Raw genomic sequence first — 538,687 nt, 5'->3', positions numbered from 1 at the left:
AAATTGCATAGGTATGGCCTCTTCCATTAACAGCCTAGCATCTTCTAATGAACACCTGGATCCTACTATATCCACAACATTTAGAAAATGATTATTAAAAATATTTTCAACTTCTGACTTTTTGTTTGTAAAGTTTTCATTCAATTTGATGGTAATACTGTCTTCCTCTGCTCTTGGTTGGCCTGTTTCTCTTTTAATAATATTCCAAATTGTTTTAATTTTATTATCAGAGTTGCTGATTTCAGACATGATACACATACTCCTGGATTTTTTAATAACTTTTCTTAATATAACACAGTAGTTTTTATAATTTTTGATAGTTTCTGGGTCACTACTCTTTCTTGCTGTCAGATACATTTCCCTTTTCCGGTTACAAGATATTTTTATACCCTTAGTAATCCATGGTTTGTTACAAGGTTTCTTACGAGTATATTTAACTATTTTCTTGGGGAAGCAGTTTTCAAATGCATTTACAAAAATGTCATGAAATAAATTATATTTTAAATTGGCATCAGGTTCACGGTACACCTCATCCCAGTCTAACTGCTGTAGGCTTTCCCTGAAATTTGCAATTGTTAAATTGTTGACTGAACATACTACTTTGGAGGACTGTTTAGTATTGCTGAATGGAGCTATGTCATATATTGTAACTAGCTGTGCACCATGATCAGAAAGACCATTCTCAACAGGCTGAGCATTTATCTGGTTAAACTTATCTTGGTCTATAAAGAAGTTATCTATCAGTGAGCTGCTATCCTTTACCACCCGAGTAGGAAAATCAATAACGGGTGTCAAATTGAAAGAACCGAGTAATACTTCAAGGTCATTTTTCCTATTACCCTCTTTCAGAGAATCTACATTGAAGTCCCCACAAATAATAATTTGCTTCCCCCTGTCTGACAGATAGCACAACAAGGAGTCCAAATTTTTCAGAAATAGATGAAAATTTCCTGATGGGGACCTATATACAGTTACAATTATAAATGTGCCTTTATTTAATTTAAGCTCACAGGCACATGCTTCTATATGTTTCTCTACACAAAACTTTTTTGTTTCTATACTTTTTGCACAATGATAACTTTTGACATATATGGCAACTCCTCCTTTCTCCATATTTTCTCTCATTACATGTGCAGAGAGCTTATAACCACTTACATTTACCTTATCCATATCAGTAACAATGTGATGCTCAGACAGGCATAGTATATCTATTTCATTCTCAGCTTCTAAATCTTCCAAACAAACCAGAAGCTCATCTACTTTATTCTTTAAACTCCCAATATTTTGATGAAATATACTTACATTATTTTTAATTATACTTTTATGAGAACCTTTCCTTATTCTAACATTTGCAGTACTCTCCTGTCTGAGTTTCTCATTGTGCTTAGGCCTAGTTCCTATACCAGTGGTCACATGGTGTTCAGAGAGGCAGATTATGTCAATTGGATTGGGTGACTTTAGTTCATCAATGCAATTACCTAGGACTGAGATACAACTTGGTGGAGATAAAATTTCTGGTGATTGATGAAAATTTATAATTGATAGCTGTGATTGGTGATCCAATGTGCTAGAATTGTGCTGTTGAATTTCTTTCCTAAACTGAAGATTTGTTTCAATCCTGACCTCTCGTAGAACTTGACATCTTTCTGTCTTACCTATCCTAAAAAAGGTGCTGCTCCAACACCTGTAACCACTGGTATTTTACCATTCATGGCAGTGCCTCCCCCCCTTAAATTTCCTGCTATTACCCCAGCCAGTTTCCCCTTCCCTTTCCTGTTGAGATGTAGGCCGTGCCTGGTATAGTCCCACCTACTGAGATAATCAACAGGAACCACACCAATATGAGCCCCCGCACCCGACACAAGCAGCCGTTCCAACTCCAAATTAACTCTCCCAACAGAAGAGTTCAAATGAGGCCGGTCATGGCGTCTCAGGACAGATACAAATTCAACATTGGTGTGTCTCGATGCTGACACAATCTTTACCAGGTCACACTCTATACTGTACCCAGGATCTCTGTCGATGCTGTTCCCTGGCCCTCCCACAATAACCACGGTGTCTTCCCTGGTAAATCCTTTACAGAGTGAACCTAAATCCTCTGTCACCTGATCCAGACTAGCACTTGGTTTGAAAAAATTTGTGACCTGGTATTCTGGTCCTAATTCCTCCTGCAGAAGTTGGCCTACACCTCTGGCATGAGAACTGCCTAACAACAAAACTTTCTTCCTTTTCGATGACTTTCCTACATTCTTTTTCAATTTCCTATTGAAAGTTTGTTGTGTCCTGTCTACACCTACCTCTGCTTGAGGCTCATCAGTTTCTAACTGAAGCAACAGGTCAAACTTATTTTTGACATTCACCACAAAACTGTCAGACTTAGTTCTAGGCCGGTTCCTTCTGCTACCTGTTGCCACTTCCCACCTCTCTTTGCCCTTCTCCCTTCTTAACCTGTCCAGATCTTCCCTAGCCTGATCTAGCTCAGCCTGAAGGGCAGCAATTTTCCCCTCCTGTTCCACTATCTTCCTATCTCTGCTGCAAATCCTACATAACCACTGATGAGCCTGATCCACTTTCCCAACACCCACGCCACTGCAGTCCCCCCAGTGAAAAAAACTACTGCATCCATCACACCAAACCCCGGAACTAACAATTCTACGGCAAGTCAGGCACTTCTCACTCATGGCAAAAATAATACTTTAGCTAGAATAAATCAATTAAATTACCGAAAATCAAAAAAGACGTTACAAGAATTAAGCCTATTCACAAATGTATATAAGCAAGTTTCTGATTTAAAATTCCGCTGGTTTTCTGAGATCTGTATTAAAACAACGAAGGTATACGCTATTTATTATATATTTCACTCGATGGAATGAAAAAAGGGCAATTAAACGAGATACTTTAACTTTGATTCTCCAAAAACGTTACGAGAATAGGCCTATAAACAAATGTATATAGGCAAGTTTCTGATATAAAGTTACGCTGTTTTTCTGAAATCTGTATTAAAACAATGAAGTTATACGCTATTTACGGTAGTTTACTTATTTGTTACCGAGAAACTAGTTAAATTACCTTGAAACAAGAAACAAACACGTTTACAAAATTTAAGCCTAAGCACGACTTCGCGAAGTTACGATCTTTTCGTGTTTTCTGAAAAAATACGCAAATAAAAGTCAAACCTTTAACGGCAAGACTAAACGATACACTAATGCACGTATTTAATTTGTTGTCAGCGTTAAACTAAATTATATTCCTGTCTAAATCACTTAACTTTCTGGAAAGGGTTTTTGGCGTCACTTACTCGGCGGCCATCTTGGAAGCAGTTCAAGGTAGCCCGGTGTCTGAACAGTCACCGGGAGATATAGAGCGTTTGTGGGGGCTTGAACTATTTTATACCCTGTGCCGACTGTAGGAAAGAATCCGTAAATTGAATGAATCAATTTGTCGTTCAGGTATGAGTTTGTGGCAATATTACACTCAACGTGGATTGTACTCACTGGGAGTATATCCACAGAATGATCTGATGCGTAAAATTTAGTTCCGTCCTTCACCAAAACACGATCCTTCGCAAAACCTAGCAGTGGACCAATTGAATGTCTCTGTGTAAAGTCGATCGTAGCACTCTCTGTCCGTATTTCAGACTTAAGGGTATTAATGTTTGCCCGTAGTTCAATACTTTTTTCTGACTGTTTTGAGAGTTCGTTTAAATCATCAGTATCGTAGGCACCAGGTTGTATTTGTAGAATCTCCTTCCGGCCGTCAATTTCAAGATGTAGTCTATTGTTGCTCTGTGTAATATTTGGAATGCTGTTATACGTCTCTAGACCAATCAGTGCAATACTCCAGTCCCCTGCACTTAAATCAATCGGCGGAAAGTAATTTGCGCGTAATACTGATCCTCTCTCTTTTAAAGTCTTTGCTTTTCAACAGCTACATCGTCAAATATGAAGGCAGTGTTAGGCTGAAGGGTCTGTACGTTACACCGTCTACTCCATCTAATATTTTCTTCAGTAACTGGTAATTCGGCTGAAAGAGTGTTTTGGAGAAGACGAAAAGGTGCTCGAAGCGGACTCCGTCTATGTGCGTTAACAGAGCCATGAGGACATTTGTCTTACCACAGCTGGATGGACCTACAATTATAGCTCGTATGCTGTCGGGAAGGAGTGGTCCATTCTTTTTGGTCTTCTGGTCTTGGTCATCATCACAGGACCAGCCACCTACAACAAAGCGCTTGAGGCGAGGGTGTTTCACCCAGCCCGCCATGATACCTACTGTGGTAGGTCAAGGTGTGGAATACGCTTTTATATGATTAAAAATATGTGTTTGTGTGTAGTCACTATAGCGCAGTCACCTTACCAACTGAGCTACAGTGGCTACACAAAAGAATGAACTCGAGATGGTATATTTAAAGGGAAGGCATTCATATAGATTAACGTAGGTGACATTTTGTGTTGACAAATAAAAAACACGCAATGACAAATTTAATATTATAAAATAATATATTTATTTATTAAAATATTTACAAATATGATCAGCATGAGAAAAAATCAGTACATTCTTTTTTAAGCGGTGCAGTGGAAGTACAGTATTTGGAAAATAGCTGCTTCTTGTATGCTTGAAATTCAGCACGTATATCTCGTAATGTTATGGGTGAATTACAATAGTCCGGTATTCCATCAGTAAATTTGAGTTCGACATTTTCAACACTTATTCGAGAAATAGCACAAGACTGTGTTATACACATGCTAAAACAATGTTCTTTATCATCTATGTGAATGCTACATGTGTGAAGCCAGTTAATGTTGTCAGTGTACAGGCCCGCAACTCGTGGTCGTGCGGTAGCGTTCTCGCTTCCCACGCCCGGGTTCCCGGGTTCGATTCCCGGCGGGGTCAGGGATTTTCTCTGCCTCGCGATGGCTGGTTGTTGTGTGATGTCCTTAGGTTAGTGAGGTTTAAGTAGTTCTAAGTTCTAGGGGGCTGATGACCATGGATGTTAAGTCCCATAGTGCTCAGAGCCATTTGAACCATGTCAGTGTACACTGCCTGAACGTATGGGCACCATCTACGTAGTCTCTCTATCGTACTAGTTAGAGCCATGTCTAAATTGAACAAGTTATCAACAGTGGGGTGATGTATGAAAATACTATAACCATCAGCACTTTTAATTTTTAGTGTAGCATCATCATACATTGATAGAATACTCACAGTTAGACTGCCACAGTACATGTCCTGGTAGGAGTGGGATGGATAATATTCGGTAGTCATATGATTCTTGATTTGTGTTTTTAAACGACACAGTTCATCCCACTCGTAGTCAGAAAATTTCACTTTAATATTTTTTGGCACATTTTCCAGCACTAACACGGTTGAGAGGCTACCGTATTGTGAAACTTCAAGTCTTACATGGATACATTTTGAACCACTAACTGTTAACACATATTTTGAGGTGAATAGTAAAGGATGAGGTGAGGCGGTGGTCGGTATCTTCTCATCCACGACATCCACACCAGCGCTGTTTGCCTGCTGTTCTTGCACTGATGGTGGGATGTCCCTTGTGAGATTATGATCAGTGGACGGCGCGTATGAAGGAGCCCAGTACTATGAAGCCCCGTCAAGCGCAGCTTCTGGCACCGACATTAACACCTGGTTATCCTGCGCCAGCATGCTGAGAAGCAGAGCTACAGGATCCTGCGTGGACGAGTCCGAGGCCTTCACGTGCGTGGACCGGGACATGCTGGGACCTGCTGATGCTGGCGTCATGGGTGGAGCTGCTGGAGGACCAAGACGAATATCCATAAGAAATGATGTGATGTTGGTAGAGAAATAATAATAATAGCAATAATAAGAATAATAATAATTTGAGGACTTACTTTTCTGGTGCTGCTTGCTCCTCCTCCTATTCTGCTGTGGTGGTGACTGACACTTCATCTTGACCGACTGGAACAGAGATGGAGGAGCTGCTGAGTCCTCCTTATATAGAAGCCAATTACGTCATCATGATGCTGTGCTGCTGTTGGTTGAATAAGGTGAACACGTGACCTATCGAAGTGCACTCCAGCGGAGAACTCGTGAACTATATCAGTTCGTCACTCTGCTGGATCAGAGGCAGTCGTCTCTTGTGGGCTGGGATCTTATATGTGGGCTTTAGAAAAGGCAGACCAAACAGTAGCAGATGTTTCCATGAGATGGGTAATGCATTTTTAAAGGATTTCGTTGGAGGAAATTTATTTGGAGGACTGTGTTCTTCTTCATATGTTCCAGGATTAATGCACGTTTCCATTCAGCTTGTAGGAAGTTATGGGGGCAGTCCTCAGCTGTATGCTTGCAAACTACACTGCTGCTAAACTCATCACAGTCGAACACCGATAACTCATCGATTGAACACACTCTGCAGGATGGGATTCAATGGTATATACGTTGTATACAAGTATGCTTACGCCGAAGCGAATTGGCGTCAACTGAACGTCTCTTGCGTTTTGGAAGAGTGAATGTTTGATGGTAAATAAGCCTGCAGTTTGCGCATGCGCATGAGCATATGCTGATTACGGGATGCATCCTGGCTCCATCCCTCTGCATTGCCGAAATCTGCTGAACAGAATTCTTGTACTTATTGCTCCGACACTCTTCCATTATCATACGCTTCCACACCTCATGTAGTGAACTGTGGCTACAGTCCTCCCTCGAATGTCTACATGAAATGCAATTATTGAAGGCTGCTGTATCATCCACATCCATCTCTATGATCGAACACATGGCAACCAGAGCTAAGCAAAGACTGAATGTGCAGGAGAACGGTAATGGTAGTTCTGTGGAGGTAGCACAATTGGCTTTCTTCCCGCCAAAATCATATATCTTAAATGACGTCACGGTGGTGCTCTGGTGGCAAGGGCATGAAGTAACACAGTTGGATTGCGCACACACGTGCATGATATAAATAATAATAAATGATAATAAATGATAATGAATGTTAATAAATGATAATAATAATAAAGAAAAGTACGGTTTTTTGCGTGCATTATCCTGTTGGAATTCAAACTTCCCACCATTTTTTCTTCTGGACGCTTAGGTTAGTGGACATAGCACAGTTGGACTATTCTTCCGCCAAATTCCGCCATCTTGGATGACGTCATGCGATGTTGCCAAGTCTACATGCCGCCATCTTGGATAACGTCATCGCCGCCATCTTGAATAACTTTGGCAACAATGCAACGTACGCTGGCACACAGGTTGTCCCCCTTCTAGTGTAGACCAAAACATGGGCTATAAAAGGCATACATTAAGAGCTAAAACACTTGTTCATCTTCGCTACTGTGAAACACTTCTCTACTGAACAAATGCCCATAGCTCTTAAGGTATGCACTTTGGAGTCCATGCTTATTCGATATCTTTTTCTTGTTTTGGTCCATACTACCTCTTCCAAAAATATCGAAACTAAAAAGCTTGCAGCAAAAGAGCTATGTTTCAAATATCGAAGCTTCAAGTTCTCATAGTTCTTAAAGTATGCATTTTAGAGCGCATGACAATAAGACTTTTTTCTTGTTATGGCCCATACTAAAATTTTTGAAAGTTGCCTACCCTACATCTCTAGCAACAAAAGTACCAGTACATGTATTCAACCGTCAGAGGTATTGTCACACTATATGTCCGAGGCATAAGAATGAGTTTCGGTTGTAACTTTCGACCCGGTCGTTTCCGAACCAAATCAACTATCTGATATTGATAATTTACTCTTCTGCATCGCCCCTGAAAGTTTGTAACATGACGATGGAGTCACCCTGTAGAAAACATTAAATGTAAACAATATGCAGCTGTTTGAAAACGAAATTGTAATTTTTATGTGAGTAAAACTGGAAATAACAGAATGATCCAGTCATGAATTAATTTCACACATCGACGATCTTCTTTCACAATAAGAGATACGATCAGTTATGAGAAGTTTGATATATTTTGTAGGGGTGGTGTTCCACAGCTTCAGAGCATCTGAAAAGGGAGATATGACCACCTGGTAAGACTTAAACACCTCGTTTCGATAGCATTATCGTCATATGGTGAAACATAATTGAGTAATATTTGCTAACTACGGTGAGCTATTTTTATCATATGTATGAATCATAAACTTGCTCATCTTTAAAGAATCAAAATAAATTTTTATGTTGCAGTTTGCGGGTAGTGTACATACTGTTTGGTGTCGCACAACAAATTTAAAGGCTTATTCAATCTTATTATGTTGTACATTATTTATGGTGCCGTTCTTGATCTTCTTCGCAGTCCCCACTTATGTCTGCCTACGAAAATACCTGGCTGTGTACCGATAACTGATCCGTTATACGACAGAAACAAAACGCAGAGTTTGTATCCGATTGTGCATTCTTAAGAGTGCCGGGTTTTCGGGACTTCGAAAGGTCCTTTGATGAATAGGTCTTTGCTCACTTACACAGAAAACAGTTGAAAAATATCAAGGATGAAACAGAAATGTAGATGTAGAAAATTAATTACGTTTTCTTCATTAAATTTTGATTTTTTTTAGTCAAAGAGAATAACAAATGCGCCCTCGCGAGATAATTACTACAGTTTCAAAGAGCTTTGAAAATCCTCTTGCTGCAGTGACGGGGAAATAGAGCCACGTAATTAATTTCCACTGTTTACTCTCAGTGCCAAGTGGAAACCGAACCTAACAGCTGCCCTGAAAGAAGACACTGACACAACAAATGAACATACGCAAAATGTGCACCGTATGTCGGTGGTCTAAAACTCCTCGTGAATTACCTGCTATGCTTTATCAGTAAACAATATTTTCTCTTTGGTAAATACAATTCAGTTTCGTTAGTTTTGCTGTTGTGAAGTGTTTCACCATGTCCTCCGATTGTTTGAAATCATCGTGGGAAATCTTTCGAAACTAAGGAGGAGCCATAAAATGAAATATTCAAAGACAATATATAGTTTTTACAGATATTATCCAAACAGAAACAGGATTTACATCACATTTGCTGTAGCAATGATCATAATAAAATTCTAACAAGTCAAGCTCGAATTTAGATGTTTTTAATTGGACAGTTGCCCAGCAACAACATTTGATAGTAGAATATAGAGAATTTCCAAGGAGGAATAGTCATGTTCATCGATATGGAAAGAATGATCATTCGAAAAAAATGTCTGTTAAATGTGGGTTTTAAAGTGCACACGTTAAGAACTACGACACTCACCCCTTCGATAATGTGAAAAAAATATTTTCTCATAGCTCTTAAGATGCGCGTTAAGGAGACCATTTACTATACATTTTCCCCTCTAGCGATTAGCCATTCCTACTGGGACAGCCTGTATGGATAAACATCTGAATATCATAGCAAAAATTACAAAGGAGACCATACGCAATAAGTAATATGGATATCTCAGTGTGAAAGTAACGTATCTTCAGACTGAAAACAATTTCACTGTAGATCTGGAGTTGTCTATGTGAAAGTGGTAACTGACCATGAAACCCAGACAGATACCAAAAAAGTTACTTTTATGAAATGCTTGAATCACATTGGAATTTGCAAGAAAGAAACAAAATGGCTCTGGCACATCAACAAATAGCTGTAAAATCTTGCTGTATAAATACAAACACACAGAAGAATTTTATACGTCTTTGCAATTTTTCAAAGTGACCCATTACATATTACAAAAAATTATTTCTTCATTCTGGGTTCTGATTATGGCAATTTGCCTAAACGCGTAAATTACAATTAATATGAATGAATATACTGCAGTATAGCCAATTCTTCCTTTCTATAACTGCACTATAGTCGTTCTGGTCAATTAAGACATTATTTGTGACCGACTCCCAGTATGTGAGAAAAAGAAGAAGAGGGTGGAGAATAAAATGTATTTAACGTGATGTAAGGAATAATACAAACGTAATAGATTTTGTTTCAGTTTTCTAAATTTCAGATTTGAATACCTTACAATATGATCCAAGATTAATTAAAATGGAATCATTATACAGCCATATGAGCTCTCTAATCTCTTTGTAAGTAGGCTGTTTAGGTTCTTATGTTGGTAATGTCACCTAGTGCTCTGTATGAAAATCATTGGCTGCGCTGTTTGCAGTCTGTGGCTGGTTGGCATTGTTGGAATATTCGCCATTGTAGTGTTGGGCAGTTGGCTGTTTATAGCGCGTAGCGTTGCGCAGTATATATATATATATATATATATATATATATATATATATATATATATATATATATAATGACTTTTGAACACTATTAAGGTAAATACATTGTTTGTTCTCTATCAAAATCTCTCATTTGCTAACTATGCCTATCAGTAGTTAGTGCCTTCAGTAGTTAGAATCCTTTGTTTAGCTGGCAGTATTGGCACTCGCTGTATTGCAGTAGTTCGAGTAATGAAGATTTTTGTGAGGTAAGTGATTCATGCAAGGTATAGGTTATTGTTAGTCAGGGCCATTCTTTTGTAGGGATTATTGAAAGTCAGATTGCGTTGCGCTAAAAATATTGTGTGTCAGTTTAGTGTTGATCAGAATAAGTAAAGAGAGAAATTTCTGAGTACGTTCAGTTCTGCTCAGCTGTTTGAAAATCAAATAACGTAAGGGGTTTACCAGCACAGTAATTCATTAATTTTTCTAAGGGGACGTTTCATCGTATAATTATTATTATATGAAAGAAAACTTAATTAGTTTACACACCTTGATTAAATACCAGACTGCACATTATGTACTCCTATGGTGACGATATCTATCTAAAACTTTTTTTCTGTAGTTTAAAAGTGTGGGAAAATCGACATGATCTGCAAATTCTGATGGTAAAATACTCCTAGAATCTCTTTTACTATTAAGAAATATTAAAAAATAAATCATTGTCACAACTCTTTACACGGATGTACGAAGTCAGAGACCAGAACGATAGATGAAAATTTATCTTCCAGTGGTCAGATAACAGGACATGTCCGTGACTGGCAGTAAAAAACCGAAGTGATACCCTCATATATTTTTTACATATTGAGGTACATTACGCACAGTTCTCTAACGAAGATTTTTCCACTACCACAACGAGAAGAGTATCTTATTCATGAATAGTAAGTACTTTAACGACATTTTCATAAGATATGAAATCCATTGCTCTCATTTTAGTACAATCCATACTATTGTAAATCGGCACACCCCGGTATTGAAAAAAATGAAAACTGGTGTATAAATTACCATCAAAAAGTGTAAATTTCTTTTCCGCCGAATTAAGGATTTTAAATTAGTAAGATTTTACCTAATCGCAGTGTGCAACCTGGTTGCACTGCCACGTAAGATTGGTTGAAATGTTTCCTGATATAATTATTTCAAGGAAACAGCTACATCTTTGGACTGTATCTTGTAATGCATAATATGATGCACCACTAACGGCTGGAATTTAACGTTTTAATCGTAATACTCTGACATTCTAATGTCATCTGATGAAGATCTTGTGATTGAAACACCCTGCAACTATTTAAATACAGTAATATTTTGTACATTTCATTAAATTAACATTTTTCGGACAATACTTGAATATTTGCATTTTTTGTCTTATGGTTTGAAAATAATTCAACTGACGCGCTAATTTCACATTTGAGATTAGAAGAATGCTTAGAATATACGAGCCGCGTGGGGTATCCGCGTGGTCTAGGGCGCGTTGCCACGGTTCGCGCGCCTGCCCCCGTTGGAGGTTCGAGTCCTCCCTCGGGCATGGGTGTGTGTGTTGTCCATAGCGTAAGTCAGTTTCAGTTAGACGGAAACATTCTGGTATAGTGATCGCATTCAATATGTACCCAAGAAACCTTTCTGGCTTCATTTTTGACTGACGATTCGGTTAAGAAAAATGAAGTTTTGAAGTACAATGAAGTAACTCAATGTGATCTTCGATTACCTCTGTTTAGAATTTTCTAATATACGTATAATTTTAAGAGTACAAAGATACACAGTTTTTAAGTCAGAAAAGTTTTATTGTTTAAAAATTACTACAAAAGAGCAATATGCGACAGGTGCGTGGTAGACTACACCGATGCTGTACAATGGAAGAACACGTTTAAAAGATTTGCCTTTTTAATAAAAGTAGTAAATTATAACATGTAAAATATGCTATGCGAACTGGGGCTATTGTGTCAATGGCTTACAATGGAAGTTAGAGCATTAGAGTTACTAGGAGGTACCGTCGTTTTCTTGTAGGAGATGTTGGAGCAGCGTTTTATATTCATGTGTAAGCTAGTAAAATTGACACTATTCTCTCCGTGAAACTAACATCGAGAAAAAGTGGTATGGTCTTATTTTCCATACTGGCTCATTTTCGTATCCAGTGAGTAAATATTCATCCCCGTTGGTTTAAAGAGCATCAGAAACGAGATTTCAGCCAAAATGTACCGTTCTTTGATCCAAACTGCTTAAATTATCTCCTACGTGTGTTTGTACATCAACTGTTTGCGTACCCGCTCATTTAGTTTAGTATTCACATTTTAATGTTATTTCCTGACTTCTCAATTTCTCCACTGCACCTCTTTTATATTTATAAAAATTCTCATTTATTCTTAATATACTTGTTACCTAAATGTAACATGGAACTAACGTTTTGTTTACAATTTTAGTATCAGCACACGTATGAAATGCCTAAATTATTCTGTGAAACGCATGTAACTGCAATATTTAAATATTTAATGGCTGAAAACATGCAGTATTCGTAGATACGAGTGTATATATGTAAACTGATGGTCCTTTGTGCAATACTTTCGTCTCTGTGGTTTGAAACGGCATTTAGCCTAATAAGAATGAGCGTTTTTTCGGCGAGCATAAGAGGTAGCTACAAGAAAACGGACTATGTCACTATAGTGGCGGCACAAAATCAGGTTGGAGAGGTATGGGTAAGTCGTCCAAGCCCATTTTGAAGACATCACCTGGACACTTCCTTTCAGAGGATTAGAAAAGCCCCAGAAACAGCGAAAAACAGATGCCTGACAGAAATTTTAGCCTGGATCCCACCAAAGTGGAAGACCAGTATCTTAACCACTGCATTACTGTGCTTATGCCTCTCATTATCATTGAGATAAAGTATATGCACGTACACTCAAATACACAGTAACGAACAAACGCAATAGTGCCACGATTTACTGACATGTTTTTCTTCCATAAGAAACATTTGAAACTAAAAACCCATTAATTTTGTGTTACTCTTTGTACATATACCTATGATCCACTAAAAACGCTTTCCTTTTTAATAATATGTTTTTGCAAATAAAATGTGCCTCATTAAGCATGATCATTAGCAGGGCCCGGATTTTCATGCACTGTCAAATTATAAAACATACACAATGAGGCAGCAAAAGAATAAAAATATGCCTCATAAAAATTCAGTTCTTTATTTTTATTTTCTTGTAAACAGCACACAAAAGCCAATTCTTCCAATTTATCAGACAGAAGAGACACGTGAATACTCAAGAAAAAATTCGTATAGTTGAAAATCTCTTACATTTTCATTTACACAGCAATTTTGTTTCAACTTCAGTAGCTCAATATTAGGATTTGATACGGCTGGCACACTCTCTTGTCCATTGGTATCGTTGCAAAGATTTTTCAAACTGCTGAGTGTCAGAGATTCCAGTGGTTATCTGTGGCGTTCAACTTCATAGCTGCTGCCGCTAAAATGCACAAATTTTGATCTAATGTAACTCAGGTCTTGCTTCAAATTTGTTTTCTTTGATCTCAGTATTAAATGCAAGCTGCATTATTGGTTTCGAAAGTGTCTACGACATAAAACCGAAAAAGTATTAGGGGAAATAAGTTAAAACTTTTCAACGAGGAGAAGCAGACGTTTGATAATTTCAATTAATTTTCGTGAACCTCCAGTCTCTTAGCGACTTAACTATATGAAAATTATCATAGTAAAAGATGACAGCATTTATTCAGGTACACCATGGTGTTAAAATAAATTGTGAAGGCAATGCTAAATCTGGCAGTATATCTCTAAATCATAAATCTGGACATCGGGTCCAGAGAAGGGTTAAAACAACAGGACAGGCAATACGGACAACTGCTTCCAAGAATACCTTCGCTTGTATAAAAAGTCAGCATATGACTTGATTAGCTCTGTCATGAATAAGAAACTTTTGTATTTTGGCGTGTTTGAGGAGGATATGAGCAAATTCACATTGTCATGTTTTAGACTTACTGTTTCAGCTACATGATGTAACGCATGGGCTAACCACGTAACGCGCTTTAAGTTATTATATTTTAAGTACGTTTCCGGATTTCATCGTATGCAGCAAATCATCGCTTAGCAACAATAGGCCCTCTTTTATTTATATGCATTGGGATGAGGTATATTGAGTTCCACCGAAGTCTACCGAGACAACTTAGGGCGTTTAGGCTCACTGTGAAGTATACAGATTGTAATAAAATTCGTGAAATTACTCATTTTTGCACTTTTGGTATAATTCATATACAAAAAACATCAATAAAAGATGCTATCATGCAAGTTATTGCAGTATATGCACTGAAGTAAAAAATGATAATAGTATTATTGCAAATGTCAATAGATTCTGTCCGTAGTTGTGATTCATCAGCCGCAAAACATTTCAATAAATATAAAAAAATCAATCGTCAGCTGCACAGGAAAACATTTATTTGGTTCTATTTGCCAAATGGTTCAAATGGCTCTGAGCACTATGGGACTTAACTGCTGCGGTCATCGGTCCCCTAGAACTTAGAACTACTTAAACGTAACTAACCTAAGGACATCACACACAACCATGCCCGAGGCAGGATTCGAACCTGCGACCGTAGCGGTCGTGCGGTTCCAGACTGTAACGCCTAGAACCGCTCGGCCACTCTGGCCGGCCCGATTTGCCAGTTTCGATAGTTTAAAGCGTCATCTTCAGAAGTGAAATGGTAAGCCAACGTCAGAATAAGAATCAGACGGCAATCAAAGAGCACTACCGACAGATTCTTATTTTGACGTTGGCTTACGAATGATTTGAACCTATTTCACTTCTGAGGCTGATAGTTTAAACTGTCGCAACAGGTAAAATGAACAAAATAATTGACTCCTTCTGCATCTGATGAATGAGTTTTTGTATTTTTGTTGACAAATGTCTAAATTCATCCAGTTATGTCGATGAAATCTTGGAAATGTACGTTTACTCTCCAAATGGCCAAAATGTGCAAACATGCATCCGACACGCATATGCACGAAAATCCCGGCCCTAGGCATTAGGTCATACTTGCAAGTTTTCCTTCCAGCGTGACGTGAGGTGCAGTACAGCCGTAATACCCACGACAACAATGATGAGCCTGCACGCTGCTCACATATGCGCACCTGGGCTTCACACACACACACACACACGGCCGCGAGCATGCGACCGAGCGCCCCTAGCAGCCGAGACGGCGTGATGGATGTGCGCGGCCGCATAACGCAGTTCTCGAGCTTCTTGCCGCGCCGATGATTAATGATGATAGCGAGTCGCGGCTGCCAGATATTGGCCGGGCGCTGACAAATGCATTCCTAATGTCCCCCAATATGTCCATTACCGGCTGCAGTGCCTTCTGACGTGAAAAACCGAGGCCAACAACGGAGTAGCACTAACTGGTCCGGGACACGCACTAGGCGAGCTCTGAGAAGGAACCGAAGTACAGGCGGCTGTAGCTGGAAGATGGCGCGGGATCCATAACGGGGTCACACGATAGAGTGGCTGATCAAGTCGCCGACCCAACTAGCACGGTTTATTAAGGCTAGTAGACTACGCTTGTAGCTCCACGGCTTCTAGTCCATCCAACTTTGCGAGTGGCATTTCGATCTGCACGTCGTTCAGAAATTTGTTGTGAACTAAAGTAAGAAATACTGATAATGGGAATCAGCTGCTAAAAATAAAGCCAGTCTGTTTCAGCCGGCACGCTCCTTTCCGTGGAGTCTTCGTCAGAATATGTGTGCAAACAAAATATGAATAATATTTATAAGTGCGGCACAGTCAAAGTCAACGCGGTCTGTAAGTGTTTGTCACAGTAAAGGTCCGAAGGCCTAACGTGGTGTGCCATCAGTTAACTTTCACACAGCTGATTAGACGAGATAGGTAATGCATGCTTTCATTGCATATTCATAATGACAAAGACACCTGATGATCTGGCGTGAAACTGGCTGGTAGTGTTTATAAAGGATAATGAAAAAGAGTTTTAGCAGACGAGTTGGGTTTCTTTGCTAGGATTCCCCGCTTCACTGTAAGTTCCGTCTGTGTAGTGCCAGGTGTTAAAATTGGCAACCAATATGCAGATTTCTTTACGTCACCGTCTATCTTTCGTCTGCTTCTCATTCACGTCTCTTATTTCCAGATCTTTTTCTCTGTACATACCTTCTACATCCAGCGCCAAAACAGTCTATTTTATAAGTTCTAATCTCCTTCTACCCCTAAAATTCTCCCTCAGTGATTCTCAGCACACTTTCCACTGCTTCCTTTATTTCTTTTTTTTTTTTCTTTTTATTTCTTTCTCCATCTGCTCCTCGTAGTATCTACTCTTTTCATGCTGCACCTGACCACATTGTTTTAATGTCCTTCTGTGATATCACATTTTAAATGCTTCCCCCCTCTTTTATACTGTCGACTCTCTCAAAAAAAAAAAAAAAAAAAAAAAAAAAAAAAAAAAAAAAAAAGAACGTGTAGCATATTCAATTCTGATTCTATTTTCTCCACTCTATGATTATCAACTGATATTGAAAGACTAAAGGTCTCATTGCCATGTTGTAAGATAGACATGTCCACCCATATGCGAATTCGATTCTCTGGGGTGACATACAAAAAACTAGTCATCTCTTGTATGTTCATTACGGCTCAGGTGGACGAATCTCACAAGAACAGTGAGGTTATTCTCGGTGAAGATAGTGGCTGTCCACAGAGGAGACAGTCCTGGAAAAATCACAGTACTCAAAGAACAGAGAAGTCTACCCTGAAGATTTGCACTCACTCAGCTACATTCCCTCAGAAAGTAATGCAAAGAGAAGTGATGCCGTTAAGAGCTATAGAGCGAGAGCTACAGGTGAAAATTATTCTTGGTTCAAAGGTCACGAACTAAGAACAAATATTGAACAGGAACAACAGCGTCATTATAGACGATTATTTCTAAAGTTCAAACATCCTTAAAGAAAGCTAGGAGGTTTTCTCCTTTTTTATTATCCTACTTAGCCAATGAATGGACATCATTTTTTCCAATATGATAGACGTAGAGGAATTGTGGCCAAGTTTAAATTGACTGTAAGACGCACTCCAAAGGAGTATGTGAGGGAAAGCGTTGTTCATAGTGGGTAATGTAGCTAGGAACCCATGATGTTTTCTTGTCGGGCCTCCAGTCTAGCGACTGAATTTAGAATCAGACCAACTAATGTGCATCAGAGACCGCCATAAGCAGTTTTCACCAATTTTTACAGTTTTTGTTGTTGCTAGACCAGCGGGTATTTTTTTGCAACATTTGTAAATAGCTCGTGTCCTACACCTTAAAGTCCTGTAGAATATGTTAAATCTACGTGGAATACAGTTTTAATTATTTCGTTATGGAATTTTATGGCAATTAAAATTGTATATATTTTTAGACTTAGTTATATAATGCGTGAACGGCAAAGCCACACTTCGTCGGTCGTGCGCCATCTTGTGGCCCGAAACAGAGGAAGGTCTTTTACCATGGAACATGGGATATTTGCAAAGTAACTGAGTTTCGTAAATGTCTTCACTATATTACCTGTCTTGAGAATGGAAATTTGTGTTAGTTAGCAACAGCTTCAATTTCAAAACGTATCTAACTAATAAGTTTTTGATAGTTGTTCTAATTAATCTGACTTCACTTACTCGTTATTGATGTGTAGTAGAGTAGTAATGCAACAGATAGTCCACTAAATGCAGTACAGACAAGATTTTCTCGATCGCAATGCTTTTAAATTTCAATAGAATTTTTGTTCCTAAGTAAATGACCATGTTGTACTTTAGAACATATTTATACGTTTGGAAAACCCTTAATTTTGGGGAGTAACCCTTTTTAAATTCAGATAAATACTGGAGAAGACAAAAAGCGAATGCCATCCTTTAAAATTGGAATAAGAAAATACATTAACCTCTAGCTGACCAGGTCAAAAGTCTGGAAAGCGTCTCAAGCTACAAAGTTCTCCCTTACCAGTTAGTGAGTGAGTATAGGATGAACAAGCCCCACCATGATTTAATAACAAAATGCGGAAAATTCCGAGGAAATATAGTTATTCGTACACTCTCGGTTCAGAAAAGAGCGCAGAAATACCGCTAGGCAAAAGTTAGTGGCAGTTTGTGCTCATATAAAAAGAATTATACACGAGGTGTAGAACGTGATTTACGCCTCCTCGGTTGCGTGGTGGTTTAGCAAGAGGGATTAATTCACGGATAAATTATTCCACTTCACGGATAAATTATTCCAGCATTGTACACACATCGCTTTACGGCCGGCCGGTCATGGCCGAGCGGTTCTAGGCGCTACAGTCTGGAACCGCGCGACCGCTACGGTCGCAGGTTCGAATCCTGCCTCGGGCATGGATGTGTGTGATGTCCTTAGGTTAGTTAGGTTTAAGTAGTTCTAGGTTCTAGGGGACTGATGACCTCAGAAGTTAAGTCCCATAGTGCTCAGAGCCATTTGAACCATTTGCCACATCGCTTTACACCAAGAAAAATAACCACCCAAAAACTCAATTGTGCAACGTAATATCCAACCACCTGCTTGGGATGGTTTATCAGAGGTGCAGGACTTAGAACACAGATCTACCTTCTGATGCTGCATACTTTGAAGTCCAGCCGACAGCCTCGACTTGTTAACCTACCTGGTCATACGTATGATGCAGTTGTTCTTACTCTGCAATCTCGTATATGAACCTGATTCAACTTTACCTGAATACAGCAGTACTCTGGCAAGGTTCGGTACGTAACTGAACAAAGAACAAACCAATCTTATAAAATAAAATACGTTTTTCAGATCTTCTGTCCTGCCATATTAGCTGCTGGCAGATATCATTGCAGTCACTATACTTCCTCTGCCATGCGATACTTATACACGAACTTTCAGATTAATTTCGGATCTGCTGGCAATATGTCACAAGATTTTTGCAAGATACAAAAGACGCTAATCCCGTAGTGGTGACCAGACGGCCATCAGCGACAATATACCGTGACCCTGAGATAGTATACAACTAGTTCATCAGCACCGCCCACTCGACCACCTTACCGAAATCTGGTTTAGTGGTGACTATGACATGGCACAATCATGTGTCTAAGTTATAAGTACCGTCACCACAAAAAAAAAAAAAACACTTTAAAGTATCTGTTGAAAGCACTGCCTGCGCCGCTTTACGTGTTCGAAGTTAATATCAAACGAACAACTACAAAGAGTCCAATTTTAAACATTTTTATTGGCTGAGATCCAGCAACTGTACGTTATTTAATTACATGATGTGTATATAGCCACATCAGTTGCACATTTTTTTTTTTCTCAAGCCGACCATGGTTTCTACTGCACTAGGGCAATCTTCATCAGAATAAAAAATTACTTGGATTACATGTAACCCATGTCATTTCTTATTCTGATGAATGTTGCCCTAGTGCAGTCTAAACCATGGTCAATTTGACAAAAATTTTGTGCAACAGAAATTCCAATGTAACTAATGCGGACTTCCATCTGACATAGGTCCGGCTTCAGTCAAGTCCATATGCTTTCTCCTCTACACTCCTGCTAATAACATTTGGGCTCCTGTGCCATCAGACATGCCTTTTTAATGACAATTTTCCCATCTAAATTATAGCGCCCTACCTCAGTTTCTCAAGTGGAAACACTTCCAGAACACTCTCTGAAATAGTTCTCACTCCACTCTCATTCTTACAGAATGTGTTTTTCTGATGGAATATTTTTCTTTCATCTGTCATCCATTCCTGGTACCCGTCCATCTGCTTGTCGCCAAAGGCTTAGTTTTCGCTCGTAGTATTCTTCCGCTGGCTTCCCGAAAACTTTCCGTTACTGCGTTCTGTCGCTTCACCTCGCGACAATGGTTGCCTTCAGCTGCTGCGTGTCCACAAATTCCGTTTTCAGTATTTATTTAAAATTGAAATATCTCGTAATCCATAACTCTCATCACCGTGAGGTTTTCACCGAACACTTAAATAAGCGGCCACACTGATACATCTGTTCCAACGTCTTTCTCCTGTTACTCAAGTTTTGTGTTTACAGAACCAAGTGAATCGACAGTGAGCGAGGTCAGTGATTGAACCGATCACTGCCAAGTCTCAAGTGTACAACTTCCTTTCTCCACAGGAGAAATATGTTGCCAAGAATCCGAGAAAATTCTGGCCCTATGTAAAATCGCAAAGCAAATCGACTCTATTCAGTTACTCTTCGACCAGTCTGTGTGGCAACAGAAGACAGTAAAAAGAAAGATGAAATTTAAATTCTGCCTTTGTTAAATCATTCACGCTGGATGCTTGGGGCCTATTGCTTCACTGTTACACAAACTCGCCGGCCGGAGTGACCGTGCGGTTCTAAGCTCTACAGTCTGGAACCGGGTGGCCGCTACGGTCGCAGGTTCGAATCCTGCCTCGGGCATGGATGTGTGTGATGTCCTTAGGTTAGTTAGGTTTAATTAGTTCTAAGTTCTAGGCGACTGATGACCTCAGAAGTTAAGTCGCATAGAGCTCAGAGCCATTTGAACGATTTTTACACAAACTCCAACATGAACAACATAGAAATAGGCATCCCTGGCTTTGAGAAGCAACAGATAGCGTTGGAAGCAAATCAGTCGACAGAGCCGGATGAAGGCCCAGTTTGGTTTTACAAAGAGTACTCTTCAGTAATTTTCCCTCACGCATGTTACATTTTTCGCAAATTTCTCGCGCAGCGCAAGGTCTTGAGTAACTGGGGAAAAGTGATGGCGACTAGGAAAGGTAAGAAACGGACCCACAAAATTACAGGCCAATGTTGCTTTCCTGCTAAATTCGTCAGCATATTCCATGATTGAATGTACTAAATTTTGTTGGAAAGGAAAAGTTTCTTTCCACAGATCAGGTCCGATTTAGAAAGCATGACTCATGTGAAACTCAGCTTGTCCTTTTCTTCCACGATATCCTGCGGACCATGGATGAAGGGCAACAGGTGGATTTCATATTCAGAGGCTTCCAGAGAGCGTTTGACACTGTGCCCCTCTGAAAACTGTTAACGTTGGTACGAGCGAGTGGAATAGGTTCACAGATATGAGAGTGGCTGGAAGATTTTTTAAGTAATATAGATGGGTGCGTTGTTCTGAACGGCGAGTGGTCATCATAAAGGAAGATATTGTCAGGAATGCGTCAGGGAAATGCAATAGGAATGCTCGTGTTCTCTACATCCATAATTGTATAAAAGGTCAAACGGCTAGGGTCAGCAGTAGTGTGTGCCTGTTTGCTGGAGATGCTGAACTTTGCGGAAAAACGCCGCCATTGAGTGACTGTAGGGGGATACGAAATGACTTAGGCAGAATTTCTGTTTGATGTGTCCGCCTGCTTAGCTGGGTGGTAACGTGCTCGCCTCCCATGCACGCACATTTCCATTTTTTTTTTCTGTTTGATCTGATGTATTGCCGCTTGCTTTAAATGAAGAAAAAATGTAAGCTAGTGCAGACAAGTGTTAAAACAATCTTCCAAATTTCGAATACAATGTTAGTGGCGTCCTGCTTGATTCAGTCACATATATTAAATATCTACATGTAATGTAGCAAAGCCGTATGAAATGGAACAAGCACATCAGGTAGGTTGGAGGGGAGATGAATGATCGAATTGTTAGGAGAATTCTAAGAATGTGTAGGTCACCTACTAAGGAGACTGTGTGCTGAAAAGTCGTGGGATCCATTCTTGAGTACTGCTCGAGTGGTTAGGATCTCCGCCAGTTGGGATTAAGGAAAGACATGGAAGCAATTAAGAGGCGTACTTTCCTTACCAGTAGGTTCGATTGACGTACGAGTATTGCGAAAAGGCTCCATTATCTAAAATGGCAATCTTTGGAGGGAAGACAACGGACTTTTCGGGAAAATCTATTGAGAAAGTTTTGAGAACTGGTAATTGTGACTGATTGCAGAGCGATCCCACCGCCACTAACGTACATACGTATAAGAGAAATCACGGCTCGTACGTAGCCATAGTAGCCATATAGAGATAGTGGCTTTTCCCCTTACTCCATTTGTGAGTGGAACAGGAATAGGAAACATTTGCAATGGCACAAGGCACCCCATCATGCAACGTATGGAGGCTTGTGAAGTATGCATGTAGCTTTAGATGTTCATTACAGTGTGTTGCAAGATCTGCTAGCACGAGGAAAGTAAATATTGCTCTTAAGAAAGTAAAGAGTTCGGAAGAAACCCAGTAAATCAAATCATCAACTGATGTCACGAAGACCAGTCAGTTTACCCTTTTGTTTTTTAAAAGACATAATAGTCGCCGATTTATGCTGAGAGACACAATCTGAATACACTTGTGAGCCGAAACATTGTGACGCTGTCCAACGAGAGATGAATGCTGCCTGGTGGCAATGTGGACACTTTAGGCCGTAGTTAAGTTTACAAGGGAAGCAGAGAGCATTGGGGAATCATTCTACCCACGACAGGGACAGGAGATCGGAAAATTTACGAAACATAATCGACTTTCATCGTTATGACTTTGCGTGTTGGAACGAGCACCTCGGAAATTGCGAAATAGTCGGCTGTTCACTTACTACAGTTGTGAGAATCTGTGGAAAGTGGTTGAGGAATATGAAACCATAAGTAGAAAACACGGTGTTGGGGGTCCATGCATCATCTCGCTTGTGGGAGGATTACCGTCTGTGTAAAGCAGTATAGGCCGCGACATGTTTTGACAGCAATTACAGTGCTCTTGGAGCCACAAGTGTTCCGGAGCACACTGTTAAACGCACATTGCTGAATATGGGACTCCACGGTGGACAACCCCGACGTGTCCACTGATGACCCAACTATATCGTGAGTTACGGTTGCAGTGAGTACGGTATCCAACGATATTGAGCAGTGGATTAATCGAAACATATCGCCTGGTCGGATGAATCGCGTTTCTTTTTACATGAGGCCGATGATCTGGTCTCGAGATGCCGTCATCGAGACGGACGGTTGCTCGAAACACCGACCACTCCTCGCACGTAGGCCTTTTGGGACAGTATTATCCCGTTTCATTGGGCTTTCCGGGAGAACTTTGGTAGCAGTTGTAGATTACGTGAATATAACTGCACATCATCATCATCCTTTCACGCTTGATGTATTTCCCCATGGCTATGTCATTTTCCAGCGGGATGGTGTCATGATGTTTTGGCTCATGACTGTATCTCTCGAAAAGACTATGAAGTTCGTGTTCTTTCACTAGTTTACAAACGGCCCTTCTGTTGTGTACCAAGCAAGAGGTACACAAGAAATACCGTGAGAGGCCGCCGCACACACAGACACAATTCCTCCCCTGGAGTCTGATAGCCTCCAGATGGTGCTCACAAACACGGACCTCTTACGGCTTCCGCACTAGTTCCTTAGGAGCATAGTGTACTTCCGCCGATAGTGTGGACAGCCAATGGAGAACACAGTCAACTGCGGACTACTTCGCTTCTGCCTTGTACTGGCGATCATGGATATTCTTTGGCGACGTCCACCAAAACACAATGCACTGTGCACACTCACATTGTTCTACATCAGCAATCAGAGAGATAACTTCAGTGCCTGCAGCTAGCTCAGCACAGTACCCTGAAGACTAACTTCCGCCTAGAAGAACTAACAGAGTGTGTTCGAACATTACTATCAGTGATACTTAAAGTATCATAGACTGCAGAAACAGCAGATTTAGTTACATGTCATTGTATTAGTAGTAACTGAAGAAATACATCAGAGCCAAGATCGAATTTGAATATTTGTTTTGAACTGATGTCTTGTTTCAACATTAATTGGCTGTCATCTTCGGATTTGCAATATGACACAGACACACACTGCATTTGTAAACATACTTTCTCTGCTGTAGGAATGAAATACGTAAGTATCATATTTTATGTATTGTTAACATACTTTATCTTTTTCAAAACTGTGCCGTACGTTTTGACAGTGCCATATATTTTGACAATGTTAATTTGCTTTTATATCCTATAAATATGGCATGTACATTACAGAATAAAAAAATTAGCAGTATTACTTACAAGACGATACTACTGCTTTATGAAAGCTTGTATGCTAACAGCTATTACTACAGTATAATCTCTATAAAATGTCTGTAACTTCTTACTTCAGATTTGGCCTGTTTTAATTTCTGTACAAAATTCTTATACGCAAATTGTATAACTGTCTAATGTAAATGCAAACAGTAGCGTCTATTACCACGCTGCCACCTTGCGGACAAGAGGTAGCCTGCTCATCACAGTGCCTAATTCAGAACAGCTCTAGACGAGCAGGTGTGTGGACACATGTGATCGTAGAAAGTTACATGGCAACATGTTTATAAATAGTATTAATGACATACTGACTGGTTGTGATCTACGTGCTGGTAGACATTGGATTTCTAAAATATTCGAATTTTCAACATTGTCTAAATATATGGCATTATTTTGGAAAAGGCGAGGTATGTCACCTGTATATAAAATACAATGGTGAGCAGCCACAACAGCATGACCACCGAACTACTATCGATATAAACCCGTGCAGATGGTAGCAGCGTCAGCTGGTGAAGAATGACAGCTAGATTGACACATGCACCTTGTAGGTAGTATCAGTGAGCGTACTGTCCGTGTGTAGAAGGGGAAAGCCGGGCGACCCATCAGGGTTTCACAAAGGGCAGATTGTGATGGCCCGGAGGCTCGGCACGAGCATTTCGGAAACTGCATAACCTGTGGGGTATTCGAGTAGTGCAGTGGTGAGTGTCTTGAACACTTGAGAACACCAAAGTGAAACCACGTCCAAACGTCGTGGGTTTGGGCGGTCACCACTTATTACAGATACCGTACGTCGTAGACTGGGCAGACTGATAAAACAGGATACACGGCGAACTGTGGCGGAGTTAACATCAGAGTTTAATGCTGGCAGAGTGCAAGTGTATCAGTATACTCCTAACGACGGGCCTTCGCAGCCGACGACCCATGCACGTGTCAATGTTAACACCACGACATCGGAAACTACGACTGAAACGGGCATGTGACCATTGGCAGTGGACGTTGTCGCAGTGGCGCAGCGCTGCATAAACCGATGAATCCCGAAACCTTCTTCATCATGCCGATGAGAGAGCGTAAATCCGTCGTCTTCCAGGGGATCAGCTCCATGATGCTTATACAAGCTGGTGGTGGCTACATTATTTTCTGGGACACATTCTCGTGGGCAACCATGGGTCCAGTGGACACCATGACGGCCAAGAAGTATCGTACACTGGTTGAAGACTATTTACACCACTTCATAACAATCATGTTTCCCGACGGGAATGGCATTTTTCAGCAAGATAATGCTCCACGTCATAACGCCAGGAGAGTGATGAAGTGGTTTCAGGCACACAGTGCCGAGTTCTAATTAATGTGTTGCTCCCCAACTCGCCAGATCTGAACCCGATCGAACACATCTGGATGTGATTGAACGTGGAGTCAGAATTCATGGCCCCCTACCCAAAATTTAAGGGAATTAGGTGACCTGTTTGTGCAGATGTGGCGCCAGCTCCCTCCAGCGACCTACCAAGCCCTCGTTGCTTCCAAGCCACAACGCGTCGCCGCTGTTGTCCGTGCCAAAGGTAGACGTACCGGCTATTAGGTTGCTGGTCATAAGGTTCTGGCTGATCAGTTAATTATAATTATGTATCTCATCACAACTGGCATAGAAAATGTTTTTACTAATAAATTGTGCGTCTATGTCATATCGCAGATCCGAAAATGACAGCAAAACGCTGTTAAAATCGGTCATCTATTCGCAATAAATATTTAAATACGATCTTGGCTCTGAAGTATTTCTTCAAATATTACAATCTGGAGATCGTCCCCTTATCAGAATGTCTGTAATATGTAATCATTGTATTAGGTTTAGGATGTCAAGTGCCACGCCTCTAAGTGCAGCAAACTACCATTTTTAAGTACAATTTATTTTTGTGTAGCCACATGTTTGCTATACAATGCTCCCTGTCATAGAAAATGTTTAGCACGCTTAGAGTGCAACGACCACCGGTAAGGAACTGCACCTGGGAAACTTCTGCTGTAGCCGATTTCAGAGAAGCAGTCAGTTACTACAATCACAACACGTTTTCTCCCGTGCACCGTTCCCATTTGGAATAGGGAAAGGCGGGGAGGGGATATAGAGTACCGGAAGTCAGTACGAAGGCAAGAATATTTTTAAACAGATTAACATTGTCGACTGGAGGAGTTGTGTGCAGAGTTTATTTATTAGTTATGAGATCCAATATACTGCCAAAAGCAGTCCGATGATATAGCATCTGATACCAGTAGTGCAGTGTATAACAGGACATCTACGATTCGAGTGGTAGAGGGTAAAAGTCATTTTAAAAGCAGTCCGCTCTGAATGGTGTAAGTGTGTTCGTCTCTGCCTTTACTACAGATAGGACACAGACACCATAAGCGAAAGTGAATGTTGTGTACATAAACCACGAGTGTGACAATACTGCATAGAAACCAGTTATCACGAGATATTAAAGGAAAAATCGGCGCGTATAAGGAAATGGAACTCTTTAATCATCAGATCGCCAAGAAGTTGAACCGTTGAAGTACAGTGATTGATAATTTCGTTAGACTGGGCGCACGATGTGGACAGAACGAAAAATATGGGATGAGTAGAAAATTATTTGAGGCATCGAAATAGTTCGTTTTGCCTCAAGCAAGGGTCACGAGCCGTTATTCTTCTCAGATTGTTACTAATTTACAGTTGTCACTAACTGACAGACGTGTACGAAAACTTTTGTCAAATGACAAACATCTTGTATTCAAGAAATGGCTGCAGAAACCTGCCCTAACACCCATAAATAAGCAGGCTAGATTGGAGTTTGCTGAAAAGCATGTGTCATGGACTTCAAATGGTTCAAATGGCTCTAAGCACTATGGGACTTAACATCTGAGGTCATCAGTCCCCTTGACTTAGAACTACTTAAACCTAACTAACCTAAGGACATCACACACATCCATGCCCGAGGCAGGATTCGAACCTGCGACCGAAGCAGCAGCGCGGTTCCGAACTGAAGCGCCTAGAACCGCTCGGCCACATCGGCCGGCTGTCATGGACTTCAGAATGGCATAAAGTGGACGTCAGTGATAAGAAGTTTAATTTAGATGAGCCAGGTGCATTACAGTATCATTAGCGTCATCTGAAAATACAGCAGCAGGTAAGTATGAGCAGAAATTTTTGAGGTGGAAGTATTATGGTTTGGGCTTCTTTCTGCTCTGAAGGTAAATCACGCACTGCTGGGCTGACCACTAAATCAACTCTAACACGGATACTGAGATGCTAGAAAGAGAATTAATTAGACTGTGTCAAAACCTGGGGAACGAAAGTCTATTGCTTCCGCAAAATAATGCATCTGTGGATGTTTCTGTTTCAAGTAAAATGTGGTTTAAAGATAAAGATATCGATGTATTGCTCTGACCTGCAGTTAGCCCGGATATGAACCTCCGTGGAAAACCTTTGGGGTATATCTGAAAAGCGTGCTTACAGCCGAAATTAATTCTGAAGAGAATTTTTGAAGTAATTACGAAGAATGGACTAAGTACAAACTTGGGATAACGCAACAGGACAGTGAATGCCTTTATATCCATTTCCAAACAGGAAATGCCAACGCCTTATTTTGTTACTCGTGTTAGGAAAGAAACTATGTAATTTCGTCATGATTGTTTATGTCTTATATGTATCTCCTACTATCATAATAGATTCAGTGCAGTATGCCACAGATTGTACTATACTGAAGCGCCAAAAAAACTGGTGTAGGCATGCGTATTCAAAGACAGAGTTATGTAAACAGGCAGAATACGGTGCTGGGGTCGTCAACGCCTATATAAGACAAGTGTCTGGCGCAGTTGTTAGATCGGTTACTGCTGCTACAATGGTAGGTTATCAAGATTTAAGAGAGTCTGAACGTGCTGTTACAGTCAGCACATAGCGATGGGACACAGCATCTCCGAGGTAGCGATGGAGTGGGGATTTTCCCGTACGACCATTTCACGAGTGTACCGTGAATGTCAGAATCCAGTAAAACACCAAATGTCCGACACCGCTGCAGCAGGGAAAAGATCCTGTAAGGACAGGAGCAACGACGACTGAAGAGGATCGTTCAACGTGACAGAAGTGCAATCCTTCCGCAAATTGCTGCAGATTTCAAAAATGGATCAAATGGCTCTGAGCACTTTGGGACTTAACATCGGAGGTCATCAGTCCCCTAGCATTTACTTAAACCTAACTAACCTAAGGACATCACACACATCCATGCCCGAGGCAGGATTCGAACCTGCGACCGTAGCAGTCTCGCGGTTCCGGACTGAAGCGCCTTGAATCGCTCGGCCACAGCGGCCGGCTCTGCAGATTTCAATTCTCGGCCGTCAACAAGCGACAACGTGCGAACCATTCAACGAAACATCATATATATGGGCTTTCGGAGCCGAATGACCACTCGTGTACCCTGGATGACTGCACGATACAAAGTTTTACGCCTCACCAGAGCCCGTGAACACCTACATTGGACTGTTGATGACTGGAAACATGTTGCCTGGTTGGACTAGTCTCGTTTCAAATTGTATCGAGTAGATGAACGTGTACGGGTATGGAGACAACCTCCGAATCCATGGAAAATTTGAAAATTTATGGTAAGGACTACGGGACCAAACTGCTGAGGTCATCGGTCCCTAGGGTTACACACTACTCAACCTAATCTAAACCAACGTACGCTAAGGACAACACATAGATAGACACCCATGCCTGAGGGAGGACTGGACCCTCCGACGGGGGGAGGCACCTGAACCTTGACAAGGCGACCTACACCACGCGGCTACCACGCGCGGCGAATTTATGGACCCTGCAGTAGGGGACTGTTCAAGCTGGTGGAGGCATTGTAACGGTGTGGGGAGTGTGCAGTTAGAGTGATATGGGACTCCTGATACGTATAGATACGACTCAAACACGTGACACTGAAACGTCCCCTTAGAAAAATTTATGAATGACTGTGCTGATAAACCTCTTACATTATTTGATTTTCAAACAGCTGAGCAGAACTGAACGTACTCAGACATTTCGCTCTTTACCTATTCTGATCGGCCGGCCGGTGTGGCCGAGCGGTTCTAGGCGTTTCCGTCCGGAACCGCGCGACCGCTACGGTCGCAGATTCGAATCCTGCCTCGGGCATGGATATGTGTGATGTCCTTAGGTTAGTTAGGTTTAAGTAGTTCTAAGTTCTAGGGGACTGATGACCTCAGATGTTAAGTCCCATAGTGCTCAGAGCCATTTGAACCTATTCTGATCAACACTAAACTGACACACAATATTTTTAGCGCAACGCAGTCTGACTTTCAAAAATCCCTACAAAAGAATGGCCTTGACCAACAATAACCTATACCTTTCAGGAATCACTTACCTCACAAAAATCTTCGTTACTCGAACTACTGCAATACAGCGAGCGCTACTACTGCCAGCTAAATAAAAGATTCAAACCACTGAAGGTACTAACCACTGATAGGCATACTTAGCAAATCCCTACATCCACCGCTGCTGGCGGCTCACCTCCAACTGCGCAACGCTACACCTCGTTCACATCCAACTGCCCAACACTACAATGGTGAATATTCCAATAATGCCAACCAGCCACAGACTTCACACAGCAAAGTCAGAGATTTTCATATAGAGCTTTACGTGACGTTACCAACATTAAAACCTAAACAGCCTACTTACAACACGTACGTAAGCATCCTGTCTGATCACCTGCATCCATTCGTGTCCATTGTCCATACCGACGGGCTTGGGCAATTCCTGCAAGACAATGCGACACCCCACAAGTCTAGAATTGCTACAGAGTGGCTCCAGGAACACTCTGGCCACCGAACCCCACAGCCATTAACATAATTGAGGAATCTGGGATGCCTTGCAACGTGCTGTTCAGAAGAGATCTCCAACACCTCGTGGGCTTACGGACGTATGGACAGCCCTGCAGGATTCATGGTGTCAGTTCCCCCCAGCACTATTTCAGACATTAGTCGAGACCATGCTATGTCGTGTTGCGGCACTTCTGCGTACTCGCGGGGACCCTACACGATATTAGGCAGGTGTACCAGTTTCTTTGAACCTCCAGTGTATTACTTCCGTAGAAAGCCTTCCTTTGTACTGATTTCCACTAAGAACGCTTGTGGAGCGTGGATGCAGAGGAGAGGTGTGCGCTGCTCTGCTCTCGCCTCGTGGAGCGTGTCTGGTGAAGGTGGCGGCGCTGGTGAAGGGCGCCGACCGCGGGAGCACCTGCCGCGGACGAGCGGCTCTCGAGACAGGCGCGCGATTGTTCTTGCCAGACAGCCGGAGGGGGCGAGGCGCGCCGCCCTCACCCACAGGCCACACGCCGGCGACACGGCGACGGCACGGCCGCTCGGCGGGATTACCTCGTCTCATTTGCCGGCCTGCTGCGTCGTACGACAAAAGAGGCCGCAGATTAAGTGTCCGCTGCAATAGGCGGCCATCAGCGGAGCAAGGAAGCACCGTTCGCGATTTGCGGATACGGACTGTTAACTGGAGAGCGAACAGCGCTTGTACGGGTGAAGTGGTCTTCCCTGCAAGAACGTTACGCCTGCCGTACGGAAACGCCAAGAATCAATTTCACATTCAGCAGTGCGGCGTAGCGCGTGGAGATTTACATAGGCGCAGTTCATGTTCGTTTCTTTCGTTACTATCGATGATGTTTTTGTTTTTTTTTTTTTACGACTCTAAACCCAAAAGTGAGGTCTCTTATTTTCTGTAAGTACCCTACTGACCATTAAAATTGGTACACCAAGAAAAAATGCGGATGATAAACGGGTATTCATTGGACAGATATATTATACTAGAACTAACATTGCGCTTACATTTTCACGCAATTTGGGTTCATAGATCCTGAGAAATCAGTACCCAGAACAACCACCTCTCGCCGTAATAACGGCCTTGATACGCCTGGGTCTTGAGTCAAATAGAATTTGGATGGCGTGTACGGGTACAGCTGCCCATGCAGCTTCAACACGATACCACAATTCATCAAGAGTAGTGACTGGCGTATTGTGACGAGCTAGTTGCTCGGCCACCATTGACCAGACGTTTTCAGTTCGTGAGAGATCTGGAGAATCTGCTGGCCCGGGCTGCAGTCGAACATTTTCTGTATCCAGAAAGGCCCGTGCAGAACCTGCAACATGCGGTCGTGCTTTATCCTGCTGGAATGTAGGGATTCGCAAGGATCGAATGAAGGTTAGAGCTACGGGTCGTGACACGTCTGAGATGTAACGTCCGCAGTTCAAAGTGCCTTCAATGCAAAAAAGAGGTGACCGAGACGTGTAACCAATGGCACCCCATACCATCACGCCGGGCGATACGCCAGTATGGCGATGAAGAATACACGCTTCCAATGTGCGTTCACCGCGATGTCGCCAAACACGGATGCGACCATCATGATGCTGTAAACAGAACCTGGATTCATCCGATAACATGACGTTTTGCCATTCGTGCTCCCAGGTTCGTCGTTGTGTACACCTTCGCAGGCGCTCCTGTCTGTGATACAGCGTCAAGGGTAACCGCAGCCATGGTCTCCGAGCTGATAGTCCATGCCGTTGCAAACGTCGTGGAACTCTTTGTGCAGATGGTTGTTGTCTTGCAAACGTCCCCATCTGTTGACTCAGGGATCGAGACGTGGCTGCACGATCCGTTACAGCCATGCGCATAAGATGCCTGTCATCTCGACTGCTAGTGGTACGAGGCCGTTGGGATCCAGCACGGTGTTCCGTATTACCCTCCTGAACCCACCGATTCCATATTCTGCTAACAGTCATTGGATCTCGACCAACGCGAGCAGCGATGTCGCGATACGATAAGCCGTAAACGCGATAGGCTACAATCCGACCTTTATCAAAGTCGGAAACGTGATGGTACGCATTTCTCCTCCTTACACGAGGCATCACAACAACGTTTCACCAGTCAACGCCCGTCAACTGCTGTTTATGTATGAGAAATCGGTTGAAAACTTCCCTTGTGTCAGCACGTTGTAGGTGTCGCTACCGGCGCTAACCTTGTGTGAGTGCTCTGAAAAGCTAATCATTTGCATATCGCAGCATCTTCTTCCTGTCGGTTAAATTTCCCGTCTGTAGCACGTCATCTTCGTGGTGTAGCAATTTTAATTGCCAGTAGTGTACGTAGACCTGTTTATTTCTAAAATGGTTTACATCAGTTTACAGCTTGAACATTTAGTTGTTTTTCGGCATAACCACCATTTCTGTCGATGCATTTTTGTAGACGCTGTGGCTGTTTCTGTATGCCATGTCACACCAGCTCGCTGCCATGCTGTTCAGAATGTTATGAGCCTCTTCTTCCACCTCGTCGTCAGAGCTGAATCGCTTTCTGGCCAAACGTTCTTTTAACCTAGGGAACAGGTGATAGTCACTGGGCGCCAAGGCAGAACTATAGGGTGCGTGAGTGATTATATTCCACTGAAACTGTTGCAGGAGAGCAACGGTTTGCCGAGCGATGTGTGGGCGAGCTTTGTCATGGAGAATGTGTACGCCCTTGCTCAACATTCCTCTTCTCCGGTTTTGAATTGTCCCTTTGAGTTTTTTCAGAGTCTCACAGTACCTGTCAGCGTTAATTGTGGTCCCTGTGGGCATAAAGTCGACCAACAATATCCCTTTGGGATACCAAGAAACGGTTGTCATGACTTTACCGGCAGACTGTGTTTGTTTGAATTCCCGCGGCTTTTGAGAAGAATAATGCTGCAGTTGGCGTAGTTGTTGCTTCGTCTCAGGTGTAAAGTGGTATGCCCAGGTTTCGTCACCCGTGACAATTGAGTCCAGAAAGTTGTCCTGTTCGGCTGCAAGGCGGTGAAGAAATGCGCGGGAAGCATCAACTCGTTTCCGCATGTGGTCCTCAGTCAGTTCAAAGTTTCCGTTAAAATTCTGTGAGCGGTGCTCCGGGAAACCTCAGGAACCAACGGGCAGAGATCATCCAGGGTGACCCGCTGATCTTCACACATGCTTTGCTCAACCTTCAACACTATCTCCTCAGAAATTGACCGTCTCCCGCTCCTTTGTTCGTCGTGAATTTCGGTCCGACCAGCTGCAAACTCTCTAGACCACTTACGAACGGTTTTGACATCCATGCACAACTCACCACACACTTCTTTCAATTGGCGATGGATTTCAATCGGCGCAGTGCCCTATGCGTTCGAAAACAGAGTAACTGCGCGCAAATCGCGCTTGGCGGTAACATCCAACGGGAGCTTCGTTCTCAGCGGCTGCCAAGCCAAGACTGAGCGCCTCAGCGCCGCGTTCGCATGTTTACACACAGCGCGTGAAGCACTCTTCACAACAGTGTGACCAGCTGCCACACAAACAGAGACCTTACTTTTGGGATTACCCTCGTAATATCTGTACTAGCCAAGATCGCATAGACGAAATTTGAGAACTAGTTTCGACAGTTACTGGTCATCTTCAAATCTGAAACACGTTCATTCGAAACGTTACAAGACAGTAATTGCTTTCGACTTTTTCGGTATTTAGAAAAATAAAATTTAACAAAATCATTGAACAATACATACCACAGCATACACAGCAGTGTCTAAGTCCAGCGCACACTAGGTTAACGGTACTGTCAACAAAAACCGACGAAGTGACCTCCTGTCTTAATCATTACTCTCGTCTGTTCTGTTCAATAATTTTCTTAAAAAATTTTTGTATTGTAAGTACCCTTACCATCGAATGAAGTTCATGTCTTCTAGCCTTCCGTTTCAATGTCTATCAGATCTTAAGATGACCGGTAACGATGTAACTGTTCTATATGTGGTTTTGGCTAACAGAGATTTCCAAAAATCAATATTCATTCAAATAATAGATCGCGTCTCTACACTTGCATTAGTTACACTGACGAGGCGAAACATTATGACCGCCTCCTTAACAGAGTATAATCATTCCTCTGCAACGCAACACAGCAGTGGTATGGATTCGACCAGTTCTAAGTAGGTTTCCGGACGTACGTGCCAACAAATTTGTACATACAGGTCACGATAGTGCTGTAAATTACAGGGCGATAGTTTGTGAGTGGCGAGCTAGCGCCAGATAATCTTCCAGAAGTGTTCCATCAGGTTCAAATCAGGCGAATTTGGTGACAAATAGAACTGCGTGAGTTCACTTTGTGTGTGTGTGTGGTTTGAGGTTTTCGGGCGCTAAACAGCGTGGTCATCAGCGCCCAGAGTTCACTTTCATACTTCCTGAAATCAATGTAGCATGATTCGGGTCTTGTGACACGGACAATTACCCTGCTCGAAGATGTGATCACCGTCGCTGAATACAGCATGTGTAAAGCTAGTCCACAATTATCATGGTGTCTTCGATTACTTACGCAACCCTGCGCCAGTGGTGCAGTGTATGTGTTGACCAGCCTTCACCTGGATAACGGCGTATATGGTTACAACCATCGCAGTGACCTATCCGATCAGCCGACAGGTTTCCGTCGATACATGGACCAGTCTCGATAATCCCATGTCTACTGCAATCGTAGCTGACGGTGTCATTTAGCGAACACGAAGACATGTAGAAGCTCTCCGCTGTAAAGTCCCATGTTTAACAATACGTGGTGGACGGTGGTGTGCTTTGAAACGTGTCTTCGTCAGTAGTGTTCTCTGTCGCCAGATCTGTCACAGTTCTCCGGCTTTCCCGCTTTACAGAGCAGGCAAACCTCCGACCTCCCTCTTCTGTGATGAGCCAATCGTGTCCAACAACTTGACGGCTACTCGTAGCTTCAACGTTCTTCAAGCCCATTCCATACTTGCTAACGACAGTACCGCACGAAGAGCGGACCAGCTTCGCCGTTTCCGAGATGGTGCTGGTGATAAGTTGCTCTGGGACCAAACTGCTGAGGTCGTCGGTCCCTAAGCTTACACACTACTTAATCTAACTTAAACTTACGCTAAGGGCGACACACACAAACACCCATGACCGAGGAAGGACTCGAACCTCCGACGAGGGGAGCCGCCTGAACCGTGGCAAGGCGCCCAAGACCACGCGGTTACCCAGCGCGGCGTTTCCGAGATGTACCTGCCACAGCAATCTATATTTTTTAACAGTACCACTTATGTCTACGGGTTTCGCCATTTGCAGCCCGTAAGCTGACTAAAATGATTTCCCATTCGTCTCTAACCCACTTATATACTAAGTTTATCGCGTCATGTGCTTGCAGAGACACCAGACATCATTCAGTCTCTCAGTGTGCAGTGGTCGTCATATTTTGGCTCGTCGGTTGATAGTAGTTACTAATTTGCGTATTCCCTACAATGTGAAGCCATTTCATGTGAAATAGAGCCGTCGGGCATGTTTGCACACACTGTCGCTGCTGAATCAAAAATTCCTTGTAATTCTGTGAAACAATCTGTAGGTGTTTCTTGTGGGTATAGGGAGTGAGGACTACGCTGATGGCCTGACGGCTGCCCAGTTTGCTGACTGGCTATAGATGATGAGTGTTGATGGCTAAAAAACTGGCCCCACCGTGAACCAAGTAGGCTACTGATCTCGTTGTATCATAAGATCTTCGTCAGACACTGAAAGAAAAGGAATTAACGGAGACTTATAAAACCGTCTACTAAGATATACAGCTGAAATTAGAAGAGAAACAGTCACTACTGAAGCATTTCAAAGCCGTCCTTTTAAAGGGGCGTTAGGGTGCCTGTAGAATTACGTGGCTGGTAGATGTGCAATCGGCAGGGCACACATGGAGATAGTGGTAGTGATGGGGGCTATGGTCAGGTGCTGTACAGGAAATGCCGAATGCTGGAGAGGAAGTACCGTTCTGAACTGCCGCCTAAGCTCATATTTTTCTAAATGTTAAGTGGAGTCCCTCCAAGCCCACTCTTGCATGGTGTCCACTCAGAAAGGATCAGTCATCTCTGCTTTGATTAGCATCTAAAAAGAATTCCGCTGAAAATGCAACAAGAGCAGCAAATTATTTTCACCTGGCTTGTTAACCATTAATAATTTCTAGAGAAGCGTCTTGAGTGTCGAATTTTGAGTAACACTTACTCATTTCTCTTGTCACCATGTTAAAATTTGCTTCTTTTTCCAAAACACAGTAGAGTTTACACAGTGCCATCTCAGTGACACGTTGTGCAGACGCTATTCTGAGATAATTCTGAAACAGTGGTTTTTAAGTTTATTAAATAAGGAATTGAGGAAAAGTATCAATAGCCTATGAAAAAGCACAACCTTGGTACAAAAACAGACGTGTAATGTCTTCGCTTATATTGTTCCAAAACCCACAGCATTTCTCGATTCACCAGCCATCGATGGCCCTTCAAAATTACATTCTTTCATCGAAAAAGTCTGTAATAAATTGAATAACGCGCTAGATAATGAAGTTTAGCATAGTAACAATATGGCAAAATAGTCTCACTTCGATATCTCAAAACCGGTTATGAAATATGAAGGATGTTGTAAGTGTTTCACTGTGGCTTTATCGCTGGCGCGTGCGATCGTAAATGAGTGTGCTACATCAGATCAATTTTCTCGAGATTGGAGACAGATAGATACCTCCACTCAAGTCCAAAGACATACGTTAGCTACATTTAAGACACAACAACGTATTATGTAATATGCCCCAAACGCAAACTCATAGCGACCCTTATTTTACATTGCAAACTATTTTCAGTTTCACGCAGTGTTTTACTTACATGCAAATATCATAATAATCATGACCGTTAACGAAATGACAGTCACATCATCAAGAAGGTGACACATAAAGTTATAAGCAACGCAGTTCTTGTTTTTTCTTACCACATAGATCCTATAAAATCGTCTGAGAGAGATTGCAGGGCGTGCATCTCGATTCTGTCATCAGCGACCGGCTGAAAAGGGGCAAACATTTGTCGACCTCCCCTCCCGAACAAATGAATGAACTGGCCCAGCGCTTTGGACGAAAATTGGTCACTGAGCATTGGTCACCGCATCCTGCTCGGACTACATCAGTTCCGCTCGAAATCATTGTTGAATTACAGAGAGCTTCCTACAAGAATGCATATGTCACCCACGTGAAACAAAACACTACACACATAGACACACACAGCAGGCAGCGAAGGCCGAGCGGTTCTAGGCGCTTGAGTCCAGAACCGCGCGACTGCTACGGTCGCAGTTTCGAATCCTGCCTCGGGCATGGATGTGTGTGATGTCCTTAGGTTAGTTGGGTTTAAGTAGTTCTAAGTTCTAGGGAACTGATGACTGGGACTGTTAAGTCCCATAGTATGAGCGATGCCATTGCTCACCGATGTTGCCAGAAATAGAGAGCCGTAGCTGAACACAGCGGTGCTCAGAGCCATTTGAACCACACACACACACACACAACACACACACACACACACACACACACAGCCTGATTGTCAGGTGAACGCCAGAACTGGAAGTATCCACCTAGATATTGTTACTGGTAATGGAATATTCGTAGGTGATAAACTATTATTTGCACCATTCCCAGCAGCTGGTAAACGTGGTAGAAAATAAAGGTATGTCTATATTTATACACAAGAAAGTATTTGCCTTCATTTTGTTATACACGTACACATGCACTAGGCTTTCTTATTTTTGTCTGGACCGAATATTCCCGGAATCAACATGAAAACAGCTCCCATACAAGGGTTTCCTGGAATTTTCCATTAGCTCTAATTCAAACAGCGTAACTGCAAAGCCAATCCCAAATTTTCCAGGCTGTCCGAAAGAATAGATACATACCAGGCTCGACCTCTTACCGCAACCGGCAAAATGCCGCAAGTAATAAGGATAAGGGGCAAGGGGCACATCGTCAGTTGTGGACTCGGATCTGATGGGAGGCGTGCTAGGGCGGTCCTTCCATGCAGGTCTGATGACCACTGTGTGTGGTGGCGCAGTGGTCGGCTCGTCGGCCTAGTTAGCAAGTGACCTGGGTGCGACCCAGGGGCCCGCACAAATTTTCGACTTTTCCCCTTGGTATAACTCAGTCCCCACTGGGAACTAACGTCTTTAATTCCTTTGTGTACTGATTCATAATGGCTGCAGGATCAATATTGTGTCTGTTCGCTCGGACATGTCTGAAAAAACGGACAACACATATGATATCGTTCCTGATCGTTCTGTTATTCCTGTTAATGACTATTTTACCTCCCATTTTGCCAGTTTCGTCTTCATAAACCATTCCAATTCTGTACATTGTTGTTTATGATGTTTTGGTAACGGAATCTTGAAGTCGATTATTTCTCGGTGTTGCCGTGTCGTTTTACGTTGCGTGAAAATTGTCTATGTGAGCATTGTGATTTTGCATAGGTTCCTGTCCATTTCTGTAATCTTATTGCTGTGTACTTGTAAGGCGATAATTTTACATTACTGTTAAGGATTGATAAAATACCTCTACATATTGATCTGGTACCACTGACAGCCACTATGAGAACGAACTATGCTTGCCCTTCCAAATAGCTAGCTTTGTTCAAATACTATTCAAAATACCTTCTGTAGTTTCCTGTTTCAATCTTACAGGTCTACAGATTGAATTCATGTTCCCAATTTTTTCTGCTCTATTCCTTCTCCAGTAGTGCTACAGGTAGGTTCTTTCGAAATCTTCATAGTGCAGGTATATTTCTTTAGTGCTACTTCGTCGTGTATACACCCATACACGAATCTGCTCTTCTGCATCTCTGATCAACTTCATGCAAAACTCATTGAAATGATTGAATAAAAACCACAGAATATAATTTTCACTCTGCAGCGAAGTGTGCGCTGATATGAAACTTCCTGGCAGATTAAAACTGTGTGCCGGACTGAGACTCGAACTCGAGTCCTTTGCCTTTCGCGGGCAAGTGCTCTGCCATCTGAGCCACCCAAGCACGACTCACGGCGCCTCCTCACAGCTTTAATTCCGCCAGTACCTCGTCTCCTACCTTCCAAACTTCACAGAAGCTCTCACCGCCACATATACTGGAGATAATTTCTGTGGATTTGGGCGGGCGGCACTGTTGCAACACTTTGTAAACTGTTTTCATCTAATACAAACGTGTAAGTGGCACAGACCGGTAGACGTAGCTGAAGTCTAGGAAACGTCGTCGGATATGGTAAAAGGGGGATGGAATGGTCGATACGAAAACTGGGGTGGAAAAAGAGACCGGCGCAAAGACTTCGAATTGGAGTTCAGTGAGGCTCTGCAGGCAAGCATCGCAGAGTTTGAGTAGGGAGCTGACGTTTAGTGTCGTGGCTATATGCTGCACGTGTATTAGTCCCACCACACCACAGACCCGTGGGAGTGTAATGGAGTCATACTGTACATCCCTGAACTGACGAAAGAGCCCAATACCACAGCATACGTCGGGCTAGGAGAGTTGGGCTGGTATTATCTGAGCCACGTGTGGTAACGAGAGTCATGATAGAAGTTCACGTATTGCGTGCGTTGGACAATGTTGAGAACTCATAGCCAGTGATCTACAAAGCTTGCTTGATGGTCTGTTGTAAACTCCCAGCGCTAATAGCCGCTGAGTGACAGAGATCGGCTGTGAATTCAGTGTCAAGATACCGAAAGATGACGGCGACGTTAAGGTGGGCGACGCCTCTCTACAGTAGCAGCCCTTCACGAATGAGCGAGACCTCGGATTTGAATACGTTGAGTGAGCAGCCCAATGCTTCGCCGTAATTAGCCATCCATGTCAGGGCTCTTCGAACTGCATCCTTACTGCGCAGGTAAAGGACTAGGTCGTCTGCATAGGCCATGCAACAGAAACGGTGCCCGTGAAACGTCATACCTTTCAAACGCTGGTGCTGGAATAGTGAAAGCATGAGAAATCGTGGAAAGGAACCTGCCTTTTTCAGACAGATCGTGCTAGGACTAGAGCAGTGTGAAGCGACGGTTAATGATGCCATCGTGAAAATTCTTTCCAGGTGATGGCGCATGATCAAGGAGAAAAAAATGTTCAAAAGTGTGTGAAATCTTATGGGACTTAACTGCTAAGGTCATCAGTCCCTAAGCTTACACACTACTTAACCTAAATTATCCTAAGGACAAACACACACACCCATGCCCGAGGGAGGACTCTAACCTCCGCCGGGACCAGCCGCACAGTCCATGACTGCAGCGCCCAAGACCGTTCGGCTAATCCCGCGCGCCGATCAAGGAGATCTGTGCCTTCGTTCGCTGTACCTCTGCCATTCTGGCGAGAAATGCATCGTCACCCATGAAGAATTGAGTAACACAAGTGCGAAGTATTATTTCACATCGCTTTGACTTCCTGAGGGTAACTCATCGATGTTTTACGGAGAGTCGGTTTCGCACAGGGGAGCCATCAAGACAAGGTGGTGTCACAGGCGTCGTGATGATGCCAGTATTGCGCCCATGCTTCCTCGACCATATGGCGACGGCCTGGGGAGGTGAGCTGGGCGACATTTAATTTCCATATATCACGTCTATGCCACACACGCTTTCGGGCGAGAGAGACGTTGCAGATGTAGGCTTCATAGCCTAAAAAGGTCATGGGCCAGACATCTGCATGGCAGGTGCCACCAGCAAGGATCATGTCAGATAGATGCGATATATGCGGCTTGATAAGTGAGCGGTGTAAAATGTGTAACACAGTTAGGTACTACAGAGCTTCGTCCACGTGAAACTAGTCGCAGGCAATCGATGACCACGGAGAGAGCTGAAAAAGGTGAATGCCACAGGAGCTGGTCAGTGGCACCAAATCCTCTTGTGTGCATGAGAAGAGTGATGTGACCTCCTTGGCCAAGAATGTCTGTCGGTCTTGACGGCGGCTAGAGCCTGATGGTGTGTAGACATTAATAATATGCGCGCCAAACAGTGTGAGGGTCATACCCCATGCAAGGAGCGCATCACGTAGGACGATGGCATCGCCTCTACCAATGCTGGAGGCATGGGAAATATGGGCAGTGTACCCAGTGGGCATTCGGAAGTCAGCAACGAACACCTCCTCTGGAAGTTGAATATCAACATTCACAGAGTAGCGGGATCTCATAACATGGCCAGTTTGTGAGGGGCTCGGATGGTGCCAAGATTCATCGTGGTGACACGATATTGCTGTGTGTGGCCCCTTGCAGTCAATGCAGAATGCATGACGGAATCATCCGGGTCTGCTGCAGTGGCCATGATTACTGGTAGGACGCCGGCTAAGGCGCCTCCGAAGGGTGCTTCCTCAAGGACATATTGGTGGCCTCATCTGCTCCTTGTTCAACATCGTCAGCCTAGGACGCTGACATGGAAGACATGTGGCAGTCGAGTATCATCAGAGTGGGGGAAGTGGGTGCTGCGACATAAGCTGTGGGGGATTAATCGTCCTCATGTATTGGCAACAATGAGTATATTTTCTGGGTTGAGAGAGGATCCATCACAGGAGGGACGCTAGGAGTTGTTGCACCGTGTGACTGGACGCAATATGGAATGTCACCATCTGGTCGTCATCTCGCGAGGCCGTCGTCGGAGGGTCTTCACTGGGTTTCTTGCGCTTCCTGGGCGACCGCTGTTTCCTGATGTGTTGTTCCGAATCAGAATGTGGTACCCCACCATCTGATGCTGTGCCCATCTGAATAAAGGCAGAAGTTGGCACGACATTTAGTTCGACGACCACGGTTAGAACAAGGTCGTCCGTCACAGTCTTGAGATTGGATGGTCCCAGTGTGAGCACTGGAGATGACGGCATGCTGGTCTCGTCGGCGCGTTGTGATGCGGTGGGTGGCGTATCATGGAGTAGCGTGGAAGGGTTCTGTGCTACCGCCGCACACTTGACGGGTAGGGACGAGAGCGTCGATGCCAGGGTCACGTCACCCAGCTGTATCTGTATCAAACGTCAGCGTAAATATTCGGACCGGACAAATCCTTCCTGGCCATATCCTGTGCACGTTCGTGGCTGACCATGGTAAATGGTTCAAATGGCTCTGAGCACTATGGGACTTAACATCTGAGGTCATCAGTCCCCTAGAACTTAGAACTACTTAAACCTAACTAACCGAAGGACATCACACACACCCATGCCCGAGGCAGGATTCGAATCTGCGACCGTAGCGGTCGCGCGGTTCCAGACTGTAGCGCCTAGAACCGCTCGGCCACCCCGGTCGGCGCAATGACTACTTCTTGAGATACTTATAGCGGGAGCTCAAACACCCGCAAGGTCTGGAGACCGAATCCCTCATTGTCCATCGTCACGGCACCTACATGTGGATCAGAGTGTTCAAATTTCAGTCCTGTGGCATGTCGTAGGAGAACCCCTACGCATAGCGCCTCCGTCGACATCTTGTATACAACATTTCCTGTGACGGAGAAATGTAGTCCGATCACATCCAGGAGATTCAAACGTAATTCCTCTATTATGAACTATTCAATATCAAAGGCTCTTGGTCATGGATATTCGGCCTAAATAGTTACTTTTATCGTCACAGGGCGGTAAGTGTGCGCCCTGAGATACGGTATTAGTGGAGGCTATATACACAAAGACCGCGACGCGGAGTAAACAACTCAGAGAGGTGAGCGGTAGCCGCCACGCGGAACAGTTAAGCGCGCTACCACGGCTAAGAGCCGACTGACCAGGTGTGATCCCTCTACTGAACTCAAAAAGAAGAATATTTTGAAAATGTTCCCATTTCTCCACTTCGCACTGTATTTTCTAGTGTCCAATGCTGCACTCACATCTCCAAATGACGAAACGACAACATTTAAGCGCAGACGGCAACAAGGAACTACAAATAAAAATGACGACTGATAAATAAATATATAGCAAGCGGAATATCAACATGCACAACAAAACCCCTGCGGACATATTCAACAGTCTAACGTTTCTCGAAGGCGTTATTAACAATTTTTACTCAGGACCAATCCTGGATTTTTTCCCAATTAGAAAATATTTTATTCGTTATCTGCTCGAATTGTGTGTCCTTTTCTTTGACTTAAGTAGAAGATTGTTCTTATTAGTCGATAGCTGAAATTTTCCTGAGGTGCGCAAATGGCGTAATTTTCTTAAGCTGTTCGTTTTTTTTGGGAAAGTCCCAGTAAATTTTCCACTTTCACGACGAGCGAATCTCTTTTTTCGCACAGCTGTCTCAAGGAATAAACTTGCTCCGTAATTTCTGTTACTAATTTTTTGGATTACTTCCGCATCGAATCTTTTTTTTCTGATGTTTCTTTATGAAATTGAATAGCTCTATGCAAAGATTTAGTGAGTATTACTGATGCAGCCAACATCACATTAATGTCTTCAATTGGCAGCATTAAAATTTGAATTTCGTCACTGTCCTTTATTATCACAGAATGTAATTTTTATTTAACAAAAATAATTTCTTCACCAAATATCTCAAAATTGAAATATCTCGTTAATCAAGGCGAATGGTGCCCTTTGCAGTAGCTGACCCCGACACTAGCTGCTACCATTCGCCATAGCTGAAATGTTGTACGTCTCACATAAAAAATATACTGCACTGCTTACTGGATCTGACATTTTGAGAGAATATTATTCGTTCCCAAATTGATATAAAAGTAAGAACATTATTGCGCTTTTCATGTCCAGTTGTGATTCGGTTCTGATATTTGATATCCTTCCTTCCAACGGATTTAAGTTTGTTCTCTCGTAATTAATTTTTATTCATGAAATTTATGTGGAACTCGTGTATGAGTGCAGACATTCCGCCATTATAGTACATTTATTGTGTTTCCGGCAAAGAAGGCAGAAGAAGGGGATGTAACGAAGTGACTACTGTGACAGGAAAAAGAACCAATTATTTTCGGGTTATGGTTCTTGAAAGCAAAGTAGCTTAAAATTTTTCGTGTAATTGTGTAGCTGGTTCTGTTATTTGGTAATATTCTTGTTTTACATTTACATAATACTATCAAAGAACAAAACCATCTACATAACCATATATTCACTGATGATTGTTTTCAACTATATTTACTTGATAAAAAGATTACTTATTGATATATAGTGGAATTATGGGGAAAAAATTGAGAGGATTTCTGAACTGACTGAGACTGCGACAAAATAATAATTGATACTAATGCATGAGGCTCACACATGTTTTAAGGTTGCCTGAGAGTTCCTGGACAATTGATTTAACCATAGAATAGGAATATCTACGGTGTGAGCATTCCTATGTGAACTAAGACTTTTTGTCGCCAACGTAGAACAACAAGAAGTCTTGTGATTGTTATGCATCACAAGATTTGCCTGTGAGAGCCTGAAGTTCCCGCTCAAAAGTATCATATATTTCGTACACACATTTCATAGCCACCTTAATATGTGGAATGGACTTCAGGCACAACGTCTAAGAAGTAAAACATTTCGATTGTTTGCGACAAGTATCACAGCTCAGATGCCCGTATTTTTTGTTACAGGAACTGAAGGGATGGACACGATGGCTACTTTCAGATTTTGTATTACGTTTTACCATATTAGTGCCACTGTCTTTTATAAATTATAGTGCGGCGGTGGGAGTGCACCCGTGGTCTGGGGATAGCGTCTTTGATTAGTTATCAAAAGTTCCTCGCTACCGGGATCGAAAACCATTCTGCCAACGGCCTTGTCAAAGAGAGTGGCGGAGCGAACAGAGATTCAGGGCACTCTCTTATCCTTGGTGTGGGAAACTCCCCTTATAGGCGGAAGAATCAGCAATGATTAACGGAATGAGGATGCAGAAGGCAATGGAAACCACTGCAATACAGACAGGTAACATGTATCCACAGGACATGTGGCCTGTAATTGAAAAATTGATATGATGATCTCTCCATTGGTAAATGATTCAGGAGTCCCCCCTTCGGATCTCAGGGAGGGGACTGCCAAGGGGGAGGTGACCATGAGGAAAAGACCTAATAACCAACAGTATAACATTCTACGAGTCGCTACAAGTCGGGGCGTAGAAAGTCAGAAAGTTGAACGTGATAGGAAAGCTAGATAATCTTAAAAAGGAAACGGAAAGGCACAACCTAGATTTAGTAGGGTCAGCGAAGTGCAATGGAAAGAAGACAAGGATTTCTAGTCAGATGAATATAGAGTAATATCAAAAGCAGCAGAAAACTGTGTAACGGGAGTAGGTTTCGTTGTGAATAGGAAGGTAGGGTAGTGATAGATGGACTGTGGAAAAACCGGAACAGAAGAGAATCGAAGCATTTGAGATGTGGTGCTACAGATGAATGTTGGAAATTAGGTGGACTGATAAGGTAGGGAGTGAGGCGATTCTGTGCAGTATCTGTAAGGAAAGTAATATGTGGTAATCACTGACAATGTACTAGAGGGAGCTGTAGAGGGAAAAATTGCAAAGGAAGACAGAGGTTGAAATACATCTAGTAAACAATTGGTGACGTAGGTTGCAAGTGATGCTATGAGATGAAGAGGTTGGCACAGGAGTGGAATTCGTGGCGGGCTTCATCTAACCAGTCAGAAGACTGTGATGATACAAAAAAATTGCGGCGGTATTGAAAACGTCAAGTTGAAAGTGTCCCAAAAAACATCGACTTTGGAGTTATGACGTGCAGCAAATTCTTTCGTTATTACTTTATTAACGTTTCTGCATGTTAATCTTCCTCATCCTTAGGGACACTGAAATATTAGTCGCACTTAATCCTTCTCTACGTCTTACTTATCCCTACTGTGTAATCTAGAGGCAATGACTAAGGCTGTCACATATAAATTTTGTCTGCAAATAAAAATTGCTCCATATATGTATAAATTCAACAGATTGACTTGTAGCATACTCTCACAAGGCTTAATTTGTCAAGCACTTGTATAGTAAATTTATGTACAGTCACAAAAATTAGCCCTATAACTTTAAGCCTTCATTACACTGCGTCACGATGTTAATTAATATATAAAGTGCTACGTATTAGTATTGTAACTTTAATTAGACTTTCTTGGTAGTTATTATAGAAACAAATTGACCTCCTTTGTGAAATTTCGAATTGTTCCCTTAGTAGCATTTAGTAGCTACTAATATATAAAAGTATTATGTTTCATCACACAGAAACTTGCGAAAACCAAGTAGATGCGTGAAATATTAAATTTTTTCCTAAGGGGAAACTGTAGAGTACAGTATGAACCAGAATCCTGAGACTATTTCCGTTTGATATTCATCATAAGCGCAATACGCCACACTCAATCCATAGATCCATTGTCTGATAAAAATTATCTGGACACTTACTAGTGGACATTAATATTGTGTGTGTCCACCCTCTGCCTTTATATTGGCTTGGACTCTGCTGGGGATACTTTCAGTAAGGTGGCTCAGTGTCCATGGATGAATGACAGCTCAGTCTTCCCCATGAGCCGAAACCAGCGAAGGCAATGATGATGGACGATAAGATCTGGAGCGAAGTTGAAGTTATATCTCATCCCAAGGAATATCCATTGGGTTCAGACCAGACCAGTCCATTTCAAGAATTTTATTGCCCACAGACTATTCCTTCGCAGACGCTGCTTTACGACAGTGTGCATTCTCATGCCGATACAGTCATCTCCTCCGAACTGCTGCTCTGCTGTTTGCTGTTCTCATTGCTGTAAAATTACGTTCATAATCTTCCGCATGTATCGTTTCCTTAAGGGCGGGGAGGAAACAAAAACCTAACCAGAAAAACGATCCCATAGCGTAACACCACCTCCTCTGCACTTCACAGTTGAACCTAAACATGATGATGGTTGGCAACGTACTCCTGGTGTTAACCAAACCAACTCGGATTGCCACTGGGTACGCTATCATTCATCACCCCAAATCACTCGTTTCCAGTCATCCTCTGTCCAGTAGCATCGCTCTTTACACCAGCTCAATCTTCTCTTTTTAACATCAGTACGCACAGTCATTGTGCTAGGTAGACTTCTGGTGGCACTTTGTGACTCGCGAGGGAGTCCTTTTGCTGATTTCATGCGATTTTTTACAATCAGTTTCCGCAATGCTCGACTGTCTCTGTCGAGTCAGGGCATTAGTCCGCCCTGTCTTGGTGCAGCTGCCGGTCGTTGTGCCCGAGCGGTTCTAGGCGCTTCAGTCCGGAAACGCAGTGCTGCTACGGTCGCAGGTTCGAATCCTGCATTGGGCATGGATGTGTGTGATGTACTTAGGTTAGTTAGGTGTAAGTAGTTCTAAGCATAGGGGACTGATGACCTCAGATGTTAAGTCCCATAGTGCTCAGAGCCATTTGAACATTTTTTTTTTTTTTTGTTCCATTGCGTTTCCACTTCACGATCACATCACCAATAGTCGACTTGGACAGGTTTAGAAGGTTATATCACTGATGGAACTATTACTCAGGTGACAGCCAATGACTTGCCAACTTTCAAGTCACTGAGCCCTCCTGACCGACCCATTTTACCGTTACTGCTTCACTATGTTAACACTATACCCCCCAACTCCGTTTGTACTGGCGGGTCCGCTTCTCGTAACATCTAGTGGTCGGTTCCGTATTGCACAGTGGATACTTTTGATCTCTACTTCTCAATAAACTCCACGAATTTCCTTATAACTGCAACAAATGGCAACTGCTCAGCAAGGTTTGCAGACACTACCGTTTCACTTACCTCGTCCCTTCTTCCTTCGCTCATAGTCGTGATCTCGTGTAGCTGCAGAACACCTCCTAACAGATCAATTAAAATAATATGGACAGTCGTTTTGTTGATAGTCTGTTGATGGAAACTGTTAAGCTCCGCATTTGGAAGTCTAATTAAGGTTGATTAAATTTATTAATTGTATAATTGTAATCTGTAAATTAAACGCAAATATAGGGATTAAGTGTTCCTGCTGCAGGAATGTAAATATTGTCGATCACAATCGTTTTATTTTTACAAAATGTTCTGTTAGTTGACGATTTCTAGCTAATCGGAGTTACCCTTGACAAAATATAATTAAGAAACATTAAGTATCTTACCGTGGTCACTATTAAAACGTATACCTACATATTAATGAGAGTTTTACTTTTGTTTTTGCTGAGTTTTTAGTTGTCCTTCTGAGGCATATAAGGCCTCAGAAACCCAACAGTGATTTTTACAGTAGTTTTTCTTAAGACAACCTGTTTCGACAGGCTTTGCTGTCATCTTCAAGTCTTAAGAAATGTTTTTGTGGTCAAACATGTTCATTTTACAGTGGACCTCACTCCAAGTTGACAGCACATTAAAAATCAGCACATCATAAATGTTTTGTAATAACTAAAACATTTAAAAACATGTCCATCTGTGAGCGATACAGGGCCATTTTCACAATGGGCTCTATGTTTTTAAATATTTTCGTTATGACAAAATTCTTACAATGTGATTTTTATCTACATGACAACTTGGTTTAAAATGAACACGTTTCATAACAAAAAGATTTTTTAAAACCTGAATATGACAGAAAAGCCTGTCGAAACTTGTTGTTTTCACTAAAGAAATATTTATGTGATCTGGGCTGTTGAAGGTTTTTAGCTCCGAACGTGACTCTACGAGTTCTACTCCTCAAAACCATGTAACTTCTAGTCACAGAATCGAAATTTACCCCCGCTTGGGAGGATTGCTGTAAGTAGTGAAGGAGACTATATTATTGATGATTACAGTCTCTGTTATGTGTATCTGTGATGTTTATTAAACTTATGGTAAAACGCTATGAACTTATGCACCAAACCAATATTATCAGTCTACCAAATTTTCAGCCTTCTTCAATTTGTACCAAATCTCATACACTTAGATTCTTATCTTTTCCCACACTGCATGACTCACTACCACACAAAGATGTGCACCAAAGTTACATTCTCAGAAATTTCTCCTACATATTGACGCTAATGCTTGGAAAAAGTAGACATCTTTTGAACAGGTTTGCACTCTCTACCTGTACTAGTCTGCTTTTTATGCCTTTCTAGCTACGATCGTCATCTATCATTTTGCTTCCAAGGTATCAGAATTACTTCACTTTGTCCTCTTCGTGGTCCCCTGTTTGATGTTAAGATCATTGCTGATCTCGTTTCTGCCGCAGTTCTCTTTTTTGCGGATTGCATTTGACCCATAGTGTGTGCTCATTAAATTGATCATCCACCCCACGGATCCTGTAGTTATTCCGCACTTTTACTGAGAATAGCAGCAGTTTAATTTGTGCGAAGGTCCTTCTGCACCATATTTAGGTTTTACCTGTTAGGTTCTGATGTTCATTTCATGGTTTTGGACTTCGTGTAGAATGAGTAGAACATCATGTACGTATGAGTAAACTTTTCAAAGATTTTAGTCGCATCTGGGCACTGGAATGAATACATGGCAACAGGTGAAAATTTGTGCTCGACCGGGACTCAAACCACAACCTCCCGCAAAACGCGAGCGGTCTGCTTAACCGCCTCGGCCATCCGAGCACGCTTCCCATTCGACCAAAATTCCCAGCATACTGCACACTACTAGCACAGAGTGATCTATCCTCAGTCGCCGTTTCAGACCCCTGCAAGAGATCGGGCACGGAGTGCATCCGTATTGTAAGAATGGATCCTTGATCGAACAGGGTGATCCACTGATAGTGACCGGGCCAAATATCTCACGAAATAAGCATCAAACGAAAAAACTACAAGGAACGAAACTCGTCTAGCTGGAAAGCGGAAACCAGATGGCACTATGGTTGGACCGCTAGATGGCACTGCCATAGGTCAAACGGATATCAACTGCGTTTTTTTAAATAGCAACCCTCATTTTTTATTACATATTCGTGTTGTACGTAAAGAAATATGAATGTTTTAGTTGGACCACTTTTTTCGATTTGTGACAGATGGCGCTATAATGGTCACAAACGTGTAAGTATGTGGTACCACTTAACATTCCGCCAATGCGGACGGTATTTGCTTCGTGATACATTACCCGTGTTAAAATGGACCGTTTACCAAATATATGGAAAAGGTAGATATCGTGTTGATGTATGGCTATCGTGATCAAAATGCCCAACGGGCGTGTGCTATGTATGCTGCTCGGTATCCTGAACGACATCATCCAAATGTCCGGACCGTTCACCGGATAGTTACGTTATTTACGGAAACAGGGAGTGTTCAGCCACATGTGAAACGTCAACCACGACCTGCAACAAATGATGACGCCCAAGTAGGTGTTTTAGCTGCTGTCGCGGCTAATCTTCACATCAGTAGCAGACAAATTGCGCGAAAATCGGGAATATCAAAAACGTCGGTGTTGACAATGTTACATCAACATCGATTGCACCCGTACCATATTTCTATGCACCACGAATGCATATCGACGGCTTTGAACGTCGTGTACAGTTCTACCACTGGCCTCAAGAGAAATTACGGGACGATGACAGATTTTTTGCACGCGTTCTCTTTAGCGACGAAGCGTCATTCACCAACAGCGGTAAAGTAAACTGGCATAATATGCGCTATTGGGCAATGGAAAACCCACGATGGCTGCGACAAGTGGAACATCAGTGACCTTGGCGGGTTAATGTATGGTGCGGCATTATGGGAGGAAGGATTTTATCGATAGCAGTCTAAACGGTGCAGTGTATGCTGATTTCCTACCGATGTTACTACAAGATGTTTCACTACATGGCAGAATGGCGATGTACTTCCAACATGATGGATGTCCGGCACGTAGCTCGCGTGTGGTTGAAGCGGTATTGAATAGAATATTTCATGACTGGTGGATTGGTCGTCGAAGCACCATACCATGGCCCCCACGTTCACCGGACCTGACGTCCCCGGATTTCTTTCTGTGGGGAAAGTTGAAGGATATTTGCTATCGTTATCCATCGACAACATGCGTCAGCGCATTGTCAATGCATATGCAAACATTACGGAAGGCGAACTACTCGCTATTGAGAGGAATGTCGTTACACGTATTGCTAAATGCATTAAGGTTGTCGTACATCATTTTCAGCATTTACTGCATTAATGTGGTATTTACAGGTAATCACGCTGTAATAGCATGCGTTCTCAGAAATTATAAGTTCACAAAGATACATGTATCACATGGGAACAACCGAAATAAAATGTTCAAACGTACCAACGTTCTGTATTTTAATTTAAATTTCTAACAGCTTTATCCAAAATTTTTGAGAAAGTAATGTATTCAAGAGTAGCTTCACATATCTGTAAAAATGAAGTACTAACAAAATGTCAGTTTGGTTTGCAGAAAGGTTTTTCAACAGAAAATGCCATATATGGTTTCACCAGTCAAATTTTGAATGATCTGAATAACCGAACACCACCCATTGGGATTTTTTGTGATCTCTCAAAGGCTTTTGATTGTGTAAATCATGAAATTCTGCTAGACAAGCTCAAGTATTGTGGCATGAGTGGGACAGTGCACAAATGGTTTAATTCGTACCTAACTGGAAGAGTGCAGAAAGTTGAAATAAGTAGTTCTCGTAACATGCAAAGATCAGCACATTCCTCAAACTGGGGAACTATCAAGAATGGGGTTCCACAAGGGTCAGTCTTGGGTCCTTTGTTGTTCTTATTATATATTAATGACTTGCCATTCTATATTCATGAAGAGGCAAAGTTAGTTCTCTTTGCTGATGATACAAGTATAGTAATCACGCCTGACAAACAAGAATTAACTGATGAAATTGTCAATACTGTCTTTCAGAAAATTACTAAGTGGTTCCTTGTAAACGGACTCTCACTGAATTTTGATAAGACACAGTACATACAGTTCCGTACAGTGAATGGTATGACGCCATTAATAAATATAGACCTTAATCAGAAGCATATAGCTAAGGTAGAATATTCCAAATTTTTAGGTGTGTCCATTGATGAGAGATTAAATTGGAAGAAACACATTGATGATCTGCTGAAACGTTTGAGTTCAGCTACTTATGCAATAAGGGTCATTGCAAATTTTGGTGATAAACATCTTAGTAAATTAGCTTACTACGCCTATTTTCACTCATTGCTTTCATATGGCATCATGTTTTGGGGTAATTCATCACTGAGGAATAAAGTATTTATTGCACAAAAGCGTGTAATCAGAATAATAGCTGGAGTCCACCCAAGATCATCCTGCAGACATTTATTTAAGGATCTAGGGATATTCACAGTAGCTTCTCAGTATATATACTCTCTTATGAAATTTGTTATTAACAACCAAACCCAGTTCAAAAGTAATAGCAGTGTGCATAACTACAATACTAGGAGAAAGGATGATCTTCACTATTCAAGATTAAATCTAACTTTGGCACAGAAAGGGGTGAATAATACTGGCACTAAAGTCTTTGGTCACTTACCAAATAGTATCAAAAGTCTGACAGATAACCAACAAGTTTTTAAGAAGAAATTAAAAGAATTTCTGAATGACAGCTCCTTCTACTCCATAGAGGAATTTTTAGATATAAATTAAGAAAAAAAAGAAAAAATATTAAAAAAAGAAAAAAAAAGTTGTTATATTAACTTAAGTATGTTGTTAAATTAACCTAATTATGTCATGTATTGGAAAATTTGACTCGTTCCACATCATTACGAAATATCGTATTCATGATCCATGGAACTAGTATTAATCTAATCTAATCTAATCTAAACAAACCTACCTGTTACCAACTGTTCGTCTAAAGTTGTGAGCCATATGTTTGTGACTATTAGAGCGCCATCTATAACAAAGCGAAAGAAGTGGTCCAACTAAAACATTCATATTTATTTACATACTACACGAATATGTAATAAATAATGGGGGTTACTATTGACCTATAGCAGCGCCATCTAGTGGGCCAACCATAGCACTATATGGTTTCCCCCTTCAAACTAGACAAGTTTCGTTCTTTGTAGTTTTTTCATTTGACGCTTATTTCGTGAGATATTTGGCACAGTCACGATCAATGGACCACCCTATACGTGTGTGGTGTGTTTGTGCGTACGGTGCCTATTCTTTTGGACATGTCAGTAAGAACAGACACCACATATATGTATGATGATAACTTCTAACGATTGAAAATGTTGGTAATAGAAGTTGTCATTTCATCTGATGCTCATACCACACAATAAACTCCACATTTAGGTTGAAGGAAGCTATAAAGGCCCAGCACCCGTACATGTAAGATTTCTAATTTATCTTCATTTTCATCTGCACTTCTAGGATTAAGCACTTGCACCTTTTTGTATCCACTTATCACTGTCACCTCATTTAAGGACTTCCTACGTCCCTTCTTCCTCTTGGCTGACACAGCATGGCCGAACGTGCAGTTCTCTCTGCACTCATTATTTGTCGATGATGTTTCAAATGGTTCAAATGGCTCTGAGCACTACGGGACTTAACATCTGAGGTCATCAGTCCCCCAGAACTTAATACTACTTAAACCTAACTAACCTAAGGACATCACACACATCCATGCCCGAGGCAGGATTCGAACCTGCGACAGTAGCGATCACGCGGTTCCAGACTGAAGTGCCTAGAACCGCAAGGTCACGCCGGCCGGCGATGATGTTTCTATTATGTTTTATTTTGTTCAGTCCTTTTATTACTGTTATATTACTATTACAAATATGTAATTCATTTATAATATCTTGATTTCTTACGCGGTCTTCCCTGGAACATTGTTTGCTTTCCCAAGAAATCTTATTTCTCCTGCTTGTAGTTTGCTTATATCTCGTTTTTGGGGATCGATGGCTCACTTCCAGATTTAAATACAGGTGTTGCCGTTAGTTACAACCTTGTTTATTTTGGTATTTTTGTTTGCTTGTTCTTTTGTGTGGAGTCACTCTGGCTATCTATGGAAGGCGTACGATAATAAGCCAAAACATAAACTGTTGAAAAAATAAGAAATTTTTGTAGGTGACCGCCAACAATGAGTTACATAGGACCACTGTTAGAGCTGTTCGCGTTCATAGTACTCCGTTGTGAGTCCCGGTACTATACAGTGGTGCAAAATGTTATTATGATGAACCGGGCATGAGAGAATCGGACTGCAAAACGAGTCTCCACACTGGCGTCGTGGGCAGACACGAAATGTAGAATTTCACTGTGAAAAGTTGTAGTCATACTTCGTGGGTCACTGCCTGTTGTGCGTTATTTTGTTCCTTACTAGAGCGTTGGATGACAAAAGAACAAATTAAATAATACTCGTGATACTAAATACCACTCTTCCCTTATTAGAACCTTCGTTATCCAAGTCATTGACTTGACGAGGAGCAATAGCGGGACACTACGACTGCTTTTGCTACTAAGTTATTATAATTACCATTGCTACTACATACATCTCTGTCGTAGACACGTTTATAGTTTACCTGGACTGGACGAATAGAAAGAGTAATTACCGGCGCCTTCTGCTCGCTCGTTATTGCATTGGACACATGCTGGAACCAACACAACGCAATCTTCCCACGAGGTACCACGCAGCAGAGCAGCTACCGGGAAGTATACAACTGTTAAAGCTATTATCCAACCCTCATACATGTATATTTTGTAAATGTGGCCCTTTAGAAAGTGAAGAAATGTGTGCAGTTTATAGTTTAGAAAGGCAGAGACAATACTCACTTTTTCCTAAATCAAGTTCCCTTTTGTTTTAAATAGATAATATCACTAGCGCTCACAAGTATTTGAAGAACGTCACGGTATAACAGTCACGAGTTCCTGATGAAATTTCTTTATTGAAAATTTGTTTGGGTCCATGGACCAAAGGCAGGTTCATAAACCATTTACATCATAACAGGTGACTTAAAATCATTGGCGTCAAATATTAAAGTCCATGGTTTTTTTCCAAAACGGCTACCACTGTTAGAAACTGCTTTTCCACATAGAAGTCGCGGATTTTTCTTCTTATGACTCCATGTATAAATTCGTCCGATACAAACTTCTGTCGCCTGCCTGACCACCTTTTTGGTGATACAAGACATGAAGTTTCTCTACATTCTCTCGAAATTCGCTTCACTGTACTTCCACTGATACCGAGACATTCAGAAGTACTCCTTACTGCTCGCGCCCAGTTCTTTTTCGGCCTCAAAATCAGCACGCGCACTGATCACAGCAGACTTTTCATAACTCCATAAATGATGCATGGTTTCACACAAGTACAAGGCAACTAGCTATGTTACGAGCACTGTCTCCCACGACTACGCAACAACGAATCGAAGCACGATTGTTTACTGTCTGACGGGAAGCCGCGATGTAAACATTGCAACAATGAACGATTAAGTGGAAATACTACTCAAAGGTCCGGTAACGTAGCACACGCGAGTACGCTGCCCATAGAAACGGAGAAGCAAGTAAATCAGAGATGCGACAGTAACGCTTTGTGTATATTTACGTGCATAGGAACATAACTGCCGTGAACGGCAGCAACAGAGCTTGCGTTTACACTTTTCGTCTTGTTAATATGTATCACCTTTAGGCGAATTATAGCAATCTGCGCCTACCATTATTAGGACAAAAGGACTCATTGGAGAGCAACGACAATTTGTCTAGAACTTCATTATGATTGTATATTTAAATTATGCAAGGGAAATATTTCTCCTAACTGCGGTCTGACTTCTATGACTCCTCAAATTTGAAACTGGCCAAAAAATGATCGAGAAAAGCACACTCTCTCTTAAATATTACCGCGTATGGCATTTCAACTAAACCGTAACATTCATACAACAAACGAAAGTAGAAATTTACACAAATCCGGGAAGGTACAACACATCGGTGTTCGTCATACGATGTGACCAGAATATGAGCTAAGAATCAGGTGTCGGTTATTATGAAATGGATTTTTGCAGTTTCACCAGCTGACTGTAATATCAGTATTTCATTAGTGTCACAGAAAAACAATTTCCTGAAGTACCAGTAATGGTATTCCGAAGGTGTATGCTCAAAATTAAATTCGTGCCGTTGTTTTTTCTTACTTAAGTAGTAGAATGATTTTCTTTCTTTCCTCCAGGGTAACTTTCCTGCTAATTATATACCGCTTATTACAGTGACGAAGTTACAATTCTGTACATTTTCAAAATCACTGGAATTAAACCGTGATAGTAGGAACTATTTCTAAAAACGAAATGAACAGCGGTGTAAACCGGCATTAATAGTTACTCACAGCAAAATCAAAATTTTGTTTGTGTGTCGCTCCCGGCTGGCTGCAGTAAACAGCGTCAACAGCTGCTGCTCGTGTGTTTTGCCAGTTTGTTTACTGCTCTCTGAGTGTGTTTACAGGCGTCAGATTAAAGATTAAATTTTAGTATATATTTACACAGTAGTGAGCTACGGCCCAACATATTAATGGATTCACTGCTATATTTTGTGTAAAGGCCATGTCGTTTATCTTTCTTATTAATGTGTTCTGTAAATGAAATAATACTCATTTTTAGTGTAACACAAATTTTTTGGCTCCCTCACAGCATGAAGACTACGACTTTAAGTGGCGGCTACGTGACTTGTGGGGATGGTTAAAATAGCTTCGCATTATGTTTCAGCATCATATCCTATAAATGTAGGTGTCGGTGGAAGAAAATGCTAATCCAGAGAAGTGTATTCTGAGTCGTTGCTTGTTACGGTTTTGTTAAATTCATAGATTCGAACATAAATACAATACGTCGAAACAAATTATGTAGGAGAGAGCTGCATCTAGCGGTAAATGTGAAACTATTTGTCACGACTGTGGTTCATTCCAGAAGTCAACAGGTACTCTTAATAAATGGAGGTTTACCAGTTTCAGATGACTCACATACTTTTAAAGTAAAATGATTTCACCTTTATTAAACCATCATCACTAATTACGTTAAAGAATACTTTTTAATAGGTATTTTAACTGAGGGTGAGTTTAGTATCTGACATGTTTTTCTGTCACAACAAATGTACGCTTTTTTAGTTAATAGAAATCGCCTCGTTACATGGTGTACATCCCTGGATGATCTGCGCACACAAGAATCTATGTGTCTGTGCCTTCAGTTTAGGTGCAGCTTACCCTAGACTTGGGTGTGGTAGCATCAGTATGGTTTAGAGCTCGGTGTTTCTGTGGTGCTCTTGGGAAAAGGTGAACCAAGCCCAGGGCATGAGTGTTATGCACTGGTGGAGGCGAGTGCAGTGATGTCGCTGACGATGATAGTGAACTTTGCTACCACGATGGCTGACCTGAGGATGATGGTAGAGGAGGGTGCTACCAGGGGAACTTCACTTTTTTACTTTTTTGGTTCTTCAGCCTTCTGACTAGTTTAATGCATTCCACTTCAAATTCCTCTCCCGGGCCAACTTCTTCGTCTAGGAATACCACTTGCACACTACATCTTCGATTATTTCTTTGATGTGTTCCAGTTTCTGTCTTCCTCTACAGTTTTCACCCTTCACAGTTCGCTCTAGTTTCATGGACGTTGCTTCTTCAGGCCTTAACACAAGTCCTATCGTCCCGTTCCTTCTTCTTGTCAATGTGTTCCGCTTGTTCGTCTCCTCTCCGATTTTGCGTAGAACCTCTTTATTCCCTATCAATCTATTTAATTTTGAATATCCTTCTACAGCATCATATCTCAAGCGGTTCGATTCTTTTCTTTCCCAATGTTCCCACAATCCACGATTCACTGCCTTACTCCGCAGCGTTCCAAACTTATATTCTCAAAAATTTAACAGATTAAGGTCAATGTTGAATACAAGTAGACTTCTTTTGACCAGGAATGCCCTCTATGTGGGTGATAGTCTGCTTTTTATGTGCTTGGTTCGTACGTCATGCATTGTTTTACTTCCAAGGTAGCCTTTCAGTTCAGCTACCTAGTGGCCACAAATTTTGATGTTACTGTTATCGCCTAGTTCATTTCTTATAGTCCTCATTTCTTTCCTCTTTCTTCAGGGTGCCCTCGATCTATATTCCGTACTCACCAGGCTGTTCATTCCAGATCCTGTAATTCTCTTACACTTACAATGAGGATAGCAATGTCATCAGCGAATTTATACGCTGATATCCTTTCGAACGAATTTAATCCAATTCATGAAACTTTTTTATTTCCGTCATACCTTTTGTCAACGTAAATTGTAAATTGTACAGTGGGCGAGACCCCATACTATTCTTACACCCTTTTCGCTATGAGAACTTCGTTCTTGATCTTCCATTCTTCTTGTTTCCACTTGGTTTTTGTATGTGTTCTGTTTTGCCTGTGTTTCCCCATATCTTACGCCTATTTTACATTTTCAATTTCAAACGCCTTCCATCATTTTACGGTGTCTAATGCTTTTTCCAGATCGACAAAACCTATTAACGTTTTCTGATTTTTTCATAAGTCTTGCTTCCATTATCAAGTGCAATGTCAGAGCTGCATCTGGTATCGATATTTTGGGTAATCTAAAGGCGCTGCCTTCACTTTAAGTTTCCTTGGCACGCCGCAAGAGAGCGCCACTTCCGCATGTGCCACTTTTGAAGACGATGCGCAAGCACAATGCGTGAAAAAGGGGTACGGGCAGCCAGTGTGCCAACAACGAGGAACTCGTGAAGGTCGCCTGTGGCAGTGGTGCGTTGTGATTTGAAGAGGGCACAGTTTTTCCCATTTGAAGGTGGTTGTGTGGTGGTGGGTGGACACGTGTAAAGTCGTACCTTCTTTTGTGCCATCACCACTGACGTTGTGAAACATTTCAGTGTGGCGGGGTCAGTGTTTAATTCAAACTACAGGCTGACTATAGTTAGAGTGCATATACTCACAGAGGTCCAGTGTGGACTGTAATTATCGTATGACAGAGAAACTTGGTAGATATGCTAATGCGTTAATGTTGAATTGATTTATGATGGGAAAAAAATTCTGTCAGTTTTGGCAACCAGGTGCAAATCTGGCACTGAGAATGCAAGAAAGACGTACAGGAATGTTTGGATGTGTAATGGATTAGGAATGGGACGTTGCAGAAAAGTTCAAACAAGTGAGAGAGGTATAATCCTGATTTTATTGTTAACTACCACTTACACAATTTGTTCTGTATAAGTGCCAGAGATGTTGACAAGATGTTGTACAACGCCAGATTCTCACCTGGTGGCCGGAATTGGAACTTGTTTTTTCCATCGTAAATCGGTTCCACATTAACGGATTAGCTCATCTACCAAGTGTTTCTGCAATACGATAATTACAGTCCCCACTGGGCCTTCGTTGGTAGCTGCACTTCAGTTGTAACCACCCTGTTCTTCATCGAGGTATACCTGCTGTGAGGCAGTTATTACCATCCTATGAGGGACGTTAATGGTGGGCTTGTGCCTGCTGTACTGTCAAGTAACTAAGTTGCGCCATAGGAGAGTGAACTTACTAGTCACTGGGAGAGTTCAGCTGCCCCATCATTTGTGTATTCCTTTTACTCAAAATTCCAGTTGGAGTGCCAGCAGTAACTTGTGTATGTTTTGGGTTACTTAATTTCGTTTGTAAATATTACGCCTCCTGCACGGCATTCTGTCATAAACTGCTTTGTCTTTCACCGCCTGACTTGGCACTTGCTTAAATGTGTGCCGTCTGGTAACTGATTATTTATTTGCTAAATTCATTTATGTTACAAGTGATGGGAATGATACAAAACTAATTCCTTCTTTTGTATGATGCCTTTGCACTTTAAGATGCTGTTATATACGTTGTAACATTGTTTTTTTCTGTTTTAGAGCTGTAAAACGATTTTATTCTGCCTGTGTAAAACTAGTGGGATAAGCACTTACAACTTATGTCGAATGTAAATGTAAATACCAGGCAGAGTTTTTAGCACAAGGTCTTGGCGTTCTTCGTTGGCTTAAAATCTTGGTACTAATTCAATCTTAGTCATTGGAGGTTTTTTTGTACTAAGTTTAAATCTAATAAACAGTACAGTTCCTGTTATTATTGGTGCCTGTCAAATAAGTTTTAATATTACATTGTTCAATTTGGTCTTTGGGCTTTTTAAATTTTTTTGATTCTAAACTATTTTATTGTTGGTGCTTTTAAAATAAATGTTTGCTCTAACATTGTATACTTTGCTCTTTGGTGTTTTTAAAGGTTTTTGATGTTAAACTATCTTATTATTGGTGTTGTAATTATTTTATGATGTTAATACTCATTGGGACCCTATACTACTTATTCCTTTAAAGTTGAGCTTCTTTGGTGGAGCTTTAAAAAATATATGAGTTTAAGCTGTTTTGACTTTGGCGGCTTTATAATTCAGTAATTAAATGATTTTATCAAATGTGCTCAGTTTTGTGCTGCAATAAAATTGTAAACACGTTTGTGGTAAGTCTGGGCTCAGTTTGTTACCATTCCCTGACCCTGCTTCCTAACCTCATTACTGGTTGCTTCATCTTTCCCAAAGCCTAACTGATCATCATCTAACAGATCCTTAGCTTTCTTTTCCATTCTTATGTATATTGTTGTTGTCAGCAAGTTGGTTCAGTAAGTTGTTAAGCAGACTAAGCGATAGTCCTTGCAGTTAGTTACCGTGCCTGTTTTCGGGACTGCCTGGATGAATTTTTTCTGAAATTCTGACGGTATACCTCCAGTCCCATAGATTCTACACAGCAACATGAGTAGTCGTTTTGTTGTCATTTCCCCTACTCATTTAGAAATGCCGAAGAAGTGTTGTCCATCCCAACGGACTTATTTGATTGCTAGTGTTCCAAAGCTGTGTTAAAGACTGACTAATACTTGATCCCCTCTGTGTCCTAAACCATCTCCCACTCTTCTTCTATCTCATGATCAGACAAGCTCTCCCTCTTGTAGAAACATTCATGGTGCGCATTTCATCTTCGAAACTACAAGATGTAAAATATTTTGAAGTACTGACATGTCAACTTTTCAACATGTCGAAGAAAAGAGATATTGTAGGAAGAATATTGATATTTGCAACAATTAGATTTTTGATGTATAAAAACAGTGATACAATTCTGAGAAAATTTGTTGATACAGAATTAGATTAGCAAATTAATTATTAAATTTTTTGTATGACATTTCTGCCGTTATTGTTGACACACAAGTATGGTAAAAATTTTTGTCTCAAATAAAAAAGATTCTAACGCTTTCACTACGTTTATTAAAGAAAACTTATATAGCTGATTAACTGCACTAAACTGGTATAAATGAAAACAGAAATGAGGAAGTAAATCTAAATTAAAAATAGTTATTGAAAATTAGCAAAAATATTTTTCTTCAAATTACACATAATATGCTTGTTCAGTGTTGACTCTGAGAAGTATTACTGAGAAATTTTAATTTTTATTATGATAAAAGTTATCAATTTAAGGACAGACACACTATTAAAAATTCTATATGACAAAAATAACGTATCACTCAGTTTTAAAGATGAAGAAGATCATTTTTTGTTCCTCTTTTAAAAATGATGGTATCACCACATTTGTGTATATATCGTAATTTCTGTCCTGTTGGAGACAGAACTTGCTGAGGTAGGCTTTACGTAGGTGGAAGCAGACTGGATGGGTATCTCTAGAGAGAGCAGACTAATTTGAGGTTTGTGAAGAAAAAAAAACAGCCTGTTCAGTAGCTGCACGGGCAAAAGTCTGGATGGTTGACTAATCTAGCCTTGTAACATTCATTCAACACGGCATTGCCATAATGGAACTGTGAATGGCTGAATGCAATGGGGAAGCTACAGTACTCATATTTTAAAGAGGAAACTCAGCTACACTGTATAGCTGAATAATGACAGCATCCTCTTGTGTAAAAAGTTCCAAATGTAAAATAGCCCACCATTAGAATTTCCAGCTGGAGCTACTCAGAGGCTGTAATCATCAGTAGAAACAAAACACGTACAACAGATTGGAGCATGGAATGTTAGATCCCTTAACCAGATTGGTAGGTTACAGAATTTAAAAAGAGAGATAATGGGTTCAAAATAGATACATATAATGGACATTAGTGAAGTGTAGTAGCAGGAAAAAAAGGACGTCACGTCATGAGAGTGTACAGTTACCAACACCAAATGAAATACGGATAATGCAGGTGAATATCTAATATTGCTGTTGTGGTGTTGAGTCTGAAGACTGGTTTGGTGCAGCTCTCCACGCTATTCTACCCTGAGTAAATATCTTATCCTATATCCATTTGTACCTTCTAAGTGTATTCGTCCCTTGCCCTCCCTTTGCAATTTTTACTCACTGCACTTTTTTTATTTACCAAACCGAGGTTCCTTGATGCGTCAGGAAGTGTCCTAAGGACCGATCCCTTCTTTTAGTCAAGTTGAGGCACAATACGAGACTGGAATAGATGGGAGAATCGATAGAGGTACTCAAGGTACTCTCCGCCACACGCCGTCAGGTGGCTTGCGGAGTATGGATGTAGATGTAGATATAGTGATCTCCCATTTATCCTCAATCCTGTTCGCTATCTCGTCATTAGTTATGCAATCTACCCACCTCGCCTTCAGCATGCTTCAGCATCACCCCTATTGAAAAACTTCTATTCTCCTCTTGTCTGAATTGCTTATCATCCACGTTTCAATTACGTGCTAGGCAACACTCCAAACAAATATCTTCATAAAAGACTTCCTGCCACTTAAATTTATATTAAATTTTAACACATTCTTGTGATGTTTCGCATTATTTCACTCTGTGGGCGATCTACAGTGGTATAAAAATAGAAATAACAAACTTTAAAATGCCAAGATCGCTTTAGTAGAGAATTTATTCAGATTACCGGTCTTGTCAAAACAGACGTCAAGTAATAGCTTTTCCATCTGGCAATAATCAATTATTTTGTTGTTCATATAGCAAAACTCATCTACTACTTTTAGTGACTCATTTCCTAACTCCCTCAGCATCGCCTGATTTAATTGTAGTTCACTTTTGTTAATGTTCATCAATACCGCCGAAAGTTTTCTGTAAATTCTTCAATTCCGCAAATACAGGGTGGTGCATGAAATGTGTTACCATTTTGTTTTGAATATAAACTTTATTGTCAATACAATCTGAAGGGAACGTATACTACAATGAAGAGCCGTCCATGGAGATTTATTCTAACTCAGCACATGCTCAATATGTCCACCATTTCGTTTCCTAACTTCCTTCAAACGAACACTGAAGTTAGTGATTACCCTACGGCTCATGTCATCCGTAATTTCACTGCAAGCTTGAAGAATAAGTCTTTGAGCTCCATTAAATTCCACAGCTTCTTGCTACTGCCTTAGCCTTCAAGACGCAGTGGTTCATGCTAGATGGAGCAAGGCCATATACTGCAAACACTGTGTCGGACTTTTTACACGAGCATTTCGACAAGCGGATCATTTCACTCAGGTTTCCAGCTCGCATCAATGACGGACAAAATTGCCCCCCCCCCCTCCCCCCCCCAATAGTCCAGACCTTAATCCAGGTGATTTTTTTATTTGGGGGTACCTACAGGAAAAGATTTTCCCGAAACGTCCACCTGATTTAATGGAGCTCAGAAGACTTATTCTTCAAGCTTGCAGTGAAATTACGGAAGACATGGGCCGTAGGGTAATCACTAACTTCAGTGTTCGTTTGAAGGAAGTTAGGAAACGAAATGGTGGACATATTGAGTACGTGCTGAGTTAGAACAAATCTCCATGGACGGCTCTTCATTGAAGTATATGTTCCGTTCAAATTGTACTGAGAATAAAGACTATATTCAAAAACAAAATGGTAACACATTTCGTGCGCCACCCGGTAACTGAGGGCGTCGGGTGTAAGAGCTATTCTGAGATAAAGAGATTTCCACGGAATAGGAAATCATGGCGATCCAAATAAAATCAGTCAGGAAACTGATGACCCAAAAAAAGAGAACTATATAGACGAGCACAAGGTTGGTGGTGCTGCCGGGCGCTGTGTAGCGCGGGCTGGCCTAGCTAGCGCCTGTGCGCCGCCAGAGCAGGCTAGGGCAGCGGACAGGGTGGATGCAATATGGCGCATTCCGGCGCCGTCATCAGTCGCGGGCGCAGCCGGCAGTAATTAAAGCGCCGCAATATCTCCCGCCCGTCTGACGCTGCCCGCACCCCCCCCCCCCCCTTCACCTCCTTCCATAGCCCTTTACGACGGCCTGACGCCAGTCTCTGAGCCACGCGTCGGGGTTGTAGCGGCGTCAATGTGTCCGTTCCGTGCGCTCCCCGCGCTTTCGGCAGAGGCGCTAAGCGAGTTGCGATCTGTTACCTGCCCTCACTCACCGTTGATCAAATTGAGTGCTACGCAGTCCAGCTTCCGACGCACTACCTGACCTAATCTGTTTTGTGGTCGAATTAACGGATCAGGTGTCGACAGGTCCCACACAAATCTCCCCCCCCCCCTCTCACTCTCTCTCTCTGTGCGTGGTGTGTGTGTGTGTGTGTGTGTGTGTGTGTGTGTGTGTGTGTGTGTGTGTGTGTGTATGTTTGTCAGAGACAGATGGGGGGGGGGGGGGAGGGGGAGGAAGGAGAGAGAGAGAGAGAGAGAGAGAGAGAGAGAGAGAGAGAGAGAGTGGTCACTTTTTTGTTGTGATAGTAGCAATTTCATTGCTCCGCTGAAAACTTAACCTCACTTGTGACTGACAGCCATTATACCTGTCTCATATTAGTGTGACCTTTGAGTAGACTTGTTAGCTGCTTTAATGTAAACAGATATCGTTTTCTCCTACATCTTTGCACATCACATGCGCCAAAACTTTCATGGACCCCTAGTGGAGTAATGTTGCACCTGTGGCATTTTTGTCACGTCAAATAGCTGTTTCTTTTTATCTCCTCCACACATTCTAAATTTTTATAGACGTAGTATGCCGAGCCAATCCAGGAACGCCTCTGCCATCCATATCAGGGATCTTGACACGACTGCTATGTGGCAAAAGTTATCTTTGGACGCGGGGGAAATGGAACAATGTTGGCTAGTGTGGAGTTCCGCCACATTCTGCCTGTGGACGATGAAGACAACACATTGTCGGGTGGAGTATGTCGGGGAGTAGCCAGCCTATGTATGAAGTCACTTAGGTAGGACTGCTGGGCCATGTCAGCAGCGCCGAACCTCTGGCAACGGGTGCAGGCCATCTGCCTGACATATGCCAGCAAGACTCAAAGGCGCAGCAACGCCTCTGAAGATGTCCAGCGCAGTTCTGGACGAAATGTTAGGAAGAGAAGAGTTTCGTTTACCAGGACCTTATGCCCCGAAGGGTTTACCAGCAGCAAAGGAACTTTATGTCGTTGTAATTTTTATGCAGGCTGCAGCAGTAGTTTTACGCAGCTTACTCTGCTTCAGACCGATGATGACCTCCACAGAATAACTATTCGCTCAGAATAAACATCTTAAATGTGATAGATTGTATACGTGGAAGAGACCTGGACACGCCGAAAGGCTTAAGATAGATTAAGTAATGATAGGACAAGGATTTCGAAATTAGATTTTAAACTGCGAACCATTTCCAGAGGGAGACGTAGACGACCATAATTTATTGGTTACAAACTGTAGATTAAATCTGAAGAAACAGCTGAAAGTTAGGAGGTTAACGAGATGGGATTCGGATAAATCAAAAGTATCGCTGATGTGGAGAATTGGAGCAACAAGCAAACATTGTCTGAAACAGTTTAAAGGAATACAACAGAAGACAATTGGTTAGCTTTTAGAGATCAAAGACCTCGCAGCAAACATCAAATAGGCAACAACATGGCCTTGTAAATATTCTTGGATATCATCATAGATATACAATTTAATAGATGAAAGGATCAAATATAAAAAGTGAGCAAGTGAAGCAGCAAAAGGGTATACAGAAGTCTAAAAATGAGGTTGAGGAAGTGTAGAAATGGCAAAGCAGGAACTGCCATGCGAGAAATGCAAGGTTGTCGATGAGTGTATGACTGTTTTTTTTTTTTTACTTAATACAGAATTAAAGAACCGTTACCTGACATTTTAAAAGAGGCCGATTTTGTTTGTAGTATTTTTTGTAGTTTTTGTTTTGTTTTTATCTGCTATATTTGACATGGAATAAATACTTTTTATAACAAATAATTTGAGGTTGAAATATGAATAAAATTTTGTTGTTTAAAGAATAGTGTAATAAAATGATAAGAGGAATTTGTTATTGCCGTCACCATTGTGACTGGTGGTGAATATCTCTGAATGGTTTCTTCGAGCCAGTCACAACGAAATACACTGACAGAAAAAAATCGCAACACCAGGAAGGAGTTGTGCGACCTAAACGAAACTTGCCTTTTCTGGTTTCGGTTCCTGAGGAAGAATGGTTTGTTACTCTTCCGCAGACATTCAGACACCTCACTAAAAATGAAAAATGTCCTTGTCAGGGTTCAGCCCACCATAAAGGCGAGGCGTGGACACACTCCATATTAATGTCCACTAACAAGTACGCTACTACTTCTGAGAAGATAATGTGTATTCCGCATCAAGACACAAGCACGATTATTATCCCAGTATTGGTATATTTTCCATATTCGCATTTACACATTTTATTTATATGTTATCAACTGTGATGCATAAATATGTTTATGTAAGCGTCATAAAAATGTTATTTATTATTACATGTAAAAATATATAAGCGTTCACTGAGTTCCCTGTTTGATGGGTTCCCTGTTCTGATGTTAGTACAATTTCTCAATTTGTCGGACATCGAAGGACTGATGTACACATAAGTGCAGTCGAAAAATCGCATCACAGTAAACGTCCCATCCGATGCATATGAACCACCTCGAAAGCAGATTTCGGTCAGACGCCGTAAAAGCAATACAAACGTTATTCAGTTCTTTGTCCATAGATATTTCACAAATTACGAAACTAAAAGTATAGTAACAAGTGTCACTAAGTATTTCTTCTTCCCTGAATTGCAACAAGTGTTACAGAATCATCATCTGATTACAACTGACTTCTATCACTCTAACATCTTCCTCGACCATGAGGCCTACATCATCCTTCCTATCTTCGTTCGTTCAAGATAAGAAGGATCAGGAATGCTGGTGTTAAGAAGTTTCATGGTTTCAGCATCACTAAATATAAAAGTGTAATACACAAAAGTCCGCTCGCGGTAGCTGAGTGGTCAGCGCGAAAAGATGTCCATCCTAAGGGCCTGGGTTCGATTCCCGGCTGGGTCGGAAATTTTCTTCGCTCGGGGACTGGGCGTTGTGTTGTCCTAATCATCATCATTTCATTCCCATCGACGTGCAAGTCGCCGAACTGGCGTCAGATCGAAAGACTTGTATCTGGCGAACGGTCTACCCAACGGGAGGCCCTAGTCACACGACATTTACATTTTTTTAATACACAGAAAGTAAATTTGTGACCTCACTAATGTGAATGACACTCATTTGTATCATGAATGTAGCTCAAAGTGAGTGCTATTTATGTTAAAGTATAACAAACGCCAGCACTAGGCATAAAACTTAATGTTAAACACCTAAAATATTATGAAAGCAATCACACCATAATGTGATAGTGTAGGGTATTCCCGAGCCAGTGCCATCAAGATAAATGCATCGTTGTACTGCTGTGATGAAATTATAGGATAGTTATTGGATAGTTTAGTGTACACTAATTTTCAACATATATTTCAAAATTACTGAAAACCCATAGAAGTTACCTTCATTTCTCGGCTCTATACAGCCCACTGTTGAGAACCAGCAGAAATATGTGATGAGTAGAAGGCACATAGTGTAAAGTACGCTCTGTATTTACCCATAAGAAATTCACTTTATTCACTGTAGTGGGGAAAAATAAAAGGCGGATATAGCATACATGCTATTGGAGAACAGGGGAAGATACCAGGAAAACGCTGTATCTCATATTGCCCTCACTTTATGTCTCCTTTGCAGTGCATCACAAACCGCTTGGTCTTTGGCCATCCTTTCTGCCAAGAATATTCAAAATGGAACAAATTTTCAATATATGCACTTCATTGCAGTGAATCATGACTTTGTGGGCAACAGTACGGCGGACTGCACATCAGAAACATGCGAGAAGATACTCTGCGACGATTTCATATCGTTTGCAGGTCTTAGCAGCTTTACAATGACTTCTCAGCAGCATTTTGTTCATATTTGCTGTAAGCTTCTACTTGCATTTGTACGAGGGTATGATCTTACACTCTGCTTTGGAAATGAAAGTTTTCTTATTCCTCAGTCTTTCGTTTAACTCCGAGTTAAACTGCCAAAAAGGTTATAACAACAATTTCTTCGCAATCCATAGCAATACCATTAATTTCAGAAAAAAATTTAAATATATATATACATCAATTTTTTCAGATACAAGTCTTGACAACAAAATCTAAGAAGAAACGCATTCAGTGATATCGCACTGTAGATGACGACCACTATGAGTGTCTGATTTCTTTCATCCATTACAAAAGTACAAAATTTTTATTAGTCCAGTAAATACAGAAAGCAAAATATATAGAAATGTACATCACAGATACATCTAATTTTCTCACAAGTAACGCAATTTAAATCAAAAGAACATGTTCTTAGACACCTGAGGTACTCACGTTTACTTTCGGTTAAAATATAAATAGAAATAAAACCAATTTTAAAGATAAAACGGGTCAAACATAAAATGAAGTGCATGAGTTCAAAATACAACTTCATCTTCTGTACATAGACCTAAAATGAAAAACAGTTTACAATAAATGCGTTACTTTACACACACTCTTCAAAACAATCGTCAGGAAATATTATGCCTTAGCCAGTAAATTACTCATGTGTGAACAGAATATAATGTCACAGAATATCTGCATACACCATAGGGGAATAATTTCTCTTGTAAATAAACCAACACCTGAGCAATGAATAGAATAATAACGCTAATTTATCGAAAGAGAAGACATCCTCCTTGCCCTCCAAGCAAAGCTAATAAATTTCGCCAAATAATGCTCAATCACTCAGCTCAATATTCCTATACTTCCAAAAGATTTAGAACTGTTTTATTACGCTGGACGTCTTAAAAGTCAGACTTTCCTTTGTGCCACCTAAATATCTGAACCGACAGAGGTACAAACAGTACTTTGTTATGCCTACAGAGCAATATTTCACTTCCGTATTTTTCAGGAGATACGGTGGCCTTTAGTCGACTTCACAATATCATTTATTTGAATGACATCGTTTGAAAGAACTACCAGTTAATCAAATAATTTTGGAAAGTTAAAAATTGATTTGATTATTAAATTAAATTTTTTACCTCTAGCTGTTTTCTTTAATTTTTGAAATGAAGTGAAACATTCCTTACCACTGAGTTGATGCAGATAATCGTTCTTGTGAGGACATACTCTGGGTGTCCAAGCGGTATGACGGAAGATATATTTCACCAGCCAAAGCAGATTAAGCATTTCATTTTGTGCGTTATGCTTCGACGTGCTGGGCTTCCTCAGCCAACATCTGACAGTGATAAATGTTACATGTACATGCGGCAAATAGAAAATTCAAATTTATTTCTGATAATTCGTTTGTGCTGAAGTTTATTTTCGATGGGAAGTTATAATGAATTCAGGGGTAGCAGGATTTCATCATTACAGAAAATGTCGGCATCACAGGAGAAAATTCAGTCGTTCTCCCTGTTCCAATTGTTCGTAATTAATACCATCGCTGTATTAAACATAACAATAAACCGAAGGAGCATAGAGTGGGTATTACCGTGAAGTTACAATGAACTTAGCATTAAAATTAAATTCTTCATCAAATTAGTACAGAAAAGAAAATGCTTGCATTGTGGCGATAGTGTGGGAAAGACGTCCCATTGTTGATCACACAAACCGTTATGTGTAGAAATGAACAGTTGGGTCCGTTTTGACCTCTAGCTCATTTACAAATAAAAAATAGAGTTAGTTCACACATTTATCTATTAATTGAGAGAGCAATCCAAATAGATGTGTGGCTTTTGCTGGAAGATGGGCATAATCCTTGTTGTCTTTGATACTGAATATGTTGCTTAGACATAGCAAAATTACTAGAGATGGAAAGTGTAATAGAATGGGACTCAGTTTCACCCTTCCTGATTTAATGTGACTACGACTAAGACAGTGAAACCTTGTTGTACCTCACAGAAGCCTGTTTCTGACTACTATACGTCATCATGTTTCAAATATACAGATCTTACTTCAGAAGAGAAAGCTCTGCAGTGGCGATCTTCAGAGGAAATACAAATCGTGACACAGAAAAGACGAATTCGATATCTAGCCTAGTAACACATAGTTTCATTTTGACACTGAGGATCTGGGATGGGGGATGGGGAGGATTAGGTTACCATTGTGATTGTATACCTGGAATTCACTTGTAGTCCGAACCTGGCCAGCAAAACTACTTCTGGAATTCATAAATTTTCAGATTAAATCGTCTGAAATTTTAATTGTTGTCAGATAAAGGTCAGAGATAGGAGAGTCTCTTAAGATATTATAGTGGCAGTGATATTTGTTCCATGTAGTTCATCTACTAATCCAACCACCATACCTACCACGGTGGGGTTACAACCACACACTGTTTTGTCCTCAAGACTTCAGAGGAGACATCGCTGTCAATTGAATAACCACAGAGTATTCCTTTCGTTGATAATCGTGCATTGTAAGTTACACAACACTTCTTCTACAGTAATCCAGAGGATCTCCTTCGTCCTCCTTGTAAAAAAATTCTCATGTTTCATTAACTTCACTGTGTGAGCTCATAGGTGTACTAAAGTTGTACATATGAATAAAGAAGCAGATTCTAAAATATTTTCTTCCTTAAATTTCATGATTCTGTTTCCACGCTGTTAACTGAGATTTAGAAGCAAGTGTGTTACTAGAAGGATAAAATCAATCACTTTACTTGTGATTAAAACACGAATAAGCATCAAAGAGGATAGTTGTTCATAACTTTAAAAAAAAACGAATTAGCGAAGAAAATTTAGTAGTTTTGAAGAACGGAAACTTGGTATCCCACAAGTCTCCTCTATGTTGAAACCAACACATTAAGCAATAAGGACACCATCACACACCCACTTATACAGCGTTGTAAGGAGAAGGTGACAGTGGTGTTTATAACAGGCAGATGGCTCTAATTCTTGCAAAGGACCAGCGTGTAATTACGCAAAACCATCGTTTTCAGTGAATTTTAATGTTTATTTCGGTTGTATAAACCAAATTAAACATTGTGCCTATTTTAAAAGTAATAACTCTGAGGCACGCGAATATTTCATTTCTTAATATGTTTTTTAGTAGTACGGATATTGTAGCTTTTCAAACAGAGTTACAGTTTGGGTAATAACATCAGATAAATATCGGTTCCTGTCCATAACCTGTAAGCAATTTTCCAGTGTCGTAGTATTGTGAACAACGTTCAACACCTACAGACCGTCATATATCTCACTTCACATGATTTGTAACAGTAGTGTAGTGCTTCAGTGTCTGTTGTGAAATTGTCAGAACAGAGAAACATAGTACCGCTATCCCCAAAGTATTCTGACAGATGCAGCAAACTTGCTTTCCATAACAGTAAAAGTTATATGCAAAAAATTGCGGTCCTCTAGTTTATAACAAGATATCGATGAGAAATTGCTCTAAGAATTTTGCTTTCCTTCACTTACATACAAATGTACAACCCTGGTTTAGGGGTGCAGTCTTTCAATCAAAACATCCTAGGATCTGTGTTAGATTCAAACCATTTCTTAAATTTTAAACAAAGATCATCAGAAATGGAGAAATGGCAGCCGAAGACTTTCGGTGCAATTAGTTACCTTCATTCTGCCAACTACCTTTTAAAAGAGGGTGAAGGGGCGGATAGAGCTCCAGAGAACATTGTTGTCCTGGGGTTGGAAACTGTCCCTAAAGGCGGTGACTGAGCAATTTTCAAGGCATGAAAAGGCAGAAGGCAATAAAAAATCAGTGCATTAAAGAAACTTAATGCGCATCGAGAGGAAACGTGACCTGTAACTGAGAAAGTGTCATGGTGATCTCTCCACTGGCAAAAGAGTTCTGATTAAGCTTCTGTTCGGATCTCTTGGTGAGCATGGCGAAGGGGAAAGTGAGCATGGGAGAAAGGTTGAAAACGCACCGAAATGACTGATAAAGTTCCATGTATACACAACTCCAAGATGATGACCTTGTCATTGAAGTGGAAGTCGTGAAGGGCAGTATCAAACCAGCGGGAAGACTCATCATCCAAAACATTCCCAAAAAAATTAACATCTATACCTCTATGCCAAGAATGGATTAAGTTCCTATCACCAGTATTCACTGGAGACGAGACATGGCGTCATCACTTCGAACTCGAGTCAAAACGCCAAAGTTTCCAGTGGAAGCATGCAGGGTCATCGCCTTCCAAAATCATCCAAGGCCGTCCTCACAAGTGCGGTAAAGGTGATGTTCACCTTCTTCTTTGAATAAAAGGACCCCCTTATTATCAGATTCCTGCAGCATTAGACAACGGTGGTGAATGCATTTGACATTCACAAACCTTGTCTGCATTTCTCAAAGCGGTGAAATCGAAACGATCAGGGTAGCTCACTTTCGGAGTCTTTCCGCTCCATGAGAATGCAAGGCCCCGTACAGAAAACGCAGTCAAGGAGCTCTGGCAAGCATTCAAATACCAGACATCCAGATGCCCTTCATAAAGTCCAGATCTGTCTCCATGAGATTCTACCATTTTCGTTGGGGATAAAGAAAGCTCTGAGAGGCAAACCATTGACCTCAGACCAGGGGGTCAGGCAGCAGTTCAGGAATTTTTCACAACGGCGGCCCAGGAATTTTGCGAGACTGTCATTCACTGCCTCGTATTACAGTGAGAAAAGTGATTCAGTTGTGCTGGGCAATACATTCGAAATTAAGGTACATGTTTATGCTTACAGGCCTCCGGCTGGTTTTTTATTGCTCTCATAAAAGACAACAGATAATCTGATCAAACAAATCCTTATCAAATTGAGGGTTACATCCTTTTTCCGCCGAACCCTTTCGTTCTGTACCTTGTAGAGTTTTCCACCTTTCTTGCATAGAGCTAGTGCCAAGAGTAAACAATTAAATGTCCGCCGGGACGGGATCTGCAAGCCGACAGATCAACCTCTGCTCAATAATGAGACATCCTGCTAAGAAATCGATCGGTAGATGTTCCAGCTGACAAATATGAGGTAAATCTGTCGAGGCGGAATTGGCCTAAGTCATAGTAGTCTCACCACAGCTCCTACCTAACACTAATCTATGTCAAACTCTGAACAACGATGATTTTGAAATATACTCAGAATGAAATATCAGATGGGTATGTGGTGCTCTCATAAGGTAGGCTCGCTACAAGACAGTCGTTCGCCGATTCTCTGCCTGTCCACATCGACTAACAAATCCATCACATTTCACGTCATTCCTGACGAATGCCTTTAAAGCTTCGAGGACGTACAATATAGTGTCTATTGCTCCCTGACCTGTAGCAAGTGTTCCGTTGCCACCAATGTCACTGTCAGACAAGTCGCAATAAAATAAATTATAAGGGTGCCATTATTTTTAACACTCACTATTAGTTTACTGTACTCCTATGTGCTGTGCACTGGTTTTTAAAGTTTTGAACAACATCAAATGTTTCTAAAGATAGTATCCAGCATGAAAATCATTTGTACCATCACAATGTGCAGTCTGCAGAATTTTCTGATAGCAAATTGGTCCTTCTTTTAGTGGAATTTTGCTGCACTTTATTTCTACCGCCCTTAAATACACAAGGACGACATTGGACACAGACACAGGCAGTGGTGAAAAAGTTGCAGCGTGTCACAGCTTCTGAGGGCAACGCCAGCATCCGCCAAAGACTCCAGTGATGCTAGCACACAGCCAGCGGCCGAGACCCCACCAGAAGCACCACCAGCAACAGCAGCAGCTGGGGCAGCCGTCGGATTGGTGGCGGCTGCAGACCCGTGGCGCAGCTGCCGTGGTGCATGGCGGCTGGCGTCTCGCCTGTGGGCAGAACAGGCTCTTGTTTAAGCGTATTGCCCGTCATCCGTATACTGGAGGCACTCAGTCCACTAATCCTGAATCCACACATACACTGGGTGAAAAATAAAATGGAAGCACCCACTAGACGTGGTCAAATGTCAATGTAACTTCTTACGTGTACACACAGGCGGCGGATATGTAAATGGTTGCAGTTCTCTGTGGGTGATGTGGAGAATGGCCACCATATGCATTACTGTCTGTTCGTGCTTAATGTTCTACTAGTGCTGGTAGCGAACATAAGATGGTGTGAACAGCATAAAAGGCTGAATGAGTAACGTGAAAGACACGAAGGTGCCACTTGCTCGTGTGAAACAGTGTTTGGAAGAGAGGTCATTGTAGTTCTCGTTTTGGTCAGTTGCCTAATCCTGTAATATCCAGAATTGTGTGGCATTCGAATGTGACAGTGGTCCAATGTTGAACAACACGGGAACGCGAGAGCAGGCATTCTCGTCTTTAAGGTTCTGATCAGCCATGCCTGACCACCGTGAGGGAAGTTCGCTGTATTGGCACCTAACACGTCATGACTCCTTCGCATCTGCGCCTGCCACTGAGAACGGGTAATGGACTCACAACAACAGCCTGTGTCATCCCACACCATTGGTCGAACACTAGCAGCAGCTGGTCAAGGATATTACTGCCTCATGCGTAGGCTGCCGTTGGCGTGGTGCCATGACCTGGAAGTATGGGCTGCTGACAAATAAAGTCTCAATGTGTTCAATTATGAATCACAGTTCTGCAGTACCCTGGATGACCATCATCAGTAAGCGTAGAAGTGATTTCGGAGAGGTCCCATTCTTACAATATTTTGGAGAGGCATAGTGCTGACACTCCTTGCATCGTGGTAAAGGTAGCTATCAAGTATCACTTCAGGACATGGCTGATGGTAATTCAGGGAACTCTGAGTGCACAGCCATATGTCACGGGAATCCTGTGTCCTTATGTGTTACACCTCATGCAGTAGTATCATGGTGCAATTTTTTGACAAGACAATGCTCATCTCCATACGGCACATGTCACTGTGAATTGTTTGTTTTTACTGGCCGAAAGATCACCAGATCTGTCCCCAATAGATCATGCGTTGGAGCTTCTCGGACGTCAAATCCATCCCACTTCCAGTATCCAGAATATCAAGGGTCAGTGGGGGTCAGCTTGCTTCAGGAGAGCATACAACAGCTTTATGACTCCGTTTCCAATCGGATCAGTGCACGCATGCAGACCAAGGAGGGTACAACTTCTTTCTGAATTTGATTCTAGATTGTAATCGCTGAAATAACATCACATAGCCTCTCTGTCCATGAAGTTTCATTTCGTTTCTTTCACCCTTTCTGGATGCTTCACGTCTTTTTGACTGTCAGTATTGTGTCACTTTGGTTATTTAGGGTTCCCTGACTATCAGGTGTTCACCTGCGCACGTCAAGTGGAAAGTAGGAGACATGACTCCCCCCCCCCCCCCCCACCACCACCACCCCCTCCAACGCCTTCCCAAGGAAGTGATTAAATTCTTAATTAGGAATACTGACACACTCAAGCTATTCAACATAATCACAATCAATAAATCTAGGAATGAACTAAACAAGTTCAGAGTAGGTATTTAAGATAGAAAAAGAAACATATGAGAGATGGAGAGAGTGACAAGGAAAGTGTGTATGATAATGAGGTGTGCAAGGATGGCAGTATTGCCAACCATTAGGATATGGTAAGCTCATAAGTAGCAAAAAACACTGCACTGTCACTAAGTGTTATTTTCTGATGGTTAATAAGAGCATATGTAACTGTAATTTAAATTCATTTAAATAAATCAGCTATTAGTAACACTGTGGTATTGTCATTTACAAACTATGGTGATGAATCAATGCTTTTCCTAACTCGCTCAACAACTGAACACTAAATTATAAGTACAATCCTAGATGTATCAGATTGGATGTGCAGGTATAATATATGCAGGAAATGAACAAATGGCTGAAGTGTAGGCTATTCTCCCACTCAGCAAAGGCAAACTAGAAGGTGTGCCAAGGTACCAGCAAAATAAAGGTCAGCTAGAGAAATTTACATTTGTTCCTCACATTTATTTCTTTTGTTTTGATTCATTACTTACCTTCATCTTTAATTCTTTCTAAGTAATCATTTTTCTTTCTACATACACCTTTTATTCATATTGTATAAATTAGTATCTTGACATAGCATTTTTGGAGTTAAGGGAAAAAGTATATTATTAACAAGGAATTACCATAGTACTGAATGTATTGTGCAGTCTGCTTTAGACACATAGGAGGGCAAGTTTTGTGATTGTAATATATCATACACACAAATAAAATTGGACATATGTATGTGAGAATATTCCACAACTCCTTCTAAACCATTGGATCGATTTCCACGTAGTCTGTCACACATACTAGTTATTACCTGGGATGAAGTACTGAAAGCTTAGAACGACCTATCTCCCTTAGGTCTGGGTGTGTCTGTGTAAACGATTGGTAGCACCTGGTATGCAGGCTGTGTGCATGACAGGCATTTTGTGCAAGTAGTATCAGAATGTGTTCCAGGTGGTGTATGTGCAGATAGGAATGGCTGAGCAGTGAGAGGGTGAACAAATTCGCCTATTGCCCACGAGAATTTGAACACCCACCAGTAACAGTGTGCTGTGCTGCCGATCGTTGTGGCACACATTGGCGATTATTTCCCACAGTTCCTCTAGTGCCATCAAGTAGAATGGAAGAGCATATAAGCCGGTGTCATTGGCCATGTCTGTCATGAAGTCTACTTCCGCTTTTAATTTCTGAAGTGAGGGGTGATACCGTGTGTGTGTATTGGGTTGATTGGTTTGCTAGTCTCGTGAGTATATGAGTCAACCGGTGCGTTCAGGAGAGCGCTGAGTCAAGGTCAGCAGTACTGTATGTCTAGTGGCTCATTGGTGATTACGGACTACCGTGAGTCATACATGTCAAGTGAAGTCAGCCACCTTGTTTACAATCTGCCTCTACATTAGGAAAGGAGAAGCTGATCTGTATGCAGTGGTGGTCAATAATGTCTAAGTGAGATGTCTGCAGTGCTGTCATATCACTTCTTGGGAACTCGAATTTTGCTTGGTTGTGATATCTCTACAATTACATGAGATTGTTGTTGTGGATAAGTACTTTTTTTCGCAGAAGGAATAATTTTTTGTAATAATTTTGTTGTGCTACCAGTTTCAGTGCCTCACTGGCCATCTTCAGACTCCTCTATAACACGACAAAGTCGTTAGGCTTATGATAAAATACAATTGTTATGCAGCAGCAATTGTTATTATATAAAATAAATTTACAATATACACTACTGGCCATTAAAATTGCTACTCCACGAAGATGACATGCTACAGACGCGAAATTTAACCGACAGGAAGAAGACGCTGTGATATGCAAATGATTAGCTTGTCAAAGCATTCACACAAGGGTGGCGCCGGTGGCGACACCTACAACGTGCTGACATGAGGAAAGTTTCCAACCGATTTCTCATACACAAACAGCAGTTGACCGGCGATGCCTGGTGAAACGTTGTTGTGATGCCTAGTGTAAGGAGGAGAAATGCGTACCATCACGTTTTCGACTTTCATAAAGGTCGGATTGTAGCCTATCGCGATTGAAGTTTATCGTATCACGACATTGCTGCTCGCGTTGCTCGAGATCCAATGACTGTTTGCAGAATATGGAATCGGTGGGTTCAGGAGGGTAATACGGAACGCTGTGCTGGATCCCAACGGACTCGTATCACTAGCAGTCGAGATGACAGGCATCTTATGCGCATGGCTGTAACGGATCGTGCAGCCACGCCTCGATCCCTGAGTCAAGAGATGGGGAAGTTTGCAAGACAACAACCATCTGCACGAACAGTCCGACGACGTTTGCAGCAGCATGGACTATCAGCTCGGAGACCATGGCTGTGGTTACCCTTGACACTGCATCACAGGCAGGAGCGCCTGCGATGGTACACTCAACGACGAACCTGGGTGCAAGAATGGCAAAACGTCATTTTTTCGGATGAATCCAGGTTCTGTTTACAGCATCATAATGGTCGCATCCGTGTTTGGTGACATCGCGGTGAACGCACCTTGGAAGCGTGTATTCGTCATCGCCATACTGGTGTATCACCCGGCGTGATGGTATGGGGTGCCATTGGTTACACGTCTCGGTCACCTCTTGTTCGCATTGACGGTACTTTGAACATTGGACGTTACATTGCAGATGTGTTATGACCCGTGGCTCTACCCTTCATTCGATCCCTGCGAAACCATACATTCCAGCAGGATAATGGACGACCGCATGTTGCAGGTCCTGTACGTGCCTTTCTGGATACAGAAAATGTTCTACTGCTGCCCTGGCCAGCACATTCTCCAGATCTCTCACCAACTGAAAACGTCTGGTCAATGGTGGCCGAGCCAGTCACTACTCTTGATGGACTGTGGTATCGTGTTGAAGCTGTATGGGCAGCTGTACCTGTACACGCCATGTAACCTCTGTTTGACTCAATGACCAGGCGTATCAAGGACGTCATTACGGCCAGAGTTTGCTGTTCTGGGTACAGATTTCTCAGGATCTATGCACCCAAACTGCGTGAAAATGTAATCACATATCAGTTCTAGTATAATATATTTGTCCAACGAATACCCGTTCATCATCTGCATTTCTTCTTGGTGTAGCAATTTTAATGGCCAATAGTGTATATACACTCCTGGAAATTGAAATAAGAACACCGTGAATTCATTGTCCCAGGAAGGGGAAACTTTATTGACACATTCCTGGGGTCAGATACATCACATGATCACACTGACAGAACCACAGGCACATAGACACAGGCAACAGAGCATGCACAATGTCGGCACTAGTACAGTGTATATCCACCTTTCGCAGCAATGCAGGCTGCTATTCTCCCATGGAGACGATCGTAGAGATGCTGGATGTAGTCCTGTGGAACGGCTTGCCATGCCATTTCCACCTGGCGCCTCAGTCGGACCAGTGTTCGTGCTGGACGTGCAGACCGCGTGAGAGGACGCTTCATCCAGTCCCAAACATGCTCAATGGGGGACAGATCCGGAGATCTTGCTGGCCAGGGTAGTTAACTTACACCTTCTAGAGCACGTTGGGTGGCACGGGATACATGCGGACGTGCATTGTCCTGTTGGAACAGCAAGTTCCCTTGCCGGTCTAGGAATGGTAGAACAATGGGTTCGATGACGGTTTGGATGTACCGTGCACTATTCAGTGTCCCCTCGACGATCACCAGTGGTGTACGGCCAGTGTAGGAGATCGCTCCCCACACCATGATGCCGGGTGTTGGCCCTGTGTGCCTCGGTCGTATGCAGTCCTGATTGTGGCGCTCACCTGCACGGCGCCAAACACGCATACGACCATCATTGGCACCAAGGCAGAAGCGACTCTCAACGCTGAAGACGACACGTCTCCATTCGTCCCTCCATTCACGCCTGTCGCGACACCACTGGAGGCGGGCTGCACGATGTTGGGGCGTGAGCGGAAGACGGCCTAACGGTGTGCGGGACCGTAGCCCAGCTTCATGGAGACGGTTGCGAATGGTCCTCGCCGATACCCCAGGAGCAACAGTGTCCCTAATTTGCTGGGAAGTGGCGGTGCGGTCCCCTACGGCACTGTGTAGGATCCTACGGTCTTGGCGTGCATCCGTGCGTCGCTGCGGTGCGGTCCCAGGTCGACGGGCACGTGCACCTTCCGCCGACCACTGGCGACAACATCGATGTACTGTGGAGACCTCACGCCCCACGTGTTGAGCAATTCGGCGGTACGTCCACCCGGCCTCCCGCATGCCCACTATACGCCCTCGCTCAAAGTCCGTCAACTGCACATACGGTTCACGTCCACGCTGTCGCGGCATGCTACCAGTGTTAAAGACTGCGATGGAGCTCCGTATGCCACGGCAAACTGGCTGACACTGACGGCGGCGGTGCACAAATGCTGCGCAGCTAGCGCCATTCGACGGCCAACACCGCGGTTCCTGGTGTGTCCGCTGTGCCGTGCGTGTGATCATTGCTTGTACAGCCCTCTCGCAGTGTCCGGAGCAAGTATGGTGGGTCTGACACACCGGTGTCAATGTGTTCTTTTTTCCATTTCCAGGAGTTTAGGCACTAGCAGAAAGTATAAAAAGAGAGATGTACAGTACAAAGGCAGCAAAGTAAAATATATTTCATACAAACACACGTTGTGTAACACCGAAAATGCAGAAAAAGTACCTTTTGCACCATCTAAAAATTTTCGCCGTTTAATATTCGTTTATAACTTGTAATATACTGCTAATTCTGAATATGGAAACTTGGTTACGGAAACTATATTTAATACATAAAGGATGTAATACTGTATTTATTTGAGAATGTAAATATTGTAAATTGCTGAGTAATCGCCAAGGGGAGTTTGTTTAAATTTATCGATAGCAACGACAAAATGGCAACAGCTGTGCCGTTGTTTATATTTGTGTATGGAGTGTCTCTGTCACGCTGTGAGCGGAGATCAGATATAGCAATGTAAGTCTTTGAAACAGTGCGGAAGTGCTTGTTGGGCGCTGCAGCAGACCCCGTGTGCAGTTATGATCGCGCCAATGTAGGCGCACCTACTTCATTAACCAGCGAGTATTGAGAACACGATCGGGATGGACAGGAGGAGGAAGCTGCAGTTCTATTGCAAGTCTCATAATTATCCATGGCTCTGGAGACGATTCGTGGTTCTCAGCCAGCTGCAGTTCAGCATTGCCATCGACTACACTCTTCGTCGTCCGCACAGCTACAACATCGTAAGACTGTTAACTGACAGAGTACAATTAATATTGTACAGGCATTACCAAGTAGCATTTGTGCAACAAACTTTAATGTTAATATTGTACAGGCATTACCAAGTAGCATTTGTGCAACAAACTTTAATGACTAACTTTATCGAATAATAATTTGCAATAGTTACAGCTTGTAGGAACCTGTGTTGTCATTATCCTCAGTCATTATTATCAACCAGGGTCTCTTTCCTTTCCATGCAATCACCGAGTGTCACAAAAATATGAAAATTGATTAACTATTAAGCGTCAGACGATAGGAAAGAGGATAAAAATTTTCAAACTTTAGTATCAGACGTAGGTACTAGAGTGAAGAAACAGTTGACTATGTGTGATGAGAAAAAGAGGAAGTGGAAACGCCAGCAAAAATCACTTGTCAAAGCAACCAAACTAGAAAAGATAAGAGACGAAAACCAGCTCCATGTGTCATGTCACGCACATAATCCTGAAATACAAGGGAAGGAGGAGCGTTTCGATCACCTCAAAAAGCAGGGTGGATTGCACGCTACCGACTTCATTGCAAATTGCGAAATGGTACCGTCTGAATAGTGGACGGCTAAGGCAAGCATTAATGCTGTAATTGACGTGCTAGTGGGCGAGACCAAGCGATGGGGCTTGAACATCAGTGTTTCGAATGTTCAAGAATTTAAGAAACCGTTCTTGAAAGAATATTGATCAGAGCAGAATCAGAAGAGTGTATGGCGCGATTTCTTAATGTAAAAATCCTAAGACATAAATTCGCCTGGCACGACGAAACAATTTTGTGAAAACTGGATCCGCAAAGTTGAATATCTCCGTCATCGACAGACTGAATCGTAGATTGTCTGGGAGCTGTGGAAGAAGCTTCCAGATAATTCCAAGAGGTATGTAGGGAGTAGTTACAGAACAATTACTGCTTCTTAGAAATGGTGGAAGATGAAGATAAATGCCAGGATAAGCGCCAAAATTTTAAAAGCCATGGTAATAGTAGCCGGCCGGTGTAGCCGAGCGGTTCTAGGCGCTTCAGTCTGGAACCGCGCGATCACTACGGTCATAAGTTCGAATCCTGCCTCGGGCATGGACGTGTGTGCTGTCGTTAGGTTAGTTAGGTTTAAGTAGTTCTAACTTATAGGGGACTGATGGTCTCAGATGTTAAGTCCCACAGTGTTCAGAGCCATGGTCATAGTAACAAACGTATTAATAATAATAATGGCAATAGTGGTAACCACCACCATGGTAATAACAACTTACAGCACTATAACAATAACAGTCATAGTGGGAACAATAATAGTAGAAATGACAGAGGCCAGTATCAAGTGAATATGCTAAGCATTTCTCAGCAAAATGATAGCAGGCATGGGCGAAATCACCAATTTCAAGCCGGCTGGAGTGGCCGAGTGGTTCTAGGCGCTACAGTCTGGAACCGCGCGACCGCTACGGTCGCAGGTTCAAATCCTGCCTCGGGCATGGATGTATGTGATGTCCTTAGGTTAGTTAGGTATAAGTAGATCTGAGTTCTGGGGGACTGATGACCTGAGAAGTTAAGTCCCATAGTGCTCAGAGGCATTTTGAACCAATTGCAACAGACTGATGGGAACAGGCGTGTCGTACTTACTCGGGGAAACGATTAGCCGGGCCGATATTGGGCCCACCGGCCGTGGGAAGACCTTGGCGGCCCTGAAGAAAACCTAGGCAACGTCGTTATAACAGATCCGAATCGATAAATCGGCGATGGGAGAATGTGCAAGAAGACAGAGTGCGTATTGCGCCAGCGGTAACAAGAATTAAAGTTGAAACGCATTGACAAAGCGATCCCTGTCCGTAATAACAATGGAATTAGAGTACCAGTCATTAAGGAAGAGGCGGCCGCTGTTAAAGCAATATCGGTACCGCAGGCTCCAGTACAGTGTGATTCGCCAGCGGAATTAAAGAAGCCGATATCGGATAAAACTTCCGTTATCGCGCACGGCAACGCGGAACGAGAAGAGGTGTGACTAGAGCAGTTTCATCGGTTATACGACGAACTGAAGAATTACAGGGGATTGTATGGGAGGTATGCTAATGGAGAAAGCGGACAATATTTGAAGCTTCTCAACTCGCAGGAAATTAGCGTTTATTAAGGCATATACCAAAAGGGCAGGCTTGACAAAATGTTGTTGTAATTGAAGTAGCCAACCACAATGACGCCGGCACTAAAGAGAACCGAGGCGAAATTTTTGAAGAGGAACATGACGAGTTTGCCGATGATGACAGCGTACGACTAATTGAAAACCACGTAGATTGCGAAATCTACAAGGTTAAGTCTGACGTCGTACAGTTAGACGAGAGTGGTGTGGATTGCATGAGCTCGAGAGAAGGAATAGAAACAGAAACAGAGCATATTTCTCCGAGCAGTTTGGAATATGATAGCCATCTTTCCGAAGAAAAATTACTTTACTTGACAATTACCGGATTGTTGGTAAACCAGAGTTAGTTAAAACCCGTAATATCTGGAAATAAAGACGATTTGTTGAGCATCTTTATCAGTAAAATTAATGCTCAGCCCGCTTCAATAAAAGCGTAGTAAAGTTTTGGATATGTGTTTCCTGCAAGTCATCGACCAGCCTTAGTCCCATCCTTCCATTTATACAACATAGAGTTACAGATGTATTTTTACTGTCGCATGCAAACCGCCTGGTAGCTCAGTCGCTAATTCAGATGGCTCTGAGCACTATTGGACTTAACATCTGAGGCCATCAGTCCCCTAGACTTAGAACTACTTAAACCTAACTAACCTAAGGACATCACACACATCCATGCCCAGGCAGGATTCGAACCTGCGACCGTTGCAGCAGCGCGGTTCCGGACTGAAGCGCCTAGAACCGCTCGGCCACAGCGGCCTGCTAGTCGCTAATTGTATATGTTGGTTATCGTACAATTTCTGCCATTGACTGACGTCGTTGAATAACGGGGCATTGGCTTTAGAGCTTTATAATATTCCTCGGTAATCTTAAGCAGGACATGACAGAGGTACAGTCAAAAATTGGAAGAATAAATAGTTGTTTTGAGACGGTAGTAGAGAGTACCGAACTGAAGCTGGGGGGACGTCGTGCGTGGCGACGTCATAAATGAATTGGTTGTTTGAAAAAAAACGCAGTGAATGCAGTCACACCAGTGTCTACTAAACAGTTGTTTGGTCAAGTTTGCCTCCGTCTGTTGCGTGTGTGTGTGTGTGTGTGTGTGTGTGTGTGTGTGTGTGTGTGTGTGCGTGTGGTGGGTAAGGGAGGAGGCCGGATTGTGAAGGTTGCGTCCGAGGGACTTGAAGTTCCCTACTTGCTGTTTACATTTTTAGTTTTTAGTGTGTTCGCTAGATATTTTTCTAATTTCGTTTGTGATGAGAATTCTTAAGAAAGTGATTGCACACCTGTGGGTGGAAAACTTGTTGCTTGGCTGAAACTGCTTGATTTATTTCGTCTGTAGTCGAGATCATGCCAACCTGTGAAAGTTGGCTATTGCTCACGGCATATATTTGTTAGTGCAGTATATTTTCCGCGTTTAATTCTTATTGGATTATAAGGAGTAGGCGACTTAGCATAAACTGTTTGTCAGCGGTAGATAACGTTAGTACATTGACTACTGTCTTGTGTAAGGTGTCAGGCAAATCCAACACCTTCCATGAAAACCCTGACATGATAGCAAATCCGGCAGTATGTCACATAGCTCCGAATAAATCGTGACATTAAATTAACCAAAGTAATACGCTCAACGAGTGAGCAAATGGAATACCACACTCTAACACAAGAATGCCTAAATGCATGTCATACCTTCCCACCGTGAAACAGACGCAGTTCCGAGGGAAGAAACGAGAACAGAAGTGGAGAGCAGAGTCGTGTAGGCTAGGAGGCCCTACGATAAGGAACGGGCACCCATGTCGCCAGCCGACCGCCAGGACCACCCCCCAGTCCATGTTAAAAGATAGAGCCCTCCAGAAGAACAGTATGGATCTTACGATAACACTAAAAGGACCACACCAGCTGAAAGTTTTAGCGTGAGACTATACGCGTCTCTGTTACGTTGCAAACGTTAAAAACATTGCCCCACCACAAAAAGGATAACGTTCCTCATTGGATGGACAGAATTTTTGTAGGCGGAGCATAAGGTTAGCATTGAGACCCTGATTGGTCAGTTGAAAACACAGCCAGATACCTTTTTTTAAACCAACTTCGGTAAATTGTAGTAAGGAGAAGCGAGGAGAGAGTTGCTTCCGAGACGGTGATGTGTGTGGAGCTGCGCCGCCCGCCGCCCCCTGACACTGCCTAAACACCGACAAGGTAATGAACGCATGCAGTGCCGCCATAAGGCTTCACTCAGAACTGCAGAAGTCTCATCTGTTACATCCCCTTTTTACGTAATACTAGTGTCGATAGTCAATTAAACGTCGCGGCATTCACATTTGCTACTAGAAGTTAAAATCTGAAATGCGATGATTTTTCTGTTATATAATTATTAAGAAGCCACATCAGCCACTGTAATTTACGACAAGTTAAATAAGTAATTAAAGATAATTGAGGGTCACTGTAGACCATTTTGATAGTTTTCTCTTTTATGAAACTTAACTTAAATCTAGATTATAGATGTGATATGGCATAGGTCATACTTCGATCCATTGTAGAACTTGGAAACCCATTCAGGGAATATTCGTCAACATTTTTGTTGAAAGCAGTTGGTTTTTATCATCCTGTATTAAAATATTTCCTTTTATCAATAGTGCAATTTATAAACAATGTTTTGTGAGTAGAATAAATTTCCAGTGGTGAACTTAACTGCTTTTTCGACGTTATTTTACCAGCTAACTAAAAATAGGAAAGCCTTGAACCCCTTCCACTAAATTTAGTTAGTATTAAGATTCTTTTACAGGGAGTGCAGTGGAGCTGACGCTGAAATCATTGAGTATTTGATCATATCATTGCTAGTCTCACTGAACTCTTCTGAAGTCTAGATGTCATGTGTGGTCTGGCGTCTCCTTACCAGCAACAGGTCCAAGATTCAAACTAGTCAATTCCCTAAAAAACACGCTCAGAGCGTCGTTGCGCGAAAGTGGTAGGGAGACACGACTTAGAACAAACAGACACCACGCAGAATGTTAGAATTGTTCCAAATTAGCCGCCGGAGTGGCCGAGGGGTTCTAGGTGCTACAGTCTGGAACCGCGCGACCGCTAAAGTCATAGGTTCGAATCCTTCCTCGGGCATGGATGTGTCTGATGTCTTTAGGTTAGTTAAGTTTAAGTAGTTGTAAGTCTAGGGGACTGATGACCTCAGATGTTAAGTCCCATAGTGCTTAGAGCCATTTGAACCATTTTTTCCCTACAGGTAACTAAGATATATTTAGTATAGCGGGTAACGCTGCCTCAGAACTAACAGGCTACTATCCTATAACTTAAGTAAAACTTGGTATTAATGGCCACTTCCGTCCACTTGGCGATACTTAGCATTAAGGTAGGAATCATCTAATGCTTGCTATAGAATACGCGATGTGACAAAAAGGCATGTGACAGCTATATGCAGCGGTAGTATCGCGTACAGACGGTATAAAAGGGTAGGGCATTGGCGGAGCTGTCACGTACACTCAGACGATTCATGTGAATGCGTTTTTAACGTGATTTTGGCCGCACAGCGGGAATTAACAGATTTTTAACGCGGAACAGTAGTTAGAGCTTGACGAATGGGACATTCCATTTCGGAAATCGTTTATAAATTCCATAATCTGAAATCCACATGGTAACAGTGTACCGAGAATACCAAATTTCAGGCATTACGTCTCACAAAGGACAATGCAGTGCCCGAAGGCCTTCAACCAACGATCTAGAGCAGTGGCGTTGCGCAGAGTTGTCGGTGCTAACATACAAGCAATACTGCGTGTAGCAAACGCAGAAATGAACTTGGAACGTACGACGAACTTATCCGTTCGGAGAGTCCGGCGAAATGTAGTGTTAATGGGCTACGGCAGCAGATGGCCGACACTAGTGCCTTCGCCAACAGCACTACATCGCCTTCACCGCCTCTCCTCGGCTCGTGACCGTATCGGTTACACCCTAGAGGCCTAGACCACTGCAAATCCGTGGCCTAGTCAGATGAATCCTGATGTGTCGACAGAAGTGCCGACACAGTGTTATTTTGAGGGGGCCGATAGGCACGCTATCTAACGCAGACGGGCGTGAATTCTGGAACAGGATAACTATTGAATGGTAGCAAGAAAAGTACGTAGCTGCTTTATACTTAACTTTATTCTTTGATGAATACAGCGTTCTTCTTGAGACATTTATACGATAACTCTCAAACTAGGTAAGGCTAATGGCGCCTTGCTAGGTCGTAGCCATGGACTTAGCAGAAGGCTATTCTAACTGTCTCTCGGCAAATGAGAGGAAGGCTTCGTCCGTATTGCCGCTAGCAATGTCGTCCGTACAACTGGGGGCGAGTGCTCGTCCGTATCTCGAGACCAGCCTTGTGGTGGCGCTAGGTCTGCGATCACACAGTGGCGACACGCGGGTCCGACATGTACTAAATGGACCGCGGCCGATTTAAGCTACCACCTAGCAAGTGTGGTGTCTGGCGGTGACACCACAAATCCCTAATTCAGTTGCTAAGAACTGACAGTAGGGTTCGAGTTTGGTGCAGGCCCCATGAAGCCATGGGTCCAAGCTGTCACCAAGGCACTGTGCAAGCTAGTGCTGGCTACATGATGGTGTAGGCTATGTTTATATGGAATGGCCTGGGTCTTCTGATCCCTCTGAACCGATCACTGAAAGGGAATGGTTATGTTCGGTTACTTGGAGACCATTTGCAGCAGTTCACGGACTGTATGTTCCCAAACAACGATGGCATTTTTATGGATGGCAATGCGCCATGTTACCGGGCCACAGTTATTCACGACTGGTTTGAAGAACATTCTGTACAATGCGGGCTAATGGTTGGGCCACCCAGATCGCCCGACATGAATTCCATCAAACATTTTTGAGACATAATCGAGAGATGAGTCCGTGTACAAAATCCGGTATCGGCAACACTTCTACAATTATGGACGGCTACAGAGGCACAATGGCTCGATATTTCTGCAGCGGACTTCCAACAACTTTTTAAGTCCGTGCCACTGGAGTTACTGCATTACGCCGAGTAAAAGGAAAAAGGAAATATTTAAAGTCCTGTCGACATCGAAGTCATTAGAGTCGGAGCACAAGCTCGGATTGCGTCAAGGATGGGGAAAGAAATCGGTCGTGCCCTTTCAACGGAAACGTCATGCCATTTCCCTGCAGCTATTTAGAGAAATCACGGAAAACCTAAATCTGGACGGCCGGACACCAGATTGAGCCGTCGTCCTCCAGAATACGAGTCCAATGCGAAAACCACGGCGCCACCTTGCTCGGTCCGGGCGAAAAAAGGTCTGACACGATATTAGGAGGTATCCCATGCCTTGTCGGCTCAGTGTATGTTCAATGGCTTTATTAAAGATTTAAGGGGCTCCGGAACGCCCTATACTTGCAATGTTAAAATAACGCTTATAAATTACATCTTTCCTCACAAAGTATTTGAGGTAGGAAGTTGAACTTTTTACAGATTATTTATTGGAATATGGGCTACAACTTAACACAGGGATTTTACAAAATTTTAGTTCAGTTATTAAAGATGATTTTTTTTCAATTGTAATGAAAATTCACAACATTTTTTTGCAATTTTTTATTTATATATTCAAAAATATACAGTTTTTTGGAAAAAGGCTGTGTTAAATTATGCAGAAGGTACTGTGTAACATTTACTGAAAGTTTGAAACAAATATGTTTGGAAGATCCTTAGAAAACATGTAATTAGTATGAGAAAATAAAAGTTTTGGGAATCGAGCGACAAAGATTGGATTAACTTTTTAGTGCATTCCAGCTCCATAGGATGGATTATCTTCATCCTCTGCAAACTCCTCCTCCAGCTTCCTCTTGTTCCTCCTCCTGTTTACTCTTGCTTGTATTTCTAGACTCTTTACAGCCCTGTCTGCAGCCTGAAGGCGTTCCTTGTCTAAAGCAAGAATCGCTCGTTGTTGTGTTCGTAGATTTTGCTACCATTTTCGTCAGTTGCAGTTACTGCAACACTGTTCCAAAAGGTGGTCATGTATGAACACTTATCACATTTCAGTTGTATTTCACTAGCAAGTCCTACGTGCTTTATTATGGAGAGTTCCAGACCAACTTCACTACAATGAATACATCTTACACAGTTTGAAAAAATTCCTTTGAGAACCGACATACCAAATATTTCATTCACATCCGATTCGCCCATAAAACATTCATAGTTTTCACTCATTGAACCAAGCTTCTTCTGTGAAGTATTTTCTTTCCCACTTTGACTGCTATGGGCAGGTGTACTTGAGAGGTTAGGTTCACTCACTTGGTTATCGTCTTTATTGTTTACAGTAATAACACATACCTTTGGCTTTCCAACATTTCTCCTTTTCTTAAAAGCCTTCAGAGGATTTCTAATAACTTTACTTTTACTCATTATTATACTTCAACAAAACAGAGACTCAAGAAACAGAATTAATTACCAATATTTTCGAGATAACGACAGAGTAAATAAACATGAAACAATCGACAATCACACCAGCGATATATATTGAACCATCACAGGTTAGCCACAACACATACTTTATCTCACATCACTAAAATGTACCTGATGAACACGGACGTTAATAATAACACCATTTGACAGCAGTTTAACAGTGCCACAGTGGGTCACGCCCATGTAGAACACATTTCAAAAAAAATTTAAAAATAGTGTAGTCTTCGGAATTGAATAAATTATATATCTATTAAAAGGTAATAGTCTGCAGATTCAGAAAACGCAAAAAAGTAAAAATTGAACTTTTCATGATTTTGAGCCTTTCCGGAGCCCGTTAACTGAAATGCAGATAGTGAATTTATAGAACTGAAGACAATATTCATTGTTAAGATTCCACGCAGTGCTGCGCTACATAGAGCAATGCGATGTTACTTGTTACTGAGCAAGGAGATGAAGAGTCAGTGATTACTAGAGGCCAATTTCGTCAGTAATGCTGTTTGATGCTGGTGGCTCGTTGTTATCAGAAGTGGAAATATATTGAGAGGTAGAAGGAAACAGTTTAATGTCATGGATTACTATGCTTGTGGCACTGTGTTTGTGTTTGTGTTGTGTGTGTGCGCGTGTGTGTGTGTGTGTGTGTGTGTGTGTGTGTGTGTGTGTGTGTGTGTGTGTGTGTTTGTGTGTGAGAGAGAGAGAGAGAGAGAGAGAGAGAGAGAGAGAGAGAGAGAGAGAGAGAGAATACTTTCTGTGCCTATTTTGTCACGTAATTGCAACGCTGATAGTACTAATTATAAATCTTGGCCCACACCTTCGTAGGCCTTGCTTATGTTAAATGATTTCATTGAATTATTTCATTTCAAAAATACACACATGAAGGTACAAACTGTGCCTGAAATTTATGTTGCTGTAACATAATGATAGGTGTCCGGTTAGCTAACAGTCAGCATTCTGTAACAGGAAAAGTTTGTACAATGCCGCATTACAAGCTTTTTAAACTGCAATTAACATTGTGTTACGCCTTCCGAGCTGGCTCTACAGCATGTGGCTAACTGCCAGCAGGTTGCCTATCACATTCTGCTGCCAGAGCCAAAAAAGGTGCCGAGTTGTCATGAAGAAAGCCTGCACTCCGGCACTGAAGCGCGCATGGTCACAACACGCCAGGACCCGCCACCTGTTGCCTACGTCTCGTACAAGAGAGGAAGTGAAACCTTGTTCATAAAAAATCTGAGGCGAGCCAGTATAAATGCTGGCCACTTTCACCCAAGAGTATCTGTCGTCGACTGATGCCTACCGAGAAGTATTCCGCACCAGCCATCGACTACATGTGGGTCTCCCAGTCTCAACCACAATTACCTGCAGCCAGTCTATGCGCCGCACCTAGTCCTGATGCTGAACTGATGCCTTCCAGGTGGGACCCTACTGCAGGCTGATATCACCCTACTCCATGGTACGTTTCGGGGGTTTATGATCGGCAGTCCAACCTCAGGTAAACCCCGCACCTGACTTCCTGCTGAGCCACCACCTTTTTCGTGAATTTGAGTGTAGTAGTAGTAGTAAGAAACAGAAAAGTCCCTCCTCATAGGGAGGGTGTGTACTCGTCCCCCCCCCCCCACCACCACCACCACCAAAAGTAAGTTTTTTCTATTTTTTGCACAGAATGGTTCATTTTTGGAAGGGAGCTGTAAATATCAAAAACCCTAGTAAAGTTCTACTCAAGAAAGGTCTTGTGAATATTTTAACCCTCTCAATACCAAGGGGAGGTGGGGGGAGCGTATTTTATGCCTACCTTTTGAAAATATTGCGATCTTCTCACTTTTATATTTTAACATTTTGAAATTAATATTTCTGTTTTAAAGAATTCTTCTTCCAGACTGCATATATGTTTTAAATTTATCAGTTAATGTCATATTCAGTAATTCCATATTCATGGCCTTACTTGTACATCAGTGTCTCTTGAAAATGTGTAATGAGATTAAAAGTCAATGAACGAAATCAACATTTTTAAATTTTTTGTGGTGGACATGAAGTCAGTATTACACATTACTGAAAATGCGTTGGTATTGCTGAGAGTGTACTAAAAGGTATATTCAGGTTCTGGACCCAACTTGAACATCTGTACCTTTTTAAAGAGTATGTAGGTAATAAAACTCAACAATAATTAAATAATGTTGTGCTCTTTTAATTTTTTGGGTGGGCGTAAAGTACCCCTCTTCACAATTCGCTTTATGGAATATGCCTTGGTATTGCTAGGATTAAGTTACACGAACAGTTTTAGAGATGTAAGAATTGGAACAGGATTCTGTTAATGATGTAGGTGCCAACCTCTGCCGGGCTGAAAATCCCTACTAATTCGCCAGAACATGGCCCGAGAATTGCGTGGCGTCGTTAGACGCAATAAAACAATATTCAAAAAAATGTCATTTAATACTGAAGATATATGTCGTTGCTACTTCTTCTGCACTGACTGGCAGCTACATAATGCTGAGAAGAACCCTGTGATCCAATAGCGGACGCATGGCTGCTGGGAGCTCTGCATCAGCTTGGAGTGGTAGGCACACCTCACACGTAGCTCTGTTTTTGCAGATGGCGTGACAACAATGTGAGTGTTTTGATTCACACGCCATTTGCTGGTTCTCAATCCCTCCCAGACCATGCCCACATTGTCCCCTTAGGTGTACCGGTATGTCGGATGCCATGTGGTCGTGCTGAATTCTGAAACTGGCCCATCATTACAGTAATCCTTCAGAACCGTGTGGCACTGAAGCTAAGGGCAGCTTCCGCCCTGGACAAGAGTCATGTTGTCAGGGCTGGTGGCTATGCTGACATCAGTACTGGATGCTGGAGTCTATCAGCCGTGGCTTCGGGTCGCTGGACGTCGCAAAGGGCATCTAGAGCGAGATCAACATTAGGACAAACTCACCATAACCAGAGAATTGAGTGCGAATAACACGAACGCCATCGACCCTACTGTTGTGTACGCTGTTGAAGATGTAGTATTTATGTCGTCGAGGAGAGACTCTGCTCTAGACGCCATTGACAATGATAGAATTGATTCTGCACTTCCCGAGTTGTCAGCTGTCTTCGGTTCTGCTAGATCTGCTTAGCGGGTCTTTACTGCTTACTCAAACTAACTAGTGTCTCTTGTGTAACCAGCCTCTGTGGCCGAGCGGTTCTAGGCGCTTTAGTCCGGAACCGCGCTGCTGCTACAGTCGCAGGTTCGAATCCTGCCTCGGGCTTGGATGTGTGTGGTGTCCTTAGGTTAGTTAGGTTTAAGTAGTTCTAAGTCTAGGGGACTGACGACCTCAGATGTTAAGTCCCATAGTGCTCAGAGCCATTTGAACCATTTTTTTTTCTCTTGTGTAACGCTACAGGAGTAATATTGGCAGTTCTGTCTGCACTTTTCTAACCAATTTCCGCGGCGTTGTTTGCAGTCTCTCTTGAGAGTGGCGAGGTGGCGATTGTGCGTGACCCACTAATGGTACTGAAATGTTAATGCTTCCCAGCTGGCGACTGGCGGTTGGCGACATTTCCGCGCTGTTGATTATCGCCGACTGTTAGGATACCTCTTACTAATTCTGTCGCATAACATTCATAATTGTTACAGCTTTTACTGCTTAGTCAGTTACGTAAATGAGAAAATTAATTAAGTACATGCGAACATTTCCTATATTTTCAATCTGATGAAATTTCTTGTGAGTTCAACATTGCCCAGCAATGAAAACGGCAAGTTCTGCCTTCCATCCACTCACCGTTCCCCTACCACTGTCGCTAGCGTTTTTCCCTACACGTGTCCACACTAATCAACTTCATCTGGTGAACGCATTAAAGCTGAGCAGGAGACCTCAGTTAGCTGCGTTATGTAACTGTTTCTTCTTACTCTCATTTCGTTTCTGTGCACTGAGAGAAGAGTAATGCCAGACCCTATCATCTATTTTATTTGCAGTATATGTTTCGGAAGGAGTGACAACAAAAGCGACGAAGAGGCTGGAAACTTTGATACATGTGAACAAGGAACAGAAGGATCAGGCTCATACTCTTCTACAAAACGTATGTAAAAGTGTTGTTATTCTGAGACATTATCTTGTGACTGCTCTGACTCTGATACGGCCGGCCAAAAATTCGTCTCCTGTGCCAATCTTTTCACCTCGGAGTAGCACTTTCAACCTACATCCTCAATTATTTGCTGGATGCATTCCAATCTATGTTTTCCTCTACAGTTTTTACGCTCTGCAGGCCCCTCTAACCCATAGAAGTTATTTCTTGATGTTTCTACGAATGTCCTACCATACTGTCCGTTCTTGTAAGTGTTTTCATGTATTTCTTTACCGTATCTTTCCACCTAATTTTCTATGTTATCCTGTAGCACCCCATCTCACATGTTTCGATTCTCTTCTGTTCCAGGTTTCTTGAAGTCCATGTTTTACTACCATATAATGCTGTGCTCCAAACAAGCATTCTCAGAAATTTCTTCCTCAAATTAAGGTCCATGTATGATAGTAGTGGACTTCTCTTGGCGAGGAATGCCCTTTTTGCAAATTCTAGCCTGCTTTTGATATACTATAGTTCAATTCTTTTATCTTGGCGGCTCGCGCATGCCCGCCCAGACGCGGGAGATTGCTGCGTTGCCAGTTGCACACGACGCACGCGCCAAGAGAAGCAGCACCATAGTACAGTTCGCAAGCTTACGTTTTCATTTTCCTGCATGCTGAGGCAGTCCTTCCGACTATCATTTCTTTTCGATTTCTTCACGTTTTTCATACACCATTTTGCCATAGCATCCCTGCGCTTCCTATTTATTTCACTCCACAGCGACTTGCATTTCAGTATTCCTGAATTTCCCTGAACATTTTTTTACTTCCTTCTTTCCTCGATCGGTTGAAGTATTTTTTCTCTTATCCATGGTTTCTTTGCCGTTACCTTCTTTGTACCTACTGTTTTCTTTCCAACTTCTGTAATTGCCATTTTTAGAGATGTCCGTTCCTCTTCAACTGAACTGCCCACTGAACTACTCCTTATCGCAGTATCTATAGCCTTACAGAATTTCAAAAGTCTCTCTCCATTTGTTAGTACTTCCGGTCCCACTTCTTTGGTATTATTTCTTCCTGACTAATCTCAGTAACTTCAGCCTACTATTTATCATTATTAAGTTGTGATCTGAGTCTATATCTGCACCTGACTTCGCCTTACAGCCCAGCATCTAATTTCGGAATCTCTGTCTGACCATAATGTAATGTAACTGAAATTTTCCCTTATCTAACTGCCTTTTCGAAGTATACGTCCTTTCCCTGCGATTCTTGAACGGAGTATTCGCTATTACTAGCTGAAATGTATTGCAGAACTCAATTAGTCTCTCTCCTCTCTCATTCCTAGTACCAAGCCCATACTTTCCCGTAACCCCTTCTTCTAATCGTTCCGCTACAACCGCATTCCAATCTCCCATGACTATTATATTTTCACCTACCTTTACGTACTGAATTACCCGTTCAATATCATCATATACTTGCTCTATCCCTCCATCTTCAGTTCCAGCTTGCGACATAGCCATGTATACATGAACTATCGTTGTCGGTGTTGGTTTTCTGTCTATTCTGACGAGAACAACCCCATCATTAAACTGCTCACAGTAATTCACTCTCTGCCCTACCTTCCTGTTCGTCAAGAACCCTACTTCGTTATGCCATTTTCTGCTGCTGTTGATTTTACCCTATACTCATATGAGCAGAAGTCCTTGTCTTCCTTCCATTTCACTTCACTGACTCCCACTGTATCTAGATTGAGCCTTAGCGTTTCCCTTCTCAGACTTTCTAGCTTCCCTACCACGTTCAACCTTCTGACATTCCACGCCACGTTTCGTAGAATATGTTAAGTAACGTAATGTAAAGAAACTAGTTAACCAGAAAGCTGTACAAGTACGTATTGATAGAAATGTAAGATTTCCCTCGTCTTATCCATTCATTTTCATAAAATACTGTTTGTACGTGCTAAAAAAGTGACTTAAAGACTGAAAGAAAAAAAACTCTAAAAAGTCATGGACTTTTTCTAGTTCGTTCTTAAAATCTGATATGCCCATTGCTTGAGAAAACAGAGAAAATCGATGATTACTTCGGCAGAGAGGTTGCCGAATGCATTTCAGCCCTTTTTGGTAAAGGTAAGTCGCCGGATTTGCAACTGTTCGGGCAATGGCCTTGCCCCAGTGGATACACCGGTTCCCGTGAGATCACCGCAGTTAAGCGCTGTCGGGCGTGGTCGGCACTTGGATGGGTGACCATCCAGGCCGCCATGCGCTGTTGCCATTTTTCGGGGTGCACTCAGCCTCGTGATGCCAATTGAGGAGCTACTCGACCGAATAGTAGCGCCTCCGGTCAAGAATACCGTCATTACGACCGGGAGAGCGCTGTGCTGACCCCACGCCCCTCCTATCCGCATCCTCCTCTGAGGATGACACAGCGGTAGGATGGTTCCTATGGGCCACTTGTGTCCTGTAGACAGAGTGGTTTTTCAACTGTTCAACCAATTCAATCATCTTAATACTCTTCCACGAATATTCAATCAGCCAATTTCGTCTCCTGAGGCGACTGCAAAGCAGGAAAAAAAATCATTCCGATTATACACACAAAAAAGGTAAGAATCCTGGTGGTGACATCTTAAATGATATCAAATTTCAACGCTGTAATGTACCTGTGGGTCAGGCAAACAATGCTATCATATGCTCTCGTTTGCCTCCCATTATTGATGCAGCATGCCTCCACTCCTGTTGAGTATAACCACAAGTCCAGCTAGGCTAGGAACATCTTGGACCCCAGAAACTGGGGTTAAAGGAAATCAAACTCATCTCTCTCTCACAGATCACTGAAGCTAAGCCCTGTCGGCTTGGCTAACACTTGGATTGGTGACTGTCCAGTCTGCCGAGCGCTGTAGGCAAGCGGGGTGGACTCAGCCCTTGTGAGTCAAATTGAGGAGGCACTTGACTGAAGAATAACGGCTCCAAGCACGAAAACTGACAACAACAGGGAGAGCGGTGTGTTGACCATACGCCCCTCCATACCCACATCCATGGACGCCCGTAGGCTGAGGATGACACTGCGTCCGGTCAGTACCATTGGGCCTTCCGAGGTCGGTTCGGACGAAGATTTTTTTATGGGGAAGATAAAATGGTATTTTAGTTTTAAGTGTATGTTGTACATATGATGATTGTAAATGTATTATAAATACAGTAATTTTCGATTAATTCAAGAATGGTTCTTAATTCTCATGAGAAATAGTTTTGATCCCAATATAAACATCAAGGTTTATACTCAACAAAAAACTGTATATCAGAGCTGTTCTGAAACAATAAATGCCAGTTTTAAAAGGAATTTCAGTCTCTCTCTCGAGATGTTACTACTAACATCTACACTGTGACAAAAGTCTTGGGATACCTCCTAACATCGTGTTGGATCTCCTTTTGGACGGCGTAGTGCAGGAGCTCGACTTGTCATGGGCTCAACCAATCGTTGGAAGTCCCCTGCAGAAATATTGAGCCATACTGCCCCTACACAGACCGTAATTGTCAGAGCGTTCCTGAAGCAGGATATTGTGCAGGAACTTACCTCTCGACTATGTCCCAGAAATGTTAGATAGGATTCATGCCGGGAAATCTGGGTGACCAAATAATTTGCTCGCTCTGTCCAGAATGTTCTTCAAACCAATCGAGAACAACTGTGGTCCAATGACATGGCGCATTGTCACCCTTAAAAATTCCATCGTTGTTAGGGAACATAACGTCCGAGAATGGTTGCAATAATCTTCAAGTAACCGAACATCCAGAGGGCCCAGTCCATTACCTGTAGCCTAAACATAGCCCACACCATTATGGAGCCGCCACTAGCTTGCACAGTGCCTTATTGACAACTTGGGTCCATCGCTTCGTGGGGCCTGCGCCCGACTCGAACTCTGCCATCAGCTCTTAGCAACTGAAATGGTGTCTCATCTGACCAGGCCACTGTTTTCCAGTCCTCTATGGTCCAACCGATATGGTCACGAGCCCAGAACAGACGCAGCAGGTGATTTAGTGCTGTTAGCAAAGGCACTCGCTCGGTCGTCTGCTGCTATAGCCAATTAAAGCCAGATTTCGCCCCACTGTTCTAACGGAAACGTTCACCGTACGTCCTACATTGTTTTCTGCCGTTATTTCACTTTGTGTTGCTTATCTGTTAACACAGAGAACTCTAAGCAAATACTGCTGCTCTCAATCGTTAAGTGAAGGCCGTCGACCACTGCGTTGTCTGTGGTGAGAGGTAATGATTGAAATTTAGTATTGTCGGCAAACCTTTGACACTACGGATCTCAGAATATGGAATTACCTAATGATTTACGAAATGGAATGTTCAATGCGCGTAGCTCCAACCGCCGTTCCGCGTTCAAAGTCTTAATTCCCGTCATGCGGCCATAATCACGTCAGAAACCTTTTCTCTTAAATCACCTAAGTACGAATAACAGCTCCGCCAATGCACTGCCCTTTTATATCTTGTTTACGCGATACGACCGCCATCTACATGCCTGCGTATCGCTGTCCCATGACTTATATCACCTTAGTGTGTGTGTACTACATATAGATTTCTATATGTATAACAGGTAAATAGTTGAGGAGAAACAGAAGAAAGGGCAGGCCGAAGTGGACGAGCGGTTCTAGGCGCTACAGTCTGGAACCGCGCGACCGCTACGGTCGAAGGTACGAATCCTGCCTCGGGCATGGATGTGTGTGATGTCCTTAGGTTAGTTAGGTTTAAGTAGTTCTAAGTTCTAGGCGACTGATGACCTCAGAAGTTAAGTCCCATAGTGCTCAGAGCCACTTGAACCAAACAGAAGAAAGGTTTAAATGAATTAAAATCTAATTTGAAGACCATGCCAAACTCATGGGCTAACGGATTTTTAATCTTCCAGACAGACTGTCACCAACCGGTTACATTGCTCCAAACAGGCATATGACCTTCGAGGAGAATTTTAGTAGAAATATTTTTGACACAATAGATGTCTTCAAAAATGAGTAGTTTATCATAAACATTGTAAAAAATGGTTCAAATGGCTCTGAGCACTATGGGACTTAACAGCTATGGTCATCAGTCATCTAGAACTTAGAACTACTTAAACATAACTAACCTAAGGACATCACCAGTCATCACGAGGCAGAGAAAATGCCTGAGCCCGCCGGGAATCGAACCCGGGAACCCGGGCGCGGGAAGCGAGCATAAACACTGTAAAAAGGTAATAAAAATGAATTGAGGGGTTGGGGAGGAACTGAGTTTGAAAATTTTAGACGTCCTTAAATACTTTGTGGGACCACTAGCGTTCAAGGAATCGGCAGTTGAGCAATGAAGCACCTAGTTTCATAAGCGCAAAGTCGGTGGATGGAATCCCGTTGCTGGCAGTTTTTTTTATTGTCACGTAGGCTTCACAACACATTAAGATGACTGTGTATACTATGATTATTTAATGAACTATTATTGTTTTCATAATCTTTAGCCAGAGAAAATGTTTTTCCCTGAGGAGATTGGAAAATAAAAAAAAGGATGCACGAGATCTCCGAAATAAGTATATCTATTTTATTTATCTTACTGTATCTACATTTGAGACAAGTATAATATATAACCTATAGAGAACTGGACGAATCAGGATGATGCTGATCGTCTGACTGTAGATAGTAGATAGTGTCGGAAGTTCCATGCGGCTTTTCGCGGATGATGCTGTAGTATACAGAGAAGTTGCTGCATTAGAAAATTGTAGCGAAATACAGGAAGATCTGCAGCGGATAGGCACTTGGTGCAGGGAGTGGCAACTGACCCTTAACATAGACAAATGTAATGTATTGCGAATACATAGAAAGAAGGGTCCTTTATTGTATGATTATATGATAGCGGGACAAACACTGGTAGCAGTTACTTCTGTAAAATATCTGGGAGTGTGCGTACAGAACGATTTGAAGTGGAATGATCATATAAAATTAATTGTTGGTAAGGCGGGTACCAGGTTGAGATTCATTGGGAGAGTGCTTAGAAAATGTAGTCCATCAACAAAGGAGGTGGCTTACAAAACGCTCGTTCGACCTATACTTGAGTATTGCTCATCAGTGTGGGATCCGTACCAGGTCGGGTTGACGGAGGAGATAGAGAAGATCCAAAGAAGAGCGGCGCGTTTCGTCACCGGGTTATTTGGTAACCGTGATAGCGTTACGGAGATGTTTAATAAACTCAAGTGGCAGACTCTGCAAGAGAGGCGCTCTGCATCGCGGTGTAGCTTGCTCGCCAGGTTTCGAGAGGGTGCGTTTCCGGATGAGGTATCGAATATATTGCTTCCCCCTACTTATACCTCCCGAGTAGATCACGAATGTAAAATTAGAGAGATTAGAGCGCGCACGGAGGCTTTCAGACAGTCGTTCTTCCCGCGAACCATACGCGACTGGAACAGGAAAGGGAGGTAATGACAGTGGCACGTAAAGTGCCCTCCGCCACACACCGTTGGGTGGCTTGCGGAGTATCAATGTAGATGTAGATGTAGATGTAGAATCATGGAAAACAGTAATTTCAAAATGGTTCAAATGGCTCTGAGCACTATGGGACTTAACTTCTCAGGTCATCAGTCCCCTAGAACTTAGAACTACTTAAACCTAACTGACCTAAGGACATCACACACATCCACGCCCGAGGCAGGATTCGAACCTGCGACCGTAGCGGTCGCGCGGTTCCAGACGAAAACAATAATTATTGCCATATACAAGAGATGGAATGAACGCCGAAGTTTTCCATGTGGATTGTTTTTCCAATAAGACCATAGCAAAACAAACGGGATTTACATACATAATCGGTTCTCAGTAATCACAACATTTCGCGGTGTACCACAAATATCGAAGCATATCACCGAATACTGGTGCAGATAGCACACAAAAAATTTGTGTGCCTCCAGCAAGATACGATCCAGAGACCTCGCGCATATGAAACTAAGCGCTTCCCGCTCAGCTGCAGATTCCTTGAATGATAGCGATCCTACAAAGTATACAAGTACGTTTCAAGTTTTCAGACTCGATTTACTCGAAAACGGTTGAGAGATGTGCCATCTTTTTCAGATATGTTGAAGTCGTCGTTGTGTCTCATACTCCCTGCCTATACGAATCAAGTCGGTGAGGGCCAGTCCGTACGTGAGTGAAGCTGCTACGGCAGCCGTCACGTGCCGCCTTTTTCTGCTGTGGTCAGCTCACACCATTGGGACGTTGTCTACACTGACTGTATCAATTCTTCTAAATATACCTGTTATTGTTACCGTTGCCTTTTTGCTTCTGAGAGTGCCGAGGAACTGGTTCATAGCACCTGCTGTCCACTCAACAGTCCTGCAAGAACACTCACAAGGATCGATACCTCCACGAGGAATCTAACCATCATCCTAAGCAAAAAAGAGGTGTCATGAAAACCTTGATGGACAGAGCCAACAAAATCTGCGAGCCGGCTTACTTACAAGATGAACTAAATCACTTACTGTCAGCCTTCATAAAAAACGGATATACCAGTAAGGAAATTGATCGAGCCCTCCATCGAAGAAGAAAAGAAGCCAGAAGTCCGGAGGAACAACGGTCACCTACTGTAAAAGTTTTCCTATCGTTTATTAATAAAGTCACGGACCGTATCTGGAAAGTTCTGGCCAAGTATGGGATCGAAACAATCTTCAGGCCACCAAGAAAGTTAAGGAATATTTAAAAACTGCAAAAGACGCCCGACACCCCCTAGCAACACCTGGTATATACAAAATTCCGTGCAGTTGTGGTACAACGAAAAGAAGTGTAAACACCCGCTTAGCCGAACATAAAAGAAACTGTCGCTTAGGACACATCGAAAAATCGGCCGTAGCTGAGCATGTTTTTCGAGATGGGACCCTTGAAATTAAATTTAATGAGACCATCGTTTTAGCACGAACATCCCATTATCATGCGCGCAACTATAGAGAAGCAATAGAGATTCACAAACACCATAACAATTTTAATAGAAAAAAGGAAGGTTTAAAGTTAGACAAAATATGGATGTCGACGTTGCGCCAGCAGAGTAACAATCGATTACTCTTAATCGAGGATGATGACGCCTTCCAAAGATAGGGATACCGTTGGCATCACGTGGCGAATGGTGGTGCCCTCTATGCGCTCTGTAAATGCGAGAGTACCTGGAGCCTCAGTGGCAGTAGCCGGACGACCTCGGAAGATGTCTCCCTCAGATGGAGACGAAACGTTAGGTGGAAGTTTTATACATCGACCACGGCGTCTCAGCCCGGAAGTTTCAACTGAAGTCCTGCAAGGTAATCGCGATTCATTAGCGGATCATTAACGCTCAGACCAAACTGACACGTAACAACCGATTGGAATAGACATAAGATTTGGCAGTGTCAGTGAGTCAGTGACGCTAGCCGCCGTTTTGGACTAAAGAGAAACTATGGCGAGGCTAGCGGAAGCGTTGTGAGCGGCGCGACGTACCATCGAGTATGTGGACGCGGACGGTGGCGGCTGCGGTGTTGGAGGGGGCGCACGTGTAGCGGCCGGAGTCCGCCGCCGTGGCCCTCTGGATGAGCAGCCGGCTGGTGGTGAGCGCGCCCTTCTCCGTCACCAGGCTGATGCCGCCGCGCGGGGAGTCGAAGTTGATCGCCTGCACAGCGCGTTCACTCCGCCTTACTCTACTGGTGTACAAATGTTACACGTCAGGAAGAAAGAGTCACACTTCGAGCTTTAAATAAGAGCGTGCCAAGATTATGAAAACTGAGTCACATCAGAATTGTCCAACGACTGGCCAAGAGTCGGAAGGCACAAGATACTCAAAACACACCAGTGGGTTTTCGGAAGAATACCCTTCACACAATCCCGAAGATAGAAAGCGAATAAAAATGGGAGAGCTATTGCGCAATCAACACCACATGTAACTCGCCCGAGTTCTTGACCAGAATAATATACAAATCAATAAAAATAAATTTAAAGCTCTGTTAGATGATAAATTAGCTTACAGAACACTGGAGGAAGTTCTGATGTTGCACTTAATTATGGAAGCAAGATCTGAGACATCGTCATAGGATTTTTCGCTCAATAAAAAGTTTTCGACAGAGTAAAAGCGTGCAACTCTACTGAAATTCTCAAAACAGATACAAGAATTCGTGAAAGAAGTGTGATTTATAGTAACTGAGCCGTGCTGCGGTTCGCGTTGGTGCTGTTTGTAGGTTTCCCTCCTCTGTTAGAAGCCAGACCGTATCGCTTAGCTGACACGGTTGCGTTGTTTGTCTTCTTTTCGTGTTGACTGGCGCCACTTGGTTTCGCAAGCTTTGCGTCTCCTCCAGTGTCAGCAGCGGCGGTTATCGATGTGTAGTAACTGTAGCCCTATCTTTTGGGCGACGTCGTTGTTGTTCCATGTCGTGTCAGTGCGAGTTCGGTTGGGGACTCAGGAGCAGCCAGGTCCGTGCAGTACGTTAACACGCACGGACCGCGGGCGGTGCGCATGGACTGCCGGATCGAAGGCCTGTGGTCACGAGGATGCACGACCTCGCCGTAAACCGGATCCTGCAAGCTTTGAGTGCATTTGAATTCAAGTAGAGAAACCTCCACCATTGTGATATCTCGCGATTCTCCTGTGACTTTGGTTCGTGTTGCTCCCCGTAGTGTTACCGAGGCGAACAGCAGCCAGTGGGGTGCTTTGGGTCGCGCGGGGTAGCCGTACGGTCTGGGGGGCCATGTCACGGTCCGCGCGGCTCCCCCCGTCGGAGGTTCGAGTCCTCCCTCGGGCATGGCTGTGTGTTTTGTCCTTAGCGTACGTTACTTTAAGTTAGATTAAGTAGTGTGTAAGCTTAGGGACCGATGACCTCAGTAGTTTGGCCCCATAAAAAAAAGTGCTTGGGGGAGGCGCATCTGATTTGCTTTCCTCGACTTCTAATTACTATTTATTGCATTCAGTTTGTTATTATTTGTTAAGTTCAACCAGCAGTATTTTTCCTGCCTCGTGGCCGGTAAAGCCCTAGTTACCTGCCGTGCGGGTTAGTGTATGTAACGGCAGTGTACGTTTCCTCACCTTGCCGCTGCTGTCCGGTGAGGCGTGTAGTTTTGACAGCTTTCTTGATTGTAGGTTGGTTGGCGATTCTTCTACTCTGGTGGTAGTGATTCTTTTCTTGTTTCGGGCGCTCTAAGCACAGTATTCTGCGGGCGGAGTCCAGACCGCCGGTTCCGGCTTTGGCGTATTTTTACATATTTGCCTTTGGTTATCATTAGTCATTCGTTAGACTGCCACTAGTCCAAGTTACCATCTTGTGAAGTGAATGCAACTCTTGGCTGCCTATCTCATCGCTCACGAAAATGAATTTTTGCCGGAAATACTCAGAGGTTGATTCCTGGTACACAGTCTGTGATTGGCCCTTGTGTTGTATTATTTTATTTGCTGTATTTTTATATAATTGTCATTCTTGGCTTTACAGCAGGTTTAAATGGTTGTGCTACCAAGTTTACCATCATTTTGTCTCACCCGTTCGGTGATCAGTTGCCTGTCTTTTTAAATTAATCTCTGCGATTTCATTGCTGTTTTACAGCATGTTTGTTAAATTTTTTATAATTTCCGTTCTTGGCGTCACAGGCCGTCAGCCGTGACTGTGGTTACTTGCCTTAAAATTCTAATTAGGGTCATATTGGCTTGTTTGTAAATCGTTATTTGCTGTGTCTATATGTTATGCTCATTTGGTAAATTGTAACGCACTGAAAGCACTATTAATTACACAGTTGTTTATTCCTTCATTAATAACGTGTCATATATTGTTTTGTTGCTGAGTCTGGAAGTACCGTGTTAAAATAAATGTGTGTAATTGCAAAAGGGAACCAATAGTAACTGATTACGGCCCCGTCCACAATCGTAAGCAAATCCTGCCTTCCTTGACTACCAGGTTTCGGTAATATGCTTCCAGTCGTCTGAAAAAGTTCTTGACCAGTTTACTACAGATTCTAAAAGACATTGGAAAGCATATAGCCTAAATAACTTTTTAAAACAACATGTTTCTGTTAAAATCGACAGAAAGAAAACGTTTTGCAGTGACAATATGCTGTCTCGTTTTCTTTCCTGCAATCAGTTCTAACTAAATCCATTAGATAAATTGTTATTCAAGGTAAAGAGCTTCACAAATTGAACAGGTCAATAACGCGTTGGTCCACCCCTGACAGCCATACAAGCAGTTATGCGGCTTGGCGTTGACTGACAAGGTTGTTTAATGTCTAACTGAGCCATTTCTAAGCCAAATTCTGATCAATTAAAGCGTTAGAGCGTCAAAATCCCTAGTTGGTTGGAAGTTCTTGCCCATGATGCTCCAAACATTCTCAGTTGGGCCGAGATCCGGCAACCTTGCCGGCCAAGGTAGGGTTGGGAAGGCAGGAAGACAATTAGTAGAAACTCTCACCGTGTGTGTCTGAGCATTGTCTTGCTGAAATGTAAGCCCAGAATGCCTTGTCACCAATATCGTCGACGCACTGGTGTGCTCTAATGCCGCCGCGGATGACAACCAAAGGGGTCCTGCTACGGAAAGAAATGGCACTGTCCAGGCCACCTTCGCTGGTCATTTTGCCTCAATTCGATGCGGGACTCATCACCGAAGACAATTCCACTCCAATGAGAGTACACTCCGAAGATATGTCTGGAGACACCCCAGACAGAGGTGGGATATCAACCTGATTGTCGAACCCCATAAGGCCCGACAACCAAGTGATGGTCTGGGGCGCCATTTCTTTTCATAGTAGGGCCCCTTTGGTTGTAATCTGCCACACTCTTATTGAGGAACGCCGACGATATTCTTTCTACGCCCAGTTTTGCTGCCCTCAATGGCAAGCCATTCTGGTCTTACGTTTCAGCAAGATAATGCACGCATACGACGAGACCTTTTACGGCTTGTCTTCGTGCTTGGCAAACACTATGTTGGCCAGCAAGGTGCTAAGTTCGGTTGGTTGCTTGATTTAAAAGAGGGGGGAAGGGCCAAACTGCTAGGTCATCGGTCCCTCATCCCCATTAAAATAATTCCACAAGGGTGACAGTAAAATAATCATGACATACAAGACTCAGCTGGGAGAAAGGAGAAAACCACAAGATAGACAGAAGGGCAACAAACACTAAAATGGACAAGAAAACCACAGAGAGACGCAAGAGACATGTGGAAGAGATCAAAACAAGAGAGTATATTACCATGGCTGACTGACAATGAGAATAAAAAAGAAAAGCCAGCCACTGTGCAACGCATTGAAACCTTCACCCTAAAAGCACTAGGGTGGAGGACACAGAGGGACAAAGGACATGCGCTAAACTTAGATCAAATGATAAAATCCACCCTCACGAATAAAACGTACAACTAAAACTGCTGTTGAGGCATTGTCGCCCAACAACGAAGGTAGGGTGCTGAGAAAGTTAAAAGTCCACCACAGAGCTGCTAATAGTGCGCTGTCCAACAAGAGGTGGACGACCGTCGTTTGTCAGCCACAGCGACACCGAGGTGGGTCCTAGCGACAGAGGAGGTAACCATGCGTTGGACACGTATGGCCAATGTGGAGCTGGCCAAGGTCGACTGATTCCCTGCGAGAGAACCGCATGGAAGACTTACACACCTTTGTAGTCTCCTTAACGAGTTTGTTATGCGTACTGTTATGTCATTCCGTCTCCCAAAGCCGAAAACGCTTGTGGCGTAAGACAGAACGCAGGTCAGTTTCGGATATGCCCATCTCCAGAAGCGGTTTCCGCATAGCCCGTTTGGACAGCCTGTCAGCTAGTTCGTTGCCTGGGATTCCGACGTTTCCTTGGGTCCACACAAACACCACTGATGGACGCTGGCAAAGGATGGCGAGGGCAGCACTGGTCGATAGCTTGTAAGCTGCTTCCTTAAGCAGCCCACAGGAGAAATGACTCGCGTATGTGCTCAAGAGCACTAGATATGGCCGCCAGCTCTGCAGTGAGAACATTGCAGCCATCTGGCAAGGAGTGCTGTTCAATATGTCCTCCATGAACATACGTAAAGCCAATGTGACCATCAGCCATCGACAGTCGGTGTGTGGCCGAGCGGTTGAAGGCGCTACAGTCTGGAACCGCACGACCGCTACGGTCGCAGGTGCGAATCCTGCCTTGAGCATGGATGTGTGTGATGTCCCTAGGTTAGTTAGGTTTAAGTAGTTCTAAGTTCTAGGGGACTTATGACCACAGCAGTTGAGTCCCATAGTGCTCAGAGCCATTTGAACCATTTTTTTGACAGTCGGTGTAAACTACTTCATGGCCACGATACATGCCGAGAATCGAGAGGAAGTGATAGTGGAGAGCCGCAGGGTTAACGGAGTGCTTTAGGTCATGCGAAAGGTCCAGAAGAATCAGCTGCCTAGGTGTACACCAAGGAGGTGTACGTGAATGGACCTCGAGGAGAGATGGTAACGGGAGGGACTCCAGTTCAGACAGAAGGGACCGGACACGAACTGCAATCGTAAGCCCTGGCCTGGGCCGCAGATGCGGGAGATGAACCGCCATGGCTGGGAAAAGAAGACGGTAATTTCGATGCGCAGGAGAACTATGAATGTGTCCAATGTAACTGACGAGAAGTTGTGCACGCCTGACCTTCGATGGAGGGACTCCGGCTTCCACCAGGACATTGGTCACCGGACTTGTTCTAAAAGCTCCTGTCGCTAGGTGAACGCCACAGTGATGCATTGGTCAAGTAAACGCAACTCTGAGGGTGCCGTCGAAACGTAAACCAGATTCAGTAGTTAAGGCGATACTGAACAAGGGCTCTGTAGAGCTGCTGCAGCGTAGAGCGATCTGCACCCCAGTTGGTGTTGCTCAGGCAGCGGAGGGTATTGAGGTGCTGCCAGCACTTCCACTTAAGCTGACGAAGGTGAGGAAGCCAAGTCAATCGGGCGTCGAAAACTATTCCTAAGAATCGATATATCTCCACTACAATGAGTGGGACGTCATTATGGTAAAATTCTGGTTCTGGATGAACGGTGCGACGCCGAAAGAAATGCATGACACACGACTTCGCTTCTGAAAACTGGAAGCTGTGGGCTAGAGCCCATGATTGCGCCTTGTGAATGGCTCTACGTAGGCGCCGCTCAGTATCAACAGTACTGGAGGAGCAGTACGAAATGAAGAAGTCATCTGCGTACAGAGAATGTGAGAGCCATGGCCCTGCAGCTGCTGCTAGACTGTTAATAGCTACTAAAAATAGAGACACTCAATACAGAGCCCCGTGGAACGCCATTCTCCTGAATATGGGGGAACTATGGGAGGCACCGACATGGAGAGTGCGGAACGACAGGAAGTTTTGGATAAACATCGGGAGCGGATCGCAGAGAGCCCATTCATACAATGTCGCCAGGTCATGTCGTATGCTTTATGTAAGTCAAAAAAAGACGACAACCAGATGTTGGCACCTGAAAGAGGCTATTCGGATGGCAGACTCAAGGGACACCAGTGGTAGAGCGACCCTGGTGGAAGCCACCCTGACATGGAGCCACTAGGCCACACGACTCCAGGACCCAACCCAACCGCTGACACACCATACGTTCCAGCAGCTTACAGAGAAAGTTGGTGAGGTTTATGAGTCGGTAGTTATCCACATGAAGCGGGTTTTGACCAGGTTTGAGCACCAGGATTGTGGTGCTCTCCTGCCATTGCGATGTAAAGACGCCATCGCACCAGATCCGGTTGAAGACGACGAGGAATTTCGCTTGTAGTCAGACGAGAGATGTTTAATCATCTGACTGTGGATCCAGTCTAGCCCAGGAGCTGTGTCGGGGCAATGTGCAAGGGCGCTGAGGAGCTGTGTCGGGGCAATGTGCAAGCGCGCTGAGGAGCTCCCACTCTGTAAATGGGGCAGTATATGGTTCACTCCGGAGTGTAGTGAACTAGAGGGCTTTCCTTTCCATCCACTGTTTGAAGGTGCGTGCTCAGCAAAGTGCTCGGAAATTGCGTTTGCGTCGGTAGATAATACGCCATTGTCGTTAATGCCAGGGACACCTGTTGGGGTCTGGTACCCAAAAAGACGTCTGATCTTCGTCAGACTTGGGAAGGTGACGTTTGGCAAGCAATGGTCGACACGTTTCCGCCCTTAGATAAGCTGGCGAATGTGGGCACGGAGCCGTTTAAAGGCTACGAGGTGCTCCAGGGAAGGGTGCCGCTAATGCCGGTGTAGAGCTCGCCGAAACTCCTGAATTGCCTCAGAGACTTCCGGCGGTTACCAAGGGACTGTGTTTCGCTGGGGCACCCTAAAGAACGAGGGACCGCGTTTTCCGCCGCAGAAACGATCGTTGTAGTTACCTGATCAACCACCACATCGATGTTACCATGTGGGCGAGATTCAACGGTGACAGCAGAGGTGAAAGCGTCCTAGTCGGCCTTGTTGAAAGCCCATCTGGGCAGGCGTCCGTGGGCATGACGCCAGGGGAGTAACAGGAAAATGGGGAAGTGGTCACTACTACATAGGTCGCAATGTGCTCTCCAGTGGATAGATTGGAGAAGGCCAGGACTGCAAACCGAGAGATCAATGGTCAAATATGTGTCATGTGCCGCACTGAAATGTGTGGGGGCCACCTGTATTTAAGAGGCAGATGTCGAGTTGTGACAGTAAATTTTCGACCTCCCTGAAGTAGGTTGTGCAGGAGTAACAGGGAGGGAAGTGCCCCCCCCCCCCCCCCCAATCAAGAGAGCAGGTGGAGTCTGGCAGCTCTGAGAGCCAACTGTACGCGGCGGAACGGAAGATGGTAGAACCGTTGTCGTAGCGGCGGCGTAGATTGATGTCGTATGCACAGGATGTAGCCTCTCATATTTTCTATTAGCATCAGTGTTGGTCAGTCGGTCCAGGGTCTTGTATTCCATCATTTTTCTTTCTGTCTGGCGAGCAAGGCGAATGGTGCTCTCCAAAATTGGCACAGATGGGAGGCGGGGCACAGGTGACGCTGGAAGTACAGCAGGAAGACATAAGGCCAAACTTCCAGCACTTAAAGCACCGCATCGGGGAAGGGATATATGACCTTCTCGGGTAATGTGTCACCCTCGAAGACCAAGATGAAGGCACCGGTGGCAACTTGATTATCCCTCGGACCTCAGTGGACGCGCCAGACGAAATGGACACCTCGCCGATCTAAATTGGCGCGCAGTTCATCGTGAGACTTCAAAAGAAGGTCCCTGTGAAATATGATACCCTGGACCATATTTAATCTCTTATGTGGTGGGATGGAAACAGAAACGTCCCCGAGCTTGTCACAGGCGAGTAGGATGCTGTTTTGATCAAGACTGATCCTGACCACCTTTTGGACAAACCGTCCACATCCCCAAAAGTTTCCTCTAAATGCTCCACAAAAAAACTGAGGCTTCATTGACAAGAAAGTTTCCCCGTCGGGGTGAATAAGCTTCGCTGCCATACTTAGCCTGGCGTTCCTCCCATGGTGTGGCCAGGGAGAGGGGGGGGGGGGGATGGCGAACGATTTGGGATTGTATTTCTTACCATTGAAGTTAGACCTTGACCGCTTCGAGACTGCTGATGTTTGACCACCAGCAAGAGGTGATGTACTGCGCTTCATGGCGTGTCATCCACCCTGATGCCACCCACTCTGACCAGGGGCCCTCCCCACTGGCGCCCCCAGCCGCAGCAAAGGCCATCTGGCAGGCGCAAACGAGCTAAGAAGTCCATTATCGTCGACAGCGCAGAAAGTGATACTGCACAGAGGATGGAGGAAAACGCATCCAGGAGGGTGAACTCGCCCAACAGCTGGAGAATGAGCGGAAGCGCAGATGTATGTCGACGAAGGACGTGAAAGATCTCAGTGCATGATGGACACTTTTTTTTTTTTTGGTCATCAGTCTACTGACTGGTTTGATGCGGCCCGCCACGAATTCGTGTCCTGTGCTAACTTCTTCATCTCAGAGTAGCACTTGCAACCTACGTCCTCAATTATTTGCTTGACATATTCCAATCTCTGTCTTCCTCTACAGTTTTTGCCCTCTGCAGCTCCCTCTAGTACCATGGAAGTCATTCCCTCATGTCTTAGCAGATGACCTATCATCCTCTCCCTTCTCCTTAATCAGTGTTTTCCACATATTCCTTTCCTCTCCGATTCTGCGTAGAACCTCCTCATTCCTTACCTTATCAGTCCACCTAATTTTCAACATTCGTCTATAGCACCACATCTCAAATGCTTCGATTCTCTTCTGTTCCGGTTTTCCCACAGTCCATGTTTCACTACCATACAATGCTGTACTCCAGACGTACATCCTCAGAAATTCCTCGAGGCCGGTATTTGATATTAGTAGACTTCTCTTGGCCAGAAATGCCTTTTTTGCCATAGCGAGTCTGCTTTTGATGTCCTCCTTGCTCCGTCCGTCATTGGTTATTTTACTGCATAGGTAGCAGAATTCCGTAACTTCATTGACTTCGTGACCATCAATCCTGATGTTAAGTTTCTCGCTGTTGTCATTTCTACTACTTCTCATTACCTTCGTCTTTCTCCGATTTACATGGACACTATGTACCATGTAAGTGCCTTTCCCCAATTGGCTCGCTCTTCGGGAAAATTTTGAAAAATGGAGGTCAAATCCTACAGGGGACCATCGCGTAAAAGCCGAGACGTGTGACTCCTTTTGGTCGCCTCTTACGACAGGCAGGAACACCTCGGGTCTATTCTAACCCGCGGACCCGCAGGAGGGAGTGCTAAGTTACATTGACATCCTACTGTGTCTTCTGGGTACTTTTCTTGGCCAGAAGAGTGTATCTGATACATTAAGTACTCTACGTTCAGAAAGAAAACGCTGTGTGTTACATATAAAGACGAGTTATTGACGCTATATACGAGGACCAAGAGGGGACAGGAATAGAAGAGCAAGATTAAGAGCAAAAGTTTGGAATGACAGTTTTCTCTTCTACTGTTGTCCGTCTGTATTGAAGACGCGATGAAGGAAATGAAACGACGGTCCAGAAGTGCGACTTCTTCTATGCTGATATTGCTGTCCTCTGCGGAAGTGAAAAAGAAAAGCAGGACTTGTTCAGTGGAATGAGCAGTCTGTGGATCGCAGAATATGAGCTGAGAAAAAACAAATAAAGAAGAAAGTAGTCTGAAGCAGCAGAAATAAGCGACAAAATTGTTATAAAAAGATTAAAAGACTTAAAGAAGAAATTCGTCTTCCTTTCTATGTGTGATTGACGAATCAATAAGTATATTAGAAACCATTCGTTGGTAAAAGAAGCCGATTATTATCAAAAACATGTTAATTTGAGAAATAAAACCAGAAACTTAAGTCTGGATCATAGTATAGTATGGAATAGAAACAAGGTTTTTAAAGCCGGATGTTCGGAATGATGCTAAAAATTAGTTGAACTGATAACGTTAGGTATGAGGACGTACTTTGCAGATAGAATGACGGGACAGATGTTACGACATCAGAGAGTAACTTCCATGGTACTAGTGGGAACCGTAGAGGGCAAAGATTCTACGGAAAGCCAGAGTTTCGAAAAAATACATCAATAATTGACAAAACTGGCTTGTAGTGCTATTCGGAGTTGAATAGGTTTGCGCAGGAGAGGAAAATCGCTGTGGTCCACATCAAACCAGTCAGATGATTGATAACACGAGTCCACAAAATGTAATACCCTCTGCCTCACATTGATGGTGGTCTTCGGTGTAGTTTTCTTACTGAAATAAGTTACGGGAATGCAGCCGGCTGACCTCGTCGATAACCATTTTCAAGGCAAAACTGCAGCAAGTAAGCCCTGTGCAAGGGTATTTAAAACTTCAGTTTTCAGGGAGACACCTGAAAGATAATACTCATGCATACTGTAAACGTACCATCAACACAAACCAAAGATGACCGGAAGTCATCGATCGTACAATTAATAAAAAACCGCTGGGGTACCATAAACGCAGTCCCTCTGTTTCTTGACAAGGGAGAAAGCAGAATTCTAAACAGAATTTAAACAGAACCTACCATCTCTATTTCTAAGGTTACTAACTAATTTAATTTCAACAGCTTCCTTAATAGCACTGTCCCGATAGCTGGAACTGCATGCCAGAATCTCCGTGTTGTTATTTTCCAGAGGATGACAGCGGCTAAGCCAATGTTCTGCAATGGCGAATTCGCTCGGCTGTTGTAAGTGTATGTGCCGCTTGTACTACTCCTGATAGTCTGACAAACATATGACATGCGACGACTGCAAGGAATACGCCCCTTACGCAAACTAAGATGGTCCTTTACGAAACTAAAAGTAGCCTGATCTTAGGTGGTGGTAGAAAAACACAGTGCACATCGTATTTCCGCAAAATACCACCAATCCTGTTCCAAATTCTTCCAGCGTAAGGCAAAAGGGCCGTAGACTTTGGTGCCACCTCGATATTGTCATCGCTCACCTGGTGCACAGTTGGTCGATAACACAACGCACATCTGATCTGTTTTTCACTATAACCATTCTAAGGAAACGTGACTTCGAGATGGGCTAACTCACGTGAAAAACTCTCACGGTCCGAAATGACATGGGTCCTGTGGACCAAGGTATGAAGTATCCCTTCACGTTGAACCTGATGGTGACAGCAGTCAACCTGCAGATACAAGTCAGTTGGAATAGGCATCCTATAAACAACATGCCCCAACGCTCCATCCACCTTCCTCCAGACTAACACATCAAGGAAGGAAAGACAGCCATCCTCTTCCACTTCCATCGTGAACAGGAGGATTTAATTCAGATGATCCAAAAAGTCGTTCAAATTCTCAATGTTATGAGGTCAAATAACAAAAGTATCGTCTACATTACCGAAAAAACACTGGGGTTTCAAAGGCATCAGCTCCAAGGCACGTTCCTCGAAATTTTCCACAAACAAACTGCCAATAATAGGTGACAACGGGCTTCCCATCGCAACTCGACCTGTCTGCTTGTAGCACAGGACATAAAAAAAAGTAAGGGGAAGTCGACAATGTAGAAATAGTTTCGTTCATACAGCACCAAACCTAACCTCAATCAAGCGTAATGAATCAGAGGAACACGGCTATAGACAGAGACCACATCAAAGCTTACTACAGTACCAGAATCATTCAAACACATTCCCTCTAAGAGACGAAAAAAATCTGCCGAGTTCTTAATGAGGCGCTCACACCGATCTACTATGGGGCTCAACAGAACAACAAGGTGTTTTGCTGCACGATATGAGTTTTATTTAAATTCTGCATGGAATCCTGCTTTCTCCCATGTCCAAAAAAAGAAGGGCAGAGTATATGCTAGTTCACCCTCTAATTATTAATTTCACTACCGATAACTGCTGACGTCGGTCATCTTTGGTTTGTGATAACACTAATGTTCAGTGTGTGTGTGCGTGTGTGTGTGTGTTATCTTTCAGGAGATTCTCTGAAAACCGAGGTTTTAAATTTCCTGGCGCAGCGCTTACTTGCTGCAGTTTTGCCTAGAAAATAGCAGGATGTACTAAGGTTTAAATATCGGCGGTTGTCGCAAACGTCACGCTCCTGCATTCCCAAGTTATATGAACGTTGTACACACTGGGAGAAACTCAGGTCTCACATTGTTTTCTTAATGTATAATAACATCGCACGTGTGTCTGATACGGCTCCCATAGCCCCTCTCTCTCTCTCTCTCTCTCTCTCTCTCTCTCTCTCTCTCTCTCTCTTCAGTCATCAGTCTTCTGACTGTCCGCCCCCGGTAGCTGAGTGGTCAGGACGACAGACTGTCAATCCTACGGGCCCGGGTTCGATTCCCGGCTGGGTCGGAGATTTTCTCCACTCAGGGACTGGGTGTTGTGTTGTCCTAATCATCATCACTTCATCCCCATCGACGCGCAAGTCGCTGAAGTGGTAGCCGGCACGGTAGTTCAGCGTGTTCGGTCAGAGAGCCGGTTGGCCTCTGTAATAAAAAACTGAGTGGAAGGATCAACCACCGAACTTGAACAGGATGTCTTTCGACGTCCGCAACGACCAAACACAACGATCAATAACGAACAAAATGCAAAAAAAAAAAAAAAATAAAATAAAAAAAAAGTGGCATCAAATCGAAAAACTTGCACGAGGCGAGCGGTCTACCCGACGGGAGGCCCTCGTCACACGCCATTATTATTATTATAGTCTTCTGACTGGTTTGATGCGGCTCGCTAGGAATTCCCCTGTGCCAACCTCTTCTTCTTAGATTAGCTGTTGCAACCTACGTCCTCAATTATTTGCTGGACGTGTTCCAGTCTCTGTCTTCCTCCATAGTTTTTGCCCAGTTCCGTCAAGTGCCATCGAAGAGGCTCCGTAGCAGAGGAAAACAGTTCATGGAGAGGGGAGGGGTAGGGTGTACGCACCTGCGAGTCGCGGCTCCAGACGATGGCCAGCGGCGGCTCCGGCGCGTACAGCACGAGGCACGTGAGGTTGATGGTGCTGCCCTTGTCGATGTACAGGTCGGGGCCGCCCACCACCTCCGTCAGCGGCTCTGCACACGTCACACGGGCGCCACGTCAACTCCTGGTCTCTACACTGACTTATCACAGGTAATATCACATCCTTACTCACCAGGGATTTGGTTCTCACCTTCCTAGTAATTCAAAAGTGTGTTTTCAGGAATCACTTTTGAATAAAGCTTCTTAATTTTCATTCCCGAATATTAGTTTTTGGCACATAGTTATTTTATGTTCTAAATACGGGTGTAGTGGAAAGAAAAAACATGGCTCTTGTGTTGCCACAGATAATGCTCTTTGGATTTTGAAATTAAATTACTTTGTACCAAATTACAGGATTTATGTATACTACTATATGCAGACAAGTCATTTTCTAACTTTGTTACAAAAGATATCGAAAGGTTCTTGGGCGATTTACCTCATATTTTTACACGATACTCTAATAAACGTTCCCGACTGACATAAGCTAGATATTTTTAAATATACGGGGTATGTCAAAAGAATCATCCGATTTGGCACGTCTATATTTCTGAAACTAAGAAACATATACAATACATTTTGTTTTTTGATTAACGGGAAACTCAAAAAGGTCTTTTTTCATAAATTTCCATAGGTGTTCAACATGATCCCCTTCACATGCAAGGCTTATGTCAATGCAGTATTCAAATTATACGCACACTGCAGCCAACATGTCTTGAGTTACAGCTTTCACAGCTGTTGATATGCAATGTCTCAGTTCATTCATTGTTATTGGTAATGGAGGCACATAAACAGAGTCTTTTATAAACTCCCACAAAAAATAACCACATACAGTCATATCTGGTGACCCTGGACGCCAGTAATGTAAGGCTGAATCATTTGGTCCAGTGCGACCGATCCATCGTTCAGCAATCCTTTGATTTAAAATTTTCCGCACTTCCAGATGCCAGAGTGGCGGTGCTCCATCCTGTTGGTCAGCGAAGTCGTTCGAATCAGTCTCCAACTGTGCAAAAAGGAAGTTATGAAGATATCGAAATATGTGCTTCCTGTAACAGTGTTCTCGGCAAAGAAACATGGACCATACACCTTTCCCTGTGAAACTGCAAAAAACACATTTAATTTTGGAGAGTCCCTCTTATGTTGTACAACTTCATGCGGTTGTCCCGTACCCCATATTCTCACATTATGACGGTTCACCTTCCCATTTAAATGGACTGTTGCCTCGTCACTAAACACTAAGTGTGGAAGAAAACTGCCATCCTCCATCTTCCCAAGAACGAAATTACGGAACTCCACACGTAATTGTTTGTCACCTTCACAAAGAGCTTGCAGTAGCTGAACTTTGAATGGTTTCGTGTGTAAACGTCGACGCAACACACGCCAGACAGACATCGGGGGGCATGTTGAGCTGTCGAGCTGCATGGCGAACGGATTTCTGCGGACTTCTTGTGAAACTATGGTGGATACGTTCGACTCGGGGACAGCCCAGCGATTTGCCTTTACACAAACAACCTATTTCTCGGAATTGTTCATGCCATCATCTAATGCCCTGTGCTGTAGGAGGATCCACAACATAACTAGTACGAAAGTCTCGCTGAAGAGTTATTACTGACCCACACTGCGCAAAACGTAGAACACAAAGCACTTATTATTGTCCCGACACCATTTTTACTAGAACTGAGGTGGGTGCACACTGCTACTACCTAGCGGCAACCACGTAAAACTCGCGAGATTGCTCTTTCCTACAGTACGTTGTTCAAGCACATATCTTAAATAACGTAATAGTTATGATTTTTTGAAAATCGGATTATGCTTTTTGATACATCCTGTATATGTAGTGTATAAAGGAAAAAAGTTTGTTCGTTGGTTGATTTGAGGGAGGGGACCAAACAGCGAAGTCATGGGTCCCATCGGATGAGGGAACGATGGGGAAGGAAATCGGACGTGCCCTTTTGAAGGAACCATCCCAGCATTTGCCTGAAGCGATGTAGGGAAATCACGGAAAACCTAAAACAGAATGGCCGGACGCGGGTTGGAACCATCGTCCTCCCGAATGCGAGTTCAATGTGCTAAACAGATGAAAGTTGTTAGCAGAGGTACAGAAAAGTTCTTGACCAATTTACTTGCAATTTTCACACGATACTCAAAAATTCAGGTGGATTTTGGTTACATATCTTCTAATAAATACGGTAATAAACGTAACAACAACATATGAAGAGGAAACATTGGTATCTAAAATTGTTGTTGCCTAACACCTAGAAAACGTATTGACCTATTTACTTCAGATTTTTACACGCTACTCTTAGAAACATTCAGACGGACATGGCTGCATATTTTTTAAACAGCAATATACAGGTTTTCTGTGAAAACCGACTGCTAGAAAGAAAACGCTGTCCTGCAGAAATGTCGGGTTTCATATTCTTTCTTGTAGTCTGTTTTAACTATTCTTTATTCGTGAAGAACTGTGATAGCAGGGCATTGTAACTATTAAACAAACTGTTTCTCCCATATACAGTGGATTCTTTCTTCTCATATATAATTTAAGCAAAAATAGAGTATACAACTATAAGTTGTTTAGTTTTCTTCCTTGCAACAGGGTTTAACAGAAAACTGTTTATGACTTACAGGCATCTGATTAGAATACGATTATGGGATCTGAATAGTCCAAAACTTTGTAATTCAACCCGTTTGCAGATTAAAACTATGCGTTATACCCACAATTGAAACTAATATCCTCACTGAGCCAGTAGCAGGAGAGGTCTCTGATGCTCCCAATCAGCTAACCCATTTATTTTAAGCGACTTCAATTCCAAATCAATGATTCGTTGGCAATATTAGTAAACAAAGCTCAAGGTCTGAGAGAGGGGGGAAGAGCAGAGGAACTTGGGGGGAGTGGACACAAAGAGGGGGGAGGAGGAGATGGACAAAGAGGGGGAAAGGAGGAGACTGGCAAAGAGAGGGGAAAGGAGTAGATGGACGGAGAGAGAAGGAGACTTGCACGTATATAGAATTACCAAACATATTTAGCAATCGTTCGCTAGTCTGTATAAAACCATTTAAAAATGCTTACACACACTATCTGATGAAAAGTAACCAGATACTCCTATGAAGTTCAGAACTGACCACTAGGAGTGACGAGAAAGGGACCCAACAGTAGAGAAAGACGGGGAGTATTCAGTATTGTATTGCCAGTAGAGAAGCAGTAACAGCAGCAAAGGTTGGTCGGGACAGCTCAGTAGCCTCATATACACCTACATATACTTGATTACTCTGCTATTCACAATAAAGTACCTGGCAGAGGGTTCAATGAACCACCTCGAACGAGGACTAGTCATTGGAGGTCATCTTAGTAACAATCCATCAGTGACTTTTCAACCCTTCTACAGCTGCCCAACTTAAATGTTGGTGATGTGACTGCGGATTGTCAACGCGAAGTAATAACTGCAGCTAAACCCCAAGTCCAGGCAGACCTTATATACTGATGCGCATGGACCGTCGAGTGTTGGGAGGGTGGTGTGTAGAGAGTTAAAAAGAATGGATGACAGTGGTGGAGCAGCTACTAACGATCCAATGGTGAAGCACAGAGGAGATGGTGTTACGATATGAGGCTGTTCTTCGTGGTGGGGTTGTATTCCCTTTGTTGGACTTAAGGAAACGCTAAATGCAAAAGGATATGAGCACACTTTTCAGCATTGTGTACCGCGTACAGTAGAGGAAGAGTTAAAGGGACCATGATTGTATCGGCTCTGCCCATAGTCCCGATTTGAAACCAATGTGACACCTTTGGGATGTGTTACAATGCCGACTTTGCTCCTATTCCTAGTATCCACATCTCTACCTTCTCTGGCTTCGGCTCCTAAGGAGGAATCGACTGTCATCCCTCCACAGGCATTCAGACACATTAACGAATGTGTCTGCAGTAGAGTTCAAGCCGTGATAAATGCGAAGGGTGGACACATCTCATAGGGTAAGTGAAATATTTCAATTTTTTGGGCCCCAAAGGGGTAGTAAATATGTTACTACTCACGTTATATTGTAATGGTAAATATATCATGATTATAATTTTTGAATCAAATGTACATTGCTTCAAGATCTATTCTTCTTCACTGTAAATAGCAGCCCCGAAAACAAGTGTCGTGAAACCACACATTGTTCTTATCCCACCTGATCCACTCCTCTTTCTTCACAGATACAGGGTCGTAATATTTGATGTTGGAGAAACAACAAGGTACGTTTTCTTCCTCCGATTCAGCTTCGATTACGCGATAAGTCACACAAATCTGAAGGCTGTAAATTCAGCTAAATACTTAGGGATTACAATTACCAATAACCTAAATTGGAACGATCACACAGAAAATATTGTGGGTAGAGCAAACTAAAGAGTGCGATTCATTAGCAGAACACTTAGAAGGTGCAACAGGTTTACCAAAGAGACTGTTTACACCACGCTTGTCCGCCCTATTCTGGGTATTGCTGTGCGGTGTGGGATCCGCATCAGGTGGGACTGACGGATGACATCGAAAAAGTACAAAGAAGGGCTCACATAGAAAAATTTAAGTTCTCGTTTTTCCCGCGTCCCGTTCGAGAGTGTAACGGTAGAGAGACAGCTTGAAGGTCGTTCTTTGAACTCTCTGCCAGACACTTTATTGGGAATAGCAGAGTAATCACGTAGATGTAGATGTAGGTGATAATGAAGATGAATCCACTTCTGAATTTAAAGGATTCGCTTCAGCGCATTTCGGTAACCTTCGACCTTCCTTCTTTTGGAGTTTTCAAAATGCAATTTTCTCTTTCCCCTCATACGGTTGAGATGAACTGGTGAAGTCTGATGGCAAGTTGAATTTTTCTCTCTCCTCGCACGCCTGGTACCGGTGCTTTTCGTTGGGGTTGGCATAACGGAAGAATATGATGTTGCTGAGCTTTGATCTTCCAAATTTCTTGGAGGATCAGAAGTAGCTGCAGGGCCTGGGTTTGCTTCCTATTCTTGTTCTCATCACTCAGGAATGTGGACGAAGGAATGAATTTGTGTGCTTCTCTTTTGTTGGGATTGAAAGGGAAAATTCCCGTGCACTCAAATCCCTTGACAGCATTTCCTACGTTAGCTCCAAGTCTCCAGGCGATGCCGAAAATTTTACCAAAAACAGGGAGGGATTTTTGTATATAATTAGGCTGCATGAATACTTTAATAAAGAAGAAACAGTACAAGCTACAGGCCAATTCAGAAAGCCCCATAGTCCGATTCCCCAACTATGCAGTTACTCGAGTTTATAACAGATGTCGCTAGTTGTTCTGTTCACCAACGTGGTGGATCCTGTACAACTGGTAGCGGGAAGATTTATAATTAGCATTCATATGTTTCAACAATATATCTTGTTTTATGAGGGCGTGGTGGATTGTTATAATCGATACTGTCTTACTTCTTCCGTTTCATTCGGGATGATTGCTGCCTGCATTAAATATATTTGGAAAAAGCTTCTTGCCGCTTGTGCACGTCATGTCCAGCAACGTTACTAAACGTTGAGCTGCGCACATGGGCTGAGCAGTAGATAATTTCTTATTTCTAACCATATATCCACGTCATTTTCAGAAAGCCTCACCCTACTTTGTTGACATCCACAATATGTGTCTGGATACTTTTAATTAGATGGTGTAACTACTGATCACACATTTTAATTTTCATTAAACTGATAACGGCCGGCCGGTGTGGCGGTGCGGTTCTAGGCGCATCAGTTTGGAACCGCGTGACCGCTACGGTCGCAGGTTCGAATCCTGCCTCGGGCATGGATGTGTGTGATGTCCTTAGGTTGGTTAGGTTTAAGTAGTTCTAAGTTCTAGGGGACTGATGACCACAGAAGTTAAGTCTCACAGTGCTCAGAGCCATTTGAACCATTTTTGAACTTATAACGGAAGATTGTTATCCTGAACCATTTCTTACGGTAAGGAAATTCTGCTCTCTCTTCTTATACTATAAAATTATAATATACTTGGTATACTAGATAGTGATAGCCATAACAGTACAATCGGTATGTCCTGTACAACAGCCCTGCCCTGCTGCGTGCTCTCTTCCCAGAGAGCGGCGCCAGTTTCTGTTCAAGTGATCGTTCGTTCACAGATCATATTTCACCTACGTAGTGGACGTTTTGTCAGCGTACTACTGCTAGTAATTATTCGAGAACCAGTTTTCCGTCTTCGGTGGAAGGTCAGCCACATGTGTGACTCACAGTAGCTTCCAGAGTAGGACGTAGCTGGTAATATGGCATTTCTGCCCCCCCCCCCTCCCCCTCCCTCACACTGCGACCGACACCAAACCCGGTTCGTACTCGCTTGCTGAGCGAAATAGAGGAACAGCTTATGAATCATTAGCAACCAGGCAGAGCCGGTTACGAACATTTTTCCACAAGCGACGTATCATTTTAAGTTCCCTCCTCCTCTCCTCCGTCCCGTTAACATTAATTGTCATTCCTTGAGCTCTTCGTAAGACCTTAAAAATAATCTAAAATCTAATGAGCTTGGAAATTGATTTTTTCGCTAGAAATTATGATACACTCCATGAGCCAGAAGCGCCACGAGCGGTCGCTTGTATAGCTTCGGCCTTAAAGCGGCCCTGCAACCAGGACCAAACAGCCAGAGTCAAAGTGATAATATTCTTCTCGTGTGTGGAGCCGGATCATAACGTCATCTTGACACAAGATTTCAGCGGTCCAACTGGCCACCATCTTCACGTGACAGTGCTGCTACACGATCTCGCCGGAACTGACTTCTCAGCGCAAGCGGCGGCCCCTATATAGGCCGCAGAAGGCCCACAACGCGTGCGCGAGAAGGTGCCGTAACTGCCCTATAGCGTAAGTAAACATACCGCGCCGCCAGTGGTGGAAACAAGCAAAATCGAGATATCGCGACCAAAAATTAAAAATTATTCCGACCATCGAAACACAGACCGTTGTTTTTTGATGTCTGATAACACTGGGTTCCAAGTCTTACTTAAAAGGCAACCCTCGTCTCCATTAATAAGATTATCAGATAAACGAATTGTGGTGTCACCGCCAGACACCACACTTGCTAGGTCAGGGCCGGCCAAACGCTGCACAGTGTGCAGACGTGCGGAAGTGCTGCACATGTGCGCACGTGTGCGACAGCGAACAATAGCAACGTCAGTTATTAGACATGTGTCCTAAATGAACGGCGGCGGCTCCACTTCCTTGTTTATGTGGTACAAGCAAGAGCGCAACATATCCAGTCTCGTTTATCCCTGGTAACCGTAAACGTAACAGAGAAGTACTGAGAAATGGCAGGTACTGTGAAAAAGCAAAGGACGGGAGATCTGTGTTCTCAGTCGTTTGAAAATGACTGGGAACTGCAACTCTTTTTTGTAGCCGTTGGTGAAAACTCACAGTGTTTGCTGTGCCGCCGGATAATAGGCGGCCAGCGTAAGTTTTCAATTGAATGACATTACAAAACATATCACAAAGACGAGTGTAGTGTACTCAACAGTGAAGAACGGCAACCAAAATTACATGTCCTTAATAAAATGAATGAGACACATCAACTCGTGTATCATTTCTCATGACCAGTGATAAACATGTTTGGATTTATTCATTTCATAATTAAAAATTATTGTTTACTAACTGTGCATTATTGCCTCATTCTGCTCCATGTTACGTTATTATCAGGAAAGTTGGTCATTAAACCGATTGTTCCAATGTATACTTACATTTAGCCTTTTTTTTTTAATGTGTGAGGGGCTACGCTCAGCTGAAGTCGATAAAACATAACATTCATCTAATTGTCGGTTATTATGCAGATTTCAGACGGAACTGATTAAAGATATAGCAATAATGGTATTGAAATAACAGGTGATCATCGAGAGGTCTGCGGTTATCATTCTGTTCGGAGGTCAGTGAGACAGAAATTATGTGGGTGTAATTGAGGCCACCGAGAATCAGTTATAGGAAACCTTGCATTAGTTTAATGTTATTTGAAATCATGAATAAGGTTCGTTGGAAGTCGCTAAGTGCTCTCTTTCTTAAATACTAGATCAAAAGCATTACGCGTATTTACGTGCCGTCAGTCAAGCTGCCATAATAAAAACCCACGGTTTTTAACTGTATTACTTGTCTTACTGGGTTAAACTGTTAACATAAAAGTAGACGTCTCAATGAGAAGACTGTGACAGTATTTTAAATGTTTAATACGCTAAATACCTTCCCATGGTTGGCTTGCAAGCTGTGGAAAGAGTACTAGAATGCGCCGGTACAGAGTATCCCAGCAAGTGGATAAAGCGACATCTGTGCGTAGAAACATGCACTACATGAACGCTGACGGCTGCGGCGTGCACGCTGTGACCCGGAAGTTGCACATGTGCAGGAGCACCGCACGCGAGCAGAATTTCTGGCCGGCCTTGTGCTAGGTGGTAGCCTTTAAATCGGCTGCGGTCCGTTAGTATACGTCGGACCCGCGTGTCGCCACTATCAGTGATTGCAGACCGAGCGCCGCCACACAGCAGGCCTAGTCTAGAGAGACTCCCTAGCACTCGCCCCAGTTGTACAGCCGACTTTGCTAGCGATGGTTCACTGACTACATACGCTCTCATTTCCCGAGACGACAGTTTAGCATAACCTTCAGCTACGTCATTTGCTACGACCTAGCAAGGCGCCATATTCAGTTACTATGTATGAGAATGTATTCTGAACATATACTCTTGTGAGTCATGTACCGTCAAGAGCGATGTTCATCATTAAGGATTAAAGTTAAGTATCACACTAGCTACGTCCGCTTTCTAAATTCTAATTCCTTTTCATGTTCCAGACCTCACGTCGGTATAGTCCTTCCCTCCTCACGCCCGCCTGCGTGAGCTAAAACGCGTGCATTTCGGCCTCCTCTAGTAACACGGTGTTGGCTCTTCTGCCAACACAACACGAATCTCTATGGATTCTTTTAAAACACAGTCCCCTTAGCAATATGCAGGGGCAATCATTTGTGTCTCGTCATACAGCATTCTACGTCCCTCGGCGAGACAGTGCTCCGCCACTGCAGATTTCTCAGCCTGAAGCAACCGTGTGTGTCGCTTGTGCTCAACACATCGGTCCTGAATGGTCCGTATTGTCTGACCAATATAAGCCTTCCCACAGTGACAAGGTACCTTGTACACACCGGGCTTCCGGTCGAAAAGAATCAGTAAACAACAGTCCAATAGTTACCAAAGCAAGTCCAAGTGCAATAGCAGTGTCAACGTTTAATTGTAAATAGCACACTACGGGAGGCTTCGTATAATCAGACAGAGCCGGCCGGTGTGGCCGAGCAGTTCTAGGCGCTTCAGTCCGGAACCGCGCCGCTGCTGCGGTCGCAGGTTCGGATCCTGCCTCGGGCATGGATGTGTGTGATGTCCTTAGGTTAGTTACGTTTAAGTAGGTCAAACTCTAGGGGAGTGATGACCTCAGATGTTAAGTGGTATGGTGTTAGAGCCGTTTGAACCATAATCAGACAGACTGCATCTCATTTTAAAAATTATGTTTTCTTATTGCAATTTGTTTCATTCTGAAGCTGTTCGAGAACCGGCTAAAGGTAGAACCCACTCCTTTCCAGCCAAAAACAAGCCGAGGTCATTGGCGCACAGGGAAAGCTTAACGAGAAAGCACCCACCGCATCGCTGCTTTCATAAGATCTGAGGATAGTGTAAAGCCGTAGCAGGTTACACGTAGTAAACTAAAATGTGACCGAGACTACGAATTCTATGGCGTGTACAGGTACAACTGCCCATGCAACTTCAACACGATACCTCAGTTCATCACGATTAGTGACTGGCGTATTGTGGCGAGCCAGTTGCTCGGCCACCATTGACCAGACCTTTTCAATTGGTGAGAGATCTGGTGAGTGTGCTGGCCAGGGCAGCAGTCGAACATTTTCTGTATCCAGAAAGGTCCATACAGGACCTGCAACATGCGGTCGTGCATTATCCTGCTGAAATGTAGGGTTTCGCAGGGATCGAATGAAGGGTAGAGCCGCGGGTCGTAACACATCTGAAATGTAAAGTTCACTGTTCAAAGTGCCGTCAATGCGAACAAGAGGTGACCGAGACGTGTAACCAATGGCACCTCATACCATCACGCCGGGTGATACGCCAGCATGGCGATGACGAATACACGATTCCAATGTGCGTTCATCGCGATGTCGCCAAACACGGATGCGACCATCATGATGCTGTAAACAGAACCTGGATTCATCCGAAAAAATGACGTTTTGCCATTTGTTTCGTCGTTGAGTACACCACCACAGGCGCTCCTGTCTGTGATGCAGCGTCAAGGGTAATTGCAGCCATGGTCTCCAAGCTGATAGTCCATGCTGCTGCAAACGTCGTCGAAGTGTTTGTGCAGATGGTTGTTGTGTTGCAAACAACCCCATCTGTCGACTCAGGGATCGAGACGTGGCTCAATCATCCGTTACAGCCATGCGGATAAGATGCCTGTCATCTCGACTGCTAGTTACACGAAGCCGTTGGGATCCAGCACGGCGTTCCGTATAACCCTCCTGAACCCACCGATTCCATATTCTGCTAACAGTCATTGGATCTCGACCAACGCGAGCAGCAACGTCGCGATACGATAAACCGCAATCGCGGTAGGCTACAATCCGACCTTTATCAAAGTCGGAAACGTGATGGTACGCATTTCTCCTCCTTACACGAGGCATCACAACAACGTTTCACCAGGCAACGCCGGTCAACTGCTGTTTGTGTATGAGAAATCGGTTGGAAACTTTCCTCATGTCAGCACGATGTTGGTGTCGCCACCGGCGCCATCCTTGTGTGAATGCTCTGAAAACCTAATCGTTTGCATATTACAGCATCTTCTTCCTGTCGGTTAAATTTCGCGTCTGTAGGACGTCATATTCGTGGTGTAGCAATTGGCTGGTTCAAATGGCTCTGAGCACTATGAGACTTAACATCTATGGTCATCAGTCCCCTAGAACTTAGAACTACTTAAACCTAACTAACCTAAGGACATCACACAACACCCAGCCATCACGAGGCAGAGAAAATCCCTGACCCCGCCGGGAATCGAACCCGGGAACCCGGGCGTGGGAAGCGAGAACGCTACCGCACGACCACGAGATGCGGGCTGTAGCAATTGTAATGGCCAGTAGTGTACTTTCCTGTGGAGCGGATAGTGACTCAGGCTTACATAGCTCAGTTGGTAGACCACCTACCAGCAAAATGTAAAGATCCCAGGTTCGAGCCCAGGATGGACGAACAGTTTTAATCTGCGAAGGGCTTTCAAACCAGCTCTCTGTCTGCTGCAGAGTGACATTTCGTTCTGGCATTATTAATTAGTCTGATGTAAGAGTATAGTCTGCGCTTGATGTATGTGTGGTAAGATATGTGTGGAACTGAGAGGTGTGTTTGCCGGCCGGTGTGGCCGAGCGGTTCTAGGCGCTTCAGTCTGGAACCGCGCGGCCGCCACGGTCGCAGGTTCGAATCCTGCTTCGGGCATGGATGTGTGTGATGTCCTTAGTTTACTTAGGTTTCAGTAGTTCCATGTTCTAGGGGACTGATGACCTCAGATGTTAAGTCCCATAGTGCTCAGAGCCATTTGAACAATTTGAGAGGTGTGTGTATGTGTGTGTGTGTGAGAGAGAAAGAGAGAGAAAGAGAGAGATAGAGATAGAGAAAGAGAGAGAGAGAGAGATAGTACTTCTTCGGACGTCCGTGGTGTGTAGATGACTTACTCTGACAGCTTCGCAGATAATACACAGAAACTGCCATAGAAGTTCAGATGGGTTCGCAGCGTATCTCGCACGACTTTTTCGCTGTAAACTAGTAGAGGAAACATTTATGCACACGCTGATTAACGCCAGGTACAGGTATAAACATCTCCAAAACACTCGGAAACACGGATATCTGCAGTCTGAGCCGAGAGAAATTTTCTCCCTGTATGCTTGTGCACGTAGCAGTTTTACAAAATACAGTCCATTGCGTTAGAGTATGGTCCAGAATGATACCTTCAACACTGAACTATATTTCGTTCTTCCTGGTAGCAGATATGCTTCTCCGTGTTCGGTACTGGTTCCTGGTAGAGAAATTTATGTTGCGATAAATCCAGACCATGTAGCATCCAGTTGCTCAGAAATTAACTGCTCTACGCACCACTTTTCGTGTCTCCGTTGCACCGAAGATCGTGCTGCTACTTAAAAGGTACACTCCCGCACCTTCCAGGTCACCGGGCTAACAAGTACTTTGAAATTTTTTTCTCAGCTATTCCGTTCGTGTAACATCCATACGCTCCCACAAAGTTAAACATCAAAGAACATCAGTATATTCGCAAGAACAGGTGTATTGGTAAGACATGATTAACATATTCTCTGACAACAATAACTGAATAATCATCTGTGGGGTAGCATCCTTATTGGTTCTGATCTCGGAGAAGAACTGACTGGCAGCGAGCATCAGTGAGCATATATTACTTTTAACTGTAAAGTTTATTTTAGTCAATGATCACATAAATTGTTTTATGCATGCATGTCCAAACATTGCGTCGTAATTCTTAATAACACAGGCACTACTAATCCGTAGTCATTCGCCAATACCAGGCCCTCGACTCTCAATAAATACGCCCTTCCTGGACAGGAATACATGTAATGTACGAGTGCAGGTTGTTACACAAGGCAGACGACATACGGAAAGCTGGATATGCCCGCGATTCGTGGACGGATAGCGAAAGAGGATAGCCGACCGCTCGGATAAAACGAGTTCAGGTACCGATCCGGCATAAATTTTCACTTATGTCATTCAGGCATATAGCCAAAGATGGTTCGTATTCGCAACTGCGAATTCATTTCCTGCAATTTCCTGTCTTTCGTGAGTCCTCTACTTCAGTATTCTTACTAGTAGGATCCTCATTGAAATGTTCATCTTCAGCACGTATTGACGCAGTCATCGGCCGAGAAATACAGGGTGATTCAAAAAGAATACCACAACTTCAAAAATGTGTATTTAATGAAAGAAACATAATATAACCTTCTGTTATACATCATTACAAAGAGTATTTAAAAAGGTTTTTTTTTCACTCAAAAACAAGTTCAGAGATGTTCAATATGGCCCCCTCCAGACACACGAGCAATATCAACCCGATACTCCAACTCGTTCCACACTCTCTGTAGCGTATCAGGCGTAACAGTTTGGATAGCTACTGTTATTTCTCGTTTCAAATCATCAATGGTGGTTGGGAGAGGTGGCCGAAACACCATATCCTTAACATACCCCCATAAGAAAAAATCGCAGGGGGTAAGATCAGGGCTTCTTGGAGGCCAGTGATGAAGTGCTCTGTCACGGGCTGCCTGGCGGCCGATCCATCGCCTCGGGTAGTTGACGTTCAGGTAGTTACGGACAGATAAGTGCCAATGTGGTGGCGCTCCATCCTGCTGAAATATGAATTGTTGTGCTTCTTGTTCGAGCTGAGGGAACAGCCAATTCTCTAACATCTCCAGATTCTGTAGTCCAGTTACAGTAGCACCTTCGAAGAAAAAGGGACCAAAAACTTTATTAGCTGAAATGGCACAGAAAACGTTCACCTTAGGCGAGTCACGTTCATACTGAGTTGTTTCCCGCGGATTCTCAGTGCCCCATATACAGACATTGTGACGGTTGACTTTCCCGTTAGTGTGGAAAGTTGCTTCATCACTAAACACAATCTTTGAAACGAAAGATTCATGTTTCCATTTGAGCAAGGATAAAATCACAGAAATCGATTCTTTTAATCTTATCAGCTGCAGACAGTGATTGAACCAATTTCAGACGATAAGGTTTCATAACTAACCTTTTTCGTAGGACTCTCCATACAGTTGATTGTGGAATTTGCTGCTCTCTGCTAGCTCTGCGAGTAGATTTTCCTGGGCTGCGAACAAATGCTTGCTGGATGCGTGCTACATTTTCATCACTCGTTCTCGGCCGTCCAGAACTTTTCCCTTTGCACAAACACCCATTCTCTGTAAACTGTTTATACCAACGTTTAATACACCACCTATCAGGAGGTTTAACACCATACTTCGTTCGAAATGCACGCTGAACAACTGTCGTCGATTCACTTCTGCCGTACTCAATAACACAGAAAGCTTTCTGTTGAGCGGTCGCCATCTTAGCATCAACTGACGCTGACGCCTAGTCAACAGCGCCTCAAGCGAACAAATGTACAACCAAATGAAACTTTATAGCTCCCTTAATTCGCCGACAGATAGTGCTTAGCTCTGCCTTCTGTCGTTGCAGAGTTTTAAATTCCTAAAGTTGTGGTATTCTTTTTGAATCACCCTGTATAGAACGTAAACACCACTCATGATTAGGCCTTAGGCGTGTTCCAGCTGACCGACTGCTACCTGAAAGGCTGTACGAGGTGCGACCTATGATCGAGGAATATGTGCTGGGCATGTCTCCAATCCTTGCAGCCGTTATTGCCAGTAGATAAACCCCGGTGGCGCCGCAGTTTCTTTCCTGAAGCAGCCCTTCAATCAGCCTCAAGAAGCTAAGTGGATACCGTTCCTGACTTCTCTAATCAGAAATAAAGCTAAGAAGTTGCCGAGTATCGAAGCCGAGTCCTTCCGCAACAAAGGCAGCGACTCTAGCCATTCGGTAACGGAGGCGCTCTCCAAAAAACATTTATCGTTTTTTAAGGTTGAAAAAGAAAGAAACTATTTTTTTCTACTAATATTTATGAGCAGTGCGCGGCTCGTGTCTGTTCCGTTTATTGCTTGACGTCCTGTCTTTGCGGTACTGCCGTCCCGTTTCTTATTCGATTTACTGGCGTCACTAAGTTGCTGGCTTACCTGCCCATGAGTGGCAGCAGCAGCGCTTATCGGTAAGAGCACTGTCGTACTATCTTTGGAGCGACCGATAGTATTTCCGGGTTTGTGTGTCGGGAGTTCAGTCGGGATGGAGCTGCTGCTCTGAGGACCGGACAGCCATGACTCTCCCGACCATTGGCGACACACGTGACTTGGGTGGGGACGACCTTGGTTGGTAGTTCGGTCGGTCGTCTCATCGGAGGACATGTATTTGGTCGCCAACCGCTTCCGGGTTCTTCGTGTGTGTCGACTTGTGATTCGTCCTTGCTGTTCCACAGTCAGTGGTTTTAGTATTGTTCGAGTTGTTTGTGGCAGTGTTTTTGTGGAACCGTGTGTAGCTTGTGTGGTTTTGATTGAGCAGATATTTTAATGCCGTCTGCGTGCTGCAGGCAGTCATTCGGTTGGGACGAAGCAGTGAAGAAGTCTCCATGGCGTGAGGTCAGGCCGGGACCACTGGCGGCATGCACGCACTGTCGGATCGTGAGGCGCTAGCTGCGAGAACAACAACGTTCGTTGCTCACTGAACCTGGAGGCTGAAGTTGAGCGATCAGTTAACCTGTTAAGAAGCCTCGACTATTGTGACATCTCTTCGTCCATTTGCAGGTTGTTGCTCCCTGTGCCATTCGGGCTAGCAGCAACATATGATGTGTTGGAGTCGGTAAAATCTTGCAGCAATCTTCCTATATTGCGATTAATTATTAAATTCACTGTTACTTACCAGTGAAGTGCACCAGCGGTATTTTCTGCCCTGTAGCCGTTAATGCCCCAATAACCTGCCTTGGTTGTTAGCATACTTTTCCGGCAGTGTGCCTTTCCTCATCGTGTTGATGCTGTCGAGCACGGCGTGTAGTTCGACAGCGTTTTAAATTCTTTGATTTATCTTTGCTTAGAGTGGTTATTGTTCCCTTGGCTGTTTTTAAACGCCAATTTCTGAAGACGTAGTGCTATTCGTATCTTCGTCCTCAGCCGATATTTTCGATCGTTGTGCTGTTGGTCGGATTTTGGTTAAATTGTTGGTTCTTGGGCTGTCTCTAGTTTGGGTTGCCATCCGATTATTTAACTTCAACTCTTGGCTGCCTGTCTCACCTCACCTTATGTTTGAGCTACCTACTCAAGCCGACCAGTGGAACACTTCTGAGCACCACTTGTTGTGTTTTTTTTTTTTTTTTTTTTTTTTTTTTTTAGAATTTAGATTGTGATTTTCATTTTAGTTTGAAGTATTGTGTGAGGCCTTCAGCTGTGTATTAATTCAGTTCTTTTTAAATTTTACATAAAGGCCTTCAGCTGTGTTAAATTAAAATTTTGAAGATTGATTTTATTTTGCCACGCGGGATTAGCCGAGCGGTCTACGGCGCTGCAGTCATGGACTGTGCGGCTGATCCCGGTGGAGTTTCGAGCCCTCCCTCAGGCATGGGTGTGTGTGTTTGTTCTTAGGATAATTTAGGTTAAGTAGTGTGCAAGCGTAGGGTCTGATGACCATAGCAGTTAAGTCCAATAAGATTTCACACACATCGTCATTCTGATTTTATTTTAAGAAAGAAAAAATTTTTTTTAAAATTGGTTCTATTTGAAATTGTTTGTTAGTTTTTCGATGTGTTATGTGTGGCCTTCAGCCGAGGATTTACGTGAACCCCTTTTAATAAGGCCTTCAGCCTTGTGTATTCTTTAAAGGAATTTCTTTTTATCAGAAGGAATGGATTTATTTTAAATTGTTTGTCTGACATGTTGTTCAGGCCCTCAGGCATTGTTTCAAATTTGTTTGTGGCCTTCAGCCATGCAATAAGTTGATATATTTAATTAGCCTTTCGGCCATTGTTAAGTTTAAAAGGAATTTTTTGGTTGTAAAAGTTGTTTATTAATGTGTTTTCATTGTAGTTGTCCTTCAGACGTGTAGCGTAGGCCTTCAGCCACTAATTGTTTTCAACTGCATAATTTTTTCAAGGAAAAAAGTTTTTACTCTCTATTTTTAATTACTTTTGATTTCTAAGCCAGGCCTTCAGCCGTTCTTGTCTTTGGTGTGGTTTTGGGCCTTCAGTCCAGAAAGCATCTCAAGTTCTTTAACTAGGCCTTCAGTCGTATTGTCTAATTGTAGGCTTTTAAATCAATGTGTAACTGAGTGGTTCTTAGAAAAATAAAGTTGTGTGTTTGATTGCACAACTCACAGAAACTGTTTACGGCCCGCTCCACAACCATAACCTTATCCTGTGCGCTCTCTGAGTACCTACCAACCTGGTTTCAATTTGTTTATTTCGAACCGGTTTACAGCTTGTTGCGTCATAGTCACAAAACAGTTTACGAACGATACTCCATCTACCACTCGTTAGAGTAACGTGCCACGCTACCTAGTTGTGAGAAATTAGCGTGCACGCCAGGGGACGTCGTTGGAGATGAACTACCCCAGGTCCATCACGGAGTATTTCTCTGCAGAACACTCACCTCGGGAGCCGGCCGCGGTGGCCGAGCGGTTCTAGGCGCTTCAGTCCGGAACCGCGCGACTGCTATGGTTGCAGGTTCGAATCCTGCCTCGGGCATGGATGTGTGTGATGTCCTTAGGTTAGTTAAGTTTAAGTAGTTCTCAGTTCTAGGGGACTGATGACCTCAGATGTAAAGTCCCATAGTGCTCAGAGCCATTTGAACCATCTGAACTCACCTCGCGTCTTGTGAAGATGTCCCTCTCGCTGCAGTCGATACACGTAGTCGTGATTTCGTTTAGAAGTGGCTTTGTAACGGTGAAAATCGTAGGAAGTCCTTAAATACTTTTCGGTAAGAAGCGGTTAAGGACTATCCTACGATTCTCACCTCACGGCGCCATTTCTAAAGAGTAGCTGCCAACGCAGAGAGAACAAATCAGGCTCATCAGGAAAACCATCCACTACATGGGCACGTTCTAGCATCCCCAAGGTTGAGGTCCAGAAGAAATTTTCTCAGTACCACTTGAGTCTTTCAAACAACAGCAGGTACAACAAGTAAGCAGTTGTAGACCTTCGACTTGAGAGTAATTCTACCTGGCTTCTCTCTTCGGAAACCCTGCCACCTAGACATCAGCAGCACTGGATCGTGTGGAGGCCACTCAACCATCTTCGTTCTGGAGTTGGAAAATTCAGGAGTAACCTCTAGAAGTCTTACTTCCCTGTGCATACCACCAACTGTGACTGTGGAGAACCACAGACCACAGAACACCTACTGCCTATTGGGTTGTCAACCATGCCCTGCATCTTGCGCAGAAGAATCTAGAGGGAATATTAACCTGCTAGTTTACACACTGACACAAGGGAAGTAAAAGAGAGCAAAATCAAACATATTCCAGTAAACCTGCAAACCAACAGTTTGCGACATATTTGCACGGTCACGAACTACCACTGGCGTCTTTGTGAAATATTGTCCTAGTCAGTACAAAAGTATATACTTGCCTCCAACCGAGCTCTAATTCCACTTAGGACAAAATAAGATACTGAGGTCAATGGCAGCCCGTAATCGCACATTCGCAGATATCTTGCAAACTGGTCATTTGTGAATCGATTGTCGTATTTTTCACGCGTGTTAGTTTTCGCTGCTAATTATGATACACAATGTGTATACATTTTGCATTTGGTGTGCCTCTGGTCCCAATCTCTGTTTGTCTTGCTTGGACCATAAACCAGCCTTGTAACCAACACATCCGTAAAACCGTCAACGAAGTAACGGAAGTATGTGGACGTTCCATGGGCAATCCCACTGGCGAGAAGCTCGACGGAGAAGAACCCTCAAAGGCATTGTTGGTTTCCGCAAAGTGCTGGAACTCAGAAGTCATTCAACAGTAAATGTTTTTGCGAATGACTGTCTTAAAGTCCTGTGGTCTGAGGTAATTCGAGAAGAATAAATTCCTATTATGTATTCGGTTCCTGCAGTATACACGCTGAAGGCGCCAATTGTCCTAAGCGTATTCAAGCATCGTTTACTCCATTTGCCCTGTCAAACCTAGCGTTACCGCCTAAGTGCGTTATAACGAGGTGTGGAAAGCTGGCGGCTTTTATAATGAACATTTTCAAACCGTGAAATATATCACTGCTTCGTTCCCTAGAGCCTCTTCAGTTTTAGTACGACAGATAGGAAATGTTTTCACTGAGCCTGAGATCTAAAATGCTCTTGTGTACATCAATAGCAGCTTCGTCTTCCTTCTCAGCAACATTAAAGACTTGGAAACATTCGGATTGCCTTTGTAGAAACTGACAGGCTGAGTGACATTAGAGGTGATACTGGGCAGAGGGTAGTGAATGATTTTGACGCTGTTTAGGCAATAAATCCAGTTTGTTACTATCTTCAGTACCCTCACTGGGGGAGGACAAGACGCTCCAGAAAACATCTCTCCAGGGATATTTCTGAGCCGTGACGGTTTGCTCGCGCGCCAGCGTATTTGCAAGTATCTGGCCTTCGCTCTCCTATCTTTGCTTGTGGCGTGTACTGAGTCTTGGCTGCCTTATCTTTGCCGGAGGAGTTAACTGGAGGCTCTCGCCAAGGACGTGAACATTTGGCGTTAGACGTTACCCGAGGCCGGAGTGCGCTTGTAGTGGAGCGGGGACCGACCACGTGTATGGGGCAGCTTGGTGGAGAGCCTTTCCTGACTTGTTGCTGCCTTGGGTTCTGTGTTGCTAGTTCCGGCCACGGCTGTCTAGGGTCGTCCGCTGTCTTATTGCCGCCTGATGTACCCGTCGCAAGTCATATCTGATGTCTAGCCAAAGGTTAAGTGAGATTGTACTTAGGGCACGAGTGTGAAGGTGTTGTGGGCTGCTGCCTCACTTCTGGTAACTGTAAGCGCATGGGTGTTACCATGGAAGTAAAGGTGTGCCTATGAAGAGTTCATGGTGTTTAAGGCAGGTGTTAAATAATATAATGAACGAGCGTGCCTCTTCCAGCTCGTGGGAAATTGTTGTTTGATGTGATGCGTGATCAGCTGCAAGGCCGTAATCTGTTTATCAAATATACTGCATTCGATGGTTTCCTAGCCTTAGCGCAGTTAGTCCCCGTAAAGCTTATAATGAAATTTTCAGAATTGTACTCGTTACACTTTTCACTGAACAGTGGGGTATAAGAGTTCAAGTAATTTAATTGTGACAAAGAGTGGAGTGCCCGCTGGCCTTGCTAGCAATTGTAAGTTTTTTTAATATCTTAATAGCAGGCAATTGTCCTTAAGGTAATTCATAAATTTTGCGCTGGTGGTTGTACCTTGCGTGTGTAGTTGATTCGTAGTGGGTTAAAGGCAGTGTGCCATTTTATTAGTGAATAATGTAACCTGTTATTTACTATCTTTTGGTGGTTGTTTACATTGTCCCTGCGGACCTGTTCTGTGCTCTTGTTAAATGTTACAGCTGAATGGCTGGTGTTTTGGAGTAAGCGCTACCTTTTCACCTATGGGTACGGGGGCTGTGAAATACTGGGTAGCGGAGGGGACTCTGGGTCGAAGCTCGAGAAGTGGGTATTCTACGAACGGCCTCCTTCCGCCTTTCGCTTTGGCTTCTCCAAGTTAAGTTTTCGTTCTACCTTCCTCGCTAATTAATTCTGGCCCCACTTATATTAGCTTGAGTATTTATTATATTTATTAAACCTTGTCTCAAGAGCAACATGCAATTGTGAAAGGTTGTTGCTGTACTACTCTTAGTAACATCTCGCGCTGACTAACTGTGTTACTAGGCCATGGAGTCGAAGTTTCAAAATTGTTCAAATGGCTCTGAGCATTATGGGACTTAACTTCTGAGGTCATCAGTCTCCTAGAACTTAGAACTACTTAAACCTAACTAACCTAAGGACATCACACACATCCATGACCGAGGCAGAATTCGAACCTGCGACCGTAGCAGTCGCGCGGTTCTGGACTCAAGCGCCTAGAACCGCTCGGCCACCGCGGCAGGCAGCCGAAGTTTGAAACCTTAGTAAGCCTTAGTGATATAGATTGACTCTTGAGTGTGAAACGAGTGCCATTGTATTAACTTCATCCTGCTATTTATTGGGTGCATCTCTGGCAGGTTGTTGTTATTTACGTAAATGCTTCTGAGAACATCAGTTCTCAGTGTCCGAAGACTAGTCAGAAATATTGTGTGTCTTAATTTAAGCCGTCAGGAGCATAGTTGTCAGTGGTTTTAAAATTGTCTTACATATGAGACAGACATTGTTTCATAAAGACACATTGGTAGCAGATTCACTAAATTCTTGTGACTTACTATTCTTATTACCTAAAGTAATCAGGATTAAGATATTGTTGTTCTAAAGGAATTTGTTGACATGATTGTTAAATAAAATGAGTGATAACAAAAGGGATCCAGCCCTTCCTATTTTTTCCCTATTCCCTAGCAGAAAAACGCTTCAAATTCTTCTCTTAAGAGACCATCAGCGTCCTGCGATGGTCGGCAACATTCCATGACTGCAGTGAATTCAGAGAAGTACATGATGTAGTTCAAAAGTTCATTTCAATTGAAATTATCGTTCTACTTTAAATATTTAATAACGTATTTTCGTAATAATCTATATTTTCTTATATATTTTTTCTATTTTCATTACGTTAAAAATATGCATACCCTGCGTGTTAATATTACATAAAGATCCAGAAGCTGGCTATGTCGAAATAGTCTGGGTGTGTTGGTAATGTCTTTGTTTCTAAGGTTTGGTTTCGTACACACTAGTGTCTCTTGCGGACGCCCGTCAATTGCCTCATAACGCTGGCCTTGGGAGTTGTAAGTTTTTGCAGAGCACTTTGAGTTTCACGGGCGGTGTGTGGGCAAGCATTATCCTGTTGTAACAACACATGACCTTTCTGTTGCGAGAACGGCAAAGGAACGGGTCTAAAAACATCTTGCACATACCGAGCGCTGGTCAGCGCCCCCTCCAGAAACGCCAAAAGTGGACAAGAGTCGTAGCTTATTATACCTGAGCCGATAGTGCCTGGGACGGGACCAGTGTGTATTGGACGAACGATGCACTCTGCGAGACAGCGCCCACCAGGTCTATATCGTAAGTGCAAAGGACTATCACTTACATACAGGCAGAATCTGCTTCCATCGCTGAAGCCCAAGGCCACTTTGCAGGTGATCCTCTGACGGCACCAGTCGAGGCTGTGGCGTGAGTGGAAGAAGGGCTAGAAGTGTGCGTAACGGTAGTCTCATTGCTAATAACCGGTTCACAGCAGCTCAGGTCAACACGTCTGGGCCCACAAGCACTCTTATCTCTGCTGTGGCAGCTGTACGGCCTGCCACTGCTGCCCTTGCATTACGACGATGCTGGCGGGTGTGTGTCTTGTGTGGATGTCCAGAACCTCATTGACACGACTGAGGATGTTCGCGCGACCACCGATACCAGCATCGTTACACGACTGATGCTGCTCGTCCAAGTTCTGTGGCAGTTCTGCGAAAGGACCAGTCTGCCACAATCTGACCTCTTTCAAACCTGCTCATTTGGCTGTAGGAAGAGTGAGTGCATGTCCGTGGCACGGTTGCCTGCTTGCTTCACACGTTTGCGCCACACTGAGCCTTCGGGCGGTGAGCATTCCCTATTAAAGATGGCGCTCTGGTAGCTATGCCACTATGCTAGCTGTTGGCGGAAGACGCTGAAACCATGATCAGTGCATCTACTACCTCCAGGTAGCATTTGCTGTCGTCCGATCAAAATCATCGTCGTCTTTCCACGTGTCTAATTTTTTCGGATGGCTTATATGGAATGCTTGTCCTTTACTGCTTTACGTTTCTGTTTGATTTTATATAAATGAAGATTCGTCTAAAAATATCAAAATGTTCAAATGTCGACCCTTATTATACAAAAATTTTTTATGTTTAAAGAGAGCTTAACGAGTTTTAAAAAGCAATCAAAATCATCCAATGTTGTGGTACCGATAGTTTTGTTCCGATGTTATCGTGACTCCAGTACCATTTGAAGCATTTATACTGACTCAAGATTTTAAACATGGCTGCAGCAGCAACTGTTAAAATTCTTCACAATAAAGGATGGCAGCCAAAAACAGTTGCAGGATAGAATTTTTTATTATTTTTTTTATTAATAAAAAAAAATTCTATCCTGCAACTGTTTTTGGCTGCCATCCTTTATTGTGAAGAATTTATACTGACATAATCACATGGGACGTGGAAGAGTATGTAGTCTTTGGCACACAACATGACTGCTGGGTGGCTGTTGCAGAGACTAATTGCAAGTCGCACCTTGGGCATGTTATTGCTATCACATTGGAAATCATTTATTACTGTAGTTGCATTTTCGTCTGTAAATGTATATCAAGAGAGCATGCATATTTCACATCTCCCTCCAAACCAATGGGTCTAGTTCAAACAAACTTACACATACCGCTTATTTTCTGTAATGAATTACTTTAGGGGTAATAAGCACACTGCACTGGGGTGAGGAATGGGATGAAAATGTGGTGAATAGCAGATGGATGGAAAGAGGGGGGAGGAGATGGAAGAGAAGGCAGAGGATGAGATGGAAAGAGAGAGGGGAGGGAGGGAATGGATAGAGAGAGGGAGAAGACGAGCTTGACAGAGAGAGGGGGAGGAGAAGGATTACAGTGGGGAGTGGGAGCCATATTCAATATACCTAGAGGAGAAGCCACGGGTGAAAGACTAGTCATTTTAATAAACGGAATGGGGAACGTGCAGTAATAAAACATACTTAGATTACTATGCTCGTATTTATCAATTGTTATTTTCTTATTTGAAGTTCTAGTATTCGGTTGCAGATAGGCTATTCGATTCTATATGCCTGTATTTTTTAACATTGCTTAACTATTATAAAAGAGAGCGCAGGCAGCCCGAAACATTTGTATCGTGTGTTGAGCCAGTACTATTGGACAAATCACGTCAGAAAATTGTTTTGTTTCTTCATCAAAGATCATGCTGGCATGAATGATTATGCACATCCAGGAAGTCTCTATAACTGATAGATGTGTTGAACTGTGACTATTTAACCTTCGTGTGACATTTGTTTAAGTAAGGCTCAGAAGTCGGGTGTGAGAGTATTCCATGCTCTAATAAAAAAAAAAAATCAAAGGGATGACTATCGTTGCATGTTTGCTTAAACGTCATCAATTCTTTCATTTAGCTTTCCTAAACGATATTGTTAATCTTGCAGCAAGAAATTCATTTCTGAACACTAATGAAGGATATCGCCTCGAGCAGAGGGCAATACAAACATATCTTTTGCATCTGGTGTCATAAAAAGGCTGTTCTGTACTATTTCTAACAGAGGTGTCCATCGAAGCTGTCGTTTGTTGCCATCAACTGACACACCTTCCGGTCACGATGTAGTAAAAATAACCAGCAAGTCAGCACTACATGTTCCTGCTGTTTTAAAAAAAAGTGCTTGTTTGAGAATTCAACCCTCATACACTTAATGCTTTACTCTCGTGTTCTCAAAAATTTACCTCCTCCACTCTTCATTGAACAATTGTCAGTAAAACACTTCTAGACGAAAATGCAGTTCAAATCCGGCTTGATGTCAACTAGAACTGGTAGATTTCTATGGGTGTGAATTGGTAAACTAGTTGAACTAGTTCAGCATTTATCAATTTATCCATTTTTAGAGAGCTGTTGCTCATCTACAGTAGGTTCAATTATGAATGGCTACAGATCCACCTGAAATTAACCTCTATGCGAAAGCAAGGTCATATACACTATGTGATCAAAAGTATCCGGACACCCCCAAAAACTTACGTTTTTCATATTAGATGCATTGTGCCTCCAACTACTGCCATGCATTCCGCATCAGCGACCTCAGAAGTCATTAGATATCGTGACAGAGCGTAAACATTGGACGACTGAACAATGGAAAAATGTTGTGTGGAGTGACGATTCACGGTACACAATGTGGCGATCCGATGGCAGGTTGTGGGTATGGCGAATGCCCGATGAACGTCATCTACCAGCGTGTGTAGTGCCAACAGTAAAATTCCGAGGCTGTGGTGTTATGATGTGGTCGTGTTTTTCATGGAGGGGGTTTGCACCTCTTGTTGTTTTGCCTGGCACTACTACAGCACACGCCTAAATTAATGTTGTAAGCACCTTCTTGCTTCCCACTGTTGAAGAGTAATTCGGGGTTGGCGACTGCATCTTTCAACACCGGCCTGCGGCGAAGTGGTTACACGACAATAATATCCCTGACCTGCACAGAGTCTAGACCTGAATCCTATAGGACACATTTGCGATGTTTTGGAACATGGACTTTGTGCCAGGCCTCACCGACTGACATCGATACCTCTCCTCAGTGCACCACTCCGTAAAGAATGGGCTGCAATTCCCGAAGAAACCTTCCAGCACCTAATTGAACGTATGCCTGCGAGAGTGGAAGCTGTCATCAATCCTAAGGGTGGGCCAACACCATATTGAATTCCAGCACTGCCGATGGAGGGTGTCACGAACTTGTAAGTCATTTTCAGGCAGGTGTCCGTATACAGCAAGTGAAGCGGCCTTCCATTAAATATGCGAGAAAAGCCAGACTCTTTTAAATAATGTGAGAGAAATATTGTGGATGATTATTTTGCTTTTTATGCTTACTGTTGTGTTCATTAAAGTAATGGAAAAGAGCTATGAAAGTGTACACTGTACTAATACAAATGGATTACAACATACTACACTTTCCTTACGACGGAAGTCTACTTAAATAAAACATAAAGTTGGTCTCTGCGGCGGCCAGGTTTTGTGTCAGGGTGTGGGCGCACTCACCGACGACGCGCAGCTGGACGAGTCTGCCGACGGGCGGCGTGGTGCTGATCTGGCACTCGTAGACGCCCGAGTCGCGGCGCTGCGCGTAGCGGATGCGCAGCGTCCAGTCCTCGGTGTGCGGCGAGTGCAGCGCCTCGAAGCGCTGGTCGCTCGTGTAGGTGTACCGGCCCACCGTCAGCAGGTGGATGTCGCGGTGCCGCACCCACGACACCTGCCGACCAACACCGGCTCAGCCGTCAACGTCGAGAAACCACTGCTCTCCCCGGTGAGGGGACATACTATGATGAAAATAGTATTCGTAAGATTGGCTTTGCCACTTATTATTGTGTTTACGTCAAACTTGAACTGCATTCTTTAGTCAAAAGAACACAGGATTTTATGAGTAGAGAAAAAAATGACGAATAATCTATACAAATTATAAAAATGGATGTAGATATATTGTACGTACCCTACCTGTACGTTTAACATTTCCATTTAAGCCACGGCACCGATTCGAACCAAACTTGGCATGCATATCACTTACTGTCTGGAAAGAATCACTGGGGGGATGGGAACCACCCACCTATCAGAGCTCTTAGAGATTTACAACATACTTTGCACATAATTTCAAGCATTCACATAATTTTTTCTCGCTGATGAACCTCACAGTATGATGAATGAAAAACATTTTGTCGCTTATTAGGAAAACGCTACAGCTAATAAATGATGTGTAATCATTTTTAATTAGCTATTTAATCGAATTGAAGCACTTCAACCAATTTTTTGAGACGGGGTATGTTACTGGCGTTGCTCTGCAATCAAAAAATGAAGTGTTGATTGTTTATTGCACTAGCCTCAATTGTTGTTTTCCCGCGCAAACTGAAAAACACATCACTGAATGTGAGTGAATAATTTTTTGAAAGACAGCATGTTTACGCCAGTGACTTCAACTTTTTATTTCCACTATTGCAATTTCAGGTGCAGGTGTTTTCGCTTTAAGCCATGTCAACTTTATACACGCTGACACATGTATATGCTGTTGTCATTTGCTGTTATATACATTCGTAACTATAACAGCAAATGACAAAGACATACAAATGTGTCAGCGTCTACAAAGTTGACATGCTTTAAAGCCAAAACATCTGCACTTGATAATGGCCTAATGCCGAAATAGCAATAGTGGTCTCGTCAATAAGAAAAACTGGTGCATTTGAGGGACTGAGAATCGGCATTTCGTGATCTAGAAGTCTTTTCACCCTCAGCGGGTACCTGTGTGGTGTGCGATGTCCAGTCGCGGAATAGTCAGTGCGATACTCCTTGATGGCACTGTGTGTATCGAACAGTACGTGAAGGTCTTGGAAGATGATATCATCCCCATTATCCAAAGTCACGCTGATTTCAAGAAGATGTGGTTCACGAAAGAGGGAGCTCGACACCATCTAAGTAGGAGAGTGATGTCCTGGAGCAGCACTTTAGGGACCGCATTCTGGCTCTGGTTACCCAGAGGCCACTGGCATGGGCCTCGATTGGCTGCCATATTCTCCGGATCTGAACACATGGGACTCCTTTTTTTGGGGCTACATTAAAGACAAGGTGTACAGTTATAACCCCAGAACTATTGTTGAGTTGAAAATAGCCATTCAGTAGGTCACCAACATCATCGATATTCCGACACTTCAGCGGCTCATGCAGAATTCCGCTATTCGTCTGCGGCACATCATCGCCAGTGATTCCAGGTAGATGGAACAAGTCATAACCTCAATCCGAATGTCTGTAGTGACGTTTAGTTGTTGAATAAAGTGTGTGAACTCCGTAGTTTGTAACTAATTTACGTTTTTTATCTTTTCACCCTGTAAATCACCGTATTTTTTTGCCCCACTGACATAGAAGCCTCAATATTTTACAGCGCCAAGAGATCATAGGCTTTAGTATGTGACATATATGTCAACTTGATGCATCATCCCGTTCCTCAGAAAAAGTGTTTTTAGCATTCTCACAGACGGACAACAAAGTGATCTTATAAGGCTTCCGTTTTTGGCGATTGAAGTATGGAACCCTAAAAAGTGAATGAACAGACACGGGTAAGTTTCCAACTCCTTGCACGATATTTTGAACGCGACGAAGTTCGCTGCCCGCCGGGTCTGGCGACTGTTCACAGCAACCGAAGAAAGGCGATCGGCTCGAGGCAGAGCGGGAATGTTCTAGCTATGTCAGGACATGCAGACTTCAAAAAAAAAAAAAAAAAAAATGTGTGAAATCTTATGGGACTTAACTGCTAAGGTCATCAGTCCCTAAGCTTACACACTACTTAAACTAAATTATCCTAAGGACATGCACACACACACACACCCATGCCCGAGGTAGGACTCGAACCTCCGCCGGGACCAGCCGCACAGTTCATGAGTGCAGCGCCTTAGGCTGCTCGGCTAATCCCGCACGGCTCATGCAGATTTCTTTAGCCGTTTAATCACAATGTACGAGTGCTATCATTGTGACACCAACGTATAGAATAAAACAAGCAATGGAAGCAAGTGGAACCATCACCGCCCAAAAGGCGAAGACGCAAACGGTCATCGAGTAACTTGATGCTGAGTATTTTTTGGAACTGCCTTGCCATGGTGTTTACATATTATGCTCGTAAAGGGCAAACCGCACAGGAGGACACTGCGAACGTTTCCTGTTGAGGCTACGGGAGGCTGTGAAGACGAAGGTCTCCATGAGGCTGCTCATTCTGCACTGAGCACCTTCACGCGTATTCTCTTAATACTGCACTCAGTGCCGGCCGAGGTGGCCGAGCGGTTCTAGGCGCTACAGTCTGGAACCGCGTGACCGCTACGGTCGCAGGTACGAATCCTCCCTCGGGCATGGATGTGTGTGATGTCCTCAGGTTAGTTAGGTTTAAGTAGTTCTAAGTTCTAGTGGACTGATGCCCGCAGAAGTTGAGTCACATAGTGCTCACAGTCATTCTGAATTTTACTGCACTCAGTGATGTCTCCCTCCTCACTTGCATGCAAAATAGTGTAGCAGGCATTTTCAGAATGACGATGAGCTGATTTTTCAAGTGGGACGTGTGTTGATCAGCAGCCAGACAGCCTAGTATATCCAACGTTTCTGTCTCCTCATCCGTCATTGCAAGTTAATATGTACAGAAACTCTAAAACCATCATCAAGTTTCATGGTTACAGTTCGATTCTCGTGTTCATAAGCAAAAATTACAACTATCCCTCATGGATGTAGAGGGACGAAAGCATCATATAAAGATAGCAAACGCGCAAGATGTATATGGCGTTATTCCTACTTCCGTGACATAATAAAGATTAGAGAAGTGTACTGTGTGGACCTTCCCCATACACTATCTCAGCAACAATATCCAGACCCGTCTAGATGTCCCTCCTAAGAGTCTACATGCGCATTTTCTCTGACGTTTCTGCAGATACCTGAAATTTAGTTTATGCACTGTGTAGCTGGAGTCAGCCCAAACAATTACTGCTCGCCACGGCTTTCATGCGACGCTCCTTGTCGACAGAAAGTTCCCGTTTGTTTCCCATTACAAACAAAATTATTTTTAAGGTGAAATTTTACTTCCCCAATCGACAGTGCTCATTCAGATAAGTCTAGTCCGATAGTAAAACAGTAAAACACGAAGAATAACAAATACTCCAGCAGCAGCTAAGTAGCGCTGTATGCTTGTAAGGGGGACTCAGCATAGCCCAGGGCAGTGGGTGTCGTTGCTGGAGTACTGATTATTTTTCGAGTTTTACTGTCCCTGTTAATACATAACGATATTTTTTTTCCTTTATTGAATTTAGATTCCCTCCGAAGGGGGCGGGCTGACAGCAGTTTAGTACGCTGCTCTCCAGCCTACAGAATTTTTAAAACATAAGAAGAGAAGAAAACAATAAAATCAGGCGATAAAATGATTACTTAAATTGTAAAACTGCGGAAAATTTCGGAAAGTTAAAACATAAAACAAAGGGGTGGGTGATGCTAATAAAATACACAGAAAGCAGACAGGTAAAACAGTAGACAGGCGATTAAAAAACACGGCGACGGTCTGGTTTCTGTTCGCAAGAGATATAAAAAATCAGACCCAGCGACAGTATGATGTCCATTCGCAACACTTCGGAAAAGACGCACAGCACTTAACAATCACTGGAAACACTGCACTAAAAAGTCGGCACGAAGATGACGCCACAGCCAAGGGCAGATTGGGGGGGGGGGGGGGGGGAGTATAATGATAAAACAGATATTGCACTAGACTAATCTGGGACCGCTCTCTCGAATGGGCACACAAAATTCCGCTTTACAAAGCGTTCTGTTCTCAACGCGGAACAAACTGACGCTTTCCGCCGACACTGGGCATCGCATTACAGACTGATTAGCAGTATTTGCTTGGGATGATTCCAGCTACACGATGCAGAAACTAAACTGCAGATTTCTGCTGAAACATCAGAGAAAATGCGGCCGACACTCTGCATAATGTAGAAGTGACCACCAGATGTCAGGAAAACCGGACCCGCCAGTATGAAAGGAGACTGGGTTTATAGCGCTGCCAGCAGAGAATCAGACAGCAAATATGTCGGTCACGAGAACTCAGTGACTTCGAACGATAGTCGGTCACTTGATGTCACCTGAATAAAAAATCCATCAGGGACATTTCAACCATTCTAAAGCTACACTAGTCGACTGTTGGTATTGTGATTGTGAAGTGGAAAGGTGAAGGAACAAGCACAGCTAAATCAAAACCACAATAGATCTCATATATTGAGGGACAGCGAGCTTCGAGTGTTCCAGAACCTGGTTATAAAAAATTGCATGGAAACAGCAGAAGGACTCAGTCTTGAATTCCAAAGTGCTACCAGCGTTCCAGCTGGCACAAAGACTGTAGGTGGCGAGTAAAAGGAAAGAGGTACAATGGTCAAGCAGCTCCTCATAAGCTGTCCGTTACTGGATTCAGTGCAAGGCGACGCTAGAGATGGCGTTAAAAGCGAAGCCACTGGACAACTGGTGACTGGAGACGAGTTATGAATCGCGCTACACCTTGTGACAATCCGATGGAATGATCTGGGTTTGAGGAATGCGTGGAGAACGTTATGTGCCAACATGTATAGTGCTGAGAGTGAAGCACATAGGAAGTGGCGTTACGCTATGGGAGATGTTTTTCATTATTAGAAAGTGATCCCTTTATTGTGATTAAGAAGTTAAATGCGAAAATATATCAACATAGCAGCATTGTGTAGTACATAAAGCGGAGGAACAATTCGAAGTTGGTAATTCTATGAGGATAACAATGCACTCTGTCACAAAGCAGTATCCGTAAGGCATTTGTGGGCAATAACTTTCTTGGAAAGAATTGGCCTGGCCAGGGTACCGACATGAACACCACGCAACTTCTTTGATACGAGTCAGAATGTCGACTTAGCTACAGACCCCAGTGTCCAGCATCACTACCTTCTCTGCTTTCGGCTTTTGAGGAGACACAGACATTCAGACACCTCATAGAAACTGGCCCCAGCAAATTTGAAGCCGTCACAAATGCGAAGGGGGCATACCTTATATAAATGTCCACTAATCTACGCTCATGCTCATAAATTAAGGATAATTGCAGAATGTGGTGCCACACAACGCGGCACTACACAAAACTGGCGCTAATAGCATAGGCACATAGGGAACACACAGGACACAGATCTGTAAGTCGACGGTATTGGTGATAAGTTGAGAAAACCGTCCCGAAACACATGTGCTACAAAACGCCACTGCTTCCTACGCATGTACCCCGACATCAATATGGGATATGATCACCATGCACACGTACACAGGCCGCACAACGGGTTGGCATACTCTGGATCAGGTGGTCGAGCAGCTGCTGGGATATAGCCTCCCATTCTTGCACCACTGCCTGTCGGAGCTTCTGAAGTGTCCTAGGGGTTTGAAGACGTGCAGCGATACGTCGACCGAGAGCATCCCAGACGTTCGCGACGGGGTTTAGGTCTGGAGAACAGGCAGGCCACTCCATTCGCGTGATATCTTCTAATTCAAGGTACTCCTCGACGATGGCAGCTCGGTGGGGCCGTGCGTTATCATCCATCAGGAGGAAGGTAGGACCCGCTGCACCCCTGAAAAGGTGCAAAATGACGTCCCGATACACCTGACCTGTTACAGTTCCTCTGTCAAAGACATGCAGGGGTGTATGTGCACTAATCATAATCCCACCCCACACCATCAAACCACGAGCTCCATACAGGTCCCTTTCAAGGACATTAAGGGGTTAGTACCTGGTTCCTGGTTCGCGCCAGATGAAAACCCGGTGAGAATCGCTGTTTAGACTACACCTGGACTCGTCCGTGAACATTACCTGGGACCACTGTTCCAATGACCACGTACTGTGTTCTTGACACCAGGCTTTACAGGCTCTCCTGTGACCAGGGGTTAGTGGACTGCTCCTCGCCTCCGGGCGAATAAACCATGTCTGTTCAGTCGTCTGTAGACTGTGTGTCTGGAGATAGCTGTTCCAGTGGCTGCGGTAAGGTCCCAAACAAGGGTATCTGCAGCACTCCGTGGCCGTCTGCGGGCACTGGTGGTGAGATATCGGTCTTCTTGTGGTGTTGTACACTGTGGACGTCCCGTACTGTAGCGCCTGGACACGTCTCCTGTCTGCTCGAATCGTTGCCATAATCTTGAGATCACATTTTGTGGCACACTGAGGGCCCTCGCTACGACTTACAGTGCTTGACCAGCCTCCAGGCGCCCTAGAATTCTACCCCTCATAACGTTTTCAATATGTGTTCTTTGAGCCATTTTCAACACATAGTCACCATTAGCACGTCTGACAATGTCTGCACACTTACTCGCTGCACCGTACTCTGACATGCACCAACACACCTCTGCATATGTGTACTGCTGCCAGCGCCACACTGCGACGACCGCAGGTCAAATGCACCGCGTGGTCATACCCCGAGGTGATTTAAACCCGCAAACCGCTCACCAGTGCGTTGCTTTACCAAGTATCAGCATTATCAAATGGTTTAAATGGCTCTGAGCACTATGGGACTTAACTTCTGAGTTCATCAGACCCTTGAACGTAGAACTACTTAAACCTAACTAACCTAAGGACATCACACACATCCATGCCTGAGGCAGGATTCGAACCTGCGACAATAGCGGTCGCGCGGTTCCAGACTCAGCATTATCCATAATTCATGAGCATAAGTGTATGTTCGGATACTTCTGCTCAGATGTTTTATTTTCATGAATTTTCTCATTTGAAGAAGACAGAGGGAGCTCTCTGTTTTAGGCCTACTTGCTGAAAACTTTCAAAAGCTAAGGTTGCAGAAATATTTCTTTATTTAAAACAACCGGTTTCGACAACTTTGCTGTCATCTTCACATACTAAAAAATCTTTTTGTTATGAAACGTTCATTTTAAGTTGGATCTCAAGCCTAGTTGTCATGCAGATAAAAGACAGCACATTATAAAAGGTTTGTCATAACTTAAATATTTAAAAACGTGTTTTATGTTTTTAAATATTTTAGCCATGACAAACCTTTTATAACGTGCTGTTTTTTATCCAGATACTAACTTGGCGAGAGGTCCAACTTAAAACGAACACATTTCATAACAAAAAGATATTTCAAGGCCTGAAACTATCAGCAAGATCTGTAGAAACCGGTTGCTTTAAATAAATAAATATTGACATGTGGAATAATCGGGTCTACTGCCGGATGTTTGTGTCGCTCTGGCATAATATTTCGGCCACGTACATCGTTGCCTTCTTCAGGTGCTACCTGAGACTGCCGTATTGGAGGATCTTGTTCAGTATTTATGGCCAGAGGGCGCTGGGTGCTCTCTTTGCCGTCCGCGACCGCCAGGCGCTGCTTGTAAGGGCCTCAGAGAGCTGCCACAGATCGCGACCAAGTCGGGCGCGGACGTTCGAGGGAGCACTGGGGAAGAGACACCTTACAAGCAGCGCCAGGCGGGCGCGGACGGCAAAGAGAGCACCCAGCGCCAAGGGTGTACCCAGGATGTGAACTAGGAAAGGGGGGGGGGGGGGGGGGGGCAGGTCATACTAGTCTCAGGAAACAAGGACTCGAGACAACATACAGCACTTCTTATTAAATAAAACAGTAAACCAGTGAAAAACTGCTTTTGATAAACATTTTAAATACAAGAATGCACTTGTACAATCCGAGAAAAGATGCAGCATTTCTTATTAAATAAAACAGTAAACTAGTAAAAAACTGCGAATGTCTCTAGGGGGGCAGCTGCCCCCCCCCCCCCCCCCCCCCCCCCCGCCGCCTGCCCCTCGCTGGGTACGCCCATGCCCAGCGCCCTCTGGGCATAAATACTGGAGAAGATCCTCCAATACTGCAGTCTCAGGTAGCACCTGAAGAAGGCAACGAGTTACGTGGCTGAAATATTGTGCCAGAGCGACACGAACATCCGGCAGTAGACCCGACTATTCCACATGTCAATATCTCGCCGGGAAAGCCTGAAGAGTTACAAATAAATATTCATGCGATCTTGGCTTCTGAATGTTTTATTTACTTTTGGCGAGTCCAAACATACAAGGAGTCTCGCCGTCGAGTGCACTGTGCTGTCGCAAATCGCGAGACACCAGCGCCAGGTACACGTGAGGAGGAACTGGTACTCACGGTGCGGTTGCCGAGGTTCTTGACGCGGCAGTTGAGGTAGGCCGTCCTCCCCACGAGGCCGGTCAGGTTGTCGGGCACCGAGGAGTCGAAGTAGGGACCGCCGGCTCCGTCTGCCGCCACCTGCGTGCCGTCCTGCAGGAAGTCCGTCACGAAGCGGCTGCTGGAGGACCCGGGACCCGCGCCCCCTGCAACATGCGTGTCCAGCCGTTACAAGCCACAGCACGGCTACACAAACTCTGCAAACATTTTGCGTCAGGGGGCCTTAGCGAACAGCGACATTACCGTTTATTTGGAAAAACTGCGCTTCTCTACACATTACGAGACCACTCCAGAAGAAACGCACACTATATACATTTTTAAATCCATCTTTTGTTCTACGTCATTCAAGATCTCACGCCAGATGTGTTTTTATAATTTTTTTTTATACTTATGGTACGTGAAGTTCATAATTCAAATATCACCCTCCAAAGCTGTTCGATACAACTCTCAAAAATGCTCGAAAAAAAACAGGTTTCATGTTTCCCAAAAATTTTAATAGGCTAAAGCAGGGCCGGCCACGGCGTGCCAAACTTCACACGTGCAGCATCTCGGAAGAACCAAGAACAGCGCGATATTTCGTTTAGCATTGCTGTGCGGCATTTTTCGGTCGGCGAACTTTCTGTGTTCGACAGAATCGTGGTGTCAGTGTTGTTTACCCTTCGTTGTATTGTATTGTATCATATGTTAACCAGGGACCTAGAAACGACGGAGAGGCTCCATCCCCGCCGCAGCCGCAGTGGTCCACAACCCCACGACGACTACCGCAGTCCACTTCACCCCTCCGTCGCTCCACACCGAACCCAGGGTTATTGTGCGATTCGGCCCCTCATCGTCTCAAAGTAGCACTTGCAATATATGTCCTCAATTATTTTATGGATGTATTATAATCTCTGTTTACCTCTACAGTTTTTACCCTCTACAGCTCACTCCGGTAGTATGGAAGTTATTCCCTGATGTCTTAACTATCCCGTCCCTTCTTCTTGTTAGTATTTTACATACATTACTTTTCTCGATGATTTTCCGGAGAACTTCATCATTGAGAACCTCCCAATTACTTACCCTATCAGTCCACCAAATTTTCAGCATTCTTCGGTAGCGCCATAGTCCATGTTTCACTACCATACAATGCTGTGCTCCAATAGTACATTCTCAGGAATTTCTTCCTCAATGTAACCCTATGTTTGATACTAGTAGACCTCTCTTGTCCAAGAATCCGCTTTTTGCCAGTGCTAGTATGCTTTAGATTTCCTCCTTGCTCCGACCGTCGTCGGTTATTTTACTGCATACATAGCAGAATTCCTTAACTTCATTTACATCATGACCAATCAGTCCTGATGTTAAGTTTCTCGCTGACTCCATTTCTGCTACTTCTCATTACTATCGTCTTTCTTCGATTTACTCTCAATCCATATTCTGTATTCATTAGACTGTTCATTCCATTCAGCAGATCCTGTCCTTCTTCACTTCCACTGAGGAGAGCAATGTCATCAGCGTATCTCATTATTGCTGTCCTTCCGCCTAGAATTTTAATTCTACTCTTGTACCTTTCTTTTATTTCTATAACTGCTTTTTCGATGCATAGATTGAACAGTAGGGACGAAAGACTACATACCTGTCTTACACCCTTTTTAATCCCACTCTTATTATTCCTTCCTGGTTCTTGTACATATCGTATATTACCCGTCTTCCCTCACAGCTTACCCCCATTTTCTGAGAGTTTCGACCATCTTGCACCATTTTCCAGGTCGACAAATCCTATGAACGTGTCTTGATTTTTCTTTAGTCTCGCTCCGATTATAAACTGCAACGTCAGAATTGCCTCTCTGCTGCCTTTACCTTTCCTAAATCCAAACTATATCTAATACACCCTTAATTTTCTTTTCCAGTCTTATTCTGGTCAGCAGCTTAGATTCGTGAGCTGTCGGATTTTGCAGTCTCCGGAACTGTGTCGATGATATTTTTTCCAAAAGTCAGATTTTTTGCGCCAAATTTACACATTCAACATACCAACGTGAATAATCATTTTGTTGCCACTTCCCGCAATTTATCTTAGAAATTCTGATGTAATGTTATCTATCTCTTCTGCCTTATTTGATGTTAAGTCCTCCAAAGTTCTCTTGAACCGTGATTCTAATACTATAATACTATACTTCTAAATCGACCCCTGTTTCTTCTTCTATCACATCAGACAAATCTTTCCCCTCATAGAGGCCTTGAGCGTACTCTTTCCATTCCCGTTGCATCCTTAATGCTACCTTAATTTCAGGCTGTTTTGACTTTTCTATACGAGTGTGCTGAGTCAGTCTTTCCGACAATAATTGCATTTGTTTACATACATCCACTCTTTATGCCAATTAAGCTAAAATATAACATTGACATAATGTTATAAACAACACATGGTGCATCAGGTCGTTAATACATATCTCAACTGTGAACTATGAAGAAATGATGTATTATATTTACAACAATTATTCATTCACATTTGTAAAATATTAAGTACCAAAAGTTTCCCTACATATTAATATTTAACAACAAATTTACAGTTATAAAATAAAAAATAACCCACAGAAGATAGCACAAAAAATGCTGAAAAATACTGAAACAAAACAGAAAAAAAAGTCTTGCGTAAGGCGGAATTCCTCTTCCCATTTCGTAGCAAGCACGGACATAACAAGATGAACTGCAACATCACAAGATGATTATCCCTGAACATTTTTGTGTTTCCTTCTTTAATCGATCATCTGTAGTATTGCTTATTTTACCCATGGTTTCTTCGCTGTTACCTTATTTGTACCTATGTTTTTTTCTCCAATTTCTGTGATTGCCCTTTTTAGCGCCGTCCATTTTTCTTCAGCTGAACTACCTACTGAGCTATTCCATAACGCATTATCTTTATCTTCAAAGAACTTCAACCATATCTTCTCATTCCTTGCGCATTGATTCTTCCTGCCTAATCCCCTAAACTTCAACCTACTGTTCATCACTACTAAATTGTTATCTGTGTCTATATCTCCTTCTGGTACGACTTACACTGCAGTATCTGATTTCGAAATCTCTGCCTTTTCCAAGTGTACCTCTTCGTCCTATGATTTTTGAAAAGAGTATCCGTTATTAGTAACTGAAATTTATTGCAGAGGTCAATTAGTCTTTTTCTTATCTTTCATCCCTAGTACCAAGCCCATATTTTCCTGTAACCCTTTTTTCTACTCCTTCCTCTGAGAACCGTATTCCAATCCCTCGTGAGTATTAGATTTTCATCTCCCTTTACGAACTGAATTACGCGTTCAATATGCTTGCACACTTTCTCTATTCTTTCATCTGCAGCTTGCGACTTCGGCACCTATACCAGAACTATCGTTGTCAGTGTTGGTTTCCTGTCGATTCTGATGAGTACAGCCATGTCACCAATTGTATTGTATTGTATTGTGTGGAACTGGGGACCTAGAAACGACGGATAGGCTTCGTCCCAGCCGTAGCCCTCAGTAGTTTACAACCCCACAACAGGCTACAGAAGTCCACTCACCCCACCGCCGCCCCACACCGAACCCAGGGTTATTGAGGGTTCGGCTTCGGCCTCCAGTGGACACCCCCGCCCCCAGGGAACGTCTCACACCAGACGAGTGTAACCCCAACGTTTGAGTGGTAGAATAATTATGGTGTACGCGTATGTGGAGAAAGTGTTTGCGCAGCAATCGCCGACATAGTGTAACTGAGGCGGAATAGGAGGAACCAGTCCGCATTCGCCGATGCGGATGGAAAACCGCCTTAAAAACCATCCACAGGCTGGCCGGCACACCGGACCTCGACACTAACCCGCCGGACGGATTCGTGCCGGGGACAGGCACGCCTTCTCGCGCGGAAAGCAGTGCGATAGACCGCACGGCCGATCGGGCGGGCTCCCTGTCACCAAACTGCTCACAGTAAATCACTCGCTGCCCAACCTTCGTATTCATAACGAACCCAACTCCCGTTGTACTATTTTCTGGGAAATTGTTTTCGTCTGTCTGTATACTGGCTGTTTGCATAAGAAAAAGTTATACCATGTGCTCATAGCACCGAAAATAAATAATACTGAAAAGTTGGTTTGCGTTTTATCTATGTTGTTAAGAAATGTGAAACATAAAACGAAGTCGTGTGCATTGCGACTGCACTGCCATTCAAATTCGGGGCGTTCGCAGTTTCTGCCTCTTCCCCCTCCTCGCGCTCAGACAGCGTAGAGTGGCGGTGGGGGAAACGTGCTAGACAGGTTGAGAGCTGTGGCTTATAAGTGGAATTCCTGCCACCACTGCGCTAAAGGGAGGTCCCTTTTTCGACAAGCAGCATTGCACTGTGGTAGTGCGCTCGCCTACCACGTGTGGGTCTGAGTTTTATTCCCATCGGATGCAAAAGTTTAAAAAAAAGTGCATGTTCTACGAACATTTCCTTTACGCGTAAAATACATGAAGAGGTAAAAATTCGGTAGCATTCGAGACTGGTAATCGCTGAACCGAGTCTCGTTTCGGGCATTACTTTTTTCGTTCTGTTCGATTACCTATATTATGTAAATATAAAATTTGTCAAATATATACAGATTAATACATATCTAAATGCCATTTTTAATGAGAAATGCACGGGTTCATATTTAATTACTTATAGTACACAAACATCCAGTTTTCTTTTCAAATATACATTCTTAATTATCGATCTTTTATGGAAGACTCTTAATCCAGATTGTCTGAATTTTTAAGAAAAATTAAAAATTAAGTCTTTTGCATCTTTGTATATTTTGCGATTCAGGGAAATGTTTGTTGAACATGGACCATCGTTTAAAAATTATAATGTTGTTGGTATGGAACTCAGGCACTCCGTGTGCGCCCACTAAAAACAAAATCGGAACTGCGACTTTCCTTTAGCGTATTACTGTCGGAAGGCTTCTCGAGACTTTTTGAGTGTACCATCTAAAGGCTTTTGTGGGTTGATATTTGAGCTCTGAACTTAAGGTAACATAAATATAAAAACCATACAAAAACTCGATAGCCGTGTGGTTTCGTTGTTAGTTCTTCACGGTCATAGAAACATTCACCCCGATTGTATTCAAATTCAGCTCACCGTTTCCCGGAAGTCGCGCCGTTGTAGCACTCCGTGAAGTTGGCTGCTGCACTTCAACTTTGTCGAAACAACGTGCTGTTATAAACTTCCTAAGTTGTGAGAACGAGACAGTTACCAATATTTAAAAGAGACTGAAAAAGGCATTTTGGGATGACGCTACTGATTGCAGTGCAGTTAGTCATTTGCCAAGCAGATTATCTAGTGAAAGTAATCACGCCAATACTCGGAAAATCCTGCGCAGACTCCTGACAATGACATGAATGCTGCTGACAAGCGCGTAACAGAGAACGAACTGTCAAACAGTGTAGGGGTAGGAAAATCGAGTGAGTGGATGGTGCTGAATTAGCTGAGAGAAAGGTATGCACCACGAGGGATCCGAGAATGTTAACATATGACAAAGATTGGATGTACAGCTTTGTAACACTTACCCTACAGCCATGATTTGGCACCTTTTAATTACCCCCTAGTCGGTAAAGTGAAGGAATCCCTTGGCACAATGAGATTTGAAGACGATGACTGCTTTGTAAAGGCTGCTAAACAGTGACTCAAACGTGCTTATCCTGACTTCTACTACGCAGGTATATAGGCCATAAAAGGACTGGTCCAGTACAAGTCGAAACCTATCCTGAAATTTATGAACAAAACAAAAAGAAAAGTGATTCAGTTTTATCTCCAGTGTTAACACTTAGTGATATCGCAAAGCAATTGCCAATTATTGTGGATATTCGAGTAAATGGTAACTGTGAACAGCTGTGTCAGAGAAACTATCAACGGAAATTGAAATCTGCTTTACAAATTGCGATCCTGTTGTGCTGTGTTACCTGTTTACCGATGCGGCGACAGCAGAGGGTAAGTGCATGCCGTGTAGAGTGTGCGCTGTCTGCTACAGCTACGGTAAGGGAGAAAACTGCTCCTGACCCCTGGCAAGCAAAGAATTTGGCAACTTTCTGGATTCAAAAAAAATGCTTGTAGTGTGTCTTAGTAGCTAAAATTCTGACACAGTGCTTCTTTCTGTGTATTCTTCCTATACGAAAAATTTCATGGTAGGTTTCGACACTTCGTATTGGGCAATATCCTTGTTAGTTCCATAGTAGCTTAAGACAGCTGGAAGGGGCGAAAATTATGTGAAAAAATTACATTTTGCCTCTCAGTAATGTATCAATCTACCGTAAAAACTTCATACGTACGGTAAATAAACTGGATTTTCAACAAAAAGCATTGGGCGTTTCTTCTGGAGTGGCCTTTGTAGGTTCAGTAGGTTCCAATAATCTGGATATCTGGTTCTCAACTCAGATCGCGTCTCTTTATATATATATATATATATATATATATATATATATATATATATATATATATATATATATATATATATATATATGCAGGAACTGTACAGCATTCGATACTCCAGACGTAATGGTGGCAAAAATCGTTGACAATATTATTAAATTTAATTTTACTCAACTATCATTCACAGATTCTGGTGGGGTACTAGTTAACAAGTTAAGATTGATCTGTACGCTACTGTATTGTCTCTTTTCGTTTTGAATGTAAAATAACGCCAAAGAGAAAGGAGAACTGTTGCAGAAATTTCAATCAAAGATTTGCAAACATTCTGCGATGCTCAGACGAAGGTCTTAATGACGTAAATTACTGGTTGCGAAAAGACAAGAAGTCTGGCTATTACCGCCATTTGCGCGTCCGCGGACAAAGACGGTAGTGATGGTGGATTATATGATGTTGGCGCTCATTCTGAAGACATTACGACACACATAGAGGCCAAAACACAAAAACTTGTTTTAGTATCAGTCTTCAGGTTAGCTTTATGCAGCCAATCTTTTCATTTCAAAGCAGCAGTTGCAACCTATATCCTCAGTTCGGCAGAGAACCTCGTCATTCCTTACCTCATCAGTCACCTGATTATCACCATTCGTTTTTAGCACCACATCTCAAATGCTTTGATGCTCTTCTGTTCCGGTTTCCACACAGTTCACGTTTCACTGTCATACAATGCTGTGCTGCAAACGTAGATTCTCAGAAATTTCTTCTTTAAATTGAAACCTGTGTTTGACAGTAGTAGACTTCTCTCCTCCAGTAAGGCCATTTTTGCTTTTTATGGCCACCCTGCTCCATCCACCATGGGTTATTTTGCTGCCTAGGCATCAGACTTCCTTAATTTCGTCTACTTCGTGATCCCCAATTCTGGTACTAAGTTTCTCACTGTTCTCGTTTCTGCTACTTCTCATTACTTTCATCTTTCTCCGATTTTCTCTTAATCCCTATTCTGTACTCATTACACCGTTCATTCAGTTCAAAAAATTCTGTAATAAATTTTTACTTCCATAGAGGTTAGCAATGTCATCAGCGAATCTTACACTGACATCCTTTCACCTTGAATTTTAATGCCACTCTTGAACTTTTCTTTTTACTTCCTTCCTTGTTTCTTCGTTATACAGATTGAACAGCGGTGGCAAAAGACTACAGCCCTCTCTTACACCCATTTCAATCCGAGTACTTCGTTCTTGCTCTTCAATCATATTCTTCACTCTTGAATCTTGCATATACCGCATATTATCCATCTTTCCCTGTAGCGTACCCCTATTTTTCGCAGAATTTGGAACATCTTGCACCATTTTACATTGTCGAGCGCTTTTTCGAGGTCGACAGATCATATGAACGTGACTTAATTTTCCTTTAGCCTTGCTTCCATTATCAACCGCAACGTCAAAAATACCTTTCTTAAAGCCAGATTGATCGTCATCTACCAGATCTTCTATTTTCTTTTCCATTTTTATGTATATTATCCCTGTCAGCAAATTCGGTGCATGAGCTGTTAAACTGATTTTTCGATAATTATCGCACTTGTCGGCTCTTGCTGCCTTCGGAATACTGTGGATGACGTTTTTCCGAACGTGTGATGGTGTATCACCAGTCCCATACACTCTACACACCAATGTGAATATTCGTTTATTAACCCATGCCATTCAAATTTTGTCTGAATTCCCGGATTATCCGGATTTTCGATAATACGGATGACAGACCGTCCGTCGTAGTCGGGATGAACAAAGTATCACTGCACCTCAAAGTAAAATATAAACTAAAACTTCCTGGCAGATTAAATCTGTGTTCTGCACCAGAACTCTAACGCCGTTCCTAGAACGAGTCCTGGTCCTGCACGCAGTTTTAATCTGCCAAAAAGTTTCAAAACAGCCAACACTCCAAAGGAGAGAGAAACTTTATTCTTGAGATAATGCTAAAATTTTTCAGGGAAATTCAGCTTTTATGCAACGTGGTTACCTCGAAGTTAAATAGTCTACAAAATGACTTTAAATAATATTATTTACCTTATCTTTGTAGATGTAGAACCTGCAAGTGTGGTGGAAACATCGGGTGTTTGCTACCGATAATTTTATGATACCTTTCTAAGAACAATTTTATTCTTGCATTATTAGTTTTCCAACCACCACTGACGTGCCGTAAGGTGGTGAGTATTTGCAGGCTCTTTCTATTTTATACAATGTGCAGAAGTTGTTGGAATCATAACGCTGGTGAAATAGTTGGAATTTACATGGATTCCACCATTTTATGCAATTAAATAAAAGACTGATGTTTTATTTTGTTACTTACATGTCACTTTAAGTTGTAAGTATGGCACGTTAAAAGGTTGGCATAACTATACATCGTTGGACAACTTGAAACGTCCCCTTTGTAAAACAATTATACACGACTGTGCTTAAACTGACACACAATATTTTGTTAGCGCAACGCAATCTGACTTTCAATAATCCCTACAAAAGAATGGGCCCTGACTAACATTAAACTATACCTTTCACAAATCACTTACCTCACAAAAATCTTCGCTACTCAAGCTACTGCAATACAGCGAGCGCCACTACTGCCAGCTAAATAAAAGATTCAAACTACTGAAGGCACTAACTACTGATAGGGATAGTTAGCAAATGAAAGATATTAATAGAGAACAAACAATGTATTTACCTTGATATCATCATATATAAATATAGCAGTTCATGACAAATTTCAAAACTCCGCCATCTCTCTCCCCACATCCACCACTGCTGGCGGCTCACCTCCAACTGCGCAACGCTACGCGCTGTTCACATCCAGCTGCCGCTGCCCAACACTACAACGGCAGACAACAATGCAAACTAGCCACAGACTGCACACAGCACAGCCAGTGATTTTCAGAGCGCTACGTGGCGTTACCAATATAAGAACCTAAACAGCCTACTTACATAGCCCCCATGCTCCCCACAAAAAATTTTTCAAATTGGTTTGGGCAGTGGCCAATACATATTTGTTAAAATTTTTCATAATCGTAATTACAATAACAAAGAAATCAAATGCACACACTTATGGATACAATGTTGGTCAAAAGCTAAAATTTTCTCACAGTCCATAAAGATAGTCCTGATCATTCATAATAATAGTAATTACAGTTTTTTTTCACAAAGTCTCATTAGTAAAAGAAATTGCACACAGAAGTAGTGGATTTCCATGCAGTCTTGAAGAAGTAGTGTTCACAGTCCATAAAGATAGTCCCGATCATTCATCATAATAGTAATTACAGTTTTTTTTCACAAAGTCTCATTAGTAAAAGAAATTGCACACAGAAGTAGTGGATTTCCATGCAGTCTTGAAGAAGTAGTGTTGTCCTTCCAATGGAAAGACAGTGCTGACTCTTGACATACAGGCAGGAAATGGGCCACAACAGAGCAAACCCACAGCAGAGTCAGTCGAAGTTTTGAAGAATATTGGTAGGTAGGTCATCACAGAGCATACCCATTGTAGTCCTGGTAGAGATTACGATATTGGTGGGCCACCAGAGGTGCAGACCCACTGAATGGTATTGGTGAGTCATGAAAGGTGCAGACCCACTGCAGTCCTTGTAGAAATAATGGTACTGGTGGGCCATCAAAGATGCAGACCCACTGTAGTCCTTGTAGAGACGGCCAGCAGCCATCTGTTGTGACTGTGCAGGTGCACAATCACCATTGAAGAGTCTTGCGGATAATATAGCAAGTCCATAACCACCACTTGTGCACTCACAAAATTTTTTTTTGAAATGTCCTTAGAACCAGCAATGCTGTTATCCAGTCCCTTGCTAAATTATTAACACACGTGCAAACACTAACAGTCTCAACTTCTCACATACTGTGCATATATTATGGCCAACAGAAACGTGTGCAGTGAAATGATACTTAATTTGAAGAACTGGTAACAATTACAATTTGATAACATAAAAATACAATAACAAAGGTACAAAATACATCATTAAAGAACATAACAATACAGAGAACATTTGTAGTACAGGCTTTACAAAAGAATCGAAATAACATATACGTCAGTGTTCCAGGAATTATGACATGAGTACATACATAAAAGATCAGAATAACTTTCGAAACACCAACTTCACACATGAACATTAAGACAGAACAGAATAAATAATGTATAAACATCTTTACAAAGAAAATAACATAGTATTTGAAAAATTCTACAACATAGCTCTCATCAGCTAAACACATAAAGACAGGAAAAACACAAATACACAAGGGTACACAAACATATAGAGGAATAATACAAAAGGAAAGGACAGGGTTTGTTTTACTGCAGTATTTTGCAAACAAAACTTCCTTTACTTCTTGGAGATCTCCCTTTATTCATCATTATTCCCAAAAAGTCCTATCTATACCTGCTTTCTGTATTCTAACCATATTTCTTTCAAAATACTTATGGCTCATTGTACAATACTCATTTTGGCCCAAATCGTTTTCATATAACTTCTCAATGCATTCTTTCCCTATTCTCAATAGTTAGGTTCTTATATAGTCTACCCCCTCTTAAGCTAACTTAAATCTACTGAGCTCAGATGCTAAACTAAGGAACGAGGCAATGCAGCAGCACAAAACAATTAATACAAACAGCAATAAAAAAAATGGAAATTTGCAAAGCAAGCTACAGTAAATCTAAATTACCAAGCAATTCAACATTACAACTAATATGAGGCAATGCGCAGCAAACAAGAAAAATAAATCTGGCTTAGCAGAGTAACACAAATTGAAATTCAGTAGCACTATGCCTGGCAACCAACAACAGAAAATGAAATAACTTATACCTAAACATGACAAAGCTCAAGCAGAAAAAATAGTACACTAAAGACAACAATGCAGACAAGGGAAATGTATATTCACATCTTAATGTCTATGTAATTAAAGTGGTGCACCACAAATTATTCTACAAAAGAAATTACCAAGTACTTGAAAAGAAAATTATAGATGCAGTTACTGTTATTAGTCCCTTCTTATTGTTCTCTCCATTCCAAGAGCTCCTTTTTCGAAGAATGTGGATCAGAAAATAATTATTTAATAAATCTGTTGACAGAAAGTGTTCACATTAGCAGATGCATTTAAGTTTATTTTATAAAACCAATGCGGCAACACAGCTGGAAACCAGATATTATACAAAATGAGCAATCTCTTAACTACAAAGACAATAGATGTAAAATGTTTCTAATCATTTCATTAGGCATTTTAGTAAATATCATAAATTACGAGCTCCACAGTATGCTTTCAACAAGGAAATGTCAATAGCGAGGACAATGGCCTCCCCTTTCTTTTTTTCTACCTGTGCTTCTGATGAGGCACTCACTAATGACTTGTTCTCCCGGCATCTGACACAGCTGCGTGCCCACGACGCATTACATGCAGGTGGTCACTTAACTTTCTTACGGAAATATTTACGACAGCATTTTCCGCTACTGTGACAGTCTCATGTACAAAATTTCACAGGTCGAGAATTTGCGTTACAAATGTGTAGAAACAAAACCCTATAAATATAACAGTGTCCAAAAAATTTTCGCTGGCATTGTGATATATTCACGCATTTACACACATTTCATAATTCTTAAAGTACGAATCTTGGTTTCCAACAACCTTTTTCACAAACCAGAGTCCCTAAACACTACTCATTATTCCTTACCTCATTGGTCGACACTTCTTCAATAACAGCTACGTGGCTTAATCAAATGACTCATATAGCATCAGCCTATTAATCATAAACATACCTCAGCAGCATAATACACATCGTCGTTGTAATAATAACATCATAACACCTCAGTCAAATCTCAAAATCGTCGTAGCTTCCTCCAATAATTTCAAAACCTAAAAAGAATTCTCTACTCATTTAAATAGTGTCACCTACCTCAAACGTACTTTAAAAATCATGATCTCATACCAAATACATCATTCAAAGCTCTCATAGTATCACAATGGGTCCAAAAAAAGATGAACAGTTCACACAGTACAGACAAAATACAATTTCATAAGTGTGAAGTAATCCAACTCTGTAATTGCGTAAACATCTGTCACTGACGCAGTAAAAAGAATGTTTGTTTCTCTGTCAAATAATCAGATAGCTGTGTAATTCTGTGTTAGAGAAATATGGTACTGAAGTGTAAAGTTGTATAAGCAAATACCATATTAGCTAGGGCTCCTTGTGCTTGCCAAACACATGGTACACAAAGTAAGCGTGTACCCCCCTGAGGATTAATGTAATTATACCCTCAGGTGTTACAGATTACAGCAATGGAATGAAATGTATCACAGAAAACCTTTGTATCATTGTACACCAAATATCTTTAAATATAAATATTTTAGTACAAAATCAATCACTCAAATACGTGTCCTGTAGCGCTAAATGTGCGTCTTGTTGCAACATAATCTCTGTGGAAGTGTCGTAGTTATCGTCCTCCGAAAGCTAAGTTCTGCAGAAGTCAATGTACTTACCTCATGATAAACAAAAGTGAAATGCTTTGTGTATAGATATCGTAGTTATTACGCTTATTGTTATGATGAAGAAAGTACTGTGCTGTAACGTATTGTTGTGCTACGGAAAACCCTGTCTCATTGTAGCTATACTACAAAAGTTACTAGTAAAACCTGTTTTACTTTCCAGAAGAATTCAGAAAAACTGTGCGGATATAAAACAGATACACCGCAAAAGCAACATTGTAAATTGTCACTCATTAGTAGCGTCGTGATAAAACCGTGTAGTTGTCACATAAACTAACCACTGTGTCGTCTGGTATCTCACAGAAAGTACTTTAAACCCAGAATATATTTTCAAGTAAACCAAAATGTTGCATTAAAATCTCATTAGCAGTACCAGTATGTGTCCTAAGTATGTAAGCCTGATAGTCATTACGTAATCGTGCAACTAACAAGCAAGAATGTACAAATACAACACTGTGTCGTCTGTTCACTATAACAATGCATTCATAATTTCTGTTTAAAAATATTCCCTAGGTTCTAGACTGGATATTTAACTTCAAACATTGTTGCATGTTAACAGTTTCTTAAGTCTGAAAAAGCATACTAGAAATGTGAAGTGAAAAGTTTTATGGCAAAGACAAAGTTAAAAAGTAGATTATCTTTCAATAAACGGTTTTGCATGTGAAATGTGGTGTAAACCTTTACTCTTCCTAGTACCCAAAGTTTCAACTTCAACGCAATTATCATGCGGTATACGTCGTTAAACAATACTGGAATTTTTCTTAAGGTTAGCGTCTATGTCGTTTTTCTCTGAGCCAGCCAGCGCAAGCTGCTGCCTGCGGTGCGAGTCATTGTCTGTCCCTTTGTTGGCGCGCGTCGTTATTGGGATTAGGAGACCTAGCTTCTACAAATTCACCGTGACGAAAGGGCAGGGCCCTCTCGTCACGGCCCTGTTTAAATCCCGCCAGTTCTGATGCAGTTCAGGTCTGTCGTTACGATCACATCGTCTGTCGTCATGTCGGTAGTTCCTGTAGAGTCTTTCTTGTCGGTTAAGTGGTGGAGAATTTCTCCCTGAATCGTAACTGCGCGCTGGACCGTTGCGTCTGGAGGTATTCTGTCTCCATTGATAATAATCGTTTTTGTTCCCATATTGTCTGTTTCTATGGTAATCTCTGTCATATTCATTACTACGGAAATGCGATCTTTCTCTGTAACTAGTATTACTCTGCCAGTGGTTGTCATATGTGTGGTGTCTATTTTGGTCACGATATGTGTTGTGAGAATAGCCTTGTCATGTCCAGTTATTATTTCTTTCATTGCAGAATTGCGACGGATATGACCTGTAATTGTTGTGCTCCTGCGTTCCGCGATTGTCAGTGTCACTTTCCAGTTCTTGTAACAGACCCTGAAAAGCTTCAATGTCATCTTTGCAACGTCCTGCTAAAATAATATGTCGTAAATGTTCAGGTAATTTGATTAAGCAAATGCGGATGAGTTCTGAGGGGCTGTATGGGTTTGACAGGTACTGATTCTTGTGCAACATGTCTTCAAAATATTTCACAAGACTGGAGAATTCAGATTGTTCGAAATGTTTCATCATTATGATGCCATGTTTTACTCGGTCTTGTGTAGCTTGAGACCAATATGCTGAGAGGAAGGCATGGTAAAATTCTCCTTCACTGTGACAATCGTGAATGACCGATCGCATTCTTACAGCTGGTTCATTCTCTAAATAGCCACACATAAATTCTAACCTGTGCTCCAATGACCAGTTGGGAGGAAAACAATGAGAGAATTGATGGAGCCACGCTTGTGGATGAATGTCGTTGCCGGAATTCTTAAATGTTTTGAATTTACGTGTAGTAATGAACAGCTTATAGTCAAAATCATCATGTCGGCGAGTCTCATGTCGGTCATTGTTACGTCGTGTCGGCTGTTCAATCTCAAAATTCGGTGCACATTGCCAATTTCTTTCATAATTTCCGAAATGCGCTGTGTTATTATTTTGTGGCTGTTCCGTATTTCTATGTCCCTCTTCCCGTATTGGGGCGCGAGTGTCCTCTGAAATACGTAATTCTTGTACTACTTGTGCCAACTGATCTTGCACTTCCCGGATTTCTCTTTTGTACTGTGTATTGATTTGATTTTGATTTTGTTTGAATTTTCTAATTTCTACATACTCTTCAGTGTCAGTGAAGGCTACAGGTGTTGTGTCATTCAGATCATCATCTACCTTTGTAGATAAGTTAGTGAACTGATCTGAAAGTTCGGCTACTTTATGCGGTAGTGAAATTATTTTCTCTGTATGTTTTTCTGAACCAAGTTTCAGAGTATCTACCGTGTCCTTTAAGTTTTCCTGAGTTTTTGCAAGTTGCGTAACCGAATCGGTAGATGCAACTGAGTCAATTTTAGCTTGCAAGGTGTCGTGATTTTCATGAACAATGGTTTGCAGTTCTTTTATGGCTGCTTCGTGATTCTGTAATACATTTTCATGCCGCAAAAAAATGGGTTGAAAATGCTCACAAATTTGTGTTTTTATGACATTACAGACTTTTTGACATTTCGATTCAATGTTATGTAACTCACTAGTTAAATCTTCACGTGTTTGTTCAAGTGTGGTGTCTAACTTTTGAAGATTTTGTCCCATTGCGTCTAACTGTTGCTGTGATTGTCTCTGGTGTTGTTCCATTGTGTCTAACTTTTGAAGATTTTGTTCCACTGTGTCTAACTTTTGCTGTGTTTGTCTCTGATTTTGTTCCATTGTGTCTAACTTTTCAAGCTTTTGTCCCATTTGTTGCATTAATTGTAATAACAATGCACTGGTGTCTGAAACACGTTCCTCAGTGCTTTTCGGCAGTGAATTTGCACCGGCAACATTCACATTTTGACAAGCGGAAAATGTGTCTTGACTCATTTGAGAAAACGGTGAGGACGCAAAACCTGAATCTACAGTATTTGCAAAATTGTGTCCTGTCATTTCGGATTCCTGAGGCGAGCTGTTGCCGACCGATCGATCGATAATGCTTCCCTCTTCACTAATTGTTTCACTGTCCACGCCATTGTTTGCCGCCCGCTCCATTTCCCTATGCACAATTACCAAATTACTACTTTGAACATCAGTTAATTCATTACTCGGTGGCGCTAACACACTGCTTTCATTTTCACTGTCATTTCTCAGTTTACTTTGGAGCCTAGTATTACGTTTTTCACACGCCATTATTGTCACAGTATTTCACACGACAACACAGAAAAACACAATTTGAAGATCAAAAATAAGAGAACACATTAACATAGCACTGAAAATAATATCTAGTTAATTGCAGCTGCGAAATACTTGGTGCAAATCTACATGCATGCCACAACTGTTTTACTGTACAACAATGAAAGGCTGCAACTACAAAGGAGATTCTCTCTTCAATTACGCGCTAGCAATAAACAATAGCTACACTAATTACACAAACTACAAGAAAAAAATCAGAAGATTCCAGTGAGGTATCCTTGGCTAAGGGTCGACGTATGAAACGTCCCCTTTGTAAAACAATTATACACGACTGTGCTTAAACTGACACACAATATTTTGTTAGCGCAACGCAATCTGACTTTCAATAATCCCTACAAAAGAATGGGCCCTGACTAACATTAAACTATACCTTTCACAAATCACTTACCTCACAAAAATCTTCGCTACTCAAGCTACTGCAATACAGCGAGCGCCACTACTGCCAGCTAAATAAAAGATTCAAACTACTGAAGGCACTAACTACTGATAGGGATAGTTAGCAAATGAAAGATATTAATAGAGAACAAACAATGTATTTACCTTGATATCATCATATATAAATATAGCAGTTCATGACAAATTTCAAAACTCCGCCATCTCTCTCCCCACATCCACCACTGCTGGCGGCTCACCTCCAACTGCGCAACGCTACGCGCTGTTCACATCCAGCTGCCGCTGCCCAACACTACAATGGCAGACAACAATGCAAACTAGCCACAGACTGCACACAGCACAGCCAGTGATTTTCAGAGCGCTACGTGGCGTTACCAATATAAGAACCTAAACAGCCTACTTACAAACTAACTCCGACATTTCAGGGAATTTGATGTAACAAAGTGTCATATCGCTTACATTCGTTCTTAGGACTTACGTCGAACATATGTATGCAAGTTGTGATACGTAGTGCATAGAACTGCTGTGTTTTCCACGCTGGTATATGAACCATCGTTTGTCTCATTACAACTTCTTTCGGTCAAGAACACGCACAGTAACACTAATGGGATCCCTAAAACAATAAAAACGATTAAAGATGCAAAGCGGCAGATCTAGTGTGCTCCAAACAGGTTTCTGCCATCCACTAACAAGAATACTATAGGTTGTTACATAATCGCGAAAACGTTTTCGTGTAATGTCTTGATATTTGTAAATTTCTACGCAGGTCTGAAGATGGTCATTACGGACAGAAATTAGTAACCTGATGACTAATAAATGTTGTGATTCAAGCGTGGAATTATAATAAAGCAAGAACAATAATTTTAGTACACGATCATTTATTCGACGATTTCCACATTTATTCGAGTAAAAGCGCCACTAGCTTTTTGTTCAGAAATGGCCCCAGAAATTACTTAAGCAGCCTTGTCAACATCAACCCAATTCATGGTTAAAGACGAAGTAGCACTCCGTCTTCAGGCCACAAGCGGCCTATCGGGACCATCCGACCGCCACCGCCGTGTCATCCTCAGCTGAGGATGTGGATAGGAGGGGCATGTGGTCAGCACACCGTTCTCCCGGTCGTTATGACGGTTTTCTGTGACTGGAGCCGCTACTCTCCGGTCGAGTAGCTCCTCAATTGGAAGCTTGAGGCTGAGTGCACCCCAAAAACTGGCAACAGCGCATGGCCGCCCGGTAGGTCACCCATGCAAGTGCCGGGCACGCCCAACAGCGCTTAACTTCGGTGATCTGACGGGAACCGGTGTATCCACTGTTGCAAGGCCGTTGCCTAAAGACGAAGTACCGTATCCACAACTGTGGGTACGCCCCCGGTAGCTGAGTGGTCAGCGCGACAGACTGTCAATCCAAAGGGCCCGGGTTCGATTCCCGGCTGGGTCGGAGATTTTCTCCGCTCAGGGACTGGGTGTTGTGTTGTCCTACCCATCATCATTTCATCCCCATCGACGCGCAAGTCACCGAAGTGGCGTCAAATCGAAAGACTTGCACCAGGCGAACGGTCTACCCGACGGGAGGCCCTCGTCACACGACATTTCATTTCAACAACTGTGGAACGTCCGTAGTGAATCTTGATGCCTCTAGCCTTCCTCTGTATGATTTAAGAATTTTTTCGCTGTTTTTATAGAACAACATCGCAATTAACTGAATTACAACACTTTTCTAGTAGCGTGTAGCTCTAAGTTTCGTCGTGGTGATGTCGTTGATGCGTTGCGGAATGCATTCTCCAGGATATCGATAGTATTGGTATGCCAGCTTCACCCACTCCCCACCAGCTCTCGCCCACATGCCAGGGATATTGCGCTGCTGTAGCTGGTCATCAGCCATTTATTTATCACTAGATATCGTCCTCAATGTGCTCGACAGGACTGAGGTTACGTTACTTGTGGGATGTCAGGAGAGAAATAGATTTGACAGCAGTGTAGCATTCACAAGTATGACAATGTCCTTGAAGTGGTTGTCAAGCTCCAGAAATTGGCAGAGGTGTTTATCTTCAAATTATCCAAGATTAGATTTCCATATCATTCGCTGCTGGCTAACATTTCAGTGTTTTAGAGAGTGTTTCTGAAGCAGTACTATATTTTTAAGACTAGTATACACTACCAGATTAGATGCCTCTGGACACCCATTAATGGACCGTAAAGAGGTGAGTGTCTAACCCTCGCTTCTACGACGGCTCCAACTCTGAACACTTTCAATGCGGTGTCTGAAGGTCTGTGGATGAATGAAAGCCTATTTTTCCTCGTGAACCGGAACCAGAGAAGACAGTAATGTTCGACGCTGGGATCTAGACCGAAGACGACGTTATAATTCATCTCAAAGATACTCCATCTGGTTCAGGTCTGGACTCTGGGCAAGCCAGCCAATTTCAGGAATGTTATTGTCTACAACCCATTGCGTCACGGGATGCTCCTGAATGAGAGGTTGTATTGTCTTGCTGATACAGTCATCGTCTCCGGACTGTTTCTCAACTTTACACAGTACACTAGGCTGTAAAATGTGTTCATATACTTCCGCGTTTTGTGTTTTCAGAAGTCTAGTAAGCGAACAAGTCTAACTATGAAAAAAACCTCGTACCGCAACAATTCCACCGTACTTTACTGTTTGCACTAAACATAATGGAAGCCTACGTTCTTCAGGTATTCCCCAAATCCAAACCGTTCCATCAAATTCTCAAAAGGTACAGGGTGACACATGGGAGACGGACGGTTTTTAATGAAACAATACTCAGCCATCTTTAAAATTAATGCATGTTTATTTACACAAAATCAAAGCTCATTATTTGCCATTTTAGTTAACAAAGTTATTTGTGATAAATATTGTCATCAAGGTGATGTCCATCATTTCGAATGCAGGACTGAAGTCTCTTCTCAAAATCCTTCACCACACGGACTAAAATCTCTGCAGGGATGGCAGCAATTTCTTGAATGATTGCATTCTTCAACTCGTCCAAATTTCGTAGTTTGTGGTTATAGACACAGTTCGTAAGGTACCCCCACAGAAAAAAGTCACATACTGACAAGTCAGAAGACATGGGAGGCCAAGGAACATTACCAAAACGTGAGATAATCCGGCCAGGAAACATGCGTCTAAGAACTGTCATTGAAGTGTTTGCAGTGTGCAATGTTGCCCCATGCTGCTGGAACCAAACGCATTTTAAAGGGATTCGTCGTCTTCTTAGTTCTGGTTTCAAGAATGTTTCAAGCATACGAATGTAACAACCGAATTAACAGTAACTGTGGTCCCATTCTCTTCATAAAAATAAGGCCCAATAATGCCAACAGAGCCAAGAGCACGCCAGACTGTTACTTTTCCTGAGTATAGAGGACGCTGGTGGATAAGGTGTGGATGCCCTGGAGCCCAGTAACGTAGGTTTTGCTTATTCACGGTCCCGTTTAAATAAAAATGAGCTTCATCGCTCATCAATAAAATTTCATTTTCATTCGATCCCAAAATCACTTGCATTCTGTAAGCGAAGTCTTCTCGTACAGCAAAATCAGTTTCCTTAAGTTGCTGGAAAATGAGCATGTGGTGTGGATGGAATTTTAATTCTTTATGCAAAATTCGTCTAACCGATTCACGATTGATTCGTAACTCACTAGCATGACGTCTGGCTGACCGTCCTGGCCTTCTGACAGCCGTTTGCCTTATCCTTTCTACATTTTCTGGTGTCGTTACGCTGCATGTCGGACCGGGATGTTTCTTATCCAGTATGTTTCCAGTTGATCTGAAGTTTTCCACCCAACTGAGGATTGTGTTACGGCTCGGAACAGCTCAATGTCGACCGACATTAAACCGCGCACGAAAAAATCGCTGCATAGCAATAACAGATTCACCATTTTGCACGAAACTGTCATAGACAAACACTCGACGTTGCAAGTCCCACTGCTCCATAGTGACTGAGTAAATGAAATGGCGCCTTGTGTAGATCAGAACTATCCCCACCACGACCACCTCCCACCACCTCGCCCTGAGTACTACTAAGTTCAAGAACGTCCGTCTCCCGTGTGTCACCCTGTATAATGCGATTCATGACTCTAAATCACTATAGTCTCCAGTCAACGACCGTCCAGTGAAGTCTCTTTTAACACCGTCGTTTAGCACTGACTACAGTAGTGCGAGTCTCACGAGGTGCTGCTCGACCACTGCACGTAATCCTCTTCAGCTCCCTCACAGTCACTCAGGCAGACTGCCGGTAGCACTTTGCACCACGCGAGTGATTCCTTCCTGCGATTTCATGGGATTTTTTACAACCAGCCTCCGCAACTCGCGATGGTCCCTGTCCGTCAGTACATGAGATCTGCCGGTTATGGTTTACCTATGGATTTTCCCTCGCGTTTCCACTCCCCAACCACGGCATCAACAGTCGTCTACGCAGCTTTACAAGGGTTTTATGTCACTGATGGATTTTTTGCTGAGGCGAAATCGAAAAACTAGTCCAGATTCGCCGTGACTGACTTCTCCTGACTGCCTGACTCTGCTATTGGTACTGATTCTCTACTGACAGCACAATACCTTCGTTTTATGCTGGCGAGTCGCTTTCCCTGACATCTACTGGTGAATTTCGAATTATGTAGAAGTGTCTGGATGCTTTTGATGAGGTGGTGTACGGAGAATGACCCCCACCCCCCCCCCCCCATCCGTCCCCCACCCCTCCCTCAACAAAGACTTTCATTGCTGTAGTCAATTGCGTGACAGGAATAACGCCAGATATATATGGCGAGTACGGCTCTCGTGCCATCCAGTGGTCAGATCCGTATTACATAGGAGTGTCTGAACAGATTTGATTAGATAGTGTATGAACTGAAGCGTGCGGTTAATAGAGGTCACGTGCATGGCATTGACTTCTAAACTCTATTACAAGGAAGCGGTTGTGCGCAGCATGTTGCTCACTAATTGTTGTTGTTGTTCAGCTCCGAATTAGTGGGTGACTGGATCCAATGTGACGCACCTCTTGATAGTTATGAGACTAATCCTGCACAACATAGTTCGTGAACAAGGCTAGGCAACACTAAATTACCATTGGATACTTGCCACAACATTTGCGCTTTGCAGCCATAGTTTTCGATCTGTAGATGACTGTTCAGTACGCTGAAGCCAGAGAACTGAATAAAAATAATAGTACTTGATCCAGTGTTTGTCACAAAAAAATGACAGTGAAATACGTCCGCTACGAAAAACCTTGAGAAAGGTTTAAATAGTTCTAAGTTCTATGGGAATGATGACTTCAGACGCTGAGTCCCATAGTGCTCAGAGCCATTTGAACCATTTGATTTGAAAGAATGTCCTCTAACAAGAATAGATCTTAAAATCAGCGTCAGTTTCCTCAAGAAATTCATTCGTCGAAAAAATAACAGCCTGGAATATTTTAGTGTAGCGTAATGATACAACTGCGTGTGTTATATACAGTTATTATAGCCCAGCGATTATTGTTAAAACTAACTACACTGATGGGCAAAAACTCTCTGACCACTTGGAACGCAATACAGCTGGGATTCTGCATGGAATTCATTCGACAACTCCTTGATAGGTTTCCGGTGGTGTGTACCACCAAATGCTCACGCAAAGCCATGCAATTCAAGGAAATTATGGACCATTGGTTTGTGGGCTCGGAGCTGGCATCCGATACCGTCTCACAAGAGAACTCTCCAATCCGACATGTCGAAACCTGCCATTCAATTTGTCATACAGGAAGAAAACACCGAAAGAAACACAATGTCAAAATCTTAGCTGCTGACAAGCATTGTAAATATTTTTTTAATGTTGAATATTGCCAAAATCGTAGCTAACACGCCACAACGCGACAGTAATTTGTAAAAGGAATGTCAGATTCCTTTGATAGTTTCTCTGACACAGTTTTCACCGTTGTTCACAGTTGCTATTTGCAACTCATGCATAGAAATAATAATTTTCAGTTGCCATTTTGGTATGGATAAGTCTTAACAATGGTGATAAAACCTAATGATGGTAATTTTTTGTGTGTTTCCCTCGTGTATGCTTGCTGACAGCATCTGTATTTGTGCAGGTTCCAGAGTTTCACAGTAATGTGGAATACAATTAATGTTTTCAACCCTGCAAAGACAAAGTATGAAGAACATGGTATGCAATCGAAATCACCTCTTTCCCCTGAAGACATTTCTTTGACATTCATTCGAATGATGCTGACATTTCGTTAGAAGCTATAGAAGAAACGCGCAATAATTCTGACAGTTCCGCGAATTGTGGTTTGAACACTGATCCTTACGCTAAATAATACTCAGAACTATAATACAGTATGATCCCATCCAGAGAAAACATGTACAGTATTAGCTTTCAGTGACAGATGAAGACTGTAAATTTTTGGTTAAACGAAGGCCAGAGAAAATACTTAAAGTTAAGCAGTGCCCAAGCCCAGTTTCGTTTCATAAAATCTGAACGTCAGTTGCGTAAATGGAGGTAATATATACACACAGTACGAAATATGCGGCAAAATGAAACTCACAAAAGTGTGAAAATAAAACTATTCGAAAGATTTAGACTTGCTCTTGAGAGTCACTCCAGCATTACCGAGGCAGATCTACGAGGCTGGGTCCTCTGCACTGTGAGACGAACATTACTGATTTCCATGCTTCTTCAGCATGGTTAACAGGGTTAGGGAAATTACACAGAAAAGTAAGTCGCAAAACTACGAAGTTTACTTCAAGCAACAGCGTGTAGGTCATGTCATTAACAGGTAATACTCTAGAGAAATTTATAGATTATGTAAAGACAAAGCTTCTTGTTAAGCCTAAAATGCTGTGTACAGAACATCAGTTAGGTTTAATGCAAGAACTGTGTTCAAATTGCACTTTGTCATTGCGAGTGAACAAACATGAAGCACAAGTGAGCTTTATATGTATCTTCAGCAAGATAAACTAGGACCAAAAATTTTGAAAAGGACTGTTTAGTTGCAAAATTTTTGTAATCGGCGAAGCAAAATATGGAAAAAAGAGAGAATAATTTTCAACACCACGCCCAAAACTTTTTTTTACCATTTGCGGAAAATTCTTTATTGTTTTTGTTGGATTCTTGACCTAAACATATCGACACCTTGTCTTTAGAAGAACGACGAAAAGAATATAATTCGGATAGCATCCGGAGATAATATTGTGATTCAGCCTCTTGATAATAAAATTTTTCAACAGTGTAAAGAATTCTTGTCATATTTTTCCGTTTTCTGTCATCCCTTTGTTGCTTCGAAATTCATGGAGATATGTTCCGCTTTTTCAGCTACATGAAATGCAATTTGTTTTTTGCCACCCATGTTTCGTTTCTTTTATGAAGCATCTTCACTGGCCTGTAATACACATATAAAATAAGTGCATAATGTAGTACTTATAAATACGTTCCCATTTTACGTTTTCAAATATGTCTCTTGTTTTTCTTATTAGAAAGAAGTTTTGCAGGTAATTTTTCATGATGTTAAATTATCGTTTGGTATTACGATTTCCGATGTTGCTAGTTCATGTGTATGGTCGTGTATGTTGTGTGTATGTTTTGAGATAATTCATTTGTTTTGCGTGTGTTTTTGTGTGTCTGTGTGTTTGTTTGTGTTTGTATGTTTGTGTGTGTGTGTGTGTGTGTGTGTGTGTGTGTGTGTATTTGTGTGTGTTTCATTTCTTATGAAAGTGCTTTTTTACTTTTCTAAATGAGTAAATGTGTTATCCTTTCTGTCGGTGGATAGTGTTGTGTCTAGGTAGGGATGGAGAAGGGGGACGGGAGATTAATTAATTATTTATTCTAGTTGTGTTTTACATTTCTGTTTGGTGTTGTTTTAATGGCTAGCATGATCAGTGAGTTATTACTGATGTCGATTTGATCATTACTTACTTTCTTTTTCATTGTAAGATCTCTTTGTAGATGAAAGTTTTCCTGTATAGTCGACAGCTTTTTTGTTGTAATTGATCACTCTAATAATCTTCAAGTCTTTTCCATGTTGGATGTTTCATGTCCACGTTTTATAAGTTTTTCAGCCAGTGACTATGTTCATACTTCCAGCTTCTTGTACATTCTTTATAACTAGTTTCAAAATTCCTGCGAGTCATCCTCAGATGCACTGATTCACATTCTGAGCATTCTAACTGGTATATACATGTTCCTCGGTATTTACCTGGTTCGGCTATTCTTGTTTGTAGATGTGAGTGGAGTGTGTTTCTTGATCAAAATGTTCAAATGCGTGTGAATTCCTAAGGGACCAAACTTCCGAGGTCACCGGTCCCTAGACTTACGCACTACTTACACACTACTTAAACTAACTTATGCTAAGAACAACACACAAACCCATGCCCGAGGGAGGACTTGAGACAACGGCAGGAGGAGCCGCGCAATCCATGATGTGGCACCTCTAACCGCGTGGCTGTTCCTTCATCTGTAAGCAATGTGTAATCCTTGATTCTTTAGTAATCTATTCTGTGTGCTGATCTGTTTTTGTTAAAGTGTACCATTTATTTCTATTAGTCATGTCCAAAGTGTTACTGTTTTCTGTTTCTGTGTATACTGCAGTGTCTGTGGGGTTTTGTGGTATTTGTGTCATCTGTTTATTTTCATTTTTCTTTAGCTCTGTTTCTATATATTGATTGAGTCTTTGTACTGTGTGGGTGTCGTAATTATTGTTTGCGGCTACAAGTTCTGCTCTTTGTAATTCTGTTTATAGCTTTCTTAACTGAGTGAAATGCTATTTAATCTGTGTAACATGTGTTTAGAGTCACAACTTTTTTATTTTGTGGTTGGATGTAGCATGTACAACTATCTGTAGCTATTGAATTTCTGAAGATATCAGATGTATGCTTACTGCTGTCTCTTTTTACTGTTATATCCAAGAAATGTATTTGCTTATGTGTTTCTTTTTCCATGGTGAACTGAATATTTTTCTGTATACTACTCATGTCTGTATGCATTTTAACTTTTCAAATTGGAAGTAATTTTGGGATGTGTCTGCTTTAAGGATTTTTGTTATTTCATTAATATTGTCTGCAGGTAGTTTGTTCTATGTGAGTAAGTTTTCTTCAATTAGTTTTATTGTGTTTATGATGGGCATCGAGATGTACATGTTCTCTATGTCGAAAGAAATGAATAATGCTTTTTGCGGAAAGTACCAGTCCTTTACTTGTTTTATGAGTTCATTTATGTTTTTCACTCATCTGCAGTTCATCATTCCATATTGTTTCATTACGATTTTGCGCATGTGTTTTGCAACTTGGTACGATCGTGTATTCATGAAGATAATAACAGGCCCCACCAGAATAAAGGGTTTGCGGAGCTTTGGTTGGCTTCTGAATGTTGGTACTTCTTGTTTCTTCTTTGTGATCTGTTGTTTTTGTTTATCTCTGAGAATGTGTCTGATTTCTTTGAGATTTTTTTATGTTTGTCTGGAAACGTCCATTTGGATCACATTTCAGTTTTGTGATACTGTTAAAGGAGATGAAATCTCTACTTTTTCTATACATTGTTGTTTATTGACCAGTACTGTGTTGTTCCCCTTGTCAGCTGTTGTGACTGTGATGTTATTAAAGTGTAGTTTTTCTTATAATTTCTGTTTTCTGTTTGAAGTTTCCTGTTTGCTCTTTCTTTGACATGGTGCTAATGTTGTTTATTTCTTCCTTAACAAATTCTTGTGTCAACCCAATGTTTACAACGTTATTTTCTTGTTTCTCTTCCTGTGTCAGGATGCTTCCAGTTCCTAGAATCAGATTTTCTTTGTAGTGATTGTCTTTCTTTGCATTGATGCTGCGTTGAAGGCCTTTTTCTAATAGTTGTATTACTTTTTGTGTTAATTCTGTATCTGTAAGGTTTATTAGCTTTGGGTGGAATCCGTGCTGGTGAATCTCTAATACTTTGCTGTGTTTTCTTTCTGGTTGTTGTTGTTAGTGGGTGTGCTCGTTTTACGTTTGTTCTGTGTACACTGCAGTGTTCTTGCTGTGATTTGTTCAGTTTTCTGTATTGTATTATTGTCGCGCTGGGTTAAGAAACGCAGATAACCCGAGACGTGCACTGATCAGCCAGAACGTTATGACCGCTGACCTACTATCGATATAAAGCTGTCCAGACCATATCTGCGTCACCTAGCGAGGCATGACTGCTAGTCAGACACACCATGACGGACGGTGCATTTAGTATCAATGAGTGTGCTGTCCGTGTGTAGAATGAGGAATGCCCGCGCTCTGTTTGAGTTTGATCGAGGGCAGATTGTGATAGCCAGGGTGCACGGCACGAGCGTTTCGAAAACTGCATGACTTGTCGGATGTTCGATGCGTTCTGTGGTGTATCTTCAAAACGTGGTGAAACCACGTCCAGAAGTAGTGAGGTTGGGCAGTCACCCTCAATACAAATGTCGGACGTCGTGGGCTGGGCAGGATGGTAAAACAGGACAGGTGGTGAACTGTGGCGGAGCTAACATCGGGCTTTCATGCTGGACAGAGTAAAAATGTGTCAGAACACACCCATGCATGTGCCGATGTTAGCACCATGACATCGGCAACTACGACTAGAATGTGCACGTGAGCATCAGCACTGGACGTTGATGCAGTGTCACAGCGTTGCATGGTTGATCAAACCCGATACCTTCTTCCTCATGCCAATGGGAGGCAGCTTCTTGACCCCTGTAGTACAGGACGGAGACAAGATGGTGGCGACTCCATTATGCTCTGGAGAACATTGGCGTGGGCTTCCATGGGTCCAGTGGAGCTCGTGCCATGACGATCAATAAGTGTCGTACACCCCTTCATGACGATCACGTTTCCCGACGGAAGTGGCGTTTCTCAAAAAGATAATGCACCATATCACAAGAGCAGGGGTGTGATGAATTGGTTCGAGGAACACAGTGGCGACTTCCAATTGATGTGCTGGCTCCCCAACTCGCCAGTCTTGAACTCAGTGGAAGGCATCTGGGATGTGACTGAAAGTGGCGCTAGAGCTCATCGCACCTCTCCACAGAATTTACGGAAATTGGGTGACGTGTGTGCAGATGTGTACCAACTCCCCCACCGACCTACCAACGCCTTATTGCTTCTATGTCACGACACGCCGCTGCTGTTATTCGCGCCAAAGTTTGACATGCCGGCTGGGTAGGTGGTCACAAGGTTCACATAACATTTTATTAAGCATGACTTTATTGGTATGAAGTGGCTTGATTTCGCTTTTTAATCATGTCTTTCCTGCAAATGATTTTGTTCTTGGTGCTACCAAAGAGTTGTTTCTGACCTTTCATTAACATAACGTGGAGTTACATTACTTATTTTACAAGTTAGATGATCTTGTGGAGTCTGAGTTGGATATTCTTGAAACTGTTATACAGCTTGATGTAAAATGCCTGACATGGCTGTATTGTAGTCATTTTTTTCCATTTTCTGCCGTTCCTTAGTTGCTTTCTTCAAATTCCTGGAGGTATAGTCTGTCTTCGCAACTAAATAAAGGCAGTTTGTTTTGTGCCATGCGTGTTTCACCTCTTTTATTTTTGAAGTATCTTTAATGGCAAAGAATATATGTTTTTTATATATAATAAATGCATTATGTATCAATTATAAATATGTTCCTAAGTTACGTTTTCTCATGTCTTTCTCTTGTTGTTCAGAGTAGAAACAGGTTTATAGCTCAAGTTTCTTGAGGTTAAATTATCGTTTGGTTTTGCTTACCATTTCCAATGTTACTCTCGCAAGGAATCACACATTAACACATAACAAAACACATGCAGAAACACACACAACAAATGATAATCACACACAACACAAACAAAAGACTGAAGATAAACACACAGTGACAGTCTGCAACACTACACACTGTAAATACACACATGTTGGTCACACAATAAGAAGTGCAAGTGAAGTGTTAATAAATGTGGGTGAAGAAACGGCGGTAATTGGCGAGCTGGAATTTGGGGACCAAATGAACACATCTCCAGGACCACACACATGGATTAGCAACACTGGAGTAGTGACCACTGGCTAGTAGACCCCGTATGGCTTTGCAAAATACTCATTTAACTGCACCGCATATTTATGCAGGGTGATTCAAAAGTAACTATACAGTATGTGATTGTAATATATCCACCGAAATTAGCATAAATGTTAAGTAAAGTTCTGTCTGAAATTGCTTTACTTCAGAGCTATGCAGAAGAGTAGGAGTCACAAGTGCAAGAAGAAATTAATTCTCAGTAAGCAGCAACATGAAGGAACCCGACATTCAAAACAACTACGTTCTGTAGATTTACCCCAAACCTGTTCAAAGTGATGTCCCTTTAGACGAAGACAACGACGCACTCGACGTCTTACTACTCTTGGAATGTTGCAGGCTCCTTTCATCTCATTCATCGCAGTTGTACAGCCGTTTTCAGTCCGCCGCTGTAGTTGTGCTACATCCTTAATGGAAACGCCTTACATGAACTCCTCGCGATGGCTACGAAAGGTAGAACTCCACGAGTTTAAGATCCGGAGATCTGTCCAGCCAAGCAACCAGGCTTGCATGACCTGTCGACTTATCAGAGTAAGCAACATTGAGATACTCTGAAATGTGCAGGGGCAGCGTCATGAATCAACCGTAAGTTGAAACTTCCTGGCAGATTAAAACTGTGTGCCGGACCGAGACTCGAACTCGGGACCTTTGCCTTTCGCGGGCAAGTGCTCTACCGACTGAGCTACCCAAGCACGACCCACGCCCCGTCCTCACAGCTTTACCTCCTCCAGTACCTCGTCTCCTACCTACCGGTAGAGCACTTGCCCGCGAAAGACAAAGGTCCCGAGTTCGAGTCTCGGTCCGACACACAGTTTTAATCTGCCAGGAAGTTTCATATCAGAGCACACTCCGCTGCAGAGTGAAAATCTCATTCTGGTAACCGCAAGTTGGTTCGTTTAGTGAGTGGGCCATCATGAAACAGACCACTCAATTGATATTCCAAAAGCTCTTGATGCAATCTGCAGTTAGGCGCTGTGGAATAACATGCGGTCGGAGTAATTGATTGTCCACTATATCACACTGACTGTTCACTGCAAAATTAAGTTGAGATCGTCGTACAGTAGATTCTCATTCGCACACACGTGCACTTTATGAGCGTTCTATACCTGCTCGGGTGAAGAGGCTCTCATCCATAAACAGTAGCCGATGACCAAACAGTGGAGCAGGCGCATGGCCACTAATAGAAATTATGACATCTAGGGCGGTCTACAGGTGTCAGCTCCTGTATGTTCAGCAGGTGAAATGGGTGCAATAGACTGCGGAACCCCTACCGTGGCGCTTATACTACTGATACGTATGGTCCGCTAATGTTTCACTCGTGGGCTAGGGGTAGCGTTTATGATTAGTAATCAAAACGCACTCAGCCCCAGGTTTATATAATGCCATTGCATAAATTTTGATTAATAATAAGCATTGGCGGCCGAAGGCTTCCGGCATAATAAATCACCCTTATTCTGCCAACGGCCTTGTCAAACAGGGCAGAGCAGTGGACAAAGCTTCAGGGCACACTTTTGTCCTTGGGGTAGGAAACTGCCCTAAAGGCGGAAGAATCAGCAACGATCAGCAGCATGAGGATCCAGAAGGCAATGAAAACCACTGCATTAAGGACACATAAAGTGTGTCCACAGGACATGTGGTCTGAAATTGAGAAATTGTCGTGATGATGTATCCATTGCCAAAAGATTCCGGAATAGTCACGCATTCGTATCTCCAGGAGTGGACTGCCAAGAGGGAGCTGACCACCCGAAAAAGATCGAATAACCAACGAAAGGATAACGTTCTACGAGTCGGGGCATGGAATGTCAGCAGCTTGAACGAGGTAGGGAAGCTAGAAAATCTGAAAACGAAAATTCAGAGGCTCAATCTGAATATAGTGGGAGTCAGTGAAATGATGTGAAAAAAAAGAAGAGAATTTCTGGTCAGATGACAGCAGGGTATTTTCAACAGCGGCAGAAAATGATATAACGGGAGTAGAATTCATTATGAATAGGAAGGTAGGGCAAAGAGTGTGTTACTGTGAACAGTTCAGTGACAGGCCTGTTCTTATCAGAATCAACAGCAAACCGTCACCGACAACGTTTGTTCAGGCGTACATGCCGACGTCGCAAGCTGAAGATGAACAGATAGAGGAATTATATGAGGACGATGAAGTGGTAACACAGTACGTAAATGGAGACGAAAATTTATTGGCCATGGGGGACTAGAATTCAGTACAGGGGAAGGAGTAAAAGAAATGGTTACAGGAGAAAATCGGCTTGGTACCAGGACTGAGAGAGGAGAAAGACTGAGTTCTGTAATAAATTTCAGCTAGTAATAGCGGATACTCTCTTCAAGAATGACAAGAGGAGGAGGTATACTTGGGAAAGACCGCGTGATGCAGAAGATTTCAGTTAGATTACAGTATGGTCAGACGGAGACTCCGAAATCATATACTGGCTTGTGAGACGTACCCAGGATCAGATATAGACTCAGATCACGATGTAGTAATAATGAAGAATAAGCTGAAATTTAAGAGATTAGTCAGGAAGAATCTATACGCAAAGAAGTGGGACATAGATGTACTAAAGAATGACGAGATACGCTTGAAGTTCTCTAAGGATATAGATACAGGAATAAAGAATAGTCCAGTAGGCAGTAGAGTCGAAGAGGAATGGACATATCTAGGAAAGGAAAACTTAGGTACAAAGAAGGTAACTGGGAAGGAACACTTCAGTTGATAGATGAAAGAAGGGAGTAGAAAAATGTTCAGGGATATCCACGACTGCAACAATACAAGTCACTAAGGAAATGCAGGCAAGCTAAGACGAAATGACAGCATGAAAAATGTGAAGAAATCACAAAATAAATGATTGCCGGAAGGTTCAAATTGTTCAAAAGGCTCTAAGCACTATGGGACTTAACATCTGAGGTCATCAGTCCCCTTAGACTACGTAAACCTAACTAACCTATTTACATCATACACATCCATGCCAGAGACAGGATTCGAACCTGCAACCGTAGCAGCAGCGCGGTTCCGGACTGAAGCGCCTAGTACCGCTCGGTCACAGCGGCCGGCTTGTCGGAAGGACTGACTCAGCATATAGGAAAGTCAAAACAACCTTCGTGAAATTAAAAGCAATGGAGGTAACGTTAAGAGTACAATAGAAATTCCACTGTTAAACGCAGCAGATAAAGCGTGTACATGGAAAAAGTACATCGAAGGCCTCTATGAGGGGGAAGATTTGTCTGATGTGATAGAAGAAGCAGGAGTCGATTTAGAAGAAATGGGAGATCAAGTATTATAATCAGATTTCCGAAGAGCTTTGTAGGACTTAAGATCAAATAAGATAGAAGGAAAAGGCAATATTACCTCAGAATTTCTAAAATCATTGGGGGGGGGGGGGGGAGTGGCAACAAAACGACTATTCACGTTGTTGTTTAGAATGTACGAGTCTGATTTTCGGGAAAATGTCATCCACACAATTCCGAAGACTGCTACAGCTGTCAAGTGCGAGAATTATCGCAGAATCAGTTTAACGGCTCACGCATCGAAGTTCCTGACAAGAATAATATATAGAAGAATGGAAAAAAGGCGGAGGCATTATGTGACGACCAGGTAAAGGCACAAGAAAGGCAATTCTGACGTTGCGGTTGATAATGGAAGCTAGACTAAAGAAAAATCAAGACTCGTTCATATGATATATCGACCTGGAAAAAGCGCTCGACAACGTAAAATGGTGCAAGATCTCCGAAATTCTGAGGAAAATAGGGATAAGCTATAGGGAGATACCGGTAATATACAATATGTACAAGGGCCAAGAAGAGAATAATATGACTGGACGACCAAGAACGAAATTCTCGGATTAAAAAGGATGGAAGACAGGGATGTTGTTTTTCGTCCCTACTGTTCAACCTATACATCGAAGAAGCGATGATGGAAATAAAAAAGGTCCAGGAGTGGAATTAAAATTCAAAATGAAAGAATATTAATGATACGATTCGCTGACGACATTGCTATCCTGAGTGAAAGCGAATAAGAATTACGTGATTCTGGAATGAACAGTCTAATGAGTGGAGAATATGGATTGAGAATAAATCGAAGAAAGACGAAAGTAATGAGAAGTGGCAGAAATGAGAAGTGCGAGGAACTTAACATCAGGATTGACGGTCATGAAGTAGATGAAGTTAAGGAATTCTGCACCCTACGCAGCAGAATAACCAATGGTGGACAGAGCAAGGAGGACATCAAAAGCAGACCTGTACTGGCTAAAAGGGCATTCGTGGCCAAGAGAAATCTGCTAGTATCAAACGTAGACCTCAGTTTGAGAAACAAATTTCTGAGCCGGCCGTTGTGGCCGTGCGGTTCTGGGCGCTTCAGTCTGGAACCGCGTGACCGCTACGGTTGCAGGTTCGAATCCTGCTTCGGGCGTGGATGTGTGTGATGTCATTAGGTTAGTTAGGTTTAAGTAGTTCTAAGTTCTAGGGGACTGATGACCACAGATGTTAAGTCCCATAGTGCTCAGAGCCATTTGAACCATTTGAACAAATTTCTGAGAATATACATTTGGAGCACAGTATTGTGTGGTAGTGATACATAGACTGTGGGAAAACCGTATCAGAAGAGAATCGAAGCATTTGAGGTGTGGTGCTCATAAGGTAAGGAATGAGGAGGTTCTGCACAGAATCTGAGAGAATAGGAATATGTGGAAAACACTGATATGCAGAAGGGAGAGGAAGATAGGTCATCTGTTGAGACATGAGGGAATGACTTCCATGCTACTAGAGGGAACTATAGAGGGCAAAAGCTGTAGAGGAAGACTGAGATTGGAAGAGATGCAGCAAATAGTTGAGGCGGTAGGTTGCAAGTGGTACTCTGAGAAGAAGAGGTTGGCACAGGAGAGGATTTCGTGGCAAGCGGCATCTAACCAGTCAAAAGACTGATGAGTCAAAAAAAGTCCTATGGTCGGATTTTCATCTATCATTTCCAGAACGTCCTCAACACCCACGTCACCTGACCGTGACGCACCATGAATTCCATATTCCGTTAAACGCCTGTTCCCAGCTGTGAAAGTCTGATAGCTTAGTACTCCTCTGTTTGCAAACATTTTCATATACCGTCGTCTTGCTGTTCGCGCGCTGCCTTCTGCTGTGCCCTAAAGGAGACGCATATTCGCGTGTTCACCACCTGATTACGCCATACTGTAGACAGCGACTGCAGTCTGTGAAGTGCCAAAGAATGAATTTACATAGTACGTCTGGTGGTGCTACACTACAGTAAAGGCAAAGAGTCAAGTAAACAAAGGCATTTCGCGCCAGAATCAGCGAAGCAGTGTACAGGGTTGTACAAAGCAACATCAGTCGATGTGCAGGTACAAGCCAAACGCCTGCACTGACCCATGATGTAATGCCTACCACAAATGACATTGTGCATCATTATTCGGAAGAAAACAGTTCCAGACAAAACCCTATTTAACATTTGATTCTTATTTTGGTGCATTCATTACATCCATGAATTGTGCAAGGTTACTTTTGAATCACCCTGTACATAAATTATATAAACATTAAAAAGTTAATAGAAGATAAATTAGACCAATGGGGTGCAGGTTCTGTTAACGACAAAAATACCACTAAGTTTCGTCTGGCTAATGAGATACTCCGCGGTATTCCAAAAAACTGAGTGAGCCAGTAGATTACGCACAAACTTCAAAATAGACTGGTACATTCTGAAAATTCTTTTATTTGTCGTCATTGTCGTTACTGTTATTTGACTACATCATTAACTAGCAATTTACTTTCTCAGTGCATTCTTTTGCCGGCCGGAGTGGCCGACCGGTTCTGGGCGCAACAGTCTAGAACCGTGCGACCGCTACGGTCGCAGGGTCGAATCCTGCCTCGGGCATGGATGTGTGTGATGTCCTTAGGTTAGTTAGGTTTAAGTAGTTCTAAGTTCTAGGGGACTGATGACCACAGCAGTTGAGTCCCATAGTACACAGAGCCATTTTTTTGCATTCTATTGTTTAATTGTTGTACTTAGTACAGTGCCTATTCCATCAATCTTATGAATTGCCTTGTCATGGATCCATCATCTCAGAGTAGCAGATGAAACTGTCGTTCTTAATTGTTTGCTGGATGTATTCCAGTCTCTGCCTTCTCCTACAGGTTTCACCCTCTACTGTTCCCTCTAGTACTATGAAGGTTATTCCTTGATGCATTATCACATGTCCATCATCCTGTCCCTCCTTCTTATCAGTATTTTCCATACGTTCCTTTCTTCGATAATTCTGTGGAGAACCACCTCATTCCATGTCTTATCAGGCCAGCTAATTTCCAACATTCTTCTGTAGCACCACATTTCAGATACCTCGATTCTATTCTATTCCACTTTTCTCACAGTCCATGATTCACTACCATCCAATGCTGTGTTCAAAAAGTTCATTCTCAGAAATTTCTTGCTGATTTCAAGGTGTATGTTTGATACTAATAGACTTCTGTTGGTCAGGAATGCCCATTTTGCCTGTGATATTTTCTCTTTTATGTCTACCTTGCTTCGTCCGACATGGGTAATTTTGTTTACAAGCTATAATGTGTCCTTAACTACTTCTATTTCGTGTTCACGAATTTTTATGTAAGTTCCTCGTTATTATCATTTGTGCTACTTCTCGTTACTTCTGTCTTTTTCAGGTTTAATCTCAGTCTATATCCTGTTCACACTAGATTGTTCGTTCCATTCAATATATCCTCTAATTCATTTTCACTTTCAGTGAGGAAGCTATGTCGCCAGAGAATACCACTAATATCCTTTCACTCTGAATTTTATTCCCACTCTTGAATCTTTGTTTTTGTCGTCATTAAAAAGTAATATATTATCCCGTCAGACCATAAAGTTTCGAGACTGGATAAATAAAAAACGTAGAAAATATAAGATGGAGGTTCTAATACTTCGGACGCTCTTCACAGTCCCCCCTCCCTTGAGTACGACTAACAGAACGTCCATGAAACTACGTCAAACTGTCAGAAAACTCTTTCTTCGGGACTTTTTCAACACACGAATCGCATTGGTTTGAATATCGATTATGTCGTCAAAATGTTAGCTCTTCACGCGCATATCGACTCTTCGTCGTTTTGTGGCAGATTCGTACTGGTAATCCAAGTTTCGTCACCCATGATGATTTTTTTCTAGAAAGAACTCTCAGAGTTTTGCATCATTTCACTGAATTCGCGGCAATCGTTTACGTTTCGCTCTTTATTTTCGGGAGTTAAGATGCGCGGGCAAGCGTTGTACACATTTTTCTCTCCCTGAAAATATTTTGGAGAATGTCTTGAACACTTGATTCGTATCTCTCAAATATTTGCAGCTAGTATGTCCGCCCATAACAATCTTCAGGTTCTAATCACTAGAGTATCCCAGAAAGAAACCGCAACTGACCGCACACCGAGACTTCAAACGCATTAATTTATCCGAACTTGCAACAGAGAGGCAAGAAATATTCTGATGGACGTCTGCTATTCGGTTCTCGGACCTAAACGAAAAGTTTCATGGATTCACCAACAAATTTACTCGATTCTATGACAAATATGCTTCCCTAAAGACCGGAAAAGTAAGAAGAAAACCTGCACTTTGGCTATCGGAAGAACTACGGGGGCTGTTCTGGAAGTAGGGAACGTTTCCATCTGACGCCGCAAGGCGCGCGCCAATCACGCATATTTTGGTACGTGCGTGCTCGGCAGCTCAGTCGGCATCCAACGATGACAGCGGGAACGTCTCTGCGCGTCTGGTTTTTTCGATATTCGAATTTGAAATGTGCGCTGCAATCGAAAATCCCGCCAGTTGTGAGGTGCGGTCTGTGATACGGTTTTTGTTGGCAAAAATCCTAAAACCTATAGAAACTTATCGTGAAATGTGCGAAGTGTATGGAAACAACGTAATGAGTGAATGTTCCGTCCGGAAATGGTGCATTCGGTTTAAAAATGGCTGAACCAACGTTCATGATGAAGAGAAGAGTGGACGCCCGAGCATTGTGACTGACGATCTTGTCGCTGAAGTTGATGAAACGATTAGAGAAAACCGTCCCTTTCGCTTTCGTTTCCAGAAATTTCACGGGCTTTGTTGTTTGAAATTGTCACTCAAAAGCTTTGATGACGACGCGGAACTCCAGGCAGGCATGATTCACTGGCTGAAGTCCCAGGCGGCAGAATTTTACCACGAAGGTCTTTCAAAGCTTGTCCACAGCTATAAGTGCCTCAATGTGTTTGGTGACTATGTGGAAAAGTAGTGTGTCAGTCGCTCTTTCAGTGGTATAAAATAAAATGTATTTCTATTACTTAGTTTTTTTAATGCCAAAACGTTCCCTACTTTCTGAACAGCCCTCGTAAAACAGCTCATGAATCTCTGAGATGCTTCACATCGGACATTCAAACTAAGCCCCACATCTGAAAATCATATTGCTTACAAGCAAAAGTTCAACGGAGAAATGCAAAACTCAGGCGTGCCCATACATTAACCGACAACAGACATAGACTAGTTGTCCTATGGAAGAGCCTGCGTGGTCTTGGTATAGACAAAGTAAAAGCTGCAGGTGACCCCATTTTCCCAGCCGAAGAACTGAATCCGTACTTCACATGACCTGCAACTCCAGGTTTCAGTATTAGATCCTACGTACTCTTTTCATTGTGCGTAAATGATGTGTCATCAGTTTCGTCCTACTTCAGATACCACACTTATGCTGATGACCTCCAGTAAGTGCGAATCACATAAACTTAAAGGCAGCTATCGATAATCCCAGTATTGACCAGTGTGCAATATAAGTGTTGCATCTCAACCCATCCAGAACCTAGGCGGCACTGGTTGGCCATTCTAGGTTCATTAGCCCGAAATGGGACAAATCTCAACTTCTCTCCTTCAGCAAATGTCTAGGAGTAATAACAGATGAAAATCTAAGTATGACTGGGCAGGTAACAGCGACAGGCAAGAATGCAGCAGCATCTCTACACACCCTACAAAAATATTAAAAGCTCTTCCCTCTTGACCTGAAAAAGAAACTTGCACAGACATTTACACTTACAGGCATTGATTACAGCAACTTTATCCTGCAAGGCCTTTCTCAGGAAAGACCACAGCGCCTCGAACTGGTTATGAATGCCTGGGTTCGTTACATCCGTGACGTTCAACTCCTTGGTCATATTTCACCATCAGATGCACAGCTATCGTGGTGGTTGCATGCAGGCAGGTACAGAGATTTCTGTATTCTTTACTATCCATGCCGTCTACTGTCTTATCAATAAACACTGTCCCTCACTTCTCTCCTATACCTTAACGCCCTTGTCTGAACAACGTGACAGAAACGCCCGTTCCCATCAGAGCAAAATCCTTTCTCCTATTCCACCGTTTACTCTCTTAATAGACCCCTCAGTAGCAGGAACCTGAGCCTGGAATAACCTTCCGCATTGTATTACAGAACTGAATAATTCTCCAGCTTCAGAAGATAGTTAATGACTATCAAATAACACTGTTCTCACTCGTTACCTTTGGACATCCTTCTTTACAACTAGACAGTCCTCATTTTCAAGTATTCTTAGCTGATGCACTCTCCTCAAATTTCTTTTCGCCAGAACTCGCTATATCTGAAAACTTTTATTTTGTACACCTATAATTCTTTTTATATCTGCCACTACCATTATTAATATTATCACGGTTAGCGCAGCAGCTGTCAGTATTAACTTTGATAGCTCACAGTTAGTATTATTTTCTCACACTGAAATTTCAGACATTCAAACTATTTTAATACTATTTTGATATTAAAATTGTTATTTCTTAGGTTCAAAATGGTTCAAATGGCTCTGAGCACTATGGGACTTAACAGCTGTGGTCATCAGTCCCCTAGAACTTAGAACTACTTAAACCTAACTAACCTAAGGACATCACACACATCCATGCCCGAGGCAGGATTCGAACCTGCGACCGTAGCAGTCGCACGGTTCCGGACTGCGCGCCTAGAACCGCGAGACCACCGCGGCCGGCTATTCCTTAGGTAAATAAGTTATGATGTAAAAAAGTTACTGTGTTCCAGAAACCCTCATCCGATGTAAGTGAGGGTCCGATAAGCATAATCAAATGGTTCAAATGGCTCTGAGCACTATGGGACTTAACATCTTAGGTCATCAGTCCCCTAGAACTTAGAACTACTTAAACCTAACCAACCTAAGGACATCACACACATCCATGCCCGAGGCAGGATTCGAACCTACGACCGTAGCAGTCCTGCGGTTCCGGACTGAAGCGCCTAGAACCGCACGGCCACCGTTGCCGGCTGAGCATAATTAGGTCAGGTTAAATAAAAAAATTAAATATAAGACGTTGCTTCAATGTGATTTGTATCCTAACAGCGTTGACGCACTATAGCCGCACGTACACTACTTAACACTGCCTGCACACAACTGATTAATCGAATACACTTCTGTTGTTTACAACTGTTATTGAAGCTTCCACAGTAGTTACGCTCCAGGAAAAAAATCATTCTCGGAACTTTTTAGACGGACGGTTTTGTTAAGTACTGATTATTGATTATGTGTAACTCAGTTATCTTCAATCAAATGAGGTACACTACCACCAAGATACGAAAAGCTGGGATACGAAGTGGAAGCAAAGAACCACCAAAGTACAAAACACTGCACCACATACAGCGCTCACCTCGTAAATTGTTTCGTTTGCCTTATGCGTCCACAACAACAAATAAGTAAATGGCTTCTGGATAGTAACATTCTGCTGTACTACACATAAAAATCCTACGTGTAATGATAACACCGTCCCTATTGAGGCTTGATAGTCTTTTATCAGCTATACGTACAATATTTGACGACACGACTCTCGGAAAGCGTGTGTGGCCGAATGACGTACACGGATGGCCTCACGCTGTTAGACAGTTCGTAATTGCCGCAGTTCTTTCCATGCTCGTTTTGCATTAATGCTAGGTTTTTCCATGGAGCTATAATTCAGTGCACCAATGCATTATGCACATGCAAAACCAAGTAATCTACATCTCATTTCATGAATGCTGCAATGGCACAAAGGAGGAAACTGCAAAAAATCCCAACACATGGTGCTCTGCAAGGGGGTTACGAAAATGTAATAAATATGGAAACTTTAGTGGCGACATTTGCATAGTACAACTGAATAATAATGACATAATAAATATCAAACTTTACACCATACTAATCTTTAGCACATTTCTCAGCCATAAATTCTTCAATTTCACTATGAATTCAATTGAAATATAAGTTCACTGTTTTGAAATTTACAGTCACTGACGTAATGGATGATGCTGTGACAGCATAAGAAAATAGTCATAGTCTCTCTCTCTCTCTCTCTCTCTCTCACATCTCACACACACACACACACACACACACACACACACACACACACACACACACACACACACACACACACACATGAGAACTCTAAGGCCACACTTCGTTTCACTTGTCATTAGACATATTTGATAACGGAAAGTGGGAAAAATTTTTGAGATACTGAATAAAGTAGGAACAGACCGCAGAGACCGACAACGGGCTTGGAATCTTTACAAAATGAGGCGGTTATTACTATTGGGCGTTTAGCACGAGAAGAACAGATTCTGAAAGGAATATGGTTATAAGCTACCCGCACTCTTCGGAATATTAATAATGTAAAGACCTGTGCTACCTAGTATTTTACAGGAAAAACATCTATTCCGAAGAATAATGCTAACCGAAAGAGTGCAAGAAGACTAAAATTCTTCGCTGTCACACTGACTTATCATGCATGACAACAGTCGGGAAGAAATTTCTTAAGCAATTAAATACTACACTTTAGATAGCTCTACACTTTTAAATATGTAATTGACATTATACGAGATATCGTTGTGGAATAATAAATTATAATCGTAGCTTAAAAATGATCTAAAATTAATAATTGTTAGTTACTGAAGTGAATCTGAAATTATGTACAAAATCGCAAGATTGCACAAGCTCTAGCTTTAACTGAACAGCCACGAATGATAAAATTATTTTAAGTTAATTAATATTGCATTGTAAGCCTTAGTAATTAATCAAACTTAATGATTATCTATTAGCAACGCATGACATGACGTGTATTGAGGAACGTCACTCGTTGGAATGCTACCCGCCGTCAGGTTTTGTGAAGCAAATACCGACGACCAATCTCTGTTTGTTTCTTCAAGAAAGTGCTTAATGACATCATTATTTAACAGCTAACACATCTGCAAAGTCAGTTTATGAAAGTCAAACAAACAACAAAATTGTAAAAATCACTTTTGTCAAAATTGAATATTGACATTAATTTACCGGCAAATTAAAGTTATTTATATTTTGCACAGTTTTACTTAGTTAGTAAAAGATTACAGTATGAGTACTACAATGCACAATGAGTTTTAGTTAATTATTACTGACTTAATTCAAATTAACAGACAAAAGCAGTAATATTTCTCTCAGTTGAAATGGCATTATCTTCTTCAGTTATGATTCACTCGGAAATAATGGTGAAAGGATAAGAACGAAATGATGGTTAGTGGAATAGGATAACCATGAATGACAGTTCAACATAACACAATAACTTCAAAATACGACGCTGCAAGTAGTAAACGTAACCAATAAACTAAAGGCCTTTGTCTTACTGTGGTGCGACGTAATACATTATGCAGCAGTAATTAATGGCAGCAGGCTCTTCTTCAATAACAAGCAACTTTTAATAACATTGTCCACACAGTACTCTTCTTCGAGTTCTATAATTACCAATAATTCTCTCGCATGCTTTATACTGCTACAGATATGTACTAACTCATTCATGTACTCACCGTTTCGACAATACAACCTCCATAACGTCCTTTAGCGTCGCCACAATGCGTCCATACTTCACTACCTCTCTCTCTCTCTCTCTCTCTCTCTCTCCTATCACAAAGTTTTACAATATCATTATCCAGTGGTTCTTCATAAAAACATTACCGTTTTGTAAGTTACATACATTAACAAAAGAAGTAAAGCACATACGTGGCGTAAGATGAAAATTACAGAGTTAATTAATTCGTAATTATGTTGTATTCTCATACGGCCAAGATTACACATATAGAGGATGCATTTTAAGGAGCTAGAGAAATACTTGAAGTAATAATACATGGCAAAAGAACAGGTACGCTAATATACAGATATTCTGACATATAATGATGGCATAGATATTTTAACTGAAACCACGTTAGACAGGGTGGGTGAAGTCACTGAAAAAGAAATATAACATGAAAGTAAACGAATATAAATCAAAAATGACATTTGAGACAGAGGAGGGAAAGCGACACCCCTAGTGTATGTGCCAAGTTTCTGCAAAAAATTGATTCATTGTATTATTTAGAAAAGATCACTAGAAATAAAAGAAACAAGTAGGAAGAACGATTTCCAAGCAAAACTGGGCTTCAGAAAAAGTAAAAGGATATTGACCTAAAAAAGTTCCACTCTAAAAACTGGGACTAGATTTTTGAAAGCATATATTCTGAGTGTGACACGGCATAGCTGTGAGGTCTGGACTCGAAACTAAGAAGTGGAAAAGACGGAATTCTCTTAAGACATACTTTTACAGGCGCAGCATGGAAATGAAAATATTGTTTTTATTGAGGTCGAACAAGCCTAGGTGAAACCAAGTTAATTGTTTGACTTTTTAACTGGTCACCAGATTCCCCCGTGACATTTCTACATCATTCCAAGAAAGTATACTGTTAGTAGCACGTAAATAGCCCGATCATACAATACTAGGTCGAAGCGACTTAAATCTAATATAGATTGCCACCTCCATGGATTCATTGAGGGTACAGACAGACATTCTTGCGAAGTGATTCTGAACACTTTTCCCAAAACTGTTTTGGTCAGATAGTTCGACAGCGCACACGTAATTGATATATCTTTGACCTCGTAGCTACAAACAGGCCGGACTTATCAACGGCGTCAGTTAGAGGCAGGTATTAGTGATCATGCTCCATATCCGCATCTAGCCACGCCTATGTCTGAGGACGACACGGCGGCCGGACGGTGCTGTTGGACCTACATGGCCTGTTCGGGAGGAGTTTATTTTTTTTATTAGTGATCGTGATGTAGTAATAGCGACGGTTGTTGTTGTTGTTGTTGTGGTCTTCAGTCCTGAGACTGGTTTGATGCAGCTCTCCATTAAAGCTGCATGTCCTCGGGAAAAATTACGGCTGTAGCTTCCCCTTGCTTTCAGCCGTTCGCAGTACCAGCACAGCAAGGCCGTTTTGGTTAATGTTACAAGGCCAGATCAGTCAATCATCCAGACTGTTGCCCCTGCAACTACTGAAAAGGCTGCTGCCCCTCTTCAGGAACCACACGTTTGTCTGGCCTCTCAACAGATACCCCTCCGTTGTGGTTGCACCTACGGTACGGCCATCTGTATCGCTGAGGCACGCAAGCCTCCCCACCAACGGCAAGGTCCTTGGTTCATGGGGGGAGGTAATAGCGACTATGTTTATCAAAGTTAATAATTCAGTCGAGAAGGCTAGGTGACTGTTTTTGCTGGAAAGAACAGATCAGAAGTTCTTAGCATCCCACTTAGACAATGACCTGACATCTAAAGCTCCAGAACGATGGACATAATTTAAACGGACTGTAACTGGTGCTCTGGACAAGTATGTGCCTAGTTAGTGGATTAAGGACGGAAAATACCCACGGTGGCGTAACAACGAAATAAGAAAATACTGACGAAGGCTGTTGCACTCTCGGTTCAAAAGAGAACGCGGAAATGGCGACAGCCTAAGATTAGCAGAGACACTGTGAAAAGAGCGTGCATACAACTACCACCGTCATACCTTAGCAGAAGAACTGGCCGAGAACCCGAGAAAGTTCTGGTTCTATGTAAAAACGCTAAGCGGGTCTAGGGCTTCCATCTTGTCACTCGTTGAGCAGAGCAGTGTGGGAGTTGAACATAGCAAAACGAAAGAAGAAGTTTCAAATTTTGCGTTTAAGAAATCGTTCACGCTGGAGAATCGTACAAACATACCGTCGTTTGACCATCGCACACAGTCTTGTATGGACGACCTAGCAATAAGCATCCCTGGGTTAAAGAAACAAAGGAAAGAGTTGAAAACAAATAAACCGCCAGGTCCAGATGGAATTACAATTTGGTTTCTATAAAGGGCAGTGGCCTTTTACTTAGCTTGCATTTACCTTAATCTCTCGCCCAGCACAAAGTCCCAAGCGACTGGAAGGAAGCGCAGGTGACTTCTATATGAAGGGCTTATTTCAATAGTGGTACAAGTCCATTTTTGTTCATTTTGAGATAGAGAGTCCTAAAATGAGCGCTGAAAAATCTGCAGTTGAGATACCAGAAATATTCAGGCATATGGCTTCTTTCTAGAGATGAACCTTTCTTTCTGTTTGTTTGGATCATTAATTTCAGAAGCTTTATAGGCAGAAAAGTGGAGGTAATAGACTTCTATCACTATTGAAATAAGCCCTTCATATATAAGAAAGATAAAAGCGGACCCGGAACGGACTCGCAAAATTACAGACCAATATACTTAGAACCGATTTGCCGTATAATTCTTGAATATATTCTGAGTTCGAATATAATAGATTTCTTAGAGACCGAAAAGCTTACGTCCACGAATCAGCACGGTTTTAGAAAGTATCGCTCGTGCGAAATTCAGCTTTCCCTTTTCTCGCATGTATGCAGCGACCTATGAATGAAAGGCAACAGGCAGATTCCATATTTCTTGGTTCCTGAAAACCATTTGACACGGTGCCCCACTTCACACTGTTAACGAAGATACGAGCATACAGAATAGGTTCTCAAATATGTGAATGGATTGAAGATTTCTTAAGTATTACGGTATATTAATAATTTTTTTTACACATACACAAACGCACACACAAATGCATACACGAACAGACCACAGATACTTCAATAGTTACACTCATAAGTTTGGCAATAACATTCGATCTTCGGCAAAAACATTTGACAGTCAGCAACAGAAACCAAAACATTGCTTTAAAACAAGCGTTCAGTGCATAGTGTTGTGGAATGGGGAAAAAAACCGCAAATTGGTGTTCATAAGAAGAACAACACCAAAAATGCAACAGGAGCGTAATATGTAGGAAATTGTCCACGCAACCTGTAAGTACAGTTCAAAACATTACTACTTAATAGGAAATACCAACCACCAGAACTGTTTATAACCTATAGGCACAATGACAAAAATGTAAAAAAAAATAGCTAACATATGTACATATTACAGGCCACTGATGATGCCTCGCAGAAACTAAAAGCGAAACGCGTATGGCACTAAAATTGTGTTTTATTCAGTTGCTGTCAGACGGTCCATAAGTAAAAATTATTAATATACCGTAATATTACACGCAACTGAGGAAGACAGGACTACAAAAGTTGAAGATTTCTTAAGTAATAGAACCCAGTATGATGTCCTTGTTCATGAGAGACAAGGGTATACTCAGGCATGTCCTAGGAAAGTGTGATAGGACCTCTATTATTTTCTTTATACGTAAATGATCTGGCGGACAGCTTGGACAGAGTTCTGCTGTTGTATGCTGATGCTGCTGTGGTGTTCGGGAAGGTGTCGAAGCTGAGTGACTGTAGGAGGATACAAACTGAGTTAAACAAAATTCGTAGTTCGTGTGATGAAGGGCAGCTAGCTCTAAATGTAGAAAAATGTAAATCAGTACGGATGAATAGGAAAAACAACCTATAATGTTTAGATAGAGCATTACTAGTATCCTGCTTGATACACTCACGTCGTTTAAGTATCTGGGCGAACCGTTGCAACGCGATGTGAAATAGAAGGAGCTTGGAAGGAGTGCGATAGGGAAGGCGAATCGTTAACTTCGGCTTATTGGCAGAACATTGGTGAAGTCTGGTTCATTTGTAAGGGAGATCGCATATAGGACGCTAGTACGACGGCTGTTCAATAAAGAATGGTCATAATTTTTTTATGGTCATAATTTCTCGCGCTAAAATTTAATATTATGGTATCTGTTAGCTTAATGTGCAACAAACATGCCTTGGTAGTTTCACTGTTGGGACTCTTGGTTCCCGCCTGTAAGACGCAGGCAAGGTCAGACATGTTCAGTATCGCCCACGCTGCAATTGAGGTAACACGCGAGAAATAATATGCGGCTTTTAAATTCTGCTTTCGTCTCAACAAATCTTCAGCTGAGGCCTATACAATGTTACAGGAGGCCTATAGAGTGTCTGTTGTTCCCCACAGCACAGCTCGAAGGTGGTTTAAAATGTTTAAAGAGGGTAGACAATCAATTTCAAAGGAAGGTGGACCCGGTGCTCCAGTTATTGCTCTTACGTAAGAAAACATCGACACTGCTGCTATCATTGTGAGACAGGATCGACGCACTACCTTAAGATCACTTTCTGAAATAATGAACACTTCATTGGGTGCCATCCACACGTTGGTGACAGAAAAATTACACATGATACGTGTTTGCGAGCGATGGGTTCCAAGACTGTTGATTCCCGAACAAAAGGACATTCAAGTGCAAGTCTGCATGCAGATAAAATTGATGTAGAGGAAGATCCGGAATTTCTTTCAAATGTAATCACCGCTGATGAAACTTGGCTACATCATTTTGATCCTGAGAGCAAACAGCAAAGCTGAGTGTGGAAATCTCCTCGATCACCAACCTACCAAAAAACAAAAGTGGTTGCTTCTGCTGGGTAAGTGATGGTCATCTCATTCTTTGATATTCATTGAATGGTTTATCAGCATGTTGTACCTGCACACACATCAGTAACTGGACATTACTACAGGAATGACCTGAAAACATTGCAAGTCCATATCAGGCGCAAGAGATTACATTTTCGTAAAGCAGGCTGGATGCTGTACCACGATAATGTGCGGCCGCCTCTTGCCAATGTTGTTGCTGAATATCTTGCAAAAATCAACGTGAACGGTATCCCTCACCATCCCTATAGTCCGGATTTAGTCCCACGTGACTTTTTTCTAATCCCTAACATGAAGAAACGCCTTCGTGGGAGGCATTATCAATCATCAGAAGTGGTAGTGAAAGCTGCGGAGGTGATTTTGAAGGACCTCTCAAAAAATGGTTTCCAGCATGTGTTTGAAGACTGGCAGAAACACTGGGACAAGTGCATCGCATTCATGGGAAGCTACTTTGAGAAGGACCATCAAAATTACGAGGATGAGTAAAGGTATGTTTCAAAAAAAATTATGATCATTCTTTATTGAACAACCCCCGTACAACCTATTCTTGAGTATTCATCGATTGTTTGGTATCGGTACCAGGTCACGTTAAAGGACGATACTGAATGAATTCAGAGCCGAACTGCCAGATTTGTTAGCGATAGGTCTGAACAACTCTAAAGAGAATCCCTAGACAGAAGAGGACGTTCTTTTCGAGGAACACAATTGAGAAAATTTACGAATGGCATTTGAAGCTAACTGCGGAACTATTCTACTTCAGCCAACATACATTTCAAGTAAGGGTCACGCAGATGTGATACTAGAAGTTAGGACTCATACGGAGAGACATAGACAAACGTTTTTCCCTCGCTTCGTTTGCGACTGGAACGGGAAGGGAAACAACTAGTGGTGGTATAGGGTACCTACCGCCACGCGCCGCACGGTGGCTTGCGGAGTATGTATGTGGATGTAGATGTAGACGTAGAACTATAAACTTCTTCCAGTGTGGTCACAAACAATGAAACTACTTCACCCGGGAACTGAAGAACTCTGCGCACACAAAAATTTCTCATTACTTTCCCTCTAAAATGTTTTAACTGTGGGAGATGACGAATGGTCATCAATACCCTGAACACATGATTGGTAAATTTTGAAATGGATGCCAAAGTCTACCTTGTTGATCGGAAATTAGTCTTTACATTACAATAATTCACGGAAGGTTAAATGTGCTCGAAGCAGCTTGCATTAGCTTTACAATTAGCGCTCGCAGCCAATAAGAATTCTTCCCGTATTGCCTTATTCCAAATGCATAGTCACACCATGAACGCGTATCAGAAAATCACCCAGCAACTACTATGATCGCCATCGGGACTGCTCACACTCGGACCACTCCAATAGCCTCACCCTCGCAACAGAACGGCAGTGACATCATTTGCTCCCAACACATTCTTATTGTTGCCAATTTGTAAGTTTTTAAACTCAACTGTTTGCGATAGCTTCGCAAGCACACTTTGAGTTAAAAGCGTCATGTTCAAAGGCTTTGTTTTATGGACTTCCTTTTCACGGCTCTTAAATAGCATACATATCGCAGAATGTTGACTGTGTGATAAGAGAGGTGCTTATAAACTAAAAATAGTAAGACTTTTTTGCCGCACCCTGTATTCATACATGTTTCTGTAACAGCGGAGAATAAGAGGGTTATGGAGCCATTCCTAGGTTTTGGGCTCCTGTGGGCTTATATATACACACCAGTGCAGTTAGCACCGGTCCATTCGCAAACATTGTGAACTTTTAACGCTTATTGTACATTTGACACCCCCTTTCGGGAGAGCTTGATTAATTATTCCAGTACGAGAGATATACATTTCAATAAACATACCCATCTGTTTTATTATTTCTCAACTGCACAACAACTGTGCGCTGGGCTTATCAGAAATTAATAACCTCCAACAAACAAACGCGCGTGTACTGGATTTTCATAAATGTACTGCGTTAGCGGTCGTCATCCTTTACGATCTGTCGATAAATTCGGCGTCGGACACCTTCCCAAATGAAAACGAGACCGCTTTGTATCACTGCTATTATACGTATGTTCGCCGATTGCAATAAACTCCGCAGAAATTTTCGCCTAAAATCGAATAAAGTGTTTTACTTGACAGAGTAAATTTTTGAGTTCACTTGTGCTACAGGGAGACAGAACACGCGTGTTGCTCGCAAATGTCGCGTGACACAGCGACCTCAGTACGAATGCTGAAGACGCGAGAAAGTTCATTTTCGGTCCTGATGAGCAAATCGCATGCTGGGAGCGCGCTACTTTCCTCTTGAAGCGCACAATCTACACCGGGAATTACTGTCAACCACAGCCGTGGCGACACACGCTGCGTGCATATTTCTTTTGTTTCTGGAAATGTTTCTCGTGAGTTGGTGCCTTTGGTTTATACATTACGAGAAACATGAGTGCTATTAAACTCTTAACAAGCGGGCTAGGAGTGTGAATAGTTGCGACACAGAGAATCGTATATTATCCACACTCATTTTTATCGCCATAAGTCCTCTTGTATTATTCCTACCCTTTATAGCTTAATTACGATCCAATCCGTGATCACTTCCTACTGACGTGCACAGTAATCTTAACAGCTCTCCAGCAACAAACACAGCAAAGAACGTAATATACCCTAATTAATTTGAATGATTATTTCAATTAGGCTGTGTCGCCTAAATCCAAAGAAAATGTACTTACAACACTAATTTGTTATGTTAACTGATTCTTCCGTCGATGTTTAGCTATTTGTGTGTAAGTCAAAAACCGTTGAATTTAATACATTAGCACAAACATAGAAATTTTTGTATGTTTCTTTTATTAACATCAATTTGTTGTTATCTAAGCAATATGAGAACTGGATCGTTAAATTTACAGACGTTATATAGAGCTGGAGTCCTTTGAAGCCTTATTGAAACAGTGAAACTATACCAGGTGGAGGGATCAGTTGGACTGGACATGGTACCTCCCAGAAACAGCAGTGTGCCATGTACTACAGCGGCCATATCACTGAACACATATTTGATGTTGGATTAGTAGTCAACTAACGCACTGAACAACTAGATAGGATTTAAAGCAGTAAGCCCAAGGGGAAATTATTTAACAACAGTCTCTTAAATGCAAATGTCCCTACTGATGAGAAGACAGCAGAAGACAAGCAGATCTTCTATGAGGAACTGGAACAGGCTTATTGACAGTGTCCAAAAATGATATACAAATGGTGATAGGAGATATGAACGTCAAGGTAGGGCAGGAGCGGGTATTTTTCCCTACCGTCGGTAAAGACAGCCTCCATAAGGAGAGTAATAACAATGGACTCCGCCTGATAATTTTGCAGCATTACTTAACATGACAGTTTTAGCTCGTGGTTCCAGCATAAGAATGTACAGAAAATGACCTGGGTGTCACTAGACAACAATACTAGGAACCAGATTGATCATCTATTAATAGATATCAGGCATAGCTCCGACGTACTAGATTGCCGTAATTTCAGAGGTGCTGTAGGTAATCATCCTTATAGCACAAATTACACTGAGAATTTCAAATGCACATAAAGTTAAAGGAGAAAAACTAAATAAGTATGATACCTCAGAACTTAAACACCCAAGGAAGGCCGAACGCCTAACTATTAATTAGGAAAATCGATTGACAGAAACCCTGCAGAACTACTAGTATACTCATAACGTAAATGAGCACTGGAATAACATTAGAAATGAAATACAAGTTCCTGCAGAGGAACTAATTGGTATGAAGCAACAGACCAAAAGGAATGAATGGGTTGACAAGGTTGTGAGGAGGCAACAAGAACAATAAATGAAGCAAATAAAAAGATGCAGGCCGGAAGAACAAGAATGCTTGTGGATGACTATATAGAAAAAACACGTGCAGAAAAGTGGATTATGAAAGCAAAGGAGAGATTTTTCGAAAGACATTTGCAGCACATTGAATCACGCTAATGAAAGCAGGATATTCTACGCAAAGGTCAATAACCTTAGAAAGGAATCTCAACAAGAAACAACACAATGCAGAGAGAAAAATGGTGAACTAATGCTATCACACGAAGGAGTGTTCCACCGTTGGGCAGAGTACTTTAAGGAATTATTATACACAGAGAATGTTCAAGCATGAGAACTAACTGAAAACCAACAGGTAGAAGAAAAGCAAAATCGGATACCCTCGATGCAGATTCAGCAAGCAATAAAGAAACTATCCAACAATAAGTCACCTGGCAATGACAACCTTCCAGCTGAGCTTATTAAGTATGGTGGAGAACATCTGGTTAGAGCATGCACGCCCTGATCTCAGATGTACGGACGCAAAAAGTCATCTCAGATGATCGGAATATTGGTGTGATAAATGCTATACATATGAAAGGGGACATCCTGGAATGTACAAACTACAGGGGAATTACACTATCAAACACTACGTAAAAAAATTTTCCTATAAAATCTTTTTCTCCCTGCTTTGTACCTGTGTAAAATCTTCTGCAGGCAAAGCATTTGGGAGATATCAGACAGACATTAGATCTAGTAAATCAACAATTTATTGACCAAATATCCACCTGATACAGATACTGAAAAAAAACCAGGGGAATACAATATAGAAACGCAACATATATTTATTGATTTTAAAGCAGCATGTGAAACCATAAAAAGAAATAAGGTTATTGAAGCCATGAATTATATGTGCAAACCGCACAATAACCCTGGGTTCGGTGTGGGGCGGCGGTGAGGTGTGTGGACTGCTGTGGCCTGTTGTGAGGTTGTGAACCACTTAGGGCTACGGCGGGACGAAGCCTCTCGTTCCTAAGTCCCCGGTCTTCTCTCAAATGGTGACATTTGCGTACACCGTTCACGCGACTGTCTGCGGGGCATAGTTACTGTCGCACTATGTGCACGAAATGAAATTCGCAGAGACTTTATGCCCTGGTGTCGACACTTCCTCTGTTTACTATCCTTGGCTGTTAGGCGGTGAATTTCGCTGCAGCAACACACATTCAGGCATCGCCCGCCTAGGTTTAGAATTTCGCATTCTCCATCGATGTGTGTATGAATATAAATTAGTGACCAGTTTGCATAATTGCATCGTAGTGCGTCGTTTTTTGTGTATAGCGTGTATTACATAATATTATAATCAACTTCACTGTGGGGACAGCTATTCTACAAATTTTTATTTAGTGCTATAAGATATTCTCGGCGTTCTAACATCGTGTACTGTAAGTTACCACTCAAAGTTGCAGAAGTTGCTAACCAACTCTTTCATCAGAAGCCAAAGTTGCAGAAGTTGCTAACCAACTCTTTCATCAGAAACCAAACTAACTATTGTCGTGTCTTGATAGTCTTCCGAACATTTCTCCTGCCTGCAAGTATATAACAACGCAGATACCTTATCAACGAAGCCTTATTCTTGTCAAGAACCTATTTTAATAACTACGGTATAACTGAACAAGAGAGCCATAATATTGTAATTAATAAAGATGAATACCGTTAAGGAAACAAAAGAACTATAAAGCCTAGGGAATAGCTAGTATTACATACTTTGTTCGATAAAACGTTCCAAAGTATAAACGGAATGGAAGTTGCGGATTCACGTGCAGTCGACGGCAAAGTCATTACAGGCGGAGCATGCGCTCGATTGGTCAGGCGTAGAAACAGGATCAGCCTTGCTAGGTTGAAGAGAACCATCCCATAATTGACCCTTGGCGATTTAGGGCAGACACAGAGAATCCGACCTGGATGACGAGACGGGAATTTGATTCCACGTACTCAAAAGAAACAGGTCTTCCCTCACATTTAAATTAGACTATAATAGAAATGCAGTTCCACAGATCCACAGTGAGGAGATCCTCAAAGATGTAGAATACGACATAAAACAAGAATACATAATATGGAGCCGATTCAGCTGCCCTTACAGCTGTCATTTTATGCAACCCGCAATGTTATATCTCGCCTTAAAAAACCAGGCTTGAGATTTTTTAATTCTCTCGCTCGCTACGTGTAAACTATTAGTCCGGGGGAAGAAATGAACAGAAGCACTTTTGTAGGAAGTCTTTGCTAGAAGTCGTCGTTTTCGAGTTACTGAAGAAAAACACAAAAGCAGCCTCACTCCCACACTCAGCTCACGCCCGTTAGGATTTCCAGAATGTTGTTCAGGCACTATACAAATTATTTCCCATGTTCGATTTTTTTGGTCTCCATTTGGCCTCACTTCACTATCAGCTCAGTCGAACACTGACACATTGTAAAATTGACGGTTGCATAAATTTTACCTAGCAATTTTGTCAATTTTAAGAATATAGAATAAACAATTACATCTCTGAATTCGTCAAGCCTTCTGACTACGAAACTACTGCAATCGAATTATCAACATAATCAATTTTAGTGCAACTTTTACAAAAGTCTTTCTTCATTAGTTACCCTCACGAACTCGTTTAAATTAATAATATAAATGAAACGGCCAACTATGGTGGTGGCGTAATAGTCCAATGAATACAGACCAAAAATGGATCGAATATTGGGAATAGTTCATGTAACTGGAAATTTTTGTACAATGATGGGAGGGAGTGCCACGAATAACGTAATAGAAATCCTGCGTGGTGAGGGATGAATGTGGAGGTAAAGACGCGTTTGAAGGTTACTTTTATACGTTTTTCTTGAATAACTCGAAAACTGTGGCGTCCAGAGGAAACGTGTCCTTGTAAAAAATTCGGTTTTTTTTTTTTTTTTTTTTTTTTTAGGACTAATAATTTGCCCGTAGTGAGAGAGAGAAAACCCCGCTCATGGTTTTTGAAGGCCAGATATAAAATTGTGGGTTGCATAAAACGACAACGGCAGAGGCAGCTGAATCATCACGCCTATTTACAATTAATGAAATGGTTCCTAAGTTCTGTTCCAAAGAGCCTAAATGGTATGGTCGTCATCCAAGTGGAGTACGCCAAAACAAGTTAAATATATTTCCATTTAAGAGGTAACAACAAACTTGTCACAAAAAAAAAATGTAAGTGTAGAATATACTCAGATGCATATCATAATTCTCAAGCTGTTGTAGCCACGCGTCATCAAACAAAAAATTAGGTTGCAATTTTTATTTACACTGATCACAATACTCCACTGAAGATGCCAACTTTTACATAACAGTCAATTTATTTGATACTGTTAATGATAATACATTAGTCGGTTCTATTAAGGAATTCATTTATGGAGTAGAAGCTGTTGGCAACAAATAAATCCATTAAGCTCTGCCGCGCGGGATTAGCCGAGCGGTCAGAGGCGCTGCAGTCATGGACTGTGCGGCTGATCCCAGCGGAGGTTCGAGTCCTCCCTCGGGCATGGGTGTGTGTGTTTGTCCTTAGGATAATTTAGGTTAAGAAGTGTGTAAGCTTAGGGACTGATGACCTTAGCAGTTAAGTCCCGTAAGATTTCACACACATTTGATATGAACATTAAGCTCCACCTAAACAGAACTTTATTGGAAGTTAAAGTGTTCATGGTTGCCGGTGAGTTATTGAAAGTGTCTATTCCTTAATAACAGACACGTTCAGTACCAAAGTAGTGATTTTAAATCTTGACGTAGATTAATCTTATTTCTCTACTAATCCAATGAAATGAGTTGATTGAACGAAGTGATGTATTGGTTGGAACAAGTTTCATTAAGGAATACATATATTGAGATGCAGTATTTAATATCCCCAGTTCTTCGAACAGATATCCGAACGTCGTTCTTGAAATCACGCCACAAATAATTCGTATTCTACGTTTTCACATCCTAAAATCTTAAGCTTTTCTCGAAGAATTAGCGAAAAAAAATTATACCGTAGACATTATGGAATTAAAGTAAGCGAAAGAAGAGAAGTACAGTTCAGTAATATGCTACGTGACGTAGTGATTGAGACCACCTTTACATTGAACGGGAGTACACGCTAATTTATAATTGTATCAATATTTTACTTTATCCTATTGTACTTCCTTGCTAATGTTATCCCGCTATGTATCGTTACTTCGGTGGCAAAATTGTATTTACAGCGCACACATAAAATTCATGAACGTAACGACCCCTGCAAAATTTGTCATAATTTTTTAATAGTTGCCCTCAACAGAGTTGTTATGCGTTTTATGGGCATCAGCCTTCTGACTGGTTTGATACGGCCCGCCACAACTGTCTGCCCTGCTGTCTGATCCAAACAATTTCAACACTGGGTAGAATAGGCTATTACATAGCACAAAGCTAGAGGCAAAGATAAACTTTTTGTGTACTCTGCAATCATTCTTTTAAAACATATTATTCCCTAGCTGCTACGTCAATATACCAATCGTTCGAGTATTTTTGCCTGCGCCACTTCTAAAATGATTCGTTTCATTGAATATCAGAGGAAAATTTGTTTAAAATATTATTGCTTCTTACAGTATGAATGCACACGTAACTCAATTTTCCTATTTTTGGCTCCCTTATACTTATTATATTTTCTATGATCAAAAATTTATGCAAATAAGTTGTGCCCACTTCGTGTTGTGAAGACAGCAAGTGTTGCTACAATATCTGAGGCTGTATCCGGTCTGGCGATTCCTCTTTCTTGAATAACGCATAAAACGTCGTTAAAATTGTTGACGAAGTTCCAATATTGGTGAGTTGCTGCACCGGTAATACAACAGTTCGTGGAAATAGAATATACATTGCTTGAAAAAAATACTACACCTGGAAAGATGGGATCGACTTTGTTCCGGTGACGGCATATGCCACTTGAGGATAGATGTACTGACAATGGATTCAGCATCATCTGCCAGTAGGTAGAGTAGTGTCATAGCTACCAGGACCATGTGTGTCTATCCTTCAAGAGGGATAATCACAGCCAGAAGGCTAAATGTGGTACCAACGTATAAAACAAGCAGACAACTATGTCTCGGAGACGCAATCGTGCTTCGTACAACCAAATGAGCGAGTTTGAAAGGGATCAAATTGTGCCTTCGGAGAGACGGGATGGTACTTTCAGAGCACTGCCACGCAAGTTGGACGTACTGCATCAGTTGTGCAGCGATTCTCGTATCAGTGGTCACTCAAACATTCTCACGCCCTAGACGAAGTTGTGGACGTCAACAGAGTACAAACACCCGCCAAGATCGTCGTACTGTAAGGGCAGGAGTGGCAGATCATACAGCTACCACAGTTCAGATACACCGAGCGAGGTGGCGCAGTGGGTAGACACTGGACTCGCATTCGGGAGGACGACGGTTCAATCCCGCACCCGGCCATCCTGATTTAGGTTTTCCGTGATTTCCCTAAATCACTCCAGGCAAATGCCGGGGTGGTTCCTTTGAAAGGGCACGGCCGACTTCCTTCCCCATCCTTCCCTAGTCTGATGAGACCGATGACCTCGCTGTCTGGTCTCCTTCCCCAAACAACCCAACCCCAACCCAACAGTTCAGATAAGAGGAGTCACGAGCCCAGACGTGGCAGCACGAACTGTTGCGAACTGGTTATTAGCAGTGGGGCCGTGGGCACACACAGCTCTATCCCGTCTTCCACTCACACCACAGCATCGGCGTGCAAGGCCCGAGCGGTGCCATCAGAGGATCACCTGGAAGATGAAACGTTGCGCCGTGCTCTTCAGCGATGAAAGCAGGTTCTGTCTGCACGCAAGTGATGGTCCTTTAAATGTACGACGTAGAGCTTCTGGGCGCTGTCTCGAAGAGAGAGCATTTGTCCAAGACACGCTGGCCCCTCCCCCGGCCTTGTGGTCTGGGGTTTGATAAGCTACAACCCGTTCACTTTTAGTTCTTCTGGACGGGAGGCTAACCAGCGCTCGGTACATGCAGAATGATATTACACCCGTTCTTTTGCCGTTCTTGTAACAGGAAGGTGATGTGGTCGCTGACACACTGTACGTGAAACTCAGCGTGCTCTGCAAGACGTGCAGAAACTTCGCTGACTATCGTAATCGCCGGACTTGTCTCCAACCGAACACTTGTGAGATACGATGGGATGAGATGTGACTCCAACACTCGCCAACCAGCAAGTCTTGTGGAACTACATCAACGGGTCGAGCAGGCGTGGAGTAACTTATCCCAATATACTATTCGCCATCTGTACGTTCCAATGGATGCCAGAGCCATCGCCTGCATTGCCTGCTGTGGAGGCTACACCGTGTACTACCATCAGCATGGGTCGATACCTGGCGCCTCAGAACCGCTGTGCTATTGATCTGTAAATGTAATCATTTCGTGTACTTCATACAGGGTGTTTCAAAAATGACCGGTATATTTGAAACGGCAATAAAAACTAAACGAGCAGCCATAGAAATACACCGTTTGTTGCAATATGCTTGGGACAACAGTACATTTTCAGGCGGACAAACTTTCGAAATTACAGTAGTTACAATTTTCAACAACAGATGGCGCTGCATGTGATGTGAAAGATATAGAAGACAACACAGTATGTGGGAGCGCCATTCTGTACGTCGTCTTTCTGCTGTAAGCGTGTGCTGTTCACAACGTGCAAGTGTGCTGTAGACAACATGGTTTATTCCTTAGAACAGAGGATTTTTCTGGTGTTGAAATTCCACCGCCTAGAACACAGTGTTGTTGCAACAAGACGGAGTTTTCAACGGAGGTTTAATGTAACCAAAGGACCGAAAAGCGATACAATATAGGATCTGTTTGAAAAATTGCAACGGACTGGGAACGTGACGGATGAACGTGCTGGAAGGGTAGGGCGACCGCGTACAGCAACCACAGAGGGCAACGCGCAGCTAGTGCAGCAGGTGATCCAACAGCGGCCTCGGGTTTCGGTTCGCCGTGTTGCAGCTGCGGTCCAAATGACGCCAACGTCCACGTATCGTCTCATGCGCCAGAGTTTACACCTCTATCCATACAAAATTCAAACGCGGCAACCCCTCAGCGCTGCTACTATTGCTGCACGAGAGACATTCGCTAACGATATAGTGCACAGGATTGATGACGGCGATATGCATGTGGACAGCATTTGGTTTACTGACGAAGCTTATTTTTACCTGGACGGCTTCGCCAATAAACAGAACTGGCGCATATAGGGAACCGAAAAGCCCCATGTTGCAGTCCCATCGTCCCTGCATCCTCAAAAAGTACTGGTCTGGGCCGCCATTTCTTCCAAAGGAATCATTGGCCCATTTTTCAGATCCGAAACGATTACTGCATCACGCTATCTGGACATTCTTCGTGAATTTGTGGCGGTACAAACTGCCTTAGACGACACTGCGAACACCTCGTGGTTTATGCAAGATGGTGCCCGGCCACATCGCACGGCCGACGTCTTTAATTTCCTGAATGAATATTTCGATGATCGTGTGATTGCTTTGGGCTATCCGAAACATACAGGAGGCGGCGTGGATTGGCCTCCCTATTCGCCAGACATGAACCCCTGTGACTTCTTTCTGTGGGGACACTTGAAAGACCAGGTGTACCGCCAGAATCCAGAAACAATTGAACAGCTGAAGCAGTACATCTCATCTGCATGTGAAGCCATTCCGCCAGACACGTTGTCAAAGGTTTCGGGTAATTTCATTCAGAGACTACGCCATATTATTGCTACGCATGGTGGATATGTGGAAAATATCGTACTGTAGAGTTTCCCAGACCGCAGCGCCATCTGCTGTTGAAAATTGTAACTACTGTAATTTCGAAACTTTGTCCGCCTGAAAATGTACTGTTGTCCCAAGCATATTGCAACAAACGGTGTATTTCTATCGCTGCTCGTTTAGTTTTTATTGCCGTTTCAAATATACCGGTCATTTTTGAAACACCCTGTATGTACTGTGTGAGGTAACGGGCGAACTGTGACGCCCTGAAAATATTTTAAGTTCGGAGTTGGCATTGCCGCACGGGCCGCTCGGTCAGCCGGAGCCCGGCAGTAAACACGTGGTGCCGAACGTTAGCTGGGCGAGAGGGGTAGCCCCAGTGCGTGGTCCAGCCGCGTGGCTGGGAATTCCATGGTGACGCTGTGTCGAAGGAGACACGATGGGAGTGCCAAAGATGGCGGACTTTGTGAAAGCTTAATGGCGGACATTTCACAGTTCGCATAGAAATTAATAGTAGCCTGATGAATCGTGATACCTCAAAAAGAAACATATACATTACCATTATTTGCACGACGATTCTGATGGTGTAATCAGATTTTCAATATATTTATTAGTTTAATGTTTATCTGACGATAAATTATACAAGTAACACCCTGCAACGAATTTCCAAAATCTAAAAGGTTCATCCGATTTCGTCGATATACATGCCTTTAGAAAGCTATTAGTGTAAACCTACATTGGTATGAATTACAGGCATGTAACTTAAATAATACATGAGTTATTGGAGGTCAAAGCGGCCTATTACTATCGATCGTGTCAGGCCATAAGTACTCCACAGTTACACAAAGAAACGGTAGCAGCATGATTTTAAATATTATTTATTCATCTATGTCTTTGTTTATATCCGATATATACTATTCATGAAGAAATTTGTTAAATATTTACTGTGTTTTAGAAAGCACGGAAACATTTGGCTACTGGTTTACCTTTTATTGCTATTCCTTTGATATATGTTTATTTAATTTGGTTCAAATGGCTCTGAGCACTATGGGACTTAACATCTATGGTCATCAGTCCTCTAGAACTTAGAACTACTTAAACCTAACTAACCTAAGGACAGCACACAACACCCAGTCGTTTATTTAATTTGTTTATGTATTTAATGATATGTGTTAGAGCGTGTTTGTGGTGCAGCCGTTGGAATATTTATTTAATTTCAAGTTATTGAAATGTAAGTCCAGTATTTCGTATGTGTTTCAATATGTTTGTGAGTGCACGTTCGTTTGGAGACACGGAGGGAGCGCTCTAGCCAATCAGAGCACTCGTTACTAAGAGGGACGTATGGAGGTTGGGGAGGAGCATCGTTTCCGGAGAGGACACGAGGTAGTTCTGAGCAATGCGGCATTACGGCACAGGACACGGGAGTGCTGGGTACGGTGCGAGGAACGCACGGTGGCGAGAGAGACTTGGAGTGTGGAGCGGTTTGCGCGTGGTTGCGAGAGATAGAAATACTTCGGAGTGCGGACATGTGAACTTGTGAGATTTCCGAGGTTTCTACAGTGAAGACGTAGCATGCGTTTAGAAGTGAATATCTCGTGAGCTATGTTGTCATTCATAACCAATTATGTGAAGTAGGAATCTATTGTTTACCTGTTATTCAACTTATATTTTATTTAATTGCTGGACCATCGACACCAATAAGTCTTTTTCAGAAATATACCGCATTCTCAGAAGTACTTATACTATCGTACTCATGATTTAAAGTCGTTAAGATAGTACCTGCAGATTTTATTTAATTGCAGTCTTTCATTTACAAATTTATATGTAACATTCATAATTCGCAATTGCCGAGTGACAGAAACCTTCGACCATTCGATTCATGTGTGTATTCTTATCGTATACTGTAGACTGAGCAGTATTTAACCTGTAATGCGGCAACTACGTATCCCAGTCCTAGACAACGAAACCAGCCAAAACTTTCACTATTGCAACTCTGAGTCGGAGGGTACGTAGTTGAGGGCCACCACCACCACCACATTTCATTTGAAAGCCCGCAACTGTTCCAACAATAAATCTTGAGTGAATTGGCAAACTCTAAATGTGTGTACTAATTTTTTTCCAGCAGTGTATGTAAAACAATGTATGGTGGAATGTGCAGACGCGATAGAGATTAACTGCTCGCAGACTCCGATTTCATTCATTAAATTTCGTACACACAGATTATATTTAAGCAAATAGTCGATCATTTATAGATTATTAAGCACAACGAATAAGACGTCCTATGCCCTCACAACGTTATTAAATATATTTTCCTCCTTCCACAGCACGTTTTACATAAAACTTCCGAAACCGTGACATTCTTTCTCTGTAGCCGTTAGTTTTAAATACTTCAGCTCGACCTCCTACAATCAGCGCTCGCTTTACATCATTTTGCACATTGATAATTAATTATTGACGTGTTGTATTATAACTTTTTGTGCTTCTCGCATATCCTTCCACCAACCAGTCCAACAATTGCGATTACTCTCATCCTTCTCATTTTGAATTATCTGGTGTTTCCTGTACCTCTGTTTATATATTAATTTTAATTTCTTTAGGCATGGTGGTTACACAGTTTTCTTGAGTCATCAATGTTATGACTGATTTTACGCGGCTTTTCACGAATTCCTCTCCTGTTTTTACACTGTCGAACTCTTTTTCCAGGTCGACAGATCCTATGAACGTGTCATGATTTTTCTTTAGTCTTGCTTCCATTATCAATCGCAACGTCAGAATTGCCTCTCTTGTGTCTTTACCTCTCCTAAAGCTCCCAATTATTTGCTAGGTGTATTCCAGTCTCTGTCTTCCTCTACAGCTTTTACCCTCTACAGCTCCCTCTAGCACCAAGTTATTCTGTGATGTCTTAAGACATGTCCTACCACCCTCTCCCTTCTTTTTGTAAGTGTTTTTCACATACTCCTTTCCTTGCCGATTCTCCGGAGAATTTCCTCATTCCTTATCTTACAATTCCACCTAATTTTCAGCATCACTCTGTAGCACCACGTCTCAAATGTTTCGATTTTCCCCTTTTCCGGTTTTTCCATAGTTCAAGTTTCAATATCATACAACGCTATTCTCCGAACGAAGAAACTCAGAAATTTCTTCCTCAAATTAAGACATATGTTTCAAACTTGTTGATTTCTCTTTGGCAGTAATGTCCTTTTTGCCATTACTAGTCTGCTTTTCACGTTCTCCTTGCTCCGTCAGTGATATGTTATTTTGCTGCCTAGGGAGCAGGATTCCTTAATTTCATCTACTTCGTGGCCGCCTCGATAGCTGAGTGGTCAGTGCGGCACAATGCTGCGCAAAGGGGCCCGGGTTCGATTCCGGGCTGAATCGGAGATTTTCTCCGCTCAGGGACTGAGTGTTGTGTTGTCTTCATCATCAAATCATTCCCATCGACACCCAAGTCACCGAAGTGGCGTCAATTCAAAAGACTTGCACCAGGCGACCGGTCTACCCGACGGGAGGCCCTAACCACACGACATTTCATTTTTCAACTATTTCGTGATCATCAATCCCGATGTTTCCTCGCTGCTCTTATTTCTGCTACTTCTCATTACTTTAGCCTCTCTTTGGTTTACTCTCAGTCAATATTCTGTATTCATTAGATTCTTCATTCCGTTCAGCAGATCCCATAATTCTTCTTCACTTTCGCTCAGGATAGTAATGTCATCAACAAATTTTATCACTGACATCCTTTCTCCCCGAATTTTAATTCCGAACTTGAACCTTTCTTTTATGCCCGATGTACAGACCGAACAGTAGGGCCGGAAGACTACAACCATATTTTACACTACTTTTAATCCGAGCACTTCGTTCTTGGTCTTCCAATATCATTATACCCTCTAGGCTCTTGTACATATTGTATATTAACCGTCTTTCCCTACAGCTTACTCCTATTTTTCTCAAAAGTTTGAACATATTACACGATTTTACAGTGTCCAACGCTCTTTCCAGGTCGACAGATCCTATGAACGTGTCTTGATTTTTCTTTAGTCTTGCTTCCATTGTCAAACGCAACGTCACAATTGCCTCTCTTGTGCCTTTACCTTTCCTAGAGCCAAACAGATAGTTACCTCATAGATTTTCACTTTTCTTTTCCATTTTTCCGTATACTATTCTTGTCAGAAACTTGGATGCGTGAGCTGTTAAGTTGATTGTTCGATAATTCTTGCACTTGTCAGCTTTTTCAATCTTCGGAACTGTGTGAATTATGTTTTTTTTCCGAAAGTCAGATGCTATACTGCGGCCGTGCGGTTCTAAGCGCTTCAGTTTGGAACCGCGTGACCTCTACGGTCGCAGGTTCGAATCCTGCCTCGGGCATGGATGTGTGTCATGTCCTTAGATTAGTTAGGTTTAAGTAGTTCTAAGTTCTAGGGAACTGATGACCTGAGTAGTTAAGTCCCATAGTGCTCAGAGCCATTTGAACCATTTTGCTATACTGCCATGCTAATACATTCTACACATTAATATTTTGTTTCCAAATTTCCCAATGATTTTAGAAACTCTGATGGAATTTTATCTATTCCTTCTGCCTTATCTGTCCCTTCTGCCTTCTTCGATCTTAGGTCTTTGAAAGCTCTTTTGAATTCTGATTCTAGTACTGGATCCCCTATGTCCTCTATATCAACTCCTGCTTCTTATAGCATAAGACAAGTCTTCCCCCTCGTAAAGGCCTTCAGTGTACTTTTTTCACCTATCCGCTCTGTCCTCTACATTTAATAGTGGAGTTCCCATTGCGCTCTTAATGTTATCACTCTTGCTTTTAATTTTACCAAAGGTTGTTTTGACTTGCTGAGTCAGTGCTTCCGACTATCATTTATTTTTCGTTTTCTTCACATTTTTCATGCAGCCATTTCGCCTTAGCTTCCCTGTGCTTCCTATTTATGTCGTTCCTAAGTGACTTGCATATCTGTATTTCTGAACTTAACTGAACGTTTTTGCACTTCCTTCTTTCTTACACAACATGAAATATATATATAGACAACACAGTAATCAGCCAAAGTGAATTCTTCGTTTTGTTTTTACATTTTTGATTCTTATCCTTGAACGTCGAAAAAATTCAAAGACGGGCAGCTCGATTGGTATTATTGCAAAACAAGGGAGAGAGTGCCATGGATATGACGCACTAATGCGTGTCAGACATTAAAGCAAAGGCCTTTTCGGCTGCAGCAGGAACTTTTCATAAAATGTCACACACCAACTTCGTCTTCAGAGTGCGAAAGGTGGTCCGATGAACCCTCTGCCAGGCACTTAACTGAGAACTGCAAAATAATCATGTAGACGTAGATGTAAATTTTTTGAGATGTGTACACGTAGATGACGGTCAGTTCTAATGGGTCACACCATCTTTCGTACTAAGATCCCATTTCATTTCCAGTATATGTGTAACAGTGTAGACGGCAGAGGTATTAAGTGCATTGCATATTGATAGACCACATGTTGTTGTTGTTGTGGTCTTCAGTCCTGAGACTGGTTTGATGCAGCTCTCCATGCTACTCTATCCTGTGCAAGCTTTTTCATCTCCCAGTACCTACTGCAACCTACATCCTTCTGAATCTGCTTAGTGTATTCATCTCTTGGTCTCCCTCTACAATTTTTACCCTCCACGCTGCCCTCCAATACTAAATTGGTGATCCCTTGCTGCCTCAGAACATGTCCTACCAACCGATCCCTTCTTCTGGTCAAGTTGTGCCACAAACTTCTCTTCTCCCCAATCCTATTCAATACTTCCTCATTAGTTATGTGATCTACCCATCTAATCTTCAGCATTCTTCTGTAGCACCACATTTCGAAAGCTTCTATTCTCTTCTTGTCCAAACTATTTATCGTCCATGTTTCACTTCCATACATGGCTACACTCCATACGAATACTTTCAGAAATGACTTCCTGACACTTAAATCAATACTGGATGTTAACAAATTTCTCTTCTTCAGAAACGCTTTCCTTGCCATTGCCAGCCTACATTTTATATCCTCTCTACTTCGACCATCATCAGTTATTTTGCTCCCCAAATAGCAAAACTCCTTTACTACTTTAAGTGCCTCATTTCCTAATCTAATTCCCTCAGCATCACCCGACTTAATTAGACTACATTCCATTATCCTTGTTTTGCTTTTGTTGATGTTCATCTTGTATCCTCCTTTCAAGACACTGTCCATTCCATTCAACTGCTCTTCCAAGTCCTTTGCTGTCTCTGACAGAATTACAAAGTCATCGGCGAACCTCAAAGTTTTTATTTCTTCTCCCTGAATTTTAATACCTACTCCAAATTTTTCTTTTGTTTCCTTTACTGCTTGCTCAATATACAGATTGAACAACATCGGGGAGAGGCTACAACCCTGTCTTACTCCCTTCCCAACCACTGCTTCCCTTTCATGTCCCTCGACTCTTATAACTGCCATCTGGTTTCTGTACAAATTGTAAATAGCCTTTCGCTCCCTGTATTTTACCCCTGCCACCTTTAGAATTTGAAAGAGAGTATTCCAGTCAACATTGTCAAAAGCTTTTTCTAAGTCTACAAATGCTAGAAACGTAGGTTTGCCTTTCCTTAATCTTTCTTCTAAGATAAGTCGTAAGGTCAGTATTGCCTCACGTGTTCCAGTGTTTCTACGGAATCCAAACTGATCTTCCCCGAGGTTGGCTTCTACTAGTTTTTCCATTCGTCTGTAAAGAATTCGTGTTAGTATTTTGCAGCTGTGACTTATTAAGCTGATAGTTCGGTAATTTTCACATCTGTCAACACCTGCTTTCTTTCGGATTGGAATTATTATATTCTTCTTGAAGTCTGAGGGTATTTCGCCTGTTTCATACATCTTGCTCACCAGATGGTAGAGTTTTGTCAGGACTGGCTCTCCCACGGCCGTCAGTAGTTCCAATGGAATATTGTCTACTCCGGGGGCCTTGTTTCGACTCAGGTCTTTCAGTGCTCTGTCAAACTCTTCACGCAGTATCATATCTCCCATTTCATCTTCATCTACATCCTCTTCCATTTCCATAATATTGTCCTCAAGTACATCGCCCTTGTATAGACCCTCTATATACTCCTTCCACCTTTCTGCTTTCCCTTCTTTGCTTAGAACTGGGTTTCCATCTGAGCTCTTGATATTCATACAAGTCGTTCTCTTATCTCCAAAGGTCTCTTTAATTTTCCTGTAGGCGGTATCTATCTTACCCCTAGTGAGATAGGCCTCTACATCCTTACATTTGTCCTCTAGCCATCCCTGCTTAGCCATTTTGCACTTCCTGTCGATCTCATTTTTGAGACGTTTGTATTCCTTTTTGCCTGTTTCACTTACTGCATTTTTATATTTTCTCCTTTCATCAATTAAATTCAATATTTCTTCTGTTACCCAAGGATTTCTACTAGCCCTCGTCTTTTTACCTACTTGATCCTCTGCTGCCTTCACTACTTCATCCCTCAAAGCTACCCATTCTTCTTCTACTGTATTTATTTCCCCCATTCCTGTCAATTGCTCCCTTATGCTCTCCCTGAATCTCTGTACAATCTCTGGTTCTTTCAGTTTATCCAGGTCCCATCTCCTTAAATTCCCACCTTTTTGCAGTTTCTTCAGTTTTAATCTACAGGTCATAACCAATAGATTGTGGTCAGAGTCCACATCTGCCCCTGGAAATGTCTTACAATTTAAAACCTGGTTCCTAAATCTCTGTCTTACCATTATATAATCTATCTGATACCTTTTAGTATCTCCAGGGTTCTTCCATGTATACAACCTTCTTTCATGATTCTTAAACCAAGTGTTAGTTATGATTATGTTGTGCTCTGTGCAAAATTCTACCAGGCGGCTTCCTCTTTCATTTCTGTCCCCCAATCCATATTCACCTACTATGTTTCCTTCTCTCCCTTTTCCTACACTCGAATTCCAGTCACCCATGACTATTAAATTTTCGTCTCCCTTCACAATCTGAATAATTTATTTTATTTCATCATACATTTCTTCAATTTCTTCGTCATCTGCAGAGCTAGTTGGCATATAAACTTGTACTACTGTAGTAGGTGTGGGCTTCGTATCTATCTTGGCCACAATAATGCGTTCACTATGCTGTTTGTAGTAGCTTACCCGCATTCCTATTTTCCTATTCATTATTAAACCTACTCCTGCATTACCCCTATTTGATTTTGTGTTTATAACCCTGTAGTCACCTGACCAGAAGTCTTGTTCGTCCTGCCACCGAACTTCACTAATTCCCACTATATCTAACTTCAACCTATCCATTTCCCTTTTTAAATTTTCTAACCTACCTGCCCGATTAAGGGATCTGACATTCCACGCTCCGATCCGTAGAACGCCAGTTTTCTTTCTCCTGATAACGACATCCTCCTGAGTAGTCCCCGCCCGGAGATCCGAATGGGGGACTATTTTACCTCCGGAATATTTTACCCAAGAGGACGCCATCATCATGTAATCATACAGTAAAGCTGCATGCCCTCGGGAAAAATTACGGCTGTAGTTTCCCCTTGCTTTCAGCCGTTCGCAGTACCAGCACAGCAAGGCCGTTTTGGTTATTGTTACAAGGCCAGATCAGTCAATCATCCAGACTGTTGCCCTTGCAACTACTGAAAAGGCTGCTGCCCCTCTTCAGGAACCACACGTTTGTCTGGCCTCTCAACAGATACCCCTCCGTTGTGGTTGCACCTACGGTACGGCTATCTGTATCGCTGAGGCACGCAAGCCTCCCCACCAACGGCAAGGTCCATGGTTCATGGGGGGTCATAGACCACATATTGTGATTAATAATTAATTTTTGTATTACTTTATTTACCACTAACACAATTAATTTGGTTTTGTGCGTTTCTTTGTTTCTGGCTTTGTTTCGCACAGACACCGAGATGAAGGTACAATTCCGAAACCGATAGCAATAAAAAGCTGAATATCGTTGTGGTCATGCATTTTTTTTAAACGAAAATTTCGTCCAAAACGATTAAAACGCTGACTCCTAGGTCTGAGCAAGCTGGGTTCGAGTAACGGTGCTGGTATTGCGCAACGCTAAACCTCTCCCAGTTATTAAACTGTTGCTGCAATTTGCAGATGAAGTCGCAGTAAGCTGAGTTCACAGTCGCCTGGCTTTACGGTGGACTGCACCGGCCGCCCTCCAGCTACGTGGAACAGCACGTGGGGCGCGCTCTGGTCAAGGTCGGTGCCGGCTAAGCTGCGCCTGATTTCCCTGGAGTGGTCCGACCTGCGCGCATGCACGGTTGCCGGCGTACAGGCGCACGCCACGGCAGCCTGATCCGTCCGCGCTCCAGGTCACACAAGCCCGTCGCAGCCAAAATTATAGTATGTCGGCAAACTCACGAGCGAGCAGCGCTCTTGGTGGGGGAACCTAGGAACGACCCTGCAACTGCCCTACAGGCACACCCAAAATCAGTTGCCCTTTTCCTGTCCGAAAGAGTAGTGCAGTGTGCGGTGATTTACGTTGACTCTGCTCGTGCAGTTTCAAAAAAATGGCTCTGAGCACTATGGGACTTAACAGCTATGGTCATCAGTCCCCTAGAACTTAGAACTACTTAAACCTAACTAACCTAAGGACAGCACACAACACCAAGTCATCACGAGGCAGAGAAAATCCCTGACACCGCCGGGAATCGAACCCGGGAACCCGGGCGTGGGAAGCGAGAACGCTACCGCACGACCACGAGCTGCGGACCGTGCAGTTTCATCGCATTTTACTCAACTAATGTTTCGTCAGTTGCTACGGCTCGTTTCAATAGTTCTACACCCCTCTATATTTCATCTGGTGACTTCTGAGCAACCTGGATTCGACGCTGTTTTTCTCCAAAACCGAACAATTTCGAAGCAAATTTACCTGAAACATCCATAACAGTTTCATGGCACAAGCCACGTGATATACCAAAATCATCACCGTCGCTGCGATATGATGATCTTTCACAGTCATTTCATTCACTTTCTCCACAATTTCATAAGCTAATGATATGCCAAGGTGTTAAGGGGGCTCGTTGTCTTCAACATACTCACAGCCTTGTTCTAAATGCTTATACCACCCGTAAACTCTTGTTTTTCGAGCAACAAACACACCAAAAGCAATATTTAACATTTATAAAACTTTGATGTCCTTTATTCCGTTCTTATGACAATTTTTTTAAAAATTCTCTAATCCATTTTTATACAAAATAATTAATAACTGATACTATCAAAGCACCTGCAACCTTCCTGACAATTAACAATAGACTAAACATCCAATATTCCTAACACTGTACGGATACATTTCAGACATTTTTACCAACACAACTGCAAAAATGTGGTGCGAATCGGACTAATACAACGCACGAAATTGCAAATTCATCATTACTGTTTAAACACTCGTCGCGTAAAAGGAATTGCTGCGTCTCAATACAGCCCTTCAAAGAAATCTAACTCTCAGCACCAACAAAAAATAAAATTAAGCCTTTAAGTCTACAGAATAATTGCACTACATGATGTTCAAATTTATATCGCAAATGTTCATCGTTTTAGGAGAAGATATCAGACGAACATGCATTCAGATGAACGGCTATTAGGTTCTATATTTGTAGTGATATTGAGATTCCTGGGATAACAGGACAGAGCAGATGAAGTTATATTTGTGGAAAGGGCCCAAAATAAGTCACTGTCAATTGCACTCGACATATAAACTTTATTTCTTAAAACACACAAGCAAGAATCAAAAACTCTCAAGGTTTTAACGAAAGACCTCCTTCGATTTAATTTAGATCGGCTGAAGGCCACATCGAAAATCCAAGGCACAAGGCCTAAGCAAGGAACTGAGTTATTCTGGAGGTTTCACTTCTTTAGAAAAAAAATTTTGTCTTCAATATAAATTGGCTGAAAGCCTTAGCTTGAATTTTTTTTCCATAGAACTCGGCTGAATGCCTCACCGGTAATCAAGAACAGTGTTACGGCTTAGGGCCGAGACAAAGATTTTCAATGTTTAATCTAAATAGGCTGAAAACTGGGCTGAAGGCCGCATATAAAAAAAAAAAACAATTTAACGGCTTAAGGCCTAGGAAAAAGAGCTTTCAACCTTAAAATATTTCGTGTAAAACTCGGCTGAAGGCCTCATACTAAAGAATAGCAATCTTATGACTTAAGGGCAAGACAAGGATTTTTAATTTTTAATTTAAGAGAGATTAAAACTCGGCTGAAGGCCACACGCCGTGCAGAAAACAATTTTACGGCTTAAAGCCAAAAGGGAAGAGCTTCTAAATTTCAACTAAAATAGACTAAAGTTTTATCCAAAAATGCTTCACATAAAACTCGACTCAAGGCCACATGCGGAGCCCAAACAATCTCACGGCTTAAAGCCCAGACAAAGTAATTTCCAATTTTTGATTTAAGCTGGAAAACTCGGCTGAAGGCCACATAGAAACTAGAAAATATTTCTTACGGCTTAACGGCTAGACAAAATTTTTCAACTTTTGATTTGAAAAGGCTGAAAACTCGGCTGAAGGCCACATACCAAACATTAAACAATGTTTTTTACAGCTTAAGGCCTAAGAAGTAAAGCCTTGCAATTTTAATAAACTGAAACTTCGCTGAAGGCCACACAGAGTACTTATGACTAAAAGGGAAATCACTATGTAAAACACAAGGAGCGGCGCTCAGAATGTTCCAAGGGTCGGCCTGGGAAGGTAACACTAACGCACGTTTAGGTGAGACAGGCAGCCATACTGACACCCTCTTAATCAGAAGGCAACCCAACTGAAAGTCAGCCGACGAACCAACCTACAAGTTCAGTTCTGCTCCACCCTACCAGCAAAACGACAACAAGATGTCAATAACACAACGTTCTGAATACTGGTGCCCAACCCAGCCAAGTCAGAATAAACACCCAAATCTACCAACAACACCTCAGCTGTAGAACTACACGCCATGCTGGACAGCATCAACACGACGAGGAAAATACACTGCCGGAAACTACGTCAGCGACCAGGGCAGGTCACCGGAGCGTCAACGTTACCGGAGCGTCAGGCAGAAGATACCGCTGGTACACTTCATTAATGAAGGACTGAATTAAATTAAGTTAAACACGACACAGGAAGATGGCTGAAATTCTAGCCGACTTCAATGAATACACGTTGTTGCTCGCGGGAATCTCCCAGAAAGCGACAACCAGGATCAAATGAAGAGATGTGATAGCAGTTCAGGCTTGATAGTAGGTTAAGTGAGCACTCAACTGTAATGTCCAGGATCCATGGGCGACGAACTTCGTAACCCTCGCAAGAAGCGCCTCACATCTCCAACCCCGCAAGCACGCCGCCAGTGGCTCCAGTCTGACGACGCGCCACAGAGACTTCCTCGTTGCTCTGCCCCAACCGACCAACTGCCACACACAGCACACCCAGAAAATATATCCGCCACACCAAAGATAGTACAGCAGTACTAGTATCAATACATGCTGCTGCTACCACTCACGGAAAGAAGACAGCAACGTTATGGCGGTAACTGAAGAAGAAATAAGACACCACTGGACTGCAACCAATTATGAAAAACAAGGCATGACGCGATCCAGCCAATGCTCAGATATATGAATCCTAACTTTCGTTCCTATGTTAATATAATTTAACCTATGAAGTGCTATTACGGGTGAAGGAATCATCTTTTGTATTCTGTAAGGTGTTAAAGCCATTATCTAAAAAACTAAATGCTGCCCTGGCATGTCTGTACACTTCGTGGATATAGATTTAAAGCGTGCACTGCGACAGAGCTGGTACAGCTTTGAGAAATAGTCTGTGACGAACCTGGGTGAGCAGGCTGAGAACTTGTTCTCTCGCTCTTGATTTTACAGGCAGACAACACCAGCGGACGGTGATTATCACTTTGCGCACCTCCACCACGAATTTGCTACGCTAACAGCACTCATCATACAACAACCTCAGCTGGAGTGATCTTAATGTAGTTGAACAAGTGGGAGTTGCGGGTAAGCAGTCTACGGTGGTGGTGAAATTCTCGCTAATGCATTTGGTCCTATTCGTAAAACACATCCAATCTGCATCAAAGCTTCTGGAGCGATCAACAACATCGCAGCACAGTTTTTCTCATGACAAGGGACACCATCGGTCTTTCATTCCACAAGTAATTAGTACGGAAAATTAAATTGAACAGTTGGAAACAGAAGACAAGAGGTCATAAAGTAACGGCACGTATTCGCGACCAGATAATACTGTTATCATGTAGTCGACCGGAAGATGAATAATCGAAACTAATCGTGAATAAATGCACTCATATTGCGGCTGGTTGTCTGTCATGTCTTATACATGGCTGCCTACTAAAATTTCAACATTATGAAGGACAGAAAATAACAAAAATTTCCGTATTCTGCATATACATTAGAGCAGGAAGAAATATTATTAAATTTTTATATCATTCTCGGACATTTAGTGTGCAAAAATTAATACACTGAGCTACCACTTCTAGCTGCATCAACTCTATGCCAGAGTACATTAATGGCAGTGTCTGGCGATTGGTGAATAAAGATTAGTCGTCAGTTGGAGGGACTCCGCAGTGTCCAATGTGGATCCGAGCAGCGAAGATGGAACCTCTTATAGGGAAGGCGTGAAATAATGTAGACCGTGTAATGGGCTGGTCCGCAGCATCCTACTAAGCCCGTACCATCGTAACGGAAACCTGGATGACTAATTAATGAAAAAGTAGCCGATGCAATTTGATTTGCGTCTCACCAGCTATCTTGTATTTGATTCCTTCCTCTTAACTACCGATTTCTCATTAACAATTGTCTTCACAGCTTATCAGAATCAAGAGGATACAAAACTAACAACTGTATTCCATGCATGCATATTTTAAAATATTTCAGACAAAACTTAATTACTTTTTTATGGAGAATGCGAATCTGCAATAAAAATGGGTGTTTCCATTTAAGATTTAAAAGTTGGCTGGAGGTCATGTGTAGTATCATTTGATGTTCCCCTATGAGCTTACGAACTTGTCTTACCCACTATTTTCACCCGATGAATAGTTTTCGAGATAATCTCATCCGAAGCTTCAGATGGACCACCCTGTATGTATGTATGGTATGTTCAAGGGTCACATTCTTTTTAAATTCTCATATTCCTATAACTCATTCTTATAACAATTCTTATATTTTATTCTTCTGTTTACTCTTAAGGAAAATGTGCTGCATTCTCCTGGATCATACCGATCGCGAAAACAGTCAATACACTGAAATTCCGAACACCACGAGCATCAAGCGAAGACATATTCGCCACAGTCACATTTCTTCGTGCGAATCTCACTCGGGAATGAAACGTCTTTAACACTATTGAAGATAACGCCTTGACAATAATTTTGAAACAAACTATGCATAAAGTATCACTTTTCCGAAAACTGCCGCTTGCAGTTGATTGTGAATCAAGATAGGCTACAGGAATACCAGCTAAAATGATTTTAAATAATTTTCTCATTTTTTCTTATTATTCAGTCATCAGACATACAATTAGTAGACGAGTAAGGACAACGTTATTTCAGTATGCACTGGAAAACATTCGTTTAGTAATCTTCTACGAACATGGGTAGATAAATAAGAAACGAAAACAAAAATAATAATCGGGTTTCGAACACGGGGGCTCAAAATTGCGAAGCAGCGACGCTAGCCACAGTGCCACCGCTTCGGTTGGACTACTATCTCGCTAAAAGGCGCATAAAGTAGTCGAAAAATTTGACCGTCGTTTACTTGGAAATGGCCCAGTATCTACCCACAAGCCTAGACAAGCATTCGGTTGTATAGACCCCTCGTCCCTCAGTGAAGTTTCTGGGCAAACAGGTTATGGGCCTTCCTGTGTTCTGCACGTTAGCTTATTTTTTCTGTGGTCTTTCAGCACCCAGTACCCATCTCCATGCATCACTAATAATGTTCAACATAATGTCGTAGCGGAAGCTCCTTGGCTTCGTGCTGACAATTCGGCCAGCTAGGTACCACATGGTCTAATGGTGCTCCTGATTTTGACGACAGAGGAAATCGTTGAAAGCCTGTCAACGATATCGATGCATTTCCCCGATGTATCGAGTTTCCACAGTTCTACCTTACACATGCTTTTACTGTTTAGTGATGCGAGTAACCAAATTTTTTTAAACAATCTGTCAAATAAACTTAACAAACCGCACATTCATTGTCTGTAGTGACAGATTGTTATGGGACATGTAATTAGGGTTAGGAGAGATTCTCAGATTCATAGAACTGCCAGTAAATACCAGTGATTATTTAACACAAGGATGGAAAATGAAGGGAATTTTCGAAGGAGAAATTTTGAAAAGTTCACTAGATCTGAAGAGGTACTGGAATTTCACATCTACGTAATGTCATGAATCTTAATTTCGACTATCATGATAAGCATAGTAATTATTTCTAGAGCTTGTCTCCGCTCATGGTGACTGGTATGAATCTGCAACTGTTAAGCAATCGGAATTTGCATAACTAGAGCCTTCACAGGAAAATTACCAGCAGAAAACTATGTCATAGTAAATACGAGAATTACAATAATAAACGTTTCCTCTTGTCAATATTGAGATACTCTCCAATATTAAGCTTGAGCACCATCTTGGAAGTTCTGAATAAATTTGATATTTATTAACCACATAGACAACTCTTTAGAGGATATGGGGAGAACTGAAGAATTTGTACGCAACACACTGTTTAGGAAGACACGTGTTTTGCAGCTTCTGTACTAGCTAAGATACAATTTTCTAAATCAGGGAATATCATTACTCAAAAAAGTAGACTGTTTGGTAAAATCATTTTGTACTGACTGCTTCATACATACCACACTTCAGTTCTTAGTGTAAATCACGAACTGTGCTGATGTTTCTGACTTCCCAATACTATTTGCAACTTAGCAGAACTGTTTACTCTCAGAATCTAAATTAATTAAGTGTTACTAACAAGTCATACAAATAGTCCTTATTTTAAGGGCAATGAAAATATTGCAGTTTTATGTATATAACTTACAGAAATTTATTTTCACAGCCTGTGTGTACATCAACACTGACAGTGCTTCAATACAAGGTGTCACGAAGATATTTTGAATTTGTACAATTAAGGAAATCTTAATTATTTAACGATATTCCTGATTTGAACCTTACGAAAAGCTTTTTTCTCAGTCCTGTACTGTTTTGTTTCACTAATTAATTGTCTGAATTGTGAAGGCATGGCTGATATGAGTGGACATTTTGTTGATGAGCGATTACTGGCGTGTGTATGACTGCTTGAGTGGGAGAAACACGATTTTGTTTCAGGGAGTGTTAGAGACATGTCGTGTACCGTACGTAAGGAAATGCGCGACAACGCGTTTGCCGCCGTTGCTAACTGAGAAGTTGCCAATTATATCAATTCCCAGAAATGATATGAAAATGGAAGAACTTAGACCGATGAATTACCTGACAACGACATGGAGCAGCGAGTGTTTTGTTGCCAGAATTTCAAAATGCCATGTCTCGCTCAAAAGTGCTATTTTCTGATGAATGTGCGAACTATCGTATTTGACATAGGTGATTTTATGTTCTAAGTAAGATATCCATTATGTCCAGGAGCTGGATAAGAATCAGTTCCAGGTTACACTATGGTCCGGAATGTCATCACTATAAGTACTCAGACTTCTAATTTACAACTGTCATTGACTATAAAGCACCACTTGATGCACTAATTAACAAACTCTTCTCTTGAATTAAAATGTTCAACATTTTCAAAAGTGCGAAACTTCCTGGTAGATTAAAACTGTGTGCCGGACCGGGACTCGAACTTTGGACCTTTTCCTTTCGCAGGAAAGTCCTATACCGAACTTTTTCCTTTTTTTGCATTTTGTTCCTAATTGTTCGTTGTATTGATCGTAGCCTACGTTACATGACATCCGTTGAAGTTCTTATTGATCCCTTCACTCAATTTTTTGTTACGGAGATCAGCCAGCTCTCTGACCGAACACGCTGAGCTACCGTGCCGGCTTCAATTTGTTCGTTATCGTTCGTTCTGTTTGTTGGGGGCGGACGTCCCATGACGCTTGCTCAAGTTCATCGATGATCCATTAAGTCAGCTTTTTTATTCCATAGGGCAGCTACACCTCTGTCCGAACACGCTGAGCTACCGTGCCGGCAACCGACTGAGGTACCCGAGCACGACTCACGATTCGTCCTCGCAGCCTTATTTCCGCCAGTAACCCGTCTCTGACCTTCCGAATTACACAGAAGCTCTCCTGCAAACCTTCCAAGACTAGAAATCTTAGAAGAAAGGATATTGCGGAGACATGGCTTAGCCACAGCCTGGCGAATGTTTCCACAGTGAAATTTTCAGTCTGCAGTGCAGCGTCTGCTTATATGAAGTTAGGCAGTTAGGAGACGAGGTACTGATGAGAGTAAAGCTATAAGAATGGGTCATGAATCGTGCTTGTATAGCTCACTAGGTAGAGCACTTTCCCGCGCAAAGCAAAAGTCCAGAGTTCGAGTCTAATCCACGCCACCGTTGTAATCTGAAGTTTCATATCAGCGCAAACTCCGCTGCAGTGTGAAAATCTCATTCTGGATATATCCCCCTAGGCTGTGGCTGATCCACTTCTCAGCAATATACACTCCTGGAAATTGAAATAAGAACACCATGAATTCATTGTCCCAGGAAGGGGAAACTTTATTGACACATTCCTGGGGTCAGATACATCACATGATCACACTGACAGAACCACAGGCACATAGACACAGGCAACAGAGCATGCACAATGTCGGCACTAGTACAGTGTATATCAACCTTTCGCAGCAATGCAGGCTGCTATTCCCCCATGGAGACGATCGTAGAGATGCTGGATGTAGTCCTGTGGAACGGCTTGCCATGCCATTTCCACCTGGCGCCTCAGTTGGACCAGCGTTCGTACTGGACGTGCAGACCGCGTGAGACGACGCTTCATCCAGTCCCAAACATGCTCAATGGGGAACAGATCCGGAGACCTTGCTGGCCAGGGTAGTTGACTTACACCTTCTAGAGCACGTTGGGTGGCACGGGATACATGCGGACGTGCATTGTCCTGTTGGAACAGCAAGTTCCCTTGCCGGTCTAGGAATGGTAGAACGATGGGTTCGATGACGGTTTGCATGTACCGTGCACTATTCAGTGTCCCCTCGACGATCACCAGTGGTGTACGGCCAGTGTAGGAGATCGCTCCCCACACCATGATGCCGGGTGTTGGCCCTGTGTGCCTCGGTCGTATGCAGTCCTGATTGTGGCGCTCACGTGCACGGCGCCAAACACGCATACGACCATCATTGGCACCAAGGCAGAAGCGACTCTCATCGCTGAAAACGACACGTCTCCATTCGTCCCTCCATTCACGCCTGTCGCGACACCACTGGAGGCGGGCTGCACGATGTTGGGGCGTGAGCGGAAGACGGCCTAACGGTGTGCGGGACCGTAGCCCAGCTTCATGGAGACGGTTGCGAATGGTCCTCGCCGATACCCCAGGAGCAACAGTGTCCCTAATTTGCTGGGAAGTGGCGGTGCGGTCCCCTACGGCACTGCGTAGGATCCTACGGTCTTGGCGTGCATCCGTGCGTCGCTGCGGTCCGGTCCCAGGTCGACGGGCACGTGCACCTTCCGCCGACCACTGGCGACAACATCGATGTACTGTGGAGACCTCACGCCCCACGTGTTGAGCAATTCGGCGGTACGTCCACCCGGCCTCCCGCATGCCCACTATACGCCCTCGCTCAAAGTCCGTCAACTGCACATACGGTTCACGTCCACGCTGTCGCGGCATGCTACCAGTGTTAAAGACTGCGATGGAGCTCCGTATGCCACGGCAAACTGGCTGACACTGACGGCGGCGGTGCACAAATGCTGCGCAGCTAGCGCCATTCGACGGCCAACACCGCGGTTCCTGATGTGTCCGCTGTGCCGTGCGTGTGATCATTGCTTGTACAGCCCTCTCGCAGTGTCCGGAGCAAGTATGGTGGGTCTGACACACCGGTGTCAATGTGTTCTTTTTTCCATTTCCAGGAGTGTACTTTCTTCCGGGAGTGTTAGTCTTGTACGTTCGGTAGGAGAACTCCTGTGTAGTTTGGAAGGTAAGAGAGCAGGTACTGGCGGAAGTAAGGCTGTGACGGCTCATGAATCGTGCTTGGCTAGCTCAGTCGCTGAACTCTGTACTGACCTCCGTGCGGAGACGCTGCTGTGCCGAAAAAAAAATGTTCAAATGTGTGTGAAATTTTATGGGACTTAACAGCGAAGGTCATCAGTCCCTAAGCTTACACACTACTTAACTTAAATTAACATAAGGACAAACACACACAACCATGCCCGAGGGAGGACTCGAACCTCCACTGGGACCAGCCGCACAGTCCACGACTGCAGCGCCCCACACCGCTCGGCTAATCCCGCGCGGCATGCCGAAAGAGAAGGCGTGTCTTTTCTTCAGCCTCTACCAGTTGACAGTGTGGACTGCAGCGAGATGTTACCAGTTTCTGTGGCATCGATGTGCATTGCCGACTTTGGTGTGGCGCCAAATCTGCTGGAGCAATGGACCCGGCGGCCGCAACTGGTGGGAGGGCGCTTCCCGGACTGGACGAGCAGCACTGCACTCCCGGCAACAGAAGAATTTCTCTTACGTACCGATCAGTTTCGCCATATTGCGCGAATGAGAAAGATGGTGCGGCCACACTTGGCTATACGTCCGGTTCCGATGGCGAGTGGGCCCGTGTTACACTTGTTACTGACAAGCTACTACATCGTGTACTGAGGGAGAGTTGTTCATGCATGGGGTGGAAGCAGTTTCACTGTGACTTTCTGACTTACGACCTTGTGTTGCATCACATAACGAATGTGTTTTGTGATTTATGAGCGAGTGAAATTTTGTAATCCAACAGGTGAAGCCGGTGTTAGTGGCCTATACTTAGCGCTCAGTCTAAGAAAATTTTATCTGGTCTTTAAACCATCTCTTGATGTTTTAGAATATCAGTAATTGGTACGAGTTCATTTCTTGTTTGGCTGTGTTCAATTAATATTCTCCATGCTCAGACCTGGCTGAAGTTTATTTAGTTTTAATAAGATTCATTGGCGTAAAACTATTCTGTATATTATTAGAAAGCTTTTTAAATGTCTGTGTCACGGTTGGCCAACTTTTAAGGAAGTTCTTTCATACCATTTTAATGATTATGGCTTGTTGTTCTCTTAATTATTAGTAAAGTACAATGTTAATCTATACACCACTTCTGCTGGTAGAGAACTTGTGTGTAACATTATTTTAAGCGAAAAAATGTTAAATTATGATCAAAGTGTACGCACGCCTCTCGATCTCAGTATCACCACTCCCAAAATCGTTGACCGAGCGAGGTGGCGCAGTGGTTAGCACACTGGACTCGCATTCGGGAGGACGACGGTTCAATCCCGTCTCCAGCCATCCTGATTTAGGTTTTCCGTGATTTCCCTAAATCGTTTCAGGCAAATGCCGGGATGGTTCCTTTCAAAGGGCACGGCCGATTTCCTTCCCCATCCTTCCCTAACCCGAGCTGGCGCTCCGTCTCTGATGACCTCGTTGTCGATGGGACGTTAAACAACACTAACCCCAAACCTAACCTCCCAAAATCGTTAATAAATGAATGCAAAATTAAGCCCGGGGACACAGGGTATTAGCCACCCCGCTATCCAATGGAGATGAACTTGCACTGTGACGACATGCTTGAGTCTTACATTTTTATGTGATAAGTTTCGTTGCTGACTTGAATAGCACATTTTTCGTAAGCCCTAAAATGCTGTTGAGGAGATACGCAACTGCTACACAAATATGGTTCAAATGGCTCTGAGCACTATGGGACTTAACATCTGAGGTCATCAGTCCCCTAGAACTTAGAACTACTTAAACCTAATTAACCTAAGGACATCGCACACATCCATGCCTGAGCCAGGATTCCAACCAGCGACCGTAGCGGTCGCGCGAGTCCAGACTAAAGCGCCTAGAACCGCTCGTCCACACCGCCCGGCCAATAAAAATAGTTTTATCACTATCAACATCGATAAAAGAAGTTAATAACATCAACCACAGAGCAAAATACCCTGTTTGGTGTGTCACTTAAAAAAGATTAACTTTAAGAACTTGTGTATAAATCAGGATACGTTATTAGGTATTTCATGACGAATATCAAGTAATTTGTCACCGAACTGCAGCGCACTTGAGACAAAAGGTAAACTACATTGGTAATGAGCAACCCGACCATTCTGGTCGCGGCCACGCAAAGTGATGAAGTGAGTTCGGTCATTGAGCGTCTTTGTTTAAACGTGCGGCTGTAGATCAGCGAATTCTAAGAGAATTTTTTTTTCGTTTTATTTTTTATTTTTAACCAAGTAGTTGTGCAGCAGTGTGTAAGGAAACCGTCATTACTGCCGTCAAAATTGCTTAACACAAACACTGCGGAACATTTAGAGAGCCCTCAGCGGTTTTTCTAACGTGAAAGCACTTGGCCTGCGTGAGTGTGGACGTAGACGGCAACTCGCTCTTTACAAAAGCGGTTTTCGACGGAAGAAGTTTTCCTGCGCGCTGCGGCACTTGAATGCGCTTGGGGCACTTCAGCACGACTGCGATCGGGTCAAGCCGTGGCCATGGGCCGTAGCCTCCCTCTCTCTCTCTTTCTCTCTCTCCCTCTCTCTCTCTCCCTCCTTGTCTCTCTCTCTTTCTCTCTCTCTCTATACTTCTCTCTGGCTCCTTCCCTCTCATTCCTGCTCTCTCCTTCTCCCTTTCGCCTTCATCTCCTCTCTCCTTCTCGCTCTCCCCTCTCACCAGCTCATTGGCTGAACAGTTAGCGTTAGTCCACTGCAGCGCCTGCAGGGGGAGGTTAAAAAATTTTCTGAAATATCGCTCTATCGACTTCTCGATGAAGCGTCGGTTATATATACTTACAATTTGTCGGTGGTAAAATATCGATGTTTTCGATGTACCAGTTTTACGATAAGCAAAATTGTTGTTAGCATTACATGAAAAGAATTTGTTGATTTTGAGCCGTGGAAGGGGAACAAGGGGGAAACAAATGGTAGCACCAATATTTTTCTTTTAACAGGGTGTCTTTACTGGAGTGAACAGTTACACTAATTCTTAATCTTTCAAAATCAGCTTCAGTTCTTTAAGGTAAGCAGCTGCGGTTAATCAAAACAACAAACACTTTTAATACAGTAGCAAAGGGCAAGCTGGGAAGACAATGAAATTTAAATAACAACTCTCCACAAATATGACTTCACAGGTAAGATTAAATTTATATTTGTTAAAATTTTTTTAAAAAAAACTTTCAACAAATAACTCTTAATGCCTTTAGTAAAACGATAAGTGATAGGCCTAACGAGAAAGTGCAATCAACCCCAACATTTCCATAGATCATAGACACAAGTTGCACAATTTAACCCCAAGGATTTGCCAAGATAAAATTTCCCCGACATGTAAACGATAAATCATTACACTAAAATGCTGCATGAGTCATCAACATAAAAATTCACAAGGAGCCCAAGGCTAGATTTTAACATTTCTGACATCGCAGCAGTGGGCAAGATAAAATTAGCTCAGTTGACAAAATACAATTAGACCAAAACTCAAATATAAGTTAAAATTTAACACACACGGCGACAACCGTCAGCTTACAATAGTTCAAAACATCATTCAATCTCATAGGTGGGAAGATGTCATTACCAAGGGGGGTGTGCGAACCAACTTGAAGCAACTATAACATGGCATAGACCAAATTACAGATTCGGCAGTCTGTGCAGAGAAGTCGGCAAGAAAGGGTAAACAAGTCAGGAAACGATCCCCGTCGCCCACATACACACTCGCGCACGGGCACAGCGGAGCCAACCTGAAGCCAGGGAGATAGGACAGGCAGAGTGCAAAAAACCAATTCGTCACGGGGCCCACCGAACCACTGGATGTGAACTACCAAAATTCACTCACCTTAAACTTTACGTACGACGCCCGGGCGAGGAAACGGGAAATCGTACGGGCACAGGCCAGCAAAAATCCCAGACAAACACACAGACCGGAGTGGCCGAGTGGTTCTAGGCGCTACAGTCTAGGTTCGAATCCTGCCTCGGACATGGATTTGTGTGATGTCCCTAGGTTAGTTAGTTTGAAGTAGTTCTAAGTTCTAGGAGACTGATGACCTCAGAAGTTAAGTCCCATAGTGCTCAGAGTCATACAAAGGAACACAGCACAAATACTAACCTGGCTATAGCAGATGTTGAAGTGACCACCATCCATCTCTTGGCACTTTTGGCCCCTGGTCAGAATGTCGCTGAAAGCGGCTAGTAGCTGGACTCCTGGAATTGCTAAAATCTCATACAAAATGTTCTGCTGCAGTTCTTAAAGACTATAAAACTCGTTGCTACACACGTTAGACTTGAGGGCTTCCGACACAAAGCAATCGCACACCGACAGATCAAGAAACCTGGGTGGACAGCTATGGCCGTGACCAGACTGACCTCTGCTAATAACTCTGTCAGGAATGAAGATGTACGAGTACTCCCAGGTAACTGTAGCTCTTTTCCTCCACCGTTAATGCTGGCACAAATGGTTTCAAAATGTTGTCAGTGTAAGGCACCAAAGTCATGGTCTGATGAAAGAAGATGGGGCCAATAATGCGGCGTGCAAACACTGCACACCAAACTGTAACATTCTGATCATGCAACGGTGTTTCGTGGAAATTATGCGGATTCTCTGCTGCACGGAACATGTGATTCTGTGGGACGTGTTGAAACCAGGCTTCATCAGTCATATAGAACAAAAAAATGGTTCAAATGGCTCTGAGCACTATGGGACTTAACTGCTGTGGTCATCAGTCCCCTAGAACTCAGAACTACTTAAACCTAACTAACCTAAGGACATCACACATATCCACGCCCGAGGCAGGATCGAACCTGCTACCGTAACGGTCGCGCGGCTCCAGACTGTAGCGCCTAGAACCGCTCGGTCACTCCGGCCGGCCATATAGAACAGATGGATGTCCAAACCAATCATTGTTATCTCAGCAAACAGTCACTCAGAAAGCTCGAGGCACTGAGGAGGATATGCTGCTCTTAATGCATCAGCAACAGGCACTCGGTAGGGATGCATGTGCTGGCCCATTGGAGTATTCGTCCCGCACGACTGACGTGATACGCCCATCTCTTGAGACAGGCGTCGGATTGATTTGGTAGGACTCTGAAGCATTTTCTGATGAACTGTAGCGACATTTTCTGGTGTGTGGGCAAGTTTCAGAACAAAACAGATCCTGTCTGACGCCATTTTCGGAGTAAGCGTTGTATGGCACTCTTTAATTGTCCTTTCACACCATTAAATTTCTCAGAAAACAACACAATTGTTGTCACGTAATTCTACACAACAAACACCCGCTGCTCCTCTGTGAGTACCAGCGTCCTCTTTGCACTGCTCTGTTCACACTGACACAGCTCTCCTACGCTCTGAACACGAGTGGATCACGGGCCGGCGTACACGCGGTGAGCGCGTCACGGTGTGTTGTTATCTGCATACAACCACGTCAACTCGTGTCCACTAGTCCGTGCCATTTTTATTTGCCCACCCTGTACAAAAGGGCAGTGCACTGAAGGACGTATCATTTGTACTCAGCTGATTCATGCGAATAGGTTTCCGACTTGATTATGGCCGCGTGACGGGAATTAACAGACTTTGAAGGCTGAATGATAGTTGGACCTAGACGCATGGGACATAACATACCGATAATCGTTAAGGAATTCAGTATTCCAAGATCTACAGTGTCAAGAGTGTGCCGAGAATACCAAGTTTCAAGCTTTACCTCTCACCACGGAAAAGGCGGCGGGAAGCGTCCTGGAACCTCTGCTGTTCCTGATCTATATAAATGACCTGGGTGACAATCTGAGCAGTTCTCTTAGGTTGTTCGCAGATGGTGCTGTAATTTACCGTCTAGTAAGGTCATCCGAAGACCAGTATCAGTTGCAAAGCGATTTAGAAAAGCTTGCTGTACTGGGTATTGCGTGATGTCCTTAGGTTAGTTAGGTTTAAGTAGTTCTAAGTTCTAGGGGACTGATGACCATAGATGTTAAGTCCCATAGTGCTCAGAGCCATTTGAACCAAAGATTGCTGCATGGTGTGGCAGGTGGCAGTTGACGCCAAATAATGAAAAGTGTGAGGTGATCCACATGAGTTCCAAAAGAAATCCGTTGGAATTCGATTACTCGATAAACAGTACAATTCTCAAGGCTTTCAATTCAACTAGTTACCTGGGTGTTAAAATTACGAACAACTTCAGTTGGAAAGACCACATAGATAATGTGGTGTCACCGCCAGACACCACACTTGCTAGGTGGTAGCTTAAATCGGCCGCGGTCCATTTAGTACATGTCGGACCCGCGTGTCGCCACTGTGTGATCGCAGACCTAGCGCCACCACAAGGGAGGTCTCGAGAGACGATATAGCACTCGCCCCAGTTGTACAAGGAGATTGCTAGCGACCATACGGACGAAGCCTTCCTCTCATTTGCCGAGAGCCAGTTAGAATAGCCTTCTGCTAAGTCCATGGCTACGACCTAGCAAGGCGCCATTAGCCTTACCTACTTTGAGAGTTATAGTATAAATGTCTCAAGAAGAATGCTGTAGTCATCAAATAATAAAGTTAAGTATAAAGCAGCTACGTACTTTTCTTGCTACCATTCAATAGTTATCCTGTTCCAGAATTGACGCCCGTCGGCGTGAGTGTGTACGCGTGCCTTTCTATCGGCTACCCGTCACTGTGGACTGGCTGCCTTGTCAGTCCACTTCAGATAATATTGTGGGGAAGGCGAGCCAAAGGTTGCGTTTCATTGGCAGGACACTTAGAAGATGCAACCAGTCCACTAAAGACACAGCATACACTACACTCGTTCGTCCTCTGTTAGAATATTGTTGCGCGGTGTGGGATCCTTACCAGGTGGGATTGACGGAGGACATCGAAAGGGTGCAAAAAAGGGCAGCTAGTTTTGTATTATCACGTAATAGGGGAGAGAGTGTGGCAGATATGATACGCGAGTTGGGATGGAAGTCGTTAAAGCAAAGACGTTTTTCGTCGCGGCAAGATCTATTTACGAAATTTCAGTCACCAACTTTCTCTTCCGAATGCGAAAATATTTTGTTGAGCCCAGCCTACATAGGTAGGAATGATCATCAAAATAAAATAAGAGAAATCAGAGCTCGAACAGAAAGGTTTAGGTGTTCGTTTTTCCCGCACGGTGTTCGGGAGTGGAATGGTAGGGAGATAGTATGATTGTGGTTCGATGAACCCTCTGCCAAGCACTTAAATATGAATTGCAGAGTAATCATGTAGATGTAGATGTAGATCCGTGCCAGATGGATTTGACAGAACAGATAGAGAAGATCCAACGGAGAGCAGCGTTCTTCGTTACAGGATCATTTAGTAATCGCGAAAGCGTTACAGAGATGATAGATAAACTCCAGTGGACGACTCTGCCGGGGAGACACTCAGTAGCTCGGTACGGGCATTTGTTGAAGTTTCGAGAACATACCTTCACCAAGGAGTCAAGCAGTATATTGCTCCCTCCTACGTATATCTCGCAAAGAGACCATGAGCATAAAATCAGAGAGATTAAAGCCCACACAGAGGCATACCGATAACCTTTCTTTCCACGAACAATACGAGACTGGAATAGAAGGGAGAACCGAAAGAGTTACTCAAGGTACCCTCCGCTACACACCGTCGGGTGGCTTGCGGAGTATGGATGTAGATGGCCTTCATATCACGACAGAGAGCAGCAGCGTTTGCATAGAGTTGCCTGCGCTGACAGATCACCAGCACCACCTGAAATACCCGCAAAAATCACTGTGGGACGTATCACTAACGTATCCGTTAGGACAGTGCGGCGAAATTTGGCGTTAATGGGCTATGGCAGCAGACGACCGACGGAAGTATCTTTGCTGACAGCACGACATCGCCTGCAGCACCTCTCCTGGGCTCGTGACCATATCAGTTGGACGCTAGACGACTGGAAAACCGAGGTCTCGTCAGATGAGTCCCTATTTCAGTAGGTAAGAGCTGATGTAGGGTTCGAGTGTGGTGTTGACCCCATGAAGTAATGGACCCATGTTGTCAATAAGGCACTGTGCAATCTAGTGGTGTCTCGATAATAGTGTGGGCTGTATTTGCAAGGAACAGACTGGATCGTCTGATCCAATTGAATTGATCATCAAAGATTTGCAGCCGTTCATGGACTTCGCATTCCTGAACAATGATGGGACTTTTATGGATGGCATTGCGCCTGTCGCTGGGGCATAATTGTTCGTGATTGGTTTAATGCACATTCTGTACAGTTCGAACGAATTATTTGGCATCCAAATCGCCCGATATCGATACCATCGAACACTTATGGAACATAATCGAGAGGTCAGTTCATGCACAAAATACTGCGGCAGCACTTTTGCAATTATGGAAGACTGTCGAGGCAACGTGGCTCATTTTTGCTGCAGAAGAATTACAACGATTTGTTGAGTCCATACGATGTCGAACTGCTGCACTATGTCGGGAAAGATGAGGTCCGACACGATATTAGGAGGTGTACGTGTTGAAACCAGGCTTCATCAGTCATATAGAACAAAAAAATGGTTCAAATGGCTCTGAGCACTATGGGACTTAACTGCTGTGGTCATCAGTCCCCTAGAACTCAGAACTACTTAAACCTAACTAACCTAAGGACATCACATTATGTCACATCAGTGTGGACTGCGTTTGTTTTGACTTGTCTAGCAGCCTGCTACGATGCATTGGGGTGGTGATTTCAATGTGTAGCAGGACGGCAGGAAAACAAAAATGTAAGTACGTACCTTCATTTTTCCGAAGCTTCATAAATATAGGCTTCCTCCAGACATTTACGCATATTGCCTTTGATTCTGGATGTTTCCTGATGTCAGCTTCGTACCTTCCATCAGGTTGGCGACTGTCTTTTCTCATCTTATAGAAACCAGCAAAGAACTTCCTAGGTCCATCTTCCAAGCATTCCCCTAGCTACACATCCGCCTCGGCTCCACTTGATTTTCATTATCGTCGTAAATATATCTTCCATGTCAGTCTTTTCCCTTATCTACTTCTCTGTTTTCCTACTAACCATTAACACCCATCTCGCTGGGCTCTCCTCAGTTTTCGAAAAGTTTCCAAGTTATAAGTTAGTGTGGGAGATTGTTGTACCTTGGGGAGCTCTTCAAACTTTCGCCTATAGCCAGCCTATAGCCAGCTCCGTAATATATTTTCTTATTCCATTTTTAAGCAACGGCATTCATTTTTTATGCGCTTCAATTTTTTTCTGAAATTACAAACAATTTTCTACACGTAAAATCATGTTCCAAGGTACAACATGGTCATGTATCTTGGAACAAATAGCCTATTGAAATTTAAAAGTGTTACAACCGGGAAAGTCTTGGTATTGTACTTACTCGTCCATCTCCTACATAATCACTGTGCTACACAGCAATAATCTGTAGGTGAAATGAAATTAAGCATAAATATGATCAAAGATCGATTACAAGCTAAATTAATTTTGAAATTACAATTAAATCAATACAATGAAATGAATACGCTTAGCTGCATACAGGCGTTGACATACGTCAACGGGGACAGTTGAAAATGTGTGCCCTGACCTGGACTCGAACCCGGGATTCCTGCTTATATGGCAGACGCCCTATCCATCTTCTTTTTTCATTTTGTTCGTTGTTGGTCGATGTGTTTGGTCGTTTCGGACGTCACATGACATCCGGTCAAGTTCGTTTTGTTGATTCTTCCACTCAGTTTTTTATTACAGAGGCCAATCAGCTCTCTGACCGAACTCGCTGAGCTACCGTGCCGGCTATCCATCAGAGCCACCGATGACACAGAGGATAGTGCGACTGCTGGGGCTTATCTCTGGCACGCCTCCCGTGAGACCCTCATTCCCAACTTATTGTCCCGCACTATATTATTCGTAGTGCCCCTGCCCATTACACTCATTACTCGCGGCTTTACCGATTCCCGTAAGAGTTCAGGCAATGTGTGTGCATCCGCACAGAAGATGGTCAAATGGCCGGTGAGCCTTTACTATATATATATATATATATATATATGAAGATGGTATATGTTCTTTCGGATTCTGCATGACAAGATTCTGCATGACCCACGAAGTATGACTTTACCGTCAAAAAGTTATATAATCAGTTCTAAAAATATAGATTTTTAGTTAAAATTTTTTAACTGAATACTTAACAATATATTTAAATTACCTCTAAGATACAAATGGTTCAAATGGCTCTGAACACTATGGGTCTTAACATCTGAGGTCATCAGTCTCCTAGAACTTAGATCTACTTAAACCTAACTAACCTAAGGACATCACACACATCCGTGCCCGACGCAGGATTCGAATCTGCGACGGTAGTGGTCGCGCGGTTCCAGACCGAAGCGCCTAGAACCGCTCGGCCACTCCAGCTCTAAGATACACACTAAGACAAAAAAAGACGCACCACAGATATATTGTCCGAATGAAACGGAAATCAGTAGATCTGACGTAAATGTACAGACAAAAAACAAATGATTACAATTTCAGAAAAACTGGAGGATTTTTTCAAGAGAAAGAGTTTCACAAATTGGAGCAAGTCAGTAACGCGTTGGACCACCTGTGGCTGATATGCAAGCAATTATTCGGCTTGACACTGATTAAAAGAGTTGTTTCATATCCTCCTTACGGATATGGCGCCACATTCAGTCCAACTGTCAAACTAGATCTTTAAAATCCAGAGCTGGTTGAAGGGCCGTGCCCATAATGCACCGCTGTCAGGCATCTCCATACACGTCCGTGCTGGTCATCCAGGCCTCCAATCTCCAGTACAGTTGTCTTCAGTGATGAGTCCCACTTCGAACTAAGCCCCGATGACCAGCAAAGATCTGCCCTTGACAGCGGATGGATACCAACCTGACTATCACTCGCCGTACGGCCCGACCACCGGGAGTGATGGTCTGGGGTGCCGTTTCATTTCATAGCATCAACCATTTGATTGTCAACCGCAACGCCTTAACAGCATAGCGGTACGTCGACGATATTCTACGCCCCCTTTTGTTGCCCTTAATGGCAAACCGTCCTCCAGCAAAATGATAGCTGCCCGCACACGGCGAGGGTTTCTACCGCTTGTCTTCGTGCTTGCAAATGCTGCATTGGTCAGCAGGATCGCCAGATCTATCCTCAACTGAGAACGTTTGGAGCATTATGGACAGGGTCCTCCAACCATCTCGGGATTTTGACGATCTAACGCGCCAATAGGACAGCATTTGGTACGATATCTCTCAGCATGACATCTAACAACTCTATCAATCAACGCCAAGCCGAATAACTTCTTGCATAATATTGTTGCAATCACTGTTTGTCCGTAAATGTGCGTCTCTTCTACCGATTTCCGCCCAATTTGGATAATTCCTTTGTAGCATTTTTTTTTACTTTTTTCAGAGTGTATTATATAGCATTTAAGTGTGCTGCACAACGTCACGTCAAGCAACAACAAAAATTGCTCAAAATGCGGAAAACTGCTTAAAGCGGTCTCTGGTCCGCTTTTCTTCGTGTAATTGGAAAATCAGTCCATTGTTCTGGCTTCGAATGTTTTTCAGCTTGAAGTTTCTCATTCATCCAATGGACATTTTGCCGTGCAATTTTCCTTCAACAATCAGTAGTAATAATTGATATCTCTCGTCCTTCATAGAACGACCCGCGCGTAGTGTAATCATTTGTTTCATAATATGTAGAAATTCCTTTTGCATCTTCAGCCAAGGAAGAAGCTCGACAACTGATATTTTCAATATCCAGAGCGAACGTAAAAGATTACCGTACAAATATGTTTCAAAGACTTCAACTAGTGTTCCAGTACTTGGTTCTAAGGTCCAGGTTTCACCCCCACGAACTGATGTTTGACCTCATGAGGTACTTTCTCACATTCAACAGTTTTTTTATTGGCCTGTTCGATCCATGATTTTGTAGTCGCACTGTAGGCCCAAAATGACTCCTAAGTTCACTCTAAGACGAAAAAAGCACCACAAAGCAACTATCCGAGTGGGACCTAAACTGTTAGATGTGATGTACATGCCCATACAAACAAATTACTACAGTTGCAGAAAATTTGAAGATTTATTCAAGAGAAATACTTTCAGAAATTCAGCAATTCAATAACGCGTTGGTTCACCTTCGGCCCATAAGACGTCTTCCATGAACTTAAAGAGAAGACACAATTACTGAAATTACAGAACCTCCTTAATATCAGATGTATGGAATAATGTCAGCTGAAAGGACTCGTAAAAGTTTCTTATAGATATATGTCGTTTTATTAAGTGTCAAATAAATTCGATTGCATGCAGTTGACATAGGTAGGGATGTGGTTGTAGAACAGAAAATCCGTCTTCTTTTAATATCTCTCAACGACGTACAGTGGCATAGATTTATTTCCCTTAACAATTACTAGTAGCTCTTGTTTGCTGACGTTTTTTGTCACAGGCATATTGTTTTCCTCAACCACGACAGCATTCTTTCACTTTCAGAAGCAAGCATTTGTTATTTCTTTTCTTTAACTAGTGTAGGGAGCTGTCAAATCTCAGATTCATGATTAAAATATCTTCACAATTTAAAAATCATTGTGATAGAAAGCCTTCTCAGAGTGACGCTTCTATACAATTTACGTAACTACTAGCGTAAATAAACTAGATGTATACTAGAAATAGCATAGAGGCCGTCAGTTTGTCGACACGATCCTTGAATAGTGAAATGGTAGCTAGCAGTTGCAAGTGTGCACTATAAAACCAAAATAAAACAACATTTAAATCAATTCACTAGGATAGATGCGCGAGCTGGTAGGAAAAGGAACTCAACAAATGAAAAGGCAAAATACATTGAGAACCACTATAAGAAATCAAAAAATAATTCAAAACAGGCAGCGCTACAGAAGTTGCTTTGCTCAGTTGTCAACTATTGTGGGTATTTTTAAATAAATTTCTACTGGTTCCGCTGTGATTACTTCACGAAACATTAATGTATAGTAAACTGTACTTCTTTGCCAATTGTTTCACTAATTATTTATTTGTGTATCCTAGGTTTCGGATAATAACCCATTGTCTAGCAATACCGGTGAAGATGATGTTTGGTATAATGGTACAAATGTACAGAAAAGAAATTACAATAATCAGAGAACTTAATTGTTAATACCAAATGACAAGATATTCATAATTATAGGATCCTAAAATAAATAACGAAGTGGCACAGCGATTTATAGTGGAGCACAGTTTAACAAAATTTTAATCCACAATCAGTCGTATTTGGTAGTATCAAACAGTGGAGAATAACTGAAGTCTGATTGTCCATTCAATATCTGTTCAGGGTGGTTCTTGTACTGTCTGTTGACCTGTAGTATTTCAAGCAGTGACAGTTTCTGCCCAGGATGCAGTGTTTCTACATATAATACGTAACCGAGTTGGGTTTCCAGACAGTACTGCACAAAGGTAGAGTCTGTTTTCCGTAGCTTCCAAATTCTCCGGTTCTGTTGTGTTTTTAAGTTTCCTACGCAGTATGAGCCACATTTATTGCAACTAGTCTTACGCACTACACTTTTGTTCAATGGGGACTGCTTGTCTTTGTGACTAAATAAACTTTTGCCTTTGGTCTCTGTAGTACAGTAGGTCAATGAATATTTCTTTGTCTTCAGAATGTTGCCTAATTTGATCGGAAGTCTGCCAAAAAATGCTAACATGCATCAGTTTCTGGCCATCATTTGAACCCCTGTCGGTCTATTATTTGCAGCTATTGTTTTGATTGTGCGAAGGTGTTGTTGAAAATCAGTTGTAAACATTGGAACTGACAGTCAACGGTGGATCATAACTGAAAAGCAGCATGTTCGTAGGGGGCTGGGTAGGGTAACTAAAAAAGTTAGATACTATACGTCTGTAGGTTTATGCACAACAACATCTTTACTAGTATTTCTAGACAATGGGCAATAACCCGAAACGTAGGTCACAAAAATAAATTATTATTGAAATAAGCAGTAAAAAGGGCGTTTCTCCATATTTTTTTTAAATTAGTAAAAATTTCAAGTATTTGTGCAATGTCCATGCAGTACGTACTACTCACCCCGTAAGTTTTCTTAATGGAACACTGAAGAATCTTTGTGTCTATTTTGTAAACGATTTTTTGGCTCTGAGACCATATCACTAGCGATGATTTCTTTGGAGATGTCTCCTTCAACTTATGTAAGGAATTTATGTGGTGAATACGCTGCATCGCAAACGAACAGTTTGCTCTGCGGACTGTATTTGTCGGTTGCAGAATGGGACATGATTTCTCCACTTCGTGACCTCGCCAGCTCTCAGGAGTAGTTTCAATATTTGCTACCAGTGAAGCAATTTCAGACAGGTACTACGTCACTCGAACAAAACCGCACTGCTGGACACACCGCCCTCTGTAGAGTTGCTGGGTAAACTTGCAAGTGTTCGCCAGTAATTGGCTGCCGTTTCAGAGTCACAGTTCCACAACGGTACATTTCTGAACTTTGCTTGTTTATCGGAGTTTGCTTCATTAGACGCAGTCTGTTTTATTGTTAGCATAACATCAAAGGGGTTTCCATTTTTCCACATTGTATATACGAAGTGTGAAGAAAACTACGTATACAAAGTTTTTGTTTAGAGGAGATAAGAAGAAACAATTTTTTATGTGAAAAAATGTCAGAGATGCAACGTTTTCATTGTTAGGGGTCCATGAAGGGTCTGAAGCTGGGATCGTTCGGAGACGGTGTTCAAAGTACAGTGTGATGAATATTGGTGTCTGTTTGCATTAATGGAGTCTTGTACTCTAAACATCTCATTCCGCATTCAATGGCAAACTGTGGTGTGGCTCCATCATGCTGGAACCACAATCCTTGTTTGACTGCTAGCGAGACATTCTCCACTTCCGATAGCACTTAACGGACAAAGATGCATTAAATGCCTCCATCGAAGGTTTAATGCAGAAGTTGTGACACAATCAGATGATCATGAACAACACCAGCCCACAAATTTATGGAAAATCTTTGTTAATGGTGGAACATACGCTTTAGGATTCTGCGTCTCACATACATGGCTGTCGTAGTTTTTTAATTTTCCTCACCTGTAGAAGCAGCCTCGTCAGTGAACAAAACACGCGTCTGGAAGTAAGGGATGCTTATAACTTGGTGTTGATGCCATTGGCAAAATTCCACAAGCTGGGGAAGTCGTCAGGTTGAAAGTTGTCTGTTAAATGGCCACTTTCAATTTTTCAACAATAAGTGAACATATGTTTCCTGATACTTTGCAAAGAGGTTACTGGAACTGGTATCGATATTTGCAGTGTAGAGTCTTCGAGATTCACAAGTTTCCGGGCGATCGGCCATTAAGCGAGCTCGCAGTCAAGAGAGAATGCTTGTGAATAGCTTTAAAAGGTATTGCTCGCTGGCGCTGGGGGCTTTGCGTTTTGCAGTTATTCGAAATGGTTGCTCATGTGCAAGATTTCCTATTCATTCAGTTCTGTTGTATTCCGCGACTACTTTTCGTTAACATCGTGTGCTAAATTTGTTATTAATGTAAAAGGTGGACCAGAACTCACGACCGGAAGTATTCAAGTAACTTAAAATACGGTTTTGCGATTGCATACATCTGGAAATGTATTCTAAGTTGAAAATAATGTACCCTACATATAGTACTTCTGTCTTCTGGTAGAGGCCACTCAGATTATAACAATGCATTTGATAATTACTATGCATTAAATAACAACAATGCAGGCGTCACTCCATGTAAATATCGCACGATTTTGTTGTTTTGCTTATGGTTCTGACGAATGCTACGGCATGTGATCGTGTTCTGTTTTGCTACCAAGGTGATAATGTTATAAGAATTTGGGTTATAATGGCGTTTACAAAACACTCACAATTGAAGTACATCTTCTTCTTAGCGTATGGTTGCATGAAAAGAAATGAACGAGTGAAACATCCCATGAAATTAAGGAAAATGTTTTTACTCACTTCAAGAAAGAAGCCCCAAAGGAAGCTAACCTACGAGAATTGAAAGGAAAGCCCTGTCAACTGCGTCTGTGACAGCGGCACCATGCAATGGATGGCCCGAGAAATTTGACTACCATAATGAATTCATCATTCCTTCGTTCAGCAGCAAAATCGACCAGGAAGTGGTCAGCGGAAGTGAACATTCCCAGAACCTCCATGCATCATTGGATGAGAAAAGATTAACGTTCATTTCAACCCGACAGCATGAATGAGTTAAGTGATCATCACATAAATACGCGACGTGATTCGTGCAAAAAGTTACTTGCAGCTTTGCCAACATTAGCGACTCGCCGTAAGGCAATGATGAGAGATGAATGTGCTTTGTATCGTAGCTCCCGGTCTCGTAATGTTTATATTTGGACGAAAGACAAGCCTCAACGACCTCCAACTCTGCGGTGAGAATGATGGTCAGTGCGCAGAGAAAGTTTGTGTTATTCGCTTCAGGCGAGAAACTTTTTCTGTTAAATACAGTTTTAGCTAGAGCCAGAGGGTCTTTTCATGTTCCTGTTTGCATTTCATGTTGCTTCTTGTTTCAATACAATATCATTAAACATTTTCGATCGTGGCTTCTGGTCCACCGTGTAGTATCCATGCGCCTGGTGTTACAGAAGTTCTGGGTGTAAGGGTATTCAGTAGACTTGGAGCTGGTTACGAAGACGTCTTTGCATCATTTAATCCGAAACATAACGCATTCAATTCAGTCAATCTCTCTTCAGTTTATCTCATTTTTTAGTTCTTTTTTATATATGAGGCCTTGTGATTACTGTACTTGAGAGTTAGGTGCATGTGTCTTTCGGATGCCCAGTGGGTTGTGTAAACCAATTATATGATTTAATTGAATCTACTTCTTTTCATTTCTGAATCCCTGAGTCATTTATGAAATATACACTACTGGTCATTAAAATTGCTACACCAAGAAGAAATGCAAATGATAAACGGGTATTCATTGGACAAATATATTATACTACTACTGACATGTGATTACATTTTCACGCAATTTGGGTATATAGATCCTGAGAAATCAGAACCCAGAACAACCTCCATTGGCCGTAATAACGGCCTTGATACGCCTGAGCATTGAGTCAAGCAGAGCTTGGATGGCGTGTACAGGTACAGCTGTCCATGCAGCTTCACCACGATACCACAGTTCATCAAGAGTAGTGACTGGCGTATTGTGACGAACCAGTTGCTCGGCCACCATTGACCAGACGTTTTCAATTGGCGACAGATCTGGAGAATGTGCTGGCCAGGGCAGCAGTCGAACACTTTCTGTATCCAGAAAGGCTCCTACAGGACCTGCAACATTCGGTCGTGCTTTATCCTGCTGAAATGTCGGGTTTCACACGGATCGAATGAAGGGTAGAGCCACGGGTCGTAACACATCTGAAATGTAGCGTCCACCGCTCAAAGTGCCGTCAATGCAAACAACAGGTAACTGAGACGTGTAACCAATGGCACCCCATACCATCACGCCGGGTGATACGCCAGTATGGCGATGACGAATACACGCTTCCAATGTGCGTTCACCGCGATGTCACCAAACACGGATGCGACCATCATGATGCTTTAAACAGAAACCTGGATTCATCCGAAAAAAAAAACGTTTTACCATTCGTGCACCCAGGTTCGTCGTTGAGTACACCATCGCAGGCGCTCCTGTTTGTGATGCAGTGTCAAGGGTAACCGCAGCCATGGTCTCCGAGCCGATAGTCCATGCTGCTGCAAACGTCGTCGAACTGTTCGTGCACATGGTTGTTGTCTTGCAAACGTCCCCATCTGTTGGCTCAGGCATCGAGACGTGGCTGCACGATCCGTTACAGCCATGCGGATAAGATGCCTGTCATCTCGACTGCTAGTGATACAAGGCCGTTGGGATCCAGCACGGCGTTCCGTATTACCCTCCTGAACCCATCGATTCCATATTCTGCTAACAGTCATTGGATCTCGACCAACGCGAGCAGCAATGTCGCGATACGATAAACCGCAATCGCGATAGGCTACAATCCGACCTTTGTCAGAGTCAGAAACGTGATTGTACGCATTTCTCCTCCTTACACGAGGCATCACAACAACGTTTCACCAGGCAATGCCGTTCAACTGTTGTTTGTGTATGAGAAGTTGGTTGGAAACTTTCCTCATGTCAGTACGTTGTAGATGTCACCACCGGTGCCAACCTTGTGTGAATGCTCTGAAAAGCTAATCATTTGCATATCACAGCATCTCCTTGCTGTTGGTTAAATTTGGCGTCTGTAGCACGTGATCTTCGTGGTGTAGCAGTTTTAATCTCCAGTAGTGTATGTTCATGTTGGGGCGTGTTTTGTCACCTGCCGTTTCGTGTTCGTGTGTTGCTATGTACCACCTTTGTCTAACTAGTGGTTCCACATTGGAAAGTTCAATAAATACTTCGGTTCTTTGGTGGTTTCCCCAATTAATAACATTATACACCTTCTTCTGCATGATAGCTTCAGCTGTGAAGGTAGGCCTCAATGTCAGCTGAACGAAACTGTATTGGCACATGTTCCATAAAGTGAAATATACAGGGTGAACATTAATAAAACCGACAAACTACAGGGACGGATGGAGGAAAAAATGTCCTGTCAACATGCTTCCACAAATGCATCGTTGCCACGGTAGATGGCGCTGACGAATGTAAGTTCCTCTGAGCGTGTGCCGTGTGTTCCTTGTGTGTTACAGGCTGTGTGATTGAAGCGGCGTACTGAAAGCAGCACGATGGTTCGGTGTTCATGTCGGGAACAAGCCGAGATGGCATTCGTGAATGGCCAAGCAGATGAAAGCGGTTGAGAGACAGCAAGGCTATACCAAAGTAAATACCCTCAGAGACACCAGCTACATCATACAACATTTCAGGCCCTTTTTGGGTGTTTGTGTGATCGTGTGTCCTTTGAGACAAACGAACGTGCAAGGCGGCGGCCGACTATGCGTACACCAGATATGGAAGACCCTGGTCTACAGGATATTGAGACGAACCAAAGTACAAGCTCCAGGCAAGTGACCCATCAATATGGTGTAATACAAATTGCGGTTATGTGTATCCTGCATGACAATCGCTACTATCCCTATCACCTGCAATATCACGGAGGCCACTTTGAACACCTGTTATGTGGATACGATACAGCCCTGTATTGTTGTTCCAGGATGATTTGTTCTCCATGCACGCACACCGTCCATTTCCGGACACATGTTCATAGGACCTTTTTTCCTCCTTTTCCAGTCAGGAATCCGTTCCTGTACCTTGTCGATTTTATTAAATGTTCATCCCGCATAGAGTGTTACCTCTGTGTTAGTAGTATTATCTGGCAGTTAATGCATATTCAAATCTTTTGAACGGCAACCTTATTCATCTAACTCTAAGTTGAATTGCTATCAGTTATTCCCTTTTTAAATCCGAATGTTGTGATTACATAATGGGCATCGCTCCCCACAGCGCAGTGTTCGACTATGCGTTGATCACTGTTACAACTTAGTAATTTCGATAGAATCTTACGAATGGTTTTAATATTCTTTGGTGTTCAGTTATTCATACTATGCCTGCAATTTATTAAGATCCGCGATTTACATGCACTATAATAATCAGACAGTGTTTCCTTAGTTCGTTATGGGTCATTAATTTATTAATGACAAGGCATAGCGTCACTAAGTCACAGCTTCATGATTCTATTTACACTAGAAGTTCCGTTGCAAAACAAAGCAGACGCTGAGCCGTGCGTGGCTCATGTTCGTGCCATCCTGATTTAGCATCTTGTTTTTACCGTACGGCCGCCTCGTCATTTTAATTTCAGTTACTGGTGTCACTGAATTGCTGTCTTGCCTGCCCGTGAGCGGCAGCAGCAGTGAGTATCGATATGTGCACTGTCGTACTATCTTTGGGCAACCGATAGTATTTCCGGGTCGTCGTGTGTCTGGAAGTCAGCTGGAGAAGGACCAGCAGGGCGGTCGCGACCCAGGACCAGTGCAGTCGAACGCGGAGCTCCAGTGAGGTCCGCACAGCCAATATCAGTGGGAACGACCGTTGGTTGGTCGTTCCGTCGGTCGTCTCATCGACGACGTGTGTTTGGGTCGGTTCCTTCCTGTGCAGAGATGTCGGTTGTGTTCCCTCTGCATGGTTGAGTCCGAACCAGTGTCTCCGGGACGTCGTCCGTCCGAAGGAAGTCAGTAAGTTGGAACGCGGCAGAAGAGCAGTCGGCACGTAGCAGCAGTCGGGGATGGAGCGCTAGCGAGGCGCGGGCAGCCAGTACTCGCCGACCGCTCGCGACACAGGACGAACTGTCCGACTGACGGAGAAGGCAGCAGGATCGACCGTTGGTCGGTCGTCTCTTTGGGTGACGTGTGTTTGCTCTTTTGACCGTTTCTGGGCCTCATTACTGGGTCATCTTGCTGGATGTGGCACGGTTCCTTCTTGTGCGGAGACGTCGTGGCCAATGGGCAAGAGTTACCTCTGTATGATTGGGTCCGAGTCACGAGGCAGTGTGGCCGGATCGCCGTGTCTCCAAGTTCCCGACGGACAGCGGACACACATGGTTTGAGTGCCAACGATCTTGGTTGGTTGTTGGTCGTTCGTCTGGTCAGATAGCGTGTGTTTCGTCACCGACCGTCCTTCGTGTCTGTATGTGCGTCCGCCGGTGATTTGTACTAATTGTTAGTCAGTGATTCGTTTTACGAGTGTTCGAGTTTCTTGTCGCAGTGTTTCGTCGAACACTGTGTACCCTGTGTCAGTTCGACTGAGCAATGCTTTAAATCCTGTAAGAGCTCAGATGGAAATCCAGTTCTAAGCAAAGAAGGGAAAGCAGAAAGGTGGAAGGAGTATATAGAGGGTCTATACAAGGGCGATGTACTTGAGGACAATATTATGGAAATGGAAGAGGATGTAGATGAAGATGAAATGGGAGATATGATACTGCGTGAAGAGTTTGACAGAGCACTGAAAGACCTGAGTCGAAACAAGGCCCCCGGAGTAGACAATATTCCATTGGAACTACTGACGGCCGTGGGAGAGCCAGTCCTGACAAAACTCTACCATCTGGTGAGCAAGATGTATGAAACAGGCGAAATACCCACAGACTTCAAGAAGAATATAATAATTCCAATCCCAAAGAAAGCAGGTGTTGACAGATGTGAAAATTACCGAACTATCAGCTTAATAAGTCACAGCTGCAAAATACTAACACGAATTCTTTACAGACGAATGGCAAAACTAGTAGAAGCCAACCTCGGGGAAGATCAGTTTGGATTCCGTAGAAACACGGGAACACGTGAGGCAATGCTGACCTTACGACTTATCTTAGAAGAAAGATTAAGGAAAGGCAAACCTACGTTTCTAGCATTTGTAGACTTAGAGAAAGCTTTTGACAATGTTGACTGGAATACTCTCTTTCAAATTCTAAAGGTGGCAGGGGTAAAATACAGGGAGCGAAAGGCTATTTACAATTTGTACAGAAACCAGATGGCAGTTATAAGAGTCGAGGGACATGAAAGGGAAGCAGTGGTTGGGAAGGGAGTAAGACAGGGTTGTAGCCTCTCCCCGAATGTTATTCAATCTGTGTATTGAGCAAGCAGTAAAGGAAACAAAAGAAAACTTCGGAGTAGGTATTAAAATCCATGGAGAAGAAATAAAAACTTTGAGGTTCTCCGATGACATTGTAATTCTGTCAGAGACAGCAAAGGACTTGGAAGAGCAGTTGAATGGAATGGACAGTGTCTTGAAAGGAGGATATAAGATGAACATCAACAAAAGCAAAACAAGGATAATGGAATGTAGTCTAATTAAGTCGGGTGATGCTGAGGGAATTAGATTAGGAAATGAGGCACTTAAAGTAGTAAAGGAGTTTTGCTATTTGGGGAGCAAAATAACTGATGATGGTCGAAGTAGAGAGGATATAAAATGTAGGCTGGCAATGGCAAGGAAAGCGTTTCTAAAGAAGAGAAATTTGTTAACATCCAGTATTGATTTAAGTGTCAGGAAGTCATTTCTGAAAGTATTCGTATGGAGTGTAGCCATGTATGGAAGTGAAACATGGACGATAAATAGTTTGGACAAGAAGAGAATAGAAGCTTTCGAAATGTGGTGTTACAGAAGAATGCTGAAGATTATATGGGTAGATCACATAACTAATGAGGAAGTATTGAATAGGATTGGGGAGAAGAGAAGTTTGTGGCACAACTTGACCAGAAGAAGGGATCGGTTGGTAGGACATGTTCTGAGGCATCAAGGGATCACCAATTTAGTATTGGAGGGGAGCGTGGAGGGTAAAAATCGTAGAGGGAGACCAAGAGATGAATACACTAAGCAGATTCAGAAGGATGAGAAGGATGTAGGTTGCAGTAGGTACTGGGAGATGAAAAAGCTTGCACAGGATAGAGTAGCATGGAGAGCTGCATCAAACCAGTCTCAGGACTGAAGACCACAACAACAACAACAACAACAACAATGCTGCCTGCGTACTGCACTAGCCACTTGGTCGGTTAAGACAGAGCAGCAAGTGAGTGTTTTCTTACCGTGTTGATGCTGTCCGCCACGGCGTCTACTTCCACAGCCGTTGCGATGTTCATGTATGTCAGTAGTTATTGTGCCCTGGCTTACTAACACACCAATATCTGAAGACGAGTGTTACTGGCCTCTTCGCCTCGCTGGCATTTTGGTTGTAGTGCCGTTGGTCTGGTGACCGAAATCAGGTAGTTGGTTGGTTCGGACTGTCTGTCGTTTGGGTTGCCTTCCAATTTAGAGATTGATGGTCAGGCTGGCTGTCTCGCCTAAACGGGCGTTAATGTTACAATTCCAGGCCGACCCTTGGAAACTTCTGAGCGCCGTTCCGTGTCTGTTACATAGTAACTTCCCTGTTTTAGTTATTTCGTTAATGTGTGGCCTTCAGCCGAGTTTTTATATATTCTGAATTAATGTTCCTGTCTTGTCCTTTAGGTATAAGATTGTTGTTCCTTATATGGGGCTTTCAGCCGAATTTTACATCAAATCTTTTAGGGCTTAAGCCGTTAAATTATTTGTTGGTGTGTGGCCTTCAGTCGAGTTTTAATATCTCTTAAATTAATGTTCTTGTCTTGTTCTTTAGCATAAGATTGTGATGCCTTGCTATCGACCTTCAGCCGAATTTTTCTTTGTGTTTTAAGATACGACCTTCTGCCTTTGGATTGAAACTTTCCTTATTGCTTAATATGCGGCCTCTAGCCAAGTTCCATTCAAATTAAACTGCTAAGGCCTCCAGCCTGTTCGATTAAAGATTTAGAAAATATTTTCGTTGAAACCTCCAGAAGAACCTTGTATTTCAATTTCCTGCTTAGGCCTTGCGTCTTGGATTTTGAGAGTGGCCTTCAGCCGATCTACAGTTAATCAAAGGAGATCGATTAAAACTTCGAGTGTTTTCCATTCTTGTTGTAATATTGTGTGTGTGGACAAATAAAGTTTGTATCTTGAGTACAACTGACAGAAACCTTATTCTGGCCCCTTTCCACATCCTAATCCGCTCTGCCCTGCTAGTCCAGGCGTTTCAGTCGCGTTGCTAACTGATACTTCTGATACTTAAATGAGTAGATACACGTCTCATGCAAGACGTTTCACACATTGGCACTGTGGGTACATTAGCTTCCTGGCTAACAATCGTGTACTGGTGCAGCGGTTATTTTCAATTTGCTGTAACACTACTTCTCCAAACTGAACAGTTTCCACACAGCAAAGTCTACCAGTTTCTCTTCGGTCAGGTCCTGTTCCACGAAGGTTACCATCAAGTCTTTGAAATGTGTCATAATTTTAGAATGTAATCAGCTATCAAGAATAGTTAGACATTGGTAGAAACTTTCTTGTTAACACAACACATATCGCATAATAGTAATAATAATATTACACTGAGGAGACAGTAGTCATGGGATAGCGACATGCATATATACAGATGGCGGCGGTATAGGGTACACGAGGTATAAAAGGGCACTGCTTTGGCGGAGCTGTCATTTGTACTCAGGTGATTCACGTCAAAAGGTTTCCGACGCGATATGGCCGCATGACGAGAATTAACAGACTTTGAACGCGGAATGGTAGTTGGAGCTAGAGGCATGGGACATTTCATTTCGAAAATCGTTAGGAAATTCAATCTTCTGCGATCCACATTGTCAAGAGTGTGTTGAGAATACCATATTTGAGGCATTACCTCTCACCACGACAGCACGGTTGCCGATGCCCTTCACAAAACGAAAGAGAGCAGCGGCGTTGTTAAGGGTTGCCAGTGTTAACAGACAAGCTACACTGCGTCAAATAACCTTAGAAATCAGTGTGACACGTTCGATGACTTACCCGTTAGTGCAGTGCTGCTAAATTTAGCTTTAATGGGCTATGGCAGCAGACGACCGAGGCGAGTGCCTTTGCTAGCAGCACGACATCGCCTGCAGCACTTCTCCTGGGCTGGTGACCAAATCGGCGGGACCTTAGATGACTGGAAAACCTTGGCCTTGTGAGATGAGTCCCTACTTCAGTAGGGAAAAGGTGGTGGTAGGATTCGAGTGTGGCGCAGACCCCACGAAGCAATGGACCCAAGTTGTCAACGAGTCACTGTGCAAGCTGTTGATGGCTCCATAACGGTATGGGCTGTGTTTACGTAGAACGGACTGGGTCCTCTAGTCCATTTGGAGCGACCACTGACTGGAAATGGTTATGTTCGGCTACTTGGAGTTTTTCGCAGCTATTCATGGGCTTCATGTTCGCAAACGATGACGAAATTTTTGTGGATGCCGGTACGCAGTCAGTGGCTTACAACCGTTAGCGATTTGTTTGAGGAACATTTTGGACAGTTGGAGGAAATGACATAAATCCCATCTGACATCAGTTCGTGCACAAAATGAACCAGGAACATTTTCGCAATTATGGACAGTTATAGAGGCAGTAGAGCTCATTTTTTTTTCTGCAGGGGACTTCCAACGACTTGCTGAGTCCATACCATATCGAGTTGCTGCACTACGCTGGACAAAAGGACATCTGACACGATATTAGGAGGCGTCCCGTGACTTTTGTCACCTTCTTCTATAACTGTTTATCTGGGGAAGTGGACACTACCGTAAAATGTGCTGCTGTAAGATGTGCTGCAGTGTCTACTTCAATATTTTTCTTACTAAACTCAGCAGCCTAAAAATCTCCCAAAGGCAGTACAATAATTTCTGTCGTCCGTGACGTCTTGCCAACATTGCGCCATGTGTGGTACCATAATATCACAGCGGGGACAATTAGCAACACGCGAAACCCAGAATTCGGCTCTTCGTCTACTACTAGCTGCAGGTAGTCTGTTACTTTCATACTATCGATCCAAAATCAAATGACTGACAAGGGTACAGAGACATGTCGAGGTATGAGGATATGGTGCAGCTGACAAAGGAGCCAATGTAGCGCGTATCAGAGGTGCAGTGCTTCCGCGTCCTACCGTCTCGTTGTAGGAGATGAGGATAATGTACCAGCGGAAGACACGTGGTTGTAGATGAAAACTACAAAATGCCGTTAGTGAAGTCGACTATCCAGGCATGGTACATCTTATGCCATTCACGCCGATGGAAGGAAGAGATGCTCACCAGCTTAAGAACGCTGCACTGTCCGTTAACACACAGTTTCCTCCTCCGGCAAGATGTTCTACCAATATGTGAAGCTTGTGGAATACCACTTCAGTTACAAAATATTTTAACTACATGTGCTTCATAAGCAGACATAAGAGCACCGTTGGCTTGGCTGACAACGGCAGCAGTGTAACACGCATTTTGAAATTTTGGGAAGTGTCGGGCTCCTACCTAACGTTTTGAGGACAGGATATCAATGAACTCTCACTTCATTGGCCCATATTTTTTATTAAGAGGTTGTAACAGAACAGGTGGGTCGACAATTTTTTAAAAGAAGAATTGACTATGATTTTTTTATTTGTTGATTAAGAAATTTCCAGTGTGTTGGTGTTGTGGTCTCCACGTTACTCTATCCTGTGCAAGCCGCTTTATCACCATATAACTACTGCAACCCACATCCCCTTGAACCTGCTTTCTATATTCATCTTTTGCTCTCCCTCTATAATTTTTACGCTCCACACTTCCCTCCAACATTAAATAGATGATTCCTTGGCGTCTCAAGATGTGTCCTATCAAGAGATCCGTTCCTCTAGTCAATTTATGTCGCAAGTAACTTTTCTCCCCAATTCTACTCGGTTCTTCCTCGTTTGTAATTCGATCTATCCATTTAACTTTCATCATTTTTCTCTAATGCCATAATTCAAAAGCTTTTATTCTCTTCTTCTCTGAAGTGTTTATCGCCCACGTTTCACTTTCGTACAAGGCTACACTCCAAACAATTACCTTTAGAAAAGACTTCTTAACACTTCAGTCCATATTCGGGGTTAACAAATTTATCTTCTTCAGAAACGATTTTCTTTGCCATTGCCAGTCTGCATTTTACATCCTCTCTACTTCTGCCAGTATCAGTTACTTTACTGCCCAAATAGCAAAACTTTTCTACTAATTTTAGTGATCCCTTTCTCAACCTAATTCCCTTGGCATCACCTGCTTTAATTCGACTCTGTTCCATTACCCATGTTTGGCTTTGGTTAAAGTTCATCTTATATCCTCCTGTACAGTCTTTTCAACTACTCTTCTAAGTTTTTTGTTCAAACCTCCAAATTTTGATGGCTTTCCCTAAAATTTAATTCTTTTAATTTTTTTTCGTTATTTTCCTTTACTGCTTGCTCAATGTAAAGACTGAATGTCATCGGGGATAGGCTATAACCTGTCCCACTCCCTTCTCTATCATTGCTTCCTTTTCATTCCCTTCGACTCTTGTAACTGTCGTCTCGTACAGGTTGTAAAAAACCTTTCGCTCCCTTCATTTTACCCCATTGCCTTCGTAATTTCTAAAAGTATGTTCTAGTCAGCATTGTAAAAATCTTCTGCCACCGTTGGATAAGCAGCTGCAGCAGCAAGTCGTATACCCCTAGATTACTTATTTGTTACATAGTTCAATTCTTAATTTCTTTGCGTGTTTTTGGGTACTTGCATTGTTTAATTCATAAATTTCGGGCATATTATAGTATTTGAGAGTTGTAGCATCGCGCTTCAGTGTTTACTTCGTAGATTCTTATTTAAATTGCGTGTGAGCTTCGTATAGGAGGTGTAATTTCGAGTTTTAGTTACTGTAATCGTAAATCCAGGCAGATTGTAGCGCAGTCGTTAGGCATTTCTACAGGTTAGTTAATACATTCTTTGCGTGTTTCCCTTGCGTTATCTAGGTACGAACTCGTGTTTCAGTAACTGTTGTTCAACATCGATTAGAATGGACAGGGACTGTGATTGCTGTGTTCGGATGAGGGCTGAGTTGGCGTGCCTTCGCTCACAGCTGCAAGCGGCGCTGACTTCGGTCGCGCAGCTTGAGGCTGTTGCCAATGGGCACCACTGTGGGGAGCCGGACTTGGGTATCACGGGGATGTCAACCTCGTCCCGTCTGTCCCCAGATCGGTCTGCCGCTGTGGTTACCCCGGTTGCTGCCCGCAGTGGGGCTGAGTCCTCGCCTGTGGTTGATTGGGAGGTCGTTCCAAGGCGTGGCGGGCAGCGAAAGACGTCCCCGGAGGCTGATCAGAAAGCCTCCCAGGTGCGTCTCACAAACAGGTTTCAGGCACTGTCTCTGGCTGAGCCAGATGCAGCTGCCTGCCCTGTTTCAGAAGATGATTCTCAGCCTTCAAGTTCCGGGCAATCACAGAGGGTGGGCTTATTGGTAGTTGGGAGCTTCAATGTTAGGCGCGTAATGGAGCCCCTTAGGGATATGGCGGCTAAGGAGGGGAAGAAATCCAGTGTGCACTCCGTGTGCATTCCGGGTGGAGTCATTCCTGATGTGGAAAGGGTCCTTCCGGATGCCATGAAGAGCACAGGGTGCAGCCAGCTGCAGGTGGTGGCACATGTCGGCACTAACGACGTGTGTCGCTATGGATCTGAGGAAATTCTCTCTGGATTCCAGTGGCTATCTTATTTGGCGAAGGCTGCCAGTCTTGCTTACGAGATGAAGGCAGAGCTCACCATCTGCAGCATCGTTGACAGAACCGACTGCGGACCTTTGGTGCAGAGCCGGGTGGAGGGTCTGAATCATAGGCTCAGACTATTTTGCGACCATGTTGGCTGCAGATTCCTTGACTTGCGCCATAGGGTTGGGGTGGTTTCGGGTTCCGCTGAATAGGTCAGGAGTTCACTACACTCAGCTGGCGGCTACACGGGTAGCGGAGGCTGTGTGGCGCGGACTGGACGGTATTTTAGGTTAGAAGGCCTCGGGAAAGTACGGGGTGGGCTGCAATCTCAAAGGGTGCATGGCAAATGCAGGACGTGCTTGGATCAAGGAACAGTCTGAATTATAGTTGTAAATTGTTTTAGTTATGCTGGGAAAGTCCCTGAGCTTCAAGCGCCAATAGAAAGCACAGAAGCTGAAATCGTTATAGGTACAGAAAGCTGGCTAAAGCCTGAAATAAGTTCTGCAGAAATTTTTACGAAGTCTCAGACTGTGTTCAGGAAAGATAGGTTAGGCAGAATTGGTGGTGGAATGTTTGTGTCTGTCAGTAGTGGTTTATCTTGTAGCGAAGTCGACGTAGATACTCTGTGCGAATTGGTATGAATGGAGGTTATACTTAACAGCCGAACTAAGTTAATAATTGGCTCCTTCTACCGACCCCCAGACTCCGATGATATAGTTGCTGAACAGTTCAGAGAAAATTTGAGTTTCGTAACAAATAAATACCCCACTTATACGGTTATAGTTGGTGGGGACTTCAACCTTCCCTCGATATGTTGGCAAAAATACTTGTTCAAAACCGGTGGTAGGCAGAAAACATCTTTCGAGATTGTCCTAAATGCTTTCTCCGAAAATTATTTCGAGCAGTTAGCCCACGAACCCACGCGAATTGTAAATGGTTGCGAAAACACACTTGACCTCTTAGCCACAAACAATCCAGAGCTGATAGAGAGCATCATGACTGATACAGGGATTAATGATCACAAGGTCGTTGTAGCTAGGCTCAATACCGTTTCTTCCAAATCCACCAGAAACAAACGCAATATAATTTTATTTTAAAAAGCGGATAAAGTGTCACTAGAAGCCTTCCTAAGAGACAATCTCCATTCCTTCCGAACTGACTATGCAAATGTAGACGAGATGTGGCTCAAATTCAAAGATATAGTAGCAACAGAAATTGAGAGATTCATACCTCATAAATTGGTAAGAGATGGAACTGATTACCCGTGGTACACAAAACAGGTCCGAACGCTGTTGCAGAGGCAACGGAGAAAGCATGCGAAGTTCAGAAGAACGCGTAATTCCCGAAGATTGGCTAAAATTTACAGACGCGCGAAATTTGGCACGGACTTCAATGCGAGATGCCTTTAATAGGTCTCGAAATTTGGTAGAAACTCCGAAGAAATTCTGGTCGTATGTAAAGTACACAAGCGGCAAGACGCAGTCAATACCTTCGCTGCGCAGTGCCGATGGTACTGTTACCGACGACTGTGCCGCTAAAGCGGAGTTATTGAACGCAGTTTTCCGAAATTCCTTCACCAGGGAAGACGAATAGAATATTCCAGAATTTGAAACACGAACAGCTGCTAGCATGAGTTTCTTAGAAGCAGATACCTTAAGGGTTGCGAAGCAACTCAAATCGCTTGATACGGGCAGGTCTTCAGGTCCAGATTGTATACCGATGAGGTTCCTTTCAGATTACGCTGATACAATAGCTCCCTACTTAGCAATCATATACAACCGCTCGCTCACCGATAGATCTGTACCTACAGATTAGAAAATTGCGCAGGTCGCGCCAGTGTTTAAGAAGGGTAGCAGGAGTAATCCATCGAACTACAGACCTATATCATTGACGTCGGTTTGCAGTAGGGTTTTGGAGCATATACTGTATTCAAACATTATGAATCACCTCGAAGGTAACGATCTATTGATACGTAATAAGCATGGTTTCAGAAAACATCGTTCTTGTGCAACGCAGCTAGCTCTTTATTCGCGCGAAGTAATGGCCGCTATCGACAGGGGATCTCAAGTTGATTCCGTATTTCTAGATTTCCGGAAAGCTTTTGACACCGTTCCACACAAGCGACTTCTAATCAAGCTGCGGGCCTATCGAGTATCGTCTCAGTTGTGCGACTGGATTCGTGATTTCCTGTCAGGAAGGTCGCAGTTAGTAGTAATAGACGGCAAATCATCGAGTAAAACTGAAGTGATATCAGATGTTCCCCAGGGAAGCGTCCTGGGACCTCTGCTGTTCCTGATCTATATAAATGACCTGGGTGACAATCTTAGCAGTTCTCTTAGGTTGTTCGCAGATGATGCTGTAATTTACCGTCTAGTAAGGTCATCCGAAGACCAGTATCAGTTGCAAAGCGATTTAGAAAAGATTGCTGTATGGTGTGGCAGGTGGCAGTTGACGCTAAACAACGAAAAGTGTGAGGTGATCCACATGAGTTCCAAAAGAAATCCGTTGGAATTCGATTACTCGATAAATAGTACAATTCTCAAGGCTGTCAATTCAACTAAGTACCTGGGTGTAAAAATTACGAACAACTTCAGTTGGAAAGACCACATAGATAATATTGTGGGGAAGGCGAGCCAAAGGTTGCGTTTCATTGGCAGGACACTTAGAAGATGCAACAAGTCCACTAAAGAGACAGCTTACACTACACTCGTTCGTCCTCTGTTAGAATATTGCTGCGCGGTGTGGGATCCTTACCAGGTGGGATTGACGAAGGACATCGAAAGGGTGCAAAAAAGGGCAGCTCGTTTTGTATTATCACGTAATAGGGGAGAGAGTGTGGCAGATATGATACGCGATTTGGGATGGAAGTCATTAAAGCAAAGACGTTTTTCGTCGCGGCGAGATCTATTTACGAAATTTCAGTCACTAGCTTTCTCTTCCGAATGCGAAAATATTTTGTTGAGCCCAACCTACATAGGTAGGAGTGATCACCAAAATAAAATAAGAGAAATCAGAGCTCGAACAGAAAGGTTTAGGTGTTCGTTTTTCCCGCGCGCTGTTCGGGAGTGGAATGGTAGAGAGATAGTATGATTGTGGTTCGATGAACCCTCTGCCAAGCACTTAAATGTGAATTGCAGAGTACTCATGTAGATGTAGACGTAGATGTAGATATTTTGCAAGACTGGAGCACTCTGCAGTGTAATAAATTCACAAGAAAAACTTCAAAAAGACAAGATTGCTGCCGTCCTTTGTGGCCGAGCGGTTCTAGGCGCTCAGTCCGGAACCGCGCGACTGCTACGGTCGCAGGTTCGAATCCTGCCTCAGGCATGAATGTGTGTGATGTCATTAGGTTAGTTAGGTTTAAGTAGTTCTAAGATCTAGGGGACTGATGACCATAGATGTTAAGTCCCATAGTGCTCAGAGCCATTTGAACCATTTTTTAAGTCCCATATGCTCAGAGCTATTTTTGAACAAGATTGCTAGTAAAGCATTTATTCCGATAACCAGTTTCGGTAAGACTACGTTACCATTTTCGGATCTGCAATGGATACAACTAAGTTGGGAGGGTAACAGGTTTAGAAGCTAAGTATAACAATGCAGAAAATTAGTTGTCCCTACACATGGAAAAGTTACATACCTTACGCTCTACACATCCTCATAATCTCCTCCACCTGTGCTCTGTATCGTGTCATATCATGAACATCCATGTGAAGATCATGAAAATCATTGGCTATCTACATGTAAAATTTAAATAAAGAGAATGTACAAACGTAAGGACAATAATTCGAATACAAGTGCTCATGATCACACAACAGTTGTCTACAGACAGAGTTTAGGAATTGTTTTCCGTAAAGCAAAGGTGTGAATATGTGAGTACAATACCAAGTAATTGTCCGTATGCTAATTGAAAAGACAGCTTTCAAAAAAACATTTATATACAATGAATAGTCCAAATAAAAAACCATAATTATCTTAAAATAACAAATTTTCATTGAAAGTATCAGGGAATTCTTAAAAGATTCCATTCTATTAACATATAAAATTGGTTTATGTAATTAGTTCAAGACGTGATCCAGCAAGTAACGAAGCCACACATTCCTCATACTCTGTAACATACAACGATAAAACAGGTTCCAAATTGTCAAGTTTGTGATTGAAACAACGTACTTAGAAATAAAATCTGCTAAGTATTCAGATTCCATATCAAGAAATGGCAATATATTCACTTATTAAGGTGTATTACATATTACACAACTATCAATAGAATATTATGTCTAGATTCATAGTAATGTGTCACTCGATGTCTGGGTGGGTTTATGTTGTGGCTAAGCATAGAATGGAGGCGTAAATCGTTTTAATTTACATCACAGATACAGTATAATTTCATAATGTATGAGTAAGAGCACTTGAGTGAAAGAACCTATACCCTTTCGTTGCATATAAAATTTGTTGCCTGATGTCTAGGTAAATCGTTTGACAAAATTTAGATACCGATCACAAGCAAATGCCTATTGGTAATGTATTATAAATGCACTGCCGTCGCTACAGAAGAAAATCTAGAAATAAATAGGTGTTGAGTTCATAAAGTTACTACATGTTTAAAAGAAACATTACATGGTAACGCAGTCTTACCGAAATCGGTTATCGAAATAAATGCTTTTGCAACCTGTCTTTCTCCTACTTAAGCGTCTTTCTATAAACTTACATTTGCCCTCTAACCATTCTCAGTGGTTAGCACACCGTACTCGCATTCGGGAGCACGACGGCTCAAACCCTCGGCCGATCATCCAGATTTAGGTTTTCCGTGGTTTTTCTAAATCGCTTGTGGCAAATACTGGGACGGTTCCTTTGAAAGGGCACAGCCGATTTCGCCTCCCCATCCTTTCCTAATCCGAGCTTGAGCTACAATGACCTCGATGTCGATGGGACGCTAAACACTAATCTACTCCTCCTCCTCTAACCATTCTACTTAGCCACTCTACACTTTTTGTCAGTCTTATTTTTAGACGTCTGTTGTCCCTTCTGCCTGCTTCTTTTGCTGTACTTTTATACTTTCTTCCTTCATCAGTTCAGTACCTCCGGTGGTTTCCAAGGAATTATACTAGGACTTGTCTTTCTACTTATTTGATTCTCTCCTGTCTTCACTACTTCGTCTCACAAAGTTACACATTCGTCTTCTACTATATTCCTTTTTCCTATTTCAGTCAGTTGGTTTATGCTCACTCTGAAACAGCTAGAATTTTAATTGCATTTGACGTAACCTTCGTGGTGTAAACATAAAAAAGTTTCCAATAATAAACATAAACAAATGGAAATAATAACATAAACAATAATAAAGACATTCATCAGCTGTCAAGATGGTTTATTACGATGCCAGCAGGTCTTGGTCAATCAGTAATAAGGCAGAGGTAATACACTGAAGTGCCAAAGGAACTGGTACACCTCCCTAGTATCGTGTAGGGCCCCAGTGAGTATGCAGAAATGCCGCAACACGACGTGGCATGGACTCGACTGATGTTTGAAGTTGTGCTGGAGGGAATTCACACCATTAATCCTGCAGGGCTGTCCATAAGTCCGTAAGAGTACGAGAGAGTAGAGATCTCTTCTCAAAAGCACATTGCAAGGCATCCCAGATATCCTCAATTATGTTCATGTCTGGGAATTTCGGTGGCCAGAGTGTTCCTGGAGCCACTCTGTAGTAATTCTAGACGTGTGGGGTGTCGCATTGTCCTGCTGGAATTGCCCAGATCCGGCGGAATGCACAATAGACATAAATGAGTGCAGGTGATCAGACAGGATGCTTGCGTACGTTTCACTTGTCAGAGTCGTATCTGGGCGTATCAGGGGTCCCATATCACTCCAATTTCACACGCCCCACGCTATTACAGAACCTACACCGGCTTGAACGGTCCCCTGCTGACATGCAGTGTCCATGGATTCATGAGGTCGTCTCCATACCCACATACGTCCATCCGCTCGATATAATTTGAAAGGAGACTCGTCCGACCAGGCAACATGTTTCCAGTCATGAACAGTCCAATGTTGTCTTACACAGGCGTTGCCAACCGAAGTGCCGTATTCTGCCTGTTTAGATATCTCTGTATTTGAATCCGCGTGCCTATATCAGTTTCTTTTGTGCTGAAGTGTAGTATCGGTAGGTATGAAACGACTGATGGAGAAAAATGTTAAACAAGTGTAGACATTGTTAGCGACAGAAACGAAAATGGGTAGACAAATAAGTGTAAATTTATTACAAAACAAATTAAGCTTCAAATTTAAATAGAAAATGATCAGTACATAATTTAGTGCTTATGAGAGCCCGCTCTTGGCATCAGTTCTTAACATAAGTAAGGTTTTGGTGGCTTGCAGTACCCTTCTAATACCAACGCTATACAGTAGATATTTTTTTTCCCTTACTATGGTTGCTATAATTGCTGTCCGTATAAACGAGTTGACAAGTCTGTAGGGCCATCTGTTGGCCATTCACTTAACTATTAGAAATACGCAGATTTAAATTTTTGTAAATTATCATATCCAGATTTTCTTTAACTTTTTTACATATGAAATCATTTGTCATGGAAATATTACACCGCAGTGGAAGCGTTTATATTCATTATTTTGCGAGTGGTTAATAAGTCATTGTAGCACCTCTGAAATAACTGTTGCGTGGTGGTCAGGCGGCTGGGGTAGGAATGTGGCTAGCACGGTATGCGAGCGGACATGTGACGGAGTCCTCTGCATTTCATAATGGGCAATAACAACAGAATTATATGTGTGGAGAAAGCTGCACCATCGCTCTTGAAGGTGCATTACGATTAAGCAAGCGCGAAAGTACTCACTGACGAAGTACTCACCTTCCTACGTAAAACATATATGGTACCGTGCTGAAAAACTGTTATACTTCATGTGTGCCTCATTAAGTTATGGATATCGACCACTGTGTTAGTTCATATACATTACACATGAAATACAGTGATTAAAAACGGACTTTAAGGTTGCTTATGTCCGTAGTTAGTCCGCAGCTCGTCGTCTTGCTGTAGCGTTCTCGCTTCCCACGCACGGGGTCCCGGCTTCGATTCCCGGCGGGGTCAGGGATTTTCTCTGCCTCGTGATGACTGGGTGTTGTGTGCTGTCCTTAGGTTAGTTAGGTTTAAGTAGTTCTAAGTTCTAGGGGACTGATGACCATAGATGTTAAGTCCCATAGTGCTCAGAGCCATTTTGAACCATATTTTCTGATACTACATTGCCTTTACCTACATGGCGTTGTTCAAATCATTTATGATCAATGTGGTACGATTGCTAGCATTTGAATGCAGCGTGACTGTGCTGATGGATGTAAAAGTGAACATGTTTCTGTTCTTTATGTCTTACTGCTACATTCCATTTGCTGTGTTGTGGGTAAATCTCCGTTGCTGATCAGCATTGCACAGACTTGTACTCATTTAAATTACATTTTTATGAAAAATGTTTTACAAAAAGTTTCCTTCGTTCTTATATGTTTTGGAGCGTAATGTTTTGAAATGAATAACTTTACATGGTTTTTCTATGCCTTGTTGTGTAGTTACGTAATGGTGAAAATCAAAGGCCATAACCAGACCAAATATTAGCTTGTTCGAATCCCATACTTAATTTTTGGGTGAGATGTTGTTTCAAACGTGTATCACTGCAATGCAACAATTGTTCGGTAAAATGGAGTAAATAGAAACAAACAAAGCTTGCAAAAAAAAAAAAAAAATATGCAGTTGCATCGGACGACAAATTGAAATTTCACTTAAAAATTGGTTTGTCTGAATTGGTAACGAATCGATCTACCACAGAAACTGTGAATTTCAAAGTTGGCGATTCTGTCACTTGATGTCATGAACACTTTATGACAAGCACTGAATGTGGTGCTGAATTTGCCTACTTCTAACTTTATTTGCAAGTACTAATCTAAATGAGGTTGTTTTAATTTAGGTAGATAGTAAGCAAATTTGCTTTCCCATTTCGTTAAACAAATGTTTTGTGAGGTATACTATAATCTGACTTGTTTTTCGGGTAGTTAAAAATGTAGAGTTGTCCATTCATGGAACTTGTGGAGTGAATAGAAACAGTAATCGTAAGTGTTTCTTCAAAAGAAGACTAAGAATTCGATGGAAATAAAAAATGACTTGACACTGTTCGCAACTTGGGAGATCATTGTGATTGAATAATATCATTTAGATTGTATCATGTGAAATCTGATTTAGAAGGCAAAGGTTATGTTGGCTGTTTTCTGAAAAAAAACAAGGCCGATTAAACACGTTAATTTTAACAGATAAGTAGTCATGTTTTAGTCAAAGAAATGTTTTTCGAAAGCTCTTCATTACTACTGGGGCACAACTTGTAGCTTCAAAGACATCAGTAATAAACAATGATGCCAGTGGCTAAACCAAGTCTGTTAATTTGATGTTACAATAAAATAAATAGAGATATAATAATCTTTATTTCGAAAACAGAATGAAAAACCTGTTACGGCGTAAAGTCAAGCGCCGGCACGCCAGTCGGGAACGAGAGAGCAGAGAGGGCTATGAAGGAGACGTCAGCCAATAGCACGCTGACCGACCCCTCTCCAGGACGACAACGCAACGGCCGCGGCCTCTACACGAAGAGGACATAAGCGCCGCGCCGCGTGGCCACGGCCCAGTTGAAGACTACTACTTCCACAGCGCCATCAAGAATAGGCACTTGTATAGCAGCGACTTAGGAATTGTGTTGCTTCTCTTGTATTCCGAATTGTATGTACTGGCGGGATTTCTTGTTTGTCGCCCCCCCCCCCCCCCCCCCCTTTGCTCGCAGCAAGTCTGTATCTCAGAAAGTAAAGCATTGTAACGATTTCCTTTTGTAGTAAAACTGACTGATACGATTTGCCTCAACTGTTGTCTAACGATCCGAGGAAGCAGGTTTTCTAGGCACCCCAAATTTGACGAGTAGGCTGGATACAACAAAAACTGCTGTTTCCATTCACCCCTCTCTGCGCAGTGAATAGAAACACCAAATTTTTATTTTGTTATGTTACAAAAGCATAACCTAGATGCCAAATCTAAGTTCAAAAGCAAACAAGACGTAGAATTCCACATAAATTTGATTTTCATATTTCGCTTTTCGGTTCTCAGTTATTTCTTTTAAAGTTGGAAACTGTTTCTGTTCACCTCATTTTACGATAATTTTCGAACCGCAAGTATGCCAACAGCTCAGAACAATATAGTTTCCAGACAGTTTAGCGTTATTTAAACACGGTATGTCTTTTATTGCGCTAACAGTACTCTGCAATAGAAATTTCAAGATGAATTCATATAATACTTTATACACTGTTTTCGAGCCATGTTGCTCCAGCCTCCACTTTTATAAAATGACAGTCTTTTAAGTATATCATCTCACTTTTCAAGGAAATATTTGTAGACTGCAGTAATATAGCTTTAGCGTATACTAAGCTCACCACTAATTAACACCCATTGAGGAAATAAAGAACTGATTATTTCAACTACCATAGTTAAGTGTATCACAAAGACTTTTTCGTAACTGTTGATGGGTTTTGATAAATGACAAATTAACTGATGCTTCGATTTTATCGGTGACAAACCATCCACTTCTGGCTATGTAGGCCGACATTCTGAGATAAAATGCCCCTCCACTCCCCCACCCCCCACCTCTCGTCCTCCAGCCAGGTGGCACCACGTGAACAGCGTGTAACGCCACCTCTAGGTACGATTATAGTTTCAATTATGAGAGGAAGAGAGTCCACAAATTTCTTGGGGTGACCAAGACATTCCTTGAAGGTTTGAACCCATAGAGCTACCAAATTGTGGGTATGTTGATTTCAGTGTTTCAAACTCTGTTCCAAATAGAACAGATATTTTTATGTGATTAACATTGGGTGATTTACCGGCTAAGTTGAGGCGCCATATGGTTGCTGGGTGATTGTCAATCCAGGACCATATGCAAGCAGCAATAGGAACACGAATGAATGGGAGTGTGCACAGTGTACTCCTCGTGAAAATGTTGAAGAGGTGGCAACAATTGGCGACCGAGAATGCTGAAATAAACATGCTGGTTGATGTTCACGGTAAAATGAGTGAGAGGACCCAATTCGCGGTATGAATATGTAAGGTGGCAGAATAAATTAACGTCAGTTTCGCACCTTACAGAAGAGCTTTATTCATCGCAACGGGAAGGTGAATATGACACCTAACTTAATTCGGTGGTAATGAGCAAATTTGCCTATGAGTATGTATTGCAAAAAGGGATGACACTCAATCGATGGTACTAACATACCGATCCCATATAATGCATGTCTGTGAGCAGAAGGTGGAACAAGCAGAGAGAGGAAACGTTTTGAGTTGGAAGCAAGGGCGGGCAGAGGTGAATGCCACGCCACAAGGGGTACTACGGAAACGACTTAAGGGGCGTCCCAGGCGAGAGTCAACACTGACTGACCAGGTGACTCGGACGGGAGAGAGAGTAACTGGCCAGGCCACCAGGAGCAGGACAGTAAAAGCTTTAGAAAACTGCATTTCAGAATTCCAAATGGATACGAACAAAACCAGTGACGCATTCGATCACATGAATTGCGAATGGTACACACGTGATAGACACATGTAGCTTTTTGGGCATCTGGGTTGGGCACAAAACGTCCGATTGGCGGAAACGCACTGGGAAGGAGTGCCGAGATTTCGACGCAGATTAATGGTAGGACCCTTGTGATTGGTAGAGTTTCCACAAAATAAGAGGAATGCTCCTATTGGTGGAAAAAAGCTGTGACGTGGAGAACGAAAGAACCCAGGTGGGGAAACAGTTCAGCTGTGAGAAAGACAGGACAGAAATTTTTGTGGACTCTTCTCTGAACTGGCGCCTAGTGCAGAACGGAGCACATAACGCTCTGTACGACGCAGGGGAGAAATTTGTGTGAACACTGCGTTCACAGCAGCTGTCATCGATCCAGAAATTAGCTGTAGCATTGTTGCGCTCCAACTGTGGAGAAACGAACCAGCCAGTTAATTAATTGTTCTTGCGAGAACTGAGAGGGCATTATAATATGCATGCTGCTCCAGCCATGATCGTGTATATCGCCATAGTCTGATTTCATGTTTTCTCGCATATCGAGAAACATAGGGAGAGTTTCTGCTGGAAAATTCATCAAAGGTTTAATTAGTTTTATAGGAATTTCAGAGGGCGAGAGCAGCCAGGCAGACGACAGCTCATTGTAGCTAAGGTAAATATCATGTGCATAGGAGTAAACTTGATGGTTCACCAGCTTGCATCCACAGTAAACTCGAGCGACCTTGGGTAATCTATTGCTCAATTTGTCACAGAACTAACCCTCCTCTGTAAACTTGATTGTCATCCTAAAAATAGTACAGAACTTTGGACCGGAATCGGATGATTTATCGTAGTACTGGCCAACATCATAACGTAATCGTAAGAATAATTTTGTAAAGAAATTTCTAGTACAAAAATTTAATAATGTTGTGTTTCGTTTATTTGACTTTCTAAGAGTTAAAATTTAATACTGTTGTGTTTAGGATTGGTTCACTTTCAGAGGATGAGATGCGTCATTTTGATAACTGTCTTAACATTGTCACATTGTAAACTGTGTAAAAGCGTGTATTTCCGTGACAAGATTGTCATTACAGCTTACACACTTGTGTTCAATCATAGAATATGAAACCACCTAACCATAACCTTACAAATAACTTCAAAGAATCATATTCGGCCTGAACTGCTCCCTCCATGCACTGTGGGTTGAACAGTTCATTGGGCTATGGTGCTCGGCTCATTGCACCATTTGACAATAGGCAATGCGGCGACTGGTTCGCCTCCATAGCCAGTGTGTCTGGCTGTTATGCAGAGCAATCGGGTTCGAGTCCCGATACTACCATGGATTTTTTTCTTTGCGGGGGGAATTGGTTGCACACAGCCTCATAACGCCAACTGAGGAGGTACTTCACTGAGAAATAGCGGCTCCAAGGTCACGAAACTTGAGAGTGACGGGAGAGCGGTGTGCTGATCCCATGCCCTCCATACTGCATCCAGACGACAACGTTGGCAGAGGATGACATGGCGGTCGGAGGGTCACGTCCAGCCCGTTCGTGCAAGACACGCAGCAATACAGTGACTTGTCGAACCACACTACACGCCTCTAGTCAGTTACTATCTGGTTTATTGATGACGCTGTTATTGTGCCGATTGAATCTGTGCAACTTCATGTGCTGCTCTGAGTGACGGCCTTTTGCGACGTAATTGACTCAAAGTGGGTTTTCCAAGCGGTTCCTTTCGCTGTTTGTATCGGGTTCTAAGCCCATTGACATTGACAGGACGCAACATTCGTTTTACGGTTATGATATTCTTAAGGTCTTTGTTGTGACGGCTGCTAGTGGTACACCACCTCCTGTAGACGCACTGGACAGCCCGCGCTGATACAGCCAAATTTCTGGCAACTTCACTCGAGATGTGGTCGGGGACACACAGAAATACTATAGCGCTTACCTGTCAATCTGTCACTCTCCGTGTCGGCCCACTTTACTGCCCTCATTCGATACAACAGACCGGCTTATAGAAATCACTTTACTGTCAGCTGTGGAACCGCCTGATGCCAATTTTGTACTATCTGCTGCACTCCAAGGTGGCCCGTGTGCCCTTGTAATGGAGTGACCAATACTTTTGGCTGGTGAGCATATACACTCCTGGAAATTGAAATAAGAACACCGTGAATTCATTGTCCCAGGAAGGGGAAACTTTATTGACACATTCCTGGGGTCAGATACATCACATGATCACACTGACAGAACCACAGGCACATAGACACAGGCAACAGAGCATGCACAATGTCGGCACTAGTACAGTGTATATCCACCTTTCGCAGCAATGCAGGCTGCTATTCTCCCATGGAGACGATCGTAGAGATGCTGGATGTAGTCCTGTGGAACGGCTTGCCATGCCATTTCCACCTGGCGCCTCAGTTGGACCAGCGTTCATGCTGGACGTGCAGACCGCGTGAGACGACGCTTCATCCAGTCCCAAACATGCTCAATGGGGGACAGATCCGGAGATCTTGCTGGCCGGGGTAGTTGACGTACACTTTCTAGAGCACGTAGGGTGGCACGGGATACATGCGGACGTGCATTGTCCTGTTGGAACAGCAAGTTCCCTTGCCGGTCTAGGAATGGTAGAACGATGACGGTTTGGATGTACCGTGCACTATTCAGTGTCCCCTCGACGATCACCAGTGGTGTACGGCCAGTGTAGGAGATCGCTCCCCACACCATGATGCCGGGTGTTGGCCCTGTGTGCCTCAGTCGTATGCAGTCCTGATTGTGGCGCTGACCTGCACGGCGCCAAACACGCATACGACCATCATTGGCACCAAGGCAGAAGCGACTCTCATCGCTGAAGACGACACGTCTCCATTCGTCCCTCCATTCACGCCTGTCGCGACACCACTGGAGGCGGGCTGCACGATGTTGGGGCGTGAGCGGAAGACGGCCTAACGGTGTGCGGGACCGTAGCCCAGCTTCATGGAGACGGTTGCGAATGGTCCTCGCCGATACCCCAGGAGCAACAGTGTCCCTAAGTTGCTGGGAAGTGGCGGTGCGGTCCCCTACGGCACTGCGTAGGATCCTACGGTCTTGGCGTGCATCCGTGCGTCGCTGCTGTCCGGTCCCAGGTCGACGGGCACGTGCACCTTCCGCCGACCACTGGCGACAACATCGATGTACTGTGGAGACCTCACGCCCCACGTGTTGAGCAATTCGGCGGTACGTCCACCCGGCCTCCCGCATGCCCACTATACGCCCTCGCTCAAAGTCCGTCAACTGCACATACGGTTCACGTCCACGCTGTTGCGGCATGCTACCAGTGTTAAAGACTGGATGGAGCTCCGTATGCCACGGCAAACTGGCTGACACTGACGGCAGCGGTGCACAAATGCTGCGCAGCTAGCGCCATTCGACGGCCAACACCGCGGTTCCTGGTGTGTCCGCTGTGCCGTGGGTGTGATCATTGCTTGTACAGCCCTCTCGCAGTGTCCGGAGCAAGTATGGTGGGTCTGACACACCGGTGTCAATGTGTTCTTTTTTCCATTTCCAGGAGTGTATTTTCCTGAACTTCATCACAGCGATTTCGCTTATGAGAACAAACATCATAAAGACCACGACATGTACATAACAATCCCTAGTAAGAATGCTGATGAGCAGATTAAATCCAAGGCCATCATTATTATCATTTTCCATTACAGCAGATGTTCTATTATGCTTACAGAAGTAGGTTGTTTGTACTTAAATTGATGGTAAGCTGGTCATGAGTATATATTCCAGGGTGTTGCACGATGCCGAAGATAATGAATTGGACGGTAGTACGAGGTTGCTGTGGGTAGTGGCTTAACAGGTCTCTGCTTGCATACCACGGGTTAAACACTTGCATGGGCAATGATAATATCGCTCGCAGAAGTGTTGCAGATTATTCTGTCCAGTAGACCCAGGTTAGTGTAGTTTAGTTCCACAGATCATCACTACGACATGTCTCTGTGGTGTGGAATGAGTCAGTTTTCCATTATAACACAATACATCGTTCTGTTCTGTGACACACCAATGTCGAGTGATGAATAATGAAAGTCATGTCGAGTGATGAATAATGAAAGTCATCTTTCCTTACAGGGTTACATTTATGAATGTCTCTGTTGTGTTCTATAAACAACAGACGTTCATTCGACCAGTCAGCTGTGAGTAGGCAGTGTTAACCGGTGGATGAGCGGCAGTAGTCTGAGAACGTCGGTATTCACAAATCGCATTGGGGCAACATCTCTAAATCAAGTTATCAAGGTACACTCGACGACGTTTTCAGAGAGAGAAAAGTGTGTGTATGTTGTAAGTCCCACACACCTTGATTCCCGAACAAAAACAACGACGCGTGGGCGCTGACCGCGACTTGGTTAAAGTGCAAAACGTGGACAATTCTTTTCTGGAACAAATAATCACAGGTGAACCTACCACAAAACGACAAAGTGCAGAAATTCACATGGTGGATAATGGTTTAACGGCACAACAGAGATACAAGCCGATGTGGTGCACAATTTGAACAACATCCCAAAGAAGGTCTTTCCTGACAGTTTCGCATGGTTGTATAAACATTCTGTACGTTGTGCTCAAGTGGGGGAGACACTCTGTAAAACCCCTGAAGCATTAAAACCACCATCTTAACTTTTCTCCATTTTTTACTAACCGAATCTCGAAACTCTTTGTACTCCCGGGGTATAGCAGCCTTGTTACAAATGTTAAAAACTTTTTTGTAACAATGTTATGTAATGATATTCTGGAACGCAGAAACGGACTTTTGGTGTTCTTTCTAAATTCATACAAAGTCCATTGTAAGTATATGTGTAATACGAAATATTTATAATGGTATGTAAGGGTCTTCTGAAATGCAGAAACGGATGTTTCGTGCTTTATCCAAATTCGAACAAAGCCCATTTGCACTCTCAAGCGTGGAAAATTCTTAATTAAGGTTTATTATAATACTTCAATCATTAGCAAACAGAATTACTTCTGCTTCTTTCATGCATGCTGTCAGATCACTTATACATGACAAGAACAAGAGCGGATTCAATATAGATCCGTGCGGTACACCCATACTGATTTTCCCCCATTCTGAAGAACTGTTCCGTTGTGTACATTCCCCTTATTTGTTAATGCCCAATTCTGCATCCTTCTAGATAGAGAGGACGATAACTGGTTCAAATGGCTCTGAGCGCTATAGGACTTAACTTCTGAGGTCATCAGTCTCCTAAAACTTAGAACTACTTAAACCTAACTAACCTAAGGACACCACACACATCCATGCCCGAGGTAGGATTCGAACCTGCGACCGTAGCGGACGCGTGGTTCCAGACGGTAGCGCCTAGAACCGCCCGGCCACCCCGGCCGACGAGGACGATAACTAATTACGAATAACACCTGTTATAGTATAGTTTTTAGTTTCTCTAAAGGAAAACTGTAAACTGCACAATCTAATGCTTGTGACAGGTCACAGAAAATACCAGTTGGCAATACTTTGTCATTTAAATTTGGTATTGTCCGTTTCGTAAATTTAAAAATAGCTTATTCTGTGAGAGATCCTTTTGAAATCCAAATTGAGACCAAGTTCATATTTTGGCGTTTGCTATCTTTGTAGTAGTTTTGTCATGATGATCGACCGTGAGTATGTAAGCTACTGTACATGCAGTAACATCAGCTGCCTTCACGTGTGTCCCTGCTCAGGGAAGGATAGCGCGTGATGCGTGCCACTTCGAGAGGGAAGTAAACTGTGAGACTTATCAATAATCAATGTTTCCTGTCCTACCATCGCTCCTGTAAAAGGTCTTGACAAAGCATAAGACGACATTCACGCCGTTCCAGTTTCAGAGTCTGTGCACGAGAGGTCCTCGATGCCCGTTCGACGCCAGTAGTCTGCCCACAGAGAGCGCGGCGGTCGGCGGCTGTCGCGGCACGTGCTCGGACCACTCCCGCGTCTGAACAATAAGCTGTCCCGGCGGCCGATGGCGATGGCGGGCCAACTTTATTGTCGTCACGTAAGAACTCCGGCCGTCACGTGACCAGCGTCTGGCTGGCTACGCGGCTGGCATCTGCAATTCTGGCCGAGCGCTAGCCGCGTCCACACGCGCCCACATTTTCGTCCGCTAGCAGCACCGTACAGCGTGAGTCCGTGATGGTGTTATAGACTTTCAGGGATGATGGAGAAGAGTAAATGTATCAAATTGACGTAAGATGCCCTGATCCGGAAACGACCGAGTCGACAGTTGTAAGCGAAAGTCGTTCAGATTCCCATGACAGTGGGCCTACTGTAAGCTCTTCGCTTTGTTATTAATTACTGAAAAATATTTATTCTTTATAAAAGCTATTTACTCTCTGACTTTTGATCTTCATCACATTTACGACATTTGTTGGATATGTGCTACGTGATACAATTCAAAGTAAAGAATAACGCCCTTATGCTGAATCCATACTTCCCCACTACATGTTGCATAATGTACACGTCGTATATACACTACTGGCCATTAAAATTGCAACACCACGAAGATGACGTGCTACATTCGCGAAATTTAACCGACAGAAAGAAGATGATGTGATGTACAAATGATTAGGTTTACGAAGCATTCACACAAGGTTGGCGCCGGTGGCGACACCTACAACGTGCTGACATGAGGAAAGTTTCCACCCGATTTCTCATACACAAACAGCAGTTGACCGGCGCTACCTGGTGAAATGTTGTTGTGATGCCTCGTGTAAGGAGGAAATATGCGTAGCATCACGTTTCCGACTTTGATAAAGGTCGGTTTGTAGCCTATCGCGATTGCGGTTTATCGTATCGCGACATTGCTGCTCGCGTTGGTCGAGATCCAATGACTGTTAGCATAATATGGAATCGGTGGCTTCAGGAGGGTAATACGGAACGCCGTGCTGGATCCCAACGGCCTCGTATCACTAGCAGTCCAGATGACAGGCATCTTATCCGCATGGCTGTAACGGATCGTACAGCTACGTCTCGATCCCTGAGTCAACAGATGTGGACGTTTGCAAGACGACAACCCTCTGCACGAACAGTTCGACGACGTTTGCAGCAGCATGGACTATCTTCTCGGAGAGCATGGCTGCGATTACCCTTGACGCTGCGTCACAGACAGGAGCGCTTGTGATGCTGTACTCAACGATGAACGTGGGTGCACGGATGGAAAAACGTCATTTTTTCGGATGAATCCAGGTCCTGTCGTCGCATCCGTGTTTGGCGACATCGCGGTGAACGCACATTGGAAGCGTGTATTCGTCATCGCCATACTGGCAAAGCACCTGGCGTGATGGTATGGGGTGTCATTGGTTACACGTCTCGGTTACCTCTTGTTCGCATTGACGGAACTTTGAACAATGGACGTTACATTTCACGTGTGTTACGACCCGTGGCTCTACCCTTCATTCGATCCCTGCGAAACCCTACATTTCAGCAGGATAATGCACGACCGCATGTTCTAGGTCCTGTACGGGCCTTTCTGGATACAGAAAATTTTCGACTGCTGGCCTGGCCAGCACATTCTCCACATCTCTCACCAATTGAAAACGTCTGGTCAATGGTGGCCGAGCAACTGGCTCGTCGCAATACGCGTCACTACTCTTGATGAACTGTGGTATCGTGATGAAGCTGCAACGGCAGCTGTACCGGTACACGCCATCCAAGCTCTGTTTGACTCAATGCTCAGGCGTATCAAGGCCGTTATTACGGCCAGAGGTGGTTGTTCTGGGTACTGATTTCTCAGGATCTATACACCCAAATTGCGTGAAAATGTAATCACATGTCAGTTCTAGTATAATATATTTGTTCAATGAACACCCGTTTATCATCTGCATTTCTTCTTATTGTAGCAATTTTAATGGGCAGTAGTGTGGCACTGTGCACGCTCCTGTGTACGCAATGCTTAGCACTTTGTATCGATGCTGTGCATGCCGACTTATAGTGCGCTGGAATAGCTTGGGGGGGGGGGGGGGAGAGAGGGAGGGAGGGAGGGAGGGAGGGAGTGTGGGGGGGGAGAAGGGGAGGACAGAGGCACGCATCACGCGCTATCCTTACCTGAGCAGGGAAACACGTGAGAGCAGTAGATGTTATTGCATGTACAGTAGCTTAGATACTCACTGTCAGTCATCATGACAAAACTACAGATACATGAATGCAGCCACGGAAAACAGTGGTCGGTCGGTTCTAAACATAATTCTAGCAATCACATTCAAAATAAGTTCGCAGTAACGGTTCTGGAGGGGAAACGCTGCTTTTCGTGCGACATCTTGTTCTTTTTCGGAATGACCAACGTGAAAGCTCCAGGGATGGCCCACACTACTCCTCTACTCGCTGCACGATACACAGCGCTGTCTCGCTAATCAGGTTGGCAGTATTTACAGTATAGGGACTGGTCGAATTTAAAACTCGTGAGAGGAACGTAAACGAGAATCGTAAAACCCAGCTCTAAATGAACCGCATCATCAACAATCTTAATTAAAATGAACTCTAGGGTTTGCGCTACGTGAGACCTACCTCATGAAACAGCTGTGCACTGCTGTTTCGCGAGACACGTATCGTCCTTCCATTTACACAGAGCGAAATGTTAAACGAAACAGGCACGGAAAGGGTGAGCCGTGGTCTTGGACGAGTAAACCATGTCATCATACCTGTCGCAACTCCAGCTCCTGCAACTGCTTTCGCCGTCGTCACTACATCTACATCTATATGGATACTCTGAAAATCACATTTAAGTGCCTGGCAGAGGGTTCATCGAACCACCTTCACAATTCTCTATTATTCCAATCTCGTATAACGCACGGAAAGAATTAACACCTATATCTTTCCGTACGAGCTCTGATTTCCCTTATTTTATCGTGGTGATCGTTCCGCCCTAGTAGGTCGGTGTCAACAAAATATTTTCGCATTCCGAGGAGAAAGTTGATGATTGGATTTCGTGAGAAGATTCCGTCCCAACGAAAAACGCCTTTCTTTTAATGATTTCCAGCTCAAATCCTGTATCATTTCTGTGACACTCTCTCCCATATTTCGCAATAATACAAAACGTGCTGCATTTCTTTGAACTTTTTGGATGTACTCCGTCAGTCCTATCTGGTAAGGATCCCACACCTCGCATCAGTATTCTAAAAGAGGACGGACAAGCGTAGTGTAGGCAGTCTCCTTAGTAGGTCAGTTCTGCCAATAAAACGCAGTCTTTGGTTAGCCTTCCCCACAACATTTTCCTGTGCGGCTGGTCCCGGTGGAGGTTCGAGTCCTCCCTCGGGCATGGGTGTGTGTGTTTGTCAGGATAATTTAGGTTAAGTAGTGCGTAAGCTTAGGGACTGATGACCTTAGCGGTTAAGTCCTATAAGATTTCACACGCATTTGAACAACATTTTCTATGTGTTCTTTCCATTTTAAGTTGTTCGTAATTGTAATACCTAGGTATTTAGTGAATTTACGGGTTTTAGATTAGACTGATTTATCGTGTAACCGAAGTTTAACGAGTTCCTTTTAGCACTCATGTGGATGACCTCACACTTTTCGTTTTTTAGGGTCAACTGCCACTTTTCTCACCATTCATATATTTTTTCTAAATTGTTTTGCAGTTTGTTTTGATCTTCTGATGACTTTATTAGTCGATAAAAGACAGCCTCATCTGCAAACAACCGAAGACGGCTGCTCAGATTGTCTCCCAAATCGTTTATATAGATAAGGAACAGCAAAAGGCCTATAACACTACCTTCGGGAACGCCTGAAATCACTTCTGTTTTACTCGATGAACTGTGTTTGAAATCAAAAAAGTTACGAGATCGCTGCTGGTGAAATACAGAATTGTCAGTGATACCATATGTGATACAGCTTTTGTGGGAAATGGCAGTGGAGGCCACCGAAGATACTATCAGGAACTTTGCGTGTATGACTGGAGAAGAATTCAAACATCTTGTGTCACTAACAGATATGAAAATCAAAAAGATGGTTACAAAACTGAAACGAGCAGTTACCGATGGAGAAATGCTGGCTGTGGCGCTGTGATAGTTGGTTCATACAGATGTCTACAATATCTCCGATTAGAATTTCAAACAACACGATATCAATAATTATCCAAGCAATTTGTGATGAATTGACTGAGACAGACAGGAATAATCGGAGGTAAGAAATATTACTTATAATTTTATTTTTATTATCTATATTTTTGACAATACTTCTCAGTTTGCATTTACAGCACATACAGAAAGAAAATTTAGTGTCCAGTCAAATTAATGTGAAAATCTGAGACTGGTAGCTGTGTGCATGCGTGGTTCCAAGAGCACCAAGATGAGTTTACCGTGCTACTCTGGCCATCAGATCCCTCCGATTTAAGCCCAGTCCAGAATCTAGGGGACCACCTCGGTCGGGCTGTTGGCGACATGGATCCTCAACCGAGAAACCTATCGCAGCTTGCTGACATCCCTGTCAACACCTTCCATAACCTCAATGACACTCGTTCTTCACGTCTCGCAGCGATATGCGCAGCAAAAGGTGTTTATTCCGAATTTTGACAGGTGATCATATTGTTGTGACTCGACAGTAAATCTTCTTTACGTATGCCCTGCAAAAACAGACTGAAAAGTATTGAAAAAAGTATAGGTAATAAAAATAAAATTATAAGTAATAATTCTTACCTTTGACTATTCCTCTAGTGTCTCAATCAGTTCATCACAAACCGCTAGGATAGTTCTTGATATCTTACTCTTGAAATTGCGTTCTCTTGCTGGTAGATGCAACCATGCTGAGGAAAAACAAACGGAATGTAGGGGTGGACACGGCCCCCAAGACTTGAAGCACTTGCGTTGATCCAGCGTGCCTTCCAGAATGACGAGATCTCTCAGGGAACGCCACGAAGACATTACCCAGAGCATAACAACCCCTTCCTCCTCCAGCCTAGACCATTCCGATGATTATTGTTGCAGGGTGTTTGTTTTCTGGTGTTTCCCGCCTTACATGACAACAGCCACATGTCCGATGGAGCATTAAACGTCATTCATCTTAAAGAGCCACATGTCGCCGCTCAGTGAACGTTCAGTTGCGGTACTGGCCTCCAGATTCCAGCCTTTGTCGCCGATGAACACCAGTCAGCATGAGTGCATGAACCAGGCACCTGCTGCGGAGACCCATACGCAGTGACGTTCACCGGACTCTCGTTAAGGACACTGAAGGCAATACCTTATTTCAACTGGCCGGTCAGGCCAGCCGGAGTGATCGAGCGGTTCTAGGCGCTACAGTCTGGAACCGCGCGACCGCTACGGTCGCAGGTTCGAATCCTGCCTCGGGCATGGGTGTGTGTGATGTCCTTAGGTTAGTTAGGTTTAAGTAGTTCTAAGTTCTAGGGAACTGATGACCTCAGCAGTTAAGTCCCATAGTGCTCAGAGCCATTTGAACCGTTTGAATCATCTGGCCGGTCAGTTGCTCAACGGTTGCACGTCTGTCCGCCCGTACGCATTTCCGCAGCCGTCGTTCACCCATGTCATCTATGGCCCATGGCGCACCACAGTTACCTCGTCGCCAATTTCGGACAGTACCATTTGGCCATGCACGGCATCCTTCTATCACGGCAGCAGGCAAATAGTTTAAGAACATAGCCGTTTTCGAAATGCTTCCACCCTTGGCCCGAAAGCCAATGATCGTGTCGTTTTGGACATCAGATAAATCGCCCCATTTCCGCATCACAACAATGACTGCACTATTTTCCGCGTCCCTCCAACACGCTATACAGGGTGTTACAAAAAGGTACGGCAAAACTTTCAGGAAACATTCCTCACACACAAAGAAGGAAAATATGTTATGTGGACATGTGTCTGGAAACGCTTACTTTCCATGTTAGAGCTCATTTTATTACTTCTCTTCAAATCACATTAATCATGGAATGGGAACACACAGCAACAGAACGTACCAGCGTGACTTCAAACACTTAGTTACAGGAAATGTTCAAAATGTCCTCTGTTAGCGAGGATACATGCATCCACCCTCCGTCGCATGGAATCTCTGATGCGCTCATGCAGCCCTGGAGAATGGCGTATTGTATCACAGCCGTCCACAATACGAGCACGAAGAGTCTCTACATTTGGTACCGGGGTTGCGTAGACAATAGCTTTCAAATGCCCCCATAAATGAAAGTCAAGAGGGTTGAGGTCAGGAGAGCGTGGAGGCCATGGAATTGGCCCGCTTCTACCAATCCATCGGTCACCGAATCTGTTGTTGAGAAGCGTACGAACACTTCGACTGAAATGTGCAGGAGCTCCATCGTGCATGAACCATATGTTGTGTCGTACTTGTAAAGGCACATGTTCTAGCAGCACAGGTAGAGTATCCCGTATGAAATCATGATAACGTGCTCCATTGAGCGTAGGTGGAAGAACATGGGGCCCAATCAAGACATCACCAACAATGCCTGCCCAAACGTTCACAGAATATCTGTGTTGATGAAGTGATTGCACAATTGCGTGCGGATTCTCGTCAGCCCACACATGTTGATTGTGAAAATTTGCAATTTGATCATCAGAATCGAGGAAGTATAGTACATACTGACGAAACTAAAATGAGCTCTAACATGGAAATTAAGCGTTTCCGGACACATTATGTCCACATAACATCTTCTCTTTATTTGTGTGTGAGGAATGTTTCCTGAAAGTTTGGCGGTACCTTTTTGTAACACCCTGTATACAGTATATCCTCTACTGGTAGTGCTGCCACCTGTCGTTTGTGAGTGGTTACCGCACATTGACATCGAACATAGGCGGTAATAAATTTAACTCGATCGTGTCGTTATTTTAAGTATGATAAAATAGCTAGTTTTTCATATAAAAGTAAATAATATGAAACAATACGTTTTAAAAGACATTGAGCCGTGTGCGGCTCGCGTTGGTGCCATTGGTTGGTTGGCATTGTGTAATAGCGATAGTGGCGTCTCGTTTTCTTCTTGTGTTTACTGGCACCACTACATTTGCTAGCACTGTCTGTCCATGAGTGACAGCAGCAGCGTTTATCGATATCTAGTACCGTGGTACTATCTTTGAAAGGATGTCAATTGTTTTCTGGGTCGGGTGTGTTGGTAGTTCGGTTGGGATGGAGCTGGAGGGAGGTCCGGCAGCACGAGGCCATGCCGGGACCGCTGGTGGCACGCAGGCACTGCCAGATCGAGGGGCTGTAGTTGCGAGGGCCACAACCTCGCTGTCCACCGGACCCAGGACGTTTGAGTTGAGTGAACATTGACTCAGTAGTGAAACCTCCACCATTTTGAGATCACGCCATTTGTTCGTGCGTTGCTGCTCACAGGGTCGCTGAGACGAAGAGCAACGAGTGGAGTGTTTGGAGTTGGCGAAATTAGTTAGCCGTCCTCCACTTCTTACTATTAATCATCGAATTCGTTGTGTTTATTCATGAAGTTAAACCAGCGGTATTTTTCTGTCTAGTGGCCGCTAACTCCCCTGTTACCTGCCCTGGAGGTTAGCGTCTTTTCGCGGCAGTGCACTTTTCCTCACCTTGCCGCTGCTGTCCGGTAAGGATATTTTGTTGTTTTGGACTACCTTGGTCGTAGTGGTTCCTTCTGCTTCTGGATGTTCTAAACACAGGATTCTGAAAACGCAGTGCTGTCCGAAAGTTCCGCCGTGCTTGGGTTATTCCATAGTAGTGCTGCTTTCCAAACGTCAGGTAGATTTTGCTACAATGTAGGTCTGCGTTTAAACTGTTACTAGTTTGAGTTGCCATCCGGTTAAGTGAATACAACTCTCGGCTGCCTGTCTCGTCGGTTACGAAGTTGAGCGACTTTTCCCAGGCCGATCCTTGGAGCACTGTCTGAGGCCCACTTCTCTCTTGGTTTGATCACATTGTGATGATTGCGTTTTTGTTTAATATTTTAGAGTCTCTTTGAGCAGTTTAACTGTTCTTAAGAATTGTTATCCAGGCCTTCAGCCATTAAATTGTTTTTGAGTTATTACTATTGGGGCCTTCAGGCGGCAAATAATTTGAATTTCTTGTCAATATAGCCTTCGGCCGTGAATGCAATTTGTCTATAGAATTTTTAATTAGATATTGTCTCTTAATAGTGAAATTTTCAAGATTGTGTTTTTTTTAATATTTCAGTATCTCTTGGAGAAGTTTAACTGTTCTTAAGAATTTTCTGTCCAGACCTTCAGCCGACAAATACTTTGAATTTCTGGCCAATAAGGCCTTCAGCCGTAAGTGCAACTTGTTTAAGAATTTTTTATTAAACATTGTGTCTTAATAGTCAAATTGTCCTTGTTCCTTATTGTCAACATCATTTGCATTTGGTTTCAAATAAAGTGTCCGTGGTTTAAAAAAAGAAAAAAACTGAGCAACCAACGGTAACTGAGTAAGGCCCCGCCCACACCAAATCCTGCCTTCCTTAAGTCCCATGTTTCAAACACTTTTTTGGGATAATTAATGAGAACAAATGAGGCTCAGCGAGAAAAGTTCGAAGAAGTATTTCCATCTCTTTGGACTGTATCAGAAGAAGATGCACTACGATCTTGTTTGTGCTGGATGTCTTCGTGTTGCTGCTCGTCAAACTGTACAGACTGAACTAGAAGCTTTTTCTGTGGGATTCCACAAATACGAGTAGCTTTCCTGAAATTAGATAGGGCGGATGATTTCCTACTCGTACACTGTCTCGCATACAACTAGGAACGACGTCAACACAACAGAAAACTACAGAGATGAGATTGTTTCACTCCCTAGAACCTGCAGTGGTTTGGTCCACCACAAAACAGCTCTGAGAAACACGTTTCGCTGTGAAGACCCCGTGAAACAACCCCGCGAAACTGTCTCGTGAGTCTGATATCCGTAGTCTAATCGCAGGTTTAGCATAACTGTTTCGATCAGTCGCTTACGTCATTTGATGAGGCAGTAACTGTATCAACAAACTATTTTCAGGCTACTTTGATTAGTAATTAAAACGTCCTCGGTCTCGGGTTCAAATCCCGCCACTGCTTCATAAATATCATTCGCAGTGGCGGCCGAAGCCTACCGGCATAAGAAATCATCCTCATTTTGCCAACGGCCTTGTCAAAGAGGGCTGAAGAGCGGACATATTCACGTCACTCTCTTACCCTTGGGGTGAGAAACTGCGCCTAAAGGTGAAAGAATCATCAATGATCACGGCATGAGGATGCAGCATGCCTTAGAAACCACTGCATTAAGGACACATAGCGTGTATCCATAGGACATGTGTCTGTAACTGTGAAACTTCTTTAAAAATATTTACTTAAATAGGAATCACTGAGACGGTGAAACTTCTACGTTATTTAATTCTGAAACTGCTGTATGCTTACTCAGTGTTCTGAAACTGCTGAGTGAGATTGAATGCTATCGTCACTTTGTTATTCTTTATCATTTCAACACTGACCCACAATATTCTAGCTCAACGCAATCTGACTGCTCAAAAATGATAACCTGACTTCAAATAATTAATACAAAAGAATGGCCATGAATAAGAAGCAATCCTAACAATAACCTATATATTACGTAAGTCACTTAGGTCACAAAAATCTTCATTACTACTTCCATACAGCAAGCGCCAATACAGCAGCTAAATAAAAGATTCTAACTACTGAAGGCTCTAAGTACTAATATGCATATTTTTTTACCTTAATAATGTGACAACCAGTTCAAAAATTATATTATCGTCCGTGACATCCAATTCCAAAAATTACATAATCATGAATAATATTCAATCTCCAAGTCGGACACCTCCATATCGTCCGCTTTCGCCATCACTTAAAACCTCTAACCTCCATTAGTGGTAACTACTCACTTACAACCTCCATCACTGTCGGCTGTTCACCTACAACTGCAAGTCCGACCAGCCACAGACAGTCTCTTACATAGTGCACACAGCGCAGTCAGAGATTTGATACAGAGCGCTACATAGCGCTGCCAACACACAAACACATAAACAGCCTATTTACAACTGGAGAAGTCATGATGATCTCTCCATTGGCAAAAGATTCCGGACTATTACCCCATTCGGATCCCCGGGAGGGGACTCCTAAGGGCGCCGCGAGAAAGGATTGAATAACCAACTGAAGGAGAACTTTCTCACTGTCACAGCATGGAGTGTCAGAAGATTAAACGTGGCAGAGAAACTAGAAAATCTGAAAAGGGAAACACTAAGGCTCAGTCTATAAATGAAAGTGAAGTAAAATGGAAAGAAGACAAGGATTTGTGGTCAGATGAGAATAGGATAATATTAAAAACAGAAGAAAATGGAATAACGGCAGAAGGATTCGTTGTGCGCAGTTCAGTGGTAGGGTTGTTCTCATCAGAATCGACAGCAAACCACCACCGACAGCAATAATTCAGGTATAATTGCCGGCATTGCAAGCCGAAGATAAAGACATAAAGAAAGTAAATGAGGATCGTAGTAATTCAGTACTTAAAGGGAGAGGAAAACCTAATAGTCATGGGGGATTGGTTCAAATGGCTCTGAGCACTACGGGACTTAACTACTGTGGTCATCAGTCCCCTAGAACTTAGAACTACTTAAACCTAACTAACCTAAGGACATCACACACATCCATGCCCGAGGCAGGATTCGAACCTGCGACCGTAGCAGTCGCGCGGTTCCGGACTGCGCGCCTAGAACCGCTAGACCACCGCGGTCATGGGGGATTGGAATGCGGTTGTAGGAGAAGAAGAAAGGGTTACAAGAGAATGTAGGCTTGGCACTAGGAACGGGAAAGGAGAAAAACTAATTGAGTTTTGCAATAAATTTCAGCTACTAATAGCGATTACTCTGTTAAATAATCACAAGAGGAGGAGGTATACTTGGAAAAGGCCGGGGATGCGGGAAGATTTCAGATTACATCATGGTCAGGCAGACATAACGAAATTAGATACTAAGAAATTCTGGTAAGGCGTACCCTGCAGCAGATTTGGACTCAGATCGTAATTTAGTTGTGATGGAGAGTAGGCCAAAGTTTAAGTGACAAGCCAGGAAGAATTAATGATCAAGCAAGTGGGATATGGAAGTACTAATGAATGAAGAGATACTTTTGAAGTTTTCTGAGCCTAACTATAGATGCTGCAATAGGCAGTTCGGTTGACAAGGAATGGGCATCTCTAAACATAACAGTCACAAAAGCTGGAAAGAAAAAAACCATCGGTAACAGAAGAAATATTTCAGTTGATTGACGAAAGGAGTAAGTACAAACATGTTCCGGGAAATTGAGGAATACATAAATACATGTCAATTAGGAATGAAATAAACAGGAAGTGCAGGCAAGCTAAGGCGAAATGGCTGCATGAAAAATGCGAAAAAAATCGAGAAAGAAATTACTGTCGGAAGGACTGACTCAGCTTACAGAAAAGTCAAAACATCATACGGTGAAATTAAAACCAAGGGTGATAACATTAAGAGTGCAATGGAAACTCCACTGTTAAATGCGGAGGAGCGAACGGACACGTGGGAAGAGTACACCAAAGGCCTCTATGAGGGGACGACTTGTCTGATGACGTGATAGATGTAGTTATAGGCGATCCAGTATTAAAATCAAAATTTAAAAGAGGTTGGGAAAACTTTAGATCGAATAAGGCAGAAGGGATAGATAAGATCCCAACAGAATTTCTAAAATCATTGGGGAAAAGTCCAGCAAAACGAAAATTTACGTTGGTGTGTAGAATGTATGAGTCTGGCGATATATGGTCTGACTTTCGGAAAAACATCATCCACATAATTCTGAGGACTACGAGAGTCGACAAGGGCGAGAATTATCGCACAGTCAGTACAACAGCTCATGCATCCAAGTTGCTGACAAGAATAACATGCAGAATGGAAAATAGAATTGAGGATGTGTTAGATGACAAACAGTTTGGCTTTAGGAAAGCTAAAGGCACCAGAAAGGCAATTCTGACGTTGCGCTTGATAATACAAGCAAGACTGAAGATAACTCAAGACACATTCATAGGATGTTTCAACCCGGAAAAAGCGTTCGATAATGTAAAATGGTGCAAGGTGTTCGAAATTCTGAGAAAATTAGGGGTAAGCTGTGGGGAAGGACGTGTAATATACAATACGCACAACACCGAAGAGGGAAAAGAATAAGAGGGAAGACCAAGACCGACGTGCGCGGATTAAAAAAGAGTGTCAGATAAGGATTAGACTTTCGTCCTTACTGTTTAGTCTATACAACGAAGAAGCTATGACGTAAATAACAGATGGGTTCAAGATCTGAGTTAAAATTCAAGGTTGAAACGATATCAATGATAAGTTTCGTTGATGACATTGCTTTCCTCAGTGAAGCTAAAGAAGAACTACAGGAGTTGCTGAACGGAGTAAACAGTGCAATGCGTACAGAGCATGGATTGAGAGTAAAGAAAAGAAAGACGAAAGTAATGAGAAGTAGCAAAAATGAGATCAGCGAGAATTGGTGATCATGAAGTAGATGGAGTTAAGGAATTCTGCTTGCTAGGCAGCAAAATAACCCGTTATGGACGGGTCAGGGACAACACAAATAGCAGATTATCCCTGGCAAAGAAAGGGCATTCCTGGTGAAGAAAAGTCTACTGAATCGATTCATTTGAGATGTGGTGCTACAGAGGAATGTTGAAAACTAGATGGATTGTTAAGGTAAGTAATGAGAAGGTTCTCCGCAGAATTAGTGAGGAAAGGAATATATGGAAAACACTGACAAGAAGAAGGGACAGGATAGTAGGTCATCTGTTAAGACACTAGGGAATAACTTCCATAGTATTAGAGGGAGCTATAGAGTAATATTATGGCAAAACTTCATATTAACCCACAGCACAGCAGAGTGGAAACAGTTACAAATAAACCTCATTAAGCATTTAGAATTAGCACAAATGTATCCTTCAGCCTCCGGAAACATCAATTCGCTATTACTTACAGAGATGATAATCTCGCGTTATCGTAAACAGTGTTTTTGTTTTCAGTTTAAGGTTTGCCAATAGTTCATTTTCCCTGGATGAAACTGACCAGTTTGGTAGCGACGCCTCCAACTTCGTTGGCCCCGTAGCATGTGCTACACATACTACAAGGATAAACCGTCTCTGCTGTTATTTCTGCACTTGTCATTTCGAATATATACCGGGTTCGATTCCCGGCGGGGTTTGGGATTTTCACCTGCCTCGAGATGATTGGGTGTTTGTGTTGTCCTCATCACTTCATCATCATTCATGAAAGGGGCGAGACAGGACTGAAAAAAGGTTGGGAATTTGTACGGGCGCTGATGACCGCGCAGTTGAGCGCCCCACAAACCAAACATCATCGAATATATACGACCGGCGTTCAATATGTAATGCAACACATTTTTTCTCGGCCAATTTCCATTACAAAAAAATTTTTTTGGCACATCGTAGAATAATCCCGGTTCTACGATTTCAGTTTCATTCATTTCCTGTAGATAGTGGCGCTATACGTAACCTTCAAAATGGCGTCTGTAACGGAGGTGCGTTCTAAGCAGGTAGCTGTCACTCAGTTTCTTTTGGCGGAAAACCACAGCATCGCAGATACAGGCACTTGCAGTATATCTACGGAAACCTGGCTGTGAACAAAAGCACGGTGAGTGGTTGATCTAGTCGTCTGTCATCATCGCAACAAGGTCCGCAAAACCTGTCCGACTAATGCATGCCGGCCGGCCGCACACAGCTATAACTCCTGCAATGACAGAACGTGCGGACACTCTCATTCGAGGTGATCGAATCAAACACCTCGCTACACAACTGAACGTCTCTGTTGGTAGGGCTGACACACTCGTTCAGCGTTTGGGATACTCAAGAGTTGGGTGTCTGTTGGGTCTCTCGAAACCTAATAGAAGCCCATAAAGAGCAACGAAGGGCCATCTGTGCGGACTTCCGCATTACGAGGCTGATCGTGACAATTTTTTGACGAACATTGTCACAGGCGGATTAAACATGGGTTCACCACTTCGAACCGGAAACAAAACGGCAACCCATGGGTGGCGCCACATCACCACAACGAAGAAAAAGTTAAAAGGCGCGTGATGAAGGTCTTCTGGTACCTTGGGGCATTTTCTCATAAATCCCTGCCCACATTCAAACTAATACTCTGTAAAGAGACGACAGTACGTCAACTGAACAGTTTAGATTCTGTTGCTCGACATCACTTCTACAACTTGAGCCGTGGTGGCTCTGTCCCTTTTCGATTTCTGCTCTGCTTCGGCATCGTTGCCTCGATGATGAGCACTGCTTCCGGTGGTGCCATCTGTGCTGACTTGCGGAAAGAGGGAAGGGACGTGGAACAGCAGTGTGAGTCGACGTGGTTTGGCGTGAAGATGAAACGCTCTCTTCAGAGGTGCTCCCCTGTCGACGTTTGAGGTGTCTCTCGGCAGTGTGAGCTTCTGTGTTGACATACTGGCGTTTCGCGGACGCATTCAGTTGTATCTGGGAAGGGTCACGAGCCTGTTTTGCATCGACTACGATCGCCTGTTCCGGAGACCAATGTCTGTCAGTAGAGGCATGGTACATATGCCTATGTTCTGATTGCAGAGACGATTTGGAACTGATTTGCCCCTACGGAACCAAAGGACGCCGTCCTTGCCTTTTAAGCTAAGTAATTTCGCATGTGTTTCTTGGCTTCTGGTCTTTCCTTTCTTTGGGTTTACACCGATGGTACTCAAGTATAGGTGTGTTCTTGAAACACAGTTGTGGCTTGAGCTGGTATACAGCAACTTAGTGTGTCAGCTGCCCTGCTAGTAATTGTTTCGCTATTTCAAAAATTGCGACAACTATTAAAATACTTCTTCTTAAACTCGTGAATAATAAGAAGCTATATGATCTGTCTGTTTAATAACTGTCTTTGCTTTTTCAAATTTTGTGACAGCTGTGGAATCTTTTACTTAAACTGGTGAGCACTAAGAAAATATGGTAGAGAGTGTCACAAAAATGATACAGGATTTGGGCTGGAAATCATTAAAAGAAAGGCGTTTTTTCGTTGGGACGGAATCTTCTCACGAAATCCACTCACCAAAATATTTTTTTGACACCGATCTACATAGGGAGGAACGATCACCACGATAAAATAATGAAATCAGTGCTCGTACGGAAAGATATAGGTGTTCATTTTTTCGCGCGCTATACGAGATTGAAATATAGAGAATTGTGAAGGTGGTTCGATGAACCCTCTGCCAGGCACTTAAATGTGATTTGCAGAGTATCCATGTACATGTAGATAGATATGAGCTGTCTGCTTAAAAACTGTTTTCCTATTTTAAGAAACTATGACAGCTGTTAGAATATTTTCCTTAAACTGGTGAATACTAATGACTAGTGACCTAATCCTAAGTTCAAACCTGAAACACACGTTCCACTACTGACTGTGTATGAAAGAGAGACTGATCCTAAAATGGCCTTCCTTTCGGATGAAGTATCACCGCATTTGTCGGGATACATGAACTCAGAATAATCGACGTTGCAGTTTTGAAAATTCTCTGCATGATGTGAAAACAGGGGTGCGGCGTGCACTTAGAGTAACATGAATTACTGGACCGATCTTTTTTCTCTAACAGACCATAACTTCTGTATGTGATCAGTACATTGCATTTTCTTTTTTTCAGAGAACGAGTAACTAACCAAAGGACTTCCGTTATTTCCTGAAAGACGATGCTAAAGCACCTAGTAGCACTGCGTCCATGACACTGTTACGCTGTGGTTTTAATGATACGAACTATCCTCGTCAAACTGTCATCGACGCATTGACACTGTGTGCTCTTGGATTGGCTTTGTAACGCCCCAACGACCACCTTAAAGTCAATTAAGAAAGAACATGAAGTAGGGAAAGTTATCTTGGCAGTTACGACATCTTTGCCGATGAGCTAACACGAAGGAGTTTTGTCAACAACTACAGTGTACACCACTGAGCATATTTGTTAGCGAAAGAGAAAGAAGAAACATCGTATTACAGCAATGGACAAATATCCATGTGACAAATGTGAAATTAATCTCAAAAGTTAAGTCCACAGTAATGTCATCAGAGATAACTTTTATGTGGAAGAGAGTTGTAAGCGCAACGAAGAAATTCAATGCGCCTACAATGTTCTTACACAGAAGAAGTCGCTTGCTAGAACTCATCCAGTGCAGACGTACGAGAGCAGTTCTGATCTGAATTATTGAGATTGAGAATCGTGACGAGATTGTTTTCGAGTTTAGAAGTGTTTGTTGCGTGACGGGATTCACGGCTTAAGAAACTGATTTTATGAACTGAGACAGGAACAGATAGACTCATTTAACCGTGCTCTACGGGTTAATTGAAATCTAATAACGGAATTAGTGAATATTGGACTTGACTTTAAATTAGTTGGACCTCAAGGAGAAGTGAACATTCTATGAAAGAATACACGCAATTAGTCTTGAGTAGGACCCAAGTACACGACATCATGAAGATAAAACAATTACGTTAAAGTGTTGAGTTGTGGTAATTGCCAAGAAACTATAACTCAATTGGACTGACTTAACTAAACTATTCCGTGTGCGTGTGGTGCGGGAGTTATAAGTATTTAGTGACAAAATAACAATAAACTGTTCGTTACCAGTTAAATACCCGGTGTGGACTACATCATTAAATAGTTTGATAAACGACTAAATCAACGACTACTCATGAAAGACTATTTCATTGAAGTGCAAATATTCACGTCATTAGTTGAGAAGTGAACTTTAAAATATTTTCGTATTACGACGCAATCTTACAAAGAGTGAATCAAAGAGTATCTCTGGATCTCGCTGCATACCAGCACAACAATTCCATAGCAACGAGACAACAGTGTAAGAAAAAACTGTTAACTAAAATATTTCCTCGCAGTCAGTGGTGTGTGCTATACGAACGAGAGAAGAATTAATAACTACTGCAAATCCTGGCAATTAACAATACAATATTAATAATAAAAAGCATCAATTATACGAGTTCGCATAAGTGGAAACGCTGCGGACTTGTAATTGAGATACAACGACTACCCGAGGAACGCCTTTTCGGAAGTTTTTCAGGTTTTTTTTCTCCCGTTAATCTTCGGGGACTGACGTTATATCGCATCGTGTCTCTACTCTGCCGTGAGAGCTGTAGCAGTAGCAGCTCTACGACGTCGACTACATCAGCACGCGGTTCGAGTCCGGGGGCACGCGTCACACCTTCCAAGGCTGCAGTTAGCTATTCAACCCTCAAAGTAAGGAATGTGAGGGTGATTATAATTAATTTTCGATCCTTTTTTCCGTTAACCAAATTAAAAGCATTGTACCGAATTTTTTAAGGGTTTATAGTCGATGAAGTCAGGAAGACATACGTTGTTCCATTCCCTACATGATATAGGCGTATTGGCCTTCGTAATAATCAACACGTCATGAATTACTGCACTCCATAAATTTTTTGAAATCTACGTATTAAATTTTGTCTAGAACTATTTATGTGAGCGATAAGTTCAATTTACATTAGCCTATTCATCACTCTGCAACACTTAACAAGGCACGAACTGCCCATTACGTTATCTGCCGCAGCCACAACAATCAGGCAAAATTGTGTCGGTATGTTAACGAGTTATTTACGTGTCTCAAACAATTATAATGCACTGTGAATAAAAATCTTACGTCGCGCGAAGTTAATATTTTTTTCCAACATGCAGAGTTACATAACATTGTGGCGTACATAAGCAAATACAATATGTAGCATTCTGTGTAATGTGTCTGAAAAGAATTCTAGGTATCAGTACAGGATGTGCGACTGCTGCGATATCAAGGGAGTATAGTTGCCTTGTTCGAGAAAAAGAGATTGAACTCAAAACAGAAGTGTTTAGTTTCGCACCGGAATTATCTGCATTTAGAATAGAGTAAGTAGCTTATACAGTTATGAAAATAGGCTAAATGTACACCACGAAAAAGATGACTGAACTCTCACTGTCCTTATGAAAAACGTATAGAGAACAAAACAACTGCCAGCGAAACTACACCAGCGCACAAGCTTTAATACAAACACAGAAAAGCATTTTCTATTGAATAATAATAACGCAATTACATGCAGACGGTTTTACTAACATAATTATAAAGTATATATGAAGGTAGTATTTGTTCTCGAAACAACAGTTACCGTTGATGACCATGCAGCTTCGCTAGAATGAAATGATAATGCCGTTCAACGCTGCACATGTTAAGTACTAGAGCAGGCAACAACGAGTGTCTGCTGTCTGAACTGGTGTGTTATTTTCAACATGAGCAACGTATCACACCGATGGAGACAGAGTACAAGGGCCGGCAAGGAGAGGAATAACAGCGTGCTGCCGAGGTGAGTGTTACTGACTCCACAAACATCAGTTCTACCCGGAGAAAGTAATTGTAGATTTTGTTCCGTCAGTTCCTGATGTCACTGGAGAGAAAATCATTCTTGCAATCACACGAGATTTTTTCTTGACATCTCTCTCAAATAGCCATTACTGAAGTGTTCGAGTGTTCCTGTTTGGAAATTTGTGGTAAGGTCTTATGTGACCAAACTGCTGAGGTCATCGGTCCCTAAGACTACACACTACTTAATCTAACTATAACTTACGCTATGGACAACACGCACACCCATGCCCGAGCGAGGACTCTAACCTCCGACAGGGTGGGCCGCCCGGACCGTGACAAGGCGCCTGAGACCGCGCGGCTACCCCGCGCGGCCCAGTGTTCCTGTCTACAGCTTTTGTCCCACTAGAGAGGGGGACAATGAAATGAAGGGTTCCGAGCCATCCACGATTCGCGACTAACTTTGTTATATCTCCCTCGAAAAATGCTTTAAAATTAAATGATCTGTGTTGCGTACCTATGAATTCCACAGAGTCCTTTATGTGTATATTCATCTTTTAATAGTTTGCGCTATGAAATATGAGACGAAGATGAGGAAGGAATCCTGTGTTTGACAAGGAATATATACAAAAACGCTTTCAAACAACACGTATGTGGGCGAGTATACCGAACCAAAAGTCCTTATCCAAATTCGTGAATTAGATAAGATCTGGCTCATATCAGAGTCGTATAGGCGTGTGCACTGATGTTTTACCGTTGGTTTACCACCTTGATAAGATTTCAAAGTGGTACAAAGCCTGTTAACTCTGTAAATGTTCAGAAGTGTAATATTATACCCAAAAATGTAGTATTCTTTGATTAAAACACTGGTAGGATGCAATTTAAGTCAGTGAATCATAAAAACAGCTGAGTGTAATTTTGTAAAAAGTACCAAATTCCCATATTTTATATCTACTTTACTGCTTTCTTGTCAAATCACATAATTTTTTCCATTTTTATTATGGAAGCATAGTTCCATATTTCAGCAACTTAGCCGGCCGGTGTGGCCGAGCGGTTCCAGGCGATACAGTCTGGAACCGCGCGACCGCTGCGGTCGCAGGTTCGATTCCTGCCTCGGGCACGGATATATGTGATGTCCTTAGGTTAGTTAGGTTTAAGTTCTAGGGGAGTGCTGACCTCAGAATTTAAGTCCCACAGTGCTCAGAGCCATTTTTTCAGCAACTTATCTCTAAACTTAAGGTAAAACAAACAAGTATTCAAATACAAAACACGTAAAATGTGTAAACTATCAGTATGTAAAACATAGTAAAGAAATATAATGTCATACCTACTCATTTCGTTCTCTGTATTGGTCTTGCAATTCGAAGGTTATTTAATTCAAATTTTAATTAATAAATACTGCTGACAAAGTAAATTCTCATGTACATGTAGTGCGAGAAATGGGTGTATAAAATATGAAATAATTTAATATCCATCTTGCATAATCCATATTCATAACTGTAATGAAAACATATTCTGCAGTTTTAAGGAATCCGTTTCCCCATCTAAAGATTTTGATGAATGGGAATTTTCTTCTGCAATATACGATTTTTTAGTAGATTACAATTTTAATGTTGAAAGTGAAGAGTGAATTTTTAAGTGTTTTCATTTTTTCTCTCTTGTAAACAGCTTACATGCTGTCTCTACAGAATGTCTAATCGCAGTTATGCGCAAAGTTTTCTAATTGAAACAAAGAGGTAAAAAATTCTGTGATATTTATGAAAGAATACTAATAACTGATCTCAAACATTTGTAATACTTGATCATTTGTTAATATATTTTTACTATTTAGGTTTAAAGGAATATTTGATTAGACACAGTTAAATCTATTAATGGAAAGAAGTGATTTACAAAGCCATGAAAAGAAGTACAAATAGTACATCTAAATAGATACATGCTGTTAAATGTGACATGATAACTAGATGGTAATATTCCTGTTTTATTTTCTAAAACAATTTTGTTATTATGCGAACTTACAGCCATTTTAATCTTCTCAACAGTATATATTTCATATTTCTCACTTTTTATTATATTCATAGTTCTATATTGGCCTTTGTTATTGGTTAAGCGATCTTTATAATCTGCAAATTATATTTTATATTTATAACACATTTCTTCACAATCTTTACTATCTTAACACTTTGAGATCCAGCCACTATTTTTAAACATTGGAATGGCATCTAAGAGGACCCCTGCCCTCATTGAGGTTTTCCCTGATTTCCCTAAACCGCTTACAGCAAATGCTGTGATGGTTCCTTTAAAAAGAGCCAGTCGACTTCTTTCTCCGTCCTTTCCGAATCTGAACTTGTATGTCTGTCTCTTATGACCTCGTCATCCTTTCTCACTACTCGTTTTCAGTAGTTTTCGTGTTACAAGTCCATGCCTCTCTGGCATCAATCAAAACTGATCGAACACTTAATATTTGTGACACAATGAAAGCTTCGTTTCCTAAAATCTGTTTAGTTTGTCAAAATGACTTCATGGTAATCTTTCCTCCTTTCTTGCAAAACAGAAGACGAACCGCACTTTCTTCAAAACAAGGAGAAATACTGTAGGCCACTTTTATGGACGTTATTAGCATCCAATGAGAGACAGAGATTTCAAATTAAGTCCCAAACGACCCAAAAAAGCTTAAAGGTCACCATATTTTATAGTCAGTCAGAAATTAAAACTAAAACAAGCGCTATTAACTTATGTTTATAGCTGCGAATAATTCCCGGCCCTGATTACAATTTCGTGTAAAACAAAAATGAAAGACAAAATTATATAAACAAGCCGAATTGTTTTTGCGCGGTTCAGCAAACCGATTATCGGCTTCAGAGATAATCGGGAACATTGCATTTTTGCGCTACAAAAAAGCCACGATATGAGTTTAAATTACATTTCGGCCTAATCTGATTAGCAGAAAACGCAATTCGTTTAAGCACATCCATCGTCATATGTCATCGACGAACGAGTAAATTGGCGATTACAAAGCTAGCTGAAATCCACTGCAGTTAGACATCGTGTTTAGTCCCCAAAATGGTATCGTTAAATCTGACAAATGGCCGTGCAGAGGGAGACCGAAACCTCATAGAATAAGTAACTCGTCTATAACGAGGAAACAACTGCCTCAGTGTTGGATCTGAATTTCTTCTAAGTCCCACTTTTTTGAGACATGTGTACCGATATTTTGAACTGGTCTTTCTAGAGGAGCTGTCGTATATGTACTAATGATCCCAGCGGTTTCTGAGCGGTGGTATCAACAAAGAGGACTAAATACTGATCAACTCTCACAAACATTAGCTACGAAAGAATTATTGACGATATTACCAAAACCACATACGCACTCTCACAATAAAATCACATTGTACACACATGAGCAGCGAAGAGACATGCACCCAGAGATATGGTCGTTGTTGTCACCGACATTGCTCCTATTGCAGTACTGTGTGCTGTAAAAGTAACACTACCATTTTTTTTTTCTTAACGTTTGTCTGCCGCGTAATGTGTCACGCGTTGCTTCTGGCCATGTTGACTATCAGCTACTGAACTGTTTTGTTTATGACGTTGTATTACCTGTTTTTGTATTACGTTTCGTTTCTAAGAACCCAGAAATATGATGCATTTCTTAATTTAATTCTGAGGTGATATGTCCCACACAAATATTATGAAGCACAGTGTGCACGGAAAAGTTTAAAAAGTGGTAATTATGTTAATAACGCAATAAACTGGTAGCCAAGATAGCAGGAACTCTTTTTATTCCATGATTGCCGGTTTCGGCGACACTAAAGCCGCCAACATCGGATCTGAGGAGGACAGAAAACACTATAAAAGTGGGCTTGGATTCCACTTATATATCATGTATACATATAAATTTAGTTACATACCTTAGGACACATACAGGTTACAACATCAAGGCAAACAATGATGATATTAATAGTCGCCTATAACACGCAGGCCTTACAAAATTGTCGTGAGTAGCACATAGGCGTCCAAGAGAGATGACATTATAAATATTAATACAGGTATAAATGTTAATACAGTTGTGTGTTACCACACACACAGAGCCTGTTATGAAGCGAGCTGTGAGATCCATTGGCGCCTCTTCTGCTAGCGCCATCTCGCGACGCGGCCTGTAGTGTAAGAACAGAGTCGGAGTTGCGGTAGTACCTAGCGTACGCTTGTATGTGATGGAGACAATTAACATTTATAATGTCATCTCTCTTGGACGCCTATGTGCTACCCACGACAATTTTGTAAGGCCTGCGTGTTACTCACAGACATTGAGACACCAGCATCTCCAGCAGCGTTCAAGCCATCTTAAAGGCCAAGGGTGGACGCACCCGATATTGTTGTTCACTGGTAGGTGTCGAGATACTTTTGATCTGGTAGTATAGATTGTTTTCGGCCCATAACGCGGGTCGGAAACTAACTGCATTAAAGTAGCGTCTCGTCATAGACTGTAATCTAAGTGAATTAATGAAAGCTATGACGTTTGAACAATGAAGTGAAAGGTTTATTAAGTGGATTGTTTTCGACGCTTAGCACTTACTATGAACTAGAAGTATAAACATAGGAAAATGCTTCTTGTCGTACATCAAAAGAAAATAATGGAAAAGCTACAACGTTTCAACAGCGGAGAGAAAGATTTACTAAGAGCAATGAAGCGAGCGAACAGCTGAGGTTCTGTAGGAATTGCCTCTGTTCTATGTCGTCAACTATACTTACTTCAACCCACAAGGAAACTGCAAAGAAGGCGCTTTCCACAGTGTCGTGACGCAAGTGGTCGTTCATTGTAATTACTAACACGGACTACACCATTGGAATGGTTTATTCGCTGCCATCGTGGGAAGACGACACACCATTTCTGACACCTAAGTGCTTTTCACTGGATATTCTTGACTGTACAGAACCTCTCCTCTCGGGATATATTTGAAAAAGAGATTGAAATAATAAATGTATTATTCGGTTGCTGAATTTACGTATAAAACTTATCATTGTTATATGTCTCAATAACTTTGTTTCTCCATCTTGTAAATCGCTTTTAGTAATTGCAGAAGATTTGCAGATAATTAAAGTAGTTTTATCATTAAATGCTTCGTCACAGCGTTCTTCAATTGCAAGCAAAAACGCTTATCTTCCGACATTATCTTCATCCATGTGATATTTACAGGTGTTCCACCGTCTTGAACTTTCTGCAGTGATACGGAATTTCACATTTCCTGTTTTCTTTGCTTTTTATTATACGTAAATATATATTTACAGTGATTGTGAGAATTAGTGTTGGTGAAGTACGCGTGTCACACAGAATTCACCATGAAGTCAGCTGGCTACGGCCAATCACGGAAGGGTAGGCGGGTTTCCATTGATGCAGTATTCATATGGCAAGAGGTTTTTAAATTTCACAGGTATGTGTCGAGTGCAGAATTCATTTGCACCTCAGAAGTCGTCATACTGCAGTATTTCCAAGACAGTGTAGGAAATTGCTTACCTTTTGTGGTGAATACCAGTAAAGTTGGTGTAATATCCTGTGTTATTTTATAGTTTATAACTTTCAAGATTGCTCATTTCAATACAGATACGTCAGGATTTCTCTGCCTTGTAATATATTTTGTCATTTTCTGCTTTATTTTGAAAGAAATTGTTTTTATTATTAATATTTTGAATGAACATGGTAATTTCTGGAAGAAGTAAATACCTCCATATGCCTGCTTTTATTCAAGTTCTCCATCTACTTGTCGTCAACCCCCTCCCCTTCCACTAGTAATCTTCCTAATTTACTCGCATTTCAAAGTTTCTTCTCACTGTTACACCTTAGCTAAGCGCATTCGTTACGAAATGCTGTGAAAATCCATTATTTCTCCATAGACTGACTGGTCTTCATTCAGTAGTATACAACTATACAGATTAGACTCTGCTTATTTAGCAGTATTTATAGTTCATGAAGACTGGGAGTCAGTTTGTCATATCTTTGGTTACCTACACTAATGCACGGCAGTATGTCACTATGGAAAATTTTAATCTCAGGGATTTTTTTGACATTACTTTTTTTATATAATTTGTGAAGATGGGTGACATAAACTGCAATTTCCTATTCCACAGATAAAACTCTATCGCTTGATTGCATAACAATAATGTATTATATTTTCGTTTTAGCAAAATAAGGTAATTTTGTTTGGCTATATTTACCTTCCTCAGTTAATAGCTTATGAACATTGTTTGCGAGCACATACGTACTATCTCCGCGCCAAGAGAAGTCGAAGCAGCTTCTATGCATATCATTTGGCACTGTAGTTACAGTCTGAACACCAACAGTAGCCTTCTTACCAAACTAAGAACTGTACGGCTGACGACTGCCACAGGGACTTCGCAGCTCGTGTTGCTCATACACACAGGGCACTTTCTTCCTTCTTTGCCCCTTGCCCTTCTGATAGCAGACAACTAATGTTGCAAACACAGCAGAACCAGCTCTCTGGAATGGAATCCTATTTACGTTTTGTATCATCGAATTTCACAGAAAATAGGCATTCAGGGTAACTTAACAAAATATTAAGTGGTAACTGAGTTAAGAGTCCTGTCGTCATCAACATTTAAAACTCGTATGACACTCACAGAATGACGTCACGAGCCACTGTAAGCTACTTATGTAAACCGCTAGTTCGCTGGTCTACAGTTGGAGCTATTTCTATTTGTAGGTGTAAGCTACACGTCGTAACCTTATCGATGATAATGGACTGAATCGAACCATATTAAGTACCGAATTGCATCCACACTTGGCAAATATCTGCGGCTAAGCTACCATCAAAAGACAATTTTTTTACAATAAAATTTACAGGGTCGCCACCAGCCCAAGCCCTTCCTAACATACAAGAATGACTGAACTGGAATTAATTCAAATTTAGAATTTAATGGAAACAAATGAAGTAGCAGGACACACAGTATTATACTTTGCGGCATATTTATTCTTTAACAAAGATTTTTGAAATAGCGTGCATATCCTACGGGTACACTTAGCTGGTGCCTGAACATGAACTACATCAATCTATTTTCGATAAGTGAAATTATATTGTACAATTTAACTGTTGTGATTAATGGAAAAGGTGAGGACGGGGAAACTGGAAACATCCTCTCAGTCATTTAATCTAGATTCACACGACAGAGAAAGATCACAGGAATAACCGACCACCTTTACAAACATACACTAATTTCCAAAGAGGTTTATTTCCGTTGTAAGATTTGGTCAGGGTAAGTACATGAGATGAGAAGCCTTGCGCCCACGTGCAAAGAACGCAGTTCACCACGTAGTGAAATGGGTCACACATTTATGGTTTCAAAGCAGAATTTAAGTGGAAACCACAAATACAAGAAGCGTTTCTTTTCTCAGGGAACGACTATAAAATGAATTTGTCACTACAACGGAAAACTATACCACCATAGCAGAAAACCTTCCGATGATTCAAGGTACACGTGGTCCGTTGAGAATTAAACCATTACAAAAGTTCGCCTTAATTCACAAAAATCCGATGTTTCAACGAATTTATCCCGCACAAAACAGATTAAATTAGCACTGGAAAAACCTATCGGTATGCAGTAGGAAGCGTAAACGTACATTGTTTACCAAACCCGTAGTACAATACGAACACAAGCATATACTATCACCAAGAAACCACAAAAAATAGGAAAAAAATAAAACCATTCACGCAAAACACACAATTAGTCTCACATTGGCATGAGATATAAGTTCACTAGCTGTTCCTAGTCATGTTCAATAGTGGATGCTCCACACGACGATGTCCCAAAGGAACAAAGCCAATTTCCTCCACAACTATTTTTAAACACGATCATCACCTATTATTAACCAACTGTACCACAGTCCGAGCAGAAATTCGTAAGGTTTCAGTTAGGCTGATTGACTTAAATATTCCAACGAATTTATCATAGGAAAATCGCGATTAACACTACCTCCTACTTTGTCATTAGTACTAGAAGCCTTACTTAGGAGCTGCGAACTGTACTCACCAACAGCCTGGGGAAGAGTGTCTGCTCTGCACAAAGCTCCTAGCAACCCCTGGCTTAGACGGAAGCGACCAGAGTGAACGTTTTCACCACCAACCTGACAAGCACACAAATCTCGGGACAAAAGGGATGAACCTCGCTCCGGTAAGCAATTCTAGGTTGGCGAGCCTGTGAACGCTGCCAAATGACAGGCACTCATCTTCTGCTCCCAGAATCTGTTGGGCTGCCAGCAGACCACAGTCGACGCACACATTAACGCTTACTGTATTAACCACTTTATTAACCAGTTCTTTGTAAAATGACCAAGGAAACAGGATTTTACGGGTCTGGCGGTAATATTAAAACAGAAAATTACTGATGATTAACACATGATGGTGTTACAAATGTTCAGTGTTTGAACACGTGCACTCAGATGAATGTTACTCCCTTCACATTACTAAATATGAGAATAGATGGAAATTCTTGTCTTGTAGCAGATGAGGAGTCGTAATTATTGGTGGTGATCAATATTACACATCTCTAATAATGTAGACAATTATAGCTGCCATTATGCCTTCCAGAGTCATTTTTCTTGACGTAATTGCGGCGCAATTAATTCACCGCAATTTAAGTCTGGAAATTCTTACATCCACGACAAATACGTCTTGACATGAAGGAAAGCATCACCACGCCATTTCATTGACATTTTAATCACAATTTTGACGCAATCAACTGATTATTTTCATTGCACGCTTTAACACATGGACAGCGCGACTTCATTGTCTGCTTCCTAGCCTCTTTCTGTTCGGTTCTGATTTTCCCCGCTAACAAGGCGACCATACGAACTTCCCCTCACCGATCTGATTCATATTGCCAGGGTGTGCAGGGCACGACTAGGTCTTCAACATTATGTAAACAGGAAGACGCAACTCTCGACCGTTTTCGAAAAAACAGAATTTTAAAGTTTCAGGCTTGCTGTATACTTTGTAGAGTCACTAGTACCCAAGGAATACGCAACCGAGGCGCTTAAGTTTCATAAGCGAGAGATAGTGGGGTCTAATCTGTCTGCCGGTACTAACTTTTTCTGTGAGCTATCTGCACCAATATTAGGTGATATGCCTCGATATGAGGTACGACGCCAATTGAGTGACGACCGAGAACCGTTTATAAACGCAATCCAAATTCGTCTTGCAATAGACACAATGGAAACACGGTGCACATGGGAAACTTCGGCATTCATTACATGTACTGTACATCGCAATAATTACAGTTGTTTATGTTTATAGAGTCAGTACCATTCTGATTTGTGTAGTGCTACATGGGTTATACACTAAACGTCTCACAAATGTTAATACAATAATATAAATAAAACGACAGTAATGCTTTTAAAGTTGCCATGTATCATTATTATTTCCAATCTCCTTAAGAAAACAATTTTTCTTTTTTTGTGATAAAGATTAGGAAAATAATAATTAAATCACTAAATACTGATAATCTACACAGACACACAAAATCTTATGTTAGAAATACGTTGGAATAAAAGAAAGGTAGCAGCGGCGAGATTCGATCCAAAGCCATCGCGCTCATAAAACTAAGTGCTTACTGGTTCGGCAGTGGACTCCTTTACTACCAGCGACCCTACAAAGCGTATAAACAATTTATAATTTTCAAACTCGACTTTCTCTAAAAGGATTGAGAGTTACGACTACGTGAACTTTTGTTGAATTTTTAGTCGTTTCCCTGTCAAATGGGTGCGGGGACGTTCGTATGGTCCCGTTGTAAGCGCGTCATGGTCATCAAAAAACGCGTCAAAAGAAAAGCCTGGATGATTCGAACACATGTGAATCTAATATAATAAAATTCCCCTGTGAGTTGAATAGTCTTTCACATATAGAAACTTATCTCACATTGTATTTCAATTACTGATTTATACAAATAAACAAAACATTCAGATATTAAAGATGAAAGACAGTAACACACTTTTCCAAGCTTCTTTCGCGAGTTAGTATCGACTATAATATATCAGTAAGCAGGCTGCACTATAATTTTAAATATTACGTTGTAATTACGTAAAATGTTGTCGTTACTTCACAGTGTGACAAAAAAACAACTTCAAAATCTGAAGGAAAGCAGTAGACTGTAATGAGACGATGTGCTGGAAGACGAAAAATAAATATATTGTTACGTAGCATCCGGAACCAGGTGGAGGAGAGTGTTGTACCCAGAGGAGAGGAGGCCTATGAACACATGATATTTCCTGGTCTGTGTTTCGAACTAGTGATCGATTTTAGAATCACATGAAGATACGCGCTATAGATACCTCCGCAAACAGTTTCCGGGATTTTGTACAGTTTTTTTGATTGTGAAACGTGAGGTTGTGTTTTGTGCAAGGTGTGTGAATATTACGAGTGCTGCGTATTTAACTGCTCAGTAGTATGTTTAAGTATTTTGAAGATACTGAAAATTTTTCAGTTACATAGTTATGTTGCAACTTATTTCAATACACGCAGTAGTAGTCGCATTTAAGTAGTTTATTTTTATTCGAAAAGTAAAAATAATCTACTTAAATGCGATTTTATTTATATATTTTTATATTGTGTATATATTATACTTATATACTGTATTATATATTTATACAGGGTGTTACAAAAAGGTACGGCCAAACTTTCAGGATACATTCCTCACACACAAATAAAGAAAAGATGTTATGTGGACATGTGTCCGGAAACGCTTAATTTCCATTTTACAGCTCATTTTAGTTTCGTCCACCTACGCTCAATGGAGCACGTTATCATGATTTCATACGGGATACTCTACCGGTGCTGCCAGAACATGTTCCTTTACAAGTACGACACAACATGTGGTTCATGCACGATGGAGCTCCTGCACATTTCAGACGAAGTGTTCGTACGCTTCTCAACAACAGATTCGGTGACCGATGGATTGGTAGAGGCGGACCAATTCCATGGCCTCCACGTTCTCCTGACCTCAACCCTCTTGACTTTCATTTATGGGGGCATTTGAAAGCTCTTGTCTACGCAACCCTCGTACCAAATGTAGAGACTCTTCGTGCTCATATTGTGGACGGCTATGATACAATACGCCATTCTCCAGGGCTGCATCAGTGCATCAGGGATTCCATGCGACGGAGAGTGGAAGCATGTATTCTCGTTAACGGAGGACATTTTGAACATTTCCTGTAACAAAGTGTTTGAAGTCACGCTGGTACGTTCTGTTGCTGTATGTTTCCATTCCATGATTAATGTGATTTGAAGAGAAGTAATAAAATGAGCTCTAACATGGAAAGTAAGCATGTCCACATAACATATTTTCTTTCTTTGTGTGTGAGGAATGTTTCCTGAAAGTTTGGCCGTACCTTTTTGTAACACCCTGTATTTTTATTTTTAGAATAAAAATAAACTGTTTTAATCCGATCACGACTGTGAGCGTTGAGATAAGTTCTACTATAAACATTGCTTTTTTCCTGGAACAATGTTCCAAAAATTTTTCAATACAGAGTTTTACGGTGAGTAAAAATTCTGTGTATTTTTAAGACAAGTTATACAACACGTGGAAGCTTAAGCCAGACTTCGTCGCTCGTGCACCGTCTTGCGGCTACCCTGGAACAGAAGAACGTCTTCTAGTATGGAACACGTGATATTTGCAAATGAACTGAGTATTTTTAACGCCTTAATACTTTCGTCTGTCTTGGAAAAGGAAATTTTAATTAGTTTCCAGTAGCTTGTTTCTCAAAACATGACTTGTAACTGATGTTTAATAATACTACTTCCTAATCTGATTTCACTTACTGATAGTTTGTGTGTAGTAGAGTAATAATGTAACATGTAGACTATTAAATAAGGTATTGACGAGGTTTTCTCCATTACTAGATGAGCCTGTGTCGGCTCTCAACATATATCGCGCTGTAAAGATTGTTCTGAGTCCTTCCATTCCATCGTTAATTGATTCTTTCATATTTATCGTTATGTTGCGTACGATTCTGTAGAGATTCCCCTCTGGCGGCGTGTCTGGTCTTATTGATCTTCGAGTCATTGCTTCCTGTTAGCCTTGTGTAAGGGAATAAGATGTTTTTGGGGGGGGGGGGGGGGGGATGGCTGGTTGGTTGCCTAGCGGTGACGAGTCGGTCGGTCGGTTTTTAAAATCGGGAATTAGAGAGTGTCGTACGATGAGACCGCGGTGTGGCGTGGCGGTGGAGAGTTGGCTGTTGTTCAGAGAAGCCGCGTGGTCTATCCTGGCGGTGTGAGACGAGTGGGACGAGTTGACGGGACAATGCTGTAAGCTCTTGCTGTGAGCACCCGGGAGCCACGGCTGTGGTTCCGAGTCAATACTTGGCGAGAGCGGCAACGGATGTCTTTAAATTTTCCGTCTGGAGGCGGGAATGATGGCTAGGAACTCGCCTAACCTGAGGAGTGGTATTTCGCCGCCGTGGGTGCAGAGAAGACGAGGGCTCCGTTGACAGATCGCATGGCTGGATGACTGTGCCCTGTCGGGTGCGCTGGCGACGGGTACACTGTCGGGTGTGAGGAACCTTAGCATCGGAGTTCACCTGCTGTTTCTCTGATAAACTGCAAGTTAAGATGGTTAAAGGTTTAGATGTTAATTGAAGAATTTTGGTTCGTGCAACCAGCGTCTTTTCTGCCTTGTGGTCTCCTGCGTTCGGGTTTCCTGTCCCTGTTGCCGGTGTAATTATAGACAGTGATCTTTTGACTTCTTATTAGTACTGCCTGGGAGGAAGTGTATTTTTGCGCAGGGGTTATGGTTCTTGATTTGATTCCTCCTCCTCCCCTGACCTCGCGTGAGGTCGATGTGATTGCTGAATGTGAAGCGTTGTGGGTCTGTTAGTCCGCTTACAGCCTGAGCGTCCTTCGGGAGACAATTGTGGCCGCCCTTACACCCGGTCGGTTAATTGTTTCTATCCCAGGACATTTTGATGGCAGGACATGGTATTAAAGTTGTTAGTTATTGTAAAATGTTACATGTTTGTATTGTACTCTAATTGTTTTTGGCCACTGTTTAAAAAGGTTAAGTTTGCCTTTCATTGGTGGGATTTAAAATTACGTGGCTTTAAAATTGTTAGCTATTGTAAAAGGTGAATGACTGTATCTTTACTTTGATTCTTTTAATCTATTTGGCATCCTTTGAAAATGCTAGTTCTGCCTCCCTGTTAGCAATCCCTTGTAATTTAATATCTTGTTGTGTCAAAGTTTAAAAGAAGTTCGGTAGTGAAATTGTATGCAAATTGGTGGTTTTTTTGGTTTCATTACTTGGAAAGTTTTAATTTTGTTATTAAATGCTTTATCAAAGTCTGTTTTAAGTAAAATGGCTTGGCTATTAACGGTAAAGTAAAGTTTTTAATTTCATTACTTGGAAAATTTTGATTTGTTATCAAATGTTTTATCAAAGTCGGTTTTAAGTGAAATGGCTTGGCCGTTAACTGTAAAGTAAATTGTTTTGAAAAGGCACTCATTCCTACTAGCTTTTTGTGTCTGTTCCTGGTCAAGTGATAAAGAAATGACTTTTAATGGTTGAAGTAATCAATAAAGAAATTGTAAATTGCAACTCGACAGCAACCAACTAATTTTGGCCCCGTTTCCCAACTGGGTATTTTCCGTGATTAATCGTAACACCCGTCTCACTAGACTTATAAATTTAATTAGGATACTTACTTCTAGGTACATAATCTTGTTGTACCTTGCAACATTTTGCACATTTGGAGAAATCTTACTTTTCCGGCGTAAATTTGGAATTTCAGAAACAGGATGCAGCAGAAAAAAGTTAATCATATCATTTAAAAGTGAGACAAAAAATTATTACACTTTGTTACAGGTGAAATTCTGACAATTGTTCTAAGATACAAAACTCTCCACTGCTCATTATGATACCAAGACTGCCAACAAGAACTAACACTCCATACTGGAAGCACTCGCCAAAATACAGACGAAGCCGAACTGTTTGGCTCAGTAAAGTGTGCTCTTATTTATACATCCGTAGAATGTTTCGGCAGATTCCAGTATTCCCTAACGCAGTCTCACATCCTCCCACAATTTACAAATCTCAAATCATAAGTAACGGCAGTAGTCGGGAATCGAAGCAGTGACCCACACGCTCTCAGTCAGCGACTATAACCGCTGCACCACGACAGGTGGGCTCCCTACGTCTTTACGTTCGGGAGGGCTCAAAACACTTGCTAATAAAACGCAAAGTAGATAGTATGTTTCAGTTTTTTCATTGTCAGTTTACCGTACTGCCGTACATTTTTTGTAGCAATGAATTAACGTGTAAATAGCCGGCCTGAAACACAGAACACTGTTGGCACCAGGCAGACACAGTTTTCTCTTTAACTGACCACCCGGGACGCTTTCACACTAACTACCGCGTCCATTTGGTACCATTAAACTCGCCCCACCTTCCGTTGCATAACCTTTAAATTCTCGCTGACTCGGGATACTAACAATACGGAATGTTTCCTCCTGTGGTTGAAATTGCCACAAGCTGTTCATTTTTTGCGTTACTCTGAAAAAACAGAAGATTACAAGGTTATGTCCTGTCGTCGATGCAACCATTAGTAACGGAGCATAAACTCCAGTTCATAAGGATGGCGAACGAAATAGGCAACCTTTTTTCAAAGGAACCGTTCTGTAATTTGGGAATCTGATTAAGGGAAAGCATGAAAACTACTTTCAGACGCTTACTTGCTTTAAAATGAACCATCCTCTAATTACTGAATTCAGCAATAATATTTTCACACAGGAACCTGTACGTCCGTTGCCTCTGACCAGCATCGTTCACAATAACAGATTCTGTTTTCAGTTATGAACATACGTTATTCACCGCAAATGGTACATACATAAGCAAAGTAACAACCAGCAGCTACACAGGTAAAAAAGCTAATTCTGAACAAATCCAATCGCCGACTTAAAAGATAATACTACTCCACTACATTTTTTTGGCATTGTAAACACACTGCTTGCCATTAAACCTCCGACACCAAGAAGACGGTAGGTAACGAACGTTAAACTGGCATGAAGTAATCCACATGCTTGTACTCGTATATGGTTACCATTCACGCAACCACACAACATAAGTAGCAGTAATCAACGTAGAGGTCGCATCGTATTATTAAACTTTTGTTTGCTCTCGACATATATTCTGAGGACAAAATTGCTCCTGAGTATTCCCCAAACAGAGAGGCAATGGGGTACTATTTCACCTGCGGCGTATTTCACCCACGAGAATGCCATCATTATTAAACCATGCAGCAGAACTGCATATGTAGAAGCCTCATCGCTTTATTAAACTTTTACTTTCTTTCGACATATATTCTGGTGAAAAATTGCGCCCAACTGGAGACCCCAATGGGGTACGATTTTACCTGCGAAATAATTCACCCAGGAGAATGCCATCATTATTAAACCATACAGCAGAGCTGCATAGCATCCGGAAATATATTGGTTGTGAGTGTGGTGTATCCCTACATGGAAGTTCAAATGGCTCTGAGCACTATGGGACTCAACTTCTGAGGTCATTAGTCCCCTAGAACTTAGAACTAGTTAAACCTAATTAACCTAAGGACATCACACACGTCCATGCCCGAGGCAGGATTCGAACCTGCGACCGCAGCGGTCTCGCGGCTCCAGACTGCAGCGCCTAGAACCGCACGGCCACTTCGGCCGGCTACATGGAAGTTCACGAGGGTTGTAGTTACACATAATATCTAGGTTCCATTCGAAAAGTACTGATATTAATGGATCAATAGACGCTCTTGAATTACGGTGCTTTGGAAGAATACTGACAGTTGTATGGGTAAATCAGGTAACTAACAAGCAGATACTGAACCAAGTCTGGGAGAAAAAGAGGTTAACGTCACAACCTAAAAAAAGGGTAGAAATTCACACCTATATTATTTGAACACCTATACCTACTATTTTTATCGATCATTAGTTACTGCGTTTCTCGACTCTTTTTGCGTGACTTTTAGCTTGTTCTGTCTTCTTCTTCACTTCTTCCAGTATATGCTTCGGAGAATATCTCACGAAATACGCCATTATGCTGTATGGTTTATTTTTTTGTAAGTGTTAAGTCAGGAGCACAGGCATTGATGTAAAATTTATTGCATTGAGCACTATAAAAGAGAAGCTATTAAAGCAAGGTAAAACACTATTTGTGTAATTTATTTGGTAAATTGTCGAGTGCACTTATTATTTACGGTAATTTCCTATGTCTAAGAAGTTTATCCTTTGAGACAATATTTGTTGCAGTTCACATATAATGTTGCTGCGGCAGATAGACTTCTTAAAACGTATCTGTGACAAATACTTGTTTCCACGCAGTCTCTCTCTCTATATATATATATATATATATATATATATATATATATATATATATATATATAGAGAGAGAGAGAGAGAGAGAGAGAGAGAGAGAGAGAGAGAGAGAGAGAGAGAGAGAAACATGAATTTTCGGTGAAAGCAATAATTGTTGTTTCAGTATCTTATGAGAGTTGAGTGAGATCAAGGCCCGATTAAAATTGTTTTACGTTAAAACGTATAAAGTCAAAAGAAAGAAAAATATATGTTTCAGCAAGTTTCCATTTTTACAACTTTCAGTTCATGTTAGTAGACAGCACACAGACATCTTAAAAAGCATGGTAGTCGTTAAGTTGATAACTGAAGGAAGTTTGAGGCCCTAAAAGTTGTAATAAAGAGAACCCAGGGTCTGATTGAAAGAAGCAGGTTAATGTGGCTGCAGTAGTTAATGCAGAAATAACGAGTCTAGTACCGGGGGGTGCCTCGAACAAGTTTTTGATCTGAAGCACACAACGTCAACACCAGCAACAGCATTATCGTCATGAATCTATGAATTAAGAGAAGAGCGAATTAACAGACAGGTCGAGGACGGAAAACAAGATGCAAAAGAATTTTAGACCAAAATAACCGTGAGAAACTATGTGAACTTATCAGTTGTTGCTCTCCCAACCCTGTCAAGCCAAGTGGTACAGGGGCAAGACAGCCGACTCGTATTAGAGAGTACAGAGGTTCGAATACCTGTCTTTTCACCCATACTTACGTTTTCCGTGATTTCCCTAAACCATTTAAAGTAACGATTTCCTTCCCCATCTCTCTCCAGTTCGAGCTTTGTCTCCGTCCCTAACAACTTGCTCATCCATGGGACGTTAAACGCTCATCTTCTTTCCTTCCTAACAACTTTATCACTGGAACTGGCCATTATTCCTATTCGCAGTAATAACCATACCCTGGAATAAACGCTGCGCCATATTGAAATCTTTAAACTTGAAGTTGGTAACTGGATATTGCGTTTGTCATAACCTCTCGTTAGCAACGTGAAAGCAAATACTTTTAAACTCCGGCTACAGTGCCGCCCTTCTATTTTGATCTAGAGTAGCCTTATCTACACTGCCTCTGAACATGAATATTATCTACGTTAGCTACTTTTGATGCATGTGATACCAATTAACCTAAATAGCATCTGACTATCTGTAACCGTAATTAAATACGAACAATTGTTATCAGTAATACGCCGAATCGTTTCTTCATCGAACAATAACACTCAAAAACTAACTGTTGCCTTCTGAAGCCCTCATAGGAAAACGCATGTATTGAATTTATATGAAAATTTCGCAAATGAAAACAGTTCCTAATTTCATCTCACAAAGTTCGTTTAGCTCCACAGTTGTTTCTTAAAGCAAGTACTGTTAAATGCTAACTACAGCGTTGCCCTTGTATTGTGATCTGGAGCAGCCTTAACTACTCTACTTTTGAACATCAAGATTAACTGTGGAAGGTACTTTTGATGTGTGATACCAGTTAATTTAAACAGAATCTTCCTATCTGTAAATGAAGTTCAGGACAAAGAATGGTTATCAATAAAACATCGAATGGCTTCCTCGTCAAACAATCGCACACAAGGGCTAACTGTTGCCTATTGAGACCATAACCTATTGGAAAAATACATCTACTAAATTTATGTGAAAATATTACAAATGCAAACAGTTCCTAATTGCATCTCAAAAAACTCGTTTACGACCTAGAATTGTTTCTTACCATGCAACGGGTAACTTATGTCTCCTCTGTCTTGTTCAGTCGTAAGTATATGAAATGCAGAACTGCATCTGCTTGAAATAAATCTCTCTGCAGCCAACTGCCATATCGTTTGCTTTATTCCAGGCTGTTTTCACAAACAACAATTTTGCTATCTTTCTAATAATACAGCTAGCAGTCCACGCGATACTGCAAGCTGTGACAGTGCAGTAAAGTTATACTTTTGATTCTAACAAGTGGGATAAGCTTCAGTGAAACGTTTCCAAATGAATAAAAGGGTATTTTGAAAATATCTTTAAGTCGTTGTAGTGACAGAAAAGTTACTCACATTAACATGAAACATGATTTTCTTCCAGCATTGTTATACACAAAAAAAATTTAAATTACGGAAAATTTACTCTTTGCTTTTCCAACGAAATATTTTTAACTGAAGGCGCAAGGTGAAGAAGAATAATCATTAAGATTCTGAAAACATGACTGATAATTCGCATTGGATGCCAAAACGATGGTACTGTTAAACACAATGTAATCTTTACAATAATTACTCCATTAACACTTGCAGCAAATAAAAACTCTATGCATATTACCTTTTTCCAAAAGTGTCGCCTCTCTGTAAACTCGTATCAAAAGCCCTCTAATGTCAATTACATATCAGGGAGCATCTCAAATAACATTTAATTCTTTGTTCAGCAAGTCCTACTTAGTGGCAACTCAATTCTGTCCCTTTCTGCAGCCGATTCACTTATCGCTCGTGCTATGCTAATAATACAACCTCTGGTACCAAATGAGTACGTATCAGTCACGTATTTAGGCATCTAAAGACGCTCATAGTAGCAAATATTTCAAACAGACTGCCATTTCAAGTTAAATATAGCTTTTCAATATAACCGTAAATACAATGACGGAAAAAAGTCGACACATCAAAAAATAATTGATGTAGAGCAATGAGATTTCGGGAATACATTTGTATAGGTAATATATTTAAGTGATTAACATTACAAGATCACAATTTAATTTAAGCTCGAGATAAGCTATTGTCAACGTGAAATTCTGGTACATTAGTAACCGATGTAATTGACAGAATGTTGAATGCAGACTTCCAAACGTACATGCACTCTGTAGCGCAGGTGCCAGATGTCTGTGTGTGCGACAGAGGTCCATGACTGTTGCTCTTGGTTGGTCAATACAGGGACGTTTAATGGTGTTTGTGGACGACGCTGGCATTGTCGTCCGATGATGTCCGATATGCGCTCGACTCGAGATCGAACAGGCCAAGGCAACTTGTCGGCGCTCTATAGAGCACGATCAACAGCGATATGTGGTCGAGCGTTATCCTGCTGAAAAAAAAGCTGGAATGCTGTTCATAAATGACAGCACGACAGGTCGATACACCAACAAACTTGCAGTCAAGGTGCGTGGGGTAACCAAGAGAGTGCTCCTGCTGTCATACGAAATCACACCCCAGACCATACGTTCAGGTGTAGGTCCAGTGTGTCTACCATGCAGATAGTTCGGTTGCAGGCCCTCAGCTGGTCTGCTTCTAACCACACGGCCACCACTTCCACCGAGGCGGAACCAGTTTTCAGCACGAAACACAACAGAGCTCCACCTTGTCGTCCAGTGAGATCTCGCTTGGCACTACTGAAGTCGCAAATGGTGTGACTTCCTGTCGGTAAAATGCACACTGGCATCCGGCTTTGAGCTGTCCTTGAATTGACCGTTTTGTAGCAATTTCTTGTGTCACTGCGACGCCAACTGCTGCTAAAATTACTGCTGCAGATGCAGTACTACGTGCCAGAGCCGTACGCCGAAGACGGTGGTCTTCTCTAACGACAGTGCCACGTGGCCGTTTTGAGCCTCGTCTTCTTGCAACCGTACCTTTCGGTGACCGCAGCAGCCAGAAATCATCTACAGTGGCTCCATTCCTGCCAAATGTTTCTGCAATATTGCAGAAAGAATATCCTGCTTCCCGTAATATTATTATACGACCTCGTTCAAACTCAGTGAGTTGACAATGGCGTCCTTGTCACCTTAAAGGCAATCTTGACTAACATCAACTCACCAACTCCAAAATCAAGGGTTAACTAACGCTCACGACCTTTACAGCGTGTGTCTAAAGCAAATCTGATTTGCATGCTCGTAGTGACGCTACCAGCGCCACTCATATGCGACTGGTGCGAAATTTGGACAGCTATCATCTTCCAGATGTAGAGATGCGCCTACCAACTTCCGTTTACGTCGAACAACTCCTCTTTGGTACTGCAATTTTTTTTTCGTCAGTGTATGTGATGATTAAAAGACTTTGAAGACGGTCACTTCGTATCGAGCTCCTGTCAGACAGAGCGCAGGTATGGTAGGTGTAACCCACTTTCCGATTCACAGTCAATCACTAGTCGTCTGTATCCACAAGAACAGCTCATTTTTGCCAAAACGGAGTACAAGGATCTCTTACGGCAAGGCTAAAGCTTTGATCGGAGCTGGCCACTTAGAGCATTAGGTGCGTATCGTTTCCGTGGTTCCATCATACTGTTTGAAATACATAGATACTCTCGTCTCGTCCTTTGCCATGGTCAGCACGCTATAGCAGCAGTATTCAGATATTTGTCTTGCGTATTTCGTATTGACACATTCGATCGGCAACCTTCAGTATAATGGTCAGAATGCAGCAAGCAGGGAGCATTCGTATGACTGGGACTCGTGAAGACACTGAAATTATGTAGAATCTTGTAGTTTCGCATTATCTTTTGGATATGAATTTGTGCATAATACTGGGCCTTTATTTTTGCTATCAGTTGTTTCAGAATATGTGAAGTCGTAGTCCGTCTCTGTGTTAAGCACATGTAAATTCAAGTGACTTAAACAGATTCTCTCACGCGTATGTCCCTAAACCATTTGTGAAGTCTCTTTCTTTTGTTTGTTTTTTATGTAATTGTTTGACGTGATGTTCGGAAGAGATGTTCTGATTAGATGTTCGTTAAAGTCACAACGGTTATATTGTATATCCGATCTGCTTGTATATTATATTGGGTTTCTCGTACATTTGGACTTCACGAATTCGTCATGTTACACCATTTCATTGTTCTGCCAACTTTAACACGTGTACTTTTCCTCCGTTTTTGAATTCTAAATGTTGGTTTCATGCACAGCATGTTACATACACTTGCGTTGTTTTGTGTTGTCTCGTTGTCACTGTAGGAATGTACCATGGGAAGAAAGGAGAGGATGTTGTTTGGTGGCCGGTATCCTCTTTCTATAACACAACTGCACGCATATATTAACAGGGTTCTTTATTACTAACCAGAACAGAAAGCTACTTAACTTAAGGTAGTCCAGGTGTTGCGGTACAAGCTCTTCCGTATAGTCCAAGTTAGCCTCACTGCTGGTAAAGTACAAGTCAGCCATGTACAGTACTCTGGTCACAATGTGTCGCCTGAGACTAAGACTCTGGTTTTTTATTTTATTTTTAAAAAATTATTTCTAAATAAATTGAAAACGAAACTCTAAGATCAATGTGTATCCATGAGGAGCACGTATTGGTCTCACCGAGGACTTCTAGTACTCAGCCACACTCAATTGATATCATCAAAGTGTACGGGCCTGAAGATGGCGTTGATGCAACGTCGAAAATAGTAGCCAAATAAATATGAAATCTTAAGTACAGCTGGAGGAGTTTCATTTTTAATAAAAATCGTTGTAAATTATCGCGCTCACAGCGCAAGCTCTTTACTTCCAAATCAGATAGGGTAGGTAACAGACGACAAAAACATTGTCCTTGCACAAATCGGGCCTGTAAGGCGCGATGTATCATGTCGTGAGGCTGTGGTGCAATATAGGGCTTGTAGCTCATGGTCAAGTTTAGTAATCAGTTGCGCTCCTTCCAAGGTTCTCGGCTGTACTGCTGGATGTAATCGGCGAATAATCGTTCCGTCAATCAGCTTCGAGGGCACCGCGCCGTACTCGGTGACGAAGGGACATGCCCCTGTGGCAGTGGGGCGGTTTTTCCTCTGAGCAAAGTCTAACAGCAGATCTGCAGCACTTACAATCCACCTTCCACGAGTATAGATGCATTAACCGAAGGCTTTGGACAGCCCTGGACACAAGAGCTCCAAGGACGACACAGAAGCCGAAAACACGGACGAAGGTGATAAGGATACCACTTTCATATCGTTTGCTGGCAATGTACCGCCAAAAATTGGCAGACTACTGGGAAAACGCCACATAACGCTATCAGTCAAAATCTCAAAAAGACGGGAGTATCTAGTTCCGACTGAATGCGGGAAAATCCTATATTGGGCAAACGATCCGCACAGTCAAAGCTCGATGTACAGAACATGAGAGCCACACTCGCTTACTGCAACCCAACATTGAAAATAAACATACATCAAATTATCAGCAAACGAAAATCCTGCCTACCACCGATAAATTTTGGGACACCATTTACAAAGAAGTGATTGAAATCCGTGTGGCTGATAATTTATTCAACAGTAGCACGGTCTCCTACGGATCAAGGCTTGGAAGCCAATACTAAGCTCCATCACAGGGGAACGCGTCATCGGGACGCGAGGAGTCGCGCACGTTACACAAATGAGACCACCCTCCCCCAACATCGCAGCCACACATTCCCCCCTACTCCTCCCACACACTACCACCAACCGACCACGGCACGGCGCCGGTGTGGTCCGAACTATGGACCGGCAAGAATAAATACTTCCAGCATGTAGCAGACGCAGCATTCCATCAGCACGAAACGTTTATTCGCCGAAATACCGTGGACCGGCAGCACACCCGGAAACCGTGGGAGCAGCATATACGCCGGGAAAGCCTCGTATCACACTCATTTGTATTGCTTCCGAGTAAGTTCCTCCCTACAGCTTTGCTTCCGCCGTTTTTTCTCGAAGTTTCAGGCTTTATTGTGAAACATGTTTAAATAATCTCAGATTTATAATATTGGTCATCGCTGGCTACTATTTACGCGTTCTTCTGGGCTGCATAAGAATCCCGCGGTGGAAGAACTGGGCGCCTTTTGACGAAATCCATGAACCTATTCAGTTTTGTTGTTATTTATACCACTGGAAGTGCTGATCAACCACGCCGCGTGCCATCGATCGAAAAAGGTGGTAGTCAGAGTAACGTCTCGAAAAAATGGCGGGTGGAGTAGGACTTACCATTTCAACGTTTCCAAGTTGTGACATGGGGTCGAGCATTGTCATGAAGTTTATCGCTGTACTATGGCCGTTTGGCTTTCAGTGCTCGTCTTAAACGCATCGATTTCTTTCGATAACTATCTCTTGTCGTTGTTCCGTCGGTTTAAGTAGCTTCTAAAACATCTCTTCCGCCGTCATACTGGTCTTCGACGTCAAAATCTCCTTTCTTGAAGCGTTGAAACCATTCTCTACATGATCTTTCACTAATAGGTGCCCCACCATGGTTCTTACCCGACATTTTACGAGCTTCAGCAGCACGTTTATTCATGTTAAAGCAGAAAATTGAAACGTCCTGCAAACTGGGCTCGTACGTTGACATATTCAATCGAGCATAATTTTATGGTGCAATCACAAATCGACTACTATTTTGATGGCGCTATGTTTACAAATGTCTAAGCTTATCGTACTGGCACTTACAACCTACCATTTTTACCACCAATTGCCGCGACTGTCATCTATTACAAAACGGCAGAAGCAAAGTTGTAGACCTAGTATCATCAATTTAGTCCTTGACAGCTTTTGTGAAACTGTATCTGTACAGGCTGCAAGAAATGGCGAGAAGTAAGAAACAGTGTGTGTGTGTGTGTGTGTGTGTGTGTGTGTGTGTAAGAGAGAGAGAGAGAGAGAAGGGGGAGGGAGGGAGGGAGGGAGAGAGAGAAAAGGGAGGGAGGGAGGGAGGGAGGGAGAGAGAGAGAGAGAGAGAGAGAGAGAGAGAGAGAGAGAGAGAGAAAGTGTTTTATGAGTTTGCTTTGAGACACAATCTCTCGTGTAGCGTGTTTCACGCAACTCAGTTCAAGTAAGCTATCGCACACTGACCGTAACGTGATATGAAATTCCCGCTTACTAACGAGACAGATTTGTCACTCATTCTATCTAGCATTTTGTTTCTTTTCATTAAGATGCTAATTTGTATTTCAGAAATTTCTGACACGGTTTCTGTTCACATACCTATACCTTACAAAGATGAGATGAGACCTCAAGTCAATCTGATAGTAATATATCAGCTAATTTTGCGCCACCAAAGCAAGTATCATAGACAGAACAACTGGTTGCACCCCTCAACATATGTACTAATCAACCATATTCTGTATTTCAACCGTTAAGTAAACCGTGCTTCTTATTGTTGGAATTTTCTTGTCATAGCAGTTATTTTTCATTTATCTATTCCGATCTTCTACTTAAATATACGTAATACGGCGCAATACTAGCTTGAATGAAATAAAAGTAATTACATGAATTGTATCCCCATTTTTTTATTAGAGAAAAATAAAGACAGAATCAATCTTCAGTTTGTAGTAAGCTCACCAGACACACATTCGTCGTCCTCATCCCTTATCTTTTGTAGAGACTCAGCGAAGTGTTTAATAGAAGGGAATTAATAGACTGAACACTGAATGGCAGTTGAAGCTAGGAGCATGGGACATCCCATTTCAAACACCATTAAGGAATTCAAATATTCCGAGATGTACAGTATCAAGAGTGTGTCGAAAATACCACATTCCAGACAATACCTCCGACCACAGAGGACGCAGTGGCCGACGGCCTTCAGTTAACGACCGAGACCACGGCTTCTGCGTAAAGTTGACAGTGCTGACAGACTACATTGCGTCAAATAACGGCAGAAATCAATGTGCGACGTACGGCGAACATATCCGACAGGACAATGCTGCGGAATTTGGCGTTAATGGTCTTTGGCCGCAGACAACCGACGCAAGCGTCTTTGCTAACAGCACGACATCTGCTTCATCGCCTCTTCAGGGTTAGTGACCATATCGGTTGGGCCATAGACGACTGGAAAACCGTAGCCTGGTCAGATGAGTCCCGAATTCTGTTGGTAATAGCTGGTGATATGGTTCGAGTGTGGTGAACACCCCACGAAGCCATGGATCCAAATCGTCAAGGTACTGTGCACGCTGGTGGTGGCTCTATAACGATGTGAGTTGTGTTAACATGGAATACCCTAGATCTTCTGGTCCACCTGAACCGATGACTGACTGGAAATGGTTGTCTTCGGCTACTTGGAGACCATTTCCAGGCGTTCATAAACTTCATGTTCCCCAACATGTCACCGGGCCCCAATTTTTCTCAATTGGTTTTAAAGAACATTCTGGACAATTCGAACGGATGGTTTGACCACCCACATCGCGCGGCATGAATCCCAACATTTATGGGACATAATCGAGAGGTCAGTTCGCGCATACATCCTTCATCGGCAACATTTCCGCAGTTATATTCGAGTATAGGGAGTGCAGGAGATTTCCACGCCAAGTTACTTCACTACGCCTGGTAAAAGGTAGTCCGACACGATATTAGGAGGTATCCCATGACTTTTGTCACCTCAGTGTACTTCCCAAGCATCATGGGGAAACTAGTTCAGTGTGAATTTTAAAATTTTCACTGCGAACTGAATGTTAAAATTAATTTTTGGGTTTGCAGCCTGTCGTCGTTCACCGCATTCCACGATATTTCAAGCGGACACATGTCAGTCCTCCTCAAGCGAGGCATTTAAGGCTGATGAAGACAACTTCCGTTCCACAGTAGACAGGGTGCTTCAGTTGTTCTACCGCTGTCGTTTTATGCAATCCGGAATGTTGTAGCTGGCCTTCATAAACGACGCACGAGATTTTCATATTCTGTCGCTCGCTACGCGCAAACTAATAGTCCTACAGGATAATGAACAGGATCTGTGTGTAGTAAATTTTAACGTAGTTACATTTTTGTACTGGGATACGGTTTCGCTAAGGACCGTATTTTTCCAGTTATTCAAGAAAAATGTACAAAAGTGATCTTCACGTGCACGCCCACTCCCAAACTATTCCCCCAGTGGTTGTTCATGGCACTCCTTCTTACTACTGTACAAAAGAATTTTAACAGCATAAAATGAGCAATTACATCGCTGTCTTTGCTAGGGCTTCTGACTGCGAAACTACCGTGCTTGCAAGGGATAACGTGATTAATTTTAGTACAACTTTTACGAAAATCGTTTTTCGTTCACTTTGCTAAGGCGCACGTTTAAATTTAAAATGTTCACGAAGTAGCTGACTATGCTGGTGGCGTAACAGCCCTATCAACAGAAGCCAAAAAAGTTCGAATATCAGGAACAGAACGTATAGTCGCAAATTTTTGTACGGTAGTATAAGAGAGTGCTACGAGCAACATATTAGAAATCGTGAATGCTGAGAGTTGACTATGGGGGCGGAGGTGCATTTGAAGGGAAGGTCGCTTTAATATTCTTTTCTTGAACAGCTCCAAAACCGCGCCTCCAGCGGAAACATACCCCAGTACATAATTTTACCTCAATAAATTTTCTACAGAAATGTCCTGTTCATTTCTTCTCTAAGACTAACAGTTTGGACGTAGTGAGTGAGAGAATATTAAAATCTCGCACATGGTTTGTGAAGGCAAGGTATAATACTGCTGGTTGCATAAAACGACGTCGGTAGAGGCAGCTGAATTACCTTCTATAGAACACAGTGAGTATGCTTTGGTGATAAACAAACTTCCCAAAGACCATTAAAACAACATTATTTGGTAGTATGTATACTTTTTACGGACCTAAAAGATATGTTTCACAACAAACAGAAACTGCAGCCGGTGCAATGGATAGCATTAGATGCTGCGAGCATACGACGTATTCCTTTAAACGCAGTTTAGAAATATAGTTATTGGTAGGGATATCCTCCACGGCCAGAGAAATGGCTAATAGAGACCATTGACGCAATGGAGAGCTGAAGGTGCTGTGGATCTGGTACCAGGTGATTATGTGACCAGCAACTGCTGACGTAAGTCATGGCAGTCAGATGGTGTGTCTGCACAGTCGGTCATTTGGAATAAGTGCATCTGCTCAGTCGGTTATCTGGAATAAGTGCAGTAGAATTGGTCGACGTGGCAGAAAGGAGCTACCATGTCTGGACGTGGCGTTCAATAAGTAATGCAACACTTTTCTTCTCCCCCATTTTCGGTTGAAAAAAATGCAGAATTTGTTGTGGCACATCGTGGATACTCCCGTATAAGTCTTTATTATTTCGTGATGTTCCTATTGGTGGCGGGGATATAAGTAGCATTCAAAATGGCGTCTTTAACGGAGATGAATTCCAAACATGGAGCTATCATTTAGTTTCTTTTGACGGTAAACCAGAGCATCGCACAATATCTACGGACGCCTAGCAGTGAACAAAAGCACGGTGATTCGTTGGGCGAGTCGTCTGTCATCATCCCAACAAGGTCGCGGAAACCCGTACGATGTCTCGCTTACCAGCCGACCGCACGCAGCTGTGACTCCTTAAATGCTAGAATTTGTGGACATTCTCGTTCAAGGTGATCGATGGTGCACAATCAAACACCTCACTGAATAGCTGAACGTTTCTGATGGTAGTGCTGACATATTTGTCGAACAATTTGGGTGCCAAAGATGTGTGCCCCATAGGTTCCTCGCCGCCTAACAGAAAAAACAACAACCAAGAATCCTGTGTGCGGAATTACTTGCGCCTTGCAATGGTGGTCATGACAATATTTGTCAAACATGGGTTCATTACATCGAACCGGAAACAAAACGGCAACCCATGGAGTGGCGCCACAGCACCTCAACCCAACGAAACGTTCTAAGCCCCAACCTTAGCCGGTAAAGTCACAGCGAAAGGCTTCTCGGACTCTGAACGGGTTATTCTGCTTGATGTCCTCCCTCGTGGTGTTAAGACGAACTCTTAAGTCTATTTTGCTACCCTCAGGAAACAGAAAAACGACTTCAGCGTTTCGTCGCCACAAAAATGTAAACGAACTTCTCCTTCTTCATGACAACGAAAGACCACACACGTCTCTGCGCACCCGAGAGGAGCTCATTGGGCTGTTTTCCTCATCCTCTCAACGGCCCGGAGTCCGCAACTCGTGGTCTCAAGGTCGCGTTCTCGCTTCCCGAGCACGGGGTCCCGGGTTCGATTCCCGGCAGGGTCAGGGATTTTCACCTGCCTCGAGATGACTGGGTGTTTGTGTAGTCCTCATCATTTCATCATCATTCATGAAACCGGCGACATTGGACTGAGCAAAGGTTGTGAATTTGTACTGGAGCTGAAACCGCGCAGTTGAGCGCCCCACAAACCAAACATCATCATCAATTGGCGCGGATCTTGCACCTCTTCATCTGTTTGACCAATGAAGGATTCACACCACGGAAAGCAGTGCATGGATGACGCAGAGATTATTGATTCGAACTGAAATCGACATCAAGTGCATGACCGCCCAACGAGACATTTAAACTGCAGTATGTGCAGGTCTGATGTATTTTTGTGATGTTTTGATGTGCTTTTCGTACCAAGATTTGAGCCCTCTCATTCACATTACTGTGAACGTGACCCATGATGTTTATTTCAAAATAGGCAGTGACCAGGTCTTTCACGCTGCGGATGCTCCCAAGACTACGAGGTGCATTCAAGTTCTAAGGCCACCGATTTTTTCTCTAATTAACTACTCACCCGAAATCGATGAAACTGGCATTACTTCTCGACGTAATCGCCCTGCAGACGTACACATTTTTCACAACGCTGACGTCATGATTCCATGGCAGCGGCGAAGGCTTCTTTAGGAGTCTGTTTTGACCACTGGAAAATCGCTGAGGCAATAGCAGCACAGCTGGTGAATGTGCGGCCACGGAGAGTGTCTTTCATTGTTGGAAAAAGCCAAAAGTCATTAGGAGCCAGGTCAGGTGAGTAGGGAGCATGAGGAATCACTTCAAAGTTGTTATCACGAAGAAACTGTTGCGTAACGTTAGCTCGATGTGCGGGTGCGTTGTCTTGGTGAAACAGCACATGCGCAGCCCTTCCTGGACGTTTTTGTTGCAGTGCAGGAAGGAATTTGTTCTTCAAAACATTTTCGTAGGATGCACCTGTTACCGTAGTGCCCTTTGGAACGCTATGGGTAAGGATTACGCCAGAACATGGACACCATCATTTTTTCAGCACTGGCAGTTACCCGAAATTTTTTTGGCGGCGGTGAATCTGTGTGCTTCCATTGAGCTGACTGGCACTCTGTTTCTGGATTGAAAAATGGCATCCACGTCTCATCCATTGTCACAACCGACGAAAAGAAAGTGCCACTCATGCTGTCGATGTGCATCAACATTGCTTGGCAACATGCCACACGGGCAGCCATGTGGTCGTCCGTCAGCATTCGTGGCACCCACCTGGATAACACTTTTCGCATTTTCAGGTCGTCATGCAGGATTGTGTGCACAGAACCCACAGAAATGCCAACTCTGGAGGCGATCTGTTCAACAGTCATTCGGCGATCCCCCAAAACAATTCTCTCCACTTTCTCGATCATGTCGTCAGACCGGCTTGTGCGAGCCCGAGGTTGTTTCGGTTTGTTGCCACACAATGTTCTGCCTTTATTAAACTGTCGCACCCACGAACGCACTTTCGACACATCCATAACTCCATCACCACATGTCTCCTTCAACTGTCGATGAATTTCAATTGGTTTCACACCACGCAAATTCAGAAAACGAATGATTGCACACTGTTCAAGTAAGGAAAACGTCGCCATTTTAAGTCTTTAAAACAGTTCTCATTCTCGCCGCTGGCGGTAAAATTCCATCTGCCGTACGGTGCTGCCATCTCTGGGACGTATTGACAATGAACGCGGCCTCATTTTAAAACAATGCGCATGTTTCTGTCTCTTTCCAGTCCGGATAAAAAAATCGGAGGCCTTAGAACTTGAATGCACCTCATACAATAGCCGAGTTTAGATGGAAGTACGCATACTGAAACGTCCCCTTTGAACAATTATACACGACTGTGCTTAAACTGACACACAATATTTTGTTAGCGCAACGCAATCTGACTTTCAAAATTACCTACTAAAGAATGGCCCTGACTAACATTAAACTATACCTTTCACAAATCACTTACCTCACAAAAATCTTTGCTGCTCAAGCTACTGCAATACAGCAAGCGCCACTACTGCCAGCTAAATAAAAGATTCAAACTACTAAAGGCACTAACTACTGATAGGGATAGTTAGCAAATGAAAGATATTAATAGAGAACAAGCAATGTATTTACCTTAATATCATCACAAGTCATAATATATATATCAGTTCATGACAAATTGCAAAGTTCCGCCATCTCTCTCCCCACATCCACCACTGCTGGCGGCTCACCTCCAACTGCGCAACGCTACGCGCTGTTCACAGCCAGCTGCCGCTGCCCAACACTACAATGGCAGACAACAATGCAAACTAGCGACAGACTGCACACAGCACAGCCAGTGATTTTCATATTGAGCGCTACGTAACGTTGCCAATAAGAAAACATAAACAGCCTACTTACAATACTTTCTGATTTGGTAATCATCAATGAGTAGGTTCGTCTGTATGTAGTGGATGAAACTCGTGAACCTAGGCCATTATGGGGGCTGCAGTTGGGCGTTACGCAATATTAGAGTGATATTTAGAGACAGGATACCCATTATTAAACGAAAAAATAAAACTGTTTTTGGCTTAATGAAAGCTTTGCGTGAATTGTACGTTACTGTGATACTGACGTGCTGCTGCGTTTCATAAATACAGGATAACATTAACAAAACCGACAAATTGCACAGACAGATTCCTGACTGGATATGGAGGTAAAAAGGTCCTATAAGTATGTGTTCAGAACGGGATTGTTGCTACTGTAGATTGTGTTGATGGATGAAAGTTCCTCTGACCACGTGTCGTGTGTTCCTTGTGTGTTGCAGGAGGTATAATTGGCGCAGCGTGCTTACAGCAGAATGGTCCAGTACACGTGTCAGGAACAAGCCGAGATGGTGTTCCTGTACGACCAAGCAGATGGAAAAGGTCGAGAGGCAGCAAGGCTGTACCAAAACAAGTATCCTCGCAGACACCACCCACACCACACAACATTTCAAGCCCTTTTTGGACATTCGTGTGACATTGGTATCTTCAGACAGAAGAACGTACAGGGAGTCGTCGGACAGAATACTGAAACCTCCAGGCAAGTGGTCCTCTAACGTGGTGTAAGCCGAAATAGGATTGTGTGTATCCTGCACGACAACCGCTGCAATCCCCATCACCTGCGAGCCCTTGGAGGCCACTTTGAACGTATGTTGTGACGTGGATGTGAGGGAGCTCTATACAGGTCCTAGATTAAGCGTTCAAGGTGTCCAGAAGAATTAGATGAGAATCTAGTTATCAGAAAGTTTCTACTGGGACCCTTATACAGGTGAACACTAATAAAACCGACAAACTGTAGGGACGGATCCCTGACTGGAAATTGAGGATAAAACAATTTTCATTTAGCCTACATTTGTCCATACTTTCCGGGTGCTTCACTTTTTTTGGCAGACAGTGAAGAGTAAGGATTATGATTTGGGCAATTACGTCTGAAAACTATCAAAAACTACCACTAATACACGATAACGGAGAACTCGTTCACGGTATACTGATTGATGTATGACACGTAAATGTTTGTATAAAAATCACATACGAGGTGATGCTGTGAAAACGTGCACAAATTAAGCAATGCGCAAATTAAGTCTGCTGCAGAATTCTGATATAGGAACGAAGGTCTGTGAACTCATTATTAGAGGTTTGGGTTTAAATATCTACATTGCTTCCATAGTGAACCTTCCGCTCTATAGTAATGTGCGCTCTGTAATGAAACTTATTGGCAGATTGAAACTGTGTGCTGGATCCGGACTCTAAACTGAGACCTAGCCCTATTTGGGTAATGCCCTTACCCACAAAGCTATCCATGTAATTCACAGATGTGAGGAAGACGTGAGTTCAGCATGGACAGATTATTTGTATTAGAAATTAGATTCAGATTTCATTCCATATACCCAAAAATGAGATGATTCTCGCGGGTGTGGAACATGTCAGAAAGTATAACATAAAAAACATATAACAGTTGAATATTATTCTCACTTCGCTGATCATTTGTCAGGAGATTGTCAAGATATGTGAATACATTAGAGTATACTGGAAGGGCTAATGTTTACAGAAGTAATGCTCTGTCAGAGTGAAACATATCTACGCATTTTAATAAATTTATCATACGCAAAATACCTAATCTTGACTGTTGTGGCCAAGTGCTGTCAAAACTGAAATCTAACATACATTTTTACTTAAGCTGGTCTAACAGTCCCTATAAAGATATTCACATACAGAGCAGAAGGACTTGCCTACCAAAACGTTTTTCAAACTCTGTGTACACTGTACTTTATCTGAAAACAAGTTTTTAATGGCTGCTAGCTATTTATTGAAAATATGTGTTCCTGAGTATTGGACCGCATTTTGGACCAAGGTAAGTGATTTTAGGTCTTTATGTAGATTTTTGTTATTTCTAGTGTTGAGCTATTTCTTGAAAATAGACACATTATTTGCAACAAATTTCATTATGAAGTAAATATACTGAGAAACAGTAGTTAGAAACACAGTTCCTTGAAGAGTTTTCTAAGTGATGTTCTTGAATTTACACCACAAATGAGTCTTATCACACACTTTTTCACTCTAAAAACTTTTTCTCGGTTTGACGAGTTACTCCAGAATATGATCCCATATGACCCAACAGAATGAAAGTATAGAAAGTATGCAAGTCTTTTTCTATTTATATCTCCTATACCTGATATCACACAGACTTGTTTATGCGCTCCATCAATTCTATGGATGCCCTTTCCAACTCAATTTTTTGTCGAACTGTAATCCCAGAAATTTAACACTGTCTACCTCTTCTATCTGCATGTCTTCAAATGTTGTACACATGCTGGAAGGAAATCTCTTACAAGTTCTGAACTGCATATAGAGAGTCTTTTCAAACTTTAATGAAAGTGAATGAGCTTTAAACCATTTATTAATGTCAGTGAAAATTTCAGTAATAGTCATTTCGAAATCTGTACTTGACTTGCTATTTATTGTAATGTTTGTATCGTCTGCAAACAAAATTTTCATGTGTCAGTGTAACAGACGAGAGGTCATTGATGCACCCAAGAAAAAGCAACGGAGCCAAGATGGAATGTTGAGGAACACCACATGTAATTAACTCCCAATCATATGAAGAGTGATTGCTTACTCCACAGCTATTTCGCAGCAAAACCATTTCTTTCCTGTTCGTTACGTAAGATACGAACTATTCTGCTACACTGCCAGAGACCCCACAATATTCCAATTTACTTCAGAGAATGCTGTGATTCACACAGTCAGCCTTTTGACAGGTCACAAAAAATGACAGCAACCTCTAATTTGTTATCTAATGAATTAAGTATATTCTTAGAGTATATATAAATAGCCTTCTCTATACTGGAAACCTTAAGGAGCCCAAACTGTGACTTGGACAACACATTATTGGCAGTCAGACGCTTGAGAAGATGCTTGACACAAACTTTTCAAATATTTTTGAGAAAGTCGGAAAAAGTAAAATTGGTCGATAGTTTGACAATACCTCTTTATCCCCTTCTTGTAAAGAGGCTTAACTTCAGGATATTTTGGCCAGTGTGGAAATGATCGGCTGATGAGAGATTGATTACACAAATGAACCCAACTCACATGAACACTCTTTAATTTCGTTGCTATGTTATCATAACCACAACATTCCTTTGATTTTAAGGATTTTGTGATGGATGTGACTTCCTTGGCAAAAGAGGGTGTCATTTCCATTTTACTGAAGTTACTTGTAGAGACTGGTCTCAGATATTCCATGTGTACTGAACCTGGTAACCACAAGCTGTCGGTAATAGAAAGAAAGTATTTATTTAAGAGGTTCGCAACACTACACGTACTTGTTACCAATATCTCATTTATTTTTAGAGATATCTGTTCCTCTTCCCTCTGGTCTTACTTGTCTCTGTCTCCACCACTTTCCATATAGTTTTTATTTTGTTGCCAATGTAGTTATCTTTTTCTCATAATAAAGCAGCTTAGATTTCTGGATTACTTGCTTCAGTATTTTGTAACATTCTTTATAATGCAATACAATGCTAATTAGAGATGTTCCTAGGTAGTTGACATAGTGTTCTTTTTGTCCCAGATCATACTTTTATTTATTATTATTGTTTATTTTTAGATTTCTATTTGATTTGAGGTACCTTTAGGGGAAACCAGTAAGTTTATTAATGAATGCTTTGCATTTTCCATTTGATTCGGAAGTATTGTAAACATCTATCCAGTACATGTCTTTGAGCAATCGCCAAAAATTCTCAATTTGTGACTGATTATTACCCTCCTATACTCATATTTATTGCTGACATGTTTCAACATTCAAAATAAGATGCTGTATGTCATTATCAGATAGCCCATTTACTATTGATTTTTGTGATACGACTCATTTTTCTTATAGTTCATTCGTTTACTTGCCACATCACTTCATTAATTTAATTTTTGCGGCTGGATCATCCGTAGTTTTTTCTAGGAAAGGTTTCTTATGTTTGTTTTAGAATCACTATACACAGCGTTCACCCGAAAATGCTATCATATTAAATCTCTTTCATCGGATAATTTTAACTGATGGTTCATATCTTCAAAAAATCTCTTTTCCTACTTGTCCATCTAGATTTCCTCAAAATTCAGCATGATAGTTTATAATTTTGCAGTAGCCTGTCTTTTTTCATAACTGAGCAAGAACCAGTGAAATTAACTACAAGCGCTTACAGTTACTTGCTCAGGAACACCGAAATTGAAATTCGCTGTCCAGGAGTGCTTTAAAAGTCAGAGAGTATGCAGTAAATTAGCCGACCAGAAGAGCAGTGGCTGCGCTGGGCAGTCCTTCCATTATCTCGGAGAGGAAAGGGAAAATGGAATTAGAGTGACGGCCACGCTCACAAATATGCGCAAAAAGGGTTAGGAGTTGCGGAAATTAACAGGAAAGGGAGAATAACGCGAGGCAAAATACGCAAGAGAAGCTGTCATGAAATACAGCACGAAGACCAGTTCCTTGAGTCATATTTTTCGGGATCCACTGTCCTTAATTTGCTTTACGATTTCCTTTGACTGTCATCCTTTTTTTGTGCTTTACGCCAGTTTTGTTTTCTTTATTGTATCTTCCACTGAAACTGTACTCTCAATATTCTCTTTGCACTTTCTTTCGCTTTGGTCAACAAATCGTATCAACTTACGAAGAATTTTAGTTCCTTATATCTCATCTATGTGGTTCAGAAGTTTTCTGGGGAACATGGAAGACGCCTCCGTGAAGACTGTGCAAACCACAATAGGACGCGCATCGGGCCGCGTTCAATAGCGAAAAATCCGGCATACAGATGACTTGGCGTTAATTTGCCGAAACAATGATTTCGAGCATTTTGCAAATACGCTCTAACGTGGCCTCACCATACTGAATGAACATTATTCCAAATGAAAATTCCACTCAAACACAAGGAAAATAGAGACATAGCGTTCCATCTGCGTAGTAAAGAGGCATGCAGGAACTTATAAATGCTATTTGATCGAATCAAAGTTTCCCACGATCACTTTCCTAATTGTTTAGGCATCACCCTCGATCAGTCGCTGTCATTAAAACAACACATCACGAATCTGTCAAAGAAGGTTGCCTCAAAAGTATATCTACTCCACAAAATAGACAGAAATAGTCTACTGCTGAACGTTGCGACTCAGCGCAGGAAAACAACGCTCGTGTTACTGAGATTGATGTGAATCTGAATGAGGCAATTACGTCCATCGCTGGCACTGTCAGATCTGCTCCCATTCTGTGGTAGCTTGATGTATCCAATTTTGCTTCCCCGGATCTAAGAGGTGAAATTTCTCAAGACAAACACTCGTGAGAAAACTGCTCTACTAGCATTTTCTAAAATACGCCAGCTGCATGCCTGATGTCACAAAAGCCACTTTGAATTGGACTTCGGGTCATAGACGTTTTTGATGTCACCGGGATGTGGAAACAACTTCCACCTAGTTCAAGACCCAACGACGAAAGCTGCAGGGTCTGATCTTCCTCATTGTGAATGGTCGAGATTCTTCCGCATCTGAATGGGACAAGGGAGTCGTAGTCACATCTTGAAGAAGTGGGATTATTGTGAAATGCTGCGGGGGCCATTGTACGGAGGAGGGTAGCCAGGTACAACTGGGGAACAAATGTAAATACGTTGCGCAATGGTGCAATATCACTTAACCAAGGCGTGCAAAGTTAAAAATGCATCCGAAGTACTACGGTATTCGGAGGTACATCTAACTTTTCAAAGTTTGATTGGTTCGAAACTGGATTTTAACTAGAAGCCGGGAACCTACTAAATAAACATCTACAGTATTCGCATCTCTGGCCGTCTTTTTGCGTCGTAATTCGTAAGAGTTGCTGTCCCATAACATCTAGCATGCTGGAGATATTCAACCCTACATTTACTGCATTTGTAAATGTAGAGAAACATACTGACAATGTTGCATGGAATACACTCTTCGAAATTCAGATGATATCAGGAATAAAATATAGGGAACGATGAGTTATCGGCAGGCGGCTGAGAGCAGACTTAGTGGATGAAGTACGTGTCCATAATAAATCCAGTGACAACTCAGAGCCAGACCGCTCACAAAAGGTACTTCGACGTCATTTTAAGAAAATGTCTGTGAAGTCATTTAAAATCACGAAAATTGATTTTACATGTCGTGGTAAATAAAACGTTGGTTGGTTGGTTTTGGGGAAGGAGACCAGACAGCGAGGTCATCGGTCTTATCGGATTAGGGAAGGACGGGGAAGGAAGTCGGCCGTGCCCTTTGAAAGGAACCATCCCGGCATTTGCCTGGAGCGATTTAGGGAAATCACGAAAAACCTAAATCAGGATGGCCGGACGCGGGATTGAACCGTCGTCCTCCCGAATGCGAGTCCAGTGTAAAAACGTTGTTTAGAAACAATAGTGAAGTTAAAAGAGTAATGACGACCGTGTTGTAGCCTGTCGCCGATATTAATCAGTCTGTACACTAAGAAAACAGTAAAGGAAACGAAGAAGAAATTTAGAAAGAGAACTAAAGTTCAAGGAGAAAAATGAAATATTGACGTTTCGGCCAACATTGTAATTCTGTTAGGAACGAGGAATGTGTTGGAAAATGGATTGTCTCTTGAAAAGAGATTATGACATGAACATTAACAAAAGTAAAACAAGGGCAAAGGAACATGAATTTGGGAGAGATGGGACGGATCTTGGATAGGATGTCCCTAATTTCAAGGTTGGTGGTTGGTGGATTAACGTGGACATCGATGTGAATGGAGCTATCAGAGAGGAGAAGGTCACGTAAAGGAAGGTGGTACGCTGAACTGAGCAGAAGCACTTAACTTAGAACTGTATAGGACAAAAGGTGCTGAGGTTTTTAGGCAATGAAAATAGCGTCCTGGCACTGAGTCCAGATCATGAAGATGTCATCAATCAATCTGAGGGAGACAAGGGGTTTGGGATTTTTGGAAGCTGGGAAGGTCTCCCAAAGACAGCCCAAAAATGCACTACTGGCCATTAAAATTGCTACACCACGACGATGACATGCTACAGACGCGAAATTTAACCGACAGGAAGAAGATGCTGTGATATGCAAATGATTAGCTTTTCAGAGTATTCACACAAGGTTGGCACCAGTGGCGACACCTACAACGTGCTGACATGAGGAAAGCTTCCAACCGATTTCTCATACACAAACAGCAGTTGACCGGCGTTGCCTGGTGAAACGTTGTTGTGATGCCTCGTGTAAGGAGGAGAAATGCGTACCATCACGTTTCCGACTATGATAAAGGTCGGATTGTAGCCACTCCTGATTGCGGTTTATCGTATCGCGACATTGCTGCTCCACTTGGTCGAAATCCAATGACTGTTAGCAGAATATGGAATCGGTGGGTTCAGGAGGGTAATAAGGAACGCCGTGCTGGATCCCAACGGCCTCGTATCACTAGCAGTCGAGATGACAGGCATCTTATCCGCATGGCTGTAACGGATCGTGCAGCCGCACCTCGATCCCTGAGTCAACAGGTGGGGACGTTTGCAAGCCAACAACCTTCTGCACGAACAGTTCGTCGACGTTTGCAGCAGCATGGACTATCAGCTCGGAGACCATGGCTGCGGTTGCCCTTGACGCTGTATCACAGACAGGAGCGCCTGCGATGGTGTACTCAACGACGAACCTGGCTGCACGAATGGCAAAATGTCATTTTTTAGGATGAATCCAGGTTCTGTTTACAGCATCATGATGGTCGCATCCGTGTTTGGGACATCGCGGTCAACGCACATTGGAAGCGTGTATTCGTCATCGCCATACTGGCGTATCACCCGGCGTGATGGTATGGGGTGCCATTGGTTACACGTCTCAGTCACCTCTTGTTCGCATTGACGGCACTTTGAACAGTGGACGTTACATTTCAGATGTGTTACGACCCGTGGCTCTAATCTTCATTCGATCCCTGCGAAATCCTACATTTCAGCAGGATAATGCACGGCTGCATGTTGCAGATCCGCTGCGGGCCTTTCTGGATACAGAAAATGTTCGACTGCTGCCCTGACCGGCACATTCTCCAGATCTCTCACCAATTTTAAACGTCTGGTCAATGGTGGCCGAGCAACTGGCTCGTCACAATACGCCAGTCACTACTCTTGATGAACTGTGTTATCGTGTTGAAGCTGCATGGGTACCTGTACCTGTACACGCCATCCAAGCTCTGTTTGACTCAAAGCCCAGGCGGCCCAGGCGTATCAAGGCCGTTATTACGGCCAGAGGTGGTTGTTCTGGATACTGATTTCTCAGGATCTATGCACCTAAATTGTGAGAAAATGTAATCACATTTGAGTTCTAGTATAACATATTTGTCCAATGAATACCCGTTTATCATTTGCATTTCTTCTTGGTGTAGCAATTTTAATGGCCAGTAGTGAAGTTTGACATACGACGGTGCCATGCAGGAGCTCATGGATGTGTTGCAGATAATTTTCTTTCAAAGGAGAAGTAGTTACGTATTAGGATATAGCTAGGCACGTGTATGAGGAATGAGGTAGTGGGTTTTGGGTTTAAAGGATGCTGATAGAGGTAGTGTTAAATAGCGATTTGAGTGATTTGGTGTACAAGGAACTGGCGTCAAAGGTGACGGGTAGGGACCGAGGTTCAAATGGCTCTGAGCACTATGGGACTCCACTTCAGAGGTCAAGAGTCCCCTAGAACTTAGAGCTAGTTAAACCTAACTAACCTAAGGACATCACACACATCCATGCCCGAGGCAGGATTCGAACCTGCGACCGTAGCGGTCTCGCGGTTCCAGACTGCAGTGCCTAGAACCGCAAGGCCACTTCGGCCGGCAGGGATCCAGGAAATAAAGAGGTGAGGATAGTGGAGTTATTCATGGAAATTCGCAACTAAACAGAAGTACTTCCTTTTAAAATTTTAATTTACTTGAGGTTACTTAACCAAATAGCCATAAAAGCATAATACCATTTACACAATTGAAACTTACTTGAAACTACTTGACCTGAAAAAGCCTTACAACCATAATAATTACTTCCACAACTCAGTACAAGGCGTAATTTTCTGCTAACCAGGAAACAGTAATTAAAATATTTTGTACAATTTATGTGCACACCTCGCACGCCAGGCAATGAAAGCAACTTACGTATTGTTACAGTCAGGTAGCATTAAAAACCCTTCACATTTAAGTATTTGGCCGAAAGAGTCAGCCTTCAGGAATTGTGAAACGAAGCCTGTCGTCCAGGACAATGTGCCACAAAGAGTGCCGATTCCTCACGAGATGGGGAAATTCACAGGCGTCTATTGTGCTGAATGAGGCGTAAGTGCGAGTAGATAGATGAGAACCTACGTCATAGGGAAACCCCTCAGAAGCCGTTTGTGACGAAGGAGATCTAGCAGTGTTCAATATGGCGGGCCTAAGATCAGCCATAAAGGGAAACATTTATGAATATATAATTCTGTAGTAATTCAGGGAATGAAGCCACAGTAATTTTATTCTACCATCCTTCATAAATTTTCATGGTGATCCCAATAAAACATCAGTATTGATCACATCTATAATAGTTTAGGATTTACTGTTAAAGTGAAATTAACAAGTTTCGTAACAAAGACCTGAATGCTGAAATCTGAACGCTTTGGTCCATCTTAACGATTGACATTTCATATAGAAGCGCATCATTAAAATGACAAATGTTGTAAATATCAACTCTGTAACTTTATTTGTTTAAAAGATATGGTAAATTTAAACTATCAGTAGTTTCAGTTGAGCATCAGATCGTCATTTCCTTCACACAACACACATTGAACGATGACAGCATGACGCCGTACTCAATCAAAAGGTAAAAGAATATGTATTGTAAAGTTTAGTGCATAATAGTTACTTTTGTTTTTTATTTATTTGTCAGAAAGCACATTGGTGCAACGCTACTGGCCATGGTATTGAAAGCTAAGAAGAAAACTGTATTGCTTTTATGTAAAACAATTTAACGTTTATTATGTAAAGGATATTATTATTATTATATTTAGAACGCGAAAGTGGTTAGCTTTGATTACTTAAATATGTTTAAATGTAAAATAATGTAGAATAAGCTGTAGCCAATCAGATGAATGGCTTCAAGAAAAGGGAACTGCGCTAGTCAGTTGAGCGAGGTATTCGGCGCGCGGGAAACGTGGCCGGGGACGGTCAGAGGGACAGTGGTGGTGCAGACGCGAAAGCGGGCAGTTCGGCTGGGGACACCGAAGGGTACAGATCGGATTGAGACTCTAAAGCGGACGGTCGGTCTTTAGGCAGCTAGGAAATGAAACGACTTAAATAATTTCTTGTCGTGTGGTATCGCAGGACTTAGTCTCTGAGCGGTGAGCAGCCGCGCGCACCTGGTGTGAACTCTTAACTTTTCGCTTGTTAACGAGGTGGAGTATTGGACTTGTAATTTGCGATGAGATTGTGAATGATCGAACTGTGCCAAATGGATATGCGCTCGCGTGTAATAGTAATTCTAAATACGACTAGTTTCGCTCTTAGTTTGCTTTCTGAATAAACATTATTCTAACCAAATCGCAACTCTGTGGCCTACACCATTTATGGGTCATTAATTTAGCTCCCGATATTATTATTATTGTTGTTATATGTTATATTAACATTGAATATTTCATACCATTTCGCAAACTTGCCTCCAGCCAGACAATTTAACCAAAGGGTCACAAGTGTCTAATTTAGGGCGTGTAACGCGACGCGTGCGGGTTCAACCCCTAGACGAGTTTGAGCCAAGACATTTCGACGAAGAGGAACCGCATGTGAGCCCGAACATCTATGGGATGTTAGCTTCCAACGATTACATTAAATTACCATCACTTGACAAGAATTAGAAAATTTCTTTTAACGCAGCTTGGGTAACAGAATACTGATGTGTCACCAGTAATATCCACAACAGGCTGTGTTTAAACGTACCGCCTTAATCCTTTGTTGCCCATAGGTCACCCAGCATACTACTATCCTGCTAAATCCAACAATCTCCGCCTCAGGCCACAGTTGCACGACATCTCCATCTACATGCCCAGCCATGAAAGCTGGATAATCCCCGCTCTGTCCCAACGTCCATCGAGTGCCTCTAGCAGACAAATTCCCACGTAATACGTAGTGGGCGTGCTCAGAAGAAACCGGCCGCCACTCGTGCCACCTCACACTGACCACTACTCAGTAGCTTCGGTTTTCGGCCCAAGTCGACGCCATCGCCAAGCTACAAAGACACCGGTTATCGTGAATGTGCCACTCCAAGGCGCATGACGAAAAATAAGAGGTCAATAGTTGTAATAGTCACTGCAGAACTGAATGTTGCACGCGCGAACCGTGTCAGCGCCAAACCAATAAGAAGGGAGCTTCTTAATAAGAGAATTGAAAATCCAGCTGCGATTCTCTAACCATTCATCAGAGATGTAAATGCCTTAGACAGGAAAACTAGATGCCGAAGCCAGAAACTGATTATGGAGCAATGGATGAACGTCAATTTGGTCGGATGGGTCTTGTTGCACATTGGATATGACACTAATTAATTGATCAAATTATTAGGAAAAAAAACAGCTGTAAAATGGTCAACCTAAGGAGATAACAGGGCGAAAAAGAGTGAGGGTAATAACTTTATTTCTATTCCATTTTTGGGGAACGTATCTTATAAGATAAAGACTACAGACTTATAAGATAAAGACTACAGAAACAATACGGTTACAGAGTTGCCTTTTCCGTAAATAAGAGCCTGAAACAAAGAGTGATTCACACAATTGGGGCACATGAAGAACTTGACACTAAATCCGGAGTTTACAAAATTTCTTGTAACGACTGCCCAAACTATTACATTGGACAGACAGGTAGACCTAGTAAAGTCAGGTACAAAGAACACATGCTAGGTAGAAATGGGGAAAACGTATATAATTCCACGTTTGCTGAACATCTGTGGTTCTTACAGCAAACGCCACGTAAACTGGATGACGTAGAATTGCTTCACGAAGCGAGTAAGGGTTACAAACTGGATCTCCTCGAAGAATTAGAGATTTTCAAGCATCGATTTCAAAATTGGTTTTATTCTTAATGAACAGGTGCAGCTTAGAAACAAAAATTTTTTAGATAGTTTCAAACCTCTCCTTGCTCTAATGTAATATAGTCTGGCTGACTAGAAGTTAGTCGGCTGGTGTGGCCGTGCGGTTCTAGGCGCTTCAGTCTGGAACCGCGCTACCGCTACGGTCGCAGGTTCGAATCCTGCCTCGGGCATGGATGTGTGTGATGACCTTAGGTTAGTTAGGTATAACTAGTTCTAACTTCTAGGGAACTGATGACCTCAGATGTTACGTCCCATAGTGCTCAGAGCCATTTGACTAGAAGTTAGTTTTCTTGCCTGTTGATGCTGGTGAGATGCGCTTTTCCTGTCTTGTTGGGATTTTACGTATTTTTGATGTTTGCTGTTTGTGGATTTCGATGTGTATGTGTGGTTAAATGATTCTTATGTTTTTATTCACATCGACAGATGGTTTCGGTTTACTTTAACAATTTGGTTGTTTTCGCTAGTATATATTTTACCATTTAAGTTACGCGAGATTCTCGCGCATAACACTAGTGCCCTCTCTCAGATGTGTTCCGTAGCGCAAGCTTTATCTGCCTGACACTAGGACGCAGGTAAAATTGGTTTCATATTTTCGATTTTACGTAGATGTTTTTAAATGGTTCTAATGTTTTATTTATTAAGACAGAAGGTTTGAATGAGCACAACTATTAATAATTTTGATGTGCATATGTATGTATCCATAGGTTTTAATGTGCGCGAGTGTCTCGCGCATACCACAAGTGCCCTCTCTCCGTGAAACTGTCTGCCCTAGGGCTTTCACACCCTCTTCGCGCTAGTTTACAGGCGAGGTAATGCTGCTATGCTGTGTTCGCATCAACCCTCTGTCCATAATTATGTTGTAAAAATGGAGATGATGTTTTAACTACTGACGATGCCTTTGGCACAATTGTTTTATGTACCTCCACTGCAGGATGTGATTTTAGTAAGTGACTAAAAGTTTTTGTGCTTGTAATACTCTGGTAATTTTACAGTTACTTAAGGTATAGTGTTTTTCCTTTCTCAGTTCCGATGCTAAGTTTTTGCTAATGAAGGTGTCTTCCTGTTCAGGTGTATTTTACTTCTGATGAAGGTATATTTAGAAATACCGAAACCGTGGTCAAGAATTTTAATAAATCTTTATCCTGCAACTGTTTGGCTGTTATCATTTACCGTGAAGTTTCAAAGGAAAAATTCCCATGCATCTGTCAAAGAAATTTTACAATCTGTGTCCATCCCAAGTTTGAACTGAGGCGATAGGATATGACCTCCAATCCGACAAACGTTCTGAAACTGAAGATTGCTGATTGTGCTAGGGAGAAATATTAAGAACAGTTAGCAAATACTTAGGGAAAAGCATATTTGTGCCGTCAGCTGTACAGTTTTATGTTTATTCTGTACCGGTTTCGATTGTTATAATCACGTTCAAGGAGAGAAGCATAGTTCCTTATTAGATTAACCATACATTTCCGTCATACATGAGCCATACAAAGGTAGGTAGGTAGGTAAACAGAAAATTGTAGGTACGTAGGTAAACATAAAATTATACACTGATGGCACAAATACGCTTTTTCCAAATCATTTTACAGTTATAGACAACCATCTACGAAAAGCTCTATTAGCAAATACATTGAAATAAAATATGGAAATGAGAATATTCTCGAATGAAAGGTGTGATTGTGACTGTAATCATAATTGTGTGTTTGTGTTTGGGTGGGGCGGGGGGGAGGGAGGGAGAAATGGGAGAAATGGGCGGATTACAGCAATCGAAACCGGTACATCCCGTCCGGAAGAATGGTAAATGAACAAAGACTTTATTTTCTTGTTTTAAAAAGATAGAGACGTCACCCTTACGCAGGGCAGGTGGAAGACAATAGAAAGCATGCAACAGTAACGTGGAAAATCGTGGAAAATGATGATGATGATGTTGAGGGTAGTGGTGATGATAAAGAAATAGGAGAAAATATGGTGTGAAATAGACATAAAGCATCATAAATGATAAATCAGTTTCCTACACTCACTTTTGGTAATATTTTCGACAGACTGTTCAAAAACTTACAAAGTAAAGCGCACAGGAAAGATAACCGCAAACGCCTGTGGATACTCTGGAACAGCAAGGTTTATTACCGAAAATGCTGCGTACAAAATTCTCGTTCGGGCCTTCTATAGAGCGTCCCCGGGAGAGCGGCGTTATTTCCAGGCCGAAATGAGAGAACATACCGACGAGGTTCAAAGGGAAGATCCAAATTCGTGTCGGATTTATTTGATCGAGGTGACAATACCACACGGGAGCTCAAAGGAATCGGGGAGCGTCGTGCTTCCCAGTAACAAAGCTCTTTACAATTCCATTAAGACGTTTTAAGCGAGGGATCTTAAATGGCACTCCTCGCGTCTTATATCTCTCACAGCGACAAAAATTAATATCTACAGAGATGTAATGTGCTTGCATATTTTGAAGCGCTGCTTTAAATTTAAGCATTTAAATACAAAAAAGGCTATGTTATCGTGACACTCAAAACAATTCACATTGATTCTTACGTGCGCATATACCACAGCTTACCAATTCCAATCAGTAGCCATTAACATAACAATATACGTTTTAAAAAAACAGTTCTTATACAGAATCATGAGCTGCTGACAAACTTTGACTCGCTACGACTTTCAAGGTACACGATCATCATCTGGCAGCATAGTAACTGCTATTACAGCCGAGCGGCATCACCACTACTGTGACGTCAACAACAAAGATAAAATTATTAGAAACCATTATAAATTATTATCTTTATAGGTGTCAAATACATTTGCCACTTGTATAATAGAGCAATGTCCATTTTAAGTATAGTTCACTCACAATGGCTTCTTACATTTTTTTTTCATGATGATTGATGCCAATAACAGTGATGACACTGTGGAGGCTGCAGCCAACCTGAGATACCAAAGGACTCCCGAGCAAGATCCCAATAGATTTTTAAAGAAGGGTTTAATCCGGAAGATTTTATGTTCGGTTACAACGCCACGAATTCCTGGAGACTACTTACCGTCTATTTTGCCTGATATGATCACCCTAATTGATATTGGTAGCAAACAGGGGTTTGTTTAGATGTAAGTGACTTTCTTTGAACATTTATGACCTATGTAGCACAAAAAGTAACGATGTATGCTTTCCCACTTTGAAGTTTCTTTCGGTATATTTCATTCGATTATGAACAGAATGTACAATGATTTAGACTCCAGAATAGCTAACAGTTTACAACTGCCTTTATTTAAGTACAAAATATTTCCATTTTCGACTTTATTTTTGTTGCTGATAAAGAATGCATTATGGGAGACGCATACGTGCTCTAACATTTCTGATTTTCTTTCTCAGGTTTGGAAGCAGTCAGTAAGAACCGTTGGCTTAAAATATGGTGACACTGTTTGTAAATGCGTGACACAGATGACAGCTGTAAGCGGCATACAAAACTCTGCCGGCGAGAAAGAATTAGTGATTTTGCTGCTACAAATAGCGACGCTTTCATAAAAAAAGGGCGAGCAAATTTCCGTTTTCTCCACTCGAGTGGTGCCACACAAACATAGAAATTCATCCTCAGATGAGTGAGCGACGTGTTTGTGCCACGAGTGTGAAGAGTGTGTGTTCGTGCGCGCGACAATGTCGAACGCCTAGTGACAACGAAAAACAATTGCCGATTGAGTGTGAAACACATCGCCTACATAGTGAGCATTTACGTGGCGAAACCAAGTCTGCATCGCGACTTGAAGATGCTGAAAGTTTCCTCCAGGTGGTTGTCACGAGGGCCAACGCTGACACATGGTGACGAAATAAATGTGATTTTCTCTTCAATTCTGTGACCTCGGCGTAGGGGTCTCCGGAAACCTACCAAGGACTTGTCGAAACTGTGTCACGCAAAATCCCTACTATACTTGCTAGAACAGTCCACGGGTGTTGGTTGGTTGGTTTGTGGGATTAAAGGGACCAGACTGCTACGGTCATCGGTCCCTTTTTCCAAAACTTAAAAACACCCACACAGAGTAAAAACGAATAATGGAGATAACAGGACAAGAAAGACTCAGACAAAGAACAGACAAAACGAATTAAAATCACATAGAGTCTGACAGTGGTTGGCCGACCATAGAGACAAAAAAGGAAGAGCCAACCACCGAGATCACACTAATAACTCAGTCTAAAACCGTAGGCTAAACGCCAGACTCAACACAAAAAAGGACAAACACTTAGATTAAGTGATAAAAGCCCGCTGCCCGAATAAAACGCTAAACTAAGCCTGTCATGGTAGTGGCATCTGTTAAAAGGGCAGTGAGCGTATCTGGCAGAGCAAATGTCTGCCTGACCGCAGCTAAAAGGGGGCAGGCCAACAAAATGTGGGCCACTGTCAAAGCCGCCCCGCAGCGACATAGAAGCGGGTCCTCACGACGCAGTAAATAACTGTGCGTCAGCCGGGTGTGGCCAATGCGGAGCCGACAAAGGACAACTGAGTCTCTGCGATTGGCTCGCATGGATGACCGCCACACAGTCGTCGTCTTCTCCACGGGTGTACTGCCGGTCCATAGTGTCCAACGGGCACAATATTTCGGCGATCAGACATGTCGCCATCGTCAGGTGCGCTGGCGAACTGAGCTCCTAAGGGCGGGCGGTCATCTTAAATCCCCTCCCCTCGCGAGGTGTTCTCTCTGTGGTCCGCTCCAGCGCGTCAGCGGTCAGTGAGACGCTGGTGTCGGCGTTTGTGGTGGCGTCGGTGTAATTGCCTCGTCCGCCCTGGTCGCCCGTTCGTTTTATTTACTGGGCGTCTTTTTAATTAGACTGCTCGTTCCCATGCCTTGCTGAGGCTATAGCCGCAATCTCGGTTGATGAGTCCGTCCCTGGTACGAATTTCGATGGCCTCTCTAACGACGCTGTCCCAGTATTTATATGTCTGTGCTAAGACCCTGGTACGTTGGTAGTCCATTTCGTGATTTTCGGACAAACAGTGCTCTGCGACCGCCGACTGGGTGCCTCTGATGTTCTCGGCAACGATCTTTGATGGTGCACACTGTCTGTCCAGTATAGGTCTTCCCACACTGACACGGAATCTGGTATATGCCGGCCTTCCGCAAACCGAGATCGTCTTTGACACTTCCCAATAATTCTTGTGTTTTATTGGGTGGGTAAAAGACAGTTCGTACTCAGTGTTTCCTCAATATTCGTCCTATTTTCCCCGATAGTGCGCCAGTATACGGCATATAGGCCGTGGCTATCTCTTTTTCCGTGACTTCTTCCGTCTCCACACGCTGTACTGTAGATGTGGGGTGGAGAGCGCGTCTGATCTGCCATTCCGAGTACCAGTTTCTCCCGAATACAGTTTTGAGGTGTTCCAGCTCATGAGGCAGATTCTCTGCGTCAGAGATGGTGCGCGCCCTGTGCACCAGTGTTTTTAGCACGCCATTCCTCTGCGAAGGCTGGTGGCAGCTATCCGCATGCAAATACAGGTTGGTGTGCGTTTTCTTCCTGTATACCCCGTGGCCCAGGGTGCCATCCGCTCTTCTTTTGACCATGGCGTCCAGGAATGGTAATCTTCCTTCTGCGCGCAGTGGTTAGCACACTGGACTCGCATTCGGGAGGACGACGGTTCAATCCCGCGTCCGGCCATCCTGATTTAGGTTTTCCGTAATTTCCCTAAATCGCTCCAGGCAAATGCTGGGATGGTTCCTCTGAAAGGGCACGGCCGACTTCCTTCCCTGTCCTTCCCTAATCCGATGAGACCGATGACCTCGCTGTTTGGTCTGTTCCCCCAAAAAACCAACCAAACCTTCCTTCTGCTTCGGTCTCCATAGAGAATTTGATGATCGGATGTATGGAGTTCAGGTGTGTAAGGAAGTCTAGGACTTTGTCCCTTCCATGGGACCAGATCGCTAACGTGTTATCCACATAACGGAGAAAACAAGTAGGTTTCCATTTGGATGACGCCAAAGCTTCCTCCTCGAGGTACTCCATATAGAAATTCGCGACCACATGCGAGAGTGGGCTCCCCATTGTAACTCCTCCTCTTTGTTCATAGTATTCTCCATTGAAGAGAAAATAAGTGGAGGTCAGAACGTGCCTGGAAAGGTCAGTCGTCTTCTCGTCGAGTTTCTGCGCAATAATCTCGAGTGACTGTCGTAGAGGCACCCTGGTGAATAATGAAACAACGTCAATACTCAACAAGATATCTGGATCTTTCAGCTTGAAGTTGTCCAGACGTTTTACGAAATCCACAGAATTACGAACGTGATGAGTGCACTTGCCCACATAAGGGCTTAGTAATTCTGTCAGGTATTTTGCCAGCAAATATGTAGGAGCCCTAATGTTGCTGACACAATTGGGCGTAACGGCACCCCTCCTATGTGGACTTTTGGGAGTCCATAAAGTCTCGGCGGTACAGGTCCTTGAGGTGTCAATTTCTTGGCGACACCCTCTGGTAAATGCTACTGGGGATGCAGTTTCTGTTTTGGAGAAGGGACTTAATTTTGCTCCCACAACTAGGTTCGCGGCGGTTGCGGACATTGTCAGTAGTTGAACAGGTTGCTGCGCGACTACCACCTGAAGCAGCTGAAGAAGTACGCCGGGAAACGTACCGTGCTCTCAAGAGAACTAAACCGATGAAGTCGAACATTACCAGCAGGGAGAGGGCAACCATTCGAGAGCTGAGACAGAGCCCTGAGGTTGTTGTCTTACCGGCTGGCAAAGGCAATGCTATGGTTGTTCTTTCCCATAAGGACTACACTGAGAAGATGCAGAGACTGCTAAATGACGAATCTTAAAGGAAGATCAATGCTGACCCCACGAAGAGGGTGGAGAACAAGACTAGGGCTCTTCTCAAGGACGCGGATTTACCAGAGGGTGTCGCCAAGTAACTCAAGGAGGGAGCGGATAGGCGGAAAAGTTCATTGAAGACCTTTATGATGGGAAGGACTTATCTGAGGACGTGATAGCAGTAGAAACAGGAATCTATAGGGAAGAGACAGAATCAGAATTCAGAAGAGTTTTGGAAAACAAAGGCAGAAGGGATGGGTAAAATTCTATAGGAATTTCTCAAATCATTGGGGAATGCGGGAACAAAATGTTAATTCACGTTGGCGTGTAGAATGTGCGAGACTAGTGATATAACACTATCGGAAAAACATAATAGATACAGTTCCCCAGATTGCAACAGCCGACAAATGCGAGAATTGTCGCACATTCAGCTTAACCCAATACTATTTGAAACTTTATTATTTTATTTTACAATATTAATCTGATACCCTGATTGATAAGTGAAAGAAAAATCTGTCTTGCAGAATACACATCTCTTCTGTGTCTTACTTGACACAATAAAGTAGTTTCCTGGATCCAGTTATACATCTTTGCTCACCAGTCCTTCAATCACTATGCTTCCTCGTGGTGCACCGTGTTTCTGTGTTGATGCTGTTTTCTTTGAAAGGTACATTACTACTGTTGCTCGGACATGCAAAGGTGAGAGCTTCACATTTGGGTTGGCTATTTGATACGTGCGACAAGTGTTTACTGCGCAGATAATTATCTGGGTGAATAATGCCACCATCACTTCTCTGATCTTATCCTTGTCCTACAAAGTGATATCTGCTCATCCGGTAATCAACGCCTGCTCCCGGCACATACTGTTGTGGGAAAGCTTATGATACCCACTCAAAAGTAGTATGCCTGTAATGGACTTCAGCTCTTCTTTGGCTGGAAGAAAATTTGTGTTGTTCTGTTGGCAAACATAGATTTTGCTTTGTTCTGTAATAGTATTCACTAGCTCTTCAGGGATAAATTCCTCAAACACCAGAGACACTGTCTTATTTGCTAGACATTCTGCAACATAATCTTCGTTGTTACTACCTGGTTCATTAGAGTTTATGTACGTTGCTTCACATGAAGACCACTTATATTTGTGTTTTTGTATTTTGTGTTTTCCAGTCCATATCCTAATGCTTTCTTCGCTTAGCTTCTGGCGGTAAATCGGTAACATTACCTTCATCCCTTGTGGTTATAAGTTTTAAGTACCTGATGCACTGAACAATGGCTATATTGTACAAAATGTATTATCTTCAATCTCTTCTTCATCTGTTATTTCATCTACATTAAGTGGAGTAATCACCAATTTTAAGCCATCAGCAACTTTCCACTGAATTCATAATCCTCCAGTTCTGCTAGAACTTCTTGAATTGTAATCACACGCGGCTTGCTTTTGTCCAAATGGAATCGTAATATGTGAGACGGAACATTTCATTCTACCATCCAACCCTGAAGAAAGTCTCATACAACGTAAAGAAAACAGATCTCAGTAACGTAAACAGTAATTTTTGTGGAAAATTTGTGGTAAGTTCCTATGGGACCAAACTGCTGAGGTCATCGGTCCCTAGGCTTACCAATTACTTAATCAAACTAACTTGCGCTAAGAACAACACATACACACACGCGCGAGCGTGCGCCCGAGGGAAGACTCGACCCACCGACGGGGGAAGGGGAAGCTGCGCGACCCGTGGCAAAACGCCCAAGACCGCTCGGCTAACCCGCGCGGCCGTAATTTTTTTGTATACGAAGTATCCAAATAGGCACACCTGCAAAGGAGTCATAATGTAACATACCATTGTCCCATAACTGGGACACATATAATAAATTGATATAGCACTCACTTCAAGAAATATACTGAATGTTACATAAACATTCGTATGTCCATAAACACACCCAGACAACTAAATCACAATTCATTGTTGCACAGAAACTACCGTCAGTCAAGTGGAAAGACAGAAAAAGTAGGCAAATTAATTCCTTTCCTAAAGTAATCTAATTAGAGAAAAATTATAGCTTGTCAATTTGCTGGCATTACAGCAGTTAGTTGAACCTCCAGGTACAACATTCTACGATAAAATTTTCATTGCTTATAGAGAATAAATGAAATATATGCGTCCAAAAAAGGAAAATAGTTAATAATGGGCCAATAGCTCATGCATCCAAGCTGGTTACAAGAATAATATACAGAAGAATGGAAACGAAATTTGAAGATGTGTTAGATGACGAACAGTTTGACTTTAGGAAAGTTAAAGGCATCAGAGAGGCAGTTCTAACGTTGCAGTTGATAGTGGAGGCAAGACTAAAGAAAAATCAAGACATGTTCATACAATTTGTCGACCTGGAAGAAGCGTTCGACAGTGTCAAATGGTGCAACTTGCTCGAAGTCCTGAGAGAAGTAGGGGTGAACTATAGGGAAAGACGGGTAATATACAATATGTACAAGAACCAAGATGGAACAATAAAAGAGGAAAACCAAGAACGAATTGCACTGATTAAAAAGGTTGTAAGACAGGGATGTAGCCTTTCGCACCTGCTGTTTAATCTATATGTCGAAGAATCAATGACTAAAATAAAAGAAATATTCAAGAGCGGGATTAATATTCAGCTGAAAGGCTGCTTGACAGTTCAGTAGTCCCTGAATAACATCTTTGAGGCGAATTTTGTTGCTTGACGTAGACCGTCAAGATTTTAATCTGAACGCGTACAGTTCGCGACTTAGCAGAGAGATGACAGTCATCATTGATTATTAATTGAGGAGGGCTGAAAACTTTATCTAGTCACGACAGCTGTTCCCATTCTGTAACTTATGACATAGCATTTATGTCTGCACTAGAATATTCAAGTTAAAAGTTGCTTTTGTGGGTTTAAGTGACCTGAACAAATACAGCTATAGCGGACCATTGGACATTTCATTCAGTTTCATTTTAATAGTTTTAACACCTGCATTTTAAAAAAGTGTTCACTGTATGAACCAACACGCAATCGTGTAATTTTAGCTGTGGTTGTCCTAGTTTTAAAATTATCTTTCAGTTGAAAGGATATCAGCGATAAGATTTTCTGATGACATTGCTATCCTCAGTGAAAGTGAAGAAGAGTTACAGAAATAGATAGAGTACAGAATATGGTTTAAGAGTAAATCGAAGAAAGACGTCAGTAATGAGAATTAGGAAAAATAAGAACAACGAGAAACTTAACACCAAAATTGGTGATCACATAGTAGATGAAGTTAAGGAATTCTGCTATCCTTGAAGTAAAATAACCCATTACGGACGGAGCTAGGAATACATAAAGAGCAGACTAGCACTCGACAAAATGGTATGGCTGGTCAAGAGAAGTCTGCCAGTATCATGCGTAGAGCCTAATTTGCGAAAGAAATTTCTGAAAATGCACGTTTGAAGCACAGCATTGTATGGCAGTGAGACATGGGCTGCGGGGAAACCGGAACAGAAGAGACTAGAAGCATCTGAGATGTGTTGCTACAGAGGAATGTTGAAAATTAGGTGGACTGATGCGGCAAGGAATGTGTAGGTTCTCCGCAGAATCGACGAGGAAAGGAATATATGGAAAACCCTGACAAGAAGAAGGGATAGGATGGTAGAACATCTTCCAAACTAGGCAAACTAGGCAAAGGTCCCGAGTTCGAGTCTCAGTCCGGCACACAGTTTTAATCTGCCAGAAGTTTCATAAAAGCGCACATTCCGCTGCAGAGTGAAAATCTCATTCTGGAAACATCCCCCAAGCTGTGGCTAAGCCATGTCTCCGCAATATCCTTTCTTTCAGCAGTTTGGAAGGTAGGAGATGAGGAATTGGCAGAAGTAAAGCCGTGAGGACGGGGCGTGAGTCGTGCTTGGGTAGCTCAGTTGGTAGAGCACTTGCCCGCGGAAGCCAAAGGTCCCGAGTTCGAGTCTCGGTCCAGCACACAGTTTTAATCTGCCAGGAAGTTTCAAGAGATATCTACATTACATTTATCTTCAACACGTTCACTATGTGGGCTGTATAATGCAGCTATTTTACGATGCAAGACAACTGAATCTCCATGGCAATTTGAAGAATGTTTACCCGAATAGATCTTAAAAAGATATCTTGATTTGCTTAGCAGTTGTAAGGTTAATATTTGAATTTTAGTTTCTGGATTCAACCATGTTTTGTGGCCGTTAACGTAGACTAAAAAATACAGTTACAGTCCTTGTCTTTTTAGGATAAAATAAATTCGCATCCGTTTAAACAGTGATAGAAAGTGAATTTTAAAATGAATCAGTAACAGAGAGTACCAGAAACGGAAGTCAGGTCTATATGATTCCATGAAAACTATAGCGAGTACCACGTATATTGTCTCTAGTCTACTCACTCACTGGACCTCTGTGTTTCCATCAAGTGTGACTGGCTGTAAAATCTTCAGTGACTGTTATTACGTACAACGTCCACTGTCGATTTCGTTCTTTATAAGAAAAAGCTCCTTTCCAATGAATACTTCAACTAAAAGGCAGTGGACTGATGATCGTAAGTTTCCAACGACGGCCAATAAAACATTGACCTTTACAACTCAAGTACACAGGAAAAGAATTTGACTGCTGTGTCCAAGGGACGCAGATGCTTCACGCACTACAGCGGAGGTTGAGGGGTTGCCTGCACAGCTGGCGAGTGCGGCAAGGCGATACCACAATATGGTCCGCCTTTCCTGCACTAGCTCTCTGCGCCGGTCACATGGTAGAAGTAGATCGCATCCCAGCATCCTCCCACGGCGGGCATTTCGGGGGCTGCACGGCCAACCAACAGCAGAGCGAAGTGGAGAGTCAACTAGAGTTCAACTGGAGAGTCCGCAGGCCGATTTCCGGGGCGGACGTCCTGCCAGCTAGTAGGATGGGCGCCACCACCCGTCTTCGAAGACCGTCGCTCAATCAACACATTCATCGCTTAGCGATTGGACTTAGAACTTACTGGAAGTGTAACTAAACTTGATTAGAACTTCGATGCAAAGTGATTAATAGTCAAATATAGTATCAGGTCGATTCTCTTTAGAAGACAGTTGAGTACTGTATATAACTGTTCATAAGAATTAGAGGAAGACGACTTTGGGCGTCTGCCGTACTCCCCTGAGCAATAATTGACGACTGGGTGTGTTGTCAAATTAGACCTTTACCTTTCACAAATTAAGTACACAACAGATCATTATATCCTCGATCGCTTATATAAAGAGATCAGAATACCGACAGGGATCGGAAACAAAGTGGAAATAATCATTCATCCCGTCATTAGACTTTGAGGACTTCAGTAACGTGTATACCCTCCGTGAGCCTGACGCCTAAGTGTCATGCTCTGTATAAGTCTACGGAGGTCATGCTGTAGTATCTGTCCCCATTCTTCAATGAGAGCCCAGAGGATTCTTGGAGAGTCTGTGGTGGAATAAGACGACCACGAACACATCTGTCAGGGATGTCCTACATATGCACGATGGGATTTGGGTCGGGACTCACCGCCAGTGTTTATTGCAATATCCAGGCTTCGCCATATAGGCAGTGGCATTAGAGGGAATTCGTGACCACCAGCGTATGCAGCAGCCACCACACGGTCCAACAGGATCTGTTCGATGTACTCCCTGCCAACAAGGCGACCATGGACATCGACAAGATCCTTATAGCTGTCAACACTGAAGCCTCCCCACAACATCACAGAAACTTGAAAATTGGCGATTTTCTGGTCAACATTTGACAAGTTGAGCTCACCATGGGTCTCCGCACACGAACACGGGCATCACTTTGTGTAGATATCTGGTTTCGTCTGTGAGTAATACATTTCGCTAGTGAAAAAGTTGCCAGTTGATATGGGGATGTACGAAATGAAAGCGAGCTGCAAGATGTCATGTCAAATGGGATACTTAAACAGGACGTCTGGGTTGTAAGGACATTCTCGTAAGCTGTCTGATCGGACACAGCAGCTCCAGTGGCTCTTCAGAGATTGACTTGCAGTGCTCTGGCGGTATCCACACGACGGCGCAACGCAGAGATAGCAATATATCGGTCTTCACGTCGGGCTGTAAAGTGTCGGCGACCTTGTCCAACTCGCCTTGTGTCCAGACTTATTTCATTGCAGCGTGTCCACAACATGTGGATGACACATGGAGAGACATTGGCACATGCAGCAACACGACCTAAAGTTCATCCCTCTTGGATCAAAGAGACCGCCACTTGCATTGGATTGATAAATCGCATTACATGTGCTTCGTTCAATTCAACGTCTACAAATGATAATTACCATCTCTGTAACTCACTAGAAAGCTCAGGGACACCGGTACGCAATTCTTTCTGAGTAGTTACCTGACACTGTAATGCATAACACAGCTAACAGATGGCGAATGTTTTTAACCGTTGCCTACATTGGAAGCAAAGATCTCGAGCCATCCAAATAAGACCAAAGGTACAGCATGTATCAAAATAGATTTAACCTACCGCGAGTTGATAGACGTGTACCCCTAGGTCTTTTCAACAGTGTACATATTTTTGCAGTAAGAGATATTGTGAACTTTTACTCAGAATATTTTTCGCATTTTCTATGCAACAGTGGGTGATGTAGTAGGGACACGATAAGAATATTTGTGCAACGTAGTGTAAAATACAGTGCTAGAAGAAAATTGTGCACCATTTTAGAGGTTTTCAATTCACTCAAGATTTATTGTTATGGATTACATGAAATGATCACATTCGCAGATCAGTGGCACAAGAGGTTCTGGGGTATGAAACACCTTTATTAGTACGTGGCGTAGCCTCCAGGAGTGGCACTGCAAGTGCTAACTGTAACATCCAGCCAATCATACAGATGGCGATTACTGTCCTGGGATACGTTATGCCACCCCTGCTCGACCTCTTCACGTAGTTCTGTAAGAGTTTTTGGCGACGAGTCGCACGAGTCACTTCTCGTCCCATCGTATCCCACACGTGCCCCATTGTAGACAAGCCCGGAGATCGTGCTGGCCAGGAAAGTTGCCGCCAGTCTTGCAGAGCACGTCGAGTTTCACGTGCAGTGTAGTACGGGTGAGCGTCATCCCGTTGGCACAACACATCACCTTACTGTTGCAAGAAAGCAAAGGAACTAGTCTAACAACATTCAGCACGTACCAAACGCTGGGTTTATGTCCCCTCCAGAAACACCAAAGGTGGACGACAGTTGTGGCTTGTCGCACCACAGGCCATAAGGTCTGGGGCGGGGCCAGTGTGTCTAGGACGAATGCACTCTACGAGGCAGCGCTCACCCGGTCTACGTCGTGCGGGCAAACGACCACCGCCTGTGTGCAGGCAGAATCTGCTATCATCGCTGAAGACCACGACGCGCCTTTCCCTCTTCCAAATAATCCTTGTAAGTAGGCTGTTTAGGTTTTTATATTGGTAACGCCACATACCGCTCTGTATGAAAATCACTGACTGTGCTGTGTGCAGTCTGTGGCTGGTTGGCATTGTTGTAATATTCGCTATTGTAGTGTCGGGCAGTTGCCTGTTAACAGCGCGTAGCGTTGCGCAGTTGGAGGTGAGCCGCCAGCAGTGGTGGATGTGGGGAGAGAGATGGCAGAGTTTTGAGAGCGGATGATCTGGACGTGTGTCCATCAGAGACAGTAAATATGTAAGATTGGATGTCATGAACTGATGTGTGTATATATATATATATATATATATATATATATATATATATATATATATAATGACTTTTGAACACTATTAAGGTAAATACATTTTTTGTTTTCTATCAAAATCTTTCATTTGCTAACTATGCCTATCAGTAGTTAGTGCCTTCAGTAGTTAAAATCTTTTATTTAGCTGGCAGTATTGGCACTCGCTGTATTGCAGTAGTTTGAGTAACGAAGATTTTTGTGAGGTAAGTGATTCATGAAGGTATAGGTTATTGTTAGTCAGGGTCATTCTTTTGTAGGGATTATTATAAGTGAGATTGCGTTGCGCTAAAAATATTGTGTGTCAGTTTAGTGTTGATCAGAATAAGTAAAGACAGAAATGTCTGAGTACGTTCAGTTTTGCTCAGCTGTTTGAAAATCAAATAATGTAAGAGGTTTATCAGCACACTGGAACCGCAAGACTGCTACGGTCGCAGGTTCGAATCCTGCCTCGGGCATGGATGTTTGTGATGACCTTAGGTTAGTTAGGTTTAACTAGTTCTAAGTTCTAGGGGACTAATGACCTCAGCAGTTGAGTCCCATAGTGCTGAGAGCCATTTGAGCCATTTTTTTTTTATCAGCACAGTAATTCATTAATTTTTCTAAGGGGACGTTTCATATGAATGAAAGATTTTGATAGAGAACAAACATTGTATTTACCTTAATAGTGTTCAATAGTCATAATATATATATATCAGTTCATGACATCCAATCTTACAAATTTACTGTCTCTGATGGACACACGTCCAGACCATCCGCTCTCAAAACTCTGCCATCTCTCTCCCGACATTCACCACTGCTGGCGGCTCACCTCCAACTGCGCAACGCTACGCGCTGTTAACAGCCAACTGGACAACGCTACAATAGCGAATATTACAACAATGCCAACCAGCCACAGACTGCACACAGCACATCCAGTGATTTTCATACAGAGCGCTACGTGGCGTTACCAACATAAAAACCTAAACAGCCTACTTACATCCTCTGATGGCACCAGTCGAGCTGTGCACGTCGATGCTGTGGTGTGAGTGGAGGATGGGCTAGAGGTGTGCGTACCCACGGTCCCATTGCTAAAAATCGGTTCGCAACACATCTTGTTGACACATCTGGGTTCACAAGCCCTCTTATATGTGCTGTGGTAAGTCTACGATCTGCCACTGCTGCACGTCAAACATGACGATCCTGGCGAGATTATCTACTGCGTGGACGTCGAAAGCTTGTCTACGAGTGTCAGAATACATATGTTTTTGGATAGGGTACGCCTTCAGCAAAACACAATTTTGTTTTTTAACCCAAAGTTGTTTCACTGCAGTTGCACCAGCTTCAGTGGGCTTTTATTTTATGGCTTTTAAAGATAAAGAATGTTTTTTACTGTTTGTATACATGTAACTATTAGTTTTGAAATCGTAATTACAGATATTTGAAAAAACACGTAAAATTATGAATTCATACCTTTTTACCACATGGTGTGGTTTTTCTGATGAATTGTGTGAAACAAAACAGTCACTGTAGAAACGCAATGCACTTTTTCTGATATACTGCGTGAAACAAAACAGTCACTGCAGAAACACAATATATAACAAAAACCACACCATGTGGTAAAAAGGTACGAATTCATAATTTTACGTGTTTTTTCAAATATCTGTAATCATGATTTAAAAACTAATATTTGCATGTATACAAACAGTAAAGAACATCCTTTATCAAAAACATATGTATTGTTAAATCAAACACGGGAAAAAGAGCTTCAACACCAAGATGATTATTTCGACGCCCTGCCAGGGTGTCAGAATGTTAAAGTGAACATTAACACCAGCGTCGGTGAACAACTGACGCAGCACATCCAGTTTGTATGGCAATTCTCCGAAAGAACCATCCTAGCACTTGGAAAGCCACGAACTGACCCTCTTTAAACTCGCTCAGTTAGGTGTAGGAAGCACGAGTGCGTCTCAGTGCCATGATTGCCTTCTGGCTTCACATGTTTGCGCCACACTGATCCTTCTAGCTGTGAGCATTCCCTCTTAAAGGATACACACAGATGACACACTATAACTGCACCACTACGCAGTCTGTTCGCGGACGACGTTGAAACCATTATCAGTACATATATTATCCCCCAAGTGGTATACGCCGTCATCGAATCAAAATCGACGTCGTCTTTCCAAGTGTACTAATGCTTTTTCTGGTAATGTACTTAATGGCCGAAATGTTTACTCTCAATAAGCCAACAAACTTCATGAAACAGTAAACTGTGAGAACCTTGACCTTCTCGTAACCCTCCAGAGAATTAAAGTACTGTGAGTCCTAATAATTCTTACTCTCGGTAAATTCCATGTACTATCGTAAACTTAAAGCTTCAGGAATACATGCTAAGGCGAAAAGCGCAAAGGAAAACATCTCTAAGACAAGTATTCTGAACTACAACAGTCAACAGTAGGTCAAGAAAGACAAATTCATAAGCAATGCATTCTTGCTTGAATGGAGAAAAAGCTCAAGTAGACGAACAAAACTCACAGTACAGTAATACAAGTGAAGGAAGAATAGTAATACCAAGCCTTGCAAACAACCTAGCATTTATGGTAGAATATAAACGAAACTACGATGAAGGTGATGAACAGTACGAGGGGCGACATACTGAAGAGAGTCAATAGTATGTATAAAATATGATCGAAGCAAGAGGATGCGAGAAGAGGATTTTCACAGGAAAAGAACCGTATGTCTGCCGAAATCGACACGGAATAGACGGAGGAATTTCTGAGAGTTACATCAAGCTCAGCAATGTACGGAAATGAAACTGTGACATAACTAGGGAAGAAACTAGAAGCTTTTCAGCTGAGGTACTGCACAATGACGATGAATTTTAAGTACAGAGAAAGTAGAAAATAAAGTGGTACTAAAAATACTGTAGTATAAATTTTATGAAAATGTAGGAAGTAGCAGCAATGACAGCACCAAGCACAGCATGGTTAATATTGACTCCCGTTTAACATGCTGTGTAAGGTTAGTGTTATCCACTATTATGCATCACAGACTTTATGTGGCTCTCATGCTATGAATCCGTCGTTCAGTGTGTCTCTAAGGCAGCGTGTAACGCGTACTTGTAGGATGACATGCTCGCTGTGCCTTCAATCTCTAATCCGTGCACAGCCCTTCACCCCACTCTTCCTGATGGGCTAGTTATTGGTAAATAGCCGTCACGTGCACAATTTGTCATTTTCCACTGAAACATCAGGTGCAAATTCTCGACTTTCTTCTTGTTTGGGCGAATTTTACGCTGTTTTTTCTGAGAGCTTAAAATCAGGACTCCCTGGTTGATTTTACGAAACGTAAAGGCAGATCTACAATACAGTACATACTTGCGGATATAAAACATTTACTTCAGTATCTTCTCAGTATCTGGAATTAGATACATCTTGACGGTAGCGGAGTAGTGGACAAAAAAGAAATTGCACACAATTGTCCTCAAAATCAAATGTAAAATTTAAGAAGTGTTTCTGTGAAGAATCCAAATCTCAATCTCATCGAATGTCAAGTGTCGTTTATTTGTTACGTCGGCCAGTTTAGTACGTGTCTTATTTCAACAATGGTCACATATGTGACGACTGGCGACTTCATCTAACGTTCAAATAGGTTGTACAGATTTTTCGCGTATTATCTTTGATTTATATCCTGAATATTTTGCAGTAAGAAATACACTTACTGCAATTGTGATAGTTTGTTTTTGAGTCACTATTTGTATTTACAATACGACGCCCGCCTTAGACAACTAAATGAAAGCTCTTGTGGCTCAACAATACTTAAAAGTTAGTTCGCAAAGAGCTAGAATTTAATCTACGCGCGCGCGTTTGTGTGTGTGTGTCTGTGTGTGAGTTGCACATTACGTGACTGTAGAGTTCTGCGTTGTCGCGAGCAACAGTAGTCGCAGCGGCTTTGTAATCGCGTTTGCAGCTGTCGCTTGGTCTCAGACGTTATGAGCGTCTGTAGAGAAACGCCTGTGGCAAAGTCCTGTGTGAAGGACGTTGGACAAGGCTACTTTAATTTCACCGCTAATGGGTCGCGTGCCAGAAGAGAATTCATCACAGCACCCGGCTTTCGTTGGCACACTAGCGCCACACATTTCTCCTCTGTGTTGTGCAGCTGCATTCGTGTCATGGACTTGGTCTACTAGTAGATGACCGATTAAATGCCCGCCTAGCCGTACAACGGCAAATCATTGTGTTGTGTCTAGACAAGACAGCCTAGACACAATGAGAGGAAGCCGAAAGGCACGCGCTAAGCTAAAGCAGGATGGCGTGAGGTCTGGAACAGGATGCGTAATGAATGCTATAAAGAAAAGTTCGTAGCTGCTGGAATACTTAACTTTAATCCATCCTTGTGGTACATCTGGAGATTGTGGCGATACAAGTGAGACTCTTTAGATACATGCAATGTTACTAATGGCGCCTTGCTAGGTCGTAGCCATTGACTTAGCTGAAGGCTATTCTAACTATCTGCTCTGCAAATGAGCGAGGCTTCGTCAGTGTGCATCGCTAGCTACGTCGTCCGTACAACTGGACGAGTGCTAGTACGTCTCTCTAGACCTGCCGTGTGGTGGCGCTCGGTCTGCGATCACTGACAGTGGCGACACGCGGGTCCGACATGTACTAATGGACCGCGGCCTATTTAAAGCTACCACCTAGCAAGTGTGATGTCTGGCGGTGACACCACACATTGGTGCTCAATCTCCTGAGCCGTTCGGGAAAAATTGTCCAATGCCGCGAGTTACAAGATTAAAATGAGAGAGGTATATCATTGTAACGAACTGACTTTTCCTCAGTAGTTGATGTAAAGGTAAGAGTTCACTGAAGTACGCCGAAAGCGTCTCACAATTCGCGGTTTTTGAGAGGTGTGCCTTCACTGACCAGCGTTAACAGTGCAGAGAGGAATCAACCAAGGGCGCGTGTTCTTTCAGTGTACTGTTTGGAGCTGAACGTTCGTATTTACAACATAGGATTACACAGCCAACCGGTTGCACGTAACTGGTAGTTACATTGACCTAGGTTTCGACACCTAAAAATGGTGTCTTCATTAGAATGATATTATAATAAATCGTAAAATTACATTTCTAAAAAGCAATAGTCATAATTTAGAGCAACTATGCTCAAGTCAAAATGAAATAAAACTTATTTTTAGAGTAACAGAAGAAATACTTCAGCTGATCGATCAAAAAGGAAGTACAAACATGTTCAGGTAAATTCAGGCATACTAAGATACAAGTGAATCAGGGATGAAATAAACAGAAAGTGCAGCGAAGCTGAGGTGAAATGGGTGTATGAAACATGTGAAGAAATCGGAAAAAAATGACTTTCGGAAAGACTTACTCAGCGTGAAGGAAAGTCAAAGATGATAACATTAAGACAGCAGTGGGGATTTCATTGTTAAATGCAGATTAGAGGGTGGGTGGGTCGAAAGAGTACACTGAAGGCCTCTGAGGGGGAAGACATATCTGACGTGATAGAAGAAAAAAATTAAGTCGATAGGGAAGAGGAAGGGGATCCAGTATTAGAATAATAATTTAAAATAGCTGTTGTAAACTTAAGATCAAATAAGGCAGAGGGGATAAATAACATTCCATCAGAATTTCTAAAATCATTGGGAGAAGTGGCAATAAAACAACTATTCACCTTGCTGTGTAGAACATAAGAGTCTGGCGATATGCCATCTGACTTTCGGAAGCATATCCACATGGTATCGAAGACTGCAAAAGGTGCCAAGTGAGAGAATTATAGCACAGTTATCTTAACAGCTCATAGAGCTAAGTTACTGGCAAGAATAATACACAGAAAAATCAAAAATAAAATTGAGGATGTATTAGATGACAATCAATTACGCTTTAGGAAAGGTAAAGGCACCAGAGCTGCAGTTCTGACGTTGCGATTGATATTGGTCACAAGACTAAGAAAAATCGAGACTAGTTCATAGGATTGTTGACCTAGAAAAACCGTTCGACGATGTAAACTGGTGCAAATGTTCCAAATTCTGCGGCAAATAGGGGTAAGCTGTACGGAGAGATGGCTAATATACAACAAATACAAGGGTCGAGAAGGAATAATGAGAGTGAAACATCAAGAACGTACGGCTCGGATTAAGAAAGGGTTAAGAAAGGGCTGTAGTCTTTCGCCCCTACTTTTGAATCTGTACATCGATGAAGCAATGATGGAAATAGGTTCAAGAGTGGAACTAAAATTTAAGGTGAAAGGATATCAATTATCAGATTATAAGGTTCGCTGATGACGTTGTTATCCTCAGTGAAGTGAAAAAAAATTACATGATCTGCTGAATGGAATGAACAGTATAATGACTACTGCATCTGGACTGAGAGTAAATCGAAGAAAGATGAAAGTAATGAGAGGCACAGAAATGAGAACAGCGAGAAGCTTACCGTTATACTTGGTGATCACGAAGTGTATGAAGTTACAGAATTCTGCTACCTAGGCAAAAAAATAACGCATGACGGACGGAGCAAGGACGATATAAAAAGCAATTAGTACTGGCTGAAAGGGCATTCCTGGCCAATAGAGGTAGGTCTACTGGTATCAAACATAGGCCTCAATCTGGGGAAGAAATTTCTGGAGCAGAACATCGTATGTCAGTGATACATGGATTGTTGGAAAGCCGGAACAGAAGAGAATCGAAACATTTGAGATGATGTGCTACAGATGAAAGTTGAAATTTAGGTGGACTGATAAGGGAAGGAATGAGAAGATTCTGTGTAGAATTGGAGAAGAAAGGAATATATGTAAAACACTGACAAGAAGAAGGCACAGGTTGGTAGGACCTCTGTTAAGACATTAGGGAACTCCCCTGAGATGTAAAGGTTGGCACAAGAGAGGAGTTTGTGGCGGGCCGCATCAAACAACTAAAACAAAACAAAAAAAGAGGTTCCTTACCTCAATCAGTAAAAGCGCCACCCTTACGGGACCACTTCGTGGTCCGTCTGTCTATCTGTACAACAGTTAAGACCCTTTTTATCACAGATATCAATCTGAAATTTACAGCAAATACCAAGGCCTAAAGCGACTTAGAGGGGAAAAAAATTAAGCAGCTAAGTCAATACAGTCGGAAGATACGGCTTTATATCTGCCTTACTTCGATACGCTCAAAATCACTCGTCAAAACCTATAGGGTACTTCCCGGTCAGCTAAAAAATCACACCGCTGAGCAAGGAGCAACGTTTAATAGTAGAAGTAGGTAAAAAATCCAAACAGTGCTAATTTGTAATGATATCACATTAAAAATATTTTTTTGTTATTTATTGCCGTCCGCTTGTCCGTCTCTCTGTCAGGACTCCCTTTTCGCAGGAAAAGTTAGAGGAATCAACAGGAAATTTACGTCACATACTAAGGTCTACGATCCCTTGGCAGTGTAAACAATTTAAACTTCTAACTCAGTGCAATTAAAAAGTATTTCCACGTACGTCACATTATTTGAAAGTCATAAACTTATTCATCAAAACCTATATCTGTACATATGTTGGGTCTGGCAAAGGAGAGGTCGCGTGGTCTAATCTCGGTCCGACCATGGACTATTCAGTCTTCGTTTCAACCTAACCTTAACCTTCACCTCTCAACAACGTGAGCAACCGCCAGAAACAACACACAGTTCGGATTCCACATTAAACTGCACGTCCTCTTTCCCCGTTTGGATAATTGGTGTACGTTAGGAGCACGCGAGTCGCCGAAGTGGCGTCCAGTTGAAAGACTTGCACCAGGCCATTGAGCAATACGAAATTATTATCCATATATATTATTAACTTTGTACAGAACCCTTCGCGTGAAGCCTATTCGCACTTGTCCAGTTTTATATTTTACACTACTGGCCATTAAAATTGCTACACAACGAAGATGACGTGCTACAGACGCGAAATTTAACCGACAGGAAGAAGATGCTGTTATATGCAAATGATTAGCTTTTCAGAGCATTCACACAAGGTTGGCACCGGTGGCGACAGCTACAACGTGCTGACATGAGGAAAGTTTCCAACCGATTTCTCATACACAAACAGCAGTTGACAGGCGTTGCCTGGTGAAACCTTGTTGTGATGCCTCGTGTAAGGAGGAGAAATGCGTACCATCACGTTTCCGACTTTGATAAGGATCGGATTACAGCCTATCGCGATTGCGGTTAATCGTATCGCGACATTGCTGCTCGCGTTGGTCGAGATCCAATGACTGTTAGCAGAATATAGAATCGGTGGGTTCAGGGGGGGGGGGGGGATAATAAGGAACGCCGTGCTGGATCCCAACGGCCTCGTATCACTAGCAGTCGAGATGACAGGTGTCTTATCCGCATGGCTGTAACGGATGGTGCAGCCACGTCTCGATCCCTGAGTCAACAGATGGGGACGTTTGCAAGACAACAACCATCTGCACGAACAGTTCGTCGACGTTTGCAGCAGCATGGACTATCAGCTCGGAGACCATGGGTGCGGTTGCCCTTGACGCTGTATCACAGACAGGAGCGCCTGCGATGGTGTACCCAACGACGAACCTGGCTGCACGAATGGCAAAACGTCATTTTTTAGGATGAATCCAGGTTCTGTTTACAGCATCATGATGGTCGTATCCGTGTTTCGGACATCGCGGTCAACGCACATTGGAAGCGTGTATTCGTCATCGCCATATTGGTGTATCACCCGGCGTGATGGTATGGGGTGCCATTGGTTACACGTCTAAGTCACCTCTTGTTCGCATTGACGGCACTTTGAACAGTGGACGTTACATTTCAGATGTGTTACGACCCGTGGCTCTAATCTTCATTCGATCCCTGCGAAATCCTACATTTCAGCAGGATAATGCACGGCTGCATGTTGCAGATCCGCTGCGGGCCTTTCTGGATACAGAAAATGTTCGACTGCTGCCCTGACCGGCACATTCTCCAGATCTCTCACCAATTTTAAACGCCTGGTCAATGGTGGCCGAGCAACTGGCTCGTCACAATACGCCAGTCACTACTCTTGATGAACTGTGGTATCGTGTTGAAGCTGCATGGGCAGCTGTACCTGTACACGCCATCCAAGCTCTGTTTGACTCAAAGCCCAGGCGTATCAAGGCCGTTATTACGGCCAGAGGTGGTTGTTCTGGGTACTGATTTCTCAGGATCTATGCATCCAAATTGTGTGAAAATGTAATCACATGTCAGTTCTAGTGTAATATATTTGTCCAATGAATATCCGTTTATCATCTGCATTTCTTCATGGTGTAGCAATTTTAATGTCCAGTAGTGTATTTGGCGTTAACTCGAGCCACCAGGATATGCAGATTCTCAAGTCCATATACTTATTTTGCATGCGTCTGTTGTGCATGGACAGTTCAAAACTTGATATGTGCAGGTTGTCCATAGTTAAATTTGCAGTATAATAACGTTGTAGAAAGAGAACCTCGGCTCAGAATGCCGTCAAATTCAAACAGCATATTATTGACGCAGTGGGAAATACGGAACAAAAACAAAACTTAACTGAAGTTTGACCAGTAGTTGGCGCTGTAAGTGTCAGTACATGAACGTCAGCAGACGACACACGGCCCACGGCTCCTCTTCAGTCTGTGTCCGGGACGCCCAATATGTCTGGCTCCATGAAGGATCGCGCGCTGCTGGGAAACATCTTTTACAAGAACGGTGAGTTTTCTGCGATAGCCCTGCTGAAGTTCTGAACACTCAGGGGTATGGAAACAAGCACTTTTCCGATGTCTGCTAAGGATCTGGAGGAAATGATTACAAAATTCGGAAATACAGGTTCTTTTGAATCGCATTGTGGCGGAGGGAGGAAAGCAGTTGATCTGTCGTCTGTCGAAGATATGGCCAGAGCATTGCAGGAGGGGTTGAGTGGTGATGTGCAAGCACGCAGTGCACGGAGAATTGCCCGAACGTTGGACATGCCTGCGAGCACTGTGCATAATATCCGACGAAACCTCCTGCATTGCTATCCATGTAAAATCACCATTGTTCAGCAGTTACTTCCTCCTGATCTTCCAGCAAGGGAAACGTTTGTCCTGGATTCCATGCTTGAATGGTAGTGGATAATAAATGGCCGTGGAACATTCTGTGGACAGACGAAGGACATTTCCATCTCCAAGGACATGTCAATAAGCTTAACTGCCGAATAGGGGCAATATCCGACCGCACATCAACCGTTACCACTTCGTTTTGCAAAAGTGGCTGTGTGATGCGGGTTGACAGCATTGTTTATGGAAGGGCCGTATTTTTTCGAGGAGATTAATCTTGTGGATCCTGTTAAGTGTACCGTCACTGGTGAATGCTATGCGTGTCTTTCGCGCACCAACGTCATTCCAACCCTTGAACAGTGTGAATGTGTGGTTAGGACCATTATCAACCAAGAATGGCGCTCCTCCGCACATTGCACATATCCTGTACGGCCAGATCACTTGATCTTAATTTGTCTGACTTCTGGCTGTGGGGTTACCTGATAGATGTTGTACTCAGTGCTCCAGTTACGAACGTAGCTGAATTGATGGCACACATTGCGCAACGCATTCTGAACGTGACGCCCGAGACACTCCGATCTGTTGTAGAACATGCTGTATCTCGATTTCAAATTGTGACAGAATATAGTGGATAGCATAGTGAGCATGTCTTGCGTCAGTTTCACGACAATTACTAATCGATATCATTTTATGCGGTTTTTTGGCCACAGGACAAGTAGGAACCGGTGTCATAATGCTTTTTATGCGGTTTTTGGTCCTAGAACAATTAAAAAACGATGTCACATTGCTTTTTATGCTGCTTTTGGCCTCGGAACAAGTAGAAACCGATTTTTTCATCCTATGTGGTACGACCTTGCCGTGGTTGGTTGGCTTACCTAACTAATAGTGCAATAACTGTTGACTGACGAACTTGTGCGGTCATGCACGTTGCACAGTACTGTTCTTGTAACGCGCGACTCGAACCACAGCCGTCGTATTGCGATTCGTATGTCATTTGTCGCAGACTTCATTTAAGACGCTTACAGCGCAGTCTATTGGTAAAATTGCCGGTTTTTGCCCATGACGTTTCCCCTGCGCCAATGACATTCTGCTCAAATTTGACGTCATTCTGAGCAGTGGTTCTCTTTCTAAAGCGGTTGAAAAATTGATCTTTCCTTATAGACACCCTAAATATTAAAGGTGACCTTTTAATTATATAAATCAAAAACAAAAACTTCGAACAGTCTTAGTCCGTTGTTTTGCCCTAAACAACAGGAGATCGATGCACTGATCAACCGAAACGTCCAGCTGCGTCAGTGAGTCAGTACTGTCGCCTTCACATCAGGCGAACACAGTGCAGCGCCATCTTGTAAACATAAGCCCGCTTGCCAAAGCGCCTGCTAAGACCTTTCCGACAATTGCCAACGCAAGTGCTACTGCCAAAAATGACCGCCCTCACTCATTTCAGCTGAGACTGCTGCTTTTATTGTTGGGGCTCGTGCAGCGTCTTTCTGGCTATTGGCGTAATTCCCATGGCGCCGCACAACCCCTACGTCTTTATTACCACATGTCTCAAGACCGAAATAAAGTATCGTGTGAATGTCAATTACGTTGATGGCCATTAATACAGATACTTAGTGCATCCAAATGACGCTGGGAATACCTTACAAATTGCCTGCTAGGGTTACAAGAAAATTGTATTTATAATGTTTTGATTGAGCCGGGTTTAAAGATGTGGATAGGCAAAAAACAAGAAAATAAAAATCACAAGAAAAACGTCATATTAAAAATTGAACAAAATGTCATCATGATGCTCGTCTAACGTTTCCGTTTGGTCAAAGTTTACAAAAGTGCTTTTGTATTTAGTCTGTGCTAAATATTATCGAACTTGTTGATGTATATTTTATGCGAGGTCTTCTCTTAGCAGGCTTTTTAGAACTACTCTATGGCAGCTGTCCCCCACAAAACTTATTATGTCATTGCGAATAAGAGGTGGTTCTGATTTCCAGTACATGTCAGCACACCTGAAGATAATTTATAAAAGAGAAACCAAATACGAAATCTTTAACGATACGAAGGACGCTGATAAAGTAGATATAAGTAAATGGCTCAATAAGAAAAGAGACGAACAATTTCCATCCATTTTATGTTACATCATAACCAACTCTTACGAATGTTACGTATAATATAGGTTATGAGGAACACATGAGTTGCCTTCTGAAATAATCTTTTTGGAACAGATCGCGTGGGCGCAATCAGTCTCGGCTTTATGAAAAGAGTGGCGAGTTCAACATAATTACAGCACAACGTGATGGTCAGACTTGCGCTATAGAACCGTGTGACACTGAAGAAGTAAGTGACAGTCATGAAGCGTTTGTTGTGTGCTGCTTTAGTAAGAGAAAAAGAAGAAGAAAATACGACGTAAAATATTTTGGGTGTACACCATCTACAGCATAAGATATGATCGTGTAGAGTTTAATACTCTATTTTCAGATTTAATGGAAGATAACCTATTTTTAGCTCAGAATTATCGTATAACACGAGAAATTTACATGTCTCTGTTTACCTTCGAAGCAGACAATGCCCGTCATTCAGAAGGGCTGTTGAACCAAAGGAGAGACTATTAGTCACTTTACCCAACGTGCGGTTGTTTTCACCTAATAATTATACAGGGTGAATATTAATATAATCGACAAACTGCAAAAAGATTCCTGACAGGAAATGGAGGAAAAAAGGTCCTATGGGCATAAGTCCGGAAATGCATCATTGCCACGGTTGGTGGCTCTGACCAATGACAGTTCCTCTGACCACGTTCTGCGTGTTCCTTGTGTGTTGCAGGCTGTGTGACTGAAGCAGCGAAGTGAAAGCAGCAGAACGCTCCGGTACTCATGTCGGGAACAAGCCGAGATCGTGATTTGTGTTCGGCCAAGCAAGTCGAGAGGCAGCACGGCTGTTCCAAAACAGGTACCCTCACAGACACCAACCATATCACACAGCATTTCAAGCCCTTTTTGGGCGTCTGTCTGAAAGGACCCCATCATCATCAAAACGCCGAAAAAGGGCTTGAAATCTTGTGTGATGTGGTTGCTGTCTGCGAGGGTACTTGTTTTGGAATAGCCGTGCTGGTTCTCGACCGTTTCCATCTGTTTGGCCGTACACAAACACCATCTCAGTTTGTTTCCGACATGAACACCGGACCATTCTGCTGCTTGCAGTACGCTGAGTCAATCACACAGCCTGTAGCACACAAGGAACGCACAGCACGTGGTCAGAGGAACTGTCATTGGTCAAAGCCAATTACCGCGGCAAACAAGCATTTCCGGACACTTGTCCATAAAACCTTTTTTCTTCTATTTTCAGTCATGAATCCGTCGCAGCCGTTTTTCTGTATTATTGATGTTCCCGCTTCATTTTACTTTAACATGGAACAGCGTATTACAGAATTTATTGAACTCATTTTCAACATAAATGATTAACTGCATCGATTTTTAACGTAAATGGGTAATCGGCAGCTTCAGATACAACTGCTGCTACAGAAACTCCTCCCTTCTCACATTTCTTATAGCTTTTTCTACCAGCTGTCGATTCCTCTGAAACCGCCCTGAAGATTCTTTAACAGTCTTCATTTCTGTTGCACTTGACTTACCAGATCAAACATTTTTTCTTCTGTTTCAATTACCAGTTGCAATGAAAACGTTTTGACCGTTTAAACCACACTGCCAAGTGATGTAGTCAGATAATCGTCAGTTTTTCTCTGTATTATGTCTCAAATTATTTTCACTTTACAAATATTCTCGACCAATAGTAGCTGCGAGATTTTCTTCGTTACCTTTGTTTCGTATCGAGGGTTTTATATTTTCCGGAATATTGCAAACTGAAGGATTGTAGATATCATTATGGTTACAGTCATTCATAAATGTATTAATTTTCTCCGCGAATTCAGGTTTGTGTTGGCTGGGGGTGGGGGCGGTCGTGTGTCTGGACGGAGTGCGCGTTCATCGTGTGGCTGGGTCTGAGCGTTCCTGCAAGGGTTTGCCCAATGCCTGCGCCCTTCTTCAAGGACAAAGCTCCCTTCTTGTATTGTTCACAAAGCAGAATTCACCAGTGAGAACGCACTACCTGCACGCAACGAACGCGTTGCCTCCTCGCCAAGGCTGCCGGCGTTTTCGCAGGTGGGGCCTAATGCACGCAGGACCTCACAGAGGAGATGATCCTGCGCCCCTGGGCAAAGATGCTACAACTGCGATTACTCCCCCCCCCCCCCCCCACACACACACCAGCACTACTAATTTGTGCATTTTTTTCTTCCCAGATTTAGCGCTTTTATAATTTTGTAAGTGAATATAATAAAAATTAGGTGTCACCGAAAGAATATCACACACAACAATTTAAATATATCATTTTATTAGCTGCAGGGTTAGGGATTTTCACCTGCCTCGAGATGATTGGATGTTTGTATTGTCATCATTTCATCATCATTCATGCACGTGGCGAGATTGGACTGAGAAAAGTTTGGGAATTTGTACTGCACTGATAATTGCGCAGTTGAGCGCCCCACAAACCAAACATCATCATCATTTTATTAGCTGTTCACAAATTATTGGAATTTCATAAATCATTAATCCATACATGAGTGTGTGTGTGTGTGTGTGGGGGGGGGGGGGGGGGGGTGGGTGAAGGGCATCTGTATCTGCTCCTAAACCACCGGAACGATTTCAACCAAGCTTGGTACATATACCCCCTACTATCATAGTTCCTACCTACCTACCATAGTGCTGAAGATATGACGTCATATTGAATGAGATGTGTGAAAAATTGCTGCATCATGTACGACTTTTAAATTTTTACTTCTGTGCTACATGCTCGATTTGCAGTAAATTACGCAGACGTTATACACATACGAGGCTACATGTACCTACAAAATTATATCATGGTACCACACACAGTTCAAGATATATAACGCCATAAACACTGAGATGCGTCAAAACCTGCCGCATTGTGCCTGGCGTTTAAATTTATTACTTCTTTGCTACTGACTATTCCCAACATATGGAGCAGACCGTACCCACATATGCCGCTGAATGTACCTACAGAATTATGTCATATCTTTTTTTTTCATTCCTAATAGCCAATTGACAGAATGAAAACCAGTCTAATGCTGTATTTGTCAGCTAGTTAGAAATAAAAAAGGGCTATAATTATTAGTTGATAAAAGTTCCTTTCCAGGAATTCTGTTTATTATAACTTTGTATTTCTTTGCCTTAAGAGAAGAAAATTCATGGATTACGTCACTGAAGTTGAGTACAGCTGCTCTGTCGTATTCTATCGACAACGTACCTAAATTTTCAGAGTCTGATTCCACTCACATTTGACCTCTTTTCTCGTCTTTAATTTGCGGAAACTGCTTTCACAAGTTGCTGCTGTCGCCGGCACTATCAAATTCGTATCAAAGTAATTTCAATATTTCGATAAACATCTCTTCACCTACACTTTGAAGAAAAAAACTCTGAAGTATCTAACAGGAAACCCGTGTTAATGCTTTTCATCAGCTCTTTCACTTGGAACTCAAAAGCAGCGATTTCGTTATCTAGCCCTGCTGTATCAATATCTTTGCTGTATTTGCAGGAACATCAGCTGCAGATATTTCAACGTTAAATATAGAGCAATCATTTAGGGCGCTTCCGGGCACCAAACTTAAAAGAAACAGTGTGATGCATGAGAGATCTGTTTTCCGTTTCAGTTAACGTTCTATCAAGTACTCTAAAGAACTCCACCTCAGCCGTCAATCGGCATAATTAGCAAAACATTGGAGGTCTTCAGTCAAATAACGTATTTGTTTTAGTACCCGCTCTCCGATCTTTGACATCCTTCAAACGAAGTAGCAGCAGAATCTCCATTATGGAACGTGAGCGAGTTGTGTTGGCGTCACTTGAGTGAACGGAGCACATTGTTGCCACATAAACCATGTCAGTGATAGACTTCTGCTGGGTATTAATTGTTTCTATGTGATGCTAACTGGACGAATGACACTCCAGATATGACAGAGCATGTTTACAGTGGCAGAAGAAGGAGCACGATTCTTAAACCACTCTTCTTTCTTTTTTTGTGTAAATGCGACAGGGAACTGGGATGCGATTCGTGTAGTGCGTGAAGCGCCCCCGAACGAACATGGCACCTTGCGCTGACAAGCCGTAACATTGTGACCAATTCCCACCAGGAAATGAATGCCGCAGAGTAGGAGCAGGTGCAAATGGGGAAGCTTTCTAGAGACGATACGGACAGAAAATTGTAAAATGAACTGACTTAATCGACTTTCAAAAAGAACAAATTTCTATCGTCCGGCTTCCACGAACGAGCATTTCGGAAACGGCGAAGATGGTCGGCTAATAGCGAGCTGCTGTCGTGGGCATCTACGTAACGTGGTTGAAGGACACTAAAACCACGAGTAGGCGACCACAAATCATCACACAATGTGGAGGTCGGAGGCTTGCCCATTCTTTAAAGCAGGACAGGCGGCGATCTCTGGCATAAGTGACCATAGAGCGCATGGCTGGTGCAGGTATAAATGTTTCGGCGCACATCATTCATAGCACATTGTTGAATATGGGGCTCCGCAACATTACGACCCCTAAGTGTTTCCAAGTCCTCAGATACAATTGCATTGGGTACGGGACCATCAAGATTGGACTGTGGATCAACGAAAACGTGTCGCATCGTCAGATGGAGCGCATGTGTTGTTACATCAGTTCGACGGTCGTTTCCGGATAAGCCGCCACCTAGGTGAACAGCTGCTCGAAACGTACACCTTGCCACGGATGCAGACCAATGGGAGCAGTATTATTCTATGGGTGACTTCACCTGGACTCTGATGGAATCTTTGATAGTAGTGCAAGGCACGATAACAGCATTGGACTACATCAACATTAATACACTGTCCAGTCACCTTCATGTGAACACCTGGCATATGCCCGAATAACCAGCCTTTGCAGCGCGGACAGCCGCGAGACGGGCAGGAGGAGAGTCAGTCTGGGAGGTACCGACAGGGATGTGGATCCATGTCGACTCCACGCGGCCGTGACCAGCTGCGCTAGGTTTCTCGGTTGAGGATCCATGGCACGAACAGCCCGATCGAGGCGTTCTCATAGATTCGCGATTGGTTTTAAATCCGGGGAATCGGGAGGCTAGGGTACTGTTATAAACTCACGCTGGTGCTCTTCGAATGATACACGTACACTGCGAGCTGTGACACACATTGCATTGTCCTGCCGGTAGATGCCATCGTGTCGAGGAAAAACAAACTGCATTCAAGAGTAGACATGGTCCCCAAGAATAGGTGCATGTTTGTGTTCATCCATTGTGTCTTCTAGAATGACGAGTTCACTGAGGTAATGTCACGCAAACCTTCCCCAGACGATAATGCTCCCTCCTCCGGCATGGACCCCTCCGACGACTGTTGCAGGGTGCTTGCTTCTAGACATTTCTCACTGTACGAGTAAAATGTGATTCATCTGAAAAGGTCCCAGTTGCCACTCATGTACATATTGGCGTGCAAACGCCAGCCTTAATCGCCGATGAACAGCAGTTAGCGTGGGTGTATGAACCAGGGGCCTACTGCGGAGGCCCTTATGCAGCAACGTTCGCTGAACGGTCGTTGAGGACACACTGTTGACAGCCCCTTGGTTCATGTGGATGGGCAATTGCTCAACAATTTCACGTCTATTTGTACACACACATCACAGCAGTCTTTCACCTCTGTCATCTATGGCCTGTGGTGCACCACAGTTAGCTCGACGCCAATTTTGGACAGCGCCATTCGGCCATGCACCATATGATTTAACCAAAGCAGCACACGAACAGCTTGCAATCTTACTTATTTCGGAAATCCTTCTACCATTGGCCCCGAAGCCAGTGATAATGTTCTTTTTGAGGTCAGATAAATCGCTCCGTTGTTATACACTCCTGGAAATTGAAATAAGAACACCGTGAATTCATTGTCCCAGGAAGGGGAAACTTTATTGACACATTCCTGGGGTCAGATACATCACATGATCACACTGACAGAACCACAGGCACATAGACACAGGCAACAGAGCATGCACAATGTCGGCACTAGTACAGTGTATATCCACCTTTCGTAGCAATGCAGGCTGCTATTCTCCCATGGAGACGATCGTAGAGATGCTGGATGTAGTCCTTTGGAACGGCTTGCCATGCCATTTCCACCTGGCGCCTCAGTTGGACCAGCGTTCGTGATGGACGTGCAGACCGCGTGAGACGACGCTTCATCCAGTCCCAAACATGCTTAATGGGGGACAGATCCGGAGATCTTGCTGGCCAGGGTAGTTGACTTACACCTTCTAGAGCACGTTGGGTGGCACGGGATACATGCGGACGTGCATTGTCCTGTTGGAACAGCAAGTTCCCTTGCCGGTCTAGGAATGGTAGAACGATGGGTTCGATGACGGTTTGGATGTACCGTGCACTATTCAGTGTCCCCTCGACGATCACCAGTGGTGTACGGCCAGTGTAGGAGATCGCTCCCCACACCATGATGCCGGGTGTTGGCCCTGTGTGCCTCAGTCGTATGCAGTCCTGATTGTGGCGCTCACCTGCACGGCGCCAAACACGCATACGACCATCATTGGCACCAAGGCAGAAGCGACTCTCATCGCTGAAGACGACACGTCTCCATTCGTCCCTCCATTCACGCCTGTCGCGACACCACTGGAGGCGGGCTGCACGATGTTGGGGCGTGAGCGGAAGACGGCCTAACGGTGTGCGGGACCGTAGCGCAGCTTCATGGAGACGGTTGCGAATGGTCCTCGCCGATACCCCAGGAGCAACAGTGTCCCTAATTTGCTGGGAAGTGGCGGTGCGGTCCCCTACGGCACTGCGTAGGATCCTACGGTCTTGGCGTGCATCCGTGCGTCGCTGCGGTCCGGTCCCAGGTCGACGGGCACGTGCACCTTCCGCCGACCACTGGCGACAACATCGATGTACTGTGGAGACCTCACGCCCCACGTGTTGAGCAATTCGGCGGTACGTCCACCCGGCCTCCCGCATGCCCACTATACGCCCTCGCTCAAAGTCCGTCAACTGCACATACGGTTCACGACCACGCTGTCGCGGCATGCTACCAGTGTTGAAGACTGCGATGGAGCTCCGTATGCCACGGCAAACTGGCTGACACTGACGGCGGCGGTGCACAATTGCTGCGCAGCTAGCGCCATTCGACGGCCAACACCGCGGTTCCTGGTGTGTCCGCTGTGCCGTGCGTGTGATCATTGCTTGTACAGCCCTCTCGCAGTGTCCGGAGCAAGTATGGTGGGTCTAACACACCGGTGTCCATGTGTTCTTTTTTCCATTTCCAGGAGTGTAATTAAGACTGCACTATTTTCCGCGTCCCCCCTGGCATGCTTTATATACCCTCCACTGCTAATGCTGCCACCTGCCGTCTGTGAGTGTTTATTGCACGTTGACATCGAACGTAGGCGGTGGTCACATCAATGTGACTTGAGCGTGTATTTTAGTGAAGTGACTTGCTACAGTTGCCAGAAACTTGAAGAACTGCAGTCTAGCCACCACTCGAACGAATTATCCTTTATTCTTCAGTGGTTTCGGTCGCAGCGACACTCATCACAGGAAGAGAAAGCATTACATGAGATAGCTAAGCAATTCATATTTTCTTTAGATGAACTGAAAGTCCTCGAAGTTACAAGTTATTTATTTAACCACACATAATACACTATGACTCTAAATAGGATAAAATTGGCCTCACAGCAACTCACAAACTCGTATGAAGGAAATGCCGTGAGAATTGATCTCAGTTAAACAGACTATCACTTTCATCTCTTCACGTTTGGTGTCTTCACTGAAGGCAGTGTCAACTTCTAGCAGGATAACTGTCTGTGTCACAGTACCAGACTCATGCTGCAGTGGTTTGAGGAGCAGGACGGTGATCCTGTGTTGAGAGCTCCACTTCAGCGTCCACTAGCCACCGTCCTGTAATTTACGGGAATTGCATGACCTGTGCGTAGACATCTGCTGGCACATGAAATGCGGCCTAGCGCTTGGTTGCCTTGGGGATGGAAGGACTGGGAAAATACGAGATGCGACAGTAAAGTAATGAGACTTATTTTCTTTGCAAGATGTGGCAACCCTGCAGGCTTGCGTAGGCACAATATCTTTGACCTTGGTCTATAAGTTGCTTCTAGTCCAAGTAGCACATCGATGCAACTGCTCACTCGTGAGTTGTGCTGTAATAAGTTAACACGTGTTTGTGTCTCTCGTCACGGAAATGGAACCGCATAATATTGCGCAACGGTATGCCATTTCTTTTTGCGTTAAATTGGGTGAAAACGCAACAACAACTTACGGTAAGCTTCAGAAGGCTTTTGGAGAGGAGGTTATGTCAAGAGCTCAAGAGACCAAAAAAGCTCGCATGTCAAAGTCAAAAGTGAAATGCATGCTTGTGTGCTTCTTTGATTCCAAGGGAATTGTTCATAAAGAGTGGGTGCCTCCTGGACAAACAGTTAACCAATATTACTACAAAGAAATTTTAGAAAGACTTCGTAAAAGAGTTCTTCGTGTCCATGCCAACATTGCTGACAATTGGATTCTGCATCACGATAACGCGCCATCCCACACTGCTCTGTCGGTACAGCAATTTTTAACCTCAAAACAGATTTCAGTACTACCACAGCCACCTTATTCACCAGATATCGCTCCGTGCGACTTTTTTCTATTTCCAAGAGTCAAAACGGCGGTGAATGGACACCGTTTTCAAACAACACAAGATGTCCAAAAAGCTGTGACGAGGCTCTTGGAGGATCTTACAGAAGATGAGTTCCAGAAATGTTACCATCAACGGCAGAAGCGGTGGGAAAAGTTTGCGCAATGAGAAGGGAACTACTTTGAAGAAGACTTGGCTAAAACGGTAAGCAACATTTTTTTTCACATCAGTCTCATTACTTTATTGTCGCATCTCGTAAGGCTTGAACACCATTGGTGATATAAATAAATTTTAAATACACTTTATTACAAGGAATAATTTTCTTGAAGATGTATAAAAGTTAACAATACACTGAACAATGTGAACTGAGGTCAAACGGAATAAGTTTCAGTTCCGACGCTACCGGCTAATCGAGACGCTTCACATACCAGATAGGTCAAGGAACTGAGACACCATCTCATTCAAAAACACAGACACTAAATATCATGAAAGCGTGTGTGCTAACAAGTGATCAAATTTACCCCTTATTGCTGCCATTGACCAAAAGAGACTTGTCTCTAAAAACAATTAAATTTAAATTGAATGCAATCAATATCCAGTGGCTCATGTGTGTTCTAAACGGCGAGCAAACCGTGCGCCTCGAGATAATAACCAACGAAATCAGATGGTATAAATCCAAACGCACCAAAATTTATCAGCATCATATCCGAGGTTTAAATAACAAACGCGCTTAAACAAAGCTTAACACTTGACAAGAAATTTTGAAAAAGTACTTAAACTTGACTTTGAACCCAAACGATTTCAACTGCAGGACACAGCCTGAATTAGCCTAACACTCTAATGTCTACAGATTAAATAAAGAGCGAACAGGCATTCAAGCAACATCAAAAGTAATGGGTCAGAAAAAATCAAGTGAGGTAAATGCCAACACTCATTACATGTGCACCCATTTCGCCGTATAAACAACAATTTGAGATTTCTGTACACTGAGTGACCTTGCCAAGCAAAAGGCAGCTCCCGTCAACACACGAGAAGGAAGCAGAATTAATTCACAAATTTCTCTGATTAGACAGCCCATTAAAACGAAGCACAAGCGGGGAGTGCACTGCAGAACTGTTTTATGAACCACAGAACTTAAAAGAGAACAGTTCTGAAAAACATAATTACAAAAACAAGAATACTAAGAGAGGCTGACTGCACCGCACACAATTTAACTTTCTAAAATATGCTTGTCCGGTCCTAGAAGATCGGACCTAAACCAGCCAGGAACAAGACAAGCAGAATGAACAGCACCTTTGGTTAAAACCACTGAACTCGCAACATGCCACACGACGACGTTAATCACCAGGAAGTTTCCAACACATATACACCAGTAACAAAATCTAGCAACGTGCTAGAAGGCGCAAGCCGACTTCTGCGTGAGAGCCGCCTTCCCTCAGTGGTAGGCTTCCGTCTCTGCTAGCTGCTGTCCACATGAACATTGCTACGGCGGTAAAAAGAAGGCGGCTTAAGACGTCGGCAAACTAAACGTGCATTCTAACATTGAGTGTTGAGCGTGCCGAGTTTCTGAATGAAATAGCATGTTGGGGAGTCTTTCAGAACGTGCAGAGCGATATCTAGAATGTCAGATTTTCTCAATGTGGTTTAAACTTTGACCAGTGAGATGGCAGAACGCCACCTACGTCACATGCACACCATCTCGCTTCAGTACAGAGTCACGAGATGCCTTATTGGCTTTCAGCTGAAGCCCACATGTATACAGACCGTTTCTGAAGATCAGAAAACTGAGAATCTGTCAAAAGCCCTCCGTTAATTGTATGATTCTTCGTAATAAAATAACGTTATATTCGTGGTTAAAGAATTACTGTAACGTGTGTACCGTATTATGAGAGTATGCCGTTTGCAGGTAATGACACATTAAGGATCCATCAAAACGCATCTTTCTTGGTATAATTTGTCATAATTAACTTTCAGTTTGTAAGATGTCAAACAAAGACATTGAATTCCTGAAATAGTTCCGGTTAACTCGATATGTCACACGATATAGTTACGTGAAATTGTACGAGTTGTACACAATAAACAAGCTGGCATTTCGTGAATATAAACCACTAACACTCACACTAGTAATTGCATGCGAGTAATTTCCCCGACACTAGCTATGAGACATACACTCCTGGAAATGGAAAAAAGAACACATTGACACCGGTGTGTCAGACCCACCATACTTGCTGCGGACACTGCGAGAGGGCTGTACAAGCAATGATCACACGCACGGCACAGCGGACACACCAGGAACCGCGGTGTTGGCCGTCGAATGGCGCTAGCTGCGCAGCATTTGTGCACCGCCGCCGTCAGTGTCAGCCAGTTTGCCGTGGCATACGGAGCTCCATCGCAGTCTTTAACACTGGTAGCATGCCGCGACAGCGTGGACGTGAACCGTATGTGCAGTTGACGGACTTTGAGCGAGGGCGTATAGTGGGCATGCGGGAGGCCGGGTGGACGTACCGCCGAATTGCTCAACACGTGGGGCGTGAGGTCTCCACAGTACATCGATGTCGTCGCCATTGGTCGGCGGAAGGTGCACGTGCCCGTCGATCTGGGACCGGACCGCAGCGACGCACGGATGCACGCCAAGACCGTAGGATCCTACGCAGTGCCGTAGGGGACCGCACCGCCACTTCCCAGCATATTAGGGACACTGTTGCTCCTGGGGTATCGGCGAGGACCATTCGCAACCGTCTCCATGAAGCTGGGCTACGGTCCCGCTCACCGTTAGGTCGTCTTCCGCTCACGCCCCAACATCGTGCAGCCCGCCTCCAGTGGTGTCGCGACAGGCGTGAATGGAGGGACGAATGGAGACGTGTCGTCTTCAGCGATGAGAGTCGCTTCTGCCTTGGTACCAATGATGGTCGTATGCGTGTTTGGCGCCGTGCAGGTGAGCGCCACAATCAGGACTGCATACGACCGAGGCACACAGGGCCAACACCCGGCATCATGGTGTGGGGAGCGATCTCCTACACTGGCCGTACACCACTGGTGATCGTCGAGGGGACACTGAATAGTGCACGGTACATCCAAACCGTCATCGAACCCATCGTTCTACCATTCCTAGACCGGCAAGGGAACTTGCTGTTCCAACAGGACAATGCACATCCGCATGTATCCCGTGCCACCCAACGTGCTCTAGAAGGTGTAAGTCAACTACCCTGGCCAGCAAGATCTCCGGATCTGTCCCCCATTGAGCATGTGTGGGACTGGATGAAGCGTCGTCTCACGCGGTCTGCACGTCCAGCACGAACGCTGGTCCAACTGAGGCGCCAGGTGGAAATGGCATGGCAAGCCGTTCCACAGGACTACATCCAGCATCTCTACGATCGTTTCCATGGGAGAATAGCAGCCTGCATTGCTGCGAAAGGTGGATATACACTGTACTAGTGCCGACATTGTGCATGCTCTGTTGCCTGTGTCTATGTGCCTGTGGTTCTGTCAGTGTGATCATGTGATGTATCTGACCCCAGGAATGTGTCAATAAAGTTTCCCCTTCCTGGGACAATGAATTCACGGTGTTCTTATTTCAATTTCCAGGAGTGTAGTTCTGAGGGAAGGAGAATTTTAGGACGACACAACCACCCTGCGCGGCTGAAACCCTCATCATGGGACACCTAGTGGTCACAATGATACACCAGCGCCACTGTGTACGCCGTCGGCAAATGCCGACACTTGTCACTGCTCTTAACGATGACTCTACGGAAAGCCTTTGAACAGGAACGTGGTGGGAGGTGCCAGTTAAAACGTCGAGAGAAACCTAAGTCAAAACATTGGTGACTCAGTGTAGCCACCTGTGTTAAAACTCGAATGAAAGAAAAAACTGTTTGTCTCAGTATTACATAGCAGAAGTTAAACTCTGCCCTACGGAAGAAACGATGCCTGTGATAGGCTACAAAAAAATCTAGTGGGTGTAGTAATAACAAGTACGAACGCTCTGACTGGCCAGAAAAAAAATGTGGCAACCAGATCTGATATAGGCAAATTGCAGACATAGTAATGCGCTTCTTCTCTTGCAGAAAATCATCGAGTGTTTGATGAAGGCGACAAGCGCCATGCTGAGACGATTGCGAGAGTCATTATGTGAACACTCGTTCACAGACTCGTCTTAACTCGTAAGGAGAAACGCACCGAGCACTGACGTTTAATTCTTGCGAACGATCTGAAGGCAATGACGTACTCACTATTCCAGGCAAACAGCGTGTACCATGCCAATTAACTTAGCCAGGGAATAACCAGAAGTCTCGGCTTCACCGAAGACATAGGAAATGTATCAGACTGATGTTTACAGTCGAGAGAGATTTAGATAGATTCTCAGGTTCACAACTCGCAACGACAGCCACCACTCCCGCCGTCAGCGTAAGGTAATCACACGCGCTCATGCTACACCAGTGCTATTCAATTGACACTCAGAACTGCATCGTCTCCGTGTCTCCTAATCTTTTTGTACATTCGGCCATGATCTGTAGTTAAAAATATTCACAATTGTCGGGCTTAATTGAAGCAGAAACGCGAGATATCTGATCCAACGAAAAGCACTGACCGCCACTGTAGAGTGCTTTATACTATGAGTTTGTTGAATTGTTTTGACTGTGTATTTCTTTTTGATTTCTCTTTACCGCCCCCCATTCAGTTTTGGGTATTTTGATTGTGCATTTTAGCGTAATTGATATCTCTGGTCCAACATGTATTTAATTTGTTTGTATTTTTATCGATCCCCAGACATAGTCATCAACTATCTTACCATTAAAGAACTTTATAATAGGAATTCGCTTCTCAATTGTGAACACCCAGTGTCAATATTTTACAGTTCTCTACGTAATTTTGTTAACATTGCTATGTTCTAAGATCTAAGATTTCCATTTTTTGCTAACATATAAGTACACCTGAACCCTTCACATGGAGCGTAGTGGAATTGACAGTGAGATCACTGTCTGATTACATCACTGTCCGCACTGCTGTACTCTTCCGAAATCTATGTGTGTGGGATGGAATCTTCCTACCTTGCAGGCCGTAGGTTAAACACAAAATTCCTAAAACACACACAGAGCGTCGTTGCACAACTGTGATAGGAAGATAGATCAGAACCAGCCCACACATGTTAGAAGGTAGTAACACAGCTATGATTAAAGCTCTCAGGAGATCGTAATACACTAGGCACAGTATTTACACCATGGTGGTTAGGTTAAGGTAGCCAGTAACGTCACAGATTCAGACGGTAATGCGTGAAGTGATGGCGGTTCGCGTCCATATATCATAGTAGTCTATGTTCTATAAATATACTTGCGCTCTTTTTGAGGAGTGAGTTTGTCCTATTGGCTTAATCTATAGGACAGTTTGCACTACTTCAAGTAAGATATTTTGCCCTTTCTTCTTTTAAGTTTTGTATTTTGTATGTTGTAAAGATTCTGATGCTGAATAGGAACAGTGATCTTATAAGAATGAACGAAGAGTTTTACTAAAAAGTGAGAATGATGAACTAATTTTTGCTTCATGTGGGGGAACTTTTGAAAAGTTGTATCACTGTATTAGTAATGGAATGTTTATAAGCCGATGCACTTATTGACTGGACATGATACTTTCCTTTTCGATTTATAGCATTTTCACGGATATTGAAGTTTTTATTTATGTATACTACAGACGGAAGAACCTGACAAGGGAGGAAATGTATTTTTTAATAGAGCAGATACAGGAATTTTACACCCGTTCATTTCGTAAACAGTGTGATTTGTGAGCCAGATACAGCCGACAACTGCCGCTGGAGCACACTGCGATCGCGTATACCACGTTGTTGCCCACGTTCCATGATCACAAATCGCACTCGTTTGTGAGCGTTCAGCAGCACTTTGCACCCGGCACGCTCGCCGTTGATGTGCTTTACTGCTTGCAGCCGGCCCTACTCTGATCTGTACAAGTCGGCACGGCCAGCACACTCCGCGTGCAACATGAAGGGTTGCGACGACGAACCACGGATCCAGAATATGAGGGCACTCGAGCCAACTCCGAGTGAAACTCGGACACCACTCCCAGCTGTGCTCCTCGACCGACCTCCCAGTCCACTACCGAATTCTAAGAGACCGAGGCAACTGTCGGCAGGGCCGGTCAGGCCGCCAGTCACGCCCTCTGGCCATAGGTGAACGCTGTTGAGAGCGTGACGCGATGTATCGATTCGCGGCCCAGTTCACCACATTCTTCTGGAATCCTACTAAGGGCTTGAAACTTGCTGGCCGATTAAAACTGTGTGCCGGACCGCGACTCGAACTCGGGACCTTTGCCCTTCGCCGGCAAGTGAACTACTCAAGCACGACTCGCGACCCGTCCTCACAGCTTTACTTCCGCCAGTATCTCGTCTCCTACCTTCCAAGCTTCAGAGAAGCTCTCCTGCGAACCTTGTAGAACTAGCATTCCTGGAAGAAAGGACTTGTCGAATACGTCGCACGCAGAATCATTGCTGTGTTGCGTTCCAAAGATGGACAAACATGCTGTTAGGCAAGTGGTCATAATGTTTCGGCTCAGCAGCCCTTGAAGCATCCTGGCCAGTGCTTCACCTGTCCCAACAACCGGGCCAGACTTTACAATTTAGGCCATAACGATATGGTGGAATTTTGAAGCCTGAATTGGAACGTTAAGATCACTGCCAGACAGAAAATACTCTGTCCCCAATTCACTAAATCGAACATTTCGTTTCGGAGACGATCATAAAGTTATTGGGCTAACGGCCGGATCGTCATTGGATACATGCGAACATACGCAATATTCCGTCAACAGACAGAGCTTTTACCCGCGGTTAACCCCACTCCCCTCCCCCCGTTCAAATGGTTCTGAGCACTATGGGACTTAACATCTATGGTCATCAGTCCCCTAGAACTTAGAACTACTTAAACCTAACTAACCTAAGGACATCACACAACACCCAGTCATCACGAGGCAGAGAAAATCCCTGACCCCGCCGGGAATCGAACCCGGGAACCCGGGCGCGGGAAGCGAGAACGCTAACGCACGACCGCGAGCTGCGAACCCTCCCCCCGTGCCCACCACAAGTTACACCGCACGCCCGCAGTCGGGCCCTGCGTTCTCTGCCGGCTCGGCTGTCGCTCACTGCAGCATCTCGAGCATTCTTGATATCTGCTACATCTTTGCTTTTCGATTCTCAGATTAAGCTCTACGATCCGGTGGGTTTTTTCCGCTCACTGACGAATGCTTCGCAGACTTACTGAGGGGGTACCCCGGCTCGCCGTTAATAAGATCCTCCAGTGTATTAAGTTCAGTGGATTCTCTTATGATTGAATTACAGTAGTCTCGCCGGCCCCCCAAAGAGCGATCTGATTTTGGCGGATTTGGTGCAAAAGTTTGTAGGGTTTTTCCACAAGTCTAATATACCCAACACAAAGACCTATCAGAGACTTCAGTCATCAATAATAGTTTCTCATTACTGTTTGCCAATAGGCTGTGGTAAGTTTTCAATTCGACGACTGTAAAAATAATTTGGCGAATAACTCGTCGAGCGCTGTTTGCAGCGCATTTTCATTCGGAAAGGAAGTTCTTTGAAGACTGTTAGACAGAGAGCGAAAAAGGCGAAAACTCGAGGGCAGAAGATCAGATTAACAAAGCAAGTACGAAATGACTTCTCAACCCCATTCCTGTATTTCCTGTGCAGTATTTTTTTTGTCAGTCCAGCACATGCGAGCGGGAGTTATCGTGGAGTAGCATCACTTCACGCAGTCTTCATCATCGTCGTTCCTGGATTACGTCTGCAAGACATCTCCGTTGTTGACAAAAGATGTCAGCACTGATGCTTAAACCTCGAGGAAGAGATTCGTAGTACACCACACCGTCGCTGTTCCGTGACATCCATGACACGTTCTGTGATTGTGCGCTGGTCTTCTCGTCACCAGTAACGATACAGGATAGGAATAATCGGTATTGTTCACGAGCAAGCAGACATGTATATATGATTTTGGTGATTTTGGCTTAGAGCATGAGGTGCCCGTACACTCAATTTTTAAACCTTCCCCACCGCATGAAAATTTCGCACGTTGGTGGAATGATCACAGTTTATCAATTTGCTAGTTCTCGAGTACAGTCACGTTGATCATTCCGGATAAATGCGTTTAAACGATCTTCATCAAACCCGGAATGTCTTTCTGAATGTGGAGAGTCAGTAATGTCAAAATGATCCTCCTTAAAACGAGAAAATCATTTTCTTTCCGTGCTCTGTCCGATGGCATTATCCCCATACACATCGACAATGTTTCCGGCTGCGTCCGCTGTTGTCACCTATCTATTGAACACATACAGAAGAAATTGTCGATAATGTTCTAATTTCTCCACTTGGCACTCCATTTTCTAGCGTCCACAGCTCCACCCATAATCTTTAAACGATAAAATGACAATACGTAAACTCAAATAGCAACAGTGAACTACAAATAAAAAATGACAATCGATAAACAAAGACATAGCAACCGGAACACCAACATGCAAAACAAAAACGCTACGAATTAATGCATCAACTTAATAGTATGCACGCATGTAGTGCAACACATCAACACGTACTACAAGTAATAAAACGTATATTAAGGCAGAAAGTACAGGGCCAGATCTGTTTATAACATAAAGGTACAATGTTAGGATATGTAACTAAAAAATTATCTACATGTACACACAAACACGGCAAGCCACGGTACGGTGCATGACGGAGGGTACCCGGTACCACTACTAGTCATTTCCTTTCCTGCTCCAATCGCAAATACAGCGAAGGAAAAACGACTGTCTGTATGTCGCTGTATGAATTCTAATTTCTCGTATCTTGTCTTCGTCGTCCTTACGAAAAATGTATTTTGGCGGCTGTAGAATCATTCTACAGATAGGTTCAAATGCCTGTTCCTAAATTTTCTCAGAATTATACCTCGGCAAGAATGTCGCGTTCCTTCCAGGGATTCCCATTTGAGTTCCCGAAGCATCTCCGTAATGCTTGTATGTTGTCCCCTGCCGGTAATAAATCTAGCAGCCCGCCACTGAATCACTTCGATGTGTTCCATTAATCCGACCTGGTGCTGATCCCAAACACTCGAGCAGTATTCAAGAATAGGTCCCACAACCGTCCTGTAAACGGTCTCCTTCGTAGATGAAACGCACTTCCCGAAATTCTCCCAGTAAACCGAAGTCGACCATTCGCCTAACCTACCATCCACATGCACGTTCCATTTCATATCGCTCTGCAACGTTACTCCCAAATATTTAAACGACATGACTGTGTCAAGCAGGACATTACTAATATTGTATTCGAATATTACGGGTTTGTTTTTCCTGCTCATTACAACTTCCTGAATTTAGAGCTGGATGTCAAGATGTCATTCATTACAACGACTAGAAATTTTGACTCTTACAGTCACTCAACCTCGATGATATACGTGAACGAGATAATGTATAAGTAGTGAACCGGAAGCCCACCGATAAGTTTAGTAGACTTTGAAGGGATATTTTGTAAGTATTTCGTTATGCACGACCAGTGGTATACAGCGCACAAGGTGCCACCGGAGACCAGGCGTCACCTGTAATAAAATTTTTAGAAAATATCCCCTAACACCCTCCGAAACTTATCGGTGGATTCGAGATCCTTAGACGTCACAAAGGCATCCGGCCCAGATGGTACCCCCGTAACATTTTCTGTTGATTATCCTACAAATATAGCACCATTCTTATCCGTCATCTACCAGAGATCATTGGAACGGCGGAAAGTTCCACGGGACTGGAAGAAAGCCCAGGTCATAGCAGTCTATAAAAAGGGTAGAAAATCGGATGGACATAATTACCGGCCAATTTCACTGACATCGATTTGTTGTAGAGTCATGGAACATATTTTGTGTTCAGACATAATGACCTTTCTAGACCCTGAGAAGCTCATCTGCAGAAACCAGCACGGTTTTAGGAAGCAGCGGTCATGCGAGACACAGCTGGCCCTCTTTGTGCATGATATACAACAGGCTCTAGATACCGGCTCCCGGGTTGATGTCATATTATTAGACGTTCGAAAGGCGTTCGACTCAGTTCCGCACTGTTGCTTGCTACAAAAAGTGCGCGCTTACGGTCTATCCAATGACATTTGCGGTTGGATAGAAAGTTTTTTAACAGACGGGGAGCAGTATGTCGTCCTGAACGGGGTAACTTCAACAGAAACAAGAGTAACTTCAGGTGTGCCCCGGGGCAGCGTAATAGGTCCTCTGCTTTTTACGATTTACATAAACGATCTGGTTGATGGTATTGACAGCGGCCTTAGACTGTTTGCCGATGATGCTGTAGTCTACAGGAAAGTAGTATCACACGAAAGTTGTGAACAAATCAATGAGGATTTGCAGAAAATAAATGCGTGGTGTAAGGACTGGCAGTTATCTCTCAATATTAGTAAGTGTAACCTACTGCGTATAGCAAGGCGAAAATCCCCATTAATGTACGAGCAGAAGATAAATGATCAGTCTTTGGAAGCGCTAACATCACTCAAGTATCTGGGTGTGACTATTCGAAATGATCTCAAATGGAATGATCAGATTACACAAGTAACGGGTAAGGCGAACTCTAGATTGCGGTTTATTGGTAGAATCCTGAAGCGATGCAGTCCTTCAACAAAGGAAATAGCTTACAATACGTTAGTTGGTCCAGTCTTAGAGTATTGTTCGTCTGTATGGGACCCTTACCAGTTCGGTCTGATTCAAGAGATTGAGGAGGTCCAAAGAAGAGCGGCAAGATTCGTGACTGGTTTATTTAGCCATCGCGAGAGCGTTACAAATCTCGTAGAAAATTTGAAGTGGGAAACACTTGCAGATAGACGACGCGCTAAACAGAAGGGGCTGCTCTCTAAATTCCCAAATCCAATCTTCACCGAGGATGTAGAGCATATATCATTACCACCAACTTTCAAATCTCGTAATGATCATCATTCAAAGATAAGGGAAATAAGAGCTCGTACTGAGGCGTTCAGACAGTCGTTTCTTCCTCGCGCGATCCGCGAGTGGAATAGAGAGGGAAAATATGACTTTGGCGCGAATTGTGCCCTCCGCCACACACCGTTTGGTGGCTAGCGGAGTATATATGTATGTGTAGATGTAGAGTTCACACTCTATGTTTCGGGCCTGAAAGGAGATCAATTACATTAAGACCAAATATGCATAACAGAATAAACTGCCGCTATTTTTATATCTAACATTGTAAAAGTTTATGTAAAAAGTGATCTTAATTTTCAATAGAAAATTAATCTTGACAACAAATTTATATAGAGTGACTGGTTTGGACTGATCAGGCATTATTCAGTTTTAATGACGCAGAATATTCTTACTGTGCAGTTGATGAAACACTCCGAGTAACGAAGTTTTAATGACCTGCAGATTTTTGCCCGATGAATCGAACCCGATCATTCTGCATAAATTTGCAATCGAGACAAACTAAATCTTATACTGATTTGCCGTTATTCATTTGTAGATGGGCGTAATCCGGAAAAAGTTTGAAAAAAGAAACTGGCCATGGTTTGCTGCTTGTATTTGCTCCTAATCCGTTTGTGTCTCATTAACGATGCAAGTGTTGAAGGGTGCGGCGTCCGTAAAAATGAATTCTCAATCCGCGTTCAACACAGCATACCACATATACATCTTATGGTGTAGGGTTCTGGCTTGTTTTTGGTATTCTGTGAAACTGATGTGAGCTATGTTTTTATTCGAAGTGTCATACTTCACATCTGTACGATGGATATTTTTTTCAAATAGAAGTCTTTAACAGTCAATATGTCACGCCACAGAGGTTCTGAATACAAGCGATTTGATCATTGGTTGTCAATATCACTGTTGTTACCAGTTTAGCATTATGAGAGTGAGTCGGGTGTCGGTCACACTACTGAACAGTCTGAAAATTGCTAACAGAGCACAGGGATAAAAATGCAGAGGATGTCATTTCTGGAAACGTGATTTTGTAAAGATGTGTGAAGATTTTCAGAAAATTTTCTCGCTGCATTCCTTGCTTGCACGTAATTTATTACGTGTTTGAAATAGGGAAAGCTTTAATGGGATTTTTCTTTATTGCTTCAATTTAGTTAGTTTCATTGTTCACACGTAACTGAACAAAGTTATCTACTCGTACAGCTTGCTCTCTAAGATCAAGTAGCACCATTCCTTAACCAGTTCAGTAACTAATTTCATGGCAGAGTAATATATTTTGGTATAAATGGTTTTTCGTTTGTCCTGTTTCATAGCTTTATCATTGACCTTTGAGGCCATCCTGTTTCCGAGGCTCCTTTGGGTACTAGGAGTAGTGAGTGTTTTCCGAGAGTTGGGTAACAGATTCTGCTCAACCCCGTTTCTAGGAGGACCATGCTTTTCTTTAGGAGTTATCTTCCTTAGCCGATATGTTCTGGTTACTAAAAGGAGCTGGGAAATTCGCCTTTCATTGTCTCCCGTTGACTACGTAACATACAGCCACTGTATTCCATGCACTGAGCAGGGGTCACGTGACTGAACTTCTTGGACCTGAGAGTAGGGTTTGTTGGAAAAGCCGCCTTGAATTCTTCGAGATCTCATTCATTCACTAAATTTCAGTGGGCGTTTCTCAGAATTTCGATTCTGAACAGGTAAAGTTGATTGCTGTTGGTAAAGAATCAGAGTTTCAATACAGTTTTTTGACTGCTAGTCTCTTTTACATCATTTAGTAAGCACAATATCCTCCTCCGCCTGCTCACAACTATATGGAATTTTTAATTGCGTGTCTCCGCATTCCACTCCGCATTCCACTTCGCGAAACACAGTCTCTAAAGCCAAAGCTTCATATTCTTAGAAAAGCTGAATATCCTTGCATTGAACTGTGCAGTGTTTTCTCTCTTTTAGTTGTTTTGCTGCTGCGCCGTATTTTAATGTTAATCAGTCTGGCGCATTACCGAATTTTCGAGGTAAAGTTTATTTCAGATCTCGTTTCTTATCCAGACACTGAGTCTTGGAGTCCAGTTTTTTACTTGTGTGTCTTTCATTTAATGTTTGGAGTTATTTAGTCAGTTCGTGAAACTAAATTTACAGGAATTTTTAATAGAAGCATTTTCGATAGTTTATTATTTCAAAATTTGATTTGTAATTTTATGTAGCATTGTTATTGTGTTAGTTCTGTGTGAGAACGGCAAGTCACGCACTTTTCCATCACGCAATGTAGCGCTGGTCATTACACAGCACAATACAGAATTTCACAGAGTAGTTTCTATATTTTCATGTTTTCCAATTACTTTGATAGAAGTTAATTAAAGTACAGTTATACAGTTTTAGATAGTTTGGTAACTCTTATTATCAGACAGCGTTTTCGTAATTAGGCCACTTATACAATTCAGGATTACAAAACACACACATACACGTTCAAGACAAGAAACCAGTTCAGTTTTAGAATACAACATATATATATATATATATATATATATATATATATATATATATATATATATATATATATATATATATTACTGTTGATATCATCAATGTAATATGATGAACTTAATGGCTAAAGTCGACTCCAGGTCTCTGATCCCGAGGTTCACTTTTGCGGACACATTTTTTTGTAACCATGTGAAATGTAAACGTTGACAAACCAAAACATGTCTTCATAGCATAGTACTTGTCTTGTAAATTACTCACAGCTGACAACGGACATATTTTTGCCCAATTGTCACTCTAAATCTGTATGGCATTCGTAAAAATTAAAAGTATTGCAAGTTTACGTAACGTACGGCAACCCCAGTTCACTCTGAAGTGACGCTTGGCGTTTAATAAAACGTATTCAAAGGTCTCTCTCCCCATTAGCTAAAGGGATGTACTGTCATACAAACATGTGTTTAAAATAAAAATAAGCAGCCTGAGGCTAGCGCCGTTTTAATTTATACTTGTACTATCTTACAGGAGATTTTCTTTCACATATCAAATTTCTTTGAATGTATATTAATGCGGTATCAACCATTCTTGACGCTATTATTTTCACAAAACTGATTGTCGTCTCAGCAATATAAAATAAATTACCTTTCTACGAAATTTAAAAGAAAATAGAATTGATGTGTGAAGTGTCTCCTCTCAAAGAAATTTTCCTGCCAGCTACAAAACTCATCTTAGATTCTGTGTGTCCTAATATTTCCGAACTTGCAGAGAACTCAATATTATTATACATGTCATAGTAATATTAATTCAGCTGGTACTTTTGGGTTATAGTGGTTTGAGTAAAGCATGACCTTTTGTCCTTCACTACATGCTGAATAAAATTTACTTTTCAAAACAATTGCTTATTTAATTTTAATATTGCACTCATTCTTATTTGTTAATGTGACACAAGCTAGTAATTGTGATGATCCTCATGAAACCTATCATACTAGTATCATTTGTAGGTGTTATCGCTCCTCACTTAACGGTAACGAAATAGAGGATAATGGTTTATACTCGTTTCAACATTCTAAAGTTGGAAATTTTTTTAGTCATATTCTCGCTGGTCTGACGTGGTACGCCACGACCTCTTCTCCTGTGTCAGTCTCTTCATCTCAGATTAATTCTTGCACCCTACGTACTCAGTTATTCTTCGCATAATTTCCAATTTCTGTCTTCCCCTAAACTTTTTACTCTCTGCAGCTCCCTCTAGTGCCGTGGAAGTTATTTCGTTATATCTTAACACATGTCCTGTCATCCTGGCCGGCCGCGGTGGCCGAGCGGTTCTAGGCGCTACTGTCTGGAACCGCGCGACCGCTACGGTCGCAGGTTCGAATCCTGCCTCGGGCATGGATGTGTTTGATGTCCTTAGGTTAGTTAGGTTTAATTAGTTCTAAGTTCTAGGGGACTGATGACCTCAGAAGTTCAGTCACATAGTGCTCAGAGCCATTCGAATCATTCTGTCATCCTGTCCCTTCCCCTTGTCAGTATTTTCATACATTCCTTTCTTCGCTGATTCTGCGGAGAACCAAATCTCTTAAGAGTCCTAATTTTTCAACATTCTTCTGTAGCACCACATCTCAAACGCTTCATTCTCTTCTTTTCCGGTCTTCGATTCTGTACCATACAACACTGTGCTCCAAACGCACATTCTCAGAAATTTATTCCTCAAATTAAGGTCTATATTTGACACCTCTTGACTTGGCGAGAAATGCCGTCTTTGCTTCTGCTAGTCTGCTTTTTATGTCTGCCTTGCTTGGTGAGTCATGGGTTATTTTGATTCCATGGTAGCAGAATTCCTTAAATTCACCTATTTCGTTATCACCGTCTGTGAAGGTAAGTTTCTCGCTGTTCTCATTTCTTCTGCTCCTCATCTGGTATTTTCGTCTTTCTACCGTTTACTCTCACTCCACATTCTGGACTCATTAGGCTGTTCATTCCATTCAGCAGCTAGGGTAATTCATCCTCCCTTTCACTGAGAACAGTCATGCCATCAGCGAATCTCATCACTGATATCCTTCTTTCACCCTGAATTTTAATCCCACTATCGAATCTCTCTTTTTATTTGTCTCTGTTTTCGGACTTGTACTTTTAGTAGTAGGGACAAATGAATTTGTCTCTCTCTTACATACTTTTTAATCTGAGCTCGTCGTTCTTGGTCTTCGAATCTTATTATTCTTTCTCGTACACACTGTGTACTACCCGTGATTCCTTGCAGCTTACTTCCACATTTCTCAGAATTTCCAATATAAGTACAATTTTACATTGTCGACCCCTTTTTTGGTCAACAAATCGTATGAGTGTGCCTTTATTTTTCTTCTGACTTGCTTCCACAATCAAGCATAACATCAGAACTGCCTCTCTGGTGCCTTTACCTCTTCTAAAGCCAAACTGATGTTCATCTAACAATTCCTCAACTTTCTTTTCCATTCTTCGTATATTATTCTCGTCAACAACTTAGATACATCAGCTGTTAAGCTGATTATGCGAAAATTCTCCCACTTGTCAGCTCTTGCAATCTTCGGTATTGTATGGATGATATTTTTTAGATATGCTAATGGTACGCCACCAGTCTCAGATTCTAAACCCTAACTTCAATAGTTGTTTGGTTGCCACTCCTCCCAATGATTTTAAAAATACCAAAATCATTCTTTTTGAGAAATGCTTTTCATGCTATTGCCAGTTCGTCTTTTATGCTGTCTTTGCTTCGGTTATTATCAGTTTTTTGTTGGACAAAAAGTAAAACGCACCTACTACTTTCAGTGTTGTAAAAGTAAATGTAGAAGGAACAGTTTTGAATGAGTAAGTCCAGGCGATTATGGGAGAGGTGTAAGAAGTCACCTCATGGTAGATGTCTTGTTTCATAAGCCGTGTCCGTAATGTCACACTGCCACTAACAGCGTTCACAACAGGACTTCTGTAACCGGGCGCGCATTGGCGAGGTTTCCCAGGGGGCAGCAGCTGCTACACACAAACAGGAAAGAGTGAATATCGTCCGAACAATGCTCGCGAACGCACTGCAAACACAGAATTTCGCTGCAAACACAAAGAGGAGCGTCCCAAGCTGGTGAATGCCACGTACGGTTATAGTTGGAATGTACGTTTGCCGCATTTGCAAACATATCTCCCGGAGTGAAATACTGACAAGCGTAGTAATTTAAATGAAATACTGAGTAAATAACACGAAAACGCTACTGAGTTGCAAACGTAACATGCGCTGTAATAAAAATGGTTAGGCTCCTGAACGTCCGCAGAAATTTATCCAAGAGCGGGAAAGATTATAAGTAATTTTTATATAACTGATTCGCTAAGTTTGACGGCGTATAGTGCCTCAAAAACTAAGTTTATCAGACAGTAGGGTCGACACAAAATCTACGTATCTAAAGACTGATAGTTAAACGTTCAATATAGTTTTGAAGATAGATTACCTACATAATCATTAGGTAATAAAATCTCATCAGCATATGCAAAGTACATTTATTTTGTTATAATTGAATAGGAAATTACGTCTTAATTTGATTAAATCCATCGTATTCAACGAGTTAACTAGTAAAGCAAATACTATTCATGGTCATAGTCTTCTTGATGTACCAGTAATAGTGCTGACTTGAAACTCGAAATTAAAAGTACCGGGATAACAGAGAGAATCCAGTTGGATTACAACAAAAATAAACAGTGAAAGGTTTTACTGATTAATACAGGAGATAAAATTTAGAAACCGACGCTTGTTCAACTTCGATACCTTCTACAGTGTGTCCGAGGAGTTATGGTCATTATTCAGGGATGTGACAGGAACGATCATTCGAAGCAAAATAGTGTAGTTTACATGGTCTCTGAAATGAATGAACGCTTGCTAATCTTCGCTACTGTGAAACACATCTCTTCTACTGAACAAGTGCTCATAGCTATTAACGTATGTATTTTAGAGCACATGTTTATTAAGAGTCTTCTTTGCTTCAAGTCATTTTTCCTGTAACATCCCTGGATACTGAGCATTGCTTCTCGGACAACCGATATAACACTAAGTTTGCTCACAAAATTTCATATCTCACCACGTTCATCGAAACGTTTGATTACTTTATTGCAGTATTGCAACTACACTACTGGCCACACAAGTCTGCGAACCAGAGAGGAGCTCACAAAACTACACTGCACTGTTCTTCCTGATTCATCCTACAGCTCGTATCTCACACCTTCCGACTTCCATCTGTTTGGCCCATAAAGTATGCACTCCCTGGGATGATGGGGATGTTATACATGCAGTAAGAAGTTGGCTTCAACGCCGACCAATAGAGTGCTACCATGCGTGCATACAGACCCTTTCAGTAATGGGGCGTAACTCCATGGCAATGAACGGAGATTATGCTGAAAAATAGGATTTTGTAGGCAAAAGATTGGCTAATAATATGGTGTATTGGAATCCTGAATAAAACAAGCCTGCTTTCAGAAAAAAATGTACTGCATTACTTATTCAATGTACACTACTGGCCTTTAAAATTGCTACACCAAGAAGAAATGCAGATGATAAACGGATATTCATTGGACAAATATATTGTACTAGAACTGACATGTGATTACATTTTCACGCAATTTGGGTGCATAGATCCTGAGAAATCAGTACCCAGAACAACCACCTCTGGCCGTAATAACGGCCTTGATACGCCTGGGCATTGAGTCAAACAAAGCTTGGACGGCGTGTACAGGTACAGCTGCCCATGCAGCTTCTCAACACGGTGCCACAGTTCATCAAGAGTAGCGACTGGCGTATTGTGACGAGCCAGTTGCTCGGCCACCATTGACCAGAGGTTTTCAATTGGTGAGAGATTTGGAGAACGTGCTGGCCAGAGCAGCAGTCGAACGTTTTCCGTATCCAGAAAGGCCCGTACAGGACCTGCAACATGCGGTCGTGCATTATCCTGCTGAAATGTAGGGTTTCGCAAGGATCGAATGAAGGGTAGAGCCACGGGTCCTGCCACATCTGATATGTAACGTCCACAGTTCAAAGAGCCGTCAGTGCGAACAAGAGGTGACCGAGACGTGTAACCAATGGCACCCCATACCATCACGCCGGGTGATACTCCGGCATGGCGATGACGAATACACGCTCCCAATGTGCGTTCACCGCGATGTCGCCAAACACGAATGCGACCATCTTGATGCTGTAAACAGAACATGGATTCATCCGAAAAAATGACGTTTTGCCACTCGTGCACCCAGGTTCGTCGTTGAGTTCACCATCGCAGGCTCTCCTGTCTGTGATGCAGCGTCAAGGGTAACCGCAGCCATGGTCTCCGAGCTGATAGTCCACGATGCTGCAAACGTCGTCGAACTGTTTGTGCAGATGGTTGTTGTCTTGCAAACGTCCCCATCTGTTGACTGAGGGATCGAGACGTGGCTGCACGATCCGTTACAGCCATGCGGATAAGACGCCTGTCATCTCGACTGCTAGTGATACGAGGCCGTTGGGATCCAGCACGGCGTTCCATATTACCCTCCTGAACCCACCGATTCTATATTCTGCTAACAGTCATTGGATCTCGACCAACGCGAGCAGCAATGTCGCGATACGATTAACCGCAATCGCGATAGGCTGCAATCCGATCCTTATCAAAGACGGAAACGTGATGGTACGCATTTCTCCTCCTTACACGAGGCATCACAACAACGTTTCTCCAAGCAACGTTGGTCAACTGCTGTTTGTGTATGAGAAATCGGTTGGAAACTTTCCTCATGTCAGCACGTTGTAGGTGTCGCCACCGGCGCCAACCTTTGAAAAGTTAATCATTTGCATATCAGAGCATCTTCTTCCTGTCGGTTAAATTTCGCGTCTGTAGCACGTCATCTTCGTGGTGTAGCAGATTTAATGGCCAGTAGCGTATTTTCAGGTTTCAGTGTAATAATTAAAGAACAAACGTGTTTTGGAAGCAAAACTTTTAGTGTACTTGTGTGTAGTATATTTCAGGCCCAGCGTTCAACTATATGAGTGCAGGAAACCTGAGACCACGCTCTAACAGATCTTTGCTATGTCCCCTAGTAGTCGATTCCTCCGCACACCAGGCAGCAGCGCGGGCAGCCACCCCACCAGGAGGACCAGCGTGAACGGCTCTCATAAGCACCTAGATATTCTCCCTGTATGGAGTGGGCTGTTTACTACGGGAATTGCACATCGCCTCCACAGCGTCTGTGGGCGCCTGTCGAAGAAGAGAGCGCTGTTCGGCAGGGCACTACTTTGCTGCACCAGGTGACGTGCCCTCGCCGTGCCGCGCGGATGTCTAACTGCTCCCGACTTTTCAGGCCACCGCCGGACTGTGCGAAGTCAGTTACGTCCTAAGCGTGAAGTCGGCAGACCAGCAGTTCTGTGCGCCCGTAATATCAGTTCACTTTCAGCACTACCGGTTGGCAGTAGCGGCAGTCTCGTCTCCGTGCCTCAATTGGTCCTGGTCTTCAACAGCAACACGTGAGCCGTTTGCGGCGGCAGCGTCGGCACAGTAACCTCACAGGTCTTCACGTCGTCGCCTACCACTCAAGGACGTATTATTTTAGTTTCGTCTTATCAATAAAGTTATCCTTTTAAAGTTTCTTCGTCCTCTCCGCTTTACAAGGGTACTTCAGTCTTGGTCAGTAGAACCGACTGACAGCCTACTGCTAAACAGAGGCAGTTCTCTTCTCCCCAGTCTGACACGTAAATGTACCGCATTGTCTTCTAGCGCAGTAAACGGTATGTGTACCAACGAACTACCGTTACGGTAAAGTTGTGCAGCAGTAAGGAGGGGAGGCCATCTGGGAACTGGGGTCTTCTACATACTACTACCAAATGTACGTTATGCGTATGAGGACAGATGGCACTGTAATGGGATGGGACTCTGCGACGGACAGCGCGCCAGATTGCTGGTCTTGTCACTTTTTGCAGCTCGATAAGGGTTGTATGATGAAGCGAATAGAAGTAGATTGGGACTCTGTTTCGGCTCTGTTCTGTGAAGGATTGCATGCACCTCGGCTGCAGGTTAGCACCAACACTTCCGCCGCGCCACTCAAACGGCACAACTTCCCGTCAACGGTCAGACAACCGTAAACCCAAAGCTATGTAACGCTTACTAAACCCATAGTATTTCCTGTAGAGTCAGACAATGGTAAATATGATGTTTTATACGAGTCCTAGAAATTCGTGAAAATTTTATAGCGACAAAAAAAATTGTATGGGAGGGGGTAAATGTTTCCTCCTGCCCTCTCTCCCAACCCCTGCCTACACTTTGTCGATACCTATGATTAGGCTGTAAACGGGAGCGTAGTCGATACTACACTTCGCGTTGCCTCGGAAGGCACCTCGCGCTGAGAGAGAGAGAGAGGGGGGGGGGGGGCGGCATTAGGGGAGCGTGGAGGCAGAGAGTCTGCGGTTCGCGTAATATAATTAGCACTTCTCTCGGGCGTATCACAGCTGGGGTATGCGCCATGGGCGCACTCAACTCGGAGGATACCTGTTCTGTAAAAGCAAAGCGAAGCTCCTCCGCTTTGACCACTGACGGACAAATCAGGACCGACCGACCGTCGTGCCATCGTCAGCCAATGGACTGACTTGCGTGCGGTATTACGGTATAGATGGGCGTTGGGTGAGCACAGCGCGTTCACGCCGTCGTCGGCTTTGCAGGCTTTCGAGCCGCCATTTCTCATTCGAGTAGTTCCTCAAGTGGCATCATGAGGTTGACTTAATCCCATCCAGTCCTCGCATCAAGGAAAACTCCCCGGCAGCGCCTAGTATTGAATATGGGTCCTCCGCATGGCAGCCACCTGCGCTGAACAGTCGGCTGCAGAGGCGGACGAGCGAGTTCTGTAAAGGGTGGAAATATTAGAACGAATAAGGGAAAGAAGGAAGAAAAGAACGCCTAAGAAGAAGAAGGTAAAGAACCTCACTGAATGAAACATACGAAGAATTCGAATTTCTACTCGGCACAAGGGGCAGCGCTGCGGTGCTGATAATAAGAACCTGGAGACCAAGTACGAAAGTTTTAGCAAAATTTACACCGAGAGGTGAACGGTGAACAATTGTAAATTGAAGTATTAGACTGTAAGATGCTGTTACCACGCAGCGATCCTATCAGAATATCAATACAAGAAATACTCTTACAGATCATTTAATTAAGGTGGGAGTGCCTTCATCAATTAATGAGTGACCGTCTAAAATATGCAGACAGCGCTGGCTCATCATTAATTGAGAAAGATCCTTTAGCAAACTTAAACTCACGCTTCCATATCTCAGAGCAGCTATGGGAAATAGCGGACTCAGTTAATTTCAAATTATTCTGATATTAAAACAGTGTGTTTTATATTGGAGTACATACACATAAAAGTATTAAGCAAATTTGTATGAGCAGTACTGTACCTTACACACAGATATATGCGTCCCCATATCCTCTAACATCTTGTAGAACATCTCACGAGTCATACTTCAGACTTTAACACTTTTTCGCAGTTCTTCGTCTCGTAATCAAGATGAGTCACATGGCACTTTATTTTATGCATAGTGTGTTGTCTGGCTTGCTATGGTCTGGGCTTGGTGATGACCATTCCAGTGGATCTGGAGATGACATTGAACCATACCCGATCTAGTGACCTTGGATTGTTGATCAAGGACCTCATACACCAAAATAGCAAAGTATCCATGAAGTCCATCCTGCTGCAACCACTCATGAGTCATCATTCCCTTGCTTTCGAATCAAGGTAAAATGAGGAATCTGCAACATGAGGAAATAATAATTTCCTCTCCTAAAGACTTAAAAAAATATGAACCAAATAGGCATCGTGGTGGCATATCAGTCCATATCAACGTGAGGCACTTCCCATCTAATCGTTGCACAAGGGACGATCAATAAGTAATGCAACTCTTTTTTTCTCAGTAGAACGGAAAACCAGCAAATTTCACTTTTTTTATTTACCTGATGACTAGTTTCGGGACAGGAATTTTTCCTCTACTAATTTATGTTGAAACAATGCGGAATTTGTTGTGGGACATCGTGGACTATTCCCACTTTGGTCCCTACAGTTACATGAAATTCCAAGAGGTGGCGAAGCTATACGTTGCCTTCAAAAACAGCGTGTGTCAGAGTTCCTTTTGGAGGAAAACCAGAACATCCCAGATATTGATAGGCACTTGCGAAATGTCTACAGAGACCTGGAAGTGAATAAAAGCTCGGTGAGTCGTTTGGCGACGCGTATGTCATCATCGCAACAAGGTAGCGTAAAACTGTCCGATCTCTGACCTGCCTCTCAGCCGCACACGGGTGTGACTTCTGCAATGCCAGAACGTGTGGGCACTCTCACTTTAGTTGATCGACAGATAACAATCAAATACGTTGCTGCTCAACTGGACGTCTCTATTGGTAATGCCGACATCCTCGTCCACCAGTTGGAATAGTCAAAGGTGTGTGCCCGCTGAGTTCTTCGCCCGCAACTCGCACCATCTGACTTCCAGCAGGTCCAGTGAAGGATGCACTCCGCGGGAAGCACTACGTGGATAATGGGGAGGTTACTGTTGCAGCAAGACGGTGGCTCCGACGTCGGCCAGGCCCTCCCAGTAAGGCGACGTAAGGCCGTCACATTCAATGTAGATAATGTTGAAAAACAGAGATTTTGTAGCCAAAAGAGTGGGGAATAATGTGGTGTGTGGCTATCCTGAATAGAACCAACCTGCTTGCAGAAAAAATGTGTTTGGTTACTTATTGCACGCCCCTCGTTAATAACGGGGGTTTTCCTTAGCCAAGAAAATAACATTCCCCCTGTGTAAACTTCGGTGTGTTGGAAGTTCGTCAGGAAACAGCACTTTCGAGCGAAACACGGTAAATAGAAATTGAATCAACAAAGCAAGGCAGGTCGTAACTCGCTGCTCCATGTCATTGTCAGATACCTCATTCACAAATGTCGTTTCAGTCTCTTCCACGTTCAAATATTTTAACGTGATTATGCATCGCTGACCGCGCTACCTGAAGTTCAGTTGCTCTCTTGCGAATACATTTCACTGAAGACTGCTCAGTTGACTGAGCGATGGCAGTAAATATTTCTCTCGCGTTTTTTTACGCCGTCTACACGGCCCGCCTTTGGCACAGACTGAAACAAAAGCACGTTTCCCTCAATCAAGCTGGGACTGCTTTACGAGGTGGAGTGTTGCCAAAGCGGTTCCTAAACGCACTAGTTGTCTCTGCCATTGTTTTCTGTATCTGTGGACTTTCGCGGACCCAAACACACGCCATTAATCGCTCCTCGACAGCGTTACTGTCCGCTTCCCAGATGAAACAATGCAATAATGAAAGAAAACAATACAACAACCACAAAAATTCTTTTCTCCATGTTCAAAATCAGGGATGACAACTAAAAAATTTATTTTGTCAGCTGTACAAAGTCAAGAAAGAGATGGGAACTTCTCGGACCTCAGAATAGGTTTCTTTTTTGTTTAAAAGTTATGTACATTGAGTTACTTTTATCGGAATACACATTAAGTAATTAATTTTTGCAGCATACAACCAAAACAATAACTAATAAGTTCTAATTACAGTTCCAGAACAACTAACAAGAGTAGACAAAAAGGAGGGAAAGAAGTTCAGTTTTTAAGGTCCTGTTGATATCGAGTTCATTAGACAACGAGTACAAGCTCGTAATTTGTGGACGATGGGAAGGAAATCAGCCGTGCCGTTTCAAAGAAAACATCCCGGCTTTTACCTGGAACGATTTAAGGAAATCACGGAAAACGTAAATCTGGATAGCGGAACAGGGATCTGAACCGTTTTCCTACCAAATGCGCGTCCCTTTTGCTAACCACTGCGTCATCCCGCTCGGTAGCTTTTGACAGTTTCGTTGGTTTGAATTTTTGAACTGGAAGTTTGATGACCTCTTGTCGCACGCATAAACAAAAAGTACTTCATCTAAAATTAATCTTACCTCAAATAGTCTTTTGCTTCATTGATGCATTCGAATAAAAGAAGGAATGCGGTTAGGCTTACACCAAAAAGTGGGGGTAAGTAATAATCGAAAAGGTTGGTTTCAGAAAATCATTTGTTTCTAGTGGAAGGAATGTTAGGTACGCCCTTCATCCTTGGAAATGATAGCGCCGTGCGCTGTGGGTACAGTGTATCACCTGCCGATACTCTGAAGATTTTAGTGTCAGTATACTTAAAAATCGTTTATTAGTAACTGTTAGAAATGTCTACTGAAGAGTATCACGAACTTAGCTTATTGACGTATCAGTGCTTTCCAGTTTTTGATGTTTCAAATATTATTTGCGTTTCTTGTAAGGTGTATAATCCTAAATTAGGTGTCGAATCCGTGATAAGTTAGTTTAAAAAGTATACGAAGAACAGTCGCTGCTCTACTGAAAAGGAAATTTTAGAAACCACTTCTGCCAATCTTTGGTAACATTGCCGGGCCAAAAACGTGAAATCCAGAACTGCATCACAAGCTCATTATGACAGTAATTACAGTGATTCAGTATGGGATTATATATTGAAGAAAAAATTCATTAAGAAGAGCCAGTAGACAAACAAACAGTGAACTGAGAATACACACAATTTTGACAGAATCGAACAATTTTTGCCCAAAAAATCACTTATTTTGTGTGTGGTCTTCACTGTCTTCATGTCGTTTGTAGCCACTTGGGTCCACAAGGTAAGTGTCACCATGAAATGTAGGAGTAATTTCACAAAAATAGTGATAACCATTTGCTGTATGTTAACTCTTTGCAATATACCCGCTGGTGTGACGGTGTTGGACGGCCTGATTTTAAATTCTGTACTGGGGTACCACATTTAATATACCACCCTCAAGAAACACTACTTTAGTATATACGACGGTAGTATCTGTTCTCGAAAGAACAGTTACAGTTGATGACCATGCAGCTTTGCTAGAAATGAAATGATAATTAAATGGACACCCTAGCTGCAAACAGGCGTTGATTTACTTCATTGGGGACATGTTGAAAATGTGTGCCCCGACTGGGACTCGAACCCTGGATCTCCTGTTTACATGGCAGACGTTCTATTCATCTGAGCCACCGAGGGCACAGAGGATAGTGCGCCTTCAAGGACTTATCCCTTGCACGCTCCCCGTGAGACCCACATTCCCAACATGTCCACACCACTACATTCGCAGTGCGCCTAATAGATGTTTGCCCATCATACTCATTACTCGTGGCAGATTAATTTACCAAGTCCCGTACGAGTTCGGGCATATTGTGTGCGTTCGCACAAGAAGGTCAATAGCCGGGAAGCCGTATTTTAACTATATATGACGGTAGTATCTGTTCCCGAAAGAACAGTTACCGTTGATGACCATGCAGCTTTGCTAGAAATGAAATGATAATTAAATGGACACCCTAGCTGTAAACAGGCATTGATGTACTTCATTGGGGACATGTTGCAAATGTGTGCCACGACCGGGACTCGAACCCGGGATTTCCTGCTTACATGGCACATATTTTCAACATGTCCCCAATGAAGTACATCAACGCCTGTTTGCAGCTAGTGTGTCCATTTAATTATCATTTCACTACTTTAGTATCTACAGACGGTGTATGCAACGCCCACTAATGTGAATTGGTTCTATTAGTGCGTCTCGGTTTGAGATCTTGTCATAAATTAATAAACACTCAATAGCCCACTAAATTTTATAAGAAATTATTAAGTGAATTAGATAAGATTGGGCTTAAAATAATAGACGATTTCAAGGTCACAAGCATATTTATTTAACTGGAAACATTTATAATATCTGTTGTTCAAACATAGGTATACACCGATACACACTGAATCAGAGGCCATCCATAATTTAAAATCAATAGAATTAAAGCTGGGAATATTGAACTAAAGGCCTACTGACTGACTACGCTTTACAATAGGGCGAAACATACGCTCTTTCCGGGCATCCTGCCGCCTAAAATTAGAGGCGTCTCATTACGTCAACTGATGTCACAGTCTGATGTGTAACCAGAATACAAGTATTTTGCGCGCACAGGAAACCAGTAGGAATGAGAGGGCAAAAAGGCATAGTGAAATGTCCCAGCTACGTGGGTAACAGTCTGATGGCCACCCCATCACGCCAGATGTGCTTTTACTTGGAAGAGAAACTTTCACAATGTCTGCATAAATAAAACTGAGATAGTAGGCCCTCCAGCCAGGGAACTCCGACAGGCGCTCAAATCACTCCTCCCGGTACAGGCGGCTGTGACAGTAAGGCAGGGACAACAACACGGCTAGTGAACAAGAGCACCTGCGCGGCATTAGCAGTGGGGCATGGGCGCCAGTCCAGCGTCCTGCCTGTAAAATCAGACCCCCGCTTGTTACCTGTACCGCTCCTTCTAAGAATTCGCCCGGTGAGAACACCGCTCTGTTACGTGCTTCCTCTGTACCACATGGCAGCGAAACAGCTCCCAGAAAAATAAAGAGAAATGGAGGAATAATCCATCACACAACCAGGGCAACAAGTTGTCGAGGCTCTCAGTACCCAATGACTTTCATTTCATACCACTGACCGACATACTGTACATAAATAAACTTCATACACAATGAAAATGAAAGGGTGGCAAGCCAAAAGGGCTTGACGTCCTTCATTACTCCCCCCTCCCCCGCGACTCTCAGTACATTTTTGCATTGTCAATAACGCCTTTTTCATGTTAGCTCCACGCTAAGAGAGGTAGCTTACGTTATAGTATCTATGGAAACATAAGCGTACTTTGAAAGCTGCTTGCCACAATGAGAACTTTCACAACTGTTCTTTCTTCCACGTTTTCTAATCGCAGACATATGCAAAGATGTTTTTGCACCAAGCAGTAGATCACTGAAGGTATTGGAGTCCTTGAACTTAGAAGGAATATGTGAAGCGGAATACTTTCGCAAGAACTAACCAATTTGAAACAAGTGCGACAGCTTGTTTCACTGTGAGCAGGCCTTTTAAAGGTAAAATGCAATCCTAGTCTTGTCTAGGTTAACCTATCGGCGTTTTCTGGCGCTGGTTGCAGCGGCGCTGCTGTGGATGGGTAACGTGTTATTTCGAAGCCGCTTTCTGTTGATCAGTCTCAGATTAGATGTTGCAAATGTTTGGTAATATTCTTTTCAACTTTGTGCAGTTTGCCGTAATATTATCTGTAGCATTTACAGATATTTAAATTCACATTTATCTATAATCAAACTTAACCTTCGTTTATCGGTAAGATAGTTTTCTAGGCACGGGGTAGCCGGCCGGAGTGACCGAGCGGTTCTAGGCGCTACAGTCTGGAACCGCACGACCGCTATGCTTGCAGGTTCGAATCCTGCCTCGGGCATGAATGTGTGTGGTGTCCTTAGGTTGGTTAGGTTTAAGTAGTTCTAAGTTCTACGGGACCGATGACCTCAGATGTTAAGTCCCTTAGTGCTCAGAGCCATTTGAATTTAGGCACGGGCTACAAAATCTGCAGAGCGGTACAGATGGGCCCAACAACACGCCGAATGGACCGCTCAGAATTGGCAGCACGTTCTCTTCACCGATGAGTGTCGCATATGCTCTCAATCAGACAATCGTCGAAGTCGTGTTTGGAGGCAACACGGTCAGACTGAACGCCTTAGACAAACTGTCCAGCGAATGCAGCAAGGTGGAGGTTCCCTGCTGTTTTGGGGTGGCATTATGTGGGGCCGACGAACGCCGCTCGTGGTCATGGAACGCGCCGTAAGGGCTGTACGATATGTGAATGCCATCCTCCGAATGATAGTGCAACCATATCGGCAGCATATCGGCGAGGCATTCGTCTTCATGGACGACAATTCGAGCCCCCATCGTGCACATCTTGTGAACGACTTCCTTCAGGATAACGACATCGCTCGACTAGAGTGGCCAGCATGTTCTCCAGACCTGAACCCTATCTAACGTGCCTGGGATAGATTGAAAAGGGCTGTTTATGGACGACGTAACCCACCAACCACTCTGAGGGATCTACGCCGAATCGCCGATGAGGAGTGGGACAATCTGGACCAACAGTGCCTTGAATAACTTGTGGACAGTATGCCACGACGAATACAGGAATGCATAAATGTAAGAGGACGTGCTACTGGGTGTTAGAGGTACCGGTGTGTACAGCAATTTGGACCACCGCCTCTGAAATTGTCGCTTTATGGTGGTACAACATGCAATGCGTGGTTTTCTTGAGAAATAAATAGGTTGGAAGTGATGTTTATGTTGATCTCTATTCCAATTTTGTGTACACGTTCCGGATCTCTCGGAATCGAGGTGATTCAAAACTTTCTTTGATGGTTCAAATGGCTCTGAGCACTATGGGACTTAACATATGAGGTCATCAGTCCCCTAGAACTTAGAACTACTTAAACCTAACTAACCTAAGGACATCACACACATCCATGCCCGAGGCAGGATTCGAACCTGCGACCGTAGCGGTCGCGCGGTTCCAGACTGTAGCGCCTAGAACCGCTCGGCCACATAGCCGGCCAACTTTCTTTGATTTGTGTATATGAATGATACCTGGCATATAAACAGTGAAAGCAAATATACTCACGACAGCAAGAAAATCTAGTGGATTCGAACGATGGCGTAACTACACTCCTGGAAATTGAAATAAGAACACCGTGAATTCATTGTCCCAGGAAGGGGAAACTTTATTGACACATTCCTGGGGTCAGATACATCACATGATCACACTGACAGAACCACAGGCACATAGACACAGGCAACAGAGCATGCACAATGTCGGCACTAGTACAGTGTATATCCACCTTTCGCAGCAATGCAGGCTGCTATTCTCCCATGGAGAAGATCGTAGAGATGCTGGATGTAGTCCTGTGGAACGGCTTGCCATACCATTTCCACCTGGCGCCTCAGTTGGACCAGCGTTGGTGCTGGACGTGCAGACCGCGTGAGACGACGCTTCATCCAGTCCCAAACATGCTCAATGGGGGACAGATCCGGAGATCTTGCCGGCCAGGGTAGTTGACTTACACCTTCTAGAGCACGTTGGGTGGCACGGGATACATGCGGACGTGCATTGTCCTGTTGGAACAGCAAGTTCCCTTGCCGGTCTAGGAATGGTAGAACGATGGGTTCGATGACGGTTTGGATGTACCGTGCACTATTCAGTGTCCCCTCGACGATCACCAGTGTTGTACGGCCAGTGTAGGAGATCGCTCCCCACACCATGATGCCGGGTGTTGGCCCTGTGTGCCTCGGTCGTATGCAGTCCTGATTGTGGCGCTCACCTGCACGGCGCCAAACACGCATACGACCATCATTGGCACCAAGGCAGAAGCGACTCTCATCGCTGAAGACGACACGTCTTCATTCGTCCCTCCATTCACGGCTCTCGCGACACCACTGGAGGCGGGCTGCACGATGTTGGGGTGTGAGCGGAAGACGGCCTAACGGTGTGCGGGACCGTAGCCCAGCTTCATGGAGACGGTTGCGAATGGTTCTCGCCGATACCCCACGAGCAACAGTGTCCCTAATTTGCTGGGAAGTGGCGGTGCGGTCCCCTACGGCACTGCGTAGGATCCTACGGTCTTGGCGTGCATCCGTGCGTCGCTGCGGTCCGGTCCCAGGTCGACGGGCACGTGCACCTTCCGCCGACCACTGGCGACAACATCGATGTACTGTGGAGACCTCACGCCCCACGTGTTGAGCAATTCGGAGGTACGTCCACCCGGCCTCCCGCATGCCCACTATACGCCCTCGCTCAAAGTCCGTCAACTGTACATACGGTTCACGTCCACGCTGTCGCGGCATGCTACCAGTGTTAAAGACTGCGATGGAGCTCCGTATGCCACGGCAAACTGGCTGACACTGACGGCGGCGGTGCACAAATGCTGCGCAGCTAGCGCCATTCGACGGCCAACACCGCGGTTCCTGGTGTGTCCGCTGTGCCGTGCGTGTGATCATTGCTTGTACAGCCCTCTCGCAGTGTCCGGAGCAAGTATGGTGGGTCTGACACACCGGTGTCAATGTGTTCTTTTTTCCATTTCCAGGAGTGTATATTGTTCCTTCTGAAGATTCGTCAGAAAACAGACTTGGTTTGGATTTAACTTTTTTGTTTTACGGGAGTTAATTTTGATGCGTACCAGGCATAACGATAACATCGCCTGAAAAATCGGTCCTCACTGCTAATCATGAATTATGCTACGTATTCCACCCTCGCGGGTGGGCAATTCCCGCTGGATATCCAGAAAAACACTGCAAGTTTGAAGCCTCGAAATAACATTCTGCCCCGCGTCTGACTGTAAACATGCAACGCGCGGCTTGCCGTCTATGGTCCCTCATGACAAATCCGCAGCAGTGTTACTCGGATTTGTTTTCATACAATGCGGCTTATAATTTTAATTTGTTATTCATCAAAGTCGATTGAGGGATTTATTTGGCTACCTTGTCATTATTCCTTATTGATTTACTTACCTAATTAACCCTACCAATTTCGATACAGAAAAAAACGTACAAATAAAAAACTGCAGAATACTTTTGGGAATCTAACACGGATTCTCCGCTCCCCAACCAAATGTCTTGGTCGCTACGCCTGCGCTACTTTCGTTCAACAGCGTGTACCTGATGACAACGTAAAGGGTAGTCGTAGAAGTTTCGGAGGGGTGTTGAGCCAAAATATCTTAGACAGTTTCATTTTAGGTTGTACATAAGCGATCTGCCGAATTTGTGTCGAATCAGTTGGCCGTATCCGAGGCCTTCCTCTTGTAAGTGCAATAATGACGTACCACAACGCAATCTTAATCGTTGTTGTCAGCGTATGCGCCCGTAGAGCTAATAAAGGTAAAGACAGCACAGGCTCTTCGGCGAGCGTAAAGATGTTTACACCTACGCCCGACAGACGCGTATAGAACAACACCACTGGCCCTAGCCGTAAGGACGGGAGGGTCTCAATAGTCAGAACTGGGGAATGTGGTAAGGTGAAGAGGATACCAGGTATTAGACCTAAACCGCAAAAGGAAATAAAGGCACTCACTGATAGAAAATGACACGAAACGTCGGATAGGAAAGAAACACGGAAGAGGACGTACCAGTTCCTTCCTAGGATAAAACATTTTTTATCATCATGTATGGGATCCACAGACGCATATTTCCTAGAAATCGAGGAAAAGACTTTTCTCTTACAGAGGGAATAATACACTAACTGATGGGGCACGGTCTACATCCTAGTTAGTTGCTGAAAATACGCCATCGCACCGCAGACACATTTGCGAATGTAGATCAATCAGTACCCCAGACCACATAGCCTGCTAGTGTCCAAAAAATACAAAATATTACAGACCAGTGTAGGAATGTATTTGCTAACACATCAGTCTACATCATAATAAGGATTAAGAAGCTGCGGCTCAAGATAACTTGCTGACAGCCAAAATATAAGCTTACAAACTGCACGCTTCCACGGTAGAGAGACAACCAATAGAAGGCCACACATCCTGACAACGTGAGATACGTAGCATAACATCCAACTACAACGACAGTCAGGAAACAACGAGGACGTGAGCCTCGGGGATGTCCAGGAAGGATTTCCTGAGACCCTGACGGCCACCTCCCAATCTTTATACCTTGGGCAGCATGACAGTAGGGCCCCTCTGAATCCAGAATGGTGTCCCAACGTGTTAGGAGCTAACAATCCTGGCTAAATGAGGTAATCTGGTTTTGCTTCTGATACCAAGTACAGTAGTGTACTGCAGTGCCGTGTGGTGTAGGTTGTCTAGTATAATGTAGTCAGGAATTATAAATTTCAAAATTTGTGAAGTAGCAATGAGGTATAGCACAGTAAAGAAGCAGCATATTGTGCCTTATCTATTTCGAATGAGCATATATCTGTGCACGAGATGCCGAAAGAGTAGTATGTAGATTTTTTAAGAATTTTTAAGTAGATATTTTATGTAGATTTTTCTCCAAAACACTAGAACGCTGAATTACAGTACCACATTTGAAATTTAATGTTATAATATTGCGTGTTATATTCATCTACACCAGAAGCATTGGATCTATTCTTGTGTCTACAATGCGCAACAAAATTAAAAGATCTCGTTTTCGAAACCCCGTAATTGTCAGTCATTCTTACGCATATGATTGAAATTTCTGTCAAAGGTGCTACAACTGACCTCTGTAATGGTTCAAAAGCGTAGTACGCAGCAACATCATCCTCAGCAACCCTTCACACAGCAAGGTGTCGACAAATGTGAAAAAAAGGTCGCAGCTCAGAAGTTCATTTGAGCTTTAAAGTGGTTTAACGATGTCACGCAGGCACCAAATTTCGCCACAGTTATGCCAAACGCCACCTTGAACGTGTCACAAGATGGGAAGGTTGTCACACCTCTTGTTACAGACGTTCCACCCCTTCCTTTTTGCCCCATCAGCCGACCAGAGTGGCCGTGCGGTTCTGGGCGCTACAGTCTGGAGCCGAACGACCGCTACGGTCGCAGGTTCGAATCCTGTATCGGGAATGGATGTGTGTGATGTCCTTAGGTTAGTTAGGTTTAATTAGTTCTAAGTTATAGGCTACTGATGACCTCAGAAGATAAGTCTCATAGTGCTCAGAGCCATTTGAACCTTTTTTTTTTTTTTTGCTCCGCCAGCGATGTTCGTCAAAACCGCGACACTCAGCATTGAAATAACCGGGTATTTCTTATGGGTGATAGAATAGGAAAGAGGTAATTAAATTCTGGTCACCACACATCCTTCACCACTCATCTAATGGATGTTCGTAGAGAACATATGTAGAGGGAATCCTCAAACTTGTTTCCGTCGACATGAATAGCAAACAAATTGAAGGCGATGGTTTGAGCCGCTGTGTCACAGTATTCAGGTTGATGTGCTATGTCTGTCTTTAGTCAAACAAAAACATACCAACGAATCAGGAGCACATTAAGATACAAATTGTGTTTACAAACAAGGATGTCTTCCACCGAGACCATAACTCAGTTCATACTGCTTCGCATAGCCTCTTTAGGGAGGCGGCGGGGGATTAGGACGAACACTATTTAACTGCCTCGAACCTTATCGAGCATATGCTCTGCATATTTCACACACAGTCATAACAGACAGGTTCACTGTGTGCAGTAATTAAATATGAAGGCCCGAAATCACTCTGGAAATAATGTCACTAGTCTTAGTCATACACTATGAGATGAGTCAACAACGAAAGTATTTATGTCCGTTTGTTTCATATTTAGTTAAAGTTGATTTATATAGGAACATATCTTCGCCTTTTGTTTGGTATGGTACACACAAAATACATGTCTTGCCACTAACAATGTATACGAAGTTCTATGGACGTGACATATATGTTCACGAATGACTGCAATCAGAGGTGACCTATCCAAGTGGCACATGCTACGGGTCATCTGCTATCAGGGGCCCCAGAGTGTACCACATATTTGTTCGGGGATAATGAAACATTAGCAGGTTTGAGCAGAATATAATAGTGTTGTGTAAGAGTATGAGGCCCTGATTGCGTAGTTGTTTTAAAGCACATAAAATTCCGTATATTTTCGAACGTTTGAAGACTATGTTCATCGTAATTAAAATTTAATAAATAGTATTTCATTTATTACAAACTGGAACAACAGTGGTATTCGCATGTTCTGTTTCATTTGGGCCTGCTGTCCTTTATTACATTCTCGTGCCACAATGAGAGAGGCTACCCAAAATTTCCAAAGATATTCCCGTAAAAATCAGAAAACTATAATACTAAATTATCGTTGGGCACAGATACGCCCTCAGGTACAATATTTGACAAGTACCATTCTGAATCAAAGTCTTAAACGGTTAGTAGATACTTCCAAGAAATTGTTCTAAGTCCATTCGCAAAGCGATGAACCGGTGGACGAGCGGCTGCCGTGGGGTAGACTTGGTTGCAGTCTGTTGTCCGCTGGCGCTGTTCGTAACTAGAAGGCTGACCGCCGGAGACAGAAGTGGACCTGTCAGTTTACTCTCTAGTCTAGTCGGATCTGCTTGTCAGGCCGTGCAGCCTACATAAATGCGCGGCTATACCAGGCGAACTTCGTTCTGCCTCTGAAAATCTTTATATTTTATAGCTGATCCGGCAAACGTTGTTTTACCGTATAAATTATCTCTAGTCTGTAAGAATAATGTATACGTGTAACACAATGTATAACCGGCGAACTTTGATGTATACGTGTAACACAATAGCCGTTATTGGCGGGAGCTCGTGACACAAACAATAATAATTGCCGAAAACTGTGCAGGGAGTGAGAAAAGGCTTAGGGGGAAGACCGGCAGTACAGGCCACTCTTAGTTGTAGCGTTTGTACGGTAGATCGCGCGGGTTTAACAGTTGCAGCCGATGCACGGCTCCTCTATGAGCATACAAACATAGCGGCAGTGTCGTGTCGAAACGTGTTTGCCAGCATTATGAAGAAGGCCAAGCGCACACGCACCGATTTTTATCGTACGTAAAAATATTGTATGATTAAATTCGTTTAGAGGAACGAAGGAGAGCGTAGGAACTTCTTTGTTCCATTAAAAGAATTTGATCGTACAATATATTTCCGTACGATAAAAATCGATGCATGTGCGCTAGGCCTAAATGTCGGTTTAGCGAATGACGCGTGCTACATAGTTAAACTTCTCGGTCTAATTACGTCGATTCAGAGAGGGATATTCCAGTCGTTGCTTTTGGTACGTTTTCTTCAGTTACCCATCTATCGAATAGTGAAGGACTATCACTGATCAAGTGATATTGATCAGTTATCTACCGGGGTTGAAAATTATTAAATTACTAAAATCTCTATTAAAAAATAGAGGTTGGTGTTGGAAGGATGAAAATTTAGGGTTGCGTGTATTTTGTAAGCCACATCATAAAAAAATAAAATTGAAAAGTTCTGTCCAGAAACAGGAAAATGTTTTTTGGGATGGACCACCCTTATCACTTAGGGGTATGAAAAATAGATTACGACCGATTCTCAGACGTACCGAATATACACATAAAATTTCATCAGGATCGATCGAGCCGTTTCGGAGGAGTATGGCAACTAACACTATGACAAGGGAATTTTATATATAAGGAAGGATAAGGATTTCGTAGTAAATAGTGTGAACTTTGAAGAGTAGCTCTTTAATTGTGTTAGTCAGAGCCGTCTTAGTAGAAATCATAGTCACTTCTACATGTTGAGAGATATTTGAGAACATCTTCTCTTAGAGTATATCCTATCAACTAGGTACGGTATTTTACGGTTTTTGTATCCCATCTTTATCATTTACTACTCGGCCAAATGCCTGTAGAAAGTGATCTGTAGAGTATGTGTTTCATTTAATCCTAACTTTCCCTTTACGATCAGCAGCCTCTATTTCATGAACACTCCCTGTCTTGCATGCAATCCATTCTATTAGCTCGGCTGTGCGCTAAGGCGGGTTTTTTGCTGTCCCCGAGCTTAGTAACGGGGGGCTGAAATGTCGGAATGCACAGAACAATAGCAGGGGTGAGGATCGAAGAACAATAACAGATATGGTGGCAGAGGACCCCAGCCCTCTCTGTGTCAACGTACGTGACTTGAAGGGCGTAGGTGGGGCGATCTTTCCCACTGAATTCGTTGACGAATGTTTCCGTTGGTTGCTGGAAGTTCGTGGTAGAAGGTTAGGGATATTTCTAGAATATCTGACGGTGAAAACGGGCGAACAAGGGATCCGTAAAGCACGCTTCTGACGCATACCGATTAGACTGTTTGGTTCAAATGGTTCAAATGGCTCTGAGCGCTATAGGACTTAACATCTATGGTCATCAGTCCCCTAGAACTTAGAACTACTTAAACCTAACTAACCTAAGGACATCACACACATCCATGCCCGAGGCAGGATTCGAACCTGCGACCACAGCGGTCATGCGGGTCCAGACTGAAGCGCCTAGAACCGCACGGTCACACCGGCCGGCGATTAGACCGTTTCGCTGCGCCCTGAAGCTAGGTCTGAGACTGGATGGAATGTGAGGCGAAAAGTGCGTCCTCTTGGGGGTATTTAGGAGCGACCGGTAACCAGTTAAAGACGGGACGAGCTGGTCTACAGATGCGTTGGAGACGCTGCTGGCCGGTGAGAACTCGCTGAGCAGCTGTGCCCCGAGGCAGCGACGGTGGGGTGCTGTGCAACTGCTTGCTGGCGTACTGTTACGTAAGTCACATTCGGAGCTTGCTAGTAGTCACAGTTCTCTGCACCAAGCTCTTTACGAATTGCCACGTGTGTCGTAAGCTAAATGCTTTACACCGTTCTGTTTTAGGTTGACCAGTGTGTTCATCCTCTTGTTTCAATAGCTGTAACTAACATTATTATCTCTCTCGCTCCACTCTTGTACCGATCAAATCGGTTAACGGAAGTGTAATTTTATCAGCACCACGAATCTCTATAAATCAATAACAGCATCTTTCTCTCTTGTTCTTTGCCCTCAGCAATGTTTATCTCTATAGAGGCTGCCCCCAATGCTGATCACGGTCTGCTAAGTTATTGTCAAGTCCTCATTTCGTAAGGGACAACGGCATTTAAGAACATTGTTTGAATTGAAATTCAGATTTTCTTCATGTAAAATTAACTGATAATAAATCGAAAGGTTTGAATTCAATGTTTACTTCAAGCATTGTAGGTCATTTTCAGATGCATCAGGCAATACATTAAGAAATATATGAGGTACGACTAAGCATTGTTTCCGTGAGGCCATACTATGCTGTTTGTGTCCGTTGTGTTATCTCAAAGAAACTGTTTTACTTGTTTTCAGTGCAGAAATTCATTCTGCTTTAACCACGGTGTGGCAATTCCACTTATGGTGTACAACACTATCACCAGAGGATGTGTAAAAAGGAGAATAAGAATCAGTGATTAAGTGTTATACTGTCACACTTTTGTCCATTTGTAATCAAAAATGCAGATTAAGATCACAAGTTTACTATCAGAGGACTCCATGTCACCGAACCTAAAGTGACAAGCGGCATTTTACAATGTTCTAAGTGTTGGAGTACGCTGAGGCCCAGCAAACCTCGTAGCTAAAGTGTACAACAGACCACAACGCAGCAAATTTTATTTTCGCAAAGAGGAAGAAATCGCTAGGGCTAGTACGTTACGTTGATGGGTAATTATCATGTTGTTTTCTGCTAGGAATTTCTCGCAACGAGCGACGGGTGTACAGGTGCATTATCACTTTATAGCAACCTCTCTTTATTCTCCCATCTCTCAAGAAGTGTGCGCCTAACGTCTTCCCTCAGTCTCCTGAAACCTTCGCAGCAGAACTTCCTTGTTACTGTATGACCATATGGAAGTAATTCCTCACTGAATGCCGGCCAGGGTGGCCGAGCGGTTCTAGGCGCTACAGTCTGGAACCGTGCGACCGCTCCGGTCGTAGGTTCGATTCCTGCCTCGGGCATGGATGTGTGTGATGCCCTTAGGTTAGTTAGGTTTAATTAGTTCCACGTTCTAGGGGACTGATGTCCTTATAAGTTAAGTCCCATAGTGCTCAGAGCCATTTGAACCATTTGAACTTTAAGGAATATGTCAATGCGTCGGGAGTGCGCGACATCTTTGGTGATCTAGTATCGACTGTATCTGCCCTGTCTTCGTCTCTGGCCCATCGAGGACATGTGAGCGCTCTGTTGGAAGGTGTCGGCCTGGCGCGTGGAGTGCAACTGGCGCCATCATACCAGTTTGAGTTTACCTATCAGCTACTCGACTGTTGAGGAATGCGAGCCTGCTCTGGGAAGTGTTGGATGCCCATGTTGTGGACTATATACGGTGAGGCCTTTTTTGTAATGGGTTGTAATGGGCAGTGACTTTGTTCTCAATTTATAGTGAACGATTTTTGGTTTCTTTCGGGCCTACTTGCTGTTTGTGTCGTTCCTCCAGTCCACTGTATTGAGCCAAAGGTGCTCGTTCGTGTTTTCATACTTGCCTGTGTCTAGTAGATTTTCTGGACATGTATTCGCCATTGGTGGCGAACATGTATTACAGGTCCTTAGCAGAACAAGTGAAAGCTTTGACTTTAATAAAGGTGTGAAGCAAGATGATAGTCTCTCCACTGTCCTATTCAATATAGCCCTGCATAGTGTAGTAAATAAAATCAACAAAAGAGGCACCATACTTCTGAAAACTAGCCAGATATGTGCATACGCTGATGACATTGCTACAGTAGGAAGAAATACCAATACACTCCTAAAAACATACGGGCAATGGAAACAGAAGCTTTAAAAATTGGCCTCATAGTAAATGAAAACAAAATAAAATATATGGTAATGTCACAATCTGAGGCCAGAAAAACCCCAAAAAACCTAAACATCAATGGCAAATGCTTCAAAGGAGTGTCCTCTTTTAACTACTTGGGAGCCCTAATAACAAATGATAACAGTATTGGAAAGGCTATAAGGGAATGAATACAAGCAGGAAATAGAGCTTACTCTGCAAATGTGCAACTATTCAAACATAGCCTTTTTACAAGAAAAACAAAACTGCTAATACATAATTCCCTAGTCCGCCCAGTTATCACATACGGGTCTGAGGTATGGACGTTGACAGAACACGATAAAAATCCACTAAGAACCATTGAGCGGAAAATACTACTCAAAATCTATGGGCCAATAAGGGAGGAAGAAGGCTGGAGAATACGCTACAATGCCGAGTTACAACAGTTAATATAAGGCAGGGACATAGAAAAATTTGTGAAGTCACAGCGAATACGATGACTAGGACACTTTGAGAGAATGGCAGAGGATATAATTCCAAACAAAATGATGAAAGGTGTGATCCATTCGGCTAGGCGAAAAGGGAGACCTAGAAGGAGATGGATCGACGAGGTAATAATAGATATCACCAGTACGGGAGTCCGTGTGTGGAAAAGAGCAGCAAATAACCGAGAAGTGTGGAGAAAGATTGTTGAAGAAGTCAAGGTTCACCAAGGGCTGTAGCGCTACTGAAGAAGAAGAAGAAGAAGAAGAAGAAGAATGTATTAAATTTCAAATTTTGTTCTCTACAAGCCACGTTACGGAGCAGCGTGTGCACAAGACGCACTTTCTGTCATATAAGTCTGTGTATACCTGCCGTGATTCTTTTGTGTCATGCTTATCACTCTTATTCAAAGTCTATTATGTTTTATTAAAGCAGTGTTCATGGTACTTACTGTTAAGATTAACTTTAAACTACATGACTCACGTATTATTTTGTGTCTTGTGTTTTTGTGTTTATTCAGTGCTAAGCAGCTTTAACTCACAGATGGTTTGGCATTTCATTAGAACAGTATCTAACGTTTACTGGTTGCCCAGTTGCTCTCCTGTATTTTAACGCTTTCAGAGATTGTCAAAGTTATTTTATGCACTAATTTCTTATTTAACTAGAGTGCTGCTTCATTCTGTCTATACGTGTGTGTTACAGGACAGATCAGTCGTTATTTAATGCTTTGATCGATCTGGCGACATTCAGTGTGAAAAACGCATCTATTTTGGTTTTATTAGGTAGCTGACCAGTCCGTATTACTTGTCATTTGCTATTTTCCGAACTAGTCGCCTATGTGATAGTTAGGTTGCCACTTGTTTATTTACCGTTGCGGCTCATCGGGCTTAGCTGATTCCGTCTGTACATTTGGTCGGCTTCTGCCGCTATTTATTTTCCTGTCACATCTGAAATTAAGCGCTTGGCTCGCTTTGGCGATTTATATGTCAGTTGTAAATGATTTAATGCAACTGATTTCCTCTAAATTCTGTTTGACTAAATCTAAGCGACACCGTATAGAGGCGGGCTTTACCATAAGTTTAACCTTATGTTTCGCTCATCCATTGCTCTATAAAACTGTCTATGTTTAAAGTCGTCGACAATGGTTACTAATTTCTGTAAACCCTGTAATATTATGGCTGTCTACCGTTAATTCTGTTAGCCTCCATTCAAACAATGTTTAACACAAAGTAATCAGAAACTGCCAGTTCATATTCGCCAAAGCAGATATAATCCCATTAGTATGCAGTATCAGTTATCTGAACATTCAGAACATTCCGGGACTCAGAAATAAAGTTGATGAACTACTCATTTGTATTGATGAAATGAATTCATCTAACCAAATTGACATAATCTACCTCTCTGAACATCAAGTGACCACTGGTATAGATATGTTAGACATTTCAGGATATAAGCTAGCTTCCTACTTCTGCAGAGTAGATATAGATGGAGGAGGAGTTGCCACATTTATTAAAAACTGCCATAAATTCAAGAACATTGACATTAATAAATTCTGTTTAGAGCAGCATCTAGAAGCATGTGAAACAGAAGTAGAGTTCCATAACAGATCCTATATAATAATAACTATTTTCCGAACACCTGCAGGAAATTATAATCTATTCATAAATCATCTAGAAGCTCTTTTGGGTTATTTAACAGGAAGAAATAAAGAAATTTTGATTGCTGGTGACTTTAATATAGATTTTCTAATGCAATCTGCCAGTAAACATTTACTGCAGTTAGTAATGTTGTCTTTCAATCTAACTCACACTGTAAACTTTCCAACTAGGATCACTAAATCCTCAAGGACAGCCATTGATAACATTTTTATAGTCAAATCAAAGGAACAAAATCATATCATAAAACCTGTAATAAATGGACTATCAGATCATGACATGCAGCTCCTTGTTTTAGATGTAAATTCTAAGCAGATTATCAAGACTGCTAAATCTGGGTGCAGGAGAGTAGTCACTCAACCAAAAATTGAGTGTTTTGGAAAACTGCTCAAAGATATGAACTTGAAAGATGTTTATAGTGGTCATGACAGGAATGAAAAATAAAACACATTCATGAAAAATGTCATTACCATGTTTGAAAACTGTTTTCCCCGTTTTCAAGAAGGGACGTCGAACAGATGTGCAGAACTATAGACCTATATCTCTAACGTCGATCAGTTGTAGAATTTTGGAACACGTATTATGTTCGAGTATAATGACTTTTCTCGAGACTAGAAATCTACTCTGTAGGAATCAGCATGGGTTTCGAAAAAGACGGTCGTGTGAAACCCAGTTCGCACTATTCGTCCACGAGACTCAGAGGGCCATAGACACGGGTTCACAGGTAGATGCCGTGTTTCTTCACTTCCGCAAGGCGTTCGATACAGTTCCCCACAGTCGTTTAATGAACAAAGTAAGAGCATATGGACTATCAGACCAATTGTGTGATTGGATTGAAGAGTTCCTAGATAACAGAACGCAGCATGTCATTCTCAACGGAGAGAAGTCTTCCAAAGTAAGAGTGATTTCAGGTGTGCCACAGGGGAGTGTCATAGGACCGTTGCTATTCACAATATACATAAATGACCTTGTGGATGACATCGGAAGTTCACTGAGGCTTTTTGCAGATGATGCTGTGGTGTATCGAGAGGTTGTAACAATGGAAAATTGTACTGAAATGCAGGAGGATCTGCAGCGAATTGACGCATGGTGCAGGGAATGGCAATTGAATCTCAATGTAGACAAGTGTAATGTGCTGCGAACACATAGAAAGATAGATCTCTTATCATTTAGCTACAAAATAGCAGGTCAACAACTGGAAGCAGTTAATTCCATAAATTATCTGGGAGTACGCATTAGGAGTGATTTAAAATGGAATGATCATATAAAGTTGATCGTCGGTAAACCAGATGCCAGACTGAGATTCATTGGAAGAATCCTAAGGAAATGCAATCCGAAAACAAAGGAAGTAGGTTACAGTACGCTTGTTCGCCCACTGCTTGAATACTGCTCAGCAGCGTGGGATCCGTACCAGATAGGGTTGATAGAAGAGATAGAGAAGATCCAACGGAGAGCAGCGCGCTTCGATACAGGATCATTTAGTAATCGCGAAAGCGTTACGGAGATGATAGATAAACTCCAGTGGAAGACTCTGCAGGAGAGACGCTCAGTAGCTCGGTACGGGCTTTTGTTAAAGTTTCTAGAACATACCTTCACCGAAGAGTCAAGCAGTATATTGCTCCCTCCTACGTATATCTCGCGAAGAGACCATGAGGATAAAATCAGATAGATTAGAGCCCACACAGAAGCATACCGACAATCCTTCTTTCCACGAACAATACGAGACTGGAATAGAAGGGAGAACCGATAGAGGTACTCAGGGTACCCTCCGCCACACACCGTCAGGTGGCTTGCGGAGTATGGATGTAGATGTAGATGTAGAAGTTACTCAAATTAAACAGAAGTCTATAATAAAACCATGGATTACACAAGGAATAAAGATTTCCTGTAAGACAAAAAGGAAAATGTATCTGTCGACCAAGAATAGCTCCAATATTGATGATTTAGCTAAATACAATGAATACTGTAAAACATTAAAAAAATAATTCAGACATCTAAACAAATGCACTAGGAGAAAAAGATAGCAATGTCAGGGAACAAAAAACATAAAAACAATATGGGATACAGTGAAAGAGAAGACTGGTAGAACCAGAAAGGAACAGGAGCAAATAGCATTAAGGGTAGACGACACATTAGTAACCGATGGGCGTAGTGTGGTAAATCTATTTAACAAGTACTTTATATCCGTTACTGATAGAATGGGATTGTCAGGATCAGTAAATAATGCCCATGAATATCTGAAACTAGCCTTTACAAATAGCTCAGGTACATGAATATGTCACTCATTTCACCAAAAGAAATAACTTCCATAATAAAATCTTTAAAAACAAAGCATTCTAGTGGTTACGATGAAATATCAGCAAAGTTAATGAAGGCATGTTCTTGTGGGTTTAGTACAATTCTAAGTTACTTGTGTAACCAGTCAATTATAACTGGGACATTTCCTGACTGGCTAAAATATGCAGATGTTAAGCCTCTATTCAAAAGAGGGGATAAAGAGACACCATCAAACTACAGACTGATTTCACTTTTGGCAGCACTCTCAAAAATTTTAGAGAAAGTAATGTACAGGCAGCTTCTCAACCATCTGACCACAAATAACATATTATCAAGAACACAGTTTGGATTCCTGAAGGGTTCTGATATCGAGAAGGCTATTTACACCTACAGTGAAAATGTACTTAATTCATTAAATAACAAATTGCAAGCAGCAGGTATTTTCTGTGATTTGTCAAAGGCATTTGTTTGTGTGAACTACAACATCATTTTAAATAAATTAGAATTCTATGGTGTCAGGGGCAGTGCTGCAAAATGGTTCAAATCATACCTCGCCAACAGGAAACAAAGGGTTTCAGTGCAAGGGACTAGTGAATTAAGTCATCAGTCATCATCAGAATGGGAAGGAATTACATGTGGTGTCCCACAAGGATCCATCTTATGGCCATTGCTTTTTCTTGTGTACATTAATGATCTCTTATCAGTTACACTGCCAGAAGCAGAATTCGTTTTGTTTGCAGGTGACAGAAGTATTGCAATAAACAGTTAGTCCAGTGTAGTTCTAAAAAGATCTGCTAATGATATTTTGATGGATATTAATAAATGGTTTAAAGCCAACTCACTGATATTAAACTTTGAAAAGACTCACTATATGCAATTCAGAACCTGTAAGAGGTTTCCACCCAGCATATGCATAATGTATGAAGAAGAGCAGATAGAAGAGATCGACAGTCTTAAATTTCTGGGGTTACAATTTGATAATAAATTCAGTTGGGGGGAGCACACCACAGAACTGCAGAAACGCCTTAACAAATCTGTATTTGCAATTCAAGTGATGCAGACATAGGTGACATAAAAATGTAAAAGCTTGCATACTTTGCTACTTTCATTCCATAATGTCATATGGTGTAATATTTTGGGGTAACTCTTCAAGTCAAACAAAAGTTTTCAGAGTCCAAAAGCGTGCAATATGTATTATTTGTGGAGTAAATTCACGGACGTCCTGTAGAAACCTCTTCAAAGAACTGGGTATACTAACTACTGCCTCTCAGTATATTTACTCCTTAATGAAATTTGTCCTAAATAATATATCTCTTTTTTCAACAAACAGCTCAGTTCATACATACCATACCAGGAACAAAAATGATCTGCACAACGACTTAAAAGCACTTACTTTAGTTCAAAAAGGAACACTCATCTTCAATAATTTGCCAGCAAACATAAAAAATTTAAATAAAGATCAGTTTAAAAGGAGCCTGAAAGACTTACTAGTGGTCAACTCCTTCTACTCCATTGACGAATTTTTTAATAGAAACAAATGATGTATTGTATATACTCATACTATTAGTATTGTTATTTCAGCTTAAATAAAGAAATGATGTAATGTATATACTCATACTACTAGTATTGTTATTTCAGCTTAAAAAAAATTGACATGTTCCACATCCACGAGGATCTCCTCAGCACGGATCTATGGAACGAAAAACTAATGTAATCTAAGCCCTGTATTGGTCGTAAATGCTATTGAGATTATTTGTAGTATAAATCTGTGCAGTTAATTTTCGCTCGTGTTAGCTGTAAACTGGTCTTAAGGCCGAGGAAACATGATCCTTAACGAAAATTGTATGTAAAATTGTGTTACTTAAAGTGGCTTCGCCATGGTAGAAGCTTATCAATGGGCCTTAAGCCATTTGTGCAATTGCTAAGTACAGTCAATTAACATTCTTGAATAGTTTGTCAACGAGCAACGCCGAAGGAATATTAACAGCCCACGCCTTTAACACCACAATGCAGACAGCGGCACCTCGGGTCGCGCCGTGAACGGCAAGCAGGGTTTGCCGAAGAATGGCGTCACGTTGTGTTCAGCGACGAATCGCGGTTCTCCACTACTCCAGATGACCGCTGTCGGTGAGTACGATGATGGCCTGAGGCGATGTCTGGTTCTTCCACTGTTTTGGAGAGACACAGCGATGTTGCCCCTGCTGTGTGGTGGTGGTGTGTTGGGGCTTATGGGCGCTCAACATCGAGGCCATCAGCGCCCTGACACACATTAAAAGGAACGAATGTGGACAGACCTAAGAAAACTAAAGCACACACTCAAAGAAAGCAGGCCGGCCGCGGTGGTCTAGCGGTTCTAGGCGCGCAGTCCGGAACCGCGCGACTGCTACGGTCGCAGGTTCGAATCCTGCCTCGGGCATGGATGTGTGTGATGTCCTTAGGTTAGTTAGGTTTAAGTAGTTCTAAGTTCTAGGGGACTGATGACCTCAGATGTTAAGTCCCATAGTGCTCAGAGCCATTTGAACCATTTTTTTCAAAGAAAGCAGGAAAAGAAGGAAAATGCTACATAAGAAAGTAAAACCTAAGGAAAGGGGAAACATAGCAACAAGAATGTCACAGGAAATTGTTATTGGCTGGCCACTTACATAAAATATTGGCGAGCTTGTCACACAGTGAGAAAATTAAAATCCTCTCCCTAAAATCTTTGTAAAAACATTTGACAGGGCACAGAACTTTAAAACTTTAACCACATTCGTCCGAGTGTTGCCTAAAAGAGATGGCAGGTCCGCTGGCAAGTCAGCCGCGACCCGCTGGTCAGAAAATAAAACGCAGTCCAATAAAACGTGGCGCACAGTGACCTGGACGCCGCAAGCACCACAAATTGGAGGGTCCTCTCGCCGGAGCAGGAAGCCGTGCGTCATAGGGCTGTGGCCTATTCGAAGCCGAGTGAGGAGAACCTCGTCCCGTCGATGGGGCTGAAAGGAAGTACACCACACACGCGTTGTGGGCTTGACTATATGGAGCTTATTGTCAGTCACTTCCTCCCACCGGCGCATGACCCGTGAGCTCACAGCGAGGTGAGTGCGTGCAAGGGGATAGCACACTGAGATACTTGTGGGGCGAGACACGCCTCCTTGGCTGCGAGATCTGCCCTTTCATTCCCAGCAATGCCAACATGCCCCAGAACCCAGCAGAAAGCTACAACCTTCCCCAGTCGCTGTAGTCGGAGGAGGGCATCCTGGATAGTCTGGACAATTTTGTCTGCCGGATACAAACGTTGCAATCAGTGAAGGGCACTGAGTGAATCGGAACAGACAAGAAATTTAGGAGAGGAAGAATGTCTCATGTGCTCCAGTGCCCGCAAGATCGCAAACAATTCTGCATCAAAGACAGTAAAAGTCTGAGGCAGTCGGACCTTGAGGACACGATATGGAAAAACAACTGAGCAACCAACAGAATCCTCTTGTTTCGACCCATCCGTAAAAACAGTTACGTAGTCGTGGTGCTCAGATAAGATGGCAGAAAATGCTGCATTAAAAACGGTGGCAGGAGTGCAATCTCTCTTGTACTGCAATAAATCTAAAATCACTCCGGGCCTCTTCAGTAACCAGGGTGGCAGGCGGTTAAAACCTTGGATTTGTGGTTGTGTGTGTGTGTGGGGGGGGGGGGGGGTCTGGGGGCGGGGACATCGCGTATGATTTATTTGAGGTCTCGACTGGTAGCGATTGACTGTAGAAACGTGCATCACTGAGATTCTGCGTAGTCATGTGTTACCTCTCATTGTGGTGCCACTTTTCAATAGGACAATGCTTTTCCACTTACGACATGTAAACTTGACAGTAAAAAAAGTGGGTCACTGCCGAATACAACCAACATAACGTAGCTGTATTGCAGGTCCTCTGAACACCAAAACCCCGTGGGGTACAGTCGTTAGTCTACACACAATGGGTACCGCAAGAGACTCTATGGCAGTCAGTCTAAGCGTCAACTAATATCGTCATACAAAACATATTAGAAAACACGTTCTTAGCGATGAGACACCCCATAAGACTCATAAACTAACCTTAATTACAACAAGTGACATTCCAAAAGTTCTGAGAAAACGGATTATTTTACATATATCGTACAGTAATCCTTAGTCAAAATTAAATACTTGAGACAATATATGGAGTTACAAAGCTGTACAGCAATTGGAAAAAAGTTTTTCGCTCTCGAGAAGGTTTTCCATCCACGTGCTGAGCGTCGCTCACGGCGAGTGGCTCTTGAAACTGGATGTTGGACGAACCAATAAAAAAAAGCGATTAACGGCAACTAGCACTCTTCGGAATTCTCAACATTAACAGCGAATCAACTGTAATATCATTGTTGTCGTAACACATCAACAGGTACGTGTACACATGACCAACGTCGTCGTTCTGGACCTGGATTCAAACCCAGCACCTTTTGCTAAGTAAGCTAGGATTAGTTTGTGCCTTGTTGAGACCCGATCACTAGGCATAAGGAGACGTGAAGTATAGACGTTTGCACCAGTATCAGTTATCAATTCAGATCCTGAAAATAAATGCCGAAAATGTTTGTACTGAACTGGGAATCCTGTCATAACAGTTACCTTCCTGGGAACTACCCCCAACGACGTTTAATATGGTGTCATTCACAAGGAGCAAGGTATGCTCATGTTTAAAATTTAAATGCCATCATGTAAAGCTTGTGACAGGGATGCGAATCCAGCACCTAATCGGATTGTTAACGAAGTACGTTAAATCAGAAGTTAAATATCAAATGTTTTCACCAACAGCGAGATGTTGGAACCTTAAATGACGATAGAATTGTTTTTGCCAGACTAGGATTCGAACCCAGCATCTAGCGCCATCGTTTTCTAGTCAGGAACAGACGATAAATAGCTATTGTTGGTTCACCAGTAGCGAGATGTGCACATGTTTAGCTAGACATCAGGCGACGAAAAGTTCTGTGCTGAATGGAAATCAAACCCCGCACACGTGGTCATGAAGACACTTTAACTATCAAATTCTTTTCCAATAATAGCTAGGAGTGGCATGTTTGTACTTTCAATGATGTGATGGAAAACACTCTGCTGGCTACAAGTTGAATCCACAACATATCGTCGTTGGTGATCACAACGAACACACCGTCAAACCCAAATCCGTTTTCGCCAGTAGGATGGAGAGGAATGTTCGTACTTGAAAAGATGTAAGGAAACATTTGATCTTGAAATGTTGTGATACAAAGCTCATCATGTGGCTGTGAGTTGGAACGAACACGTTACAGCTGACAACGCACGAAGAGACGTTGAAAATGCAGCTATTTTTCACTAGAAGTTCGGAGTGCACATGCTAGGGTTTGAAACGAAGTAATGAATATTTTGTGCTGATCAGGATTCGAAACCAGATAGGTGCCTTTCGAGGAGGCCTAGAAGAGTTTGCAATCTTGGGAAACAGTGAAATCGAATTCGAATCCCAGTCCAGCACCACTATTTTCAACGTCTCAGTTTCAAATGAGGTAAGAGCCTTGTGAACTTACATGGCCATTGGTTCATTAAATGAAATACGTTTTCTAGTTTACGACGGCTTGCTGGTGGCAGAGTCGCTGCCTTCCGGCGTTTCTCCATCTGTCACAGCTCAAACGAATGCCGCTCTGCCCCAGTCGGCAGCGAAGGGAGGTTATCTTTACTGCGGATATTGAACTACGGAGCTTACTGGCGTCACTAGGGGTGAAGGAGAGTTCCGAGTACTTGTGTATGTTAAAAATCTACGCCTGACGTGAGATGTGAACCTACACGTTTTACACATCAATACAAGATTAATCCACCAGACCACAGAACCCCCTGCCAAGCACAAAATTATGAATTGCAGAGTATGCATTTAGATGTAGATGCAGATGACAAGGGACGGGTAACAGGAAGGAGGCCGGGATCTGGAAATGGATAGACGTGCAGAAGTGCAAAATATAAGCGTGAAATGCTTGCAAAGTATTGCTTACTTAGAAGCGTGCCACAGTTCGTTTTATCTTAGGACCGAGAGATAAGGAAGGACTGTTTTCAGAACGAAGAATGGGTTATAGGGAAGGGGAGATCAAAGAATACGGTTCCATAGGTGTTGAGAGGAATGATAGAGAGTAAAGACAGAAGGAATTAAAAGAGAAAATGTAACATCAATGGAAACCGCTAGATTTGTTTATAAAGTTTTGGGGGAATGGAATAGAAGGGCACTTGCGGCGGTAGTGTCAGAGAGAGAGAGAGAGAGAGTGAGAGAGAATAGAGGAGCTATTAACAACGAGTAAACATAATATGAAATCGTTTGCGTATTGTGTGGAGGACCGAGGGTGTATTCATGGATGGAGGGGAAGAGAGAGATGTATTTGAAATAACAAAAACTACTGTGACTGAGTCCATCTATGCTGATTAGTTTGTAAGTATCTAGACAGGGTATAAATGAAATCAAAATAGAATATTTAATAAACTGTATATTCAAAATAAACCCACTTGAATTAAAAAGGCAACTCAAAGGAAAACTAACCCATATTATATCTTTTCTGTTGCCACGCGATCTTCCACTAGCTGCCAATGAGGAAAAATGACGAAAAAGAAGACATAACAAAACATTTTAACGACTCTAATATTTTATCCAGAATCCTTCGTTATTTTGTACTTCTATCATGTGTCTTGCCATAGAATGTATAAGTCGTCTGACGTAACAACCTGAAGAAGCAACTTCCTCCCCGGCTTCCAGGACGCAGTTCAAATGGTTCAAATGGCTCTGAGCACTATGGGACTCAACATCTGTGGTCATCAGTCCCCTAGAACTTAGAACTACTTAAACCTAACCAACCTAAGGACATCACACACATCCATACCCGAGGCAAGATTCGAACCTGCGACTGTAGCAGTCCCGCGGTTCCGGACTGAGCGCCTAGAACCGCTAGACCACCGCGGCCGGCCCAGGACGCAGTCCCAAAGAGCGTCCGCAGTAGTTGGTTTGTTTCGTGGCCAGTTCTCTGTTGATGTTCTGGCGACCTCAGCTCACACGTTTTTCATGGGGTTCATATCAGCCGCCCGTGGCGGCCAGTCCATGACGTTGACACCAATCGTGGAGAGCCGCTGCTGAACAAATGCAGACTTGTGAATGGGAGAATGGTCCTCTTGCAATGTGACGTCCTCTTCTGCGTACAGCATTCGCACTCTGACGGAAACATTACATTTTCCAATATGTGGGCATACTGCACGCTGTCCAGAGTTCCTTCTATCCTGTGAAGAATTCCTGCCCCTCTCTCAGAAATCCAAGTCCAGCAGGTAACAGATTGCCGGCCACTTCTTCTCGTCGTGGTTACATATTCGCGTCGATGCCGAGTACCTTGCGGCCTGCAAACGATTCGTGGACCGTCGTTACCGGTGGAAAACACCTTATCATCAGTGAAAATGACGTAGTCCCAAGACGCCCTCAGATGGAGCTCCGCAAGTGCTAGCCGGTATAAAACGTTGTCTTCGCTGAGCTCTTGTTTCACGGCGGATCGTCGTGCATGCAGTCCAGCGTCCCTCAGCCTTCAGCGAAACATGTCACTCGATCCGGGCAAGTTGGTCTCCCGCCGCATCTGCTTCAAGTTCAGAAAGGGATTTTCTCTGCTCCTAGACACTAGGTCCCTGTCTTCCTGCTGTGAGTTCACTCTCTTCCTGCCTGAGCCAGGAGCCCTGTTGGTGGTGCCTCTTTCAAGGCAGATCCTCCACCATCTCGTTGCAGTAGTATGTGGTACGCCATACCGTCTGCCAGCTTCTCTGATGGAACATCCGCCTTCTTCATCTACACCTACATCTACATTTATACTCCGCAAGCCACCCAACGGTGTGTGGCGGAGGGCACTTTACGTGCCACTGTCCTTACTTCCCTTTCCTGTTCCAGTCGCGTATGGTTCACGGGAAGAACGATTGCCGGAAAGCCTCCGTGCGCGCTCGAATCTCTCTAATTTTACATTCTTGATCTCCTCGGGAGGTATAAGTAGAGGGAAGCAATATATTCGATACCTCATCCAGAAACGCACCCTCTCGAAACATGGACAGCAAGCTACACAGCGATGCAGAGCGCCTCTCTTGCAGAGTCTGCCACTTGAGTTTGCTAAACATCTCCGTAACGCTATCAAGCTTACCAAATAACCCTGTGACGAAACGCGCCGCTCTTCTTTGGATCTTCTCTATCTCTTTCTGTAAACCCGACGTGGTACGGATCCCACACTGATGAGCAATACTCAATTATAGGTCGAACGAGTGTTTTGTAAGCCACCTCCTTTGTTGATGGACTACATTTTCTAAGGACTCTCCCAATGAATCTCAACCTGGCACCCGCCTTACCAAAAATTAATTTTATACGATCATTCCACTTCAAATCGTTCCGCATGCATACTCCCAGATATTTTACAGAAGTAACTGATACCAGTGTTTGTTCCGCTGTCATATAATCATACAACAAAGGAACCCTCTTTCTATGTATTCGCAATACATTACATTTGTCTATGTTAAGGGTCAGTTGCCACTCCCTGCGCCAAGTGCCTATCCGCTGCAGATCTTCCTGCATTTCGCTGCAATTTTCTAATGCTGCAACTTCTCTGTATACTACAGCATCATCCGCGAATAGCCGCATGGAACTTACGACACTTTAATGAAAGCGACGACTCTATCTCTAATAGACATCTCCCAGTGAGCCATTACGGCAGACAGCCTGATGTGTATTTCTGCTTGCCACTCTTATACTGATGCCAGAAGAGGAGGTAAACATATTTACGGCAAACAGTGGCAGAGGCAGAGGCATGCGGCGCAGCCGTGCTGGCTCGTCCCGGGCTGTTGGCCCACCAACGCCACCGCCAGCTCGCTCACTTCCGTCTCGCCTCGGCCAGCCTGGCTGGCCCGTAGCTCGCGAGCCGCGGCTAGTACAGACCCGGGCCGCAAGGCCACGATCACCCCTTGAAGGATCAAAAGTTCACCTAACCTACCCAAGTATGTACTATAAACTAACGCAGCTACAGCTATTATGCTATAACATGTGCAGGCACACCTACCGTTGACGATTCATTCAAATATTTGACGAACAAAAAATACGTTCAATAATACATTCATTTTAAACACAGCTACCACAAAATATTTCACCTAGCTAGCAATAGCATGACGCAGGAAACTATTCTTTCTTGTAAGCGTTCTGCATTAGATGTAGCCTTAAGAAAACGTGTATTCAACCACGAGAACTAAGCGGAATGTAAACGTAAACAGGTTTGGCGGCAGCTTCTCCAAATAATAGTATATACGTAGTATATAATACACGTTTTGTGCACTTATAACATGTACTCAGTGTCTCTGAAACAATACGTGCTACACGACGGAAATTACTTTCTGCTGAGGCACTTCATTTACATCTCAATGATACACGACCACTAGAGAACATTGCTCTTTACGGCAGTCAATCCATTTGTAAATTAACACGATGATACCGCAGATATTAGGCAACACGTTACTAGGGATGAGAAAGGCCTTAAGGTTTGCAACTAAACATGCTACTCCTAGCTACTACTGAATAAGAATTTTATTATTAACCTGGCTTCATAACCATGTGTGCGGCGCTCGACTCTCAGTCAGCATAGACGTTTTCGTCGCCCTATTTCTAGTTAAACGTGAGCACATCTCGCTGATGGTGGACCAACATTGGACATTTCTCGTCTGTTCCCGGTTAGACAACGACGGCGGTAGGCGCCGGGTTCGAATCCCGGTCAGGCAATACAACTTCAGTCGTCATTTAAGGTTCCAATCTCACTACTGGTGACAAACTGTGATATCTACATCATTCTGATTTTACGTACTTATTCAAGAATCCGATTTGGAGCTGGGTCACCAGCATTACATGATGCCATTTCAATTTTAAACATGTCCATCCTTTGTTCCTTGACAATGCAACAATATACAACGTCTTTCGAGGTTAATTACCAAGAAGGTAATTGTCATGTTAGGGTTCCTGGTTTCGTACAAACATAATCGTCAATTACGCTCAAGTTGAGAATTGATAACTGATACTGGTGCAAACGTCAATATTTGACGTCTCTTTTGCCTAGTGAACGAGTCTCGATAAGGCACAAAGCTTTGCTTGGTTAACAATGGCTTTACGTTCTGGGTTTGCATCCGGATCCAGAACGAAGACGTTGGTCACGTCATTTAAAGTACAACTTTGTGTACAAGTAACTGTTGATGAGTAATGTGAACAATGATATTACTTGTGATTCGCTGTTAATGTTGGAATTTCCGTAGAGTGCTTGCCACTGTCAATCACGTTTTCTTTTAACTGCTTAGTATTACATAAAGTTGATGCGAAACCAATCCCCGTTGAACGTTGAACGACGTTCAGCATGTGTTGGGTAAACCTTTTAGACAGCAAAGAACTTGTTTCCAATTGCCATACAACTTTATAAATCTATATACTGTCTCAAATATTTAATTGTGCCTAAGGATTACTGAACGATTTATGTGACAAAATTAGTTGTCCCATAACGTTTGAAATGTCACTTATTGTAATTAAGTTTAGTTTACAAACGTTAAGAACTGTCTGATCTCTTCTGTACTATCGTGGTGTTACTTTACATCTGGACGGACTGTCATAAAGACTGGTGTTCTCTTGTAGTCTCTTGCGGTACCCATTGTGTATCTTACAGCGACTGTACTGTGGAGGGTTGCGACGATGCGCAACACAGATATGCTATGTTGGTTGCATACATTCAGGTGCAGCGTACACGTTGGAATTCAGGCGTGACCCACTTTTCTTGCTGTCGAGTGTACCTCTATGAACCGTCTGCGTGATGTTGAGGACTCCCTTGGGCAGCAAGATCCCATATGTGTATCCAATGTAACATGTGTGGGTCCAGTTCTGACGTCAACTCAATTCCAATGTCATTATCTGGGACACAAAGAACCAGTTGCAAGAGTTTGCCTCAGGAGGAGGTACAACAGCTGTATGACACTCTTCCCAATCGAATCTGTGTATGCACCCAGGCCACAAGGTGAGGAATATCAGACTGACAAATGAAATCTTACTGCCACATTCTTTGCAAGTTTGACTAGATTTCGTAATCACGGAAATAATATTACACACCGTCTCAAACCATGAAGTTTCATTTTATTTCCTACTCCTCCTCTGCTGGGTGCTTCACTTTTTCAGTCAGTATACTCGTATTATATGGCGGTGACATGATACCTCTAAAACACAGAAGCGCATCTTGCTGAACTAGTGCTCACAGTTCATCAGTGATATGGGTCCCGAACGGCGAAAAACCGTCTCTGGTTCCCCTAAAGAACGCACTGCATGCTGCGGCCCGTTTGCTGCATGTTCTGCATCTTCATTAGTATTCCACAGCCGCCGTAGGTTGTCTGTAGGAGGCTTCACAGCGTCTCAAGACTCTCCTACCTGTTCCGTTCATTGTGGATGTTTGGAAAGAAAGATTGTCAATATCCTCTGAAAAATGAAATTAAAAGATCGTGTGGCATTGTTTGGCCGTTAGGCCCCATCAGGGGAAGTTCGGCTGCCGCGTTGCAAGTCTTATTTCAGGTGACGCCACATTGGCTCTTGCATGTTGGTGAAGATTAGATGATGATGAAGACAACACAACACCCAATCCACGAGCGGAGGAAATCTCCAACGAGACCGGGAATCGAACTCGGGCCCGCTGCATGGTAGGCAAACACGTTACCACTCAGCTAAGCCAGGGGACACCCTCTGGAAATAACAGCAAGATTCAGAATTGGTATTAAAATTCCGAGTGGGAGGATACCAATGAAAAGATCTGCTGATTTTAGAGCAACCCCTTGTGAAAAAGAGGAAGAGTTACAGAACCTGCTAAATGAGAATCAATAGTTTAGTGGTCTCATAATACGGATTAAGGGTAAAAAAAAAAGAAAAACCGAAGTACTGAGGAACAGAAGAAACGAGATTAGCAACAAATCTAACCTCAAAATTGGGAAACACGTATCAGGTGCAATCGAGGAATTTTATGTTAACTAATTCTTCCGTCGGTTCTTGGTACAACAACATTATAATAAATGAAGAAACACTAAACTGCTTATGTTCTGCAGGATTAATTTATTGCGTTAACTGGTTTTCGGCTTATTATGTCATCATCAGTTGTTAATATGAAGTTAATTTATCTGTCTCGTCCTTAAGTTTTGCATCTCAGTGTATAGGCTTTCCGAAGGTAACTGTGGAGCTAGTCTTATGGAATGTGTCCTGGATTTTTTTTTTTTTATCCAGACACCGAAACTTGATAAATTTGTAATACGACGCATTTCAGTTTTTAACGTAATCTGCAATAATTTGTAAACAGTTGTGAAACAGTGTCTTTAAAAGTCAGCGCCTGTAATGACGATCAATTGTCAGTTCTACTTCCAGTGATCCGACCGACGGCGAAAAAGTGGTTTGCCTTACTCGTTCTCCTTCGTGAAAACAAAGAACACCCTGGTCAGTTGGTCAGATTCAGTGTATACACAGCCGAAGTAGGTAGTGGTCCAAAATTTTATTTCTATTTTATGGGGGACTTATTCCATGGAGGGGAATGACAACCTAAATGAACCTTCCGGACCTGCTGAGTAAAATTAAGGTTCTCTTCATGAGGACGAGCACCTACAGTGCTGAATTTCTGTAATATGATTATAGTGTGCCAATTTCTTTGGACGTCATGTGCGTGTTCTGTCTAAACAGCGTGAATAAAAGTTAACTCTACAGATGGATTGCTGATTGTTGAAATCTACACCTGCAGTCAAAATAACAGGTATTGACAGTTGTTTAGAGGGCAGCTGCTATAACAATAACCCATGAGAGAACGAAACTGGCTACTTCGTCGCTTCTATTCATGTCTGCCACATCCGCTGCACTGCTGCCGGTATCACAGTCAGTTGCAGACGATGCCTGTGGACGATAACCTCTTAACGGCTGTGATTCGATTCTGTTGTTTCTGTGTGCAGCATTTGTAATTTACCCGACAGAATTTCTGAAACTACGAGATGCGATAGTGCACAGAAAAATGATAAGACTATTGCGATCGTTCAAGGAGAACGTTAGCAGAGGACTGTGTAAATAAATTCAGTACGAGACCACACTGCTGTAGCCAACACAGCCGTGGTGAGCGAACGGGTAATTGTTTACCGATAACATCGCTCCATTCCATGTTCAACATTGCTCTACTGACAATCACTGATATTTTTATCGAGCTATATCTGCATATTAGTGTATTAACGTAGATGTGTTATTTCGCATTCTTCCTGTCCGTGTAAAGGGGTTATGGGACTGAGTGCCTTGGCGAGTGCGAGTATCGCTTGAGGATGAATCGATACAGTGCTCGCCTCGAGGAGCAGACAACCTTTGCTCGTTACTGCATACCCGAATCAGTGGGATCTCAAAACAATAAATGGCATTTAACCATTTACTAGAACAGTGACTTATTTTCTTTGTCATGTGAATGATGAATAGTTTTAGAATCTTAAGTAAAATTTGCTATGTTAGTGACGTAATTGCTCAGAAATCAAAATGCGTAACATCTTTTATTGCAGAACTAAATCAAATAAATTTGTTAAACAATGGAAATATCAACAATGTAGGAAAAGACATTTTGCTACTTACCATCAAGAAGACACGTTAAGTTGCAGACAGGCACAATTAAAAGACACTTACACAAAGCTTTCGACCACAGCCGCCATCAGCGAAAGAGGAACACACACTATTCATACACAGAAGCAAGCACACCTCGCACACACGTGACCGCAAACTCCGGCAGCGCGGGGCAGAGTGCATTTAGCTGATGAAGGCCGTGGCTGAAAGCTTTGTGTAAGTGTCTTAATTGTGCCTGTTTGCAACATCACGTGTCTTTTTTAGGGTAAGTAGCAGTCTGTCTTTTCCTACATTGTTCAGATAAATTTGTGTTACGCATTACATCACATATTATATTGAGGTGACAAGATAAGTTAAAAACTGGGAGCACATATTGCTGAGAAGAGGCTCGCAGTTTATCGGTGGTGGACAGGCAGACAAACCCTGTCGATAGCAGAGAACACTATGCGTGCTACGCCTCTTTTCCTGCATGTTGCACATCTTCATCACTATTCCACAGCCGCCGTAGCGTGTATAAAGGAGGCAGCATAGTGTAACAGATTTTCGTTCCTACCTGTTCCAGTTGCGGCTGGTACTAAGATAGAGACTCTCGGTACCCTCTGGAAATAACAGTGGAGAAGTCCAATTGCAGTTTCCGGTCGAAGGATATCAATGAAAAGATTCGCCGATGACACTGAAATCCTCCGTGAAAGGGAGGAAGAATTACGAACCTACTGAATAGAATGCATGGTTTGCTGATCTCAGAACATGGATACAGAGAGTAAACCAAAGAAAACTAAAGCATTGAGGAGCAGTCGAAATCAGATAAGCTTCAAATTTCAAGCCAAAATTGGGGACCACTTAGCAGAAGAATTGAAGGAATTCTATTTTGGAAGCAAAATAAAGCACAGAGGCTGCATTAAATCAGTCGGATGTTAGGACGAAAAAAGAAATAAAACTGTTCATAGCACTAGAACTTCTCCAATTTCATCCTCCTAGTCATTACGTGAGATGTAAACTGGGAGTCTCTTGACTCCAATTGGAATGTGGGCTTTTGGGCCGGCCGGAGTGGCCGTGCTGTTCTGGGCGCTACAGTCTGGAGCCGAGCGACGGCTGCGGTCGCAGGTTCGAATCCTGCCTCGGGCATGGATGTGTGTGATGTCCTTAGGTTAGTTAGGTTTAATTAGTTCTAAGTTCTAGGCGACTGATGACCTCAGAAGTTAAGACGCATAGTGCTCAGAGCCATCTGAACCATTTGGGCTTTTGGAACAAATTAATTACAAAAGGAAAACACAATATTCTGCTTGTTCTACAGTAATACTGTAGAAGATATACAAATTGTGCTTTTCATTCCTAACTAGCTGTTCCCGGCCAAAAGTTCCTATGGTTCAGTGCGGTAAAACGGAAAAGAAAGAAAAGAGAAGACGCACGTTTCGAACTTGTACACGAATTGGACATAACGTCCTAATCTCCTTCTCCCCCATGTCTGTCCATCTGGTCCTTCCCCGCCCTCCTTCTCTCTCTCTCTCTCTCTCTCTCTCTCTCTCTCTCCCTCCCTCTCTCTCTCTGTCCATAACCTCCTCCGCCCTCTCACTGTCCATCTTTTCCTTCCCCCCTTTCCATCACCTCCTGCCCCCTCTTTCTGTCTATCGTCTCTACCCCTTTCTCTCTCCATCTCCCATCGCGCCCCTCTCTCTCTCTCTCTCTCTCTCTCTCTCTCTCTCTCTCTCTCTCTCTCCCCACTTTCTATGTCCATTTCCTCCCAACCCTCTGTCCGTCTCCTATTCCTCCCACTGACCTTCTGCCTTGTTTATTGCTATCGGAAATTCAGATTTTGTAGTAGCATTCTAATAATATGCCGAGAAGCCGTAAATACAACTTTCCTGCTTACCAACAACGTTTAGGCCATATGTTTTGTTACAGTAACATGTAAAAATTTCAAGCAAATCGTCTGAGTACTTTTTGAAAGTTTTGGTAATAATGCTTCCCCTTTATATATTATGTAATTATTTATATATTGTGTTCATTAAAAATGTGTATGTAGAAACATGCGCGTATTCGCATGGAACGTTATTTCAAATTTTCAAAGCAATCGGTGAAGAACTTTGAGAGACATAAGATTTTGAACAAACGAACACTTACATCATTTATAGATTTCACCTGCATATTTAGGTACCAAATAGCGCTCTAGCATTGCCTGGACTTGTCACTATTTTGCTGGAACACGGGTATCAGATTCCCTTGAAAACCGTACAGGACTTGTATGTAATCATTCCGAGATGACTGGAAGCTGTTTAGAATTCCTGCTGTTTCCTACAACGTATTAGGCTTGTGAATGTGTTGTATTTTTAGTGTTCCCTATATCTTATAAATCATAACTATCGGAAGTACTTTTCTGATAATCACATGGACCTATGTTACGGAACTAATATAAATTTCGTGGGCCCTATCACTTGTGTTAATTGTCGATATTAAAATTACAATTTGTTGTTATTACGGTCACAAGGTTTCTATTAGTTGGGTTTCGCAGGTCCCGCACTTGAGCTTTAACGAGTATAACAGTCAATCGGTAATAAGACGCATGTCTAGGCCCGCATGGACGTCCCTCCTTCCCTTATTCTTTCATTACAGCCTTTTATACTCCTTCAGTTTTTTTTTTTCTCGGTGATTTTTGCAATATTATAATTAAAGTATTGGCCTGTGCAGTTGTACTTTCAGTAACACGAGGTCACAGATTGTGTCTTTCAGCATTTAGCGATGTGTGTATGTATACTGTCTGTAGTAGGAGCCTCCCTTACTTTTTATAATTTGACTTACTGTACAGGGATTTAGACCAGATCGTTCAGCACTTTCTTTACAAGCCAATAATTTCCTGTATCCTTCCTCCCACGGTTCCAACAGCGAAAGCTACGCACTCTGCAAACGGATATATGGGTCCCTCCTCAGTGTAGTAAATGAGAGCGTCGCCGTACGAATCTCTGTAATATAGGACAGACAGAACACAGAACGCTTGCAGTGCATAATCACTCGTTCCAAACAATAAAAGTTTTTAGTTTCAGGCCATAATTCCGTCAATAAATTTGTGTTAAAGTTAAATCTATTTAAGGGTTGGTTGGGTTGTTTGGGGGAAGAGACCAATCAGCGAGGTCATCGGTCTCATCGGATTAGGGAAGGACGGGGAAGGAAGCCGGCCATGCCCTTTCAAAGAAACCATCCTGGCATTTGCCTGGAGCGATTTAGGGAAATCAAGGAAAACCTAAATCAGGATGGCCGGACCCGGGATTGAAACGTCGTCCTCCCGAATGTGAGTCCAGTGTGCTAACCACTGCGCCACCTCGCTCCGTTCTATTTAAGGAATATCTTTAGCAACACTCAGATAATGAAGAGTTCAAGTCAGATTAGGGTCTGAATTAAATGTATTAAATGATTTTCCTTCAAGATTCAGTTAAAGTTCAGTACAATTCAGGGCAGTAAGTTGCAATTATTTTCCCAGATAAAACTTCCAGCTAGTCATTTTCTTTAAGCGACAGGCTAGAATCATTCTCATAAGCATATGTAACTGCAGGTGTTCATCCAGTCCTTAATGACGAATTTTTCCTATTACGTAAGGATGCTGAATTGTACTGAAAGACCTCCAGAAGTCAAGAACACGACATGTAGCCGGTTCTGCTAGCTACAGTCTTCTGAACCTCGTGAACACAATGTCGGTGCGTGTTTACTCCTATAAAGTCGCCATACGTGCTAACAACAGTTTTGCAATTTATTCTACTGCACGTTGCGGGAGGAACCTACTACTGACGCATTTATCACGGACGGAGTATGGGAGTAATAGGAGTAGATATGCTTTTGTGTAAGATGTCAAGGGTCTATATTACGTTTACAGTATCGGCAGGAGCGATATGTAAAACTCTTCATTGAGGAACTGTTCTTAAACATTTTTAAGTAGATCTTGTTTCTGTATCTGTGAAATGATTTCATTGTGTACTAACTGTACGCCTGTGCTTAGCACCGGGAGTTAAATAAGAGCCTGTGTGTATAGTCGTCTTTTATGGAAATTTGCTCCTGGAGTAATATCATAAACAGATGGCTAGAAAAAGTGTCTGTATTTATGGAGATTCATAAGCAAAGCGTAAATGTAAAAAATTAGAATATTTCAGACAGCCACTCGTGGAACGCCTTATCTGTTAAGTGCGCTACGTTTCCACCCTCCTGCCTCCGCACCTGTGCAAAACTCCGTGGTGCCTGGCTGCGAAATCGCACCGGAATTATGGAACTGCCCAGACTCGGTCACACACCCCCTTAAGACCCGATGTTAAATTTTAGGTGCCCAAAGGAATCGCTGTCTCAGAAACGATGCTAGCATGGAATCCTAAGGTGAGAAATTGCTATAAAATCCTACTGAGGACTATTTTTAATGAATCGACAAATAATAATCATAAGGAATTGAAGGAAACTACTAGTTACTTCGAATTAAATGCAAATAAAATTAAATTGATTTTTATTATATTAAAAGCAACGACATAACCACTGGAATCAGGATTGATGTACAATGGAAACGGTACGCCCCTTTGCAAACCCCAATGCCCACCTACAGCCGGTGCTCTTGCATATTCTCACCAATTTGCTGTGGCGGTAAGTTGGCTGCGCGTGGTCGCACGTGAAGGGCCAGAATCTCGTTCGTCAGAAATGTGTCATCGTGAAGTCCCATCCACCGTTTGAACTCAATGTCCTCGACACCTAAAACCAACGATCTTTAACCTCTACATCCAAACCAAGAGTGTTCTTTTTATCCTGTCCCCTGATTCTGTCTCTGCCGGTTGCGTCGTTCCGGCCGCAAGCACCAAGCAGGAAATATGTTACTGGCTTCCGCCAATAGCGTGGAAACCGCCACGTTTAATAAATTCCCACCACAGAATGTGTCCCGATGCGGGTCAATCACAGCACATATTCCTTACCAATTTGCTCTGGAAATTTCCGTTTGGCGTCTACAGGTGATGTGCGAATCTGAGCGTTGTTTATACACTTCTGAATTTCCAGAAGCCTGACCAACCTGATGCGAACCACGTGACGATTCTCTTCACACTGTGTAGGTACAGACATTACAAGACTTCCGATTTGTCACAGCAAATTATTAGGTGGCAGCCGAAATTTGAGACTATCGCCTTCAGCCTTCTACGGAGCCGAAGCGTGCAGAATACCGCGAATCCCGTCTTAGCTTGATTGACGGAGGAGTTCCACTAGACCTGTCAGGGGGCTCTTTGACACGCGTAAGCCAGAAAAAAGCCTAAACGCCGCCTGGTCCCCTTTGCCGCTCTCAGAGTTCTGCGCCAGCCGGACCGTTCTCACGTATTCTTAGAAGAGAACTAAAAGTCTAGACCGACAACCACTGAAGTTTTATAACATGCATTCTTCAGCATTAAGTAAACTCATTAGACTTTTAGCATGATGAAACTAAAGTGTCCTCCCTTTCACCAGTCGTAATAAGGGACACATGAATTTAGCATATAAATAGAAGGCAAGCCAGATGGCTTAACCTTACACCTGCGTCAGGTTTTCCTTATCCGTTCTGCCTATTTTTACGTTAGTTGCTACGTAAATTGTTTTCGTTAAGCCGCCACAATGCAAACAAGAATCGTTGATTAGTTCTTCGCGACGCGAGCTGCGAAACCATTTTAATACGCATTTCATACCAAATTTACTGCTTGAGGACGCAATTTTGAAAAACGATTTTTCGTTGGGTTCCTACAAATGATCTCTCCAAGTTACATGTTTCTAGGCTGAGCGTCGAGTTGTGAAATAGGAAACGTGCCGTTTCGCATTATATAAAAAGAGAACTGAATATCACAACTTCAGAACCTTACGGATTGAATTTCACGAAATCCCTTCTTTGTAGGAGCCTAAATTAATATCATTCTTCCTAAATTTCACATTTCTGTGACAATAATGTAGACTCAGCATCGATACCACAACAAAATATTGAGTCTCAGTTTTTCTCCATTAGGAGTACAAATTTGGTAATTTAATTTGCACTAAAAAAATTCCATGCAAATTTTGTGTCTGCGACCAATGCTATAGACTAGAAGTTCATTCTCAGAACGTACTGCGTTGCTTCCCCAGAAATTACAGTAATAACAATTCAGCCCTTTAGGTGTTAAGATTTACAGAAACATTATCTTTGTGAGAAATTACGGAGAATAATAAACATCCCACAAAATTTCATGTTTCTATGATAAATGATTTGCGCAGGGTGTGGATACGGCAACATCTCTTTCACATTGCTTCTTCAATTTCGAAAAGTTGTTTCTTAGCAAGCACCTGACTACCTATATCCCATAGCTACCATTAATCCAACAAAGATCTTAATTTGCTCGACTACTTTCAGCGTCTTCAGGTGTTCCTGAATGTCAAGAGAAGCCTACAGCAGTCCTCTGCTACATCTTTAAACCGTATGAACAATAATTTTTACTACATTTAGATTAAAGTTCCCCATTACAAACAAATTTATTTTTAAGCAGAGTTTTACGTACCCATTCGATAGAGCGGTCCTGAATTAGCTTTTTTCGATATTCCTTTTATCACGGGTACTCCAGTAGCGACTGAGTAGTACTGGTGCATGGCGTTAGCAGCCAGGGCGACGCTGTCACTGCTTGGATACTGATTATTCTTTGTTTTTACTGTCTCTGTTAACACACATCGATCAAACGAATATCGGAAAAACTAATTCTGGACCACTATGCCGAATGGGCACGTAAAATCCACTTTAAAAAATCGTTCAAATGGCTCTAAGCACTATGGTACTTAACATCTGTGGTCATCAGTCCCCTAGACTTAGAACTACTTAAACCTAACTAACCTAAGGACATCATACACAACCATGCCCGAGGCAGGATTAGAACCTGCGACCGTAGCGGTCGCGCGGTTCCAGACTGAAGCGTCTAGAACCGCACGGCCACCCCGGCCGGCCTTCACCTGATTTCATACGCCGTGTTTCAGGGTACGATTTCCCAGTCAGAACTAGAATTTTTTTCTGAAACTTAGTGTGACTGCCACCAGTAGCGAAGCTTTGTACAGTTTCATCTCGTAATTCGGAGTCTACGTGAAACTGCAGTTATCCCTGTAAGTGGGTGTAGATGCCAGCTCCCTGGCAATTAGAACGGAAGCTCATAATCTCTTTAATGTGCTGTGGTACTCAAACCAAACTTGCTGTAGACAGAGAATACGCTTATAATGCCCAGCCAGCTTTATGGAACTCTGTATTTCATTTACACTGAACATCATTTCGATAGAACGGCAGGTTCGCCTAAGCAAGGGTACACCCACACTCTTGATCCTCGTTCAGCTGAGTTACTGCTCCCCCTCTAATGGCATTTTTGGCAGTAATATTCATCGTGCGTCGTCGAAGGTTCGCAGAGTTCAACAGTGCCGCCGCCGTCTACAAATGTTCGTGTACGCACGGCTGTAGGGTCAATGCACCGCTCCCTACAGGAACGTCCGCTTCAGTCAAGTGCTCAACAAAAGCTGTAGCCGAGGAAAACTACCATGAAACTGCGCTATGCAATGGCGACCGCTGCGCTTCGGCCTTTCCACTATCTTTAAGTTATTTTATTGAAACGTTTTTATTTAATCCTCTTGTTACTTCCATTTCGTTTCCTTTCCATTTTTATTTTTATTGCTTATTGTTCCAATCACAAATATATTCAGATATGAGAGAGAGACCAATATACATATTCTCGAAGTTTATATCTTCTTCTTCCATTACAATACTAATTCTAGAGCTCTCGTAGTGTATTCAGTTTTATAAAGATTTCTGTAATCAGTTTTTATTTTTGACCAACTTCAATGTGTCTGAAGACAAGTATTTTTCAGATGGTTAAATATAAAAAGTTTTTGTTTACTTACATTCGACTGGGAATACTTTAAACAACTCTACTTCTAAATGAACCTTCCTTTAATTACTTCGAACAATCATCTGTGCGTTATGCATACACCAACAACCTCCAAGATAGCTTTGTATCATATATACATCCGGTTGAAGAATGCATAGTAGTTTGGACTCATTATTTTTACATTTTTATGACTTGTTGCACTACAGGAATGATAGATTCTGAAGATGGTTATTGTACAGCCGAAACTGGTAAGTCTGTTGAATAAACTTTGCGATCAAGACAATAAAATAACTTATATAGTGACCTCTGTGTCAATGGGACGCTGAAATTTAAGCTTGCTTTTTTGTTTGGCCAATTAGATTTCAAACGTTTCCGGCGTAAAATAGAATAAAAAACCATTTTCAGATTCGCTTTCAACAGTACTTTCACATGTTGAACAATAACTGAAGTCTCAGCTCTTATTCCACTTTACTTTTCAGTATGAGGTGACATTATTTTAAAACCAGATTACAAGTGGACATTGGCAGCCTGTGTTCTTATACATGAATGTCAGCGTTGTAGGAAAGTATACAAAATATCTGTACAGCAGTTTTGCTGCTTACGTTTTGAATGACATGCACAACTCGTTGCGAAGCTAGGTAGTATACGATGTTTCCCAAGCTCTCAGGGTATGAATGATTTAGTTAAGGAAAGGTGTTCCGTAAGAAATTGTACAGAATCGTAGAACTGTCTCACTTTGTGGCGAGCAGAACTATTTAGTGCGTTTCTTTTCGTGAAATGTAGATATACCTATCACAAAGTCAAGCATAAAAGCACCAGAATTTTTTTAAAAAAGGTGAATATGTCCTGGGCAAGGTTGGGGATGTAAAAGAAGGGATCTAGCTGGCAGCTTCAAAGCCATTTAAACCAAAACATCGCGCTTTTTTTACAAGTTAACCTTATTTTCCCAGCGCATTGAGCTCGCTTAGACCCACCCTGTATCATTTTATGGTGAGTGGGCATAAGAACAAATAGAAATAAACCTTCGTGCTTCTAGAGAGTGGGATGCAGATACAATAGGAAGCATCCGAGAATGGACGTGCGTCTGTAGTAAGAGGTGTCAAAGAGTTGGGATGCATGCATCCTAAACTTTAATGACGCGTTGTGTCATATTGCACGACATGAAAGATATCACACTAGATGACATGCATCATGTCACTTTATTTGATACGATGCGTTGTCCTACATGACGTGGCTACTAATACTGACAAGGAAAAAAGCGAGAATATGTCAAGACGTTCTGATTTAAATGTCTTTGAAGCTGCGAGGTCAATCGAAAAGCTAGTTGCCTTCTTTTACATCCTTAACTCTGCCCAGGACATGTTCGCCTTTTTTCGATCTACGACAGGAGCATTTTTCATTCTGGTTCCCAACTTTCACTTGACCATAATTTTGAAATTAGACCGCTATAGCTTGGCAATCGATGTAGGTTTTTGCCGACTCGTGTGACGATTGTTTTGTGAAGGTATCTTTGTGCTTCAAACCCTGCTGCTTATATCGTGGTAACGGATAAAGCTTTCACAAACAGAAAAACCTCTAATTACATGCACTTGTCTACATACCAAAAATTGATCCCATTAGCACGAGTTTGAAACAGAAGTGGCGCGCGTAAAAAGAAAACTTACTAAAAAACATGTTTTTTGAACGTAAAATCCAAATGATTCTGAAGCCGAGTTTTCAATTTTATCGCAACAATGCATTTTTTAATTCATTTGATTTGCTTTAAACCGTTTCCGCGCACTGAATTCGCGTGAGATCGTTTTTTACGTGCTACATTTAGCTCGAGTTTAGACCATGGTATCTCGACAACAGATAAAGATAGCTGGATAAAAAAAACTCGTTTTGACTTTATCCAATTATCTACCTTCGAGCAAAGTTGCAAACGATTCGCACAAATTTAAAAAACAGAAGTGGCGCACTTAAATAAAAAAAATAATTAAATAAAAAAAAACACAGGATAACGTTAAACTATCATATCTCGACAACGGATAAATATTATTGCATAAAAAAATATCGTTTCGGCTTTATCCATCTATCTACCGTCGTGCAGAGTTTGAACTGATTAGTATAAGTTTATAGAACTGGCGCGCTTCGAAAACCTCTCGTAAAAACATGTTTTTGCACGCGGAATCCAAATGAAGGAAGACTATTTCAAACGGTTAAAACTTATTTTACAGCAAGGTCCAATTTTGAACGATTAGTCTCGCTCCAATCCAGAATTACTTAAGGGGGACTGTTTTTGCACATAAAAACGTAAAGAGAGTGATAGTTTTTGTGTAAAACTCGAACGGTGTTCACACAAATAGTGCCATTAACTAAGCATTAATTTCAGCCAAATTAAAATATTTTGCAAAAGCCGGCCGAGCGGTTCTAGGCGCTTCAGCCTGGAACCGCGTGACCGCTGCGGTCGCAGGTTCGAATCCCGCCTCGGGCATGCTTGTGTGTGATGTCCTTGGTTAGTTAGCTTTAAGTAGTTCTAAGTTCTAGGGGACTGATGACCTCAGATGTTATGTCGCATAGTGCTCAGAGCCATTTGAACCATTTTTTGCAAAAGGAATTAATCGATTTTCACAATTTGCCTGGGTGCCAGCTTCGGTTCGTCGTTCATACTTTGCTGAATACACTTAACATAGCTACGGTAAGACAGATGTTCGAATGGCTGTACAAATGGGCGGTGTTCGGAGCTAAATAAAAAAATTTTTACCCCACGTTCTCAGCTCAAATAGCATCCGAGCACCAAGACCCTCCCCAAACCCGATTATGTGCGCGGCCTTTTCCGACATACTTGTCACAGCGCTACTGATGTTTCTTTCTTCTCATATGAATGCTAACTCCAGTATTCGACACGTCTCTGACTGGATTCTTGTCGAGATCTCTTCCTTAATTTATTTACTTCTTATTCGATACATAGGTGGATCACAAAAGAGTTTACCTGAATCCAGCAACAAGAAACCGAAGAAACACATAGCACAAAATATAACGGAAAAGACTAAATAACAAGGCGCGTAATTTGAGGGGGGATACAAAAAGAAAAGCGCCAAGAAGACATGTGCTTATATTTGAATTCTTTCGTCATACCAGAAAATATATCAATACAGAAGAAGAGGCAAAGTATACAATCGAATATCACTTATAGAGTGCTAATGCCACAATGGTGCACGACTGTGGTGTGTGTAAATACAGTTTGAGCAGCCACTCACCCAGAACGAAGAGAGACAGAAAGATGAGCGTCCAAGGCCTCATGGCACCCAACTCGTTCCAGCTGCTGGTAAGAATGTCATGCGTAACTGAAACGCATCGCCGGACGACTGTCCTCGAAACGCTTCAAGAGAAGCGTAGACACAGGACGTAGCTAAAGGTGCCACTCTTTTAAACACAAGTTAATGGGTCCATCAAACACTATTACTGTTCAGTATCTTGTAATGGTTTTCTCAATAGCGCTAAACCACGTGAAGGTTATTTCGAGTGGCATGTGTCCCTCAAAGTTCCACGCTATCATTTTGACTGTGGTCTGCCGTCCGTCACCACTACGCGAGAATACGCCAACTCAGTGTTCAGTCAAATCCAAGATACAACACAGGTAAGTGCAGAGCATCTGAAAGATAACCGCCCGTCTAGGGAGACCGGCGGGCTATGTATAAGAGTTCCTCGTGTGCACACGAGGCGGTCGCTACGTCAACACGACACGCAGGTAACGCAGCAAGCAGCCACCGCTGTGTAGAGAGGAGAGTCACACAGCGGCTGCCGTGCCGCTACTAGCAGCAAGCGGCGACCCACTGTGCTTCAAACACAGCCGCGCCACTCGGCGCATGCGCCTTGGCTACTCCGCGCGACTGTCAAAGCGCCCCACAGACAGACGATCTGATTTGTTCGGCGCGGTGGAATCACGCAGCATCTAGGCGGACAAGCGTGCGGCGCCTGATTTTTCACAGCCCGCTCTCGGTTTCTGTGGAGAATACGGCCGCACGGGACGGCTTTCTGTTGTATCGAAAGGGAAGAGAATCGGCGTTGCACTGATGCCGCTGCAAGATGCACATAATGTATGAGGGGCATTCGAATAACAAACTGGAGGCCTGTAAACAGTATTGACCAAAACAGGCACTTGTCACACTGACAAGGAAACGTCACTAACTCGATCTCATATGCGAGGGCAGTTCAATAAGTAATGCAACACATTTTTTTTCTGAAACAGGGGTTGTTTTATTCAGCATTGAAATACACCAGGTTATTCCCCAATCTTTTAGCTACACAACACTATTTTTCAACGTAATCTCCATTCAATGCTACGGCCTTACGCCACCTTGAAATGAGGGCCTGTATGCCTGCACGGTACCATTCCACTGGTCGATGTCGGAGCCAACGTCGTACTGCATCAATAACTTCTTCATCATCCGCGTAGTGCCTCCCACGGATTGCGTCCTTCATTGGGCCAAACATATGGAAATCCGACGGTGCGAGATCGGGGCTGTAGGGTGCATGAGGAAGAACAGTCCACTGAAGTTTTGTGAGCTCCTCTCGGGTGCGAAGACTTGTGTGAGGTCTTGCGTTGTCATGAAGAAGGAGAAGTTCGTTCAGATTTTTGTGCCTACGAACACGCTGAAGTCGTTTCTTCAATTTCTGAAGAGTAGCACAATACACTTCAGAGTTGATCGTTTGACCATGGGGAAGGACATCGAACAGAATAACCCCTTCAGCGTCCCAGAAGACTGTAACCATGACTTTACCGGCTGAGGGTATGGCTTTAAACTTTTTCTTGGTAGGGGAGTGGGTGTGGCGCCACTCCATTGATTGCCGTTTTGTTTCAGGTTCGAAGTGATGAACCCATGTTTCATCGCCTGTAACAATCTTTGACAAGAAATTGTCACCCTCAGCCACGTGACGAGCAAGCAATTCCACACAGATGGTTCTCCTTTGCTCTTTATGGTGTTCGGTTAGACAACGAGGGACCCAGCGGGAACAAACCTTTGAATATCCCAACTGGTGAACAATTGTGACAGCACTACCAACAGAGATGTCAAGTTGAGCACTGAGTTGTTTGATGGTGATCCGTCGATCATCTCGAACGAGTGTGTTCGCACGCTCCGCCATTGCAGGAGTCACAGCTGTGCACGGCCGGCCCGCACGCGGGAGATCAGACAGTCTTGCTTGACCTTGCAGCGATGATGACACAGCTTTGTCCAACGACTCACCGAGCTTTTGTCCACTGCCAGATCACCGTAGACATTCTGCAAGCGCCTATGAATATCTGAGATGCCCTGGTTTTCCGCCAAAAGAAACTCGATCACTGCCCGTTGTTTGCAACGCACATCCGTTACAGACGCCATTTTAACAGCTCCGTACAGCGCTGCTACCTGTCGGAAGTCAATGAAACTATACGAGACGAAGCGGGAATGTTTGAAAATATTCCACAAGAAATTTCCGGTTTTTCAACCAAAATTGGCCGAGAAAAAAAATGTGTTGCATTACTTATTGAACTGCCCTCGTATTAAGGAGCAAAAATCACCCTTGCATGACATCAGCCACAACCATCGATCCCGCGTGAAAATTTGGACCATAATTATCATTGTTCGCAGTTATGACTTGAATGTAGAGAATTTAAACTCTGCGAGCACCGGCTGTTTCTCATTCGCTGCGCCTCACTGGAGCAGCTAAACGCCCGAGAGCGAAGTACTGCACAATAGGCGTGGGAAAAACCGGCCGGCTAAAACCGATACCGGTATTTTAGTTCTCAACAACCTTTGTTTTTCGGTATTTGTTTGTCTCGGCTATGACAGGTTTTTCATTTTTTGCTAACAGCCGGCTAAAAAACCGGCACATCGATTCGCCATAGTCGCACGTGCTAAAATTTTTCGTTTTTAATTAAAACTTTGTTTAAAAACGAGTTATGTTTGTTCGTAACATTTCCATTGTTTTGAAATATTGGGTTATTACAGAAATTGGGAAAGCGACGAGTACTACTTTAATTAAAACGCCAGTAGTTAGAGACTTGCAACAAAAACATGGCATAAGAATCAGTACAGCATTGCAGAAACAATGGCGTATCTGTTAGGAGTGTGACCTATCAGGGCGTACGCGTTTAAGCACAGTGTGCACATTATTGCCCCTACAAAGTCCATGAAGTAGTTTCTAGTTGTCGTCCTCAGACATCAGTTGTATTTCAGAATGGTACTGTTGGAAATATTTTACAGAGTGCAGTAGCAACAAAGTACACTACTGGCCATTAAAATTGCTACACCAAGAAGAAATTTAGATGATGAACGGGTATTCATTGGACAAATATATTATACTAGAACTGACTCGTGATTACATTTTCACGAAATTTGGCTGCATAGATACTGGGATATCAGTACCCAAAACAACCACCTCTGGCCCTAATAACGGCCTTGATACGCCTGGGCATTGAGTCAAACAGAGCTTGGATGGCGTGTACAGGTACAGCTGCCCATGCAGCTTCAACACGATACCACAGTTCATCAAGAGTAGTGAATGCCGTATTGTGACGAGCCGGTTGCTCGGCCACCATTGACCAGACGTTTTCAATTGGTGAGATATCTGGGGAATGTACTGGCCAGGGCAGCAGTCGAACATTTACTGTATCCAGAAATGCCCGTACAGGACCTGCAACATGCGGTCGTGCATTATCCTGCTGAAATGTAGGGTTTCGCAGGGATCGAATGAAGGGTAGAGCCACGGGTCGTAACACATCTGAAATGTAACGTCCACTGTTCAAAGTGCCGTCAATGCGAACAAGAGGTGAGCAAGACGTGTAACCGATGGCATCCCGTAGCATCACGCCGGGTGATACGCCAGTGTGGCGATGACGAATACACGCTTCCAATGTGCGTTCACCGCGATGTCGCCAAACATGGATGCGACCATAATGATGCTGTAAACAGAACCTGGATTCATCCGAAAAAATAACGTTTTGCCATTCTAGCACCTAGGTTCGTCGTTGAGTACACCATCGCAGGCGCTAGAGTCTGTGATGCAGCGTCAAGGGTAACCGCAGCCTTGGTCTCCGAGCTGTTAGTCCATGCTGCTGCAAACGTCGTCAACTGTTCGTGCAGATGGTTGTTGCTTTGCAAACGTCCCCATCTGTTGACCCTGGGATCGAGACGTGACTGCACGATCCGTTACAGCCATGCGGATAAGATGCCTGTCATTTCGACTGCTAGTGATACAAGGCCGTTGGGATCCAGCACGGCGTTCCGTGTTACCCTCCTGAACCCACCGATTCCATATTCTGCTAACAGTCATTGGATCTCGACCAACGCGAGCAGCAATGTCGCGATACGATAAACCGCAATCGCGATAGGCTACAATCCGACCTTTATCAAAGTCGGAAACGTGATGGTACGCATTTCTCCTCCTCACACGAGGCATCACAACAACGTTTCACCAGGCAACGCCGGTCAATTCCTGTTTGTGTATGAGAAATCGGTTGGAAACTTTCCTCATGTCAGCACGTTGTAGGTGTCGCGCCACCGGCACCAACCTTGTGTGAATGCTCTGAAAAGGTAATCATTTGCATATCACAGCATCTTCTTCCTGTCGGTTAAATTTCGCGTCTGTAGCTCGTCATCTTCGTGGTGTAGCAATTTTAGTGGCCAGTAGTGTATTAAGGAGAAAAAAATCACACTCTCAAGACATCAGCCACAACCATCGATGCCGCGTGAAAATTTGGACCATAATTATCATAGTTCGCAGTTATGACTTGAATGTAGAGAATTTAAACTTTGTGGACATCGGCTGTTTGTCATTCACTGGGCCCCACTGGAGCCGCTAAACGCCCGAGCGCAAAGTACTGCAAAATAGGCATGGGAAAACCGACCGGTTAAAACCGATACCGGTATTTCAGTTCTCAACAACCGTTATTTTTCAGTATTTGTTTGGTCTCGGCTATGACAGGTTTTTCATTTTTTGCTAACAGCCGGCTAAAAAACCGGCACATCGATTCGCCATAGTGGAAAGTGCTAAAATTTTTCGTTTTTATAAAAACTTTGTTTAAAAACGAGTAATGCTTGTTCGTAACATTTCCAGTGCTTTGAAATATTGCGTTATTATAGACGTTTGGAAAGAGACTAGCACTACTTTAATTACAACGCCAGCGGTTAGAGACTTGCAACAAAAACATGGCATAAGAATCAGTACAGAAACAATGACGTATCTGTTTCGCGTGTGAAATGACCTATTAGACGGTACGCGTTTACGCACAGTGTGCACGTATTGCCCCCACAAGGTCCATAAAAGTAGTTTCTAGCTGTCGTCCTCAGACATCAGTTGTATTGCAGAATGGTACTGTTGGAAGTATTTTCCAAAGTATAATAATCCATTTGCCGAGAAAGATTAAAACCGGAAGGAGGCACAACAAACTTACATCATGTATGGAGAAAAGATCCACAATGTTCATTGGAAAAGAAAGTAAATTTGATTGATAAATCTATAATTTCATTGACGTGCTATAAACTTGGGATACTAACTGACTCCTTAATTTTGTGGTTGCTTCGAGGTGAAAAATTTATACCATTCAAAAGTGACGATGCGGGGAAGTCTTTAACATATGAATTTTCCCTCTTGCCATCGCCGTGCACGTCAGTTTCAACTTCGCCATCTTTCAAAATGGTTCAAATGGCTCTGAGCACTATGGGACTCAACTGCTGTGGTCATAAGTCCCCTAGAACTTAGAACTACTTAAACCTAACTAACCTAAGGACATCACACACATCCATGCCCGAGGCAGGATTCGAACCTGCGACCGTCGCGGTCGTGCGGTTCCAGACTGTAGCGCCTTTAACCGCTCGGCCACTCCGGCCGGCGCCATCTTTCCTGGAGACAATGAGATCGGTTTCTGCCACAGCCTCTACCCCATATCGATCATGATCTCCTACTCTTTCACCTTCATTAAAATTTTTCAGACTTCGTTCGAAGTCTATGTTTAGTACTGGAAGTAACAGCAAAAAAAAAAACAAGTAATCGGTTAGTTCAGAAACAAGTTGTTTTGAACGTTTTTAACAGGCAGATTAAACTAGAGACGAAAAAAATCTATGTAACCAAAAGCCGGTTGTTTCAGCGATTACCGCCATCCCTGCTGCACAGTGGAGTGGCAGGCGGAACTTTCCTATTCGCGGTTTGGTACGGCAAGGGAAGAGAGAGGTGGTAGGGGCGGGGAGGGGTGGTTCACTTCTGCCGAAAGTGTATTGAAATCTTGTTCGAGAAGACGTTTTACTCGGAAGTGCGCCTAACATGTCACCTCACGCACATATATGTTCAATAATACTTATATACTGTATAAGCCTGAAAATCAAAAGGAATAAATCTAAGCAATTGAATAATTATTATGAAATGGAGTTCATGATTTTAATCAGGCCAGTAACGTTGAAGAACGGCACACCTCTTGCAAATGTACTTCATTTGAACTGTGTCAACTTTTCAGTACAAAAAAAAAAAAAAAAAAACCATTTTAATAATTAAATAGCGTTACGTTCCGTCTTTAATGACACACGCATTCATTTTCCTGCATTTGTGTATTGGAACAAAGCAAAGGCAACTCTGGCATAAGCTGCAGGCTAGAAAGCGCTCACTTTAACACACTGACCATAGCACCGTCGGCCGCGCGGGATTACCCGAGCGGTCTTAGGCGCTGCAGTCATGGACTAAGGGGCTGGTCCCGGCGGAGGTTCGAGTCCTCCCTCGGGCATGGGTGCGTGTGTTTGTCCTTAGGACAATTTAGGTTAAGTAGTGTGTAAGCTTAGGGACTGATGACCTTAGCAGTTAAGTCCCATAAGATTTCACACACACCATAGCACCGTCGCTCATTTGTTGATCGGCACTATGAACACGAACATGTTACTCCGTTGTACAGTACTTCACTCTCGGCCATTAACCAGCTATAGTGGGGCGGAGCAAGTGACAAACAGCCGGTACGCGCGAAGTTTAAAAGCTACGGATTTAAGTAATAACTGCATACTTTGAGAACAACGGCCCAAATTTTCGCTCGGGATTGATTTCTGGGACTGATATCTTTCAAGTGTGCTGCTTTTCTATAAAACATAAGGTCGAATGGCGGTGAATGGCTTGATTCTGAGTTATACTGTCTTGTTTTGTCATAAATGTTTTGATAAGAAAAAACTGAATCAATTTTTGTACGTATTACGTAGGGTGCTGCAATAGTGCGATATCATGTGATTATTTTGAAGCTTAATTTTCACAAGAACACGTGCTCTTTTATCTTCCTTCAAATATAGCAGCATCTTTTGCAGATCCCTCTTCTTCTCAGCTGACTAGTTGTGTTTCCGTGGTAGTGATGGTAAAACCTAGTTCTCGATTATACTAGCGGTAATCTCTTCCTATTTTGGGTCTTATAATCCTTCTTTTCTGGGAACGCTGTTTCACTTTCTTTTGGCTAACACTAGAATTTCCATTATTGTAAAAAACATGCATAAAAGTGTTCTTACATATCTGTACAACGTCACTCTTTCCATTTAGCAACCGCGCGGGGTAGCCGTGCCGTCTCAGGCGTCTTGTCACGGTTCTCGCGGCTCCCCCCGTCGGAGGTTCGAGTCCTCCCTCGGGCATGGGTGTGTGTGTGTTGTCCTTAGGATAAGTTAGTTTAAGTTAGATTAAGTAGATCGTAAGCCTAGGGACCGATGACCTAAGCAGTTTGGTTCCATATTCCTTACCACAAATTTCCAAATTTTCCTTTTAGCAACGAATCACAAACAGTAGCTTGCCGCCTCCTCTCCTTTGCATCGTCGTACTGACCATGACACCTTCTTCTTACAGGCGCAATGGCCGTTAAACCCGTAAATAAAGACTTTTATTTTACATTGTCTTTTTTTAAAACAACCTCTTAAAAAACACAACTGGCCGAAGGCCACCAACAATAACCTCAAACAACAAACGGCTGAAGGCCTGAATTAGAAGTCAGAAGAACAATTCCAAATAGCACATATTAAGAGAAATACATCGTTTTAAAACAAACTGTGCCGGCCGGTGTGGCCGTGCGGTTCTAGGCGCTTCAGTCTGGAACCGCGTGACCGCTACGGTCGCAGGTTCGAATCCTGCCTCGGGCATGGATGTGTGTGATGTCCTTAGGTTAGTTAGGTTTAATTAGTTCTAAGTTCTAGGCGACTGATGACCTCAGAAGTTAAGTCGCATAGTGCTCAGAGCCATTTGAACCATTTTTTTTAACAAACTGTAACACGGTTGAAGGCGTTATTATAAAAGAAGTGAAAAACATGCACAGTGCAAAACAAGAGGCTATCGAACAACACGCCATGTCGGAGAGCATCAACACGATGAGGAAAGGCACACTACCGGAAAAGTATGCTAACTTCCAGGGCAGGTAACTGGGGCGTTAGCGGCCGCAAGGCAGAAAATACTGCTGGCTGCACTTCACTAATAAGAATAATACTAAATTCAATGATGAATAACAAACAGAGAAAGACGGCTGCAATATTTGACGGCCTCAAAACATTTCACTCGTTGCCGCCGAACTCAGCGGCCCTGGGAGCAACAACCCGCCGGCCAAAGGCGAGATCTCAGAATAGTCGAGGCTGCATTAGGAGTTAACTCCTCACTCAACTTAAACGTCCAGGTTTCGGTGTGCAACGACGTCATCGCTCTCGCAGCTACCCCTCCTCGATCCGGCAGTGGCAGCACGACGCCAGCGGCCCCGGCTTGCCCCCGCGCTGCACGGACCTGCTTGCACCTGCGCCCCAACCGAACTGATGTCCGATCGCAACCTTTCTTAAAATCCAGTACGCAGACAGCATTAAAATTACTGCTCACTCAAAAGCACAAGATCCACATGGCTCCGGGAAAACAATTCCACCAACAACTCATAATACTAAAACCAGTCGCTGTGAAGCAACACGGACGAATTATAAGTCGGCACAAACAAAGAGAAGCCAGAAGCGGTCGGAAGACCAAATGCACGTCGTCCGCTGCGACGACCGACCGAACGACCAACCAACGGTCGTCCTCACTTCAGTCAGGCACGGGAAAGATCCCAGTATAAACTGTCGACTGACAGTTTATTGCCATGAGGTCACTTCGACGGGCGGACACGCACACACAAGTGAAAGTTGCACCACTCGAATACCACAGCCCATTCAACTAAAACTCGCTGAATCCGGTCCTTGACGTGGTGGTGCACTCTCGCGACCACATCCTTCCGTCGGACAGTGCCTGTGTGTCGCCAGCGGTCGGGCGAGCACTGGCTGTCAGGACCTCACAGCTGCTCCGTCCCAACTCAACACACTCGACACACGACGACCCGGAAATACTAGTGGCCGCTCCAAACTGGTACCACAGTACGCGCTATCGATAAGTGCTGGTGCTGCCACTCAAGGACAGACAAGGCGAGCAAACGTAGTGGCGCCAGTGAACACACTAAGAAAACGAGTCGCCACTATCGCTATTACAAGATGCCAAGCTATGAACGGCATCAATTCGAGACGCACACGGCTCAATGGGGATTTTTGTTGTGATCTTCAGTCCTGAGACTGGTTTGATGCAGCTCTCCATGCTACTCTATCCTGTGCAAGCTTCATCATCTCCCAGTACCTACTGCAGCCTACATCCTTCTGAATCTGCTTAATGTATTCATCTCTTGGTCTCCCTCTACCATTTTTACCCTCCACGCTGCCCTCCAATACTAAATTGGTGATCCCTCGATGTCCCAGAGCATGTGGGCATTTACTTCTAACAATTTGAACAATGTTTTTGTCGATGTTACTCTTACAAATTTCCCAGATTTTCTTTTTCCTCTCAGAAAAGTGAGTTGTCACCAGTACCATATTTCGCAGTGCCTAATCTTGATAAACAAAGTACACAGTAATACATAGTTAACATGTATCGATCCCTATATCCGCTGTATATCAAAATGCATGCATACCTACGACCAGGATAGTAATTGGCATCATACTCCCTCATATTTCGTCGCATTGGCTTTTAATGTTTCGTGCTACTGTCGTAGCATGAGGCATGAACCGACGTTTACAAGCTCCTGACATAAAATGCGAAATTATGAACCTAATACTAATGTAAATTGAGGAAGATCTCTTGTACACATTTCTCTGCACCTTTTTAATTGCTGTAACTTTCATTCAACCTGGTTATGCTTCAGAATTTATATTTTTTTCGTGTTCTGCAGACATGTGCCGTCATATACGTGCTGGCATATCTGTAACACAGGAGAGCAGTGCACTTGCCTAAGTACACGTAGCCGATATCCTTACCAGTCACTAATGAAAATCTTTCCCAAACATTGTTACAATCTCCGTGTTTCGCACTCAGGATATATTCTTTCGAGACAAGTTTCGCTTTCGAATGCTCCTTCATCTCACCTTCACGTGCTATGATACTACAGCGTGCGGCTGAATGGCGATCGGTAACTATAGTAGACGACGGAGAAATCTGGGCATGTCATACTCGAAAGAGCGTCAAGAAAGTCGAGTACAGTTTCTATCCACGGGCAATAAAGGAATATGAAGGAAAGGGAAAGGATGGGTGACAAACTAGTGTCTTCTAGCCGCATAGAGCACTGTGGAAATGGAATGGCGAAAGCTCAAAATTTATGCCGGAGCAGGACCGGAAACCGTACTTACTGTTTCTCATGAGCGTTTGCCTTAACAGCTATTTTTTTAAATCTCATTTTGTTCGTTTTCGTTCGTGGTATCTGCTCGGGGCGGACGTCACAAGACACTCGGTTCAGTTCATCCTTAATCCATTAACTCAGTTTTTTTATTACAGAGGGCAACGAACCCCCTGACCGAACACGCTGCGTTACCGTGCCAGCATCGGCCATTCGGACACGGTCCATGACCTCCCCAAATATCCAACTCATCGCACTGTGCAATGCAGCGTCCCTCGTCCATTAACCCCCATTATTGATTCCCGTAGGAGTTCGGACGATGTTAGTGCATCCGCACTGGAGGAAAGCACTTGTTGCTATATTTCTCTGGGACGCAAAATGATCTTCCTCGAGGCTGGCTCCAACAAGCAAATTACACTGAAGAGTCAAAGAAACTCAGTATAAAACGGAAAACGGTCACTAAAGCAGCGCGGCGAGTGTCGCAGACAGGGCGACCTCTGCTCGCCCCCTCCTCTCGCCCACCACGCCTCGTTCGACCACAGCCTGCCTGCTACAAGCATTCCTACTCGCCGTGTCCGAGTGCGACGGCCTCGAGCGAGGGCGAGCGAGCAAAACGCTCTACTTGCAGTCCTCTAGTACAGAAAGCTGTTGACGTTGTTAACTGTGACGTGTCTCGCGCGTAGATGGAGCGCTGGCAACTTGTCGGCCGTGTCTCTGATGAAAGTAGCCGTTGTCTAGGCGAAGGAAACGGCAGACTGGGCTACACTGTTTGAAATTATGAAAGTAGCAGGGATATAATACAGCGAACCAAAGGTTATTCGCATTCTGTATAGAAACCAGACGTTAATTACAGGAGTAGAAGGAACTGGAAAGAAAGCAATGGCTGAGAAGGGACTGTCTCATGCGGCTTAGCCCACCCAAGCGAAAAATTCTGGCAAAATCCCGAGACGCCGCTATTCAACCACAGGAAGCCTCACCCGTGTGGGTAGACACGCACCTCTCGTCCCACCAGCGGGGAATTTTAGCGAACACAGAATTTCGCCTACATCTGCCTTGTCCTCCCCCAGAAAGTCCCAGTCATTACAACACATAATGCAGTTATTAAAGGTCGCATAGTGGATTGTGACTAATCAGTATCGCCACAAGAATTAATTTACCCTGAGCTCTAAGGCGTAGCGAAACATGCACTTTGCTCGTTCTTATTCCACTGAACTTTATTTCTGGTCTGTGTAACATATCCACTGATTACTGACGGGCAAATTCACTTCGGCCATAAATCAAACTTTATTGATATTCAAATTTAATTCAGGCAACGAAGCGTAACATTTTCTATTTAAATTTAGGTCAAGTACTTTATTCATTAGTATCATCTGAGTGGATCAGGAAGGAACTTGGCTTGCAAAGTAGAAGACATAGGGTTTGTTTAAGACTTCATCAATCAGATTTATTTACAGTTCCAACATACACCAAAATCGACATGAGGCAATCAATACCCAACATAAGACAATAATATGTACTCCTAACAAGATTAATCATAAACATACAACTTTGGGGAATATACACCAGTTTATTTGAAACAGAAGCTGCGACCACAGCATCGTTATGTGAGGACAGGGGAGGAGAAATATAAAAATTAATAAAACTATGGTATACAAATAGATAACTCGTTCTGCCTTAAACAAAGAGAGAAACGGATTACAGAATGCTATAGCACGCCCCAGCATAATCTGATTAGCACATGGAAGACAGAAACAATGACGTAGGAAAATCACGAAACGACGTTCAATCGAAAATCAAGAAAACAGACAAAACTCAAGTAAAGGAATAGATATTCATTTTGTGAAAAAATTTTCGCACAGTTCGATGGCGAATACAGATAGGTACCTCAACATAATCTATTGAACACATGGGAGAACGAAGTACGAAACCAGACGAATTAGCCACAAAACTCACATCTTAATCAAATATCACCCCAATTCTAGACAGGCACTGAAGGTGCTAAATTTATGATAGACAACGAAGACAAAGACATCGATCCTATCACAGTCTCCCACAATAACGTGACTGAAATAAAGACCCAATCACAACGTCTGTTACAGAAGCGGGAAATTCTGAATTCCAAAACTGCATTAAGTGCAGTTAGATCCGTTTAATTTATCTAAAGCGTTGAGAACTATTCATGTAAAAATCAGAAACACTTTTTCACGTCTGAAATTATACTCAAAACGAACAACAGAAATTTTCTCATAACATTCTAAACCTGCACCTTCACTACAAAACAAAACTAAGGTAAACCAAGACCACTCCCGTACCTGTAACCACATTTCGGAACATCTGCGAGAGGCACAACCTGTCTTACCGAGCTCGAACAAGAGTGTTCCGCGATCTGACGCCTCCAGAAGCCGATGCGGAGGGGGCTAAGCCAAAGACCATTGATACCTGATAGCAGTCCTTGCATGAAGACTTATACAATAGTGTCTGTCTCCACTTGTTGCTAGACCTCGCTGCCTTTCTGTCTAACCACCCTACATCTACATCTACATCTATACTCCGCGAGCCACCTTACGGTGTGTGGCGGAGGGTACTTATTGTACCACTATCTGATCCCCCCTTCCCTGTTCCATTCACGAATTGTGCGTGGAAAGAACGACTGCTTGTAAGTCTCCGTATTTGCTCTAATTTCTCGGATCTTTTCGTTGTGATCATTACGCGAGATATATGTGGGCGGTAGTAATATGTTGCCCATCTCTTCCCGGAATGTGCTCTCTCGTAATTTCGATAATAAACCTCTCCGTATTGCGTAACGCCTTTCTTGAAGTGTCCGCCACTGGAGCTTGTTCAGCATCTCCGTAACGCTCTCGCGCTGACTAAATGTCCCCATGACGAATCGCGCTGCTTTTCGCTGGATCATGTCTATCTCTTCTATTAATCCAACCTGGTAAGGGTCCCATACTGATGAGCAATACTCAAGAATCGGACGAACAAGCGTTTTGTAAGCTACTTCTTTCGTCGATGAGTCACATTTTCTTAGAATTCTTCCTATGAATCTCAACCTGGCGCCTGCTTTTCCCACTATTTGTTTTATGTGATCATTCCACTTCAGATCGCTCCGGATAGTAACTCCTAAGTATTTTACGGTCGTTACCGCTTCCAATGATTTACCACCTATGGCATAATCGTACTGGAATGGATTTCTGCCCCTACGTTGGCGAGACTGCCGTAATAGATTACAAGAATCCCTTCATCCAAAAGAAATCATACGTATCTCACGCACTCAAACGAGACATACAGAATCAAAACAAATGATTAGGATATAGGAAAAAGAGTAAGGGAAACAAAACACAGACACTATGGTCGAAAGGAAAAATGGGCACGGTTCTTTTCCTTCGTTCAGGATCGCTTTCGTCACATACAGGAAGTTAAAGGCATCGAAAACCGAGAAAGAACACAAATAAGTGACACAAACATGTGAAATGGATCTGACGGATCACTTCCAACCTGTCCTTGGAGGAATTGCCGCTCATTCTTATCCAAGAGCTGAAACCAGAGAAGGCAGTGACGTGGAACGCTGGTGTCTCCAGCGAAGTCAACTTTCTGACTCATCCCAAAGGTCTTCCTCTGGATTGCGGTTTTGACTCTTGGCAGACCAGTCCACTTCAGGAATGGTATTTTCCACAAACAGTTGCGTCACAAACGCTGCTTCATGGCAGAATGTATTGTCTTGCTGATATAAACAATCATCGTCTCCTGTTACTTTATCCAGTACACAAAGCTGTAAAATCGCTCGTATCCCTCTGCATTTAGCATTTTCTTAAGTGTAATAGGGGGGACCACATCCTAACCACGAAAACCAGTCGCATGGCACAACACCACATAAGATTCACCGTTGGCAGTACACAAGTTGGGAGGTGAAATTCCCCGGGCATTTGACAAACCCAGAGCCTTTCACCGGACTGTCACAGGCTATAGCTTGATTCTCACTCCAAATCACTTGTTTCCAGTCGTTCACCGACCAGTGGCGTCACTCTTTACGCCACCTCAAGCGTCGTTTAGCAGTGACTACAGATGTGTTACTTATGAGGAGCTACTCGATCACTGTACCCCATTATTTTTAACTCTCTACGCGCAGTCACTGTGCTATCTGGACTGCTGGTAGCACTCCGCAACTTACGAATAATTCGCTGCGCTTATTTCATGAGATTTTTTACAACCACACTCCACAATACTCGATGACCCCAATCCGTCATCACATGACGTCTGCCTGGTGTCGGTTTACCTGTGGTGGTATCTTCGCGTTTTCACTTCACAGTCACGTCACCAGCTTGGGAAGCTTTAGAAGCGTTGAAATTCCCCTGGTGCATGTGTTACTCAGGTGACACCCAAGGGCTAGTTCACGTTCGAAGTCACAGCTCTCCTGATCGACCTACTCCGCTGTCAGTGCTTCTCTACTGACAACACAGTACACCGCATCTGTACTGTCGGGTCGTCCTCTCGTGACATCGGTGGTCAATTCCGCACTACATAGGGGTGAGTGAATACTTTCCATCAGACAGTATGTAAAGTCGGGAGTGAATTTCAGTGATCAATAGAGTTGTTTCGCCATTACTGAAAGTTTTGAGTAGTTCACAGGTGCATTCCCGTGTGTGGGCATCATCTTGTTTTCTCGATGAATGTAATAGTATAGTGATCGTGTAGCGATCGCTGGGAAGAGGCCTCATAGCAGAACGTGGAGCTCTTACCTAATTGGACGGTTGTATTTTTCGAACGAGATGGACTTACAAAGGTTTAACTGAAATATATAAATTCAACGTTTCCGGTAGAAACTCACATTGTCATGGTTTTTGTGTGACTTTTGACCAATGGACAGCGAACTGTTGTAACCACTAAGCCATCCGGTTCCGTTATTTATACCAAAATAAGTTTGCCACAGAAAAGTATGTAAAACAGTATGACTCTTAGTACACAGTCCATCCAAATCGTTCCGAGACTGATTTTGTTTTTGGTGTATAAGCGACGTCAGCGCAGTTACTGCGGTGGCAGCTTGGCCTAACAACTGTAAACAACAGATGTGCATTCGACCGGTCGACTGTGTGCAAGCAGTGATAGGTAATGGAATAGCGGCCGTAGTGTGTAACTATTGTATCACAAATTTCTAAATCGAGTGTTCTTTGAGTGTGAAATATGGACAATATTTTTCTGGAAAAAAATCATTACGGATGACGAGATTTGGTCATATCAATACAGCCCTACCACAAAAAGACAAAATGCAGTAATTCACATGGAGGGTCAACGCTCTAAGGACGTAATCGACATTCAAGCCAGTGGGATGCCCGACTTGAAGGACATCCAAAGGAAAAATTTTTTACACGGTTTCGCGTAGTTGCTTATTTATTTATTCAATCTGAACTAATTTGAGTTATCAAGTGCTTCTCTTACATCGTATCAGGTTTTCACATCATATTTGCACAAGATATAACAATTTTAATGCGGCAAATAGTATTAAAATGATTTCAGTGTCTATACAGAAAATGTGACTAAATAATACTGAACTAATGAAGTTAATACTGGCAGCACTTCTGCTGCTACTGCTGCCACTAATAATAATAATAGTGGCAGCTAAAGAAAGGATTTATAGGTACAAAAAATACGTTTTCTGATATAAAAAGTTCTGGGGAAAGGAAATTCAAGAAGACTGCATCAGCTAAGAATACTGGGAAATAAGGAAGATGTGGTAGGAAAGAAGGATTTACAAGATTAACTTCTGCATGAGGGATAATGATAGTCATTATTGTTGCTCCAGTAGATATATCATCAACCGTTTTCTGAAGCAGGAGATGTTATTCATTTATCTCAAATGATGCCGGAGATTATACCAGAGTCTGCTTCCTGGTATTGAGGAGCGCTTCGACAAAGTGGCTGAACAACGGAGTTGAACTGAAAGGATTTTGCTCCGATTGGAATGGGTGTTTCTGCCATGTTGTTCAGATAAGGGCGTTAAGGTCGAGGGGAGATATGAGGGCCAACGTACGTTAATAAGACAGTAGAGAATACAGAGGATATGGAAATCTCTGCGCCTGTTTGCATGCAGTCAGGATAGTTGTGCATCTGCTGGTGAAATATATTCAGAGTCGAACATCACAGTAAAACGAATACATGGATCCATAACCATTTCCAGGAGCAGTGAGGGCTTGGAATTTGGATGAATTGAGCTTTAACCCTTTATTTTGTGCCCATTGTGATTCTGCACACAAGTCGGTATCGAGTTCCTCGATAGTTGTCCTCGGGTTTATTGGTTTTGCACATAGATACAACTGGAGGTCATCAGCGTACATGTATTTGCAGCAGGACAAAACTGATTACACATCATTTACATGCAATGAAAAGAGTATAGGGACCTAATATCGAAGGTCTGATACTGTCCCCCTCAATTGTGACTTTATGATGACTCACGTGACGCATTGCTGGTGAGACGTCAGGTCCGAGAGAAACCATTGCATTGCATTTTGCGAGAAATTTGGGCTGCTAAGTTTGGCAAGTCGACGGTGCACAAGGCTTTGCTGAAGTCTAAGAAACGTCTTGTGCATCCATGGCAAACCTCAGGTCATCTATTACTTTTATTAAGGCAGATGTTGTGCTGCGATGTTAACGGAAACCTGATTGTTATTCGCCTAATGCGTCGTTTGTAGTTGGGTAGTTTGGTTGGTTGGCTGGTTGATTTGGAGGAGGGGACCTAACAGCGATGTCATCGATCCCAATGGATTAGGGAAGCATGGGGAAGGAAGTCAGCCGTGCCCTTTCAAAGAAACCATCTCGGCATTTGCCTGAAGCGACTTAGGGAAATCACGGAAAACCTTCATCAGGGTGGCCGGACGCGGGTTTGAACCGTCGTCCTCCCGAATGCGAGTCCAGTGTTCTAACCACTGCGCCACCTCGCTCGGTCGTTAGATAGTTTGTTGGCTGGTCGTGGACTGTATTATATTCTAAGGCCTTGGACAGAGCGGGAAGAACGCAAATAAGATGCTATGACAACGTCCCTTTTAGGTATTGGCTTAACTAATCACTGTTTCCAGCCCTCAGAGAAAACACTTTCGGTTACAGTTGTTGAAGATACCTGATATGGTAGACAGTAGTTGTTCTCTGATGCCATCGTGTCCAGTATATGCTGGTCTGATACTCGTCACGGCATTTTTTACGGCGCTGCAAGAAACATGAATCAGATAGAATTTTTCTTGACTGCAGTCATTTACACCCACGAAGTAATCAATGAGTCTCTGTTTCGTTTGCGGTTCAATCGTGACTGAAGGTAATGTAAAGTACCGGTTTAGTTCTTCGGCTCTGACGGGTCAGCTGCAGCTTTGTCTATACCAAGACATGCAGGTTTTTCCGTAGGACAGCTGATCCATTTTTGTGGTCGGTTAATGTCTGGGCGTGCCTGAATTCTGCGCTTCTCATTGCTTAACTGGCACTGTTCCTGCGCTGTACTCAAGGTGGGAGAGACTATGCAGAACAGCTGATGCATTAAAACCATCATATTGACTCTTCTCTATTTTTTTATTGATCCAGTCTCGAAATCTTTTCGGTTGATGGGGTCAGTGCGAGTCAGCTAGCGGTTTTTCTCAAACTTTCAAACAACAGTAACGAATGACCAACTGGGACTTCAGAAAGTAAGTTACACACGTCGCCACACGCTAAGATCACAGCGCAACAAGAGTGGCGCATTTTCGGAAGAGAGCACACCTTCTGTATTTCCTGTAGAGATAATTCTGATGCGGTACGGATAACATGTGAGTTTGAGTTTAATTGCGCGACAACTGGAAACGTACTCCAGAGTTGAAGTACGTGGAACAGTAGGTCTCTTGTGGACAAAAAGTGAAAGTTCCACCCAGACACACCGTGAAAGTGGTATGTGGGCCAAATGCCGCATTTCCTACAGCCGTAATGAAATGGTGCCTACAATTTGATTAAGGCCGCACAATCATGGTTAATGCTGATCTGTAGGTCCAAATGTTGCACCATGCGAGTTCCATCATTTCGGCCAGACGAAAGAACATCTGGGAGGAATGAGACTTTCCAACGATAGGAGACTTTCACAAAGCGGTTCTCGAATGGCTCCGTGACCAAGGAGCGGATTTCTATTGTCGAGGAAACGAACTATTGGTAGAACGTTCCGACTGTTGTTTACAGCGACTAGATAACTATGTTGAAAAACTGTGTCATGCCTCTGTCACTATGAAGTGTAGTGCAGCAATCAGTGAAAGTTACTTGGCCTGGCGCATGCATTGAGGTGCAGAACTCATGGCATACCTCCCAATGTCGAGTCGGCCCTCCATTTGCCCGGCTCAGTGCAGCAACTCGAAGTGGCATGGAATCAACAAGTCGTTGGAAGTCCCACGCAGAAACATGGGCTTTCTGTCTGGCGATCTGGGTAGTCAAATAATTCGCTCGAATTGTCCAGAATGTTCTTCAAATTAATCGCGAGCAATTGTAGACCAGTGTGGCACATTGTCATCCATCAAAATTCCATCGTTGTTTGGGAACGTCAAGTGTATGAATGGTTTAAAATCATTCCAGTCAATGATCGGTTCAGTCGGGACCAGAGAACACAGTCCATTCCATGTAAACACAGCCACCACCAACTTGCACAGTACCTTACTGACAATTTGGGTCCGTGGCTTCTTGGGGTCTGCGCCACACTCGAACCGTACCATCAGCTCTTACTAACTGAAATGGGGACCCATCTGACCAGCCCACTGATTTCCAGTCGTCTATGGTCTAACCGATATGGTCACGAGCCCAGGAGAGGCGCCGCAGGCAATATCGTGCATCGATCGTCTGCCCATGAAAGCCACATTTCGCCGCACTGTCCTAACGGGTTCAGTCGTCGTAGGTCCCATACTGATTTCTGCAGTCATTTCACTCAATGCTGCTAGTCTGTTAGCACTGACAGCCATATGCAAACGCCGCTGCTGTCGGTCGTTAAGCCCATTGGCCACTGCGTTGTCGGTGGTGAGAGGTAATGCCTGTAATTTGGTATTCTAGGCACACTCTTGACACTGTGGATCTCGGAATATTGAATTCCCTAACAAGTTCTGAAATGAGATGTGCCATGTGTCTAGTTCCAACTAGCATTCCGCGTTCAGAGTCTGTTAATTCCCGCCGTGGGGCCATAATCAGATCTGAAACCTTTTCGCATGAATCGCCTGAGTACAAATGACAGCTCCGCCAATGCACTGTCCTTTTACGCCTTGTGTACGCGATACTACCTCTATCTGTAAACGTCCATATCGCTAACCCACGACTAATATCACCTCCGTGTAAAGGAATACAGACGAATTCCGTTTCACTTTCTATAAGAGGTTCGTTAAAACTGAGACGAAGTCTTGTAATCTTTGTAATGAGAAGAAGGTGCTGTGTGTCTCGGTAGGAGCTTGTAATGAAAAGAAACAGAAAAATGTAGATTGAAAATGATATTTGGAAATATACGAAAATGAAGTAGATGGGAGATGTATAGACATCTCACGATGGAGGAGGGTACGTGACTTGTACAAATATGAAATTGGTTTCCTTTTAAACGTCAATAAAAGGAAAATTGAAGAGAATACGGGGGCAAGTTGCGCAGGGATCCGTGAACAGGCAGCTGTGGGACGACTTACGTAATAGGGACTTTTAGTGTAATAGAGACCATTAATGTACTGGATGCAGAAAATAGCGCGTATTGTAAAACACCAGTTGAAACCTCGTAGCCAAGGGAAGGCAGGATTCGTTTACGATTGTGGACGGAGCCGTAATCTATTACTATTGGTTGCCTTTTACAGCTATACACATTTATTTTTAAAACAGTAATTCCAGACTCAACAATAAATAAAACATACCACACATTATTAATGAAGAAATAAACAACTTTGTAAATAATAGTGTTTTCAGTGCGTTACAATTTAGCTAATCACCATAAAATACAGATACAGATCATGTTTAAAAAAATAACAAGCCACCGTGATCATGGCTGAAGGCCTTACACGCCAAGAATGGCAATAAATTAAGAGTGTTTAAGAACTCGCTGAAATTACAACCTACAGGTATTGAAATATTAAAAAGTAAGTGGCCACAAACACAGCAGAAGGCATCAGACACCGGGAATGGCAGTAAATGAGGTTTTAAGGCTTACTGCTAAAATACAATTATCGATTTTTTTTTCAAAGCAAATGACCACGATCACGGCTGAAGGCCTTTCACGCCAGGAACGGCATTTATATAAAAAAATTAGAAACCTGCTGTAAAACAGCAAATACAAGCAAAGGTTAATTAAAAGAAACAAGCAACTGACCCCAAACGGGTGAAATAAGATGAAGGTAACCTTGTAACACAACGCTTACATTGCTAGATTTATTCCTAAAGGCGACCGGAACTATTAACTAGACATACATAACCTTTAATGTAGGCATTACAAGGTATGGTAATAAATAATACAATAACAAAACACAAGGACCAGTCACAGACCGTGCTCCAGGAATCGATCTCTGAGAAGGTCCGGCAACAAACACTTTCGCGAGGGATGAGATAGACAGCCAAGAGTTGCATTCACTTCACAAGATGGTAACTCAGACTAGTGGCAGCCTAATGAATGACTAATGATAATCTCGCTGAAGCTACCTGACGTCCGATAAACCAAATGAACCATGGAACAATACGCCAAAGCCGGAACCGGCGGTCTGCACCACGTCCCCAGAATACTGTGTTTAGAGCCTCCGGAACGAGAAAGGAACGACTACCAGATTTCCGCCCTATTCCACAAACCCGAAAATCTGAACAAACAAGTCACAGTACAGAATACCAGAGAAACTAACAGTGACTAAAACCCCATTCGATTTGCGTGCGAGGCAAAACCGAAATGTAACCAATCAGAATCAGCAACCACATGTCATTGCGGAAACAATCGCAAAGCGAGCCAAAACCAAGTGCCAAACGAGTGACATCAAATTCATTGGGCACACAAACGCACACTGAACTCACTGCAAAAACTCTGCCCACTGTGAAAACTCTGACGACGGTCGGTAGAACGAAACAAATCTCTTCACTGCTTTATTAATTCACAGTTGAGTAACCACACCGTCTAATCACTGAGCCAAGTGCTTTTAACACAGTAGGGTCTTCAAGTAATAAGCAGTACACAGATCCACCAAACTGCACTTGTGGGTGCGATGATAATCTGTCACAACATCACATACATACTACAGGGACCATATGGGTGACTGACTCAGTTCTACTTGGATTGAAATGAACTCATCTTAACGCTTGCTGGATCAGGTTTACGACGAGGTCGTGCACCCTCGTTTCCACAGCCCTTCCATCTGGCAGTCCATGCGTGCCGCGATTGGTCCCGGAGTGTTCTCACACTGCCCGGACCTGGCTCTTCCTGAGTCCCCAACCGAACTGCCACACTCACACGACACGGAAAAACAAAGACGTCGCTACAAAGATAGACCAACAGTACTATATATCGATAACCGCCGCTGCTGCCACTAGCGGACAGGCAACGCTTGCGAAACCGAGTGGCGCCAGTCAACACGAGAAGAAGACAAACAACCGCAACCATGCCAACTAAACGATACGTCTGGCCTGCAACAGAGGGCGGAAACCTTTAAACAGCACAAACGCGAGCCGCAGCACGGCTCACCAGTAAAGCAAAGTAAAGTCTGTGGCCCAAGAACGTGGCAAGTCTATCGCCCCGACCACCTTTATCCCTTGGAAAGACACCCTGTGCTCAATATTACAATAGGCTGAGTAGACCTGGGGCCATTCTGGAGGGACTAGAACGACGAAAAATGCTCGGCCCTATCCGAGACTTGACCAGGGACCTCCAAGGGCCGGTGCCTAGTACTCTATCCATTATAATATTGTGGTCACAAAACACCAGTAAAAAAAAGGAAAAATAAATCATCACTACGCAGCGAAAAACGTTTGGTTCCTTCTGTTGAAATGGTGGATAAAGTTCATGAAGTCAAGGTCACACATTAAAATTCGTGGGACAGTTGAGATAGTAGGTATCTTAACGTGACCCAAGCTCTGCCGTTCTGGCTCTGAGGGACCAACTGGGACCCACCGACAGAGGCGTAGGGTCAACACACCGACCTCCATCCGCCGTCGACTCTGTTGACCTTAGAGCCGCTATTTCTCAATCGAGTAGCTCACCAAGAGAAAAGCCCTGGCAGTACTGGTAATTGAACCGCATTTGTCTGCACGGCAGTTAGGGACGCTCACCACTCAGCTGCGGAGACGGACAACTCAGTGTAGTTGCACGTATAAAGTAACTGATTGCGCAATGAATGCCGCATTTATTAACCCCACAGCAAAATCGCTCGTTGAACGACGCATCAAAATCAAAGCTGGAGCGTAATCACAGCGACTTCAGACGTTCTTATCAAAATTCACTCGAAACCTGTATCTATTGTTACACGACGGCAGAAAAGTCAAGCAGGGGGTAGGAAAAGATAAAAGGAAACCTCCCCCTCCCCCCCCCCCCCCACAAACACACACACACGAAAAGAAGAAAAAAATCAACTTGCTCGCGAAAAGTGATGTGGACTTTCTTGAAGGAATACACCGCCATTTGGCTGTATATTTCTGTATGTTTCCTGTTTACAGTATAGATTTCGGGTTTCACGCCACTATCGAGTACAATGTTCTTAGAACATTAATATCATTTCGCTGTGTTCTTTGCTGGACGACATATACACAATTCAGCACATTTGCTTAACATGATATACATGGTACAAAATTAAGCTCCCGTAGGAAAGCAGCACTTTATCCTACAAGCACGTCATAACTGGGAAACTCAACCCTAAATAGGTAAACGCAAGATTAGCACATGCCTTTAACAAGTAACTATGAAAGTGATAACAGTTGAGAGAATTCTTTGTATCACTTTCATTGTTACATCGTCCGCCCCAGTAGCTGAGTGGTCAGCGTGACGGATTGCCGTCCTCTGGGCCCGGGTTCGATTCCCGGCTGGGTCGGAGATTTTCTCCGCTCAGGGACTGGGTGTTGTGTTGTGTTCATCATCGTTTCATCCCCATCCGGCGTGCAGGTCGCTCAATGTGGCGCCGAATGTAATAAGACCTGCGATATGGCGGCCAGACCTGCCCCGCGAGGGGCCTCCCGGCCAATGACGCCAAACGCTCATCATCATCATTGTTACATCTTAACGGTATGTGTTAATATTGTGTTTACTCGCTTTGGGGTGATGTGCTTGTACGATAATGTACTGCATTCCTACAAGACATTAATTTTGTACCATTTATATTACATTAAACAAATGTCTTGAACTGTGTACATTTCGCCATGCACAGTGCACTGCAAAACAATGTTAGTGATATATGAACACTATACTCGATTATGGAGTGGAACCTAAACCTAGGTGATACACAGGAAAAACACAGTCAAATGGTGGTTTACTGCTTCAAAAACTACTGTATGATAGTGGCTCAGCATCATCGAAAACTTTTATAATGAAGACTTGTGTGTGTGTGTGTGTGTGTGTGTGTGTGTGTGTGTGTGTGTGTGTGTGTGTGTGTGTGTGTGTGTGTGCGCGTGCGTGTGCGCGTGCGTGTGTGTATGTATGTGTGTGTGTGTGTGTGTGTGTGTGTCTGTGTGTGTGTGTGTGTGTGTGTGTGTGTGTGTGTGTGTGTGAGTGTTGTAATTGAGTATTCGCGTAGAACTGTAAAGAATACTTTATTTAAAGGGAAAAAAATATTGTAATCTCTCTGGACCAAATCCATTAAATTCTGTGCAGCTTCTGATGAGATGTTATTTTGTTTTTTTATACTTAGATATGCTGCTTATTAAATTTTTTACCAAAATTACAAATGTACTCTCGTATCTGTTTATAGTTGAAATAAGAATTTTGGGAACAGCTCGAATTAGGCTACTATTAATGACTGTTGAGTTAAATTCACTGGCATAAAATGAATGAAATGCACTGAATGGAGATGAAATCAATTAAATGCGCTCATATAAAATGATACTGGTCTGACATGAATTTTCATTTCACTCGATATATTCATAACACTGAAGATTAAAAATTTCCGTTCAGATTTCACAGATATCATTTTACGTCGCTACACCTCACACTTCATTTCCATTAAGTCCATAAGTTTCATGTCAACGAATTTAATTTGGATGGTATATTACGTAGGCAAACCACGATGCTCCATCGCATCCGTTCTTCTTCTGGACCCCTTGCCAAACGAAGAACTTTCTTTTGTTTGTTCGAAAACATAGGACCAAAACGTGGTAGTAGCCGAATGGTTAAGGAGTGCACTCGCGGTACATCTGGGTTCCAATCCCGGTCAGGCAAAAATTTTCATTTGTTGTGGCATATTCATTCATAATTCATTCTTATATGATAAAATAGAACACGAACTCCGCTACGCCGGTCCCAAGCCCGGTGCCTCACCATAAAAAAGGTGAGGAAGGAGGAGGGGGAGGAGTAACAACCTCGTTAAAAAACCAAGGTTCACCTGGCCCGGGTGATAGCACCTTGTAAGGGCTCCTTGCTAGGACTACAGTGAAGACCTCAACGGTAGTGAAGGCGGAGGGAATAGTTCTCGGTACGGCGGAACTAGCGGAAGAGGCAACCAAAGAAAAAAACCCACTTGGCGTCTGTCTTGAAACAAGCGGCTGAGTGGTCAGCGTCTGTCCATCAGTGGTGCGGCTGAAAACCATTCCTCGGAGCTAATAACCTCGAGTAGAATCCTTAGGGGACTTGTTCCCCTAACCCAACAAACAATCAACAATGAATACGCACCTTGTAAGAGATTTTACCCCAGGGAGTAACCAATCTCCAATTTCTAAGGAAATTAAAAGTAGGCATTCGGATTCTGGGGGCCTACAGCAATGTGCGAAGGATGAGTCGGAGCATCCTGAAACCTACCTTAAGCAAGCAACAAATAAAATTAAACACAAAAATATAAACTACTTGGCAACGTTCAACGTAAACTCACTTCTAAAAACAGGAAAACATAAACGTTAATAAATTTTATAAAACAGAAAAATATAATGATAACTGCACTCCAAGAAACAAGGTATTCTGATGAACATTCATTTGATTCAGAGGGATTCAGAACCTTCAAAGGGAAGCCAGGAAAAAGAGTTGTGAAGAATGTACCCCAATTTGGAACAGGATTCATTGTAAACCAAAATATATTAAACTCGATAGTAGAATTTAAATCTGTCAATGAAAGGCTTTCAACATTAACCTTCAAATCAGTAAACAAACTGTATACCATTGTAAACTCACATGCACCAACAAATGAGAAAAACAGAACACAAAAAGAACAAATAGAAATTTTTTGGCAGGAACTGTCAAACACCTTAGACCAGATTTCATCCAAAAACACAATAATATTGTTGGGAGACTTTAATGCTCAAATCGGCGAAGAACGTCATCACCAATCCATAGTAGGCAAATTCCCTGCACATAAAAGAACCAATGCAAATGGAGAAAGACTTATTAGTTTATGCAGAGAACATGACATAGTTCTAAAGTCTACATATTTCAAAAAACTCCCTAGAAAACAAACTACATGGGTATTCCCGAATCCAGTCTGTGGGGAGAAACAACTTGACCATGTTGCTATAAGCAGACTGTCTGCATCAGAGATACTCAATGTAAAAGTTGCTAAGAGTGCAAGTTTAGATTCAGATCACTATCTATCTGTCGTTAAATTCAAAATTAGACCAATATATAAAAGAAAGAGCGAATATCAACCTAAAAAGTTTGACACTCAGAAATTAACCAAGGAACACAATTTCAGGACACTTTTGGAAAAGAAAACACCTAAAACATGGGAACAACTTCAAAAAGATATAGTAGAGACAGCAGAAGAAACCATTCTCCTTACAAAAAAATGGAAACATGCCTGGTGGAATGATGAGTGTGACAAACTAATCCTAACAAGACAACGAGCTTGGAACATTTGGAATGCCAACAAAAATGATAAAAATAGGAACTCCCTAAAAGAAGCCCGGAAGCAAGCTTCTAAAGGCCTTAAAAAGATCCAAGTTCAATACATAAAAGACCAACTAGCATCAATAGACTCCAACTTCAAACAGAACAATGCTAGGGACTTTTACAAAACCTTCTAAAGTAACTTAAAGAAATACTCTCCTCCTAGTCTATTTTTCACGGGCCCAAAAACGCAGAAAACTGCATACAATAGCATAGAGAACTGTAGGATACTTGCTGAATATTTTGAAGAACTACATAACTGTTATCCACCGAAAGAAAAATTTAATTTCAATATTGTAAACCCAACACCACCAGACTCCAAGCCGCCAACCACAGAAGAAATAAAAGAAATCATAAAAGAGCTTAAAAATAATAAAGCCCCTGGAGAAGATAATATAGCTGCTGAACTATGGAAGTACTCTAGTGACAACATGATACAGTGTCTATCAGAAATACTAAAAGAAATCTGGACAACACACAGATTACCACCAGACTGGACATCTGCATTAATACATCCACTACATAAAAAAAGGGAAGAAAACAGATCCTAGCAATTATAGGGGAATCTCCCTCTTACCAGTGACCTATAAGATCTTGTCTAAGGCGCTTTTAAAAAGAGCAGAAGAGATACTTGACAAACAGCTAGGAGAGTATCAGGCTGGATTTAGGAAGGGAAGGTCATGTGCAGAACAAATACTAAATTTAAAGAACATAATAGAAATGAGGAAAATCAGGAACTTAAAATATGTAATTGCTTTTGTGGATTTTAAAAAAGCCTATGATTCAATTGACAGAAATACACTGCTTGATATCTTAAAAGAATTGGGACTCGATGCTAAAACAACTGCAATAATTAAAGGTACTTTGACGAATACAAAATCGAAAGTAAAATTTAGGGGAGAGCTCTCAAAATCGTTTGAAATAAAGTCAGGTGTTCGACAGGGAGATGGTCTGTCACCTCTGCTTTTCAATTGTGTCTTGGAGAAGGTAGTTCGAGAATGGAGGAAGGCCATCAATACTAAAGGGATTCAACTAGGGAGAAATCCAAACAAGATCACTGTCGACTGTTTAGCCTTCGCAGATGACATGGCATTGATTACAGATTCACTAGACAATGCCCAAGAACAAATAAGAGAACTACAAAAACAAGCAGCCAAAGTATGACTACAAATATCCTATGAAAAAACAAAGTTTATGACAAACATCTGTGATGCTCCTCAAAATATTGCAGTTGACAACAACACAATACACAAAACAGATTCCATTAAATACCTAGGAGAGTGGATTACATACAATACCAAAGAAAAGATAGCTATAGAAACTAGAGTGCACAAAATGGAAAGAGTGTTTCATCTGACCAAAAAAGGTTACAATAAAAAATCCTTGTCCTGGAACACGAAATTAAGACACTACCAAACAGTGGCCAGACCTGAAGCTCTCTATGCGGCAAAAACACTTAAACTAACAAGAAATGGAGATCTTGAGAAACTAGAGAAGGTCGAAAGAAGAATTTTAAGGAAAATACTGGGAGCTAAAAGAAACGATAATGCTGAATACAGGTTAAGACCAAACAGAGAGCTATATCTGAAAACGGAGAAACTAACTGATGTAATGAGGAAGAGGAGACTACAGTTTTTTGGACATATATTCAGAATGGATAACAACAGACTAACCAAGCGGATATTCACATTACTCAATAGCTACAAATCCAAGCCAGCATGGTTCATAGAGACTGAAAAGGACATTGAAAATGCTGGAGTTACAATAGACACAATAGAAAACAGAACACATTTCAGAAAGGCAGTTCAAAAGGCAGAATTTCAGGAGAGAAAGAAAATAACTAGACGAAAGTGGACTCAAGAAGAAAGGGAACAACACTCTAAAAGGATGAAGGAAATTTGGAAACTGAAGAAATCTAATACAATGAAAAGTAGCCGAAGTTGATTCATCGTACCCTCCAAATGGGTTATTCGAAAGAAAAAAAAAATAGAACACGAGACGAGTCAATAAAAAGTCATAATATTGTTTTCTGTTCACTGTTCCACAGTGCTGCAATATTTTAGATTAGACAACATTTTTAGCACTAAACTGTTACTATGTCAGGATGGAAGAATGCTGTATTTCATAAAATGAACATATCGTTTTTATGTCTCCAGTAGGGCACAACGTGGTGTTGGAAAAAAACGTCTCGTATAAAAACAGTTAAATAACGCTGAACTGGCCGTGCGGAGCGAGTGTCTACGCTCTTTTGTGTATTATCTCACAGCTGCATGTACAGTGAACGAGACTATAATCAACATAGTTGCACGGTACGAAGACAGAATAGCGCTGAATATATTGATGATGATGATGTTTGGTATGTGGGGCACTCGACTGCGCGGTTATCAGAGCCCGTACAAATTCCCAATCTTTGCTCAGTTCAAACTCGCCACTTTCATGAATGATGATGAAATAATGAGGAAAACACAAACACCCAGTCATCTCGAAGCAGGTGAAAGTCCCTGACCCCGCCGGGAGTCGAACCAGGGACCCCGCGCTCGGGAAGCGCGAATGCGACCGCGAGACCACGAGCTGCACACTGAATATATTGCTGGTCTTTAAAATAGAAAATAACATGTTCCTTATCATGCGTATACAGTTTCTGGGATCGTCTTGGTGTCCATCTGTGCGAGTTTTTTTAGCGCGACGCGAGACCATAAATGCTGATAGGTGCCGTCAGACATTGAAAAATCTGAGGAGGGCGATCCAGAACAACAGACGTGGGTTGTTGACAACAAGCATTACGCTTGTACAGGACAATGCAAGTCGCCATGCAGACAACGCCACATGTAATGTATTGAATCAGTTTAGATGGGAGGTCTTTGACCTCGTCCCAAGTGACCTTCATGTCTTTCCGTCTGATAAAGCGGTTTCCGACAGAAAAACGTTTCTACAACGACGTTGAGATGCAGACTGTAGTGACTTCGTGGCTTCGTACGTTGGAGGCAGATTTCCATGACATGAGATACAATTTGTGGTGCAGTGTTAAGATAAATGCGACAACAATTGTGGTTTCTATGTTCAGAGGTAGCAGTCTATGTAAATATTCCAATAAATATTTCTTACTTTTGTTTGTTTTTGTTTTCTTTGTCGATCATTTTGGACAGGGTGGGCAGCAGTCTGCAGTTGTTCGCCGGTGATGCTGTGGTGTACGGGAAGGTGTCGAAGATAAGGGACTGTAGGATGATGCAACAAGACTTAGACAAACTTTCTAGTTGTTGTGATGAATGGCAGTTGCCTGTAAATGTAGAAAAGTCCAAGTTAGTGCAAGTGAGTAGTAAAAACAAACCCGTAGTCATCAAATACAGGACTAGTAGTGTCGTTAAAATATGTGGGCGTAACGTTGCAGAGCAATACGAAATGGAACGAGCTTTTGAGGATTGTGGTAGGAAAGGTGAATGGTCGGCTTCAGTTTATTGGAAGAATTTTAGGAAAGTGTATTTCATCTGTACAGGACACAGTAGATGGGACGCTAGTGCGACCTATTCTTTTGGGATCCGCACTACGTCAGTGAAATGCCTAGGCTAGCAGGACAGAGCGGATTAGATTGTGGAAAGGGGCCAAAATAAGATCCTGTCAATTGCACTCAACATACAAACTTTATTTATCAACACACAATATTACAACAAGGATGCAAATCGACCTCCTTTGATTAACTGTAGATCAGCTGAAGGCCACATTCAAAATCCAAGACACAAGGCTTAAATAAAATTCAAATACAAGGTCCTTCTGGAGGTTTCACCCAAGAATATTTTCTAAATCTTCCATTTGAAGACCTCAGCAATTTAATTTTAATGTCACTAGGCTGGAGGTCGCATATTAAGCAATCAAAAGGCAGAAGGCCTTATCTTAATATTTCATGCAAATTGGGCTGAAGGCCCCATTCAAAAGCATAACAATTTTATGCCTTAAGGGCAAGAGAAGAAGATGAATTTAAGAGATATTAAAACTCGGCTGAGGACCGCTCACCAACAAATAATTTAACGGCTTAAGCCCTAGAAGAAGAGTTTCAATTTTAAAGGGCAGAAGGCCGTATCTTAAAGCATTTCATATAAAATAAAGAATAACATTCTGATGCCTTAAGGGCAAGACAAGGACATTAATTTAAGAGATATTAATACTCGGCTGAAGGCCACATATCAACAAAATATGTTTAACAGCTTAAGGCCTAGAAGGAGTTTCAATCTAAAAGGCAGAAAGCCTTATCTTAAAACCTCTCCAGTAAAATTCGTCTGAAGGCCCCATATAAAAATATAACAGTGTCATGCCTTAAGGGCAAGACAAGAACATTAATTTAAGAGATATGATACTCGGCTGAAAGCCACACATTAACCAAATAACTAAAATCCAAACAGGCAAATTACTACATAACACACAAGGAACGGCGCTCAGAAATTTCCAAGAGTCGGCCTGGGATTGTAACACTAACGCCCGTTTAGGTGAGACAGGCAGCCTGTCCAACGACTTCTTAATCTGGAGGCGACGCAACCAACAGACAGCCGACCGACCAATCAACCAAATCAGTTCCGCTCCACGCAACCAGCAAAACGACCACAAGATTTCAATGCATGACACACAGAATATTGGCGCCCACAACGACCAACAACACCTCAGCTGTCGAACTACACGCCACGCTGGACAGCAACAACATGACGAGGAAAATAGACTGCCTAAAATTACGTCAACGACCAAGGCAGGTAGCCAGAACGTCAACGGCCACAAGGAAGAAGATACCGCTGGTAAACTTCAATAACAGGGAATAAATTAAGTTAAATTTCACAGGAAGACGGCTGGAATCTTAGCCGACTTAAATACACACACGTTGTTGCTCGCGAGAATGTCCCAAAGGTGAGAACCAGGATCAAACGAAGAAATGTAAACAGTTGAGGCTCGGTAGTAAATTTAAAAAATGGTTCAAATGGCTGTGAGCACTATGGGAGTTAAGAGCTGAGGTCAGCAGTCCCCTAGAACTTAGAACTACTTAAACCTAATGACATCACACACATCAATGCCCGATGCAGGATTCGAACCTGCGACTGTAGCAGTCGTGCGGTTCCGGACTGAAGCGCCTAGAAGCGCTCGGCCACAGCGGCCGGCCATAGTAAGTTAGGTGAGGACTCAACTTTCATGTCCAAGATCGGTGGACGACGAACTTCATAGCACTCGCAAGCAGCACCTCACACTCCAACCGCGTGTGCACGCCACCAGCGGCTCCAGCCCGACTCCGCTCTTGCTTGCTGCTCCACGCCAATCGACCGACTGGACTGCTGGTCCGTCCGCGACTGCTGCTCCGTCACGACTGACTGACTACCCGACACACGACGACCCGGAAATACTATCGGTTGCTCCAGAGATGGTACGACAGTGCGCTTATTGATACGCGCTGCTGCAGCCACTCGTAGGCAAGCAAAGCAGGAAATTAGTGACGCCAGTAAATGAAATAAGAAACGAGGCAGCAGTCCCGTAATAGAAGATGACAAACAATAAATGGCATGAACATGAGCAGTGCAGGGTTCAGTCAGATTAAAGGAAGCAATGCAGATGTGGGTTATTTGTTACCGGTAGGGGCGAATAACACGCAAGTGTTACGGAGATGCTTTGGGAACTCAAATGAGAATCCCCAGAGCGAAGGTGACGTTTTTTTCGAGGAACACTATTGAGAAAATTTAGAGAACCGACTGCAGAACGATCCTACTGCCGCCAACATAGATTTCACTTAGGGACTACGAAGATATAATACGAGAAATTAGGATTCATATGGGGGCATATGGACAGTCGTTTTTCCCTAATACGGTGGCTTGCGGAACATGTATGTAAATGTAGATGAAAATGTAGGAAGAACAGTACATTAAATTCGTTGATGATTTTGGAGTATACTAGATGTGAAATTTAGTACAAAGAGCTACGACCTCTGGCTGCAACGCCCCACTAATCTGGCAGAGCATCAGGCCGGACTAAGCCTCGATGGGAGATACAGTTACGTCAGACCTAGCTGCCTCAAGAATCCATCATTCGCAGTGTTTGGCGAGCAGATGTTTTCAATGGGTGAGTGATCTGGAGAAGCCTGCGGCAACAGTCTACCATCCTATGTGTCGAGTTAGGTTAGGGTAGCACAGATGACATGTGGTCTTGCATCATCTTGTTGGAAGATAGTTTGGCAGAACTGAAAGATATAATACAGCCATCGGTCTCAGCACATTAGAAATACACTCCTGGAAATAGAAAAAAGAACACATTGACACCGGTGTGTCAGACCCACCATACTTGCTCCGGACACTGCGAGAGGGCTGTACAAGCAATGATCACACGCACGGCACAGCGGACACACCAGGAACCGCGGTGTTGGCCATCGAATGGCGCTAGCTGCGCAGCATTTGTGCACCGCCGCCGTCAGTGTCAGCCAGTTTGCCGTGGCATACGGAGCTCCATCGCAGTCTTTAACACTGGTAGCATGTCGCGACAGCGTGGACGTGAACCGTATGTGCAGTTGACGGACTTTGAGCGAGGGCGTATAGTGGGCATGCGGGAGGCCGGGTGGACGTACCGCCGAATTGCTCAACACGTGGGGAGTGAGGTCTCCTCAGTACATCGATGTTGTCGCCAGTGGTCGGCGGAAGGTGCACGTGCCCGTCGACCTGGGACCGGACCGCAGCGACGCACGGATGCACGCCAAGATCGTAGGATCCTACGCAGTGCCGTAGGGGACCGCACCGCCACTTCCCAGCAAATTAGGGACACTGTTGCTCCTGGGGTATCGGCGAGGACCATTCGCAACCGTCTCCATGAAGCTGGGCTACGGTCCCGCACACCGTTAGGCCGTCTTCCGCTCACGCCCCAACATCGTGCAGCCCGCCTCCAGTGGTGTCGCGACAGGCGTGAATGGAGGGACGAATGGAGACGTGTCGTCTTCAGCGATGTGAGTCGCTTCTGCCTTGGTGCCAATGATGGTCGTATGCGTGTTTGGCGCCGTGCAGGTGAGCGCCACAATCAGGACTGCATACGACCGAGGCACACAGGGCCAACACCCGGCATCATGGTGTGGGGAGCGATCTCCTACACTGGCCGTACACCACTGGTGATCGTCGAGGGGACACTGAATAGTGCACGGTACATCCAAACCGTCATCGAACCCATCGTTCTACCATTCCTAAACCGGCAAGGGAACTTGCTGTTCCAACAGGACAATGCACGTCCGCATGTATCCCGTGCCACCCAACGTGCTCTAGAAGGTGTAAGTCAACTACCCTGGCCAGCAAGATCTCCGGATCTGTCCCCCATTGAGCATGTTTGGGACTGGATGAAGCGTCGTCTCACGCGGTCTGCACGTCCAGCACGAACGCTGGTCCAACTGAGGCGCCAGGTGGAAATGGCATGGCAAGCCGTTCCACAGGACTACATCCAGCATCTCTACGATCGTCTCCATGGGAGAATAGCAGCCTGCATTGCTGCGAACGGTGGATATACACTGTACTAGTGCCGACATTGTGCATACTCTGTTGCCTGTGTCTATGTGCCTGTGGTTCTGTCAGTGTGATCATGTGATGTATCTGACCCCAGGAATGTGTCAATAAAGTTTCCCCTTCCTGGGACAATGAATTCACGGTGTTCTTATTTCAATTTCCAGGAGTGTATAACGACTGCTATCGAAATTAGCAGCTATGTTGTAACGTCCCCTTAGAAAAATTTATGAATGACTGTGCTGATAAACCTCTTATATTATTTGATTTTCAAACAGCTGAGCAGAACTGAAAGTACTCAGACATTTCGCTCTTTACCTATTCTGATCAACACTAAACTGACACACAATATTTTTAGCGCAACGCAATCTGACTTTCAAAAATCCCTACAAAATAATGGCCCTGGCTAACAATAACCTATACCTTTCATGAATCACTTACCTCACAAAAATCTTCGTTACTCGAATTACTGCAATACAGCGAGCGCCACTACTGCCAGCTAAATAAAAGATTCTAACTACTGAAGGCCCTAACTACTGATAGGCATAGTTAGCAAATGAAAGATTTTGATAGAGAACAAACAATGTATTTACCTTAATAATGTTCCAAGGTCATCATATATATATCAGTTCATGATATCCAATATTACAAATTTACTCTTTCTGATGGACACACGTCCAGATCGTCCGCTCTCAAACTCCGCCATCTCACTCCCCACATCCACCACTGCTGGAGGCTCACCTCCAACTGCGCAGCGCTACGCGCTGTTAACAGCCAACTGCCCAACACTACAATAGCGAATATTCCAACACTCCCAACCAGCCACAGACTGCACACAGCACAGCCAGTGATTTTCATATAGAGCACTACGTGGCGTTACCAACATAAAAACCTAAACAGCCTACTTACAATGTGAACGAGAGGCGTGCCGTACCATCATGCCACAGGTATCATATGATGATGATAAATGCAGTCTGGCCATGTTCGTTCTCCTCAGGGCCTCCACACACACACACACACACACACACACACACACACACACACACACACACACACGTCCATCGTGATGCTGTCGCAGAACCGAGACTCGGCTCAAGAGACGGCTTGGTGCCGCTCCCATGTGTAGCGTTGAAGTTGGTCGCTCCACTGTCAGCGCACCTTTGTTTGCTGTCGTGTCAAGGGGAGCCGCAATAATAAAAGCCGTGCTGACAATCCGTGGTGCTCTTGCTGCAAATAAGCCGTATTCCTGACTGGAAGTAAGCTTCATGGCTGTAAGATCTGCACAGTATAGCGAACAGTATGTCTGTGCTCTAGGGCGCTAGTCGTGCCAGGCTGCTGAAATCCAGTTTTGCGCTTAGTAGTCCTGAACACTTCAGTCCATATTCACATGACAGCCGTTGGTTCTGACCAATGTGAGCAGCAGTATCGTGCTGCTTTAAACTTCAGACTCGCCAGGTCAGGAACCAGCCACTGTAGTGTTCTGTGACAATTTCGTAGCTGTATCAATATGTGCATTAACTATCTTTAATGTGATTTCTTTTTATTTCACAACAAAGTATTTTATTTTAGTTTCATAAGGCTTATTAAGTCATTACCTACTCCTCTAGAATCTAAGCCCTCACTTGTTCAACAGACATGCAGGTAGTGAAGAAGTTTTATTTAGCTACTAGCTATTGCCTGGGTATGTATTTATTCCATTAGCTCAGCTCCTCCTTCCCCTTCTTTGTCTATCTCCTTCGCCCTCTTCTCTGTCCATCTTCTTCTCCCCCGTCTCTCTCTCTCCATCTCCTCCTGTTCCTTTCTCTGCCCACCTGCCACTCACGACTCCGTCCATCTGCTCAAACCTCCTTTGTCCACCTGCTCCTTCCCCTCTGTCCATATCCTCTTTCCCCCTCAGATCCCATTTCCTCCTGCCGCACTGTCTCATCCTCATTCTCTTTATCTCCTGCCCAGTTCATGTTAGTTGGGCGCAGCTGTTTCGCGTGTCTGCAATGCGATTTTGTAAACGTCTCTATGGCAACGCCTGTTCATATCTGTAAAATGTCTATTGTTTTCGCCTGCAGCCGATTGCGCTTCCCAGTTGAAAGCTGTCAAAATCTCTGCCAGATGTGAAGGATTTCTGTACGTTGACTCGACTGTAGAAGCGTCTTAGTAGTAAAGAATAAATATATTCAAACTTCATGCATGATGCGGCATTTTTTCAAGCATCTCGGTGTTTATGACGCCATATCTCTTGAACTGTGTGTCGAACAATGATATATTTGTGTGGATGCAATCAGCGGCATATGTGGTTACTGTCAGCGAAATATGTTGCTAATAAAGTTAGTAGCAAACAAGTAATAAATTTAAATGTCATGCATGATGCTACAGCTTTTTTCAGTGTTTATGGCATCATATCTGCTGATCTATGAGTCATACAATGGTATGATTTTGTAGGTACATTCAGCAGCATATATGGATATCGTCTGCAAAATGTATTGATAATAGATTTATTAGAAAAGAAGTAATAAATTTAAACGACATGCACAACGCACCAGTTTTTCAAGCATCTCAGTGTTTATGACGTCATATATCCCAAACTTTGTGTGGTACCATGACATACTTATGTAGATGCATTTAGCGGCTTATGTGGATACTGTATGCGAAATTTATTGCGAATAGAATGAGTATCACAGAAGTAATCCACTTAAACTTCATGCATAATTCTACAGTTTTTCGCGCATCTCGTGATGACGTCATAACTGCAGAACTACGTTAGGTAAGTGGTTCTTACCTCCGCAGTGTTTGGTGTTTGACACTAAGAGATATTTGTACCACGTTTGGTTGAAATCAGTCCAGTGGCTTAGTAGGAGATGTGGAACACACACACGACTGATTCAAGTTAATGATGAGGAAAGCAACTTCAATTGCCCGCACGCAGTTCTCGATTGATACACTTCAGTCAACTGTGCCCACCTGTAACATTCTAAGGAAAAATTAGGAAGGCATTCTCAGGGTTCAGAAGAAAGAAGTGATACCGCCTCGTCGTTTTCTCTGTGCCCCAGAAAGGGCGAGTGACAGCTGAAATTAGTTTCACAGCGAGACTGAACGACTTTTAAGTGTGTCTGTGGGCAACAAATTTTACTGACTTGTTCAGAGCTTGCTCATTAATAACGCGTTCAGACTCCGAAACACCGAATGTCATAACAGCGCTACTCGATTTTCTTCTTTTCTGAAATAAACTCATTAGAAGAGTAGTTTCGAACTCTGACCTCAGCCACCAGTTTCCAGCCACAAAATTACACCACTTTTTCTGTACGCCTGGGGACGCAGAGGTACAGAAAAGTGCCTCACGCCTTACATTCACGGAAGAAAATACGCAACCACAGTCTGCGTATCATCCCGTTCGTTGACGAGAATGGAACTTGAAGAATAAATGTCAGCTTCTTCCTTCCTTATTGAAATACAGTTGTTATTCGTGTATCGAAAGGTGTTTCCGTATAATTACTTCTCGTTATTGACTAAATACTAACCCACATATTGAAAAGCCTCTAATGAAATACACTCTACGACAAAAATGCGACTCATCATGGAGGAATTATCCGAATGGGACGGAAATCAGTAGAAATGATATACAGATAATTACACAATTTCAGAAAAACTGGCTGATTGAATCAAGAGAAAGAACTTCGCAAAGTGAGCAAATCAGTTATGAGTTGATCCATCTCTGGCCTTCATGCAAGCAGTTATTCGGCTTGATATTGATTAATATGGTTGTTGGATGTCCTTCTGAGGGATATCGTACCAAATTCTGCGCAATTGGAGCGTTAGATCGTCAATATTCCGAGCTGGCTGGACGGCCCGGCCCACAATGCTCCGAAGTTCCCAGTTGTGGAGAGATATGGCGACCTTGTTGGAGAAGGTAGGGTTTGGAGGCCTTATATGAAGAAGAAATTGCACCCCAGACAATTACTCCAGATTGTCGGCCCGTATGTGGGGGAGGGGGGGGGGGCGACAGTCAGGTTGGTATCCAGCCGCTGTCGAGGGCGTTTCCAGAGACGTTTTCGGCCTGGAGTCTCATTGATTGGAGTAGAATTGTCTTTAGCGACGAGACCCTCTTCGAACTGAATTCCAGTGACACGCAAAGACATGCCTTGAGACGTCCCGGACAACGGTGGGGTACCAACCAGACTGGCACCTGTCATACGGCCCGACAGCCGTTAATGATGGCTTGCCGTTTCTTTTCATAGCAGGTGCCCTCCAGTTGTCAACCGCAGCACGCTTACAGCACAACGGTACTTCGACGATATTCTACGCCCCCTGTTGTTGCCCTTCATGGCAAGCCACCATGGGCTTACATTTCAGTAGCTTAGTCCCACCCGCACTGCTTGCCAAACACTACCGTGCCCAACAAGGTCGCCGTATCTCCCCAAGTGGGAACGTTTGGAACGTTATGGGCAGGGGCCTCCAACCAGCTCAGTAATTTAGTCATCAAACGTTCCGTTTGGACAGAATTAGCATGATATCCATGATATCCATGATGGGGACATCCAATAACTCCGTCAATCAATGCCAAGCTGCATAGCTACTTGCATAAGGGCCAGAGGTGGACAAACACGTTATTGACTTGCTCATTTGTGAAGCTCTTTCTGTTGAATTAATGAGTAAATTATTCTGAAACTCTAATCATTTGTTTGTCTGTACATTTACATCACATCTACCGATTTCCATCCCATTGGTGTGAATCCTTCGTGGTGCATCCTTTTTTTCTTCTTTAAGGTACAAATTGCTCGAAATTTTTTGACTGCCTGTATATCTTCAACAAACTGAGTGGGAACAGGGAATGTACCTGGAGACATCCGCGCTTTTCTATAGGCCTGGCCATGACTTGACCTTATAGAGTGCGCTAGCACTCTGCAAGCGCAGTCGAGTCTGCTCAGTGCTCTGACTTCCCCCACCACTATGCTATTCAGAGGAGATAAGTAAGAGAGATACTTTATGCCGGAGGATACAACCGCAGGAAACTTAGGAAGATGTGTTTCCAGCGAATATTGCAGCATTCTTAAGCAGGATTTTATCACTGCATTTATTTTCAACTTTTATTTGTCTGCCAAAGCAATAACTTTTATTACTTAATTAAATATGTACATTACATAGTGCCAATACAGTGAACAGCACAAAAAGCTTTAAACACAGATATTTACTGTTGAGTTGTGATGTTTATAACAAAAAATGGCTCAAATGGCTCTGACACTATGGGACTTAACATCTGAGGTCATCAGTCCCCTCGACCTTAGAACTATTTAAACCTAACTAACCCTAGGACATAACTCACATCCATGCCCGAGGCAGGATTCGAACCTGTGACCGTAGCAGCCGCGCGATTCCGGACTGAGCGCCTAGAACCGCTCGGTCACCGCGGCCGGGTAAATTTATACACATTTCAACGTTAGAGCGTGTAATATACCTGGATATCTTAAAATCTGCATATTAAAACCTGTTGCTCTCGAACTCGGGCGGGACTTTATCAATTTCATAACAGAGGAAACGTTCAGACACATATGTTGAATCAAAATTTGACATAACTTTAGGGGCTTTTCTGTACAGTGGAGGATATTGCTCTTGAAGTAACATTTTATAAAAGTCTTCTAGGTTCTTGAACAAGCAGCACACTGAGCTGGGTGCCCATGTCTATGAGCTTAAGTTGGAAGTAATGAAGCACGCCGGGAGCCAAAATCAAGAACAGTCTGACAAATAAATCGAAGTCAGTCTTCAGTCTTGCAAATTCTTGGAATCTGTTTGAGAATCCATGATAAAATGTTCCAGTTACTAAAACGTAGTCAGTGGTGTCTGATCCACAAATGACCGCCCTGAGTTCAGGAACTGTTCCATGTCATAAACTTGAAGCTGGTTTGTCCAGAGGATTGATTTTTTGTTTAATAAGATCAATCTTCCCCGCCGTACCTGTTACCAAATGATTCTCCTGTTCCACTAAGGCCCTTAATGCATTCAAGTAATTGGTGATGCCGACTATAAAATGTTTTGTCTCTAGTATTTAGTGTTAATTCATTTTTTTCCCTAACGACCGCCTTCAGTGCAGCCAGCATTCACTGTCTTTCGTCAAAAGACAATTGTTTCATATCGTCCGTTGTGAGTGATACTGTAATGACGTTCCAATAAGTGCTTGTCCAACTCTTAACAGTGTGATGATATATGGAGCACTTTACATGATATTCAGATGGTACTATATGGAGCACTTTGCATGATATTCAGATGGTACGAATACTACGGTAGTTACCATTTGGCAATGAACTATGTGGCTTCTCCACATTTCCTTTCATGAACAAGTGTGTAGAATTGTCAACAAACTGCTTGGCGTGTGACAAGGCGATTGCTTTGCTCTTCCTCCTCTTCCTCCTTTTCCTCCTCGCCCTTAACCCCAATCGCCGCGCTGCTCGGAACGCTGGTCAGGAGCGCGACCCGAGCTCCCGGGCTCCTGGAGCGCTGTTTGGCCAGGCCTGATCTTCTACGCCGATCACCAGACTTTAGAAAATCCCTGCTTTAGTCGGGGAAGCTAACTCGTGTAAGATACCACTTTGTCATCCTGATCTGAGTGTTTTCTTTCTACACATTTCCACCATTCAGAATGTCGAACTGCTAATTAATCTTTAAGCAGTATGGAAAAGATAAATTTATATGTTATAGCGTGTGTGAACTTTAGTGTAATTATTATCTTCCATGTACCGTACACTGCCTAGGTGAGGTGTCGAGACAGCAGAGCCACCTACCAGAGATAGTCTGAACCACAGGAGCTGCCAGGCGTCTACACCATGAATCAGAGGATATCAGACCCAGAACAGCAAAGGTTGTTGTTTTTATAATGATTACAAATAATTTAAAAACGCTCATTTGTCCCACAGAGTACATATCTCTCTAGTGAGCATTCACAGGCGCAGAACAGATTTTGTGTTGTCAACATACATTGTCGGCCTGGTTACATGTTCTCAGGACGTCGTGTGTTTGTCCGTATAGCGCCCTGTATATTTCGAATGTCACTACGTCCCTAGTACAGTCGGATTGTTTTCGTACGTGTCGTAGATTATTTATATATGTTGCATAGACATTTTAACAGTATCCATTTGACACAGGGAACAAACGAGCTACGTAACTTTAAAGGGCAAGTGATATTGCATTCTGCTTCTTTACGATAGGTGTCACAGTTCAAATGCAATCGATTTTTGGTATTTTTCGGTATGATACGGCACTTTATAGTATTACAGAGCCTGACTTACAGTTTTGCAGTGATAGTCTTGCAAAAGGACTTGAAAGTACGCTAGTACTTTTGCAAGTGTCCGAAAAACACCGAATTTGCCACACATTAGCGATTATATCCCTGCTAATTCGTCCATTTTTTCTGCTATTTCTGCGTATTTATTTTCTCGTTTCTGTGACCTAAAGCACAATATTTCTTACTGGTGACACTTTGAAGTGTTTATTTAACGCATTTTACGTACTTGCTCCCAGTTTATTAAATAAATGGTAGACTGAGTAAGAAGGGGGAAAAAAGGCGATCGGTGAAAAAATGTACTGTAAAGCAAATACAGTTGGTCATGTAACAGTCAACCCATATAACTCCACTAAGGGAAGTGGAAAGTGACACAAATGAAAGAGGCTCGGTACATGTTTACTAATATTTTACCCTTCTTAATCAAATGATTAAGGAAATAAATTGAAGGCAAAATACACCGAAGAAGATGAATGTGTACTTTGATTAGCTAGGCTATTGGGTTTTTTATTTGATTTGTGCAGAAAATGTATTTAAGCTGAATGCAGAAATTGGTGGTAAGTGCTGTGGAAAATTAATAATAGTTGGTATAGCATCTACCGTCAGCCACACACGTCCAAATTTTTCTCTGTCTAAGCTTTCCTCTTCAAAGTGTTTTTAACATACTTTGGAATATTTTGTGGGGACAAATTTACTCCTCCTTATTTTCTGGAGCCACATCTTTACTCGTTGTTCAGCCTTCGGGAAATTAAAATATAAATCACACATACTCATTCTCCATGTCCTAGACACACTTAACATGGTCTCCTACTGTAACTTTATAGTAAACAAAAAGGTTTGGACACACATATTATACGAAGACAGTTACAGACTCCCACTCTATTGAATTCATCTCTCTCCCGTCTTGAAAATCTATATACATAATCGACAAGTCACTGATAAATGCATGGAGGATAGTATTTGCTGAAACAACTAACCATTCCCTTTCCCCTGTTCCACTAGCAAATTTACGAGAGGAAGCGATTGTTTGTAAGCTTTTGTACGAGCCGTAATATCTATTATATAGTCATAAAGTCGTAGAAAAATAGGTCTACAGAATCAAGCCTTAATTATAATGCGTCTCGAAATTTTTAAACATAGTACCCATGAAAAGTTACTATCCCTCCTTTCACATATTTTTCTTTGCATCCGTAGCAACAGCAGTAATTCACCATCGCTATTACACTATCAACAAACGGTGAAAACACAACAAAAACTCTTGATATTATAAACTTCAAACTCTGCGGAAAGCACAAACGCACAGCGAAGTCCCGAAAACACGTGACAATCCTGGTTTAATGTTGAAAACATGCGCAGAACGCAATGCTCACTCCAGAGATATTTACTCTACGATTAGTTGGTAGTAAAACAGTCTATGTAAGTTTTATTGAAAATATGAAGTCGGAGATAAACAGTAGACTTTCATGAAGTATATGTTTATCTCAAAGCGCTGGAAGATTATGAAGGAGCGTGTTTTAAAATTCTCAAGCCAAATATAGTATCTAAGTAGGACTGGTAGAATGTAGTTTAGATTCATGTTGAAAGATTTGTGATGGTATGTAGGAGGGAACACTATTTTCTGTTTGGTTGGTTAAAAAGTGGCGATGATATGTAAAATTATCTCTGACTTTTGTTTTACTTTTTTGTGATGAGTAAGCTTAGTTTTGGAAAGACGGATAGTTAGACGCTTATTTTGACTCAAAACCTCACCCAAGAACCTACTGATTTTGGTAAATAAAAACAGTGTTCATTACCCCATGTTCGGTATTTGTCGTGGTGAAAGAAATGAATATTACTACCAAAGACCTTACGTTATCTCTACATTGAGTGTAATTTGGCAAAGATTCAAAAACCATAACAGATCAAGCAATTACAGCAGACTCAGATGCGTATCAATTTAAAAAATACAGGTTCCGTGGTATTTTTTTGGAAAAATAGTCAAATTATTTGTTTCGTTCAATGGTCACTGAAACAAAGATGTTGCTAGAACATGTAATCACGTATTACGAAACTGTTACTAATCGACGGTAAATAACGTTCTTTTGAACTTAAATGGTTCAAATGGCTCTGAGCACTATGGGACTTAACATCTGAGGTCATCAGTCCCCTAGAACTTAGAACTACTTAAACCTAACTAACCTAAGGACATCACACACATCCATGCCCGAGGCAGGATTCGAACCTGTGACCGTAGCGGTCTCGCGGTTCCAGACTGAAGTGCCTAGAACCGCTCGGCCACTTTTGAACTTAAAAAAGTAGAATATTATAACCTAAATAAATCAACTTATAGTTTTAAAATTGGTTTCTATGGGGGTCCACAGTCTCGACGTGTTTTGAGAATTGAAACATGGTCCAAGTAGATTACATACTTTTTATTAACGTGCGGTTGGCCAATTTCAACCGTGGGTCATCTTCAGGCACATATGTTAAGCTTTTACCGATGTGTTAGAGTGAAAAGAAGCTGGAAGCTTCCACCATGGATCATTTTCAAGCATATATCTTAAGCTTCCAGCGTTGTATTAGAATGTGAAAAGAAGCTGGAAGCTTAACGTTTGTGACCCATGGTTGAAAATAGCCAACTGCACGGGTAATAAAAAGAATACGGCCTATTTGGACCATGTTTTCTTCCTCAGAACTTGGGGGGGGGGGGGGGGAGTGTTGCACAAAGCGTATCTCGTCATGAAGATCACACGGAATTCCAAATTTGTGATGAGTAAGCTTAGTTTTTGAAAGACGGATAGTTAGACGCTTACTTTGACTCAACATCTCGCCCAAGAACCTACTGATTTTGGACCATGTTTTCTTCCTCAGAACTTGGGGGGGGGGGGGGGGGTGTTCAAATGGTTCAAATGGCTCTGAGCACTATGGGACTCAACTGCTGTGGTCATCAGTCCCCTAGAACTTAGAACTACTTAAACCTAACTAACCTAAGGACATCACACACATCCATGCCCGAGGCAGGATTCGAACCTGCGACCGTAGCAGTCGCACGGTTCCTGACTGCGCGCCTAGAACCGCGCGACCACCGCGGCCGGCTTGGGGGGGGGGGGGGGGAGTGTTGTACAAAGCGTATCTCGTCATAAAGAACACACGGAATTCCAAATTTTAACGAGAACGCATTTCCCTCACCATATATTGTAAGAAAAATAATTATAATTGTATTACGATTACCAATGACCCACAGGCGTTATCAGATACCACTACAAGGGAGCTACACAGGGCCAAAATTATCAGTAGATCGCTCGACGTATTTATCAACAGCGGTGGCGGCTACTTCACGTAGTTGGAACTAAAAAAAGATAACCACATTGTACGATATCCGACGTTAAGGATCAAGGTTCTATTCCAGTTGTCACCTTGCTCAACTTCTTGGGGCACCACCCAGCTTAGTGGTCTGCTCTGTTATTAGTAACAAACGCCTAGAGATAAAATCCATCGTGTAGATATAGTTACACAGTCGAAGATGAATCAGCCAATCGAATTGCCTCCAAAAAAATCGCAAGTAATTCTGCTTTTTTTTTTGTCCTTGAGACATCTTTTTCTAATTTTTGTCATGAGTTTTCTTATTGGTTCGATGCCGCCCGCCACGGATTCTTCTCCTGTGCCAAACTTTACACCCCAGAATAGCACTTGCCACCTACGTCCTCAATTATTTGCTGGCTATATCCCAATCTCTGTCTTCCTCTACAATTTGTACCTACAGTTCCCTCTAGTACCACGGAAGTTGATCTCTGATGTCTTAACAGATGTCCTGTCATCTCGTCCCACATTCTTGCCAGTGTTTTCAATATGTTCCTTTCACCCAAAACCTGCGGTGAACCTCCTCATGCCTTACCTTATTTTCAACATTCTTCTCTGGCACGGCATCTCAAAGGCTTCGATTCCCTTCTGTTCTGGTTTTCCTACAGTCCATGCCTCACTACCATATAATGATGCGCTCCCAACGTACATTCTAAGAAATTTCTTCTTTAAATTAAGACGTATGTTTCATATTAGCAGACTTCTCTTAGCTAGTACTGCCCTTTCTACCAGTGCTAGTATGCTTTTCATGTCCTTACTCCGTCCGTCATTGGTTATTTTGTTGTCTCAACTTCGTCTTCTTCGTGATCCCCACTTCTGATGTTAAGTTTGTCACTGTTCTCATTTCTACTACTTCTCAATACTTTCGTCTTTCTTCGATTTACTCTCGAACCATATTCTGTACTCATTAGACTGTTCATTCCATTCAACACATCCAGTAATTCTTCTTCAGTTTCACTGAGGATAGCTGTGTCATCAGCTAACCTTCCCTGATGCCCGTCGTTGCTTCTTCGATGCATAGATTGAACAGTACAGGCCAAAGACTAATCTCTGCCTTACACCCTTTTTAATCCGAGCACTTCGTTCTTGGTCTTCGAGTCTTATTGTTCCCCTTGGTTTTTGTACATATTGCATATTACCCGTCTTTCCTTATAGCTTAGCCGTAGTTTTCTCATAATTTCGAACATCTTGCATCATTTTATACTGTCGAATGCTTTTTTTCCAGGACGATAAACCCAATGAACTTGTTTCGATTTTTCTTCACTCTTGCTTCAGTTATCAACAGCGTTGTCAGAACTGGCTCTCTTGTGCGTTTACCTTTCCTGAAGCCAAACTGATCGTTATGTAAGAGATATTCAGTTTTCTCTTCAGTTCTTCTGTATATTATTCTTGTCAACAACTTGGATGCATGAGCTGTTAAGCTGCTTGAACAATAATTCTCGCACATGTCGGGCCTTGCAATTTTCGGAATTGTGTGAATGATGTTTTTCTGAAAGTCAGACGGTATATTGCCAGACTCATACATTCCACACACCAACGTGAATAGTCGTTTTGTTGCCACTTCCCCCAACTATTTCAGTAATTCCGATGGAATGTTTTCCATCCCTTCTGCCTCATTTGATCTTAAGTCTTCCGAAGCACTTTTAACCTCTGACGCTAATACTGGGTCCCCTATCTGTTGCCTCTCGACTCTTGTTTCCTCTTCTACCACGTCGCCAGACAAGTCTCCCCCGTCGTAGCGGCCTTTAGTGTACTCTTTCCATCCATCCGCTCCCTGCACTGAATTTAGTAGTGGAATTCCCGTTGCGCTCTTACAGTTCCCGCCCTTGCCTTTAGTTTCACAGGAGGCTGTTTTGGCTTTTCTGTATACTGAATCTGTCCTTCAGACAACCATTTCTTTTTCGATTTCTTCACATTCTTCATGCAGCCAATTTTCCTTAACTGTCCTGCATTTCCTATTTATTTCGTTCCTAAGAGACTTGTATTTCCGTAAGGTTGAATTTCACTGAACATTTTTATACTTCCCTTTTTCGTCGATCATCTGAAGTACTTTGTGTTATCCATGGTTTCTTCGCAGCTGTACCCCTAAAAGCGTTCTTCTTATTATGTTTTGACCGTGGGCCTAGATTAATTGTCGGATCGTAAATGCTTCGTGATACCGGATCAATGTACTAATGACGTTCCTGTGGTGTAGACCAATTCGGCGGCACACTTACCGTGTTGACAAGCCTTCTTGCCATGAAGTTAGAATACGCTCGCTATCTAAGCTTGAAATGACCTTCGAGGCATGTTGATAGTTGAATAAAACGCACAACCCGCATTGTGTCGTTCACGATTGGAGGGAGACAGCCCTCTATAGAACTGCAGGGTTACTGTTACCACCATTACTCGTACATAGTGATTTCCTTTGGCCAAAAGGATTCTGACTTAGGAAAACACAACCAGTCTAGGTCATGAGAGTGGTGCACATCTTTTTTGTCCAGTTTATACACCCACATATTCTTCTACGGACAGTAAAGAAAAACCTGCTTATGCTAGAGACATTGTGTATAAGATCTGTTCGTGTAGGAATGCTTTCCCAATCCACTCTCGCTGGGATTTCGAGTCTCAGGGTCTCAAATATAGTGGCGTCCTCTGCACAACTTGTCTCCGAAGCACACTGTACACTATGCTGTCCATAGTTGGTTGGTTGATTTGGGGAGGGGGTGGAGGGGGAGAGAGAGGAGAGACGACCAGACAGCGAAACCATCGGTTGCATCGTATTAGGGAAAGATAGGAAAGGAAACCGGACGTGCCCTTTCAAGAGAACCATCCCAACATTTGCCTGAAGCTATTTAGGGAAATCACGGAAAACCTAAATCAGGATGGCTGAACCCGGGTTTGAACCGTCGTCCTCCCGAATGCTCCACCTCGCTCGGTGCTGTCCATAAGTTTGCAGATTAAATCAATAACAAATTCAAAAAAGTAAGGAGTACGACAACTGATTCTTTAGTTACTCAAATGAGCGATGCATCTGACGCGTTCGGTTTGTCAGCATGTATTTGCAGTCTCCTCATGGACCAAGAGAAATGATTTTCCTGCATGTCTTGAGTTTGTCGACTGATAGCATATACTCTGGCCAATCAAGGAATCGTCATTTGGTGATGTAGTAAGTGTTCGCAGGATAAAGTTGTTGCCAGAGAGCAAGACTTGACATCAGTAAGCTGTTTCCAATGGATGTATAGTGCGATAGTTACGCATAGATGAACAGGCTTGCAGAGAATTCTGAATATACTCAGTCGAGTCAAATCTTGAATCTTGTAGTTGACCTTTCGGTTTTAAAGCCCGTAGTTAATACATTTGATGAAAAGTTGAACTGTGTAATACTGAAGAATGGAAAGACTGTATAGTCAACCATAGGAGTAAACTGTTTGGGTTCCGAAAAAATAAAAGGACAATCCCTGGCGTTTTGACTTTACGACGCGTCGCAGTTTTTGCGAAATTTTTTCACAGCGCTGTGCATTGATTTTGGTTCCACGCTCGAGGAACTCTACAAGCAGATGAGCTCCCGGCGTATAAGAAGCAGGTCACCATTGCTCTACCGGAACTTGTGTGAACAGCTTTTGATTTTTTTTGGCGGGGAAGATGTGGGATGTTTCCATTGTCGGCTGTTCCGTTTTCCCTCGGGCTGCCGGAATGCCGTCGGACGCAATTATCCTATAGCACAATAACGCCCGCCTCCACATTGCCAGTCGGACGACGCTACACATTAGTGGTCTGCTTGATTTTAATTTTACTGGCCGTCATATCATATACATGAACACTTGAAAATGCTACAAGATCCCGAGGCCGGGTGTGTAATAAAAAATATATGTGTGATACGGCTGAGATTATTTCATTAAAACCTATCCTCTTAGGATAAAATATGGATTCACTTGGTAGTGGACTTCTAGCTTTCACAACGGATGTCAGGATGTACGACATACCTTGGCGGTACACAGCAGTAATCCATGTAAAGCTTCCTACCAGTCGTCCATAAAGTGAAACAAAAATATGCCTGTCACACCGTTCCATCATAAACTAAGAGGAGAAAATATTACCCATCACCTAACAGAGTTTACTGGTCGCTTTGGAGCGCTGCAGATGGTGGAGGAATGGTACCAGGTGGCCATATAACTTTTCATTCCTGATATAAGTCATGACACTGAAGTTGTGCGTTTGTACCAGCCGGTCGTATGCAATTAGCGAAGTAAGATAGTGCGACGTGGAGACATAACAGAATGGCTAAAGAGCATGTCATAATTGGAACCCCCCTCCCCTTGACCTCACTGTTAATGAAATTGGTCCATTTATTGGTGTGTCAACGTATACTGTCTAGGGTGTCTACAAGGATGGGTTTTACCATTTGTGGAAAACAGAGACCTGTTGCAGTCACCAAATAAGTTTGTGGCCGTAAAATAAAAGGCGGCGAGCTCCTGACGACAGAAAAGTAGATTCTGTACTTCGGTGGCGTGCTTGTACTGTTGCAATCAGTCTCGTCAGTAAAATTTGCGAACTCACGTCTAACATAACTCAGTTAACGTTGGCTAACTAATCTGCACTGCTGTCAGAAAGTATTTATAAATGATAGAGGGCAGCAATCAGTCGTCCTTTTCTTTTTCCAGGTTTTATTACGTAATTTCCCTGTTGCTCGTGCGTCAGTCACACTTCTTTGAATACTAACATGTATCGAGATTCAAAAATAGTGCATTGATCATGGCTAGGCGCTAGCCGAAATCTGGATTTGCATAATAAAACCTGCAAAGGAAAGGACGACTGATTGCTCCGTTCTGTCATTAATAAATTACACAACAGTCGCTGAATGCACCCACTTTCCTAATGGAAGGTAACCTGAGAAAGTATTCAGTTCAGGTTCGAATACTGGTAACGACAATGCTACTATTGTTTGTACTCGACTATTATTTGTACATGTCGACTATTGAAGCTTCTGTTTGAAAAATATCCAGTGTACAAATATGACATAATAAAAAGGTATCTCATATCACTTTCATTGAATACCAAAAACAAGCTAGAAACTTTACGCACCTCAGGTCACATGTCATCAATGGGCCAAACAGTATCAGCACTGGCAGTAGTTGAGTGGTGGGGTGTTCTATCTCCAGACGAATAGCAATTTTGACTCTTTTCAAATACAGTCGACCGCAACGATGGTGCAATAGGACGTTTAACCGTTAGTGCGAGGAGAGAGTAGGACAGACCAGAGATGATTCTGTGATGATTCCAGTGACTTTTTCGTACCTTGACTTGGGCCCACTCATTCAGATTATCATGAAAATGGGCCAGGATGTTTATTTGAACATTCCCGGTGACCACGCATTGTCCTTTCTTGTACATCTTCATGATTCGGTGAACAGATAGAGACTGTGTCACAACTCACCTGCCCCGCAAAATCTGTCCGATTTAAATCCCATCGAAAATGTGTGGGCTGCAGATTCCTCGATTTGCGCCAAAGGTTGGTTGGGTCTCGGGTTCCGCTGAATAGGTCAGGTGTCCACTATACGCGGGAGGCAGCTACACTTAGCAGGGGCTGTGTGGCGTGGACTGGGCGGTTTTTTAGGTTAGAGGGTCTCGGGAAAACATAAGAAGGGCTTCAGTCACAAAGGGTGCAGGATGAACACAGGAAGAACGTAGATACATGAACCATTGGTATAACAGTTGTAAATTGCCGTAGCTGTGTTGGGAAAGTATCAGAGCTCCAAGCGCTAATAGAAACCACTGATGCTCAAATCGTTATAGGCACCGAAAGCTGCCTAAAGCCGGATATAAGCTCAGCAGAAATTTTTGCGAAGAACCTAACGGTGTTCCGAAAAGAAACACGGTTGGCGGTGGCGTGTTTGTTGCTGTCAGAAGTAGTTTAACTTGTCGCGAAATTGAAGTAGATACTTCCTGTGAGATAGTATGGGCAGAGGTCATTGTTGGCAACCGGAATAAAATAATAATTAGATCCTTTTACCGACCTCCCGATTCAGATGATACAGTTGCTGAAAGGTTCAATGAAAACATGAGTTTGATTTCAAACACATACCCGACTCATACGATAATACGAGGGCTGTCCAGAAAGTAAGTTACGATTGATCGCGAAATGAAAATCACAGTGAAAATCAGAAATGTTTCATTTGTAACAGTTAGCTACACCATTCAGCTACTTCTCTACGTAGTCGCCGTTCTGACTCAGACATTCGTCGTAGCGTTGTACCAACTTTCCAATACCCTCATCATAGAAGGCAGCCGCCAGTGCTTTCCGCCAATTCTCTACGCTGGCCTAAAGCTCGTTGTCTGTGCCAAAATGTTGTCTTCATAGCCAGCGGTTCGTTTGAGCAGAGATGAAACTCAGTGGGACACAATTACGGGCTGTATTGTGGGTAACCAAACATTTCCAATTGAAACGATGCAGGAACATCTTCATTGCCCCTGCAGAATGAGGCTGAGAATTGTCTTGAAAAAGAAACCGCATGACAGTTATGTAATGTTGGTTGCATGGCTTCAGGGGAAAATTCTCACCAGGCCCTCGTACTTGGCGGGAGACACTATTTTCTATAACATCTTTACGCGCTCACTAAGAGCTCAGGAATGAAAAGAGCGACATAATTCTACCTAGAGTCATACTAGAGACACTGCCCAACAAATCTTTGCAAAGCTTTATCGGATTTTCATAGTCGTTTCCATTTCGCGACCGATCGTAACTTACTTTCTGGACAGCCCTCGTAGTTGGTGGTGACTTATTTACCCTCGATGTGTTGGCGAAAATACATGTTTAATTCCGGAGGTACGCATAAAATATCATCCGAAATTGTGCTAAACGCTTTCTCTGCAAATTATTTCGAGCAGTTAGTGCATGAGCCCACGCGAATAGTAAACGGTTGTGAAAACACATTTGACCTCTGAGCAACAAATAATCCTGAGTTAATAACCAGCAATAAAACCGATTCAAGGATTAGTGAACATAGGGTTGTCGTAGCGAGATTGAATATTCCCAAATCCTCGAAAAATAAGCGAAAAATACACCTATTCAAGAACGCAGATAAAAATTCACTTGACGACTTCCTGAGAGTCAATCTCCACTCATTCCAAATTAATAATGTAAGTGTAGACCAGATGTGCCTTAAATTCAAAGAAATAGTATCGGCAGAAATTCAGAGATTTATACCAAATAAATTAACAAACGACGGAGTCGATCCTCCTTGGTACACAAAACGGGTTAGAACACTGTTCAGAAACAACGAAACAAACATGCCAAATTTAAACAGGCGCAAAATCCCCAAGATTGGCGACCTTTTACAGAAGCTCGAAATTTAGCGCGGACTTCAAAAAAATGGTTCAAATGGCTCTGAGCACTAAGGGACTTAACTTCTGAGGTCATCAGTCCCCTAGAACTTAGAACTACTTAAACCTAACTACCCTAAGGACATCACACGTATCCATGCCCGAGGCAGGATTCGAACCTCCGACCGTAGCGGTCGCGCGGTTCCAGACTGTAGCACCTACAACCGCTCGGCCACTCCGAGCGCGGACTTCAATGCGAGATGCTGATAACAGTTTTCACAGCGTAATTTTGTCTCGAAACCTGGGAGAAAATTCAAAGAGATTCTGGTCGTATGTTAAGTGTGTTAGCGGCAAGAAACAATCAATGGCTTTACAATGAAATGAACACCCTTAGCTGCTTACGGGCGTTGACATACGTCAACGGGGACAGATGAAAATGTGTGCCCCGACCGGGACTCGAACCCGGGATCTCCCGCTTACATGGCAGACGCTCTATCCATCTTTTTTTTTTTAATTGATCGTTGTGATTGGTCGTTGCGGACATCGCAAGACATCCTGTTCAAGTTCGGTGGTTGATCCTTCCACTCAGTTTTTTATTACAGAGGCCAACCGGCTCTCTGACCGAACACGCTGAGCTACCGTGCCGGCATCCATCTGGGCCACCGAGGACACAGAGAATAGCACGACTGCAGGGATTTATCTCCATAGTTAACAATCATATACAACCGTTCGCTCGACGAAAGAACCGTACCCAAAGACTGCAAAGTTGCATAGGTAACACCAATATTCAAGAAAGTTAGTAGGAGTAATCCAATATATTACGTGCCCATATCGTTAACGTAGATATGCAGCAGGACTTTAGAACATATATTGTGTTCGAACATTATGAACTACCTCGAAGAAAACGGTCTATTGACACAGAGTCAACATGGGTTTAGAAAACATCGTTCATGTGAAATACAACTAGCTCTTTATTCACATGAAGTGTTGAGTGCTATTGACAAGGGACTTCAGATCGGTTCCGTATTACTGGATTTCCGGAAGGCTTTTGGCACTGTATCACACAAGCAGCTCGTAGTGAAATTGCGTGCTTATGGAATATTGCCTCAGTTATGTGACTGGATTTGTGATCTCCAGTCAGAGAGGTCACAGTTCGTAGTAACTGACGGAAAGTCGTTGAGTAAAACAGAAGTGATATCTGGCGTTCCCCAAAGTAGTGTTCCTTTTCTATATAAACGCTTTGGGAGATAATCTGAGCAGCCGTCTTCGGTTGTTCGCAGATGACACTGTCGTTTACGCCGGCCGCGGTGGTCTAGCGGTTCTAGGCGCTCAGTCCGGAGCCGCGCGACTGCTACGGTCGCAGGTTCGAATCCTGCCTCGGGCATGGATGTGTGTGATGTCCTTAGGTTAGTTAGGTTTAAGTAGTTCTAAGTTCTAGGGGACTGATGACCATAGATGTTAAGTCCCATAGTGCTCAGAGCCATTTGAACCATTTTTGAACTGTCGTTTATCGACAAACAAAGTCATCAGAATATCAAAGCAAACTGCAAAACGATTGAGAAGAAATATAGGAATGGTGCGAAAAGTGGCAGTTGACCCTAAATAACGAAAAGTGTGAGGTCATCTACATGAGTGCTAAAAGGAACTCGTTAAACTTCGGTTACACGATAAATCAGTCTAATCTAAAACCCGTAAATTCAACTAAATACCTAAGTATTACAATTACGAACAACTTAAATTGGAAGGTACACATAGAAAATTTTGCGGGGAAGGCTAACCAAATACTGCGTTTTATTGGCAGGACACTTAGAAAATGTAACAGACCTACTAAAGAGAGTGCCTACACTACGCTTGTCCGTCCTCTTTTAGAATACTGTTGCGCGGTGTGGGATTCTTACCAGACAGGACTGACGGAGTACATCGAAAAAGTTCAAAGAAGGACAGCACGTTTTGTATTATCGCGAAATATGAGAGAGAGTGTCACAGAAATGAAACAGGATGTGGGCTGGAAGTCATTAAAAGAAAGGCGTTTTTCGTTGCGACGGAATCTTCTCACGAAATTCCAATCACCAACTTTCTCCTCTGAATGCGAAAATATTTTGTTGACACCGACCTACAGAGAGAGGAACGATCACCAAGATAAAATAAGGGGAATCAGAGCTTGTACGGAAAGATATAGGTGTTCATTCTTTCCGAGCGCTATACGAGATTGGAATAATAGAGAATTCTGAAGGTGGTTCGATGAACCCTCTGCCAGACACTTAAATGTGATTTGCAGAGTATCCATGTAGATGCAGATGTAGATGAATATTTGGAAGAGCGGGTGAAACATAAAATATCGGAGCCAGTAAAAGTTGGGCCTATTCTGTCCCCGGATGTCATATAAAGGGGGTTAGGATGTGAGGGAGAATGCTGCATCTGCCCACGACGGTGTTGGCGACGCAGATGGCAAGGCTTGTGAGATGTCTCCGATCGGCTGGCTTACATCGAGGGCGATACTTCAGGCAGCGGACACGTCCCATGAATCCACGTGGCGCCAACCAACGATCTCCGTGGTGTGATTAGTAGACCCACACAGTGAAGCTAAATCAGATCTTAGTGTGTGCTCGCTACGTGTTACTATACTACGCTCCGGCCGCATCGCTAACAACGATTTTCTCGTATTCAACAGACTTCTTACGGTTTGCTATGGTGACCGGATTCTTGCTGGCTGTTTGTGACACGTTCTGTACACTGGACTTAGACTTTGTGAAAACTGTTCTTGTGTCACGTGTTCAATAAACGTGATATCTACCACATTACAACAACCAACATCCCAAACTCTATGGAAAATAATTTATACTTCTGTACCTAACGTATAAATGAGAAACATTAGTAGCCAAAATATTGAAAAGTACTCGACCGACTTACACGAAATTTTTACAGGATATGTTAACTCAACATTCAGACGAAGAGACTAAATAAATTCATGCAAACGGCTTACCTTGGGAGAGACTGTAACAACTTATGACAACGGAGTACTCCTCGCAATACATTTGTCTTATCCGAAATGTACGCCAGAAAAAGGATGGAATAATTTACACGTATTTTTCGTTTTCTTTCTCGCTGTCTGTTTTAACTGCAGTAGCAGGTCATTTCAACTATTACACAAATCGTGTCTCCCAAATGATTTTAGAAATATAGTTCGCAACGAGGAGCCAAAATTTGCACCTTGACACAATTCGCAGTTCATCACCGATTGCTTTGAAATTCTGGTACCGCGTTTGAATACGCTCATGTTTTTTGTATATTTATTTCTTAACATATCAATAAATATGTAATATATGCTGGGGAAACAGTACCAAAAATCTCGAAAATTTCTTTACCGATTTGTTTTAAATTATTACAGAACATTCTAGTGAACATTCGGACGAACATAGGCTATCTATTGTTAATATATATAATATGTAAATATATACAGCAAACAGAATAATTGTGTTTTTGGCTTATCGGCTTATGATTAGAATACTACTACAGATTCTGAATGTGCAATAACAATAAAAAAAAGGCTCTATGTCGGAGGGAGAGAGGGAGGGGGTGAGGGATGATACAGACAAGGTTTGGGAGGAAATGGACATAGAAAGCGGAAAGGAGGGGATGGACAGAGAGGGGGAAGGAGATGACTTACAGAGACGGAAAGGGGGTGGGGCGTGGAGAATGAGATAAGAACGTATATCCATTTCCCATACATATCAGAAACGTGAGCTTTATCATTTTCTCTTCAGCGAATACACGATTAGGCCTTATGGCCTGTTCAGACTTCACCATCTCTTCCTAGGCCTTTCCTCACTCCTTCTTCCAATACGACTGTATTCCATTGCTTGTCCAGAGATTCTCCGAGGTGACACGCAATACAAACTCTTTCCAATCCTGCTTTCGTTGGATTACTTTTTCAGTTAATAGCTGTACCTCCAGTTCTTTCCTTATTTCTTACTTTCTGATTTTGTCTTTTCTTGTGTAGCCTTTCACTGATCTATGGAAATTCATTTCTGATGTTTCAAGTTGTCTTATATATTTTGACCATAATGCCCAACTTGCTGCTCCATTTACTACTGTAGGTAAGGCCATGACTATATAAAATTTCATTTGGGTTTCTCTCCTAGTTACCCTTCAGCGTTCTTCTTATACTGCCGCATGTGTGTTATAGGTGCTCTCTCTTTTCTTCCTATTTCATTTAACCAGAGAAAGACACAGCAGCGTGTGGTCGGGAACAGCTAGTCATGAGTAAGTGTTTACAACTGGATATAGCATACCAGATCAAACTCCTAGACGCACGTCCTCGCCGTCTTCAAAACATTATCAGTGGTAAAGTTGGCGTTACACGGTATTAGCATAATGTCTGCTACGGGTGTCTGTACATCGCTAGATGTGCTTATGTACAAGGGACAGTCAAATAAAAACGGGACGGATAGAAAAACTAAGTGAACGGTTTAATATTTCTAAACAAAGGGCCACATCTGTTAATACATTTATCCCAATGTAGGACTAGATGGTCAAGGCATTGATGGAAAAATGTTTTCTGTTGCCTATGGAACCAAGACTGTACCCAGGCGTGCATTTCTTCGTCCAAGGCCAATCGATCGCCGCGAATATCTTTCTTCAGGGCTCCCAAAATATGTAGATCCCATGAGGAGAGGCCGGCACTGTGTGGAAGATTTGTAATGGCTTACCAGCGAAACTTTTGTTGCTTAGTCGAAACAGTATTGGCAATGTATCGGCCCATCCACGTATTCGGGTACGCTACAGAAGTTTCGCTGGGAAGCTCTCACACATCCTCCACACAGTCCCAATCTCTCTTCATGCAATTTCTGTATTTTTGAAGCCCTGAAGAGATTCGTGGCCTTCGATTTGCTTCGGGCAAAGAGGTGCACGCGTGGGTACAATCATGGCTCCAGAGGCAACAGCAAACTTTTTTTTTTTTCCATGAAGGCACTGGAGTCTTGTCTCACAGTCGAATAAATGTAATCACAGATATGGAGATTACATTTGAAATAATAAACAGCTTACTTACTTCTTTTCATCTGTCTCGTTTTCAGGTGACTACAGCTTATATATCGGGACGTTTCTTGAAACAGTCTACGACACTGCCCGCATCTCGTGGTCATGCGGTAGCGTTCTCGCTTCCCACGCCCGGGTTCCCGGGTTCGATTCCCGGCGGGGTCAGGGATTTTCTCTGCCTCGTGATGGCTGGGTGTTGTGTGATGTCCTTAGGTTAGCTAGGTTTAAGTAGTTCTAAGTTCTAGAGGACTGATGACCATAGATGTTAAGTCCCATAGTGCTCAGAGCCATTTGAACCATTCTACGACACTTCCTTCCCTCTCCTTGTCAACTTGAGTTAGTGTTGCGTTAGCAGTTGCCTCGGAGAGGCCTTGATGATAAACACAAATATTCCTTCTACGAGGAGCAGTCAAATGAAAACCGATCACTCGCCACAACGGGATCACGGAATGGTTTCATTCAAAAGTAATCACCACACACGGACTGGGAGACGAGAAGATCAGTTCCTCTTTCGTAGAACGCGATCGGCAGCGGACAGATCCACGACTGCTCCTACTCTTGTACTTCTCGTCCGACAGAAACCGACGTGGACGCATGTCTTTCTTCAGGTCGCCAAAGATGGGAAATGACACAGTGAAAGACGAGGGCTGGGCGGAGGATGTTGCTGTGTTTCCCAACCAAATCGCTGAAGAATACCTTCGTCCGATTGAGGTTCCATTCCCTAGGAAATTGTTTCCATCTTGTCGTCAGAGTCCGTGCAGTGCCGGCCGTGGTGGCCGAGCGGTTCTAAGCGCTTCAGTCTGGACCCGCGCGACCGCTACGGTCGTAGGTTCGAATCCTGCCTTGGGCAAGGATGTGTGTGATGTCCTTAGATTAGTTGGGTTTAAGTAGTTCTAAGTTCTAGGGACTGATGATTTCAGATGTTAAGTCCCATAGTCGTCAGAGCCATTTGAGCCAGTCCGTGCAGCGAGCGGACGAGGAATGCAGGCAACGTGTGCTACACAGGTGTATGTAGCCAAGTCTTATCGTAGGCGTTAGCTCTACCATATTCTACTAAGACAGTTGGGCGAACACACAAGACCACAACGCCAATAACGAATGTCATAATCCGACAACTGCGTGCACCTGTGATGTGGCACTATGCCATTCCCCTACCACAGTGGTGACAGTATCGAAGCGTAACAACAGTGGGGCCACCGGTCGCGCAGATTGTCTGTTATGGCGGATGTTTGGTTCTCATTTGACTGCCCTTATACAGTGTGGGGCAAATAAAAGTGGCCCAGAGAACAGGGTAGAAAGAAACACAGTAGATAAAAGGAAATAAAGTAAAAACCTGACTATAGTAGATGGTGAAAGTGACCACCATTCATCTCTTGGCACTTTTGGGTCCTGATCAGCAAGTTGCTGAAGGCGGATTGAAACTGGACTGTTGGAATTGCTGCAGTCTAATCCGAAATGTTCTGCTATATGTTTGAAGAATACGAGGGTTGTTGCGATGCACCTTAGATTTGAGGGCACTATACATAAAGTAACCGCTCACTGACAGATCAGGTGAGCTGGGTGGTCAGCTAGGGCCACTACCAGACTGGCCTCTGCCAAGACCACCTACAATAAATGTATTGTAGGTGGTCTTGCCTCTGCTAACAACTCTGACAGGCGTTAAGAGTGCAACTGTATCTCTTTTCCTCCTCCATTAATGCTGCCACAAATGGTTTCGTAACGTTGGCAATGTAAAGCGGCGAAGTCAGAGTCTGACGAAAGAGGATGGAACCAGTAACGCGGCTTGCAAACACTGCACGCCGAACTCCAGCCTACTGATCATCCAGTGGTGTTTCGTGGCAGTTACGCCCATTCTCGGCTGCCCAGAACCTGTGGTTCTGTGAGTTGACACAAGCACTCAGATGAAACCAGGCTTCATCAGACGTAAAGAACAGACCAATGTCCAAGCTATTCATTGTTATCTCAGTGAACAGCACACAAAAAACTGAAGGCCCTAAGGAGCATCTGCTGTTTTGACGCATCAACAACAGACTCTCGGTAGTGATGCCTATGCAGGTCTAAGTGGAGTATTCGTCGGCATGGTCGACGTAATATGCTGGTCTCTTGCGACAAGCGTCGGGTTGCTTTGGTAGGACTGAAGCAGTTTCTGGTGTGCGGGCACGTTTCGGAATGTTTCTTGACTGGTTCAAAACAGATTCTGGCTGACACTATTTTCGGACAAAGCGTTGCACAGCAGTCTTTGCTGTCACTTTGACACCATTAAACTTCTCAGCAAAAAACTGACCGCACCATTTCCACGACTTTGTTGCCACATAACGTAGTGGTCACCGTGGTCTAGGGGTAGCGCCTTTGATTCATAATCGTCTTCGGTCCCGGGTTCGATCCGCGCCACTGCCTAAATTTTGATAAATAATCAGCATTGGCGGCCGAAGACTTCCGGCATAAGAAGTCAGCCTCATTCTGCCAACGGCCTTGTCAAAGAGGGCGGAGGAGCGGATAGAGGTTCAGGGCACTCTCTTGTCCTAGGGGTGGGAAATTGCCCCTAAAGGCGGAAGAATCAGCAATGATCAACGACATGAGGATGCAGAAGGCAATAGAAACCACTGCATTAAAGACACGTAACGTGTATCCACAGGACATGTGGCCTGTAATTGAAGAAGTGTCATGATGATCTCTCCATTGGCAAAAGATTCCGGAATAGTCCCCCATTCGGATCTCCGGGAGGGGACTGCCAAGGGGGAGGTTACCATGAGAAAAAGATTGAATAATCAAGGAAAGGATAACGTTCTACGAGTCGGGGCGTGAAATGTCAGAAGCTTGAACGTGGTAGGGAAACTAGAAAATCTGAAAAGGGAAATGTAAAGGCTCAATCTAGATATAGTAGGGGTCAGTGAAGTGAAGTGGAAGGAAGACAAGGATTTCTGGTCAGATGAGTATCGGGTAATATCAACAGCAGCAGAAAATGGTATAACAGGTGTAGGATTCGTTATGAATAGGAAAATAGGGCAGAGGGTGTGTTACTGTGAACAGTTCAGTGACCGGGTTGTTCTAATCAGAATCGACAGCAGACCAACACCGACAACGATAGTTCAGGTATACATGCCGACGTCGTAAGCTGAAGATGAACAGATAGAGAAAATGTATGAGGATATTGAAAGGGTAATGCAGTACGTAAAGGGGGACGAAAATCTAATAGTCATGGACGACTGGAATGCAGTTGTAGGGGAAGGAGTAGAAGAAAAGGTTACAGGAGAATATGGGCTTGGGACAAGGAATGAAAGAGGAGAAAGACTAATTGAGTTCTGTAACAAGTTTCAGCTCGTAATAGCGAATACCCTGTTCAAGAATCACAAGAGGAGGAGGTATACTTGGAAAAGGCCGGGAGATACGGGAAGATTTCAATTAGATTACATCATGGTCAGACAGAGATTCCGAAATCAGATACTGGATTTTAAGGCGTACCAGGAGCAGATATAGACTCAGACCACAATATACGAGGGCAGTTCAATAAGTAATGCAACACATTTTTTTTCTGAAACAGGGGTTGTTTTATTCAGCATTGAAATACACCAGGTTATTCCCCAATCTTTTAGCTACACAACACTATTTTTCAACGTAATCTCCATTCAGTGCTATGTCCTTACGCCACCTTGAAATGAGGGCCTGTATGCCTGCACGGTACCATTCCACTGGTCGATGTCGGAGCTAACGTCGTACTGCATCAATAACTTCCTCATCCTCCGCGTAGTGCCTCCCATGGATTGCGTCCTTCATTGGGCCAAACATATGGAAATCTGACGGTGCGAGATCGGGGCTGTAGGGTGCATGAGGAAGAACATTCCACTGAAGTTTTTTGAGCTCCTCTCGGGTGCGAAGACTTGTGTGAGGTCTTGCGTTGTCATGAAGAAGGAGAAGTTCGTTCAGATTTTTGTGCCTACGAACACGCTGAAGTTGTTTCTTCCATTTCTGAAGAGTAGCACAATACACTTCAGAGTTGATCGTTTGACCATGGGGAAGGACATCGAACAGAATAACCCCTTCAGCGTCCCAGAAGACTGTAACCATGACTTTACCGGATGAGGGTATGGCTTTAAACTTTTTCTTGGTAGGGGAGTGGGTGTGGCGCCACTCCATTGATCGCCGTTTTGTTTCAGGTTCGAAGTGATGAACCCATGTTTCAACGCCTGTAACAATCTTTGACAAGAAATTGTCACCCTCAGCCACATGACGAGCAAGCAATTCCGCACAGATGCTTCTCCTTTGCTCTTTATGGTGTTCGGTTAGACAACGAGGGACCCAGCGGGAACAAACCTTTGAATATCCCAACTGGTGAACAATTGTGACAGCACTACCAACAGAGATGTCAAGTTGAGCACTGAGTTGTTTGATGGTGATCCATCGATCATCTCGAACGAGTGTGTTCGCACGCTCCGCCATTGCAGGAGTCACAGCTGTGCACGTCCAGCCCGCACGCGGGAGATCAGACAGTCTTGCTTGACCTTGCGGCGATGATGACACACGCTTTGCCCAACGACTCACCGTGCTTTTGTCCACTGCCAGATCACCGTAGACATTCTGCAAGCGCCTATGAATATCTGAGATGCCCTGGTTTTCCGCCAAAAGAAACTCGATCACTGCCCGTTGTTTGCAACGCACATCCGTTACAGACGCCATTTTAACTGCTTCTTACAGCGCTGCCACCTGTCGGAAGTCAATGAAACTATACGAGACGAAGCGGGGATGTTTGAAAATATTCCACAAGGAATTTCCGGTTTTTTCAACCAAAATTGGCCGAGAAAAAAATGTGTTGCATTACTTATTGAACTGCCCTCGTAGTAGTGATGAAGAGTAGGCTGAAGTTCAAGACATTAGTCAGGAAGAATCAATACGCAAAGAAGTGGGATACGGAAGTACTAAGGAATGACGAGATACGTTTGAAGTTCCCTAACGCTATAGATACAGCAATGAGGAATAGCGCAGTAGGCAGTACAGTTGAAGAGGAATGAACATCTCTAAAAAGGGGCGTAACAGAAGTTGGGAGGGAAAACATAGGTACAAAGAAGGTAGCTGCGAAGAAACCATGGGTAACAGAAGAAATACTTCAGTTGATTGACGAAAGGAGGAAGTACAAACATGTCCCGGGAAAATCAGGAATACAGAAATACAGGTCGCTGAGGAATGAAATAAATAGGAAGTGCAGGGAAGCTAAGACGAAATGGCTGCAGGAAAAATGTGAAGACATCGAAAAAGATATGATTGTCGGAAGAACAGACTCTGCATACAGGAAAGTCAAAACAACCTTTGGTGACATTAAAAGCAACGGTGGTAACATTAAGAGTGCAACGAGAATTCCACTGTTAAATGCAGAGGAGAGAGCAGACAGGTGGAAAGAATACATTGAAAGCCTCTATGAGGGTGAAGATTTGTCTGATGTGATACAAAAAGAAACTGGAGTCGATTTAGAAGAGATAGGGGATCCAGTATTAGAATCGGAATTTAAAAGAGCTTGGGAGGACTTACGGTCAAATAAGGCAGAGGGGATAGATAACATTCCATCAGAATTTCTAAAATCATTGGGGGAAGTGGCAACAAAACGACTATTTACGTTGGTGTGTAGAATATATGAGTCTGGCGACATACCATCTGACTTTCGGAAAAGCATCATCCACACAATTCCGAAGACGGCAAGAGCTGACAAGTGCGAGAATTATCGCACAATCAGCTTAACAGCTCATGCATCGAAGCTGCTTACAAGAATAATATGCAGAAGAATGGAAAAGAAAATTGAGAATGCGCTAGGTGACGATCAGTTTGGCTTTAGGAAAAGTAACGGGACGAGAGAGGCAATTCTGACTTTACGGCTAATAATGGAAGCAAGGGTAAAGAAAAATCAAGACACTTTCATAGGATTTGTCGACCTGGAAAAAGCGTTCGACAATATAAAATGGTGCAAGCTCTTCGAGATTCTGAAAAAAGTAGGGGTAAGCTATAGGGAGAGACGGGTCATATACAATATGTACAACAACCAAGAGGGAATAATAAGAGTGGACGATCAAGAACGAAGTGCTCGTATTAAGAAGGGTGTAAGACAAGGCTGTAGCCTTTCGCCCCTACTCTTCAATCTGTACATCGAGGAAGCAATGATGGAAATAAAAGAAAGGTTCAAGAGTGGAATTAAAATACAAGGTGAAAGGATATCAATGATACGATTCGCTGATGACATTGCTTTCCTGAGTGAAAGTGAAGAAGAATTAAATGATCTGCTGAACGGAATGAACAGTCTAATGAGTACACAGTATGGTTTGAGAGTAAATCGGAGAAATACGAAGGTAATGAGAAGTAGTAGAAATGAGAACAGCGAGGAACTTAACATCAGGACTGATGGTCACGAAGTCAATGAGGTTAAGGAATTCTGCTACCTAGGCAGTAAAATAACCAATGACGGACGGAGCAAGGAGGACATCAAAAGCAGACTCGCTACGGCAAAAAAGGCATTTCTGGCCAAGAGAAGTCTACTAATATCAAATACCGGCCTTAATTTGAGGAAGACATTTCTGAGGATGTACGTCTGGAGTACAGCATTGTATGGTAGTGAAACATGGACTGTGGGAAAACCGGAACAGAAGAGAATCGAAGCATTTGAGATGTGGTGCTATAGACGAATGTTGAAAATTAGTTGGACTGATAAGGTAAGGAATGAGGAGGTTCTACGCAGAATCGGAGAGGAAAGGAATATGTGGAAAACACTGATAAGGAGAAGGGACAGGATGATAGGACATCTGCTAAGACATGAGGGAATGACTTCCATGGCACTAGAGGGAGCTGTAGAGGGCAAAAACTGTAGAGGAAGACAGAGATTGGAATACGTCAAGCAAATAATTGAGGACGTAGGTTGCAAGTGCTACTCTGAGATGAAGTGGTTAGCACAGGAAAGGAATTCGTGGCGGGCTGCATCAAACCAGTCAGCAGACTGATGACCAAAAAAAAAAAAAAAAAAACTTTCCACAACTAACACCCGCAGCTCCTCTGCGAGTACCATCGTCCCCTTTGCACTGCTCCATTCACACTGACACAACCCGCACTACGCTCTGAGCCGGTGTGAATCACATGGCGGGCGTACACTTGGTGTGCACGTCCAATCGTACCCACTCGTGCGGACCACTTACACTGTGTGATCAAAAGTATCCGGACGCCTGGCTGAAAATGACTTACAAGTTAGCGGCATCCTCCATCGGTAATGCTGGAATTTAGTATGGTGTTGGCCCACCCTTAGCCTTGATGACAGCTTCCACTCTAGCAGGCATACGTTCAATCAGGTGCTGGAAGGTGTCCTGGGGAATGAGAGCCCATTCTTCACGGAGTGCTGCACTGAGGAGATGTGTCGATGTCGGTGGGTGAGGTCTGGCACGAAGTCGGTGACTTTCTGCAGGCAGTCCATTACAGGGATGTTATTGTCGTGTAACCACTCCGCCACAAGCCGTGCCTTATGAACGGGTGCTCGATCGTGTTGAAAGATGCAATTGCCATCCTCAGATTGCTCTTCAACAGTGAGAAACGAGAAGGTGCTTAAAACATCAATGTAGGTCTGTGCTGTGATAGTGCTACGCAAAACAACAAGGTGTGCAAGTCCCCTTCGTGAAAAACACGACCACACCATAACACAACCACCTCAGAATTTTACTGTTGGCACTACACGCGCTGACAGATGACGTTCACCAGGCATTCGCCGTACCCACACCCTGCCATTGTATCGCCACATTGTGTAAAGTGATTCGTCACTCCATACAACGTTTTTCCGCTGTTCAGTCGTCCATTGTTTACGCTCCATACACCAAGCGATGCGTCGTTTGGCATTTACCGGTGTGATGTGTGGCTTATGAGCAGCCGCTCGACCAAGAAATCCAAGTTTTCTCACCTCCCGCCTAACTGTCATTGTACTTGTAGTGGATCCTGATGCAGTTTGAAATTCCTGTGTGATGGTCTGGATTGATGGCTGCCTATTACACATCACGACCCTCTTCAACTGTCGGCGGTCTCTGTCAGGTCGGCCTGTACGCTTTTGTGCCGTACGTGGCCCTTCACGTTTCCGTTTTACTATCCCATCGGAAACAGTGGACCTAGGGATGTTTAGGAGTGTGGGAATCTCGCTTACAGACGTGTGGCACAAGTGACACCCAATCACCTGACCACTTCGAAGTCCGTGAGTTCCGCGGAGCGCCCCATTCTGCTCTCTCACGTTGTCTAATGACTACTGAGGTCGCTGATATGGAGTACCTGGCAGTAGGTGGCAGCACAATGCACCTAATATGAAAAACGTATGTTTTTTGTGGTGTCTGGATACTTTTCATCACATAGTGTATATTTGTCCCATCCTGTACAAATACCATAATACGTACGTTGAGGCACTGCACAATCGTAGCTGCAAAAGACAGTCTATTTGGATAATCAAGTCAGTGGTATCATATACTGAGATGTTACGTTCCGAGCCCCCTTTGTTTCTACAATCACTTTTACCTCCTGACTGCCGTCCAACTTCGGCAGTGGCCAGAGTAACACGGAGAGGGCGGCAGACGGTAACGGTTCCGCGGAGCAAGCCGTGCTGTTAAACAGGCTGGCCGACGCTTGCGACAGTAATTGCGAATACTTGCTCTCCGGAATCTGACGTTGGCTGCGGGAGCACGGGATGCGGGACGCGACAAGCTTTAATTGAAATTTCGTCGTCGGCAATTGTCTCATTTTTCCAAATGTAATTAAAACTTCCTGCGGCAATCCTGTTTCCGTATTAAACAGCCTGCTTTTCAGCCAGTGCAGAAGTAACTCTGCTAACGCCGAGAGGTTAATAATTAAAAACCTGTCCTCGTATGGACAGAGCACCCAACCTCAGAGTTCTGCTCCAATGTTTTTTATAACTACAAGTGCAGACTGACAAACGCGCTCAGGAAACGTTCGTCGGCACCGATAAATCACCTTATTTGTTTGTCTTTTACTTGATGCGTATCTGAGGAAGTACGCAGAGGTGATTAGACTGTAAATAGCACTCACACTTCTGCCAACTGTGTGAGACACACGTATCTAATAGAATGTAGCATCGCCATTCCTCTTGATGACTGTCTCGTTCGATGGCCGCGCAGATGAATCACGAAACCGCTTATCAACGACCGATATTGTTCTCGTACTATGTACCTGAATATAACCCAGAGAAGAGAGAAAAATCTTAGACGTGGATACTGGAACAGAGTAAAATAGACTCATTTCAGCCTGTCTAGAGCTATTTTGAGTACTTATCAGCGTTTTTTAAAATATTTTATACTTATCTAGTAGGATATGAATTCCTCTGTAGTTGTTGACGTTATTGTTGTCACGTTTCTTGTCCAGTTGGTTTATTAGCGTGACTTTCCATCGTTTGGAATTCTTTTCTGTTGTCCATATTTCTTTGCCTGTTACGATTACAGACGTTTGGATGTTACGGAACCAACCGCGAAGGCTTTGTTATTTTCCCATGTTTTAATTATTCGCTTACTTAAAAGCGGCTCACAGTCTACAGTGTAAATTTAATATTCTACAATTCGTCGTCAGGACAATCAACTGCAAAGTAGTATTAGAAATAAGATTGGTCGCCATTCGTCGTATTCAGTGATAGTCATAATCTAAAAGAGAACAACTAAGTACTAATCATTGTACCACGTTTATTTTGCTGCTTATTTTGACAATACTTTATAATTATTCAGTGGTACTTGCCTTTCATTGACTGTAGCGATCAGATTTATGTGCTGTTGTGTTTTTAGATGCACTTGAGAATGGACAGTGTCCGAAATTAGTAGTGGAACTAAAATATTTTTAAAACAACAGCATGGTGGAATAATGTCCTTTTTTCAAATTTATTGAGGCTGTCTAGCCCACCCAGAATAAATTGACCAGGTTTGTATTACCAAATACTTTGAGAATGTTGTGAGACCAGACGCTTTGATTCTAGATGTTTGCCTCGGCTCCACACTAGAATGTCTTATATGTCACAGTCGATTAAAGATACAATAACTCTGGACCATTGATTCCTGGGTTATTAATTTAAATATAAAGGTCCTAGTCATACAGAGTGTGCTGCATCTCACTGCAGATACAATAACTCTGTATCATTGATTCCTGGGTATTCATGTTAATGCCAATAATGATAAAAAAGGAATGCTATGAACTGCCTGTATTATACGTAATATACAAATAGATATAAAATATCAGATCACCTGAAGTTTGCTCTTGTAGTAATTTATTTATTTATTTTATTTTGTGCTCTCATGTTATCGCCAGTCTGATTAAAATGTTTGCCCTTATATCGACTTTAATACATGTAAAGAATAACAAATTACATCTCTGTGTAAAATCGGCCTATGCCATATATTTCTGTCAAGATCTTTGTTACAAGTAACAGTTGTAAAGCGCATGCTGGACGCTGGAAAAGTCTCGCTGTCAGAGTGTAAATTAATATAGTTTGTGTGGAAGTGTGTGTAGTAATATAACAACTGGACATCAAAATGGAGGTAGACAGATGGACACTGATCGGAAAAAGCTGCCTATACTGTCGCAGTAATTAAAAAACTAAATTTACATCCATATCAACAGATAAGCTATAGTCATGGTGATACATTAAAGTGTGTTCCATCTTTTTGTCATAGAACCAGCACCCAGCGTTATGCTAGCAATGATGATGTAACCTCCTGAAACCATCTGAAGATGAATCTGAAAAGGTTCGAAAACCGGTTCATGGAATAAAACATAATTATTCAAAAAAGTGACTGGTTCCAGTTTTGTATAACTTATTTACATTCAATATACAGTCACGGTTCTAAAATATCCGTGATGGATAAGTATAAAAAAATTTATCTTTTTCTGTACGTATTCAAGTGCGGCTTTGGCCAACACCACGAAAAGAAAAACTAAATATACCTTACACCTTTCTTCTACCGCTTATAAAGCAGCCTTCGTAGCTGAGTGGCCAGCGTGGCAGAATGCCATACGAGAGGCGCGAGTTCGATTCTCTGTACAGGGAATTCGGAAATTCCCTTTACAAACTTCTAGGCCCTGTAGAGGTGAGTCAGTACATAATATTTTGATTAGAAACCCACATCCGGAAACGTCTACATTGCGTCAAAGCTATAGGCGTGTGTATATTAAGGGTGATTGCGCTATGACGTTGCAGATTTTCAAGGATGATGGAGACGGATAAATGTATCAATTTGAGGTAAAGGTCCCTAGACCAGAAACAAATAAGTCGAAAGTTATAAGCAAAAACCGTTACGATTACCATACCAGTAATGTTGTTGCTAAGATTATAGGAACGCAACTTTCAGAGGAGTTAGTGTGGAACAAAACAAGAAAAAATATATGGTAAACATGGACTCTAAAATGTGTACCTTATGAGCTATGAGCACTTGTTCAATGAGGGGCTGTGTTTCACACTAGCAAAGACGAACAAGTGCTCATAGCTTCTCAGGTATGCATTTTAGGGCCGATGTTTACTAGACAATTTTTCTTGTTTTGGTCCATACACCCCTGAAATTTGCATACCCTTCATCCCTAGCAACAACAGTACCAGTGCATGTGTTCCACCGTCAGAGGTATCAGAATGATTTGCGCTTGTAATTTTCTACTCCTTCGTTTCCGAACCAGGGACCCTTACCTCAAAGTCATACATTTATCTGTCTCCATCATTCTTGAAAGTTTGTACCATCATCACAGAATCACCCTGTGTACACATACATTTTCAGGTGACGGCGCCTATTACTCTCTATAGTGTCTTTGGATGACGCTTCCGGACTTGAGTTGCTATTCAAAAAGTTATGTACTTACTCCCCCATAGGAATCTGCAACGGGAATTTCCGGACACCCTGGGTATCTAGAGTGTGCACCACAACAATATCATTGTAATGTCCTCCGGAAGTTGCGGAACACAGCCTCCATAGAAGAGCACTGGGCTGCCAAATACTCAGGGCCACAGAGCTAAGATCAGCCTCCAACAGCGGGCGCGCAAGGCAAGATCTATTTTATGCTTCTGCCTTAAGCTACACAAACAGTTCCCAAGTAGTCATCCATCCGCCAAACGTGGATATAAGTCGTGACACGACTCCACACAAAAGAGTATAAACACAGTACCAGCAGTACCTGAAGACAGCATCAGGAGCTTGTCTACCGTCACCGCCAAGAAAACGTAAACTGGACATTCTTCAAGAGATTGTAACTATTATTCAGTGGATTCAGGACTAGACCAGAGTTAAACTCAGATCAGTGCCAGTGAACACTGAACTGTTGACACTGCTGCATACTCCATTTAAGTAATGTAAAGTTTATTAATATCTGACGTTTCCAAGAAACGAGAAAGCGAACTTACAAAACTTACTAAATGGAAAAGTCTTTTTCAAAAATCTTTTAATTGCCTAGATCGCGACCAAATACAAAAATTAAAATATGGCAAATCTAGTTTCAACTGTCAATTAATCATTCTCAGATCAACGAACAAGCACAAAAAACTGCTTATAAACACCTTTTTTACAACGTGGTCTCCAAGCTTAGAATGTCTGAAGGAAACAAATACAATGATGGTAATCTAACACTCACGGTAAAAATGTCAGCGTGTAACGTATGGAATGAACATCATTTATAAACATTACGTGAACTTTAACTGCATGCAACTTTAAAGTGTTACACCGACGGAAAATTGTTTGAACTTGCCTTACTTGTATAGGAGGCATGTTGAACAAAAACCAGATGAACCAGTAAAAACCATATCATACGATAAACTGCACTTGTATAAGAAGCAATGTCAGTGAAAACATTTGTAGTTGTAACACCACAACAAAAATGACGGTGGTTATACACTTGTCGGAATACACTCGAACCAGACAAATATATAGTAAATACTAAAACATCAAATCTGAAGTTGACAGCTGTAACAAAATTAAAAGGAAGAACATATCATGGGTAATAAAATCATGGTCAAACGTAAAATGTATAAATGTCATCGTTACATCACGTACCTCATCGACAGCAAAATAAAAAGTTTGCGTATCCAATTGGGTTAACTTGGCTAATACCAATTCAAAGCCATAACATAACTGACCTCTGCAGGCACTCGCACAGGCCGAAGCAAAAGTTGACTGAGGTACCGGTAGGCGGCGCGCAGGTACATCCAGTTACATAGATCGACAGGTAAAAAGCAATAAGAGATAACATAGTTACAACTGTGTCCACGAAGAACGCTGTAATATTTAAATGAACTTGACAAATTAAAGAAACGATAAGCGTAAAATCAATATTAAATACAAGCAAATTATAAGTATAAAGTGAAACAGCAATATGGTCCTTTCCTACATTATAATAAGATTTTACAATCATTACATTGCCAACATATCGTATTACATAATCAAGTTATCAACCACGGCGAGAAGACAGCTGATGCCGAGAGAGCGCAACCTCCAGCGACGTAAATGCGATCCGTCTTGCGGTCGTACTCGCAGGCCGAAGACAGATTATGGAAGGCAGCAGCAAAAGCACGCAGTCGTGTGACTGGAGATATTGCGGTCTGTCATAAGGATAACTTGCCAAAAAATCTAAAGAAATAATTCTGGTTAACCTCTTGCTGCTCATTAGCTTCTCGACCAGGGGCCCTCTTTCTACAGCTGTGTGTCTCCAGGTCCCCGAGTAAATCTACTTTCCTTCCTTTACGTCTACTGTGCAACACCTCTAGGCCATGCCGAATGTCACGCACCGGTTGTCTCTTCGCAGTGATGTGCGTACAAGAAGCCGCTCTGTTTTGGGGATAAGTATGTTCTGTAAACCGTACATCAAAGAGGCGGCCCGTCTGGCCGATGCTGTGGCAGTCACAGTAATTACAATTGATGCTGTAAACACCCGTCTTATCAAACATCAGGTTTTGGACCTCTTCGGTCTCGCTAGCGTGTCCTAAGCGACTGTGTTGTCTGAAAACCAATCCTAACGTCAATCTTATGGAAAAATAGCGCGATTTTTTGCGTCATCTGAACTTGAAGGCCACAGATGTATTTTAGTTTTTGTTTAATGAATGCTGTTTTTGTTAGCTCAGTCTTATTATTATAATACGTCACTTTCTGTTTTTTTTATTTTATTTTATTGTAACAGTTCGTAACTTCTCATATTTTATAACCACTGGCAAAAACAATTTGTTTAAGGATACCAATTTCTTTATCGATTCCAACCTGCTGTAATGGCAGACACAGTAATAGATGAGTCACTGACCGGAAGAAAGCTTTGTTGTAGGTGCGGTGAATGGGAGCCAAGAATTGTATCAGTGAATACTGGCGTCCCATAAATTCCAACTAACTGATAAACCAGGTATTGCCCGGATATCCATTTTGCCAGTTTTCTGTCAGAGACGAAAATAACAAATTAGTTGTGTTTATGGTTAAGTACCGAAAAAACTTCATTTCTATTTATTCGTCAAAACACCTTTGAAATTCTGAAACAATAGTACAAAGAAATACGATTAGTGCACAACTGTATAACTACAGCTGTTTCGCGTGTCTACAAAGCCAGTTTATAAACCTTGCTACGGCTTCGCGCCTTCATAACTCTACGGATGTCTACTGTTCTCACGTACAGCCGTTCGCGCTTCGCAGTTGAAAGCCGTCAAGAGCGCTGCCAGGTGTCACGGGTTTCGTATGTTGCCTCACTACAGGAGTGTCTGAGCAATAAAGAATAACTGTATTTAAACATCACGCATGATGTAGGTGCTTTTAGTTGCACTTACGGTTACCGCCTGAGAACTCATAATTTGTGACTTCGTATCTCCTGAGCTACAATAGGTAGGTGATTCTTACCCATGAAGCAATTGTTGCCTGGTCATTAAAATTCCCACACCAAGAATAAATGCAAATGATAAACGGGTATTCCTTGGACAAATATATTATATGTTATACTAGAACTGACATGCGATTACATTTTCACGCAATTTGGGTGCATAGATCCTGAGAAATCAGTACCCAGAACAACCAACTCTGGCCGTAATAACGAACTTGATACGTCTGGGCATTGAGTCAAACAGACCTTGGATGGCGTGTACAGGTACAGCTGCCCATGTAGCTTCAACACGATACCACAGTTCATCAAGAGTAGTTACTGGCGTATTGTGACGAGCCAGTTGCTCGGCCACCGTTGACCAGCCGTTTTCAATTGGTGAGAGGTCTGGAGAATGTGCTGGCCAGAGCAGCAGCCGAACATTTTCTGTATCCAGAAAGGCCCGTACAGGACCTGCAACATGCGGTCGTGCATTATCCTTCTGACATGTAGGGTTTCGAAGGGATCGAATGAAAGGTAGAGCCACGGGTCGTAACACATCTGAAATGTAACGTCCACTGTTCAAAGTGCCGTCAATGAGAACAAGAGGTGAGCGAGACGTGTAACCAATGGCACCCCATACCATCACGCCGGGTCATACGCCAGTATGGCGATGGCGAATATACGCTTCCAATGTGCGTTCACCGCGATTTCGCCAAACACGGATGCGACCATCATGATGCTGTAAACAGAGCCAGGATTCATCCGAAAAAATGGCGTTTTGCCATTCGTGCATCCAGGTTCGTCGTTGGGTACACCATCGCAAGCGCTCCTGTCTGTGATGCAGCGTCAAGGGTAATCGCAGCCATGGTCTCCCAGCTGATAGTCCATGCTGCTGCAAACGTCTTCGAACTGTTCGTGCAGATGGTTGTTGTCTTGCAAACTTCCCCATCTGTTGACTCAGGGATCGAGACATGGCTACACGATCCGTTACAGCCATGCGAATAAGATGCCTGTCATCTCGAATGCTAGTGATACGAGGCCGTTGGGATCCAGCACGGCGTTCGGTATTACCCTCCTGAACCCACCGATTCCATATTCTGCTAAGAATCATTGGATCTCGACCAACGCGAGCAGCAATGTCGCGATACGATAAACCGCAATCGCTCTAGGCTACAATCCGACCTCTATCAAAGTCTGAAACGTGATGGTACGCATTTCTCCGCCAACTTTGTGTGAATACTCTGAAAACTAATCATTTGCACATCACAGCATCTTCTTCCTGTCGGTTAAATTTCACGTCTGTAGCACGTCATCTTCGTGGTGTAGCAATTTTAATGGCTACTAGTGTATATATATATCACAGACACAGTCTCTTTGACTGTTGAGAGATGTCACTAAACCCGCCCAAAGATGTAAACAACCAAGCATGAGCAGCGCCTATTAGACGGACGGGATCCGACAGCCAGTCAGTTCCAGTCATTCCACCAGGAAGGAGGTACAAGGCTCGTGTTGTCTGTAGATCAACCATGCCTAGATGGTCGATACCGCGCTTCAAAAGCGCCCGCGTTGTTACTTTGTGCCAGGAGGGGCTCTAACAAGGGAAATGTCCAGGCGTTTCGAAGTGAACAAAAGCGATGTTGTTCGGACATGGAGGAGACACAGAGAGACAGGAACTGTCGATGATATGCCTCGCTCAGGCCGCCCAAAAGCTATTACTGCAGTGGATGACCGCTATCTAGGATTATGGCTCGGAGGAACCCTGACGGCAACGGCACCATGTTGAATAATGCTATTCGTGCAGCCACAGGACGTCGTGTTACGACTCAAACTGTCCACAATAGGCTGCATGATGCGCATCTTCACTCCCGACGTCCATAGCGGGGTCGATCTTTGCAACCACGACACCATGCAGCCCGGTACAGATGAGGCCATCAACATGCCGAATGGGCCGCTCAGGATTGGCATCACGTTATCTTCACCGTTGAGTTTCGCTTATGCTTCCAACCAAACAATCGTCGGAGACGTGTTTGGAGGCAACCTGGTCAGGCTGAACGTCTTAGATACAATGTCCGGCGAGTGCAGCAAGGTGGAGGTTCCCTGCTGTTTTGGGGTGGTATTATGTGGGGCCGACGTACGCCGCTGCTGGCCACGGAAGGCACCGTAACGGCTGTACGATACGTCAGTGCCATCCTCCGACCGATATCGGCAGAATATTGGCGAGACATTCGTCTTCATGGACGACAATTCTCGTCCCCATCGTGCACATCTTGTGAATGACTTCCTTCAGGATAACGACATCGCTCGGCTAGAGTGACCAGCATGTTCTCTGGGTCTGAACCCTATCCATCATGCCAGGGATAGATTGAAAGGGGCTGTTTATAGACGACGTGGCCCAACAACCACTCTGAGGGATCTACGCCCAATCGCCGTTGAGGAGTGGGACAATCTGAACCAACAGTGCCTTGATGAACTTGTGGATAGTATGCCACGTCGAATACAGGCGTGCAGTAGTGCAAGAGGACGTGCTACTGGGTATTAGAGGTACCGGTGTATACAGCAGTATGGACCACCACCTCTGAAGGTCTCGCTGTATGGTGGTACAACATGCAATGTGTGGTTTCATGAGCAATAAAAAGGGGGTAAATGTTTATGTTGATCTCTATTCCAACTCTCTGTACAGGTTCCGGAACTCTCAGAACCGAGGTAATGCCAGACTTTACATATATATGTCATTTTTCCTAGCGATGGTCGAGAAACCCTGTTTTATTTCCAGAGCGAAAACGATTTTAGGATGCATATCACTCAATAGTGATGCAAAATGATTGAAGTCGACCGCATTACCTACAAAGAGAATTAGGATATCATTCACCTACCGCTTGTAATATACTGTTTTCTCTCTTATGGCGTCGTATTTTTTTTAATAATTTATTTTCTAGGTTGTTAATGCAAATCTCCGCCAAGGTGACAGCCAGGTTATTGCCTATTGCCAATCCATCTGTCTGATGATAAATTTTACCGTTAAATTCAAGGTAATTATAGGATAATGATAAGTCAAGCAGTTCAAAGAATTTAACAGCTTCACCGGCACTAAGTTTTTTTTTTTAACAAGAGTAGATTGTTCTTAATAATATGCAAACATTCTTTAATCAGAACTTGGTGTACGAAGTAACTTTTCTTTCCCAAGTATATAGTTGGATCCACATGTAGAAAAATGTAAGTTAATTAGGATAAGAAGGAAAACGAACCCGTAATATTCGGGTAGTAGTGCCCTGACTGACACAGTCTCGTCGTTTAAAGCGCGATACGAAATGAAACGAGCGTGTGAGGATCCTGGTAGGGAAGGCGAATGGTCGACTTTGGTTTACCGGGAGAATTTTAGGAAAGTGTGATTCATCTGTGAAGAAGACTGCATATAGGACGCTACTGTGACGTCTTTTGAGTACTGCTCTAGTGTTTGGGATCCGTACCAAGCTGGATTAAAGGAAGATAGCGAAGCAATGCTGAAACCGATTGCTAGGTTTGTTACCGGTCGGTCCGAACAAAACGCAAATATTGCGGAGATGCTTTGAGAACTCAAATCGGAATCTCTGGAGGGATGCCGACGTTCTTATCGAGAAACACGAGAAAATTTAGAGAAGCGGCTTTTGAATCCGACTACATAAAGATCCTGGTGCAGCCAAAATACAATTCACGTAAGGATAAGATACGAGAAAAGAGGGCTCATACGGGGACATAGAGCCAATTGGTTTTTTGCTCGCTCTATCTGCGAGTGGAACAGGAAAGGATACCCTCCTCCACGGAGCGTGCGGTGCCTTGCGGAATATATACGTAGATGTAGAACTACGTTGTCTCTCGTTACTTTTTACTTGCTAACTGTACGTACTTGCGCTGTGCCTGCTCCTGTCAACTTTTGCTTCGGCCTGCGTGAGTGCATGCAGACACCAGTTAGCTTATGGCTTAGAATGGGTATCAGCTAAATTAGTCCGACTGGACATGCAAACAATTTATTTTGCTTCGCTGAGTTACGCGGTGTAACAATGATCTTTTTGCCTTTTACGTTTGACCACGAGTTTATCGCCCTTGGTATGTTCTCCCTTTAAATTTTGTCGCAGCTTTTAACTTTAGATTTCATGTTTTACTATGTACTGTACGTTTCACCGGTTCTTGTATATTCCTATAAGTGAAGTACCAGGCTCATTTTCATTAAACTGCTACAACTAAAAATTTTGTCATCGAATTTGCGTCTCATATGGCAAATGAAAGTTATCGCATGATATGGTTTTTGCTTGTTCCTCTTATTTTTGTTTAATATTCTTCTTATACAAGCATGGTATGTTCAAAAAATTTTCCTTTGGTGTAAACTTTGAAGTTGCATGTAGTTAAAAGTCGGATAATGTTTATATATGATGGTCATTCCGTACGTTAGATGCTGACAGTTTTACTTTTAATAGTAGATCATTGCTTTTGTATTTGTGTTTCCCTCAAAATTTTAAAACTGAAGATACTTCATAAAATTGGCTTTCCAAGGCGATTTTCTGTCATTTGTGCTTGTTCGCAGAACTCAGGACGCCTGGATTGACAAGTGGAAATATATTCTTCTTATACAAGCATGGTATGTTCAAAAAATTTTCCTTTGGTGTAAACTTTGAAGTTGCATGTAGTTAAAAGTCGGATAATGTTTATATATGATGGTCATTCCGTACGTTAGATGCTGACAGTTTTACTTTTAATAGTAGATCATTGCTTTTGTATTTGTGTTTCCCTCAAAATTTTAAAACTGAAGATACTTCATAAAATTGGCTTTCCAAGGCGATTTTCTGTCATTTGTGCTTGTTCGCAGAACTCAGGACGCCTGGATTGACAAGTGGAAACCAGTCTAGCAAGCATATTTTATTTTTTATATTTGTACCCAATCTGAGCAATTAAAAATTTTTGAAAAAACAATTTTCATTTTATCTAATGTAATGTTTTTATCAATAAATTATTGTAAATAGTTGCTAATCTGGGTTACCATATATCTTTGTTATAGGTGTTGCCTAACGCAACTTCGCCCCATGTAACCACTATAGGCAAGCTGTCCGCCTCCTAATAGCAATTGCTTTCGATGATAACGTATTCTCTTCCCGCCACGTTTATGTGTTTGACATCAAGTACATTTTGGTGACTACGACAGTAATACTGTGTTAATCAGATTATGTTTAGTTTTCTGACTGATACCTTATGGATATTATGATTCAATCATGAAATAAAGCCTGCACGAGAGTGACAAAGAAATCTAAGAATCGCCTTCTGCTTGGAATGAAATACATATTTTAGCTTCACTTTTGCTTATCATTTCTAGATTTATACACTGTAACCTGGAAAAAAAATCCGGGAGGGGAATTTCCTATTTCAAAAACACAATTCAGTGTAATAATCTTTTTTTATTTTTCTTCTAAACAATGGGATAATCTCTCAACTGAAGTTTAAATCCAACATTTAGGTACCTCATTTAATTTCATTTATCAATCACAGACATTTATTGGCCTAATTCACTCTTATTCATCAAAATGTAATTACACTCACCTTTTCTGTACAGTTAATACATATAATTACCTTGAAAAAGTTTTGCAAGTGTCTTCTTCACACATAAGGGAGTGTCAAAGCTTTACAAAACAGATTTTACAACAAACATAGATATTCTCTTCTTCATTAATCGCATTTGTGGTCAAATGGTCAAATGTGTGTGAATTTCTAAGGGACCAAACTGCTGAGATCATCGGTCCCTAGACTTACACACTACTTAAACTAATTTATGCTAAGAACAATACACATATTCATGTCCGAGGGAGGACTCGAACCTCCGACGGGAGGGGCCGCGCAGTGACATGGCGCCTCTAACCGCGCGCTTCGCTGGTTCATGTAAATACAGTATTTAAGTTGTAACATTTATTTGTGGTGTCTACATCCTACTGACATGCTACCATCTGTCGGTCCTCACATCACTCTGCCCTCTCTGCTTCCATTTGAGAGTCCTATTTTGACCAAAACAAGGTATTCAAGAGTGTCCCTTCCCTCATTGCTTGACCAACGTGAAGCACGTGATGTTTACGAAAATAAGTCAGCCATATACAACGAAGAGCCAAAGAAACTGGTACATCTGTCTAATATCGCGTAGGGCCGCCGCGAGCACGCAGAAGTGCCGCAAAGCAACATGGAATGGACTCGACTAATGCCTGGAGTAGTGCTGGAGGGAACTGACCCCATGAATTCTGCAGGGTTGTCCATAAATCCGTAAGGGTACGAGGAGGCAGAGATCTCTTCTGAACAGCACCTTGGAAGGCATCCTAGATATGCTCAATGATGTTCACGTCTGGGGAGTTTGGTGGCCAGCGGAAGTGTTTAAACTCAGAAGAGTGTTCCTGGAGCCACTCTGTAGCAATTCTGGACGTGTGGAGTGTTGCACTGTCCCGCTGAAATTGCCCAAGTCCGAGAACACACAATGGACATGAGTGGGTGCAAGTGAACAGACAGGATGCTTACGTACGTGTCACCCGTCAGAGTCGCATCTAGACTTAATAGGCTTCCCATATCACTCCAATTGCACACGCCCCACACCATTACAGAGCCTCCGCCAGTTTCAACTGCCCCTGCTGACGTGCAGGGTCCACGGATTCACGAGGTGTCTCCATACCCATACACGTCCATCCGCTCGATACAATTTGAAACGAGACTCGTCCGACCAGGCAACATAATTCCAGTCACCAACAGTCCATCGTCGGTGCTGACGTGCACAGGCGAGGCGTAAAGCTTTCTGTCGTGCAGTCATCAGGGGTACACAAGTGGGCCTTCGGCTCCGAAAGCTCATTTCGATGATGTTTCGCTAAATGGTTCGCACGCTGACACTTGTTGATGGTTCAGCATCGAAACTGCAGCAGTTTGCGGAAGGGTTGCACTTCTGTCATGTTGAATGATTCTCATCAGTCATCGTTGGCACCGTTCTTGAGGGATCTTTTTTCCATTTGCGGCGATGTCGGAGATTTGATGGTGTACCGGATTCCTGATATTCACGGTACACTCGTGAAATGGTCGTACGGGAAAATCCCCACTTCTGCGCTACCTCGGAGACTCTGTGTCCCATAGCTCGTGCGCCGACTATAACACCACGTTCAAACTCACTTAAATCTTGATAACCTGCCATTATAGGAGCAGTAACCGTTCTAACAACTACGCCAGACACTTGTTGTCTTACTGAGGCGTTGGCGACGGCAGCACCGTATCCTGCCTGTTTACATATCTCTGTATTTGAATATTCATGCCTGTACCAATTTCTTTGGCGCTTCAGTATACCAACTCCATATCTCATTATAGTTCTGACACAGGACAAAGATACATAAATTATTAACTTACAACTAAATCGTTTTAAACATTTAGAATGGTGAGCCGTATCCTGCAAGCACAAAGAAAAGTAAATAAAAAATGGGTCAAATAAATGTGAGCAAACTGTAGTGGTTTTTCACATTCACCACGCCTGCGGACTAATTACAGGCGTTCTCTTGCAATGCCTGTACATACATAAACGCAGCAACCCTTGCCTCCAACGGGCTGATTATTTAAATCTTATTACTATTTTCGAAAAATTCATATTTTATAGAACTATTTACAGTGCTGTCTTCATTTGCACTATGATTAATTGGTGTCCTAAAAGTTCAGAAATGAAATTACCAACAATAGTTGTTATACATTACAAGTACGATATGTGGTGATTCTTTTCGTCCTACACTTGGGAGCGAGTATTAGCATATTTCTGTACGAGCTCAAGGATTATGTTACCTAAACAATGTATGATAATGATAGTCAAATGAATGATTAATGAATGGCGAGGTAACATGTTTGATCTTTTCTTATATTATGCCTTCATTATTCGTTTAAAGTAAGTTCCTATTTCTTATTAAGCGTTAACACACTGAGAGTATATGGCTTGCCTTATCTAACATTCATCAGTCACCTTTCAAATCTTGTGAAGACTAGGTCTGTTACCACCATAACATAATATAGGGGCAAAAACCGCCTTGTCGTAAGTACTTTCTACGAGGACTGTCCAGAAAGTAAGTACCGATCGGTTGCTAAATGGAAACCACACTGAAAATCAGAAACATTTTATTTGCAAGAGTTAACTACACTCTCCAGATACTTCTCTACATAGTCGCCGCTCCGACTTAGACATTTGTCGGAGCCTTATACCAAATTTCCAACACCATCGTCACAGAAGGCCGCCGCCTGTGCTTTCTGATAATTCTCTACGCTGGCCTATAGCACGTAGCCTGCGCCCAAGAGTTGTCTTCGTATCCAGGGTTTCCTGTGAACAGAGATGATACTCAGGACGAGCCAATTAGGGCTCTGTTGTGGGTGATCGAACACTTCCCATCGAAAAGGCTGCAGGAGCGTTTTCACTGCCCCTGCAGAGTGCGGCTAAGAATTGCCATGTAGAAGGAAGTGTGTGGCAGCTGTGTTAGGTGGGCTGTATTCATTAAGGCGAAGCCTCTCAGCGGGCCCTCCTACTTGGCGGGAGACATCGTTGTTCTAGGTACCTTTACTCGCTCACAGTGCGCTCATAATTGAAAAGAGCGTCTTGATCCGATCGACGGTCATACTAGAGACACTACCCAAGACATCTGTGCAAAGCTTCATCAGGTTTTCACTGTGGTGTTAATTTCGCGACCAATCGGAATTTACTTTTTAGCCAATCCTCGCACTACCTTCCACCCCACCCCCCACCCCCGGTCTCTCTCCCTCTACCTCCCCCCCCCTCTCACTCTCTCTCTCTCCTCTCTCTCTCTCTCTCTCTCTCTCTCTCTCTCTCTCTCTTACTCTTATCGCCTTCCACCTGCTCTATATCACCCATCTCATCAAATTATAATGAAATGAATCCCATTATATAACTGAAAACATTTCTTCCCCTGCATTCCTTCTCATCTCATTTATCCTAGAAACCAGAAAAAATGACCTAGTCTGGTATAGATAGGTTACCTATACTATCTCTTGACCCTTCTGACCAACCAAGCTTACTCAGCATCTTAAGCTCTTCTTATACTAGTTATATAGAAATCACTCAACTTCTTGGACAGAGCACAAATTCTCAACTTCGATGCAGTGAAGTTTCTTATTAAGTTATTTTCAAATACTATGCTACAATAATATTATCTTCTCAGAGGTATTCCACTGCTTTATATTCACCTACATTTCACTCTTTATCCTAACAAGACAGAGACATAAAAAACATTTAAGTTAATTATATTTATCTCATGGGTGTTTTGTTGCAAACTACTGCTAATTCCTCTTTTCATGGCAGTTTTTCATGAGAGTTCGTATACGTCTGACATCTAAGCTTTGTTGTTGTTGTTGTTTTTATTCTGAAGACTGGCCTCATCTCTGATTAATTAGTGCAGCCTATATTCATCCAGACCTGCTTATTGTATTCATGCCTAGATCGCCATATAAATTTTTTAGCCCTTACGCTTCCCTCCAAAAACAAACTTCTTTTAGTCACGTTGTGCCACGCAATGTCAAAAATTTATAAGACGCTGGTTTTAAGTAAATATCACTGCCATTTCTACATAATCTATCAGAACACTCTGTTCAAATCAATTAACGATTCATCATTATGGTGATGGTTAAAATGTCTGTCTTCACACAGTGCCTGTATCTTTAAATTACTGTGTCTTATGCCTGTACCTACACATTACATTGTCTTATATCTGAAGCATGTGAAGATGCAGCAGGCCTATCGTAGCGGCCCCTTATTGTTAGAGGGCCCGCAGAACCGAGCCGCAAGATGGGTTGCTAACCCGCTTTCAGCAGCGCGGAGAGAAACCTGGCCAGACGACAGAAGCAGTAACAGACATTCCAAACAAACATGGAACTACTTCACCAGACAGTATGTGACAGTGTTCCATCAATCGGAACTCGTATGACTGCTGTAGGACTCCGCCGATGTGGCTTTATAAGCACGCCTAGACCGTTAGGTCGGCAGTGTTTACCAATTGCCAGGTACATCTCAAGTCAGTTCTTACGCCGTCCCTACGCTTGTATTCACTCGCCGTAGTCTTGTAGTAGCACGTTGTATTTTGTAGAGTAGTTTTGGTCAGTATTTTCTTCCATCGTCTTGTTTCCTTATCTGTTTTTCTACCACAAAGTTGTGGGATTTTTTCCTTGTTTGCTCTGCGTTTAAAACGTATTGGATGCCAAGACGGCGTTTTTCTTCAATTGTAATAAAGTGTGTTCAAATTGACTGCTAGTTCTTTCTTGCCGACCGCAGGACACTACAAGGCCTAGCTGATTGGTTCCATGTGTGTCAATACCATCGGTCCAGAGGTGAAGCTTCAATTGCTGCGAGAAGTATTACGGATAACAGATATGGACATTGCACCTGTGCAAGCATTTGAAGACCTTTACAGAATTCGATGGTTATGCTTCGTGCATTAGGTCTGTTGCAATCCCGGTAGCGGTACAGCTATACTGGAGCGAGACAGCATAGAGGATAACGAGGTGATGTATTTGCCGGCAAGAGGATTGGCGATAACCATAAAAGTTACACGGATTTTAAATATCTATGCCCCCTCTGTCACGGAAAAGACATGCGATCGGTCGCGTGTCTTTTCGGAGGAGATCACGCCTCTGGTCCTGGGACGGTACGACAACTGCAACCTATGTGGGTGCTTTATCCGAACGATGAATATCCCCATTACATCACGTGTCCTGAATTCCGTCCGTCGGTGCAAGAAGTACACCTTCTGGGAAAGCCTATATGGTAACCATCCAGGATACACATATTTCACTACTCGCTCTACGAGTCGCCTAGATCGGATTTGTGTCTCCCCTGATCTAGCGACAGCGACGATGGACGCAGAAAGATGGCCGTTAGCTTTTTCTTATCATAGCACATACATCTTTCGTCGTCAGAAGGTACGAAGGAGTCGCGAGTGTTGTGAAATGAATGTAGTGCAGGTTCAGAAGCCGGAATGTCATTGATTCATAGTAGACACATGTTCTGCTTGCAAAGGTTGGCTGCTGACGATCTCTCCACGCTGAAATGGTGGCTCGAATGCGTCAAACCGGCACTAAGGCGCCCGATGATGCAGTAAGGTAGAGAACAGTCCCTTTGATATCGCCTCATGATGGAATGTTATTTTACGTTGCTCCGAGAAATCATGGCAAGCCCACCGTTCTCCGACCGACAGGCGGAGATTTGTCGTGTCAAGGCGAACATCTCACAGACGCGGCATCGTCTCGAAGGTGTCGTGGTGCGAACACGGAGTCAAGAACGTGCTAGTGGTGGACCTCCATCTATGGACCATATTCTTTGCGAATGACAACAGTGACGACGAACGATGATCCACTTTCTTGACGTGCCTGATATTCGCTGTTTGATAGCACAGGCAGCCACTGCGAATGTATTCGTTAGCCTCTGAGCATTATGATGGTGCAGCTTTTGGTGAAAGTCACAGTCGATGTCGGGTACCCTCGACGGCTCGTCATCAGATTACCTGTGCAGATAACGAGGAAGCCATAGCAAAATATGCAAACAATAAGACCCTGTGCCGGCGGTATCCCCTTGGAATTCTACCAAGCCTTTCAAGATCTGGTGATTTTTATATTGACGTTGATGTATCAAGAACTAGTGACACATACCGTCCCACTGCCTCTGTTCTTTGTTCGAGGCCTGATTATCCCAACCCCAAGTCAACAGCGGGACGAGGGATTGAGTATTATCACTGCTGACCTTGCTCACCAACGATCTTCACAGAGCTTGCGGCTCTGTGCCTTAAGAGCGTCTTGCCCCAAGTACTTTCTACAGAACAAACGTTCATGGGAGGAGATAATAATGTGCAGAAGGCGAGGACTATCAGGATCTGATAGTCCTCGCACCAGATTGTCGCCTTTGGGATACCCTGATCACAGTGGACTCTGACTATGCTTGTGACAGGTGGGCCACGATTTCCTTGGAGCGGTGATGGCCCACATGGCTTTCTCCCTGCCCTATACCAATGCCATCCTACGACTTCTCCGTGGTGTCTCATGCACAGTGCTGGTTAATGGACGTGTGGCGGGCCACCTTTAAGTTTATCGATCGGTCCGTCAGGGTTGTCCGCTCCCAGTGATCTTATATGCAATTGCTCTTGAACCGCTTATCCGTGGGTTGAAGCGTTGTCTATCGGAGATAACGCTGCTGGGCCACACATTTCATTGCAGGGTCTTTCTGACCCCTTTCAGGCAAGGAGGTGAAGTCGGCACTGGAATGAATTGCGCGATATGGCATGGCGGCGGGTAATTGTTCGAAGACGGACAAGTCTGATGTGGTGAACATTGGTAGAGGCCTCCAGGAGGGCTTTCTCTTCACCCACGCCTTCTACAGGGAGTCTAAAAGGGTGTCAGGAGGCACATTTTACGAGCATTAGATACGGTCAAACCATTAAATTTCATCAACACCCACGTGGTAACCACAATACCGTACCTGGCTCATATCTTCCTGATAAGGAAAAAACGCGGTTAAGACAACCTTTCATGAGAACTGGTTCAAAAATACAGTAGTTAAGGCGAACGCTCGTGACAAGCGGGAAAACCGGGTTCGATTCCCGATCCGGTACGAATTTTCAAGTGTCACCAACAGCCGACCTCAATCGGAATTCGCAAAATGCGATCCATTTCGTAATTAATTAATAAGCTACAATCGTTCACGTAATTTCATTAGTCTATTGCCTTACGAGACCTTTAGAACTTTTGTCTTTTCGCCGATGGTCTTCTGGCGGTTTCTTTCATGGTAGAAGACGTGGATCACGGTAATGGCTCAAATGGCTCTAAGCACTATGGGCTTTAACATCTGAGGTCATCAGTCCTCTAGACTTAGAACTACCTAAACCTAACTAACCTAAGGACATCACACACATCCATGCCCGAGGCAGGATTCGAACCTGCGACCGTAGCAGCAGCGCGGTTCCGGACTGAAGCGTCTAGAACCGCTCGGCCACAGCGGCCGGTGAAGTAGTTTCTACAGAACAAACGTTCATGTGAGGAGATAATAATGTGCAGAAGGCAATTAGTGACTGCGTCGCGTCGGATAACGCTGTGGAAGCTGCACAATATTTCGATGAGACAGCTGCTCGCCATCGTCAGGTGCTTACTGACGTGTCGCTGCACTGACTGGAAATACTGAATATGGTGTTTATCTGCAAAAAGCAATTAAAAAGATGAAAGACAACTCTGTTATTCTTCCTAGGTAGCTATCAGAAACGTGTCGTTACTAATGTTGCTAATCATCTATTACAGAATATTAATTTCATCACTATTGTGGCCTCCTTTCTCCGTGCAATGTTAATTACTGCGAGAGAAAAATCTGTGTAAATGTGATCGGCGCGGTACCGTTAATTAGACGCAGTCTGCATTAATGTAACTATATTGATTATTTAACTTGCATATGAATCATGGTCACATTTTTTTTATTTGTAGTTGCTTAATGATCCATTTTGAGATATTTAAGATTTTACTACAGAATATTTGCTTGTTTTCAGAGCTTAAGTTTTTCATGTATCACAACACCTTGAAACGAGGCCGAGTCAAAACATATTTTAAAAGGCGACACCACAGCCACAAATTTCTTGTTTCCCCAGTTCTATTCAATATCTCCTCATTAGTTATTCGATCTACCCATCAAGTCTTCACCTTTCGTCTATAGCAACACATTTCAACAGCTTCGCTTCTGAATTACCGTCCGCATTTCAATTTCCAATGTACTGTCCTTACTACAGCCGGTCTAAATTCCATATCCTCTTCGGCCAGTATCAGTTATTTTACAGCCCAAACAGCAAAATTCATCTGCAACCTTAAGGTCTCGTTTCCTAATCCAGATCCCTCAGTGTCGCCTGATTTAATTCGATTATTTTCCATTATTCGTACTTTCATTTTGTTGACGTACATCTTATATCCTCCTTTGAAGAGATCATCCATTCTGCTTCATTGGTTCACGGGCGTTGCGTCGGATAACGTTGTGAAAGGTGCACAATATTTCGACGAGACAGCGGATCGTCATCTTCAAGTGCTTAAAGACGTGCTGCTGTTTTTTTTTTTTTTTTCATTGAATTTCAATTCCCCATGAAGAGGGAACACAAGGCAAGAGGGAGTGCAGAGACACTGAAGGAGAGCATGGGAGATGGAGGGGGTGTAGGAGAGGGAAAGCCATTCAGGAGAAGGGAGGGGGAGGAGAGGGAGCCCTGAGAAGGAGGCAGGAGGAAGGTGGAAGGTGGGGTTAGAGTTGGGAGGAGGGGTAGACGTCAGGACGAAGTTCGTCATCCAGGAGGGGTAGGTGCTGGAAGTTGCGTTGGGAAAGGAGGTGGAGGGTGTGAAGATGGAGAGATGGTGGGACACGACGGTAAAGGCGCGGCAACGGGCTGGGGGCAGAGAGGAAGGGGTATACAAGGGGGTGGGGGGATCGAGTTGGCAGGCAATATACAGGGTGCTTATGTGTTCAAGGAAAAGGAGAAGGTGGGGGAAGGGGATGAGGTCGTCGGCGATGTGCGTGGGGGACGGAAGGCGGATATGGAAGGCGAGTCGGAGTGCATGGCGTTCTAGGATTTGGAGGGCTTTATAGAACCTGGGAGGGGCGGAAATCCAAGCAACGCTAGTATGACAAAGGATGGGGCAGATCAAGGTTTTGTAGGTGTGACAGATGGTGGAAGAAACCAGTCCCCATGTCCAGATGGACAGGAGTTTCAGGAGGCAGAGTCTGTTGTGGGTTTTGTGTTGTATTGTAAGGAGACGAGTAGTCCAGGTGAGGTGGGGGTCAAGGGTCAGGCCAAGGTATTTGAGGGTAGGAGTGAGGTGGATAGGATGGCCATAAATGGTTAGGTAGAAATCATGGAGACGGAAGGAACAGTTGGTGCAGCTTATGATCGCCTGGGTCTTGGAGGGCAGTTGATTATCAACAACTCTGGAGGTGCTTTCATCTTCAGGAGCGTATTCCGGGTCTTTATCATAGTCATAAGTATCCTGGTCATCTCCTCACACATTCAAAAACTCACTGAAAAGCTTGTTTTTCACACGAACATTGGACATTCTGGAGGTCAAGGGAAACAAAGATAGCGGAGCGATGGGAGTTAAGTTGTAGGGAAAGAAGATTCGTAAGGTTAAGGAGCTGGTCTTCGGTTGAGAAGGAAGGCCGGAAGCCCCACTAGGTAAGGGGAAGGAGGTGGTGTGGTTAAGATGGCAGTGAATACAGTGGGAGAGAATGGTCTTGAAGACCTTACTGAACACAGAGGTGAGGCAGATGGGACGCTAGGAAGAGGTATCAGATGGGTGTTTGTCACGTTCAGGGAACAGCAAGACATGTGAAGTCTTCCACTGATCGGCGTAAAAGCCAGTGGAGCTGGGTAGCAAGGAAAGCCAGGAAGGACAGGGGGGATTCCTTAAGGTGGCGGTAGGTGACGCCATTGTGACCAGGGGTGGTGTTGCATTTGGAGGGAGTGTTGATGTCTGAAGGGGGTAACTGATCCAAGAACTGGAAGCCAGGGGCGAGCGGTGGGACAGAGGTATCAGTATGGTCAAGGATGGTGGGGATCATCAGAAATGGAGAAGACCTCGGAGAGGGGGAAGCAAAATGGAGTTAGCCTTACTGAGGTTGTCAGGAAAGGGGCGATCGTCGTGGAGGATAGGGTAATGCGGGGTGGGATGGCTACCAGTAAGGCAGTGTAAGGCTGACCAGTACTTGGAGGAGTTGACATGGAGGGTGGCGTTGAGGCACGTGATGTCTGGCGCCAGTCAAGGCGTTACTTTGCTGTAAGGAGGTTCTGGATGTGTCTCTGTAATTGCTAGCGGTGGATGAGTGTATCCCAGCCACGGGTGAAGAGGAAGGAGCGGTAGAGCCTGCGAGATTCATGAAGAAGAAGAAGGGCGGCTTGCAGAGGAAGCAGAGGGCAGTGAGGGTGGATGAGTTTGGTAGGGACATGGGCCTCCACAGCGACAGTGATGGCCTTTTGAAGGAAGGAAGAGGCATGAGTGATGTCAGCAGGACAGTGAAAGGTGGGGGAGGAGGGGGGGCTTTCGTCCTGTGAGGCAATGGATTCCTGGTAGGCATCCCAGTCGGTGCGGCGGTAGTTGTGAACAGACTTTGGAGGGGCAGCTGGGCAGAGGGCTGCACGGGGGCCACGGGCAGAGAAGATGGTGAGAAGGACGGGGAGGTGGTCACTACCAATGGGATCGCCAACGTCCACGGCGATATGAACAAGGAGTTTGTGGGAAGCAAGGATAACATTGGGGATGGAGTTACTTTCAGGACAAGTGTGTTGTGAGAGAGGAAACAGGTCACCATGGATGGTGGCAAGGAACTGATGCCACTGCCGAAGGGTGGCAGGGTCATGGCTGTAGATGTTGAGGTAGGCAGCAATCACATAGGTGGAGAAGGTACGGTCAACATGGGAAATGAAGTCGTAGGGGAGAGGAGCTGTGGGATGGATATAGATAGTGGCACAGGTGATGGTGAGGGAGGGGAAAAAGATGCTGAGGAAAAGGTGTTCAGTTGGGTCATTGAGGAGGGGTTGTGGTTGGACAGGGAGATGCTTCAGGTGGCCAATAGCGACCCACCTCAAGTGAGGGAAAGGGGATTGTCAGTGCAGTGAAGGAGGTAGGGAGAGGTGTGGACAACATGGTGAGGTTGGAGGAAGGTTCCATTAAGGATAAAGGAGTCAACTTGGGATAGGGTATGTATGAAGCGGTATTTGTTTGGCAGGGAGGAATCGAATGTTGAGGTAGAGGAGACGATACGGCGACGCGCCAGGAGGTGGGAGGGGGGAAGGAAGCAGGGTGAGGAGAGAGGGTCTTAAACAAGGGTGTCTAGGCGGGTGAAGGTAAAGTGGGCCTGGTTGTGGGAGTAGGTGGCGTAGGTATTTAAATGGAAAACATAGCGGGCGGCGAGGGAAATCTGCTGGAGGGTGTGGGGGCGCTGGAAGGGGTGGATGTTCTGCGGGACGATGGTTAGGAACCGGATGCTGCGTGTTGCTACGATGGCTCGCCAATATATACGCTGACAAGCTAGAAAAGCGCAGGCGCCAAGAGTTGAAACTATAACGTCATCGTAGAAGAATCATAGAGCACAGCGACATCCAGTGTCCCCTGCCGGACAAACGGGCCACGGCCTTCTCATTCGTGACGCGGGTAAAGCGCAGCCGCAAATAGCAGCCCAGAGCGCGCGCGGGCAGAGTGTTGGTGCCCAGTTTAAGTCTGCAGACTTTGACTCTGTTGGCTTCGTTCGTCAGCGGCCGACGATACCTTGGTACCGCCAAAGCTGGTTCCCATACCTTGCTGAGTTGAAATCCCGTGTCTATATTGATCAGGTCGTTACTTATACGAATTTCGACTTCTTCTTTAATGACGGAGTTCCAGTACTTGGAAGCGGACGACGGGATCTTTGTCTCTCCGTAGTGCACGCTATGTCCCGTGTCAAGACATTGTTCACCCACAGCAGACTTTTCTGGCTGACGCTGACGTCTGATGTGAAGTCTATTTTCAGCACATCTATTCTTAACAGTGCGACACGTCCGGCCAATGTACGATTTCCCACAATAGCACGGGCTTCTGTATATTCATGGTCTCATTAAACCTAGACCGTCTTTAATAGAACCCAGCATGGTTTGCAGTCGCTCTGTAGGGCAGAAGACACATTTTATTTGATGTTTTTTGAACAGCCTGCGAATCTTAAAGGACACACCACCGGTATACGGTGGAAAAACCATCCTCGTGGAGTTCTGTTTCTTCTGGCTGTTCTTGAGCTTTAGTGCGCGCAGGTTTAAGTGCGTTACGGATCTGTTTATCAGAGTACCCATTTTGCACAAACACATAGCCAAGATGGCAAAGCTCTGCTGATAAACTCCCTGCATCTGAGATAACTCTAGCCCTATGAACGGGAGTCCGCAACACGCCATTGCGTCGAGATGTGTGATGGCAGCTCATGTTTCGCAGATGTAGATCAGTGTGAGTAGGTTTGCGAAACACACTGTGAGCCAAGGAACCATCTTCTTTTCTGCGGATCAAGACATCAAGAAACGGAAGGTCTCCATTTTTCTCCACTTCCACGGTGAAGCAAATTCTGGGATGGAGGGAGTGCGCCAAACTTCGAAGTGCCATCGCCTTAAACGCCAATGATCGAAAGAACGTAAACCATGTGTTTAATTAGCTGCTCTGCAGCATTTTATTACACACTCTGTCAGATAATCAGTCTAAGCCGAGAGAAGAACTTACATTCAAGTCTGCTGACAACAACACTAACTATGTAAATTGCACATCATCAGTCCCAAAAATCTACTGGTACCGCTATCTTTAATTTACAATCACTTGTTCCAGATATTCCTTATAAATACCAGCTAAAGTGTACTCTGATCCCACCGCTTTACATGAATTTTCCCATAACTATTGTTGAATTACGCAATAGCCGCTTGCTGAACGTAATACAATGTCTTCTTCATAGTTTTTCAGACATCCCTTGACCAGTGGCCCATTTCCCGCTTCCTCTTAGTCTTATGTTCTACTCTTAACTACTTTATCGCCGCTACTCAGTGCATCTCCTTCAATTAACACACTGTCTACAGTATCCTTTAACTGCCCCTAATAGTATTTTACTGCTATTGCACAGCCGTCCTACTTCCGTAGAAAATTTTCCCTCCTGAACCTCACTTTCTTCTCTTTCACTTCTTTTTCTCCGTTTTGCCGTTCCACTACTTTCATTTTGTTCGTTACACGTAAAATTTTTCCATTTTGGGGCGACTCAGCTACATACATTTTTAAATCATAAATTCTGTCGAGTCCTAATTGTTGTCATTAATGATTAGTGCATCGGGACGTCAAATTTCTTTCAGTGCAAATGACACTTCACTGCCGGCTGGTGTGGCCGAGCGGTTCTAGGCGCTTCAGTCTGGAACCGCACGACCGGTACGCTTGCAGGTTCGAATCCTGCCTCGGGCATGGATGTGTGTGATGTCCTTAGGTTACTTAGGTTTAAGTAGTTCTAAGTTCTAGGGGACTGATGACCTCAGATGTTAAGTCCCGTAGTGCTTTGATGAAGCTCAAAGCAAGGAAATACTGTAGACTCAGAAACAAATACTTTTTCTGATCATGATGCACGGTTAGTATCTTACAGCAATGATATTTCTCAGTGGAATTCAATTAGAATAATTATTGACACAAGAACAAATATTTTTAAGAACAATTTACAAGAGGTGACCAGAAATGAAATTTATAATTAATCAAATGTTGACATGAAATTTAATATATCCTGTAACAAATACATATCACCTTTAGAAAATAGTTTTCCACTTAAGCTAGTCAGAAAGGACATTTGATGGTCATGAAAAAAAATCATGGATGACTGAAAGGATTAAACCATATTGTGAAAAGTAAGGGGAATTGTAGCTGGTGCCAAGAATGAGGCCCTGCAGTAGTTGCACACTACTAAAACTCCTCAAAATTACTAATAAAAAATATTAAAAACCAAGCAATGTGCAAATTACATCAGAAATCAATAGTTCTGACGACAGAATAAGACTATGTGGAAAATATTGAAACGAGAGGCAGGACAACTGGCCAAAGAACCGGATGACACCAGTATTGAGTTAAATGGAAAGGCTATAAAATACGAGTCACAGCTAGCAAACGCATTTAATAATAATTTCTTAGTTATAATAGAACATTCATGGACGAATAGTTCAAGAGAAAAAGCGTAATAGTATGTTCATAAAACAACTCTCATAAAATTCAATCATATGAATGTATCAGCAAATTCTCCCTCTGAATTAAAAAAAATCTTATATTCCCGCAAAAATAAAAGCTCACATGGATTTGATGGTGTTTCCAAGTTAGTGCTGTACATTTATTCCCATAAGATGACCCCAGTCTTATTTGAAGCAGGTAATGTATCACTTCCTCAAGGCATTTTTGCAGAGAGATTGAAATATGCCATTGTTAAACTCCTCTACGAAAGGTGATAGGAAATAAGTCAATAATTGCTGACATGCTTCACTATTGACATCATATTCCAAAATTTTTGAGGAGACGATGTATGCTAGAATAGTATCCCACCTGAGCAAGAAAAATTTCCTCAATACCATCACAGGTCGGATTTAGAGTTACTCTACTGAGAATTCCACTAACACGTTCACTAACCAAATCTTACAAGCATTAAATAACAAAATAGCTCCAGCTGGTATTTTCTGTGATCTATCTAAGGCAAATCAGTATTTGAACCATAGTATCCTCCTAGGTAAATTGAATGTTAACAGAATTGATGATACAACCAACCACTTGATAATGCCATATCCAACCAGAAGGATACAGAAAGTTGTATTTAGTAATTCAACCAACGTAATCTGGGAATGTTCCTCTAACTGGGGAAAAATCATATATGCATTGCTATCTATATATGTAAATGATCTTCCATTTAATATACAGCAAGTAGAATTAGTTCTTTTAGCAGATGGCACTAACATTGTAGTCATTCCAATCATGAATACAGCAACAGAATAAACGGTAAGCAGTTTTCTGAAGAGTGTCTTTCACTGGTTTTTTGCAAATGGCTCACCCACGATTTTAAAAAGACAGAATAATCGGTTCTGAATATCTATAAATACTACAACAGTGATAACTGTAACATAGTGAATAAATAATAAATAGCATAGAAACTTCAAAAACTTTAGATGTCCATATTGATGAGAATTAACAGTAAAAAGCACGTTTTAGAATTCCAGAACCTACTTAGCTCAGCCACATTTTTATTTACTGTCATTGCAGATCTTGGGGAGGGATAAGTCGACAGATTTTGTGTACTTTCATTCAGCCACGTCATATGGAATAATATTCTGTGGTAACCTATCTTTAAGAAGGTCTTTATTGCTGAAAAACATGCTGTAAGAATAACATGTGGTGCTTACCTATGATCATCGTGTAGACATTTGTTTAGGGAGTTGAGTATGCTGACTACTGCTATACAGTATATTTTTCCCTCTTTAAGTTTGTTATTAATAATCAACTCAGTTAAAAAAACAATTATGTACATAATTAACACTGAAAGTGAAGGAAAGAGACAGCTTATGAGTATCCTAAACAGCTTCTACATGAAACTATTCTATTTGGACCCCAGTAGAATAACAGAGTTCCATTATTACATAATATCTTCACAAGCGTGAAAAATGATGTCATGGAGGCACAAGATGTAAACTTAGGTCTTTCAGATCGACACAATCATCACATGTACAAATTCTTCTATACTCAAGGTAATAACAGACAAGTGGGAATATAAAAGACACTTCTGTACAGAAAAAGTAAATACTTTTATACAGACATGAGCAATGGAACCCTGGGAAAACGTATTTTCAAAAACAACAACCAATGACTCATACAACACTTTTTCTAGCCTTTCATGTCCTTATTTGAGTTGTTCCAAAAAAGCTTACAAAAATCATTTGGCACATAATGGAACAACAATCAGTGAATATCACCTGCTATCAGAGCATCTAATAAACTCTAAAACATCTCAGTCTAATCAAAAGGACAACAAAGATAAAAACTTCACTGAATGTAAGATGCATTTATAGGGAGGTGATTAAAAGAGCTAAAACAAAATACAATGATGAAGTAACTTTAGGGTCAACAGACACATCGAAACCAATATGGAATGTAGTAAAAGGAGAAATATATAAAAATGTTAAGAGAACATTGTTCTAGAAGATGATGGAGTGTTTCTCAGAAATCTTATTCCAGCAAATTAGATTAATGATTACTTCATACATAAAGCAGCCAAGCTGAGTAAAAATTGCCATAGAAATAGTGGAAGTTCTGTTCCACGAGAAGAAAGAGTCAATTCAATATTGCTATGTCCTACAAATAAATCAAAAGTTCTAAGAATAACAAAAACAATTAGGAATAAAATGTCTTCAGGGGTTGACGAAATACTAATAAAATCTGCTAGTGTCCCATCAGAATCGCTCTTGCACATCTTAAACATATCAGAAGGAGTGTTTCCTCAAAGATTAAAAGTTTCAAAAATAAAACCCCTTATAGAAAGGACTATATTTATATATAATGGGAAATTATAGACCAGTAGCTTTGTTACCTGTATTTTCAAAAGTACTAGAGAAAGTCATGAAACAGAATTATAAATTTCCTTGAAAGATTCAATCTCTTGTCTGCAAACAAACACAATTTTTGCAAATGACTGTGTACAGAATCAGCTATTTCTCATTTCACAGAAAATATTGCAGTGGAACTAGGCAGACACAACAGTACAACATGAATAAATTTGGAATTATCGAAGGCTTTTGATACAGTCTAACATGATCTCTTGCTAAACAAACTAAAAGCCATTGGTACACAAGGAGTTGCGAAGTAATGGTTTCAGTCTCATCTCCATAATAGAAGATGGGTAGTAGAAATTACCTCAGCAAACAGTTAAAACCAAAATATTGTTTGCAGATCTGATTTTTCGGGCTTTCCAATTTGGGGTAACACAGGGAAACGTTCTAGGACCTCTTATTTCTGATTTATGTAAAAGACATCAAAATTCCAATCAGTGGTACTCACATAACCCTGTTTGCTGATGATACAAACGTTGCTGTAACTGATGTAAACCAAGAATTCCTAACATCTGCAACTAGAGTTTTGGAATATTTACAAAAATTATTTGAAATGAACAAGTTAACTTTAAATATTTCAAAAATTTATTATATCCATTACAGGTAAACAAAGTCAGAAAATAATCTGGACCTCAGAATACAAAATAAAGAAGAATTTGTCACAAAATTTTTCGGTTCGACATAGATGACAATTTAGATTGGAAATCCCACATCGACTATCTCGCTAGCAAGTTAAGTTCTGGTTGCTTTGCACTATGTGCCTGGGGTCATAATATGACCAATCTAGAAACCATCTAAACACTATAAAAACGAGTTGTTGCAATAATTTCCAACAGTTGTAAATTAACGAGCATTGCATCCCATTTAAATATGTGGCCCAAATAGTCAGTCTACAGGAATTGTGAAACGAACCCTGTCGTCCAGGACCGCGTCCCACAAAAGGCGAAGATTCACCACGAGATGGGGAAACTCACAGGCGTCTAATATCCATTGAGGCACAAGCGCTGTAGTGTGCGAGTGAGACAGACGGAAACCTGCATCATAGGGAAACCCAGTAGAAGCCTTCTGTGGTCGAGGAGATGTAGCAGTGTTAAATATGGCGGACCTAAGATCGACCATGAAGGGAAACATTTATGAAAGCTATTTAATTCTGTAGTAGTGCAGGGTATCAAGCCACAGTAATTTTAATCTACCATTCTTCATAAAATTTCGTGGTGATCCTAATAAAATTTTAATAATGATCATATCTATAACAGTTTAGGATTAACTGTTAAAGTGAAATTAACAAATTTTATAACAAAGACCTAAATGATAAAGTCTGAACGCTTTGGTCGTTCTTAAAGATCGATATTTCATATAGAAGAGTATCGTTAAATTGACAAACGTTGTAAATATCAACACTGTGACTTTATTTGTTTAAAAGATATAGTAAATTTAAATTATTTACAGTTAAGTATCAGATTATCATTTCCTACATACAAAACACATTGAACGATGACAGCATGATACCTTATTGAATAATTCAGTAATAGAATATTTGTTGTAAAGTTTAGTGCATAAAAGTTACTTTTGCTCTTTATTCATTTATTAGAAAGCACATTGGTGCAAGGCTACTGACCGTGGCATTCAAAGCTAAGAAGAAAATTGTATTTGTTTTATTTAAAAGAATTTAACGTTTATTATGTAATGGATATTATTATTACTTTATTTAGAACGCGAAAGTGGTCAAGCTTTGATTACTTAAAATGTTAAAATATAAAATAATGTAGAATAAGCTGTAGCCAATCAGATGGACGGTTTCAGGAAAGGGAACTGCCCTAGTCAGTTGAGCGAGGATATTCAGTTGAGCGGGCAGAGGGACAGAACTGGAGCAGACGCGAAAGCGGCGGGTTCGGCTGGAGACACCAAAGGGTACTGTTCGGATGCAGACGCGAAAGCGGACGGTCAGTCTTTAGTCAGCTAGAAAGTGAGACGACTTAAAAAATTTCGCGTTGTGTGGTATCACGATACTTAGTCTCTGAGCAGTGAGCAGCCACGCGCCTGGTGTGATTTTTCGCGTAGATAACTTGTATTTCGCGATGAGGTTGCGAATGATCGAACTGTGTCAAATGGATATGCGCTCGAGTATAACAGTAACTCTAAATACGACCACTTTCACTGTTAGTTTACTTTCTGAATAAACATTATTCTAACTAAATCGCAACTATGTGGCCTACATCTTTTATAGTGCGTTAATTTAGTTCCCGATATTATTATTACTGTTATTATAAGTTAGGTTAACTTTGCATTTCGCAAACTTGCCATCAGCGAGATAGTTTAACCAAATGGTCACAAGTGTCTAATTTAGGGCGTGTAATGCGACACATGCGTTTCAATCCCTAGACGAGTTTGAGCCAAGACATTTCGACGAAGAGGAACCGCATGTGAGCCCGAACATGTTTGGGATGTTTGCTCGCAATTGGGGTCTCTTCCGGGATAGGAATTTGGAAAGTGTTAGTTGAGGGATAAGAATCTTGCAAAGTTTTGGAACAGGACTGGATTTTGGAAAGTGTTAGTTGCGGAATATGAACTCTGTAAAGTTTATAATTGGATTTGAATTCTGCAAAGTGTTTCAAAAAGTATTATCTGGACTTCGATAGGTAGGATCTCTCGCAAAACTTAAATGTGAGGTCAGTTTGGGACTAAATATTAGGTTTCTTTAACAGTTGTGAAATTACAATTGTAGTTTTCACAGTTAACGACATTCTGTGACCTTTGTCCCAAGTCTGTGGCAGTTTAGGCAGTTTGCATGGAGGCTCTGATCTACGAATTTTGCAACAGCTAAGGCCTCCGAGTTTTAGCAGCGGTTAGGAGTGATAAAAAAGTAACGCGGAAGAAGACATCGAAAGCCCGTGGCTCCAGCCAGCAGCGGCATATTCAACGGCGATTCAATGCGCAGCAGCGGTTGCAGTACGACAGCAGAGGCTACGAGATCATCAGCGTCAGTTTTCAACTGCAACATCGGCACCAATACCATGGCAGAGGGACCCAGCGCGACAAAGCTAAGTACCTGCGCTGATAGCGATATTATGTATGGATCCGTAGTTCAATCGCCAATAATAGACGTCGTTGACATTAAGCAGTCGGCCAGTTTGTGTCGGTCCGAAAATACTTGCGAGCCACTTAATAATAAATCAAAAGACTATAAATGTTCAACATTTATCCATATTTACAAAGTAATTTGTGGTGCGAATGTGAAATGACTTGTTCCACATCATTATGCTTTTTTCATTCAAATTATCCATGGAACATGAAATTAGCTAACCAATGGAAAAAGATGATTCAGAATTTGTAATAAAGAAATTAAGGACATTATTAAAGAAAAATGGTAGCTTATTTGCTTACTTGGAGTTTCTATAGAAACAAACATTAGAGAACTGGCAAATGAATAAATTAAAAAGGAATACTGTAAAACAAATAATACACAAGACACACCAAGAGTCATGGGACATGTTCATGAGTACCTTAAAACATAAAGTACATGGTAGGCAGCAATGCACATAAAAAGTCATTAAAGCCCTGAACAAAGAAGAGAAAGACATTTCTTCACTGAATATCATGCACAATTAGCAATGGATAAATGATTATACAGACATCAATGTTCATAGAAAGCCAAAGATTATACTGGAGAAAGCGTGTAAAACAAAACAGTAAATCCAATTGTTATAGAAGAACTACAACAAGCTTTGAAATGTATGAAGAACAGGAAAGCTACCAGACGGAATAAATGCTGAAATGATATAGAGACTTATCACTAGATTTTTTTTCACTAGAGTTTTACAGGTAATAAATGAATGGCAAAGGAATTACAAGATCCCAGACCCTTGGTATACAGCAGAAGTAATCTTTCTTCAGGAAAGGGAAACACAGTGACTATAAAAACTATCATGGCATCAGCCTTCTAAAAGCCAGCTACAGGCTTTAATGAAAAATAGTCAATTACCATACAAATAACATCACAAAAATTGTTATTTCCAGGAAACAAAATAGATTTATATCACGTTGTTCATGCACAGACAATGTTTTTATTAAGAAGATCAATGAAAAACATGAAGAATTTATTCTAACATCCAATATGTCCTTCATCGACCTTAAGAAGGCTTACAACTTTATAACATGTGATAGTCTACAGGAGATTATGTCTGAATGTGCTTAGACTTATCACCTAACAGAGGCAGTGAAAAGTCTTTGTAGAAATACACATTTGTAATACACCCAAGTAGAAGTCAAGTAGAATTAAGACAGCAAATGATTAGTACCTGAATATGTTTCTGTTTGTTGATGACATCGTCATTATTCAAAAAAATGAAGTTTATCTCCAAGATCAGTATACCAAGTGAACAAAATATGCCAGGAATACAGTTTAAAGGTTTCTAGCAATAAAACGAAAATAATGGCATTTCTCGGAAAATATATAGTCAGGACGATAACTGATTCATATAATTCATTTTCAAAAGAAGTCTCTCAGATCTCTTCCTTAGGCTGTGATATAAGTTTTGATTATAACTCCAATATTGGAAATAAATTACACAAATTCCAAGGTGCCTGTTGTACGATTGGCAGAACATTGGGCCATAGCGTACAAAAAGACACCATCATAAAATTCTGTAATTATAAAATGGAAAACGAAGGGCTGCAAAAGGGAGACGTGATTAAAGATGAATATATTAGAAGAGAATTAATTGTTTTCAACGTGAACAAAGAAATTCAAAAGCATTCTGAAAAGTGGAGACAACACATAATGAGAATACAACACCTAACGAGAATACCAGGTCATAGAATTTTCCAGAAGATCCTGAACGACATCACAAATGGGAAAAGAGATACTGGAAGAGTTCGGAATAGATAGGAATGATTTTGTTCGTGAGTCTGGAGCGGACAGTAGCCTAATCCTTGAAAGGAAGACATTGATGGTGATGGAGATGAAAAACGTTTTGCTCTGCAGGATGAAGTTAGTACACTAGTCTTATGCATCTTAAATTTGGAACGCTTCTGGGGGCTGTGCTCGCCATCACAAAATTACGGAAATTGAGGAAAGATGTGCTAACTGCCACAATTCAACAGGATGTTTCTGTGTTTGCCTTGAGCAGCAGAATGTCTGCTCCACTATGAGGTTGTTAAAAGCGTACTGTAAAATATGTAACTGGCTTACAATAACGACTGCTATGAATTCAGTAGATGAAATCATTTGGTTTGTTGTGAGGCTCATGTTTAACGCCGATGCATTTGACCATGTTGTTGTAGTGATCTTCAGTCCTGAAACTGGTTTGATGCAGCTCTCCATGCTACTCTATCCTGTGCAAGCCCCTTCATCTCCCAGTACTTACTGCATCCTACATCCTTCTGAATCTGCTTAGTGTATTCATCTCTTGGTCTCCCTCTACGATTTTTAGCCTCCACGCTGCCCTCCAATGCTAAATTTGTGATCCCTTGATGCCTCAGAACATGCCCTACAAACCGGACACTTCTTCTTGTCAAGTTGTGCCATAAACTCCTCTTCTCCCCAATTCTATTCAATACCTGCTCATTAGTTATGTGATCTACCCATCTAATCTTCAGCATTCTTCTGTAGCACCACATTTCGAAAGCTTCTATTCTCTTCTTGTCCAAACTATTTATCGTCCATGTTTCACTTCCATACATGGCTACACTCCATACAAATACATTCAGAAACGACTTCCTCACACTTAAATCAATTCTCGATGGTAACAAATTTCTCTTCTTCAGAAACGCTTTCCTTGCCACTGCCAGTCTACATTTTATATCCTCTCTACTTCGACCATCATCAGTTATTTTGCTCCCCAAATAGCAAAACTCCTTTACTACTTTAAGTCTCTCATTTCCTAATATAATTCCGTCAGCATCACCCGACTTAATTCGACTACATTCCATTATCCTCGTTTTGCTTTTGTTGATGTTCACCTTATACACTCCTTTCAAGATACTGTCCATTCCGTTCAACTGCTCTTCCAAGTCCTTTGCTGTCTCTGACAGAATTACAATGTCATCGGAGAACCTCAAAGTTTTTATTTCTTCTCCATGGATTTTAATACCTACTCCGAAGTTTTCTTTTGTTTGCTTTACTGCTTGCTCAATATACAGATTGAATAACATTCGGGGAGAGGCTACAACCCTGTCTCACTCCCTTCCCAACTGCTGCTTCCCTTTCATGCCCCTCGACTCTTATAACTGCCATCTGGTTTCTGTACAAATTGTAAAGGCCTGTAGCTCCCTGTATTTTACCCCTGCCACCTTTAGAATTTGACAGAGGGTATTCCAGTCAAAATTGTCAAAAGCTTTCTCTAAGTCTACAAATGCTAGAAACGGAGGTTTTCCTTTCCTTACTCTTTCTTCTAAGATAGGTCGTATGGTCAGTATTGCCTCACGTGTTCCAGTATTTCTACGGAATCCAAACTGATCTTCCCCAAGGTTGGCTTCTACTAGTTTTTCCATTCGTCTGTAAAGAATTCGCGTTAGTATTTTGCAGCTGTGGCTTATTAAACTGAGAGTTCGGTAATTTTCACATCTGTCAACACCTGCTTTCTTTGGGAATGGAATTATTATATTCTTCTTGAAGTCTGAGGGTATTTCGCCTGTCTCATACATCTTGCTCACCAGATGGTAGAGTTTTATCAGGACTGGTTCTCCCAAGGCCGTTAGTAGTTCTAATGGAATGTTGTCTACTCCCGGGGCCTTGTTTCGACTCAGGTCTTTCAGTGCTCTGTCAAACTCTTCACACAGTATTGTATCTCCCGTTTCGTCTTCACCTACATTCTCTTCCATTTCCAGAATATTGTCCTGAAGTACGTCGCCCTTGTATAGACCCTCTACATACTCCTTCCACCTTTCTGCTTTCCCTTCTTTGCTTACAACTGGGTTTCCATCTGAGCTCTTGATATTCATACAAGTGGTTCTCTTTTCTCCAAAGGTCTCTTTAATTTTCCTCTAGGCAGTATCTATCTTACCCCTCATGAGATAAGCCTCTACATCCTTACATTTGTCCTCTAGCCATCCCTGCTTAGCCATTTTACACTTCCTGTTGATCTCATTTTTGAGGCGTTTGTATTCCTTTTAGCCTGCTTAATTTACTGTATTTATATATTTTCTCCTTTCATCAATTAAATTCAATATTTCTTCTGTTACTCAAGGATTTCTACTAGTCCTCGTCCTTTTACCTACTTGATCCTCTGCTGACTTCACTACTTCATCACTCAGAGCTACCCATTTTTCTTCTATTGTATTTCTTTCCCCCATTTGTGACAATTGTTCTCTTATGCTCTCCCTGAAACTCTGTACAATCTCTGGTTTAATCTGTTTATCCATGTCCCATCTCCTTAAGTTACCACCTTTTTGCAGTTTCTTCAGTTTTAATCTACAGTTCATAACCAATAGATTGTGGTCGGAGTGCACATCTGCCCCTGGAAATGTCTTACAATTTAATACCTGGTTCCTAAATCTCTGTCTTACCATTATGTAATCTATCTGATACCTTCTAGTATTTCCAGGATTCTTCCATGTGTACAACCTTCTTTTATGATTCATGAACCAAGTGTTAGCTATGATTAAGTTATGCTCTGTGGAAAATTCTACCAGACGGCTTCCTCTTTCATTTCTTTCCCCCAATCCCTATTCACCTGCTATGTTTCCTTCTCTCCCTTTTCCTACTCTCTAATTCCAGTCACCCACGACTATTAATTTTTCGTCTCCCTTCACTACCTGAATAAATTCTTTTATCTCATCATATTTCATCAATTGCCTCATCATCTGCAGAGCTAGTTGGCATATAAACTTGTACTACTGTAGTAGATGTGGGCTTTGTGTCTATTTTGGCCACAATAATGCGTTCGCTATGCTGTTTGTAGTAGCTTACCCGCACTCCTATTTTTCATTCATTATTAAACCTACTCCTGCATTACCCCTATTTGATTTTGTATTTATAACCCTGTTTTCACCTGACCAAAAGTCTTGTTCCTCCTGCCACCGAACTTCACTAATTCCCACTATATCTAACTTTAACCTATCCATTTCCTTTTTTAAATTTTCTAACCTACCTGCCCGATTAAGGGATCTGACATTCCACGCTCCGATCCGTAGAACGCCAGTTTTCTTTCTCCTGATAGCAATATCCTCTTGAGTAGTCCCTGCCTGGAGATCGGAATGGGGGACTATTTTACCTCCAGAATATTTTAACCAAGAGAACGCCATCATCATTTAATCATACAGTAAAGCTGCATGTCCTTGGGAACAATTACGGCTGTAGTTTCCCCTTGCTTTCAGCCATTCGCAGTACCAGTACAGCAAGGCCGTTTTGGTTAGTGTTACAAGGCCAGATCAGTCAATGATCCAGACTGTTGCCCCTGCAACTATTGTAAGGGCTACTGCCCCTCTTGAGGAACCACACGTTTGTCTGGCCTCTCAACAGATACCCCTCCGTTGTGGTTGCACCTACGGTACGACCATCTGTATCGCTGAGGCATGCAAGCCTCCCCGCCAACGTCAAGGTCCATGGATCATGGGGGTGGGGGGGCAGTGAAATACGAGCCACCTTGGTAGGCATCTGCAAGTCCGAAGCTTGCTGATTAAGCGTGCTTGCTTGTGGAACAAGCCACGTTTTGTTCTGACTTGTCTGTGTGAGAAATCACTTGTGCATTTTCGTTGAGTTGACTTCCTTGGAGGCTGCGAAAGTACTGGCTTGGTGACTAATTGTCATTTACAAATTATAATTTAAGAAAGCAGAGATTCTTCTGTTCCCATGTCCCAGAATTTGAAGCAATTGGGTGATGGCAGAAGCACAATAAGCATAGAAAGACTGTTAGCATTTTTAGAAGAGAGAAAGACATCGGATATTGGTAGGAAGACGCGACAACACAAAATTTGGAGCAGCAGTGCTGTAAGATACATTCAGCATTCACATTATCAGCTGTTACTCGTAGAGAAATTAATTTCCCCATTAGTGGCTCTGAGTACATAACTTATCCAAACAGATTGAAGAACATGGGCATAGCTGATTTCGAAAGTAGTTATATGAACTAATGTAACTGCTCTTCTTCGTGTATGCCATGTAATAACTGTGTATATAAAATGTCAGTTGCCGTTCTTAAAGTATCATGTAGTGGGAGTATAAATACCAGCTGTTTAAATGATAACTTGTGATTTTGTGTTCAATTCACAATGGAGTTTAGTTTCCACATACAAGATTATGATCTAAATTCCTTTTTGGTAGCGAACGTGAAATTAGTAATTTCATTCAAGAAAGAATGCTTTACACAACTTGAACGCTTTGTTGCATTTGATGTGTATCACAAATACTGTGTCTGACTCAGCACAACAAGCTGTTTGTTGCTAGTTTCGCACAAAACGTAATTCATTGTCAGTTTGATTTTTGTTAACCCTGTGGTGCAGTTGTCTGCTGCGTGTACAGCTGCTAATGTCGCTTCTTTGTCGTTTTTGATCAGTACTGAAGCTGGAAATGCATGCAGTCCACTCCAGTGAATACGCCCTACTGGTGCTGTGCCCTGCGTGCATTTGCAGCCTCAGGACTGATTAAAAACGACAAAATGCGGCATCAACACTTGTCCACTGCAGTGCAGCAGTGTTAAGCCAGCTACAGCTCATAAAACTTGAATAGCAGCTGGAAATGTTTCAAACATTTACTCAAATTGTAACAACCTACTGTTCTCAATGGATGATTTTCTAAAAAGTGTTGAAGGTCAATAAATATGTTTAATTGTCTCGTGAAGAAAGAAAGAAATATAATTTGTTTTATACTAAATTGATGTTTAAATTATGTTTGCTTGGTTTTCTCTCATTCCATCTGTAATACATTTTATTGTTGTACTTAGCATGTTATTTATGTGCACTCCAAGTATGCATGAGTTGCAGCTCCAAAGACAAATATTCGTACTGAGATTGCAGCTGTACTTAAATTAATACGCAGAAGAAATATTAGGATTCAGAATCATTATTTAGAAAAAGACACAGTTTAGGATCAATTTAAGAAGCTTATGTAAATTCACTGTTCATCAGTGAAGTATAAAATGGAGAGATGTTGAATTTAATGACTAAGTTGTACAATATTTGGCACAAAGATTTTTTAATGGTATGTAAAACAGAGATGAAATTTGTTGATAAGGTAGTACAGTTTTAGACATAAGCACTTTGTAGTAGAATAGAAAAGAGAAAGATGAAATTTAGTGATGAGACTGCACAACATTTCACATAAACATTTTGTTTTTTAGTGAAATATGAAAACAGAGAGAGAGAAAGTTGAAGTTCAGATGTGGAACACCACTCAGATGTGTATGAGAAAAAGGAAGGAACATTAGTCCCGTCAACAGTGGGGTCATAAGCGACTGACCACAAGCTCTGATTAGTGAACGATGGCGAAGGAAACTGGTCTTGTCTGTTCAAAGAAACCATCTAGCTTTTGCTT

At 42.8% G+C, this 538,687-nt stretch overlaps 1 protein-coding gene and 2 pseudogenes across 1 annotated transcript; 1 reads left to right on the top strand and 2 right to left on the bottom strand.

Annotated features, from left to right (window-relative positions):
- Positions 1–73,539: 73,539 nt before the first annotated feature.
- On the bottom strand, positions 73,540–434,627 carry LOC126412964 (zwei Ig domain protein zig-8-like). Its single transcript, XM_050082856.1, has 8 exons — positions 434,429–434,627; positions 148,829–149,013; positions 140,199–140,409; positions 114,610–114,737; positions 101,773–101,941; positions 100,890–100,892; positions 73,777–73,868; positions 73,540–73,623 (listed from the first exon to the last, which is right to left on the bottom strand). The coding sequence occupies exons 1-8, from the start codon at positions 434,469–434,471 to the stop codon at positions 73,540–73,542; spliced, it is 915 nt and encodes a 304-aa protein (XP_049938813.1). The 5' UTR covers positions 434,472–434,627.
- Positions 95,461–95,578, top strand: LOC126413512 (5S ribosomal RNA; annotated as a pseudogene).
- On the bottom strand, positions 166,623–166,740 carry LOC126413411 (5S ribosomal RNA; annotated as a pseudogene).
- Positions 434,628–538,687: the final 104,060 nt, after the last annotated feature.

Source organism: Schistocerca serialis, chromosome 7, assembly GCF_023864345.2.
Source record: "Schistocerca serialis cubense isolate TAMUIC-IGC-003099 chromosome 7, iqSchSeri2.2, whole genome shotgun sequence".
In the NCBI taxonomy this organism is placed as follows: domain Eukaryota; kingdom Metazoa; phylum Arthropoda; class Insecta; order Orthoptera; family Acrididae; genus Schistocerca; species Schistocerca serialis.
Note: the sequence above shows the minus strand (reverse complement) of the source record. Positions and strands in the feature narration are given on the sequence as shown.

Coding starts and splice junctions, on each gene's coding strand:
- LOC126412964 (XM_050082856.1), bottom strand. CDS start 434,471: ATGAGGCCTTGGACGCTCATCTTTCTGTCTCTCTTCGTTCTGG. Junction 101,942..114,609: donor TCTGGAGCCGCGACTCGCAG/GTGCGTACACCC, acceptor CGCGCTGTGCAG/GCGATCAACTTCGACTCCCC. Junction 73,624..73,776: donor CCCAGCTGCTGCTGTTGCTG/GTGGTGCTTCTG, acceptor TGTGTATTTAAG/GGCGGTAGAAATAAAGTGCA.